At 41.6% G+C, this 549,118-nt stretch overlaps 14 protein-coding genes and 1 long non-coding RNA gene across 44 annotated transcripts; 12 read left to right on the top strand and 3 right to left on the bottom strand.

The window, feature by feature from the left end:
- Nucleotides 1-3,662: 3,662 nt before the first annotated feature.
- PRR14L (proline rich 14 like) lies at nucleotides 3,663-21,014 on the bottom strand. Its single transcript, XM_057411272.1, has 9 exons — nucleotides 20,282-21,014; nucleotides 18,684-18,765; nucleotides 17,718-17,740; nucleotides 10,429-14,111; nucleotides 6,986-7,054; nucleotides 6,146-6,314; nucleotides 5,747-5,853; nucleotides 5,562-5,633; nucleotides 3,663-5,144 (listed from the first exon to the last, which is right to left on the bottom strand). Exons 1-9 carry the CDS (start codon nucleotides 20,735-20,737, stop codon nucleotides 4,862-4,864), a joined length of 4,944 nt encoding a protein of 1,647 aa, XP_057267255.1. The 5' UTR covers nucleotides 20,738-21,014; the 3' UTR covers nucleotides 3,663-4,861.
- A 782-nt stretch (nucleotides 21,015-21,796) lies between these two features.
- On the top strand, nucleotides 21,797-69,575 carry DEPDC5 (DEP domain containing 5, GATOR1 subcomplex subunit). 15 transcript variants are annotated; one of them, XM_057411423.1, is made up of 43 exons: nucleotides 21,797-21,818; nucleotides 23,613-23,730; nucleotides 24,473-24,560; nucleotides 25,224-25,270; nucleotides 25,763-25,848; nucleotides 26,639-26,722; nucleotides 27,404-27,453; nucleotides 27,986-28,055; nucleotides 28,394-28,472; nucleotides 29,387-29,448; nucleotides 30,481-30,550; nucleotides 30,961-31,033; nucleotides 32,143-32,246; nucleotides 32,595-32,669; nucleotides 33,444-33,578; nucleotides 34,053-34,114; nucleotides 34,219-34,292; nucleotides 35,500-35,569; nucleotides 36,026-36,062; nucleotides 36,758-36,878; nucleotides 37,064-37,287; nucleotides 38,877-39,077; nucleotides 39,614-39,749; nucleotides 41,406-41,503; nucleotides 44,311-44,376; nucleotides 45,700-45,883; nucleotides 46,862-47,022; nucleotides 48,762-48,879; nucleotides 49,046-49,213; nucleotides 50,075-50,294; nucleotides 51,908-52,041; nucleotides 52,871-52,979; nucleotides 55,741-55,803; nucleotides 57,379-57,530; nucleotides 58,296-58,373; nucleotides 58,782-58,914; nucleotides 59,783-59,891; nucleotides 60,189-60,413; nucleotides 64,245-64,417; nucleotides 65,361-65,532; nucleotides 66,611-66,671; nucleotides 67,894-67,976; nucleotides 68,788-69,575. In XM_057411423.1, exons 2-43 carry the CDS (start codon nucleotides 23,673-23,675, stop codon nucleotides 69,081-69,083), a joined length of 4,809 nt encoding a protein of 1,602 aa, XP_057267406.1. In that variant the 5' UTR covers nucleotides 21,797-21,818; nucleotides 23,613-23,672; the 3' UTR covers nucleotides 69,084-69,575. The 15 variants fall into 15 exon arrangements, with proteins under 15 accessions (XP_057267406.1, XP_057267411.1, XP_057267410.1 ...); XM_057411428.1 differs by lacking the exon at nucleotides 21,797-21,818 and adding an exon at nucleotides 23,164-23,349 and having other exon boundaries at nucleotides 36,764-36,878; nucleotides 37,067-37,287; XM_057411427.1 differs by lacking the exon at nucleotides 21,797-21,818 and adding an exon at nucleotides 23,164-23,349 and having other exon boundaries at nucleotides 36,764-36,878.
- A 1,351-nt stretch (nucleotides 69,576-70,926) lies between these two features.
- Nucleotides 70,927-81,331, top strand: ANHX (anomalous homeobox). 3 transcript variants are annotated; one of them, XM_057411438.1, is made up of 9 exons: nucleotides 70,927-71,510; nucleotides 72,150-72,274; nucleotides 72,472-72,595; nucleotides 73,886-74,072; nucleotides 74,549-74,681; nucleotides 74,955-75,256; nucleotides 75,956-76,103; nucleotides 79,251-79,338; nucleotides 81,186-81,331. In XM_057411438.1, exons 1-9 carry the CDS (start codon nucleotides 71,262-71,264, stop codon nucleotides 81,276-81,278), a joined length of 1,449 nt encoding a protein of 482 aa, XP_057267421.1. In that variant the 5' UTR covers nucleotides 70,927-71,261; the 3' UTR covers nucleotides 81,279-81,331. The 3 variants fall into 3 exon arrangements, with proteins under 3 accessions (XP_057267421.1, XP_057267422.1, XP_057267423.1); XM_057411440.1 differs by having other exon boundaries at nucleotides 71,418-71,510; nucleotides 72,096-72,274; XM_057411439.1 differs by lacking the exon at nucleotides 75,956-76,103 and having other exon boundaries at nucleotides 70,929-71,510.
- A 6,347-nt stretch (nucleotides 81,332-87,678) lies between these two features.
- Nucleotides 87,679-99,241, top strand: YWHAH (tyrosine 3-monooxygenase/tryptophan 5-monooxygenase activation protein eta). 2 transcript variants are annotated; one of them, XM_057411442.1, is made up of 3 exons: nucleotides 87,679-87,790; nucleotides 87,923-87,989; nucleotides 97,803-99,241. In XM_057411442.1, exons 2-3 carry the CDS (start codon nucleotides 87,927-87,929, stop codon nucleotides 98,457-98,459), a joined length of 720 nt encoding a protein of 239 aa, XP_057267425.1. In that variant the 5' UTR covers nucleotides 87,679-87,790; nucleotides 87,923-87,926; the 3' UTR covers nucleotides 98,460-99,241. The 2 variants fall into 2 exon arrangements, with proteins under 2 accessions (XP_057267425.1, XP_057267424.1); XM_057411441.1 differs by lacking the exons at nucleotides 87,679-87,790; nucleotides 87,923-87,989 and adding an exon at nucleotides 89,764-90,125.
- Nucleotides 99,242-134,807: 35,566 nt separating this feature from the next.
- Nucleotides 134,808-162,028, top strand: SLC5A1 (solute carrier family 5 member 1). The gene is made up of 15 exons (XM_057411346.1): nucleotides 134,808-135,167; nucleotides 137,074-137,145; nucleotides 144,831-144,935; nucleotides 147,021-147,080; nucleotides 147,421-147,525; nucleotides 152,108-152,213; nucleotides 152,438-152,518; nucleotides 153,638-153,858; nucleotides 154,496-154,631; nucleotides 155,395-155,502; nucleotides 156,515-156,665; nucleotides 157,241-157,409; nucleotides 158,295-158,510; nucleotides 158,816-158,918; nucleotides 159,817-162,028. Exons 1-15 carry the CDS (start codon nucleotides 135,081-135,083, stop codon nucleotides 160,035-160,037), a joined length of 1,941 nt encoding a protein of 646 aa, XP_057267329.1. The 5' UTR covers nucleotides 134,808-135,080; the 3' UTR covers nucleotides 160,038-162,028.
- A 7,563-nt stretch (nucleotides 162,029-169,591) lies between these two features.
- On the bottom strand, nucleotides 169,592-253,627 carry RSPH14 (radial spoke head 14 homolog). Its single transcript, XM_057411313.1, has 6 exons — nucleotides 253,190-253,627; nucleotides 251,305-251,407; nucleotides 251,025-251,143; nucleotides 172,338-172,563; nucleotides 170,863-170,996; nucleotides 169,592-169,919 (listed from the first exon to the last, which is right to left on the bottom strand). The coding sequence occupies exons 1-6, from the start codon at nucleotides 253,386-253,388 to the stop codon at nucleotides 169,678-169,680; spliced, it is 1,023 nt and encodes a 340-aa protein (XP_057267296.1). The 5' UTR covers nucleotides 253,389-253,627; the 3' UTR covers nucleotides 169,592-169,677.
- Nucleotides 186,687-244,313, top strand: GNAZ (G protein subunit alpha z). Its single transcript, XM_057411312.1, has 4 exons — nucleotides 186,687-187,077; nucleotides 190,028-190,161; nucleotides 209,156-210,436; nucleotides 242,248-244,313. Exons 3-4 carry the CDS (start codon nucleotides 209,714-209,716, stop codon nucleotides 242,590-242,592), a joined length of 1,068 nt encoding a protein of 355 aa, XP_057267295.1. The 5' UTR covers nucleotides 186,687-187,077; nucleotides 190,028-190,161; nucleotides 209,156-209,713; the 3' UTR covers nucleotides 242,593-244,313.
- On the top strand, nucleotides 244,602-247,334 carry LOC130600202 (uncharacterized). The gene is made up of 2 exons (XR_008972396.1): nucleotides 244,602-246,060; nucleotides 246,716-247,334. It is a non-coding gene; the product is annotated as an uncharacterized LOC130600202 (long non-coding RNA).
- A 4,214-nt stretch (nucleotides 253,628-257,841) lies between the features above and the next one.
- RAB36 (RAB36, member RAS oncogene family) lies at nucleotides 257,842-270,131 on the top strand. Its single transcript, XM_057411270.1, is given in 12 exon segments — nucleotides 257,842-257,908; nucleotides 258,722-258,803; nucleotides 259,371-259,395; nucleotides 260,498-260,542; nucleotides 260,660-260,703; nucleotides 261,625-261,726; nucleotides 263,496-263,560; nucleotides 264,158-264,213; nucleotides 265,490-265,582; nucleotides 266,361-266,430; nucleotides 267,234-267,353; nucleotides 267,585-270,131. Coding segments are annotated over 12 exon segments (834 nt in total). The 3' UTR covers nucleotides 267,650-270,131.
- Nucleotides 270,132-274,657: 4,526 nt separating this feature from the next.
- Nucleotides 274,658-367,700, top strand: BCR (BCR activator of RhoGEF and GTPase). Its single transcript, XM_057411302.1, has 23 exons — nucleotides 274,658-276,540; nucleotides 322,027-322,211; nucleotides 331,979-332,083; nucleotides 332,579-332,764; nucleotides 336,310-336,417; nucleotides 338,122-338,182; nucleotides 339,088-339,140; nucleotides 339,492-339,632; nucleotides 347,788-347,909; nucleotides 349,108-349,276; nucleotides 350,633-350,752; nucleotides 350,929-351,004; nucleotides 351,595-351,699; nucleotides 352,458-352,532; nucleotides 353,567-353,664; nucleotides 354,335-354,466; nucleotides 361,828-361,887; nucleotides 362,025-362,134; nucleotides 362,950-363,089; nucleotides 364,572-364,706; nucleotides 365,245-365,350; nucleotides 366,217-366,379; nucleotides 367,016-367,700. Exons 1-23 carry the CDS (start codon nucleotides 275,028-275,030, stop codon nucleotides 367,103-367,105), a joined length of 4,053 nt encoding a protein of 1,350 aa, XP_057267285.1. The 5' UTR covers nucleotides 274,658-275,027; the 3' UTR covers nucleotides 367,106-367,700.
- Nucleotides 367,701-378,030: 10,330 nt separating this feature from the next.
- SPECC1L (sperm antigen with calponin homology and coiled-coil domains 1 like) lies at nucleotides 378,031-449,797 on the top strand. Of its 8 annotated transcripts, none has more exons than XM_057411414.1 (17): nucleotides 389,533-390,238; nucleotides 391,109-391,184; nucleotides 391,952-392,141; nucleotides 398,081-398,240; nucleotides 399,202-400,835; nucleotides 402,675-402,882; nucleotides 409,542-409,615; nucleotides 410,123-410,298; nucleotides 411,965-412,128; nucleotides 413,783-413,874; nucleotides 418,814-418,904; nucleotides 420,809-420,892; nucleotides 422,783-422,939; nucleotides 426,378-426,480; nucleotides 436,079-436,195; nucleotides 437,028-437,087; nucleotides 439,229-439,732. In XM_057411414.1, the coding sequence occupies exons 3-17, from the start codon at nucleotides 391,989-391,991 to the stop codon at nucleotides 439,316-439,318; spliced, it is 3,363 nt and encodes a 1,120-aa protein (XP_057267397.1). In that variant the 5' UTR covers nucleotides 389,533-390,238; nucleotides 391,109-391,184; nucleotides 391,952-391,988; the 3' UTR covers nucleotides 439,319-439,732. The 8 variants fall into 8 exon arrangements, with proteins under 8 accessions (XP_057267395.1, XP_057267397.1, XP_057267394.1 ...); XM_057411411.1 differs by having other exon boundaries at nucleotides 391,109-391,283; XM_057411418.1 differs by lacking the exons at nucleotides 389,533-390,238; nucleotides 439,229-439,732 and adding exons at nucleotides 447,733-447,831; nucleotides 449,648-449,797 and having other exon boundaries at nucleotides 390,266-391,184.
- On the top strand, nucleotides 447,733-483,587 carry ADORA2A (adenosine A2a receptor). Of its 3 annotated transcripts, XM_057411420.1 has the most exons (9): nucleotides 447,783-447,831; nucleotides 449,648-449,737; nucleotides 450,081-450,148; nucleotides 450,766-450,814; nucleotides 450,895-450,952; nucleotides 452,505-452,630; nucleotides 454,067-454,188; nucleotides 469,712-470,604; nucleotides 477,979-483,587. In XM_057411420.1, the coding sequence occupies exons 8-9, from the start codon at nucleotides 470,255-470,257 to the stop codon at nucleotides 478,937-478,939; spliced, it is 1,311 nt and encodes a 436-aa protein (XP_057267403.1). In that variant the 5' UTR covers nucleotides 447,783-447,831; nucleotides 449,648-449,737; nucleotides 450,081-450,148; nucleotides 450,766-450,814; nucleotides 450,895-450,952; nucleotides 452,505-452,630; nucleotides 454,067-454,188; nucleotides 469,712-470,254; the 3' UTR covers nucleotides 478,940-483,587. The 3 variants fall into 3 exon arrangements, with proteins under 3 accessions (XP_057267402.1, XP_057267403.1, XP_057267404.1); XM_057411419.1 differs by lacking the exon at nucleotides 449,648-449,737 and having other exon boundaries at nucleotides 447,733-447,831; XM_057411421.1 differs by lacking the exons at nucleotides 447,783-447,831; nucleotides 449,648-449,737; nucleotides 450,081-450,148; ... (2 more) ...; nucleotides 452,505-452,630; nucleotides 454,067-454,188 and adding an exon at nucleotides 454,453-454,546.
- A 20,818-nt stretch (nucleotides 483,588-504,405) lies between these two features.
- Nucleotides 504,406-520,943, top strand: UPB1 (beta-ureidopropionase 1). 2 transcript variants are annotated; one of them, XM_057411288.1, is made up of 10 exons: nucleotides 504,406-504,519; nucleotides 505,159-505,330; nucleotides 506,846-506,933; nucleotides 507,642-507,736; nucleotides 508,922-509,083; nucleotides 513,002-513,171; nucleotides 516,295-516,376; nucleotides 517,215-517,257; nucleotides 518,341-518,495; nucleotides 520,707-520,943. In XM_057411288.1, exons 1-10 carry the CDS (start codon nucleotides 504,419-504,421, stop codon nucleotides 520,800-520,802), a joined length of 1,164 nt encoding a protein of 387 aa, XP_057267271.1. In that variant the 5' UTR covers nucleotides 504,406-504,418; the 3' UTR covers nucleotides 520,803-520,943. The 2 variants fall into 2 exon arrangements, with proteins under 2 accessions (XP_057267271.1, XP_057267272.1); XM_057411289.1 differs by lacking the exons at nucleotides 516,295-516,376; nucleotides 517,215-517,257 and having other exon boundaries at nucleotides 518,375-518,495.
- Nucleotides 520,944-521,949: 1,006 nt separating this feature from the next.
- Nucleotides 521,950-529,789, bottom strand: GUCD1 (guanylyl cyclase domain containing 1). The gene is made up of 5 exons (XM_057411290.1): nucleotides 529,609-529,789; nucleotides 527,987-528,152; nucleotides 527,184-527,275; nucleotides 525,316-525,557; nucleotides 521,950-524,674 (listed from the first exon to the last, which is right to left on the bottom strand). Exons 1-5 carry the CDS (start codon nucleotides 529,761-529,763, stop codon nucleotides 524,583-524,585), a joined length of 747 nt encoding a protein of 248 aa, XP_057267273.1. The 5' UTR covers nucleotides 529,764-529,789; the 3' UTR covers nucleotides 521,950-524,582.
- A 1,473-nt stretch (nucleotides 529,790-531,262) lies between these two features.
- Nucleotides 531,263-535,511, top strand: SNRPD3 (small nuclear ribonucleoprotein D3 polypeptide). 3 transcript variants are annotated; one of them, XM_057411291.1, is made up of 4 exons: nucleotides 531,263-531,282; nucleotides 532,636-532,785; nucleotides 533,537-533,729; nucleotides 535,330-535,511. In XM_057411291.1, exons 2-4 carry the CDS (start codon nucleotides 532,660-532,662, stop codon nucleotides 535,389-535,391), a joined length of 381 nt encoding a protein of 126 aa, XP_057267274.1. In that variant the 5' UTR covers nucleotides 531,263-531,282; nucleotides 532,636-532,659; the 3' UTR covers nucleotides 535,392-535,511. The 3 variants fall into 3 exon arrangements, with proteins under 3 accessions (XP_057267274.1, XP_057267277.1, XP_057267276.1); XM_057411294.1 differs by lacking the exon at nucleotides 531,263-531,282 and adding an exon at nucleotides 531,644-531,736 and having other exon boundaries at nucleotides 535,330-535,509; XM_057411293.1 differs by lacking the exon at nucleotides 531,263-531,282 and adding an exon at nucleotides 531,930-532,001 and having other exon boundaries at nucleotides 535,330-535,508.
- The last annotated feature ends 13,607 nt before the right edge of the window (nucleotides 535,512-549,118 follow it).

The following is a 549,118-nucleotide window of genomic DNA, read 5'->3' as shown; positions in this document are numbered from 1 at the left end:
TAGCACTTTGAATCTATGATTCAAGTGTCAAAACATGATATCTGAATTAAACAACATTGGTTTTACAAGCAGAAACTGCCTGAACATTATATAAAGCCTTTTGAACAGATTGTATCATATATTCATTTTGCTTGTTGGATAAAGATTTAGAGTGTATGGCTCTTCATAGGCAGGGCTTATTTCATTTGCAAGAGCCTTCTGGTCCCATGCATCTGAACCAGGCAAGGTTGAGATTTTTTTATTAAAAGGGAGAGGGGAGAAATCCTTCACCCCAAACTTTCCAGTCCTTTTTACATCTATTGCAGTTGTATTAACCTCAGCTAGTAATAAATGGGATGCAAATAGTGAAGACAGGCCAGCTGCAATGAAGTCTGTATCTGCCATATAAAGCAAAAAAACATACCTCCCCCCCCCCAACCAGCAGTGCAAGGCAGCAGTACTCAGTTGTAAAGTACACTGTCAAGCATACCTGCTTTTAAAGTTTGTTCCATGCTTAGCTGCTTTCCTGCTGTTTGACTTAGTCACCCCTCTCCTCCCCCTTTTCAATTCCTGAGAAAGAAAAACTTTGCATTGTGACCAGCAGCAAGGGTTTAGCTTCAGTGCCTCTTAGCTGAGCCTGTTCTCTCAGTCGTCCCATTTTTGACATTGACTAATCAAACAACAGAGAGAGGGGATACAAGGCCAAACTCGTCTGCCTTGCAGAGAAAAAGGAGAGAGCTACATGGTGAAAAAAACAAGTCCCAGTATAGTAACAGCAAAATCCTCGTAATGTGTTGCAGCCAGCAAGCTGTAACCCTGAAGCAGCAGAACAGGACGATGCTTGTTTAGGTCTCTGAGGTGCTCCCTTCCTTTCTTTACTGGAGCTTACATGCCATCTGCGGGAGCCACGTAACACTGCACCTCAGCCAGAGGAGTTCAGGGAACACCGGAGAAACGCATCTGCCAGCTTAGTTTTGCCAAGAGCAGCGTGAAGCTGAATAGCAGCAAATTGAAAGATCTGGGTTATACATAGAATTTATGGGTTAGAGGGACAGGGACGTTGTTTTCTGGCATAGATATTATAGATGTTTAATAGACCTTTTTGGTGTTCTTATGCTTCAGCTTTGGTTTAAAACATCAGTCTGATGCATTGCACAAGCTGTAGTGCATAAGCCACTAGCCTGCTCCAGCCTTGAATTTGTTCTGAACCTAGCAGGATCTGTCTGTGCTCTCTTAATACCTTAAGAAAGTGATGGATGCTCTCTGAGAGCTAGAATCATGCCTAAACTTCCCCGGATCTGTTTCTGTTCCTGTTGAAGTGTGGGTATGGATGAGACAATACTAGAATTGCTGCTCCATGGTCTCACAAAGAGCCCACCCAGTTACTTAACAGTGTTTAACCTTTGTGAAGATCTGAGCTTTTCCTCACACATATGCAAGACAGATATATCATGCATATTTACTGATACAAGCCTAACAAGGCCTTAAAAAAAACTGAAAGGTTCTCAAAAATTTATTCCATAAATTAAAAACACACACAAAAGAAACAGTAAAATTTTAGATTCACACAATATTGAACAGAAACAAAATGCCAAGAGCACGATGGAGGCTAATGGCACAAGTGTACAAATTCTCATTGAGCTATTTAACTTGATAGCATCATACAGACTTTTAATCCACAGTTACCATCCATATTCTAGAAGAGCACCTGGAACATAATATACCAAAAGCCCACCTCAAATCAAATACGATAAATGAGAACTGCTTGCAGAAAATCATATTCAGCAAGCATCAGAACGCAAATGTATGCAGCCACAAGGGTAGCCAGGCAAATGATGCAACATCCGCTAGGTAGCCTCAGCTGCTCCAGTTGTAGCATGATGAAAATAAGATGATTTATTTTTTGTGAAAAGTGATCTTATTACCTCCCATAACCGGCACATTTAGCAAAGAGCTGCCTGGCTCTGCAAAACCTCCTACTAAGAGACAGGACGTGGCAAAAGCTTTGCAATTCTCAAGCTGCTTTAGTCATCAGTCTGTGAGCAACACCTACAGTGTCTTTCCATGATAATACAAACAAAAAAAAAAAGAAATCCTCACTGGAGTAGGTTCCCTTTATGAAAAGGCAAATGTACATGTCCTTTAGATGTATGCAGGACCCCAGAAGATGCATCCTCTATACTTGTTTCTTTCAATTGTCCGGGACAGAAGCAGCTCAGAGTGGCAAATACCTGGCTTTTGCACAGCCATCACTCCCAGTGTACAAGCAGCAGCCACAAGGAACAAGACTGTTCCACAAATGCTGTAAACAGGAACAGAGGTGGGAAAGGAAGAAAGAAAAAGTGCACAAGCATGGCTGACATCTGTATGCTGGAGGGGCAGAAGAGATGCTTTGTCTAAGTAAGCTTACATCATCATACAAATACTAAACCAAAGAGAATAATGCTGTGTATTTAGGTTGCCACAAACTAAGGTCTGCGACATGCTAGGCAACTGCAACATCATTTTGTAACTCCAATTATTGTAAACAAAAGAGAATCTAATGCTTCCACTGCTCTGCTAAGAACGCTAAGAAATGATATTTCAAAGCAATCAAAAACAAGACGGAGCAGGGAAGCAGACCAAAAAAACCCCCTCAAAACAAGAAACCCCACAACCCAAAGGAAAAAACACATTCCATGATCTGAAGCACATTAGAGGTCTGAACTTTGCCTGGACCCAAATTTCCTCCCACCCCACCCATACCCGTTTTCCTTTAAAGCCCCAGTAAGATTCAGCTCAATTGTGTCACAGCACTAGAAGCCTCCCACATAAATGGGAGATGAATGAATGCTGTGTAACAATCCCATTCTGTAGCATACAACCATAAAAATATATATCTCACTCTTGCAACAGCTTTCAACCAGTCAGTAATTAGGCTAATAAAAACCAATATAGGGAAAGTTTCAAACACTTTTTTAAAAGGCAGTTGACCTTTCGATTTTTAGGGATTTCTTTGTACAAAAATAAAGAGGATCAAAGTGTTGTACAGCAGCCCCAACAGGTTAACCAGACCCTGCTGCTGCAATTGTATGCCACTATGTTCAAAGTTTGCCTGCGTTATTTTACCCTCAAAACTCAAACACCACTCCTTGAAGTGTGCACTCCTCTCTTCTCTACAGTCTTCCTGATTAAAGACAACTGGCCTTCAGAACAAGAATGTAAACTTCCAGGAATCCCAGCACTTAAGCTGGGAGGAAACAAGCCCAAGTTACATTTCCTTCGAGATTCAGCACACAGACTGTAATACTCCTCTTCTATTTCTCCACTTCCAAAGCTCTGGAATTTAACACATCACTTGTTAATTTTTAGTTTTCTGTTCAGTCAGTAACAGAAGTGGTAAAGCAACAGAAGATAATGATGGTATCCTCAGTCCTGCATTTATTTGACTTCACTAAAAATACCCACCCACTAGACACTTGCTTAGTTTGAAGGTAAACAGAAACTCTGTTCTATGGGTAGGGAAATAAGAAAGTGCAAGTTTCAAGTGACAAGTGAGAGAAAGAACAGAGTAATTTGAGCATTCCAGCAATGACTGCTTTGCCTGAATAACTTCTATAGGCACTAAAGGACAGAAATTACCTGAACTGCAGCTAGCATTCATTTTGAATTATGCTTCAAGTAAGTGTGAAGTTATCCCAAGAGCGGAGCTCCCTTCCCTCACATGGTATAGCTGGGAAATTGCCCAGTGCTGCATCAGATAATTAGAAATGGCCTTACATAATGAAACAGAAAATTCCACATGCCAGGAGGCTCTCTGAACAACACTAGCTGTTATGTACAACAGTGCTGTTATACATGTTTAATTATGAGCTACATGAATTAATGAATTGTAAATCTAAAATGATAGAAAACCCTCTCAAGATAGAAAAAAGATTTATTTTCTTGTTGGCATTAAAATCAAGTTGGTATTTTTAATAGAATTAAAATCACTTAAAAATGAGCCTCAGATTTTGCTGGTGTTCCCTGCATGCAGCAGCTCAGCTCAGTTAATAAAAATCTTTACTTATGTATCCTGCAGCTTAACATCCTCATGGGCTAATTACCTTTTCCTCTGGAGGAGAGGCTGCCATCAACCAGGTAGGTAACAACTCTACTATTAGGGAAAAATTAGTACTGGGCACATTTTTTTCTTACAGTATTACCTTTTTTTTGAGCTCAGACATATTAAAATATGTCCTCATACAGCAAATAAAGAAACATATACAAAGTGCAAGTTATTTAAAATCTAGTTATGTGGGGCTTCTGCTGCCTGAAGCCAGGAAGGGCAGAGAAACTCAGAAGGAACCTTCTAAGTAAACAGAAGGAACAAACAATTGAAAGCAAACCCAGACAGCTACTTTTAATTATTAAAAAGTTAGTGGCATATCAAGAATGTGTTTGCTAGAATTTATCTTTATCAAATACCATATCTCTTCTGTCAGGTTGTTCAAAATAGCCATTACAGTAACAACAGCAGACTCAAATGTGCAAATGATCTGAAGTTCAGAGTTCTAGCATCACTGAAGGTGCACTACTTCCTCCTTTACACTCCTACTCTACCCCCCATAAAGTATTTAAATGTAATTAAACATTAGCAGTAATTTCCAGGGGCTGGGAAAGGAATGGTAAATTGGATGCGGCTGTGTTACACTCAGACAGGGACCTAAAAGAATCCCTTCAATAGCATAAAAAAAAATAATAACTTAAAGAAAAACCAAACAAAATAGCACCTTAATGAGGGCCACAGCCAAAACCAGCTCATCACATATTAGAGCAGAGTGGCAGAGTAATGTATGAAGAAGTCAGTAGGTTTCTCCCGAAAAGACTAAAATACTAAAGGAGCTGACTGGACCATTTTCAGCTAAATGGCTCCCTCAGAGGCCTGCTCCTGTTCAGCCTCGTTCGCAAAGAAGGCATCAAGGTCCATTAGCTTCTGACTCAGAAGAGCATCTAACTCTGCACTCGGGAGTGCAGCTTTTTTTGCCCGGGTGAAACTACCCACTGCTTTGATTTTGCCTCGTCTCTTCCTTTTCCGAGGAAGAGTAAAGTCCTGAAACTCCAGAATCCGCTTCCTCTTCTGCTGGCTGACAGAGATCAAGCATCCATTTTTCTCCTTGGGCTCTTCAAAGATTGTTTCCAAGCTCCTAATAAAAGCAAAGGATAGAACCCATGAATACTCAGGGAGCAGATAACCACCTTACCAGGACAGGAAGTCCAGTGGATTTTATAACCCAAGTAAACACACTTCCAGCTTTTACATTCTTACAGTTCCTTCACACCTCTTGTAATGTGTACTTGCCTACAGTGTACACCTCCTGCAACTGCACATTACTGCTAGCTAAATAACCTGTTATTGGTGCACAGATTGGGTTGCTTTCAGTCCAAAAGCACAATTACAGAAACAGTAGAAGATCAGATTTTTGATCTTTCCCTACCACTTTAAATGAGAGCAATTTAAAAGATTTATCTCCCTTTTAGCTTTCAGACACCTTTAATCTCCTTTCTCTCTGCCTAAGTAATGCACATTTATCTTGGTTTTCTCATCAGAAAGCAGAACCAACCTGGCTGGAGGAGGGGACTTGTAGTTCTTGTTTGTGTAAATTTCTTCTAAGCTAAATTCTTTCTTCTTAAGCCTGAAAGTGTAACGAAGAAATCAGTCAAGGAAGAAGAATTTCAAAACTACCTCTCTTCACAACAAGCAGGTTTACAAGAGCCAGTATGAGTCCATTTATAAGAGACTGCTTACCTTTTTGGTTTGGGTAATCCCATTGGAGTAAGGTTAGGGTCTGGCTTAGGAACAGTTTTCCTGATTGGGATTTGTGAGACTTTCTTTGGCCTCTTTTCTGGCTCAGTCTTAAGAAAGAAAAAGGGATAAAGACAGAAGAAAAAGTTAAAATGAAGGAAATAACAACCATACTAGTCAATAGAATTCCCTTTTAAGTGTACATTATCTATAGAATAATCATTCCTCTTTGCTTTGCCACCTCCATTCTGCTTGAATAAAAGGAAGAAGCATCACAGACTAGGCATAGCAGCCTGTTTTCTCTCCTCATCTTTAACAGTTATTAGACAACATTCAGTAGCAAGAACTTGAAGTTCTGGGGAACCAAGAGCCCGAGACACCTAAAATCTAAAATGAACTCACTTTTTCCAGTTCTTTGTCATCCTGGGATCTAAGACAGGCTGGAACAGAAGCATCACCTCTATCAAGAGCATGGACCTGGAGTTCAGATGCTGGAAGCCTGGGGGGAGATGGCGATGATTCCAGATGTGAGCAAGGATTAGGTAATGGAAGAGGGAATGAAGTTTCCAGACTGTAACAGAGAAAGAATGGAACATATTAGATTAATACCCAATTTATGCTACAACAGCATACCATGCTCTCAGGTGATATTCCTAAATTGCAATATGAGGACAAAAAGCAATGCAGTTCACAGTAATTGCCCAAGTGAGTGAACTCTTTCTGCAGTACAGTTAAAAGTTTACAGCTCTACTTAGTAGCTACTGATAAAAGAAAGTGATTAATCCTCCTTTTCTGCCAGCAAAACTTTGACACAACTATTAATTATACTTTTTGTTTCCAAATAAATATAAAATCTTTATCTTTGCCATCCCAAAGCTGGAAAAGAATAGAAGGAACATGCAGCACCTAGCATCCTGACATCAGTCAAACAGAAAGAACAGAGATCCAAGTAAGGAAACAAACTTCTCTAGTATCAGATATTCATTTAATAAGCAGTGGCACATGATGTTTGAAAGTAACAGAATTGCTCTGTGCAATGAGCTACATGGTGTTTGCATTAATGCCCTTCCACACTTCTCCATTACACGATCCAGTCAGTTTACTTCACTAACTTTTTAATCAGAAAGCTATTCTTGCAATAAGCTGCCAAAAGCTGAAAGCCAAACTGACATAAGCAATGTCTTTCTGAGAAAATTTATGATCCCACTACTCAGAATAAATGCCAAAGTTCAAGAGACTCACCAAATCTCATGACCTTCAGTCTGTAGTGCTTCCATATTCTGTATAGGTAAGTGCGGTGTGATGGCATAGCTGGTTCCAAAGAATGAACAAAACAAAACAAAGACAGACAGAAATTAGGTCTACACTATAAAACAGTTGAGGGGAAAATTGTTAGTATAAACTCGACTGGAAGACAAAAAATGCTAGCATCAGGAATGGGAATGAAAGACTAAAACGATGAAAGAACAAGCCACATCTGCCATTTAGTCCACTAAATTTCACTGACAGCTTGCTAGGGAAATAGTCCTACTTTCACTTAAAAATGGTAGTGATGAGAAAAGGAAACAAAAGTACAGAAAGAGGGAGACAGCATTAGTCTGGAACTTGTAATTGTTTCTATGAAAGTCTATATTCCTCATTCAAAACCCCCAGGTTTTAAAATTAAAGTAACCAAAAACCATGAAGGATTTGGCTACTAAATAAAAAAGAAGGGAAAGGAAACGTTTCCATCAGATTAACTCCCTGTTGTCTCTAACTCCCACAGTCTTACTTGAATATACTTAGTTGACTGGAATAACCAAAGGCCTTTCCATAAGGGTTGGTAATTACCATAACTCTATGTCATAAAAGCACAGCATCTCAAAGCCCTTCAATATTAAGCTTTATTTTTGTGCTCATACTATTAATAGCAGGGTGGAAAAATCAGCTGGGACAGCTTTTATTACATTAAACAGCAAATCTTGTACTTGCTGTTCTCCCAAACTAACAGCTAAATGTATGTCACAGTTCTAAGGCCAAAAAGTTACAGCCAGACTGCAATGCTACAGATAAATGAAAACCAACCATGCTGGCAGCACAGATAAGTCCAAATATAAGGAGGTCAGAAAGACCCATTTCTTGTGTTTGCCATTTAATATCACAACCATAACATTTTTGTTTTCTCCATGTTCCAGTTGCTATCCCAGTACCTGGAACCTGTATCAGTAGTGCATCAGACCCTTCATGCTAGAGGCAGAGCTTACTGATTTATGCAATAATAATAAAAATAAATTACAGGGGGAGGGAAAAAAAGACACTTTAGAAATTTTGAATCCAAATGAGCACTAATTAGAAAAAATATTTCACTTAAAGAATGCTTTTACTGGAGGTGGAAGTGACAGAAGAGTCTTAGGCAGGAGAAATACTCCAGTTCCTTGTTTTCCTGTTATTAAAACAACTAACTATGAATGAAATAATTTAAAGAGGACAAATCTGTGCCAGAAATAAATGGGCTGTGGACAGCTGGGAGCCCCCTGTTGATTTTTCTGTTTTTTTTTAACATCTTAATTTTAAAAGGCAAAGATTTTTGATCATACTGGGAGCTGAAAATGTTTTTATTCTGCACCAAACATACATCCTGTATTCCTGTATTTATACACCAAACATTTATTTCATAGGAGACTTTTTTTTTTCTGAGTACACACAAATTTAAGATAGATTTACTGAATTATCCTGTTGGCACTGTTCCTGCTAATGGCTTTCTAAAAAGATTTATTAGTTGATGAGAAAAGGTTGTCAATCTTAAGCAAAATGGGATCTAAAATTGTGTCAAATACTTGAAAAGTTAGGTTTTGTTCTTTATGTTGCTTTATAGCAAAACCTTTAATATTACTTTTTGCTTAACTGTTTTACGAATAGAACTTATTTGCTGCACTTATTTAAATTTCCACAAACCATCTTTTCAGCTCGCTGCATGCTACAACAGCTTCACCTTAAAGCAAATCTGAATGGGCAGAATTGAGGCGCTCTAATACATGCCACTGTAGGGTATTTTAGAGAAAATAAACCCAAAGTTAAAACAGTCTAAAACTCAGTTTGTTTTTCACTTGAAGTGATGAAGTTTGATTTGGCTTCTTTCCCTTTGGGATAAAGATCATTCATAGCAATACATTCAGTTTTTAAATTACCCTTTATGTTAAGGAATTATATCCTCTTGCACTTCAACTAACTGGATATGCTGTAACAAGCTGCCTGGGAGTCTGTGGACTTAAGTATAGGAGAAAACATGGAGCATAAAGTCAGCTCTGATCTCCCAGTCCAAGGATAACATGCCTCAACAACACAAAGAAATTCACCTCAGATGCAGGCCTGAGTTTTAAAAAAGTGTTTGTTTTGGTTTGGATGAATGGCAACAATATCTTATATTTAAGTTTGGTGCCCAAACTCTAGTTTACTGGTGTGATTTCTTCCAGAGTACTAATCTGTTCTCTAGAAAATTAAGCATGATACATTGACTCACATGGAATCAAAAAGAATGCAGGTCCAACAGAATGTGCTGTGAAGTTGTCTCTATGCCATTCTTCAGCCTCGTTCTTTCAGTGCAGACAGCTCCCAGAGTGGAGCAGTACTTCTATAAGCTCACTCACACCTTTGGTAGGCATTAGAACTTATACTAAATGAGGTACTTAAACTTTTAGGTATGTTATCCTTCTCTACAAAGCAAAGTAGAGCAGTAGTTTATCTGACAAGAGTTTTGGTTATACATATGTCGAGCCACCGACATAAAATAAGCCATATTCAACAGTTCTTTAAAGGCTGCCATATTAAAGAAAATATTTAATCAAATGGACTTTTCTATAGTGCTGGTGATCCTGCACTCTGTGTCCAGAAAGCTCAAGACCATAAAATCAGGGACTGAGCTGCCTGTGTCACTCAGGCATAAAGGGCAAAATCTTTGCTCAAGAGCATGCAAAAATCCTGTAGCAGAGCTAGGAACCTCTTCTCTCATTTTGTTTCCTAGTAAAAGGAATGCCAAAGTTACATATAATGAGTAGATACCAGTCCTCTTCCCATTCATAACAAGAATGATGCACACACAAAATTCATTACCAACCTGAAGTGGAGCTACACTTGCTTGTGCCAGCAATACCTCAGTCACATACTATCAAAAGGCACAGCATACATAAAGAGGTTTCAGCTAGCATGGAAATGTTACGGAATACAATTAAAAATTTAACTGAATTCCACCTCTCGCTCCTCAGGATTCTTCCTAATCTGATATTGGGCATTTTTCAGTGGTTCCAAGTGGCACTTGTGGCTCAGACCTCTGAAAAAAAACTTCCCTACCTCAGAAATCCAGTTGTTCTGCAGTCACTCTGAACAGACCTAATGAAGTAGCTCACCTTTCTGCATTATCTATTCTGATGCATGGTGTGAATATTTTGCAAGAGAAAAGAAAGAGTTAGCCATTCTGCCAAATAGGAGACTGTTAAAGAAGTGAAGGCGAATATATTTAAATTCAGTTAACAGACTGTTCTGTATGGAAGAATCTTCCATGTTGAGGCATTTTTGGAGTAGAATGTGTAGACTTGGAACAGGGGAAACTGACCCTCCACTGCAAGCTGCAATTACTCTCTCCCTCTCAAAAAGGAGCAAGTACATACCTTGTATATATTTAATCTCAGAAATAAATTGATGGGTTTTACCTGTTTGCGATGCCCACAGTTGGCTGCCACTTGCAATCATTGGAATGGAGAGGAGTGATTTCAGAAGGCCAGGCAGAAGGACCATGCTGACTCCATATGGATAGTACCCTGCCCAATGAGTATGGCAATGAAGAGACGAGGTCATCTGATACAGAAGGTGGATACCTTGCCCCTTTCAAACCCTGTGCGAATTGTGATATAAATAGTCTCTGGATGGTAGGAATATGACTAGTTATATTTCTTCTTCTTGTCCAAATCCTGTAGCATCCAGGGGAAGAAATTGCTAACACTGTGTGAAGACCAGCCATGGAGCAACCGCCTCTTCTTTCAGCTATGGCATTCCTTCGCCGGTCACGACGAAGGACAACAGCCCCTGGGGTTGTTAGAGAGAGAGAGGAATGCAGTTCATTATTTGGACTGGAATCTTCTTGGAAAGCTGTTGTATCTGAACAGCTCTGAGACAGGAAAAAAGAGAAAGTCCACTTCGAAGGCGGTGCTGGCGTTCCTCCCAAAACTGGTCCGTGATGTACAGAGTGCTGGGATGTCATCCCTGTGAGGTCTGTCACAGGACTGGAGTCCAATTTTATGTGAAAAGAAACTGGGAAAACTGTGGTATCCAAAAAAGAGGTTGGAGGCTTGTGGCTCAAGTCTGAAAAAAGTATTTTGGTAGATTCTACAGGATAAAGTGCCAAAGGCTGAAAGCTGAACATCTTGGTGCACCAACTGTCAGCCCAGCGTGACTGTAAGTTCCTGTTAATGCAAGAAAAGGCTTCCGATAGATTCTTATACCTACGTTGGCTGTACCTCTCACCCGCTGGAAGAAGTTCAGCAGAACGTGGCAGAGGTTCTACCTTATGGCTGCTCTCGGCAGGAGCCAGGAGCTGGCTGGCCATGGCAGACAGCTTGCTCAACAGTGCTGGTTCTTTGGTACATTTTCTAAGTCTCAAGCTGTTCAACAAACTGCACCTCTTGGCCCTCTGCCTTGGCATATGCACACACCTCATGGCTGCTTCTGCTCCCGGTGCTGGTGGTTTACATGGGAAGTACAAAGATTCGAGAAGTGTGTTTTCCTGTTTAGGGAATACCTCTGGGGGAATCTCAAAAAAAGGTGAGCTTCTATTCTTTTTGCTTTTTCTTACTACTTTTAGCCGATATGATGTGAGAACTTTTTTGCATGTCCTTCCAGGCTGTCTCTTTAATGGAAGAGGCTCTCTTTGCTTAGCTGTAGTTCCAAAGGCACCAGCGATTCCATCATACCCTAAATTAAGGTTCAGGTTTTGCATTTCTGAATCCTGAGTCTTCAAAAACTGTGAACTAATAACATCTGTGGTAATCTTTGGCCTTTTGACTTCTTGTAAAGTGCTACATAGTTTATTTTCACTGCTTCCAACAGCAAAAATCTCATCTGAAGGACTTTCAAACTTTGTATTTCTTGATGTCACCAACTCACGTGAAGAGCTGCACAGGAGTCCAGAACTGTGCAACATACTTGGTCGCAGTGTGATTTTTGCTTTCTCTTGATATTCTGCCTTCTGTTCTTGTTGTGCCTTGTCTGACAGATGTTCTTCCATCTTCTTACACTTCTTCTTTTGTTTAGGTACCTGACATTGCTCTATTTGATCACATCTCTCTGAACCTGAAACCTCATTTTCCTTGCAAACAGAATGAGTTGGTGTAGTGTCCTGGCCTTCTGTAATCAAATTTACATTATCTTTGCTTTGTGCATTTAATCTGTAAGGCACACATACTTCATTGCAAACCACACAGTTTGGGGGTAATTCTTTGCAACTGTTTGGTAGTGTCGTAGGTGGGTAAAACGGGGTCATTGTATTACACTGCAATTCTGGTGAAGTTTCTGCATCAGATGCAGCTTCAGCTTGACAATCACGCCGAGTTTCTGACAGGAGATTGGTACCTGCTAAGTTTCTGAGCTTTGTATCACTTGTTCTTTCTTTTGAAAGACTATTTAAGTTAGATCTTGGGATTTCTTCCAAAATCTTTCCATAATTCTCAGTACTGAGAGGGACTATTTTGCTACCAGGCTTTTCTGAATCTTCTGAAAATGCCCATGAACAATCTTCTAAATCAAGAAAAGAACCTGTGGGCAAGGTTTTTCTAGGGTCTACTTCTCTTCTCATCTTCTCTTCCACACATGTATTCCTAAACTTCTCTCCACAGTGAGTCCTTTTTGGTTGGGTCTCATCCATGTCTTTTATGCTTAGCATGCTATGCCCCTCAGCTCTCAGACTTTCTTTGCTGTAGGCACAAACCCTTGAGCATTTTGCACCATTCAGAAAGCTGGTTGTGGCTTCATTATCTGACAACGGAACCTCAGGTTTGTTGGCTTTTCTCTTACCAGACATTGTTACAGAAAGAGGCTTTGCCACTGAAGAATCTTTGCCAAAAGCTTCAGCTGCAGATGAATCGCAGTTATCCATTTGTGCATTCCCAGATAACAGACACTGCTTTTCTTTCTCAGGCAGAGAGATTCCCAGGTCCAGAACTGATGGTGTTTCTGAATCCACCTGAGTCTCATTATAAGAGTCTTGGATGTCAAACTTTCTGAAATGGGACACAGCAATACCCTTTTGAGTGTCAGTTTCTTTACAAGGCTCAAATGTTAACTGTGGGGAAGAGTTACTTAAGATAGATTTTATTCTCAGACTCTTGTTTTCTGTCTCTGAAAGCGCATTCATACTTTCTGGCTTATATGACAGACTCCGAGGAATTGATGAGAAGGGCAAAAATTGGGCACTAACTGGATTTTCCTGATCCTCCACTGATGACTTCACCTTTGGCAAAGACTGCTGCATTTTGTTTCCTGCAAGTACTGGCTCTGCTTTCTCTTCTGCACATTTGATAAAGCAAGCACGCTGTGAACAATGTGATTTGCTATCAGAAAAGCTTTGTTCAAGACTTCCTTTATCTTCTCTTTCACAGCTGTTCTTGTGTTCTTTTTGTTCGATTGTCTTCTCTTCAGTTAGATCGCTGACGAAGCCCACGTCTCCTGAGCAGTGTTCATTTCTCTCACCATTTAAAGAGTCCAAATCCATTGCACTCTCTTTCAGAGTTCCTTGAAAATTGTCCTCTCTTACATACTCAGGAGCTACTGGAGGCAGGTCGTTACCTGTTTTTAACAGTATCTCTTTGCTCTGACTAGAGCCAATTGATATTTTGGTTTCTTCCACAGAGCTAGCCTTAGTTTGTAAGCCAGTCTTTGGCAGTTTACTTAAACTTTCTAAATGTTGCTTGCTGCCTGGAATCGGGCCATCAAACTCACTCTGAGACGCAAGATTTTCCATTGGACGAAGGGTCTTCTCTGCTTGAATATTCCTGTTGCTGGGTAACGGACACCTCTCACAGACTGAAGCACTGTACTTGGAGGGGTTAGCTGTGAGCGATGACACTTCTTCCTCCTTACACGCTCCCAGTTCTCTCTTCTTTGGGCCTAATGGAGAGTTGCAAAATCCAAAATTATGAACACAGGCTTTTTTGTTCAAATATCTGACTAATAGCTGTTCACTAGTTTTATTTCTCTGATTGCCTTTAGGAACCTTTGAAGAATCCACAGTTCTTATTCTATCAAATTCATCTCTCTGGAGAGCACACACGCCGATTTGTTCTTTTGCCTCATCTCTGCCACAAACAATTTCACTGCCATCTGTTACTTTACAAAGACCAAATCAGTTCAAAACCTCCATATTCTTATTTGGAACCTCATTTCTTACCAAGGTAGCAATAGACTTCTCTGCAGTGTAAGCTGAGCAAAGTGTGGGCTTTGCTGTGGAAACATTTATCCCATATAGATCTACACCTCTGTTGCCCCAGACATTTTCACAAGGAAGAGATTCACATGCCAAAGGGAAGTGTGCTTTTGGAAAGATGAGTGCCTTTGAAGCTTCTCCTTCCAAATTATCATTTTCCTCAGTCTTCTTATTGACCTCAACATTAAAGGAATGACTGTTCAGGAAAACATCATCTCCATGTGTACTCCCTGATAAAACACAGGAAGTACTGGCAGCTGTACACTGGTTTTTCATACTCTGATTATTACAATTCCATGTGTCACTATGTTCATTTTCTAAACTAGTGACCACACTCTGTGTATCTCCCACTGAAGACTTCATGTTCTTTTGGGAAATTTTGCTTGTCACATTAGGGTTCTCAGAAGTCCTGGACCTTACTGAAGACTTGAATTTGTCTTTATGAAGCACAATTTTAGTGACTTGCTCCCCTGTTGTTCCAGAAGCACCAGCTAATTCTTTTCCAGATAGATTATCCTGAGCCTTGTCCCTGCTTGAAACTTCATTAGCAGTACAAGGCAGACACTCATTATGATGAGGTTCTCTTGATTTTTGTACAACAGGAGGTAGAGTTACATTTAGTGTACAATTCAAATTAGCTTCTTTGCCACTGGAGAAACTGTCATTACTATTAGCTTCTGTAGCTTCAACTAAACTGCCAGCCAACTCTTCTGCTGTTGCATTACTCTCACATTCCTTTTCAAGTGGTTGTGCCTCAGGTGACCCTTTTTCTAGCTTGGTACTAAGATCCAGACAGCTGTGGCTACTGGGAGGAGAAATTTTACCAGAGGGATTATAAAAGCATATGTCTGTCTGTCCAATTTCACAGGAAGCAGTGTTGCTCCTTTCCATCAATAGACCATTTTCTTTCATATCATCCTTGCATAGATCACTGACAAAGAACTGCCAGTGGTCCTTGTTCAATTTATCACCATTTCAAATTTTTCTTTTGAGAACTCCTCAGGAGATGAAGCAACAGAACTAAAAACTGAAGAATGACAATGCTCAGAATTAGCACCCTCTTGACCTTCAGGAGAGCTACAAACTTCAACGCTACCTCCCACAGCAGTTTTTCTCCAGCCTTCAACAGCCTCTTCAGATTCAGACCTGCATGATTTACCTACACTAGAACTTCCCTCCCTAATATCAGATTTAACACTAGATAATCCTTTCCTCCTTACCACTGAGATCTGCTCTGTTGGTACAGATATGAAGGTTTGATTTTCTCCAAACCCAGTTCCATGATCATAATGAGTCCGAGTTTCCATGTTTTGGGGGAGTTCATTGCTAACTCTGGAGGCTGCAGTACTATTGTTTTCTAGTGGGGTATTTCTGAAGTCCTGAGGACAGAATCATAGAATAGTTAGGGTTGGAAAGGACCTTAAGATCATCCAGTTCCTACCCCCCTGCCATGGGCAGGGACACCTCACACTAAACCATCTCACCCAAGGCTTCGTCCAACCTGGCCTTGAACACTGCCAGGGATGGAGCATTCACAACCTCCCTGGGCAACCCATTCCAGGGCCTCACCACCCTCACAGGAAAGAATTTCCTCCTCATATCCAATCTAAACTTCCCGTGTTTCAGTTTTAACCCGTTACCCCTTGTCCTATCACTACAGTCCCCAGTGAAGAGTCCCTCTCCAGCATCCCTATAGGCCCCCTTCAGATACTGGAAGGCTGCTATGAGGTCTCCACGCAGCCTTCTCTTCTCCAGGCTAAACAGCCCCAACTTCCTCAGCCTGTCTTCATACCGGAGGTGCTCCAGTCCCCTGATCATCCTTGTGGCCTCCTCTGGACTTGTTCCAACAGTTCCATGTCCTTTTTATGCTGAGGACACCAGAACTGCACACAATACTCCAAGTGAGGTCTCACGAGAGCAGAGTAGAGGGGCAGGATCACCTCCTTTGACCTGCTGGTCACGCTCCTTTTGATGCAGCCCAGGATACAGTTGGCTTGCTGGGCTGCGAGCACACACTAAATCCATCTCATGTTCATTTTCTCATCAACCAACACCCCCAAGTCCTTCTCCACAGGGCTGCTCTGAATCTCTTCTCTGCCCAACCTGTAGCTGTGCCTGGGATTGTTCCAACCCAGGTGTAGGACCTTGTGCTTGGCATGGTTAAACTTCATGAGGTTGGCATCAGCCCACCTCACAAGTGTGTCGAGGTCCCTCTGGATGGCATTCCTTCCCTCCAGGGTATCCTGGACACCACACAGCTTGGTGTCATCGGCAAACTTGCTGAGGGCGCACTCAATCCCACTGTCCATGGCAGCGATAAAGATGTTGAACAAGACCGGTCCCAACACCGATCCCTGAGGGACGCCACTTGTTACTGGTCTCCAGCCGGACATTGAACCATTGTCCACAACTCTGTGTGCGGCCATCCAGCCAGTTCTTTATCCACCGAGTGGTCCATCCATCAAATTGATGTCGCTCCAATTTAGAGACAAGGGTGTCGTGTGGGACAGTGTCGAACACTTTACACAAGTCCAGGTACATGCCATCAACTGCTCTACCCCTGTCCCTCAGTTCTGTAGCCCCATCATAGAAGGCCACCAAATTGGTCAGGCAGGATTTCCCCTTAGTGAAGCCATGCTGGCTGTCACCAAGCACCTTGTTGTTTTTCATGTGCCTTAGCATGCCTTCGTGGAGAATCTGCTCCAAGATTTTGCCAGGCACAGAGGTGAGACTGACTGCTCTGTAGCTGCCTGGATCATCCCTTTTCCCCTTCTTGAAAATGGGGGTTATATTTCCCTTTTTCCAGTCATCGGGATCTTCACCTGACTGCCATGAATTTTCAAATATGATGGCCAGTGGTTTAGCAACTTCATTTGCCAGCTCCTTCAGGACCCATGGATGGATTTCATCAGGACCCATGGACTTGTGTACGTTCAAGTTCTTAAGATTATCTCGAACCAGATTCTCTCCTACAGCAGTCCCTGGGTCTGCCTTCCAAGACTTGGGTGGTGTGGTCAGAGCCTTTGCCAGTGAAGACCGAGGCAAAGAAGTCATTAAGAACCTCAGCCTTCTCCAAATCCAGGGCAGCCAGTTCTCCCAATAGCTTCCGGAGGGGGCCTATGTTGTCCCTAGTCTGCCTTTTATTTGAACGTACCTATAGAATCCCATCCTTTTATCCTCAACATCCCTAGCCAAGGTTAATTCTAACTGGACCATAGCTTTCCTAACCTGGTCCCTAGCTTCCGGGACAACATCCCTGTATTCTTCCCAGGCCGCCTGTCCTTGCTTCCACCTTTTATAAGCCTGTTTTTTTCATTTGAATTTTCCTCAGCAGCTCCTTATCCATCCAAGGAGGTCTCCTGCACTTCCTTCTAGTTAGGATGCAACACTCCCAAGCTTGTAGTAGGTGATCCTTGAATATCAACCAAGCGTCTTGGGCCCCCCTGCCCTCTAGAGCTATATCCCATGGAACCTTACTAAGCAGGTTCCTCAAGAGGCCAAAGTCCGCTCTCTAAAGTCTCTCACCTGAACATGTGCTTGGTTTTCTTCTGCACAAGAAAAACTTACACAAATCAGAACCATATGCCATATAATTTAGATCACCAACATAATACTTATTACAGAAGGCAAATAATATGTATTTGTAACACTGAAGCTCAACACAGCTGGGTATTTTATCTGCTCTATCCTAGAATACAGCTGTGCAGAGTAGCCATTTCCATTCCTTCTTCCTTAAAGGCATTTTTGTCAGTAAGTCATCCCCAGGAAGACAATGTGTGCCTCATTCTGCCCAAGCAATGATTATTAAGAAACTGTTTTGTAAACTCACAAAGAAGGGGCTAATTCAAATTACAGTGAGTGTAGAATATCTTCATATTCAAAACTTCACACGGAATGTATTTGCTCAGACTTCTGCATACCTTATCTGTGGTTTCTACTAAGAACCAAGACTTGGTGGCATTCTAAATACAAGCTTTGCTTATATCACAGCACAGAGGGAGAAAGAAAACAAATACTAGATGCAGGCAAAGTGACCAAAGTATTTGAAGCTAGAAAATTATGGATCGTAATGAAATTAAGATTTGTTTTGTTGCCCTCTTCCTTTGGATTCTGCACTTTAATCTTCATTTTTTAAAACATCAGCAAATGGAAGAGTCTCTTTCTTTTCCACATCTTTGCTATTACTGCTCTCATATTATCCAGCTTTGAAACAAAAGGAAATGCAAAACATCTGCTGTTAACACCACTTTCTGCTTTGGGGTAAACAAGTATTTGACTTAAATAACTAAAACACATCTTGTACATAAAAGGGCCTCAGGAAAAGTGCACATGCTGTCAGGAGAAGGCAGAGGATTAAGTTTTCATATTGTTCTAGCTACGTAGGGTAATAGTTTCTACTGTAAAGCAAAATAAATGAGCTATCCCACAGTCACTCATCAATTCCGAAGCAACAAAAAGTAATCTGGGACAGCAGGTTGCTAAACTACACACCTGTGTTCTTCAGAGATCCCACTGCTTCGGTGCAACAGGTTCCCAAAGACTTCAATTCATGCTGGTTTAAGTGAGGGTCCTCCTGCAACAAGACAGGAATATTAGTGGAGACTGATGGATTTCCTGAAATGTTCAGCATGTTTCAGGGGCTGCACCTGCTCATCTGAGTCAGTTCTGAGTAAGAACACTACTGAGAAACCTCAGGACACATCAGTCCTTGCATGGAAGCAGCCTTGCATTGCAATTTGTTCACACAGTTCCCATCTGATCCTATCAGTCACTATCGTCTCCCTGTTAAACCCTGATGCATCCAAAGGTTTGTGTTTAGCAGCAGTGAAGTTTTGTAATCTACGCAGTCAAAATATAAGCACCTTAAAATGCAAATTGTCATGAATTTGAATCAGAAGAGTAATCCAGTCCCTAAGCCTATCTCACGTCCCCAGACCATTACTGTACACTCTGTAAGACACGTGCGCTTTCTCTTCCTTGGTAGAACTTGCCTTGTACCGCTCCTTCCCTAGCCTCAAAACCACAAATCCAGGAGCAGATGACCTCAGTGTAATTGCAAAAAACCCTAAGCCAAACCAAGGCCCCACAACCAAACTACCAGCACTATGAAATATGGGAAAACTCATCTTGGAAAACTGAATGACTGGCAACTTCATTTAACCTCATTTTCACAAACTTCTAAATAAATCCATCAGATACCAGAATCCAGAGTTAAAAACCCGAAATATTTTAGTATTATGCAGAATACAGTAAGCAGGTCTGTAAAACACAGAACTATGCACCATATCCAGGTATTCTTAATGTCCTTTCCAACCCTAACTCTTCTATGATTCTATGATTTCCTGGCTGGTGTGAGTTCAGTCACCATACTTTTTTTCTCTCCTATGTTCTTCTAGGGAGTGTAAAAACTATTTACAAATGAAAGAAAACTGAGTTTTGTGACTGTTCAGTTTTCAATAGAGTATTATTTAGCACATCTTTCAGCAGCCTTTACCTAGAAAGAACATCTTGATCATCAGGGGTGATAAAGCGGAGGAGTTAAAAAAAGCCATGTAAGTCTCCTTTTGAAAGAGGAAACTGACTGCGATTTCCTCTCTCAATACAAACAGTAATAGTAAAAATGATGAATAATCTTTATTTTTAGATTAAGCCCTGAAATACTAAACTGAACCCCCTGTAGCATTATAATACTATTACTAGTCTGAAATAACTATTAGTATTATTTACCTTAATAACTATTATGGTACCAGTAGAATATGCTGTACCCACAAAACTTGGATACTGGCAAGGAGCTCTATCTAAGTTGTTTCTCGTTTTTTTCAGTCAGTTTTGCTCTGCGTTCTGCTACATCCCTGCATTACACCATCCCAACAATGTCTAAGAAAATGGAAAGCTTGATGTTACAAAACACTGCTTGTCTCCTGAAGTAGGGTCTAATTTTGCACTGGACCCAGGCAATCCAAATAACAACACCCATGCCAGAAGCCCCAAATAAGAAACAGGAAACCACATGGACAAAGTCATCCACCCAGTCACTTTAACCCTACATTCAAAACATCACACAGGGATGCATTTTGCCATTTGCTTACTTGTTTTTCCAAGCTTCCCCCAGGAGCAGGAGTGCAGCATTCAGTATAATACTCCTCAGCATCTTGTGCCTGTTTGCCACCTCTCTGGTATCCCTCACTAGAACAGTCTAGTCTCCTAAAGTTCCTTTTTTTGCATTTTTCATCCTCTTCAAGGTCTCCAGACTTCACCAATTCTTCACCAAGGGATTCTGCTGGCCCATAAGAAATCACCTGGAGCACATCACCCAAACCCTGGCAGAAGCTCTCTACTCCTGGTGTTGCGCAATGCTCCACTGACAGACTGCTGCCGTGTGCCAGCACAGGCACTGACACACCAGGCTTTGCACTTAACCCAACCTTAGGCTCCGACACAGCCATAAGTTCCGTGGAGATGCTTGTGAGCAGCCCAGGGTACACCTCCTCTATTCCATCAGACCCCGAAGAATCAAGGAGAGATTCCACCCCAGATGAGAGCATCAGGGCAGCTGAAGATTGGTTCTCCTGAGCTTTTCACAGTTTACCCTAAAAATAAAAGCAATGTTAAGTCAACATACGTAGGAGTAATCTCCAGATTAAGAGGCACAGCTTCATTCATCAAGATTCCAGCATGTATGTTTAAGAAAGCTACTTGCAAATAACGTTTTAAGGAAGGAGCTGAGAAATGTTTGAGTTTCTAAGCAAATGCTCATTAACAGAGGAAGACAGCATGAACAGAGAGACATCCCCAAGCCTTGTTTTCATATTCAAACTTCTTCCTGCAAATATAACGTCATCTTCTGGAATACCTGAAAACAGACTATCAAGCACATCAGTAGGGCTCATATTAGGCATCCTACCCCTCAGCTAAAACCAAAGCATCATTTGTTTTCCCGTGATTTTGTTAAGTTTTTAATCTTCGAGGGAGGAAGGGAAAACCAACTTTTCTTCGCATTTTCTGCCTAGAAGGAACACTTTAAGGCATAATCCATCACACACCGTGCCTCATTAGCGTCTCTCACAGAAGCACCTCACGCTGTACGTCGGATGTGCCGTTCCAGGTCTGTTTGCACACCGCAGGTATCGCGTCGGGACCCTCTTCAGCCCAAACGACACACCCCGATGCCCTGCACCAGCGAGAGCGCACACATCACAGCGCGTAGCGTTCCAGCCGCTCTGACGCCGGCGGCTGAACGAACCCCCCTGTCTCCCCGCTCCTGAAGACACCTCCACCGCCAGGAGCTGTCGAAGCCCGGCGTTGCCAGAGGCATCAGTTACTCAGTTTACAAAAACACGGGCTTGAGCGCTGCTCTCCCTGCTCCCGAACCGAGACAGCCTTCAAGGAACAGGCTCCTCCGGCGCCAGCCCTGCGGGAAGGACCGCACTGCCGACGGTACCGCCGAGCCCCAGCTACGGCACAACTCGAACCGACCGCTCCTTTGTCCGGAGCGCGGCGGCAGCGCGGACAAGCTCAGCCCAGAGCCCTCCTCCTCCTCCCGGACAGAAGCCCCGGACAGCGGCGGCCCGATCTGCTCTGCTCGTCCCCGGTGGTCCGCACCCGCCCCGAGGCGGCGCGCTGAAGGTAATTATGCAACCGCCGCTGATTCCCCCAGCGCCGGCAGGGAGCGGGCTCGGTCCCACAGAGCCCCCACCGCGTCCAAGCAGGGCCGGGTCCACCGCCAGCCCCTCTCCCCCCGCTCCGCCTCACCGGGGGCGCCGCTGCCCATTCCCAACCGGCGGCGGCGAGCGGAAGAGGCGGGCCTGCGGCAGAGACATCCCCCCTCTGCAGCCCGACGGCGGCAACGTTCCGGTCCCATTACCTCAGCGGCAGCCGGCCCCGCGCCGCCCGCGCCCTCCGCCGGTCGCATCACTTCCTCATCCGGGCTCGCCCGTTCGCTCGCTTGCCCTTAACAGCCGTTGCCCTGGCACCAGCCCGGTGCCCGCAGCCCCCCCCGCCCCGTGTAGAGCCCCGCCCGCCGCGCCGCCAGGGGGTGTCCCGGCAGCGCGCCTTCCCACCCGGACCGGGACTATGCGTCACGTGACGCGCGCGTGCTGGCTCGGCGGCCCCGGATGCGGAAGTGGCGAGCGCCGCCGTGGGGGCTTCGTCGGGACGGTGCCGCCGCCGCCGCTGCTGAGGGACACGGGACAGGAGGTCAGGGCCCTGCGCTTGTCCCTTCCTCTGTGGCCGCTGGGAGGGACGGGGGGGGCTGCCCTGAGGCCTGCCGCGGAAAGGCGTCCCTGGCAGTGCCGCTGTTGTCCCACGGCAGCCGGTGAGCGGCCCGTGGCGTCTCTCGGACGGTGTCCACTGCTCCCCTGTTGCTGGGGCTGCCGAGGTCCGCGCTTCGGGGCGGGGGGGGGAACTACTCCTTTATCCTGCTAACGCTGTTTTCAGCTGCGTGGTGGAGGGACGCGGCGTTACCGCAGCGGGGTTAGTGCCTGTGAGCGCCGGCCAGGAGTGCAGCGGGTTCATTCACGCTCAGTTTCACCCGTGCAGGGCCCGGTGCGCCGTCAGGGCCTGCAGCTGTGTGCCCGCTTCTTCCAGCCTCAGTTCTAAGTTTGTTAAGATAAACTCTGTAAAACCTTCAGACTTTGGACGTGGGGTTCCCCCCCACCATGCCTTTGTAGCTCGCTAATTGAATCGACTTTCTGAGCGGCACATCTGAAACTCAGTGCTTTAGTCTGTTTGAAAGGCACTTTTAAGTCCTGCCTTTTGATTTGGTGTAAGAATAGAGTTATAAATAAAAGAGCTTATATTTTAACGAGGCTATAGTTTTATGAAGAAAACTGCATTCTCACTGATAATTTCCAGTTTAAACACACTTCCAAAAAGAGTAAATTGGAAAAGTAAAAGTCATCCCTTGAAATATGCTTTATTTTAAATGAAAGTGGCAGGAAGAGATTAATGTGGTGGTTGATGCAGTTAAATGAATTCAGATGGGTGCTTCAGATGTGTTTGCTTGGCCTTTGTACCTCTGCTGGCTGCAGCTCTGCTGCTTTGGTGTGGAATCATCTGGCTGTGGACTCCAGTGCCTTTGAGACATGTGGAAAAAGATGTGTGAAGGGGAGGGAATGAAGAAAACAGAAGATGTAATAGGCAGTGGGTGTAACTCTGGGTATTCATGTTAATGCATTTAATATAGGGTTCAGAATTTCTCCCTGAAATAGGAAGGAGACTTTAAGAGAGTGGTACTAGGAGGAGCGCTGGTAGGAGAGGTTGTAAAATTGTTGTAAACTACTAAACTTTTAGTTTGGCATTTATTAAACTTCGTAATGTGCCTGCTTTCAGGTGTGCCCTTGGCTGTGTGGTGGTACAACAGCCTGTGTTCACATGCAGAGTATAAAGAATGGTCTGTGTTTGCTTTCATTTCCATATTAGATATGCAAGATGTCTTCAACTGTTTTTACTCAAAGCAGCTGAGAAGAACTGGAATTCAAGATGAGAACTAACAAGGTGTACAAGCTCGTCATACATAAGAAGGGGTTCGGAGGCAGTGGTCAGTATCTCCTGGTTTGTAACAATGAGACCAGCACTCTCTTACTTCATTGAAAGCAGTTGATTTATTGGTCTTTCTAACAGAACAGTGGAGATGGGACTTTGGTGTTACCAGCCCGTTTGGAAAGCTCTTTTTTGGTAGCAAGATGCAGCAGAATAAAATTGCATTTGTCAGAACAGAATGTGATTGCACCTAGAAAATGAACTTGCTTTTTTTCTACCTCTTCTCCTTTTGTTGCATCTTTTTTTTAACCTTGTATTTCAGTCACCCCAATAAGTGGCAGATATGTCAATGACCAGTGCCTGTGTGTAGGTGTGTTTCTGTGTACTAAGAACAATGTCATTTGTTTGATTGCTCCCTACTAGACTCACAGCATGCTAACATATCTCGTTAAGGTTCCTGTTAGGCTGTCTACTTTCCTGCTGATGTGTGTTAGATGAGAAATGCAAGAGATGATCCTGCTTGCCTCATTAAGGCACTCTTGTGTCCAACACATCTTTTGTGAAAGTTCTGGGATTGGAAAGAGAAGTTTTTGCCCCCAGAGTGGCCAGGCTGAAGTGACTGCTACTGCTGAACCCAGGACACCAGGGGCGCTGTCGTGTAGTGGATATAAAGTGTTGCTGACCTGTTAATGCTGTGATGGTCTGGTTATGCGGAGTAAGCTATTGCATACGAACATGCAACTGTCTTTTTGGTATATATCTGTTCATTGCAGTTTTCCTCATTTGTTTATGTCTTGTAGATGATGAACTGGTGGTAAATCCTAAAGTATTTCTTCAAATCAAGCTGGGAGATGTTGTGGAAATTGCACATCCCAATGATGAGTACAGGTGAATTCTCTCTTTGCTGATATCAGTCAGGTGTGGTTAGAGCACTGAAAGGGTGTGTTCATGTGCAGCAGTTTCTAGTGATGGGCTCTTAGAGCAGGGAGAACTTTGCTTCAGGGTGCTGCCGTCTTCTGCTTGAAGAGAAGAGGATAACTACAGCAGGAGCTCTTTCTTAAAATTTATGGAGTTCTTTGTGTTTGGTGCTATTTTGCTGACCTTTCACAGGGCAGATAGCACCTGACTGTAGAATCTACAATGGCTTTGTCCTCTTCATAGATGCGCTGATGCCTGGTTACTATTCTTTCATCCTATATTATATCCTAGGCAAAACTAAAACTTCCTGCTCGGCTATAAAAACATGAATAATCTTTACAGGAAGCTGTTCATCCTGCAGCCTGTATCTGAAAAGTAGCAGTTTACCTGTTTGAGATTCCAAGATGTTCATGTGTGACTTATTTCCCATTTAGAGTATCATCTTTACCTCAAGAGTACCTTATAACATGTAAGAAAAAAGATAGATGATGTATGAAGCTTTCTAGGAAATATTCGTGTTTATGTTTAGCTTATGCCATGCTCCATGTTACTAAACAGTTTTGAGAGAGTGATTTGCCAGAGTAGACTGTTGGTATCTCAGCTTTCTACCTTTTTTTCTTGTTTGCATGCTAGTCCCCTGCTTCTACAAGTGAAGTCACTTAAGGAAGATTTGCAGAAAGGTAACTTTAAACTCATAGTACACAGTAAAATCAGTGACAGAGATTATATTATTGATCTGTACCTGTGATTGACTAATGCATATATTTGAACTCTGTAAGAAAATCAGTGCTTTGTCTCTTTAGGAATGGAGGGGTTCTAATTTTATCAGAAAATGAATAGCCAATTTTAAATCTGCTTTTGGTTAGGCAATATGTGGTTATGGTTTAAACAAAATTGGCTTTTTAGCTTGAAAGTTTTGTTTCTGCATTCTCTGCCTAGCTTTATACCTTTCCTTCTTGCAGGAATTAATTCAGCCTAAACTTTGAGTTTATCTTGCCTGCCTTGATTTTAGCGACTCTGAAATTGGTCCATAGCTGAAGGAAGCTGTCGTCTTTTTCTAAGGCCCTAAGTGTTTCATGACAGTCTCACTGTGTTGCTTTTGTACTTTTAAACCACATGAAACCTTTTGGGAATGCTCACTACTTTCTTGTCCTTTCTTATGTTTGTGACAGAAACTATAAGTGTGGATCAGACAGTTGCACAAGTGTTCCGACTGCGGCCATACCAGGATGTCCACGTGAATGTTGTTGACCCAAAGGTGTGTGGCTTTGCGGCTTTTTTCCCATCTGTTCCTTCACTTAGCTCGAATCAGAGTCCTGTGAACTTCCATCTACAGTAGTATTGGGGAACAAGAGTATATACTTTTATTGGAAAGTATTTAGCCTTCTTTCCTAAGAAAATGAGGCTTGGGCAGTTGAACTGTTTAAGTGTCTCTTTCTTCACTCCCTGCCATCCCTGCTCTCTTTCTGAAGTCTGGGGGCCAGCTTCAGCACAGCTTGATAGAAATTAAGAAATTTCAAAAGCCTTTAAATTTTAGAAATTCAGGATAACCGGGCAGAGTAAAGAGAAACATTTTGTAAGTGGCCGAGTCAAAAGCAGAGTCATGGCATGGGCATGCATTATCTGACACCAGATACCCTTGTAGGAGAGGCATCTCTTGTAAATATCCTCGCTGCCAAAAGAGCTTCAGTCAGAGCATACATTCAGCACAAGACCCAAATCTGCAGGAAACAAGGTTTCCTTAATGCAGTGAACAACGGAAGTAACTTGTTTCACTTGCGCTTCTAGTTTGCACTGATACTTGTAGCACAGATTTAGTTCTTGGGCTTTTCTGGTCCCAGTGTACAGTGTCTTGCAGCTCTCAGTCATTCCAGGTACATGAACAACTTTGGCAGTTACTCTGAAGGGATTTCACTTTTATTTTGCATCCGTCAGGAGTATTGACTTGCTTTAGACCAGCTCTCCCTGTAACATTTGGTTCTTACCAGAACAGACTGAAGGGAACTAGTTAGAAACAACCAGACCGCTGTTTTTCTTCCATTTCCCAGGAGGTGACTTTGGACTTGGTGGAGCTGACCTTTAAAGATCAGTATATTGGGCGTGGCGATATGTGGCGACTGAAGAAAAGTTTGGTAAGACCTCTGTTGTGATAATATGTGGGGTGAAGGAGATCATGTACCTTTTTCTTTGCTTGCTGTAAAGGAAAATAAGCATTATACAAAGTATAGAATACTGAGGACAAGATCAGCAGCTCCTGAGGAACTCAAGCTGTAAGTGGTACCTTGGAGTTGGAGAAATAGATGTAAATGTGTTGCAGAAAAATGTAATCCCATCATTTCCTACTTCATTGCCACGCTGTGAATTACTGCTTTGGGCACTGAAAATGCTGTGAGAGTTTTTAGCTGATATTCTGAATTTTAATGCTTTACTATATTTGGAAGGAATTGAATCCAAATGTTTCTCTAAGTAGAAGCATGCTGAAGTGTTGTCTCTCTGATAGCACCGCTTAATAAGCAACTCGTTTGTTTCCACATCTCTAAAACAGTCTTTGGCTCCTCGAAGCACAGTGAATTAGACAGATGAACCCAATAAAAGTTTACATGTGATAAAAACTATTTTCTAGTGCAGAGGTTCTGTAGGCTGAAGTATTAGTTGTAAATACTCTCAGTGAGCTGAAGTGTTAGTTGTAAGTATGCTCAGTGGCTTTCATGATTTTATGCAGAAATCAGGTGTTTGTGGATATTTTGTTTGTAAATTGGTCTGCTCACTCTGAGCCTTCTGTTCTTTTAACACCTGTAACTGTTCTTTCTTAGGTCAGCACATGTGCATATGTCACTCAGAAGGTTGAATTTGCAGGTATCAGGTCAGTGTCTCCCCTTAGAGCTTGCTGTTACAATATTATATTAATGAGCCCTGAGTACCCAACTGGAGAATCTTCTCTGAAAAATCCTTCATGATTTATTGTTCTCTTATTCTTCTACAGTTTTCCATCAACACTGCGAGGTCAGGGAAGGCTTCTGTCTGATTTGGGGTGGAAGAAACTAGTATCAGGACAGCCAGCAACACTTGTTGCCTCTGATCAATGCCAAATAATTGTCATTTTACCACTTACAGTATTTCTCACCCTTCCCAAGATGTTTTAATAGTTTAGATGAGGATTACTTTAGTTGCTGTTGAGGTGAGAAGGGGACAAGATAAGGTGCAGATGCAGAGGGAAACAGCTGTTGGGACGTCTTTTGGATTAAAGATCAGGTTTTAACCCAATAGATTTCTACTCTATCTTCAAGTCGTCATTGAACGTAGATTTTGGTACATCCCTTATTTGCTCAAATACTGATTCTGTAATCTTCATGTTCACTCTGGTTAACAAATATTCTGCACTCTTTTTCTTCCAGGGCGCAGGCAGGTGAACTATGGGTGAAGAGTGAGAAAGTCACTTGTGGATACATCAGTGAGGATACCCGGGTAAGATTTCAGCAGCAAAGGAAGTTTCTCCATTCCTTTCTTTGCCAGGTTTCTTGTAATTCTATCTCGCTTGCAGATTTGTATGGATCACTTGAATTAGCCATGTTGTAAGGGGAAGAATGGCGATAAATTCAGGAGAATGAATGATCAGTAAACTTCAACTCTTCTGTACTGGCAGCACTAGGAATTACTTGGGCTGTTGAAATGTCAGCTTGTTAGGGGGGAAGTTCCCCGTAGTGCAGTGGGCACAGTTGTAGAAGTTGCTCTAATTGCCTTCAGCCTGTGGACCTTTTAGTGAACTTACCTTTTTTTACATAAGGTCCTTTGTTCCTTTGCAGGTGGTCTTCCGCTCCACTTCTGCCATGGTTTATATTTTTATCCAGATGAGCTGTGAAATGTGGGATTTTGATATTTATGGTATGTAGGTAACTGACCCGCCTGGTTGTGGATGTGGATGGCAGCAGCTGTCCTTTCAGCCCCTATGAGAAAACTGCTGCTACTATTTATTTCCACCACTGCTGGAAAACTAAAATACCCTGCCCTTGCCCTAGGCAGTGTTCTGAAGTGCCTTTTAGACCCTTACATACAGTGCCACACTTTTCTGTCTCCTAGCTATTCCATAATTTTCCTGTCCCTAAGGTAAGGCCTGGGTGCCATTATCTCAGTGATGAAATGCAGGGGGGTATCAGAAAGGTTTCTGTGGATATGACCATGTTTGGTGGTGAGGGTAGGCACAAACCTGTGCGAATCCTGAAACTAAAAATGTCTGGAAATCCTGTATGAGGAGGACCTTGATGTTTTAGATTTCCCTTGAATTTGGCTTAGTGAGGAAGCAAAATCCCCTCCTTAGCCCAGGTGAAGTCAGCGAGAAGTATTAAAACTTTGGGATTGAAAATGAGTCACTTCTCTGTGTCATTGCCCTATTCTATTTTTTCCACCTTTAATTCTTTAGAAAACCTCTTGCCATTTCCTCTGAACATGTGTTTATGCATATGTAACTGGGCAGCTACTCAAAACTGAGCAGGGGGTCAGTTGTGCATGCTATGCCTAAAAGATAGTACAGATGCTTTCCCAGCATGCTGCGAATGTGTTGGAAAGAGGAATTTAAAGGTCAGATCCTTTTCACAGTCAGAGTTGTGTTTACATCCTCTCAAACATTTTCATGCTTTTTAATGTTTTTACCATCTTTGCTTTAGTGATATTAGCATTTATTATGCATACAACTGCTCTAATTCTAATAGAAATAATTTTCTTATAATCTCAAGGTTAAATATACCCCATAGTTGGAGTAGCTGCGGTTATCTGATGCTTTGGAGATGTTTACTTTGCAGGGGACCTCTACTTTGAGAAGGCTGTGAATGGTTTCCTTGCTGACCTCTTCACAAAATGGAAGGTAAATAGCTGATCGAGTTAATCCTCTCTGAAAGAACAAGTCAATGCCATTTTAATAAGCCCATTGATGTGCCAGTTTGAGGAAGGTTGTGTCAGGCAATTTTAAAGTTTACAGGACTTGAAGAGGTGGCTCCTGGGCATCAAAAGAGTGGGTACTGCAGGTCTGCATTAAGTCATAACCTGTCCTGAGTGACCCCACTGCTGATCTCTTGTATCTGCTGTGTTTATATCATACAGTGTGTGTGGAGGACTGGACTAAAGTCACTGAATGTGTGATATGTTTGTGCCTGTGCAGTAATGCACAAGTCTGGTTTACACAATTTTAGATGTTCCAGGACTCTGTTATGACTATCTCCCTGGTACAGTGTGTAATGTGTTTAGTGCTGCTGTGTTTTCATGTGAAGGAGTTCCAGGCTGTAGTAAGTGGGTTGTTAATGATGTGCAAAGTTCTTGAAAGTGAATTGCTTCAAAAACCAACCAAAGCTTCACTGCCTGTTACAGCTGAACAATCCAGAGCTGTCTTCTCACTCAGTGCATGATCTGGCTTAGAGCTGCTGTTAGCAGTCCTGCAGCAGATTTCCACTGACTTGAGAGAACCGTATCAGTACTCCAAATAAAGGGCATATAAAATATGAAGTTTTAATTTGTTAGGGGCATCTCTCTAAACACTAAGAAATGAGAATATCAAGTTGTCATATATATAAACAAATTGAGTCAGGTGTATTTATTTTTTAAACAAAAGTTACGTATCTTGACAGTTACAGAGAGGAGTTTCTTTAGAGGCTGGTGGGGAGTGCTGCTGTTAAATGTGGTACAGCCTAGAAGCACAGAATCTACAGGACAGACCTTTGTTATTTCATAGAGGAATATGGAGCACTCATACAGATTCATTAATGCAGCAGTCTACCTTTTTCTAGTTACCTTTGGTTCTAGATGTGAGGGGAAAAGGTGTGTTTCTGTATGTGTATATACAGAGTTTCTTACTGAGTGTGACCCTAAAGATCTTCTGTTTTCATGTGTTCTTCCTGAGCAGGAGAAGAATTGCAGCCATGAAGTGACAGTGGTTCTATTTTCTAGAACATTTTATGAAGCAAAATCTATAGGTGTGTAAATTCTTTATTTTTGTGTTTCTATTTTTAGACCAATTCCCTTCTCTCTTGAAAGTTGGTCGCAGGCTACCAGGGACTTTTTTATCTTCTTTCTTTATGCCCATGTCCAAAGTAATCCCTGTCAAGCACACTGGATACACAGCCATTCTTACAAAAATACTACAGCAGAAACCTTACGTAGAACAATATATGCCAGATTTTCCTCATCATACTCAAGCTGTTCTACTGGTTCAAAGACACTTCTAATATTGTGGGGGAGAGCTGATATTTCTCAAAGGTTTGGTTTTTGCTTTGCCTTTTTTTCTAATTATTATTTTAATGAAAATAACAGCTCTTTACTAGGAAAGAGGGGTCATTTCTACACAAGAGCATAGGGTAATAATGTGCTTTTGCTTCTGTTCCAGATGAGTTTCCCGAAACACATCGTGCATCAATTCGGCAGGATCACGAGGGAAGATTTTATGAAGATTTTTACAAGTAGGTCTTTCTCCCAGTTCTTCACCTCCTGTCCCACAGTGTATATGCAACCCATGTGGAGAATATAGAATCATAGAATAGTTAGGGTTGGAAAGGACCTTAAGATCATCCAGTTCCAGCCCCCCTGCCATGGGCAGGGACACGTCACTCTAAACCATCTCACCCAAGGCTTCGTCCAACCTGGCCTTGAACACCACCAGCGATGGAGCATTCACAAACTCCCTGGGCATCCCATTCCAGTGCCTCACCACCCTAACAGGAAAGAATTTCTTCGTTATATCCAATCTAAACTTCCCCTCTTTAAGTTTTAACCCATTACCCCTTATCCTATCACTGCAGTCCCTAATGAAGAGTCCCCCCCCTGCATCCCTATAGGCCCCCTTCAGATACTGGAAGGCTGCTATGAGGTCTCCACGCAGCCTTCTCTTCTCCAGGATATATATATATATATATATGTCATGTTACCAAGTGTAGGAGTTTGCCAGGAATTTAGATAGTGAAAAATATGGCAGCAAATTGATGAGTAGCCCCCATTCCATCTGTGAGTGTGCACCCATGGTTGCTATGTCAGTCTTCCATGAGCATGTGAATATTGTGTTGCCTGTGCTTAACTGGAGTTGCCAGTAACCTCTAGAAGTTCTGTAGTGTTGGGAGTGGATTTTGCATAAGACTTGACTTTTTTTCAGGTCTTTGCATTCTTGAGTAGTTGAAGAATAAATGATTCTGTTGCTGAAACAAGTGTTTCCAGTTAGGTACTTACTGGAGCTTTTTCACTGATGGTCACAGCAGATGAAGCTGTGGAAGCTGTCATTTGATTCTGAACTTGGACTTCTTAATGATCTTACTGCTTTGCAAAACAGTGATGCTATTTGTCATGTAATGTTGATAACCTATTTAGAAGTGAGAGATTATTCTAGCTAGGAGTGTGCCCAGCTTCGTGTGTGCATCCACACGTTGATGATAGCTACAAGTATGCAGTCGTCCTGTGCTGCCTAGCAGAAGGAAGAAACACTCGCCTTTTTGTGCATTCTTTTTTCTGTAGTTTTTTCATCCATTCTCCCTCTTCATAGCTTCCTTTTATGAGCCTCATTAAGTTGTGCTCTTCCTAGAGTTGTCGTTCAGAATGAGAGACGAGAAGAGTGGACCTCATTGCTTGTGACCATTAAAAAGCTTTTCATCCAGTATCCTGTGTTGGTACGACTCGAGCAAGCAGGTACAAGAATTCTCCTTTCCTGTGCTTTACCCTTTTCTTTCTCTTTTTAATTTCTAAAGGTCTAGTTTCAGTTGGAGTCTGGTATTGTGCTACTTAGTGCTCTTCTGGCTAGGTTGTTTTGCTTGGGTCTTTCTGTGCAGTATACCAATACTAATTTTGTTGGAGTGGTAGGATTTACTGCAAATGCAGTTTTATTTTGTTTGTTTGGGTAGGATTTTCTGGGGGGAAAGAAGACTGTTAAAAAAAATTAAATTAAAAAAATATATATAAAATAATTTTTGTTTGGTTTTGGCTGGTCTATACAGGGATGGTAACTTTTTTCTTTTTCCCTTCTGCACACTTGTCCAGAGGGCTTTCCTCCAGGTTACAATTCTACCTCAGCACAAGGGAACTACCTGGAGGCCATAAATCTTTCATTCAATGGTAAGCTACAAACATGGATAAAATATACAGAGGAAGAAGCAGCTGCCAGTAAATGGCTGTGGTCTTCTGTTGCCTGGTCCTTAACACTATAAAGAGAAGGGGAATGTAAGGTGGTTGTTGTAATTTTCAGCCTCAGAAGAAATTGTCTTATGTGTCTCTGGAAAACCAGTAGCCCTCAAATAACTGAGTATTTGGTATTTCACTCTTCAGGGTGTTATTAGGATGAAACTTTTCCTTCCATCTGTGAATCTGTATGAGAACCTCTTGGAATAGGAGTTGAAATTTTCAGTTATGAAAGTGTTTCAGAATCGGAGTAGATCGAAGGTGGTTTACGTGAAGCTGATCCATGTCTTTTAGCAGGGAAATGGATTTGATAGGCTGGAAGTGCTCTCCTGTACACCAGATGTCATTCTGTCTTAGTGACTGTCTTGTTATTCCTATGGGAGAGAGCACAGGATGTTATTTTAAATTATTAGTAATGGACTTTATCTTATGGGGATTTTTGGGGTTTGTTTGTTGGCTTTGGGGTTTGTGAGATGTTATAAAAGAAACACTAAATGTATGAGAAAAATACTTCTTTTTTGTGTATCTGATTCCCATCTTCTCTTTAGCCCTAACTCTTCTCTCTGCTGTAGTTTAATGTTGATCGTTGGACAAGACTATATACAAGCCCTCTCATGCTTGCATGTGCTGTTGTAGTCACCTCTTTTGCTCTGAAAACAAACTTCCAGCCTCTTCTGTTCTTTTAAAGTATTCCCCAATTCTTTCTTCTAGTGTTTGACAAGCATTACATAAACCGCAACTTCGATCGGACCGGCCAGATGTCTGTGGTCATCACACCTGGGGTGGGAGTGTTTGAAGTTGATCGACTCCTTATGATTCTAACCAAGCAGCGGATGATAGATAATGGTAAATAACACCAATACTCTGCAGTCTCTGTGAAGGCAAGCAGAAATAGTTGGAAATACTCTAGCCTTTTCTTGCCATGAAAAAGTATCTACTGTAACCTGTGTACTCGGGGAAGACAGGTGCCCACACTTCATACTGAAATAGGCAGATTTACAGAGAACTCGAAGGCGATTTGTTTACAATTTATTTTCTTTGTGATGGAGTACTTCATCTGTCCATGCAGACCTTTCCCTTAAAGGATAATAATCTTGCATGACTTTCATTAGTTTAAAAGAAACGTTTCTTATATCCCCACTGGCACTGTTGGTTTGTAACCGTACTGTGGGACTGTTAACTACCATTTTCAGTATAATTACACCTTAAAATCTGATAGAAATACAAATTGGGCCTTCAGCTCAAATTGATGATCTATTTTGGCTTAGCGTATCAGTCCTGCTTGGTAGATGGCTGAACTCTACTGTTCTTTGTTTATAGGGATAGGTGTGGACTTGGTATGTATGGGAGAACAACCGTTGCATGCTGTACCACTCTTTAAGGTAATGCTTCTTTTCCCTTCTCTCTGCTCCTACTAGAAATATTGCTTATTTTGTGACTACTTAGACAAAGAGCAAGTTGCTATGCTTCTGAATTACTCTTACAGCTTCATAATCGCTGTGGACCTGGGGACTCCAGATTGGGTGATGACTACAATATTCCACACTGGATAAACCATAGGTAGGTGAACTCTCAGCCTTTGCTAATTACTTCTGATTTGCCTTCCATTTTATAATCAGTTGAATTCCCTTTCTTCTTTCATTGTTTATTTGCTCTGTTCTCTTCCTGAAGCAAAGACAGGTATTACAATAGCCTTGCAGAACTAGGAATGTACTTGCAGAATTCTGGTCATTAATGCAGCATATCAAAGATAATAGACTATTTGCATTGGAAAAGGTCTTGATCTTCCCAGTTAATTTAGTTATAGCCCTTACCTGTGCTTGAGGGAAGTCAGGAAGCTAAGCAAAAAATACAGTCACTTCAACTAATAACTAGATTAGCTATTAGTGAAAAGATACATCCCAAATTAACAGTTATGGTTAGAGAAAGTGTGGATAACATGGATAAATGTTGGAACAGCTGCAGGTAACGCTGAGGCTCAGTGTTACACTCCTTCACTCCAAAGCATGGTAGGTTTCTTTTCTGCTTTCTCTTAAATGTTTTTAATAATATTCTCTTCTTTCCCAACATGTAGAGATCAGGGCTCAGGATGAAAACTACCACCTCAGTCCTTGTTCTGCTTTAGGATTATTCTTTTTCTCTCTCTTTTAATACCTCATTTTATTTGCATGCATTAATTGACTGTCCTGACAGTCAGTTAATAGCTTCCATTGATAGCTACCATTCATAGCTACCATTCATAGCTTCCTTTGTAGCCACTATTTTCAAGTGATAGGAAGGCATCTGATCTTTGCCATGGATGAAAATGTGTTTGAAGGCTTATAATAAGGCAGAATTAAAAAGATTCAGATAACAAGAAACAGATTTTAAAGAGTACATTATTTAAAATGGGAGAGGTGTGTCATTTTCAAGCAGCTCATGAGTCATTACTGTCATGTAAGTTAGAGAGTGTTGTGTAAACTGCACAGTGCTGTATAGCCAGTGAAAGTGGATACCTTCTGCAGAAAGAGGAAGTGAACTGAGGAATACAAATGTAAGCATATTAAGAAGTCTAGACTGACCATTTATGGGAATCAAAGTCTGGCCTTTGAAGGAAGAGTAGCTTCTCATAAGTTAGGTATCCATTGTGTTTTCCATACGTTGTCTTATGCGAAGAAAGATGTCCCTTTTGGCCATCAAACAGCTCAGATTCACAGGCTGTTTGTAGTTGTAGCTAACCAAGTTCAGTTTTTAGAAGACAACTGAGCCATTCTGGTTTTCCTTTCAGCTTCTACACATCCAAAAGCCAGCTCCTCTGTAACAGCTTCACTCCCCGGATCAAGCTGGCAGGAAGGAAAGTAAGTATCCTTCTCATTTTCTTTTATTCTTCCTAGCTTGTCAGATACCTTTTCTCAGCAAAGCATCAGAATCTTTCTAGCAAGTGTTCCAACAAGTGTAACTAAGTTTCTGTGTTAAAAGACAGTGAAGGCAAAGCTGTAATGCTTGTTGTAGGGATTGTGAATGAGGCGCTAGTTTGTAGGTCTTTCTGGGATGAAACTAGGTGAGAAATGCTTTAGTCACCATAAAAATTAGAATTTCATTCTGTAATGAATTACTCCATGGAGAGGAAAGGAAGCTGTTGACAGAGATGGGTTTTACATAGTTTTGTGACCGAGTATCAATATTTAATACTTCTCAAGTGGTCTGGCTGCTTCATTGAGTCAACAAGATAAACTTTGTTTAACTTGCTGACTGTCTCCTTTTCTCTTGTCCTTTTTGTTTTGGTCACTTCCCTCTTCCTTTGGACCCTCCAGCCACTGACTGAGAAAGCAAAAAGTAACAGAGATGCCTGTGAGTAATTCTGTTCTGTAGTGATCTATCCCCCTAACACCTGTAGTAAAGCAATGATACTTCAGCAAAAACACTACTGATGAGATGTGGGACAGGACGCCTGTTGGAGAAACTGTGAAAACCACATAGTCATTGTCCAGGGGATTAATGTGTGTATGTCAGTTGCCTTCTTGGGAAATAACTAATATCGAGGGTAGTTTTCTGTCCTGGCTGCTGAGGAATACATGGTACCAGGCTGGCATGCTAGTGGTACTGTTGTGGGGGTAGGACAGGAGGACATTCACTGCCTTGGGGTGTTGACAGGGCTGTGACTGCAGAATTAAGTGGGAGAAGCCTGCTTTCGTCTAATACCACCTCGTTTCAGAAAGGGGTACGTTGGCTGTATAAGTGAATCTGTCCCTTCTTTCAAAGATGCTTCAAAGTGTGCAATTCCCTTGTGAGGAACTTGGCATCTGTTCATACAAGCATTGATTCGTTTATTAATTGAATTTCTTGGATATATGGGAGGAAGATACTTGGGCCTCAGGAGCCCTGATTCAGAGGCACCCGCTTTGATAGTTGAGCTGCTTCACCTTTCTGTTCTTGAGACTTTTATATGTGATTTTTCAGAGTAGATACTTTTCTTAGTTTCAAGAGTTGGGTACTTCTAATTTGCAGATCTTCAATGTTCCAGGGCTATATGATTTTTATTTCAGCATTAGGGGCTCCAAAAGATGCTGAGAATGCCCTACCTATCCAGGTGGATTATGATGGCTATGATGCCCAGGTGTTCAGACTGCCAGGCCCATCCAGAGCCCAGCGCTGTACCACTTTCAGGTAAGAGGCTTGTGAGTCTGCTAGTACTGGAGTAGCCATGTTGTCACTTTCTGGTACTTCTTCCTTATAGTCCTCTTACAGAGTTCACCTGTTGAGTATCTTACATGACTTGGGCCTGTTCAAGCCCCTTGATAACTCAGGAATTAATCTATCTTTTGTACCACTGGACATATCTGTATTTTCAGTAGGTCTGTGAGGGAGAGAGAAAGTCGAACCAGGAAGAGCTCTAGTTCCTATGACGTATCATGCAGCCCCTCTCTGCAGAGCCGCACGCTGCCCCCTGAGGAGGTGAGGAGCCAGGCTTCTGATGACAGCTCACTGGGCAAGATCTCCAACATCCTGATGATCCCACGGCCTCATCTGCACCAGTGTGAAGTCAGCAGCTCTTTGGGCTATACCAGCACCAGAGGTCAGCCTAACGCAGATGGGAAAGTACCTTAGGTGGTGAGAGAGAAGAGGGAAGTTTGTGGCGGCCACAGCCAGGCCAGCACAGGGGAGATGGTGCTTATATTAGGATTCATGGTAAACCTTTTCTGCAGTTTCAGCTGGGTGTGCATTCTCCCTTTGTTATCCTTGTTCAAGTCCATTGCTCTTTTTTACTGGCTTGTCCTAAATAGAAGTGTCCTGACATGGTTTATTCTTTTCCCTTGTCTATTGTTCTTTTATATTTGACTATTCTCCTGTGCCTGCCTGCAAATGTGGACACACACAAGTAACTTTTCATTATCCAGGTCACCTATAATCTGTCAAATGAGAAGTGGCCTTAGTAGTGAGCCCTGGGGGACTCTGATTGCAACTTCTTTCTATGGGGATTTGTTGTCCTTAAGAGTCACTTTCTGGATTCTTTCTTTTGACGCTCTACTGCTGAACTGCCTTGGTGTGTTAGCAGTGTTGGTGCTCTCCTTTCTTTCCTTCCAATTTAATTTTGTTCTCAATCAGTATGGGGCATCTTCCGCAAACCCAACTCATTTATAGGTAGGGTGTATTTCTCCTGCAGTTCCTTGATCTTCTGTAAAACTCTGTCCCTGAGGGTTCTTTAGGTCTTTCTTTGTTTCATGTCATGCTAACTCCTGATACAGTATTTACCCTGTTACAAGAACTGGATTTGATGATGTGTAACTGCTGCAACAAAGTGTGCTTCATGTTACATTTACCTTTCATGTTTTCCCCTGCTGTCAGTTAATATACATAGTTTTTCCTTTTATTTTTATTTTTTCCTTTTTTTTTTTTTTTTTTCCCACTTCTGTTACCTTCTTTACTATGAAGGGTAGTCTTGTGACCTGGCTGAAGGTGTGCATCTGCATGGGGATATGTGTGAAATAGGATTGATGGGGAGGGAACAGTCAGACTAGCTGAGGCTTTTTACATGTTGTAGTTAGCAGTATAGGGTGGTAAAGAGACCCTTCTTTCTCTTTGGTATTCCTGTTTTTGAACCGTGATTCTTTCTACCTTGTATGCTATATTTTCCTATTTCTAAATAACTTCACTCCTGTTCTTCCTTGAATATCAATGTCTAACTGCTAACTTGCTGAGATTGTGTCCTGTATCTTCTGGAAGTAATCCTTTATTTCAGTGGTCAAATGTGAATGTTACAGAAAGTTCAGTATTACTCAGTTGTAGCTTCTGCTGTGTCTTTGGTACTCATCTTGAAGTTACTGGTGTGTCAGTCTTTTGATTTCTCAGGAATTCTCAAAGCTCTGAGTAATTCTTCATAGTTGACTTAGCAAGTGAGTTCTTTCTGGCTTCATCTGGTATAAAGTGACACAGCTTACAGCAGTTCTTTAATGGCAGATGAAATGATATTCTTTCTTGTCTGGATTCCTGTTCACATTGTATCCTGCAGACTGGGTTGAAATTTCTTTCAGCTTCTCTCCATGCCTGCTCATCAGCTCTCCTTATTCCCACTTACCCTGGGGGATGTTTATATTTCTAAGCAATTCATTCTCTTTTGCTTGGCTTCTGCATGATTTCGCACTGACTTTAAGTTGTGTTTCCTAGATGTCCTTGAGAACATGGAGTCTCAGCAGCGTGACTCCAGTGCCCCTGGGAGGTTCCACGTTGGCAGTGCAGAATCCATGCTGCACATCCGACCTGGGGGATACACACCCCAGCGAGCACTGATAAACCCGTTTGCCCCATCCCGCATGCCCATGAAGCTTACATCTAACAGGAGGCGCTGGATGCACACTTTTCCTGTGGGTAAGCCTCTTATGTAGCATATTAGATTGCTGATACTTTTCCCTTGTCCCAGAATTAACGCAAGAGAACCAATCTGAACTCTAGTGTCTTCAAGTACTTTCCACCTTAACAGAGGCTGAACTCAGTGTGTAGGCTTGATAAATTGCCATCTATTGACAAACTTGCAGCATCAGGTACTGTGGAACAATCTTAATAGTGAAGGGAGGCTGTTGAAGTGAATCATAACTGTAAATTGGGTTGACTTGCAGATGCTGCATTGTTCTCGCATTTGTTGAGCACCTTGTAAGTAGGCCATACAAAATAGTTAAAAGAATATTCTGCTTTTCTGGCTTCAGAGAAGATGCCAGAGGTTCAAGTCTTACAGACTTTCTTATGAGCTCAAGAGGTTCAAGAGTTGTAAAATCTTCAGATTTTATAAACATGCCTCCTTAATTTCCATTAGTTAGCATTGCCTGTGCTGTTGACAGAAGGAGGGTAAGAGCAACCGGGGAATCAATGCAGAAGTGGTGGTTAATGATCAAACTGTAACTGTGTAGGTCCGTCAGGAGAAGCTATCCAGATCCATCATCAAACCCGTCAGAATATGGCAGAAATGCAGGGCAATGGGCAGCAGGATTTGACACATTCCTCTGCTGAGCTGCTGGAGCTGGCTTACCACGAGGCAACTGGCAGGTGCGGTCCTTAGGTTGAATCTGTGTAGACTTCACGTGACCATCTCTTTTCCTTAATATTTGACACGTTACAGTATGGCAGTTAAAACTTGTGATCGTCAAGGTTAATAATATGCTGTGTCACTGACACGTGTGCAGCATATACTTTTATTTTAAGATACAAAGCTCCTTTGGCACGGCTGGAGATGGTTTATCTCCCTTAATTTGGGGAAGGGGGTTAGTTTATCACAGAGTTTGCCAAGGCCAAGCAATGCGGTGCATCATTCATGGAATTGTTCAAAATTGCCTTATAAAAGCTTATGTCTTTGATTCTTATCCCGATAGCTGTGACCTTCACCTCAGAATAGAACATGTTTTAACACAGGGCATAGCTTTGCCTCGCAGTGACTGCTGAGCCATTTCAGTGCTATCCGTTCAGTCCTGTCTTCCCCATGCAGGTGAGAAATACAGCCACCACGAACATCGGGGCAGGATTGCAAATGAAGGCACCTGGTTTGAAAACTGGTTTTCTTTAAGAAAAATGACCTTTGGTCAGTTTTGGGAGCTAATTGATTCTTGGCTCTGAGAAGTGAAAAAGATCCCAGTATAACTGCATGTGGCATGGTTGTGGGGAGCCTGGTTTTGGAGTGAGAGCAGTTAGATGGTTCGCTTCACCGAGGCCAGTTTTCAGACTGCACAGTTGTTTTCCAATCTCCAGATACTGGGTTGTGTTACCTTTTTTTATTTATTGAAAATACTTTGCCTGTGTTTTTTCACTCATTTTTAAGTGTTGTTTCCCAAAGCCATTTTGGCAGCTCAAACAACCTAAGAATTACCAAGAAGTTGGTTTCTTTCATCATGAAATTTGACATCTTTCCTGCTATGTGTTTCTTTTGTCTTGCATGTTTACTGAAATTCATGTTCAGTATTGTTCCTGGCTGTCCAGGATGAGTGAGGACCCTGCTGGTTACCCTCTGCCTTTTTAATTTCAGGGGGTTTTCTTGCAATTTTCAAGCAGTCCTTTAGGAAAATGCACTGCCTAATTATTCTTTCATGCCTTTTTCTTAAGAGAAAAATTGTTGTCCTGTAGAGTACACTAATCTTTGTGTTGTATAATGTTAATATGACATCATGCTCACCAACTTTCTTCACTAGTTCTGCCTTAAAAGGTAAGTTTTCTTGTTTGTTAACTTCATAAGTACATTCTGATGTGCTGAAGTATCTTGTCATTAATGCCAAACTCTCGTGTCATATTTTTGATGATTATTTTTCTGGTTCTCTGTCATCTCTGTGGATGATGTACTCATCTGAAGCAGTTTCTTCACTCTAGAATATTGGTTTTATAGACCATGAAATCACATCTGTTTTATTTCTCTCCTGTGAGGCACATGAATAGCTGTTTCTCCACTGTCCTGCAAGGACAGTGCATTTGTTGTTGCTAGAGGCAAAGAACAAGCAGTATAGACAGATGGGGAATATTGTTACAGCCTTCTCTGTGCTGTTTTTATGGCTGTTGCCATCTCTGCAGGGCATCATGAAGAGCATGGTTTCACCACAGGCTCAGCTGAGCTGGCAGGCTGATTACTTGTTATCTGTTATATCAGCTCTTGTTAAAAGCAAGGAATGGCATGAGTGAGGAATGAATGTGTGTGTAAGAGGCTGTTTTGCTTTTCCACAGACACAGCAGCTCTCGGCACCCCGGAGACGGTGCCTCTTTCCTGAGCTTCAGTGGGACAGATGAGTACTCAAATGGTCTGGCTGGTGGCAATGGTGCAGGTAACAGAGTACTGACAAGGCATGGGGTTGGGAGAGGGGGCCCTTCCTTGGTGGCAGTGACAAAGTAAGAGAGCCACAAGTGAGGGAAGGTGGGTGGACCAGGCGTTACAGAGTGGAAAGAACCTATAATGGAAGAACAGTTTTTGACTTTGAGTGAATGGTCCTGCTTGGACTTTTTGGTGTGTTGCAGGTTTTGGGGGTGATTTGTTCTTGTTTTTTTTCTTTGGTCTTTTTTTTCTTTATGTGTCTCTACTTCTTCAGGTATGTCTAACAACTTTTACTGTGGAAAGATGCTCATTGTTCACATATGATGAACTCTTAGGCAGTTGTTTGCTTCCATAATAACAAAGCACTGATGTCCAGGCACAAAAAATAACTAAATATGCACTGATATTGCTCAAAACTTGTTTTTTTCTGGGTGGGTTTGCCTTACGCTGTTACCCTTTGCATTAAGAAACTTGTTTGAATATTTGTACTTTACATATGCAAGCTGATGGGAAGAATAACATTTGGTCATATGTAGGTTTTGAGTGAAGCTCTAAAGAAGCAGGTTTATTTTGTGGGGTAAGCTCTGGGATTCAGTGTTTTCAGGCATTTCTTGTCATTACCTACAAATGCACTTTCTCCAGATTTTGAGAACTTTGAACATGGTGCTGCTTATACTAAATGTTGTTCACACAGCCTAAAATATTTCATCACATTTTAAAGAGAAGACATGCCTGTACTTTCAGTTGAGGATTAGCACTGTCTGTCTTGCCTTACCCAGACACCTGAATTAGTGGAAATTCTCAACATTTCTTTGGAATCCTGTTAGTAGAACAACGTGCCATACTGAGCATCTTGCAGTGTTGTCTGGTGTGTTGCACCCTACCTTCTGACTTTATGGAAGTGCTTTTTACATGGGTACATAGAGAAATTTGATCTTTTGGGCTGTAGTAGTCAAGACTTACGTTCTTTTGTCAAAACCAGTTTAAAGATTGATTATGATTATTTTTTTTTCTTAAATTCATCCTTCTGAATTACATTTGGATTAAAACAATTGTTTTCCTCTATGCTCATACCTTGAAGAGCCATGAAGCAGTTAGCAGACTTAATTTTCGTGTCTCTCTCATCCTGTGTTCACATAGTCACATTGAAAGGGATTTTGTTCTCTTGTTTTCTTCCGTGCATTTCATCTGAATTCATTTCATTTTCTTGCTTTAGTACTTTCTGCTTTTTTTTTCTGCCTTCAACATAGACTTTGTTCTTGCTGAGCTGCATTTCAGCTGCTGGTTACAATTTGCAAAACATAGATGCAGGGCATATCCTGGCAATAAACATGCTTGCCTTGAATACAAGCCTTTTGTGTCTGTAGATGGGCTGTAAATCATGTACGTGGTGGAAGTTAATCTGTGTCTGTCCTTGAGAAAGCAGTTAGGAGAACCTTCCCTGACTAAACGCCCTCAGCCATCTGTAGCTGCTACACTGTGACTCAGAGTTTTATGTTTCTCCCTTATGGTTTGAGTCACTTATGAAATGAAACTGTTCTTTAAAAACAAAAGTAATAATACAAAAATATGATTTCTCAGTGAGTCTGTTTCTCCTCTGCTGCCCACAGCAGGTTTTGCTGCAACATGGGCTTCACAGTGAAAACTATTACCCTACCTGTTTCCGTTGGCATTCAGTGTGTAGCCTGGATTGTCCAGCAGATGGTAGATGATAGTTCAGAGCAAATAAACCTTGTTGCAGTTCCCTAGCTAGGTGGCAGATGGCATCAGCGGAGCTGGTGAAAGATGAATGCCAAAGGAGCCCGCTCCTTTACTCTTTTAGCATCTTCATGGAAGCGGATAACCATCCTTTCTGACAGTAAATGCTATTTAGAGTAACAGCTGTGATGTTGATATCAGTTTTCTGGATAAATCCACATCAGCTAGTTTTATAAAAATGGCTCCTTTTAAATGTTTGGAGGCTCCTGAAATTTGTGTTCTGATAAATGCCTTTTAAGCCAGTAGTTTTACCTGTCCCTTTAGCTGCTTGTTTCCTTTCATGTTCTGCCTTTGCAGAACATGGTAATTTTAAACAGTCTGTAGTTACTATATTGGACCTATTTAGGGGCACCAAGGGCTTCATTAATGCTTTTCCAATTTGTAGCCTGGCAAGGGATAAAAAAGTATTCTGTATTGGCTGAATCAAGAAGATCCCCTGCCCCCTGGCAGAGAGTGAAATGTGTACTGGTAGTTTATGCACAAAAATGTTGGAATTGGTGTAAATGTGTATTGTGATTTTCATAGATTAGACTTTTCAGGTAATTAGAATCGCAGATATGGGTCCTCTTCTCCCACCAGGTGAAAAATCTTCAGCATTTCCTGTCTTGCTGCCCATGTTTTAGGAAATTCTTTCTCTTTACTTATTCCTTGTTCATAAAATGAAAAAAATCAATAAATAAAACTCTGGTTTTGGGTACTGAATGTATTTAAAACTACTTAGCTTCTGAGATCTTGAGATCAGCAAGTTAAATGATTACAGATGACTCTGTTGTTACTTGCTTTTTTTGTGGCATCTGCTTTTCAAGATGCGTTTCACCATTTTGAGGAGCTTGGTTTTGCTTGGTTTTTAGCTACTGAACACTTCTAATGAGATGCTCAAATTTCATCCAAGATGCCTTTTTTTCCCTCATTAGTTGGCTTTGGGTGGTTTTCTGCTATGCAGAACCCTGAATTCTTTCCAAGGAGGTGTATTCTTAAAATGTTGGCATGCTTTTTGTTTATTTCTATTTGAAGTGCAAGTGAAGTGTGTAATTACTTAAAATACATCTTTCTTTCTTTTAGGGGTGAACATCAAAACTCAGAACAAGGATTCCTTGGAAGATGCTGTCTCTAACTCTCCGGATCCAAGTAAGCAGGAGAAAGGTTTGGAAAAGAGTTTGTGTAGGTGGGATGATAGGGAGGGGAAGGGCATGTACATGTACAGAGATATCAGGAGATGGTAGGCAAGAAGCTGAGGAGCTTGGCTTTTGACAGTAGTTTATTTTGCCCTGCAGTAATGTGCAGGATCACCCTGTACTCTGAGTGCAGTGCTGTATCTCTTAAGAATATGTGAAGCTGGTTGCTGTATTACATCTGAAATTCTTTCCCTAGCAGACACTATTATGCAGAAAGCATAATAGTGTCTGAACTAGAAGAGCTGCTGAACTCTTGCCTGCTTCTCAACATGGAAAGTTTGCTAGGCACCAGCTATTTGAAGCAGAAGTAGTACAGTCAGTTTGTGAATTTGGTACTGTTAACTGAGAAATGTGCCTTCATCTAATAAAGAAACAAGTGTGTAGCTGTGTAAGAAAATATTTTCTTTATAGAGGTCTGTCCTGTATTACTCATGCAGTGTTCCTGCCATTAATGTTAACATTTTTACAGTAACTTAACTTTGCCTGTAAGATCTCAATGGCAAGAAGTTAAGAATTAGTAGCTGGCCAATCGCCTTGATGTAGATTGTTTGAGGCAGGTTAGAATGTAGTTCAGTAGTGAGCTGATAATTTGATGTAATTTAGTTAGCTTTTGGTTTTTAACGTCTAGTTTTAGATCTCTGTAATCGCAAAACTGCAACGTAACTGTAGGGAAGGGTGTGGGGAAGGACTGCTTTCCAAGTTACTCTTTTTCTGGTCTTCCCACCCCTCTGGATCTGTCTTCTGTTTTTATAACTGTAGCAATACTCCCTTTTCTGCTTTTGTACTATTCCAGAAAGAGGCTTTCTGTCCTCATCCCTAGCTCTTTCTGCAGTTGTCTAGGATGCAAAGCTGGTCTGATTTTCTTGTTCAGACTTGGAATGTTGATCTATTGTATTAATAACTGGGTAACTGCACCTGGCTTGCTGTAATTTTGGAAGAGCGGTGGCTATGTCAGCTCTAGCTTTCAATCAGCAAAATCAAGTGTATTAACTTTGAATGCCATTTGCATGATGGGTTTGAATTAGCATGTGCACTGCATTGTCTAACAAACTCTGTCTCTTTCTCTCCCTCCCTTCTTCCCATCCTACTTTCCTTCCCCCTTCTCATTCCACTCTCTCTTTGTCCCTGTTGACTTTATGCCAACTCTGTTTTGTCTCTCATTCTTTCTAACTTTCCTCTTCATGCCTCTCTTTCATCTTCCCGTGCACCCTGTTTTTTCATGGGTGACCATATATGCCCCCATTGTGTGCCCCCCCACAATGATACAACGAGGCAGTTCTGACGCTGTCTGCTCCCCCCGTAGTGCCAGGCTTCTGTTGTACAGTTGGAGTGGACTGGAAGTCTCTCACTACTCCGGCATGTCTCCCTCTAACCACGGACTACTTCCCTGACCGTCAGAGCCTGCAGAATGATTACACTGAGGGTTGCTATGATCTCCTCCCAGAAGCTGACATTGACAGGTTTGGCCAGCACCTTCTCTGTAAAGTAACTTCCATTGAAAATGCCTAAAGCACAGCTGGTGGAAGAGGAGCACTTCTACAAGAGAAAGATGAATTGCTAACATAGTTAGCAGCAGAATGCCTAGAGTTTTTCCCTTTTCAGCGATAACTTTGCACTTTTCCTGATGTTACCGTCTGACAGTATTGTGTTGTGTAGATTTTGTCAAAAATCTGAGTACAAAATCTTGCCCCGTTCTGTTGTGTTTCAGTCAAAATAATCAACCTCAGGCTATCGTCTTTGTTAACCTGTTTTCCACCAAGCATTTTGGAAACACTAAATGAACAAATGTACATGTACACTCAGTTTTCAAGATGCTTATCATCATTTTCAGGGATATTTAGTTTAAAGAGTCTTGGTGGAAAACATGCTTTATGGGAACACAGCACAAATATTAGTCGGAGTAATTTGGATACATAGGAAATAGCAGAATTAATGGAGAAATGCCTAAAAGAAATGTCAAATGTCCCTTTATAGCAGGAAGATGAAGTTTGGAGCAGAAGGAATTGTGATGAGATGCTATAGTGATATGTCTTTTAATCTCTGTCTGCTCTAGACATCCTGCTGTGGGAGAGGGTGGAGCATTGCTGCACGCTGGCAGTGCTGGGCTCTGCTGAACACTTACAGACTGCATTGAGAGTCTCCGCAAAGTGCTGTAACAGCGATCATTGGGGAATTGGTTGAAAGTTGTAAGCTAATTTGTTACTGGTTGCAAAACTGCTTTCAAAGGCAGGAAGTATTGCCAGAGCTAATCATCACCTGTTTAAAATAGGCAGGTACCTGCTTTTTCTCTCCTGTTCCTGCAGGTTGGTTGTCACAGGCAGAGGGCCCCACTTGCACAGAGCCCAGTGCAGGCAGAAATCCTCAATTAGGAAATGCAGGGCTAAGAATAGGTGTGTGGTCAGCTTCCTTATTCTAGTCTCCTTAACCTTTGTGTTCAGGAGAGATGAGGAAGGAGTGCAGATGACAGCCCAGCAGGTGTTTGAGGAGTTTATTTGTCAGCGTCTCATGCAAGGCTATCAAATTATTGTGCAATCCAAACCACAGAAGCCAGCCACAACTGTGCCACCCCCGCTCAGCAGCAGTCCCCTGTACAGTCGAGGTGAGTGACTTTGTATTGACAATTCAGTCTTCTGTCTTTTCCTCCTTCTGCAAATCCCAGTAACCTCTATGAATCGGGCAGAGATGCTCATTGAAGCATCTGTTCTTTTTTGTTTTTATATGGAAAGCTTTGATGGGAGAGAGCCTGATCCGCTGCAGCACAAACAGCTCAGCTGCACCATGAAGGGACAGGTGCAGGATTTTTGAACTGTAATAAGAAACTCGCCTCATATTCATGATGGTGAGCCCAAGTGACATGGCTTGAGTGCTGTTTGTGTGAATACATCTTAAACACACTTCACATGGTGACTGCAGGGCAGACACGTCTGTAGAAGACAGACCCAAGCTCCCAAATGTATGTAACTAGAAGCAGTTTCTTAACTCTAAAATAGCTGTGAAGGTCCCAGATAGATAGGTAGAGCTTCATTGTCCTGAAACCATAGAATCATAGAATAGTTAGGGTTGGAAAGGACCTTAAGATCATCCAGTTCCAACCCCCCTGCCATGGGCAGGGACACCTTACGCTAAATCATATCACCCAAGGCCTTGTCCAACCTGGTCTTGAACACTGCCAGGGATGGAGCATTCACAACCTCCCTGGGCAACCCATTCCAGTGCCTCACCACCCTAACAGGAAAGAATTTCCTCCTTATATCCAATCTAAACTTCCCCTGTTTAAGTTTTAACCCATTACCCCTTGTCCTGTCACTACAGTCCCTAATGAAGAGTCCCTCCCCAGCATCCCTATAGGCCCCCTTCAGATACTGGAAGGCTGCTATGAGGTCTCCACGCAGCCTTCTCTTCTCCAGGCTGAACAGCCCCAACTTCCTCAGCCTGTCTTCATACAGGAGGTGCTCCAGTCCCCTGATCATCCTCGTGGCCCTTCTCTGGACTTGTTCCAACAGTTCCATGTCCTTTTTATGTTGAGGACACCAGAACTGCACACAATGCTCCAGGTGAGGTCTCACAAGAGCAGAGCAGAGGGGCAGGATCACCTCCTTCGACCTGCTGGTCACGCTCCTTTTGATGCAGCCCAGGATACGGTTGGCTTTCTGGGCTGCGACCCATGTTCATTTTCTCATCAACCAACACCCCCAAGTCCTTCTCCGCAGGGCTGCTCTGAATCTCAAACCATGAGTCAGCTAAACCTAGTTAAACCCACCAGAGGGCTGGGCTAGGTTGAGAGGGTATCATATTCCTTTGAGAGGATCTGACTGGCTGTTTGACTTCTTCCTTCTTCTGGATATTCTCTAGGTAAGTCAGTATGATACAGTGTTTGTAGAGCAGAGAATACACATGAAGATGATACAGTTGTAACTCACTGGGTTGGGAATGAGCAGCAAGCCTCCTTCAGTAAAGTACTGAAGTACTTCAGTGCTTAGTTCCTGGAATGAAGCACAGAGAGAAAGTGAAAGTGGAGCCCAGCTTTGCCATCATGCCCACCAGTTCCCTAACATTTCATATCGTCTGTTCTCTAATTGTCCTGACTAGGGAAGGTCTGTATTGGTGGTGTATGAATGGGGAATGCCCTTCTCCAGTTGTGGTACTAGGAAATCTGAACTGTAAGAACAAAAGGATCATTGTGCATTTATGTTCCTTAAAAAGGTGGCCTGAAAGATGGCTTTTAGTTTGTCTTCAGTTCAGAAGCCCAATTTTAGAGTCCCTTTCTATAGGTAGTTTGACAAAGGTCTGACTGTTGCAGCGAGCTGAAAGGAAGTGTGTTTTGCTTTTAACAACTAGGTCTTGTATCAAGAAATCGACCTGAGGAAGAAGATCAATACTGGCTGAGTATGGGCCGTACTTTCCACAAAGTAACATTGAAAGACAAAATAATTACTGTGACCCGATATCTGCCAAAGTGAGTATCTTTCTGAGCAGTTCCTTGTCAGTGTTCAGATGAGCATGCTTTTCTAGCTGCTGGTACTTGCTAGAAAGAACATCCTGTAGAACCTTCTGTATCTTGAGAAGAAAGAGAAGCACTGCTATTGATGATGCTGAGATTAATGTCTGCGTTTTCTCTCTAGGTATCCATATGAATCTGCTCAGATAAATTACACTTACAGCTTGTGCCCCTCACACTCTGACTCTGAGTTTGTCTCTTGCTGGGTAGAATTTTCCCATGAGAGACTAGAAGAGTACAAGTGGAATTACTTGGATCAGTATATCTGCTCTGCTGGCTCTGAGGATTTCAGGCAAGATCTCCTTGTTCATCCAGACTGTTCTGTGTCCTAATTGCCTCTTTTCCTTTTTGACCTAAAATTCCTTCAATAAGTTTGACCCACCGAATGCTCAGTACCCCAGGGAGAGTAACTGGCCTGCTTTCACTTGTGTAGTGCTAGCAGGAATCTTACTCTGTTGCCTGTTGCATTATCTGATACAAAGTCTTGATCACAAAATACAGCATGAACCATTTTTTTTCCCTCTGCTGCAAATGCAAAGAAATATGATGGCATTTTGTACCACACAGATGCTTTTCTTGGCTTCTTACTCATTTCTGGCTGTGACTCAAAACTCCTGTTTAGTTGGAATCTGTTGCAGGCTTGCTTCAGTCCTAGGCTTAGCCTGACTGTAGTCCTACTCCTAAGCTATGTAGAGCACGGCTTCTTATTAGCAATGTGGAATGTCTCCCCAGGTGTCAATAGCCTTTCTGTATTTTCTCTCAACAAATCCAGTCTTTGTTGTTGTTTCTTTTCCAGTATCAGTCAAAATGCCACCTTCTCTAAGGTGTATCTTTAAAATTCCTTTTTCTTTGCTTATCTTTAGTGAAAAAGCCTTTGTAGGTTATCTTTTACAGAAAAGGCATTTTATCTCTGATAAAATTACTCTGAAGATAGCCCTGTTTTCTCTTTTGCATATCAATGTTTTAATACTTCCCAGTGTTACTCATTGCTGACCATTCCCATTTATATCTGTTAGTTCTCGCACAGGCGTAGCAGAATGAGATTGTCACTATACTAACTGAAATTTACAGCAAATAGATGTGTATCTTATGTACTGTATGATCCTCCGTAGGAAGCTCTGCTGACCTCTGTCTTATTTTCATGTTCCTTCAGCCTTATTGAGTCACTGAAATTCTGGAGGACCCGTTTTCTGCTTTTGCCTGCCTGCATCAGTGCCACCAAACGCATTATGGAAGGAGAGGTGCACTGTGATGTGTATGGGGACAAGCCCCGCTCTGACGAGGAGGAGTGGCAGCTCCTGGATGGATTCATTCGCTTTGTGGAGGGTTTGAACCGCATTCGTCGACGCCATCGGTCTGATCGAATGATCCGAGTGAGTCAGCTTTTAGTTGGGTGAGAAGCTGAGCTTGAGTTTTAGCTGAAGCATTAGCAGAGAGACACCCTGAGGCAGTCCCAAGCAAGTTGGGGGTGTATGTGTGTGTATGGGTATAGAATCACAGAATACTTTGGGTTGGAAAGGACCTTAAGATCATCCAGTTCCAACGCCCCTGCCATGGGCAGGGACCCTTCACACTAAACCATCTCACCCAAGGCTCTGTACAACCTGGCCTTGAACACTGGCAGGGATGGAGCATTCACAGCTTCCTTGGGCAACCCATTCCAGTGCCTCACCACCCTGACAGTAAAGAACTTCCTCCTTATATCCAATCTAAACTTCTCCTGTTTAAGTTTTAACCCATTACCCCTTGTCCTGTCCCTACAGTCCCTAATGAAGAGTCCCCCCCTGCATCCTTATAGGCCCCCTTCAGATACTGGAAGGCTGCTATGAGGTCTCCACTCAGCCTTCTCTTCTCCAGGCTGAACAGCCCCAACATTCTCAGCCTATCTTCATATGGGAGGTGCTCCAGTGCCCTGCTCATCGTCGTGGCCCTTCTCTGGACTTGTTCCAACAGTTCCATGTCCTTTTTACACTGAGGACACCAGACCTGCACACAATACTCCAAGTGAGGTCTCACAAGAGCAGAGGGGCAGGATCACCTCCTTCGACCTGCTGGTCACGTTCCTTTCGATGCAGCCCAGGATACGGTTGGCTTTCTGGGCTGTGAGCACACACTGAACCCATCTCATGTTCATTTTCTCATTGGCCAATACCCCCAAGTCCTTCTCCACAGGGCTGCTCTGAATCTCTTCTCTGCCCAACCTGTAGCTGTGCTTTATGTATGGGTAATCAGTACATAAAGCACAGTGCTGACTGATGTCATAGAATCATAGAATAGTACTGTTTCGGGTTTCAGTATGGCTTTTTTAACACCTTGCTATTCTTGAACTAATTAAATTTACCTGGAATGGGTGTCCTATGCTGCTGTGCCTGGAACGAGAGCCAGAACAGATAGCTCACTCGGTAAGAAACCAAGCTCTTCCAGGTAGCACAGCCATGTCTTAGCCTGTTGGTGCTCTGGTTTTTCCTCAGCTAGTCTTCTCTTACCACAAGCCTGGTGGCCTGATGCCACCTCTTTGGAAATGTTAATTGCTGTGTGCTGTAGATGTGGTTATCCTGGACACATTATTGTACCTTGTGATGCAGGTAATTGATAAAGGATTTGTGAGGTAGTTAAGGTGGTAACTTCAATCTGGGCTGGCTGTGTTCTGTAGACTTAGTAAAAGGATTATGAAAAGAAAACCATGTGGGTGAATTCCTGGTGAACAGGAATTTCAAGAGGATGATGAGAAACTGGTTAGTGCTTACCCAGTTCTCTTCCAGTTCATACACTGAATGGAGTAATTTATTTCAGAGCAAATCTGCCTTTTCCAGAATAACACCCATTTTGAAATAGCATCCACACAAGGCACTAGGCTGTTCCACTTCTTGTGTACCTATGGTTAGCTACCTTTTTGAAGTGTACATAGAAAGCCCTGCTGATGTGAGATGGCTTATTAATTACACCTAGCTTGATTAAATTTGTGCTTTCATTTTTCCTCTGTTAGAAAGGGTCTGCCATGAAAGGCTTGCAGATTGCTGGTCCAATTCCCACCCACTCTCTGGAGCAGTCTGGGCCTCCCATTGGGAAGAAAGGAACCTCGGCACTCTCAGCTCTGCTGCAGATGGAAGCCAGTCAGAAGTGAGTCTCTACAAGTAGGCTGTGTGAAGAGCACGAGAACATCCTTCCTATGTATCCCACCTAGGCTGACTAAAGCAGATTTGGGGAACTTTGCCTTACAAAAGGGATGTGGAATCCTGCTTCTTCAGTATTCTTGTGGCAGGGCTTGGGAAACACTGGGCTTTTCCAGTGACTTCCTTGTATTATGTTTCCATTAATAGAATGAATATCAAAAACTAGAGAGGAACATGAGAAGTGAATACCTGGTAATCTAGAAGGAGCATCTCAGTCCATTACACATCAAATTTGTGCTCTATTTGTGATTTGCCAGTACAGTTGTAGCTGCATAAAAGCAGCTTCACTGGGACCTAAGTGTACACAGGTACACCACACTGGTTGAGTGGTCTCAGTATAGACATTGGGTAGCAAATATAGCCTGAACAAAATAGCTTGTTTTCACGGATAACTCTTATTAAAACATCTGTGAAACTTCTGAGGTTCTTTTTCAGTGTTGATCTAGAATGGCTCAAAGAAACTCAGATTACTCATACCAGAGAATCTATAAACACAATTTAAAACATTGTTGCTGTTAAATACATACAAAATTTTAATGTTTTGGTAATGATAAGGTAGTATTGCATATGCATAATAAAACTGAGTAAGATCAAGGGTCCATGTTGTTTTTGTGAGGTAAAAGGTGCTTACAGATATTGGGTTGATTCTGTGCTTCAGAATGTGGGAGAGCAAATGCCTGAAAATACAGTAGTACCCCTCTGCAGTGCTTCCCTTCGGGTGGGAGCTGACACAGGGTGTGTTTGAACAAACTTTGCATTCCTTCCTTTTGTTTCAGGACACTGGGGGAGCAGCAAGCAGCAATGCTTTCTGGGAAGAGCTCTGGGCAGCCTTCGGAGAGTGGGAGCATTGCTATCACACCCACCTATCTGGACAGCCCTCGCAAGGTAAAGACTTTCTGCTCTTTCTTCAGCTACTATTTTTGTGTAGAAATTTCTCAAATAATAGACTATTTCTGTAAGCAAATGGGTACATCCTACCACATCTTACTCTAGATTCCAGCAAGGACTGGTCCTGTACTGGGGATGCCCTTAAGCCTTTGTGTGCAAGGGCATAAGAAGAGGGTTGAGGTGCAGCTATCCAACTGTGAGAATGAGATGAAGTTCCTGGGATACTGTCCCAGTGTGTGTTGCTAATTTAAGTGGTATTTATTAATTAGTCCATTTCCTTTTCCAGTAGCACATTTCATTTCAGTCAGGGTTTGATTTTCAGATTTAGTAGGTCAGTGCTGTCTCCATCTGCATGAAGGCTGTCTTTAAGAGCACAATCAAGCTCTAGACCATGACTGTGTGAAGCTTCAGTGGAATTTTAACAGTAGGCACTCCAGTCACTTGCTTCTGCTTAGAGGAGAGGATGTGTTCCTGAGTAGTGATTTAGATGTCCTTCCTTTACTGGCTGAACTCCAGGCTGGAGAAAACTCTCTTCCTGGAGCTCTCTTCAGACAGCTAAAGAAAAGACTGTGCTATCCCCTCAGCCTTCCTGTCAACTATTCTGTGGGTGCCAGGAGAGCAGGAACTCTACCTCCAAGTCCAACCAGAAACATTCGATGAATGAAGGTACAGCACTGTGGTGTGATCTGGCTTTGGGTTCAACAGTTGAAATATTACAAAGAAAAAGTTCTCAGATTCCCTATCAACTTAACCATCTCTTTCAGTATTTTTCACTTCCCACCTAATGTTTCCACAATGCCCCCTTTTCTGCTGCTGCCAGGGACAAGTGTTGAGTTATTCTGGAGACCTGGATAGTCCTAGCTGAAGTGATAGAGCAACTGCAATCATCTTAGTAATAGACACCTATTTGTAAAAAGAGTGTTTCCAAAACACAGATGTGATTCTGGAGCAGGTCATGCTAGGCTTGGAAAAAATAGTTGCAGAAACTGGCTTGAGGCATGTTTGCAAACTTACAGATCATAAATCAGGCCTTGCATTCTCTTCTTCAACTGTTTTGGAAAATCAGCTTCATCAAACTTCCCTCTTTAAATATGGAAATTGTAAATATCTTTTTCTACCAGTAAAGCTGGTGAAGATTCCATCTAGGACCCAGGACAGAAGAATGTTGTGTCTGATTGTTCTGGGCAGCAAAGGGAAAAAGTCAAAATTGGCTTACTCAGCAATAGTGCACTGGTGTGTTGGAAACCAAGTAGCAGACATTGTACTACCAGTAAGTTCTGAAAAGCAGATGGGATTTTGTGTCATTTTAAAAGTAACTATATTCAAAAGCCTTTCTGTAGGGCTAATTGGAGAATCTCGAAGAGCAAGTTATCAATTGAAACCTTTTCACACGACAGTAGTAAACACTTTTATAAGTATTTACATATAGGGACTTGAAGAGAAGCAATTGGGATTTCCAGATTGATGGCTTGCACTTGTTGGAAAGGTGCTGGTGGAGGTAGCCTGACAAACAACTTTGTGCTCACTTGGAAACACTGGCAAGTGTGTGCCTCGTGTTTCCAGGACAACACGAGCCCTTTAGGGCTCACCAGCATGGGTATGTCCAGAGACTTGCAGCCAAAGTACTGACAACTTGTGACAGCTGTGTGCTCTGTCAGCAGCCAGGGGGCAAGTGCTTTTCTAGGATGCTATTCAGTGCTGGGGTTATTCCAAAGCAAAACAGAGCCGCTGGCTCCACCTTTACCCTGTTGCAGAGTAGAACTGACAAGTCACTTCAGCCAGTTACTGGGCAATACAGCATGGGTTTACCACAGTGAGTTAGCTTGGTGTATAATCTGTTTGGGAAGTCCTTGCCTGTATGGATAAAGGATGCTTGGCTCTGCTTCAGCACTGCGTAACTTGCCAGCCATGTAACCCTGTTGCTGATTCTTTCCAGAAAATACTTTTATACATACATAACAGGATAAGCAGCATCCTAACTGCGGGCTAGACAAAATATTTTGCCTAGGAAGCAGAATAAAGAATTGCAAATAGGCAATGAAAATCTAGTTGAGTTCCACTGCATTGTCTTATGTGATAAGAGAATCTTGACACATCTTTGAATAGCAGCCGGGGATGAATTCATCCAGGGTTTGCAAGTAGGTGGGAACATCGTGCAGGCAGGATCTTCATTTTGCATGAAATATTAAACACAGCGTTGGAAAGATCTGTGTGTTCTTCCCTTCCCTTTGTACCATACCAGACCTGCAGTTGAGAGGAGGAATGTGCTTCCTGAAAGTGCTTCTTTGCCTCTCCCTCTTTATCATTTGAATGACTGACAGACTAGAAAAATTGCTGTCTGTCTCTGGATATTTGTCATGACACATGCAGTTCTACAGGTTTCTGTATCACTGTTCAGCTTTGCATTTGGGATGGAAACCCACATACTTTAGAGCTCAAGTCTCTCCGCTATGAAGCGTGGAGAGAAGGCTGTAGTTTCAATTGGCTTCTGATAAGTGTGGGTTTCAAGTCTTTGAAAAAGCATCTGTGCATGAAGAGCACTGTCTTGTTACAGAGAGAGAAAGTGAAGGTATGTGTGTGAGTGACTCCTGATGCTCTGCATTCTGCTGCATCTCATGTTCTGGGTCTGTTTGGGATTTGCATTCTCCTCATACTTTCTCTCTGTGGTCATTTCATACTTGCACAACATTGTATTTGCTTTTCTTCAACTCCGTGTTGCTGTTGCCATTAATGGGCCTACTTCCTCTGATGCCTTCAGGATGGGGCCTTCTTTATGGATTTTGTTCGCAGCCCACGTACAGCTTCAACCTCCTACTCACAGGTTAGTTTTAAACGGGGTCTTGTCATCGCTGGCTTTTGGACTGAGGTGATGAAGAGCATTTGTTGTCCTGAGCTTCCCATGTGGGGAACCTGTGTTAGTTTCCAGATCTGCCTGTTGAGAGCAAGATGTACAGCATTAGCAGGACAAAGTGGCTGGTGGTGGTGGATATGAACATTTCCTTCCACCACTCAATGTTTGTGATGTGCTTTGGCTGTTCATGTGCCCTGCTTTACTGTCCTTTGCAGTGCTGTCTTGTCAACTGCTGAACCTTCTCTTTTTGTGTTCTAGTAAGTACTTGTTTTCCATCTTCCCTTGCTAAACAAAATGGCAACAGCTTACTCATCTTGTTCTTGGCTAAATATCTTCTGTGGCTTTGACTGACAGGTGGCTTTGGGGAGATCCAAGTCAAATTGTGTCCTTGAACTCTTAGGCAACTGAGGGCTGAAAATAAAAGAGTCATCATGACAGAAGTTGTTTGTACACTTAAATGCCAGTTAGGAGTTAGCAATAACACTGTGTTAGTAGAAAATACTGCTAGTTGAAGTGAACTTTGAGGTGGGAGAGTGGATTTAGCTTCCTGTGGGACTGTAGGTTCAATGTTGAGAGCATCTGCCATTTTTGGCTGTCCAAAAAGGGACATCTGCCATTGCAGAGTGAGAGATCTTTGAGATGCGAGAAATGGCATAAAGAAAGGACTCTGGTCTGGCTATCAGACCTAAGCCAAACCACAAGCTTTGTGCTTTTCAGCTGTGCATATGCTGTGGATTCATCATGGGAGATCAGCCTTCGTATTTACACCGGTTTGAGTTAGTGAGTTACTCTGCTGTTCGTGTTCCTCTCCCCCACCTCCCCAGCTTTTATATAATGCGCCTTTCTGAAGCCGTACGTGTTAATGACAGATGGCAGTTACAGCCTGTACTTTGCTGAATCTTTCCGCATTCATGTTCTTTCTGAGATGATTTTATGTTAATTTTGTGAACTATTCAGTCTACCGTTGGACTAGTGCAAGTGTTCCTGCGGGAGGAAAGTGTTCTTGTTGTCTTGGCGACAAAGGTGTGGGTGGGTGCCAACCAGCCTCCTGATACTACCCTAAGAAAGGAAGGAGGATGAGCTGATTTTGTGCATTATGAAACTTGAATTCGTGTGATACATTTGTGTATTTTTGTCTGAGAGTTAGAATTGAAACTATTTTTTATTGGCTGCCTACTACTTTCCTGTAGTGATTAAGTTCCTGTTCTGTTCGTTGCGTGTTTATAGTCAAAGTTATTCACTCCAGTTGAAAATGTCAGGTTGGGACTGGTGTTGCTGGTTTGCCAGTAGCTTTCTCAGCAGTTGTTACTGAGTTGGTGATCCTTATCTTTACTGGGGTCTGAATTTTGTGTTTGTCAGTAGCTCTGTAGTGATGGCAAAATAAGACTGTAGTTATCCTTTCTGTGTATGCTTGTGCTTGCCTTGTAGTATTGCTGCTTGTTAACTAACCTATGCTGAGGTACAGGTAATGTGGGGCAGAGGGAAAATAGGCAATGGATTGCATCATAAATTTCATAAAGATGTTACTGTGTTTACTCCATGCAGGTGTCCATAGATCAGTCAGTTCCTGTAACCTCAGATGGCAACACATTGATAAACACGGGGCAGTTACCTGATAGGGGCAGCACGCAGACCTTGGGAAGTTCCCAGAGTGTTGCAGACCAAGGATACACCACAGCTGGTGCTGCAGAGGGCGGGTAAGAAAAGCACAGCAGTGCTGGACTGCAGTTCTGTTCACTTACATTCCTCTTTCTGGTGTCAAGGGATGGATACTTAAAAAGGAACCTAAGAACAAGATGTGCTGTGTCTGTCAGCACTAGATGGCACTTGTCACAAGACCTCACTGCAGCGTTTACACGTGCCGAAAGAGTGGTAGTAAAATAAGCCTTGCAACCCAGTTTTCCAGAATTAAATGAACACAAGGCCTGATTTCCCCACCCACAAACCCAGCTTCATTCTTCAAGAAGTGGAGAATGAAGAAATACCATTCCTGAAACCTGTTAGCAGAAAACCAGGCTTAGAATTGAATCTGGCTTCTGTCTGTTCTAGCAAAGGGGGGTCCTGCAGATCTAATTGAATCGAGTAGGTTGATGAAATCCAAGAGGTTCTAACGAGGCGAGACACTGGGGAGGAAGCAACACGAAAAATAAACTATATTAGCACCTGTTTCCTGTGGTTGTATATTACAGTTTAAAAAAAAGCCAACCTCAAAATGTTTTCTCTCCATTGCTCCTGAGTACGGCTGTGTGTGATGTCGTGTGCTTTGAGTCAATAGGACCTGACCACCTCGGGGGAAAATACAGGTCTGATGCTTTTAGTTGTCCTTTTTGAGATGAAAAAGGAAATAAATGTAGCAAAGTCAGTGATGGGAAGAGAAGAGAGAGTGTTTTTCTTTAATATATATATTTGAACAAATCTGGTAGCTTCCTTGAGTTTTGAACATGCTTCTGTTTAATTCCCAGCTCCCAGCAGTGTTCGGCAAGCACTCTGACTTCCTCCTCCACACTGATAGAGATTCTCGAAGCCATGAAACACCCCACGTAAGTTTTTAATGTAAATGTGCTTAACATTTGCCTAGATGTTTTGTAAGAGGGCATGGAGTCAGTCAAAGGAAAACCCCATGTCAGCTGTGGAAGAGTTTTAAGCTTCCTTCTGTTACTCAGTTTCAGGCTCTTCAACAAGGGATTTTGTTGAGGTCCGAGTATTGCTGCAGAGACTTCAATTTATAGAGAATCCCAGAATCTTGTCAAATCAAGTCTCAGTAAGATACCAAAGTGCTGTCAGTGTTAGCTCTCCGTGCTGTTACCAGAAGCTAATGATGTGCCGCTATGGGGCACTGTGTCCTGTATCTCTTATCCCCCTTTTTTTCCCAGCAGTGATTTTTGTCTTTGTAACTTAAGAGGAGTGTCAGTGAGTCCATGTTAACACTTGTGATTGCTGTGATTCAGCACAGGGATCCAGCTGCTCTCTGAACAGAAGGGCCTCTCTCCATACTGTTTCATCAGTGCGGAAGTTGTCCATTGGCTGGTGAATAATGTGGAAGGTGTGCAAACCCAGGCCATGGCCATCGACATAATGCAGGTACGAGAACTATCCAGGGGTGCCTGGAGGGCCACAAATACTTTACCCTGTGAAGAAGTAGAATTGTAGAGGAAAGCGTAGCAGTAATTTGTGTTTCTTATTAAAACCCTCTTACTGATAGATACTGAAAACAGTGTTCAAGAGAATACGAGATAATGATGACATTTTTTGGATTCCCTATCACAAATCAGGGACATATTCTTCGATAGTAATATGTATTATTTTTTCCCACTTACATATGATGACAGTTCTGTGTATAACCTCCAGTTAGCAGATTCTTAACAAGAACTCTGTTGTGTTAGAATTACAAAGCAACTACAGTGTGATTTGCTTGGGGTTCAGTTTTGGTTTTTCTTCTAATAATTAGTTAATGAGTCATAATAAATCTAGCGTATGACCTCTCTTTTATGGGTGCTGAAATATGCACACTTTGTGCAAGACACACTGCTTGTGTTCGTGGATTTTCATTCTTTTTCCTTCCCTAGCAAACTGTGTCATGGGCAGAAGGTTGGAAGTGTTTTGGAGTTCGTTCCTCTGCTGAGATCCCATATCAATTAACAGAGAACCCAGAATGTTTCCAACCTCTTGCCTTCCTATAAATCCATCTATAAAACCAGAGCAGAGAAAGGGAGGAAGGCTGACATCTGCAGAAAGGTCAAACAATTTCTCGGGGAGATAAGAACTTGCTACATGTGCTGAATATCAAGAGATAACACTGCTGATATTCTCATTAGGCACATATCTGAACAAAAAGATGTCAAGAAAAGGAAGATTATTTCCTAATGTTCTCTAGCAACCTCTTTATGTAACTGGAAGAGTGACTTCTCCTTTTTTATTGTGTTTGCTCTGTTCTCTTTACTTTGTTCAGAAAATGCTAGAAGAGCAGCTTATTGTCCATGCGTCTGGAGAAGCTTTACGAACCTTTATTTATGGCTTTTATTTTTACAAGATTGTTGTGGACAAAGAACCAGACAGAGGTCAGCATTGTGTTACTACAAGCCTTTCCTCATCACCCCTTTGCATAATCGCTAGCTGTGCTTGATTCTTATGGGTGCTGCAGCAGAGATGCATTTTGAGAGCAGCAAAACCACTGCTCTAAAGACAGTCAAAGAAATTCAGCTTTTTTGGTTAATAAAAGAAAAAAAAGGAATTGCAGACAACATAACTTTTTTGTTTTTCCTCCTTCCTCTTTTTCAGAAAGAATTACCTCTTTCTCTTGATCATGAACACTGGTTTTTAACTGCAGTCTCTCCTTCCCCTTCCTTTTTGTTCAGTGGGCATGCAGCAGCCTGCCATGTGGCACACAGCTGCCATGGATGACTTCTCTGCCTTCCAGAGGAAATGGTTTGAGGTGGCGTTTGTGGCAGAAGAGCTCCTGCACTCGGAAATCCCAGCATTCTTCCTGCCCTGGCTGCCCAGCCGCCCAGCCTCCTATGCAAGTAGGCACAGTTCCTTTAGCCGCAGTTTCGGAGGACGGAGCCAGGCAGCTGCACTATTAGGTAGATGCACAGCACAGGTGACAGCTGGGGAAGTTCAAGGGGATAGTTTGAAAGGGGAAGAGCAGCCAGCCAAGGGTATGATCTCACGTGGACCAGCAATTAAAGCTGCAAATTTCATGCTGGCCTTAAATGTGTCTTGCACATGGACTTGTTCTCATATGCTAGAGATGTGTTTCACTGGCTGAGTGGGCAGTTTTCACTTCTGAGTACTGGAATACAGGAAAAAGTATTCTTTCAATGTTCCTGAACCCCTCCCCATGCCATCCTCTTGAATTCAGAGAGCAAATATTGATTTGGTCCTTGTAGATCCAGAGGGACTCTTCACAACCTGTAGTGAGCATGGAGGGATAAGTTATAAGTACAGCAGAGCAACAAAGCTGTACCTAAAATTGTATGTCTTGCTGCTTAATGGCAAAAGCCACAGATGTATTGGAAGTCATCTGTGGTGTGCTGGAGACTTTTCGGCTAATCTGAACCATGTATACCCAGACTCCTGATATTAATGTCTGGGAAGCCCAGCTACAAAAATCATATGGAAGATCTTATATATGGAAGATCTTGGTGCTGGACAAGAAACCATTATGGTATCTAAAGTTCTGTAATGTGCGAAGTATAACACTGACTACAACTAACAGCCCATGAAACACCCTGGCTGCATGACTGATTGTGTTGCTTTGTCAGCTTTTTGTGGCATTTCCAGGCCAGCCTGAGTCGCTTGCTTTTGTTCCTCTTTCCCTGTTTAAAATGATGAGAAAAATCATTGCTATGGAACTGCAACTTCAGATTTATTCAGATGCATCTTCTAAAGCCCTGACATTTAAGGATAAAAAGAAAATTCTGCTGTTCTCCTGTTTTGCATATTTGACCTGCTGAAGAGAATTTACTGCTGGTGTAGTATCTCTTAAACCTGAAGTTACAGTAATCCTTGTGTACTTCTGAAAGCCTTGTTTGAAGAGGAACAGCATCAGAAATGAGAAACATTAAGGATAGAAAGTCTGAAATAATGGTTAATTCTCTGAAGTCAACACATGCAGGATATTCTCCCGTCGCACACCAAATCTGGTGTCTTGGCTAGTATGCAGCCTCATTATCTCAGTGATTGGCCAGAGCTGAAGCCTAAATGTAGGCTGGCATGAAAGTACTGGGAAGGCTGGAGGTGTTTGGGCTGGATCCTGTGCATGGTTTGATCTTATACTCACTATTTAGCTCAAGAAAACAACTCTTCTGGCGTCTGTTCTCTTGTGAAATGAGAAGGCTAAGACACTCAGTAAGCTTGCACCTGGGGCAATGGGCAAAGAAGGAAGGGTGCTTTAGTGCCCCTCTCATGTTTTCTTTAATGCCATCCAGGGCAGAGTGTGTTCCCTCAGCATGTGATGTAGTTACACACCTGTGCAGCCCTCTGATCTGTGTTGGAACTGTGACTGTTCTGCTGTTTAATTAATTTGCAGTTCATGGAAGAATGAAAAATGCCTCCAGATTGCTCATGTGCTGGTTATTCCAGCAATAAGAGTTTCTTGGAGAACAATCCAGTGTGGAACTTCTTTCTTACAAAGGAACTGGTGTAACTGATGTTTCTGTGCTGTCCCTCCTCTAAACAGTACTCCAAAAAAACCTTCATCAGTTCATCTGAGGCAAGGAGCTTTACTAAACCCAGATGACCTCTGGTCCACGTGACTTCATTTGTTCCTCTCTTGGCTTTGATTTGGTTGTGGTTTTTATTTCTTCCCCTCCCCACCTTCCCTAAATGTCAGGCTGTGACATGAAATTGCATGCAAGGTTTGGGAGCTCTGGAACAAGCTCCACATATCTCAAAGATCTTTATCCCTCCCAATTCCCCTATCACTTGCCCAATGATTGTCCTCTTTCCCTTCCCAGTGGAAGTCTGACCTGTGATACACCTAATCTTGTCCCTTTTGATTTATAGCAATGCATGCACTAGCAATTGTAGCCTTGTATGTAGTGTAGTCTGTAACTGGAGAATAACCTGCCTGCTCCTCTCCGATTTACTCAATAAGTCATTAGTTAAATACTCAGTGGTACAAGATAATTGGGAAGCAGGTGAGTCCTCTTAAAATCAGGTTTATCAAAGACAGAGTTTATTCTATTAAAATTTAGTTGGTTTTAATCTGAAGCTTCTGAATTCAGGCACATGGATATTTCTCATCAGTTTTCAAGGTCCTTTTGATTAGCTCACCTGGTTGGACTGTGTTCCTGTTGCTTTACATGTGGATTACAGCTGCAGACAAGGTGGAGAGAGCAGCTCCAGCCCTAATGGGGAGTCTGCATTACCTGGAAAAAGGATCAGCCTAAGGGAGCAGGGAGCTCATTCTTCACAGTGTGCTTGTTTGGGCACACTGGACTGTGGCGTTATCACTGACCTCTGAGCTAATGACCAACATCTACCTAACTGGGCTGCTTTCACTTTACAGCTTTGGGATGTTGTTTTCCAACATACTTAGTTACAAAACTGGCACCTTTTAACCATGAGGGCTGTATTCACAGTGATACTCCACCAAAAATGAGCAAGAAAATCACAAAATGTTGATCTGACGATACCAGCCCAACTCAGAAACTGCAGATTTTACATTTCCAAAACCAAAAATGGATCGTATTTACAAAACTGGGCCATGTTCTTCCATTCTTACTGGGGTTTTCTCTTTTATTTTTTTCCTAAGCTGCAATAATAGCAATATAAAGGATTTTCTAATAACCTTGAAAACTGTCTCCAGCTACCTTGCAGCAGAAGTGAAGGTGGGAACTTTCCATCTACCTCAAGGAAGAACTTTATTCTTTTTTTTAACACCATTAAGCCATTAAATTAGAAGGTCATTTAAAAGCTGACTGTATCAAATGGTGCACAGCTTCCTCTACTTAAGAAATAACAACATCCATCCCTCATGCATGCGATAAAGTGCAAGGTCTTTTCAATGGTATTGCACCTTTGTTTTGTGTCAATTGTTAACATTACAGAAATGTTAAATTATGTTTTTGCCTAAAGAAAAGCTGAAAGTGACAGCATGGTTATGGTTCCTAGCAGGACTTTGGTCTCAGAGTCAGGAGACTGGAGTTCTATCCCTGGCCTTGCAGTTGCAGTATGACACCAGCCAGGTCACTTCCACTTTCTATGCTTCTCTTGCCTGACAGCTGAGATTTTCTTTCACTGCGATGCTGGGGTCTAGGGCACAAAGGGAGCTGGGTGTGGGCACTATCCCAACGCTTACTGCCAAGCAGTAGAAGGTGTTGCAGTGATGGTAGCGCTGCTGCATGAGTCTTGGCTGACTTTTCATGCTTTTACAGAAAGTGTCGGATGTGCAGTTTTAGCAATGCAGTGATGTGGGGTTAAAGAAGCAAGACGTTTAACTTTTGATCTCCTTTAGCTGTGGAAAGTCCTGGAATGCTCTTGCCCTGTGTAACAGCACTCTGTTGTGATTTCTGGTGGGCACATACAGAAATACTAAAACCAATTTGGAATGTTTTGGGTATGAAGGAGCTGATGCTGTCTAGCCATAGTTAACTGTGGCACCAGTCGCTTACTGATTAGCTGCTTGAGTCTCAGTTCTGCCTCTTTATTGCAGCTGAAGTGCCTTTTGACTTCTTAGGGAGCTAATTCTGTGGCACTGACCCCTGATATGAGCAATGCTTCAGGTTTTTTGTCTTTCCTGATCTGGATGAGCAGCATTCTGGGACTATTCTACTAGCCCAAAAATATTTGTGGACGAGTGGCAGGACAAATTACTCTTAAATAGCTTGTTTCTTGTGTTCTCTTCAACCTGTCTCCCACCCTCTCTTTAATGGATCTTTTAAATATACCCCTATTATTCCTTGGCTAAGTAGCTGCCACAGTGCCTGAGCAACGGACAGTGACGCTCGACGTGGATGTGAATAACCGCACTGACCGTTTGGAGTGGTGCAGCTGTTATTACCATGGCAACTTCTCCCTGAATGCTGCCTTTGAAATCAAGTTACACTGGATGGCAGTGACTGCAGCTGTTCTTTTTGAGATGGTAAGAGTGAGTCCTTCTGTTTTGGGTGGCCACAGCAATGCCCCTCTGGCCTCTGTATCCGTTTGACTACTGAGGACATTGTCATAGGAAGTATTAGAAAGGAACAGTGGGTTGGATCTGTCCTTATTTCCATAAGTCATTTTACTGGTGGTGGTTAGCACTGCTGCATCTGGTCATCATTTATCATGCTGTCTGTACTCGTTCTGTATGCAGGATAGTTTCCTGCTTTTAGGGGGCTTCGTGCACAGTGTGCATAGAACAGTGCAGGTCAAGCTGATGAATTTGAGTCCTCTTTAGGCAAATCTTAAGCATCAAGCTGGACATTTGGAAAAAGAATGCATTTCACATTGCATTCCTTCTATCCCCAAACCTGAGAACTTTAAGTCTTAGTGGAACTGCTTTTGTGAGAGGGCTTTTCCAGGGAGTGTGTTCTTCCAGTTCAGCAATGCTGTTGAACTAGCTGAAGACATTTGGAACTGGAAATGCAAGTGGCTTGTGTCACTTCTTAATTTTTAGATTTTGTTCGTTTTCCCCTTTGTCGCTTCTGTAAACCCCATATTATTTAACACCAGGTTTCACCCCACCCAGCCAGCCACCACTAGGGGATTGGGTTTGCTTCTATTTAAAGTCTATTGCGCTGTTCCAGTAAAGCAGCAGTGCTTAGCCGCTGATGGTATGTAGGCTGAATCAGTTCCTGAAAAATGTCCTATTTTAAAGTGCTTTGTGATTGATGTGGCACTTCAAATAAGAAAGCCTGATGGCTTGCGCTTGTACTGCTTTACCTACAAGGATGCTTGTGTGCTTGCCATACAAAGGAAGCAGAGCCTGTGGAGAATTGAGCATGTCTGATCTCTTCTTGGGAAATGAGTTGGTCCTATGCCCATAAGTGCTCTTCTTCAGTTTGACACATGTCACATAATTTCTTGCTTCAATCTCTTCTCAGGTTCAGGGTTGGCATCGCAAAGCCACATCCTGTGGTTTCTTGCTAGTTCCAGTCTTGGAAGGACCATTTGCTTTGCCCAGTTACTTATATGGAGACCCACTTCGAGCTCAGTTGTTCATCCCACTCAATGTGAGCTGCTTGTTGAAAGAGGGCAGCGAGCATTTGTTTGACGGTAAGAAGTGTTCTTTGTTTTGCCTCTTTACACTTTTCTGCAAGCAGGTCCCTTCTGGCATGCAGCTGACATGAAGAACCTCATTTACAAGACATGCATTTCAGCAGCCACCCTCAGGAAGGGTGGCACTTGGGGGAAGCTGTAGTGACAGGCTCATCACCATGCAACAGTGTATGAAGTTGGCAGCAAGAAGTACCAAAGCACAGGAAAGGTTGTCTCCCCACTGATCTTTGTTGCCATAATGTTGCATATCATTATAGAGTAATGATAATCAACCAAGCAGTTGTTCTATTTGACAGGATGTCACATTGTAAGAGTCTGTTTTGCTGGTAGACCCTGCCCACAGCTGCTCTGCAATTGTACCCAGCATTTGTTTGTTCTCCCTTCAGTGAGATTAGGCTTTCACGACTTCCATCCTCCTGGGTTTTTGTTGTTGTTGCCATGGTTACATTCGTGGTAAGAGTGTTTGCACATGAGATTAAGAGCTAGAAACTGCAGTCTCTTTTTCTGCAATGTGACTTTGCCCCTTTTGAGTGATGCTGTTCTGGTCAGGTGGAAGCTCAGATATCAGAAAGCTCTATCCCCATGCAGAGAGGGGCAAAAGTGCATCGTGAGAAGGGACAGTTGGGAAAAGGCTCTGTTTTAAAATAGTAAAGATGATAGTTTATTTTCATTAACCCAGTGCCCAGGGTTACAGGTGTCTTGTCAGTGTAAATCAGTCAGTGACAGAGCCATGTGCTGTGAGATCACCATAACCCCACTGACTTTGAACGATTATTTTCAGAGCACTTCATGGTGACACACAGCAGCCTGCTCCCCCTCCTTGCCCCCTCCCACACACCCCATTATGTTGTTCCCCTTCATCTCAGGAGCTAAATGAAAAGCTAAATTCAGGCATGAATCTGCTACTGGAGTGTGCAAGACATGTCTCTAATAGGATGGTGTTCAAGGGACAGCTGACAGGAAAACAAGTGACTAAAAGAAATGATTATTAAAAACAGGTCTTCTGAGGAAAACTGTGGTCTTGAAGGAAATAAAGCAGCTTTACTGGGCAATTGTGACCTTCTGTTTGTTTTAGGCTTTGAACCAGAAACGTACTGGGACCGTATGCACCTCCTTCAGGAAGCAATAGCGCACAGGTATGTAGAGAGCAGAGTGACTGAAAGGTTCCTGTCTCCCTGGATGATGCAGGGGGAAGATCTCTGCTGAGCTGTCACTCCTGAGTCGTGTGGGTTCTGTGCTGTCTGCCTCTCTGAAGTCTGCTTGCAGGTTATTTGACAAAAATATAACTAGAATGCCTGGAGGTGGCTCTGTGGGTGCAAGGGGCAGGTAGATAGTGTTTCAGCCTGTCACTCATTAGTAAACCATACTCTCCTTGTAGGGAGGGCATTGCCTTTGGAAGGTGCCCTGTTATTTTAAGTTAGAAGCAGACAGTCTGTAAATAGATTCCTTTCTGAGAAGGGATAGTTACTTCCTTCATGTGTACTTACCCAGTCTTGATTTTAGATGACAACCAATGATTGACAATAGGCAGGAGACTGGGATGTGAGCTGGATACCAGGAGGTTTTGCCTGGTTTAAGAAGGAATTGTTGGAAACTTAGAAGGAGAACAGTTGCTGAAAGGAAATACCGCTGCTTATGTCTAACATGATAATGGAATGCTCAAAGTTCAGCAGTATCCAGAACTTTCTGCCTCCAGCTGAAGATCTAGAACTGTCATGCAGCATGAGCAGGAGCTTAGCCCCCTTTGTGTGCTTGAGCTGCTAGTTTGTATCATGTTATTGCTGCCAAGGTCTTTTTCATGACAGAGAAACTGCCTTTTGTAATGGACTTTAACTTGGAAATAAGCTTTCATTAGCTTAGAAAGCAGGAGAGGAACAGGTATTCTACAAACAGCAGAGAACGATCAGGTGAGCTGCTTGAAGTTCTGCATGGAATATTGCCTGGCACGGAAGAAAATGATGTTACAGCTTGAAACATGCCCAAGGAATGTCAGTCTTGGCTGTCACTGTTCCCTCATCCGTGTGCAGCTGCCCTGTTTCGTCAGAGCTCCCAGACTGAGCTACTGGTGCTCTTGCTTCCGGCATGAGTTAGAACAGAGATCAGTGTGCAGTTACAGGCTTTCACACAGTGCCTGGCAGGGTGGAGGGTGTTTGGAGAAGCCCAGCTCTCTTCATCCCTTTTCCCCTTCCCTTCAGGCCATAAGAAAAGGGGCCATAAGTGACAGGGGAAGGTTGACCCTACCTTGGGCTGAAGGAATCCTAGCTGGAGTGACTCTTTTACATATCTATATATATGTGTGTGTGTGTATATATATATATGAAATATTTCTTTTTCATTCTCCTGGTGTTTGTTCTCCAGATTTGGATTTGTGCAAGATAAATACTCGGCCTCTGCATTCAACTTCCCAGCTGAGAACAAGCCCCAGTATATCCATGTCACAGGTGAGCAATGTTTGGCAGTCACTGGGGTAAGGAGGAGGCTGTTATAAACAGAAGAACCATTTTACATGCAGTTTGTGTTTTATGCTAGTGCTTTGGTCCTCATTATGTCCCTGGTCACATGACAAGTAGGTGTATCAGCCAGATCAAACCAGAGAGGCAGTGTGGAAAATGCAAGGTGTTGCTGCTCATCAGTGGCGTTGAAGTCTTGCTTTATAGTGTCTCTGAAGCATTTCTTTCCAGGAGATGGAAAAATAAAAAAAGGCAAAACTTGTTCCAAGTGCAGTGTAAATAAATGGGTATCTAGAAGCTGGAAGGAGGGAAAGGTGTTGGAACAAGTCAGTGCTCTGTTCTCATGCTTAAGTTCAGTTGTAGATGCATCTCTACTAATGTACACTGGGGGGGAGATAGAGAAAGCATTTGCTTTCATTATTGTTCTTCATAAATGTTGATCTATCAGCACTTCTAACTAAGCTTCATGCATGGCATATTACAGTAAAACAACAGTGTTTTCAGAGGGGTTGCTGATGCATGAAAACAATGATGGGAAGAGACCTTTTGGAAAATTACAGGAGAGATGGAAATTGATGTAAAGTTAGAAAATGGATTGGAGCCTGCATCTTTGCTTCATTCCCATCTACCAGAAGAAAGGCAAGAACAAGTGTGCTCTCTGCGTTGTAAATTGCAGGAAGAAATAGCACGTAAAAGCAAAGGAGGAGAAGTGTATCCCATTTTCTCTTGCTAAGAGGCAATTAAACGACGCTTAGTTCAGCTACAAGGTGCTTAAGAGTAAAGTCCTGTCTGTTTCCCCCAGGGACAGTGTTTTTGCAGCTCCCGTATTCCAAGCGGAAGTTTTCTTGTGGGCAGCAGCGTCGCCGGCGCAACTCCACGAGCTCCACCAACCAGAACATGTTTTGTGAGGAGCGCATCGGCTACAACTGGGCCTACAACACCATGCTGACGAAAACGTGGCGCTCCAGTGCCACCGGGGATGAGAAGTTTGCTGACCGGTTGCTGAAAGACTTCACAGACTTCTGCTGGAACAAAGACAGCCGGCTTGTTCTGTTCTGGACTGATTGTCTGGATAAGATGCATGCAAGTGCTCCGTGAAATAGGGGTGTATCTCTTAGGGAGACAGCTAGAAGTTTTACCTTGTGGCAAGGAAGTAAAGGTGAAGGATGACTGGAAAAGAGCCTCTGTTAGATTCATCTTGAGGCTCCAAGAGGACCTGATCAATATTGCTGTTGATATTCAACAGAACTTGATTAAGCCCTTGGAAAAAGAATCTGAGCTGTTGGCTTGCCAATATCTATCACCTGACCTCAGCTTGGTTTCAAGTAGCTGCAGTCCTTGATTGCCAAAATTTGTGTTAGAGCAGAGGTAAAGGAAGGAGAGTGCAAACGGTTTTCAAGGGCGCTCAGATTCAGCCCAGTGTGATGGTAGTAGCTTACCGTCGTTGGAAGTGATTGGTATCTGATGTGCCTGGCAGCAGCCTGCCTCTTTCCCTTTTGAGGTGTACCTGATTGTGTGAATATGTAAGATAAAATGTGAGAGACGCTTGTTAAGTTTCATACATGTAAATAAGTAAAAATGCAGAAAATCGAGTGACATGGTGTTTTGTTTTAACTGCAGACAGCAGTACAAAATCAGGGAGTAAAGGAGAATAACTGCCAAAAGGAAATACTGCTGCTTATCTCCAGCATGGCAGTGGAATGCTCAAAGTTCAGCAGTATCTGGACTTTCTGCCTCCAGCTGTGGATCTAGAACAGTGTCATGCAGCAGAGCAAGAAGGCAGTTACTGTCACGCATGGCCAGCTTCCAAGTGTAAGGAGAAATCACGGACAATTGAACACAAGATGCTGCTGATGGGAGTAACAAAAAGGATTCTGAGCAGACTTTTAGGATGTATCTGCATGTAGCAAAAGGAAGATGCCTCCACTCCAGTATGTAGCTTTTGTCTTTGCAGAGCAAGGTCAGGTATGGCACATGGACTTGGCAGGAGCTGGTTACTGAAGTGTGGGTTAAGGGTGGGTTCACATCCGGCCCCTGGTAGCGCTATGCGCTGGGGCTGTTGACTCGCTCCGAGATCCTCAGTGTTGTTACCTGTCCTCGGTACGCCGAGGTCAGCAGGGGGCGGGCATACTCACAGCGGTGTTTGGACCTGACTGAAGGACAAATCGGAGCTGCTTCAGTTTTATCCCCTACACTGAGTCTGGGTGACTGCTGCGCTGTTAGGCAGTACCCTCCTGGAGAAGGTGGGTAGCAGTGCATGTCTGAGCCCCATTAGCATCTTAACACGTACTCTCTACTACAAAACCCCTTTGCTGCCCTCTCCGCTCGGTTCTGCGGTGTAGGTGGCCGCAGCAGCGTGTGGAGCAGCCGGACGGGGCGGGAGCAGCTCCGCGCCCCCCGCTGGGCAGCGGCACCCAAGGTGGGGGCCTGGCGGGGCGGGAGGAGGGAGGGAGGCAGGGGGAGGCCGACCCGCGCCCCGCCGCTCTCCTCCGGGCACCGGAGGACGGGGACCGGGACCGGGTGGACTCTGGCGCGGCCGCTGCCTCGGGACGGGCCAGAACGGGACGGGGCTGCCGGGGTGAACCCGCTCCTCAACCTCGCAGGTATCTACCAGCTCTTCCTCCTTTTGTCCGGCGGGGCTGGAGCGGTCCAGGGGTTGGGAGTGCCCGAGGGGACCCGGTGGGCACAGGCATCCTTTCCCCGGGCGAACACCAGCTCCGGCACCCATTGGAGTCACGCTTTGCTGTAACTGCCGCCTGCCCCTGCCCCTGTCCCGTGCCATTTTGGAGAAGAAAGCTCATTAATTTCACTCGAGTGTCTCTAGACTTTGTGCTCTGGTAGTTTTTAACCTGTTCCCGTGGGGAGCTGGGTATGGAGGTTTGGGCTCTGAGCGGCATGGCCAATGCTGGCACTTCCGCAGCACCCCCGGTGTTCCCAGCCACTCGGGGACTCAAGCGGGAACGGCTGGGCCCACCCCTGTGTGCAGTTCCTCCTTCAGCCACCGAGTTTTGGGGCGAGTTTGATGTGTCTTTCTGAGCTCAGTTTTCTCAGCCACAAGCCTGGGGTGGCTTTAGCCTTTCAGGCTGCTTTAGGCCTAGTTGTGAGTGTTCTGAGATCCCCAGACTGCTTTTAACACCACAGTAAATTTCTTCCCTTTATTAAAACAAAAACCCCAAGCATACCATGGAATGTAAAAATGGGAGATAATAGTTTTTATCTAACCACAACTCACAACTTTGTGCATTGCATAGAAAAGTCTTTCAACAGGACATAAGGATGAAGCGGTTCATGGCCATGTTAAACAGGAATAAAAACAAGGATCCCCCACCTGCCAAGCTGCTGGATCTAGCAGGACAGCTTTGCCAGGATCTCCAGAGCTCATTTCCTAGTCTGGAGAAGCTGGTTGGGGCCATGATGGGATGCAAGCACAAGATGTATTTTCTCACTAACATCCATGTTGTCCAAGCTTGCGTGTTTGTTCATATCCAGAAAGGGCAGCATGACACAGCCTGCAGACTGCTGGAGGTAGGGAACTGTTCTTTGTTTCTTCATGCAGGCAAAAGCAGTATTAGAAAAACAGCAGTTAGAGCTGTTAGTGCAGAAGTATCCAAACAGCAGGACATGGAGTGTTTCCAGCTGGCATTTGGCAGCAGAAGGTGATAGGTGTGCTTTGGTTGACCTGAAATGCAAGATAAAAACTGCTACAGGCAGTTACTATTAATCAGCCAAGGGGCAGAATGTAACTGGGTGATTATGGGGTTGGCTGTAGTTTGTGAAAGCAGGATTTTTGTTCTCTAAAGGGATGGTTCTTCGAGTTTTTCACAAATTTAGGGCTCAGGATGTAAAAGCCTTGGGGAAGCCAGGTCTAGAGGGCATCCAGGATGGGAAGATAATGAGGAAGGCCGGATGGTACCACTCAAGGGGAGGAATTTTGGCCTCTAGATCTGGTAATGTAGCCCTTTTCACCAGGGAAAAGGGGAATTAGGCAACTCCTTCTGTACATTAGAGGAAATTCAGGGAGCCATAGACTTGGATAATGCTACCAGCTTTGTCAGGCTAGTAGGAACCTCTGAGTAAGTTTCTGGCTGTTGAGGGTTTTCTCCTTTACAGGAAGCCTGGCTGACTACCTGGAGAGAGTTTGCTTACATGCTGTTTTGGTTTTAGTATAGCAAGGCAGAACAGAAGGAGAAGCTAGTGCAACTTTGGCATGAGATTCACTACCGGAGGGTAATGGAGCAACATCACACAGATTTTCTGACACCGCTGCAGAAGTTCCGTTGCAGGAAGAGGTACCATGGTGTGGGGGAACAGATTCATTTTTCTTTGCTGTATCTGGTAGATGCAGGGCATAGAAATGCAGAGGCTGGTTTTGCACCTCAGGATGCTGCTTCTCAGAGCTAGGTGGTTCTTGACGGTTTGACCACTTGTGGCAATGTGAACGAGACTTCTGGGGTTATTTTTTAATCCTGTTTTCTCCTGTGTACAGGAATCCTCCACCTGTTTCCCTTTGTCCTGAAGGTTTGAAGAATCGAAACCATTCAGATGAAGTGCGCCAGCAACTGCACAGGTTTGCTGCAGAGGTGACAACAAATCCAAACAAGAAACAGCGGGTAGGGATATGCTACTTCTAACCAAGTCTCCTTGTCACAGAGAAGCAGAACTCTGTGATCAGGGGTCTAGAACTGATTTCATTCTAAATCCCTGTTTTCTAAAGCCCCAGTGGGGCTGGGATTCCCCAGACTTGATCTTTTCCTGAAGGTTTCCTTAAAAGAATCATTGGGTTCATGCTAAGTAATCTCACTTGCTTTGGACAAAATGATCAGGAGATATAAAGTTCCTCACTAAGCTTCTAACAGTTCTAATTTGGTAGTGGTTCAGCATAGGCAGCAAAACAGCCATCACTCAGAAGAGCTGTATTAGAGTGATAAATAGTTCTGACTTGAGTGAGTTATAGCCTGTATTAAATTGCTTTTTGCTTACCAGAATATATTTTATACTGCCTTATCACATTAAATTCACAGAATTTGAAAACGTGATAAGTTGTGTTCATGTCTGCATCTGTCTTCCTTATTTGAACAAGGATAAATCTGTAATGGAAGTGACATGTGAATTAATTCAGTAATCCTTGTTGATTACTCCCTCGCAAGGTGAGGGCTTCAGACTGTCAAGTCTGTCTCTGTGGTGCTCAGTTTTTCCAGCACCCTTCTCGCATAAGGCAGGATGGCTTGGGGAACAGCTCTGCAGCGTGGAGTTGGTTTATTTCACAAAGCAGCAACAACTTCGAAATGTTCATTAAAAAAGCCCCCCGCAATCTGGTTTGGGAGCATAATGAGGTTGCACGGTTAAGTCCTAAAAGGTCAGGATACAATGATCACTTATGCATTAATTTCCTAATACGTTCTTCACTTACGTGATCTCATTCTTTAGCAGTTTCATACAGCAGACATTTTTCTGTGAATGTGATACAGATGTTTATGCTGCTTACAGTTTGTGGAAACTCTGTAATGTGGTAAACACATTAGTGTTCATCCTGTTAGTGTCACGGTAGTGATGCAAAGCTGTCATTCTGTGGGAAGAGCATGCTTCGGTCAGGTTTTCCATTCAAATATAGCAATATAAAATAGCAGTAGATGGGGCTGTTTTGGTTGTGTTGGTTATTTCTTAGCAGACAAATTGAGTGGGGGAGCAGGGGGGAATGTATGTATTCCAACAACTCTTTTGAGTTTACAAATCAGTCTCCTCAATGAGATCCACTTGTCAGAGCCTTAGTGATCAAATGTCTCTGGGTTTAAGGCTCTTTTGCTCTGTTGCTTTTGGAACTGGAAAAAAAAAGAAATCCTGATTATTTGGATGCGGTTTATTCTGTTTCCATTGATCTCTCCCTGCACATGGGTTTGCAGGAGGGACTGGCTCGGGACATGAACCTACAGCCAACTCAGGTCTACAACTGGTTTGCAAATTACCGACGGCGTCAAAAATCCGGCCTCCCTCGTATGGAAAAGCAAAACAACTCATGTCCTGAGAGGGCTCTGGCTTATCCCACAGTGCAGCAGCAGGACAGAGGATTCTATGCTCCACAGACTGCAGGTTTGTTTCTTGCTAATGGGCTTAGGATGTGATCCAGAAAGCTGAAAACCTGCTTTAAATTCCCTCAGGAAAGGAAGGGTATTCCTTTTCCAGAACAGCATCTATATGCTGATGGATCAAGTGGACATGGAAGAGATCTTCTTCAGTGGAGTGCCTCATTGTTTGTCTAGAGGCTGTCACTCATAGAAGAAGCAAACACTGATAGGGCCTGTGCAAGAACAGGCTAACAGATGCCTGCCTCAGAAGGGGCACTGACAGCAAGTACCTGCAAGGCAGCAGGTTTTAGTGCTCAGATCCTGGGATCAGGGATGTAGTCCAGTAAAACCCAGTATTGCCATGTCCCTTCACAGAATCTTGACCAAATATCAGTCAGGAAGCACAAGAGGGTCTTGCTGCATTTGGCAAATTAGACTTGTTTCATTGTTTTCTGGAGTAACTATTGGTGTTCCTTCACCTGCCTGGCCCACACCTTTCAGATGGATCTTATGTAGGCATCGGCTCTGAGCAAATGGAGAGAACTCTCATGACCTGTGACCCAGGGTGGAACCAGTCAGCTGCAGATCTGGATAAGCCTCCTGAGGGAACATATTTAAAGATGCTGGAATCCAGGTGATGTATGAAAAAGCCTTCACAGTGACAGTTCAGAGATGAAGCAACGTTTAAAGCTGTTAATGGAACTGACTTTCATGTCAGTTCCCAGGAGACATAACTTAGGAGTCTTGACTCCGTATATGGGGAATGGTCCATGCTGAGCATCAGGCAGTCAGAGCATCTAGCAGTTAACTTCCCAGCTATCAAGGGCAGGATTCAAAGGTTTAGCTGGTGGGTGCCTCTCTTTGCAAAGCAGTATGTTTGGCTAATTCATTTTCTCCACCATTACAGCTTTATGCCGAGCAGTGAGCTGTATGAAGCGAGGACAAACAAGGCTTTCTTGACCACCCACAGCACTGAACAAACTGTATCATTTTGCCCTGAGGCTATGCTGGAACCAGGAACCTGCTTTAACCCTGCTGTCCTGCAAGCCAGAGAAGCAGCAAGCAGTGCTGATACCAACCCCCAGCTGGGTAACTTTGTCCTGTGCCCCTGTGGATCCCTTACCTTCCCAGATGAACGGCTGGCCATGTGGCAGGCCCCTTGCAGCACCGGAGGAGTCTCTGGCTCTATGTGGACCCCAAGTATAGAAGGTTAGTAAAACTGCACCCAGATCATTGACCTTGAGAGCTTTCAAGCTTCTCTTCCCTTTGCTGTAAACACTCTTGCTCACTTACGTGGGTTTCCAGTGTCATGACAAATGGGAGCAGGGTTTACTTGAGCTCTGCAGTTCTGCTCCCATAGTATCTGTGAGAAAACCCATCGGTTTAAGGTGTTGAAACAGACATTCTTACCTACTCTTTTGCCTAAATTGTAACTGTTTCCATAAGATAGTATTTTTCCAGCAAGGTGGATTCCTTTTAGCATTTCCACTGCAAGAGTCCCTTCAGGTGTTTGCTCACCTTGTCAGTTTTCAAGCTTCTGGGTTTTTCTCAAGAGCTTGCCTGAGCACAGGCTGGGAACTTCTTAACTGTGACACAGTTTGCATCTTCAGCAACACATTCTCACTTTCCCTTCTCCTTCCTCTTATTCTTTCTCTCTCCCTCTCTGTTTCCTTCCTGCCTGGTCTTGTTCAGCATTCCCACCATCTCTTCTGTTTTTAACAATAGCCTTTGCAGGATATGTAAGTGATGTCCACCTGCTTTTGCTGTAGGTCTGCAGAACAAAAACCACTGTGACTGCCATTCACCCAACCCTTGTGAATGTAGAGCAAGGAGAGGACAAATAGATGGGTCAGAGGCTGGGGTCATGTTTTCTGTAACTGTCTTTAATGTGAACATTTATTTCAGCAGGTATCAGAGCTCCCTTGAGCAGAGTCCCTCAAGGTGGCTGTATTGAGGCCAGTTCAGGAAGAATCATTCAGCAGTCAGATTTAGAGGTTGAAAGCTTCATCCTTAGAGAAGGACAGCTAGGGACCCTGGAGTCTGTTCTTCCCCACAGGTAAAGGGAATGGAAAGCACAGGGCTTCTTAAAGGCAGGAGTGACAGTGATGCTATGGGGTTAGCCTTGTCCTCATCCCCCTGTTGAAGAAGGTTGTAGAAAGAGTGTGGTGATGCATCTCATTTCAGGGGCTTGGCTCTCCTTGTGTCCATCATGTTTTGCAGATACTTCTACCTGTGCACTGGAAATGGGAAATGCTGTATAAGTGTATATGTGGCTTATGGTGGTGGCACAAGGGAGATCTGAGACCAGCCTGATCAGAAAATAAATGAACCCCTCTCTTTAAAGCAGGCTTAGTTTCTAAGCTGTTTGACTGTTTTTCTTTTTGGCAGAAAATCATAAGTTATAGTGATTCAGTGAGAGCTGATTCTGTGGGCTGGGTTGGTAGGGCCCATACTTAATCCTAAAATAGTGTTTGTAGCTTCATAACCTCATGACCAGATTATTCCATAGTGCAGGCTTTCCAAACTGGAAGACAGAAAGACAGGCACTATTCTGTCTTTTTGTTTTCCACCTGTAATAAATGTTTTATTAATAAATGTAGGTTTTCTCTGGGACTTGAGATAAATTCAGAGAGTGCAAACCAGCAGCAATCCGTGCCATCTTCCATATGTTACACAACCCCCATAAGTTACATAAAAATAAACACTGCCAAACAGACATGACGAGGTTCCTTTAGTTTACTGATCTGAAAGGCACAGCAGGAGCAGTAGCTCCATTTCACAACCCTTCTGCCTTGACACTGTCCAGCATTTGTGCTAGCATGATGCTGTCAGTAATATGTCAGAGAGGTAGGTAGAAGCAGTTTTATTCCTTTTATTCACTTTAGAGATGAGGAAGCAGAGGCGCAGAGAGGTTTTGTCAAGCAACCAGGGAAGGCAGTGATTCACTGGAGATAAAGATCAGTGGGGTTTCGCCTCCCAGTTCCCTGCTGAAATAATTTCTGCCTTTTACCTCTGTTTCCCGGTTGGCTTGATGTTCATGTTCATGTCAGGCTCCTCGCTCTGAACTGACAATCCAGGTCAGGGCATTGTAAACCCACCTCAGTACGTGTTCTAGGATTTGCAGTTTCAAAGAGTGGCTACAGATCGTAAAGGACCAGTGAGGCTTGCTGGCACTGCTCTGGCTGGATTTAAAATTGCATGTTCTGACTCCAGAGTGAGCTCATGTTTATTTTTAAAATCTGTTCCACCAGCAGAAGAAATCTATGGTGAATGTCTCCTTGTTGGGTTATGTCAGTTGTGCCAGGAACCTACACACCCTTTATCGTATTCCTGTCAGGGGCAGGACTTGCTGCTTCATTGACACCTTCTGGGGAGGATATAGTTATTTGAACTCTTATTCATAACCCCTGTTTAGTGGCCTGGTCCAGCTTGAACCAGAAAGCCTTTAACTCCCCAGAACACTGTGAATGCTAAGGAACACTGATCTCTTTGGAAATGAGTGATGCCTAGGCTGCAGTCTCATCTAGGCTCTTTCGCAGTTTCTCTCCAAAGAGCCAGCAGACCTCATGTGGGTAGTCTTAAGTAAGAAGAAGGCTCAGTGAATGGCAGTGAATAAGGATCACCTTTGTTATCAGGCAGAGGCCTCTAACAGAGTTACTGATAAGAGAGAAAGTATTGTGTCACCAGAGTCCTCTTTAGCAATAATGTTGTAAGGAGCATCACTCACGTGGAGACTCATGAATCAGGCAAGAGCTTAAACTGTAAGGCAAGTGAGTGTTGCTATCCTGGAAAGACAGGGCAGTGAAGTTACCTCTGTTTACAGACAAGAGTAAAGCACAGAAAAGGAAATTATTTAGCCAAGGTCACCCAAGGGGGGTGGCCTCAGTGTTGTGCTCTCACTGCCCTGCCAACACTTCTGGCTCCTTGCTTCTTAACTGCAGGGGTAGAGCTACAAGTCAGCACAAGGACCCTTCATCTGCCTGTCTCATTTTCAAAGGTGCTGACCTGGAAAGGACTTGGCCTGAAAGCTCATTAGAACAATTCCTGATGATTTCTTTCATGGGGTCTTTACTGTTGGTCCTACGCACTTGGGCTGTATCCAAGCCTCTTATGATCTACAGGGCTGTGAGGTGGGAGTGTGAGGGGGAACCAGGCTGGAAGCTGACTGTTTCCATCTGCTCCTGCTGCCTGACAGGGGAGTCTGATCCAGTCTTGCTGTTAGGCTCTCCCCTCTGGATAACCCAGCACCCCGACACTGGCAGGCAGCAAGCTCAAAAAGCATAAAAGGAGGCTACTTTTTGGCATGTTGCATAATTAAATCACAGAACTTGTTGCTAAGGGCATTGTGCATGTCAGTGTAAGTGGGCTGCGAAAAGAGATCAGACATTCTTGGTGGGGGAAGGAGGGGGCAAGGGCTTGAGTCCATTTGTCATTAGTAAATGGCATCGCCAAAATGCAGCCTCCAGCAGAGGAGTCCCAAGACTGCTTGCTGGAACCTTCGGTGCATTCCAAGGAATGGCAAGTTGACCCTTACCTTGTTTCTTCTGCTTTTTCCCTATGCTCTGTTACTTGGCACCTTTTGGTCTAGGCCTGTATGGCCTTTCATACCCTGGGCTATACCTGGGAGTGGTGGGGGCAGTGATGTTGGAATTATAGATTCTTTTGAGTTGGTGATGAACAGAGAGGACATCCCTTTGTCAAGTACCCAGTGTCTCCCACTTGATCCAGTGCCCGCAGACTGTGACCTCTTCTGAGAGGTTGGCAATGCCCCAGGGGACTTGTGGATGGGGAAGCCATGTCCCCAGACTGGCAGCCTTGAAAAGCTATTGTAGAATGGTAGCCAATGTTGTGGCTGTGTCTAAAGCTAAATGTTTGCCTGTTTTGACTCTTAAGGTCTGTGTTTTTCAAATATGTTTCAGGAGAGAGATGTTTTGGTAGACATCTCCTTGTTTATGGGGCATTCTGGGGGCAAAAAGAAGGTCATTCCTGTGTGCTGCTCCTGGTCAGGCTAGTCTTCCCCGTGCAGAATCTCTATTTTCAGGCTGTAACAATTTTGAGAAATGGAGCAGTTTTACAGACAGCTTAATAGAACTTTGACTGAATGGTCTTGCCAGCAACCCCTCTTGTCCTGCTGCAAAGCATTACAGTAGGTGCTGAGTTGGGCATAAATACAAATGCATTTGTATATTGTATTTTCTTGTAGTTACTGTCACTCTGTGTTTGGCAAGCCTCAGTGTCCACCTGTTTCTGCACCCTGCATGGAAGAAAGCCAAGCCTTGGGACAAAGCCAGGTGAGAGAACACACCTAATGTTCAGCAAAAGCTGCTCAGGCCTGTACGCACCATCTAGCTGTAGCTCTCACAAGGGAGATGTGAAGTATCATATTTAGTATCAAAGGTGTTTGATCAAAGCATACCTTTGGAATCCAGTTCAGAGCAGGGTGGGCATTCCCTGGGGTAGTATCCCACAGACGCTAGAAGGAGAGGTGCTTTTGTTGGTCTTTTCACTTGAATTGCTTATCAGATGCTAATTTTACCAAGTGTGTCATTGAAATGATGGCTAAAGCAGCCTGTACAGATCCAAAGTACTGTTTATGTTTTGAGCAATGGAGAGCTCTGTGGAAAGAAGACGATATAGGAAGAGAGCTGCTTGAGGGCCCTCTGCTCTGCGGGGATCTGCAGAATTTGACTCTGCCCTCTCAGACCTCTTAAAGTCTTTCATGTAATTTCCATTTCTAAGACTGTGGTTGATAAGGAAAAGGGATTTTGCACTGTTCCGAGATGGCTGATAGCAGTGTATGGAGCAGTATATTATAGGACATGATAACTTGCTTCCAGGGTCTGGATGCAGTCTGCATGCCTTCTCATGGTGATTTTAAGGCAGTAGAGAATAGAAGTTAGAAATCTGGTGCTTTCAAGGGGATGCGAGCACATCTTTGAATTAAAAGTCTTTAAAATAGTACCCAAGAAAGCCTTATCTAAACTGTACCTTGAGCTATTTTTTGGCCTCATGAGTGTTGGTCTCCCAGTCAGTTAGCATCCATTTCTGTTTCTCTTGCATTGTGAGCTGCTTAAAAGGATTTTCAAAAGCAGGGGACCATATCTGCTGGCCTCATTACAGGAAGCGGCTGCAGCTCCGAGGGCAGTAACAGAACCTCTTTCGAGCCTTTGAAAGCATCAATATAAAGATCTGTATCTTGGAGAGTGGCCTTTTTACCAGCCATAATGTGAGCCAGATGAGTAGGAAAGCTTTGGGCATTAATAATGAATGAGCCTTTTCTTACATTTCCAGAGCATGCAGTCTCTATAGCTAGTTTTCATCTTGCTACTTTGCATTCCTGCACTGATTTTGCAATGGTATAAAAACATGGCACTCAGTGCCTTATGGGCTGGGGAGCAAAACACCCTGTGATGCCTGCAGATGTTGAAAGGGGACATCTTTGGATCTTTTTTTTAAGTTGAGGAATTCAGAAAAGCAATTTTTATGTGTTTTAATGTGTGCTGCAGGAAGAGGAAGGGCTTGAGTGGGTAAGTGATTTTACAGCATTCTACAGACTTCTCAGGCACTCTGTGTCTTGCTGAATCAGCTTGCCCTGGCCTTCTTGCAGGAATATGCAGGTGTTTGGTTCCTATGTCTGAATCACAGGGGTGCAGATGTCCTCTTCCTTTTGTCCATGCATGACTTGCAATTTGGTTTCATAGGTGATGCATCCCAGCAGAGCCAACATGAGAATAAAACAAAAAAAGCAATTTGGATCTGTTTCTTCCCTTCCCTGAAAGCAGCTCCCTTGTTCAGGTGATCACTCCCTTATTTCATCCTGGTCTTACCCTCTGTCAGTTACTTGCTTTTATAGGAGCCAGTGTCTTGGGCAAATGGAAGGGAATTGCTCTTCTCTGCATTACTGAGAGTTGATTTGTGCACTGATTGTGCTTGTCATCTTTATAACCATCTCCTGTACAGATGGATTACCCTATCTGATCTCAGAGCGGAACAAAGACTTTGTTGCTTCATGCGTGCAGCCCTCACCACTCACGTTCCCTCCCTTCTGCCCAAAGGAGCTTTTCTACCCTGAGCAAGGGCATTGCCATCATTAAGGATCACATGTGGTGAAGCTTTGATTTCTTTTTGTGTCTTTCAGGTCCTGGAGGATCCGGTTGGCAACCTGTTAACCAACGACACGTTCTGGGCAGCATGGCTGCTCTTTGAATTCTCAGCCAGTGGACGAATGTGACCCGCCTGCAGAGATGTTCAATGTGGTCTGCACTTCCCTAGGAAACACCCCATCCTTTCCCCATACTTTTTTTGGCATGAATGAGGGGCTTGGCATGGAGATGAACAGAGAGTGAGGTAGAAAGATAATGAAGGTCTGTTGTAATGGTTGCAAAGTTTGGTTTTGTTACAGTTTGGTTAAGAGTTTTGCAAAGGATAGAAGGCATGAAAGGTGCATTGTGGACTGCAGGTTTTGACTAGAGCAGGCTGAAGCTGCACTGCAGATGCTAAAAATATCAAGTCGCTGGTTTTGTGGCGGTTAAGTATTTCTACCCATAGCACTGGTCAGATCAGAGTTGTTCATTACATGATGAAGGTAAATGAAGCTCCTGTACTCAGAAAGAGTAAAACTGAGTTTTATTGCCTGGCAGTGGGTATTGGGTAACTTTTTCTCAGGCCTGGAAGGTAAAGTATCAGCTTAGTGCTGGTAAAATACTGCTATTTCTCATCCCTGCATCTCGGTGGTACTGCTGGGTGTAACTGCTGGAGTGTACAGTACTCCAGAGTATCACAGGTGACACAAACTGGCAGAATTATCAGTGCTGAAGTCAATGTTCTTGCAGTAGGGGGAGGGCCTACCAGCGTTGTCAGTGTTTAATGCAACCTGTATCTCAGATTGCCCAGGAAAGAAGGATGAATGGAGACGTAGGAGCTGCTGAATTCTTGATCCATTGTCAGTGCCCACATCCGGATGGACACAAACTACCAGGGCCAGTGTGTGACCCTCAGGCAGTCTCTGGCACCAGGCAGCGGCCATCGTGTTCAGATGAGGGCCCTGCAATGCAGCGTGAGTTGTGCAGGCTCAAGTTTCCTACACACTGTAGTAAGTGTGGGGCTGATGCTGTGTAGGCTGGAGGCTGCTTACTCGGCGGGGGTGAGCTGTTCAACTGCGGCTCTCCCAGGGAGTGCATGCTGCTCTGTTCCTGTCTCCCAGCTCCTTTCCTTACTTCACCCAGCCTCAAGGCACCTCTTACACTCCTTCACCTCACGTTGCTCACGGAGCAGGAGCTCTGTTTTCCTTCCTTTCTCTTAGAGGCTACAAAGCAGAATTGTGTGTGAGAGCATTAGGACATGAAGCATCACATGATGCAGTTTAATGCTGCAAGTCACTGGGCTGTCTTCGGGCTGTTTTCCCTAAGTGTTACTGCTGGGTTTTAAATCTGTAGTGGACAAGGGGTAATCTTCAATGAAACTCCAGCCCTGAGCTACACGAAGCGGACGCCTCCAGTACCTGTTGCAATAACGTTAGCAAATAAAGGTTTTGAATGACTGTTTCTGCAGGCTGCATTTTTCAAGGTGAGGGTGCAAAGTGGTAATTCCCACGCGGTATTTTAATTATGTATTAAAACCCCAGCACCGGCTGCCCGGGCTCCACCTGTGTGCTCTGAGGCCCTGATACGTGCTTTACCCCGGTGGCCCCCCGGCAGCGCCGTGTTCTTGCTGTGGGAGGGGCCGTGTTCAGAACGGCGGTGCTGGGAAGGGTTGTGATGCACACGTTTACGTCTGTTTCCTTCCACAGAGCGGCCTCGGGTGAACCCAGCCTCGGGCACGGGCAGCACCGGGACCGGGTGACCGCGGGGGCCGCTCCCCGCTGCGGGGCCGCACCGCCATGGCGGCCTCGCCCCGCCTTCCTGCTTCCTCCCCATTGGTCCGCCGCGGCGGTAGCAACAGCGACAAATATACCCTGCCGCCCGCTGATTGGCTGCCGCCCGCCGTCGAGCCATAGCAACAGCGGCGCGGGGGCGCGGCGCCTCAGAGGGGCGACCGTTGGCGGCCCGCGCGCGCCTCGCCTGAGGGAGCGGCGGGGCTGAGCGGGACAGGGCTCGCCGTGAGCCGCGGAGCTGGCCCTGCCCGCCGCCGCCGACCGGGACCGCGACCCCAGCTGCGCCGTGTGACACCCGTTTACGGGCCATTGCCCCGTGGTGGGTCAGAGCTGCATCTCTGCGGCCCGTAGTGCAAGGAGAGCAAGACCCTGTCATGCGCCAAGTGAAGCAGCAGCCCCCCAGCAAAGTTCACACTGGATCTTGATAGATTTTTGTGTGAGATCCCAAAAAAAGGTACTTAATTTTTCACCCCTAACGATGTGACGTATCACTGGGATTACTGTGATTTACCTGGTCACTGCTGTGTAATACATGCGGATTACATTGCCCTGCTGTTAAGGACTGATGTATTGGAGTAAAGAGGAATTACGTCTCTTAAAATGAGATGTAGTTTCAGTTTCCTTCAAATACTTAGTGCTGTTCCCTGACAGGGAAGATGATAAAGGTGAGATCAACACAAATTGCACAGAAATTTTAGGTAGCCATCCTTCAAAATTAAACATTTTTTCAGAAAACAACTCACACTAGGAAATGCAAGTATTTGGGTTTGGAGGTGACCGACCCTTGTTGTGTGACTTAACAGTACCTGGAGTCCTAAGTCTGTGTGATTTTCTTTACTTGTTTTGACCTCTTAGTTGAAAAGAAGAGGCTGAATTTACCAGAACTCCTAAGTTAGGAGTGCTAGATTGGCAAGTTTCTTTCCCAAACTTAAATCTGAAAAAGGCTTTGCACCTAAAGCAGAATTAAAGCTTCTTCTTTTACACTTAATGAATTTAATTTCTGAATTTGGCACAGTTGTTCTCTGGAGGACAGCTGAATTTTCTAGGTCAATTCCCAGATGAAATAACTTCTTTTCTGGAAATGTATGTTAGGTGATTCAAAGTTTGATATGTGAAAGCCAGAACATTAAACCCAGGGCAACCATTTCCAGAGAAGCTGCAGCTGCCCCATCCCTGGCAGTGTTCAAGGCCAGGCTGGACACAGGGCCTTGGAGCAACCTGCTCTAGTGGAAGGTGTCCCTGCCTGTGGCAGGGGTTGGAACTGGATGAGCTTTAAGGTCCTTCCAACCCAAACTATAAATGTGACTTTTATCATGAGATCTCTTCGAGTGATGTAAAGTCAAGTGGTTGCAGTACAGTATGTTTTGGCCAGCTAGCATCTTTGCTTCGTGCCACCTGGATATTCAATCTGCACAAATCACTTCTGAGCACTAATGGCATTTGGACAAGAATTTGTGAGCTGTGCCTACAGATGATGGTGAGTTACAGATAGAGCTGAGCAGAGTTCAGGGGCAGGCTGCTGCCTGCCCACCTATGAGTTGGAATGGACAGGGATGCATAGCCATGCAGCAGAGAAAGAGATCAGGTGGACCTCTGCTGAATGCCAGTGATGCTTAGGATTTGGCCTTCTCTGCCTGTGCTAGTCTATGAAGACAGTGTAGTGGAGTTGTTTATATTGTATTCACATTGGGCTAGCATTTGAATTGTTCAGTTTGTGTCTTGCCTTGTTCTTTTTTCCTGGGTGTGATTTGCATCCCCATCATGTTCTGGTGTCCCTGTCCTACCATATGTAGCAAGCTCTGGGTGTGTTTATGTTGCTCTTCCTTGGAGCTGTATTTAGAAGCACTCTGAGCACGTGGCTGACCTGCCCTGAGCTGAATGTGCTCTGCGTGCTGTTGTCGAATGACAATGTCTTCCTCAACATGGCATGGCCTATCAAAGGAAAGAAATTTGCCCTAAATAGAAAAAAGTCATTTTTATCTTAAAATGCATATAAGTGCCCAAAGAACAATGCTTATATGTGTGAATTGATCACAGAAGGGATGGAAATCTAGGAGCACTTTCAGCAGTTCTATTACTTGGCTGTCCCGGAGGTGAGAAGGACGCTTTCCCAATAGGCAGGCATCAGAACTTTTCAGCACTGCTGCCTAGAGGTGGCTTTCCTCTTGGCATTTTGACAGACAGCCCGAAGACTGGCAAGGTCAGAGACTGAGCTGTTCTAGCCTATCAGTAGTAAGAAGTGTGTTGTAGAAATGGCTGAACTAATCCACTACAGCACTAGTGATGATTAATGGCATGAGAAGCAGTTTCCCTGCTCTAAGTCCCCTTGGTGATTCCTCTGGCTATCACAGAACTAATGGGCATATCTTGAGAACCACTCAGGACAAACGTTAGGAGATCCATCTTCAAGGCCAGTATTTTCTGGCAGTCTCCTGTTCTGGATGCTTGGCTCAACTTGCTTGGGGCCTCGTTTTCAAAGGAAATAAGCACTTACACAGCAACTCAAGTAGGGCACCCAGAATAAGAGGCTGCTTTTGAAACTGTTGGTAGAAGCATTTTGTTTTATCTCTGTACTTCATTAGTCTTATCCCCAAAGTCTTTCATGTCATGTTCTACAGTGAAAGGTCATTGTTTCAGATCAATCGTCTTCAGTGGGATTTAATTCAGTTCTAAGCCAAAATAATCCACTTTAGTAAAGTTTGCAGAGCAGTAAAAATTCACTTGTTAAGACAGGCCTGGGCTTATTTTAAAAGTGGCTGCTGATGCTGAGTCCTTAATTGTGTTTGCCGAGCATGAGGTGTCTTTGGGTTGGTTCTGGAAATGGTGGACATCTGAATTCTGATCTAGCTTGTTTTTTTTTTTAATTTTGTTTTGTGGTTTGTTGGTTTTCTTTTTAGTTTTTTTTTTTTAACATTTTCTTAGCATAGTTTGTGTTTTTTTCCTCTTTCATGTAGAGCTTTTTTCAGCATGGTGCAATGGTGACAGCTTCTGATAAACAGGCTTTTTCATGTTTTCCTGTTTATGCTTGTGAATTCTAGTTACTTTACTTTTGTTATATAAAGAATAAATCCACATCCTTCTATCTGGCCAGGACCAGTACATGCTGTGGTCTGAGGCAGCTTATTAAGAGTTAAAGCTGCTTCCAGTTAGCTACCGTGTTCTGGCCACTTAAAGAACCCCCACAACCAAGCATGCTTCACAGCCTCCTGTGCATATCCCTGAATCATTCTGGCAAGTAAAATCACTGCCATGATCTTTTATTCTGACATAGTGCAGCTTCTTCTCTGGTCTCTGAAATGAGCAAACACTTGAAAATGGCACATTTTGCCAGAGAGTTCTGAGGATTTTTCAACTCAGACCTGCACAGGATTTTGAACATATAAAAGGCTACTGTGTGTGAATTCTGAGTGGTGTTAGGAATACTGCAGTGATTCCAGAGAGGTTTCAGTATACAGACCTAACCTTTCCCAGGAGGGAGCAAGAGCTTCACAGGTTTTGTACCAATCATTGCCCTTTTGTTTTCCCGTGTTAGTGAAAAGATAAACAATGTGCTTTACCACAACTCACAGCATGAACCCTACTGCTTTTCAGCAGTGCTTGGGCAAAGTAATCTTTCTACTGTCATTCTAGGTTTTTCCTTTGAGTTATGAGGGAGTTTCTGTGAGGATGATTCAAGATTAACATGAAATTGAAATATGACAAATGGTAGAATATTTTCACACACTGTGACAACCTAGAGGGTTCTGTTGCTTGTTAAACTGTGGTATATGGTTTGGCTAGAAATATATCATTGAAATGATAGTCCCTTGTGGTTTAGGAAAGAATCCTCACGCTTTCAGCTACACCCACTCCTATCTTGTGCTCTGATCTTGTCATTGGTTACACCTTTCCTCCCTGATGCACTTACCTCACTTTACTGGAGGATGTCCTGCCAGGGTTCTAACAATAAAAATCATAGGTAGTCCTAAGCCTGTGAAAAAATCTGACCTTGCAGTGCTGCCTGGGTGTTCTGTCTCATGTAAGTGCCAGTCACAGTATTTCCAAGATCAGATGCCCACAAACTCTGTCTCTGCCATACTCATGTCTCCTTTGCTGTGATGTGGAAGCCAGTTAACCTCCCCATCAGTTGGTAGTTGTTCCTGTTCTCTCTCTGTTTCCCATCGTCTTGTCCCCAAGACTTTTATCATTTAGCAGTTCCCTAAATAAAACATTACCATGCTGCAGAAAGGAGAGGGAAGATCATTTTCTCCAGGGATGAGGAGGATATTAGTGGCAGGGACTTTGTAGTACCACTGCTTTGGTTCCATGAGTCTCAGGAAGAGTGCTGCAAATAATGCACGTTCCCTACTGCTACCAGAACAATCAAAGGGGAGGCTTTCCGCTGTGGCGGAAAGGCTGAGGATGGCTGGGGTGGTTTCTTGGCCGTGTTTCCTCTTCATCAGTGTACCTTCTAGCTCTGTCTCCTCAGCTAAACATCTGCACTGTCAAGGGGATGCCATCTGAGAGTGCTTTGGTGTCCCCAGTGCCCCGGTGTGGAGTTGAACAGTGAACGGGAATGGCATTCCAGCAGGGAGCTATTTGTGGAACATTGGTGCTGTCCAATAATCAGATATGCCTGTGGAGCAGAGCCACTGCCTTAGGTCATGGTGCAATTTTCAGTACCAGAAATTTCTCCCTCTACAAATTCTTGCTGGGTGTGGTTGCTTTGCCAACAGCTCCCAGTCCTGCCTCATGAGAACAGGATCTCTGAGCTCCTGCCTGGGCTGTGTGGGGCATCGCAGAGCTCTGTAACATCATGCTTGGTGTCTGGCATCTGTCAGGGCAGCCATGGTTAGGTAGTGTCTTGCACTCGTTTAGCACTCTATTAAAAGGTATGCCGACATTTTCATTTCCATTGCCTTTCCATTTTTATTTTTAAGATGTGGTATCTCAACTTATAAATATTATAGCAGATTAAACCTCATTGTGTGAGCTCTAATTTGGTTTTATTTGTACCTCTACAGATCCATGGAGCCACTGTTATGGCTGACGATGCAGAGCATGAGGTGCTGTACGCACAGGAGGATAGAGGTACTCCCCCACATACTGTGTGTGTATGAAATGCTGTCTCTTTACTACAGTCAGACTGTAGAAATGCTGCGTACAAGATTGCACTTTTCCTTGCAACTGTGTATAGCCATGACTCCGATTTTAGTGCAGTGAGGTTGTGTATCACCTTGTGGCTGCAAGGTTAAGAACTTCTGAGATGCTTTAGACTGAGAAATAGCCGTTAGAGAGAAAGCATTTAATGAGAATGTTTCTGCTGGTGTACCTATATCCACATGTATTTGGCAGATTAATGCAGATTGTCTGGTGAGTGGGTTTCCCTTGGGAGTCTGAAACTGCTGTATGAGACTAGAAAGCTTTTGGTAAACCCCATGAATTTTCAGAACTGCTGGAACACTTTGCAGACTGAGTAATCTCTACTAAGAAGTGATTACAACTGCAAAGTTTGCAAGATGGAGAAGCATATTAGGTATTTTGGATTGGCCCACCTCTATTCTATGCTATTCTTGCATAAGTGTTAGATATATTAAAATCTGTATTTTTACATTTAAATGCACCTTTTCAAGAACATGCTTCTGCTGCCCATTGATAAAACTTTATCCTTAGGTAAAATCAATGCAAGTTTTGCATTGATAATGATAACAAATTAGGCTGATACATGGGTTCCATTCCGTTAAGGTTTTATTAGTCACTGTCTTCTCCTAGAAACAGTGACAGTAAAATCCTGTAGGGAAAGAAGTGGCCTTCAGCTTGCTGGTACCTACCTGCAGCCGTGTGCTTAGCAGTGCTGCACAGATCTGCTTCCTGAACGTGCTGGCATTCAGTTTCTATCTCTCCACGTCATTTTTACCCTTCATGCTTTATTACATAGAGTTACTATTTATTCTTATTTGTCATAATATTTATGTCCTTTAAAACTATCTGCAATATTCATACAATCCCTTCTAAAACTAACTGCAGCTTTTATTTTAAATGACATGAGGGCTTAACACATAAAAGCCAGCAATGCTAGAGTTAAGGCCAAAAACTTTGGGCTGACACAGTGGATGGGATTTACTGGATTGCAGCAGTGCAAGAGTGCTGAGGGTGAACGGAGTAATCTCATGAGTGGCAGCAGCCTTGGTCCCCTGCCTCTGGTGCATGCTAACATGCTTGCTTCCCTCTGCTTTGGGGGTGACCACAGAGGTGAGCTTTACTGGATAGGGGTGCTGTGGTCAGCAGCTCTGATATGCCGTTGGATGGGGAGTCAGTCTGTCGCTCGTTGCACAGCAACTCCCGTATGTGCAGTGATGTTTCGGCGCTGGCTGTTGGTTGAATAGGAAAAGTTAGTCTATGTGTTATTGTAAGAGATGAGTAACTCGTGTTTCTGGAGTCATTTGTGCGGTGCCTTCCCTTTGAGATAATTTCTATGCAAGGCTGGTAGGCTGCCGGTTTATGAAAGAGGAGCCCGACGGTTACAAATTAAAACACGTAGTAAGATTTAATCGAGTTGCATCTCCTAGGCAAGGAATTAGGATTGCTCCGCGCCTGCCACCCCCACAGCCGGGAGCGTTCCAAGGCGGCTGGGACACGACACGCGTTCATCGCCCCGGGCTGAGACACGGCCCGGCCCCTCTCCGCAGTGCCCGCGCCCACCGCCCACCTCCACCTTTGCAGCAGTAGAATGCAGCACTCGCAGCGCGCATGCGCCTCCCCCCAGCCGGCGCCCCGGCATGGCTATTTATAGCAAGTGACGTCACCTAGAAATAGAGCGCGGGGGAGCGGCGCCCCCTCCCCTCCCCTGCAGTCCCCTCGGCTCCGCCCCCTCCTTGCCTTCCCAGCGCGCAGGCGCAGGCGGTGGCAGCAGCGCGAGGCTCGGAGCCGGGCGGAGAGGCGCGAGCCGCACACGCCGCGGAGGGCACGCAGCGAGCCCGGCGGCCGCTGAGGGAGCGAGAGGCGGCGGCTCCGTGCAGGCTCCCGGCTCGGCTCGCACCATCCGCGCGTACCGAGGCGCTCATCCCCGCCGCTCCCCTCCCTTCCTCTCTCTCTGAGGGGCGCAGAGTGCCCAGCCCGGCAGCCACCACGGAAGCGGCTATGGGGGACCGAGAGCAGCTGCTGCAGCGGGCCCGCCTGGCCGAGCAGGCGGAGAGATACGACGACATGGCCTCGGCCATGAAGTCGGTGAGTGGGGCTGGTAGCGTGGCGGCTGCGGGTCATACCCGGGGAGGAGTGTGTAGGGTGGGTAGTGGCGGGGGAGGGAGGGGAAGGAAGTCCGGGCTGGTCCGAGGCGGAGTTGGGTCCCGGGGAGGATGCGAGCCGCCAGGTCCCACCCGTCGCCGTGAAGAAAGGAGGGCGGGAGCAAGAGCCGGACCTTCCCGGCGGGACACCTCGCCGCCGTGTGGGGCGGTGCCCGTTACCACCTGCCTCGGGAAGAGACGAGGCAAACAGCAGCCAGTCCAAACTGGACCCAGGTCCCATTGTAAAATGTGTCTGCCTCCCGCATTGCCTCCATTCCCTCCTAACGGCTCTGTGCCGCGCTCCCGCGGCCGCTCCTGCCCTGGGGGTGTGGCTGTCCCCATGCCCTCCTCTCGCTTCTCTCCCCACCGCCGCCAATCCGGCGCGCAGTGCAGCGGTTTGAATACTGCCCGCCTCTGCTCGTCGCGGCGGGAACGTGGTCGATTCTTTCTCCGACCCCTGCTCAACATGGGGCCCGTCCTGGCGCCCGGTTCCCCCTCCCCCGGTGGGGATGTCGGGTTTGACCTTGGGGTGCGTCTTCGCTTCTGAGGTAGCCCAGGACATGCCAGCTGCTGGGGGTGTCTGGGGAAACCGCGCAGGGCAAGAGGAGCCCCCCTCCTTTTCTAGACGTTTCTTTTGCCTTGCGATAAAAGGCACGAGTAAAGGCCTCACCCATAAACATCAGCACTCTGACTCAAAAGATAGTGGTTGCATACGAGTATAAAAGCTACCCAGCACACGGAGAGTGTTTCCCAAGCTTTAACGTTGTCCTTTTGCTTCTTTGTAGGGTAACAGATTGTCAGTGCATTCTGTACCCAGTTGAGTACTGACATGTGTTTAAGCAATAAGCTACAGTTGCAATTCAGCTCTTTTCATACCTAAGCAATGAAAATTACTTTTACTGATCTGTCTGTACTGATACATAATAAACTTGCAGAATGATCAAACTTACTATGTCTAGTCCCTTCTTTAAAACCAAAGCATTCGCGTAACCTCATCTTTTAAGAGTAATGTTAATGCCGGTAAATGCTTAGCGTTGTCTTTGCTGTATCTGATTACAGTTGGTTTGTTCTCGCTGATCTGTCCTTTGTGAACATCAAAGGCCCCAAGAGGAATTGTTCCCCTGGAGAGTACACCTGTTTAAAGATGAGATGATCTTAGTTTGGAAGAGCAGTTTCAGATGGAGTTCACATTTTTGTTGTACCAGTCGATTTGTTCAGGGGCTGTAATGAATGTCCCATCCCTTAAATGAGGGCAGTAAAAAGACACTTATTTTGCTCTCTTGCTCACTCTTGCTATTGTGTTATTAGAAATACTGCAACTGCCCAGTTCTAAAGCAGCAATGCTTCTGAGTGTCTCAGTAGCAGAGGCACTAGACAAATTCTTGATACGTATAATGCAGTAGTAACAGCTCTATTAATCTCAAATATGTCAATAGCTAGTTCTAAAAGGTGGAGCAAAAAAACCACCAAAATCTGCTGCTGCTGTAGAAGACTATTTGTAGCTGTAGATAGTTCAGCAGTATTTGGAAAAATAAAAAGCTATGGTGTATGTATGATGCTCTGAACAGATGTGAAGCAGGGTACAGTTGCTATGTTTCAGGAAAAATGTAAATAAAGTACACGTAACTAGTGTGTATGTCCAGTTCTCTTTAAACTGTCCTAATTACCCTGCAGTTTTCACTCATCCTGAATCACAGCATTCTTCTCTGTAACGCTACTTCTGCTCTCAGGTTGTATGATGATGAGCTTGAGGATTTATGAAACATTGTGTTATAGATACTTTAAATACAAAAGGTAAATCTGAATTTAAAAAGCAACAGGTTTTGCAGTGTTCCTACCCTGTTGCAGGTCTGTAATGCAGCATCTGTTGGTTACTTGGCTTTCACAGGTATTCCTTCTAACATGGTGATTTCCAGAGCACTTCAATGTCTGCAGTTGATTTTGGCTGAGCATAAGCTCCTATGAAACCTTATTATGTGGCTAGCTGCTCTCAAACAGCTAGTGTTTCCTTCTATGTCAGTGATTGTAAGTAACAGGTACTAAGAGACTGCTTTATCCATATAGAATCATATTTAAGTAATCTTCTTGCACTCCAGAGACGTTAGACTTCCTTCAACAGGAAATCAGTGTTCTAACTTGGATATCTATTCTCAGTGCAGAATATCTTGATTTGAAGAGTTTATATTTTTTGAAAATATAAAGATCTCTGAAGATAACAGCTGATGGTTTTTAAAGGTGCTATGTGACAGTAGTGTGCGTGTGTTCAGTGGAAACAGAAATGTGAATTTCAGTTTTAGGTATTTATCACTACAGTTCTACAGAATGCAATATAGCCACAGCCTGATAGTTACTCCTAAAACATAAAGTAACAAAAACTATTCTAGCAAAAGGATATTTTCATGACTTTTGGGGCTGCCACCAAAGGAAAAAAAAAGTATGACAGGACTGCCATTTCAGCTGTCAGCATGAAGCTGGAGAAACACTGATTTTTTTCAGTCCTATCAGTTAAAAAAAAAAAAAAGCCAGATGCAGCAGCAGTTGCAGCTTAAGTAAGGAAACTACTGCTCAAGAATACAATTTTTTTTATTGCTGTTAAACTGTTTTCTTGGAAGAATTCTGGTATTTTGGCTTATCATGCGTAGACAGGAGAGGAAAAATGAAATAGATAAAATAATAGCAAATAAAATTTTACATAAATGTGCTTGTATGAAATAGCATTCTTCCAAAGGGTGTGGCATTGTCATTACATTAAATGCTGCTCCAGGATTCCAGCTGTTTGGAATAACCCTACACGGTAGGTACAGAATTGCTTCTTCACACTGGGAAAGATAATGCTCTTAGTGTAAACGTTAACGGTTCTCACTTGAGAGTGCAGCATTGAGTACCTTTTGGTTTAGATCATTCCAGAAATAGTTAAACATCTTAGCTGTATGAACCCTTAGTCTTTCAGGCAGTGTTAATTCTGATACGTAGTGCTTAGGACCTCTATTAATTTATTGCTTTTCTAGTATAGCTAGTAGAGAGTCATTTACACTTTAAAATTGGTAAGATTAATTGAGTTATGAGAGGTATAATTTTAAAATTAATCATACTATTCTCTGTGAAATAAATTCAGGTCTTAGAAGGATCTAAAGTTTTTTAAGTAAAACATCATGAGGTTCTAGTTTAATACGTAGGCTTTACCTATGCATGTAAGTGGGCTCAAAAGTTTGGGATGTTCCATATTTTCAGTATTTTGTCACCAAGTTTTCCTTCACATCAGTGTCTGGTTTTGGGTTAATGAAGTACTTACGTGTAGGAGGGAGGAATGAGATGTCTTTAATGTAAAGGATATCCTTCCCTGCTATGAGATTACTTCCTTATTGTGGTTTTATTCAGTAAATCTAGCTATGAACTTCCAGTGCTTGGTATTAAACAGTGAAGCCACGTGATGCAAGATACTGATCTGCTTTAAATTCATTAGCCTGCTTTATTTGTTCAGAAATTATGGCTGTATAACTTTATATCAGGAGACTTTAAGTAATTAAACCTGACTTTATACTGGCTCAGGTACAGTCATTTTTGAAGCAGCTTGCTAATAACTGGCTCTAGCTGTGACTCACATGCTCTGGCTAATGAAACATAAATATAATCACATACATTCAGTTGACCTGGGTCAAATTCTACTGTGTAATCCAACAGTGCATCATTGATCTGCTGACCATTGTGGAACCTTCACTTTGGTGTGTTTTCTTTGTGTAACTTGGTTTGGTATGGTCTATGTGGGAATGCACACATGCAAGTAATTTCTGAGCTGATGCAGGACTGCCATGCTCATCTGCATGTGTAGTTAGGAATTCCAGGTTGTAATCGTGGTTCCTTTTATATACACCCATTTTTCTCCCAGTAAACTGTGAAAGAATGTGCATGAAGCAGAGGAGGAGACACCTGAAAGTATTCTAGAAATAAATGTTTTGGACTGTATTCTGGTTACAAAAAAGCAGACTGTCAGTCTGAATGAAAAGTTCCTGCAGATCATAGCCTGTGTGTTAGATTGCATCATCTGGCTCAGGACAGAAAGTAACCCCAAACTTAGGGTGTGTGAGAGAGGTTTCTTTGCATAAGGAAATTATAGAGTAACACCTGAGTAAGTAAATACTATTTTGGAAGTCATACTACAAATGGCTTTTCATCTTTAAGTGCTTCTGGTTTCCCTTAGAGCCATTATAAAAAAGTGTGTCTACATCTAACATGTTAAAGAGATTAAAAGTATAAATTATAGCAGTCCCGAGATCTTTTCTGTTATGGAAAGGCTGTAGGTAGAATGGAATATAGGAAGAAAAAACCCTCATTCAGCATTTCAGGTTTTCTTTTTCTATGCATCTTATCCAAATGTGAAGAGAAATATGTCTGTTTGTGTCTACTTTGCTCATGTATTATAAATAGATAAACCAGTAGATAGCTCCGTAAAGGTCACATGCTATTCTTTGAATCTGGGTCCTTGTAGTATACACCAGAGAGGTAGGTAAGATTTTTACCGATATCTACACAGAGCAACAAATTTTTAGCTAGGATAGGAATAATTTGCACTTGAGTTGATGGTAGTTGCTGATTCTCCAGGAGAGACTGATAACTTCTGTTACATTTTAAAGCTAGTAGACATCCCCTAAGGATGTTGAATTAGCTTCTCTGTTAATGTTTCCTCTCTTAAGGAGCAGTTTCAAGGTAAGTTTAAGTCAGTTTTGGGAATTAAATGACACAGCAGTCTAATAATGACCTGGAATAGTCTCTTAATTAAGTCTTAATCTTGTCTCTTGGATACTTTATTGTTTTGATTAAGAAGTCAACATTCTTTTCCCACGTATTAACAACTGTTATTCGGTTTGTCCTGAGGTGGCTTTTCCCCAGGCTGTTTCTGTTGTGCTTTACATGAATGAATCTTAAGTATTCCCTGCTACTTCTCAATCTTGCTGTGTCAGGTTAAGTTCTGTTAGTCTAGTGCTTATTGAGAGTTTTAGCAAACTTAGCCTAAGCTGATGCAACAGCAAAGCCTTAACTGGCTTGTCTAATTACAGCATGAAGATGCTTCCAAAAGTTACGCTGCATTTTAAAGATTGTACTGTAGATGTACTTATAATATGAAATGTTGAGTAAAAACCAGACAAAATTGCCAGAGTTGATGCTAGACTTTAAAAAATCTCCCTCTGTTAGTGTGACCTTCAGAAATTTCTGCAGGTACGCTGTTTATCAACACTTGCATTGGATATTGGTTGCGATTAGGGAAGGTCAAAGGCATTTTGGGTGCAGGTTATCTGCAATTGCAATGGCTCCTGTGCAAATGGGCGTTATAAAACAGCTTTTTCAGGGTAGGTGTTACGATGCTTTTTCTGCAATTAAAAATTAATACCACTAGAAGAGAGAAAATAGAAAAAAAAACCTAGAAAACTCTTTCAAGACTACTGATAACTCGAGGAAGATTGTAATTTGTCTTGTGACAAACTGGATGAAATTAGAAATTTTCGCAAAGCAAGTGCTGTCTTCTGACAGACTGTAGGGAATAAAAAGCTCTTATCTGAGCCTCTGCATCTTGAGGGAGTTAGAATCTTTACTAGAGATGATGATATAGGTGGGTTGTAGTAGAGGCTGTTGAGGGAGGGAGTGTTTGGAGGATGATTGGAAGCTGTGAAGAAGATGGTGGGGATGTTATTGGAGTTGATTGCTGGGCATTTCACTCGCTGTAGATAATCTGGAATTGCATTGGGCCAGGCAGAGCAGTGTCCAGGAGTGGGCTCCTAACATGTGGGGAAAAGGCATTGGGAGATTGTCGTGGTTTAAACCCAGTCAGGTAACTTGTTCACTCACTCCCAGTGAGTGGTGCCGAGCTGACAACATGACTGCTACTGCTGAACCCAGGACAGAGCTAAAACTAACTGACTTAGAATGTTTTAAGAACAAAACCTAAATTTGAAAGTAAGCTCCGTATTGTAACAGTTGTAATGCATGTAAGTTATGTTTCAGACTTGGAAAGATGCACATTTATTGGGTGGTTCACTGGATACATCTGTTTCAGAATAGTATAAATATTTGTGACTTGATTATTTGCAGTATTTATTTGGTTGTGAACATTCTGATGCCTGTCAAGGCATGTAAGCATGTGCATTTTAAAAGAAATAATGATTTTATCAGTGTCTTGAGCAAGGACAAGTTTACTTTCATACCAAAGTACATATCCTTAGAATTCTAGTGGCTGCTTTTAATGCAGTTAATGCAGTATTTGTAAAATAATGGAGTTACATTTTTTGTCCTAATTCATAGAATCACGGAATGATTTGGTTTGGAGAGGACCTTAAAATCATCCAGTTCCAACCCCCCCTGTCATGGGCAGGGACACCTCACACTAAACCATCTCGACCAAGGCCTCGTCCAACCTGGCCTTGAACACTGCCAGGGATGGAGCATTCACAGCCTCCCTGGGCAACCCATTCCAGTGCCTCACCACCCTAACAGGAAAGAATTTCCTCCTTATATCCAATCTAAACTTCCCCTTGTCCTATCACTACAGTCCCTAATGAAGAGTCCCTCCCCAGCATCCCTATAGGCCCCCTTCAGATACTGGAAGACTGCTGTGAGGTCTCCACACAGCCTTCTCCAGGCTAAACAGCCCCAACTTTCTCAGCCTGTCTTCATATGGGAGGTGTTCCAGTCCCCTGATCATCCTCGTGGCCTCCTCTGGATTTGTTCCAACAGTTCCATGTCATTTTTATGTTGAGGACCCCAGAACCGTAAATTCCAAATCTAGTAACACGTTGGTAAATTTGCAAAAGCAGAACAACTAAGTGACTATAGGGCTAGTAGTTTTTATTCTCTAAATTAGCATGTCAAGTGAAATATGCCCAAATACAGTTTTAGAAGTATTATCTTTCCTCTGTCTTAGTTTTTTGTAGTAGGAATCTGGAGTTGATCATGGCTCTTACCAATTTCCTATTTTGTTTTTATGCAGTTTTTTTCATGTGCTATCCCTGAAATGCGTCTGCAGCCACCGGCTACTAGAAATGATACCTTTTGTATTACACTGTGTAATTGCTCACTAAGTGACTGAAAGATACTATGAAACACTAATTCCATTTGTACTATGCAGAGCTTAATCATAGTGACAGCAGCGTTTCCATCTCTGGTGTCAAAAGAAAGCAAGCAGCAGGGAAAAGAAATGCAAGAACTCCATCAGTTTCCAGTGTCTGCGCTGTGTTCCAGGTTCATAAAACTGGTATTCTAGGTACATTTAAATTCATTGCTAAGTGTGTAGTCTACAGAATTATAGCAGACTTGCTAAAAAAACCTGAGTCTTCCTTCTGTGAATGCTTCTTCATCACACAAGGCTGAATCACTTTTATTCAGTGAATGTGATTTGAAGTGTCTTCTAAATACATGTTCTATTACAACAGAACTGTGGGGTTTTCACTCTTAAGCCTTGACTGCAGAAACAGTCTTAAACTTTTGTTACAAATTGACTCCTTTCTAGAAGGAATTTTGGGATCTAGAAGAAATTTAGAATCCAGTATTTGATGATGGAAGTATTGAAAGAAATTTACATGCTCTTCTCTAAGACAAACCCTTTAAATTTTATTTTTGTCTGTATTTTCAGGTGACTGAGCTGAATGAGCCTCTCTCAAATGAGGATAGAAACCTGCTGTCTGTAGCCTACAAGAATGTAGTTGGAGCTAGACGATCTTCCTGGCGTGTCATCAGCAGCATAGAGCAGAAGACTATGGCAGATGGGAATGAGAAGAAGCTGGAGAAGGTTAAAGCCTATAGGGAGAAGATAGAAAAGGAGCTGGAAACAGTCTGCAATGATGTTTTGGCTCTCCTAGATAAATACTTGATCAAGAACTGCAATGACTTCCAGTATGAGAGCAAGGTCTTTTATCTGAAAATGAAAGGGGATTACTACCGCTATTTGGCAGAAGTTGCTGCTGGAGAGAAGAAGAACAGTGTTGTGGAAGCCTCAGAAGCTGCCTATAAAGAGGCTTTTGAAATCAGCAAAGAGCACATGCAGCCTACTCACCCAATTAGGCTTGGGCTTGCGCTCAATTTCTCGGTCTTCTACTACGAAATCCAGAATGCTCCTGAGCAGGCCTGCCTTTTAGCCAAACAAGCCTTTGATGATGCCATAGCAGAGCTGGACACACTAAATGAGGATTCCTACAAGGACTCCACTCTCATCATGCAGTTACTTCGAGATAACCTCACTCTCTGGACGAGTGATCAGCAAGATGAAGAAGCAGGAGAGGGCAATAATTAAAAAGCTTTCCTCCGATCCCTCTTTCATCCACTTCGCCATCCCCATCACCACCAATATTTCCTTGCCACAGTCACACTAAATATCTAGTGCTAAGCATATCTGTATTGTACAGCTGTTCAGATCTGCTGTCCACATTGAGAAGCAGTTTCAGATGAGTCTCCATGGGCACTGATGGATTGATTGGTTTATTGGCCCTATTATCTTAGTTGCACTTGAGCAGTGCAGAAAGATGCATAATAAATGAGGCATTTTCAGTTTGCCTGTTGATAGGAAAATATGGGAAAGAAGAATGGAAAGCGATCGAAGATAATTGGATTCCAGTTAATTATTTTTCCATTTGAAATGAGCTGACAGTTCTGTTAAGCAGTATATTTTGTGCATGCAGAGTAAATTAGCCACCCCCAATTTTTTTCAGTCAATGAGAACAGTGAAGCTGATGTGAAATGACAGCCCTGTTCATCAGTTTAAAATAAATTGTTTGAAATGTGAGGTTTCAGTAGCAATTTTTGTTTTGCCTCTAACGTATGTGCACAGTTTCTTTCAATGCAGTGCATCTACCTGAGAGTTTTGATACTTGTAACCTCTTGCAGTTGTTTTGAAGAACCATGAATTTATTTTTTGTAAACTCTTCGGCTGTTTTGTTGTCTCTGTATTCTGACAACACTCTGTCAATATTAGCCCATGTTAAGATGGATGACTGAGATGCCAGACTTCTAAATTAAATGTTTTGAAATTAAATGAATAAAATAAAATGCTGCTTTGGGGACGTTATCTCTACATAAGCTGTCCTGTCTTTTGTTCAGAGCAGATACTGAGTTAGTGAACACGTCACTGGTGAGTTAAAACATTTTTAATCAAAAGTTTAACAAGAATTTGTGTCATATGCTAAAACCCAAACAAAACAGTATGTTGAAAAGAAGGGAAAAAAAGCCAAAACACCCACAAAACCCCAAAACACCCACAGCCATCTAGAATGTGATACTGCTCACCTGTGCTCAAGGGGAGATTCCAGAGGTGGTACATTTAGTAATTTGCTTGGTAGAGAAGCTGTGATGCAAGTCTGCTCAGGAGCTGAAATGTTGTAAGGGACATTATTCATCATATCAGTGCAGAGACTTGTATTTGCTCCTGTCCTTTTGACTTCCAAACTTTCTGAAGTGCTAACCGCATCATGTCACATTTACACATGAAAATCCCAATTACGTCCATGGATACCCGCTTCAAACAGAAGCAGTATTTGCTCTTAAAGAAAGCCTCTATTTTAGCAAACTTCAGTCTAGTCCCTAAAACTTCTGTTGTTTTGTTTTCTTTTTTTCCTTTTTTTTCTCTCCCAGCAGTTAGTATATTTGTATATTTATTGGTTCTGTACACACTTCTGTAATGGAATGTCAGGAAAAGTTAGCTATTACATGTCACTGTATGCAGACTGCTGCTGGCACCTGAGCTAGCTCAGAGGTCATATAAGTTCTCATTTGTCTAAGTCTACTTTGATTTGTGTGGTAAATGTTACTGGTCTAAATACCCACAACAACTAATCATGCTTTTTAAAGCAGTTCACTAGTTATTTTTAAGTATCTGTAGGATTAGAATTTTTAATGGTAGATACATGTATTTATGTATTTTATCTTTTACTTAATACTGACTTTATTACAGCAGTAAAGTTGGTGACAATTGAAAGACAAATGCCACATCTGAAAAAGATGAAAATACAGATACTTGGTGGTGTACTATTGTATAATCTTGAGGTGTTTGACCTCTGAAAGTAGTTTGAAGTGTGTACTTAATGTAAATTAGTACTATCTGCCAGTGCCTGTTCTGGAAGTCATTTTTTCTTACTTCTATTTCATCAGGCAATATTAAAGTCCTCGGTTTTTTAGTTCCCCTTTTTGCAAGTAAGTTTTGCAAGAGTCTTTTGGTCAGTAATACCTGTTTGAGCTTTAGCCTTCTAGATCTTAGAGCTTCCTTTCGTTCCCCTCAGATCTGCTTACCTGCCCCTGTGGACCTAAGGTAGAAGTTGGCAATAAGACTGCTTTTTTATGTTGCAACACTCTGGCTGGTTAATAATTAGTATTATTTATTTTATTCATTTTTATAGAAGTACCACTATCTGTTAATTCAAAAATTAAGGAGTCCTTTCTCATTTTAGGTACTGTCTTGTGCAGACCCTTTGTCACAAATGTATGAGCACTCTGTGGTCTGCAAGTGAATCAGCAGGTCTCTGACATCTCTGGACTAGGCAGTTGAAGAGTAGCTGTTGACCTGGTGCATAACATCCACAATGGAGACCAAAGGTATTCTGTAGAACGGTGCAGTTGCTACGTGCCTTAATAATTTCTGGGTTTATAAAGTATGCAGATCAGGTGGTTGTGGTTATCTGTATTGCCATTAAACTGGGAAAATAAATCTTTGTGGGGTATCATAAAGTATGAAATTTTGCTTTGAAATAGCTTTCTGACTATGCTGGAAGGGTGGATTCCCTTCTCCCAAGCAGTATCAGTGTTATAGCCATAAGTATCAACAGATAAAAGATAGCTGCATATTAGGAAGCTGTGTGAAAATTTGCAGCTCCTTCATCGTCTCTTGTTGAATCACAAGAGGATGTTGCACATTCTCTTATTGGCTGAAGGCATTCTGACAATTTGTGAATGTAGAGGCCCTCACGATCCTGGAGGTGATGGAAAATTAGTAATGCTAACTGGGGTGCTGCATACCAGACATTATATGCTTGCTCTGCCTCCAAGCTACCTAGGCCTTGGGCCAGGATCTAATAGCATGAGTAGACGTGGTTGGAAAGTAGCAGCTGTCTTCTAAGAATTACAGATCTTGTGCCAGGATCTTCCGAGGAACTATCCCAAAGAACTAGGAATAGCAGGAGTTCCCTGATTCAATGTCCTGACATAAAACTCACCAAAATGACAAAATCTGTCAGTGAACCCCATCAAATGTAAGCAGCTTATTATCAAGTGCTCCTGGCAAAGTAGAATCTGGTGAACAGGAAAAGATTCAAGTTTTTCTAGATTGTCTCCCTCTGAAACATGGGAGAGTTGAAATTCATCATGAAGAACAGCTGACAGGTTGTTTTCTGTCAAGTGGTGGTATGTGTGCGCTGGGCTGCCTGTGGACTTAAGATGGTTCAAGCTGCAGTCTCAGTATACCTGAGTGTAGATCAAGTTCATTTGAGGGTGATGAGCTTAAGGTAGGTGAGTGAAATTATTGGGTGTATTCAAGTAACTGTGTGCACAAGGTCACAATCCCAGAATTAGTTCTGGCTTCCTTAAAACGGCGTGAATGACTATTTAGGTGTACCCTTATTTTATGTGATCTGCCTTATAGCTTTGTAGCAGTGGATGCTTTCCTGAGCATCTGCTCAGGAAAACAATAAATAAGGTGAGTTATTTAGCTGAATCTTCAAGTAATCTGTACCTTCTTTCTCAGGAAGTTAATTAAATATAAATGTTTTTTTTTTTTGCTCTGGGTGGTCTGTGGCATAAAAAGCATTTCTGTCCTTGCTAGAGGTTCATAAACCAAATGTTGATAGGCACAGTTGCTCTGCATATGTTGATGCCTACTAATTTAGTGAGTCTCAGGAAGTCCTCTAAGCCAAATTCTTTCACCAGCTCTTGCCACCAGCAGTATATTGGTTTTCAGTCTGAGGGCAGATACTTCTCCCATGTTCTTCAGTTGTCAGTGGATGATCCATGGCACAGAAAGCATGTTTTGTGATTGCTTTTTGGTGTCAGTAGAGCAAGAAGAAGAAGAAACGCTGCAGTGCAATCCATGTTCTTGCTTCCACTTAAGACGCTTTTTCATTTCCTGGGCCCTGGGATTGCTAGATGCTTTTTTGTAATCCTTATTGTAGGGATGATCTGGGGGAAACTAAAGCAGATGAACACCACATGTTGTTTATTGCAATATTCTGCAGTGGACCATAGGATTGAGATGTTTTGAAACTGGTATTTCTCTTAGGTGGCCTCCAAGATATGTCTTTTGTTTCTCAGAGTAAAGAAAATAAATATAATAAAGTCCTAGGCTACACCCAATTTATTGGTTATTGTTTAAAGACACCAGTCGTATTCACCAGAAGTGCTTAGTTGGAGTTCACAACATTCTTTGAAGCAGGAGTAATTCTAATGGAAAGACTTAAAATTGAGTGACACCCCCTCACATGCTTTAGAGGTTTCTTTACTTGCCTGATTTCATGTGTAACTGGATGCCTGCTAATTTCGACACAGTGAGGGTTACACTGGTTACATACATCCAGAACCAAGCAAACTTTATTGAGATGTTAGATCACTCTGATGGTGTTGATGTAGTAGTAGCAAAGTGTACGTGTATCCTCGAATTTCTAGCATCCTGATAGCTGCTAACAGTACAGCAGCGTTTTATATGACACTCTATGAGTTTGAAAGCTAAGGGGTAGTCAGATCGTAACTTAGTAGTGTGGTGTTTATAGGGACAGAGATACTTTCAGACTATGTCCTGATCTGCTCAGATATGTTCAAATTTTATATAAACCATTACCTTCGTCTGTTTGAGTACATGCACCCACCCACAGCCTTTTGAACCCGCACTAGAACAAAATGTGCCAGTGCTATGGGAATCTAGGCTAAATGTAATAAGAGGCTTATTATCCAATGTAAGTGATAGCCTTGAAGAACACTGACTTTTAGGCAAGCAGAAACCTTAAGAAGAGTAATGAGATTGGGATCTCCATGGATAACCCACCTCAATGAACCCCAGTTGTTCTGGTAAGTAGCCGTTTTTTCTAGCGATACTCTGGTATAGCTATGGGTTTGAAAGCAGTTTTTTCATGCTGCTTTTACTTTGTATATAACTTCTATTTCTGGTTTTCCACCCTTCATATTCACACTGGTGACTGAAATCTTGAAGTTGGATGGACTGACTTCTTGAGATGCATGTATTTCCAAAGGAGCATGAGAGTGCTTCCTAACGTTTTCCCGTGGCTGCTTTCAGCAGCTGGTATATAGTAATGTAGAAAAGAAATTTTAGTAGTACACTTCAGTTTGAGGGAAAAGAAGAGATTGGCTGTATTTTAAGTCATACATGAGAATGACTTACTAATAATGAAAGTCAGAAGGGTGAAAACTGTTGTCAATATAAAGTACTCTCTGCCACTGTGGGACCAACCTAAAATCCCTCAACAAACCAGTTTAAGGACAGGGGGAAATCAGAAAAATTATTTCAGTGCTTTGGTTTCTTGCTTTTTTAGTTTTGCCCACACCATATATTTGAACTAATTTAACATAACTTAAAAACCAGAGCCACAACATGAAAAAACGTGTTGGATACATTTTAGGTTCACTGAAGGAGCTCACTGAGATCTGCCACTGTTTGAAGAGTATGAAGTTAATTATACACATAATTGACAGAGGATGTTCAGTTCTTGATCTGAACAAGCCCAAAGTACTTGAAGTTCCACATAAATGCAGATAGTTTAGTTTCTGAGTCTTAATGATTTAGAGAGATTAATTGATACAGATTCCAAACACTGAAGTCAGCCCAGGTACATTTTTAATTAGTGCCAGAAACTGAGCCATCTGCTAGAAGTAAAGCAAGCCAGGCTTCCAGCTACCTTTATCTACACGTCCCCAAGCGAGCAGGTACGTTGTTGATACAATTTCTTTCCCAAACTAATTTCAGGTAACTGTTCTTCGATACTGGTGTTGGCAGTGTCTGTAAGAAAATACAGGTATATATATTCCGGCTTCTCCTTTGGTTTTTATTCTTGTGTCTATGTAGTGTGAAGACAATAAACAAGCATAAAATATTTCTGGATATACTGTGGGAGGTAAGAGACCCTAGAAGTTAAAGAAGTTTATCTTCTGCATGTGAAAAAGCAACATTAAACACTGGAATATTGCAAAATGCCCTCAGAAAAGAGCTATTTCAGGTAAGAATGTTTTGGGAACAAGTAAGGAAAAAATCTAAGGACAGTACGGTAAATAGAAAAACCCCAGCCCAACAAGGTTTCCATGAAAGTGCACACTCCCATGGCAAGCCTCTGAGAGTCCTGTGATCTAACTGTATTTTGTTCTGTCAAGTAATAAAATGTCAAACATGAATAACAAGGAATGTTATCAATCCTGTTCCTAGACTGATGCAGAATATGTAAGTTTCTGGAATATTATTACTGCAGTAGTCATCTTCTGCTAGTTAAGCATATATGTGAAAAGACCTGTAGACTTTTATTGTTCTTGATGAAAAAAACAGAAGAAAACCCCACTGTTTGAGGGAGAAGTATTTGAGTCAACAGTTACATGACGACAGGAACAGCAAGAATGTAGAATGAGCTGTTCTCTCTGTTTTCTCGTCTTTGATCAGTTGGTAATTTTACTTTCTACAGTTAGAGAGTTGAGTCAGCCCGCTTCATAGACTTTGGCATTGACTCTGTAATGTTATTTGCAGGAAAACTAATCTCTTACGGACTATAGAGCCATTCCTTTAGTCTCCTAAAAAAAAATTAAAACATTTATTCCAGAGCTGAAACCAACAGCCCTTTCTTTATTGTTTTTAGTTTGATATTTTAGAAATATCTATATTTCAGTATATTATACTCCATTCCACATGCTAATTTAATATCCCATTGAAATTTATAATTGCAAATTCTTGACCATAAGTAAATTTCACACTCAGTGTTTCCTCTTCATCACTCAGTCTCCATAACAGTTGTTTTATTTGCATGCGCTTTTGCTGTTACATTAACTGAAGCTAAGCTCACACATTCTTAATACATCAAAATAAAACTCGACTCTTCAGTTACACATGTGAACAAGGGTTAGAAACCACAATACAAATACGTACTTGCTATGTATCTGAATTTTCACTAAACAGATCTGACTTTTATCTGTTTTTTTAGTCTTTTTTTTTTTATTTTTTTTTATCTCTAGTTTTAAATTGATGCAGTGAATTCCATCAGTTTTAAGGACTTGCTTTGTCATGGTTTGAAATTGGCAATAGGTAGTTCCTCTGCTAAATGGCTTGTGAAATACCTGCAAGCTTTAAGCCCTCTGCGTAAGGCCTGATACACAGTGAGCTACTAATATTAAAGTTTGATCAGCTAATTGTACTCACTGCATACTTACAAAACGAAAATTAAATACTGGTTGGCTACTATAAACAGCTATGAAGAAGATTGTACACAGGAATGTTTTGTGCAAATTGATTTTAAGGTAGCCCACTATAAATGAATTCCACCAGGCAATTATGCAGAATAAATTGTCAGCTTTAAATTTTCATGAATATTTAAGGTTTATTTTTGGAGTTCTTTAATTAGATGCTTAAATATTTCCTAGAAATAGGAAAGCTACCTGCTGAAAGCAATACAGTTAACATACAGCACAGTTGCCCCAACACGTTTTTCAAGTTGGAGGAAACAATCTTGTACAGTCTGTCTTTGCTGCAGTAAGTGAAATCAAGTGAGAAAGCATTTAATATCAGTGCTTTGCTGGCATTAAGGTACAGTTAGGAGGGGCACATTTTAGAACTCTAAATGTTCTGAGAGACACTCTGCTCCAAAGAGTTTATTGCCTGGGGAAATGAAGATGGACTGTTTAAATATTCAAATATATATACACTGTGTGTGATTTTTAATGACACGTTCTGGTTCTTTTGCCCAGTTACTCCCCACTTGGGTTGTGTGCTGTCAAGTTTATTTGTTGTATCACAGCTAACTTTTGAGTTGTTGGGACAGTAGCTGTATGGATCAGTTGAGAAAGAGGGATGTGGAATGAAAAGAACTGAGAGTGTTCAAGAGAAACAGGTAGAATTTTTAGGAACAAAATTGTGGGAAAATAATACTGATTTTTCACTGTTCTTGTAGGGTAAAGATGCTTGGTGATCAGCAATATGTGAGTGATGAAGCAATACCTTCCTCTTTAAAAGTTCAGGATAAATGTAGATTCCTATTAAAAACTTAGGGTGAGTGTGGGTATCAGTACTTTTTGCCTATTGTTAGCAAGATACTTTTTTATCACTAGAATATGGTTTTCTGCAGTTGGAACCTGCAGGCAGTTAAGACTGAGCACAGCTTTGTCAGCAAGCTGTGTAAATTTCTGGGTATTATGGTTACAAGTCCTTTTCCCATTTTATCATTAAATCACAAGGTTAAATATGCTTATTAAAAATCTATATGACAATTATGATTAATCTGACATAACTAGAGTAATGCAGTTATTATATATTACCTATATATAATTAAATTATACTTTTTTTTCCCCTGAATCTTCAGTGTTACATGCCGTCTTATATTTTATTCTAAGTGATTTTAACTAACAGTTACAAATCCGTTTGATCTGTCCTACCTCAAACATAGCCAGTGAATTGTTTTCATCCAGTTAGGTATTTGCCTCTAAACCCCAGAGTGCATTAGGGCACTATGAGTATTCCAGAATACTGTGAGTATTCCAGCAGTGAATGCATTTTTATGGATGTAATCGTTAAGAAATCAGTTATGTGCAATTATGTACTTAAATTAGTATGAGCTATTTTCACATAATTTGATAGTGTGATCAATTCCACTTTAGGTTTTACTCCATTGGTAATCGAACTCTTCCATCTCTGAAGAATTATGTAGTTTAACAGCATGTCTAAGGGAATGAACAGCCCAAACACACTGTCTACATGACTTCCAGTGATGATGTACGGGTAACCTGGTTATATTTGCAGTAATGGTATATAAGATCTGTGGTATTTGGAAAACTGTAACCTTGTTTGAACATCTAAGGCATGACTTTTATTCAGTTTTCTCAAGCAGAGGCTACTGAAAGAGGGGGGATCGCAGTGAAGGGTTGATTTCTTTCCCAAGCACATAAGGCACATGTTGGAAGGAAGCAGGGATTGTAGGGGGTTGGCAAGAAAGCATTTTGTTAACAGGCTTTTTGTCTGTTGTTGTGTTCAGTACCACAAAAGAGCATCTGACTCTTGGAGAGGGCAGAGGCTGGTAGATGTGTGTAGTAACATAGCAACTGAGTAACTGCATTCCCTGCTGAGTCAAATGGAGCATGTTCTCCCTCTGCAATGAGAACCTCATGTTTGTCCCATGTTTGTTTTAAATCACAGGGGGGGAAAACCCCAACAAACAGATCCCGGGTTATTTTTTATACAAGCACAGTCCTAGTTACTTCGATGAGGTACCTGCTCAGGGTCCCTGAGAATTAAGGCTGTGAGGACTTTTAAAACCACCCAGAATAAATGAACTTTCAGCGTGTCTTGCGGAGCTGTGTGCACCATGTGGGGACTGGCTAGGACCATCTGTAGTGGCTTCCTGTCTCCATGGCAACTGGAGCAATCATCCCAGTTCCAATCTGCATCCCAGATCCAGAGAAGCGAGCAGAAGGCCTAAGCCTGCCTTTGGCAGGAAATGGTACTCTTCTCTCCAAGTGTTTGTTGGCTGGGTTGGGTCATTGTGTTTCTATTGAGATTCCAGCATCCCCTTAAAGGGCAGGAACATCTCCTATTGCTCACTTGTGCCACCTCAGGCTTTTTATGGACTGCTATTTGTCTCTTCTGGGCTGTAAAATGGTATGGAGGGATTGAGAAGCTGAAACATTTGCTGTCACCAGTATCATCAGAGTCCAACATTGTTAATAGACGAGAATACTTTGGTACTACTGCTGATTCATTCTGCTGGTTTTCACAGCTGAGGCTTCCTTGCTTTGAGATTGGCTCTGCACTTCTCTTTTTCTGTGTTAAGGATGTTTATTTTTATACACTGCAAAATAAGCAACATGCAATGAAAATAAGTAATTACAGCTGTGATGTTTAAAACTTTTATAATAAAAGAAATCAGTGGTATTCTAACTTTGGGAATACCTCATGTTGCATGTGGAAGGCAGTCTATAAAAGAGCACATCTAAAATTACTAGCAATTATGATAAAGCTGTTTTGGAAAATATCATGACAGAAAACATTTCACTTTATTAGCAAATTATAAGTGTGCATGATAGAATTTTAATATTGCAGCCTGTTGCAGTAAAAGCCATATTTTGACTTAATGTTAGGTATTGCTAAGAAAAAAAGGTGCAAGTTCCATAAACAGCTCATCTGAATTTCACCTTAAAGCTTCTGTTTGTTCTCTTTTGACAGCTGAACATCATATCACTGAGGAGGAAAGTTAAGATCCCAACAGTGGGAATAGTTCTTTCCATTAAATATCTTTTAATCCTTCCTATCATCTATTAGGTACTTGCTTGTCCTGTCTGGACCTTCATTTATTTCAGTGTTCAATTGTTTAAAACCCCCAGAAGATTTCACAAAACCAAAGTAAGAAATCATTATTTGAATCTTCTCTTAATTTGTCAAAGCTGCTCCCCTTCTTCCCGCAGCTAAATATTGCGTTATTATGCTAAATCTGACAAGTAAAGGACTTAAGAAGTGAGCTACAAAACCAGGAGGAACTAAGTAGTCAAATTCTTCCCACCCAAAGAGAGATACAAAGAAAAAAATTTAAAAAGAGAATAAAATGGATTATGAAATTAATGTAATTTTTAATGAGGTGCATTTACTATAGAGAGTTAAAGCATAGAGGCTGAATTGCAGCAAAAATTCTTTACTGTTGCTCTTTTCTTTGAATTTTGAAATGATACATTAGGACCTGAGTCTTTTCGTGGACTGATTGTATCACTGATGTCCAGGTGAATGCCTTCAGCCTATAATGAGGGAACTTTTCTAGCTTGGAAATGTATGATACATTTACCAGGGTACTTATTCCAGACTAATGCAGCATAGTCAACCTTGTCATTGGAATGAACAATTATCCTGAACTAAGCATTTTGGTATAATTATCTTTGTAGATAAACTCCAAAGTACTGTAAGTAAAGTTAGAATTTTTTACTTCAATATTGTGTCATTAGAAGGATTTGTCCTATAAGTTTTTTTTTACACTGTGTTGTTCTCAGAAGGCGTACAGGAATTTGGGGATTTACAGTAAACATTTGACATTTTACTGGGAATGAAAAGCTCAACAGCTGAGTTGACACCTGACACAAGGCCAGGTTGGATGGGGCTTGGAGCAACCTGCTCTAGTAACTGGGTGAACTTTAAGGTCCCTTCCAATGCAAACCATTCTGTGATTCTATGAGTTTAGTGTCATGGCCCATCACTTCTAAGAGTAGGCAGAATTAACTGTGATTTTTGCTTAGTAAAGCCCAGCTGTATCTGAGCTTAGTAGCCCAGTGTTACTTGTGTTTAAAACATTTGCTGAACAGTTTTACCAAATACCTTGTATGTGTGAGTATGTTGTCAATTGTGACATAAAAGTTATGCGAAATCCTGGGATTAGGAACTCATTAAGAACCACTAATGTACCAGGTGTCTGGGTAGGGTATTATGAATTATTCAGCCTGTTATCCTGGTTCAATCACATAATAGCTTGGTGCTAATTAGCAGCTGGATGGGCTTAACCAGAGTCAAGAATACCCAGGAGATATTTTGCTCAACAGTTACTCTAATTCCTGCTGATACATATCTTTTCTGCTCTTATAAATAAATTTCTTGGGTTTAGTTGGCTTACTTTGGGGTCCTTTCTTTCATTTTCACGTTATTTCAACATTATATTTTAAAAATCAGTTACTTTTTCAGGGTTAAACCTAGCTTGGAGCTGAAGCATTTGACAGCTTTTGGGAAAGCAGTCTGCAGGTTTTATTGTTACGTCTTGCCATATTTGTCCATATTAGTAAGCTGCATTTTACCTGTTCTTCTATCACTTGTGGGCTTTTTGTCTTGTATTAATCAGAGCAGAAGTTGTCTTATATTTAATGAATGCAGAACACCTATTTGTGCAATTGTAAAGCATAGCACTTGCTGCAGTAATGAAGTAATTAGATATTTGTACATGTTATTCTTTATGACTTAAGAGAACACAGTTTTAAACAGCTAATAGATTTCTTTTGTCCCCCCCTTTTCTACGTAGCTATTTGTATTTTTATCCTTTCTCTCTTTCAAGCCAACTTTCAGCATTTAGTTTGGCTTAACATTGGCATGTATAGGATAATAGAAACACCTAGGTTGGAAAAGACCTTTAAGATCATCATGTCCAACCATTTCACCAGGACTGTCCAGTCCACCCCTAAACCATGTCACCAACAGCCTTGTATCATGGTTTATTAAAGGGATTTATCAGAAGTCAAACTGAAGGGCATTTTCAATTCACCCTGTGTTTCACCACTGTTTCTTAAACAAAAAAAAATCCTATTTGTTTAGGACTGCCCCCTATACATAGCTTAATTAATGCAGATGTTTCAGTCTCACAGCTCAACCTGAAAGAAACCCCAAACCACATAGCAGAAGTCCTCTCCACCACCTATTTCCTACTTGATTCTTCTCAAGCAGTCTTCTTCCTTCATTTTGTGCTGACCACCTTTCCTTCCTCCCCTACTCTCCCTGAAGAATACATTTGGGTGTGAAGATGTAACTGGTGGGTAGGACCTCCTGACTGCATGAGAATGCCCAGTGTATTTTTGTGAGAGATGTGCAAGTAGCTGTTCCATTAATATCTTTTGATTTAGGGAGGAAGAGTATGAGGACTGAAGAATAACTCTGGGGAGCTGATGCTGGCCTTGTTTTATGTCTCTCTCTCTGGTGTTTGTGTTTCTGCTCATCAACAGCGTGAGATATTTTTTCTCCCTTTCCTCTCCTCCTCCCCTTTTCCTGTTTCTCTCGCTCAGCCACCACATCCTTCCTACTGCTGCTTATCATGAGAGTTTTCTTCTTTCTTTCTCCGTTCTCACTCTGCTGTGTATGATTAAGCACCTGGAATGTTTCCAGCCTGATGACTGCAGGGGTTTGCAATGAAACTCCTTTGAGAGTTTGAGAGTTGGCTGCCTCTTGAAATGCGCGCTCTGAGGGAGTCAGACTTTATAGTACCCTAATGCCTGTTGTATAGATTTCAGAAGTGCTTGGCATATTAAATGCACTGTTGATTAACAGCAACAATCTGTAAGAGGTCTCCTAGTAGAAAAATATTCTGTTGCTACAAACTGTACAGAATCCTTCATCTAGAAAGCTACTGCCTTCCTTTCTGCTGGAGTGTGCAGACAGCAGAACAGGTTCTGCACTTTACGAGGTAGCCTGAAACAAAAGTTGCATCTACTCCTATGCTCAAATTAGACAGGTTTCTAAACTTAGTGTTGTTTGAAATTTGGGTCTGAATAAACCCACTGAGGTTCATCTTAGCTTCAGCTATAAAAACATCTCGCTTTTGGTCGAAGATGTCGTAGCTACAACATTGCTTTGCTTAGTTGCTATATTACAGTCAGACTTACTACATCTAATTTTTCATTAACTCCTTTCAAATGGCAGAGGGCAATTTTGTGCTAATTAAACTAAGTATAAGTTTTGCTTATGAAAGAAAATGTGAAGATGCCTTGCTGAATAGAAGAATACAGTGTTGTAGGCTTGGAAACTTCCTCAAGAAGGTTGTCCTAAGCTTTCAGACTGCAAAGTGTCCTCAGAAGGCATCACTTTTCATTACTTTATCTTTCCCTCAAGGCCATGTACACTGATAAAATAGTATGTATCAGTAATTCCAGAGTTTCATTGCCAAGAAGCTTTTTCCCAGGGGCTTTACAGCCATGTAAAGTAAAGCTGGAACTAATGTTGTCCACTGGCTGAGACTGTCCGGGACTAATAGACAAATGAATTCAGAAAGGATATTTATCTTCAGGAAATCATTTGAAAGTATAGTAGAATTGGAAGGCAATCTAGAAAATTAAAAAGAAGGGACACTCTTTATTGCTGTCTTCATGAGGGTCTGAAGGAGCTTTTAATCAATGGAAAACACATTTTCTTTTGTCAGATGGCCAGGTTTTTCTTACCTTCTCTTCAACTCCAAAGTACAGATTGTAAAGGGCAAAGAAGTCTTCTCCTCAAGCCTTGTAGAGGAGACAGTAACATCTGGTTATTGGCACTGCTGTGACAGAGCTCCTGAGTAATCGGTCAGTCAGAGAAGGGAAATCTATTAGAAAATGTACCTTGTATTAGAAAAAGAACCCAGTGTACTCTATATAGTGTGATTTCACCTGGGGTGCCTCTGGAGAATTCTGGAAGTTTCTTATGGATTGTCAGAAGTCTCTCCACTATATCAGCATTTAAGCCATGCCTAACTTCACGTGACTAAACATGCTGCGGTTCAGCAGGTCTGACCTAAGTAATGTATCATTAAAGCAGATAATGGAATTAAGATATATATCTTTTCATCAGTAGTTTAAATTTCTCAGAACTTCTATCTCAGTCTGCTCTCTGTCCTCATGCTTGCCCTCTTCCTTTCGCTTGTGTCCCTCCTTCTCCTAAGGCTCACATTTTCACCTCCTTTATCTTTTATCCCGCTCTTTCCTGAGCCCTCTTTTGTCCCCCCCCGACCTATCTTCCTAGTTAAAATACTTTCTGCCTGGCCTCATGGAGCATCACCATGGTGACCACATGATGTCACTGCACTGGGAGCAGTTGCCTGGGAAACCATATGATGTCATTGCACTAGAGACAGTTACCATGGTTACTGAGTTGGCTGAGGTAACTGGGAAAAAAGGGCTTATCATCTGACCGGTGCCAGGAAATGTTCCCATTAATGGGAATAGAGACTTTTATTTGTATTTCTGTGTTCCAGGGTGGGCTGCCTGTGATTCACAGACCCTGTTTCTTTCTCTGGTACATGTGCTCCATTTGGGCTGCTTTCCATTGGTCTGTGGGATCTTGGTCCTCTGCTCCTGCTGTTGAATGTTACCATGAGCACTAAGCCACAATAAAATGGAGAAAAGCTACACTGTTCCATGGTTCTGTGGAAGATGGGTTCCCACCTTCTATTGCTGTTGGATTTGTCCCGTTTGGTTCTTTTTGTTTCTGTGATGAATAGCCCAGTCCAGTTATTGTCCCAGCAGATGTCAGAGATATAAATAACAGTGAATGTAACACACCTGAGCTTGCTTCATCCCCACCAGGCTCTGTGTGCGTCTGTAATTTGTTCTCCATTTCTTTCCTGCCTTCCCCAATTTCTGTTTCATCCTTGCTGAAATGTGACTGTCTTGTTTTAATAGTTCCAGGAGCTCCAAGAAATGTCCAATGTGAAAGGTGAAGCAGAGGTTAAATAAAAAGTAGGAGGCAGTTGTTAAAGACCCAGAAAGGTACACAAGAACAAGTTAGTTGGTTTGAGTGTGTAGAACAATGTGCAAACACGTGTGTGGGGTTGATCATGATTTGTGTAAGGATGTGGGAATGTAAATAGTGGTTAGAACTGTGTCTCTTATGCCTGTGTGTGGTGTGCAGATCTGTAGCTTTGGCAGAGTTTGTATATGTGTATAGACTTACATATAATTGCTCTGTGGATAAATAAGCTTTTATGAAATGGCTTTTCCAGACTTTCTTCAATTTGAGTGAATTACATGTGTGTTAGTTAAATCGTGCATATGTAAGAGTGACTATCCCCACATACCAAATAAAGGCTCTCTAACTCTCAGTACCTGTGCAGATGCTCTAAAGTTGACTAAAAACCATAGTGTGAAACTTCCCATTAGTTACCCGTGAAATGTACCCTTCACTGACCCCTCTGTGTGTGGTCATCCTGAAGTGGAACATCATAATCTGGGATAAAAACTTTACAAGTACTGTGGAGTTGAAAACAAGAATGTTATCAAAGCAGCAGTGGAGAGTGCTGGTGGCTGATCAGATAACTGAGGAGTTTTGGGATGCCTGAACTATTGATTGAAATTCAGGGCTCCTGAAATGTTGTGAGGAGGCTGGAATTGGGGGTAACATCTCAGTTTTGGCAGAACTAGGTGAAGAGTTGGGAAGAGAGAATGTAACTTCATTGGGTGGCTGGGATTTTGATGCTCAGGATGAAGCAGTACAAACATGTTACTAGAGCTTTAGTTTGGATTCCCTTCCTCATACTTCAGAAACACTCTGATTTCCTGTTTATTTGTTCAGTGCACTGGACAAAGTAATCTCAGCCTCTGTGCCAAAGAAATGGTAAAAGAAAATTGTGTTTCACATCTGTATCTAGGTAAGCCTGCAGGAAACAACAGTTACAAGAGATCAGACGGCAATGAAACAGAACAGCTAATGAAGGTGGAAAGCAGCAGCCAGTCAATGTTATGGGGTTCCTAACAGTCAGGTGGGAGATGTGAATAATCACTGGCCTATGTTTCAGACCTGTGTGTAAATTCTTACATGGTAACTTACTAACAGTGTTTCGTTAATGAGCACCAGTGGTGGTGTTTGAAAATCAGGCTGCTTTGTTCATTTTGAGCTCAGGGACTTGCATCACTGTGAAATATGTGTCAGTAATCATGCAGCTTTCCTTGTCTGATGGACTGGAACAATTTTACAGTTACTAGAATGGTATCGTTTAATCTATGATTGGAGAGATATTTGATCCTACTAGTAATGACCACTTGTGTTACTTTTCCTGTCAGCTGAGCTTCAGAATGAACCCTGAACTTGGCTTTGTTTTATTTCAGCATTATACCTGGCAACATGAGTTTATTGTATTTAAGCACTTTTTAAACATTTACACTAGGATGACATTTATTGGTGAAATATGAGAAAGAAAGCAGGAAGCTGGACTGTGTTTGTTTAACTGTCAGGGAGCTATGGGAAAAGGCTGGTAGAGCTTATGGGGTTTTGGTCTATTTTACCTGGAATATCTGCCTCCAATCTTTCACCAACATCAGGTTTTGGTAAATACTTAAATAATAACTGTATGCTGTGATATAGCAAGACTGTAGAGCTATACTGATTATTATCATAGTTATCTATAATGAATTATAGATTTGTTTTCCATCAGTGTCAACCACTTGGGGTTATCTACGTGGTAAAATTGTGTGTGTAGTAGGGAAGACAGCAAGCAGGGTAGACAATCCTATCTGCTCTATGAGCTCAGCTTTTGCTGACTAATGCTTCCATCTACTGGAGAACTGTGTTCTCACAGGATTCACTCTATTGTACTCAGATCCAGTCTGTTAATTAAAACCCAGAGATGTATTAATTATTAATTATTATCATAAGAGAGTTTCTCTGTTATTCTGAGAAACTAACACAAATGCTTTTATGTGCTCTACAGCTTTACATTTGAAAGGTGGTTAATTGTCTGCCTATCTTGAATCAATACTCTATGTTTTATTCCAAAATAGAGTTTCTAAGACAGCAGAATAAAGTACAGAAACTACAAATACCTTCTTAGTAGGTGATTTTGTGACTCATGACACAAAACAGTGTTTTCAGTAGGAGACTTTAGGGGCTGCAGGACTGACTGTGCCTTTATGCTTTATGACTGAACACGATGGGGGCAGATATCCATTGAGATATATATTTTAGAACTGGGACTAGAAAAGGTCACTCAGTATTACTCACACTGCTACAGTACATGGAGGTCTTTGCCTGTGCTCCCTAAGCATCACTGTAATCAGCACTGATTTACCATTTAGGGAAATGAAAGACACTTCTAGTGGTGGCTGAGAAGAAACTAAACAAATGGTAGCTTCTATTTTCCTTGTTAGCATCACCCCAATCTTTGAGCATCTTGAAGTGTCTGATTAGAGAATTTTGGAGGAAACTTGTTTGCTGAGACCTGTAGCTATAGCCCAGCTAATTGCACTTCCCAGCCTGCTTTTCTCTCTTAAATGAATGATTCTCATTCTTCCCTACAATTCCATTGGTTTATTGAAAGGACAGCATAGAATGGCTGCTGTATCCTTGTTAGGTTTTGTAGGAAAAAAAAACATCCCAAACTATAAAATTTACAAAGAATAAATAGGTTTTGTGCTATGTTACTATTATTTATGAGTGTTGTTACAAGTAATAACATCAGAGCACCTTTGAACTGAATACAGTGGCATTGCAAATAAAGATCATGTGCTTATATTGGATTTAAATTGTAAATTTATATATAAAGTAAATAATAAAGTATATATAAAATTTATAAGCTTATATGTAAGACTAGATGTACTACTTAAATAATTTTAGAGGAATTTATACAAAATATATTTTTAATATAGTATATACTACTTCCTATATGAAGATAACAGAGTTCATCTTTAATTATAGTTCTTAAATATTAATGTTATATAGTAGCTATATTATAGTGATTATAATTATATTGATTAAATATATTTATATAGAATATTTATCTTCCTATGTATAGACAATATGCTTCACTATATTTATTTTTAATTAAATATATTTATTTATACTTGTATAAATAAGATAAAGGCATTTAGTACAGTGTCTTTATAAAAAGGATGCAATGTCAGAGCACCTTGCCCTTGCATACCTGCAATCTATGCAACCTGTGCCCTTTGGGACCATTATTAAAGTGAGATAAGTATCTTCAGTTCACATGCAAGCTTGACATGCTCTTGACATGGCCTTGTATAACTAAGTCCTTAGAATACATCACCTTTTCGATTTTATGTTACCATTAAGCTACCTGAAATTCCTGTGCTTGATAAGGTGCTATGTTGTTAGGGTGTTTAACTTAATTATACAGTAACCATGCCAAGTGCTCTTTGGTTTAAGGCAGGGAGTCAGAACAATGTTCAAAAACCAAAGCACAGCCTAGGTTTTAGGGGTTGAACATTTTAAAAATGACAAGAATGGCAGGAAGGAGAGACTTTGGGTTTGCATTGGCTGCTCCTTATTGCTAAGGAAAAAGAACAGTTGTTAAGGTATCTATCTTCCTTCGATGATAACTAAGTAATCACTGATGTTTTCTAAGTAAATTGATCCTCTCTGTGGGTGTTTCTGTGCTTATTTGAAACTGAACAGCTCAGTACTGCTTGGCAGCACTGATTCTGCCCTGAGTGTTGTGAATGTGGGGAAACGAATCTGTGAGTGTTAGGAACACTACAGCCTGTCTCCAAAATTCGTAATTGCTGTGGACAAATAACTACTGTTCACCTTAGCAGTCACTAGAAACTACCTTTGGGCAGGGTTAACTGAGCTGGATGTGCAGTTTAAGGAATTCTGTGGAGCCCATAGGCAAAACTTTAGGCATTTATCATGTTCCTTGTGGTTTTACTTCACTTGCAGGAGCAGCAATAGCTGAAGCTGCCATTGGGAGTCATTTAATAAAAAGAATTTACTTGGAGTTTTAAAAAAAAAAAGAAATGCTACCAGTCCATCTGTTATATAGGCAAATAAAGGCAGAAGAAGTGCTTTTCTCTGAATGACCATACAGGAGCACATTCCACTGCTGATGTGTGTGCTTTCATCCTCAGAGTGTTCTGGCTGTCAGTATCTTTATGGCTTACATACCATCTAGAGCCTTTGAGGACTGTAACTCACAGGTGCAAGTCTGTGTACTATGGGCTTTAATTCCTTCTTACTGCTTTGGAACCGAGATGGAGCTACTTACTGTCATTGTGAATGGACGCATGTGCCCTTGATGCTTCAGATCATTTTCTCAGGAAGTTCTTATTAATTTGATATTTAGTCAGTTGACAATTTTATATTTCCGTTAGGAATCTACTTAAAGTGACCTCAATTGCCTTTGCATTATGTTGCTGTAACTTTGGGCAGTGCCATATCCCAGGGAAATGATGGTTTTGTATGTTCTTTACCTTATAGGACTGTAAAAATAAGGATGTGATGTGGTTTTGATAGACACGATTCAAATGGAAAATTGGCATCAAATCTTAGGACCATTTTCCTACAGATGAAGAACATGAACACAAAATTGTTGCACTACAATTGTTTGTGACCAGATTCAGAAAAAACAGTGACAAATTTTTCACTGGATAAAGTAACAGGCAGAAAATCTTTCCAAGTAGTTTTCCCCTGAAAAACTTACTTGTACCATGTTAAGCGCAGTATGATGCTTCTTAAATTTTGAGATAATCATAGAATGGTTTGTGTTGGAAGGTACGTTAAAGCACATCCAGTTCCAGCCTCCTGCCGTGATCAGAGACACCTTCCACTAGACCAGGTTGCTCCAAGCCCCATCCAACCCAGGGATGGGGCAGCCACAGCTTCTCTGGGCACCACACAGCTTGCTGTCATCGGCAGACTTGCTGAAGGTGCACTCAGTCCCACCGTCCATGTTGCCAACAAAGATGTTACACAGCGCCAGTCCCAATACTGACCCTTAAGGAGCACCACTTGTCACTGGTCTCCATATGGACGTTGAGCTGTTGACCGTAACTCTTCAAGCCGATTTCTTATCCAAGCGGTCCATCTGTCAAACCCCTGCCTCCCCAGTTTAGAGACAAGGATGCCATGCAGGAGAGTGTCGGATGCCTCGCACAAGTCCAGGTAGATGACATCAGTAGCTCTTCCCTTATCCACCAATGCCATAGCCCCATTCAGAAGGCCACCAAATTAGTCAGGCACAATTTGCTCCTAGTGAAGCCATGTTGGCTGTCACCAATCACCCCCTTATTGTCCATATGCCTTAGCATAGTTTCCAGAAGCTCCATGATCTTGCAGGGCACTGAGGTGTGAGACTGAGCAGCCTGTAGTTCCCTGGGTCTTCCTATTTTCCCTTTTTAAAAATGGGGGTTATGTTTCCCCTTTCCAGGTCAGCAGGAACTTCACCTGACTGCCAGGACTTCTAATAGTAATAACACTTGTTATTTTAAAAGAAAAGAAGTGTCTGTGTGTGTGCAGGAGGAAGGGAGGCTTGGTATTGTTTTGAGCAGCTGAGTCATAGAGAAATCAATTTACTTCTCAGTTTGTGGAGAATGAGCATTGCAGCTAGTTATTCATGACTGCCTCATGCTTTCTACCTTTGTGTCTCTGATGAAGCGAGTGATTGTGTTCCAAAGCAGAAAGTTCCTGTACCTTGGCTGCTTTGTTAAACTGGGAACAATGAATTCTTTCCAGTGGTTTGATGATGCAATGATGGCAACATTCATGGCCAGTGGTGAAACTGGGCCCGATGTACCAGTTTGCAAGCTTTGTGGGAGTTGCTTTGCCTACAGTTTAGTGATGCTCTGTTGTACAGTGTTGATGTTGGTTTTGAGAACCATTCTATTACATCTTTTGAAGTGGCAACCAGAGGCAATTTCATTTTACCATTCTTGATATTCAGTTGTGCTCAGATTGGTGCATTAGCAGCTGGAGAGTCCTGGCTGTGCTGATCTAGGCTGATGTGATGTAGCTGTGCAAAGGAGAGGAGTTGAACAAGGTCCTCTGTTTACACAAGCTCACCTGATGCATCAGGTTTGCTGCCATCTTTTCTTCTCTATGCCATCTGTAGTGGTTCAGTGTACACTTTATTTATTAATTTTAGTTCTGTTCGTTGTGATATATCTTATACTAATTGTTCCATTGTATATTTTGGTTCTGCTTCCTCCTTCTTTCTTCTTCCCTGTCTATTAGATCTTGTTTCCATGTGTTTAATAATCCTTTCATTGTGTTTCTGGGTTCAGGTGGAACAATGGAGCACTCTTTTTCTGTGCTTGGAATAGTTTCTTCCTGAAGCTTCTGATTGCTTTATATAAAGAAGCCAAACAGATGAATGCCAGTTGAAACAATGGGAAGAGGCAAGTTTCTGGAACATAAATAAAAACCCAAGAGATAAGATGTGGAGGAGAAAGAAAGGATCTGTGGTATCCTCCCTGAGGAACATTCCAAGACCATTAGTGAGATGTGTGCAGCATCATCCAGAGAAACCTCTCTTACTCTCTGCAGTTTTATGGCACCAAACCTGACTTCCAAACTAGAAAAGGAAGGTGGTTTTTATTTTACTGAGTCTCTCCATATTGTGTGAGTGGATGTCTCTAGAACTGCATCAGTGTTTACCTCCTTAGGCTGTAGATTTTGGAGCACTGAAAAGTTCATCTAGTTGCTTTCCACAGAAGCTCTAGAGACAAGCCTGACTCTCACGTCACCATGCAGCAGATCATTAGCATGCTTCTGTTCCTCTCTTCTCTCCCTGACTCACAAGCAGACTCAGTAGGACAGGAGTCTGTATAAGCTGACTGCTAAACCATACTTAACTTCACCTTTGTTCATAAGGTCTTGTTATTTATTGTGTGTCTGAAGCTATCAGTGAAGATGCAGAATGCGGAAGCCAGCTAAGCTCCGCTGAGCTCTCCTTCCTCTTATTTTTGGTACTGATGCCAGTGGATGTAAGCCTCCCTTACCTCTGAGCACTATGTGGATTACTCACCCATACATGTTTGAAGGTGCTTGTGGATCACGTGACTGTACTCTTTACTACTTACATCAGATACTGTGTAAATGACTCTCTAAGAATATAAACAACTGAAATATCTGGCACTTTGCGTTAGAGATTCAGTGTTCCACCCTCTTTTGGTTGTTGCTGGTTTTATAGTGTTATGAATGTTGGGGTCGGTCAGCCAAGATTTATATGGTATTAATGACATTACTTATTTCCAGGGACGTGATCAAGTAAAGAAAATAAAAGTGACCTTTTCAACATCATTTCCCACCTTCAGTCACTGCTGAAGACCAGTGCTTCAGAACAAGGTTTGTTTCTTTTTTTTCCAGTTATATAGTCCCAAGTTTAGTCTTCTGGGGAGGCAGACAGTTCTTCCATGCTTCTTTCTGCTTGTATGCCTTGTTCCACAGAGAGACATTCATGTATCCTCTTGATAAAAATCCCCTTCATTTTGTGTGGTGAACAAACAGTGATTGTGTGAAACCCCAGACTTGGTGTGAATACCTGCAAGTGAGGTGATCTGATTGTAGAATGAGGCTTTTCTGGAACGTGTAACCGAATCAGAAGGCAATGGTTTGTGTATGATAATAGAGTGGAATTCTCTGCCTTTCACTTTCATTGTAAGTCCTAGAAAGATATAAAGTCATTGCCCAATCAGTGAGTAATTGGTTTATGAGTGTTTTGTAAATGACGCATGCAATGTGTTTCTGGTCAGTGCCTGTCAAAGGGGCAGACATCCACATCCTTTTGTGACCAGCAGCCTTCATCTCCCATCACTAAAACTATCCCAGCTCAAGTCCCACTGGGGTTGAAAGTCCTGCAACTCGGGTTCTCTTCTCTGCCAGGATTGGTACCCTGCAAAGGAAGTTTGAAACTATTAATGGAGTGGAAGGGGAAAGCAGTAGTTGTTTATATACCTGAGTACAGAACTTAGAACTAAGTGTTTAATTCACAAGAAGGCTATGGAAAGTTCTAATAGGAAAGCCATAACATAAGATTAATTGTTTTTATGAAGAGGAAACCTGAAAGTATGTACAATTACAGCCTCAAGATAGCATTATGGGATCATTCAAACCAAGAACCGTAATTTTCTGACAAACTCTGAGTTAATTTTTTTCTTTTCAGACTTGAACATAGAGGTTTTATGTTTGTTATGAAACAGAATGTTAGAGGCACTTCAGAGTGCCACTTTAATGATCTCTGCTGACTTCAGTCATAAGAGTTAGTTCTGCCTGTGCATATTTATCAGAAGCCTGTTTTTTCATCAGTATGGTTTATGTAGTTTAAGATCTCTGTTTTCTGTGGATGTGGGATACCCTCCTGTGATCTTTAGAAGATTTCACAAAACATGTTCAAGTTCTGAAAAGGCTGCAGCCTATTTCCTGTAACAAGCTGTTCTGTAGAAAAATATGGAACAAAATAAACAGCTTGGTTTTTTTCCCAAGATTTCCTCAGGATAAACCACAGTGCAGCCTTACTGGCCAAACTGAATTCCTGTGTTTTTTCACTGTAGGATATTTCAGTGGATAACCAAGAAGTTAATGAAATGATATAGATGTAAAATAAGTGAGGGTAGTCTTTGCTTTAGTAAGGACTGATCACTGTCTTATGTGCACTATGAACAGATACTAAAAGCAGGAGACTGCAGTTTGAGCAGTTCTATAAAGACAAGGGAAGGCTCTGGCGCTTCTGCCAAATCACCAGTGTGGTCCTTTGCTTTGTCAAAGGGTAGATCCACTCGTCTCAATTCAAAATGTTTTAGAAACCTTGTCTCTGGCACAGTCCTGTACACAGCCCATATGCAAACCCGATTAAAAAGCACATGATGTGTTCGTTGCCAAGGAAACATAAGCCATTAAGCCCTAGAAACATAATTCATAAAAAAGCAAATATTAGCCGTTAACAACTACTTCTCCCTTAGAAACCTACATGAAACAGCCTTGCAGTCTTCCAGGCAATGGAAAGGACATAACTGGAGAGCAAAAAAATGGAGAGTTACAACTCACCAAGCTCTAAGCATGGCCAGAATAATGAGAATGCAGAACTGGGCATGTTTTCTGCTCTTGTGTTGGTAATCTACTGAACGCCTCTTTATCCTACTCACGTTACCATATATTATGAATCACATTAAAGGCAAGCTTTTGCCAAGCAACGAAAGATCAGGCCTACATTTTCCAAGGGTCTGTGTGGAATATGAAAATAAAAATTAGAAGTGGGAAAAGGACACAGTGAAGTATTTTCTGTTGGCTTAAGTTTTAGTATCTTGGTAATTTTAACTTTGACTTACCTGGATTTAATATGTGTAATCCATTATAATTAGCTAACTCACAATGACTTTAACACCAAATGTAGATATAGATAGCTTTTGTGTGTGTGTGTATTGATGAATCTCAGTTTGCTCTTAAAATCTAGCAGCTGCTTTCTTCCTCTTCATCCTTCTCTTTCTAGTCACTACATTTGATTTATTACTTTTTTCATACTAATCCTGCAAAGCACCTGAAAACTTCTTGTGAAGAATCCACTGCGGCTACACGGGCTCTCTGTGCCAAACTTTCACTGGGCTTGTATTCTAGGAAATATTTCTAGCAAGAAAGAAACTGAGGATGGAGGTGAATCTGGCTCAGCTTTGGATGGTTCTTAACGGTTGCCACTCCCAAGTGCTGCCTAGGACCACAGACAGTCAGGATCCCAAGGCTGACCTTTGTTAATGTTGGTACCTTGTGGTTACCCTTGTTGAGCTTTGGGATCAAGAAGTCAAACGGAAGTCAAAGTCATTACTCTCCTTTATTCTCAGCTGTTCCGCTGATTTTCAGCTATCCTTCTGCATCTGAGAGGAGAACTGACATTCCTGTCTGAAAGGGAAAAAAAAGGGCTGATTTCTCCACTGTGATGAAATACTGGGATTTGTAGCCTCAGGCTCCAAATCATACACCAGCAGTTTAGTGTAAATCAGTGGCAGGCAGCTAGTGGAGTCCATTGTCAGCTTTGCTCAGCCTTTATTCAGGCACCATTCCTGCAACTCCAAAGAGAGGTCTATGTAAGAACTGAATAAATAGTGATTAGGAGCTTCCAGACTTTGCCCCCACAGCCCTAATATAGTTTCAATTAGCTCACATGCAGTTTCTGTTCAGATAAGTCACAATGAAGTAGTGGCACTGAAGTATACCCTGCTTTCTCCAGGGTTTTATGGGACTTTGCCTGATAGTAACCTCAAGGATTAGCAGTGAGTACTAAGAAATGAGTATATGACAGCACTGACTGTTTTAGTGCTGTAATTGTGAGAACGTGCGTCAAAACTGGTTTGTGAACCTATGAGATTACACCTGAATGCAGAGATGAGCTTGTCAAACAGCCACCAGCAAGATGGCCTTTGAAGAACAGGAAACGTGTCAGAGATCTCCAGTTAACATAATTTGGTTTGAAACAGGCCTCCAGAAACCATGTGGTCTAAGCACTGAATTATTTTACTGACCTTTCACTATTCTCTCTAGTTTATCAGTATCACTTTGGTGATGAGAGGCCCAAAACTGGATGCAGTGCTCAAGGTGCTGCCTCACAAGTATAAAGCAGGGTTCACATCCATCAGCCTGCTTAGCTGTGCTCTTTCTGATGCAGCTCTGTATGCACTTAGCCCTCACCGTTGCAAAGGAATGTTGCCGTTGCTGCCACATGTTGCATTTGCTTTCCACCAGCATCCTTTAGCCTGTTTTATGAACCTATTCTGTCCCAGGTGCAGAACTTGTATTTGCCTGTGCTGAATTGCACAGTGTTCATGTTGGCCCATTCCTGTACCTTTTTGAGGTCCCTCAGAATGGCAGCCAGGACCTCCATCACATTAATTGATCTCTTGCACTGGATGTTATCTGCAAACTTGATGAAGGTGCATTCTGTCCTTATTGTCAAGGTCCAGGTCACTGATGAAGATATTAAGTAGTATTGAACTTGATGTGACTTAGAATCTGCTTTCACTTAGTCTTGTAAAAGCTTTGAGTCTGATGGTGGAGCCAGTCTTTCACCCCCTTTTTAAGCTCTCCCATCCAGTCTTTACCTTGCCAGTTTGGCTATAATGATGCTGTGGAAGATCATGTCAAAAGCCTGCTACTTCATCCACAGAACTAATTATTTTACTGTAGAAGGCAGGCAGGTTTATCAGGCAAAATGTTCTCTTGGTTAATCTGCAGCAGCTGTCACTGCTTTTGTCCCTTGGACTTGTTCCTCTTCAAATAAGGGAAATTCCTATGTTCCACAGTACATTCCGAGCCAATTACAGCAGTAGAAATTAATACTACAGCAGCAAGTTGGTCAAAGTCTTATAAAATTCTGCCCTGATATCCTAAGGAAGAATTACCTGTCCTGTAAGTTTGGTCTGGGATAAGGCTGGATCACTAGCAGCTCATATCAGATGTGTCTCAGGCACGTGAGCAGGATCACAGCTGTAATTATCTGAGAGAGGACAGGTGAAGTATTTGTGCTAGCTGTTAGCACAGTATACAAAAGGATATCCTCAAATGTCCTGTGTCCTGATATCCATGCGTTTTCCTCTTGATTTCATGACAAAGTAAGAAATCAGGACACACTGTATAATGTGCAAGATTGTGGAGAAATTTATTCTTTGAGATTAGCTTCTTCCAGGTGCAGTGTCAAGGAAAACACTGGGCTACGGTGAGGACACTTGTGCTTCGTGAGTGCTTGGATACTGTGCCATTTTTGATCTACCATTCAAACGCAGTTTGCCAGACTGTAGCAAAAAGCAGCCTGAAAGTGCCTAGCAGCTGTCCTACAGGCTGCTCTTTTAATTTGAAAGGTAGCAACAGAGATGCATGCAGACTCCCATTGCTGGGACCTCAAGATCCTGCTCATCAGGGAATACATCTAGTGAAAAAATGGCAAAAGGGGAAGTGCAGCAGGAGAAGGCAGCACTGCTTGACCTTTTTGCAGATGCTGACAAGACATGCAAATCAAGCCTGAAGGGCTTCAATTTCTCAATCTCAACAGTGCCTTGGTCTAACAGGAGCATCCAGAGTACAGGATTATTCTGCAAGTGTACAGAAACTACCGTTGGAAGCAGGATTTTGGAATGGGAGGGACATTTATGTCATTTAGTGGGGAGCCCAATGCTTATTTGTCAAAGCAGCAACCGGCATGCAGCAGTGAGAAGGGAAGCCTTGGAACCTGAGACAGCCAGTGCTCTATTTTCACCTTCCATCATAATTTTGGAGGTGACACCAGCCATGTGGAAATTTCTTGGCCATTGTAATGGATGCACGAGTATTAGCAGCAGGCTTCCGTAGCGTAGCTGTAGTGTGTTAGCTTTACTGTTGTCACCTCTGACAATGAAAGTTGTCCTCTCCTGCCCCCAGAACGGTGAACAAGTATGTCTTGATAGCTTTTATTTAACAGTGATGTGCTCATAAGGGTCACCTCAGTTCTGACATGGTCGGAGCCACCCTATGTTCAGATTCACTGAAGCATCTGATCATGATGAAGAGTCTTACACGGTAAAATGAGCCTCCTTTCTATTTTTGCCAGTTGTTCTGGACTCTTAAGGAAATGTTAACAAGTAGTAAAATAATAGCCACTCAATCAGTTTAGTGTCCTGTGATGGTACAACAGCGATTAGTATTATCTATCCATTGTGATCTCTGAGAAGAAAAGTACATTTTAAGTACTACTTCAGCCATGTGAGGTCATTTCTAATGAATGAATGTGTAAAAATAGCTTTTTAGGTGTTTCCTAGTTTGGAGATCTAGCTTTCTTATAGAAACTTCTATTACTGATGTGCAGGAAATAGCTTTGAGTTTTTTTAAGTGACAAATATAATGTAAAAATGTTTCTAGATGTGGAAAGAATCCCCTAAAGCTGCAAATCTACAGGTTTCCAGCAAGCATACGTGTTTATTCACACACGTGCCGTGTCTCCTGGCAACCAAAAGGCCTAATCTGTGTAGTCTTTGAATTTTATTCTTTTTATAAATGAGTGGTTTGCTTATTCTGTAAAGTATTCAGATAAAATTTTATCTGTGAGCACAAATGGAAACTCAAACTCTAATAGTCCCTCTGGGCTATACCCAGGGTGTTCTGGAATGTGAATCTCTCATTCTATCAGTGATCTTTGCATGATGTTCCCAAAACATTTACACTTCTTTTGCATGAGTTTAAAGGAGGATCACCAACATTTGAGGAGTTAGAAGAGATTTTCATTCTCCAGGACTAATCTTTCAGAGTAGATTGTGAGCTTATATTCCACTGCTATGTAGTCCCTCTGGATATGATCAGTACAAGCTGCATTCTTATCTGGGGTGACTTCAGTACTCAACCTCATTTGCATAGGTAAGTCTTACAGTCCTTAACTGTTTCCAAAAGCAATGTTGTGATGATATGAAACTTCTTAACTGACACTGAAAAATATCTTCCAAATTTTAGACACCCTTTGCTGTGATTTGCAACTGCACCTGAGTCACTGAAGTTCCACACCTGAAGTAATGTGACAGTAAAGGGTAATTCCAAGCTAACCACCTTCTCTTACTGTAAGCACGTATAAAGAACCTATCATTAATGCTTAGCTTCCTTGCCCAGTTACCACCAGTTCACATTAACAACCTTTAGTATGTCCTAGGCTGTCAACAGCTTCATTCAATGATCCTTATTTCTGATGGATTGCCTCATACGGAATTTACATGCTGTGGTAATGTAGTGAGGAAGTGGAGAAAAAGCACAGAAATTATTGCCACAAGCATAAGTAATAGAGTAAGTGTAGCTGCTGAATAAATTGGATTTACTTATGATCTATTCTATGTATCCATTACAGATCATACTGCCAGAAACTGTCAAAGCCTGAGGAGTTTCTTTCAGCAGTATGACTTGAAAAACAGGTGAATTTGAGATGTCTTGCTGCTAAAAGAAGCTCTTACTGATTTCCCACTCCTAATTGTTAGTAGTATCCTTCTCTGGTTTTAAAGCAGAAAACTGGAGATACTGTATTCCCATGGAGCCATTTGAAAGGAAAAGTTTCCAGGAGTTTTTCTCCATACCTTTCAGTATTAGCATAATTAGCCAGTACAAGGATGTGTTAGTGTTTGCATTTAACACTGTTGAACAGAATAATTTGGTATATGATACTAAAGGTGAATTCTAGATTTCAGTTACAGATTGTGCAGTGGATTGGATGAATGAAAAATATTAATCACTATTTTTGGTAGAAAAGTTAATTTTTTATCAAATCCTGGAACAAGAGTCTGTGACCACTGACGAAAAAGAAGGAAGGTTACAGTGCTGATTGCTTTAGTTACATTGTGCTAATCCTGGGATAGCTGTTTCAGGAATGCACAGAACAGCTCCAGGAGGTTTTCTCCCCCGAAGACCATTTCTTCTGCTGGAGAACATCCATAACTGAGTGTCACTTTTACCCTCTGTATTCCCTACATTCTGTATTGGTTTGGGGAATACCTGCCCATCCAGTTAGTCAGGCTTTCTGGTGTTTTGACTTGTCAGATAACTGGAAAGATATGGCTTTTGAAGCTAGTGTATTCCTAAGTATTTTCCTTCTTGTGCCTGAGTAGTGCATTCTTAGGTGGTAATCGGCAGCTGGGTTCCCTTTAACAAAGGGATCGATAACACTGGGAATGCTAATGTCTTCTTGACTGGTACCTCTGCTTTAAGCACTGCTTCAAATTAGAAGTGCTCTCGGCAGTTTTAAACGTGATGTCCAAGGCATCAGTAACCTGTCTCCCTGAGGGATTTAGCAATGTCAGAATCGGGACAGCTGATTTGTTTTAGCAAGAGCTATGGGCAGTTTGAGGAGTTTCCTTACTGTAAAGCCTATTATGTTTAATTACCTGTTTGTCTGTTGCTCTAGTTTAGCTCTTTACATCACAGGGTGAGGAAACACATTGCACAGCACCTGTAAAGCTCAAGTATGTGTGTGGGGGTTTATTTGCTGGTGTCATCAGCACTCTTCTAAAAAGTTTATGTCTCATAGCCCTGGGAACAGCCACACCCATCAATGTGTCACCCTCTGCTCATGCACTGGGGTTCTCACATGCGTAGGGAAATCCTCACATAAAGCACACACGGTGTGTATGGTAAACATGTCTACTACAGACTGAAATAACATAGATCCAATGTATAAAGCTATTGATCTGTGAGAGCCACAAATTAAATCCTTCTAGAATGTGCAGCTTTCTACAAAATAACATTTAAAATCTTTCCAAAGGCTGCTTATGGGGGAGATTTAAATGATGACTATCTATTATTCAATTCATTCTATAAATCTTCACATCTATTTTGGCAGTGCAAATAAAATGATAACATCCATGTATACCGAGGTTTCAGTTTTAGTCATCACAAAGTTTTGCTGACACTTTGTCGGTCACAAGGTGGCTGATACTTTGCACAGTATCAGAAGGCTTCATGAAGTATTTTAAACAATATATTTAGCTACTTGAATTTGACTGCTCACCAGACTAGCTATAAACCTCATGACCAGATGTAGCTTAAATCAGATATGTACAGTCATGACATTTATAATTGGAGTAAAAAGAATATGCTGCCAAGAACATATTGTAAAGCAATAACATAATTCAAAGCTTTGAATATGAATGAGTGATAACTTTATTACAGGTACTGAGCTATTTAACATTTGCTGTGCTTAGCCATGAGCCTCTTGTGTCATTCTGAATTATAGTTTAATTAATGTTTTAAGTCCCGATTTCCAAAGAATTTAGGAATTGAGGATGGGTCTTTTAAAGGGAAAGGTATAGTTCCCTTGGAATTGTTTTATTCCTTCACTTCAGTAATCGATGCAGTGTTCCTTCCATTCACATGTTCCTAGGAGCTCAGTTAGAGGTACAAGAGTCTTGAGATCTGATATACAGTTATGGTGATTCCTGCGATCATAGCACTTTACGAAGTTTTCCAAGTACTATCCATGTCTTACCCTCAATGATAACTAAAGTAAGGAAATATGTCATTGGTTTGTATCGTGTTCAGGATACATAGCTCATGACTAGACTACTTTTTGGTTCTGTTAGGAAAGTTTTACAGACTCTTTTAGATACCAAACTAGGCTAGTGTTTCTCCTGGCAATAGATGCAGGCTCCTGCCTTAACGTCCAAGTCAGTAGTTCTTTAATAACTTCAGTAGTTAGCAGTAAATAGGTTTAAAAGATCAAAACTCTATTGAACTTTTATAGAACAAATATTTTTTGTTTTGAGGTTTTCTCAGTTGCCAGATCCATCCCCTTCAGAAGGGATCTCCATTTCATGCCAAAATAACACCTGGGTCTTTTGTTCTGTTCTAGATTCTGTCAGATCTCAGTCTGACCGGAAGAGACCTCTGCACAGATGTACCTAGTAATTTATCAGTGGTTTTGCTTCCAGATAATATTAGTGTATTTGATACACTCTTCATGTTAATTTCCATTTCTCTCTTTTTTCCCAACTGTAATCTGTGTATGGTCTCTTTTGTTGTTGACTGGGGCCTTTTCGTTTGTTAGCTTTTTCGGTGTTATGCTGACCTGGGAGTCCCATGTCTCACTGTTCTCTGTTTCTGGTCAATTTATTGCTCCAGTAGCAAAAAAGTGTTTGTGCCAAATGCAAGTACTCTCAGCCCAGATTCCTTAAGGAATGTTTTCCCTGGGTTCTCTCCAATAATGTTTTCTGCTCTTACCTTTTTTCCAGAAGCTTCACATTGCATTTTGTACAGTATTATTCAGGTTCTTTTCCTTATTTATTTTTCCAACCAAACACTGTGCAAGCAAGTGTTCTTAACTGAAGAGCCTCTGGGATCCTGTAGAACAGTTTTGACATATATATTAGGCTATTACCTTAGCAGATTATGATCTTTTCCCTCCTCCACTTAGATTTTTTTAAATCAAATTAACCTGTCAAATACAATAAATAATCATAATAATGATATATTTGTTGCTGCTTATTGCTGCAGGGCAATCAAAACACCCACAAGGGCTGAAGCTATCTGTTGTTCTAGAGTGATTACATTTATTTTGAGCAAAATAGAGTAGGAGCAACCAGGGTTTTTGTTAGCTCACCTGAAGAACTGGAGGACTATTTCAGTGTAAGGGCATGAGCAGCTCATCTCCTGTTCATTCCTTTCCTGTGTTTTATGCAGTGGAGGTATTATTTTCCCTAAAGCATCACAAAATGTGATGTGGTCATCATTATGCAGCCACTCTGGGTAATTCCTTCTATGATTTAATTTTAGCTGTAATAGAAGTGGCAAATCACCACCTATCAATCTCTAACAAAATATTTTTCTGGAAGCATTGATCTGGGGGAAAGTTAGAAAGCTCCCAAGAAGGATTAGCAAGCCTCTAACATATAAATATGATGGGTTAGACCATGAGGATAAGAAATACATTGTGTGTTATGCAGTCTATAAGATAATAATCGTGTTTCAATGAGGAGTTGCTTGTGGGCAGCAGTCTGCCCACAGTCAGGTGGCTCAGTCTGGTTGCCAGTCTGCATTGCTTTTGGGGAGTAGTTTTTAATCTGCTGTTCAACTTAGTTGCGGTGGAAATTCCAAACCCATCTCTTGCCATTAATCCTCCCCTATTAATCTCCTGAATGATACAAACAAATAACCCGTCAATAAACCAGAAATAAATCCAAGTTACTTTATTTGCTGTCTTAGCCTATCTTGCAGGAAGAGTACAGTCCTTGAACTGTTCTTTTTATAACATTAGCAATGCTTAGATACTGCAGGGCTGGGTGTACTTAGTAAAACACAGAGATAATTTAACCAGTTGCTGAAGAACTGAATGTATTTCCTTGCTTCCGTCCTGGTGCATGTAAACCTATTTTTGTGTCCTCTGGTATTTCTCCTTCATAGAAATACTAATTAGATAATTAGTCTAGAGAATGTTATCCTTTTTGTCTGTTGATAAATGCGTGGTTTTTCTCATGTTTCTTGATCTGATCTTCTAAGTGAGTAAGAATAGAATGACATTGCTTTCTCTCTGATAACTTTTTAGAAAGGCACCTGGTTTCCTACTGATCTTTTCTTCTGTCTACATCGCATCTCCTGGAGTTTGGATCTTTTTACCTTTCAGTAATTTCTCTTCCATGGATTGTGCTTTTTAATTTCCAGCATTTTTGACATCCTTCTGTGACTAATTCTTCTAATTAGAGCCAAGTTTTTTGCTCACTTAAGCAAGGATGCACAAAGAGAAAAAGGTCTTGTGGCATCAAAGAATAGGTGCTAAATAATTCTCCTGTCTCCCAGTGTAACTGCTGTCCTCTATTATTAGGACCATCTTAGGAAAACTTTGCTGGAGGCTTTTTAATTTATATTTTGTCTGCTTGCAAATATGATCTCTTTTCTCACTAACTTCATGCTGCATAGCTAGGAAACCAGTAAAGGAGGGGAGAGACTTGACTAAGGTAATATATAGCCTTATGCAAGTAAAATAACTGCAATTTTTTTGTCTGGTTTTCTCCTTTATTAACTGTGCAAAGGCTCCTGTGTATAAATTAGCATTTCTGAAGAGCATCCCCAAAAGCAATCTGCTTGCTTTACAAAGAAATGTAGAGAAATGTCAGAGACAAGATTAGAGGAGTTCCCCTGTGGGAGGTAGTTTGCATCATAATGCATCTTTCTCTTTGTTTGTAGTTTGGTTGGTTTACTATTTGTTTTATCATTTGCCATCTTCAGGAGAAAGACTTACACGTTTTTAAGAGACTAGGCTAAGGGAGCAGCAAGGGCTGTAATTCTCAGATTTTCTATGCTACAGCCCCACTTGGTAATGACAACAGAGCATTTGCAGCTTCTACACAGTTCGTGTACTGCCCTGTGCCCCATCAGACAGTGGTGCCTCTGTCAGCCCTTGCAGTTACGGAGTTGGGTGTGCAAATCCATGATAGCTCTGGTCTCCCTCAGTCATCTGGAGTGTGATTTTGAACAAGTCCGTACACCATCCTGTAGGTATTTGTGCTCTTGTCTGTTTTCTGTTTTGCCTATTCAGGTACAAACAGACAAATTCATGATATGGTAAATGTCATCAGACTTGATCCAGAGGGGAGCAATCATAGACATGGATCACAGTTACCGTGTTAGGCTACTTTGACTATTTTTCTTACTCCTATTAAAATCTCTCTTGCTTCAATGCACTGGTGTGGCTCACAGGAAGGAGGAGAGAAATTTCCTCAGTATATCAAATTATTTGTCATTTTCTCTGGCATTGAAGCCCTCACTTGTTTGACCACACACTTCAGGATGATGAGAGTACCCACTGAAACACATTGCTAGCTGAGTGTGAGAAAAAGGGGTTATCATTGTCTCCTGATGCGAAGTTCACCCTTCTCATCAGGAGGTTTACTCATGCTTATCTTCAAAAGCTTTAATAAAAAGGTAGGTTCAGCCTTTTTCAAATCTAGGAACTTGGGTGACCTTTCAGAGACCATTTATATGCATTTGATTAATGTAGTACACCAACAATCTGCTGCGTATAATGCTTCAAGGTTTCTCTTTGGACTGCAGATGGGAGGGATGTGAAGATGAGATATTATGGGCCTTGACAAAGCTGCCTGCCCTTTCTTGACAGTCTTGTAGAGATTGTTTAGTTTGGGTTTGTGGCCTTCAAAGAGAAAACAGAATTAAGTATGTTTCTACTGTATATAAAGATAGGAATCGCATGATTATTATTTTTTAGACACTGATTCTCCAGTGTTGTGTCAAACCTTGAAGTCTTGTGGATGTGGCCACGGTAGGAGCTGTGGACAGGAGGCTGTAGCATTTCTTAGCCCCTGAGCTCTGTTTTTTTGCAGAGGTCTGGATGAGAACTCAAATTATAGTAGATGAGTTCCTGCCTAATGTTTTCTTTGCTTTACCTCTGCAGACTGATGCAGACATGGAATCCATGAAAACCAAACTTTTTGTTGGTTTCAAGGACCCATAGGCATCTGTCAATCTTTGTAAAGAAGTGCCACCTACAGCCTATCTTAGGCAAACTGTTTCCTGATAATTAAGGTTAGTAAATAAGTCTTTTCTTTTCCACTGAAATACACAGCAGGGAAGGTTGCTGCTAATGGGAATTTTGGATGCTCAGCAGCTTCCAAGGTTAATTTTTTCTCTGCTGGATTTAAAGCTAACATTTCACAGTCCTGTAGGACAAACTGAAGAATGTGTTTTGGGAGAGATGCCTAAATGATCAGAGGACAGGACTGCTTTGTAAGAGTTCAGATGCTGAAACACTAGCAAGATTTTTATTTTATCCTTCTAAGCGATCACACTTTATTATAGCTCCTTAGACTTTGGTGCTTTTTATTAGCCACAGTTACCAAAGGGGAGTTTACCTAAGCAAAATTTGTTGCCAATGAACAGAGTGCCAGACCTCCATTTCAACTCTCAAGGAAGTAACCAGTGCATGAACAGCCAGACCTGTTGTTTTCTGTGTACTGTACTGCTTGTTCTGCTCAGTGTGACTTCAAGGTAACATTTTGCTCCCCAAAGGCAGCCTAGTCAGCTGTACATGAATAATGATTCCCTAGTATAAAGCAGAGAACAGGACTTTCAGATGTTCTCAGAGCAGAGAAATGTGTCTCTTGTTCTAAATATCCTCGATTTTTCTGACCTCTTCTAGCTCACACAGAGGATCACAGGCATCATTTGGGGAAGCTTCTTTGTTAAGAGCTGTGAAGATCTGTTATAATCAGCGTGTTCACATCTTTGTGATCAGTTATTTTGCTTAGGTTGATTCTGAAGTCAGAGGAACAAATAAAGGGAGAGCAGACCCAAGCTCTGATGAACTTTGAACTTATTTGAATGTGAAGCTGATTAGCTACAATAGAGAGAACCAACACCACAGTCAAACACCCCGAAATTCAGCACAGCAAGCTCTTGGATCTAAGTCTTGTAGTTCACAAGCATCTTTACCTGTATACTTGTGAGAGATGTAGGCAGCTTCCGGCTGTCTTCACAGAAATACAGGGCTGTTTCTCCATTGAGTAATGCTGCTGGGTTGAGAGATGACACAGGGTGTCTTAGCTCCTGGACCCCTGGGTTTTCCCCAGGTGCCAGGTCACTCCTCCTCACAGATAATTGCTGCCATCATCATCTAAAAGACCTGCATCTTCCATGACTAGACTTACAGGTACAACCACTTCAGGAAAAAAAACCAGTATTCAAACACACTGAGGTAAATATGCGGGTTTATTGCAGCCAAGCCACTCCTTTCCGTACTCATTCCTTCTCAGACATCCGCTCCTGGATGTTAAAACCCTGAGCACCTTTGGCAGGGCAGCTGAACTCTGAAATCTGCAGCACCTGTAACATCGAGCAGCAATATTTGGGAAGGAATTGTTGTCTGAGGAAAAGCAGCAGCTTCAACTTGTGTCCCATGCTTGTGGCCCATGGGAGACAAGTGAATCTGAAGTTACACATTATATAAGACGCAGGGGATGAAAACAGTTTATCATTAACCTGAACCCTGCAAGAAGGACATAAGGAGAGAAGAAGACAGCCAGAGAAGCAGCCAGGATGGAATCCAGCGTAAAGATCAACAATGCTGCGGACATCTCTGTTATTGTCATCTATTTTTTGGTAGTCCTGGCAGTGGGACTATGGGTAGGTTGGGATTTTATTTTATTTTATTTTATTTTATTTTATTTTATTTTATTTTATTTTATTTTATTTTATTTTATTTTATTTTATTTTATTTTATTTTATTTTATTTTATTTTATTTCTATTAGCAGGTAGTTTAGAGGGTCTTGGGAAAATGGTTCAGTAGATGAAAATGTGTAATTGTATAAAGATTTTGGTGCTTAACTGAGATAGTTAATGAGTGCATGGTGGGGAAAATGTGGGTCTTTACTGGAGAGGGGATGGCAACATGGGAAGGCATCCATTTAGGGGGTTGAATGGAACTAGGGGGAAAGTGGAGTGGTGAGGTGTGTGGGGAAGGAGCCGAGAGATCAGGTCAGTAAATGTCAGGCTAACCGGGATCTCTATTAGGAAGTAGGTGAGTAGATGGGGTTTAGCACTGTGGAGCACTGGGACTGCAGTGAGAATTGGTGTGAGGTGATGACTCTGTTCATGATCTAAACACAAACCGGTGCCTCCTGCCCTCACCCTGGCAATGCTGAATGTGTTGAGGACTGCAAGGGAAAACTGTGCCTAATCTGAAAACAAAGTGCAGTAATTTCACAGCTGATGGAGAAAGGCAGATACCATCTTATTGGTGTAACCTCAGTGCTGAAGATGATAGGCAAATAGTGTGAGCTACACAGCTGTAAGCAGTGGAATGTCGCTAAATTTCATTTCCTTGGGTCAAGCTCTCCTGGTCACCCAAACACCTGACCATTAACAAGCAGAGAGGAGGCATCGTGCCTCAGTAATCCTCTGCTTGGCAGGAGCATCCCGGGGGTCTGTTTCACAGTGCAGAGAAGTCAGCTGCAAAGCAAACGTCCCTTTGTAGCAGCATGGCAATGTTTTGGGGCGCACCGAAGATTTAGACTGTAGACGAAATGGACACAACATTTTCTTTACCTCTTCGCCATGGTCATAAATGCCAAAAATGTAGCAAAAGCTCTGCAGCCCCCAGTATATCTGAACACTTTGCTGTCTGCGGGAGGGAGCTGAGGCTTTGCCACCAATGTCTGGGTGTTGCTGTAGTTGAACTTCATATTGAAGGTCTGTGACAAAAAAAGGGCTGATCCAGGGCTTATCAGGCACTTGTGTGCTGAGTAGTTTCTTTCCAGCAGCAATGTCCTCTTTATTGGACAAATAATTTGCCAGTTGCTGTGTGTAGTTAAATGCAAATCTATTGTATTTACTTCCTTTCTTCTGCATCAGAAGAACAGGCTAATTTTCCCAGGTCTTCTTTCTTTATTTGCCTGTTCAAAGTCCATCAGAAGAGACAGTGGGAATCCATTATTTGGATCAGGGTCATTAACAAAAACTGGATGAAGCTTCCCTCTAAAGCCCATCTCTTGACTGATACAAAATGAGTGTATGAAAAGGCAATTTTAGTTAACTTCTTTTCTTGAACTTTAGAGAGAAGTGGGTACAATGCTGATATCTCTACAAGAAAGCATTTTTATCAACATCTGCTGGGGCTAAACAGTATTGAGTAAAAGAGCTGCACACTTTCTGTTAAGGAACTTGCAACTTAGTCTTTTTTGATGCTGGAAATCAAAGGCACCCCTGATGAAGTGCTCATATGCAGTTTTATTTCAGTGATCTTTCTTTTTTTTGTTAAATTTCATTTTATTTTAATGTTTGGCACTGTAATGAAAGGTGAAGCAATGGAACTTGAATGGTTAATGTAGACCTAGATACAAATCTCATTGTTGTATTGTTTTCTTCATCGTGTTTGTTCCTTTTAGCCACTCTGTTTATTTCTTTCACTTTACCCATATATTATATCCCTTCCTTACAGTGGTTTCTTTCTAGTCTGTGGACAGCTTGACTATTATACTTGAGATATGGTTCAATCTTTCTTAGTTTCTTTCCTTCTTTCTTTTCTCCCAGGCTATGTTCTCAACCAACCGAGGGACAGTAGGTGGATTTTTCCTGGCTGGACGAAGCATGGTTTGGTGGCCGGTGAGTGCTATACATGGTGTATCTACAGAAAGCATTTGTATGTGTGTATCCACTTCCATGTGACTATGCCTAGTCCTTAAACATGAAGTATCTCTACAGTACTGTTGAGACTATGATGGGTATTTCATGTAGATGCGCTTCAAACTCTATCTCTAGTTGTGGTGACACAGGGCAAACTGCACAACAAAAGCCACCTGATAGGCAGGTAAAAGTGTTGGGGAAGCTGTCTGTGTTGAGATCTGAGCTGTCCTGATTATGTGAACAACTTGTTTGAACCTAGGTACGTTGGTAGTGTCAGTGTAGACAAATGCAGTGCTTTGCTTGTCAGCCCACTTTAAAACTTTTTATTCCTTTCACTGCACTCGAAGCTGGCTCATTGTGAGGTTATCACAGAGGAGAACTGATTCACTGAAATTTCTCCCTGAATTGCTCTATGGTTTCCACTTTTGGTAACAAGTTCTGGTCTGTAGGAGACAATCCTAGAAATATCGTGATAAGTTTGTTATTGGAAAATACAGTTTCAATTTATTCAAAGATTATTTGTGACTTGCATTATTTTTCTTCTGTGGATCTGTATTCTCTTCCAAGGTGGAGAAAAGGAGTCACAGACACAAAGCACCATCATAGCCCTCCATCAGGCCTGTGGCACAAATGGTATTAGAAACAATTATCTATTTCATTCAGGCCATACAGTCTATTTAGTGTGAGCTCTTGGAACAGCAGAAAACTTGGACAAACCTGCATTTTCTGTACTGGTTGTATTGTACATACTTCCATGCTCTTGAATGGAAATCCTCAACATCCCTGATCTTGCATTCATTCTCCAAAATTGTTTTTGCACTTCATTAAGATTTTTGATTCAAGATTCCACCCAGTTACTGGGTTCAGTAACAGGGTCAGAGAGAGTGAGAGTAAATATTTGTTGCCTAACAATTTAGGAATGTTCTTAAAGTGGGCTGCAGAAATCCCTACACATCTTTCAGTCTTCTTGTTCTTCAGGGAGTTGCTCTCTGCTTTTAGAAGCCTCTTTAATGACATAAAAAGATTAAAGACCAATGACAGTAAAAAGTTTCCTCATTTGGTATAGTAGATCTAAGAAAATTTAGGTTCCATTGGAAGATCAAGGAAAGAGAAAGTTTCCAAGTTAAGGCAAATCCTGTAATTCTAGGAGGAGAGAAAAAACTCAAACAGATTACTTTGCTTAACTATCACTTCAGTTTGTGGGCTGGTTTTTATCTTGTGTAATTCTTGCATGCCTGTCAAGGGTGAATATGAATACCCTTTTGTGCAGATGTAAATTAAGATGGAAGAAACAAGGCAGGAAAGACTCACCATAAAAAACTTCTGTCTTGTGCAGTGGCACTGAGAATTCCTAATGAATCCCCTAAGACCCAGGGAAGATTACCTAACAGTGAGTCCTCTGCCAACACAAACCCAAGAGATTCAGCAAGCTCCAGTCCTCCAGGGGGAAACAAAAGGGATGACCCCAGGGTGCAGTGGTTGCTGCTGGGATCATCTCTCTCCTTCCCAAACTCTATGAGCTCAGCATGGATGAAGTGCTACTCATCAGTGGAGTCCTAGACCACTCCATTGGGCCTTCCCTTTGGCATGCCAGGAGTGTCTTTCTGCACCAGAAAAATAAATCCTTCTTGCTATTCTTCCTGGTATCACTCAGAATAAACAAAGGGCAAGCACTCAAACCACAAACTAAATACCAAGTCAGCAGCACCACCTTGGAAAGTTTGCCTTGGATAAGAAGAGATTCCAAAACACCTATTCCCACGGTTTAGCAGGTAGATAGGATGTCCATCACCCAGTGCAAACTGGGCTGAAATGACCAGGAAACCAATGAAAGTATAGAAAGTTCAGTCAAAGATGGGATCTCAGTTCTGCAGCAGCTAATGCTGTGTGTACTTTTTTACTTCTTTTATGCTTTGACTTTAATGTTGTGCCACGTCAGGACTAGCTTGGCATGGTTCTGGAAAGCCCAGATACATTTCCACAGAGTGTAGATGGGAGGCAGAGTGAGGGAAGTTGTTTTGTAAGTGGACTCTTATTTATCATATTTCTTCTCTGCAATTCAGGATAAGCCCCCTTGCTGTGTAACTATTTTCTGAAACACTTGAAAAGTTGAATTCCTGTAAAATAATGGTATTTTTCAGCGGTTGTGCATGTTCTGTGCTCTACAGGGCAGGCATAAGTGGCTATTCTGACCTCACAGGGAAAGAGAGTCATTAGCAGTGTATTAGGCTCTCACTGACAAGCCTGAGACAGGGATTCAGTTCACAGAAATGATGTAATAGCTGTTGTTTAGTAGATTAGAGGAGACCCTGGGAATCAAGGGCTGGAGGTTAGTCCCACTTTTGATACGGATTTTGTATATTAGTCACTGGCAAAATTGTTACTGAGATTCAGTTCCTCCATGTATAAAGTAGGAGCAGGACACTTATCCTGGGTAAATCTGTCCAGCTGTGGCTCCAGTTGTTGGCTCCAGCAGAATTCATGAAGCATTTTGCAGAGCCAAGCCCACAGTTAGTATTTTCTGTCTGTTCTGCTGGCGTAATAGGTCAGTCTGTGTTGGTTCACTGGGATCACTGTCCTTGTGCAGTGGATATGCTAACTCAGTAGTTCCAGTAGTTAATTAGGGATCAAAGTATAGAATCACATTCTCACTGACTGCCAGAAATTGAAATCATTGTTGGTTAATCAGAAATGCTGTGCCCTCTCCACAGTCGTCTTACAGAAAATGAGGGAAGAATCGTCAAGAAACTGGCTCTGGTCTCTTGGGCTTTGAGGGGAATGTCTTCAAGAAAGACATATATGGCTCTTCAAATACTCATAGCCAGCTCTGCTTTTGCCAGAAAGACAAAGAGAAGCTCAAGGAAAGTGACAGCTTTGTAACTGTGGGCCTTTCAGACTGAACTTCAGCTTGGTTTGGTAGATGAAGGAGTTAGGTTCAGCAGAATACTTTCTACCACTGTAGGACATGAAGTATCTGTTCCTGGAGAACAGTCATTTGTTGTAGCAGCCACTCTCACAGGATTTACAGGGGTTTATGCATAATTTAAATAAATAATTAAAACCCCAAGCCCCATCAAGCTGAAATATTGCAGCTTTTCTGCTTTTTAAGTTTCCTCCTCGGGTTCTGTAGTTATGGGTTACCTTATATGCCTTAGTTCCTGAGGCATAAATGCTAATAGGACAAAGAGTACCTACTGGGCATCTGAAGTCCAGCTATGGTTAGAAAGATGTACTGCATAGTAAGTAGGAAGCGTGCAGGGTCAAGGAATACTACACTTTAAACAGAAATGTAACTGAGCTTGTTTGTTGTCACTGATGTGTTGAGCTTTGTGGCACAGGTAAGAAGTAAGGAAAAAAGCCCAACAGTTCTGTTTCAGCTCTGCATGGCTCATTTTCATGGCCATCAGAACTGGCCACTAGCAAGATTTCTCTCATCTCTGCATCCAATCAAGCTTTACATATGCTCAGAATTCTTGCCATTTGCTGAGACTGACACTGCTATGAAGGGCCAGGAAAGACAACTCTGATATGAATAAAGTTCATGTTTCCTTTTCTTAGGTCAAGTGGACTAAGAAATTAACTTCTTTTGTCAAGTTCCATGGAAAAAATAATATGAAATCAATAGTTTTCAGAGTAAGAAGAATAATGAAGTAATCAAAGCTCTGGTAGAAAAGGAAAAGTTCAATGCAACAGATTTCTGCAGAATCCATCAGAATTTTCCAGCTGGACAGGAAGTGTTGTTTCGGTCTTAGAGGACAAAGGTAGAAAGGTATCAGATCAGCCTGCTTGCAGCTGTGCTGTTCCAACAGCTACAGGGTTTGTTGGAAGACAGAGACACATTTGATGTGTATAGTGTATCCAGCTCTCTTGCTTAGTGAACTGGGAAGTGTATAAATGTGTTTTGATTTGGCAATAGTGCAGTACATAGAATTTGCAGAGCAAGTGGGGAAGCAGAATAAAAACCTATTCTTCTTTATTTGGATCTCAGAGCCTTGAAAGGGTGGCAGTAAATCTTCATTGTAAGCAATGCACTGCTTTTTCTAAAGTGAAAGGTAGGAACTTATTTTTTCCAAAGTTTTCAGGTAGGAAAAATGATGTTCTTCCATCTGTCACTTGTTGTAGGGAAGAACTGTGAGTTAAAGAAAAGCATGGACAGTGTCAAGGAGCACTTCTCAACAAGGGAGGAAGAAATTTGTCTAGGGAAGAGAGGTTTGCAGGTGACTCGTGGGATAAGTGATACCTCAGGGCAAGGCTCACGACCTCCTGCTGATGTAAGGGAGCCTCTGCTGTTCTCTGTAAAGGGGCTGAAGGCCACAGACAAGGTGTGCTTGGGATGGGGGAAAAGAGTTTGGAACCGAGCTAACACTTTCAAACAGGAAAGGGGACACGAGGGACATAGGATTTGTATCAGCCATAAGCTGTAAAATCTGCATGCTGTCACTTACCTGAAGAGCACATTGCACGTGGAACGGAACAGCAAGCACTGGGATGTCAGTGCATCCTCAGGTTAATGGAAAGAGCAAGGTGAAACTGTTAATGGATAACATGGGAAAAACATAGTGATGATAATCTGCCTGCAGCATGGTGATACTTTTCCTGAGCAGAGGACTCTTGTTAAAACCTGATCTCTTAAAATATTTTAAAAGAGTTAATGTTCCACGTTTGCCTCAGGTTAGTGCAGGTTTTTGTCCTCTCTTTCCCTCTTAACAGCTTTTGTTCCTTTCAGTCAACTTTCTTCTTTACTCTTCCACATAGATTGGGTTTAAAAATCAATTCACTAACACATTCACTGAGAACAGTTGAAAATTGTTTGCCTCTGTCCACGCCAGTCTCAGCTCAGCCTTCTTTAGGTGTACCGCATAGGTGTACCGCATAGGTGTACCGCATAGGTGTACCGCATAGGTGTACTGCAGCATCTCCACCGGCAAATCACGCAGTTCCAGGAAACAGCCATTTCAGTACAAAAATACCACAGCACCGATTCTTCAGCAAGACAGCTTGGGGCCAGAGCCCATCTGCCTTCTTCGCTTTGTCCTTAAAGTACTGCTGTGGCAGATCAGGAATTTCTCTTTCCCCTCTGGCATCAGGAGCTAACAGGATACAAGCACGTTTGGTAAGCACTCCACTTGCTTTAACCATGCCACAGTTGTATGGGTAACAAGCATCTTCCCAGCTATGAAGCAAAGTTCCATCTTTCCATGTCTACATAACAAGAAAAAGCCATGTTTTAAGTTGCATCCATATTTGTGTGTGTTGATCTTACAGTTCTGCTGCATGGGTTGTTCCCTAATTCAGAGAAGAGAATTTAGAAAGTGTGGTATCTGCCTTCACATTGTTTTGTCTTTACACTGGCCCCAAAGATCTTGGTAATTTTGCACTGTTTTTGTTGGGTTTCATGGTTTCCTTTCAATGCGGTTGTACTCTGGGCAGAGTTGGGAACACCACAGTGTCAATGAGTGCTACAGTATGGCCTGGGGTGTCAGGCACTGAGCCAAAGCTTACTACAGCTCTCAGTTCTTCAGGATCTTCATTAGCTGTTTTTGTTAGGTGGATCCGCTTGCAGAACATTCTGAGCTTTTGAAAGAGGAGAGGGAGCACATTAAATAAAATCAGATATTAATGTGGTTCATCTTTTCTGGTGACTGCATGTCTGGTAACCTAGATTTAAGTTTAATTATTCAGTCTCCAGGGAAAGCACTGGAGAACAGTGCTAATGCTTGGTATAAATGGGTCTTGTTTCTTCATGATCATTGCTGGGAAACCACAGGTGCTGTCACAAAGAGGTTAGAAGAAAAGGTTTTCTTTATTACCAGTGATCTCTTCGACTTGTTTGCTAATGCTTGTTGCAACACTTATCATTCCTGTAGAAATATCTGCCATATGACAAACTGGTTACGTTTCTGTAGGGCACAACCGGCTTCTAGAAACATGTAAAAAAGGGGAAAACAAACTCCAGCGCTGCAGAACTGTGTGACCTTAGCGACAGAAATGTCCTGTCACAGCAAAAGAACAGTTTGTCTGAAAATAGACTAGAAGGCATCAGAGATCAAACTGAGGAAAGGAGAAAAAGTAAGCTTGGAAAAGCAAGTGGAATCCTCTGATGAATTTTATTTGTACATTGCATGTAAAGCCTTGGGGAGGGAGATCTGTTTTGTGATTAGAGATCCGGATTGTGAGTTGCTGTTCCTGGCTCTAGCATAGCTCTATAGAATAAATCTGGTATTCAAAGGTGGACTTCTAAAATGAAATCCTTTTCATCCTCCTGGAGCAGTCGTCCCTGTGCTCGTGAAAGATTGACTGATTTTCACTGCTACTGAAAGAACTCACTGCAGTGCCTGTAGACCTGGAAGTTTTTAACTATTCACTTGATATATATTTTAGGACCCTAAATCTCTCCCAGTGAATTGCAGACAAGGAATATTTCTCCCTTTTGTAAGGTGACTCAAAACATATTCCAACCACCTGCACTTGGCAACTACATAAGAAAAATGTGCTGGATGCACGTCCTGCATTTCTATGTCTAAAACCCCTATTTTCAAGCACCTTGGGATCTTTCAACATGAGAGATCTACCTCAAATGAAGCTGGTCAGCAAAGGTTCTTTTGCCTACTGCTTATGTGCTTTCCTTTGATTTTTAACCCTATTTCCTTTTTTTCTTTGTAGCTCTCAGAGGATATAAAGGAAAGATAGAAGTGAATAAAACATTGCTCACTCGCCTCTTTTCATCTCGGAACTACTCCGGCTCATGTGTCTTCTGCCCACAATACCCAGTCCAACCCCTTTTTCATGCTTGAATTCTCACCCTACGTCCCTCAGTGTCTGACCCTGTAAATCATTGTTAGGCATTTCTTCTGCCTTTAATAGTTTCATTATGAGGAAATGAAGCTCCTACCTTTTCTTTTATCTTTTTTATTGCCTGAGCTATTTTATAGAGAATTAGATCTTTTGGCAGACTCTCTTTTGTGAATGGCTCCTGCCTGTCTGTAACCCAGCATAAAGCATTCTTCTTCATTTAATCTCTCCCTGTTCAGCAATTCCTAATATTTGGGTTCTTGGAGATCCAGCACTTCGTAAGTAGAACTCCTTGATCTGCTGGTGTTTGTGTCTTCCAGAAGCACTTTCTCAGCAGATATTTCTTCCATGCAGCTTTCAGAATTTAATTCAGAGATCACAGCTTTTGATGGAAAGTGAACCAAGGACAAAATCTGTTCAGCTCTCACCAGTAACACATTTAGCTCCACAGGCTGTGGAATACGAAATAGTGAGCGCCAGTCTGACAAGTGGATATGCACTTATGGTTTCCGACTTGAGCAAGACAGGTCACAATCTTCCCTAATTCTTTGGATGTCATCCAAATGTCAGTCAAGTTTTGCAGATATTTAAAAATCTATATTTATGTAATAAACTGTTTGACTCAACTGGAAGAAGTCCTGTGCAACATCCTCTTTTTTCTCATCCTTGTAAGTATGATGGTTGGAGTGTCACATTTGAGGGGGAATGGGAAGAGAGAGTCTTGAAAGTTGTCAAGGAAGTTGGTTGTCAATCATTTCTATCATCACCCTTTGATGACAGATGGGCATGAGTTCACAATGCCAAATGAACATGATTTTTTCAAGTAACCATGAACAGACCTAAGAGCCAAATATTGTTCTTTCTGTTTCTAGATTGGTGCTTCTCTATTTGCCAGTAACATTGGCAGTGGACATTTTGTGGGAATAGCAGGAACAGCAGCATCTGGAGGGATTGCCATCGGAGGATACGAATGGAATGTAAGTGGCATGCATTTAAGTGAACGTATTTGTGACATCAGCTTTTCTGCTGAGGTTAATCAAAATAACACTGACTAATAATTTAGGCTGTCAAAGTCTCTGTCTGGCAACACTTGTTTTCTGTACAAACTACTAAGTGCCAATGTGATCTACTGTTTAGCTCATCCTCCTTGGTCCTTGTCCAAGCCACCAGGAAAAAATGTCCCTTTTCTGTTGAATGGGGCTTTTTAGAGAGTGTTTGAACCAAACGAATCAGTGGATTCTCTTCTCTGTACATATCTGGTGGTTACTTTCAATGTATTTGTAAAGAGCCCTTTCAGACTGCAGGATGTTGGGCAGAGCTTACCAGTTCTGTAATCCACAGTATTTTTTACAGCATTGTGCTGTGTAGAATTATTGAAGGGGCTCTGAATTCTTCACAGGTTGTAAGAAATCTTGGGCATCCTTCACAACCACCTGCATGCCAAAAATCTTTTCCTCTTTAGTTTCTCCTTCCTTTAATTATGTGTGTTTTGCTTACAGTTGCATACTAGGGCAGAGATATCGAAGCCGACTTTATATTAACTACTTGGGGTACCAGGAGTGGTGTTAACTGCAACAGGATGGAGGTTCACATGAGCTGATTCAGTCCATTCCCTTGTGTTCTCAGTCACTGTGGGGTGTGGATAATAACGCCCTTGTTCTGCATAATTCACCTTCACAGAAGGGATTAACACTACACAAAGAATTTAATGAGCATACATAGGTCGATACTTCCCTTAACTCTACACAGAGAAAGAGGCATACCATCCTCAGGGATCTGGCTTTTTCCATTAGCAAGTGGATGGTTGCTACAAATAGTCAAGTACTTGTATGATATAAATATTTAAGGAGAAGGATAAAGGCTAAAATGAACCCTATGAGATGTGCACAGGTAATTTGTCATCTTTCTCTATTTGATTACACTAATTCTGTACCAAACCTGGTTTCCCTTCTCATTGTACCAAAACTAAGCAAAAAGAAACACAACAAGCGTTGCTCAGAATTTCATGGTATTCAAAGCTTTAGGACCCATATCCTTCTTCAAACATACCTACCTCTAACACTTCGTCTCCCGGGAGATTCTCTGTAGACTGATATCAATACACAGTGTACAACAATTGTTGTTTAGGAAGAAGCAATGATGCATGTGTGTTTTTGAGCAGATACACTGTGTAATTCATCACTTATGATTTTACTTTTTTTTAAGTTTTATTACTTATAGTGGAACTGGCATACAGATTAAGAGATACGGTGCAAATACTGCTCTTGACTGTATAATGTGATTCTCCTCTTAAAAGAGATACCAAATTTGACTGTTATTGCCTTGTCTATCACTGTTATTCCACTGAAATGATTTCTAATTTGTGTTAGTATGACAGCAGAAGCAGTATTTCTTGTCCATCTTACAGGTTTGATCTAAGGGCAGAACTTCAAAGATGTAGTTAAAAAAGCCCTTTAAGCCCTGTGGACAGCATAATGCAGAGTGCAGCTCTGCGAGCAGGATTTTGTTCTACATTTGTCCATTTAAATATGTACAACTCTGTATCAGACAAGCCACAGAAAACTGTGACACTGCAATACAGTAAGATCTACAGTTCACAAAATACACATGGTAACACAAAATAAATTATGAAGTGGTAACGTGGGAATACAAAATACTTTACAAAATGCATGTGGTATATCCTGCAATGTACGTGGGGCTGTTGTAAAACATACAACCATCCAGACAGAGCAGTGCAGAAGGCAGTTAATGATCAAAATAATAACCAAAAGAAGCACTGCTCTCCCCAGTACCTAGATTTTCAGGTGTCACAACACACCCTTGCAGCACACTTGATTCTGGGTGGGAAGGTATCCTGCATTAGAGGCTCTGAGATCAAGATGCTAGTAAATAGGTCTCAGGTAGCAGACTTCACCTTCCTTAATATTTTCTAGCTCACCCCCACAACATGCAGGTTTATGTGGTTTCAATGGTCTCTAGCTGCCACTGGGCCTGATAAATGGGCTTTGGAAGTACTAGTTAGAGAGAGGAGACTAATTCAGCTGATCTTGTCTTGGCTACAGGCTCTGATATTTGTGGTTGTTCTAGGATGGCTGTTTGTACCCATCTACATCAAAGCTGGGGTAAGTCAAAACAGTATGTTATGCTTTTCTTTGCTGGTCATATTTGTGGATCAGGTCTCAAATGTTGCAAAGCATTATGAATGGCAAGAGATCCCAGTATGCTAGAACTGTAGTGTGTGTGGTTTTGTTTGAAGGTGAGGAGTCTGTTCAGAGATCTGAGCTGAGAAGTACTTGGTACTCTTTCCTTGTTCTCCTGTGATTCCTGGAGCTACTCCTCCTTGCAACTGCATTTGCAGCTCCTCTCCCTTTGACTCTTACAGTGTCTGAGTAGCAAAAAACTTCCTCTAATTTGCTTTATGTGTGTTCCCCATTACCTGAAACCTCAACTCCTCCCCTGCAGGTGGTGACAATGCCAGAGTATCTGAAGAAGCGCTTTGGTGGGAAACGGATTCAGGTCTACCTGTCAGTCCTTTCACTGATCCTGTATATTTTCACAAAGATCTCAGTAAGTAAAACTTCTACAGCATTTCTTCCATCCTACATTGAGCTAAAGAAAAGAAACTCCCATTTACAATATTGCTCACACAATTGGTCAGTTGTTTCTCATTTGGAGCCCTTGGTTGAATTGGCAATGTCTCCAGATGCTTGTTGCGCTTTCTTTTTCAGGTTTTAAGGTTTACTTATACTTATGCTCTCCTATAGAACAAGTCAGAGTGGAGGGAAACTTGTATTGTATTACAGACTGTGATTCTAGGGATCCCTGAAAAACGTAGCAGGATTTTTTGTCCCCAGACTTCATATTTATCTGGTTTAGCATCCTCTGGTGAACATGCCATCATGGATGCAGTTGAGGGAAAAGAGCAAGAGGGCTATGGAGAATAAGAGAATAATAGGAATCAGAAAACAAAGGAGTGGGGAAATGGAAAGGAGTGGAATTATAACAGCTGAGGTGAAAGGAGAAGAGAGGAGAGTTTCTTCTACTGGGCAAGTGGCTGGTATAAAGTTTAAGGTGCTATGAAGTTAATGTTTATGAAGTGAGTGGTTGTGTTGCTGTCAAGTAGTGAAGAGAACTTGTATTTTCCCTATATCTTGAAACTACCAAGCCTCTAAAGAAGTCCACAGTTCAGGCATACCTCAATCTGTTGTTTTGCAGAAGTTGCCATGGCAGATTACTCTTTGCCCTCTGAATGGGAGCTGAGTGATAATAGTGCAATTTAAGCTAAAAGATTGGCCTTTTGCTCTCATTCTCACATCTTCCTGACAGCCGATCCTTAGAAAGGTTATAAATTAAACAGGTTGGTACTGTGGAGCTGTTAATTTGCTGCTGTAGTGCTTAACTACCATAATCAGAAATCCCAGGTACGACAGAGTTCTGGTAGCTCTAGCAGCCAAGAAGCTCCTCCAGTCAGATGACTTACAGTACTGTTCTGCAACACGTTTGTAATGAGCCATCAAGGTGTTACAAGGTTATGAATTAACTATCTATCTTTATTTCCAGCCTCTACCACACCTAGGGATCTGGTCATGGCATTTCACCCCATTTCAGTTGGAGTGCCTTGGCCTTGCATTGAGTGTGGTCATGAGGCTGAAGAGCTCTCTCCTGCTTCTGTGGTCCTGTCTTATTAGGAAGCAAAGCAATAGTCACGAGATCTATACAGCAGCAGTTTACCTGGGCTGCACTCAACCAGTGGCCGGTTCCAGCTTCCCATCAACCCAATTATTCCAGATGTGCACGGGAGTTGCCATGGGGCTGGAGCTCTGTGCCATGCAGGGGTAAAACCTGGTGCACAAATTCCTCTAGGTGTTTCTCTTGTTTCCCCCATCTGCCCAGAACAACTCTGACAGTGCCTGCCCCATGTACAAACGTGGCTCAGATTCCTGTACTATACAAACATGTCTTCTGCACCGTTGTCTTATGTCAGTTGTCACACTGTTCTGTAGTGCAGGGTTTGCCCAGGTCTGATTTACCTGCCATATCTTACTCAGAAAAGACACAACAGTCAAAGGCCTTGGAGGTTTCAGACACTGTCAGAGGATGTCAGAGTAGGTGTTTCTATACCATGCTATGCAACACCAGGCCCTAATTGTCTCCAGATGAGCCAGCTCCAGAAGCAGAAAGGGAAAGGCTGTTTCATCCTGGACCATAGCTAGCTTTGTGATGCGTCAAGATATGCTGTGTGAAGGCAGCACAGGTGTCTCTTCCAGAGGCATGCTGTGTATGTGAACATACCCATGTGTTGACAGTCCATGTTATAGTCAGCTTGGAAATTTGCATCTTACTTCCTTGACTGCTGCCTTTGCAAACACTCCCTTGTGATCTTCAGGGCTTATTGAGAATTGGTATAGGATGGGTTTCTGCCCTGCCCTTAACGGGCAGTCACACCTATCGGTTTGTCTGGCAGTGATGCTCACTGCCATTTATCCTTGTAGAAGAATGGCATCTTGTTTCTGGGGTAGGTATTTCACATGCTGCTTCTTTGATATGTGGAAATACCTAATGTTCTTAATAATATAATTATTACGGTGCTTTCCAATGAACAACAGACCATGTCAGGTTGTGTGAGTCCTGGCATGCTCTTTCTGGCACAGTGCCCACCACCATGTGATGCTCAGATTCCCTTTGCACACCTTTCTCTTTTCCTGCACATTTTCTGTGTATTTTTTGTTGATTTCTTCCCTTGTTTTGTGTCTAATCAGCCACTTGCAAGACGAGGTCGTGCCGCAAGGTGTTGATCTTTGGGGTCAGGACACACAAGATCTTTGAGCTTGAAAGCATTTCTGTTGCACAGGCACCTCACATGTACGTGCATCCTAAGCATGCAGTGCTTTGTGAGCAGTGCCTGTAGCAGCTCTCAGGGCCTTGCTAGCAAATAGTGTTGCTGATATCAGTCAATCAGTCATTATGCCAAAAAAAATGGCCTAGTAAAAATGAGATCTTGATGGAGAGTATTTGACTGAGTTATGACAAACCAAAGGGAATTAAGATCCAAAAGCTTTTGCAGAAACCAGAAACTGCAGGTTTGGGTTTCCAAATGAGTTACAGCATTTTCTTTCTATTCATTGTGCATAACTTCAGTAGTAAATGTATGGGCATAGACTTACCAGGTGGAAGAGGAAGGGGAAGGATAACTCTCTCTTAAGACTGCATGGTGTAGGGGGTAAAGATAAGAGCATGTGCCACTGCCTTGACTCCCACATTAGCATTGCAGCTGGATTCACTCAGCTGGCACATGCTCTGCCAGTTGTTCCTGCATGATCTGCACATGGTTTTGGAATGACAGTATAAAGGTTTACTCTATTCAGAGATAAGGTAAAGATTAAACAGTGTCCATAAAAAAGTATAAATGGAGAAACAAGGACATATTGGAAGGCAATAATCTAATTGGGAAGGGGGAACAGTGAAGTTGGAAGGTAACTCAGCAATTTACAGGAGCTGTTATATAGTTCAGGATGCTAAATAATTAACTATACATTTCTTTCTGGGTGTCATTTTAGGACCATTAAAATTTAATGATATTTAGGCTAAACTAAAGCCAAGAATAATTAAAAAAAAAAGATCTGGGACACAACCTGATCAAAGGTATGGAAAGATAGGAAGAAAGTTAATTACAGCACAGAGAAAGGACAAAGGATATGGTCTAACAGCCACTGGGGATAAGAGCTAGAAGTCGTGGTTCCTAGGGCCTATAAGAAATCAAATAGTCTCAAGCTGCTCCAGAGGCAGAGCTTGGGGAGTGGGACCTCTGTTGTGATTCACGCTCTTGCTTTCTGCATGTGAGGGCAGTAGGATTGGTGAGTCTCTTGCTGCAGAGGTCCTCACCTCTTCCTCATTCTTCAGAGTGAGCTAAGGGTGTGATCATAATCCCCCAGTCTCGGTTTCAATGTCTCTGGAATGAAGAGGGTTTCTTCATCCGCCATCTCCCAGCTAGCCAGACTCCGTAACTGCTTATTAGTGGATGGGCCCTGCCTTACCCCAGCCTAGCCTGGACAAAGTGGTGCCAGTGCCTGCTGTGTGATCACGGGCTCCTGCTGCCCACAGCCTGACCTGGGGAACTCCTCCTCCACCAAGCTGCTACTAGCAGCTGCCCTGCAGCAGTTGTGTGTGCAGGCTTGACCCCAGGGCACTTGTGATGGTGTTTATCTTTGTTTCTCAAACCCTGCATATGGACATTTTGCAGCTCCTGAGGTCACTGAATGCTGACTTGTACTGTCAAATGGGGGTAGGATTCCCTGCATAGAGCCTGTGTAGGTGGTGTGGTATACAGGAAGGAGGCATGCAGGTGGGACTGGAGATGAGCCCAGGACCTAGATGCTCGGGAGAAAGGATTGGCCTAGATGCAAACTCAAATGAAAGCATAATTTACAGTAATGCATTACAAGTGCATTGGAGTAGATTATTGTGATAGCAAACTTGGGTATGTAACAGTAATGCAAATTATCTCTACATCAGGAACTGATTTAATGCGATTAAAATCCCAGAGTGTTGCTCTGAAACCTGCACAATTCCTTTCTTACGCAAGAGCTAAAGGTCTCTTCTGTTAGCCAGCTGATGTCAGTTATTCTGACAGGAACTTAGAACTAGAGGTATGTTTGCCTCTAATGCAAATGCACCATTTGTCCTGAACCGGTGAGACGAGCTGTACCACACGTGGGCAGGCAATAAAGAAAACTGAGTGGCTTACAGAGTGGCATTACATGAAGGAAACCATGCTGTGTCTTGGAGGTGTCAGAGTCCATCCCTGTGCAGAGCAGCAAGTGTAAGCTCAGTTTTAAGAAACTGGTTATTAAGCTGTCTCTCCATGTAAGCACAGAGTAGTGAGGTGACTCTGTGTCCAGCTGGAATGACCCATTGAGAAAGACCTGGAGGTTCTTTGGGAAGTGTTACAACTCTTGTACTGAAAGCACCACAGCACTGAGAGGAGACTGGCAGCTGTACTAAAATGGCCTCTGTTTTCTTTTTGGTTCTTTCTGGGGGTGTGTGCAGCACTGTATGGGATCTGTGTGTTTCAGCACCCTCACTGTGCATGTGTGATACATCATCTTCCCAAATTGAAACCTTGCTTGAGCTGTCATTTTCTCTTTTCTAGGCAGACATATTCTCTGGAGCTGTATTTATACATCTGGCCCTAGGCCTGAATCTTTATTTGGCCATAATTATCCTGCTTGCCATTACAGCTCTTTATACCATCACAGGTGAGTCTGCAGAGCAGTCTGATAAATCAAACAAGTTAGGGGAGACAGAGAAAAGCGAAGAGGGGAGGTGGGTAAGAAGGGACAAATGCGAGTCTGGAAGGGGAGTTATTTAAGTGGTCTTTGTTTGAAAGAGAGAGGTGGTGAGAAAATTACAAAATCAGGACTTCCACTGAGGCATTTCCACAAGGAATAACGTATTTGTATTGCATTTTCTTTGCCATTAGGTGGCCTTGCAGCTGTGATTTACACTGACACCTTACAAACATTTATCATGGTAGTGGGATCCTTTATTCTCATGGGATTTGGTAAGTAAAATGAGATGAATTAAACTGGAATGTTCAACCACAAATCCCACGGTGGCTAAGGAATTGGATCAAGCAGTGTGGAACTCTCTTGTCTTAACCAGCAGATTTCAGTTCTTATTCCTATTTGAAAATAGGCATATTGCTAAAACAAGGCATATTGCCAAGCCTTTTAGTCACTGAGACCACTCCATCTCCAAAGCACACGTGAATGTGTAAGGTAATAACTAGCATCCCATGACAGAACAGGACTTGTGATGGCTAATGAGGTAAAAGCAGAGTTGTTTGCACGTGATAAGGATACTCTTGAGAAGTTCAGAGAGTATCTTGTTTCGAGTAGATTATAATTTCATAGATATTCAGATGCTAATACATGAACATTTCTGATTCAAAGTGAAAAGCTGTTGGTCCCATTGCATGTTTTTTAGCTTGTTTCTAGCTGCTAGCCTGTGTTAAAATAAAGCAAACATATCAACACTTTAAGTAAGCCTTGTAGTTGATCTATGGACATCACTATGTTGCCAGCTGGACAGAAGATATGAGCTGAATGTTTATGAATAGGACAGTGGGTGTATCCAGAAGTCTGTATGCTTTTTACAACAGAAATCATGCAGTTAAACAGAATTGGAAGGATTATAAGAAAGAAAGAAGTAGTGGTAAGATTGCAGGAATCTGTAGTGTCCTTTCCCTATCTCCTAGGTACTCAGGGCTTGGTTTTCCTCTAGCTGGGTCTTTCACTGAAATAAAATTATTCCACCACTGTTACGACACAAGAAACTCCAAACTGACCTAACCTGGTAGGACTCTGCCTCGGTTAACAGTGTGTGGAAATAATGTGTGGTCATTTCACTTCTTGGCAAGGCGCGTGTAAGAAATGTGGAGACAGTGGAGCCTAACCCAACGTTTGCAGGTTATGCAGAAACCTAAAAAGAAAGGTCACTTGGGTACTTAGACTGTGTGCGTGCTTACAAACACCTGTGCTGCTTCCTGACAAGGTTGCCGTGCGCTGGCTAGGGGCTCTGTACAGCTGTATTCAGGAGGTTTTTCTCTTCGCTTTCTCTAGCTCTATATGAGATTTCAGAATTAAACACCTCATCACTACTTTCACTTTCTGTTTTTCAGCATTTGCTGAAGTAGGAGGGTATGATGCTTTCATGCGGAAGTACATGGAAGCAATTCCATCCAATATCTCCTATGGGAATACTACAATAGATCCACAATGCTACACTCCTCGGAAGGATTCCTTTCACATCTTCCGAGATGCCGTCACTGGAGATCTGCCATGGCCAGGGGTCATCTTTGGTTTGAGCATCATTGCTTTGTGGTACTGGTGCACAGATCAGGTAACGTGGACGCCGTCTGCCTTGGAAATGCTGAACACAAAACTCTGCAGTCTGGTGTGACCCAGGGATGCTCCTTCCCCACTGCGATTCACAGCTGGGTCACACAAATGGCACGTGTTTCACAACTGGTCAGTCTAAACCCTTCCCACATGTGATGGAACAAGTGTTCTTTCAGTTCTTCTTATGCACTCTGCCCAGCAGATACTGTGTATAATTCCTTTCTTATGTTTTGTGTGTGACCAGATGTAAAAACACAGAGAGGTTGTTATGTGAACATCAGCTTAGGAAACCATGCATCGAATGATCGAATGATCCCTGTTAGACTGGGTCTAGATATGATTCCCCATTCAGTAATACTAATTTGTTTCCTATTTTTGCAGCTTTCATCTTTGCATGCACAGTCTTGGGAGGCTGTTCTTTATCTGTCAAGTCTTTCAGTCTGGAGACGCTTCCTCAGTCTTCCTCCCTTCTCCCTACAACCTTTACTTATTTCAAATATACCCCTAGATTTTCATGTAGTTTTTATTTTCCCTAGTGACAGAAACAGAACATAGGCTCTTTCACTGAGGGTAGAAGTACTTTGTTCCTGGAACTTGGCATGGTGTGTTCATGGAATGCTGTCATGTCTCATTGACAGGTTATTGTCCAAAGATGTCTCTCTGGCAAGAACATGTCCCATGTGAAGGCTGGTTGTGTCATGTGTGGATACCTGAAACTCTTGCCCATGTTTATCATAGTGATGCCTGGAATGATCAGCCGAATTCTGTATACAGGTATACATGTGTACATGGAAGTGCAAATCCTGTCTTTCACTGCCAATCTCAATTTCCTATTCTCTGTCCCTTCCAAAACACCTGTTAGATTATCATCTTGTCATCCAAATTGCCCAGGCACATGTATGCACAAAGACTAACTACACTGTAAGAAGCCACAGGTCTTCCTCTTTTCTCTGATCCCAGGTTTCTGCTAATCCTACCGCTGTCTGTTTTAGGGGAGAAACTCCACAGTGTCTCTCCCCAGTTATCTGTTTGTTAGAGCCCACTCTGGCTGAATAGTGGAAAATGCTGTCCAGGACTGGCACTCTGCTGCCAGTCAGAGGAAGAGCATCATCAGTCAGACAGCAGCCCTTTGGGCTACAGACAGTCCTGAGTGCAGCGTGGGGGAAATGCCCACCTCCCCCCCTCTTAACCATCAGTATGTTTAACAGCAGGCCAGGGAGAGATGTTCAGGTTGCAGGGAGAGGTCTTTGTGTTCCCTGGCTTGTTTTTCTACTTGCTCTCCTTGTGTTGCTCAGTTCTGGTCTGACGAACCAATGCTGATTTGTTGACCTGAAGCACTTTTCAGTATTCTTTTAGAGAGGAAAGGAAAGATAGAGGCTTAGAGTAGCCTTCCTCCTTGCCAGCAGACCTAGGATGATATCAAGCATGTCAATTCAGTGATTCAACACCCAGATAAATTTTGGAAGCTCTACTAATTTGGGAGCAATCTGTTGTTTATATGACCTTGTCTAACCCCGTCTCACTATTCTCTCCTCAGATGTGGTGGCTTGTGTTGTGCCTGAAGTCTGTCAGGAGGCCTGTGGCACTGCAGTTGGCTGTACAAACATTGCTTATCCAAAGATGGTAGTGGAGCTTATGCCAAGAGGTAGGATACTGCCTGTGTTTGTGAGTTTGTTTTAGGAAGGGTGAGGCTGACAGACTGTAAAATCAGGTGGAGCCCAATTTAGTTCCCAAATTCTTGCTAGAATTATGTACTGCTATCAAAGTACAGCCTGTGTTAGTTGTAGCTGTAGGTGCAGAATAGCTACAAATACTCGGTGATGAAATGGGAATTGAGCTCTCTTTCTGAGAAGGTCAAACATAACCTCTTTGGCCAATGATTTACAGAAACTGTCTCTGCCAGGGTTTCTAAGTTGGAGGCATACAGCTGGAGTCCTTCTGCTAAAGCCATTGAGGTGGGAGAAGAAAATATTCCAGGTACACATTGTCCCCCAGGACACCTGTTCAGTGAGAGAACAAGGCACCACAAGGTGCATGTAGAAGATAAATTTCTGCAGAAAAACAGAGGTTTTCTGGTTTTCTGGTTCAGAAGGCTACAAAGCCAGATTAGGGTGTTATACACACCAGGGTACTTCCCTGGTATCTTCAGCACTCTGCCGTTGCATTAGAACCGTTGTACGTAGGATTGTTAAAATACTACAGTACTTCCTCACACTGTGTTGACTAGATCATGCCATCTGGAAAAGTGGCTTACTCTGGTTTTCAAACAGTAAAAGAAACTTCTTTTTTGCCAAGCAACTGGTTTACAAATGTACTGCAAGCAAGTGAGCATTTGCCTGCAAGCAAGAGAAATCGTTTTTATAACTGTAGGGTACAGTCTGCTTAGTTATGTCAGCACTTAACCAGGCAGCATTCACAAAAGAAGTACCTATGCTCCAGAAGCTCACGAGCTGCCCTGTCACTGCTGTAGGCAGCTCTTCCAAAGCTCAGCAGGCATTACCCTGCTTGCACTGTGAAAGAATGTCAGGCAGGCATCAGCACATGAATGAGCCAGACACGCTCAGAGCTGCCTGGCTTGAAAGGACCACACAGGCCTGTGCCACGTACTGAGACCCTCACAGAACCCTCAGCTCAGTTCACGTGTCTTTGTATTGCAGGTCTGCGGGGTTTGATGTTGTCAGTCATGTTGGCCTCCCTTATGAGCTCCCTGACTTCCATTTTCAACAGTGCTAGTACTCTGTTCACCATGGACATTTACACCAAGATTCGAACACGACCATCTGAGAAAGAGCTTATGTTAGCAGGAAGGTAAGTGCAGCCAAGCCTCCTCCAGCGCTACAAACAGTTAGCAATAGATGCATGCAGGCTGCAGCCTCCAAGGAATGCACCTAGTGCCGGGGTGGAAACCTGCTCCCACAGGGTGTGGGCAGTGCAGCAGTGGCCTCCTGTGGTCAGACAGGCTGTCCCACTGTACCCTTTCCTGGTGGAAATGCCCCCTTGCTTCCAATCTAATTGCCAGTGCATGAAGTAGCTAAAGTGCTGTTCAAAGGGAACTACTTTGAGTTATCTTCACAGGCTTTATGCTGCACCATACTACAGCATCAATGAACTAGTTCCTGTAGTTGATCCGCTGTTGATTTGTCTCTGGACATAACAAACAAAGGAAAAGATTGATTTCTATGGTTTGATTGCACGTTTAGCTGTGTGCTGACAGACACTATCCAACTTGGATTTCTTTTGTATATTCAATGGACATTGGCCATTACAATTGATTTTGCTGGTTGAAATACAAAATGGATGTTTAAATTATTAATTGCTGCTTTTTTCTGTCTGATAGATGCTTTGAAGCAGGTGACTGATTGAATATCTGGCTGTGTTTACAGGTCATTTATGTTACTTTTAATTGGCATCAGCATTGCCTGGGTTCCTGTGGTGCAGTCAGCTCAAAGTGGGCAGCTCTTTGACTATATTCAGTCAGTTACCAGCTACTTGGGACCTCCCATTGCTGCTCTCTTCCTGCTTGCCATCTTCTGCAAGCGGGTCAATGAGCCGGTAAGTACAAATGAGGAAACAGGAATGCTGCATGTTCCTTTAGGCACTGTGAGAACTGCCTGCTTTGGTTTAGTGTCTTCTATTAACAACTTCCTCCTGTTTATTTAAACCCTATTATAGTCCAGGGATTCTGTTTCCACACATCAGGGCCTGAGGTTTCAGAGATGAGTTTGAAGAAGTTCCTTGCTAATCTGATACATAAACAGTCACCTAGGAATTCCTACATAGCTCTGGAACTTGGGTTACCTGTCACTTCGCCAAGAAGTGTGTCACATGGATAATTTATGGACACATATTTGAAAGTAATCCCTTAGCGTATCGGTCACAAACTGCTTCACTACACGTCACCTTTCACCTTCCTCTGGACCACTGTATGTTTTGTCAATGCTCTTTTAAACAACTTGCTGTTGCTTCATGCATTGTTTCCCACTGCTTTTAGGACCTAGTCTGGGAATAACTGATTTTGATTCATAGAGCAGTGAACTGAGAAATGTTGTACTTGAGCCTTTGTAAGTCATTTAGAAGGGCATGAGGTCTGTCACATGCTTTAATAGGACCATAGGCCAGCCGTGGTAACTGAGGTCTCAGACATCCTGAAAGCTCACTACTCAGGAATTCAGTTTCTCTCCTGTAATACTAGGAGTACCAATACTTGCCTATTGCTCAGTTTTGCTCTGAGGAGTTGAGTTCAACGATAAAGTTTCAGTTATATTAATACACTGAGCTGTAAATACGGTCACTGAAAGTATCTGGGTAAAGCCCATGTGCCAAAGCCAACTTCACACATAACGACCTCCATGTTTCCTCCAGCAACTATTCAGAGCTTAGAGCTATTTCCATGCCTGAAATGGCTTCTTTCGGTAACTTCTGTCACCTTGTCTGCAGGGTGCCTTCTGGGGCCTGATAGTTGGGCTGTTGGCTGGACTCAGCAGAATGATTGCAGAGTTTGCCTACGGAACTGGCAGCTGTGTGACCCCTTCCAAATGCCCATTCATCATCTGTGGGATTCACTACCTTTACTTCGCAATCATCCTCTTTGGGGTTTCCGCCATTGTCATTCTGGCAGTCTCCTTCATGACTAAACCCATCCCTGACGTACACGTGAGTATTACTGCATTCCTGCTCTTCGAGAAGAGGAACTCAATGAAACTGCTAGGTTTAAACACTATTTGTAGTATTATATTATAAATGGTATTTGGTATATTAGCTCCTGACGTCCCAGCTACCCACATCACACAGTCCATGTAAGAAGGCCAATGAACTAGTCTTCATTTATCTGTCACAAATCTTCAGTAACTCCTAATAATCTTAGACACTGACGTAATAAACATTTGGTCTTGCTCATGTGCTGGCCAGGCTGGTTTGTCCCTGTGTTGAAATTCATAAACTCATTTGTTTCATGGCAGCTTTACCGCTTGTGCTGGTCTTTACGGAACAGCAAAGAAGAACGTATTGATCTTGATGCAGATGAGGAGGAGACCAAAGCTGATGAAAAAGACGAGGAATCAGGTAACTGCTGAATAGGTAGAGATTTTATCAACATATTTGTGTATCCCTATTTCATTCCTGAAGAAACATTGACACGTTTGATATCTAAAGACATCTTCCCACCCGCCCAGGCAACAATAACACAAACCCCACATATTTAAATGCCTGGTAAGCTGTCTTTTAGCAATGCAACAAGCCTAGCATAAATAGAAGTGAAGCGGATTTGAAAGGAGAAAATCTTGCTCTCTATGTAGCTAGGTGGCAGTGCTGGACTAAACCAATGGAGATACGGAGATGCTTTAGGTGAGAGGTGGTGTGTATTGGCAGAACTGCCCACAACTCCAGCACTTGGAATGAAACGACGAGAATTCACTTGGAAACAGTAGCCAGGATTGAAGGAGCAGAGATCTGGTGCAAGGCATCATGAAAGTGAACTGCCAGACACCCATCTGGGCAAAACGACCTGCTCTCTTAGCTGGTTCGTGGTTCTGCTCCCAAGTTCCTTTTCATAACTATGCTCAAACTCATCCATATGCCTTTTAATTCAAAGTGTAGAAAGTATTGAAAAAAAGGAGTTCAAGCTTTGCAGCACAGTTTGCTTCTCCAGTACGAAACCAAGTCTCTAGGCTGCTAAAGGCGCAAGTGTCTTCTGCACAAGGCTCTCTTGCAACATGTGGGAAATCACTTTTTCCAGATGAGCTGTGAAAACACAATATTAACTTGATTCCTGTACTGCCTTGTACTAAAATGTTTCCATGTAACTATGACCATAAAGCAGAACTGCTGGATTAAATACAGGAGTGTCCTCAGTGTCGTGGTTTAAGTCCAGCCAGCAACTCGGAACCCAGGACACTCAGTCACAGGGATCTTCTAGTGTATGCAGTGGTCCATTTCATGACCAGTGTGTTATTCCTTCCAGTTCACGAGGAAAGGGAAGAACCGGGATGCTTGAAGAGAGTATACAACTGGTTCTGTGGCTTAGATCAACAACAAGGACCCAAACTGAGCAAGGAGGAAGAGGAAGCGTTGAAGAAGAAACTGACTGACACAAGTGAAGTGCCACTTTGGAGAAACGTTGTGAATATCAACGGCATCATCCTATTGACTGTGGCTGTATTTTGCCATGCCTTCTTTGCATAAACCTCTGATCACAGTTCCAGATTGTACTGTATTGTCAAACAAAAAGTGATGACTTGTAGATTTACAGAGTTAGATACACTTAGTGTTCTCATTGTTTGTAAAAGTCAGGGTGATTTACTTGCTGATTATGTGAGCATAATTTCAACAATCTGAAGATGAAGGCCACTGAGAGAATTTCTGGTCAGACATTGAATCCATGCAGGGCTAATCGAGGTTCAGAATTTCCATCCAATATTCTCTCTACTCACGGTACATTTCATATTTTAGGTGCAGAACAAAGCTGCATGAGCCGTATTTCATGTCAAGGTTTGTGAACTACCTTTTAGGGTTGACGGTACTAGTTTGATTTGCAACCCTTCTGATCATTCAGGTATCTTTTTCCTTTGGCTATGATGATTACAAAAAATCCACAATAACTGAAGGACCATATTATGAATTCAAATTAAAACATTGCTTTTGTTCCCTCCAAGTATGGGATATTTTAAGGAAAGGATTTATGTATATACTGATGTATTTGACACTACATCTCATTTTCCATTATCACTATTTTCCCCTTTTTCTCACTTCTCTTTGGGTTGTGTTTTTCACTAACCATCTGCATTTTGAAATTAGGGCAAACGTGTCTTGATGATGCTAATAAGAATTCTGCTTATGACAGATTTTCTATTTCAGGTTATCTTCAAAAGGTCCTCCTTTCTTTATATTTTAATATGTATCTATACTTGAATGTGAAGCTTTTTTATACAAAATACATATATTATATATACACATGCAATACACTATATATATGTACTATATAGTATGTATCTTAAATATGTCTGTATGTACGTGTGTGTGTATATATATATTTATTTCTTATTGATCAATTTCCATCTTGGGTACATCAGAGTTAATCTCCAGCCACGACTACTGGGACCTCTTTATCTTAGGGTTGGTATTATTGCCTCTTTCAATGGACTGTGCTCCAAACCAATCCATGCACATGGTTAAAAGCCCACAGCATCAGAGTGCTGGATCTGCATTTTTCCTTCAAGCACATCTGAGGGCTCTGCACTGCTTTTCTGCAAAGCTGTAAATCTTTCTTGTGAAGATTTCATTGAGAAATAGAACTCATGCTTTACAACAGCATGAGTTAACAGCTCATGAAGGAGAATGGTTCCAGCTGCAGGATATCAGCTAAACAGGTCTGATTGTCATCACTTGGTAAGTTTGGTACCAGCTGGAGATACAGGAGAAGACATTTACCACTTGAAAGCAGAAAAGCAGTAGATCTTCTTATCATCTGATTCAGCTTCCTGGGGAATCAAGTGTCAAAAGAAAGACATCGGTTGCAGTAGTCAAGCTGCACCACAACTCCTTGTTCCTCTTGCACCCATTCTGTGGGATGCTGCGTTGTCCCAAAGCATTTCAGTGTGATTCTCCAGCAGGATGCACTGGACTTGCCAGAAGTGCATCTAAATCGGAAGCCAGTGTACTCTCTCTGTATGAGCTATATGCACTGCTGCTAACTCCTGCAGCTGTAATCACTCTCCCTTGCTAATCTCCTGATAGCATCTTTTCTTTGTTTGGCTGTAACCCCAAATGCTGTGGATTTTAGTGGAATTGCTGCTCTTTATAATCCCTGCGGTGTGCTGAAAGGTTTTGCATAGGCCGGATCAAATCAGTACTATATAAATACCAGTGCAAACCTTTTTCCTACAGTTAATGCAGTGATATACTATTTTGAAGACCATGGAATTAATTATATTTAATGGACTATGAAGACTTGTGTGTATTAAAAGTATTTGTATATTTTGAAGTGTTTGATGTCCACAAAATGATGGGAATTTTATATAATATGATGGAAGACAGAGAAACTTGATGCAGTGTCAGGATTCTGGCTCTGGCTAATAGTAACGGGTGACAAAACCCCAGGAAATACCTTAATGAGGATTGCCCAGATCCCTCTTTGTCATGCTTTGTTACAAAAATAAAAACATGGTGAAACTTTAGAGCCATTTGGATAAGCACAAACACCACACATGATTCCCTGGCAGGCTGAGCAGCCTTCAGATGGCCTCCTGGTTAATCAGGCACTCGTTTTCCTCCCCAGGATTAAGGAGTTTGGAAAAACAAACTCTCAGTTTCCCAGGGACATTCACTGGACATCCTCAGCAGCTTGCTTTGGTTCTAGTCTGAAGAGTGCGCGTTGCAGAGGGCAGGGTTGGGATGTTCACAGATGGTCTGGCTGCTGCCTGGAGCACTCCTCTGATGTAGGATTTCATAGAAAAACTGCTGGATATTGTGGGCAGCCGATCAAACCTTTTCTGTTTGGACCAACAGCTGAATGCCACCTCAGGCTGGAACCTAGGGAATTCAAAGGCAGTTTCAGGATTTTAAGGAAGAAAGTGACTTTTCTCCAGTTCCCATGCTAATTGTCCATGTTACAGCCCTTGCTGTGGGACACTCTCGGGTAAAACCACAGCATGCACCATGCTGGGCATTCTGATGCTTTAAAAACGGGAACAGTGAGCACATGCTTGCTCCCAGTGTTTGGCTGTAAATGTGGAACACTTCCAGTGAGTGGAGGGACTCCAGCTATAGCTCTGGCTAACAGCACAATACACATGCATGGTACGTACAGCATAAATAATACATCTCTGTTTCAAGAGATCCTGAGACAGCTTATCCTGTCCGGTAAGAGCTAGGTTACAGCTTACTTTGGTGGACTTTAGTTAGATCTACAGGCTTATTTTAAATGAACTGCACAAACTGAATAACTAAAATTCACCTAATAGCACTCTAGCCAAGTACAACACGCTGTATAAGGAACTCGCACTACACAAATCAGACCTTCCTTTTAAGAATCACTACATAATTTTCAGGCTAATTCCTGAAAAAGAGTATCCACTCCCCATTTATGTTTTCATTTTTCTGTATCAGTCATAACAAACGTTCATTATAAATGATCCTGAGAACACTCTGTTCCTCCAACTCAGAAATTGGTTTTATTCCTGTTTTATTATTGAATAAGCTCACGCACTGAAATGCTGGCGGAGGGAAGCTCTGAGGATTCATTCAGGATACATCTGCAGAAACCGGGCCTTGGTTTGAACCAAAACGTCTGTCTAGGGTGAAGGAGGACATGGCACAAGGCTGAGTTCTTCATGTGCAGGCGATTGTTGTGATGCGGGCACCACCAGCAGCTGTGATCACCAATGGCTCTGCTCCTGCTGAGGTCACTTGGTCAACTGGCGAAGTGAGGAATGATTACATGAAGTAAAAGGACACAAAGCTGAGGAGCAGAGCAGCGATAAATCCATGCACCACCAGCAGTGCCTGGCGTCTGGGGGAAAAGCTGTAAGGCCCTGGTTATTGTCTGTGAAGAGCACTTGCATGCCTTGGTTTGAAGCACTGGGCTGGGGGAGTTAAAGCTGCGGTCCCCCGCTGTGCCCAGGACGGGTGCGTTCGCAGCAAAGGGATCTGAGGAAGCGCTGCTTTTAAAACGTGTTTGCCGGTCGCGTGTCCCAGCGCAGGGCTGTGCCCTGCTCCCGCAGCGCTGCTATGGTGTAGCGAGAAAGCGAGGGCAGAGCCGAGCTTGCCTTTGCCCGCACCGTGCACGCAGTACGGTGTCACGGGTGTAACAACAGAGGGCGATGATGAAGCACTGAGGAAAACGGGAGATGCCAAACCCCACCAGCTCCTGCCGGGTGGCTGTTTCTTCATGGAGCGTGTACCGCAGGCCTGTGCGCACTCCTGTATCCTCTAGTGGTTCTGATGAAGGACAGCACACCCAGCCCCAGGGCCTAAGGTGGTTATCACCCTCATTACCAGTGAAAGAGGCTGCCTCCTTGTCCCTCCTGAAGGCCACTGCAGCTCGCCATGTTCCGTGGAGCTGTGAAACAGAAACGTTGCCCCTCTCCTCACCTGGCAGCACTCAAGGGCAGAGCAGCCCCGGCACAGCTGTGCCAGCAGCAGCCATGCTCTTCTGAGGGGACCTGGATGAGCTTCGAGCTGAGGTAAGTGCGAGCTTTACCTTTACACGCTTACATTTAAAGTCCATTCAAACAAATCGCTGCAATGGTTTTCATCCGTTCAAATTGCAGATGTTGTCTTGCTAAATAGAGGTCCTGTGCTTGAACTTCCCAGCATGTTGACTGGTGTGTAGCCATCGAAAAAACCTTCTGCCCTCCTGGTTTAAATGGAAGCAGCCAGATTTGACTTTCCCAAGCTCTTTATTTTGTCCCTGGACAAAGCTCTCGCTTCTGTGCATTTTTAATATGTTTTTTATTTATTTATATGCATATTTTAAATAAAGAGTATGGTGGGAAGCAATAATACTCCCTGCTTTGGAACATAAAGAGATAGAATTAAAAGCTGCCATTTTCCAGAGCAGGACAGAATGGTTTCCAACTCCTGGACTTCTGAAAGCAAATGGAGATAGGGAATGAGTCTGTAGTTGGAAGAACAAAGAGCCATAATGCTCCTAACCTTCTGGAGACTGTTAGGGAAAGCTAATATAGATCCCTGGGCATTGAGAATGAGCTCTGGCAGGGTGGGACATGAGGCTTAGACAAGGTCTTGTCCTCTGGTATCGCTGAGACAGGCAGCCTGTTTGAAAACTCGGTCTGTGCAGGGTGCAACTGAATTAATTCCAGCAGTGACCCAGGACCACATTAATTATATCTGGGCCTCAATCGTTGTTGGCTTCAGGCTTAAAAAGACCAACCATTTGTCTTTGAAGTTAAAAGTCTACCTAGGTGCTAATGTCATTGTAGCGTGGAGAACATAGTGCTAAAAGCAAAGACTTGCTGTACACACAACATTTCTGTTGAAACAATGACTTTAATTACAGGGTACCAGCGTGCCACATCCTGACATATTAATTGAAGTATTTAAGTGCGTATGAAGCAATTCAAAAGGGTCTTTAGCATCTTTGTGACCAAGTCTGTGGCAGCTTTATTATGGAGTGCACTCTACTGAAAGCTAAGTCAGTCCAGGGGAAGCGTTGCTCAGCTGTGTTTCTCTGATCCAGCTCACTGTTTTACTGGCACCTAGAATACTAATTAATTGCCCAGCCTCCCCAATTAGGGACCATTGTCTCTCATCCCAAAGTGGGAAGTTGGCTGTAGACAGCTGTGGCACTCCCCATGCCCGTACTTCCCTGCTCCTTAGTCTGTAGCTGCGTGTTGAATGAATGTTCCACACTGGGATGACTGTAAAGCCAGCAAGCACCGAGCACGACTCGACGGCTCAATCTGCGCTATGGGTCAAAAACACGGCTAACCTGGGAAGGGAGACAACAGCCACAGGAAACTCTGTAGTACAGGTTGCCCAGTTAGCATCATGTAACATCATCAGGGCCATCATCTTGTTGGTGAGGTTCATAGGGAACATGTTCTGAACTGCTGCCTTTGAACTTGCTAGGACAGGTGACCCTTTTGTTTTATCAGAATGTGAGTACAAGACGAATTTTAGGATGCATATTTCATTTTGTGCACTGTCTAAAGGGAAAAACTGTACTTAGCAGTGAAGTAGTAACTGAAAGATGTGAAAACACTGCCAGGGCCAAAGGATATCCTGGTTTAACTCCAGCCTGTGTGTTAACTAGTGTTACTGCAGCATCAGTACGCCTTGTCCTCCTTTGTTTCAAGACTTGGTGTACCTCAGAAGAAAAAGAAAACCCATAAGGATTTTTTTTAGGTATGGGAATTTTCTAAGTGGTTATTTGCTAAATTACAGGGTCAGTCAGTTTACCAACTAGTAACAGTACTGGGAATTCCAAGCCTGAAAATCCAGGCTTATGCTGTGTATTTCTAACTAATTCTTTTTACCCTGTCATTTCTGTTCATGCCACTGGGTTGTTTTTTGTTTCTGTCCTAAACCTGTTTTGGGTCAATGTGGACATTTCTTTTTCATCACCGGTTTCTTTACTGGTGAAAACTGTTTCAAGGACATATTCTTGATTGCTTTGATTTCCCAACCACTGTCTCAGAGCTGTAATCTCATCTCCCAGCTCATGGTCACTGCTTTAACAGGGGGATTCAGAAATACACTGAAACATATCCCCCCAAATTCCTGGATATCTTGTTAACTGCGAACATTGGTGGATGGTCTTGATATCTACATGCTGGTTTGATGCCTTGTTACTAAATATATGGGTGGTCTATAGTAGAAATCCTCTAAAATTATCTTTTTTTCTTTTTTGTTCTGTCTTCTAATAAACCAGGTTATGGTATTTCCTGCCAAATAACTTAAAAAGAAGGCAGGTCTACGTTTTCCCAGGGAAAACCAGCCTGCATTAGAGCATTTAGTTAGGAGTTGTACTTGTTTGACTAATTTCAATTACATTTGAGATCTCAAAGGTCTTTGTGAAATGAAGGGACATTTCAGATGTCAAATTTTGGCTGAGAATCTCATTTTAGGAAGGAGATTTAGGAATTGGCATATTACTACGGGAGCAATTGTGTGTTACATTTTAATATACCCTGAAGAATGATTTTGTAGAATAAAACCTGACCTTTTAATTCTGGTTCTATATAGTCAGGATCAGAAAGGAGATAGTGTGATGTTCCTCTGCTCTGTAAGGTAGATCCATGCCCATGCTGTGTAGGGGTTTGCTGCCCTGTGCTTGTGCTGTATTCCTGCAGCGGGGCTGAGTCTGCAGCACCAAATATGTGGACACCAAGATAACACAGCTCTAGAAACCCCCCAAGGTACCAAATGGTGTTCTGCAATAAACAGCATTGTTTCTGCATTAGCTCATGTTCTCTGCAGCATCTTTTGCTTCACACAGGCTGTTTAACTCTGCCACCATGGCCGTATGATGTGCTGTGCCCCTGCAAGAGATTATCCGCTGCAGTCCTGTCAATAGATTGTGAATTTGAGTTATATCTGCAACGTTTTTGTCAGTAAATACAGCTTTGTGAGTAAAAAAAGTTAATAATGGTTCATGGCTGCTCTACAGGCACACTTCAAATTCTGGTGTTTGTGTAGGCAGTAGAGTGGTCAGCATAGGCCAGAGGAATTACTGCTGTGATTGAAATAGAATGTTTTATGTTGTCAGATATATTAGTGCCAAAGAGTTGCCGAGACAAATCAGGGAAAGGGGTGTCACTAACACTGTTATTTCAGCGGTCAGTTAAAGCTTTGCTCCGGTATTGTACTGTGCACGTATGTGAGACAAGACCATTGATATCATATAGAGCTTATATTGTCTTAAAGCAAGGATCTACTGCCTAGAATGCAGTACCTAAGGGCCAGGGCAGCTACATTTCTGCTAGTCAGAGCAGTTCAGTCTGGATGGTCTTATTTCTACACCTGAACAAGCCAATTGTTTTGCACAGTCATTGAAGTGGGATACCTGGATTGCCAGGGAGTCTGTCACAGAAGGTTGGGACTGAGGTGAAATGATCATTGGCACTGCATGTTCCTGCAGCACTTTTGTAAGTGTAGACAAGCCCACTGTTCTCTGCTGTTCCCTGTCCTTCACTGAACGTTCAGCACGTTGTTCATCTGCTCCTGATACCGAGTTGGGCGCATTCTGGCATCAGTATGCATTACATATGAGTGCCTTATGTATGTAAGTATGTTTAAAAGGCAGAGTTCCTCCAAGATCCTGCCTGGAGGGAATGAATCCAACTGACTCAGTACTTGTAAATCACCCTTTTGGTAGGTTATGGAAGGAAGCATTTCAACTTTAATCACTCCTATAAGTTTACCCTTTGTATAAGGGTAGTGCAGTCTGTGGTGTGACAGTAGGTTTCTGCAGTGGAAAAGCAGCCCTGACACACGACCCCTTTATACAGATGATGCAGCTTGTTTGTAGCTACAACTGGTAGTATCTAGATATAAAAATACCACATGAGAGCAAGGTATGAGTGAAAACAAATAGGACTTCCTGCAAAGCTGAGTCAGCCACATTATCACACCTCTCTTGGTGGCTGGGAATGGTCAGGATTTGTCCTGCTGGCCTCCTTTATTTCTTTGCCCAGCCTTTTTGCTGATGCCTCTTCAATTACACACTTAATACTGCAGACAGAGAAATCTGCAGCATCTGTAGTGACCTGCCTTGACTACACAGCGAGTAAAATGCTACTGAGCTTTCCATCGCTTTCACTGCCCATCAGCTCTAAACATAGGAACCACCTCATTTCCTTCAGGCAACTTATGTCTTGTTGGATGGGCTGGCTTACACAAACAGCCTGAATTTTCTGTTATTCTCAATTCTGTGAGGTAAAAGGGTTTTTTAAAAACTAAGTTTTTTAAAAGAAAATAAAAACTGAACACATTTGTCTAAAGCAGGGGATTGACATTTTCAGTGCTCTGTCCTGTTTATGTCATCTCTGTTTAGACAGCTGTTATTCATAGAATACAAGAGGTTGGAAGGTACCTCTGGAGATTGCCTTGTCCAACTGCTGTTGGAATAGACCGTAACATTAGGATCAGCTTTCCTCTTACCCCATCCTCCTCCCTCAAAAGTGAGCCACAGTAGGAAACTCTTCAGTTCTGGCACAACACTTCCATTTCCATTGTACTTATTAACTTTTGTACCCAAAGGATAGATTACAGCTGTACAAAACGACAAAATACCAAGTACCAGCACAAACACAGAGGCACTTTTGTTCCATACTACACCCAGTTTCAGACAGACCCCTCTTCTGTTAGAGGCAGCGGAGCCTGTCGCCAACAAACCTTCACCAAGCTTTACCCTAGTAAAGTTTTTCTGGCTTACTTTCCTTTTACCCTAAGCTTGGACAACTGCATGAGGCAGCCCTGAGCCTGGATCCAAGCCCACAGAAGGAGAAAACTTGCATGTTGAGATCCTCACCAGATTGAAAACACAAGAGCAATCACTACAGCTAAGGCTGAGGAGAGGGCTCGGGGGGGGCTGCAAAGTAAGGTGAGGGCTGCTACTAAAACCCTCCTTGAGAAGTCATTAGCTGGTGGTGTTGGAATGTTACATGAATAAATCTCATCACAGGGACAGGGTGAGACTGAGGTGCTCTTAGCCCAGGGCAGTGGGGTCCATCTCCACTGGATTCACTGCTGGCAAATCATGTCAGCAGCTTCATGTATTAGAAGGGTGCTGGTAAGTGTTAGGTTATATAGCAGGCTGGGAAAGTCTCATAATTCTCTTGGGGAAGCCCTTCTATGACACTGCCATCGCTTTGCCTGTAATGATGCTGTGAATGGTTCCAATCCTATGTTCAATAGTTTGCAGCAAAACTGTAAATTCCTGCTGTTGGGTCAATTTCTTGGCATAGACAAGGCTGCTGGAGAACTTCATTCTGAACTCCTCTTTCTAATAGAATTAGTTAATGATTGTTTGATAGGCTGAGGTTTCAAAAGAAGAAAGGAAAAGAAAGGCAAGAACAGGATGAAGGAACCAGAAAGGAATGGTTTCTTGTATCACAGGAAAATCTTGGCAACTCAGGAAATAACTCCTGGTGGAGAATTCTAGACTTCCTAGCTCCTTCCCCCCCCCTTATTCTGCTTGTGACCTGCAATGTAGATGTGAACTGTTAATCAATGACTTTTCAGGAGGAACTGATCCAGAGAAACTGAAAGAAGAGTTTTGAAGGAAGGGCTTATATAATCATGCAACTTTTACAGCCAGACAACAACAGAGGGCAACAGATCTCTAGGAAACTTTACATCTTCAGTAGGGTTTCCACTGGATGACACTGATGGCAGTTTTGGCAGCTCTTTCCACTGCCTTGCTGGGATCCTTCAGACACTGCTGAAATGTATCTAAATGGTTGAGGAGAGTCTGGCGGCCCTTTGGTAGCTCAGCCAGCATGGTGAGGGCTTTGATGGCACTCAGCCGGGCTTTGCCACCTTCCTCAGCAGCCAGCTTCAGCAAAGGTGGGATGGCTCCAGCCCCTAGGGCTGAGAATCGCCCTGTAGAGAAATAAGCTGACTTTAAAATGTGTTATTGCATACAATCAACGTGCTTTTGAATTGTTACTTTCTAATCCCTGGCCCGCCACAGCTCTGAACAGCAGCATGCAGTGCAAAGAGGTCGGACATGCTTTCCTTTTGAAGACCAAGGCTAGCTGCCAGCTGTTTATTTTTAAGATGAAAGATCTTGGTTAACTTTATCTGCCCTGCATGTTATTATTTCATTGGCAATGAATTATCTAAGAATATACGAGGCACCAGGGGATAAGATAAGGTATTTGGGGTTGGGTTAGATGCCCTTAGGAACATCCTCCATGCCTTCATTTTTAAAGACACTTCAAACAGTGAGATCCACTCCTGTGTTGTCTTCGGAAGCAGGGGGGATGGTTGCAGAGGAGGTCTGGAACACAACTGCTGTTATTAAGAGTCATTTATGTCTAATTACTCATTCATCCCACTGAAAATTTTCAGTGTCATGTAAGTGACTTGGGAGAACTACAGACCTTGTTAATATTCATTCCTCTCCCAGCTGTGGGAGAGAAACTGCCTCTAACTACAGAAAGAGTTTCCAGACAGTAGCGCTCCTCTGCTGAGGACTGGTGATTCTAGTAGCTTCAGGTGTGTGGATCTCTGTGTGGCCTGGACTTGAATGGAAGGTATTCCCCCTCTGGAGGGAAAAGGTTCAGGGGGGTAGGTAAATAACTTCTTGACCTACTTCAGGTGAATGAAATGTGAGATCTACTGTCCCCTCTAGGCTCTGTGGGGGAGCAACAATAGATATAACAACATAGAAAGAAATGATCTAATCTTACGGTTTCTTGAAGAGCTTTAACACCATCAGAAACTGAGAACTTGGGGGTGGAGGGGCAAAAGTTTTGTGACTAAATTGGCTTAGAATTGGGTTTCCAGAAAGTATCCCAAGAGAACTCCCCCCGTCTCTCACCCTGAGGTTTGATAGTAGCAAACATCAGTGCTCCTGTTGCACTGGCTTGGACTTCAGGATCTGCATCTTCAAGCAGGCTCACCAGCACAGGAATAACTTCTTCACACACCTCATTTTTCCCTTCTGGATGAGTACTGTACAGGAAAGATGGTTAAGTTGCTTTCTTGAGCTGTGCCTGCAAACCACAGAGCTAGCTGCAGCTTCTCCCCACGCCTGGATCCCTGCAGCCCTCCTTTGTTTGATGACAGCGGTGCTGACACAGTCCTCCTCTCTGTTCTCTTTGGAGTCACAGCTTTCTGACTGTTGGACAGATGGCAAGCTCCACTGCTTGCCACAAAGAAAAGAAAGGGGATGTCTGTTGTGCCTGGTGTCTGTGAAATCTACTTGCTGATACAAAACTGATGAGATCATGTTAACCGATGTGTGTGGGCTTACCAATTGTTTAGACTATTTTTAGGTGATGTTTGGATTATTTGTTTTTTACCATCTGCCATACGCTGGAGATGGCCGGGCAGCAGCCGGTACCAGTGTTAGGGTTTAATGTGCTATGACAGTTCAGGTAGAAACCTGGCTGTTGAACCCTACACAGATTTTAAAACCTTCTAAGTTTGGGGTCTGCAGTTATTAATGCTCCCAGGTCAATTTTCTCCCTCTCTTTCCAGCCTAATGAGGAAGTATCTGACATGGCCCAGCTCCTGCAGGGACCTGTAGCCTAGCTGATGTCCACACTCAGGTTGCATTTCTGCTTTCTTTCTATTACCCAAGTCATCGATACTCTCTCGCTTTTCCTATAGGGCCTTACCTTGTTACAGGACATTAGGAAGTGTTTTGTGCCAGTTGATAAGTAAGCTACATCACCTGCAGACCTTCTTAAACCAGACATCTACTGAGTACTTTTATTATATGTTGTGATTGCAGGACAGTGGACTGGAATTGTTCCTTCCATCCAGTGTTTGACCCACAAGTGGAATATAAAGACTGCTTTTTGCTGATCCATCACTGATGTTTGTAGCAGTCTGTGTCAGAAAACTATTTCTGTTCTCAATCAGACTGAAAGCTTCCCAGGATATTTAGTTTTTAGAGAGAGAGCAGTTGTTCAAAAAACAAGAGAGCTTCTCCCTACTTTCTACTTCTTCCTGCTCCCTACTCCTGGTCAGAATCTTGTTTTCACATTTCTCATGCAAGATATTTTCTAAGAAAATAATGAAAAAATCCTGATTTCACTGCCAACACCAAAGACAAACAGAAGGATAAGGAATGGCATTTACTGATCTGTATTTGCTTTCTTGAGTATTTACAGCAGTGACGAATTTTAGAAGTCTTCTATGTATGTGTGTGTTGAGGCTGATACCGCTTTACATGGGAAATGTGACAGCTTCAGTGTGTAGTGGAACGCCACTGTAAGCTAATGACCTTGACTCCCTTGTGAAATGAGTATATTCTTGGGCTCATATGTTATAGGCAGGTTTCTCTACCTGATTTCTAAGAGGACCCAAGCTGCTTTGCTTCTGATGGCCACTGATGAGCATGTGAGCTTTTCCTTCAGGACAGTGACGGCATCAGCTGCTAGAGCTTCAGAAGCCTCCACACGCAGACAGTTGGAGAGTGTACCAAGGATTAGCTCCTGGATTTCCTCCAACTCATTCTTCAGTTTGGATACAAGTAGGGGAATCAAACCGGCATGCAGTATGCCAACAGCGCCTACGGGAGGAGACAGAGGAGGAACACAGGTGGGCTGTGAGTGCATTTACTATTTCTACTTGCACTTCCAATTTCTTAATAGGCTCAAACTACACATGGTAACTCATTTCCTTCCAGTGTGAGAGATGGAAGCTACTACAACGCTGCTCTGTTCATAAATGCCATCTCAGCATTGCTTCCTCAGGAAGCTTCCCCAACAGTCCTGGAAAGAAAACAGCCCAGGCAATAACCAAAATGGCAATTGCTCTCCTGTTCCCAGTTTCTGTCATTATAATATTTCTTCCAAAATTGTTCTTGCTATGAAAATATAGGAGAAAAAATATGTATAAAAGTCACCTTAGAGCCAGCCTTTCTAACTGCTCTTGAACAGATGCTGAGAGAGCCTGAGATGTGAGACTTTACAGCTAATAGTTTGATTCTCCACTATGGTTTCTGTGGGGGAGGTCAAGATTTTGGAAGCTGTCAGCTACCACACACATCTTCGTAGTAATTCTGTCACAGGGAAAATGTAATTTTTGAGCTTTCCAGCAGTCAGTCTCTTGCACTGTCTCCTAAAGGAAAGCACAGTCAAGGCACAAAGATCATTATTTGACCTGCAATGGCTGTCTTTCCTATGAACAAGCGTCTGATCTGTCTGTACCAGTTCAGAAAGTCCCCACTGCATCAGCAATGCCATGGAAAAGCAGAGAGCAGAACGTACTGTCCACAAGTAGCTATGTGAACACAAAATTCTCTGGCTGTCTTGTTGCTAAGACTGATTCTTTGGTTGCTAAGAGAAATGCAGCTGCTTTCAAAGTGATTCATATATGGTTAGATAAGGAAGTTTTGTGGATGGGAGTCATCAAGGTATTTTCAAATGAATCTCCACAGGCAGGGATAAAAGGACAAGTGGGACAGAGGTTTTAATGACCTTTGACAGCGCATGGGAGAACTTGACAGTCAGCTGAAAAACATGATTCTAATCTAGAGGTTATTCTGTGCTACATATTTCTGAGGTTTTGCTGGCATTGAACAGCTTCTTATGTTACTAACTTACTAGGAACCAATTTAATGCAAAGAAACACCTTGAGGTGGTATTATTACAGCTTTTACCACCTGTGCTACATTTGAAGGTCAGTTGCTGTGAGGATTCAAATAAATAGTAAGGCAAAACAGAGTCAGACAATTCACTCTTGAAGGCTAGTGAAATTTAAAACAAAGCTTTCTCCTTGTGCAGAAAGGTAAAGGAAAGTGAAAAACATGTTATCTTTGAGGCTGTGGCTCTGTGCATCACTGCATGGAGGGGTTGGCACTTTCAGTGTAAAAACACCTCAACAAACCAAACCACCAAACCCAACCTTATATTTATATCCCTGGAGGAATGTGAAGAGAAGAAAATTCCCAAGGATCAGCTCCAGCCCATCCATACTGCTCCTGCAGCAGGATGTGGTAAAGGAAACCTGCACTCTTGGTCTGGCAAAGGACTTTCTCAAACTGCCTGAGAAGGAGGCAAAGCTTGGACAGCTGACTCCATCCCCAGCAGTATCTCCCTTGACAAGGATTGCAGGTGTTTGGGTTGTAGGTTATAGGCATAAAAGGGTTATGGGGGATTAAACAAGAGTGGTTGGGAATACTTGGTGCCCTACGGAGTCCCAGGCAACAGGGAACCTACTAGTGAACTACTCCCATGGAAGTAATTTAATGAAGTCTTGGAGGACTATAAATCATTCATATCCAGATTGGCTTAGCCACACTTCCCTCTGGTCTTTTGAAATAGCTTATGAAAACCAAGATTTTCCAAAGACAACTTTCCAAACTCCTCCCAGAGTTTTTCGTTAAGATAAACCAAGTAGCCTGTGTGCATGGAACTGGGATACCCAAACTGCTCACACAATCATCATCACACATCAGTACACCTCCAAATGCTGGGTGGCTGTGGAAATCAGTATGAAATCAAAATTTGGGAGGTACAGCTTCAGAAGAAGATTAATGAATTGGAGGTGATAGATTTATAAGCTGACATTCTCTGCAGCAAGCACCTGTTTATTGTACAGTTGCTTTGCCAGGTGATCTGTGATACTTTTGAACAAAGCCCACATCTGGACCACTTGACCTTAAAGTAATTTCATTCTCTCTAGATAAGATAAAACACTGAATGTAAATGTAAATAAAAGTAGCAAAGAACTGAAGTTTAAACTCCACTGTCCCCCAGAGCCATTGTGGAGCTTAATTCATGTTGATACCAATCTTCCTTGGGGTAGTGCCATAAGCATTTCATCACATCATTTCTTAACCAAGCACTTGTTCTTGCACGGAGTAGTCGGCATTCTGCCCAGAGAAGCCATTGCTTGTCTTAAGTTCCCATTTTTCTGTAACAACTATGGCTAGAGCATTCTGCCCACCTTTCTCATGCTGGCAGATGTTCTGTTTACTTTCCCAGACAGGTATCCATCACTATTTCTTGTACTTGCTTTCAAATACTCAATGGCCATTTTTAAACCCATCTTAATTTCCATTTTTAGTTTCCTTTAATTCCTTCTTTTTCAGGACTTCCTCGCGAACTTATTGCAATTCTCTTGATCGCTTCATTTATCAGCATTCAGGTTTCACTTTTGTGTCTCTGTCTTTCACTTCTCTTCTAAAATATCCAACAAATACATTCAGGACAGGACAGCTTTCAGTAGCCCTGCACTTTATTCCTTACTTTGTGTGAAAACTCAGGAAGTTTTCATTTAAAAGAAAAGAAATGTTTTATTTTACCAGGCCAGGTTTCTGTACCAGGAGCTTTCTTATCTATTGTTTTTGTCAGGCTGTCCTATCTGAAATGTTATTGTGCTCCTAAAGGGAGCTTCCCAGTATAAATATAGAAACAAAGATGAATTGTTTGACCTTGTCAAAAGTCTCAATGTGGTGAAGAGAAAGGGTGGAGAGGAAAGGCCACCACCAACAAGAGACTACCTAACACTGAGACTGAAATTTCCAGGTGGAAATTCGTCATGGTTTTCTCAAGGGAACCAAAGGGTGAAAGGTCTAGGAAGGTAAAAGGGAGGAGAAAAAGTCAGTGGAAAGTTGTCTGGGAGACACTTGTAAATTAGAGCAGTCTCAGATCCTTGCATCTTGCTGAGCAAGCAGTAGGAGGGGAAGGGAAGCTGGTGTTCCTATTAGCCCTCTACTGAAAAATGCAGCAGCATCCTCAGGATCTTGAGTTTCCATTAAAATAATGCCCTTCCGAAGGTGGTTTATCTGTTGCAGTGTTCAAGATACTCTGTGAAGTAGTCGGGAAAAATATAATCAAAAATGCAAATAGTTGCGTTTGCAGCTGCAGTTAACATCATTATTGATCTGGTTTTCTGAGAACTTTTAGGCTTCCCTCCGGCTGCTTTTTATCTGAGCACTCATCTCTTCCTTCTCACAAGCCTCTGGCCACTCTCCTCCTCCCTTTTCTGACTCCTTTTTCAGACAGGCCCAAGAGTAGTCGCCGTGATTCCGTTCTCTCAGTATGGCTGCAGGGCATGTAAACAAATGGAATTTTGGAGAAGACAAAGGCGTCATGTCTAGTACATAACAGCAGGGGATTGTTTTGCTTTTCAATTACATAAATCAATTAAATCACGTTACAAATCCTTTTCTTTACAAATGTCAGCTTTCAACTCAAAGCCATTTAAATGTTTGTTTTGGTAGGAAGCATGTGGCCACAAAATGATGTACCACTTAGGGTAACAGTAAAATAATACATAAATATGGATTCTATAGAATATTAATGTGTTGTTGACACTTCAGATGTCTCTGTGGTGTTCACACAATGATTTGAAATGCTTAATATGAGCATTTCTAATTGGGAAGGGGGAGACAGGGGAAAGAAAAGCAGAGCCAGACACAATTGGAAGAGAAAAGGCTGCTCAGCATCTTGGTGTACACCAACACATCCAGTACAATGGCTGTGAAATCGCCAGAGTGGGGGCTCACTGACTGTGAGCTCTCAGATGATCCTGACACAAGTTCCAGACCTGGCAGCTCTCTTGCTGGTACTCCAAGACACTAACACCATTTTACAGGTAATGAAGGGTTTATTAAACTAGTGAGTGCTAGCAGACACCATACAGAGTAAAAATGCAGTGCTTGTATAACATTTCCTTTCCAAGTGAGAAGATGACCATGGAAGGTCCTTCCCCAGCACACCTCCCATAGTATCTCCTGCTCACTACTGCTCTCATTGAAAAACAGGCATTCAAAATAATTATTCTTTAGCATCACTGAGAAGATTTCTGAGTCACCAGTCACAAGAGCACAGTCTGAAAACCCTGTAGTAGCTTAGAGTCAGCATTCTGAGTCTCAGTGCTTCCAGCATTAAGGCTGTGTAGGGAGTAATTAAGGCTGTGTATTAAGGGAGTAGGTTAAATATAATAATAGCATAAAACTGGGCTGAAATTTCTCTCTGGTAAGTTTAGAGCAGGAGCTAGGCCACATTAAATTACATAGAACTCACCTGCCTGTACCCCATGAGCTTTACCGAGTCTTCTAACTGAAAATTCATTGACATCTTTGAAATCCAGAATATTTTCCTCTTCTTTGCAACAACAACCCTCTGCCTTTCAATGATAATTTAACAGGAATAAACAATAATGTCCCAAATGATGCCTATGCCTAGAAACAAAGAGTATCTGTTCTTTTACAGCACTCAGAAGTGGGAAGTCCCTTTTTAAATGAACTGAAGTGCTATTAGGATGTTAAGAGAATTGAGAAAAACACTGTAGATATTGGTATTAGATTAGAAATAGTAAACAATTCTATTTCAAACCATTTCAAATCTGTGCATTGGCTGAATGCATTTATCTTATGACAGCACTGGGGATTTACCAGGTATAAATCACAGCCTCAATAGTAGTGTCTGTCATATCCCCACTAAAATACAATAGCTATAAACTTTATAAAAGCATGATGGGTTCTGCTTTTCCAATACTAAGGATTTTGGGGTGTTATCTGAATGGAGACACAGCAGAAATTAAGGTTATGAGAATATGAAAAAGTCAGCAGTACACTGCAGAAGCACATAATGTGCCTGCCTCTGGGGATCCTTTAAAAATCCAGAATGTTTGCAGCATTGACAAGGAACAGGAAAGATTGGTATGATAAACAAGAGGTTCCTAATCCTCAGTAAAGAATTAGAGAGACTCCAGCGTACCTTGCTTTTAGTTTTAGAGACCTTGCTTTAGCGTGTGTAAAATTGTAATATCAAAGCACCACTGAAAATAACCTAGAAACTCCAACTAATACAGCTGCATTATACATTTGCATTGGCTTCTCTAATATAATTTAGAAATCCAAGAAATACACTTTTTTTTTTTTATTGTCATTTTGGTAGTAAATAAGACACTGCCTGTGACTCCCTGCTTGAAAGCAATGGGTTTAGCCATCTAAATCATTCATTTTTATGAAGAGGAGTAATAGCTGAAGAACTTAACAATTCTGATCTACAGAATGTTTTTTATGACAGCATTTCTAGAAACCCCACGGATGAATTAGACAGAGTACGCTTGTGTTTCACATAAGGGCAGTTTGCAACATGAGAAATACATCTTGGGTTCTGCTTTTGTACAGAATCCTGAGTTCATTAATTGCCAAAAACAAGTACCCTACTGCTGACTGATAGAAGTGTCGGTATGGGATCCTTTTAGGGTGAAAAACCACTATGGTGGAAATACCAAGGTATACTCTGCTGCAGTAGTGCATCATCCCTGAACTGTGGGTCCCTGGTCATTCACATGACCAAGCATCCAAAGAAGTATCCAAAATAAAAGCAACTTTTTCCTTTTTTACTGAAACCCTATTCATACATTGTCACCTACAAGAAAGCAAATGAACAAAATGGAGGTGAAACGGAAGCAACAAAGTAATACTGGCTTACGTTTTTTCCTAGCTCTGTTGGTAGTCTGCTTGCGCACTGAAGCACAAGCACTGATCCATTTTGCTGTGCTTTTATTCTGTTTCAGAACTCCAGCTGCTTGCGCCTCCCATGTAATTAATCTTCTTGAAGTTTTCTAAATGTATAACTTAACTTATAGATCTGCTCATGCTCATCCTACCTACCTGGGTGAATGCATATGCATACGTATAACATGCGCTCAACTGATCTTGCATGCATATTGGTCATGCTAATTAGGAAATTTATTGGCTTTTATTTTTCTGACAAAATACCTTTCCTTTATTCAGGGAAATGTCTTTAAAAACATAAAAATTAAATACTGAAAATATTCCTTCTTTGCTTTTAGGTTTTTTGTGGATTTTTTTTTTTTTCTTCTTGTTCTTTTGGATGAAGAAGGAAATGTCATCCTGAAATTTATTAATTTCCTCTACAGGGAAGACTTTGCCAAAACGCATGGAGGAAGGAAAACAATCTGACATAGGAACTACTTGTTCCAAAGTCCCAGATCAATTACTGCAGGCAAAATTAAAGCCTTCAGATAACTACCCCCAAAAGCCAAATCTCAGCCATTGAGTTACTGCGCCACCTTAGGTTTCCCAGGTCAAAATTTGTCCTTTTTCCCTTCAGGTCAGCAGTGCAGCCATGTAGCTATAAGATGAGCCTTAAAGGGACCAGTGCAGCCCTTAACTATGAGAGACTGGTGACATTCTGCTTCCACAAGTACCTGTTGTGAAATGCAGCGTTCACAGAAAGCAGTGAATTCGGTGTGCGTGACAGGCTATGTTCAGAAGAGAACCTGCACTGGCACTTTCACAAACACTACCTTAACTATCAGATTTTGTACTTTATACCAACATGTACATCAAGAGTCTAGAAATTGTTAACTACTATAGCAAGTTTCAGTCACGCGGAAATTGATACTGCAAGGTGAACAGGTCATGATCAGTTTGATAGATGTTCATATGCTTATTACTTATATTGTAGTAAATTTCACAGATTCCTATGGAGAAAGAAGGTCTGCTTTCCCACAGAGGCTTATTGTAAAGATGTGTGAGACCTCTCATTTCCTACAGACATTATTGCCTAGCTGGATGGGGCAAACGGAGTGGATGAGAAGGAAAGAGGCAAAAAGTTGTCTAAAGTAATTGTTCAGGTCAGGTGAACAGTTGAGAAAGCATTAAGAGCTGTTTGTCACTCTGCTTCCGGGTGCTGATGCTCAGCTGGTGGCCACAGCTCGCATAGGGTGCTCAGGAAGGAGGCTCCTGCCCACTGCAGCCCGCTGGCCTCCCCCTGATCTCACAGGAGAGGCGAGCAGGGAGGTGGGACAGGCGGGAGGCTCGGCAGGACAAGGGAAGCGTCCTCTGCGGGCAGCTGTCCGAGAGCAGGCAGCCGGCAGCTTCCCAGAGCCGCGGATAAGGCTTCCTATTAATCCTATTACTGCGGGGGTAAAGCTGCCTGACCGATTGGAGGGATACCCTTCAGGGTAAAACTGTGGCAGTGTTTTACTTACACTTTGAAGTCTGACTGCCTTACAAGCCCTTAATGCACAATTGCAAGGTTTCAGGTTTCAGAACTTCTGCTGAGAGAACAGAGTTTTTTAAACAGTCTTTTCCTCTCTTGAAGCAGAAAAGCCACAACAATAAAGCAACGTGAATGAAGCTTAATAAACAGTTTTGATAACTATCTTAAATGTCTATACCTGGAAACTGTATCTGTGCAACTGGAACACTATCACAAAATGGCATTACATAGCAAAATGACCCTTGTAACATTTTGGTTACCTTCAGCATTCACCTTCACAATTAACCTCATACGGTGTATTAACCTCACAGGTGTTCAGGTGTAACAGCAGTCATGTTATCAGTTTTATTCCTTAGGAGAAATATATTAAAATGGTGAAAATATTCTCTGAACTTCCATAGTAGAACTGAATCACAATCAGAAATAGAGGTGTATGAGAGTTCCCTGTATAGGTTTGCTTATACCACTCTCAAACAATAAATAAAAATGGGAGGCTTAAAGGAAGAAAATATCTAATCATGTGTCAGATACTGAGGAGTTTAATCTTGAAAATGAACATAAACTTGCTTTGAGTATCTGAATCCTTGCACAGACTGAAAAACTGCAGATAGTACTAGAAGACAACAGAAGGAAGTTAAATGGAATATTCATTCAGTCTCATTGTACAAGCACTTCCTTTTTGCATTTTCTTCATTGTTAGAAGGGTGGGAGATTTATTTTTTTGGTACTTTAAAAATTGACTGGGTAGAAATTTCAGAGAAGAAGGAACTGGAGAAATGGCAGTGCTGACACCCCCGTCTGTACCTGTGATCTAGCACACTGGCAGGGCTGCAATTAAGTTAGAACTACCAAAACCTCTAGGAAGAGCATGGTACCATGGGCAGGTAAATCCCTTTCTGCTTCAGATGGTCTGACTTAGCAATTTTGTTTGCAATGAGAGTAGAAGAAACACATCTTGATTAGAACCACAGGCCCAGGTGGCTGCACGGCAGGAGTGGAGCTGTATGGAAAGGCAGACAGATTCTCCACTCGACCTGGTACTTTGCAGTTTCCATTAGAAGCCATATTCTTAGGGAAAACTAATTATACTACTCAATGAAAACTGCATTTTGCTCTGAATGAGGTTCTACAGTAGAGTTTTCCAGTGCTTTAGTCTGTATTTTCTTTCCAGCAGTGAAAAATTCCTTAATCTTAATTGAATACAAGAATGCCAAGGTGTGAGCTGCTTTGAGGATGATTTGTTTTTCCTCCCCAGTAATGTGGCTCTTGGGTTGAGAGCCTTATTCCTCCAGTGAGCTGTAAATCAGAAATGTTTGCTGTGATTTACAAATAGGCACATCTTAACAGTACACTGATTTTCTGATTAGAAATGGATTCCTGAATGAGGCTCTCTGAGTAAATGAATGAAGGTGTTCTTGCAGAAAGGCCTTTTGTATCTATGCTAGTGCTGTAGGACCCAAGCCACAGCAACAGTTAACTGAACCTGTTACTTAACCTGGACCAAAATATTAGGTCTACCTTCTGTAAACATGCCAGATTAAGCATAGGCACTTCAACAGTGCTACTAATGTGCTTATCTTTAAGAACATTATATCAGAGTATTCAAAACACTGTTAAACAAAAGCAGAGAATCATATTTGCAATGATTATAACAGACACCAGAAACTATTTCATCAGATGACAGAAATTACTATCATTTTAATCTGCTTTTAAAAGAGAACATAGTTATAAGTAAGTCTGAAAAATACATTAATTGAGAGATTTGATAAAGGGTTTATCAACTTAATCAGTTCATTTGTTAGGAAAAGTTAACATCATGTGCTTTGCTCATTTCATTGATTCCGTCACCCAGTGAGTAAGAATGTGATTCAGATGGCTAAATGTGGGTTTCTAATGCCATTTTGGTATCTGAGGTATCACTTGGACCTGTCAGGTATGACTTAAGACCTACAGAACACTTGGACGTTTCTAGGGTGCAGTTGCAGGCCAGATGGGATGCACTTGGAAGCTGAATATGATCTTAGAGACTTATGTGTGGAGGCTGTAAGTCACTTCCATGTCCTACCGGCATTGATCTTGTGCGTGTTATCGACAGAGCAAACACTTTTAAAAGAGAGGAGGGGTAAGTCATGAGGACCAGCAGTCCCATGTATGCAATTTCCTATCAGTTTACTACTAGTGTAGTCAGAGACCAAACAGTCTTTTGTAAACTTTTTCACCCCTCTGTCTAAAAATGCTTCACTAAAGAGACGGAGATCAGTTATAACTGGCTAAAGCTCCCACTTTGGATAGCTACTTTGTGCTTCATAAATGATCCCTGGTTGATGGGTGTATCTATGTCATATCTTTATTATTTATGTACCCACAGCAGGGGGGTTGGAACTAGATGATCTTAAGGTCCTTTCCAACCCTAACTATTCTATGATTCTATGATTCTATGTAGATACAAAGTTCTTCCTGAGCTTCCCAGAATTACCTGTGTGTCCTCAAACAGAATTTTCAGTCTTTTTTTCCTTAAAACCAATTTCTTATTCCTGTTAATCAGACACAAGAAGGTAATAAAAGGGACAGGTAATAGGGCCTGCAGAATGTGTAGCTGGATCTTGTGGTTCTTACATGAAGTAAAATTATCATGTGTAAAGGAAACAAGGAAATATGAAATCAGATGACAACATTTTTCCTAGGTACCTATTAAAAATATATATAATTGATTTGAGGCCTCAATTTGATACTTCTTTGGCTGGCAAGAACATCAGTGATGAAACCAAAACATTCTGAAAACAACAGTTTGCCTGTTTGTTTGTTATTGCAAAGATCAAACCAAACCTAAATGCCTACCTGTGTCCTCAAGTGGGAGAGACCTACTTTCAACTCACTGCTTCAATGAATATTTAATCATTCTTATAAAATGGAAAACCTGCAAACTGGGAGACTGCAGGAGGGAAGAGGGTATCCCAAGGGTAGCTGACAATCTGTTGTTCAGGCCACTTTACTAGGAGACCTTAAGCTGGTACTTTTTGTTTTAAAAGCTTTGGTTTCAAAACATTCCTGGCCCTATGAATTGCATCTTCTTGTGTGTAATTCCCAAAGAATCTATATATTGTGATCTCAGGTGATTTTGCCAGGTATTCACTCTTCACAGATCTTTTCTTATATACTTTACTAAATAATCCCCACTTCCTTTTCTTGTTAAAGTTTGAAGGGGTTTGGGTTTGTTTTGAGGTTTTTTTCCCATTCCTTTACTCTTAATAGTGAAGGATGAGGAAAGAATACTGTCATTCTCCTTTAAAAAAAAGTAATAATGCAGCCCTGAAGGACGGGTCCATTACAAAGAACTACATCCCTTCACCTTATTTCATGGTAATGCTATCTGTAGCTTCCTTCCTATGCAGGCTTTGGAGCAGTTGGCTCCATGTATCCATCACAGAGCTCAGGGTAGGTGAGGCTGGCTGTGTAAAGATAACTGCCCAGGGAAGGCAGCATCTCCCAGGGCTCCAGGTGAGCCTCCAGCAGCCCTCCATGTGCTGGATTTAATGCTTGTTTTTCTAAATGTGGAGTCCTTGTCTTTAGCCACTGTGGTATTAGCTGTAACTCATTGTCTGGCATTCTCAAATGTCTTGATTTGACCTCACAGGACGAGTAAACACTTGATGTTAAGTGAAACCCTCAGTTACTTGAAGGGTGAAATCCCGGTAGAAAGTGAATTTTCATCCTAGATGATAAAGCCAAATGAGGTCAGGCTGATACCACCTGCTGAAAGGTGCATTCATGATTTTTTCCCCACCATCTCACAGTCACTGGTACAAAGCAACAATATGCCAGATAGTTATAAATATCAGCTCCCAGTCATCTGTACTTTATGCTATTTTAAACTCTTCCACGTGAGAAAATGGTTAAAAATAAAAATACAGCCTTTTTATTCTTCTCTAAATGTTCTGCTCAGTTCTTCATGCTAAGAGAATCACAGACCCGTCTATAAATATCTAACCCAGATCTACAATTGCTTGTTAAAAAGAGGGTGTTTGGTAGAAAATTGAATGAAATACAAAATGTCTTTTATTATATTTTTTATTACAGACCAGATGTGGCCTCTCAATTTACCCTCTATCATTTGGAGATGTACATTCACCAAGAACATTGCATGTGTGCATATAAATATTTTGATGTTGTCATGGTATAATAAAGGGTAATTGATTAGAAAAATCCTTCTGGGATTTTCCACTTAAGAGCACATTTCTGTTTTAGCACTATTGTCTTCAAACAAGACATGTATGAATGCATCTGGTTTGATTGATCCCAAACAGAAAGCACCAGTAAACAGGAGAAGATTTGGCTTTTGGTCAATGAATAGCACTGGCAATTGAGTGAAACTCATGCAGCTAAGGGCTCCACTAAGCTGTGTATGAGATGTTACACCTCAGCAGTGAAATGCTGCTCCCTTCAAACTGAAACCTGCTCAGATATGGAAAACAAATGGTGAGCTGCCTCACATGGAAAGAGGGAGCAGGAATCCAGTCAGATCAGCATAGTCCTCTCAGATCACTGGATACTATTTCAGGGGGAGAAAAGTAACGCCAACTATTCACTTTGAATACATCTGTGTGTGTGTTCTATCTATCCATATACAAAGAACACTAGACTACTGAGCTGAAGACCTGGTTTTATATGGCTTTTGACTATGGCATTTAATCACCTGTATATGTCATTTTGAAACATTTCTCTTTAGATTCCTTTGGGAGCTTAGCTACATGTAGTGCAATCAATACATGCTGAAAGGCCCTGAGAATTTCTGGATGCAGGACAAGGTGAGAGTGAAGAAAACTTGGACATATTTGCTGATTTATTTTTCAGGTTGGGGTTTAACTCGGCCATTAATCAACAGCTCCCACATGGTGGTGGTGAAACAGTAACACCTAAACTTCTCAGAGAAGGGCCTGTTCCATTACCCACATACCACATGCCCATTATTCCTTCACCAGCAAAATGTGAGCTACAGTTAGGGGCCTCCCTCGGAACTGCAAGAAAGCAAGTGCTTTGTTGTATCAGTTGGAAACACCAAACAGTGATGAAATCTGTAGGGAGAGTGTGAACAATGATCTTCCTACCTGGGATGATGCTAGCTGATGCTGTTATTTCTGCCAAAGTTGGTTGATGTGTGGAAGATGCTTTTTCTCACATAGAAAGTACTATACTAAAGATACATGTAATGTGACAGTTTCTATAGTAACTACTTGTTCTTTATGGAATCGCAGATTAAACCTGTACACCTTGTTATTGTTCTTTCATCCTATTATCTAGACTACTCAGTTACCACAGATACAATTTTTTATTCTATTCCCTTGCCAACATAAGTAGATCAGGATGCAATTGCAAGTAGAGAGTACATTTGAAAAACAAAACACTGCTAGAAGTTTAAAACTGACCACCATCTGATCATGCAAATGCACCAAAAGACATCTGTGCATAGATACTGAAAGCTAAAAATTCAAACTAAAACTGTGGAGCTTATCTTTTTTTATTATTTTTTATTAAAGCAGGGTAAATTGGTGATTTGAGTATTACTATTTTGCTGGGAATTGATGCAAGTTATGTATATGACATTTCTTTTTTAAATGCTAGGGGTTTGCCAGAACAACTTTGCCTGTCTAGATGTGCTGGCAAGCTCCCCTAGTGTGAACAAGACCTGAGGTTTATCATTTACAGAAAAATGCCCCTCACGTGGTACACTGATTCATGGCTCTTATTTCTGTGCAAGCAAAATAATGTTGCTATATTGTGTTTTAATACTGAAATATTTCATAATTATAATTCATCAGTGCTGCAGCTCTGCTGATAGTATCAGTACTGGAGGTGATATTATTTACAGGAAACAGATAATTTTTGCACTGTGTTATGTTTGCCTTATTGGGAGAAAACCCACCTGCATTCTGTGTCTGTGAGTCTCTATTGCCATCTCCAGCAGCACTGTATCACTAACAAATTATCTTTATAAAATTAACAGTGCAGGGAGAAATCACAGTTATTTGCTCAGGGCAGCAGATTCAACAGTGCAGCTGGTATTGTATGGCCAAAAGGAAAAAGACATTAGGAAAAAAAAGTGAAATATAAATAGGGTCAATCCATTAATGAGATAAAAAGCAAATTACACTCATTGGTACTTAAGAAACCTGTAGTAATTTACGCATGCACAAATGGAACTAACAGGAAAAGAGAAAAGCAGAAAGGGAAAAGCGGAAGAAAATACATGCACAGTACTGGAAGCATTCGTTGATTGATGGAAAAAGTGGAATGCAAACAGGAGATCCATTCCGTGTAACTGAACTCTTTTTCTCCCTTTACCCTTTACTGCATCATTCTAACACGTATGTGACTTGTCCATCTACTTCAGCAGTTCCCTAAGATACGCATGGCGAAATTCATCAGAAACCTCCTAACCCCGACAGAGCCCCGAACCGCACTGCTGCGGGAAACATGGAACCGCGGCACAAGCCCGAGGACACCGATGCACTGGCGGCGCCCGGCCCACGCCCGTGCGGTGCTGGCCACTGCCCGCGTGCCGCACCGCGCTGCGAGCTGCGGCACGGCCCGGCCCGGCACCGGCGGGGCCCGGGGAGCGGGCGGGGCGGGGGCTGCGGGGCCCGGCCACCCGCGACGGCAGCCGCGCCCCCCGCCCCGGGAGCCGCCTCCCTCCCGCCCGCCCGCGGTCCCCCCCGCCGTTGGCGTGGAAACGGGCCGGCAGCCGAGGCTCCTCCCCCAGCGCCAGCCCCGTGCTCCCCCTGCCCCGGCTCCCCGGGCAGACCGCTGAGCACCTCCCTGTCCGCGGGGGGCCACCGGGAGAGGGTTCCTGGTAGCGCCGTTCAAAAATCCCGGCTTTTGAACCTGCCTTTTCTAGGGGGAAAATGAACACGCGCAGGGTTTTGCCCCTGTCTGGGCTGCGCGGGTAGCGTCTGCGGTCGTGGTGTGTCTGCTCCCTGCAAATCACAGATGCTGATGTGAAAAAGGGCCGAAGCAGGGAGGAGAAGCGTCAGTGGATGCGAGCGTTTGGACTGATGGATTGAGGAGGTGGCGGCTGCCTGCCTGGTGCCGGGGAGGTGAGTGAAATATTCCGTATTTCTTTCTCTCTTGAATCAGTTTAATGATGAACGTTTACCCCGCCGTGTATTTCCAAAATAAAAAGGGACTTCTTTTGCCACAAGCAAAAGATGTCATTTTGAAACAGTAAGCTATGTTTTTGCTGGATGAAAGACAAGATGAATGTCACTGTGAGGTAGAAATATTTTGCTGTGTGCAGAGAAAAAATAGTAAGGAGAGACAGGCTGCTGAGACAGTGAAAATGACCTTCTCATGGGATACTGGCCTTCTATCAGATGCTGCTTCAGCTCGATCCCTTTTTCACAAAATTAAGTCATCTCCCTGTCCTAGCCTGAATTGTAACCCATTAATATCCAATACCTGCACCTCACTAAGATCCGTTGTGTTCTCTTAATGATTCAGAAAGAGAATCCATTAGATTCCGCCTGTTGGGAGAAGAGGCTCCACGCTATGTAGCACCTCCTCCTCCCAGGGAAATGCAGGCGGGCTAATGCTCTGTCAGAAAAGACTCCTGGCTGCTGAATTTCTGTCATAAATCCTCCCTCTACGAGTCCCATCTGCTCGTAAGGATGTAAAGATGGGGGGCTCTGCGGAGCCTGGATGCTCAACCTCTTTGCGTGTGGCTCTGCGTGTGAAGGAATGAGGAGGTTCGGTGATATTAATCAATCCTCACCTGTGGATGGCTCCCAGCTGCAGTTGTGGTCCACAAGTTTTTGGGTATCTTTGCATATGCATTTTGGGCAAGTGATTTGGGCAGCCCTCCTCAACCCTTCATGGTAGCTGGGAGTGCTGCGGATAACTGTATGTCAGGTTAATTCCTGCTAAAGGTACTGCTCTGAGCTGGTTTGGTTGTTTCACTGTAGAAGCTGTTTAACGTGTGTTCTTGTGGTATTCATTGTGGAAGCTATTGACCAATCTTGACAATGTTTCCCTTCAGCATTCTTTATGTGCTTTAACCGATACTCTTATACCCACAGCTTGATTCTTATTTTGGCTCCGTGTTTCAGACCATTGTGGATCACACCCTTCAGGTGGCCATCAGTGTTGCGTCTTACAAAGGTTACAACCGCAGGTCAGGTAGATAAACACGGTCTGGTGAACATCTACTGATGGATCATGAAGGAGTCAAAATGAGTGTGTAATTTGTACTTCCTTAGGGGAAATTGTTTCTGACTTTATGGATGTAGACATTTGAAGTCTGAGCTGGTGGCTTACATGCTCTTTATAAGAAAAAGCAAGAAATAGTTGCTTTTCTGCAGCAGGGCACATATTTGCTAGCCAAAGAGATACAGCGTGGCTGAACAGGGAGCTTTTTGCCATTAACTTGGTTGTCCCCATCAAATCATTTGGTTGGAAGCTGTCATGCAAAAAGCACAGATCCCTGCCCTTGGACAGAGGACACTATTACAGGATAGTCCTGTGTACAGAAGAATGAAGTTCCAGTCTTCAAGAAGCCAGTGACAGGTGCAATCAAAAGAAAACATCTCAGTTATATGGCATATTTAGGAGAAAATCTCCTGATCTCTCCCATTACCCAAGTACTGACTTGCATTTGCAAAGAAGAATCTCACTTCTGTGTGTATATGCAATGCTTATAAATAAAGAAAAGCAGATCAGTTCTGTGTAAGGCCATAGAGGTTTCATTCTGACAGTGGACCTTAAAGAGAAGAATAAAGTCCGTGTGCTACATAAAGAATGTTACACCTCTGAGGATTATGTGCTTGTCACTTCATTGACCACTGGTGAACAGAGTTGAATGACTTCTGGAGGCACTACCTTGAATTGAGTGAGCCTCCAGAGCAGCCCACTGCTTCAGCTGCAGGCCTTGGCTTTGAACTTAACTATGATAATCCAAAAATAACCATCCAGGTAGCTCTGAAGGACTGAAGTGGAAGTGTTCTGGTTGTCTCAGTTCAGATTACACATTGATGGAATAAGGTACCTTACATTTTAAGAAAACTAGATAGAACCAGAAACCAAAAATTTTCCACTTCTCCTTAAGGAATCTATCTGCTAAGCAGTGGGGAAAGGGTAAGTAGAGGATAAGAGTAACAGAAAATTCAGTAGACAATAACAGTTTAAATCCTTAAATGGTGAAGTCAGCTATTCCTCTCTAGCCTAAGCAGATAAGGATTGTGACAGCAGATAGAGTCCTGGTTGATGCACGGTGGTGAGGCAGCAGAGGGGAATGATGTCCTTTTTTCTCTCCCCCTCCATGAATTAAAGAAAAATACTCCTAATTGCTTTTTGTTAAATCACAGTAATTCCACTTATTTCAGAAGAGATTCTCCAGATTTATGAGAACTGAATATGACTATTTCTGTGTAAAGCTCTGGTCCTGCTTTCACAGGAGTCATTGGAAGTTTTGTCACTGATTTCCATGGGAGAGAGCCCAGGATCAATATAAGCCCATATGGTTTCACCGATGAGGTTCTCCCATGCCCTCTAGGAACAGCAATGTTGAACAGTTTTATAGCTGATTTCAGTGAGGTCACAGTCTCAATGACAGATTCAGTAACTCTCTACTAACATCACAGACTCTAATTTGTAAATTATCAGGGATTTCAGTGGCATTCTTTTTACAGTGAAAATTGTAGTGTTATTTCTCCAAATGCTGTTAAGGTTGATGTAACCCACTGTCAGCAGTACCAGCTTATTCCCCAAGGGATTAGCTGTTTTATCCATGAGAACTTTTAAACCAAAGCCCTTCAGAATGAAAATATTGGCATACTTACATACAATTGCATTATTTATACAGGGTGAGAAAAAGTGGCCTATTTTTATTAAAATTAAAAGGCTAAGTTTTGTTCCTTGTCCTCCCCAAACACTCCAGAATAAATCCACATCCATTAAGAGTTACAACAGATTCCCTTCAGTCTACTTGAGGGGAAAATTTGACTTATGCTATGTATGTTCTATTAAAACTCATATTTTTATTAAACTTTCCAGAATCCAAGACTGCTGACTAAGAAGTCCAAATTTCAACTACCATATTGATGAAAGAATAATCACAAAAGGGAAAAACTGGACTGATCAGAAACAACTAAAGCTGATTCCCTTCTCAAGTCTCGTGGTTGTTGGAGGTATGTGGAATACACAAGTTGACAAAAAAGGGCTAAATCCAGCTTTTATTTATTCTGCTATTAAATCTGGAATTGATACGCATTAGCAATTTAAGTTCTTTTAGCTTTAGACCACTGTAGTCAAGGACAGAATTTAACCCTTGAAATGAAAGCTGCAGAGAAAATACTCTTCTCTCAACTGTTGCTATTCACTGACACTGAGGGGCACTGGTGAACTGGGGGGAAAGGAACAGATTATCGATGTGAGCCACCATTTCCATGTTACCTAGACTTCAAACATTTTTTACTACTATATACAGTTAAGATCACAGCTAACAAACACTTGGCAAAATTTCAGGAGGCAACAGTTTTCCATGTGTTTTTCTATTTCTGTAGCTCAGAGCATTATCTGTGGCTCAGCAGCAACTCAGCTCTCCCCAGATTTCCATTTTATTATTTAGTATCGGACATTAAAAGTATCATTAGAGAACACAGTTTTACCCGACAAATCCTATTTTCCTCTGCCTTTGTTTTTTCTTTAAGCCACTTATACCAGAGGGCTGTTTCTCCTCTGGATTACTAAGTCATCACATCAAAAGACAAGTGTGATAACATTTCCAGACAATTCTATGTTACAGGAATAGCCTGTGAAATTACCAGTGATCTGGCAATGTTGGCCAGTATAAGACCATAAAGAGTCAAATCTGAAAACCTGCAGCCAAATTGTAAGTATTCATTTTGCCCACCTATGTGAATGATAATGACCAGAAAGTGAATAATGATTTCTTAGCACCTATAACTTGTTAATCTGATATTTTTTACAGTAGATTAATTAAATAGTAATTTCCTGCATTTAGCAATTGGAAGGAATTATTCTCTTCGCTTTTAGGTACTTGTAACATGGACATGTACCTATGGAGTAGTTGTTAAGGCTTCCTTATAATTGGTGGAGAGAAAAAGAGATTCCTGCAATGTAATTGATCAGATAGGATTTGACCACTATCTTAGTCTGAGATGCACTGACCTCTGGAAATTACTATTTCTCTCCACTGCCTACAAAGGAAGCATGGAATGACTAGCTCAGAGGTAACCACCTACATGAATATGCTAAATCTGGACAGATGAATGTCTCTTACTGTTTATATTGTAGTGTTTAACTGACCTTAACTAATTAATTATGAAGATATTTTTATGGTTCACCATAAATATTTGTAAGTAATAATACAGTTGCTATCCCCTACCTACCAACTCTTGGTTTCTGTGATAGGAAGTCGGCTAGCTGTCTTCTGCCTCTGACTGTATCTTAAGAGCGCTATTGGAAAATGAAGGAAGGACTTTACTAAAACAGTACAAGTAATCCAAATCTTTTATCCAGTTTTTCCTCACACTCCAAGCAGTATTGTAGCATATGTTCCCAGTATGTTTCTGCCCTTATTTTGTGTGCCTGCTTTCTACATTTTTAAACCTCATCAAGACAATGTGGAATAACTACCTTTATCTTCACAAAGCACATCAACGCAAATACAATTAGGCAGCACATCAAGTGTTGATGCACAAAGGCAGTTGACACAGTTGTGTTGTGGAAGGAAAAACCAATTCAACTGAATTGTAATCGATTCAGATGAGTGTGTCATGGCATAGTAACGAGCACAGCTGGATGTCTAGCTCTCGGAGGGCTTGCTGTTTAGATGGGCTATGCACCTTGGTATTACACTTCTTCCTTTAAAAGACAAGTATCTGTATGATTTGAAAGGATACTCAGGTATCATCCAAGGGAACACCTTTCTGAAAAGAACACACTTTGAGTTATCAGGTTGGGTTTTTTTAAATAAAAAGTTCATCCTCTGGATGTTTAGCAGCCCAAATCATATAATCCAAATATTTGGAATGTATTAACAAAATATTATTTCTTTTGGATGTATAATACACATTTATACATATATAAAATCCATCAGTAAATTAATACGTATGACACTAACCAAATCCATTCCAAACTAGCATATACCAGAATAAACACTGCTGAACTGGAGCATCTCTCTGTACTTCCACCAGTTTGATAGTTTCCCACAAAATACTTTTGTGGCAACTGGATCTTGGCAGGAAGCTTTTCTCTCAAGATGACTTTCTGTGCCTGGCCTTTTGAATTTGGCAAAGGCAGGGTGCTATAGTAGAAGCCATTTTGTAACAGGCAGATACTTATATATTCTTACAACTGCTAAGAACCTATCGAGCTTTCATTTTGTATTGCTCAGTAATGGTAGAATCTACCAGAATCTAAGAACTAGATGATCTTAAGGTCCTTTCCAACCCTAACGATTCTATGATTCTATGATTCTAATCTCACCTTAATCAGTCATTTCAGAGCCATGTTTTTAACCTCTTTTTCAATCCATTTATGTCCATGAGCAGATAAACTTACCTCAATTTGTAATGCAGTGACATTTATGTTGGTATTTAAAATGCTAAGGCTAGCCTACTTCAAATTTGAACAATTGTTCTATTATCATATTGTTTATGTTCCCTGACTAGATGTGCATAAGTCCTCTGATTATGTTTCCTGCTGTGAATGTTCCCAAAAGCAAATCTGAACTTTGCCTCATGACGGTGATTACATAGGTGTGTCAAGTTTGCTTTTTGCAAGTGTGTTCACAAAAAGAAACAGAATGCTGAAGCCTTTATGTAATTTTAAGTGGCAGGAACAAATTCTTGGCTACTAATTTAAACAATGTATTAATGCAAGGGATTAGTATTTGTTGCTTTTAACATGGCAGCACTTTAGGCTGAAGTGTGTTATCCGTGCATTTTATTGTATCAGTATGATATTCTTTGATTTCACAGGTCAAGTGAATACAGTAGTCTAAACAAATTGAAATATCAGGTATCAACATCAACAAGAGGTGGGAATCTGTGACTTTTAACACTGCAAATTACAGTTCTCCATTTCCCCCAAGAGGACTGGTTGTTCACTGCAGTCCTAAGCAGTGCAATTCTGTGTAACAGTTAATACACAAAGTAATAACCTACCAAGTGGGCAAAGAACTGAATTGCTGGGTCTCTTACAGTCCTGCTCTCTACCAGTGCCTTGTCTGTGATAAGTCTCTCCCCCTGTTGTGGTGTTGGCCTAGCAACTCTACCCTTTTTCCCACTTCCGCAGTCAAGGAAACCAAGAACAGCCACTGATATTGTGACCTCTTGAGATCCTACCTGGAAACTGTTTTCACTTGCTGTGATTCTGGCAGGTCCAACCTGGCTCTGTAATGAAGGCTGAATCACAAAAAACATTTCTTCTTATTCAGATCTTAGGCTTCAGATCCCCTGTTCAGATCAAGACTACAATTGTCTCAGTTTCTCTGTATTTTTGACTAATTCATTTTGCTTTTCTAGTTGTGTCTGCTGATCCTGGAAAGCAGTGAATCCCAAGTAGAAAATTCTGCAATATCCTAATTTGGAAATCATTTATTTGTAAAAATTGATCTGAAAGAAAGGGGTGATGCCCATTATAGCAAAAGTATGCTTTAAAGAGAAAGTTGGGCACACAGACACATGGAACTCTGGGGGGGTACCTTGAAGTACTGTGGACTTAATTAACAGATGATGGGAGAACTCCCCAGTGAACAGGACAGTTCCCTTTCTTCTTATGTTCTGGAGAAGTTCTACTAGTAATACTGCCTTTGAGAGAATTTCAGTCAAGTGAAATTCAAGTGAATACAAGGACAGTTGGTACTTTCTCACAATCCTATAATCTACATTGTTTCTATACTTTTCTACCAGTCTTTCATAAGACTCAAATGGAAAAGGCTAATCAAATAGAAGTTTATAGTACTCCACAAAAAAGGCCCTATATGATAGACAAGCAATTAACAGTTACCCAGTATCACCTATAGGACTACCTTTGAAGTACAGGGAAAGACCCTGCTCAAAAAAGTACCTGTCTTTAGATGTTTAAAAAGTAAGTTTAGTTTAGTTGGTATTATCAGGGCAGTGGCCAATTGAAAAATGCAAGAGTTCTTGTTCTTTTCCACTGGTGGGAAAGCACAGATCATTGTCCATGAAAAACAAGAGTTCCCATTCCATACCCAGCCTGTAAGTCTGAACTAAAGAGTTCTTATTAGGCTAGAGGCGCCTTCCTAGATTATTCAGAATAGGATCACCCAACTGAGCTGACTGGAAACAACTGATAAGGCTGGCTGTCAGAATCAAGAATGGCAAAATTTGATTAAAAGCCTGAAAGAAAGTAGGAACTGCTGCTGGTGGTATGACTTGTTCTTCCTCACTGAAAATAACTTGGGAGTGAAAGAAGCGACACTTTCCTTCTTTTTGCTGTCAAGTTATTACTGAATAACATTGTCTTTTGATCACAAATAATAAAAGTGGCACTTCAAATGTACCACCTTATATGGGCAGCAACATATTGTAGGACACTAGAAATCTTAATTATTTAAAAAAGTGGGGTTTTTTTTGTATTAAAACTTGAACGTGCTTTATCTATGTTTGCATTTGGTTTCTGTGTGTCAGAGTAAATGGTACACGGAATGTGCACAGTCCCCAGAAATTAACCTGATTTCATCTGCTTTATGGTGAAATATGAAAACATTAGCAGAGAGAATTTTGAATGTATCATTGTCTTGACAAAATACAGTATTTAGGTATCTTTGTACCCTGTCTTATTCTTGGTGCTTTATTTGTTCAAATATAGGTAATCTGTGATGAATCAAAGCTATCTATATCACTGAAACTTTGGATTTTGGGTACTTTAAGTTTTCATGAACTATCCATTGAGAACTTTTCATAAAACTTATGAAAAGCTTATAATAGATAACTCTGTTTAAGAAAATAGTAAAGTGCTTGTAAACCTTTTTTGAAGGAGGCCAGACAGAATGCTGCTAATCTGTGCAGCACTGCTATGAGAGGTGATGTGCAAATGGAATTTTTCGTAGGCATGTTGTCTGTTATCTGATTTTACCTGTGTTGTGAAGAAGATTTATATTTGATGGAGTTACGTAGGCTGAGTTACACAAACCGTTGCCTTTATTTCTCCTGAACTATTTGGTGCAAAGTACACTTAGGGAGTAGAAGACTGTGAGTAAAGGTGTATACCAGTGGCATTGCATCTCAATGGCGTTGCTGCCAGCTGGAAGAAACTGAAACAGAATTCAAATTGCTTTAAGCTGGGTTGGGTTAAAGGCTAAGTCAGCTCTGAGCATTTTTGCTATTGCCTTTGTATTGTGCTTTTGGTAGAGGTGGGAAGAGATCAAGCATCTTTCTTGAGCTGAGAGGAAAGACATTTCAGGTACCTTGTTTTATGGAATGTGTGTAGCTTTTTGGGTTGATATTAGATAATGAGCTATTCTTTTACTACTTAGATGTATCCTCTGGGAAACTTTCAAACCTTGCAACAATGAAGATGCAGAAGCTGCTTAAAAGTCACAGGCAGCATTAGGAGGAGGCAGTAACCCTTGTCATCTTTTCTAAATTACAATACTGAATCTAATACCTCAATTTGGAAGTCTTAAGGTATGCTGTAAATGAACCAAAACATAACAAAACCCATGCTTCTAAGTATGGTTATTCTGGAAGGCTACAAATAGTTACCAGGCAAGAAACAGTATTACCCAGTGGTACCTGAGAACAGATCACAGAAAATGCAGCCCCCCTCACTCCTGCTCACAGGGTAACCTGAGTGGTCTCAGAGGTGTTCTTGTTCACTTTTAACAAAGTTCTCAAGATCATTTACTGTTCCGCTGTGCACTGTGGGTGCTTGCCTTTACCTGGTAGATCTGCTTTGTGAGTTTAGGGTGAATTTGGGAGCTGGAATCCATACAGCTGCAAGAGCGTTGGCACTGTTTTGACCTGATACGCCTTGCTGAGAAATCTGTGTATGACGTTTCCACTGAGGTATGGATGCATTCTGAGTAACCTCCAGTGTATGTATTGTTTTGTATCCCAGATGTGTGCTCCTTTCTCATAACTGTTTTTACGACAGTATCAACAGCAGATTTTTAGTGAGCAAAAAGAAATAAGATAGTAAGTCATCAGCTTTTTTCCTGCATGTGTCGTGTGTGTGAAATGCGGAATGCAAACTAGAATAGTTCGGAATCCATGTCTTCTTATTAATGGTAGAATTTCAGCTTTTTGTGCCATCTTAATAGTAGGATACAGTGTTACCATAAGTAACTTTTTCTGGTAATATAAGAAATGAATAACTAAGGATTCATTGCTGAATAATGAATAAACTAAAGGCTCGATTAGCACCTTTCAGCTTTAAGATAATTTTAGTGCCACAGCTATTTGAGTCAAGAAGAGATGTCACTGAGAGTAAGAAGAACAAAAGAGCAACCATTTGAAATGCTGCTGTTAAACTTGTACTGTGCGGTTATTGTCATACATTTGTCTGGTTTGTGAAACACTCACATAAGCTGTTAGGCCTGCCACATGCAGGAAAGACCTGCAAAACTTGTTTTTACTACTATTAACAGTGGCAGTGGATCGTGTATGTAGTATCATGAATTAACCTATCTGTTCTCAATATTTGATGGAAGAGCCTGCTTCCAACAAAATGAATGAAACGAGAAGGGTCACAAAATGGTGAACTAATTGATTAGGTACCTTTAAGAGAAGAGATAATTCTACATGAGGTGTGATACAAAAGGGAATTTTTTCTGACCTCATCACAGGAGACCTTGTACAATAGGACAGATTTGCAGACTGAACTTAAGGTCTAAAGAACCAGCAAAAATGTGTAGTAAAAATATAGAAATTGTGGCTGCATGGCTGGGGAGACCTGCAGTTTGTAACTGGGGGAAAAAACCTGAATGCTGAACATGTCCTTACATAAAACATAAACTCGCATAGGAATAATAGTTACCTCCTCCCCCTCTCTCTCCACATGCACATGTATGCACACAGAAGTACTAACAGTGCTAACAGAACACCAAAAGATTTGTCAGTATGCATTACAAAATCTGGAGCTACAACTGCTAATACTTGTAGCAGTACTAGTACAGTTACCAATGCACAGCTGAAAAACAACACATTCTATCACATTTTTTCTTTATCTTTTTGGTTCATCTCTAATAACAAAAATAAATCCATTTGTCATTTATATGTGCCAGGTTTGGGGAAAATTAATTACAAACTCTCCTGAGGCTGAAAAATTACAACTTTGTCCATTCAAACCTAAATCCTGGTGCTCCTGCATAGGGTAAAAATCCATGCAAGCTTCCTCAAAAGATGAACTTAGATTTGGCAGCTTGTTTTGTTACCTTTGCACTTTTAAAACAACAAATACTAACTAGTATAAAATACCTAATGTCTTTGTTTTGGACAAAATCTGTTCTTAGAATATGAAAGTGATCAGTGGTGCTGACAGTCTGCTCAGCGTGATGAACATGCGAAGCCATCCTGACTAGGTTTTGTCACAGTATGACTCAATCTACGTGGTCAAATTTGGCTTCTGTTTTAACAAGATTGACTAGACCTATGAACAAATATACATAGTGAATGCCAGCAGACTCCAGGCTTGGAACATGTGCATGTAGGGAAAAATGAATCTTGAAGCACAGTGATGCTGAACATGCTTCAGTATCCACTAGTAATATAGCACTGATGAGATCACATAAAATGGAGAGCTGAAAGTTACACTATTCAGCTTCGTATCTGTTCTCACAAAGGTTTTCAGCTGTAGGTATTCACTCACAAGAAGAGTATGAATCACACACTAAATACTGAATTTTCCTCAGTAAACCTGTCTGTGGTGCTGGCAGTTAGGTATTCTGCTTGCAATGTTTTTAAATACATTATGTTTATTTACATCCTGTTCAAAACTGGATACAGGCGAATTTCAAAGCCCACTGAAGTCAACTAAAACATGTACAGTAAATGGATCACAACAATAGCATTTGACAGGGTTTGGGTTTGGGTTTTTTTTTCTTATTTTTCCCTTAAACAATGGCAGTGAGATTTATTTTGTTGAGGAAGAGTCATGAGTATTCTCACCCTGAAGTGTCACTTAACATAAGCTGCTGTTTCACCACAACTAAAGTTTCCTGAGCTCAGATTGTAACCTCATTTAGTGCCATGTGGAAATGTTCTTGATCTCAGCAAAAAGGTGGAATAAGAGGAAAAGGCTAACATTATTTAGGAAACTTGAACTCCCCAGAGCATAAGTGGTGAAAACCACACTGAGAATATTGCTAGAGATGCTTGCACTGCTGCTCTGACTGTGTTCTCTGGATAAATTAGGCCTTCAGTCTCTTCAGAGAGTTAAACCTGCACCTCCTCTCACTTCATATGCAAGCAACTTTCTTATTAAAAGGTCTTTTTAAAGTCTGATGAAAGGAATTTAACCATTTCAGTGTTCTGTAAGGTTCGTTGTATGTTCAACATAACAAGCTTCTCATAATCTCTAGCCTCCAGGAAGCAACTCGGATCTTGCTGGCTGGTGGTGGTGGGTGTGTAACTGCAGTAACTGCAGCTGTAGCGTAAGGGAGGTGCGATCTTCCCTCCAGAGATAGGGAATTGGAAAGGAGAGGCTGAAGAGAAATCCTAGTAGCTGCTAAAATTTGAAAGGGATGTTAGGTTCTTTATGGTGGCTGCAACTTGTGTTAGTTTTGGTTGGTTTTGGTGGTCATTTTTTTAGTTGTTTGTTTTTTGAGGGGGGTATTGATAGAGGGGAAAATGATAGCTAAAAAGTTGATGCATTGGGATATTGAGGCCTTTTGCTTTACTGTGAGTGAAAGAGCTTTTGAAAACAGGAGCTGATTAGCTATTGTACAATGCTGTACTTAAATGCTTCTGGTTGCAGAATTAGTGAAGCAAAAGTATATCTGTTTTTTTTTGTTTGGGCCCCTAAAAATTATATATCAAGACCAGAACATCAAATAACTTCTTTATATTCAGCTTATTAACAAAAAAGTTCCTTTGAATTAGTGAGTAACTACGGCAGTGGCTCAGCCAGCTGAGATGTACCTGCTGAAGCTCTTGCATGCTGCAGGATCGTAAGACTGTCAAAGCTTCTGAATTTCATAAAGGAATAAGAATGAGACCAGGCGTAGGCTGCAGCTGTAATCTGTGCTTGGTAGCATACAAGTCCTCTCCCATGAGTCACACACTTCAGAGAACACTGTGGATTCTGTTTAGCCTCTTGGGAATTTTTTTTTCTTAGTATCTTTCCTCCTCCCCTGGGCTGCAGTCTAATACTTCGTGCACTTCTCATCTCCCTTTCTGTGCATAAACTCATGTTAATGTGAGTTGTTAAGATGAAATCTAAGAAATCCACAGTTCTGATGTAGATACCTTCTGACACAGTTCATATGGTTAATTTCAGAGGTGGCCCAAGGCTGGAAATTGCTCTCTAGCCTACCTACCAAAGTCATCCCCAGTAATAGCCCTGCCTCTTAGGCTGTTATCCACACTCTTCCTTTCTTTCTTTCTTACTAGGAACAGCATTTTAATCCATGTTTATGTCTTGTTTTGAGGCTGATAAACCTGACAAACCTGCTGAAGATTCTTTGCCCTTCTTTAAATTAGACCTTCATGAGAATTATTTGTTTTATTCTTTCACAGTCCTGCTTTCCTCTCCTACTCTTTTCTGTTTTGACCAGCTCTTTAATGCTCTTCTTGCATCATGTTGCTCTTTCCCCTCATGCTTTTTCTGAGCTGCTGTCTCTGAACTCCCTCAGGCTGTTCTCTCTTCTCACAAATCTATATTCCTTTTCTGACTTTACCTCATGTTGATAACTCGCTGTTCCCTCATACTCATTCAACCTGTGTCTGTTTTTCTGTTTTTCCATTCACCGAGGTTCTTTTGATTTGTTCTGAGAAACATTACTCATTCTCTGTTGCTTAGTTCCCAACTTTAACTGTCACATCACCAGTCCATTCCTCCTATGCTCTCACTCAGCCTTTCTGTGAATTGTGTTCATTACTTCTAGTGAAATGATTTCCCATGTTTTACTTTCCTCTTTCCCAAACCTTTTCCTCTGCCTCTCATTGCAAGGTTTGTCTTGCCAGCTTCCAGCCCTGATTCCCTCTCAGCAATGTCTTTTCTCTAGCAAAACCATTCAGGTGGAAATCTGATGACCCAAATGACTTCTTCCACCATGGATTTACACCCCTCCCACCCCAGTGTAATTAAATTCCATACGTGCAGACTCATCTTTACAGCTGAGTCAATCCTTTCCCACTGGCATTTTTTCTTCTTTATATAGGTTTCTGCCAATGTGATCTAGTAAGATGTGCCCATCTGCTCTCCTCTGCTCATCTTTCCTTTCTCTACTTTCCATCTTTCTTCCTTTCCTTTCCATCTTGTTTTCATGAATACAGAAGTTTCTCAGTTCCTGTATTTATACACTGTTTTAGTTTACCCTAGAAATCTTGCCTAGCTTCAGTGACTTTCTCATTCTTTTCCTTGATTTTTGCCTTTCCTCTGGTTCTTTCCCCTAAGAAAATGCATAAGCAGAACTGCTGTGATTTATTTCTGTGTAGAGTGTCCAGGATGCTTTCATCACAGATAAAACATGATCACAGATAAAACTTGTCTATTGTTTCCATGGTTCCCATTTACCAGAGCATCTTTTCCTTGCCTCTTGTTTGGCCTCGAGCTTCAATCTCTGAATCTTCACTGGCTGCTTTTCCCTATTACGTTAATCAGACTTCTTTTCTTCAGGACACTGCTGTCTGTACCCAGGCTCTCAGGTTCTTACTACATAGATTCTGATGTTGACCTCTGATTAGTTTATACCTGTCACTGGAATAGTCTAAACCAAGCATGTTTTTGTTCTCTAATGTGACCTTATATGCACAGGAAGAGAAACTTCCTTTTACAAAGCTACAATTTTATCCTGTTTCAAATCCCTCTTTAACTTTCTTTGGCTATAACTACCCAAATTTCCTTATGCTTTCATAAGATATTGTGTGTAATAAGGTTGAATGAGTGACGGGAAATTTAACATTAAATTCTTAACCAAACCTCATGTTCACTAGCTTTTCTACATAATCATCTCCTTAATCTCAGTAAGACCCATGGAATGGCAGCCCTGTGGTATGTGAGTCTTAGCTCATGAACACCCAACATAAGAACTATAGTAACACCAATGATAAAAGCTAAACAGCAAGTCTAATGAAGACATAACCTGCCCTGCTGTCATCACCTGAGGTGCTTACAAAACACTGAGTGGGTCCTGCATTTTGTTTCTTGCTTTATTACAAATTTTTAAATGAGTCTGATGTTTGTATGTCCCTAAAGCAGATGCTGGCTCTGATGTTTCTCCTCACCCTTTTCTAGCAGCCAGGATTTTCTGCACACCCACTGTAATATTATTGTAATACTTCATTCTTTATGGAAGTCTGAAGGTCACCTCTGAAATGACTGCTGTGGTGGATCCTGGTCTTAGTTAAAACACTGTGAAGCACAGGCAAATCTATATGCAGTCACTGACACTACTCTGGATTTTCAGTAACACAACTCAGGATAGAACTGTTGTATTTTTGGCTCTATTCAAGAATCAGTCAGTATTATGTACTGGTTGTGTTGATGCTGCTTCTCACTGTTTCATACAAGTTTGTGAATGTGCTAAAGCAGGTCATGATTTAAATATCTGCCAAGTATTCAGGTATTAATGCTTTACAGGATTTATGTTTCCAACTTCCTAAAGTAAGTGGGGTGTGCATCATTTAAAGAAAAAGAACTAATAGATTCCTGTATTCTGCTGTGGTCTGAATCTCACCTGAGTTGGTGCAAACTTTAATGCCACTAACTAAAGCTCAAAATCTAGCTGGAAACCACTAACTAGCCTAAGTGGTATTTCAGTACTGCTAAAGTATGTTGGATGATTCCAAACAACAGAAAAATATGTGATTTTTAAACCTATGAATATAATATCTCACTGCAGAAAATTATTCTGTTACGTCTATATTACATAGATAGGTCTATGACTACATGTAATAGGAGCAAGTAGTTTACTCTGGGTTCTCCACTATTTCCTTGTAAAACTTTCTTCTTCCATGTATCCATAGGTGGACCAGGCAAGTCCAATTGCCGTTGTCTAGCAAGTGCTTTCTTGAAATGGAATCTTTCTCTACTTTGTCTAAGCCTAAAATCTTCCAAAGTTTCCAACTGAATTTCCTGTTTTGTGGGAATGGCAAATGCATATCCACACCATAAAGCTCCTCTTCTGTTGAATTTCGCATCCTTGCCTCAAAGTTTGCAGATATAGCAGTAGAGTTTTCAATTTCTTTTAGCCTGGGTGAACTGTTTAGTTTTGCTCAAGCACTCAGACATTTATTCAGGGAAGGATATCTGCTGTAGAGATTTTTCAACCCAAGTACTTTCCCAAGTCTTTAAGCAATGGAAAACAGCAACATCAATAATATTGTCAGCCAACTGCAACAACAAGTTTTACTATCAACTAGGAGATTGCATTAGGAAAAAAAAATCATCCTTTCTTCCTCTTATTTCAGATTTCAATGATTGTCTGAAGAGAATGTTGGTAATGCCTCTGGCCAGAGTTGTTTTAAAACAACTTTTTTTCTGTAATAAATGCACTTTAATCACTGTACATGAAAGTATTTCAACCTTGCATTTATTCTGCATGCATACCTGGGACTCTGTGGATGCTTTCCTGGATTCTAAAACCTGAACCGATTTCCTTATTCCTTATTAGCCTCAGTTCTGCTCCAAAAAAGAGATTAAAAAGAAAAAAGCCTGTTTAGTGGGACACTTGAGTTCCTCCTCAGTAAAGTACCTTGGGTATTTCCTGCTACATTGTACTCCCTCATGTCATCTTACCCTTTTTTAATAGTGTAAGAAGTGATTGAAAGTTTAAACCTGCAGAAATAAGGTTTTGTTAAACTACTGGAATTCTCTGTGGATGTGTCTAATTACTACAAACGGATGACATTAGATTGGCTTATACCTGTAAGTCTGATGTGTGCTGTGCTACTTCTTGCTAGATTTGCTTGTATTTGCTTTTACATGGGTAAGTGCTCAAACAGGCAGGATCACCACCTCCAAACTTTCAGGTAAGTAAAGAGAAAGAAGTGATCAGAATCAATAACCTGGGAAAATACAGCTTGGTAATGGTTTTGGTTTCTTCCTCTGGTAGCATATGTTCTGTAATACTGAATAGTGCACCAGTCCTGAATCAACAAAGGTTGCTGGCAACTGCAGCTAAAACTGTTGTGGAAAGTTTGCTGCAACCTTTTGAACTTCACTTTACTTTCTTATATTAGGTACTATTGGGGAAAATTTATACTTAATATCTGGCTACTAGGACAGAAATATTGGACTCCTAATGCTCTGTGTGTGCATGTTGGGGTGATGAAGCTAAATTATTAGGTTACTGGTACTGCTTGCATATGAGGAAGAATATAGCTTTGTGCCTACAATGCCAGCTGAAATTCCTGCTGTTAGCAGTGTACCTTATGCACAGCCTACATTGACTGTGATAGTAACAGCCCTTAGCTTTATTCTGAGCTTAGAAGCCAGCTCCTTTCAATAAGATCTTGGAGGGGGGAACATCTTTCAAGGCATGCCATGGTAGTGTGCCAGTAGCTAATGCAACAAGATACGGTACTCAGATCCTTCCTTAGGAAAATTTGCACAAATGAACTGTGGTGTTGCCATTCTCCTTCCCTGCCCTCACTGTTTCTTGGGGACATGCTGAGCAAAGGGCTGTTTATGATTACAAACACAGAGATCAGTTTGAACAAGACAAAAGTGATGGATAGAGACAAAGAGCAAGACTAGATATGAAATCAACAATAATGACTGGTTTTATTTGCTATAAAAGTATGGACAGAAGAATGTTATATAATAAACCAGTGCAGAATTTTTCTCAGATATTCTTCCCACTCTATAAACTGTTTTGGCATTACATCTTTGGTAATTGAAATCAATCACTGTAAGCTCAGGATTTGGGGCATGTTAATTTTATCTTGTGTGAAGAACTACCCATTTCAGTCATTAGAAGATAGCCCATATATAACATCAGATTAAACAAATATAGTAACATTTTGAGCAGCTTCAGTTGTCAGGAGAAGGCAGGTGTGTTGGTTTAGATACACACAGAATCAGAATGCATTGGAAGGGACCTTCAAGCTTGTCCAGTTCCAACTCCCTGCCATGGGCAGGGACACCTTCCACTAGAGCAGGTTGCTCCAAGCCCCGTCCACCCTGGCCTTGAACACTGCCAGGGATGGGGCAGCCACAGCTCCTCTTGGGCACCCTGTTCTACATATGCAGTGTAATCTGATCATTCAAAGAATAAGATTTTTTTTGTTGTTTAAACTAAGTTTAGAGAGAAATGTGCACAGTGCAAGGAAGCAATAGGGCTTTCCATTACAGTAACTGAAAATACTTTTATCTAATTAGGAACTTACAGCCATGAGACACTTCCAGTTTCAATACAGAAACTGATCTAAAAAACCCTTCAGAACAAATTCTAGACTGCCTTGTTTTCCAAGTATGTTCCGAGGAAAAGTAAACCTGATGAGAGGAAGTTGATCTATACAAAGTATTATGTTACTGCTACTGCATTACTGTCCTGGCTCCATAAATTTATTCTTTTTCTTAACTTTAAAAAGCAGTGACTGTGAACTTGGAAGATGGTTCTTAGTGTAGGTAGAAAAACTTAAATCAATTTTTTTACTGTCATGAACTGTTGGGAAATAGTATCTATTACTATGCTTTACAAAGCAATAATATGATTGCTCCATTGTATTCCTACTTGAAATAGTGATATCCAAATACGTTATAAAAATATGCAATAGGAATGAATGACAAGCAGAATAATTGATAGGTAAACCACTGTGGGATGTGAATGATCCACCTGAATGTCTGTGGAAATGTGCAGTAGGAAGCAAAACACAGTGCACAGGTGGTCTGAAAAGTTTTTTTTTCTTGAAAGTGTCTTTCTACCAAACTGTTTGTCATAAGCAATTGTTGAGGCCAATAACAGGAAGTTGAATGAAAATTCTACTTATATGGGCATAAAATCTCCAGATTTATCAGGAGTGCTGATGCGTTTTGGGAGGAATATGTATCCTCTTGCTGTGCTTGTCTCTAGTGAGCCTTTTTGTTTTCCCAGGATGAAGCTTGACTAAAGAGAGGAGGGGGAGTCCCATATGTGCTGCATGCAAAATTGTTCATCTTTAATCACAGATGTGTAGAAAATGTCACAAAGAATTCAGCCGGGTCTTAATGACATGACAGTGAGTGTCATGTCATTAGGTAATGATGAGGACTTAAATGTTCTGAACATGTCAGAATAAACATGATTAATGGAGCCCAATCTAATTTTTATGCAATGAAAACAAGAATTTGGCCTGACATCCGATATAGTAATTCCATTCTCTCCGTGTGGCTGGAAAGCTACTCAGTACGAAACAGCTTCCTCAACTTTTATTTTTCATATTCTGTGACCACTGGAAAAAGCCAGTTATTTGAAGAAGGCATAACTCCTCGTTTTGGAAGGTTTTTCTTCCCACATCTTTGATGTATTAAATCTGTGCTGATTACCCTTCTATTAAAGTGTATGCTGTTAACTTTCTGCTGATTAATCTGTTCTTCCTGTGCTAATGTCCTTCTGATGTGCAAAAGGAAAGATAAATGTAGCTGCTATTAAGACTCTTCTTGTAGAATTTTAGACCAGGTATTAGCATTTGAGGCAAAGGATTCAGATATTTTTATATTTCAGGTATCCAAAGTGCTTACATTACAAGCCTGCTCATACATGTGGTTCCTACTGGCAAAGACAACAGATAAGCACTCCATACTGCCATGTAGAGGTGACTTCATGTACTAACTGGATAACTAGTTCAGAACAACTGAGAGTAATACTGTTGTGGTTAGGTTTTGGAATTGGTCACTGCAGAAGTCCTGTTCTAGTTAATTAATTTCATGCCTGTGGATTTGGGGTGCCTTTACAGGAGTTGGAGCATGGACATTCAAAGAATATAGTGAGAAGACAGGTTTAACTGGGAGCAAGAAAGAAGATGGGAAGTTGAAATACTGTACAGGAAATCTTCAGAACTGAGTAAAAGCTGCTGTACTGAAAATGCATATGTTTACAGTGTTCTGGGACTCTAAGGAAAGACAAGAACGAGTGGGATATCCAAGTATATCAGTATACTTCATATGCTGATTTTCTGACCACCTTTTTGTGGTCGGAGTTCCAGTTGTGGAATTTTGCAGTTGTTTGCAACAATCATCTATTCATCTTATTCTAACTAAAATATAAAGCTCTCCTCAGTTCACTGGCACCAGCCCTGGCCTACACTGACTCATTGTGGTAGTCACGAATCCAGGTCTACTCTGGTTCAACTATGTATCTCTGTCCTTTTTCTCTGATGTTACAACATCTTTTTCTCTGATGTTAAGGGATTAACGGTGATTGCTGAAACTGTTTGTCCTTCCATATGTGCGCGTTTTGTGTTCCCAGATACCTTGACATTTAGATACTGGAAACTGCTGAAAAGGGATCCAGTGTATTGCAAGAACCTGCCTAATACCAAGGTGCTGTTACAGAACTATAGATTCCCCAGATGCATAACAGTGGGGACTTGGATTTGAAAGCAGATGGATAGACTACCTTTCTACTTGTCAGACAATCATAAATTAGAAGAGATCTGTAAGTGTTTTTAAGCATGTTTACAGACAAAGCTATACAAAGTATAGAAACTAAGATTAGGATAGCCCACTGTGACGAAGAATACATACATAACAGAAGAATAGTAATACCTCTTGCAAAACAGTAAAGATTGAGATCATTACACTTGTTTCTACTACCTCAGGAATGAAATCCTAGATATATAATTTATTACCCTCCCAAATAAATGTTCTAAGAATGTTTTTTCTTGTAAATGTGAGATTGGAACTCACAAAGTTAGGTTTATCCTTTTCTTAACCATTTAACCCACCTTCAGTACTGCGGCTGATGTGATCTTCTTTATCTATATGTGAGAAGCTCTCATCTTGAAGTCTTTATGCTGAGCTATATCTCAGTTAACTGTACTTAAAGGTTAGCTAAAACTATCATTTGATATAATTAATTACTACTATAATTAATTTCTACTATAGTGACAACTACTGGGAGGACAAGATCTTGCTGAAATCCCTGGCTGGTAAGGATTTTTGGCAAGACAAAAAGCAAGAGTTGAAATTCTCAATAGTAAAACACTCTCTTACAAAACATCTACTAGTAAATGAGTATGCATTTATAAATATGTTACACATTAAAATAGAAGTCAGGTAAACGTAAGTTCATATTTTTCAACCAGAGCAGTGTGGCCAGGTAAGAATGAGAACCACCATGTCCTGCCATATATCTACGTAAGTGACTCATATCCTGTGATGTAGGTGATGTGGAGAAAGGAAAAATACATATTGGTAAATCAGGTGCTTTGTTCAAAATACTTGATTACAGGTTAGTATTTTGGCGTGCTGAGATGTCTTTTGTTCACTAAAACTTCTGCTGTGATGCTTAAGAAAGAAAGAAAGCAACATACATGAGGTTGCAAGTAGCTGTAGTTCCATTTCTTTTCTCACCAAAGCTTCTGTTCAACATCTGGCTTGGATCATTCTGTCCCTTTCATACTAGTGTGGAATCATCCTCTTCAATACATATTTTAATGTTTTGTGACATCTACACTGAAATGCTAGGAAGTTCATGCAAGAAAACTTCCAAAGACTTCTACAGCAACTTTGAAAATAAAATCTGGAAGATTCAGTCTTATTAAAATATAGTAGAATTTATATTCCTGTAGTCGGCTCTGAACTCAACCTTATCTCTGAGAGTATCTCGGTGGCATGTAGTTCAGTTTGTAAAAATACTCACTGAAACCCCCCTAGACACAAGTAAGCAGACAGCAAGATAAGTGCCAAAATGGGCTGGGGCCAGCTTACAATGTGGAAGCCATGACATTTGTGATTCTGCTGCCCACTGTGCTCGAAGCTTAGTGGGAGCAGTAAGCCCTTCCTAGGAAAAAGGCAAGTTATCACCAATCAGCTGTTAGTAATGTGTTTTCCCTCTGTGAGAGGTAACTGCTTCCTGCTGTTGCCTTCTGCAGAGTTCCAAATAGGAGGCTTAACCCCTAATTTGGGAAAGACTAATTGCTCTAACAGTCACTGCAAAGTTGTCAGCCCTTGCTTGGGATGGCATTTCCTGTGCTTTTTGTATTAAACACTATTCACTTATACTTACTTCTAGTAAACATATATAGTAAGTATAGTACTTACAGTCACAATTCACTTTTACTGTACCTCAGATTTTCCTGTTTTAAAAATGGAAGGGAAGAGGCTTAATAACAACTAGGCTATGGAAGGAAGCTTACGAAGTTTGTTGTAGTAGTGCATCACTTTATTGATTAAGCAGTATACACGTAGTACGTTGAATAGTACTGGTCTCCAAGGGGAAAGATGATCTCTTACTGTATTCTGCAATGATGAGTAATTCTGTCTTTTGCAAAATCATGAAGCAAAGTTGATCACCTCCTTTTGCTTCCTAATTTAGTTATTTAAATGTTCCATGCATTCAGAACAGATGAAAGAAAACTCGGGAGGACATCTGTCTGAGTACAAGATACTGACATAAATAGAGAGACTGGGGAAAGTAGTTGTGAGTCTGTTTCATTTTCTACTTCAGGAAAACCAGTCAGAACAGGACTGTGCAGGAAAAGCACTGCCATAAGCTCTTGCTGAGGGAGAAATTGGGGCACAGCTCAGCACTGTTTGTTTTCATGTAGGTTTAGATAATAAAACTCAGAAGGCTGAAAAGGAGATTTGATTTACCGTTGTTCAGAAACCACATTTTCTTAGGTCTGCAAGCTTCAGCTGCCCCTACGTTTTTGCTATGGTTTTAGATTTTTGCTTTTCTTTACATATTTTTCCATCTGTATTTTCTGATCCATTATTGGGATACTGAAAGGTTTAGAAGTCTAGAAGAGAAGAAAGTGAGTGGTTCGCAGCAAGGAAGCGGAGTCTCTCATTTCATTCATTTCTTTTCTCATTGTTTGGCAGGTGGAAAGCACTGATTTACAGAGCTGAACTGGATCAGCTGAAGAAGTGGGGGAAGAGAAACAAAACAAGTAGAGCGCCATTGAAAAGAACTTCAGCTTTATCTAGCAGCATCACCACAGCAACCAGAAAATACAATCAAAAGACAAGAGCTAGAGCAGAGAAGGTGAAAGTGCAGCTCCTTACCTTTGGACAGAAGGCAGCAAAATAATTATGCAGAACAGAAAAGAGTATTTCATGGATCTAGCCAAACAGTGGCAAAGGGAAGTGTGCCTTCAGTAACAGGAATGTGCCACTGTTCATGTGCTGGAAAGGGGAGTGCCATGAGATCTGCTGAAGAGACTATTTCTGTGGTTGCATATCTACATGGGTTTGCACCCCTGCTGGGACTGAATTAGGTGGTACAGGCATCTTGGACCATCAGGTACTGGAGAGCAACTTTTTTTTCTTGTTCAAGGTGTATCTGGCACGGGAACTGAAAGACACCGCAGATCCTTTTCAGAGACACAAACAGAGTGAGACAATCTCCAGGCCTCCCCCTCTGTAACCACCTGCTATACCATGGGATGTCGGCAAAGCTCTGAGGAGAAAGAGGCAGCGCGGCGGTCCCGTAGGATTGACCGCCACCTGCGCTCTGAAAGTCAGCGACAGCGAAGAGAGATTAAGCTCCTACTCCTGGGTACCAGCAATTCTGGAAAGAGCACGATTGTAAAGCAGATGAAAATCATTCATAGTGGTGGCTTTAACTTGGAGGCCTGTAAGGAATACAAACCTCTGATTATCTATAATGCAATTGACTCTCTCACACGTATTATTCGGGCTCTAGCCACCCTTAAGATAGAGTTTCACAATCCTGATAGAGCATATGATGCTGTACAGCTTTTTGCCCTGACAGGCCCAGCTGAGAGCAAAGGTGAGATTACCCCTGAGCTCCTGGGAGTCATGAAACGGCTCTGGGCAGACCCTGGTGTGCAGGAGTGTTTTTGCCGCTCCAACGAGTACCACCTAGAGGATAATGCTGCATACTACTTAAATGACCTAGAAAGGATTGCAGCACTGGACTACATCCCTACAGTGGAAGATATTCTGCGTTCTCGGGACATGACCACAGGGATTGTAGAAAATAAGTTCACCTTCAAAGAGCTGACTTTCAAAATGGTGGATGTGGGTGGACAGAGATCTGAACGCAAAAAATGGATCCACTGTTTTGAGGGGGTTACAGCAATAATTTTCTGTGTGGAGCTGAGTGGATATGACTTGAAGCTGTATGAAGATAACCAAACAGTAAGCGCACCTTCTGCTCCTTATTCTCTTGCCTTCTCTTCCTTTCCTCCTCCCCAGTGTCTGGCCTCTTTTCCCTCCACCTTCCTACCCTCCCAAGGCAGTAATCCCCAAGTTCTTAGCCCCAAATGCGATTTCCTTTGCCTCGCCCCCAGTCTATAGCAAAAAGCCAGAAACTAAGACTCCTTTATTTGGATAATTTTTTCCACTGGACAGATTTATTTAATTAATACTTTTGGGAAATGGAGGTGCTCTTCACATGACTGCAGTATTTTATATATAAGGGGGGGTGCCTTTTTGCTGAATGTTTATCTGGTTACTGTTACTCCAAACATCACTTAGTATGTGTAGTGATTAGTAGCGTTACTACTGCGTAGACAGCAGTAACATCCTGCTGTACAAAGGTGTTTGGACACCATGTTTTGTGAGTCTTGGGAAATTTTGAAGCTAAAATAGTATTGAGTAACAGTTTTCTCCCCATTTATTTCCCCAGGATCTTCAATAAGAATCTGGGATTAAAGTAATTAAAAAAAAAAAGAAGTTTTTAATGTGTATGGAAATTTTTTTTTCTTTGACTTTTTGTTGATACGGCTGATTTGTCTGGTGCAATGAATAACTATTCCTGTTTAATTCCCTTTAATGCTATTAGCTTCTGCTTTTCACAGCACACAAATACAGTAACTATGGAAAAACACATGAACATTAAGGCATATGGAACCATGTATTTGCTATCACATTTAGGTTGCCTGAGTTAACCTTTAAAGGGTTTCATTTGAACTTATTTTTTTTGACAGCTTTGTAAAACGTGATGCTTAAGAGAGAGGTTTGTGGGTAGGAACACATAATGATTCTGTCATCTAGTGGTTCCTAAACGTGCTGTATTTATGTTTGAAAACAGCTGCTTTTCAGGAAGAATTAATCTATATTGTAAAATCAGAAAGTTAACCTTAAAATGCTTCTACTTTTCTTGTACTCCTTTACATATCTTCAGTTGTCTTACATGAATTTTGTACAGGACTAGTTGCATACCTGATTTTATTACTAAAAGTTGTTTCTTGAGAGCTTCTGTGCTCTTCAAAGATGCCAAATAGATGGTCTTGGTTTTGATAATGACTGGAAGGGCTTCAGTGGCTAAATGTGAAATCCTCCCAGAAATTACTCCTATTTTATGTAACACATGCCTTTCACCAGATCCCTGAGGCAAGGTGAACTATATCAGTACCTGGAGCAATTTCAGTGCCTTCTATTTAATCTGCTGTTTATACAGTATAACTTATCATAGAATCACAGTGCAGATTAAGATGTCAGTTGACCCAGGGGATTCCACAGTTCTGGTGATTGGAATTGACAGCAATTGAGGTGATGAAACTCCTTGAAATGGAAGTGGCTAAAGAAAAGACTTTAATAGGTGATACCTCCAACATATTTTTCACAGTTTACATAGTAGTGTTGGAGTGAGATACTAGTATGTCCTTCTGCAACTCCTACCCTCCAAACCAGCATAAAACGAGATCATCCCTGAAGAAAGCAAGTGAAACTATTCCATCCACATCCCATGCATCCCATGCAGGAAAGGAGTTCTTTATGTATCACTTTATACAATCTGTTATTGTTACTGGTACAGAGATGTGAAATCATTTCAACTCATCTTCACTTCTAATTCCCTTGTCAGTATTTTTGGTAGCTAATGCAGTTTTTACAAAGAGTTTTCTTATTAGGAGGGAGCTAAGTGATAAGTTTGAGATGCAATTAGACTACAAAATCATTTCCAAAAATATTCCCTACGTTTTACAAGCCTGTCTTAAATGCTTGAATCCTTTTTGGATTTTCTTTCTATGATTCTTTAAGGCAAAAAAACGCTTATGGTCAAGAACCTTCACCTGAGCTGAATTTTGATAAAACTCTTCTGAAATACTTGATTTTTACTGCAAATGAAATATACATTATGAGTACTGAATCTGTTACCAAGATTTTTTGTATTAGAAAGCAGCTAAGTGACAACTTTGAGAAGCAGTTCCACTGGGTCATGACAAATAATCAGACCGGAAATAATTATTCTAAGTAAAAAAAGTTACCTAATTTTTTAGTAGCTTTGTTGACTTTGTCTGCATTCTTCTATCTTATCTCCATCATTGTCTCCATGTGTCTGAGGCCATTCTATGAGTATGAAATTCTCTTTTAAATGATTTTGGCAAAGATCTGGTATTTCCAATAATCCTTGTAAGCACTGTTTAAATTGGCCCTTTTTTTGTTGGTAGAGCTTATCACATATATAATATTTCTCTATTCTTATCTTCTTTAGTGATTTTAGAGCTTATCCACTGCACTTCCATTGTCTTCCCTGTACTATGGTAACTAACCATTCACTGTTCTACATACGGACTTAGGCTTCATTACCTGGAGATTCCTGTCTTGGCATTAGTGCCTTCCTGTTGTAACAGATTTCTGTAGTTGATTTATTTAGTGACCTCCTGTTGGCATGAGAGAAGCATTATTTGTGTTAATTCTCAGAGATATTAGGAAAAACATCTGTTATTTGTATCTAGACCCTGACTTGGAGTTAGTTGGGCTTCTTGCAATTCCTTAGACTTTTCCTGCCATGCCTTTCAGATTTAAAAATCAAAAAGAATTAGCCCAAATGGGAAATCAAAATTTGATTCTAAACACTGGAATCAAAATCCTTATGGATGTTGATTTTGATTCCAGTATTTAGAATCAAATGAATTAAGTGTCTGAGTTATTTCGGAGTGACATTGAAGCCCACTTATGCATAGTGTTTTAACAGCCTGGAGGGCTAAGCTCCTATGATGTCTTTCTATCCCTTTTCTACAAGCTGATGTTCCTTGGTGCTACTGCTTACAGAATGTACTCATCATTGAAATTCAGACTTTTATTATCCATCAGCTTCTATGTATATGCAACCACTGTCCAAGTATTTGCCCATATATGAAATTAAATTCTGCACACATATTCTCATAATCTGTGGAGAAACTGGAACACAGATGGGTGAGAACAGTCATCATCCTGTAACTCACTCTTATGTTGCAAAAAGGAGAGGGATACTAATAGCATTTCAGGGGAAACCTGGCTGTATAATCATAAAGAACAGGTTACTTTTGCCCCATCTTTCTTTGGCTATTATGTTTTTATCCAAACATACATCCATAATTTTACTATACAGAGATGGCATGTTTCATGTGTGTCGCATGGCATTAAACAGCTGTGACAGCAGAACTATGAGAAGGTACATCAACTGAACTGCAACACTGAAACTGCCACTCCTGTGAAAAGCCCTATGAATAATAGCATTGCTGACTTTAAAATGCTTCCTGGTGTAATTTCTATGCTGAAAACAGCTATTAAATGAAACTAGTTGTAACTTGCCGCTTGACAGAGAGTGTAAGAATCTGGGTGATACGTAAACTGTGCAAGTTGAGCAAAGAGTCTGTATGAATATGAGAACTCCTGGGCTTCCTGTTGACAGAAATGGATAAATGCTATGCATGAGCTCTGTCTTTACTGAAGATGCATTAAAATAATGATTGACAAATAGGGTGAAAATTGAGTGAAAAATGAGCTAGTTTGGCATACTGGTAGGTCCTGAAGATAGCTAACTCATGGAGTCTGTTCAGGGCAAGATTATTGTAGTGACACCAGTGTACAGAAGGGAGAACAAAAATAATGCCCAAATTACCAGTTGCCTGGACAGTTTTTCCCTTTGTCTGTGGTTCTGAGAGACAAAGTAAGTTAAAATTTATCCTGCCTGGAAATAAATGAGAAAAGGGAAGACTTCTTGTTTTTTTCTTTTCCTGGGGCTTTTTTTCTTTCTCCTGCTATGCTTTATTCTGCATAACTTCATTTGCAGAGGCAAAAATCACCTGCACTAACAGTTTGTAGGTCTGGCCAAATTTTGACTTATCTGTTCAATATTTAGCTGCTTACTGAAGAGCAAAATAGTGAAAAATAGAATTCTTCACTTTTTTCTTCCTCCACCTTGTGTGCTTTCTTTCGTCATTCTCAAGAACAATATTTTTCTTGCTTATCTAAGGTTATCTGCAAATATGATCTGAGTCTGTTTTCATTTCCACAGTGTTATGCGTTGTCTTCTACCTAAGATGTGATAAACAGAGCTGTATCTTTGTATGCATCATACCTACTTAGTATGACTCAGCTAGGTAACAGCTGCCTCTTCTTGTGACACAGTTGCAAAATTGGTTTGTACAATACCTTTGGAATGCTACTGCTTTATTGCAAGATCATTATTCCTGACCAGCACTCTGAGAAGGTTGCCATTGGTTTTTATATCTCCATTGTGATTTCTTCTCTATTGCATCAAATTGCTTGTCTTAGTTTTCACGGTCCTTAGCAGCTTACTGACCCATTCTGTCTTCTATTATGTACTAAGATGTCACCTCTGGCCTTTGATAATGTAAAATTATCTTTTTCTTTTTTATTTCCTCCTCCCTTCTTACATGTTGCATCCTGCACTTAGGAATTTCCTGTTAATATCTGAGTGTCTCACGCTGATTTAAATTTCTCCTTAAATGAATGTGTACTAGAGGATGTTAAATAATCTGTACTTTCATGTTAGTATTCCTGCCTCTCACCCTGACAGGGAGCCTTGCAGTTTCTTTGCAAGTCCCCCATCTGTATGCATGCAGTTTGGTGTTTCATACCTGCTATACATCCTGATGAATAGTTTTCAATTTTCTTCTACAGTGTTTAGCTGCAATAGGGTTCTAGACCATTAGAAAGGGTCTTCAGAGATAAAATAATGAAGTAATGAAATTAATTAAACATGGATGTAAGATTGAGAGTTCCTGAGGTCAGTAGTTGTAACAGATTCACACGGTGCAGGAGATACCAAGCAAAGATGGTATGTCTGCTTTTTCTAAAAATACTACTAGTTTAATAACTTTATCAGTGTGAATGCTACTTGCAGGTGACTCAGATTTAGAGAATTTTTCTCCTTTTTTATAGCCATTATTAGCAGTGAAAGGAAAAATAAAATTTGAGGGAATTCTTAGGCTCTTTTTAGTGGAGTAACTTGTTAAAAGGAAGGTGCAGATGAAAAATCAAAACCAGTTCAGACTGCAGCAGGCCTCGTGCAAATCTTTGGGGTCACAGTAGAACCTCTCAATTATCTAATAATAATTTACCTGGAAAGCTCTTTGTCACGTGTTAACCGTATGAATTCTGAACAGAAATCCTGTTTCTGCCAGGATTTTTTTTATTGAATAAACAAATTCTTAAGGAGCTTATTTGCCTTTCCTGATACTTCAGCTTTTTGAGACTATTTAAACTCCTTCCTGGCATGTGGCTGTTGTTCTGCAATACTAACAGCGAGAACAGAGGGGAAATTGTGCTACATGTAATACATGGCCCTCTTAGCACCTGGAGTTAACGCTGGAAATAAAACATGGCAGCAAACATCTTTCTGACAAAATAAGTCTCTTGGGAATCTGCAAAAAAGATTGACCTAAACCATTCAGGTGCTCTCACTTTTTATGAAGGCTTTCCATTTCATGATACTTCATAGTGAAGTTTGTGTGGGAGCAAAGCCTGGATGACTTCAGCATTCATGTGTGCAGTCTTTCAGCTCTTCAAACGGAATTCTAGCCTTGCTTTTTTTTCACTTAAGAATGTAAAATATATCTTCCCTTACCAAAGTTTAACTTTAAATGGTGATATATCAAGATTCCAGCCTTAAGGCTTGTAGCCAAGCATTTATCTTCTAAAATACGTAAATAGCAGTAAAATAATAAGTATACATAAAATGATCAATTCCCAATTTAGATATTATCTCAGGTCTGAAGATTTAGTTTTTTATGCTTCTGATATGGATACCCACACATAGAAGGGGAATAGACCAAAGCAATATGATGTTCTCTTGTAAGGAATTGCCATCTTTATGTGAAACGCTCTTGATGACTCTATTGAAAATCAGTTACTTGAAAACAAATTCTGTATTTGCCCTTGTAGAATGCCTTTAACAGTAAGGAATACCATAAACTTTTAGGGCTGTGATGCATAAGTAACAGATAGAGCCTAGCCTTTTAGAAAATATGCTGCTTGGACGTTAAGAGATTTAAGCTTCAGAGGAACAACTACCTATGTCGTTCAATACAAAGTTGAAAATGACTCTTTAAGAACACTGTGTGTAAATAAGACCATTACTGCACAGTGTAATATATTCTTCTATAATGCCCTCTCATCCCTAATAACAAGTGCAATTTGTCATACATTTGAGCTTTCTAGGCTGTTGGGATAGCAATCCAAAACCCCTTCAGGATGTTAGAACACTTCCTCAGTATGTATTCCCAGTACATATTTTTTCGGTGTATTGAGAGACATCTGACATAGTTCTTCTGCCTGTGAATGTAGAAAGACACTGCATCCTGAAATGGAGGCTGACTGAATTTTTCTGGTTGCTGTTATTTGGTGGAGTTGCTACTTTACGTTTAGAGAGTTAGAAAATGAAAGGTTGATCTGAAATTTAGTCCTGAAATGCCATACCACTCATCATTATTCCTAACTGGTGAGCAGATCTCTCCCATAATATTCACTTACTAAAACCATCTAGCTTGGAAGTTGGTAACAGAACTTGTGAAGCATTTGACAAGCTTTAGTGAAGAAAGTTGTGTGGCATGAAATAAGAAAATAGGAAGTGGTCTTGAATGCCCAAAGCCCTGTGAGGTTTGACAGGATTAGTGACAAAGGAAAACCAAAACGGTTCAGTAGTACAGCAAGCAAAATCATGTATGAACCCTAAAAATATTAGGTACCAGCTTTTGAAAAGCATTACGAAGTGAAGAGCAAATACTTAATAATCTTGAAGGTGTTGCTACTAACATCATATTACTTGTGTTTGTGTTTGACATAGTTTTCAAGAATAGCTTTTGTTGTTTGCATGCACAGGTCAAAAAACTGGGTGAAACTAGTAACTTAGACTAGAATATGCAGACACATGAAAAAATATATAGCAGGAATAAATACGGTTCTTGCAAATGGAAGTCATGCCTTCTGAAGTTGCTAATTCTGGGTTCGTTGGTTGTCAGTTTTGGTGTGGTGGTGTGGGTTTTGGGTTTGTGTGGTTTTGTGTTGGGTTTTTTTTTTAGACATGAGTAAGTATGCAGGAGATGAATTCAGATGCTGAAACCATTTTACTCTGGAAAAAAGATTTTTGACAGCAGCTTTCTGAAAGGAACTAGGCTGCTGTGGCTTTCCTCTGTCCCAGAGGGGATGGTTTGTCCTGAACAAAAAAGTTGATTAAAGGTGGCAGGAGAAGTAGGAGCTGGTGGACAATTCTTCCAGTGTAAGGAGGTAGCAGAGGAGCAGGAGGTGCTCTCAGCAGCTTCCATTGTTTAAAATATTCCCAAATTGATATTAAAAAGTTGCTGTTCAGTCTGACCTTCTACTGATGCTTTATGGGCAGAAGAAGAATAGAAAATATGATGTATTATAGAAAAATAATTGGAAGAGCTCTCAATATTACTAATAAGGAATCTGTTTTTTCGAGAAATGTAATCAAATGAGGCTTTTGATCAACTCTACTTACAAATGGAATTTTTCTAAGAATTTATTATTGTTGTAAGATTCGTAAGAGTATTACATATATTCTTACAAAAATGTACATGTTTTCGATCTTTTTATCACTTCTGTTCTATAAAATAGGTATTCATGTTCTTGAAAATCTTTTAGATAAATATTTAATCATTGCTTGAATACTTCTGACTTTCTCACTAGAGCCCAATGTCTTCCAGTGTGGTATTTAAGAACCTTGTATCTGCTATCACTTTGAACAAAAGGTTAATATATTCTGACTTATGTTTAAGCTGTTTTATTTTATGTGGTAGCACAGAAACTTCTCAGTTGCATTAAAGCAAAGAGACTTCCCTGCGGTCGGTGCATTCTCCTTTCTTTTGTGGTTCTCAGTGCGGCCTGTAGCTATTTCTTAAGCCATGTTGCCATCTTCTACTACTGTGTAACAGATCTAGTGCATGTATAGTGTGTTCTGGCATGGTAGTGGTAGCAACCAGTCAGTGTCCTTCCTCTCTTCTTACAGATGACAATTCTGGACATGTGCTGAAGGCCTTTACTGTGTATTTGTGGTAAGGCATATGTGCTCCCAGGAGTGACTGGCTTTACCAGTCACCTGCAGCATAGGCATTCTCTTTGTGCACAGTGCCAGTCTGGAAGGATGAGGTGAGACTAGAGGACAAACAAAAGCTCAAAGGCAGTTGGATGCTGCAACCTCAGAAAGATTTGGGGCTGAGGAGTCCCATGAATTGTCGTGTTCGGTCAGCATTGTCCATGGACTGATCCCTGGGCATTCTTGTTCTGTGGCGTGTTACAGGGTTGTTCTGGTGCCTTTACTCCTCTTGATCATGTTATCTTTTAAAAAAAAAATTACCATTAACTCTGTCTACTGCCCTTTATATTGATATCCTTATAGGATATTTTTATACTGATCACCTTTTATGCAAAGCACTTCAGAATGAACAGCATGAATACAATTAAATTCATTGTTGTCTCTGTATTAGCTTTCAGAACCATTTGGTGGTTATGCTAGTAGACTATTCTACCTAAATTGGACAGGACTAGTAAAAGGAGACCGTTCTAGTCTGAGAGTAACCTTGTATCTTAAAAAAATAGAAGTATTTGTTGTACATGGTGGAAAGGTGGTAGGATGGGGTTTTTTAGGCTATAAAGTTTTGCAGATGCAAGTATCTCACCACTGAAATTAGCAATATTGTCGTAGTAGCACTCAGTCTAGACTAAGGCCTTTTCAAGAGTAACTTTCTGGTGCTATTTTTTTTATTGAAAATGTTCTGTGGATGCCAAAAATATTATCTCAACTTGAACCTCATTTTGCTTAAGTTTCCTTTGCAATAATCCTAAGTGGATCCCATCCCTGTCAATCCTGCAGAATCCCTGAATTCAGTTACATATATAAATGAAAAACCTCAGTGACTTGGCATACAGTTGTAATCAGTTCTAATTTTGCTAGGTTATTGACTTTGTCCTGGCTGGGGTTTAAGGTATGTTTTAATATAGTGTTTTCTGCAAGTATAGTTATTCTTTCTGTCATTACCTAACATATTAAATAAGCTTGGACTTTAAACAGATTCATGTAGAATCTGCCTATACACTTGCATGTATTTAGTAACTTGCATTTGTTGCTGCTGTTTTACTGCTCTTTCAGCCATTTTCAATAGGTAGAATAATCTTCATAGCCAGGAGCTTAGTCTGTATGGAAGTTCTCCATGTAACAATGGAGTAAAAGCAGCATAAAAACTGAAGAATTTGGCAGACATGCGTATGGGTAAATGTAGTACCTGTAACACTTGCAAATGCCTTGCCAGTAATTATGTCACACACTGGTCATGGTAAGAAGAATGCACAGTTCTCCTGATTCAAAGGTGAAGAGTCAGGATGTAGAGACTTTGTGCATAGCAATTCCTAAAAAGAATTCTGTATATACTAGGTGGAGTTTGTAAACTCCATCAGAGTTCAGGCACTGTTATTTGGCTGCCAGTAAGTGAGCTACAGCACACTGGATCATCAGAATTCTGCCACATTATCTACCCTGTTCTACTATCTCCTGTAGCTTATTGAACAAACCTACTACCTGGTTACCCAGGGAATGTTCTGGGGATCCTAGATGCTGGCAGAGTATTCTGCTGTCTCTATCTTAAGTATTATCATATCTGTATGTGTTTCTACATATCTGTAGAAATTATGTACTACCATATTACTTGGAGCTGTAAGACTACACTTCTACAAGCCAGAGTTAAGGCAAAACCAAATAGTTGTTTGTAAAACTGGAAAACAGACAATACTTGGAACATGTTAATAGAGTCCAACCAAACACAGGTTTGGGCTGGAAGGGACCTTAAAGCTCATCCAGTTCCAACCCGTTGCCATGGGCAGGGACACCTTCCATTAGAGCAGTTTGCTCCAAGCCCCGTCCAACCTGGCCTTGAACACTGCTGGGGGTGGAGCAGCCACAGCTTCACTGGACAACCTGTGCCAGCGCCTCAGCAGCCGCGCAGGGAAGAGCTTCTGAGATCTAATCTAAATTTACCCTCAGTCAGTTTAAAGTTATTCCCTCTTGTACTATGTTACTGACCCCTGTTTGAGACTATGGCTAATGTTAAGTAAATTGGTTATTGCCTAATTTCAAGTCCTTCTATGACCTGATATTTATTATATACAATAAAAAGTTTTAACTCATCAAGAGAGATGACAGTTGGTTTGTCAAAGATTATAATGTGATCACAGTTTTATATATTAAGATGATGCCATAAAATGAGAACTTGCTCAAGCAAATAAACCATCAAATCATAACAAGATAATAGTATGAGCTGATATCTTAAACTTAAGAAACTGCTTAAGCTTTGGGCTACATAAAATTAAAAGAGGCTTTTCTTTAATGTCATGAATTGAAAGGCATATGTCAGGCTTAGATATAACAATACACAGTAAGAGCAACAACATTTTCATGGTTAAACAAAAGTAAGAGCAAGAGGAGGACTTCGAACCAACTAACCTAGATTATTGCAGCATAAATTTTCAGGTGTTTACTAAGACCTGTGTCACCTTGCAGTTGTTGACATGCATATAAGCCACTTGCGTACTCATTCCAGTTGCAGCCAGTACTGCCATAAAGCCAGAGTAATACAATGAGTAGTGTCAGTGCTTTTGTTCATGTGAACTCAAAATTTCTTACTCTTCTCATGGTATCATCACTGTTTTGTTCTGATGTATGTGCTGTTCCTACACAGGCTTTTCAAGAGTAGGTTCTCTTGAACAGAAGTCGGGTGCTTGCTTGACAGTGTTGCTGTTCCAGCAGGTTTTTAGCTAAAACTGATGGTGTCTAATACTGAGAGCTCTTGGGTAACTGCCATTTTTCTGGCAGTGTGACAAGGCTTTTATGGAAAGTTTGATTTCTTTAAAGATACTGTTAGACGTTTGAGTATCCTGTTTACTCATTATCATACAGTGCACATACCAGAAAGAGATTCTGGAGTTGTAACAGCTTTGAAAATATCAACTCCATGTTCAATAAAGGGCAAAATGTTCAATTTGGGCAAAAAAGCCCAAAACATTATGAAAAGATTAAGGAAAAAATCAGAGAACAGTATAAAATGCAAAGGTTATCTGCTTTCAGAATGCTGTCTAGATTTGCTTCTTACATTTTGAAGAAAATATATTAAAATTAGAGCAAGCATGACCTAAAATATAAAGTATTTTCCATTAAAATAACAAATAATAAATGGGGACATTTTCTTCTAGGAAAAAAATAAGATGTATAAGGCAGGGCAATATGGTGGGCTAATAAAATAACAACAGGCATATGGAGAACTGATTTCTAATCATTGTCTGCTTTCTCTTCTAGGAATCAAGGATATTGAATGATTTCTTTTTTAGCTTACACGTTAAGAATGAGGTACAGGCAGTGCAAGTCCACAGAACATAGAGTGAGATTATGGAGCTTGTTGCCTGAGAGTGTCATGCACAAACTCTGCACAAGTTTAGAAGGAACAGAAAAATGTATACAAGAAATATAGCAAGACCTATTAAATGTCAAGATAGAGCTTTTGACTTGGAAGTTCTGAGTTCAGGTCTTGAGAAGCAGGGATAAAATACTAGGAAAGGGTTTATGTTTTTTTTTTCCCCCAGATCTTAATTTTCTTCCTCTCCCCAAATTATCTATTTAATGTATTTTTTTTTTTGTCTTCTTGTGAAGAGTAATGGATGAGACAATATATGCAAATGTCATGGATTTTCTTCCTTTTTATTTTTTTTTTGCTGCCAAGACTGAATCCATAAACCTGTTTCTTGGGATACATTTCTGAGTTTCCAAATGCATTTTTTAAAAGCTATTAATAGGCTTAGTTGAATTTTGAACCTGTCAACTAATGACAGTGTCCCCTGATTATACTTTAAAATTAGCAGGCAGCGAATAACTCCTCTACTCCAATTAACTCAGTTCTCTAACTTGGTTTTTAGATATTTGGTCTTGATACTGTCCTTTCTTACCCCTATTAAACTGATTGAAAAACCTTAAAAAATACACATCCAGTCATCCTTTGTTTACTTTACCTCATTATTTATTGATTGGTCATATTTTACTTGACAAAAAGTAACTATCACCCAACCATTCTATGGAATCACAGAATGGTTTGGGTTGGAAAGGACCTTAAGGTCATCCAGTTCCAAGCCCTGCTGTGGGCACAGACACCTCACGCTAGACAAGGATCATCAGTAGAAATAAAGTAAGTGATAATAGTTGCACACAATTTATCATCAAATCCATGTAATGGAAGTAGTATCTTTAGAAGCAAGAATCCTTCAGTCCATCAGTTATGGGGAGGAAGGTTACGACTAAACTATTTCTGTAGAATAACATGATGGCAGATAGGCTTCCTTCAGGTCAGCTGAGCCCTGAGCATTTTTTGGTTTAATTTCTGTTTTTTTAGAACCTCTCCAGTTTAACAACCTTCTGTTCTGCTGCTGTTTCCCTGGCAACATGGCATGGTAGTGTCGTATCAGCCGACAATGAGCTTTGCTTCAGCTGTGTCCTGCCAAAGCTAGCAATGTTTCTAGCAATCTCAGCCTTCCCACTGCAGTGAGGGTTTTTTCCATTAATATTTGCCAAAATCAGTTGGAATTCCACTGGTGTACATGCTTATGCAGTAGTGCCCTGATAATACTGGCTAAAGGTGTCATTGGACTTAGCAGAGTTGAATAATTTTAGCAATGCCTTTTAGTATTAGGTGTAGTCCAATAGTATGAATTCTCCTGGCAGTGATACAGAGAGGGATGGTTCTAATAGCAGCTTTCATTGTGCCTTTGCTGTTCTTCAAAGATCAAATGAAAGCAGTAATTAGAAATAAATAAAAAACCCAATAAGTTGTAGCTGGAAAAAGGAAAACAATGAAGTGAATTGGAAATGTGAAAGGTTAATAAAGGAGGTTAGAGATATGTAAAAAAAAAACTAAAATGAAAGGCTGACAAACAGTAAATACAGCATGGTTGTGCCTAAAATGTCCTGGAGGCAGTGTTCTGCAGAGGATCTGCTATCATTGCTATATAAAAATCCAGACTGAGACTTACAGCATTTAGAAAGGTTTCAAAAGGTTAATTTGTTTTGTTTAGCTGAAAAGATTGCAAAGTCTCTGCTCAATGTATAAATACCCAAAAAGAGAAAAAATGCTCAGTATTTAAAGAAATACATCATCTAATGGAGAATTAATCCCTAACCTGTACTGTCACCATTGTGTCACTTTCTTTAGTTGACACAAATCGATAATAGTCTCTGCAAAATGTCAAGTAAGGTGATGATATCCAGTAAAATGAACATGGGATATAAGATTAAGCCTTGGCTCACCAAAATGATTATATATTGAACTTGTAGGTCATGCATATGGTAGACTGCTAATATTTTTCCACTCTGTTGCCAGCTACCTTAACTCTTTGCCCAGGCATTTTGCTTTTGAAAGAATGTTGGGTTTTTTTCTTCGCTTTTCTCTCATTTTTAAGAATTGTTATTTATTGACTTTAAAGTTAGCTTTCAATTTAGCACCAGAGGCAGAAAGATTCATAAATATTCTGAGTTTAACATTTATGCAGTTAGAATTTTGCTGAAACAGTTCTGTCCCATGGTTTAGTTTTTTTGCTCTAAAGCTGACAGAATCTAGCTTCACTGGAATGTAACTGTGAGTGATTAGTCAGAGATTTAGTTGAAAATGACTTTGACTAGAGATTTTACAAATAGCATGATTTCAGTCAGTTGCAAATTCAACTTAAACTGAAGATTTTCCAGAAATCACAATCTGTTCTTTACAGAGGGCTTTTGTGAGGTGCCTTTTCAGTTTACCTTACATGCCAAATTCTAAGATGTTAACAAATTATGGGTGATTTTAGAACAGTTTGACCGATGCTTTTTTAATTCTACTGTTTCCCTTTTATGAAGATGATCATCCTCTCAGTTATAGGGAAATTACTTGATTATCCAAAAGTGCAAGCTGGAAACTGAAGGGGTTTTTGAGGCAATAAATCCTGAATGTAAAATACCTTTACTGTTCTTAAAATAAAGAGGTAAAGTGGTATCTGTGTCATCTTCCCCATACAGATATGATATGGGCATGTGGCATTTCTGGTGGCACGAAGAAAATGAAGTTTAGATAAAGAAAAACAGTCAGCCTTTGCAAACAGCTGTGTAATGTGACTGCCACCTACAAAAATGCACCTTCCAAAAAGATCTACTGCTGTCTAAACCCTCGAACGTGTTTACTCAAAGTATCTTATCTCCAATAGTTGCTTTCTGTCCTGCTGTTCTCTGTTCATCAGACCTATATGCATAAAACATACCTCCTCTAAACCCTCCGTATTCCTATTGACATTATCCTCTTGATTCAGTGTTAGTATTTGTCATACATTTCTACTACAGAGCCCATTTCCTAGAGGCCTGATTTGCAATGTTATAATACAGGACCGTATATGAAACGATATGCATTATTTTTTGAATGTTAATTATTAAATTTCACAGCTGCTGTCAAAATAGCTTATCTGTACTGACTGTACAACAACAATTCTTAAACTTCTCTGTTATAATGTTCCTTCTCTGTGTTATAAAAGCCTTCTCGCAACAGCTCTTTCTTGATTGTTCTATCATCTTGCGTCAGTAGCTTAATCTTCCTTGTTCTGCCTTGCTTGGCTCAGTTGCAGATGTGTATGGCTTATAAAAAAAATTTCTTGAAAGAGATATTTACTTAAACACTTTTTGTAGCATAAAAATATTTTAGGGTATTTGTTACATGTACAGCTGAGATAATAGGTTTAACAGGCTGCTGTATTACCATAATACCCTTCTTTTGAATGTCTTTCAAAAAAGGATTTACTGATACACATGATGAAACCCAGGCTGATTTTATAGATACAAATAACCATCCTGATGGGCCTTCAGTCGTATGCACTGGTCATCAGCCTTATGATTTGAAAGGGGTTTTAGAGAATAACTCCCTGCAGACAAGTCAATACAACATTCTTGGCTTTTACTGCTGTTATTTTGACACACTGAAGTCTTTATTTTTACATACATCTATTTTAAAAATACCTTTGTTCTTGTAAAATGAAAGCCACAGTCTCTACATAGTAAATACTCTGATAGGCTTAAAATGTTTGGTTTTCATAGATACATTTTTTTTTTTCTTTCATATTACATACCGGTTCTATAATATAAATGTGTATTACATTCTCCTCAGGGGTCCAAGTATGACAGTGGAGGCTGCCTATGAAATGGTCTTTTAAGGACTGGAGCTTACATTTTTGTTCAGATAAACTGACCTCCTAGGATATAAATGCTCGTTTATACTATTAGAATAATTTCAGTAGTGCTCAGGATTCAGATATCTGTAATGAGTAAAATAAGTAAAGTAACTCTGAGTAAGAGTCATTAATAAAACTATATATGTGTATTTCCTGCTTCTCATTAGAATTTATGTGATTAAAAGAACATTGGGGTTTATGGCTATTTTAGAACATTAAATATACTCAAGTTTGAAATATGTAAGAGTCTTTCTGAAGGGGTGAAATTTTAATTGCATTTTGTAGCAGATGTTCCGTTTGCAGTGAGTGAAAAGAAGTGCAAGTTTTATACAGGTGAGACTACAAAATTTCATTAAATAGTTTGGAGTTGTGAAATCATTTTTCAGGTACGAAAGATAACCCTTAAGTACTTCTAGTTTTGTATTTTTTCCGTCTTGTCCTGATTTTGTTTCTTTTGCCTATCCACTGAGGTATACACAGTTATTCCATAACTGCTGCCAAGTATTGTAACAGAATTATCAAAAGGAGTGTGGATGCTAAAGGAGGAGGCAAAATCTGTCTGGTTGTAGGACCCATTATGCAGAGAGATGTTGAAGGCAGGAGGGTAGGGGAAGGAGAAGGGAAGCCTGTCCCTGCCAGCTACCACACAGCCCCAGCTGGGTGATCTCAGGACCCGTTTAGTTTTAAATAGATACTATGTACTGGTGCAAGGGAGGGTGGGAATACAGGCAGCTTCTTCCCCAGATAGTATTTTCAGAAGCATGAAGAAATCCTTTTGGTTGTGTAGGTGGAAGGGAAGAAAGGCAAGATGATTTCTTTTTTATCAGTGCTCTTTGCTGACTATTTACATAATACAGTTATCACTACACTGTACAAACATAGCAGATACCTGATTTTAATCCTATGTTAGTTTTACTATGTATTGATCTGTTTCAAGCATTGCTTAGAGGTAGCCTGATGTCATCACAGCCTTGGCAACCAGTTTAATTTAGACTTCCAAACCTTCTTTCTTTTATTTTCCTATGCTGCTTGCTTACGTTCTCTGAAATGAGCTATTTTTTTTTTTGCTGGAGGAGTTTTACTGATTGCATTTAGAGTGTGACCTCACAGAAAGATGTGACGGTGTAACAGAGGGATGTTCCACTGCACTGCAGGAGTAGGGTTGTTTTTTTTCCAGCTTCACTGGCAAGGTCAATTTATCAGGGGCTCTAGCTTAATACAGGTGTTACAATTTCTCACTGGTCAGCATATGAAACTCATCCACAGAATTTTTGCAGTACCTTTGCAATACAAGATTAGTTTTTATCATCCTATGAAAACAAAGATGTTGAATCAAAGCCATGTGTATTTCATATGAAGCAGCTCTGAATGGACCTAGAAGACATCTGCACTGAGAAGTTGAATGGCATGGATCTGTATTGCCACATTATGGTGATAGATTTAATTTCCGAAGATTATAAAATGAAGTACAATTTCATGAAATAAAAATTAGAAAAAGAGGAAAATTCAGAATATAAGTAAGAAAATTTGATTACGTAGAAAATTTAAATATTGAGAATGAATGAGAAATGGAAATACAGGATGTATGTTTGTTTCCAGGGATGTTTAGGTTTAGATTAGATTAATATACCTGTATTCACTTCTAAGAGAGGAAATGGTGTAGTAAGCTTTAATAGCAAAATGAAATATAGGATAAAAAGGAATTAATTATACCTTCTGCTAGTAGAGGAAGGAGAGAACCTGTAGGTTACTGACCGTTCCGTGTTTACAGACTACATGGTTACAAAATAAACTGTATACTTCAGTAACTATTGTGTACCAGCACCTCCCCTCTCCTCAATATTAATGCAAAAGGTAGGACATCTATTTTAAAAAACAAGCAAGAAATCCCCTGACACCAGGGGATATTAGCCCTGCAGAACACCAACATTACTATGATTTTCTTTGGATACTGTCTGCTAAACTAGCTAATCCATGGGTGTCAAAGCAGGTGCTTCCCATTCAGACTTTAAATTCCACAAAATATCCTGTGATCCACCCTAAGACAAGATTTAAGCTGCATGATAGTTGTAAAGAAGTCCTTTAATAAATTCTCTTTGGAGTGACAGTCAAATAGAAGTGAGGTGGAGGCGTCTTGAGTAAAAGGGAGTGATGCAGCTTTTCTAAGACGTTACCACTGCTGTTCTGCTCAAGGAGAAACTTTTAAAGGCCAGAGGGAGTCGAAGAAATGTCACCTTGTTCAGAGAATACAAAAGCCATACTCAAGTCATTCAATGTCTTCTTCAAAACATGAATATTTAAAATAGAAAAATGCATTGATAAGGAATGCTGATGTGAATAAGTGAAGAAAGCAGTCAAGGAAATCAATTCTTTTAAAAAGTGTACCCTTCTTGATGGGAATAAAAATAAGTTCTGCTGCAGACATATGTATGTCTATCTACATATAGTCACAATTGCAGTGTATAAGAAGCAAGAGATCAAAGACGTATTTGCCAACTATAGGTGTAGTTTGATGTTGCCTAATACTGTTATATCAAATACAAAGATAAAAAAGAGCCATGTCTCAAATTGTTGTGAGACAATATTCGAAAGGAAGGCATGACTTGGGATTCAGTGTCATTTCCTTGTGGATAGATTTTGGCTCTTGTCATGGCTTTTCAAATCAGGATGGACACTTCCAAAAGAAAAAATGGTGTGATTCTTTATATGCTCAGCCATGGTCTGCGTAATTCTCCTTTCATAAACCTCATCTGGCCTCTGGCAGACATTGCTGGAAATCACCCAGGAAAGGCTTAAGGCAGACTTTTCATGTTACCTGTGTAATGCCACTGCAAGGGCATATAGGATGAATGCCAGGGTCATCCAGCCTACTATATCCATCATGAAGAATGGTGAATATGTTTCTGCATTCAGGGGTAGCGAAGACATCCTTCTGGCATGGCTCATAGTTTACATTTTGTGGTCCTGATGTGTAAATGTAGGCTTGCATCTATGATGAGTATTAAGATTTCAGAGAGAAATCAGTCTTATATTCATTATGTAGTTCATTGCCCTTTTAGTACATATAGTAAACTGCAGGGACAACTAGATGTATTTTTTTACTCAAAGTCTGCTTCTGTCTCTTTTAAAATACATACAGTTAATAGTAATTTGCCCATTTTAAATTGGAAAACCTAAAATGCTGTTAATGTGATTTTCATGGGTCTGCTCAAACATCAGGATTATAAACTGATGTTTATAAAAACAGAACTTTCTCTATAGACTTTTCTATGAAGAAGACAGGTTTTACTTGGGTTTAAAGGTTTTAACATATTGGTTGTTGAGAGCAACCCAAGAATTCTGTTTCAAGAAACATACAATTTTTTATCAGAGAAGACATTTTGGTTGAAATATGTGATCATTAGCACACCATGTGCCTCTGTAGTAAGTTTAAGTTATCTTCTGTTCCCTTGAGAAAGATTTCAACTTCTAATGGTAAAAGCAGCATTTTATTTTGCATTACTCTGGGAAGTCTTGCATTGCAGGTAGAAATCCTTGCTTTCTCTGCAGGTCAATTATACTACCTATTCCTCCTCCTCTCTGTGTGAAGAATATTTTCTGGGGCTGTTCACCCCAGAATACATTCACTTATGCGTATGATCCTTTACATATAAAGAGCTTAAGTTTTTGACTGCCTGCTTCAGCAATACAGCATCTACCATACAAACCATCTCCTTCTCTCTTTTTACGAATATTTTAATGCCAAGAATATAAGCACACTTCTCTGCTATTTCCATGGAAACCTGAAGAGGAACTTAAAATTAATGCAATGTAAAACAGGTTGGAGGAGAAGGCGTCCTGAGTTCTTACTCTGTGATTAGGCGAAGTTCAAGACTCAATGGACCAAAATTATTCTGTTTTTCTTGTCTTCTGAGGGCAGGAGAGGCCCATGAGACACTCCCTTGTGAACAGGCTCTCACTGTGTGTAACTCAGTCAGTCCTGAAGCATCACCGATTTCAGTTGGAATTATTAGGTGGCAAAGTAATGTGGTATCCCATAATTTAGCAAAAAATAAAAATAAAAAAAAATCCAGTGTACATAAAATTCATTTATATATAATGAATGATTAAAATTTGGTGACGGATGTAGAAAAGGAACAGCCTCATCTTCTAGTACTGTGAATTTCAGGATTAGTGTACTTGTCCCCAGTGTAGGAGAGAAGGAATTTTAGAATAGTACAGTAGGTTCAATTTAGAAATAGTTACAGCCAAGATCCTTTATCAGATGCAGATACATTTACACACACCAAGATGACTAAGGAGTCTTATTGTACCAGTTTAGAGATGAGAAAGCTGGGGAGAGAAGACACTAATTCTGCCCTTCAAATGATGCACTGTGTGCTGAGTTTTCAAACAAAGGTTATCTGTTTGCAAGTGGAAAAACTATTTTCACCCATTATAAGAAAAGAAAAAAAATAAAAATCTGACAATTTTAACAAGATCTCCTTAATATTTGGCACAGCCCCTGCCTCACACTTGGGTTTTTTTCCTCATTTCCTTGCGAGTCTGATTTAATTTGAACTGTGCAAATTCCTGTGCTAATCTGAATGGAATAGATCCCCTTTAGGGATATCTGTTCAGCCTCTAATAGTACAAAATTCCATAGGTGCTGTTTCTCATCTGCAATGTACAAGTCTGAGGAGGAACAACTGGAACGGTGAGAAAGCTGGGAGTAAGTTTAGATTGTGGGTGGAGGATGCAATGGCGTGGGGTTTAAGTGATCTGTTGAAATCAGATAATTGAGTTAGGAAATGGGAGAAGATTGTTGGTGTAACCTTATTTTGAATATCTTGTTTCTCTGTGTTTTGATTCAGGCTTTATAGTGATAATGGGTTCTTTCCTTGGATTTTCTGCCTCATTCAATGAATATAATGGGGTTGCTACAATTAATGAGGGCTTATGTGATAAATAACTGGCAACTGCAGGAACACTGCCATCATCTGTTGCAGAAGGAGGAAAATGTCAAATTAATGAAACATGGGATTACAGGAAAACAGAGAAAGTTCATATGGCTACTCTGAGTAACTGTAGCAGGTCCTGGCATAGGTCCACATTCCTTCCTTTTTGGTTCCAAATCAGTTTCTTAAGTTAAAACATTCATAGGTAATCCCACATTCTTTCTTACTTTTCTCCAAGGGACCTGTGATTTCATTTCTAGTAAGTCTGATTACTCAGAGCTACAGCAGATATCAATGTTAGCTTGAAAAACCAATTAAACTTTGTTAAATAAATACATGTGCTGAAAAATTAGGTTCCTAAAAATTAGTTTGGATGTCTAGAATTACTGGGTTCTTTCTAACTGTAATTTCTCATTGTAGAGATTGCATTATTCCCTATTTATAAATTGCTTTTAATAGTACCTCTTGATCTGACAACGTGATGTGGAAATAAAATGTAGCCAATGAAATATTCAGAGACAATAATTATAAGCTTGAGAAGAAACTAGTAATTCTGTCTTTTGAGCAGTTCATAAATAGTAAGTTTATAGTAAAGCATGAGTCTGTAACTTGAGTTGTGACAATAAAGAAAAATATTGACTAGCAGATGACATTGTCCATCCTGCAAGATGAATGAGACAGGGTTCAATGACTTAACCCTATGTGTTCCTGTAACACAAGATTTACATGAGTAGTACTACATAAGCAGCTCTGATTTCAGCACTTGAAACGTGGTTCCAGTAAAAGCTGAGACACCAGAAACATCAGAGTAGGAGAGAGCAGAAAAAAGATTTCATGGAAATTATCTCTCCAGACTGATTTAATCTAAATTCCACTAATGCTGCTTAAAACCAGAAGAATTTATGGAAAATGAAGACATGATTCTTTTTTATTCTATGCTGCTAAACATGCTGCTTTTGCATGCAGTACTCCTCTCAGCTTATGCAAAAAAAAAGATGCCAAGATCAGACCCAGATTTAGACCCTCTATTGCATGTTGCTTTGCATGTTTTCATTTAGCTTGCTTTTCCTGTTCTTTCATCTTTGACTCTGAACACTGACCTGTGTGCCCTAAAGCCTTTATGATTCTTCCAGGTTAGCAGGAGGCAACCTAAATATAAGCACGATGGCAAGAACTATGTTAGAATTATAGGCAAGGCTGCTAACAGATCTGAAATAAACAGTTCCTTCTGAAGTATGCTACATGAATCTTGCACCATAGATGGGATAAAAAGGGACAATAGTCATTGTTCCCACAAGAGCTGTAGCTGCACCAGACTCCGTAAGCATTCTACCTAAAATATCTTCAAAGATGGAATAAAATGAAAAGCCAGTGCTCCTGTTTCAGTTGCTTAAGCTGTGAGGGTAAAATGTGTCCTTCTCCAGATGTCAAACAATCTGAGAAATAGCAGTACTCTGTGTCCAGCTGTGGGCAGCAGTGGATATTTGGGAAAGAGTATGGGAACAGATCAAACATACACTGAGACTCCCTGCAGTATACCCTGCCAGATAACTGAAATGAACATTGCATCAACATCTTTCTGTTTAAGTGGCCTTTTAATTTAATTGCTTTTTGAACCCAATTACACTTTTATGATTTATACTATGATTATTCTCTAACACCTTATGGCAGAGTTTTACATTTAATTATGCACTGCATAGAAGAATACTTGTCTGCTGTCAGATGACTGAATTTGAGATTTCTTCTTGCATTGTAAGAAATGGCTGAAAAGCCATTCACTAGTCACCATTTCCATACCATTCATGATTTTATGAGCTCTACTGTGTTGGTTTTGATTTTTTTTGTGGGTTTTTGTTTGTTGGTTGGTTGGTTGTTTTTTTGGTATGATAGTCATTCCGTACTTACGATAATTCCTGATGGTGTTCTTTATGTTTTCTAATTCTACTGTTGGAAATACTCCCTCATCTTACTTATACGTATGAGCTTTCATAAATATCCAGAAAGTCCTGTTTTAAAGCTGGGCTTGTCTGTGTTGAAAATGAAAACCTACTTAACTGAGAAGTCCTCTTTTCTTTCTATAATAGTTTATCAGGTTGGACTCTTGTCCAGTCCAATGTTTCAGATTTCAAATGTTCTTTATCCAGAGAAAAGGGCATTCACAGGCACTGGATTTTGCAGTCTGTCCCCCTGCCATTATTCTGTTACACCGGATTATTAAACTTGCCAGTGCATTCTAGTGATTAAAAGTAATGGGGTTATTTCATTAAAAAAAAAAAAAAAATTCTCTTATATATGCAATTAAGGCACACAGTTGTCCGGGTGACAGGAACCAATACTGACCCTGTTAAAACTCTTTCCCGTCTGCTCCTGGGGTATTAGAAAAGACAGTGCAATAAGAAAAATTGTTTCCTTACACATAATCTATCAGCTGGAGCTTGGGTTAGGTAAACAATACAAAAGCTCAGGTAGCCAACAGTCTGCAACACTGAATGAACACTTTTCTTTTGCTTGCATATTTTCATGTAGTTCTCATGCAGATTTCTGCAGTATTTTAATAGCTTGAAAGAGCAGAAAACAATACAAAATGGGTATTCCACAAAGGCCACTGCTCCATTCTTTGACTATTTCCTTTTCTTTCTGTCTCACCAACAGGATATTGAGCGTAGTGTAACTCTTTCCATCAAAAGGGTAGTCCTTATGCTTGAATTTGCCTCTTCAGGACAAAAAGTTTGAGATTTGCTCAGAACTGCATGCATTCAATTGACTTCTCATGTATGTATTCAGTTATAACTCTGTTTTTACAATTCATGGCATTATAGAAACAGGCTGGATGTGATCTCTGCAGGTCTGGACTATTGCCAACAGTAAATCAGGCCAGCTATGGCTTTGTCTAGTTGAATGAGGAAAACCTTTCTGGAAGGAGATTTCACAAAATTTCTAGGCAAATTATCAGAGTGCTATGCACATCTTCTATTGAAAATTTTTCCCTGACATCAAATCTGGACATCCCAAGCTGCAATTAGTGCTCATTGCCACTAACTCTTTAATCTGATACTGCTTGGATGGGTTTAGCAGGAGCATCTTTGTAACTATGCCTCAAGTAATTGTAGGCTGTTAGATCACCCTTTAGCCTTCTCTTCAGCCCAACCAAGCCCAGTTCCCTCAGCCTCTCCTTGCAGGTCAGCACATTAAGTTACTTATTGCCTAGACACAGAAGGCTGATACTAAGCTTAAAGGTCTCAGATGAGGACAGCTAATGTCCTGGACCACATTTTTTTTTTTTGGTAACTAAGCAACATTTCAGCTATGTTGGATGTGTGCTTCAAATGCTGCTTTTCCCTTGAGCTAAGCAAATATTCTAAAGGCCTGAAGGAAAATAAAAACAAAAAACCCACCACACTTGAAAACAGTGAGAAAGCATTGAAATAAAATGAATTATGTTATCAGAAATAAAGTCCCTGGCCTGCATTACTATATATAAACCTCAATCTAAGGATGAAACATCCAGATATTTTAAATTAAAGTACTGATGTTCATGCTACTGGATATCAAGAGTGGTGAAATTTTAAATTAATAGGGTTTTAACAAGAAAACTTTTTTAAACTAGATTTTTTCTAAACTCCAGAAATATGCAGTTTGCTTTGAATATTGTACAATGCTTAAAAGAAGAGCAAGCACAGGTATTACATGCTGCTAATTTGTTTCTTAGAACTAAATTAAGAACTATCTTAATTTCAGCTCCAGAAATCTTAGTTTTCTGGCACAACTGAAGACACTGAATATTTATTCTTATATTCTTTTTATGGCAGGTTTGCCCTCTTAAAACTTCTTGCCCCTCAAAATAATACACAGAGAAGCACAGTGCAAGCTCTCCTAACTCTTAACATCAGGAGGCTTACGTAGTATAAAGCTTTGTTGACCTTTGAGGTGGTAAAAGGAGAGTGGTAACAGCTGTTTGCTGAGCACCTGAACCAGCAAGCTTTCCTTGAAGGAGAAAAACAAGCTACCTACCCACTTACATGATTAAATGGAGACCTGTGAAAGGAGGTATATTCTGATACTATGTATGTTGTATACTTTTACTACAGCCCTAGCAGCACTGCCCTATGGGCACTATCTATGTAATTTTGAGGTTTAAATATGTTGGCCCATTGTCACTTTAGCTTTCGTTGGCGTGCATCAGCTGTAGTAGCATTTCTTTTGCCAATCTATCCCGATTACTCATTCCCAGAAATGTTGACTTGTGTTGCTGTTCTGTCAGGCAAAGGACCAGTACTGACTGCTCCATATTTCTGTTCTCCTGAGCAGAGCTTTATCTAGAACTTTTCTCTGGACTTGTAATTCTCCTATGAGAAGTGATAAATATATGTATAAATATAAAGTGGCACCTATCACACGCACACGTTATAACTTCTAAATATAGTTTGTTCTTTTTTGTACCTCAGTTTGCTTAGAAGCTATGTACAGCTACTCACAAGCAATAACTCAATCTACATGTATTTCTCCACTTCTGTTTCTGCCTCCTTCCTTGTAGTGGAACAGCCTTTAATACCTTGGCCAGATGTATTCCAGTAGCCTTTATCAGGATCTTCTAGCATTCCTGTTAAATGATGAATGCCACACTTTTTCTGATCCTTGAACCCAGTAACCTTTTCCTCTGTACTTCCAGGAGTTTTCTATATATCCTTTCTTTAGGTTCCCTTTAGTTTTTAAGTCGTAGCAGCAGTACCTGTTCTGTTCCTTTACTTGGAAATTCCCGGGATCAAAATCTAATCCTGCTGTCAGAAAATTTAATCAAACTTCTTTCTTAGCTCAGGCACTCTCCTTGGTATAATCATAGCTTGGTGTCAGACTGTACTCACTAGGATTAACAAATCTGCATTGTTCCTCATCTAGAAATATAAAACAGTTTTTGATAGATAGTACTAAAGAGCGGTTTACCCCCGTCTGTCACTGGCACCCATATGTATCTAATACATAACAATGCTTAACTTATCACATACTCCTACAGACGTGACTTGCTGTTTCAATGCACACCTAAAAAATTGCAGGAATCAGTTTTCAAAGACAAATGTTCAGGACTCTGTTAAAGTAATAGTCCCAATTAAATCTGCTTTGTGTAGTCTAGTCCACAGTAAACCTTAGTAACTCTACAATTATTTTCCAGTCACAGAGCTCATATGTGATAAAATATTCATAATGGTTTCATTGTCATCCTGTACAATAGCCAAGACTAAAGGTCCCCATGTAATTCTCGTTCATGCTGCCAGATTCAGTTATTTGCAGAATCTGCTGTGAAGACAGTAGTAATACTCCACAGGAAATCATCAAGGGACACAGTATGCTGCAGGACTGCTTTCTCAGGTTTATTTCCCCTTTCTTCTCGGGAAAAGAGCTATCAATATTGACTACTGCCTCCTCTACCTCTTCTACATTTTCACCTACAAGCTGTAAGTAGAAACAATTACAGGACATTACCTTTAAAATAATGAAGAATTCATTTGGTTTGCAGATTTTGTTCGCTAGTATGATTTTTCCTCCTAATTTGAGGATGAATCTGTTTAAAAAAACTAGAAGCAAACTTCTTTTTGCCCTCACCATATAAATAGGTATCTTCCTATCCAAAATCTTATGAGATTTCTTCAGGGCTCCACTTTATAACATCAATGGTTCTTAGCCTTCTATGTGTTCATTTCAAAGTAGAGGTGCCTCTACTATAAAACCTTTTATCATCCCCTTCAATTTCCCTTTATTGCAATAGCATAAAGTATACGTATATACATAACATGTTATGTTAGTTTTCCACCTTTCTGCATCCTCTTAAATGTGCAAGACAGTAAAAGGAATTTTGGCAGGAAGGACAGAAATAGATGACACATGCATGTACATATCCCTATGACAGGTGCTATATTGACATAGCTGTTATCCTGACCTCCTTCCTGTTTTGTTTACCACGTAACTTGTCAGGAATTCCTGCAGTGGTTTTAGACTAATGGAACATGTTACCTTGGTGATGGAATAATGAGTTTGTCTGCTTGTAGAATAAGTTAAGATGCTGTTTGACTTAAGAACACTTCTTAATGAATCCACAAAAGGACTTACCCTTGTATTTCACTCTAATTTTGACATTTTAGAATTTGCAGCATTTTCCAGGAGAACTTTGGGATTGGAAAGAAAGAGTTTAGAAAGGCAAAATGATTTTATCTAGTCAAACCCCTGATTATCCTGTCCCCTCTGGGAGGAGCCAAAGCTGGAAACAGGTATATACAGGACAACACAGGAAGAGTGTTGTATCCCAGTTTATTCCTACCTCAGTGAGGTTCTTAATTTTTTAATTTGAGAGACATGTAGAGTGAATTAGATTGTCTATTTACTTCTCTCCAAATGTTTCTTTTTCATTTTAGATGAAAGTAATTATTTTTTGTAACTCATGAAATTATCATCCATTTTCCCAATTTAGACACATAGCTATCTGGTCCTGTGCATTCTTGTAGGAGTCTTCTTTGAACAAAAGATGAATTATGCAATAGTCTTTTTCCTTTTGAATCATGTCTTTCTTACCCAGCACTCAATCAGGACTGTCTAACTGCTACACAGAAAGGACCTTTCATCTGGCACTCAATCTAGGCTTTTTTTAAACAAAAAAGTATCTCTATTTACCCAAGCTGTTCCTTGCTTTCTGCATCATCTATATTTTCTTCTGCAAAATTCTTCTGCTTTTCCTCTGCCTTCTTATTACATATTTATACAAACATGCTGTGAATTCCTGAATTGCTTTGACAATGACTGTCTTGGGCAGTGGTATTTCCTTAGATTTATTTTGTAGACTGTCATTATTGCAGAACAAATTCAATTTTTTTTTTTTTTTTTTTTGTATAGTAATCTTAAGGAAAGCCCAGTGTTTACATCCAACAGATTCAACTGCCTCTTTACCCCTTTACCACTTCTTCAAATACATTAACTTCGCCTGCTTTCTTTAGAAGGTCTTAAGTTGCAGGTCTTAAAATAACACATTTGAAATGGAAAGAAAAGCTTCATGGCATTTTGTGAAATAGCTTATAGCTACCAGCGTATGCTAAATGCCAGCCACTATCATAAGGAAAAGTCTCTACAGGAAAATAGCAACAGCTTCCACTGCTTTGTCCAAGATTTGCTGACATTTAAAGATATTCTAACTTTTCTGGAAAGCAAACACCGTTCCTGCACTAATTTTATTCATCTTTGTTTATGGTTTACATAAGATAAATTTTATTTAGTTTAATTGATGATTTCACAATCCTGAAGTGCCAACCAGGTTTAAAATAATGATGAAAGACAAAGAATGATGGAAAGTCCTTTGGTATTTAATACAAATAGCAGTTAATTCTTTTATCTGTGATAGTTTCTCTCTTCATAGTTCTTAAGTTCAGAGCTCTCCCAGCTGTGACCAGAAAGTTTTAATGTGAAAGCTGCGAGAAGATGCTACATTCAATTTGGCTTCACTTACCAAGTGATTTTTCTATTAACTGACTAAGAGGGTCTTCCTTCTCAAAAACTCTTAGTTGCCCTGGAACTCTGTCCTGCTAAGCACACCTCTGCTGTTCCAGAGCATGACCAGGGATGTTTGTATGTTTGCAAATTATTGGAAGAACAGAAGCAGCCATCTGTTCCTTAGCATGTTCTTTCCCTTAAGCAACCAATTCCTTGTTCTCATGCTCAGAAGAATTTGCAATTAGCTCCCAAGAAGGCCATCTGGATAAGGCATTGGCATTATCTTGCTTATACCCCAGCTTGTGTATGACTATGGAATTACAGCAGCACATTTTTTCCAACCACCTGGCTAGCTTCTTCATTCAGGATTCCTGAACTGGAAATGACACTGCAGAGAAGAACAATGCCTTTTCCTACCATTACTTTTCCTTCATATTAATAGAAAATCTGTGTAACTCCTTTAGGAGTTGTATAATAATTTATTCTATCATTCTTATTATTATAATAAGCCTTAACCCTCTCTAGTTCACTTTCCCTATAATAGGTACAGTAGTTTTAAAAAAACAGGAATGAGCCTGTTACGTTAGGATAGGACTATGTGAGTGGATACATCATGTATCTTTAGGCTCAGTTTCAAGGTCAGCCTTCATCTTAGACCTGTGGATATATGACTTCTTATTTAAGATTTTCAGCTGTATCAAGATGTCATCTGGCTATAAAAACCTGAGACACATCATGCATTGCTGTTTGAAATGTGATTGATGCACTGTGCAAATCACAAGCCACTACTTATACAGGCCTTGTCTTGCCATGTGTACTATTTTCTCTTGGGTTTGGATTTATACGTTTGTCATATAATTCCATGTGGAAAGTGATATTGAGCACTGTTTCATGTCTCCATGTTAACAGGTTAAAAAGAATTTGAAGCAACTACAGTTAGTTTTCCTATATGCTCTTCATATGAAATAGATGCTGCCTATTTCTCTTTCCCTAAAGTTTTAATAACTACATGGATGACATCCTACTGAGAGTAATTGTTGGATTTTCCTTTCTGATATATTTATTTCCTCATTGCTCAGTGATACATTTTTCCACTATTATAGTTTGGATTTGGAAGGTTCATTTTCGAAGGTGTATCAAGCATTTATAGCATTATATGAAGCATTTATAGCATACAACCATAGTCTTGCACTGGTGTAATACAGCATGCATCTATGTAGGAAATTATTCCTAATCAACTTGTTTGCTTTTTAACTAAAAGAAATTCTATTTGGTTTAGTTAAGATTTGTATAACTTTCAGATAATCAACCAATATAATAGAATTAATATTACATTGAAAAAGAAATTCCTTAGGTGGCAGGTGCCAGTTTACAAATTCTTTCTCTACATCATGATGACCAAGTTTACAATAACTGAAAACTGTTGGTCCTCTTGTACACAGTCATTGCATTTCACAATTTACGGAAAGGTTTTGATTTTGTCCTTTGACTACAGAGTCCAGCTGAGGATTTGGTAGTAAAGGAACATTATTGTGATTCACTACAAAATACAGTAATAAACACAACCTCTTAAAATGCAATATCCTGTTGGAATGAATGTTCAGAGAGTTGGCTAAACCCTAGGTTTAGCTCTAAACCATTTTTTTCCAAACAATTAGTAGAAAAAGCATTTCAACAGAGCTACAAATTCAGGAAAGGAAAGAAAAGGCTGATTATTTGGAAACAGACCTATGATGTTTTGGGGTGGGTTATTTGTTGTGACAGGATTTTCATGGTGATACTAAAATATAAACCCTCAAACAGATTTTTAAAGCCACATTTTAACACCTATAAATCTGTCTGTACACAAAGTAGGCTCAAGTGTTAGACAACCCCACCTTTACAAAGGAAGAAGTAAACAAACAAAAAAATCCCAACCAAATATAGGTATTGAGTCAATTTGTTTATATTTCAGTATGCCTTAAGAGGCTCTACATTAGATTTTAACATTGCTACATACTGCTGCTGTGGCAGTGCCAACCATCATGGTGTGCCCCTGTGCTCCTGCAGCTTTTGAAACTGCCGATGGTCTTGGTTTTAATCTGTAAACACAGAATTAGTCACTAAAATCACTAAATCAATGCCTTTGTGGAACTCTGAGAACAGAGGATGTGATTCTGAGCAAGTCAGTCCACAGCAAATGGAAAGGAATAGCAACACAAATAAAATGAGGAAAGTATAAGAAGTAATTTGAAAAGTTTAGGTAAAACTGCCAGCAGTTCAGCAACTGTGCATTTTTAAGGGGTAACTTTTTCAGGATACTGTTTTAGTGTAATAATCGCGATCAATACTGTTGCAAATTTCCTTTGAATTAATAACAATAGAAGATAGTTTCATTTTCTGTTAAAACTAAAAAGTAGAGTTAAGCAAATTATATTTTCATATTACTTTTTTGGTAATGAAAGAGTGAATGATTCTTCTTTCTTTGTCTCACCAACTGAAACATGGAGTGACTCTAATGAAGTAAAGGGAGATACACTAGACACAACTGATACACATTTCAGGAGAATTAGTCCCAAAATACTGTTACTTCTATTAAAAGCGAAAATCATCCTCTCCACTTTCCAAACAGGAAAACTGGCCAGAATCCTTCCCAGTCAAACATCAACAAAAATACCCAGACTCTGTAGATTAGTTTCATTCACTCTGAACGCAAGCCAGACAAATGGAATATTTGCAAATAATCTTCTAAGCAAAATATACTCTTTTTTTTTTTAATGTCCCAAATCCCTTCTGTACCCTTACTCTGGACCATTGTGGTGACTCATGATGTATGATTAATGTTTTTACAAACCTGAAATATTGTGTATACAAAGGAGTGCAATACCTGCAGAGTGATCTATATGGGAAATGTGGCTAACAGTGTTCAAAACAGTAAGTTCATTACAAGTTAACATTAGAAGAATTATTACAATTATTGCAGAAGAATAGGTGGGAATGTTAGAACATAGTGAAGTGTCATAATGGTTTTACACTCACTATCCAAAGTAAGCAAACTTCTGAAGTACTTGCTGTACCTTCTGGCACTGCGAGAACACTGCCACTGTGTGCTATGGCACATATCTTAGGTAGAAGGAATATATTATTTGATACACATTATAATTGTACAAAGAATGACTGCTATTTATTTTAATCATCTAGAATATTTTCTATTCCAAACACTGCATCTGTTGACACCTATTCATAAGTATAAACCAAACGATAAAAGCTGCCTGCCAAGAGCACTGGGTACCATGGACAGCTCCAGCTGCACCCTGAGAGTGTTGCCGCAGCAGCACATCAGGGCAATTCAAGACAGCCGTTGATTTCTAACAGACCTTTCTGCTTTCAGTTTATAGCAGCATTGGATTGTTTTTTCCAAATATGTAACTGTGTTTGTCATCCTAAATTGTTCATCAGTGGAGTCTACATACAGGGTAGCAGACACAAAGATGTTAAACATGTCTGACTAAACTGAGCTTTCCCCCATAAATACACAAATTGTCCCACCAGTGTGAGTAGAACGTGGGTTTTGTGTATTCTTTCAAGCTTACCATTACACAATGGGAAGAAGAAAGGCAAGGAAAAAAATCAGAGTATGTATGATGTGCTGAACTACACATGTAATGATGCAATATTACCATTGTACTGTAGTGGCTCCTTCTTTTTCAAAAACTTTAAACAGAATGTTTCTGTAGTGTGAAATCCTTAAAATTACTCATTCCTTTTATTAAAGAAGGTGTTTGTAGTACTAACCTAAGTTTGAACACAACCATGTTTCCCCAAGTTACACCTATAATTTCTAAGTCTTCGGTTTTAAACTTTCCTCTGTAGTTACCAAATATTTTAAAAGATAAAAAAAGATGAAGAAATGTATTGCATCAAAATAAATGAATTAAGGTCCCTGTAATTCATGGTAAGGTAAGATGGACCATTGCCAAATGAAACAAAAAATGTTTCTAAAAGTAGGTTTTGTTCATTGATAGACATATTTTGTGTGCTTTCCAGTGATGCTGAAATACTGTTATTAACATGTTGTTTCCTCTCCTACAGAGTCGAATGGCAGAAAGTTTGCGTCTCTTTGATTCCATCTGCAACAACAATTGGTTTATCAACACCTCCCTCATTCTTTTTTTGAATAAGAAAGATCTGCTGGCAGAAAAAATCCGACGCATACCTTTAACAGTCTGCTTTCCTGAATACAAAGGCCAAAACACTTATGAAGAGGCAGCAGTCTACATCCAGCGCCAGTTTGAGGACTTAAATCGCAACAAGGAGACCAAGGAGATCTACTCACACTTTACCTGTGCCACTGATACCAGTAACATACAGTTTGTCTTTGATGCAGTGACAGATGTCATCATTCAGAACAATCTCAAATATATTGGCCTCTGCTAAGAATCCTTGGGCTTAATCTGTTTTGCTGAAGTGATAAAAAAGGGGCTAACCACTGCCACTTCTCATTTAAATAAATGGGGCAATGCTTAGTAGCCCAAGGAGAGAAAAGGGGAAATCTGATGTACGTACACAGTTCCTCTTATGCCCCCTTAACCTGCTACACCATTTTTCACAAATATATGTTCTGGAGAGAGAAAACTTCCTCTCCAAAAAACCCACACAATTCTGCCCCACCTAGTGAAAAGGAAACCCAAACTAAAACAAAGAAAGAGATTGAGGCCTAACTCTGTGGATAATTTTTCACCATAGTCACTGCACTTTTATTCCATTTGTTTCATTCCATTTCCTACAGTGGGAGTGTTATCATGTTGTGTGTAAGAAATAATTCCTCATCCAGTTGTCCTAAAATTTTACTGACACAAAGATAAAAAGCTGGTGAGTGACAGATGAACTTGTTTGCAGGGTATAGAGCAGAATGGTTGGGTTGTGAGAAAAAGCTGGTTCAAAGCAGAGGCTACAGAATAGGCGAGTTTTAGCAAAATACTACTTAAATTCGTAGAGAATGGGCATGCACCCACAATAGTGGTACACACAAACAGAATATAACTATACATCATGTGTGCACATGACTCATAGCACATACTATGTACACATTTCTGCTTTGCTTTACTGTTTATCACCTTGCCTGTTAAAGGAATTGTTGGTGTGCAACTGTTGTGTGATTTCCAACCTGAAAGCAGCTTGTTCTGCACTTGAAGGCTTCAAATATGCAGCAAAACTACATAAAATTAATCTATGAATAGGCCAAATTAAGGTCAGTGTTTCTTCTACTATTAAGGAGTTTTATACATCAAACCAGTCTTCTTTTACATCTTTTTTTGCCAAATCTTGTGGTGTTTCACAAAAACCAAACTATATTTAAGTAGGTTAGTGTTCCTTTTTTAATACAGATAAACAAAATAAATCACAAGGCAATTTTTAAAATTATTGTTGTAGTGTCTGGATTGCTGAATGTGAAAGTTGCCAACAGCCAATTCTGTTCCACTGCTCCAACTGCATTCTGGGAATTGTAATATTGTAACAGATTTCCCAAGAGGCAGGAGCTATGGAGATTGTGTAGTATAAAGCCTCCAAAGTCTTTCTTTTTCTTTTTTTTTTTGTTGGTTTTTAAAATTATTTTTAAAATGTGCTGTATTATTAGAAGGTTAAAGATGAGCGATATGAACAATAACTAAATGTCTTGGTATTTCAATTTAATAATTTAAATTATTTACAGTTTAGTGAAGTTAAGGAAACTGAAGAGATGCATTCCTCAGCTCCAGGATTCATCTCATAAAGAAACACTACTGGATGGAGTAACATTCCGGCAAAAGTTTGAATGCATAAAGAAGCTCTGTGGGACTATACTGGAAAATCTCAAATGGATCATATAGACCTAAGTCTTTGGTCAGTTGATTCTTTCCCCTGCCATAGAAAAGACTTCTTAAAGACTTCAGTGTAAAGTTGGTGTGTAAATATATGTTTGATAATTGTAAAGCACATACGTACACAGAGACACAGACACACATGCACACTGGAAAATAACCTACTTTTGTTCCCCCCATGTATTATGATTAGGGCAAGAAATCTCAGCCAAGGGCTCTAAGAAATTTCAAACAAAATGGTTAAATAACATCAACATTTAAATTGTCCACTTAAAAAAATAAATAATTCAAATGATACTGAATGTGTCTCTGGTGTGGTTATTAATGAGTGCTATGACAGTTACTTAACTGGATAATGCTTGTGAAGTTTTGTTTATTTGCTCCAGATCATCTTCCCCAGTTTATTCATCAACATTCAGACACTTCAGTCTTTAGCAATTACAACTGAGCAACTCAGTAAGAGTTAAGGGATATGTGTTCTCATTTATTATCTTCATAAAATCTGAATGAGTGTTATTATGAGCTAGGTGGGACTGCCAAGAGAACTGCAATACTCTTGAAGGCAGTGGTTTAAGCAATAATAATTTTCAACCTTGCTATTTCAACCAAAATATTCTCTGAGGCTCATGTCATGAGTTAAGACTTTCAAAACTCTTCAGTGTAGACATAATTAACAATGAGGTGAAAATCTGTCTAATTTTGAACAAGGTATTTTATCTCTGTGCTCAAGACAGGGGCCCTTTAAGCATTCCCTGTCAACTGTTGCACCTGAATAGAGTCAAGAGAGCCAATGAGGCTGCACCTTGAAGGGATAAAAGATTTGTTGTGCCCAGTAGGGAGTATTTAGGTTTTGCCTGTAAGGAGAAGATATTATTGCCTGCTTGTGATATTTGCAGTTATGCTGCTTGACTTGGTGAGTTTACTAAAAGCTATCCATGGTAATTGCCAGTACTGTCTGTATAGCAAGTACAGGATCCTCTAAACTTTGTTTGCCATTAAAATGCTCTCTCTTACTTGAGAATTTGCACAGTATTTCTGTCTGAATTGCTTTCTATAGTGTAATATCCTGTTATGAGCCAGTTGAATTGTGAATAAGGCATACAATGAGTCAGGGCCTTCTTTCCCAATGAGTGGATTATTAAATGTATTGCCTCCTTCACCTCTACCTTTTGTGGTACTGTGACCATTTCAGACTAGTGAGAGAAGTGACAAGAAAACACTGCTGTTCATTGCATCATAGTTTCAAGGTGAGAAAGCTTGATAGGAAAATTAAAACCAAAAGTGTAGTCAGTCTTGAGGAGGGTAAAAAACATTTTATATGAAAAAGAAATTTTTTATTCAACTGAGAATATCCTTAAGTATTACAAGCAACCTGCAGTAGAAGTAGAGAAACTAGGGTATTTTAACAAAGGGCCAAGGGTATTTCTAAAGAAAAGGAGTCACACTGCTCACTGACTGAAGCTGTCTTTAGAAGAAGAAAAGAATTTGAAGCTATGTCATGTGCTCCTACTTGGCTTGAGAAAAGCATTGGCATGGGGAGGAATAGAGCTGTAAATAATTAAATAAATCACATAATCATGTTCTCTGAGTAGCAATTCCTTGCTATAAACTGTCTAACCAACTAATTCCTGTGATGTTTTTGATCTTGGTATTCTGAGGAGCTCATATTTTCTTTTCTATCTGAAAGAATTCAAGATGTTAAAAGTAAAATAACCCTATTTTCTGATTGTGTAAGAAAACTGAGGCACAGGGAAGTTAAAACTAAAAAGGCTAGGCCAAAGACAGGTGCTGAAATGAAATCACTTGACTCTTAGTCATCTGTCTGGATAAATCATGCAATTAAATTTGCATCTATTTTCTCAGGTTTATCAGTGATGCAGTGCACTGCTACCCGAAAGAGCTGCATTAATACAGCTGGGATTTCACTTCACCTGGGCAACAATGACATTCACAGAAGAGATGTTCCATCTGCTGCAGTAAGAATGCCATCTGTCCTTTCATCATTCGCACTCCATTCAGCAAAACAAATTTCAAAGGGAATAAAGTATCCTTAAACAGTCCTTATCACAGATCTGATAGGTTATGATTTTCCAAGGATGGAATAGTGAACACACTTTGAGTCAGTAAAGTATGAGAAATATCTCTTGGACTCTTCCCAAATAGAGGTTCTAGCAAGCTTAAAATCCCATTGCCCCATCCAGTCTACCTCCATCTTTGTCTAAAAAGGATTAAGTACCCATAAAAGACAGGCTAGATAATGGGTAAGCATTATTAAACTTTTCCAGTATTAACCATACTCTAGTGAAATATTCTTTTCCTAGAACTATTTTTGCTGTTGCTATTGCCATTTATCATTGCATAGCACCCTTTTGCTTATATCGTTAAGTATTGTGTGTCAAGTTTTGCTATTAGTTTTTCTAATGTTCTTAAGTTTTCCCCCACTGCTCCACTCCCTCTTCTATCCTCATATATCCATTTTATTTTTATTGTGCTTCTGCTGTTAATTCTTGCCACTAAGTTTTTGTTCCTTCTGGAAATACTACTCCTTGGTGTTCTCCCAGTTTTTGTGGATTTTCCCAACCAAAAGTTTTTAATGATCCCACTGTTCCTGAAAGATACTGGTATACATCCTTAAATTATGGTCTGCAAATGGATTTGACTAAAATAACCACATTTTCCTAAATTATTCCTGTTTGGAGAAATACCAGGTGGCCTGGCATAGAGCTAACTGGAGTCACTGACCACATCCCAGCTAACGAAAGCAACTATGTTTCATGCCAAATAGATGCACATCTTACGTTCCTTTTTGTCTAGTGTGGAACATACTGCATTCTTGGCCCTGTAAATTACCTCGGCTCTAGAAAACATCAGAAATTTAGCTGGGGAATAGTATATTATTGCTGACTTCCTCAAGCTGACACAAGGTACACCCTATCTCATTATCTGGATGTGAGGTACAGAAGTAAATGCAGAGAGGAAGACAGTTTCTTGGCTAGCTGAGGAAGTCTGAATTACCAGGCAGATACTATTTCTGTATCTGTAACATGTCAAATGAAATACGTCAGGCCTTGTGACTCTTACTACGTATTGAAAAATATTTGCTGTTCTCCCTGATAATTCCCCAAATTGTCTCACAGCAAAGAAAACATTTTTACCACATTTCTATTTTTCTTGTATGCAGCATTCTGTATGTGAGTCCATTCTATGGTAACTCAATTCTGCTCTAGGCCTCATCTTCCAACTATTAAATGCAGGCACGTATATTTTTATATATAGGTTATATTTTTATCTAAATAAAAAATACGTTGCTCATAAAAACTCTTTTTTCCTAGGGTAATTACTCAGAAATGCTTTCACAGACAACGTGCTACCTCAGCTTGTACACCACTGATCTTACAGACTGTGTATACATGACAGGCTGAGGATTGCAGGTTTTCACGTACACACACCCCCAAAACTGTCAAAAAGGATATTGTATAAAAATCTGGTCTGAAGAAAGCTATGCAAGACTATTTTAAACTTGTCAAGGACTTCTATCCTGAACAAGTCTTGGAGGATTTTAATAGCGCAAACATTGACAGGGGAAATGGCCAAAATTCAGCATGATTTTATAGCTGAAGAAATTAAGTTTTGGAAGAGAATTCAACCTAGAAAGGTATGACTCAAGCAAGCTATAAAGAGATTGCTAGACACATCATACTCTCCGAGAGATTTGAATATGGGATCAGATAAATTCTGCTTGCTTCACAGATGTAAACGGTTCCTCTACATTCAGTTTTAATTTCTTATAAATAGAAGAGAGGGAGGGAAAAATAGGGAAGAAGTTGGCCTACATGCATATAGCACAGATCACAGCAAAACGCCAAGAATTAATGAAGGGGCAAAAAATTACTCAAAACAGACATAAATACCAGGTTTCAAATAAAGCAATTCTCCTGAAGTTTAAAAGGAAATTGCAATTAAGGCACTGATGCACAGATTTTACCCGATAACTAATTTTACAATTATTTAAATGCTCTCTTTTCATACTACTAATTACCCTTTTTTGCTTTTTGGACTAAAAAAAAAAAAAACAGAACCATTCCCTGAAACAAGTCTTGTGTTAGTTTGATTTGGAAAATCTGATCCTTATCTGCCATCAGTACCTGAAGTGGGAGACATAAAAGGAAGAAAGTGGTATCAGTCTTAGCTCAAGAGAAGCCTTGTTGAAAAGCAACTACCACTAAGAGAGCTGTAGCTTTTCTTGTAGGTGTAGGTAACTTTCGCTAGGCTAGGACTGTTACAAGATTTGGAAGCTGCTTTTTGTTTGGCAGAGGCTCCTGCTCACTTCGGAGCTGTTGTAAATCCTTTGCCTTCAAAGGCAAGGTTTTGAGGAGAGAAACTGCTGCAGCTGGCTCTCAGCTTCAGCTTGGCAGTTGTTGGATAATCCTTCCACTGCAGGAGGCAACTTGTTTTCTCCTTGTATAGTATAATCTCGCACTTCCTGATTATCACCATACTGGTTTTATAATTGTGACAGTTCCCATCAGTGGTTCCTGACCCAAGAGGCTATATTCAGATGTCAGAAGGGCCAAAGATGGAGCAATGGGTGTAGACCTGTGTGGCAGTATGGTGTACCATTAAATATCCTCTGGTTTGGGCAATGTATTTTGATTTATGTAGAATTCTTAATACGCAATACTTTATGTTTTGGCACACTAACAGCTAGCATTGCTTACTGTTACAGTAAGTCTCTTAAGTAGAAAAAATGGTTCTAATAAAATGCTAGTGTCTTACTGCAAACACTGGGGGGAAAAAAAAAGGCTCTCGCGTCCTCTCAGAGCCACATGGATAGTTTCCATAAAGACTGTTTCCTCCAACCCCTCACCCCAAACTTTTATTAATCCTTCAGTGAATATTTTCTGATTATGTAGCTAAACTTCCAACCTACTTAGTAAATGCTCTGAGTTTTGTGAGATAGAACCTAAAAGCAGGCATTTACATGTAATATTAGTTGTAATTTACATTAAATTTATATATAAAATGGTACAGCAGCCACCAAACTCTAAGGTAGTTTCCCTGTTACCAGTCATCTGCAAAAATTTGGCAATGTTTATTTACTTCTATAATGTTTTCTTCTCCCATAAGTTTCTATTGTGATCCACATGTTCACAGGACAGTATCTGCCTACACAGGTAAGGGACAGAACTGTTTAAAGGCAGTCAGGTCAAAATATACGTAAGCCAAGTCATGGCCTCATTTGATTTGAAAATCTGTAAAATCACTATAGAACTTAACTGGTTTTCTATAGTGATGATAACAAAGTTGTTCAGTCCACCGTATTTACATCCTTCATAATGATTCAGTTATTTAGAACTTTAGAAAGGGTTGTATGCATGTAAGAATACATCTTTTTATTTTTTTAATTCATGTATATTCACTCAGCAAGGCTTTAAGTATTCATTTAATTCTTTTTTTAAGCTCCAGGAATTTATCAGACAAGATACTTCCTGATGAATTTACATAGTATAGCTTTTCAATTGATAATTTCTATCTACTGAAATTTTAAATTTTAAAATTATAATTTTCATAAACTGGAAAAGTTTAAGACTAATGCTCAAATTAGAAAACTATTGAAATTATGGTAATAAAATCTGGAAATAAAAGTAACAAACCAGCATGAATTCCCTTAGTGCATAAAATATTTGGAAAACTATAAATACACATAATAAAGAAAATATGTAAAAGGTACAACAACCTATTCTTCTGACAAGTCAAAGACAAATTCTCAGCTTGGATTCCTCTATTATTCTGAAGCATTTAAAAGCTAGATGTCTAATTCTGATGTAATTAACTCTTCCGGTTATCTCACCGGAGATAAATGGACATCACCAGAGCAGAACTCATACTAAACACCTATATGTCAGACTTTTTGTTCATTTAGATACTGATTTTACGCCTGCTATGCAGGGAGTGTAGGATGACTAGCTCAATTTGACATTTAAAGTTAATTGTAATTGGTCACATTTTTAATTTTGTACCTTAACAAGTTAATTTAAAAATTTGTAGAAAATAAAAAATTATATTATTATAATAAATACAAACAATATTTGAATAAAATATCAGATAAAGCAAACTTCTTCATTGTTCCTTGCATCACCCACAAGTGTGCGTTGGGTTTTTTTGTTGTTTGGGGGGGTGGATTGTTTTTTTAGTTCACCACTTGAAAGCAATGTCAAAGTGTACATTTAAGAAAAGGTGCCTATGAGCCTAAGGTCAAAGGCACATGAATACATTATCTGTGGAATACACAGTGCAATGGACTGTGCACTTACTTGCTCATTTGCATCCTATACCAGTGGTTGCAAGCATCAGGGAAGACATTCCACAAAATTTGTACTTTCTAACAAACACCAGAAAAACCTCCTACAAACCCTGTGTACTGTGAAATTAGTGTGCCATGATGAGCAGCTGATCATCATTTTGAACAGAAGAGGAAAAAGTGAATTTTTGACGCCAGATTCTGAAATACGAATTCAAGCCTGCAGTCCTCACAACCTGTATCTTGAGCAGGTAGACTTAGCTTGCATAAGACCTAAAAAAATTAACAGATCTATGCAGATCAATCTCCCGAGCACATAGACAGGACTATTCGCAGATGTGTTATGTTAACATGGAGCATTTAATTTGTTATCTATATAATGCATTTTCTGTATTTTGGCAAAGTAGTCTCACTATTATTACACAATTTTCAAATACAGCTCTAGAAACTATAGTTATCTCCACCAATAAAAAAGGTGACAGTCATACTTTTTAAAGTTTTCTGACAGAACCCAAAGAATAAATTCTCATACAAAAACTAACTAGAGAAAATTTGGTCAAGCAAAGACAGAAAATATACTGTTTTAAAATTTGTTTTTTAAATAAAATGGAATAAAATTAATCTGGAAGATATTGCATAGGGAATCAGGTAAACTTACCTATTTTCTTTGCCTATTTGAGTACTTAAATGCTGAAAAAAATCCCTACCTTCAGTTAATTTTGACATATATTCAAAAACGAGATGCGTGTTCTTCCGACAGATATCTACTGGATCATCCAAGAGCTCAGCAAGGGCAGAAATCACTCCATTTTGTATCAGCCCATGCCTGCAAACAACATTGGGGAAAAGATTTAATTAAGCATAATAAAAATCATATATATTTGTGAAATGCTAAATCTTATTTTCATTGCACCTGTCTTGTAAAAACTTTCACACTGAAAATTATCATTTCACTTACTGTTTAGTAAACTCTGGAATTAGACCTACCTGCCAACATTATGTGTTGTCATTATATGGAGGATTTCTGTTGTTTTTTGTCGGACAGTACTGTCCTGATGTACCAGCAAAGTCTTCAGGTTATTCAAAACTCCTATGAGACACAATAGTTCATTTTAACATTTCTTACCTTCAGCATTAATTTTAAATAGCAATAATGATTTTTATATCACAATTTGAACTGCAAATAATCAGAATTTTTTCATCTTGTTCTGACAATTAAACTCTTGTTGTTTCATCTCAACTTGGGAGCAAACTTTGGAGTGTCAAGGCCTACTGTCAACAATGCTATGCTACGAACAAGCTGCTGACTTCTGTATCAAGTTAAATTCTAATCTTACAAATATTTATGAAGCAATATAACTCTAAAAAGAAGTGGAGATATTCATGAAATACAAACCTGCTTTTCAAAAAGCATATGTTTGCAGGATTGATGCCTACGTTTCTTTAAAGGTTTCTTTAGGTGTACCATGCGCTATGTATAAATACACAGCATTGCTTTTCACATGTGGAAAGAAACAGGTGAGCCATTAATGATTATGTGGATACATACATAGCATTGACCAAAGGAAAACAACCCAAACAACAATCTCACATTGCTTCAGCAGCTACTGTTGATCAATAAATAACAATACATTTTGAACATGATTATTGGTATCTTTTATGAGGAAAAAAATATTAAGTAAATGGAGAAAAAAGCAGTGGCAAACTGGAAGGCTTCTGTGTTACCTACTAACAAGAGACTGCTAAAAATTACAAAGATAAGCTGTGGGTTTTTTTTTTTTTTTTTTTGGGGGGGGGGGGTGGTGTTTTTGTTTAGTTTTTTTTTTTTCTTCTCCAAAATCCACACTTAAGAGTCTTCCAAGTGCTCAGATAAAGCCCTCTGAAAATGGTGGTGGCCAGATATAATCCTGATGAGTATAATAGATCTGGTCATATTCTTTTGTATCTTAAATTCTCATGAAGTTCCAGGGTTGTTTTTTGCTATAGACTCATCCTACAGTCACTAAGAGAGTTCTGAGAAGGAGTTATGCATAAAAAGGTCCGATATTTTCTGTCTCTGGTAAAGTTATATCTGGATGTGCCATGCTGTCCACTGCTGAAGGAATGAGTGACAAAACAGGATTTAATGGATTTTGCAAATGAACTTGTAAAGCTTATTTAAATATTATTTTATTAATTATAAATTTAAAGGTTCATCGAAGGTTTTTTTTGCCTCTTATTATTATGGGATCTGAGATATGAGTATTTTGAGCACCTCAAGTATGAAAAATCCAGTGGAGTACCACTCTCCTGAGTCATATGTGGTAAAAAATGTTGAATGCAGGGAAAAGAAAAAAAGGTGATTTTGCTTTTTTTCTTGCTCTAGGATAACTAAAAGCTTTTTATTTTCCTCTTTCTAAATAAAATGTATTTAGTAGTTTTCATAGGATCACTTTTTTTTTTTTCTGAAAGGTTCATGGAAAACAGGATTGGAGAAGATTCCAGGCAAATGAGATTTAACTAAGCAACAAGGGGGTGGTGTTTCTAACTTTGGACTGATTAATGTTTTTTATAGATACATATTATTAGACTGCGTGCAGACTTAAATAAAATTCTGTGTAAATGAAAAAAAAAAAGATTCTGCACTACTTTTGTATTTAGGGAGTGCTAAAACTTCTAGTGGGCCATTGATGAATCCTAAAGTGAGGATATTCTTTAAATAATTGTTATGCATATGGCATTGTAATATTTTTTACCTTTTTAAAAGAGATTAAAATAGGAAAAACTTCATGGCCATTTTGTGACATCAAAGGTAGTACAAGGAGAAAAGTAGTGCACAAAAGTGTCTTCCCCTTTCCCCCTGTGTCAAAGCTTATGACAACAGATCACTTACCTAATTCTAGTGCCTGGTAGACCTTTTGTGGGTCATGGACCAAATCGCAGAGCGCCATCAATGCCCGCTGCTGAGTCAGCAGCTCAGGAGACTGTAACTCCTCATTCAGTTTAGGAAGGGCCCTCCTTCCAAAAGCAATAGGAGCTTTTGTAGGATCTATATTAGGGGGGAGGTTGGCTGATATACGAGCATGTGCCATCCTGAATTTTCCTGGGAAGGATTCTCCCTCTCCCTAAAACTACTCCAAAACGACTGTACGTGATGACTGGACAGATAATGTACCAAAAGGACTACTACTGACTTTTTATGGTGTTCTGTGTCCCAGAAGAGCTACTTTAGCACATGTTCATTGTTAGGAAGCTATGAAAGAGGCAGAAATGGTTTGTGGTCCTCAGCATTAATGTCTGTTCGTCAGCTGAATTGTCTTCTCTGGTTTAATTCTCTGCACTGTAAAAAAAATAATAAAGAGGGGAGGGGGAAGAGAGAGAGAAAGCAAGCTTAATATTGCAAGGTGAGAGAGGGAATGTTTTTCAAAGCATCAAAGTGAAGTAGTTCAATGTCCTGAACCAGACAAGGGGATCAAAAAATAAAGCAAAAGCAAGCAAAAGTCAGGTGGTTTTTTTTTAAAAAAAACATTCTTTTAAACCCGCCCTCAGAATCCGTTAACTTTTGACAGAATCGGTAACGGCTGACCTCCCACTTCTGTCAGTAAGGAAAACGGCGCAGCTGACAGAAACACAACCGCCAGCGCGGCGAACTGCTCTGCCAAAACAACGAAGAGAAACCCAGCTGCCAAGTTCAAACAACTGCTGAACAACTGCACTTCTCTCTCCAAAACAAAATAGACTAAATAATCAAAGGCGCCCTGTCCCACCAACATGTCACCGCCTCAGCCCGTCCCGCTTCCCGCGCCGCAGCTCCTGCCCGCTGCGCTTCCGCGCCCGCGTGCTCTAGTTACCACAGCAACAGGCTCTAGTTACCGCAACACCCCGCTCCGTGAATAAGAATAACGCAGCCAAGCATACAGAGTCTTATCCTACGTCAACAGCGGAGATACCGCGTGTGACGGTAGCTGCTGTGAGAGAGCAGCGTCAGCGGCGTAGTTGGTGAATTGGAAGCCGGGGCCGCTGTTGGCGCGGGACGGGGAGCGCTGCGCGTGGAGGGACTGAGGCGCGGGACGGGGCTGAGGCGCGGCCCCTTAGGGGAGAGGGCGGGTGAGGAAGAGAGGGAACGTCGGGGCGGGGGTTGCAGTGTGGAGGCCGTTTTACGTCCTCGATCTGCTTTTAGCAGAGGGAGGCTCTCTTCTCACCCGCCGTTTTAAAAGTAATCTCAGTTGAACACAACTGGAAAAAAATCAGATTGAACAAAATGGTGGTCGGGCTAATGCAGAGGTGTAGCAGGTGAGAGTGCCTTAAGGTGCAAGGGTTGAAGGGAGCTCAGTAGCTTTCCACTAAGGAGCTAGAATGTGTAGCAGGGGGTTCCATTATCATGAGGTAGTTTCATGTAACTGTCTTCATGATTTGGCCATCTTTTTCAGTATCATTCTGCTAAAAAGTATAGTCTGAGGATGGTACACAGGGAGAACATACTGTAATGCTGTCATTACACCTTAAGGGTGCCTTGGATGGTCAGATGTGATCGGGCATGAGGGAAAAACCAACTCTGAACAGCTATAAAAGGTCAGTTCTCAGCATAAATAAGCAAATTATTGAGATGTTTTCCATTATGTTTGAGTAACAATTATAATCAAGTTCTTAAACTGGATTTTACAAAGCCAAAGTCGTTCAGATCAGTTGGATTAAAATGCAGCACAGGAATAGATTATGGTTTGTTGATCTTCAAAATCCATAAAAGAAAAACTATTAGTTTAAAAAGTATTTTGTGGAGAGGATTCATTTTTTCTACAACATTTTAGAGGAGATTATTTAAAGTAGAGGTTATTTTCCTGAATTAGGTTAGACTTTCACTAGCTATATGTTTGTAAAGTTTCACCCTATTTCAATAGGAGGAACATGAACATTTCTCAGTACAGAAGGGGCAGAAGGTCAGGGACCTCTCTTGTCCTTCAGTGTTAACTCTGCTCTCATCCTTTTGGCATGAGTTGTTCTGTCTTGTTCTTCACCATAGCTTGGAATACTGATTTTGGTTAGTGGTCACGATGTTAACTTATTTTATGTACAGCTACTGGATGCCTTCCTCAAATTCTTTGGCTAACTACAGAATCTGCTGGTGCTCCTGTTCCTGCAAAATTGATATCAGGAGCGTTGTGATGCCATGGAGACACTGTATTCCAGTCCCTCCTGGTGACTGAACCTCCTTCAGCTTTGTAAGAAGAGAAAATCTGGATCTCAGTACTGATAATACTCAGTATCTTTAGCAGCTTTGTATTTCTAAAATAACTGATCCCTTGAAATGATTGATTTCCCTCTAATGGTGTGCCCGATTTGGGATATGTTTATGTGTTAAATACACTAAATGTAAGTGAAGATGTTTCTGTTTGGTTGCCTTGGTCCCACCTATACTTTGGATTCACTAAGATCGTTCAATTGATTTTATTTACTTTTCTTTTGTAGCTTAGTTTGTGACAGAACTCTAGGAGACAGGAAGTGAGTCAACCTATGGATACATGACACGTTTATATGTGTCTAGGATGTGTTGAACTAGGAGAATATGGAGAAAGCAGCTTAGTGTTTGAAACTCTTACCAAGTGGTAGAGTTTTTGTTTTCAGAACTATTATTTTAAGACACTGCCGTAAAATCATTCAAATTTGCCAAAGGGCAGGAGCCACAGCATAAAAAGGGCCTAGATCTCACTAGTTTTATACAATCACAAGTAGCATGATAAGCAGAACTATGCATATGGTGATAAATAAATACTGTGATGTCACCTTCTTTGGTGAATAATCCATTAGCTGCAAATCTGGATTCCTTGGGGAGAATAGGGTGTTTCAGTATGGTTGAGATCACATGGGTGTCTGAAGTGATTTAAAAGCAATTCCTCATAAAAGAGAATAAAACTTCAATTCTAAGTAGTTGACTGGCAGTTTTGTTGAAATTATTCTTAGTGGTGTTGTAAAACACAGCTGTAGGGGTTTTGTTATATACTTATCATTGTTTAAAATTACTTGGCCATGTTGATTTCCCTTTTAACTTTTTTAGTCTTTTGCATGAATGAGAGAGGCTTATCTCTTGAATATTATGAGGTCCAAGACTGTTCCAGCATTATCAAATATTAGAATGTGAGAGCTTTCTTTTGTCTTGAAATTTGGAAATTTAAATAATAGTAAATAAATAGGAAAATCTTTTGGCATCTTAAATTACAGTCTAGCATACTAAGTGCTGTCTAAACTAATGAGTTGGTTAACAATACTTAGCCAATACAAAAGAGCTGTGTGATTTCTTATTCCTTGTCTTTAGTGTTTGGTACATTAGAAAGCAAGATTACTATTGACTAGAAGGACATCTATACAGTTCAGAGTGTCTCATTAGTGGCACGAGTCTCCTGATGCTAAAGCTAAGATGAAACAAAGTTGAAATTCTGAAACTCCCTCAGGAGTTGCTTTATAATTGCTACTATGCTTAATATTAGCACTGTAACAGTTCCCCACTCCATTAGTTCCTTGTCTGTTGAGTTAATCCTGCTCTTTCTATCCATATATACAATTATCTTTGAAGAGAACAGAACTATTGTCTTACACAGAATTCAGGTACCACTGGATTTATTAAGAAGCAGTTTCTGATCACAGGAATCTATACGGCCACTAAAACCAGTATGTCCTTTTAAAACTAGGGCCTTACATATAGTTAAATTACTCCAACCCCACCTTCCCAATCTGTAAAAGAAGGGAAGGAAGGGAACTGTTGATAGCCTGTTGCTATGGCCACAGCAGCAGGCTGAGCTGTTTGTGTGGCTGGAATCCTGCTGCATCAGCTGCTGCACGGTGAGTCCTTCCTTATACTTGGCCACATGATGAATGTTCTTAGAAACATTCTTTCGAATGCCAGCAAGAAATTGGTATGCTATTAAGGGTCCCCTCCCCCAACAACCCACGAGGTATCATTGCATAACCAAATTGATACATCTCAAGTGAGTTATCTAAATGCATTTGTGATTTTCATATGAACATTATTCTTTTTCCAAGTTAGCCTATCTACTGATTCCATTCTTTCTGAGCTGATCTTGGATGAAAGTTCGATGCTGTGCCAAGAAAAGTGACAGCTTCATCTTTCCTCCCTTCTTCTGACCAAACGAAATCTGGTATCCCTAACATTTATTAATGTCCTTTGTGCAGGTGTATTTCAAATGATGATGAGCAAGATTTTTAAATTAAACTCTGCAAAATCCTTTGAAGGCTAAACTGCAAGCACTTACGTTGAATTAATTATCTGCTCTCCCACGGAATTACAGTTCATGCCTTGTAGTTTCAGAAAGCCACTGTTTGTTACTACAGCTATGCGCCCTGAAGTGGTCCCTTTTACATAAGAAACAGGTTTTATTTAACACAAACCAGTTGTACTGCAGTGAGAAAAGATTATAAGCCTGTAAGAACTGTTATTTTTCAATCAAGTCTTCCCTGTATTGAAGCAATTCCTGAAAACTATGTTTCTCTTTATGTATTTCCTGTCTAGTAGAGTTGACTTGAATTTGGAGGATGAAGTCCAACCGAATGTATTTAGTCCCCCCAGTAAGCAGGGACAGAATACTCTCCTGATTTCCCAAGGTTAAGTATTCTTTATCCCTCTGGTCACAGTATGTAGTACCTGCCACATTGTTTCCCTCCTGCTAATAGTATTTTAATTTAATGTACAGTTGTCATCTGCTAAAATTAGGAATTGTTATAAGGATTTCTTTTAAAGATGAATGTGGCCTCATGTTGCCATTCAGTGCTGATATATTAATGATAAAGTGTTATCTTATAATACCTATCTTATTATTTCAGCCAAACATTGAGTCCATGCTTAAAGAGTTCCTATGCTGAGGGGAAATAAGAACCATAGCTGGTATCAAATATGCAAAGAATCTAATTAGATCCATATGGAGGTTTTGGTTGAAGAATTGAGGCAATTTTAATCTTCTCTTTGCATAGGAACCTTAGTCATACAGTAGATCAAACAATCCTTGTAAGGGAGTCAGCAATTTTTTTCCATGCCTGGTGTTAGCCACATATTTTGCTTTTAATTTCAGGAAAACTATCATAGTTATTTTAAGCAAATATAAAATAAGTTTTCCTCATTTTTAACGAATGTCTAATTAAAAGCTAGCAATAAAACCACTGCTTCACACATGTAAGGGATCTAAAAGACTTCACTCTGACTTGCTGGTGGCATCCTCCCAAAGGTGGTTTTACAAACATAGCTGTGGGAAGGCTTTACTGCTTTGTAACCCAAGCTATCCCTTCTCTTATGCCAGGACATCCCTGTGCTTGACAAACTCTTTGAATTAATCTTCTTATCTATTTTTTCCTTGCTGATAGGACTTTTGCAAAGTAGGCATCACATGATTTATCCCAACAGCTGTTCTCTCCTATTTTCAATGGTACACACCTGAGCCCTCTTTGCAGTTCAAAGAGCACTTCCATGCAGAGGTCAGGATGGCTTGTCAGCAGAGCACTGGGTAAGATTGTAAGAGATTATCTCTCTCCAAGAACTGTTACTAATACTGATTTAATTGCTGAAGTAAGGCTAGAAAGCTTAACTGTTAGAAATTATCACTATTCATTTAAAATAAATAGCTATATTTTTTAGTGATAAATGTTTCTGTGTTCCAGTGTGCAGGATCTTTCATAAAGTGGAGCTCCTATGAATACTGACAATTAACTCACTATTCTTTCAAATCTAGAATTTTTGATTACTACAAAATTTGTCATGAACTTCTTATTCACTTCACTGGGGGGGGGGGGGGGGGGGTAGGGGGAAAAGGCCAAAATATGTCTCCCTGAGAGACATCAGTGAGCTTATTGCTTTTTAGAAGCAAGCATAGTCACTGTCATAGTTTACACTGTCATATAAATTTGGTATAAGCGTCCACACAATTTTGCTAACAAGACACACTTTAGTAAATTGAGCCATTTCCCTCTCTGTAAGCAGTGTAAACCAGCTCTCCAGTTCATTTATTCTGATATCAGAGCTTTACATTTTGGCTTTGTGAATATAGAATCACTTGCCTGTCATTGCTCTCTAGGTATTATTATTCGGTCACGTTTTTGGTGGAGCCAGGGTAGGAGGGACAGACAACTATGAGTATTTTGTACAGTAACTGTAAAGCTTGACAGCAATAGCCATTATCTTAATTTTCCATTATCCCAATTCCTTTGTCATTTGGAAAGGTAGTCTGATAAATTCAGTAGCTAATGGATGTATTTTAAGACTCTCTTGATATTCCATCAGTGTGTTAAATTGCCTAATCCAGGGAGCTTTTTTCCCCCAGTATGAATTAATGGAACACACACCTCTAAACCATCAGTCACTTTTTTGCTTTTCCCTTAAGGCTGTTGATTTTATTCAGTATTTCATCAGTAACAGTTAATCAGGCACAGACATGTCAGCTGTGGCCACCCAGTTAATATTGAGTGGCACGCAATATTAGTCATGTAACTTACCAGTCAAGGTTTGGACTATTTAGAATAGGTAACTTGGAATCAGTATCACATAGAAGCCAAATATAACCAGAAATAGTGTTCAGTAAAATAACTGATCTGTTTAAAAAAGCCATTCCTTTATACAAAAGAACATTAACCCTCTTAAGCCATTTTTGTCGCATGTGCACAGGAGATGTCAATCCAAGTTTATGCCAACAAATATATTCATTTAACCACCTTATCTCTTAAAAGATACACTACACTTCAATTTGAAGAATGCAGCTGAGTCACCTAAAGCCCATCTGCTATATTCTGTGGGAGGACCCAGAGCAAAGCAGATTATTTGCATGAAGCCAACTTCAGATTAATATTATTCTACATAGTCAGAAAATGCATTGGCTCAAACCACGTGTTTTTTTTTTTTCCCCAGAGACAAATTCTGTAGTGGGTATTTTATTATCAGCAATTTCTTGTTTCTGCACTTAGGACTTGAATTGTACTATTAAAGTCAATGAAAAATTTGTGATTAATTTTAATGAAAAGGATGTAGATACTTTATGGTCTTATTTATAAATGTATATACTTGCAGTCAAAGCAATTTGAATAGAATAGAATTTAGGTCCCAATGATTATATTTAAGAAAAAATATGCAGACTAAGAAACTGACTATTTCAGCTCCAGAGGGGTTTGGCTTTTTTGGTGAACACCTTTTTCTTTCTTATACTTTAAGACCAATTCTACAGCACAGCGTCATTTAGGTAAATTGGAGTCACAGGTAAATGTGCTCATTGCTTGCAATTTAAGGATTGAAATCAGAATTTTTAGAGAGACAATGTTGAAATCGCTACTAAAAATGTGTAATCTTTTCAAATATTTGTAACAGTCTGGATAGGTAGGAGACCACATGTATGTTGGGAAAACCAGCCTTATCCACAGGTACAGTGTATCTCAGCAGATAGTTTGGTTCTGCTTTATCTCAAATAAATGTTATAATGTTTCTATTCCTGTCCATTCAGGGTACTAGCTCATGGTTCTCTTTTGAACCATGATTTTGTTATTAAATAAAAACCAAAACAAAGTCTAGGGTATGCGACAGGCTTGATATGCCAGCACAGAAAGCCAAGCTCTGGCACTTCAATCAAAATATGCTATATTTTGAACTATTTTTATCCAGTCAAATATGGTACAGTGTTTTCTTAAGAAATCCATTCTAAAGGCTAAACGATTAGAAGGTACGAAAAGAAATAAGTAAGAATCTTCCCAGTTTCTGAGTCTTGGCTTCATGTTTTCCCTTTACTTAAAGGGTGGTTCATGAAAATATTTTTAAGTCATTGTTGTGAGTGTGCCTGAACTCATTTCTACACCTGCAAGGCTGTAGAGGAAGCTGGAGTCTTTCTGTAGTTTATGAAATAAGACAGATAAAATTCAGAATGCTTTGAAGAATAATCATTTGATTCTTTACTGGATGTTAAAACCAGCTCTTACTGTTTCTGTATTTAAGTCCAGTGAACAGATCACTGAATTTCTGTATGTTATAATCATCATGACAACTTTCTATGTTTGTGTTTTATTATTATTATTATTTCTGCCATGTTTTTACCTAGATATGGTAAGTTTTTAATTTCATTGATTAATCATTTGAGTAATTATTCACTAGACGTGTATGCTTTCTAGTTTGTTACCCAGTATCTCCTTTCTTAAAATCAGTTTCTTGGTGTCTTTATATATGCTTTTGCAATATTTAGCAAATCCACAGTTAGTTAATTCTTTTCTTTATAATTTACCCAAGAGAGTGTTAGTTTTGCCCTTATTTGTAGCTGGGTGTTACTAGTATTTCATCATTGGTTTTAATTGCAGATTTTAGAAAGATAAGTTTGCCTGAGGCTACAAGGCTACCAATGAAGTGGATTTTGAAATGGAACGTTTTGAAATAATCGGAGTATCATCTGCTGTCCAGATGTAAGTTGACACAGCATGGTCAAGCATTGCACAAAGTACAATCTCAGCAGAGCCTGAACTGCTGCAGGATCTAGTGGAATGAAGATTTTTTTTTTTTTTTAATAGTATAATTGCACAAAGAATAATGTGATCTGAAAACCAGGTTCTGTACCTGGTTTTTACTTGCAGTTTTAGTAAAAAAGTTTACTCTCTTGAATTTCTTATCTGTAAAAAATGAAATGTCATTTGTCAATTAAAATCTTGGATGTCATGCACCATTTCAGAGTGGTTCTGCCTATTTTATTCAAATTCCTTGAAGCAAAAGTGGAAGCTTTTCCACAGACTTTGTCCACTGTTACACCATTCTGTCATTTGAGTTTAGTAGGTACAATGAGCACAGAACTTGACTTTACCGGGAATTTAACTCTTGCAGTCACTGAAATTAATGGTAAGGTGTTCAGTGATTTCAGCATCTCTTTCTTAGGGACTAATTATTTTTCCCCAAGTCATAGAAAGACTGGATTTTTACTAGAATGTGGATTTAAAATCTTTGATTTTCAGCTTTGTTTATCAGACTAGCGGGAATCCTGTCCTTCTCTCACCTGCTTGGCTCTGCTGAAGGATGTCCTTTGCTATTTCCGGTGGCTAGCAGTAATGTTCTGTAGAGGGCATTTCTGAATCATCTATGCTGTACTGTGACCTAGAGCAGAAATAAAATGCTTTGCAGGAAATATTTTAGTGCATGTGTTTACTTAGGAGCACATATTTTTCTGAGATCATTAATGTAGATAGATGCTAATGGGATTTATTGAAACATACTTAGTAATCCAGGTTGGACAGGGCTTGGAGCAACCTGGTCTACTGGAAGGTGACCCTGCCTGTGACGGGGTTGGAACTAAGTGAGCTTTAAGATCCCTTCCAATGCTAACCATTCTATGAAACCATTTCCAACTGATTTCAGTGTCACAGTGTTCCTGAAAATTCTAGCAGGCACTATCTTTTTGGAACTTGAGTCCCTCTAAAGATCTAGACTGATGTATCAGTATTTTGCAAGCTGAAGGAATAAGGTCTATGAGCTATTAAATGTCAGGTTGTGTTATCTGCAGAATCTTCAGTGGCTGGGTAGAACATTTTCATATGATAAGCACTAGTGCCCCCTCTTGCTGAGAGATCTCTATACAAGATAAACTTGCAAGTGTTGATGACTGGCAGCACTAGTCTGTAACAAAATCCCAAGCCTCTGTAGTGCCATTAGTAGCTGAGAAGACTGCATGTCATATTCATCAATAGAAGCGCACTGTTTGTTTTCCTTAAGGGTGTCATTGGTACCTGGTGGACTGAGGTATAGGTCTCTAATTTCTAGTGTATGGACAGATGTCATATCTAGCAAATGCAGGATTCTAAGATTCTATGAGCTAATAGATGATCTAGGTGGTATTAGCACAGAAAATTCTCAAAATTAGATTGCCCTAGAAATACATACAAATTACATAGATGAGGAAAAGGTTTTTAAGAAAAGGGTATTACCATACAGAATACAAATATTTGAACTGTATCTCCAAAATGACAAATACATATGTAAAAAAGAGGTAAAAATAGAGTTCAAATGTCTTCATTAAATAATAGAGCTTTACTGTATTTTTATCAGTAGTTAATTAATAACATGTTCCAGATGGTAGCACTTCTCTGGTACCACATTCTTCTCCAACCTGTACCAGTCTGCTGCATGTTTACTCAGGTTACACTGGATTTCATTAACCTGAAATTTTTTTTTTCCCTTTATTGCACAGATGGGACACAGCAGGTCAGGAGAAGTTCAAGTGCATTGCATCTGTTTACTACCAAGGAGCAGTGGGTGAGAACAATACTACTTTGATCCTGGCTGTGACAAGAGGTTGTAATTTATACAGAAACATATATGCGTATGTGCTCCTTGGGAGGGTGCCTGTAGACACAGTGTGGTGGAATGGATTGTCCTTTATTGGAGAGAAGGGACTAAAAGGTTTGTGAATTGATATGTTGTTGGACCTGCAAGCTCTGAATGTTCTGATGTTCAGTTATAAAAATTTCACTTGTGTCTAGGGGAAAAGAATTTGGGTTTGGGTAAGATTATTGCTGAAGACAGAATATAGAATACTTCTGGCATTCCCTTTGGTAAGAGGTTAATTCCTGCAGAAATTAAGTGGTCCCTTTATAAAATAAAAGATAAAAGGAACAATAGCACTATAGACTGCAGTCAAAGACTAAACAAGGTGGAAGACTGATAATGCAGTCTTACTGGGTGCTGGAGAAGGAAGAGGAAGGAGCAAATGAGTAGTCTTCCACCTACTCTGTGTTGAATCTGCTCTTGCACCCTATATGTAAGCATCCTCTCTGTTTAACACAATGAGTTGGAAAGAATTTTGACACACTTTCTAACTTACTTTTTCTCTGTTCTTGTCATTTACTGCATTTATAATAACAGTGTTTGATCTGGCTGATATCCAGACTTTGGATCACATCAAATAAGTTTCTATATTTTGGCTTAGGCTTTAGAGCTTTTGCAGCAGGTTTAAACACCTTGGATAGTCTGTAGTTGCTAAGAACTAGCTGGATCATGAGTGTATTTTCTAATGAAATAAGAAATGAAGAATGACAGTCACTTGTTTAGATTACATAGCATGGGATTTTTGTAGAGAAAATGTAGAGCATAAATTTAAACTACTTACCCTTGCCTTCCCTTATGGTCAGTGGAGAATAAGATAAATAGTGAAATGGACGAGATAGATACATCAGATGCATAATGTCTCAAGAGCCTGTCTTTAGATAAACTGCTAGCCCAGAATTTTCTTTCTTTAGTTTCTGTAGTGATTCTTTTGGGAGATAGGCTGTCAAAAAGAGGAGAGAAAATCAAAACCTCAAAGTATATGTAGGTCTAGCTGAACTCATTGGTTCAGGCACTTGTAATGGCTTGCTTACACAATAATTGTTTTAAGTAAACTTGTTCTGCTTTTAATGCAGGCTGCAAACCCCAACTTGGCTCTATGATCCCTATTGTTGTCACCAGCTCAGAGCCTATATCTTTCTAACACACTGTTGTGACTGCAAGGTAGGTACATATTTCTTTACAACTTGTACTCTGTCTGATTTGAATATGTAACTATTTTCTGAGACTACTGCTGTTGTACTTACCTCATTTGCATATGACTTTGTAAAATAATATATATATTAGTGTCTCTGCTTGGCTGAAAATAATTGAAGCCTGTGATCCTGATTTCCCACACACGCACATACTCTCTTCCCTCTTTGATTTGTGTCGGATGACTCAAGAGGAACTTGATTGCCAGAGTAACAGAAATATAAAAGCTTAGGAGACAAGAATCATGCAGCCTTCACAGGGAGCTGTTTTATAACGGTGAATAGATTATTTCACTCTTCTTTATTCCTGTTCATATCTAATGTGCTATGTTGTTCATATCTTTTCCTCTGCTTCTTGTTCTTTTTATTCCTTATCTAAACCAAAGTTTGCCTTCTCCCCTATATTGATAAATACCCTCTCTGAGTGCTGAAATCATTGTTGAATTTATGCTCTGTGGTGGGCATGTTTGAACTTTTCATTAATGGAAGGAATATATTCAAAGGAGTTGGAATAGCTCCTGGTCTATTTCTGCCTAGAAAAGGCTTTTGATTATCTCACATAGGTTAATCCTCTCACTTTTCTTGTGACCTTGTTATCAGTCACTTTCTCCTGTATTCCTCAGTCCCTCTGACTGATTCCCTCAGTACTCTTTTGTATTTCAGACAGTGGCTAGATGATGCACTGAGGGAGAATGAGCCAGATTCCAGCTTCATCTTTCTAGTTGGAACAAAAAAAAAAAAAAAAAAAAAAGATTTGCTGGTAAGTAAATTTAATGCAGATAAGGAAATCAGGTTTCCTGTAGTCCCTCAACTGATTTCCCGTACAAGTTGTACACCTGTACACCGTGTTTTTGAGATAAAGACCTTCAGGGACAAAATAAACAGAAAGAAAGCTCACAGGTAACTAGAATAGCACTTGGAACTAATTTAAGAAGATGCTTTCTAAAAAAAAACCCTAAGAAGTAGTTACTGAAATATCCCTATTTCAGTTCTTTGCATAACATTTTTCAAGCACATACAAACAACTGAAAAGGCAGAAAAAAGCTGGGAGTACCTAATGATCTTGAAGGCTGTTTTTTTTAGGTACAGTGCATTCATTATTCGGGAAGAGGGAAGAATTCTGAGTTGAATACGACATCATTTTCAGAAGAACGGGTTATAATGCACTCGCCCTATACCATTCTGAGTCTTGTGTTTGTCTTCCTGCTTTGTCTTTCTGTAGCTATCAATGCTGAATTCCTAAAGATTTCAAAGCAAACTTCCTTCTTCTGCTGTTTATTTTGATTTTTTTTTATTCCCCACCCCCAGCTGTCATAGTATCACTTACGCAGTTTGTTTCTTACCCTTCACTGAAATAAATCCCAGAAAACCACGTGTCTGTCTGGATTTTTCTGGTACTTTGTGTTGCTTATGCTGCTTTTTCTGAGTTGCAGTGAAAGCTAAATGTGGCAGACCTCTGAAGGTCTGGCAATCTTAAACAGATCTGAGGTCTTGTCTGAGCTTTAATTCCTTAAATGTATGTTAGTTTCTGGTTTTAGAAGACGGTACTTTCCATTGAAAGGGAGACAAGAGCAAAGCAAAGGATTGTGGGTTCTGTGTATTACTTCAGTATGAAGCCAGTATCTTCCCAACAGATTCGCTTCATGTTTCATCTTGATGTCACATTATCCTTCCCAAATCTTCAGAATTCTTTTCAGTTGTGCAGGAGTTCCCCATTGTAAGACAAAGTACAGAATACTGTGCAAAGATGAGTTGTCCATCACAGATGGGCTAGAAATTGAAAGTGAGGAGCAAGATACTAATATGGTTGATCGCAGAGAACAAATGAGGGGGGGAAACAGAACTAAAAATAAAGTTCAAGAAAGCAAAATCTATTGAAGGGGCAAGAAATTTTAGTCTTCAGAAGAGATAAAAAGTGCAAAAAATAAAAATGGGGGAAGGCCATTGCATTACAATGGAGTAAAAATAGATGGAGTAAAAAAAAGGATCTAAGATAGAGACAAGAAAGATTAAACCCAAAGAACTGTTGTGATTAGCTCGTCCTGAATTTTTTCTGCTGGGAATGTTGGTGTCACAAGAATTTAAAGACCAGTAGCTTGGCTGTCATCTTTATAGCTCCCTACCACGCTATATAGTTAGATCCAATGGTCACACTTGGTAACTGTTGTGTGGGAGGTGAATGCAGACTTGCATTTTAAAAGCGATACCATGTCTGACTACACAAGTTATAGGGCAAGGCCAGTAAGGCCCCACAACAGTAGCCATGCTGCCTTGCAGAATGCCCAGCAGGCTTTAGAGGCTTTGCCAGAGCTCAGTATGGAGCAGTGATCTGCTCATAAATATGCTTGTTATGCTGGTTCATGTATTGATGTGCAGTTTTAATACCACATAATTTCTGCCCTGTTTTCTAGGGGAGATTGTCAAAGAATTCCTTTCCCAAGTTTCTACCTTGGCCTTTGAACAGTCCGTGATAACGTAGCTGGAGAAAATTTCTGGGCACATCGCCCAAATTGGGTCAGGAAACCTCATCAGTATGTTGAGTTTTGCTTTTTGTGTGTATTTCCCTCATGTACAGTCTGAAAGATTGGGAAGGTTTTTCAAGCATTACAGCCTGTTTCAGACACCTCAAGCATATTCATGTCATTATCTACACGAGTTTTAGCAGATAGGCGTGACTGGGGCTGCATTCAGCTTTTGTTACCCTTTATAATGGATGGTATAATTTCTTGTGAATTAATTGTATAAATTCTCTGTTTCTACAGAAGTGGAAAAAACCATGATGGAAATCCCAGAACACAACTATCAAGTAAGCCCGAGCTGTTGCTGACTGTCAAGTGTTTCTGCAAGCACCATGATGCTCTGTAGTCTAGCATACTGTTCCAGAGTTTGAGAATTCCAGGTTGAGAGAAACACAACACAATAAAGAATCATAACTAGTTTATTAATACAGGGGAAAATATAGAGGTAACAAAAGATACAGTAAAGGATATCTCTGATGTTTGGTTATCTTACCAACCCCAAGGACCATGTAATGACGATCAGGAAACCAGCTCCGAGAAACATCATCACAGTGCTAGGTGGCAGGCTTCAACCTTAGCGGGCATCCCCACGGAGCCAACATTGACCTGGGTGGTATGAGGTTCTGCCCCCTTGCATTGCCTGAGGCTTGGGCTTTTATATTAGCAAAAATGCACACTCATTCCAACATAGGGGGCCAGCCTACATCAGAAGAAGCGGCCAGCTATATCTAGAAAGGTCTCCAAGGGTCAGGAGTTTTCCAGGGCTGAGCCAAAGTGGGACCTTCTGGGGAGGAGCTACCACGGACAAACAGTACTTTTCTATTTTTGTCTGTTCCACCACGGACCATTATCTAGTGTCACTGACACACATACCTACAACACCTGCAACAAGGAAAGTTCTCAAAGCAGTAACAGAAAGTTTTATTTTTGGAAATGAAGGAGGAAAACTCCAAACTTTCTTTCTGAGAGTTTCTTTGCTGCTACAGGCTCACTTGTGCAGGATGGTGCAGTCTTACGTAAACCTTTCTCACTGAGTGGAAACGAAATGTCCTTGTCTTAATGTAAGAAGACGTTGCCAGTGCCATGTAGCTCACCTGTCTGCCAGAAACACTTGTAGTGAAAAATACATAATTTTAGTGCATTATTCTTTGATAATTCTCTACAACTTTTAGATAGTGAGGTTGTATTGTCAAGGGAGCAGAAAACAAATGGCAGTTCAGAATAAAGGGTGCTAGCTATATGGTTTTGTCTTTCAAGATCATAGTATAATAACTCTGACTTGCTTTTATGCATTTCAAATATTCTACAACTGTTCCAAAATAAATCTGTTTTAATTACAGGTGTGGAAGTACACAAATGCAGCAGCATAATTTTTTCTGTGGTTTCTCCATCCAGGAAAAATCTGTATTATTTTTCATTTTCCACTTGAGATTCAGAGCCCAGTGTTTAAATATTTCCAAGCCTCAGAGAAGCCCAGATAGAAACTTTGTTGTTTTATCCGAGCTATCTAATATATTGAAAATGTTACCAGATAAGAATGCTATTCTTTTCCACTCTCGAATAAGAGAGAATTATAACATAGGTGCATAGCATGGAAGACATGAAATCCAGTTTTTCTATCTTCAGAAGAAGATGCAGACTCCTTCTCTGGATTGATCTTCATTAATATTATCTATGCTGCAGTTCTATTGTGTTGCTAAGAGTAATGACTTTCATTTTGTTCTAACTGTAACTTTTGTTTCTAGTAATGTAACATGATTCTGGAACCATACATGGTCTCTGTCATGGACTTGTTCATCCCTGTCTGAGGTAGGAACTCTTAAGCTGGTAAGGTTAGTTTTGATACTGCTGCTGAATTCCTAGTCACTCTTTCTGTTTTTACTGGACAAGATAATTTGATCACTACATGCTGGAAGCAATTTGCTCCACTGCTCAATAAAAGCAGCTATGTAGAGAAATGGTTTTGCCATTTTGTGAAAAGACTTAGAGGTGTGTGTGGGTTTAGAGGGATGGGAAAAGATGGAGTTCTCTAAAGTAGGCACATGCTTGTTAAGCCATAAGGCACTTGCTTTTTGAAGATGTCGTTACTGACTGCTTCTGGTACAGCCTGCTGTCTGGACATGTTGTTGTGAATTAGTGTGCTGGCTGGATCAAAAACCACTGCACTGGTTTTGCCTTTTTAAATATCCTTTGACATAATCTTGTGCAATTAGTATTTAGAAGTTACAGGCATTGTTTAATGAAGAAAGATTAGCTCTGGGTATCACTGAATTTCATCGAAGTAAAGCAGCTTTAATAATGCTCTTCTGCTCTTTGGGACACAATGACTGATGCCAAAAGATATTTCTGCTTTAAAAGTCATCCCTGCTGACAGATGACATTGCCAGAAATATAAATGACAAATAATGTTGTCAGTATTTGTGAAATTGTATTAGTATGATTGATTATGATAACTAGGTTTAAGATTCAGAAGTACAAAAGAAGTGAAAGGGAGATAGATACACTTGTCTTAATTTCCCTCTTATTTTTGCAGCAGCTCACTGAATTTGAATATTCAGTTCTGGGTATCTATTCAGTGATATTTTTATAATATGGATAAGATACTGTAAATCTTTATCTTGCTCTAAACCAGACACATTTGTGGTCCTTAAATTACTGTCAGCACTCATTTGAAAGAATTACCAAAGAAATCAAAGTGAGACAACAGAAAGACTGTTTCTCTAGAAGCTGCTTATAACTCCATACCTCTAAGATTCAAATCCAGTACTATATGCTCTGCTGGCATAAAAACACTGGAAAGAAAGAAGAAAACTTAGGGACAGTTACATTTTCTTAAGACAGTCATTACAGAAATAACAGTACCTGGGAAACTGATGATGACAGGACCTTTCAGATTTGAGCTGCTGAGAAAATCAAGACATTTATTAATAAATCTATGCATCAAACAGAAAATATTGTAAATTCTCTGCTGGTTTCCCCCTCCCCCAGTTGTTTGATGAGAAATAGGAAAAGTAGAGAACAGGAGACTTAAAACTTTTTATTGCTTTTATTTTCTTATGATGTAAGTTAGAGGAGCTTTATGGAACATCACAGAATTGTGAGGCTTGGAAGGGGCCTGTGGAGATGAATAGAGATCTAGGAACTCTGTGTCTCTTTTTATTCACTTTGGCAATTGTGCCAGTTCTGTTGGCAAAGACAGAAATGTAGCATTTGGTGGAGAAAACGAGTATGTGAGTATGTATGGAGCTATTTATCCGAATGTGTAATGTTTTGACCTTATGATGATCTATGTCTTTGTTCATCTCCCAAATCTGTTTCACAAGGATAATGAATATACACTCTACTTGTACCACGTGTTACACTGAGTGGGCAGCATAGCCTTCATGTTGACTGAGTTTGAATGAGAGTAGAACAGCTGGTTCACTGTGCTGCAGCAAATCTTGTCCAGGCTAGGTGCTAGGTTTCTGTGCAGATGTGTTAGTGTTTACAGCTACAAAATGACTCAGTATCAAGTATAAGAAACAATAGGGATTCCATTTTTAGTTCCCCCAGAAATCTCTCTCGTTTTGTTGCTGAGCTCAATTTATTATACATAATCAGAGATGCAGTCCCTTCAACAATATAATTGTATTGCTCAGAAAATCAGCTGGCACAGTTTTTTTCTAGCGATTCATTACACTGCTTGGTGTCATTACCGATTTGTGCCTTCTGGAGCTCCAAAAACTTCACATACAAATGCAGTACTCTGTCAGTCATTAACCATCACTTAACAATGGTCTGACTCCATTTATTCTGTGATGGATGCTTTGAGACTTTTAGATTGTGTTTTTTTGGTTTGGGGGTTTTGTTGTTGGTTGGTTGGTTGGTTTTGGTGTGTGTTTTGTAGCCTCACTGAGACTTCCCCTGCAAAGAACTCAGTATTAATAGATGATCATCTAAAATGAAATCTTGGATCATGTTGTGAATGATGAATTGCTTAAGAAAGTACAAAGGAAACTAACTTTGGAAAAATAAACATAAACTGTCAAGTTCTTAGATGTTTCTATCTAGTCTATGTTTTATCTATGCATGTTAATCCATTCTATCAGCAATTTAATTGGCTTTGAGGATGCCTTAATATTGTGGGAAACAATGCTGGAACAACTGTATTAACTCTAAACACAAGTAGGCTAAACTGTGTTTTTTGTACTAGTTGAAGACCTCACAGTGGTTGTGTCAAAGTTGTAGTGCCAGCTTCCTTTTGTGAAAGTTGCAGGTGAGGAATTGGAGAAGTGAAATTTGGAGGCAGTCTGAAGCAATGCTAACGAGCAATTGTAGTAATCAGTTTCCCAAAAGAAGTACTAATGTGCTGTTTCTTGAACAATAAGTAGAAGCTAATGTGTTACTGAATTCCTGTTGAAGTAAGTATGCAGATATCTGAGCAAAACAACTGGTAATGGATCAAAAGCCATTTAAGAAAGTTACCTGATGGGCAAAATTAATTTCTTATTACAAAGGCCTTTTTAATGATGTTGTTTCTGCCTTTTGAGTGATTATTCAACCATTATATTAATATTAATATTAATATTTTTATTCTTACAGGTCATTTGATTCACATCTTTCTTAATCCTGTTTGTTTCCAGTTCAGGCTCATCCTGTTGTGGTATGACTGGAATCCATTCCTCATTAATAAATCTGTCCCCCTGTGTCTTTTTGGGTTTTCATTAATTAGAGGTTGGTCTGTGGAGTACAATATAATGCACTGGTGAATGAATGCTATGTATTGCATCCTCTGAGTATATGAGTTACAATGAAGTCTTTGGCAAGTTGAAGTTATAGCAGAATCTGCATTTGGTAGTAGAGATGGTTGCTCAGTTTCTCATGTTTTTGGCCAGCAGTTTGTTCTGGCAGCAAGAGATTGCCAGTCTCTGAATTCTAAGAAGGAGAGTTCCAATTTCTCTAGGTTTATAGAATGTTATAGGTCAGATTGGACATCCCAAGACTTACCGGCCTTATCAAACTCTACCGCTTTGTGCTACAAAAATGTGGTTTCTCAATTTCAGCCACAGATTAATCAGAAATTATGTTTTGTTTTTCTTTAAAAAGACTCATCTTATGTTCTACCTTTTGGTTTTGTTTGGTTGGTTGATTTTGGTTTATTACTTACAAAATCTCTGTTTCTCTCGTGTGGGAACATGATGAAGAAAGTTTGTAAGTGACAGCTCAAGAGATTTTAAGACTCAGCCGATTGGCTCCTTTTACCCACAAGAGGGAGCTCGATAGTCACTGTAGTACTACTTGCGATTCGACTGAGAAGGGCTTTGCAGTCTCTTGAAGGCCGGCAGAGGGTATGTGCTGGGCACTCTTCCTTGTAGCTTAGGCTCCTCATCACAGGATTCTCAGTCTCAAACCACAGATGTGTGTTTATTACTATAGTCTTAATGAAATTTTGTCTCCTATTAAAATAACACTCTGTTGAATGCATAAAGCATTCAACAGAAAATCAGTGATCCCTTTGATTCCAACTGAAATTTCTGATGTTGCAGTATCTCAGCAGATAAAGAGGGTACAGCTGTTTAATGTTCAAACTGGCACTAAGGCAAACAAATAGCAGACAATATCCATGGTGAAAAGCCAATTAATTTTATTTCTGTGAAAAACTAAGTTTTCTTGAAAGATTTATAGAGGTTTTTACTAAACATACAGATTTTATTATGAATTAGATTATAATCTCTTTTCCATATAGGTCAGCCAATGCCTCTTATGTGTTAAAAGCTGAGGAATCATGTGCAGGAAAAGAGATTAAAACCAGAAAACAAAATCCAAGAGGGATGAACCCAAGACTGGATATATGATGAGCCATTTGTGATAGGTCTGAAAACACCCAGAAATATTTTGTTTGGCATATAAAAAAGCATGAAGAGAAAAACTGATTGATGGGTTCTGAAACATTACATGTCTCAAAGGTAAGACAACTGCTCATGTGGGCTTCTGCTTTTCATTCTTATGGGATTTTATTTATTCTTGCTGGGGCTATGTCCCACCTTCCTTTTTAGTAACACATTCCAGAAAAGATATACTTCACCATAGACATGAAAGAAGCAAGTTTATGGGGATATGAGGTGTATATAGCGCACTGTCCACTATCATCCAAATAGGGAGATGGAACTTCAGGTGTAATTATTACCACTTTTTCAGAGGTTGAATTAGTACATGAAAAGGATGAAGGGCTGTACTGTCATTTCAGGAGAGATACTCAGCAGGCAGACTTGTTTAAATCATCTGCCACCCTTCGGCCAGAGCTGAGGTGTAGGATTCACACCTCATTTGTGGGACAAATTGTTTGGGCTAGGATAATATACTGGACAAAAAGTGAGAAAATGCGTGAAAAAAAGGCACAAACCATCCTGTATTGTTAATATCATGGTGATTTTGGAGTACCAGTTGCCCATCTCAGACATCCAGCTTGTCATTTATTGGCAAGGAAGAAAGGACTGAGGGAATGACAAGCCTGCTACTAAACAGGACTTACATTAGTGGGGGAAACGTGACCTTTGAAGGTGAGCTGCATCAGTGCCTGGGGGAGAGTGTTGCTGTGAACACAAGACAGAGTAGAAACGTGCTGGTGTTACACATAATATATGGATGTGTGGACAAGAATGGATACACCCCTGTGCACACATCCCTGTGTGCATGCTGTGTTCTTGCCCAGCCTTAGGTATAGCTATGTGGGGATGCTCGAGCCCGCGGCCGCAGGCACAGGGACAACATGTACAGCTCTCTGCCTTTGTCTTCCCGGCATCCGTGGGGAAGGGCGCAGGGCCGGGCCCCGCAATTCAGGGGGGTCCCGAGGGCACGGCCTCCTGCTCCCGGGCCGGGCTGCCCCTTTAAGAGGCCCCAGCTCCGTGTCAGCCGCTGCGCCGGGCTCTTCCCTCTCCTCCCCTTCCGCAGCGCTGCGATTCGGGGCGCCGCCGATAGAGCTGGGCCGCGCAATGGGCAGCCGCGGGCAGCCGCTGTCGTCCCGTCAGCAGCCGAGCCGAGAGGGTTCTCGGGGGGCCGCGGGGCGCCCGGGCACAGAGGGGTAGCGGCGGAGTTGGCCGCGGGACGCGCCGCCGGCTCGGCGCTCAGCGCGGGGGTTCCGGAGAGCGTGTGCGCCCGGAGCACAGCACAATAGCCGGGAGGAGGAGACAGGGAAAGGGGCAGGGGGAAAGGAGGAGAGAAAGAGAAAGCACAACACGGGGGCTGGCGAGGGGAGGACGGAGCAGAGGACTCCCCAGCGTGGCTGCGCTGAGCACCGCGCCCGGACGGCAGCGGCTGGAGGTGGGTGGGTGGCTGGGGGGAAGATATTTACCTTCCTTCCCCCGCCCTGAGCCTGCTCCTTTGTCCACCCACTTTGAAGTGCTTCTGGGATCGCCGGGGTGGGAGCATTGTTGTACGTTAGCAAAGGATCAGGCATGCCGGGGAGAGAGTAGCGAGTATACGGAGGGGCACGGGCCGGCAAAAGCTGCAAGGAGACGGGGAGGAGAGACTGCTGCGAGGATTGCTGTTTGCCTCCCGGTTTCCCTGCATGGACCGTGAAAGAGACGCGTTGAGTTGACCCTGCCGGAGCTGTTTCTGCCTCTACATGTGAGATCCGGTTGGTTTCTTCTCTCCAGTTATCTCTCTCTAGCCTCCTTCCCGTGTTCTCCACATACTCCTGTATGCAAAATGGTGGACCCTGTGGGGTTTGTGGAGGCTTGGAAAGCACAATTTGCAGACTCTGAGCCTCCTAAAATGGAGCTGAAATCTGTGGGAGACATTGAACAGGAGCTGGAGATGTGCAAAGCATCTATCCGGAGACTGGAGATGGAGGTCAACAAGGAGAGGTTCCGCATGATTTACCTGCAGACTCTTTTGGCAAAGGAGAAAAAAAGCTATGATAGACAGCGATGGGGTTTTAAACGTGTTTCTCAGTTGCCTGAAGGGGGTGCAGAGCAGCAGATCCAAGACCTGCAACACCAGTCTGCTGACCAAGATGAATATGAAAAAAGCAAGTCACACCACGGGGAGGAAAAGTTCAAACCGAGGATACCCTCTCTGCGGAAGTTGTCTACCCAGAGTGATGGGTCAGACCTGTCGCCTTTGGACAGTCCCCATCATGCAGAGGGAGAGCAGGACAGGTGTAAGTACTATGGTGAAGAGAAACTGAAGAGAGTTGTAGAAGATATGGAGAATCGCTGTGATACAGATGGCTCTCCTTCAAAACACAGATCAGCTTCCACTCGCAGGCTAGTGGGATCTGCTGAGAAGGAGGCATCATTTGAACCTATCTCTAAGGAGAGAGGGAACAGCACCAGTGTGGCAGCCCTAAGGTCCAATTTTGAGAGGATTAAAAAGGTCAATTCGCATTCTTCTGGAGATAACAAGGATGTTGTTGAAAAGCCCTTTTACGTGAACATGGAGTATCATCATGAGAAGGGTCTAGTAAAGGTCAACGATAAAGATGTCTCTGATAAAATAAGCTCCCTTGGTAGCCAAGCCATGCAAATGGAACGCAAAAAGTCTTTGCACTCCCTCCCTTCTAACATGGTACCCAGCTTCACCGAGTTCCAGAGGCCTGCTTATAGGGGAAGGTCCTCGGAGAGCAGCTTTGGTTATGATGGAGAATATGAGGATGCTGAACTGAACCCCAGGTTTCTCAAAGATAACTTGATTAATGCCAATGGCAGCAACCGCTCACCTTGGCAGCCCATGGACTTTCAGCCCTATCAAAGTATCTATGTTGGTGGAATGATGGGGGAAGGAGAAGGAAAAGGTCCTATTCTGCGAAATCAGGGCACAACTGATCAGGAAAAACATCTCACGTGGCCCAGGAGATCTTATTCCCCCCGGAGTTTTGAAGATATTGGAGGAGGATATACTCCAGATTGTAGCTCTAATGAGAACCTCACCTCCAGTGAGGAAGACTTCTCCTCAGGGCAATCCAGCCATGTCTCCCCCAGCCCCACCACTTATCGCATGTATCGGGACAAAAGCCGTTCCCCCTCGCAAAACTCTCAGCAGTCCTTTGACAGTAGCAGTCCACCAACCCCCCAGTCTCAGAAACGGCACAGGCAGCAGCAGGTCATTGTGTCTGAGGCTACTATTGTGGGCGTACGAAAAACAGGACAGATCTGGCCAAGTGACGGAGATTTGCCTTCTGGGAGATGTCACCAGGACAGCTGCTTCCATGGGGATACAGGTGGGTACCAGCTTTTTGTTTAGTCTTATAAATGGTTTGAAATGGAGTGGAAAATAGCATGGTGGAGGTGAATGGGAGAGGTTTTTTAAGTGACCCTTGGTGAATTGCTCTAAGGGGGCAACTGTTTAATGTGAGAAGTTTGTGTTGTGGTTGTCCTATTTTGGGAAGGTCCTGCAGAAGCACCCATCAGACTGCAGGAATGCAGATTGGATTCCCAGAAGGGTTGATTCAGGCTTCTTTGAGAGTATCAGTGGAGTCCCATGTTAATCAGTTCTTTCAAGTTTCACTGTGAACACTGAGGTAAAAAGGGCCCAGAACTGTGCAACATTCACTACCAGGTTGTTCCCTTCCTTGTATCCTTGCACTGAGTAGTTAAACTATCTCGGAGGTGACAGTGTACCAACATGCTACAACCTGAGGGTTTTGCTGGAGCTTTACCAATAATGCTTCTGTTCCCACAATCATGTTTTTTCCTGTCTGTATTAATTGGAATGCTCATTTCTCCCTCTGTCTCATGTCATCCTTCAATTAGAGCTGATTGGAGGTAATGATTGCGCAACCCTGTTCTTGAAGCTTTCTGCTGTCACTAAGTGAAGGAAGAAGTTGGAATATCAGGAGGCCCTGGGGGAGAGCTGTTAATTTAATTTCAACAGAGTCAAAATCTCTTTGAAGAAGAATGGGCAGTGTTTGAACCCATGAGTTGTGCAGGTGTGTCTGGAGAATCACAGTGGTTTATAGTTGGTGGAAGAGGCAAACAGTGAACTCTGTTGATTCAGATACATTCGGTAAATCTATGTGGTCATCCAGATTTATTTAGCAAGGCACATAATGTAAATAGGATCTTGTGCTAACACCAGAATTCTCCAGTGCAGTGGAAAACACTGTGTCTCCAATGCAATGAAAACCAGTCAAATCCAGGAAAAAAAAAATAAAAGCATGATTGTTTTGATGGACTTCTAGGAGTGAGTTTTCTGTCTTGTAGATAGATAGATTCTTTCTTTGTCCCTTTGAATCTGTCATTTTAGTAAGGGGTTAACGTGATTTGTCAGTGTGACTGAATTCCTGAATAATAGGTGAATTGGGAGGTCTATTAGAGATCCCACTTTCTCAGGTTGTGTGAGTCTGGTCTGTTAGCTCTCAGAAGAGGACCTTGCTGGAAGGAGATGCCTGGTTTTACTTTCCCTGTTTGTTGTTGGTTTTGTTTTTTTGTTTTTTTTTTGTGGTTTGTTTGTTTTTTTCCAGCAATACTTTTGAGAGCAATGATGGAGAGAGAACTCTTCCCTGCCCCCCCTCCATCCTTACATCCCATTGTATGTTTGGAAGGCTGTACAGTTATAGTGGATGCTCACTGTACATGAAACCTCAGCAGCCTGTCTTCACAATGACTTCTTCCTAATCAGATTGTATATACATAGTTGTTTTCTGTCTGGGACTGTTGCATTCCTGTTTGGTTCTGTGCATATATCTTGTATCTTATGGGCAGTACTTGTGATGCAGGGGAGCGGCTGGATCTTGTGCTGGTTTAAACTGAGCTGCAGCCATCTGTCTCTTCTCTTGTTTACAGATGCTCTTTAGATGACTGGGAAGCCTCCTGGCAGCTGCAATTTTTGCAGAAGGAAACAAAGGGGCAAAAATAACGAAGGTCGATAAGCTTTGAGTATAAATTCAGCTTTCAGAAAGGCAATAGGTGATTTTTATTTTAAATAATATAGGTGTGATGCAGCCATAAAAAAAAAAGAAAAAGGCTGCTGAAAAGTCAGAACAGTTAGAATTCCTGGTTGCATTGGAAAGCTTTGTGTCTTGTTCCTAAGGATGACCACACAATTGCAGGCAGGGACAGAATGTAATTGATCCACCTTCTGCTTTCCTCAGCATAGTGGGTAAGATGGCAAGCTTAGCAGGAACTTTCACCAGATGGCTAATCATTACTGTCTTGCACATTAGCTGGTGGCAACTTTTTGCTTAACTAAAAAGGCTTACGCTTTCAGGACTGTGTTTCTGATTAATTCCTACTGAGCATCATATGACATGAATTTTCTTTCTTTCCTGATTAGGAAAAATTTTGATTTGAAACTAGTTGGTAGAATCACTTTTTCATAAAACAAGCAAAAGGCACAAGAGTTCACTGTGTGATTAGCTCCTGGATACCATTCCCAACTCACATGGTCTGATGCGGGCTGTTCTCTGTCACCATGTGCTATGAAAGCAGGTCCCGGATCCAGACAGCTTTTCCTGCCCCTGTGGTTCAGTTAGGGTCTTGCCAGGCTTCCCTCAAGTTTTGCTTGAGCAGAGAGTGCAGGTTTGAATCACAGCAGGTTCTGGCCAGCCTTAATGTTAGTTAGCTGCAAGTGGGGCTTGTTCAATAGTATTGGTCTTCTTTGTGCATTCAGATTTTTATATGTTGCTGGCTTTGCTTTTCATGACTGGCCACAATAACACTGAGTGTGGTGTGGATGGGTGCAATATGAATTTGTCTGGATCTGTCGTCCCAATGCAGCTTGATGTTGGCCAGTGGACACAGGCTGTTTAGTCCAAATTCTTTCCTGAGTTCACAGGCAAGTGATAATTTCCTACTTCCATGTTACCAAAAAGGGTTAGAGGAAGTCACCTAATACAAGTGAGTGGGATCAGGCCAAAAATGTGAACCTGGGTTCGTGGAGATGGGTTATCAAAAACCTTACATCAGAGTGAGGTAGCAGGCATTCAGTTTCTTCCAAGGAGCAGAATGAGAGCTTCAGGGCTAAGGTCTGGTGATAACTATTAAATGTACTTAATGAAGCCCAGTTAAAGATACCTGTTAGGATTAATTATGTATCACTAATTTCCTGTAGTGAGAATAATAATTAATAAAGATCATGTCTGAACTCTGCATGAAGCTTGACTATTTTTACAATGGCTGTGGAGGAAGAACAAGATTTAGTTAGATTTCTGTCAACACTCTGTTCAACACTGGTTGCAGAGACAGACGCTAGAGAAGCCACCTCTTGTGCATTTCTGCTTGTAATCAAGAGGAGAGTTGCACAGTGCTGTTATGCAGTGATGAGGCCTCACAATGGCGTCAGTTTTTAAACTGGTAACTGTTAGTTGATTTGCTCCTTGGAGTTGTGCATGGCCTTGTAGCTTGCTTCATAAAATCAGGGCATGCTCTCTTAACAGCTTTGTGTGAAACCAGTTTATCTATCTGCCTAATAGCATGGAAGCTCTATCAGGAGTCCACCTAGATCATGTTTACCTGCAAAGCTGCTTCCTTAAAGGTGCCCCAGTAGTCACTTCTGTTCATTTGAGAGGACTTGATAGTGCTTTCCAGAGTTCTTTCAGGCTCTCCCTCTAGAAAGCTACCAAAAAACACTGTGCTTAAAATAAGGTCAGTTTGGGATATGTGTCATTTAATTCCATAAGTTTTACTTATTTTAGCCTCTACTAAATGTGGGAGTGCTCCCTTTTTGAAAAGCATGATGTGTTCTCTATGTTATTGGTGAGTTTGATGTAGACAGAGGAAGGAGTACTGGAATTTATCTCTGCATGTGAACTGCAAAACTCAAATTGCTGTTACCTCAGCTGACCAGAATGCCATTTTAAAGTGCAGACTTACTTAGAGCTGTAGATTCTTCAGTTTCAGTGTGGCTTAAATGTTTGACCAGATAGGCAAGCAGCTGAATTTCCTGCCTTTAAGGTAATCCTTGACAGAAATGAATTTAAAGCCCAAGAAATCATGCAGTACATCATCATGTAAGGACATTGTTCTGTCCCAGTTTCTGCAAGGGTCTGTTCCTGAGTTGCTTGCATGTTCTGAGATCTTGGACAAGTTTCTTCATTCTGTACTACTTTAACCCACTGTTGTATCCTGTGGATTTTACAAGATGCAGTTTGAAAAGTGCTTTGCAATGTTTCACTGGTACAAAGATAACTCATGAGGCGCTATGCTAGTCCTGTTGCTGCTTTTTAGAAATACAACTTTCCTTTGAGCAACTGAGGCAGACTTCAGTCCACTGTGTAGTGAATCTTCCTTCTGAGGATCTGAAATGTAGGGATTTTCCTCATGTGCAGCTCATTTGTTAATTTAAGGACTGCTGGCCACAGGTCCTGCCTTACACTGTTTGTGCATTACACTGGGGCAAGAATTTTCTCTGATGTTTGTTCATTTTGCTATTACTTCTTAAACATGTTAATCCTTTGCTGTGATGATCAGTGGATTTCCTGGGAGCACTGATGACAAGATGCTGTTTAAGTGCCACCCCCCTTGCTTTCCAGAGATTTAGCGTCTTTGAGATTATCAAGCTGCTTGTGCTGCCACTCACCTCTTAGTCTGGGGGAGTTAAGAGCTCACCCTCTTTCTCTGCCACATTTCTCTTTCCCTCCACCTGAATTTAGTTGAATCTGTGGAGCTTCTGCTCTATGGCCTCAGTGACTATAGTGGACTCTGCAGACCTGTTTGTTTTGTGCCTTCTTCCACAAACAGTTGCTGACTTTTACCTCAGGCCCACCATAAGTAATGGTATGCAGAGGGTTTTTAGTTTTGCTTTTCTTGGGTTCACCCTAGGTTATGGAGTTTCTGCACCCCAACATTCAGGTGCTTCTGCAATCACAAAGCACCTGCCTTTTGAAAAGAGAGGGTAAATCAACTTGTACTAGTTGTCTGAAGCTGGCAAGTCCTGGAGAGTGCTGATGTCACCTGCTCTGTGTAAAGCTCATTTTCAATGTCCGCAATAGAGATCAAAGTGGGTCTGTCTTTCCTATGGAATAAGTAGACAGAGAGCTATGAATTCTGCAAGTAATGGGCTAGATAGAAAGCTGCTTGTCATCCCTTCAAGATTACCAACAGTCTAAAGAGGTCTGTCTGGCACTAGAGATGAGCCCACTCTGTGCAGCTCCATTGCTGTGTGAGGGCCTACCAGGCAGAAGTGATCTGTGGCTGGGCAGGTGAAATGTAATGCCAGTGCACACTTAAGGTTTGGGGGTCTTGTAGGAACTCAAGACTAGGATGAAACTGCAACAGAGCCATATAGATATCCATACAGCATTCATATGGTGATGATCACAGACTAGAATGCTGTTTTGTATGCTAAAACAATTTGACCTAGGTGATCTCAGCATACCGATTTCACAGAGCTGGGGCCAGAGCGCATAAGCATTGCAGTGAATGCCACACCAAAATGATAATGCCTTTTGTTTGAGAAGGAAATGCGTAGGCAAGTGGAACTACAGAATTAAGTCTGTGGTTCAGTTAGCTGCTCTTACGGTCCTTGCTGACTCTGTTCAAAGTACTGAAAAAGCACTGGTTTATAGCCAAAGCAGTTGAACTGACAGATGTGTATGAACTATGCATCAATTCTGCTTCATAGTTGTCAGCGTCTGACCAAATGGTTTCAGAGGAAAACCACGCAGAGGTTGCTGTTTTCACAACATTTTGGTCCTGTCCTGAGAAGTGGCAGGGGGAGCTGGGAGCATCTGTGGACTTGCTGCCTGACCCTGTGCACTGCCTCCTTGAGGGTGGGGTCTTCTTTCTAGGTGGCTGAACAAAATATAAGAGAAAGAAGGAGTAGAAAAACCTTGGTAGTAGAAGAAGTCTTGGTACTTTTTGCACTGGCTTCCTCTCTGGATTAGAAAACTTTTCAGCTGTTTTTCTCTTGCGGAAGCAGAGGTGAGCAAGAGAGCAAAGAGCTGGGGATGGGGATGAGCATGGTAGAATTGGTTAGGCTTTGGAACTAATGGAGGGATTGGGCTGGTGAATGAAACTAATTGCTGTGTGAAGGAATAGGCAAACATGGGGAGGAAATGGATGTGTCTTTAGATGGATATAAGCACTGACCATGGCTTAAAAACCTTCACGTATGGATTAGGAAATGTTCATTTGAATTAGGCAGCACACTATAGGTAATGACATTGACTTAAACAATTGTTTGGGGAGGGAAGGGTGATTTATAATTCAAGTTTGGCTTTTCAGCCTACCTGAAAGGTGGGCCAGCAAAGGAGACGGAAGCCCTTGAAGGTTTGGGCTCCAGTGACAGCCTGGAGACAGGTCTCTATCTTCTGGTTCTGGTGCATTTAGCAGTTTGCTTTCAAATGCTCTCCCTCTCTCCCCAACCTCTTAAGGCTAAACAGTTAATTGTGGAGAGCAAGGGGGAATCTGTATTTCAGTTTCAAGGAATTTTGGAGGTCAGTCCATAAAGGTTAATGAGGTGAGACTTGCAAGCTGTTTGAGGAGAATTGCTCTGTTTCAATTACAATAGGGAAGCATATTGCTGTTCCTGAAAATCAGACTGTTGATTGGAGGCACAGGTTATCTGGAGCTTACTTTCCCCAGAGAAACCAAGACTAGCAGGGTTTTTTGACTGTCTCCTCTTTCATTTGTTCTGCCCAGTCACATAAGCATGGAAAGAATAAGGACCCAATCCTGCTCTTTCCCTGCTGAAATGTCATTGGCTTTTGTAATCTCTTGCTGGTGCATGTATGAAAAGAAATGGTGTTCTGGTACAGGCTGAATGGCAACTTTGCTGTGCAGAGAGAGGGGTAGGCTGCAAGTGACAACAGAAATGCTGGCATGGGTTAGTTTGGGTGAACTGCATGTGAATGGGGTGCTTTCAGACCAACAATTTGAGTGTCTTCAGTTACTCAGCAGGGTTTGGCCAGCTCACTGTCAAGAAAATGGGCTGCTTTCTTGATCATATATTTAAAATACATGTGATGTGAAAGTAACCATAAACTGTAAGTAAATCCTTGCATGTTGGTCTGTCTTACTGCTGAGGCAATTCTAAAATACGTAACTTCTCTAAGCTTGTTTTGAGTTGTACTGTATGGGCTTTTGTCGAGGTTTAAACCCAGTCAGGTAACTTGTTCACTCACTCCCCCCCTTCTTTCCCTCCCCCTACTCCCGGAGGGATGGAGAGGAGAATCGAAAAGAATACAACTCCCATGGGTTGAGATAAAAACAGTTTAGTAACTAAGGTTTAACACAAATCACTACTGCTACCACCAATAATAACAATGATAAAGGAAATAACAAGGGAAGAGAATACAACATCTCACCACCAGCCAACCGATAACTCGCCCCCCGCAGCCCGACCAAGCACCAACCCATGCCTCCTCCTACTCTGCAGTCTACCAGCCCTTCCAGCTAACTCCCAGTTACATCCTGGGCATGACGTGCTGTGGTATGGAATACCTCTTTGGCTAGCTTGGGTGAGGTGTCCTGTCTCTGCTTCCTCCTGGCTTCCTCTCCTCCCTGGCAGAGCATGAGGCTCCCAAAGTCCTTGGCCAAACCAAAACATCATTGTTATCAGTTCTGTTCCCAAGCTGAAAGTCAAAACACTGCATTGTACCAGCTACCAAGAAGGAAAAAAATGACTGCTACTGCTGAACCCAGGACAGCTTTATACAGTAAAACTGCCAGTGTAGGGCTAGTGTGGTGTATTTCTGTCATAAAATCTGATTGTGGTTTGCAAATTTCCTGTTACTAACATAACAAAAGCATGTTTCCCTTTTGTCTTCTTCCCAACTGCCCAAATGGTGCATCTCAGACCCTTTCTTAACCAGGTTATGGCTGATGCAGTAATTGCATTATTGCAAATGTAATTGGAATCTCTCTTTCAGAGAAAGCTCTGCCCAAACATGGCAGCTGGAGCTGAGGTGGTTGATCATGAATACATGAGGAGTATGTGCGTGTGACTCCCCAGTGATTGCCCTGTAGGAAAAGTGAATTAGTAAAGTTCAGTCTGCTGGTTTATACTATTGAATTTTTCCTTTTGGCTTGGTAGGTCTTTTCATAGTTGTTATCTTCTGTTATTTTGTTATTTGCAGTCATTTACCAATCCTTGTCACTTTTAATTTTTGTCTGTTTTGTGGAGGGAAGAATTCTCTTCTAGGGAGAATAAATCCACCACAATCCTCCTTCTTTTAAAAATAATATATACACACACACACACACACACACACACACACACACACCCCCAATCCTCTTTTGAAGCTTCTGTACAGATTAGGTCTCATTCTGAAGTATCCAAAAGCCCCAAATTATCTGCAGGTCGGTCTGTGAAATCTAGGGAGCCAGCTTTTGTAGTAGTTACTTAATAGTAAGCAACATGTGTGGCTGGACTTTGCAGCTCCTCTGTTGTTTGTGATCTGTGCTTGATCTGTGAAGTGCACTGAGCCTTGGCTTACTATGTCTGTTTACTTCTTTTTAAGAACTTTAGAATATGTTATGCTCAACACTGAAATGCAGCTACTTCTCTGAAGGGATGTGTGCTAGCTATTATGTTATCAGAAATTATATACTCCCTTGGCTGCAAAAGGAGTGCCCGTTTTGAACCCACAATCTGGGTGAGGCTGGAGCAGGCTGTAGTTGTTGGGGTGGTTTAAAAAATGAGAAAAAGCCAATCCACACACAAGGCCACAAAAATCGCCATCAAAGCCCTCAGTTACCTACAGTCACATCTGTGTGTTCTTTTAAAGTGGGCCAGCAGCTTCCTAGAATAATCTGTTCTGAAGAAAAATACGTCATTCCCTGGAGCATCCGATGTGTCTGAGCAGCTAAAAAGTAAATGTGATTGGTCTGTTGTCACTGGGGAGGTGTAGCATACAAACAGAGAGAACTGTATCTGCTGCAGTCTGCAATTACATAGCACGGTATGATGTTGCCTAGGAAGATGGTAATGGCTTGTCAGCCTGGCTGGGCTCAGGGTTTCCCAAAAGAGATTAGATTATGGTGCTTAGTATGAGCCAAGGCACAGAAAAGCATGTCTCTGACTGTGAGCATCCAGCTGCCTCAGTTCATAGCAATCTTTATTTTTGCTTCTTGCAAACCTTTTTCTGCTCTTGAAATTTTTGTATAGTGGTCTGCACTGACATTACCATGTGATGGTTCAGAAAATAACAGGCTGAGAAAGTGAGTTGATTACTGCTGGAAGATTTCTGTGTGTTGCCCCCGTCCTTGCCCTTCACCTCTTCTGCATGCTGCCTCCTTTGTTTGAATCCTTCTAGTTTCAGTGTTTGAGTGTAGGAGCTCTCTTCCCTGGGTGTCTTGTGTACTTTTGCTTTACATTCTCCTGAGGTGGTTATTGGACCTCTCCATCTGGTAAGGATGAAATCAGTGTCATCACTGAGAAAACATAGTAATGCCTCAATCTGGCAATGTTCTATCATTGTCCTTGAGGAAATCCTGGTATTGGGATTAATGTATTTGTCTTTGCTAATTGTACGAATTACTTGAATTTGTGGTTTAGCGAGCATAGACTGTCCTATAGTAAACTTATATTGCAGTTCTCCTGTCTAAGCCTAATTGTGGTGCATACCAAGCCCAGTGCTTAGCTGTGAGTAAAGATGCCTTGTTTAGGTGCATTAGTGACTGCAGTGGAGAGCAGCAGATCTCACAGTCTGCTTTTTGCTTTACTTTTCTTGTTTTTCTTTGATAAAAAGCTGATGAGTGAAATCTGAATTGCAAAGAGGAAAAAAGCATGACAAGGTATAGTGTTGATGAAAGTACGTTCTTCAGCCTTGGGACATGCCTCACTTCTGTGGTCTAATACTGATCACCCATAGCTCCTGATACGGAGTAGATGGATAGCAGGAGGAGAATGTTTTAGCCAAGTGCAGAGTATTGTCTCAAAGGCACTTTTGGCTTTCTAACATGCTGGGACAAGTATCTCTGCTCACATACACATGCTCCTTGGAGGCCTTCAAGAGCTGCTTCTAACTATGACAGAAAACTAGTATACATTAGCAATACATTGGGGCTGACAGGTGATACCTGAATAATTGTTGGGGTTCTGTTCTCTAGTTTCTTTCCTGAGGAACTTACCCATAGGAATGAAAGATGCTGTGAATCGTGTAACTGGTTTGGATGCCGTACGATCCTCTGTCTAGGAGACCTGTGATTGTAATGAGACCAAAAGCCAGATGTTGCACAGCAGAACTGCATGATGAGAATGATCCGTGAGAGGGCTCTGGTGTGAAAGGGAGCTGTGTGTAGTCCTTCAGTATTTTCAGAAGTGCTCACCTCAACAGTGAGACTGGGAACCACTTGCTGTCTTACACTTACGGAACAGTTAATTTTTTCCCAGAGCAAAGACCTTTGATAGAGCTGACTGATGGTCCCCATGCTTCTTTTTTTGGTTTTAGGTATAAAGAAAATTCCTTGGTTTTCCTTTGGTATTTCACGTGGAGTACTGAGCTTCAGGCCTGCTTGCCTTCTGGAATCGTGTGCTGAATGACAATAATAAGAGGCTGATTGCAGTTTTGAGATTGTTTGCATGGTCTGATGCTCTTCTCATTCAGATGAGGGCTGGGTTCTGCTTCATGTGAGTGCAGGAGCTCTCGTATCTTATGAATTTATATCAGGGTGTATCGAAGAAAATTATTTCCCACTTTCCTGTATTCCTAAGTCATGTTTGAGCACACAACCCAGAGAATGCAGACCTGTCACTGCAGCCATTTAGTCTTTGGAGAGGCACTTCCTCAATTTGGTGGCCTGAATTTTGTGAAAGGTTGTCCTAAGCAGAGCTGAGCAGTTACACAAACCCATAAGCCTTTCCCTTTGCAGTTGTTGAGATACCACACTGCTTTGTATAGAAATTATTTACCCACCCTTGCCATTACCAGAATGTTCCTGTATTGCTAAACTACTTGGGGTTCTCATCAGGAGTCTGGAATAATGAGGAGGGAGGGAATGAGAAATCTTAATTCTGATTTTTTTCCTTTTTTTTTTTTTTTCTTGGATTATTATTTTTATTTGACAGCTGCGCACACCAATGGCTACTCTTGAGAGACGTACAATTACCCCAGGACAGACTCGATCAGGACTTCCTGATGCCAGGAGAATTCTAGTGACTGCTGCTGTAACTGAAGCTCCACAGCACTAGCTGTATGTTTTTATGAACATATATGTTTACATGTTCTATGGGAACCAGAGTTTCCCAACATAGCTTGATTTTTGAAGTGTGGGCTTCATCTCTGACTTCAAAGGAGCTGATGGGGTTTTTGCAGGCCTAGGTTATAAATGTTTTAAAACTTCCATGCATGCAGTCCATTCTGCCCAGTTTCAGCAGCAGTACTGCAGGTGTGGTTGAGAGCTGTCCTTGAGTTATGCTGGGCAGGCAGTTCAAAACCAATTCTGTTTTAACATTTCTCTTACCTTTTGGAGAACTGTGTTAGCTGCCCATATGCACCTGTCATCTGTCATGGATGGGTGCTATGGAAACAGCAATGCAGTTGGGAAAGCGTTTTTGCTTTATTTAATAATTCTTTGTCACCACTCTGTCATCTTAAGAGGCAGAAAGGCAAGATAAGTGATAAAATGGTGTCTGCAGCAAAGCATCAGATACCCTTTTGGTTTTTTTTCAGTTTGTCTAGTCCTCTGAGGTAGGATGCTGTCAAAGTGAATTTTGTTTGGGTAGAGTTTTTTAGTATGCATGGAGGGAAAAATATGTCTGTTATGTTTTTGGAGTATCTGAGATAACAGAAGAAGATACCTTCCGTTCAGCTGGGCCATCATTGCAACAAGCTGAAGTTCTGTTACACCACCATGGGATCTTAGCTGCTGCAGTGGAACTGACCTGTCATGTTTGTGTTCAGCAAACATGCCCTAGCCCTGACCTTGACTACCCCAAAGTTATTCAGGCTTGAGCACTGACCTATACATAATTTGTTGTGGTCTCAGCATCTGTGCAAACTAAAATACATACGAATGTGCTCTAAGCTGTGCTTTGTTTTGTGCTCCGTATTTAAATGTAATAGAATTTATACTGCAGGTAAAGGGTTACTCAACACGGTGCCTGTCCTCCATTTCAGTGCTCGTATGAAGTCTCAGTATCTGCAGTTAAAGCAAGGAAGGAGACTTGAGTCTGTGTTATGTAAATGTGATCCCAATATATGTGTGCACATGAAGAGGGAGAATTTTTGAACTTAAATCCTTCCTTCTATATGTGGGTGTTTTAGGCTGGTTTCAGTTTATGTGCAAATGTGCACTGAGGAAAAGCTACAAGCACCCGCAGAAAGTTCCACCTAAACTTTTTAACAAGCCTTGTCATTAGATCAACAGCTGCTTAAGGAAGCATTCTGCTGCTAAAGCTGTTTTTCCCATTAATGGGTCCTTGCCATGTAGGGCTGATCCACATTGCAAATAGACTTGTTTAATAATATTTGATAAGTGGTTGTTTTGTGGTTGTGTTTTCCTTCTCTGTAAGGAGACCAATCACTTGCAAGTTTTCTTTTCAAACACATGTAAAGAATGAGAAGTGACCTTTAAAGGAAAACCAGCCTTGAGTTTATATCAAGCTTTTATCTAGCGATTTGCATGAATAAATTCCCAAGTGTTTTAATGGGGGAGTATGCAGCTCAGGTTTTGGAGATGCTAAAGCTCAGGCTTCTAACTGAATATTGGTGAGCCCTAGTATCCTGGAATCCAATTTAGTGCATTTTTCCTGGACCACACTTCTTTTACCTGGAAAATTGATTAACATCCTCTATATGTACATGTAGAAACTCATTCAGTTTCCCCTCTAAATAATGAAGTTCAAAATCTGGGTTACATTTGCCTACCTATGGCTGTGATTGCTTCTGCTTATGTGTTGATTTCTCTTTTTTCCACTTCTATTTGTTTAAAAGTTGAGGCAGCGGCTGCTTTATCTTACCACATGGGTTAGGATGTATCTGCCAGTATTTTCATATTATGCCCCTTGAGGCCAGGTCTTGATTTAAGTTGTATTTGTCAATAATGCTTCATGCTACGGCATGCTGCCCTCTCAGTTGTGCCAGCAGCTGCTCATTTGGAGGTTCGTGCTGAGAACTGGATCAGGGAATTTATCTGTGGTGTTTGGGTGGTTTGGTTTTGGTTTGGGTGTTTGGTTTTGGTTTTCCCTAGTCAGATGATTTGTTTCTGCTGTTGTGGGGGGGGGACGGACAACGTTAAGGGCTTGTTGATGTTTGAAATAGTCTTTTTTGTAGAATAAATCTAAGTGAAATGCTAGGGCTGGAAATAGGGAAAGATATTTGCATCTCTTCAGGGAGACAAAGCAGATGACATCCTAGTCTGTGTGACTGACTCCACTTACAGTACCCTATGTAAGTACTTTGTGTTTTTAGTGATTACATCAGCAAATACATTGACTGTTTATGGCCAGGAGTAAATCAAAAAGATATACTTAGCCCTTTTTACTAAGGCTTAGAAAAGCCTCTAGCTTCTGCCAAAAGATTGTTTAGGTCATAAATCATCTGGAAGGAGGACTGTATGGATGTCAGGTCAGCACAGCTTTTAAAGGAGAGATGACCTTAAGTAACTTGCATTGAGTTTCTAGCAGTGTATGTGTGCACGTTCATGGGCTAAGATTTCTTTTTTTTTAATGATGTAGTTACTATAATGAGACATCCGCAATATTACAACTGCATAGCATGTGTATATTTTCCCTTGATAGGTCTCTTCGGGAAGGGGTTTTGGAGGTTTTTTTTCCAGGCCTTTTTATACTTGTTTGCTTTGAAATGGCAAATGTCATTTTCCTGACCTAATAGTGCAAGTAAGAGTTTTGTCAAGTAGTGTGATTTGCTTATAAAGCTTGGTCTAGAGCAAAGCTTCATCAAGAACAAGGGTCATCAGGAGAAAATAGAGGTGGCTTGCAGCAGTGAAGCATCTTTACACTTTACTCATTTCAATTTTATTGAGGATGTTTACTTGACTCCCAGATAAGACTTCTATTTTTGCCTGTGAGTGCTGGCTCTGCACAGATCTGTGAGCTCTTCTGACTTCACCCTGCTGAATTCCTGCCTGTATAGCACCCAGGTGCTGGATTTCTGGCTTCCAGCTTCTTTTGCTCTTTCTGTTCCTGTTCAGTCCACAAACATGGAAAAAAAAATGCCCCACCCTGCTGACTCATTGTGCCCAGAGCACTCCCTATATTCCTGAAATAGGATTAATATCTGAGGCAGTTGAAACAACTCAACAGAAATGGGTCTTTTCTGCTGAACCTTTTAAAAGAGCTGTTTTCTTCTCTTAGGCCTGTGAATCTTGCCTATGTGCTCTATAGGTCTCAGCCCCAAGGTGGTTTCCTTATCTCATACTCATTTAAAGGTCTCTTGCAAAAAATACAACTGCTGTAGAAATCGGTTGGTGTGTAGAATAATACTTTCAACAAGTTTATTCTGATACCTTATTGGGTGTTTAAGTGGATTTAACTGCATCATTTAATGTGTCCTTGAAGATGGTTCCAAATGAAACCTGCTGCTATCAGAATGTGTCATGTCTCTGTATGCATACCAAGTGTGCCTGGGAGATGTCAGGCAGTACCATAAGCACTGGGGAGGGGTTGCTATTTGTAGGGGAAAAATAGGAGTAGCAAACCACTTAGGCTGTTTACTGTCATGCTGCTTACAGCTTTGTCTTTCAGATAACAGAATGTCTAGTTGCTCTGCAAGGACTTGGAAGAAGTTATTTCCCTGTTATCAGGGCAAATTGTGTTTTCTTCTCCACCTCACACAGTATGCAGCTGGCTAGTGGCTCACTCCGGGGCAGTTGTGCTACTCTGTGTCCTTTTAGCTTCTTTTCCTTTGGGATCAAAAGACTCTGTGAAGGCAAATGTCAATTATTAATTCCTGGTTTTAAAAATACACAAAGTGACACTCTTTTTCTCTTGAGTGAAGTAAACAGCAGTCGTCCGCCTCCTGTCAGCATACTGTGCAGCCCTCTCTTAATGTCTCGGGTTCTGAGCTCTTGCAAACAAGTGCATCCTGGAAAGGGCCGTATTTGGCAGTGAAATAGTCAGCAAAATGCCTGGAAAAAAACATTACAACCTTGAGCACAGCCCTTTGGAATGTAGCAGGTTCCTGATAAGGCAAAAATTGGGTGGGTAAATGTTTTTCAGGGAAGCAGGCCTGTAGAAAGAAATAGTGCTAAAGATGTTGGGAGTCCTGTCTTTAAAAAAATCTGGATTCTGTTTTGAGTATATTGAAATACACTTTTAATGACATTAAAGTATATGTGGAGCTTGTGAGTAGGGTCAGTTATTTACTTTTAAGAGGATAACTTGTCATTCTAGCACTACAAACTACTGTTTTGGAGGTTGGCTTATAAAATGCGGATAGGGATCCTCTATCTGTGTGGAGAGTGGGGAGGAGAAAACACAGTCTCTAAGACTTTCTGCACAAGAGAGGAAGGATACAGACTGTTAAAACTGGGTTATTCTTTCCAAGTCTTCTCTTGCACTATAGTAGTGCTATGGATTTATCTGCTCTTGGGATGTGCAGGTGTGTCAGAAACATGGATAACTCTCAATAGCCTGTTCATCCAGAGAAACTGAGGCTCTGATAATCCCAAATGAAGTGTCCAAGATCATGTACAGATGATAGGTATGGGTCTCAACCCTGAACTTTTGTTCTTGGTTCTAGGGTTTAACCACTATGGTAGTCTTGACTAGATCTCTGAAGTGAGGTGGTAACATAATGCTAAATACATTTTATCCTGACTTGTCTCTCTCTGCGGTGGTTAGATAAGTGTGGTTTGTTTTCACCAGTTCTGCTTGAGCCCCGCAATGGATAGGGCCTAAAGGGAAAAGCTAGTTAAATCCACATAACAGTCTTATCTTTCCATTATTACTGCTTTTTTTGTTGGCTTATTCCACAGTTACTTGAACGATAAAGAACCATACTGGTGACCACAGCTCTTTCACATAACCAAACAAACATCTGTTTCTTAATTACTAATGCATGTAAATGAACTGAAGCTGTGAAGTGGTTTGTGTCTCATTACCAGACTCCTTACTAGGAGGCACCTAGCATAATAAAGTCCAGGGGTTTCGCTTCTGTTCACATGCTGCAACACTTCCTTTACCCATTGTTGTTAACTGAATGATACTTTGCAATACAGAAATTATGTGGCAGGAGAATATTTCAGGGAAGTCCAGTCTATTCTCCCCCTGAATTTGCTTAAGAAATCAACCCAGCCTCTATCCTGCAACAATAAAGGAGATGGGAATTAACAAAATTCCAGTTTTCCTGTGCTACAGGACTGACTTCTGGACTAACTGGCTTTTCTTATTTACATTGCTACAAAGGCAGATCTTTCTGTTGGGTTTTTCTTTGAGGGTGCTTGGTTTGTTTTTTTGGTGTGGTGTTTGTTTTTTAACTACTTGGAAAGGTGCATTTACAGTAAAGGTCATTTGTGTTTCAGATTGACTTACTAGCCATAAGTTCCTGCCAGAACAGTACTCTCCCTAAATTTTAAAGCCTTCCAGGTAGGTCTCATTAACATTCTCTTGCAAAATCAGTGAGAGAAGCTGGTATACTTACTCAGCAAAGGAATGCAACTGTATTGAGACTGTGGTATACCAGAGAAGCTTAGAAATTTTCTGGATCTTCCTTGCAGCAGCTTTGGCCGGTTTCTCACTGCCTGGTGCTTGTACTCTCTGTACTCTTTGTACCTGATAGTTTGGTTTCTTTGGGTTTTTTTTTGTTTTTCATTTTCTGTATTTTATTTCCAAAGCTCCTTTACTGGGTGCTCTGCTTGTTCTACCTCTTAAGAAGAGCTTAAAAATCTTAAGTTGCTAATGCTCTGAATCAGCAGCTCCTTAAAACGGTCTTTGTGGTGAGTCTGTTTACACTGCTATCAAGAAATAAAGTGGCACTGTTCAAAGGAAAAAGAAATACCCAGCCCTCAGGGAATGCATCATCTGAGTGAACACTACCTACACAGCTCTCTTGACTTGCTTCTGAATAACCCTGCAGTATTAAGCCCTGAGTTCGCCTCCTGTTACTCATCCTAGACTTTTAATCAGCAGAGTACATGCACAGGCATCAGTGTGATAGACTTCCACAGTGGCACAGTTTGCTAGAGAGGACTAGACTCCTATTTTGAGTGAGTGTTGGTAGGATTCCTGCCCTTTCTAGTGCAATGGGAGAACTTGATTTCTGTATTGGGAAATTGCTTTGTCTTCAGGGTTGGTTGTTCTCCCTTTTGCCCAGCTGTGCAGTCTGAGCCATCAGATACTAAGCCTCGGATCTCGTGATCCTCTGCTATGATTTTTAGTTGCTTTTTAGTTAAGCACCAAGATATATTCACTTTGCAGTACAATAAAATTAAGCCCCATGCCTGGGAGCAGAAATATCTTCCTTAGAAGATGTTTCTTCAGTCAGCCATTCTCAGATGCTGGCTTCCCTCTTCCTTGACAGAGGTTTTGATTGTGGTGGTGTTCTCCTTTCCTAGAGTGCCTTTTACCATTCCAGTCTCTCCTGGTCTCCTGTCTGTACATGCTGTCCATGGTTCAGTTTCACATGTGATTAATTTCCTCTTTGGTGTCGATCTGTCTGCTTTCTGATAGCTGAATAAAGAATCCTCTCTGTGTATGATTTGCTGCTGCACAAACCCATACTTGCTTATTAGACTACCTTATTTGAGCCATACCCTCAGCTGTCTTCAAAAACCAAATGCATTTTGAAGTCTCTGTGTCCCATCTCAACATTTGCTTGCTTATCTTTCCCTCCATCCCCTAGCCATCATCTGCTCTTGGTACAATACATTGTCACCTTTGGGGCAGCCCTGCAATGTGACTGGGAGAGAGGAAGGTGAGAAGGTTGCAGCTGTAGTAGCAGTCTTGGGAAGGCTGTGCCTCGTATGAATAGGAGCCTGGGAACTGTTGGAGGGGTAATGGACTTGGCAGGAATGCTTCTAGCTCCATCTTTGCTAAAATGGTTCTTGTTTATCCTTCATAGACAGCACAAGTGTTTGAGACCCTTGGGTGTCCTTTTTATCTGACACTTTCCTGCACTGAGGTGATGGGGACACAATGTCTGTGAGCCAGCAGCCTAACAAGAAAAAGAGTATGTGGGGTTATTGCTTTACTTTCATGTCTGAAAACTGCTGTGGCATCATTTCTACCTACAAGATATAGGCAGGGGCTTTCCAGAACAAGTTGTTCATGATCCAAAATGGACCAGCCAGAGGGAGGGTAAGTAGCTGTCACAAGCCGGGATGAATAGGTTGCCTGTCCGATATGTCCTGAAATGTCTGAACTGTCAAACCTGTCAGGATCTGGGAATATGCTGGAGGATAAGACATATTTACATACCATCTTGGAGGGTGTGTGAGAGGTGAGGTTGAGGGGGGGAGAGGTGACATTTAATCCTTTGCTTGCTGAACTGTAAAGGTTTGGTTTGTGTTGCTTTGCTCCCTTGTGCTTCCCTCCTACTTTAATGGCTGTGATGAATGACAAATGGAGGCAGAGCAGTGAAAACAGGAAACGTAATCCCTCAAAAATAACTGGTGGGAAAGGGAAGGAAGGAACTGTAAATAAAGGAACCCCTGCTTTCATGGGGCAGCTCACAGAGCAGCTAGTGCTGTGTCAGGCAGAATGAGCTGCTATTCTCTGAGGTTTCTCCGCATCATCTCGAAGTCCTGGTAGGGAGAGGATGGCCTAATAGTAGGGGAGCAGTGGTCTGCCCTGTGTTGGATTTCTTGTTTTAGTTTTGCTTCTTTTTGAAAAGAAGGTTTAGAATCACTTGACTACAGTGTGAGTTTTGGAGATGTCATTTATATTCATATATCCTTTATAGGTTGCAGAGACTCTCAGTTCTCTCTGGCTGTGAGAAGTGACTGTTGCTTCTGTATTGTCATTCAGTCCTTTGAAAGCAGAAGGGATGGAGGGGAGATGACTGCATTAGCTATGTCTGCTAATGTGGGACAGAGCCATTTAGATCAGTTAGGGCTGCTCAGCAGGTGCTGTTTTGCCGGCCTCCTCTCACTTTGCTACCTCTGGACCCTGGTCATTGTTTGCTGCTGTGTAAAATGGGATGGGACATTCAAGGTTTTTTGCTGCACCCCAGCAAAGTTAGTTTGTAGGGGAGTGGACAGAAAGGATTTTGATGGATACAGCAAAAGCCTATCTGTCTGTGGAGCATTTTAGGAGGCATCACGTTGCTGGTTGTCAAGGTTGAAGGCTCAGGGGTACTGCAGAACTCAATAAAGGGTGCCAGACAGAGACACATGCTACCAGTTTGGGTGGTTTATCTTGTAATTCCTTTCATGCCATAGTTCTCGGTGGATGTTGGATGGAGTGTCTTTAGTGGGAAGTTGTTGAGGTTGAATGAAAGTGAAAAGCCAGGGAAGGGAATCTTGAGACTCCTCTTACGCCATCTCTGAATAGGTGCTTAGATGAGTACCTGTTGGGTCAGTGAAGTCTACTTACCTAGAACTGGTTAACAAGGGTCTTCTAAAGCATTCTCCAGTCCAGACTTCCTCAGCTCCTGGTCATCTTGGCGAGGACAGTCTTCTAACTGCATAAAGTCCTGTTGCACTGTAGTACAGACTGGAGTGAATGGGATTCCTTTGGTATGGCATGGTACAGTGGAAGAAAGTGGGGCCATTGAGGGGGAATATTTTGTCTCTTTGCACTTCTGTCATCTTCTCATGGAAGATGAAGATGGTGATTTCCTTTGCGAATTGGTTTGAACTTTACTTAATGCAAAGGGAAACCAAATCCATGCCTAAACTGCCTGTGGGTGTGTCTGAACTCCACCCCATGGCAGATCTCTTCCTTAGGAACTGCCAGTAGTACTACAGAGCTCTGGCTGGGTTCACTTCTTCCAGTTAACTTTGGTTCAGATGCCTTTCCTGAAGCATGATGGGCATGTTTGATTGTTTGGGTATTTTGTTGGGTTGGTTTCTTTAGTTTTTGGTTGTTTTTTTTTCAAAGCTGTATGGGTAAGAGAGCTTCAGCAACTGTATGGTATCTCCTCTGTAATAGCTAGAAGGAGAAATTAAGTTACATGGATCAGTACTTTGAGCCTTTTGTTTGAAAGTGGAACCTGTGTTAATGGAAGAAGTGGTCTCCTACCTGTGCACATGAATTGCTGGGTAAAATTTAGTGGCCAGTAGTTGCATGGAATGTGGCAGTGACTGGGATGCTGCAAAGTCTGAGCCCGGTAAAGCGATATAAGAAGGGTAGGTGAAAAAATGAATGACTTTGCTACTTATTTCCTGCTTTCTTATGACTTGTATTGGTAGAGTATTGATCTATAGCAGTGTTTATTTAACTGTAAATAAATTAGCGTTAGGGGAATTTACCTGTGTGTATTTTTATTGAGTTTCAGCCACTACTTGTATGTCTGTAAATCTTGTAGGAGTTTGATAAATACCATTTGGTATTCTAAAAAAATTACAAACTCTTGTGTTCTGGCCTCTCTGCTTCCAGTCTTGAGTTCCTCAGAGTACCGCTGCTTATGTATTTGTCCTGTCTAACCCCTGTTAATTCAAGAGTTTAGTGCTCACACTTCTGCTGCCTGTTTTGCCTCTTAAATTTGCCAGGTACCTGCAGAAAACAGCTGCCAGACCAGCTGCCAGCATTGAAAACCAGAAGGTGCTGTCAGAGCTGAGGGGGTGTTAATCACCTGAGCTGTGCTGTGGAGTGGAACTCCATGCTTGCCTTGGATATTGCAGGATGGGCCTGAGTGTGATGTGTCTGCGTTAGAGTTTCACTGCTTACATGAGTTTGAGAGGAATGGTGATTGTTCAGCTAGGGGAACGCAGAGAACCAGAGGAAGGTGCAGAAAACTTTTCCTTTTACTCAAGTAGTAACTGTTATCTGAGGATGTTACATTGATTCTCTCATTGTCTCTCCCAAGGTTACTGTGCTAGTTTGCTTAGCATTTTCTCTTGCGTTTCAAGGACTGAACTTGGAGGACTAAACTGTAGCTTTTCCTGCTGCTTAGATTGACTTGCTGCTGCCAGCACCATCCTAACTTCCAGCTGGGGTCTGCTGAGAGCTTTGACCTGTTCAGCTGCTCTTCCCCTTCTGTGGCTTTTTAACTTGGCACTGGGTGAGATCCACCTGTTGCCTGTGGTATGGAGCCTGTTGCATGCCCCACTGTGGTGTCTCTTGATGATGGGGCAGGACAGCAGCATGCCAGTGATCACATAGTGCTCCATGGCGTTTCTGCTTCGTCCCGCTTGTGAGGCTGGCTGATGGAAGGTGTGGGTTACTGTGTCTGTCTGAGATGCTTTGGCACTCCTCTCTAGATCCCAGGCACTGTTGTACTGTGCCTCACTTCTTTTTTTTTTCTTTTTTTTCCCCATGTTCTCCAGCCTTAGGTGGACTTGGAATCCCCTCAACATTCAAAACTATCCCTCAGAATCAATAACTGCAAGCTGAAAGGAAGGAGAGGATGTCAATACATGGGCATCTGTGTGCTTGTTCTGTTACACCCCCCATTTTTTTTGAGTCCTTTTTTTCCATGCTTGCTGATGCCCTCCACTGGTAGTGTTAGAGGAGAACTCCCACCTCCCAGCCCCCACACCTCTCCCCTGCAGCTGCCAAATGAGGGAGGCACAAAAGATGTCTGTCTGCTTGCTTGGAGGGCACAGCTGATGGCCCAGCAGTGCCTTAGAAACTTACGCTCTGCTACAGGTGCTGGTAAGGGGGGGAGTTGGGTCCCAGAGATCAGCAAACACTCTGATGCTGTTTTCTTGGGTGCTGTGGGGAATCCCTGGCTTTTTATCTGCTGCAGTGAGGACCAACAGGAAGGGTTCTTTCCACCAGACACACTATGAGCCCTTTGGATGTTTGGCCCTTTTCTGTCCACTGTAGCAAAATGGGTTTTCCTCTGCCAGCTACATAGATCTGTTTGTGAAAGAACTGCAGATTGATTTTAGAGTAAAAGTGCATTTATCAAGGTGATTGTGTGTGTCTGAAACAAGAGTTGTTTCCTTTTTAAAGGGAGGATTTTGGGGGCTAGTTTGCTTTTGAGAAGTTTTGTGCATTGTCTCAGTGGTATTCTGTCATTTGTAAATACCCGAAGGCATTAGTGAAGGTAGTTGTGAGCTTTCCATAAGAAACTTACCCTAGAAATACAAGTATTTCTATTTACACATTCTGAACAACTCTGCCAATGTTCTACACAAGAAGGGTGTTTTTCTTTTTAGATAGAAAGTGTTTGGATGCTGCAAGTTCAGCTCTGATTAACAGCCACTTGGATCAGTTTGAAATTAGCTGTAAAGTGTACAGGCAGACTTTGGTCCTTCCATATTTGTTTAGATAGGGAAGGCTGGGGGTGGTGGGAAGTAGAGAGAAATGTGGAGGACACAATATTATTTTTGATTGTGATAGGGATGTGAAGAAGTCCTTTGTGTAAAGGTTGGGGTAAAGGAGCAATCATCTTTGATAACAGAAAGACTTTATGTCTGTAGTCCTTGTGTTTAGCCACTGCAGAGTGTGCTGTGCTATCTCCAGTTACAAAGGAGTGAGCTAAGAATACCATAAGATACGACGGAGAACATCCTGCTTGTGTTTTAAGAAGAAAATGGTCACCTCATTACACAAATATAGTTTGGATTTATAAAGCTTGGGAAAATTACAGCTTGGACAGACATTCATTGAAAGCTCAGCGGATGAAACCAAACTGGAATTTTCTTTATTGTGTTTGGGTTTGCTGATAAGCTTCATGCATCATCTGCAAAGAAATTTCTGATGGCCAGGAGCAGAATGATGCCTGGCTATCCTCTTGTGCCCAGACAGCTCTGTAACTTGCACATCATCTGACTTGCAACAAGTCAGTGCCATGCACGACGACACTTAATATCTGTTACTACAGTTTATGTTTTTTATTTAGCTTTGTTTCATTCTACCTGGCAAAACATGAGGTGTTCTCGCATTGGCTTGTTCCTTTCCCTCAGTTTAGCGGTAACCACACCCAGAGTTCAAGTCCCAGCACACTTTACATTCCGGAGTCTTTAACTGCTGAAATACTGGCGAAAAGGTACCAATAAATCTGAAGAGTATGTAAGTTTTGGAGAGGTTGGCTTTTCTACCTGAGTTTAAAGTATCTGGGAATGTGCTGTAACCTTGACAATTGTAGTGTGTCACGTACACCTGTGAAATCATGGGGAAAAAGAAAAGAGGTTCTTCAAAGCTCTGCCTGGTATATTTGAAGCATTGTCTGGATGAAACTCTGATTTAGAAAGTCCTTGTAGTGCGAGCTCTGAAATCCTGTTCATGTTTCATGTATTGATTTGTGCATGTGAAGATAAAAATAAACACATTTTTTGCTCAAAAGAAGTTGGTCTGCAGAGTATGACACCATTTATTTAAGTCTGATTTGAGAATGCTTTAAAGCTGAATTGTTACAACTGAATCAGTATGTTCCCTTATGATGGTGGTTACTTAGGGATACCCTTTTCATGGGAGACGTGTCCTCTTTTAGCTGCAAAAAGCTGGGTTTGTAAATGAAAATTAATGGAATAGCTTGATAGAATATCTGCATCTTTCAGCTTACTTTTCTGACCATTTCTTGGCCAGTCCAACCTTGCAGCTTAATCAAGGTCAGGATCTTAAGGTCCTTTCCAACCCTAATGATTCTATGATTCTATGATTCATAGTGAGGCTGCAAACTGGTATGAGAGAAGGGTGATTTATTAAATTAATTGACTTTGGGAAGGCCTCAGTAACAGGATTTGTTTCTGAGCAAGAGGCCAGACTCCTTGTGCTGCCACGGCAGAGCAGTGTTCCCACAACACTGTACTACCGGACAAGCAAGCTGTCACCTCTCCTGCCAGGAGCTGCTCCTTCCTGCTTTTCAGTGTCCACTCCTCTCTGGGAATGTAAGTCTGCTGTGGTCAGAGCTAAGACTGTAGAAACACCTACATAATTTCTTAATTCTGCATGTCAGAAAAGCAGCATGTAAAGCATATAATGTTGCTGCTTTTTTCCTGTAGTGATTTGTAACCTGTGAATATGCTTGGGCCCATCATAAGGCAGGTTCTTCATTTGAACTGGCATCCATCCTTTTTGGTCTGCATTGCCTCTGGGGTAATCATTTTCAAAACCATCTCTGTTGTCCTCACACTCCTTAGATGTCTAGTTAAAGAGACACATGGCTTGTCCATTGTCCCTTCAGCTTGATGCCCTTGCTATCACTGTAAGGTGATGTAAAGAGGTTTTTTATCACTGCAGCAATCACTGCAGATGATTCTTCTAATGGTGAAAAACTACTTCATACTCTCCAGGAGGCTAATGTCTTCAGAATTTGTTGAATAACTGTGTTATGACTGCAGCCATAATGAGCTGTAATTGCAGACAAATGCATGTACAAGTTGGTGGCTGACACCATTTTTGTGCATGCATAATGTCCTTATCTGTGTTCTTTTGGGTATCTGCTGCACTCTGGTTTTACTTGCTCTACTGTAGCAATGTTGAGAGTCCTCTTCTCTAGAAAATCAGGTTTTATCATGTTCTAAAAGCAAGACAGATACAGTCCTTCAGGTACGCTATAAAAGATGTAGTTCTGATGTTAGTTTGCAGTGCACATGCCATCAAAACTTTTAAATGCCTTACAGGGTGTGTTAATTCTTTTGTTATTGTATTACCATGTGCAGAATAAGTTGTGGTTCAGTGGTAAGGCCTTTTCTCCTCGCGTTTGTGCAGTGCATGAAGTGTGAATTCTTTCTAAATCCTGTTTCAGGAAAAGATACACAATTGATCCACTGGTATGCTGATGTTTTAGCGTTCATTGTTGTCTGTATGCATATGATGTAAATTAGTTTGTTTAGTCAGCATAAGAGCTCTGACCCTATAAGCCTTTGGAACTGCATAAGTTTCTCCTGTTTGCAAAGTGTGCAAGGCTTGTGTGGAGTGGTTTGGTTACCTGGAACATCACATCTTCCTGTGCCATAACTTTGCATGAAATCATTGTCTTGAAGGTGAAAGTTTCCCTTACTCGGGGCAGAGTCTGTGCAAAGGCCTAATGTATGCCTCCTCTTCCAGGCAGCATAAGGAGGGAAGGGCTCCTGCAGAACTTCATGCAGGCCCTAATTTCCCTAAATATTTAATTGCATGGTGTAGATTACTCATTGATGTGTGTGTGGTGTGGTCTTCCTTATCTGTGTATGCTGCACAGAGTGTACTGCTTGTGCAGCCCCTGAGCGTACTGTGTAACTTGTCAAATCTAAACCAGTTTTCAATGACTTGCCCCAGGGTTACTCCTTTTCCTCACTGAAGGGTACTTTCCTGCTTACTTTAATTATGACTGTTTCTTCATTCTACTTTAAATAAAATACTATATTTTTTTTCTAAACTGGCAGGCACTCTTGTAGCACACTGTTGGGGGCATTGATTGAACAAAATATTTGGATTTGCTTATCTGCGTGCCTTATTTTACAGAAACATTAGAAAGAATCAAACTGGGTCTGTAGGATCTGCAGGTCCTAGCTATGCCTGCTTGTGCATACTGAGGGCATCTTGCTTTATGCCTTTGTGTTTCTGTAGGAGTTATTTTGTTGTCTTTTGATTGGATTATTTTGCAGGTTACTTGTCTTTTCAGGAGCATGTGCTCCAACGCATTGGAGTTTTTGACTTTTTAGTGTTTCTTCTAGTGTTTTCAGTGTATCTTCTAACCACATGTTCTGACCTATAATCCCACGTTCTCACATGATCTTCAAGAATCCTTTTTTTTTCTTCCAGGTAGTTATAATCTTTTTGTGTTTCTTTGGCCTGGCCCACAAATATCTCAGCCTTTTCACAGAGGCCAAGTTTTGCAGTTTCTGAGGGAGAGACCAGACCAGTAAATTTTTAAGCCTACAGTAAACGTTTCAGTGAATTATGTGTAGGAATCACTTCAGGAGTTCAGGTTAGAAATGTCTCTGAAATGTAAACTATCTGCTGAAGATCAGTGCTGATGAGCATCCACATAGACAAGCATCCACACAGGATTTGAATTAGCAAGAGAAACAAGCTTGAAAGTGGTAGCACTGAGAAAATGTACATAAAGTACTCGGCAGCATTTAGATGAACAGAGCACATTCTTCCAGTGCAGAAACATTGTCTGGGCTGTTTGACTAAGAATTTCCAACTGTACAGAATTGCTTTCTTGTATCTCATTTCTGAGACCTTATTTCATCACAAGTCTAAAGCTGGAACTCCAGTTTTAAATTGACAATTACCATGCTGTTGGCTGCCTTTAGGAATGTGGCAACAACTTAAAAACATTGGAGAATGAAGTGCAGGAGCATAAAAGAGACGCACAGTTGCTGAAATGGGTTTCAGTTATTGTGTATTTCTCAAAATGCTGTCTTTTATTGCAGGAGGCAGGTTTTTGTCTAGCAAGACCTCCAGGTGATGTGGGTACAAGATAGAAAAGAGCAAATTTTAAAAGTGCATCTCTTCCATTATAGCTTAGAAGGCAAGAAATCAAGACTTGACGCTGCCATGCAGTTTGGAGTACGGTGTCTCTGCCGGTGGGCAGCAGCATATGCAGCTAAGGTTCACCAAATAACTTTTCATATGCACTTCTTAAGTTATACCATTGTATTTTGGGACAAAATAAGAGGCAGGACTTTGGAATTTCCTGGCTTTTGTTGAGCACTAGAACGAAAGTATTTTTTTAAAGTATACAGTAATATACAGTATATTTTTAAGTCATCCCCCTCTTATTTTTTGCTCAGTCCCCTCTGACACTTCAGAGTGTTGCAACTTGCAAAGGATAAGATGGCAAAGCTTCCTCATCTGTTAGACTGTAGCCTTCAAATTCCTTTGTGTTAAAGGGAATTAATATGGCTAAAGGCTGGCTTAAAAAGCTTTTCCAGTACGTGTTGCTCTCTGAAGAATGGTTCTGCAGAGCAGCTATTTGCCCTCAGTTTTGCTTGGGAGGAGAACTCATTTTCTTTCCTGCGGAATTGGAAGATTTGGTTACTTCCTGAGCCTAAAATAACGTGCCCTGGTGCTTAAGCCTTGTTAGTAGCTGAGACTGGCTGAAGAAGCATTTGCTTCTTCTACTCCTTAACCTGTCAAGTTTTCAGATTATCCTTGCTTGTGATCTGCTGGTAGAGACCAGGTGGAAAATAATAAAGCCCCTGTGCTTATCTGTGGTCAGCACTGACTGGAAGGGAGGGCTTATCTCTTCTTGCCATGTGTCCTAGAGGAAGCCAGGCTGAAGCAGTGAATCCCATTTCTTAACAACAGGAAAACCCATACTTTGACTGAAAGGGAATGATTGATTGGAAAAAACCCAACCAACCAATCAAACCCCCCCCCCCCCCAAAAAAGCACCAAATAATTGGGATTGGTGTCAAGAGGCTGAAGCTGTGTTTGTGATCTGCTGAGGTATGGCAGTGACCCAGCTGCCTTCCTGCTGCAAATACAGGGCTCCTGGAGCTGTGGAAACTACTCAGGCTTAGCCAGCTGTCTGGTTCTGTGTGCTGGAGGTCAAAGAGCATCATCCTACAGATGGATTTTTATTTATTTATTGAGCTTTCATTCTGTAGAAGTATACGTAGCAGGTTTTGGCTCAGCGAGACTCCAGATTGTCTTTGTACAGCCTGCGTGTGTGAGGGATAGTGGTGGGATATATACAGGAGCTGGATTAATCCTTCTCTTTGTTAAGCTTCCTCATGTTGCAGTACCTTGACAGTGGATGTGATGTATTCCAGAGCATAATTTTAAGAGAAATTAAGAGGATGTGTGAGGAGGGATGTGCTCATACAGTGACCTTCCTACCTGTAAAGCTCCCTAAATAATGTATTCAAGAAGATGCCAAGCCAGTTACTGTATAAACTTGTCCAAAGCCTGGCTCCATTGGCATCCCCAAACTTGCACTGAAGGGAGTGCATAGGGATAAAAACTATAGTCACTGTGAATTTGGAACTGATGCAGGCTTTTTCTCTATGCCCTTGCAGAAGCTTTGATTAAAGGACTGGTAGTAGGAAAGGTAAGAGAGGAAAAAACTGTGGCATTTGGAAGAGCTTGACTGCAGAATAGCACATTGTGGCTTGGTGATGATGGGGGTGTATGTAAGACTTTGAGGGTCTTGGATTCATGTTCTTTTGAGCTTCTGCTATGATGCCTGGTGATGTTTTGCTTGTTTCTATAGTAACTTAAAGGTGTCTAATTTTCCTTGTCTCAGAAACCTGTTCCTGAATGAAGCTTTGGAATTTTCCCTCTTTGCAATTGAATGCTTTGGTCCTCAGCCATGTAGACGATCCTGATTCAATTACCAAACCCTCCCTGCTCTGAGAACTGATTTGTTGTGTATGTGCTTTCCGGCGAGTGGCTTGCCTAAGAAAGGTTGAGTTGATGTTTTCTGTAATAACTGACTTTTGCCCAGAAATCTCAAAATATTTTGTTTTTCCATCTTTTACTTTAAAGTTCCAAGGGCAAGCAGGTAGTATCTCAGTTCAAAAATGGAGGAAGTCAAGACACTGCTGGCTACTCATTGATTCTTCATAACTGTTTGCTGGCAGTACCTGATACAAAATACCCTGATCTGCTTGGCTGTTTTCTGTCTGTCACATATCCTAATAGTAATGAATGAAATAATAAGTTTAGCACATCTGTACATTTTAGGAAGATAAAAAGTATTGGAAAAACTTTGATTTTTGACAAACAGCCGCATTTCTAAAATATTGGGGCTCATTCCTAGATGGTTAAACACAAAGGGATTAGTTATACAGCAGGATTCTGACTTGTATTCTCTTAGTAACCATGATGCCGTGCTGTCAAGCCTTGCAGAACTTTTCCAGGGATTGCTTTGAATCACTGTCATGTTTTTAAGTCAGACTTGGTACCTATGCAAGATAGAGAGAAGGACAAGTTCACTGGGCCACTTCTCATGACTAATGAACTGCCTGAGTGATGCTGGAAGTAGCAATAGGTGTTGCCAATTGCCAGAGCAGTCTGATTGCATTCAGAGATCTGTGATGTTGCAAGCAATTGAATTTAAATTACTGGTATGCTCCTGATTTCCAGCAGTCTTGGAGGTGTGGAAAGTGCTTTCTGCCTTGGATTTCCTGCATGCCAAGACTTTCTTTTGCCAGCTGTCATTCTCGGATAAGCCACCTTCTGTTTGCCATCCTGTCTCTCTGGACTGAATTCTCTCTTTGTCACCAGTTGTACTCCTCTTTCCTCCTCAGTTTAAATTCTTGTTCCTACACTTGCAGACGGAAGCATACCTAAATTAAGCTTTAGTTCTCCTAATCTGTAGTTCTAGCTCACTCGGTGCAAAGCTATTTCCCTGTTGGTTTTATCCTTTTTGGTGGAATTTTGATATAATTCTTATGTTACCAGGATCATCCATTAACTACTACCAGGAGAAGTTTTAACTCACATGCACATATAATCTATTATGCAGATGACATTAAATGTGTTCCCCATGTAAGGAGGAAGAAGGTTTCAATTCCTCTAATGTAGTAAAAAATGTCTGGAGCTAAAAATTCCTGAGCCTTTGGATGAAATACTGGAGGAGGATTCAGAAATTAATTGGGATTACTTGCTTGTGCAGAAAAAAAGTTGTCTGATGGGTTTCTGTTTTAAAGCCACTGCTTTTTAATGACTTCTATTTCAAGCTTTTTCTTCAATCTTCCGTTTCTTCTGGACAGCACTGTAGAATGCCGTGCTCTATTTCTTGTAAGTAATGACATCCCAAGAAATACCACTTCTTTTTCCATGTGCAAGCTCTTTTCATCCCTGAGAGCCTTGCTCTGTAGGATCGCTCTCATGGGCTCTGCTATTTAAGGAATGGAAGAGGTTTTGGCATTGGACGCCGTTGTGTACAATACCTCCCGTATCTGGCATGAGAACAAAGGGAAAAAACTATCGTTGGGAGCAGGGAAATAGGTTTGACTAGACATGTTGTTGTGTTGTAAGTAATTAAATACATAAAATAAGTAGTTGTAGTAGTGGATTATGCTGGTTTTCAGTTACAAATGGTGAAAGTAAATGGGTACCTGTTACCATTTAAAGAAACTAAGCATGAGGGGCTCGTCCAGGGTGGTTCCCCCCTTCCCTTATATCTAATTCAGTAACCATGGGCAGTGAGGAGGGAGAGATATAAAATACCCAACAACTAGATGGGGAGTAACGCCTGACATAAAGGTTTCTATTCATGGTTTCTTCCCCAAATTCTCTCTTCCCTTAAATATACGTATTTTATACACAGTATTTGGGCCTATCAGTTGAGCTGGTCTTAGTAGGTTTAAAATGGGAACGTGGTGTTTTGAGGCTAGGCACTAAACCACAAAACTAGCTGAGCTGATTGCATGGTGCCTAAAGCTTCCTGGCACATGATGCAGCCTTGGCCTCCCGTTGTATGCAGGCCTCCAGATGTGGAGGGCTGTGTACCCGACCCACACTGTGGCATTCTTAGGATCTGTGTAATGCATGGACAGCATTCCGTAGGCGAAGTCGATTATTAATAGAATTTGAAGGAGGTGAGAATCTTACTGAATGTATCCTCTTCAAAGTTTCTCCTGGAACTCCATAAGGCAACCTGCTGTGTTGTAGGCCTGGTGTCCTGGCATCTGTACAGCCATAGCTGTTTTACAGAAATGCTTGAGACAGTGGAATAGGAATATTCACATACTAGAACTTTTCCAGCCTTGGCTTAGCAGACCTTGTGGGCTAAGCAAGAGGCGTCCGAGGTTCTTGGAGGATACCAGGCAAGAAGGTTTACATTCTGGTCAGAGAGAAGCAATGGGGACTGGTAAGCCTGCCCTATCTAGAGGGCAGATTAGCGAGAAAATACTGTAACTGGGAGAGAGGGACATTTCTGGCCTGTTTATATGCCTGAAAGGTGAGTCTGGGTTTGAATATGAAATTGTATATCCAGAGGGAAGCTCATTTTGCAATGTCCTCATTCCAAGTTTTTACTGAGAAGTGGGTTTTAAACACCTGCCTTTTGAACTCACAAGCTTTCTTAAGTGTGCTACTGCACATCTCTCCACATTCCCCACTATAAGGCACAGCACGATTGCCTCCTCCCAAGTGCCAGTGGGACCTGTAGTTGGTTATATGCACCTGGTGAAAATGGCACTGATCAATAATGTCCTCATGAGACCAGTTCATGTGATACCAAGACATGTGATGGTCTCTTGTAAGTGCTGGTTCCACTTGTACCATTTGCCTGGCCCTCACTGGAGGAGGGGAGGGAGCCTAAGCTTTGTGTTTAAGGGGTGCTCTAGGGTTAAGCTCTGTTTGGTGCACTGCTAGTTAATACTGTCATTTGAGAGAACATGCTGTTGCAGTAACTACTTTTCCCTGGTTCTCAGAGGGCGTTCATCCACAGCAGTGGGCTGTTATGCCTCTTTACCTAGGGTCTGTGTCATCCCCTGACACCTTCTACTGGGAGAAGTGCCAGCCTCCTCTAAAGAGTCCCCTCTGACAGTGGCTGATAACCAGTAATCCCTTTGGAAAAGTCTGTGCACTGTGAGACTGTTGTGCTGCAGATCCTGCTGTTACTAAATTTTGCAGTTCACCCTTGGCTTTTTTTCAGATCCCATGGGGAACTTGGCTTCCAAGAAGCAGCTACAGAAAATGAATAGTGGCTGCTCCTTGCTAGGGACCTATCAGTCAGTGCTCATCCTTCCCTGTGGAAGGGAGGCAGCCGTCGAAGGAGACTCACGTTAGGCTCAAATCCTTATAATCAAGACACCACAGCAGCAGGAACACTTTGTGGTTCTCTATTAAAATAGTCTCTTGAGTGAGCACTACAGGTCCTGAAACTCTCACTGGCTTTGCTTCTGTGAGCCTTTGTGCCTCTTTAAGCTGATGTGCATGATACCAAGTTAACTTCAGGTTCAGTTCAAGATTAAATCTCCAAGCTTTAGAAGAGGGATCTGGCAGTTGTAAGGTCCTGTGGTGACTCATAGAGAGTAGGGATGGTGATTAATATTGAGCAACCAAGTCCTGTGGTTAACATCCAGTTTATGTGATGTCTAGGCCACCATACAGCTACCTTTTGACAAGGGTGAGCTGTGCTTCCTCCCCCCCCTTGTTATTGCCCTATTTGTCAACATCAGACACTAATCATAATCAGAAGAGAAACTCTTGAGGTAGAGTTGGACAAAATATGGATCCTCATCTTCCTGTTGAAGAGGGGCATAATGATCAAAGGCAAGAGACCTCATCCACTTGACATAGAATTGAGGACTGAGTAATCTTTGAGTGGTGTTTGGTGAGCACAAGGGTATGCTGGCTTCACCTAGGAAGTTCTCACCGTCTAAGAACTGAACCTAGCCTTCAGGTTCATGAAAGCTTTGTTAAGCTTCATTAATGAATCTCTTAAGATTCATTAATACATGGGGATCATCAGTGCAGGTGCTTATGAAGCTTCATATTTTATCTTTGCTGTTACAATCAGGAGTAATTTGCAAAAGGAATGAGTTGTCCTTGTTTTGTTTCTCTTCTCTCATTCCCATCTGTTAAAAACAAACCCATAAACAAAAATGAGGCTATTCCATCATTTTCCATCTCTATTAGGCTGCTGTTAAAAGACATCTTGCCCTTTATAAAATGATCCGTTGATACTGACATCAAGCTCATTTTTATTTTTGGACAGAATGGACATGTTTCACTTCCTGTAGCTCCTTCTGTGTGTGGCCACTTGTGGTCCACAAGCCCTGTCTTACTGATGTGAAACTAACAGCTTCAGTGGTTGTGATTATTAAGAGGAAGAAAATGCCTGAGGGCATTTGTCATCTCTGCTGTGTGAACTGAGTTTTTTCCATTACTACTTGATGTCATTCTCTGTGGCATCTTTAACACCTGCTGTTTTTATACTTTATGCTTTCTTGATCGAAAGCTTCTTCGCCAAGGATCTAGGCAAAAATTTGCTTGAGTAGCTTGGGTCTAAGTCTAATTTTCATGAATTACTCAGATATGTGAGGTACCAGTGTGGTCCCTAAAATTCTCCATGTCCTCTACCAGTTAATTAATCCCTTTCTAATTCACCTTCCCAAGATACCTTCCTCCTTCTCTATTTTCAATGGTTTTTGGTTTAGGAAGAGAAATGAGTATTTAGGACAGAAAAGGTGCTTCTTGAATGCGGCCGTTGTTTTGGAATAGTGATGTTCTGAACAGGATTTCCATTGCCACATACAGCCTTTGTAATAAAATGTGCCCACAGTGCTAGGTTGGGTATGTTTTAAGAACTATATAAAATCCATCCTGTGGCACTTTGAAGAACTAAAACAAATCCCAGGTTAAAGTGTTCTTCTTTTTTTCTGGTCTGTCTTCCATTCTGGGCAAACCCTACTCTTGGGGCAGGAGCCAACTTTGTACACTATGCAAGTAGATACCCTGCTTAGCACATCAGATGCCTAGTCCCATATAGCAAATTACAAGCAGTATTTATGTCTTTCTGCTGTAGTATTATTGACAGGAGTATTGCTTTGTCTTAGTAATTGTTCAGTTATCTCAAACCTATCAAAGTGTGCAGTCTGTCAGACAGTGTAGTTGTTGTTTAAAAATGCTGCTGCAAGTTCAAGTGAAGCATTAATCCAGGAAACGTAGTGGCATGCAGAGATCCTTTAGAAAACAGTTACTGTGCTGGTGAACAGTATCTGCTCTGTGCAGCTTGCAGTCTGAAACGTCACAACTTCTATTTCAGGGCTGTGTCAAATTGCTTTAGGGCCGGACCAAGCATCAACACAACACGTCTTCCAAGTTTCTGTAAAATTCCTAGTAAAGAGTATCTAAATATAGTGCTGATGTACAAGCGTTCCTTTATTTTTCCCCTGTTGTGTTTTACTTGCTTCTGGTTGTACATTTATTCCATTTAAAGATGGTTAGGTTTTTTCTCTGAAGTTTTCACTCAAAATATTTAACCACCTACAAACATGATGTGAAAGACAAGAGATTAAAACAAATACATACATTTCCTATAAAAGGAATGAAGGTATGAAGCAACTAAGCTTTAGAGCAGCCAGCAGGCCACAGCTGTGCCGCATGGAGGAGTGCAGCCATCCTACTGGGTGTGTGCTCTGTTACTGGCACAAGCATTAGCTGTACGTAGAATGTACTTAGTTTAGAATAAGTATCTGTGCCTGGTTCTTTTTTTCTTTTTCTTTTTTTTTCTTTTTTTTTTTTTCCTCACAAAATGTTCTGGTCAAGTCAAAAACCACGGCCTGGATCCTCTTTCTCTGATTGGGGGTGGGGGAGAGCATAAGTGTGAGGATTTCTTCTGTTTGAGCCTCTTCCAGTAAGCAGTTTACTCCATCTAAGAGATTTCTCTGCTTCTGGATATGCCTCTGGGCTGCATAAAGTTGACATCATTCCTAAATCAGTTGTTTCAGGGGTAGGTGGTGCTAGCCACCTGCCTATTCCATTGGCTAGATTCCGGTACAATACAAATTGATGTGTTAACCTTACCTGAATGAGGCCAAATAAGCATTTAGGTCTCTGTCCTTCCTAAGGTGTCTGGTCAAGGTGCTGAGACCGTATGAGTATTTGAAATGCATTTGGGCACAAATTTCTATTATCTCTTGCCCCACATGAAGGGCTTTTGCAAGTTCTGTGTCTGTGTCTTGAAGATTTCCAGATTTTGTCTCAAAGAATCTTTTAAAATCTTATCCTGTTGTAGAAGCCTCTCAGTAGGGGTCTGGTGTGGATTCCTTGGGTTTGGCCTGTGTTTTGGCACAGCCAAATTCTGTTCCCAGGTACTTGGGACAACTGCTCAACCTTATGCTGTAGGCTGTGTGTATGTATGCATATATATATATATATATATGTATGTATGTGTGTATGTACATGCACTTGGTGCATATATTTTGTGTCTGACACTTTGTGTCCAGAGCTTTTCCTTGGCAAGCTTCCTTCACTACTAGGGAAAGAGGGTGTTGTGCAGGACAGTGGGGTGTGGGTGCACACTCCCTTGAGATTCTGTTGATTTTGTGACTTGCCTGGGAATGAGTCCTCATCATTCACAGGGAATGATGCCCTGAGCTGCATCATCTGCAGTACAGCAATAGTGCAAAGGCTTCCCTAAGGCTTTCAGCAGTTACTGCTGTTTTCGCAGGTAAGTCCTTGTCCTGCTTTGCCCTCTTCTCCTGTACCAGCTGATGTGAGTTACAGCTTCTGAGTGCCCTTGAAGTGTGTGTGGCAGTTCCAGCTGTCTGCACAGGCTCTGATCCTGCCTGGGTCTGTGTGCCTCTGCATATCTGCAGCTCCCCTTGAAGTCTTAGGTAGCACAAGGGCTCAGTTCTTGGCCTTAGTGCAAAGTTATTCAATGAAACTACTTTGTGACTTCCTGGGTACAAGTACTCAAAATAATTTGCTTTGATAGGTACTGCCTGAGCCAGGAGCTCTGCTTTGTAGATAGAAAAGAGGAAAGAATCTGGGGGACACTATCATCTAACTAGGTTGTTTCATCTTAGTTGGGACTGTTGTGGTCCTGTTTTCATTTGGGTTAAATTAATTGGTGGTTTAGTGCTTCCCCTTGGCATGGCTTCAAAATCACTTCTTGGCTCATTCATGCTGTGGGATGGCAGGGCTTAACATAATGTTGTTACACATCTGTGTTACCAAAATAAGATCCCTCTTATTGCATATTTTGATAAAATCTGAATGGCAATAAATCAGTCAATGATGCTGAAGTGTAAAATAGCACTGTTGGTGTCTGATGGAGTACCCCATGTGATCTGAGTGACAGGTCTTTCATCTGCTCTTCATATTCTCTGAGAACTCTGACCAGCACCACTATGCTGCTTGTTTGTGAATCATGTTTTTCTAAGATTATTCTTCACAGTCACAACAATTGGAAGACTTCCACTTCTAAAAGCAGGTTCTGTAAAGAAGCACATAGTTTGGGAAGAAAGGTGGTGTCAGGTGAGAACTTACTAGCCCAGAACAAGCCTTGATATGTGACCCCAGCAACCTTCATCTTATCTAGTAGTTTCAAGGGAACAGATATGGGGAGTAGATGGTGTTTATTAATGCTGGAAGGCAGCTGTGTGCTACCTTCAGCATCTTCAGTTAAAAGTTCCTGTAACTACCTTGCCATGGTTATGAATGACAAAACTGTTGTTTTTTCTTCTCCAGCCAGCTGACAGGAAGGCACTGAGCTTGGGCAGCAGCTGTGCTCAGAAAAGGTTGCTAGTGGTGTAGGCAGAGCCATCTGCACAGCAAGGCATTTAGCTTGGGTTGCTTGTTCTAGGCCAATATGGTAAATCAATAGCTTATGGTTTTTTGTTTTTTTTTTTTAACAGTATAGCAAGGAAGATGGTGGCTGGCTTTGTTGGCTTCTTGGTGTTCCAGTGCTCTAGTGAGAAACCAAAACAATATGGGGATAAAAGCCAGAGCAGCTCATCCTGAAAGGTCTAGAAACAGCACAGCGTTCTTATCGGACACATGCGCTGTTTTTTTTCTGAACAGACTTTATTACCCCCTGTGCCTAGGGCTGGTCCTCCCTTCCCTTCCAACAAAACTGTCAGTTCAGTTCAACTCTTGTTTTAGCAGGCGCTTTCCTCTTTGCATGGCAGGACTTTAGGTCTGCTCTAGTTAAATACAGGAAATGTTATCTATACATCATAGGTTTTGTTGTTAACAGATTGTGCTGTGACAATTGATTCATTTAGTTTCTATAAATTTCTAATCTCTCCTACTTCTCTGGAGATTCCTGTTGCCAGATGTTGTTTGAAATGGCTACAATACTGAGGCAACTGTGGAGAACAAAATAGTAAATAGTATGCTGATTATGGCTGGAATTTTCATCCATTCACCTGGCAAATGATAAACCCACCCTAGGTACGAGAGAAGCAGCTTAACAATGTAGTTAGTACATGCAGTTTCCTTTTAGGCTTTGTTTCTAGGGTTTGTTTTAGAAAGGAAATGAAAGCCGTAGTTCGAGCACAGCAGTAGTACTGACCTGAACATTTGTTCCATGCCACCTCTGTGCTGTTATGCTGATCCACTGTGTGGAGATGATCAGTAGAATGGAATAAGGAACTGCTTTGGATTATAAAATAACAGCCTTTCCAGTTTTTTCTTTAGCCTAGCCAGCTCCTGGTTTGCTGTACTGCCTGGAAACATGTCTGTTAAGGGACAGTGGGAGAGACATGGATAGGAACCTACAAAGTGAGTGGAGACTGCTGGGATCCTAAAACTTTAGCTCTCATATTGCATCCTCTGCTTTTGTTGGGAAATAGTCTGACTTCTGGGTTCTTCTCCATATAGCTGTGTGTCATTCATTGGTGTTTACTTGTTTGGTTTTGGTTTTTAACCTTATTTTTCATGGAAACCTTTTTTTTTCTCTTTCAGTCAGCTTGCACCTCTGATCTAGTCAGTGCTAAAGCGCCTGGTGCCTTTGGTGCATAGCCACATGGACTTATGAATGTATCTGCTTGTCTGTGTGTTTTTATACTGAAAGAAGTCTTTGCTTAGTAACCAGGTCTAAAATTTGCTTTCTGCCTGTTAGACTTGCAGTGAATAAGAACCGCTTAACTTGGTACACAACCCTGAGTAAGGAATGGAAAGGAAAACTGAAAAGGTGTTCCAGTTTGCTCTGGGAATTATTTTGCCAAGAACATCCAGTGGCCTGACTGCCAGCACGAGCTGAACATGGAAACCTTTGCAGCCTGCCTGGGAAAACAGAACAGGGGAGAAATCTAACAACATAGATCCTGAATGAAAACAGATTCACTTCCTGCTCTCTCCAAGGCAGGAGTCTAAGAGGTATTCATCTATGTTATGGGGCATTACTTTGTGCCATATGACTTAGCGGTAAACATTTAGGAGAAGGAATAAAAAGAAGAAAAAAGGCAACAGGAGTTTCACTGGTTTGGCCCTGCCCTGTCTTGTGAGTTAGGTATTCTCACGCTCTTCCTTGAATGGAAAATACCTGTATAATTCAGGCCTGACCAGAATTGCTCTGTCTTTACCTGTTGACAGCATATTTGCAGCCAGTCATGCTGGGAACATACCTCTTGTATGTGTGTGTTTACTCACTGATGTTTAGGGCTCTAAGTGATGGTGATTAAACCTTTTAAGTGCCTTGGAGGGCAGGTAGCAGCCAGTACAGCATAGGTCTTGTCAGCTGCCAGAGAGAAATGTGCAAGTCTTGCCTTCTACAGTAAGTATGGGTAACTTTCTTTCCCAGTGTTAGTTACATACAGCATGCTTGTAGTATATTCTGAAACTTGTAAATTGCTGTGGAGACACCCTGTATTTGAAAGGCCACATCTTCTAAATATGTAACCTTTTTTACTCTTCATCACAGCTGTTATCATCAGTCGAACTCTTCTGTCTAGTTTATGGTGTGCAGTGGTTGTGCTTCCTTCCCAGTATTTCAGCTTGAAACTGATCCAAGTGTCAGATGTCTTAGGGAAGTGGGAATTTACACCTCTGCTACTCTTCCCTTGCTGACCTCTGTGGCATGCACTGTGTCAAAGCCTGTCTGAATGTAATGTGTGGGTGACAGCTTGGTCTACACTCTTTAGCATCTAGCACTCCATGGTTGCTAAGCCAGAGTTGTCTGAAGCAAAGATCAGCAGTGGGGAAACTGGGCTGGCTGGCAGAAGGAAAAGCTTAGAAATTTGCATGCTACAGTGCAGTCTTGTCTGCTAAAAGATGGATTCTCCCGGATGCTTCCTGACTTTTTCTGTCATTAACAACTCTGTCAATAGCCTTAGTGAGCAGTTCTTCCTGTTCTGTGTGAGGATGCCTCAGGCTTCCCAGAGATGGAGAATGGTCTCAGTAGTCCCAGCTTTTACATCGTGGCTGGATCATGGACCCTCACTCTGCATGGATATTAGATCTGTATGGATGTTAAACCTGTCCCCAGGAAATCGCCAGTCAGAGCAAAATGCAACAACATGTTTTGGTAACAGACTGCCACAAACAGATCAGACCTGTCCTCTAGTCTCTGCATGGACTCTTCATGGAATATATGGGCAGATTAAAGAGCTCTGATTTTCTTTTTTAGATGTTTAGTAATGTGGGTTTGACACACCTCAAAGATTAAAAGTGTACTGCAGTCTATTTGTCTCCTAAAGACTGAAGTGTGCTGTCTTCTACAAGGATAAAGCTCAACTGTGGTAGAGAAAGAAGTTTCTCGGAGGTCCCTTAGGGGAGGGAGGGTGGAGAGAACCCCCTGCTGTCTCGCTGCTTCCATATGCGAGGTACATTGCTTTCTCCTTCTGCCATCACAAAAATAAGATGCAGTTCTCAATCTCTGCATGCATGCATATATGTACACTGACATGCACACACAAACACACCTTTGCCCTTAAAAGAAAATGAAACATTGGGTAAAATTTCTATGTGCCAGATACTTATTTCTGCCACTTAACATGCTGCAGAAAGAGACAACCTGTTACAATGGGAGAGGGGAGGATGCAAACCTGAAATAAGTATGGGCAGTCTGCTGAAGTTCTGGATTCACAGAACTCCTTTTTTGTTGCTGTATAAGCTGTAGTTGTCATTCTAAATACATAGCTGGACACTGGAAACCTTCCTTCCTGGGGTACTGTTCCCCTTCTGTCCTGTTCCCTAATGAGTGCTTCATTGCAAGTTGTCAGTCTGCAGCACGCTTCCAGAGCCCATTTCATGCCTGCCTGCAGAAAGGAAACAGCAGCTTGGCTGCAATGCATGAAACTGCTGGTTTAACTCTGCCTTGGTTTTGTGTGCTGATGGATGCTCCCTCTGGGTGGTCTGTTATATTTCACTGCAGTTCTGCTTCTGTAACCCATGCTCCTAAAGGCTTTCTTCAGCAGTGGTGAGCAACATCATCCTCTGTGGACATTTTTCTTCTATGGCAAATGATGGGGGGCCTTGTAGGAGTCTCAGCACTGATAGTTGGATTCTCTTCATGTGCTTAATGGAGAAATACCACTTGAGGCCATAGGCAGGCTTAGAGCTAGCTTTTGTTCCCTTTTGCTGTTCTGCTTTCATGCTCATCTAATACTAAAGGATGAATTTGTGAAGTAATGGGATTTGTTGCTGCTAAATGAATTGGGTTTGTATATGAGTGAAGACTTCAGGTTTCACTATGCATCTTTACATGTAGATGTACTGTCTTTACATGTAGATGTACTGTCTTTACATAGAGAAAAGATACAGAGCATGAAGGAGATGGTTTGGAGTCTGTTTAGCGTTGTAGCAGAGCTTTTTCTTCATCAGTCTGAGAAGAATAAAGCCATAGGGATATGGCATGATCTTTATTCTGGGACAGGCTCCTGATACAAGTAGACAGCATAATTATTGTTTATGGATCTCAGTTCTGTGCAAAAGTGTAGAAGGGTTTGGAGATGATGATTCAGAAGGTATCAAGGAAGTAAACAAGATGCTTAGTTTCCCATAGTTTAACTCTCCTGTGTTTTTTAGAAAGTGCTGCTGTATCCCCTAGGCAACTGCATTCACAGCCTATCCACACCAAAATAATTCTACATGTGCTGGGCCTGAATCCCTGGTTCCTCTTCAAGTAGCCTGGCCAGCACTAAGAAATAAATGACATGATTCTGTATTGTTTATCACCAGGCAGACAGCAGTATGTAAAAGCTGGAGCTAAAGCTGGTAAGGCGTATTAGTAACTTAAAGGTTTCCCTAAGGATGGAGGGGAAAAAAAAGAAGAGGGAAGTGGCGATAAGTCTTTCATTTTGGTAGCTTATGGCCAAACCAATTGTGTAAATCTCAGGAATTGACTCAGCTTCAGCCTAAAGGAAACTCAAGCAGTGTTTTGCTAATACGATGTCTTCAGCGCATCATATTCATGTACATCCACCCTTGAACTACCACGCATGTATCCTTTCCGTTTGGATTTCTGTGCCATGAACTAGATCAGAGAGCTGATCCAGCTTAGAAGGGAAGATACTTTTCTTTGAGCTGGCTGAGTTCTTTATCTGGACCGTAGACATCTGTGGGGTTGCAGAATAAAGGAGTAAGAGGGGAAAAGGCCATGCAGTGGTTTATGGTTTGGTGGGGGAAACCTTAAACCTTATTGCTGCCAAGACAATGCATTGTCAAACTATGGCCTCACACATTCCCTGGCATAGAAACACACAGTCTGAGGATGCAAACTGCCTTTGCTCTCTTCTGCTCTGCAGCTGCAGGAATGTTTTTGGAGTGAGTGTAGACATTACAAACTTGTGCTAGCCTTGGTACCATTTACAATGAAACCACAGTGATGTGGGGCTTTGGCATGAGGTGCAACTCCCTTCCCCCTCTAGGATTGTAGGTATTTACTTAGGCAGGCAGGTCTGAGCTGCTGCAGCTTCACCGCTCCTTTAGCGGGATTAGCTGAGCACAGTTAGCTTGGAAGCTTCTGTGTGCCTCTGTTAAGCCTCTCCAGCAGCTATGGATGTTGTGATGCTGTGAAAGTATGACACATGCATTGAACCATTGTGTGGCCCTGGATTAGACACAGCAAATCTTTCTTTCTACTTATAAGTTAATTTATTTTTCCCTTCCTGCTTTCAAGTTAGATGGATGACTGGATTTCATATTCCCAAAGAATGAACGTGGCACCCAGCAGGAAGGGTGTAGGCAAAAGGAGAGGGGAACAGTGTTTCTGTGCTATGTCCGAGTGCCAGTGAATTTGTGACAAACTGTAAATTTGTTAGATTCTTCCTTACACCCAGCCAGGTGAAATTTGAGCCAGTGAAGGAAAGGAGCAGTTTAGAAGAGGGGACAAACAGGAAAATAAAGGAATACTAAGTCTGAGAAAACCAAAAGAATGAAAAGGGGATAGACATGAGAAAGGAAGTGAGAGGATGGCAGCAGTAACTGAGAAGGGGAGTGGTGGAACAGATTCATAAAAGCTGGAGCAAAGCAAGGCCAGGGAGGTTCAGAACCAAGAATGGAAGTAAATGAGGGTTTTAGCAGAATATGTGAATTGGTGATGAACCATTGTAGTAGCCCCAGGTAGATCATTGCATCTGAAGATTGTGCTAGTGCAGGAGAGGAGTTCTATGAGAGAAAGCTACTCACGGGTGCTGAGAGGGCTCATTTCTGTAAGTCACAGCTGCTGCTCTTCTCTATGGCTTAGGCTCTCCTACAGGTTACCCAAAGACGAGGAGAAAGGGGCCCTGCTGGTGAGGTGAGAGAGGTACAACACATTTAGTAGTGTCCTCAGTATCCCTCCCTGGTGCTCTCTCAATACAGCATATGTGAGCACATCATCCTGGCATGCCTACCTTTTGTCCTTAGTTGTCCTTGGTCAGCAGTTGGCATTCCTGTATTTCATCTTTCTCTTGTTTTGATTGCTCTGTTACTGATGATTTGCTGGCTGCCTCTGAAACGAGAATAAGAACCTATTTAATGCTCACCCTGCCTGAGACACTGGCTAAGAAACCAAGAGCTCTTGCTTGGGCCAGGCTGCTGTCTCCATTGCCATCTAGAACAGCAGCACCTGGAAGTGTCTGAGCAGGTGAGCTGCTGGCTCTAATCTCTGCTTTGCTCTTTTTGCTCCCAGGTAGAGCCTGAACAGCCTGTGCAGCATTGTGAGGGTTTAGGATATCTGAATAACCTAGTTTCCCTAGCAACAGTGGTCTCTCTAATCACAGAGATAAAAGTCTACCTCTGTTATTAGTGTTAAGACTTGCATAGTGTGTCTGGCTACAGTAATACTTAGCTTCTGTTGGAAAAAAAAAAGGTAGAATAAAAGCAAGAAGGTCCTTGCGCCTTGGAGATAATTGAAACCTCCATAGGTAAATTTCAGTGCTGCACGCAGCAGTGATAGAAAGAATAGGGATTATAACTACTTCTAAGCTTTTTAATGTGTGAAGGATCCTTGGAGGATACAGAAATAAAGTTTTAAATTCTGTGTGGAGCTTTCTGTGCACAGATCTCATGGGCAGGCTGTGACACTGATGGATTCATTACTTGTTGAGATGTGTTATTTTCCTTTGTATGGATAGGGAGACAGTGATTCAAAGGTAGACTGAATCTTGTTGCAGAGCTAGGAATAGATCTCCTCTTCTGAGCCTAAGTCCTCCACCTGCTCTTGCCTTCAGTTTCTCTGATAAACAGATAAAGGTTTCCCTGTGCAGTAGGAGACAGAACATGTTATGGAAGGTAGAAGTGTGAAGCCTGCTTTTTAGCAGGAGAAAGTGAGGAAAGTAAAAACACTGTGATTCACTGCAAGCCTTTCTGCTAATATATTTTAATCTACATTCACTCCTCCATTAACAGAAGTGGAGAAAACTACAAATTTTGACAGCAAGCATTGGGAGTGAAAATAAGTATTCCTGCCTTAATTTCTGCACAGCAACATGGTCCTGCTACAGCATGTGTTCAGGAGGAGCTGGTTTGGACAAAAGTAGTTTGAAGAAACTTTTGAAGGGAAACAAAACCTCTTGCTTGACCAAAGCATGAAGCCTACATAAGCACCCAGTGCTGATGTTCCTCCTTGGATAATGTCAGCGTTAAACTGTAAGCAATGCCTTGCAGGCTTCTTGGGTTAGAAAGTTGCACCAGACACAACTGAATGGAAAACAGGTATCTCTACTCCTCCACCAAAGTTACATGATGTTAGGGTTTTGTGGTGTGGGGTTCTTCTTATTGTATGTTTTAATATGGCATAAATAGTGCAGGGATGCAATGAGCCACCTAGCCTCCTTCCTCTTTATTATTCTGGTTCCTGTAACAGTCCCTTACCCATCTGGCCAAACAAGAGACCATCCATCTTGTGTGTGAGGAGGGTAGCTGTACTTGTTCTTTTCAGTGTTTCCTCCCCTGTTTGGTGGGGCCATTCTGTCTTCTCTCTGCATGCTTTTACCTAAGGAGCTTTTGAAAATTCCAGCCTGAGATGTGTTTGGCTTGCAGGTGTAGACATTGTGCAGCTTTGGGATATCTAAAAGTTCTTTTGTTTGTGACTGAATATCCTTATTTCAGCAACTCCCTTTCAAGCCCCTGTTTACCAGATCAACTTAATAAGGTGTCTTCTGAACGGCTGGGGAGCTCTGGAAACCTCTAACATCTAGACAAAAGTCTCTTCCAGAGCACATGTACCACTTCTCTCCCCTCCTCCCCATTCCTGTGGACTTGCTCAATCTAATGAGCATTTTGAGGAACTCTTGAGAGCTTCTTGAGCACAAGGTAATACCACGAGTGGGTGGGTGACATAAAATTCATTGAGCTTGTTAAAATAATATTGCTATAGTCCTTCAGCAGCCTCAAGGCCTCATATAGCTGTTCTTAGGTTGGGTGGTATTTGGTATGAATCAAGACAGAGGCTCACTTCTACAGTGGGTTTATTGTTGGATTTTCAGTATGTTTGCGTAAATTCCCTAGACCAGCTCTCCCTCCTGAATAAGCCACATGGATCAAGTTTTATTCTGTTCCACACAGAGTTCACATCCTTTACTGGAATGAGTCATGCTTTAACTGAGTTTAGTGTGAGGGAGGAAAGTGGGCTTTAAAATGTTACTCCTCCACCCTGCCTTAGTGATGTATAACACAATTATTAGTATGCTTGGCAACTGCTGCTTAGTATGTTCACAGAACCTGGATATTTGTGAAAACAAGTAAAAATTAGTTCTACTTGTGTTCGAGTGTGAATTTAATGCATTATTTTAAACTTGTAAGACAAAAAACCTTTGTTTTTTGTTTTTTTTTGTATGTGTGACTTTGTTTTCCAGAAAGCTCCTTGCTACTGTAAAAGTGGATCTCGCTTATCTCCCTGTGGTTATTTTTTAGTCTGGGGAGAAGAGTGGTGTTTTGTGACCTGTAAGTGAAAGAAGAGGAACAACCCTACCATTTAAGTGCAGCCATGCGTGGCAGTTCCTGTTACACATGGGACATGTGGGCATGACAGGTGAAGGTGCTTTCCAGGCCCATGTAACTCATACGTAAGGTTGTCTCCAGCTTCTCTCAGGCAAGATGTGTGTGAGGCAGTGCCACTGTGCAGAAAGCAAGTTTTGGTCCTCTTGTGTATATTTCTTTGTGCAATGAGGTGAAAGACCTTTTAACCTATGGTACAAGGATCTGCTCACTGTGTCTTGAACATAGATTTTTGCAGAAACAGTCTCTGTATACAGCTACTAGAAGTACCAGAACCAATTTTACTACTCATCTTTCCAGCTGAAGTTCATTGATATCTCATACAGTAATGGTTAATTTGATTATTAATACCACATATTCACGATTGGTTTTGGTTGGGTGGTTTGTTTCTGTTATTTGGGGGGTGGTGGTGTGTAGGAGGGAGCAGGGTGGTGGTTTCTTCATTTGTGTAAGGAGTTAGTCTTCAAATGGAGGAGCAGGCAGTCAGTACAAGAGGGCCTCTTAGGATTTTATTTTTGACAGTAGGCTGGTCCACTTGACATGTAAGACCTTTCTTTCTTTGTTCCTGAGAGGTCTGGAAAGAGTTATGTTTCTCCCATAGCTGTGTATTATCTAGGATTGCTAAACTGGCAGGTGCATCATCTGTTCTTGTTCAGCATTAAAAACCAGGGTCTATTACTCTAATGCACTATGTGCCTAACCCCAGACTGCAGAACTTTGTTGGAGCCTGCAAAAGGATTAATTTTTATGCTGATGCTTTTGAGGGAGTACTTGAGGGAAGGAGCTGTAATTAAATGAACACTGATTTTAGATACTGGAAAGGACTTTACCTTTTAGGACTTAGAATGACTGAAGTGAGCGTTTGGTGCCAACATGAGTGTAATTAAATTTACACCTCCACTTGATGTATATTTAGCTATCACTGACTCTGGGTTTGCTGATAAGTAATCATAATAGGTGGGAGGCAGGCAGTGCCCTGGTTGACCAGCCTATCTCCTGCCCAGCTTGACTCTGACCAGACAGATTTTTCTCCTGTGTTTTCCAGATGCTTCATTCAGTGGCACACCACCTAGCTATGCCTATGATGCAGACCGTGCTGAAGAACAGAGGCGACATCATGATATGATGCCCTATATTGATGACTCGCCATCATCCTCACCCCATCTCAGTTCCAAGAGTCGGGGCAGCCGAGACACCCTATCTTCAGGGTCTCTGGAATCTACAAAATCAGTGAGTTCTTTTCTGCCTTTTTTGAGTCAGCAAAGTCTTATAGGTTTGCAAGGGCTAGAGTGCTTTAACAGGGAGCAAAGACAGGGACTACCAGCACTGTAGGACAGATTACCTGACATAATATAACAGTGCCTGATTGATATTGTAGATGTAAAGCTAAACTGAGATTTCTAGCTGATGCTGAGCCTGAATTTCAGGGATGAGTGTTGTGTGTATGCTTTTTAAGCCTCAGTTTTTCACCCTTTGTGAATTTTAGTGGAGAGAATTGGTGATTAATTGCTGTTGAGAGGGTCTCTAAATACCAAATATTTTGGAAAGCAGACTCTGAAATAAAGCATCCTACATTATGATGTTCATACATCTGTGCACGTGGGTTGTCATTGCCTTTCACAAGGAAAATAAGAGTTGTTTTCAGGTAGATTAAAGGCTTTGATAAAACATCTAGAATATAGGATCTGTTTCCCTTACCCTATGAAAATGGAGTAAGTGGAATTAAAACTGTCAGTTCTGGAGTATGGTTACTTTGGGTAGCAGGTGACCACTTATAATAAATTTGACTAATCACTAAATAGCTCTCTATATAGTCTATGGTGGATAAAAAGTTCAGAAGGGACTACCTAGCCTGACCTGTGGTTTGATGTGGACCTTCAGGATATCCTGCCTTAGTTTTGCTTCAGGTTCAGTATCATGGAACTTAAGGAAAATTTCTGTTTTTGTTTTTACAATAGCTTTGGTAGACTCAGCTGCTTGCCTTGGTAAATAACTCTTGACTCTGCTAACTTCAGTCAGAAACGTCTTAAATATTTCAGCTTAAGTTAACTTGTTTGACTTTCAACCTTTGTTTCTCTTTATCCTTCTTCTATTGTAGAGAACTCAATCCTAAGATGCTGTTTCCCTGAATATCTTTGTCATCTGCAAACATTTGGTTTCCCCAAGTCATTCATAAAAAAACTTAATAGCACAGAGACAACTGTCACTTCCTTCCTTCCTATTTCTAAGAAAGCGTAGCCAAACAACCTTGAATTCCCACACTGTAAATGACACTTTGAAATCTGTCAAGTGGCTTAGCTTATGTGTTGCCTTTATATTGTTCTATTAATCAAGGTGTCATGGGAGAAGAAGATGGGTATTTTACAGATATTGGTGTATATGTAGGTCTACACCATCAGCTTTATCTACAGGTTGTTTTTCTTTCTCTTGCATCAGAATGATTTCAGGAGTTGTGACAAGTTCCACAAACCATTGCTACTTGGAATTAGTTATATACATCCTTCTATTATGCTTTATTGGTTAGTGCCAGATCATATGCTTCCTTACTTTTTGTAGGTTGTATCTTAGAATGAGAAGCCTACTTGAGGCAGTGTTCTTGTTCTTTTTTTCTCATTTATAAAAATGCATTGTCAAGTTATCTTCAGGCATTAGCATGTACATATGTTATTATTTGCTTAATTTTATTTGAATATAAAGTATGGAATATAGTTAGCTTCTCATGCTTTAATCTATTAGTTCCGAGATACTATTTTTATCTCTTAAGATGAGAATCCTTAGGATATGCAAGAGGCTTTTGAATGAAGAAGTGGTCATTAGTAAATTCAAAAGCTCTAAGAACATTTTAATACTGGCTTGAGATTTTCAAGTTATGTTTCACAGGATGAAGGAAAAATGCTATGTGACTACATATGGCTGAGGGTTATCTGCAAAGAACCGCTTGTCATAGTGCCTGTGACTGGAGGCTTGGAAGAGACACTGCCTGATATTTAATCTTGCTCTTTATTTGTTTGAATATTTTCTCATAAGCATTTAACAGTAATTAATTTCAAAGTTACGTTAATGGTGTTGGAAGCCTGCCTTTTTAAAGATAGATTTTTAACATACATGGCAGATGTTGCAGATGTTTTATGGCTTCCAGAAGAAAGGGGTGTCCTGATAGAGATTAGACTTCTAATCATGAACCTCAGCTGCTTCAGTTGATCCTGCTGTAATTAGTCCACAAATGACAATACCACTAATGAAGGATGGTCCATGACAAGGAGGAAGAGACTAATTTATAGATGGTTGCAGTATTTCCCAAAGTAATTAAACTTTCTGTCAGCTTGTACTGAAGGAATGTTTTTAGCTGTGGTGGAAAAGACATCAGTAACAAAATAAAGTGTCAAACACTGTGCTGAGCCAAGCACATAAAAGATTTTGGACGAGGAATACCATGTCTTTCCTATTTTCTTTTTCATTACACTTGATTAGGAAAAACCACTTTTTGTTTAGCTGTGTTTGCTTTTATAGTTGTCTCCTTGCCTTTTGCTTCTTTCTTAGGTGCCTGCAATTCTGAAAATTTTCAATTGTCTTTATGACCAGAGTCTAGAAATAAAAGGTTTTCTGTATGTAACAACATAACGCATGCAGTACATACACTGCTTTGTCACAATACTAAGATTGTGAAGCCATTCAGAAGCTAGGAAATGCCTATGGTATCCAGCCTTGCCTTGTGCCTGTAGCCTTGCCTTGAAGTTTTATGATGATTTTCAATTACACAATCAAGTCCTTTTTTTTTTCTTCCTATGGTTCTCCTGCTTTGTTCAGTGTATATAGTGAATGATACTCACTGTATTCAGTATTTTAACTCTAGAGTTATGTGTACACCTTACAGGACACTGTGCAAACTGCACTCAGTGGGTACAAAAATACTCATTTCCTTTTGGCATGACCATTAACTCCAAATACAGTTGGAATGCTACACAGGTCTTAATTATCCTTGCAATGTTCCTGTGAGATAAGAGGTTGGTATGTTCACTAACCACTGGTAATCAAGGCAGACAGATTATAGGAAAAGCATCTGCTAATTTTGGGTGCTTAATGTGCAATGCATAATGTTCTGCAAGACCAGGCTCTGACTTATAATGCGTTTTTCTTCATTTTTAAAGTAAAATCCCTTTAATTTCACTTTCAACCAACAGTTAACAACAGTGGAGTCAGGCACTGAGAAAATGACATTGCAAACAATGGTATTTTTTTCCCCTTATTGTAATTCTAAGTAATTCTCTTAGTCTTGTACAGGCATAGCAGCATTCTGGTGTGATCCTCATATGCCTTATCCATATTGAGGGCATTTTGCTTTGACTTATTTTTGTGGCCTTACTCTGGGCTTTGTACTTTTCTGCCAGGTGTTTGAGTAAGTCCTTTCATCTCCTTATAGCAGCCTTTGGTTGGGTAACGCATTAGGGTTGCACATGGTCTTCCCAGCCATGATAGAGAAAGCACAAAGTGGCAAAAGCAGTGTCTCTGTCTAAAAGAGAATGAAGAGGAACGTCTGGACTGCTTCTGGAGGGCCTTCATGTTTTTCCCTCAATGTGCAGAGTGATCAACTCTCCCAGTGCCTCATGTTTTGTGTTTCAGAGAGTGAGGGCTGCAGTTGACTTTGAGAAGGTTTGTGGTGTTCTACACCTTGTCATCTGGGATCTGTTTTCTGATTCACCACCACCACCTGAATCATATAAGCACATTTAAAATACACTGGCTAGTCTCTCTCCAAACTATACCACATCAGCCACCTCTTATGTGTTCATGTTCCATTTGCTATGTGTCCATTGCACAAACCATCCAAGGACAGTAACAAGAGGCACACCAGCAGTAGCTTTGTCTGTGACCCAGAGAGCACATCATCAACACGGGTGTTTGTAGTGTGGATCTCAGCATCCCTTGACTCGTCATTTTTGTGGTAAGGAGGCCTTAACAAATGTTTCTGTTGAGCAAGCCATGTGGTACCCCTTCTTCTGGCTTTTCCAGAATGTCATGCTGAGCTGCTGGTGCATGCCCTGGCATAAATCCAGTGCTTTTGCCAGACTTTGTTGCTTTGAAGCAAGCATATAGGGGAGAGAGGAAAAAGGAGAAATAGGTTCCACTGATGTTTAAGTTGGTTGGTTGTTTAACTTCAAAAGTTATTTTATTTTCTGAACCTTGCTTTCTGTAACAGTTGAACTGTTGTGATTGAACTTACAAATAATTCTGGAAACCTGCCTTGACAAACGTTAGCCCAGGTGTTTGCCAAATAAAACAGTGATGGCTTCAGAAGGTTTCAGACAGTGTTTAGAATAGGTACTAGCAATTCAGCCCCAGAAAGAGAAAGAATGTGAATGTGTCTATCTTCTCCATAAAAAAGAGTGGAGGAGATACCTGGGTAGAGTTCAATGAGGACAGAGGGGGAGCTTGCTACAGTGTTCTCGGGGCACAGAGAAGCTGAGAGTTATTGCTGAGAGTTTACAAGGGCATAGCTTGCAGCTTGAAGGCTAAAGAGAGGGTGGGAACCTGCAGTCTTCATGATCTTATTGCTGCTACTCATGAGGGAAGAGGTTACAGCTGTGGAAAGAGTAAAAGTAAGAAAGGCCTTTCAAGATCTTGCCAGCAAAGCCAGGCTCAAAGGGGTGTGTGTGGCTCTGGAGGTGGGCACAGGGCAGCTGGTGGAGAGGCTGGTTCCATCCTGTCCCCCAGAAACAAGAAGAGGAACTTTTCTAGGTTGAGAAGTTGAATTTTTTGCCAAAATAGGTCAATTCTTAGGTTTATCATGCCCAGGAAGGCAGGAATGCTAAAGCTGAGCAACTAAATCCTACTTTCTGTTCTGTCTGGATGGAAATTGGCTGCTACTTGGAGATTTGCAGGTAGAATTTCTCTTCCCTTTTCTGCTGTGAGGGCCCTGGTTAGCCCAGCACTGGCCTGTGTTGCTGACCCTCAGACTAGGTTCTTCTGTTCTCAGTCTGCCAGCCATGTGGAAAGAGGGGTATGGCAGAGCAGGTTGTAGACTTTTCTTCTAGCTTGGTCCCAGGGGGGGCCAGAAAATCTGACCTCTGAAGCTACATCGCTAAATGGGATTACTGGTCTACTTGGTAGCTCTGTTGCTAGCTGGTCCTTCCCTCTCCAGCATTTCCAAATCCTTCTTCTTTCTTCCTCTCAGTATTTGGTTTTGTTTGGTTTGTTCTACTGTCACTTTTCCCTCACCACCCCCAGCAGATGCAACTTTTCCTTTTTATTCTCCAATTCTTTGCTCCTTAAGGGCTCTGCCTGGATGCACAGCCCTTCCTGAGGAGAACTGGCACACCAGGACTGAGGTTATAAATAATGTTGGCTTCTTTCCCTGCTCCTTCCCCTCTGTGCATGGAGCATGATTGTCTTGATTACAGAATTCGCCCTGTTTAATATCACCGAGACAATGAGACACCTCCAGCTTGTTTAGCAGATGCTTTCAAAGATATTTACACTTAAAAAATGGAAATGAATGTGTTTTCTCTTTTGTAGTCAGTCAGCTTCTCTATGAGATTCTGAGCCGTCCTTATGGGAAACTTCTCCTTTGAATGTATTCACTGCACAGCATATGAACACACTGTACCAAAAGAAGGTCTGAGAGTTAAAGTGCCTTTTATACGCCCACTTTGAATCACTGATTCTCTTTACAGAGCTGTGCTGGCAGCAAGCACTCTGCAAAATCTGATGTATTGTGGTTTCTAGATCCTTAATCTGCGTTCATCCAACATTTGCAAGAAAACACCGCTGTTAATTTAAACAGCAACCAGAAAGCCAGAGTTCTCTAAACAGCGTCAGGAGGGGCTGAATCTGTCTAATCCTTGGAGCTAGTGAATCTCAAGCTCGCTGTAATTGAATACAACATGCAATGCCAACCTGGTTAGTAAACTAAAGTACTTAGGCTGACAACCTGTAAACACATTGAGAACAGCCATGGCTCACGGCCAGTGTTTCCATGTGCTCTCATATCTTCAGTGCTTCTCACCGCTCTGACTGGCCTTGCTTCAGGTCGCAAGATTGCACTTACGGCTGTGACTCAATCTTTTGAGTTTTGAGTCTTTGGAATAGTAAGAAGCACCACCCAGCTGTGAAGAAAACACCAGAACCTTATTGGCATGAGATACCCATGAAACTTTATATTGCTTTTCACCTTCCCTTTTGTTTCTTTTATTTTTTAATGTAGTTCATGAGGAGCAGGAGCAAAGCACTGGTTGTTCAGACCTGGCTGGGAGTTGGGTCCTCACAGCTCCTATGGCAGGCAGACAGGAATGCTCTGGCTGCTGCCCTGTGATAGCCTTGTAAGACAGTTTTGGTCTGAAACGTGTATCGAGGTAACCAAAAGATGGAAGGGCAATAGTGAAAGGCTAGAAATGAACGCTGGCATCAAAGAGGCAGGGACAGAGTGAGAACATGAAATACTGGTCGGACTTGTACAAGTGAAAAACAGGCTAACCAGGCTGGGTGGGAAGCATGGGGTGGACTGCTGACCACCAGGCACTCCCTGCTGAGTGGTTAGAGTTTGCCAGTGCAGGCGTCTCCCACATCCTGCTGGGACCATCCTATCTGTGCTTTGGTTAATAGGTGTATTTTTCTCTAGCCAATCCCAGCTCCTCCCCTTGCTACAAGCAGCTCAAAGATTTTGACTGCTTCCTTCTTGCCAGGGTAGGGGAAAGGAGTTCTTGGCCTTGACAGGTCTCCCTGAACTGATGGGAGCTTGATGCTTATGCCCAGAATGTTGCCTCTCTGACCTGCCCTTCTGCCTGGAGTGCAGAAGCAGAGAAGCCAGTGAGGATGTTGTCACAGTCTTGCTCTTTGGTTCCCTTTTTGTCAGATATGGGCAAAGCAGAAGATGCCCTTGGCACTGGGTGCACCACATCTTGGCGTGCTGTCTCGGAAAGTCAGTCTCTTTTTATCTCTGCCTGCTAATTGCTGTGCCTTGTTTTGGGTGAGCAGGTGAGCCTGTTCCCAGTTCTGTAAGTGAGGAATGTTGTAATACCAACTCATAAATTTACTCCTCTTCTTCCTGATGTAGGCACCAGCTCCCAGTGAATTTCTCAGGCCTGGAGTACATTTCATAACACGTGTGACTTAAAAAGCACCCTGAGGCTGAAGAAGCACAGGGGCTGTTCTCCAGATGTTCATGTAGCAGCAAGAGCTGCTGCTCAGTGCAACCCCAGATGATGTTCTCAGAAAAGGCCTCCCTCGGCAGGAAGCTCTTGTCAGGGCATGGGCCCTCAGGAGGAAATACAGAGTGGCAGCACAATGCAGACACAGCAGCACCATGGTGTCCTATTGATCCCTGGCACAGCAGGAGCAGCAGGAGATCGTTTTTTTTCATATATGAGGAATCTGTATGTAAATTTGAGGTATTGCATTGGAAACCTTGTCATGTGCTATGTGATTGTTGGATAAACTCCCCTGAGGGTTTCTCCAGCAACTGCTGTACTGTAGCTTAAAGCAGCCAGGCCCTGCCCTGTCTGGCTGCATCTGAGGCTGGTTTTGCAAGGACCAAGCTTGGAAAATACTCCTATTAAAAAGGGTTTTGACAATACCGTGGACTTTGCAAAGTAACTTTGTGATAATGGCCAGGAAGGAAGGCCTCTAGTGTGTCCTGGGAGATGTTTGTCTCTCTGAAAGAACATCTCTTTTAAAGAGAGGAAATTAACATTCAGGCAGAAAATGCTGTCCCTGTCAGCTGACGGTGCCCAGCAAGAACTGGCTTGTAAATTAAAGCTTTCATTTGTGAAGAGGAAAACTGCTCTCAATGCCATAAGGAAAACAGTTGTGCCACTGTTGTAATGAGGAAGTTTGGATTATTTAAATAACCTGTGATTGTGTGCTGCTCTTTACAGATGTTCCAAACATATTCAGCTGGCTTTTAATTCCTCACCTCTTCCAAGAGAACCTGCTAAAGAGCATTACAGTGCTTTGTCAATATTGACCAGTTACCTCATCTTCAGCAGTGAGGACTTTGGATCCCTGTTAGTTTTTCTCAATGCTTCTTTGTGAGGCAGTGTTTTTCTTTTGTAAATGTTGTAAGAAACCTTTGGAAACCACAGAGGTATTGTGTTTTCCTTGCAGCGAAGCTGCTACATCCCTGCCTCTTTGGATGAAGGCAACCTTTGTTAAGCATCATGGGGCTGTCTGTCTGGATTATGTGTATGTAGCCTGCCTTGCAAAATGGTCCATGAGGCAGCCATCCAGGCACTGCTGGTACAGAAATCATAAGGAATGGTCACAACATTGTTGCACATTTCTCTTTGAGCTGTAACCGGCAGTCACCCGGGTGCTCTGTGGATGCACAGAATCTGTTTCAGCATTCATTTTACCATGTAGTTTGTCACTTGTGTTTTCCTGAAATCTTCTCAACACGACTGTTGAATTACAAATTCCTGGCTTCTTTGAGACGCCCTTTCAAGATTTTGAAAGGCACTGTGGTTCTTCCTGAATGTCACTGAAGGGGTAGAAAGGAAAGACAAGTTCTTCTTTCCATGTAGTACCTGATGCGCATGTAAATTTTACTCATTTCCTTAGAACAGCTTCTGTCTGCCACTTTTATTTAAGAGGTTATGGTGGGATTTGACACCTCGCAAATGTTTTATAAAATCTTTTAGCCTAGAAAATAGCTTGTGAAATGTAATGAAAGTGTTCAAAAATGAGGGTGGTTATTGATGAGACTGAGTCCAGAAATATCTGAGACTGTTTCTGGCTTCATGTGGTGTGTAGGCTCAAAGTCACACTTGGAATGTGCTACTTACTGTAAGCTTACCTATGTCCAGGATATTTTCTCTCCATAATGAACATCATATATGTACATCTGCAGGGTTCAAAGCATAGGACCTAAAGTAAACCTAAAGTAAATGGAGGTTTTTTTGTCAGCTGTAGGGCTTTATGTTCTGTCAATAGAGTGGTGCATACTGCTATGTTTCCTGATCCTCCTGCTGCTGAAATCAATAGGTGAAGATTCCTCTGGGTATTAAGAGGGGTAGGAAGAATGGAGCCCCGAACAACCTACCCAAAGCCCTTGAGAAGTATCCACCCTTTCAGATCCATCTACTGACTCTATTCTTAGAGACATTTAACAATATAAAAAGGTTGCAAGAACTGGAAAAAGCTATTTCTGTGAATGACAGAAATAAAAGGGACTGAAAATAAGACTTTCTAAAAGGGAGGTGTTTCTCATGTTTTGTAACCTCCATTGTTCAGCCATGGGGGTTTTAGGTTTTTTTTTTTTCAGAGCTTATTGAAACACTCCATTTCATTTTACCAGGTTAAACATTTTCCAGGTAACAGTTTTGGTTAAGAACTCCTTTATGGAATCCCAATAAGAAAATCAGCATGTGCCTTCCAAGCAGTGCTGATTATTCCATCCTCTGACTAAAAATAGACATTGTGCAAGCTGGCACTAAAAAATAATTTGGTGAACAGTAGAGAGTGGGAGAAAGCACAGCAATCTTAACAGCAGTGTCAGGCTGGAGCTGCTCTATATTCATGCGCATCTGTGGAGGTGCAGGAAATGATCCTGTCTGCAGAGATAAACATGGTTTGGGATTAAGATCATGGAGAACTCTTGTGGGAGGAAAGAGTGAAATGCACATAATCCAAGGGTCCTTGTGATTTGTTTAGGAGGATAAATGCTAAATTTTGGAGTTCTGTGGTTTGAATTTAGTGAAGAGGTCTGGGCACCTAATTGAGGCACGGACATTATAGGACTAAAGCCAACACCTGTAAATCATCTGAGTGACATCAGTTGCTAGGAAATACAAAAGTCTTTGGTTTATGTTTCCCTGTTTCTAGAAACAGGACACTGAGCTCAGGTAGGTCTTTTGCTTGGTTGGTTTTTTTTTAGTCTGGAAGTAAAAAGCCATGGCCAGTATGCTGTGGTCAGCTGAATGATACCTTTAACCACATCCTCGTTCTTGGCTTTTTTTACCTCTTCTCCACCTTTTTTTTTTTTTTTCTCCTTAACATCTTTGTAGAGTGAGCCAGACCTGGAGAAAGGCCTGGAGATGAGAAAATGGGTCCTATCAGGAATCCTAGCCAGTGAGGAAACCTACCTGAGCCACCTGGAGGCTCTGCTGCTGGTAAGTGCTGGTGGCAGATACCATTTCAAACACTGGTACTTGAATTTTCATTGCTGCTTCCGTCTAGAGTTTCCCAGAACTTCACATATCATGGGTTGCAAAGGGAACCTGTTACTCCTCTGATAGTGAGAGAGAGGCTTAAAGAAAGAACTGGATATGGCACAACCAGGCAGTTATTAGTGTAGTAGTATCCAGGAGCCCTATCTTTTAAGTATCCTGTGCTAATTATTAGACATATTGTTGTACAGTTGGACAGAGATGAAGGAAATTGATTGCAAAGGGATTTTAATGGCACCATTAATATCCTGGGGAAAATCAGGTGTGACTGATCCCCACGAGAGAACTTGTTAATGTCGCACTTTCAGGAGTTGTGTGAATGCAAATATCGCTTATTAATAGGATGAAAATCAGCTCTCTGGAGGGATGTGTTGTACTGTGGCAAGGGTGAATGTATTTGGTTTGCATGATAATGATTTCCTTCTTTCCTCATTTCAGCCTATGAAGCCTTTGAAAGCAGCTGCCACCACCTCTCAGCCTGTGCTGACTAGTCAGCAGATTGAGACAATATTCTTTAAAGTGCCTGAGCTCTATGAGATCCACAAAGAATTCTACGATGGGCTCTTTCCCCGAGTGCAGCAGTGGAGTCACCAGCAGCGTGTAGGGGACCTCTTCCAGAAGCTGGTGAGTCAGCTGCCATCACCAAAGGTCCTGGTACCTCATTCATCTCACAGGTGCTGGTGTGGTTCACTTTGTGCATAGACTGAAAGGATGAAAGCCCATACTTCACTGAAGGGCCTGCAGCAGAAGCAGCTGTTTCATTGTCTGTAATTAAAGACTCCAGCAAGCTTTGCTACTAGTACAAATACAATATCAGAGAAATGTTGAATCTCCAGGGTATCTGCAGTGTTTTCAAACCATTTGCTTTAGAGGAAGATGGCAGAATGGTAGTGTTTAAAAGCACACTTTTTAACACCAACAGCTAAGTGTTTCTCATTCTTGCTGAAGTCCTTCACATGTACTTCCTTTCTGTGATGCATTGCTCTATCTTCTGCTGATTTTCTCTAGTTTCTGGTCGTCACCTTTGGTTTGCTTTCCTGGCCTCTTTTCCCCTTGCTGCTGTGCTGATCCAGTCAGCCTGCTGCTGAGAATCCTCCAGGCAACCTCAACAAAATTCTCTTAGTGCAGAACAGTACAAAGGCATATACAGCATACTCCTGAGACTGAATAAAAAATACTGAGTTTCTGAGCCAGATGACAAATTGTTTGCATTCTAGGAGATTCCTTTGGCCCCTTTAGCCTCTCCCCAAGCATGTGCAGAGAGTAAAGGATTAAAGAAGCTGTTTTTTTCCTTTTTAGAAAAGAACCTCTGCATTCTTGAGGTGCCTCTGATTCTCAGGGTAGGAGTGACATTCCAGTGAGGGGTTTATTGGATAGGAAGGGTGCTTTACCAGGGTCACTCAATTGTTAGCAGCTGTGGAGCCCAGCACCAGCCCCATCTCCTATGGAGCAGGAGGAGATGGGCCTGGAAGATGAGGTTTTCCATGCATGCCAGAAGCTCAAGATCAGGATATTGGAATCTGCTTTTCACTGCCAGCATGTTTTAGCCAGAAGGGGTCAAGTTGGTATCTTGGTGAGTAGTTCATGGTATGCAATTTGAGCAACTGGTTTAAGAAGACCAAACCACCTGCTGCTCGTTGGAGGGAGTAAAGATAAGGCTGCTGAAAGTGGAAGCCTCGCAAACTGCATTGGAAGTGTAGTGCAGGAATGGAGATGGAACTAACTGAAGAAGACCTCAATATATTCTTTCCCACTGCTGGCTGTTGAGCAAGCTTTGAATTGCCATACAGCTACTTAAACCTTTGTTGAAGGCCCTTTCTTGCTGATGATCGTCGCAGGTGCAGGAGTTAAGCCTTTCTGGCACTCTGTTATGTTTCCCTGATTTTTCTGCATTTGTGACAGAATCACTGATTTTGTTGGATTAGTATTGGAAGCAAAGGACCAAGTTGCCCTAGTGCAGGAAGATTTGAGCTAGGTTAGCGGTTTCAGTTTCTGGTGCTTTAGTAGAGTATCAGTGGGAATTGTGAACTATTTGCTGGATGAAATGAAGCTAATAATTCTTGGCAGGCAATGGGTAGCAGCTAGATGAGATAGCAAGATCATCAGGCATTACAAGACATCTATACTGGATGTACATCAAATCTTTTGGAGCAGATTGTTTACTTGTAGTCATGTCATGCAATCTCATGATAAATCCTGGAATCCTTGTAATTATCCTGAAGTCCCTGGGGCCATTCATTTCCTTTAATATCATGCAAAACAAAGCACTATAAATTGAAGTTACAGACAGTGCATGCATAGAGTTTTAGAATTTCATGTGGTCTGGAGCAAAGTGCAATCCATTTGCAAGATCAGTGACTGTTATTCCACCTTTTTCCTGTTGAAACTAAAGAAAAGAAAGATGCTAGGCATGTGGGTGTGAAAAACACTTCTCATTTTTGGGGAGTATTTTGTACACATTCTTAAACTAGAAAGGAAACACTTTAGAACTGTTTTTAGAAATGAAGAAATATTTAACTAATATTATCACTGGTAGTTTTCAAGAACTGAAAAACTTTCAATCAAAGGGTGGTTATTTCTACAAAGCTGGTTTCCTTTTCAGTGTGCTCTTTTTAATGGAAAAAGAGAAAATTTAAACCAGCATGAACACCGTGCGTGAGCATTATTGCTTTGATTGGAAGCTCAGTTTATAATGAAAAAGGTGATGGCATGTTTAGAGGAGGAAAACAAAAACTCAGAATGGTTGTTCAGGAGTAGCAAGAAATGGAAGAGCCACATAGGAATGGAGAAGCTTTACAGATCTGCTGTGTTAGCTGGCAGCATCCAAACCTGAATGTCATAAGCCCTGCAAATGATCAGTAATTCTGACAGCAGCTTCTTCACTGAATTGTGCCCCATTGGCTCCACAGTGCTGGGGCGGAGGTCATCCCTGTTATAAGTGAGCCTGGTTTCCTTCAGCCATAGCTGTGTTATTTTGTATGAGGGTTGAGACTGGTTCCTAATCTTCCAGTAAAATGTGTCCCAGGAAACAGGTCATTGTTTCTCAGCCTCCCTTGTGAAGGGAGCGTTCTTCTCAGAGTGGCTTTTTCTCTTCCAATGTCTCTTGCACAAAACTCCGTAGGGAATGGGAAACGCAGTCATTGTAAGGGAGCAGGAGAGGAAAAGAGCACTGTCTGTGGAGAGTTAACTGCTCTGCCTGTTGCATTTCTTGGGCAGAAGTGTAAGGGAAGTTCCAGAAATAATAAGGTAAGTGCAAGTTCTGGTAACAAACTTCTCTGTAATGGAGCCTTTCAAGGCACTCCACCTGTTGGCTCGCTGCTGACCATGCACTTGCAAGCATGGTCAAGCTGCTGAGGTGTTTACAAGCACAGCCTGTGGAGCTCTGCAACACAAAACTATCTCTGCAGTCCAGACAAGCTTGGAAGCTACCCAGGGATTTCCCGAGCTGGATCTTATGTTCTCTGGCATGAATATGGGTGCGATTCCTAAGTCAGCAAGTGGAATTAGTACTAAGACTCAGTGATAATAGTGGCTTATTACTGCACTCTGACGCCTGCTCCATCTTCCTCTGGACCAATTGCCCTTCTGCTGGAAAAACTGCCATATTCTGTCACATAGTGCTGCTGTCACTGCCTTCCAGTTTGTACTCTGGATCTCCCTTCTATATTTTCAGCACTTCATTGCCTTTATAAAGGTGTCCACTAGTGCAGATATGGGTTAATATCTTGATTTGATTTAATGTCTCCATCATCAAAAGCCAACAAGTAGCTTACTGGGGTCACATTTGTGCTGTTGGGCTGAATCATTCCTGTCTGATTCATATTTTATGGCAAATAGCAAGCAGTTCCAATTACATCAAGGAGCTAAGATATTAATAAATACTAATCTGGCAGTTCAGAAAGGAAAAATTGAAGGCAGTAATAAGGATGTCTCATTCTCACAGGCTTCCACATCCTTCACAAATGAACTCGTTCAGTATAGATTGAACCAGGTGCATGGGATCACCTGTGCAAAGCTTACGGGTCAGAGATGTCTTTCTGGGCTTGCTTAGCATTCTGTGTAATTCTGTGGCATGATGGGACATGACCTGATCACTGGATTACTGAGGCTGGCCGTCCCAAACTCTCTTCTTCCACAGCATTCATTTGATTTTGTTTTGCTTCCTGCAGGCCAGCCAGCTGGGAGTGTACCGGGCCTTTGTGGATAACTATGAAGTTGCTATGGAGACAGCAGAGAAATGCTGCCAAGCCAATGCTCAGTTTGCTGAAATCTCTGAGGTAATGTCACGGTGTTCAGACACACGAGCTGTCTGGATCTGACTAATACCCTGCGATGTCACTCCTGTCTGTCCTCCAAGAATCTTTGCAGCCCTGACTTCTGGAGGAGGAGTTGTGAGCTCCTCTTAGACTCAGTGCTTCAACTCATGTTCTTACAGCCATTTATACGTTGGGCCTACAGAGGTTGTCACACAAACAGCTTTTATGTACTGTCCCCACCCAGGGGATTTAGTAAAAACCAGCATTGCTTTGAACTTGTCAGCTCTGTGCCACTGTCATGCACTTCTTAGAAGGGCAGCTGTATTTGAGTTGCTAAGGTGTTTCTCTTGCTAATAATGATGCTGACTGGTGTAAAAAGCCATCCTTACTGCCTTGTATTATGGCTGTCAGTGGAATTGTAGGCTTCACTGGCACGGAGAGGGGAAGGAAACTGTGTATAAAAAGGCAGGCATGTCATTTGTAATCTATAGTATTATTCATTGGGCTGCTTCAATTTCCTCCCTTTAAGAGGAGTACCTCATGTCAAAGCATTTTGAATGCTTTTTCAGGCTCCCCAGGCCACCAGCTTTGCCTGCAAGGCATGGTCTCATTGATCCTTGTATTGAGGTGATTGTATCATGAAGAACTCAGGTGCCAAGAAAAACTTGAACTTATATGTGTGTCCTTACAAACAAGCAGATAAATAATCCGAGCTCAATAATACCGGGGTGTTTATTGCTCTGAAAAAACTCCTGAGTACATTCAATGTTGCATGTCCCTTTGGATTTTTATAATAAAGAGGTAAAATGCGTTCCCTCTATGAAATGAGGCTTGGTTTATGGGACCTGCTGTACTACTCATCAGACTGCAAAAGTCTTCTATTCTTTCCTTTCCTGAGGATTTCCATCAGGTTCTGGTCCTTTGCCTGACTGACTCATTAGTAAAGTAGCTTCCCCTGTGCTTACTTTTCTATCGGTACTAAAATGCATTTAAAGGACATAACCATTTAGTAATATGTATAAATAGTATTATGGTAGTTCCTAGAAGACAAAATAGAGATTAAGGCCCTAGGGTCCTGGGCTCCTTGCAAATGCCTTGGTTTTGCTGTTTTCTGGAGGATAACTCTGAAATTGTGCTAGTATCTACTGTATTTGGAATGATGGTGTTAATACTTCTGCATTTGTGTCTTGGTGAGGGTTTCAGAGCTCAGCACATTAGTGGATGTAGCTTCATAGTCCGTGTGCAAAGTGAAGAGTCACAGGCATTGTTCTTTTCTGCCATGAAATTGCTGACTTGTCCAAGGTCACCCAGCTCTGAGTACAGGTATAAGAAAGTATAACCTGGGAGTACTGAATCCTAATCCAGTACTTTATATGGTGGTGTACACATGCTGTGACAATGGCTGCATCCTTATGGATATGTCTTTCTCCTGCAGGTGATATAAAAGCTCCACCATCCTTGTCACTAGTGGTAGTTCCCTGCTTAGCTGCATCTCTGTTGGCATGCACTCCTAAGATAATTGTTTAATATTTGAGATATGTGGGTGCCTGTGACATGGCAGTGGTGGCTTTACCAAGAAGAAAAGCACATTTTTCCTTTGCTGACTTGCATTGTCCTCTATTCACTCTTAGGCCCTTCCTTAGAGGAGCAGATAATGTGTTACATTCCTGTGTGATATTTCAAGGCGATTGACCATCTACTATGTGGGTTTTCTTTTTCTTTTAGAATCTAAAGGCTAGAAGCACAAAGGAATCTAAGGATCAGACGACGAAAAATTCCTTGGAAAGTGAGTGATCCATGCAGAGGAAATTGGTTTGTCAGGACTGTTGGAGGCTGTTGCCAAACCTCCGCTCTCCCTTTTTCTTTTTAAATGCTGGAAAGTTATGGAGTCTCTGCCTGGGACATCAGTTCCCTTTTGCTAAGTAGCAGAGCTTGTGCACAGTAAGCTGCATGCATGCATGGGAAAGCCCCTGTCCGGTTTAAAACCTCATCAGTCCCTTTGGGCAAAACCAGGCCAAGCGAAGGACTGCTGTGATTTTAAGAGAACACCTGCTACCCAGTGATAGCACAAACACAATCCTACCACTTATTGTTATATGGGCTTTGCCCTGTGGTAGCATCCAGAGAGCTTGGTCAAGATCATGTTTCGTGGTGCTTGGCTCTGTGCACATAAGTATAAGATGACCCATGTTATAACAAGCTTCCATACTCACTAATATAAAAGCCAGTCCCCTTCCTGTTTTGGCCCACTGTCAGGATTTGGAAGCACTCAACATGTCACGCAGAACTCCAGAAGGAGGAATGCACTTCCAGTCTTTCAGGGACCTCTTTGGCAACTTTGAGTGCAAGAACCAGTTCTGATCTGTGCAACCAGGCAGATTGCCAGGGAGTTATCCAAAGTGTCCCATGCTGTGTGCAGCTGTTCTGTACTACCTTTTGTGTTCCTCAGCCACTGCCTAGCAGGGCATGCTCACAAGTGGCCATGTGTTTGCTGTGAAGCATGTTTATTTTGTCTGTGTGTTCATGTGCGTGTTATTGGCTGTGCAGCACATTAACCTTAGAGAAGGGAATTTTCCAGTAGCTCACTGGTTAATAAACCTGTGCCTTTACAATCAGTGGCAATGGACAAGTTCCTCTGTAGGGTTTGTATTTAAGTACCTCTTTCTTATGTTTCTGCTTTTTTGTTCACAGCTCTATTATACAAGCCAGTCGATAGAGTGACTCGCAGCACACTTGTTCTGCATGTAAGTATCTGAAAGATGGTTTTCAAACTTTAGACCACTTTCTTATTTTCTTTGCCCTTTAAATTTGCCGTGGAGATAAAGGATTGCAAAAATAAACCTGTCATGATGCATAAGAGCCTTTTACATTTTCATTAAGGGGAGGGAGTTCATTGGTATGACCCTGCTACTTCTGCAGTGGTGTTACCAAAAAGTGCAGAGTGTTATTCTCTTCCTTTAGAAGTGAAGCCTTGCTTTAATCCGTAAGAAGAAGCTGGAGCATCTTGTCCAACACTTCTAGTTAGGGGCCTTCAGAACCTTCTGCTTTCCAGTGCTGCTCATAGCTCTGTTCTTTATTTGTGTTCCCGGTGTCAGGATTTGCTCAAGCACACTCCAGTGAGCCACCCTGATCATCCACTCCTGCAGGATGCTCTGCGGATTTCACAGAACTTCCTCTCCAGCATCAATGAGGAGATCACTCCTCGCCGGCAGTCAATGACTGTAAAGAAGGGGGAGGTGAGTCTTACTGCCTTCATTATTTTCTCAGTTTTGAAGAGTTGGTCCTTTTCTGTAGAGCAGACTAGGAAGTTACCCTATTAATTTGTTTGTTGCCAAGTTACAGTTTATGCAGTGTCCCTGTTCCCTGAAGAATGTGGTACAGCTCCCCTTTGTTTTCTGTTCAGAAAACAGTTTGGAGACCCAGAGGAGAAGTGTGATGAGAGTTTTGTCCTTAGCATTGTTATAATCATTTGTCTTACATAATTTCTGTGATGGGTATTGCTGTGCATTAAACGGACTTGTATTTTACCTGCAAACTGAAACCAAACGGGAAGCCTGGAAGGAGGAAAGGGTGAGGAAACACCACCTAGAAGCTGCAGTACTGGGAATTCAGTGCCCTTTGTCCTGCAAGTCTTGTTTGTTGTCTCATTTTGTCAACTGAGGAAGTCTGCAGCTGAGAAAAGGAGAGGCTGAGCGGTTGGAAGCTGAGGTAGAAGCTCAGACATTAGTCACCAGGGCCTCAGTGATAGTAGATGGACTCATTTAAGTGCATGTTGATTGGGTCATAGAAGATACAGCAGACTAAAATGCCCCCTTGCAGATGTTCTCCAGTTGTCTGTCAGCATCTCAGTGAAGGATGCAGGCTTGGACATATGTCATGCAGAATCCTAATGAGTTGCCAGAGCCCAGGCAGAGGGGCAGGCTCAGGAGAATGATCCTGAGGATGTCTTTTTGGAGTGATGTGTTTGTCAGATCTTAACCAGAAGGGGAGGCTTGTCAGGATTGGGCTCAGCAGGCCTGTTCACACTCTCACTGGTCCTGCTGTGACTCCATGTATGATTTGGGGAGGGAAAGAAGGGGCAGTATCCAAGGAGAGGGCTGTGGGTGTGCTGGAGGAGACTGGAAAACCTTGTGCTCTCCCTTACTGCACACATCTTGCATTGAGCCCAGGGAAGAAAAGGACTTGCTTTTGATGCTTCCCATAGTTTGCCTTTCACTCTGGGAATCTGATGGTGAATACTTTCTGCAGTCATTTAGCATTAGTATCCCACTTTTTTCGAAGCAGTAATACTGGATACATTCACTCTCTGCATGGCAACCCAGAGACACGAGTCTGCTCCCAGCTACTCTGTGTGCATTAGTGAAGGCTGCTCCTTCCTACAAGCTACTCAGCTTGGGGTCATAGCTGGGTTTTGTTTATGGCTGTAAATCTTTCCTTTTCTGCTTATCCTTTCCTCCTACTCATCTTGCTGGTGCTTCCCCGAGGGTGACAGGACAGCGTGCAGTTTGCATCTCCTAATTGACTGCTCTCAATGCATAATGCATTTTTATTTTAATGAATCACCAGCTTGCTTTGATGGCTTTTTTCATTATTTGTCTTCCTCCCATTGAAATTTCCTTGGTGGAAAGGAAGGAGGGAAAACAGCTTTTTCCCCTCATGTATTGCTTAGGTGCTGATCTCAGTTATCTTTTTTCCCCAGTCCTCGCCTTTTGTGTAGAATATTCTTCTCCTTTGAGTGCATCGTGGGGAGGAGTCGAATCTCCTTTGCCAGCCTCTTGCTCCAGCTCTTTTTTTCAGGATTGCTTTGAACTGGGGAAAGCAGCCAGTTGTTAATTTCCCTAGTGACAGGCTGCTGAGGAGAGGAGTGCAGGTCAGGAGAGAGTACAGGCTCATCAGCACAGAATTCCTCCCTTTTGCAGGAGTAATTCCCTGCTCTGGGAGCGTCAACTGAGTCTGACCTGCCTGCTGTCTTCCTGCATGATGTCAGGTGTCCTTCCTGCACAACACCCCCTTGGCTCTGCTTGGCTCAGGAGGCTTTTATCTAATTCTAGACGTAGGCATATAAAGTTTTCTGGTTTAATTTGTTGGGCTAAATGAGTATTTCAGGGTGTGCCAGGAGATGGGAACAAAAGGAATAAAACCAGAGGGACAGAAAGGGCCATAACAGGGAAGGCAATATTGGTGGGTTAAGCCTACAAACACATAGTTTGGTCCTTGCTGCCTGCCAGGCTGACTGTAGCTTGTCTTCTCTGCTTCGTGGTTTGCTGAGGGAAGCCAGGAGAGCACCAGACCCAGCCTGGCAATACAGGGGAGCCAGGAGGACTTTTGGGTCTGTTTCCCATTCAGCCTGATCTGCTGCATTCTCTTGCTCCCTCCTTTTCTTCCCATCTTCCTACTTTAGAGGTTTTGCTTTCTTTTTGATGGATTATCCGCAGGTACTACTTTGCCAGCCCTCTAAATAAGCAAACGAATGGGTGGAGGGAAAAGAGGTCTGAGTAGCAATGTGCATTCTGACTCTGAATGCCAGTGGTGGAGAATCTTCCACCCCTTAGGACCATGGAGCAGGCATTTTATTTTCTCACTGCTGATTTTTTTTCACCACTGTCCTCCTGACTTAAATGGGGAATCTGTTTAAAGTTCTCCCAGGGATGGACCCTTGGGGCAGCAGGAAAACTAATGCTTTGATGTGCAGGATGTGCCACTATTATGTACCAGAAGGAAAGGAGCAGTAATAACCTTTCTGCATTAACAGAGCAGCTCTATGGTCTGCATGGGGTTTTTTCAACTAAGCCTGGATGCAGGTGACTGTCAAGCATGTGTTGTCTTTCCCTGCCAGAAGTAAAGGCTTGTGTTCCCAGCTAATTCAGCCCATTCTTGTAAAGCAGGAATTAATGAAACTGCAAAAAAATTGCAGAGTTCATGTGGGTGATAATGCTCCACAGTGCCATGGAGGACTGGAGCTGCCTAAGAAGAAGCCTTTTTGAGTTTTGGGTTGCTCTGCTGGCTGAGTGGCTTAGCGTCCCATCAGTTTAGTCACAAAAGGGCTGACAGGCAAGCCCCCTAGATCACAAGCTGGATCAGCTTATGCAACTGTGTACCTTTTCCCTTGCCCTGTAGAGAAGAGGCTGCTTTGCAAGCTGCTTTACTGTATTTCTCAGTGTGGTTTTAAGCTGCAGTCAGGAGACCGGGTATCACTGCTTTAGGCTCCTGTTTAACTTAATAGAGACCAAGTGTGCCTAGGGAAGTGAAAGGACAAAGGACATTTGCAAAGGAGCAAAACTGCAAACTAAAGCCTTTGAAAAGCTGGGAGCTAAGCTTAGACACAGGCAGCCAGGCACAGCTTGAGGCCTGGTGCCTACTGCTTCTGGAGGCCTTGGGCAGGCGTTGGCAATAAAACACTCAAAAATAATCTTGAATACTTCATACCCCGTCTTACAACTGGAGTCAGAGAGCTCCCAGTGAAAGGAGCTTTGGCAATTAAAAAAGAAAGGCTATAAAAATGCTCAAAGAGCAGCCAGTGCTGTCCTTAGGCAGAGCATCCCTTTATCCTGCAACGCTGGTCCTGCAACACACGCGCACGCACACGAGGAATCGTTTTCTTCCTACGCTCTGCAGAAAGCCAAACCACCTCTTCCTCACTGACATATGCCAATACCCATCTCCCGCTTTTACCCTCCTCCTTCTGCATCACACATGTTCCACTCCTTCCCAGGCTCTCGCCCACGCACGCTGCAGGCCTCTGCTGTCACCACATCGGATGAGCTCTTTCCTCAGCATACAAGGGAGGAGATGGCCTTTTGTACAGTTGTAGTGCTGGATGAGTGGTTTTTTAAGTTCCGCTCTTTGTAATGTGTCTCAGACAAGCTGGTCACACTTCCTGGAGTTAAACATGTGACAGCAGCAGGAGTTAGCATATGCAAGCAGCACAAAAACATGTAGGATGAATAGATGATGAGCATACAGGTAAGTCGTGAGGTTGGTAGCAGTGGAGGGGGAGATGCTCACTGACAGATGTAAAAAGAGGAGGAAAGCCAAAAGGAGGAGGTAGTCCAAAAAGGCTATCCACACACTGAAAGATGTACAGGGAGAGCTGCTTTGTCCAGAGCACTGTTTGAGAGATTAAAGATGATCCTAATTAATTCCATTAAACAAATAGGATACAAATACAATAGGGTACAAAATAGGAAGCTTTCGCCAAGCCTCCTGGAACATCTCTGTAGCCTAGCTGAGCTCTGGTGCTGGACCTCTGACAGTCTCGGGGCTGTCTGTGGAGGAGAGGGGGTCACTCTGCCACAGTACTAGCACTCTGATGCTAAGCTAATGGGATGTTTATTTGGTGTTTCTGTAGTTTCTATGTCATTTCAGAGTAACTTTAAAACCAAGGCAGAGAGATGGTTTTCCACAGATAGGTTGTTGTATGTCCCGTGTGGCAGGATCAGCCAGTTGGAAGACCTCATGTTTCAGGAGACCTGGTTTAACAGGAGGCCACCAAAAGAATAGCTATTGCTGGCCCTGGGTGTGAGTAGCTGACCAAAGTGGGCTTTGGTTCCCAAACCATAGAGAACGCCTGTAGAGCTGAGGTGGGATGAGCATCTGCCTGGCATGAGTCCTGTTTGAGGGGGCTGTTGGCTCCCCGGTGGGGTACAATGGCTGAGTCATGTCGGGAGGTCCGGGAAGGTGTGCTTCCTCACTGTGGGGTTTGGCAGGGATCTGGTAAGCCAGTTGGCAGATCCTTTTATTGTTTCCCTCTGATGTGCTGAGCCCTTGCAGCAAGATGAATCATGTGCAGAAGAGGATGTGACCCTTTGCTGGGAGCACTCCTCCACTGCTCCACTGATGCTGAGCAGCCTGGGGCATGCCTGTTGTGCCCAGCCCTAACCAAAGTCCTGTTTTCCAAGAGAAGGTAGTAGTTAGATCTAACATCAAGCATCCGCAAACACATCCACAGATGTGTTCTCCTGTCCCCTCCTCCACAGATACTTGATCGCTTTTGTGGCAGTTTACTCCTGCTGCTTGCTGAGGGCAGACGTTCTCAGCTAGCTCGTGGTCATAGTCATAGCTTATTTCAGTTCCAGTCAAGTTTAGGAAATCCAGCCTTGTCATCTTCCCACTCAGCTCTCTTTCTGGGAGATCAGACTGCCAAAGTTTACTGCCTCATGCTAGCACTGTCTCATGTCAGTCAGGGTATCTTGTACCCAGAAGTGCTACCAAAATAAATTCAGTGCAAATGAGTACCTCACTCCCAGATGGGAACTGTGAAGGGTGTTGAATCACATCCCTGTTTTGGCATTGTATGGCTGAGATTTCTGCTTGGGCTCTGGGGAGATGTGGGACAGAGAGCATGGCTGTTTGAGGGAAGTCTGCTTGGATGGTTACAGCCAAAAGCTGTAATGGTGCAGTGGCCATTTAGGTGTGACTTTGGAAGGCAGAAGGGGGAGTGGCCTGGTTGGAGCAGGCAGAATATGTTGGGAGGTCTATAGACTTGCTGCAGGGAGCACTGATGGGCTCTTTTCTAACTTTGTGGAGGCCTGACATGAAAGTTTCCAGTCACTAGTGTCTCTGCATGGGCCTTGCCTTCACTTGAGGACACGCTTGTCTTCAAAATGCTCTGGTCTGGATGATGGTATTGAAATACTGCCAAAACCAGGGGGCTAATCTAGGTCTGAGCAGTAGTCCTTCACAGTCCTCCAACAGGTGTCATGGGCTTGTGTCCTCCATTGCCTGTGAAGAAGCCCATGCTGTTGGCCTGTCTCTGCCATGAGCAGAGATGTGGTGCTGACTGTGTGCTCTGACTAGCTTGGGGTATTTTTCTGCTGGGAACATTCATCAGGGTGCTGGGGTGACATCTTGGCTGATCTCACACACTGCCAGTGCCTGGCAGAGGGGGACAGAAGGGCAGGTTAGGACACTGCCATGTCCCTGCCAAGTGGGGAAGGGACTGTGCCATATCCTGCTGGGTAGCAGAGATGAGTGAACTGTGAGAACATCTTTACACCTATGAACAATGAGCAGAGGTTGAGCTGGCAACAAGCAGCTATTCTTATTACCCTAGAGGAGCTGAGCTGATTTGCAGCTTAATTAATATGCATCAGAACTAGAAATCTGAGATGAGGGTTTTGACTTCCTCAGAAGATATATTCCTCCACTTCATTATTGTTCCAAAATGAAATTCTTTGCAGCTGTGGAGAGTGTTTTTGTTACTGAAAAGGTACTTTCTCCTCCTTGTTATTTATTTCTCTTCCAAGCTCTCTTTCTGGTTTCCTACCTGGAGTTGGTTTGTCATGCAGGAGGCAGAGGCATGCACAAGTGCGTATCAGCAGCAGGGACGTGAATGCAGACAGCATCCTCTCCAAAACCACTGAGGAGCAGCTAGGAGGATCACACCCACCTAAAAATAAACATTAACATATGTACAGGCCTTTCTGAGCCTGAATCACTGCTGGATACCAGATCTCCACAGATTCCTGCCCAGAGATGGTGCAACAGTCTTCTAGGGAGCAGCCTTGCTTTCTGATATTATGGGAAAGGTGCAGCTTTTTGCTGCTGCTCACAGATTTTCAGGACCTTTGTGTAATGGAAGGCAGCACCAAGGTGAGCTGCTGACACTACTATGTGTGTGTTGTTAACGGCTAGCTGTGGTACTAGTGCAGCTGCAGACAGGAAAACGCAGGCTCTTAGTCCATGTCAGGAAGTTTTGAGTGCTGTAGAACAGAGTGTGGAAACAAGAATTATGTCTGCAAGGGCATTTCTCTGCCTTGTATTCCTTGCCATGATGCCTGCTGGGCTTGGGACTGATGTGGTTTGTTTTCCTTTGGGAGAGCCAAGATGGGAAGGATGGCAGGCGGAAGGAGAGTCAGCGTGGGGGTTTGCACTCCCACACCCACTGCAGTAAATGTGTGCAGGGCTTGTTGAGTCACGCAGCAAACAGAACCCATGGGGCATAACCTGAGAAACAGAGGCATCAGTGCTGCTTTGGATGTCCTTACCTTGCTCATGTTAACTGCTTTCCTGTTGCTGCTGCTGCACAGCTGCCTCTTGGGCATGGATGGGGTTTGTGTATGTGGTTCCCAGTGTGGGGATCTCTGAAATACTGCAGGTCAGGAGTGAGTTGTGCTGACGAATCCAGAGCATGGGCCTGGAGAAGGCTAACAGTGAGAGACAGCAGGGGAGGTGTTGGTTAACATTGGGTGGTGTTGGCGCATCTCTCCCATCCCGAGCCATGGTGCTGTATGGACATATATGGAATGTGTAACATGTTGCTCCTTGGTTTTCAGGGGAGCATCCTCTTAGCTGGAATAGCAAGGAAACAGTACAGGTCAGAAGAAAGTACTTCAGCATACCTTAGCATGTGTGGATGAGCTGGTGGTTCCTGCTTGTACTGGCTGTGAAGCAAGGCAACACTGCAGCTATACATACTGGTGGAAATAAAATTTGCCCAAAGTTGTATATCCCATACTTCTGCTTGAAAATCAGTGGGAGATACCTATTCCAGATGTGTACTCAGAGTCCTATTGATCCTGCCATCGGAGCAGAAGGTCTGAGCATAGAGCAGGGCTTGGAACTCCTGGCTCGGTCACTAGCACACAGCCATCTGTCTCAGTGCTAGTGCTCCAATCTTTTTGTCTTTTGAGTACAGAGTTCCCATAAGGGAATTAGGAAAATGATGCTTCTGCCTGCAGCTCCCTGGAACTAGAAACAGGAATAAAGGCATCAGAGTTATGCAGCTTTGTTGCATCTTCTAGGTTTGGAGGATCTTCATGATGTGTAAAAGAGATTTATATAGGCACAGGGTGGGGACACATCCAGATGGTCCTTTTTAAACACAGGCTGATAAGGGACTTCCTTGAAGTTCACTAGACACACATTTTGTTTTGGAATTATCCCTTAACAGCACTTGCAATAAAGAAGCAGCAATGGCATTTAGCTGTTAATGTTGACAGACTACTGTTGTGAATGGGGGGTGGAGGTGTTTGCTCCTTTTTCTCCTGGTGGGGTGGCTTGAGCTGAGAACAGTGATGTTTGCTGCTCTCTGCTGGTTTGTGAGGGTATGATATTCTGTCAGCGGTTCTGGCCCTTGAGTGTGCAGAAGCGGGGCAGTGACTCATAGTAAATCACACTTGGGCTCAGGAACAGGTGATGGAGAGAAGCCTGAAGCCTGACCCCGAAGCAGATAGTAAGGAGATGCATGGCCATCTCGTCCCCTGGGAGGGAGGGCAGCAGCAGGGAGAAGGGCTTACAGCAAGAAACATTTAATGGCCCTTTTTCTTTCTGAATTAGATCAAGTTATTGAATTTGCCACTGGTAGGAGTCACGTCTATGGAATGTGTTGCCCCAGTGCCAGATCTGTGGCTCACGTTGCCCTAACTAAACCATTGTTTGTTTTTTCACCAGCACCGGCAGCTGCTGAAGGACAGTTTCATGGTGGAGCTGGTTGAGGGGGCTCGCAAGCTACGTCATGTCTTCCTTTTTACTGATCTGTTCCTGTGTGCCAAGCTCAAGAAGCAGATCGGAGGGTGAGGTTTTCCTTCTGGACTATGTGCTTTGTGCCTTAGTTTCAGCAGAATCCTGGGATTAGCCGGCAATTTCAGTTGAAATTGAATACCCCAGAAATGGGTAACCATAGTCCATAAGATGTAGCTAGGCATGATCAGCAAGGTAATACTGTCTATTACGAGACCTTGGCCAAGTCCTGATCCCTCAGGAAAGGTTCATTCCTCCTGGCACTGCCCTGAGCCTTCCTAGGAAAATAGAACGTACTATAACTGCTGTCATTCTGGACAGATGCAATTTGTTTTACTACTTCCCCTTTCCTTTAACAGGTGAAATTCCTCACATTCTTTTGTTACTGAGGTTATTAATTTTGGCCTTGCAGGTACAGCCAGTTAACAGTTTGTCAGAAAAATTGGGAGTACAATAAGCAGGCCATGTGCCAACCCCAGAGCGCAGCTCTGCAGTCTTGTTGGCATTCTTCACAAAAGCGGGGGGAGGAACCTTTATCAACATACCTGCCTCAAACAGGGCTTCTCTTCATTTGGTAAATGTTCTACTTGAAGAGACCCCCCCCCCCCTTGTCTTTTTGCCCTCCTCAGACAGAAAGTTGTCCCTACCCTTTCTGAAGCACACACTTATGAGGAATAAACCGTCAAAAGAGTGGGACATCCCAAGACAGTTGAAGTGGAGAGGGAGTGAATCATGTTAAATATGAAAAAAGTGAATGGATTATCCTGGTGAAATTACTGGAGAATGGCAGCTAAAAGCTGTAATTGCTCTTTTCTGGTTGGATTACACAGAGGTTTATACATACTTGTTCATCTGGCCCTCTTAGCTCAGGCAGGAGAGAGCTGGGTTTAGAAGATAGGTAGCAGCTAGGTGAGAGGCATGGCATGGCTTCTGACCATTGCCTCTGCAGGGGTTTGAAAGGGAGAGCATGCAAGACTGAAAGGGTTTGCAAAAGATCACTGTAGTTTCTTACTCTTAAGAGAAAAAGAAACAGACAACAAAACAAGTTGCCTTGTTACGTGCTGTACTGGCTATTGTCTGGTTTTGGCTTTCTTGCTGGAAAGCAGCCCTTTGCCAGACTTTTCCCACATGGGGGTCACAGTGAAGTTGTGCCTAGTTCTGTATCTTATGCACTATAGCAGAGAAGGACTTGTGGGAAGGGGAGAGGGTGTTGCCAAACACTGTAAAAGGTTTGGATCTTCTGTCTTTCAGAAAAAGCCAACAATATGACTGCAAATGGTACATCCCCCTCACTGACCTTAGTTTCCAAATGGTGGATGAATCTGAGGCAGTGCCCAATATCCCACTGGTACCCGATGAGGAGCTGGATGCCATGAAGATCAAGATATCCCAGATCAAGAATGACATCCAGCGTGAAAAGGTAAAAGGGGTTAAAGCTTATTGTACAGACTCAGTGTCTCTGCTGAGATGAGGTGCTGAGAGAAGCAGAATTCCCAGAGCTGCACAGCATTTTTAGCGGTCACACTAAACCAGACTGTTCAGCAGAGGCTTGTGGTGCAGCTTTGTTACCAGTGATATTCAGATATTCTGCAGCCCATCGTTGCTTGTTCTAGTGCGTTGCTTGAATGATGGTCTCCTGTGAGGAGGCAGAAACAAAAAGAACCTGTACTTGTAGTCAGTGGCTCCTCTACTTGAACTACCTGTGGCTGCTGTTGCTTAGCATCCATGTGGGGAGCAGGGCTCTTATGCTGTGGACTGGTAGTGTGTCCTGCTGGTTTCTGGCTGTCAAAGGATGATGCTGCAACTGATTTTGGTCAGAAGCCATGTACTTCTGAATTTTTGGAGGCTCAGTTACGTATCTGAAGCTTTTTCCGACTTCACCAGTATCAAAGCACCAGCAAATATATGGAGAACACCAATTATGCTGACTGGACAGTCTGACACAGATATGGTGTTTCTGGCCCAGGTTCCTCCTTGCTTTCAAGACATGTTTTCTCAGAGATGTTAGACTCAGCCTTCCTGGAACCTGAAAGAGTAGTAAGATTTTGAACACTAAAAGCCTGCTGGTGTGGGGAACAGGATATCAATAATATTGCTTGTACCATGAGAAGACTAACACCTGTGCTTCCAAATAACATGCTTCTGCCTTTATTCTCTGGCTGGCTTTCAGAGAGGGCTTCCTGGAAAAAAGTAAGATGTTAGCAAGAGCACTGTGTGGCAGCCTCTTACTCACGAGGTGCAGGAGTCTTGAGATACACGCTTCAGTGCATCAGTGTCAAACCATACACTTGGCTGGGCTTGGGTCTGGGTTTTATCCAAGAAAAATCTTGGATTTAGCTGACCTCTGAAAATGGATCAGTGGGTGGTGAGTGGGAGAGTTCTGGGCAGCTTCTAGAGAAGTTCCTTATAGTATCCTAGAATAAGGATACTTGTGGAGGACCTGGCAGTGCTATGACTGCCCACTGGCTTGCTGCTGTTACAGCCTCTGGAACAGAAAGTACAGGGTATAGCTGAGACAGTGGCCATGCACCTCTGCATCTTCATCTGGGGCAGCTGGAACTGGGGCACAGAGCCAAGTCTGAATGCAGAGATACTGCAAGTAACACTTTCCTGAGCAGCTGATGGCCCTGTGGATCCTCCTGACAGCATTTCTCCAGCCCATTTGGTTACTCACAGAGGAAAGAGATTGTGCATCTTTAAATATCTGTCAGTATAAATAGGGGCAGATGTTGGAGAATGACGTGTCCCCTGTCTCCCTCTCTCCCCCATCCTCCAGAGGGCTAATAAAGGCAGCAAGGTTATTGAGAGGTTGAAAAAGAAGCTGTCGGAGCAGGAATCCCTCCTATTGCTGATGTCTCCCAACATGGCTTTCCGGGTACACAATCGCAATGGCAAGGTGAGTGGCTCTTCTAGTCTCCCTCAGTGTACAAGTCAGAGGTCATGGGCTGTGTGTGTTTGTATACGCTGTTGTACAAGGGTCTTTATGCCCTGTTGTCTGGCCTGAAAGCAGGTCTGGTCTCAGTGGTCACTCAGACTAATGCATACCCCCTCTTCTTCTGTCTTCCTGGGTAGAGTTACACGTTCCTCATTTCATCCGACTATGAAAGGGCAGAGTGGAGGGAGAACATCCGGGAGCAGCAGAAGAAATGTGAGTGTCCTTCAGCCGGGTATTGGTACAAATACTGTGATCTTAGTAGAGGGCAGCAGGCCAGATGATGAGTGTGGGGCAGGGTTCCCTACAGAAAGACAGATGTGTTCAAATCCACAGCACAACATGGATGTCTTCTGTCTCTGCATATCTGAGCCTGTCTGAGGGACTTTTGCTTGCAGAAACATGTAGGGAACATGTAGGGAAAGCACTTGGTAAGCGTGTGGAGAGATTCTCCCTATTGCCTTAGAGAGTAGAGCTCTGTGCAATTCCAGGTAGAGGGATCAGCTGCGCACTTTTATCTGGCTGTAGTCCAAAGAAGCATTTTTGCCATGGGTGTGTTTTGGCTTTGCAAGCAAATAAAAGCACTACTGGTTCCTGTGAACCACTCTGAGACTTTTTACTCTAAAGAGACACTAAATATGCCCTCAATAGAGCTGGGCTGCAGCAGCAATACAGTCCTAAGCACCACAGTCCTGATGCTGAGCATTGCCCAGGGAGCAGCTTCCCATGTACACCCATATTGAGGAAGCATGCATCCAGCCTCTGCTTTGAATCTTAATTCCTCGCTCTTTGACTCTCCTTGGCAGGCTTTAAAAGCTTCTCACTCACATCGGTGGAACTCCAGATGCTGACAAACTCCTGTGTGAAGCTTCAGACAGTCCACAACATTCCCCTTACTATCAATAAGGAAGGTGAGACCTTTGGTTTATTCTTTCACATGGTTCAGCTGCACTGAAAACCTACCTCTGTCTGCCTTTGTGCATTTCCACTAGCACTGCTCTTACTGTTTCTTTTTGCCAAAGGCTTCAACCTGGTGATGAGTTACAAACTGAGAGCATGTGTACCCAACTTGCGTAGTTTAGTTGAAGTAGATAGCATACAAATAGAGAGCAGCAGGAACAAGGTCAATCTGGCATCTCAAGGTTACTTGCTGCAACAATGAAAATACAAGCTCCAAATTATATGGCTACATCTAAATTAGTAAAACATTCCTGGACATCTTCCAGTTTGTTGACTACTGAGTGGTCTCTACGTGCATCCATCATGCCAGGGACTGGAGTGCCTGTTGGAGTCCTAGCCGTGCAATCCTATGGAAGAGCACTAGTTGGCCAAAATTGTGTCAGGGACCATCCTAAATTACTATTTAATCTGCTAGCATAATTTAGTCTCTATATTTTACTACTTCTCCTTTGAATTTCTTCCATGTTATCTTGCTGACCAGAGAAATATCATTGTAAAAGCCATACATTGCCAAAAGGCATTACAGATGGAAGCAGCACTGAACCTGGATGAGTCTCCTCTTGCTGAAATGGCTGGATTACATGCTCCTGCGAGCCTTTGTAGGGACAGTTTACCTTCTGCTCTTTAACTTGTGCAACATCAATCCCATCACTCTTTCACTCTTGACTCCTCCATGAATGTAACAAAATTCCTTGGCTCTTTTGTACAGATGATGAATCCCCAGGTCTCTATGGATTCCTGAATGTCATTGTCCACTCTGCCACAGGATTCAAGCAAAGTTCAAGTGAGTTGCAGTTCTGTATAACACAGAGGTAGGGGTTAGATAATTCAGGTGCTGGGACAGCTGGGTGTGGGCTGGTTTAGCATTGGGGTGATGGTGAGGAGAGGTGATTTGGGGAACTGCAAGTGAAATGGAGGCTCTTATGTGAATTTAAGGGGATTCAGGTTTTGAATGGTACTATTAACACTCAGAAAGATCAGTGTCGTGGTTTAAGATCAGCCCAGGACAGATCAGGATCAAAGATCAAGCACACAGTATTAATTTTTAGGCCTGGTCTTTTGGTATTTTTTAAGCAGTGTTTGCTGATTACGCAACTTGTAGAAATAAACCTGCTTCTGAGGCACTGATGAAGATAATCTAGGCAAAGCTGGAAAGCTCACCTAGCCATGTGGCTGGGGATCCTGTGCTTATCTAGGGTGCCTGTGCAGTCTCAGGGGGGAAGGAGTGAACTGAATGTACATCTTTTCTGTCAGCCTTCCTCCTGCTGAGGCACTGGCTTCCCAGAGGCCACTGACATCACTTTATAGTATAATTCACAAATAAGGGCAATGTCTACAGCTCATTACTAGCTCTTCAAAAACACCAGATACCACAAAATGAACCAATTTGTGAAGAGAATGAGGTTTTGATGGCTAGCCTCTAACCAGCTCTCTGAGGGATATGATGCTGATGCTGTTCTCAGTGAAATTGGTTCTAATGTATTGATGGGGTCCAGTGTCTAGCTGGGGAAGTTTCATTTCTCTTTGGTATGTACCTTCTGCTCATTGTGGATTGATCTGGGAAATACCGGGTAATAGCATACACCTGATTCTTGATAGAGGTGAAAGGCTTGTCTGTGTGGAGGTCATTTATGCAGCTGCGCTGGTACTTCAGCTTGATAAAGGCAACTCTGCTAGTCCAGATGATGAGGTTTGTGCTGGATGGTGTTATCAAATGTTAATACAAAGAAGATGCAGATGAAAACACACCCTGAAAGTGATGAACACAAGGTAGGAGATTCTAGACATTTTTTACAAGTTTCTGTCTCTCCTCCTCAGATTTGTACTGCACGTTAGAGGTGGATTCTTTTGGGTATTTCGTGAACAAGGCTAAAACTAGAGTTTACAGGGACACCACGGAGCCCAACTGGAATGAGGTGGGTTGGATTTTTCTTAATGTGACTTGCTCCATGTGCCAAACATCAGCATATGATGGTCAGAAAGCCCACAAATGGAAGAACTTGCTGCATGCTCAGTACTTGTGCTGCATTTGTTGCCTGTCAGAAAACACTTTTATGTGTATATGTATTTGGCTGTCAGGGCTTGCAGATTTTATCTTGGATTAGCTAAACAAACATTTCCGTACACATGAGTCTTGTCGAGCATTTCATCATCTAAACAGAGGCATGTCTGGTTATTTTTTGAAAGACACAGGTGAAAAATACATTGAAGAAGGAGGTGGTTTTGTTTTATTTGTTGTGAGGGGGAAGAATTAGCTATAGACATTTTGCCTGTTTACAGCCAACTCAAACCTATTGGGGAGCTAATTTAAATACAGGAAAAGTAGGAGAGTTTTGTTTCTTTGAATGACGCTTTGCTGAAACTCAGTGAAACCTGACTAGGGAGTCAAACATCTTAGTCTCTGATTTGACCACTTGTATATACAAAATACAATCTCACTTTATTTGTAGACCAACTCCATTAGGGGGGTGGTTTTGATCAGTCCTTAAGTGCTCCCTCCTGATGAGTTTTCAGAGACTATATTGATTATTCAGAGACTGGTGTCCTGCTGTGATGCATTCATTGCTCTTTCCTGGTGCCCTGCAGGAGTTTGAGATTGAGCTGGAGGGCTCACAAACTCTGCGGATTCTGTGCTATGAAAAGTGCTACAACAAAACCAAGCTTACTAAAGAGGATGGAGAGAGCACAGATCGCATAATGGGCAAAGGACAGATCCAGGTAAGACTGTGCTTAATTCAATCCTGCTACCTTTACTGCTAAACATAACAGGACTTCTGAATCCTGGAACACCAGGGAGGCTGCTTTTCTGCCTTCTGATTGTCTCAGCACTGGAGATTTTTCTCCAGATAGGGAGGTATTCAGTGTGATTCACAGGCAGAAAGCAGCTTTTTCCCCTCTTGCCTTGTCCCCTCTGCCTACATCAGTACCCTTAAGGAATAGATGCTTTTTCGTGAGAATTTATGTTTTGACCTCTGATTTGCCTGTTAACGTCAAAACTTCCAGCACGGTACATAGGAACTGCGCTCTCACTGAGCCCTGGGCGCTGTTGGGGATGCTCCATTTGTGACAAAAGAGGAGGCAATGAATGTGCTATCCCATTTGTAAGTCAAGCAGAAGAAATACTACCTTCTCTACTTGCTGGAAGGTGATTGGTGTGTTATCAAGGCCTTGAAGGACAGGCTTATTGTCCTGGTAACTGCCATGTCCATAGTACAGTGTCCATGACAGCAGGCTGCATCTGAGATTTCCACTGCTGATAATCAGCATGGGACACTTTGTCTATGTGGTGAATTTGTAATACAGGAGGGGAGGTGATGAGATGGTTGCAGATGAATGCTGCTCTCAGGGAGCCGCTGTATGATGAAGCTTTAAAGCTCTAGGCAGGAGAAATCCGGCCATCAGTGAGGATGACATGATGAATATGTTCCCCATCTCTTGCCAGTTCATTGCACTGTCTGTCCGCAGCTTTAGGAGGGTGTTTAAATGCCTGCTCTGAGAGCACATTCTTTGTGCTGGCCTAGCTGTTGTACAGAACAGGGACTCTGCACAGATAGCTTTTTCTTTCTGGCATGCTGAAAAATGCCATCATTCTCCTCCATTTACGTTTCACTGATCATCACTCCATGGATGACAGCTTTCTCCAGCGTTTGAGCGATGGTCACACAGGCCCAGGCCATTTGTGGGATTTCAGAACTGCTCTGATTGAGGGCAGCCTGCAGGATGAGATCTCGCCTCTCCTCTGGAAGGGTTCATCGTCCAAATGAGTTTCTTTAGGCCTGTTCCTTTCCCTCCCTCCCTCCTCACAGCCCTGAGGCTGCCCTGCTGTTACAGGGAAGGCTTTTGTCATCAAGTGCATGGTAGGTGTTTAAAAGAAAACCTTCATATAAATGAAGAAATGCTGGTACAGCGTGGCTCCTGTATGTCTCAGGCTAACCAGAAATCTGTATGTCCCTTCTGCTAACAAAAGCTTATTTTTCCTTGGAGCTGAGTAACTGCAAAAGAGCAGGTTTTCAGCCTTGAAATGCCCTGGAGATTTGTGTGCTCATAATGGAAATCCTGAAATCACTGAACGGCTAAATTCTTTAAATAGTTTACATAGAAGTATTAAAATCAATAAAAATATTTTAAATTTTAAACTTTTTCTTCTTTTCATAAGAGTGGGTATTTTTATGCACAGCACTTGTACCTTCTCTTAAAACACTTTATAAGTAAAAATACTCTTTGGAGACACTTGAACATTAACTGCATCCTGATTCTTTTAGGGAAACCTAAACAGTAAGGAGGGGGGAAAAAAGAGGGGTTTTATGAATGTGCAAAAGCTGCATTCAGTTGTATCACAAAAGGCAAATGCAAAAGGTCCCTTATTTTCAGTAAATGCCCCTTGCAGTTTATAAAGAAACGTGGTAAAGTGCAGAACATCCTCTTAATTCTCAGTGATTCTTTCCCACCACGCAACTTTTTAACACTATGGAGTAGCAGCAAAGAGAGGTCTTAAAGTCTGTGAGATTTTGGGTTGGTAAGAATTATTGAAGGTTTTTATTTTGCTTTAGTTTTATTTTTAAAACAAATACCACGTCTCTATTAAGAAATCATTATAATAGAAAACCAAAATCAAGCTACCATCTGTGGCTGAAGGTGAGCGGTATTGATGCTGTCAGCATCCCTTCCAGGCCCTGTGTTTATAGTCATTTTCTGTCAGGGTTTTCCCAGGTGCTTTTACATCAAATTTAGTTTACTTGAGCACTGCTGTTGTGTCTCGGGCTTTCTGACTTGGTTTTGCTGCATTGCCATTGTTGAGCCACAACCTGCCTTGTGGAAAGGCCAAGTCTCCTAAGCTGGATGAGGCTTTTTTCATAACTTCCCTTTAGTTAAAATCTCTGGAAATGTCAAGAGTTGTGTCTGCATCCTCCTGCTGACACAAACAGGGAAATTTCTGTGCTGGTTAAATTGCAGTGTATTGTTAAGCCGACTGTTATTGTAAATCTGCAACTTCCCACTACTGGGATTTCTGACTCACCAGATTCTCTGGCCTGCAGTGATGAAGACAATGCATCAGGGGCACCAGGGCTGTTTTGACTGTGGAGTGTTTATTAAGTCTCTCCATCAGATTGTGGTGCTGGAGGAAGGAAGCCTGGAAATTGGTCCATGTGGTCAGAAGCTTCCAGGAATGGGCAACAATTTTAATAGCTTCCATTACTCATATTTTCTTTTCCTATGGAACATTTTATTTACCTCTTTTTATAGCCACATGCGAGAGCTTCATTGCTTGCCAAGCTGCAAGGTTCATCCCTGACAGATAAACCCACAGTGTTTTAATATGGGAGAACGTCCTGGAAACGTGGCAATACAGTCCTCATCAGACCTGGGAGTGACAGGCAGGATGTGCAGTGTTTAACCAGCCAGCATGCATGGCTGAGGGTTTCTGTTACATCTCGGGTGTAAGAAACACAGGGAGAAGGTGCCATTCCTGGGTATGCTCTGAAACTGAAATTACTTGGGGCTTGGGGGAGAAAGGAATGGACATTATCTTATGGGCGGGAACATGAGACTTAGTTCAGTTGTAAGCATCAGCTGCTCTCATTTTGAACTTGTTTTTTTCCCCTCTGTTGTTACCTTGCCATCCACCTTGGCTACTCGGGAGACCGGCCCTTTTGCTCTTTGAATTTTGCCCTTATGTGGCACATCTGCATGTTTTGAGTGTTGCAGCCTTTTGTTTGGTCCTGAGACTCTGCATCTAAGTGGCACATATGTCAGCAAAAATGGCCTCTGCCTTGGGAACAAATGACATGAGTAAACTGATACTTCCTCTGTGATCCAGCTCTTCCAGTTGGTACCTCCTAAAAATGCTGTTTCCTTTTCTTTCCTTTTTCTGCATGATCAGCTCAGGGAAACCATTTCCTTCTCCCTCACGGCAGTGCTGGAAAACCAGAGGATATGACCTTAGATCAGTCATTCTGTGGTAGCAGCACAACACCATTCCTCTGTTGCCATGCAAAACAATCACTCTCTCCCTAATTATTGGGGATGTCTCATAGCCGTGCACATGGCTGTTGTCAGATACCTAGGTGGATTTCCATGTAAAACAGATTGTCAGAGGCTGTACCTCCCAAGTGTCAACTCGGAAAACCTTTTACACACTTGAGTTCATTTAAACAGTTTGCTCATGCAGAACAGTATCCCAGCAATGAAAACGGAGTGAAAATGAAGAAAGCAATGGGTCATGTCTAAAGGGTGATGGTGGGAAAGATTAACATGTCAGTGGGGAGCTTTGAGAAGAATGGGGTTATGGCTGGACTGGGAGTTTCCAGCAGCAGGGAGACTCTGACAACTTGTATGTCACATCAGTTACAATTAAAAATTGATGGAGTGTAAAGTTGCCAGGGAGATTTAATAAAGGGAGGAAGTAATGTGAATACATACCATAAAACACACTAACCTTAAGATTGCCTCAGTCATTGCTCCCAGGCATTTCATTTCCACTGATGCCTCTTTGACTTTTCCTCTTTCTGTATGTTTGCTTTTCTGGGGAAAACAAAACTAAATCATTGACCTCTGGGGTGGTTTCCTTAAGGCAGAGCACGGACACCCTGGTTCTAGTGCTTGCTGCATTTACCGTGGACCAGCATCCACAATTCACCTTTTCCCATGTCCTCAGCACCCTGTGTTCTGCACACTCAGCCTCTGCTGACTGCTGTACACTGTTTGTCTGTCTTAATTCAGTCCTAAGCTGCAGTGAGGGCCAGAGACTTGCACTGAGAGGTCCCTGTGGTGCTGAGCTGCTTTGTTCTGTTGTGGTTTATGCAGGATATGGAGAGGCGTTTGCTTAGTGCATTAGTGAATGTGGGGCTGTAGCTTGCCACTGCCAATGGCAGGGAGTGGGCCACAAAGGGACTGGAGGTGCTTAGGGGTAAAGACAAACTGGTTGGTTTGTGTTTTCCCTGTGCAGTGTGAGCTGTGCAAACAAGCTCCTGAGATACAGTCGCTGAGGGTTATAGCAGGTCTGTCCTGTTTGCACGGGTCTTGGAAACCACACCATTTTTTGCAGTTTTAGTTTTAGAGATAGGACAGGTCCTTTTGTCACTCAAACCAAACAGATGTTTGAAGGGAATGTTCAGAGGTGCAGTATATCTCCTGTCACATTAATGGAAAGCAGCCGTTTCACAGTGCTCCCTGCCTGAGCTGGCAAAGCTGGCACTGTGCTCGCTTTTGGCACACTGGCTGTAGAACACATTCTTCTGCTCAGTGTTCCTCCTTCCAGATCACTGATCTCCAAATGAGGCCATAAGACAGCACAATCTCATTCATCACAGGCCCTCTCTGTGCTGGGAGCATCACACTCACTGTCTTTGTCTTCAGTCTGCTTTGCAACCTGCCTGCTCCAGCTGCCTTCTCCCTGAGTTGCTCTTACTGCCCTTGGAAGGTTGCTCATTGATAGGGTCCAGGACTGAAACCTTGCTCGAAGTCTGAAGGCTGTTCCTAGTTTCCTGTTGACTTTGTTATTTCCTGCTGCAGCTTTCTCAGACTGTTAGACCTGCTCTTCCTGTCTCTCTGTTGCTGAGAGCTTGTTTAAACTTTGCTCTTTTATTAGCATCCATCGTTTTGGTTTGCTATTTAAAAAGCACCAGGGGAGGCGGGGGGGATTTCTTAATTGCTGTAGTTATTGCCAGTGATTTATGCAGGTTGCCTCAGGTCAGCCAGGACCACTCCTGGTGCTTGTTCTCCCTGGATGCCTCCTTCGATACAAGCAGGAATCAAAGAGCAGGTGGGGAGTGCAGGGTCCTGTTGGCCCTGCAGCAGGCTTCAGAGATAAGGGAGCAAGAGGCAGGAGCAAGTACACTCACAGTCCATGCTCAGCTCCAGTAGTTACCCAGCAAGGAGGAGTCTCTGTGAGCTTTGGGCTCCAGGACACTTTTTACTGCTCCTTTGCAGCCCTTTGCTCTCTCTTGAGAGAGAGCAAGACTTTTTTGGGCTCATGCTTTTTAACACTTCACTTGCTTTTGTTCTGTAGGGGTTCCCTGGTCATCACTGGGATATGACCAGTAACACCTGTTAGCTTCAATAACCTGTAACTGGAGCCTGCTGGGCTCTTCCTTTAGTATTCTTGGCAATTACCAGGGCCCTCTTTCCCTTTCATTCTTGAGCAGTCTTTCCCTCCTATAAATAATACAGTCTCAGTGTCTCCATTCTAAAAACATATGGAAAACTGCTTCTGAGCTGGTGGATTGGCTGTGACTGTGTCTATCAGCAGGGCTGTTTTGGCAGCTTAGCGAGATGACTATTTAGGCAGCTGGAGATCAAGCTGTCAGGAATACTGAGCGTGGCTGCTCTTCAGAGGAAACCAGACACTTCAGAAACGGTTTCCTCTTGATTCTGGGAAAGAATGCAGTTGTTGAAAGGAACCAAACTTCCCGCACGGAAAGTCAGGGAAGAACAGCCCTGATTCTAGCTGGCTCAAGGGGCCCTTGGCCAGCAGCGCCAGCGGGGCGGATCTGTTCTGCCCGATTTATAAGCAAACCCTGTTGGCAAGCAGTCTGCTGTTTGGGTTTGCTGAAGCACTGAAGCTAAGCGCTGCAGCCTATTGGTCTCCTGGACCTTTGTGCAGTCCCAAGATGTGGGAGCTACTGGTTACTGACTATTCCTTACAAGGAGTCTTCAGGAGTTTCTGCCAGAGCTGCACCTACAGGAACCGGTCCAATTCGACAGGGAAGCACATGTGTGCTGGCAGCATCCCGCTGTGGGCTCACGTCCGTAACAAAGTGCGCAGGGATAAGGTTGGCCTGACTTACTTGTCTGTTGCTTCTTGGGGGGTCTGCAGTGGGAGCAGAAACCTTTCTCTCTGGTGGTTGTGTGTTTTGGTGAGTGGGGAAGGGTGAGGGGGCACCTGTGTCTGTAGCTGACAGCAGCATTGGGCTGGTTTGTTGATGAGCTGAAAGAGCATGACTGCATCTAAGATCTCCCCGGATATACTGCAGTTGCTATTGCTTCAGCATCTACCTCTACCTGTCAGAGAGCTCTGCTTCTGCATGGGGTGCTGCAAGGAAGGAGCTGGGCTGCAGAAGTGGCTCTGGTTTCTGAGTGTCTTCTTGTTTGCTGATGACAGTAAGTTCAGAACACGGAGTCTGCTGCAGTTGCCTCCTCCTGGTCTTATACTGTGCTTTAGTGTTCAAGAGCCAAGTGTTAAAAACCATCACAGGAGGCACCAAAGACTGCTTGCTTTGGCTGGTTCTGATCACTGAGAGGAGTCCCCATGCACATAGCTCTCTTATCTCTTATCCCAGTCTAGCTTGAGCCGAGTGCCACTCTTCATGCACTCAGGTGTGTCTGGGCTCTCCCAGGCAGTATTGGTGTTGTTGGGTGGTGTCTGAGTACTGGTCAGCTGCTCCCCAGCCTTGCTGTCCACTCAAAAGAGATCAGGCAAAGCTCAAAATGGAAGATCAGGGCTTTGCCTCAGGACTCATTTTTATTTCATGGGTGTTTGTAATAGCAGGGCCAGGTGTACCTCCTGCCTCCATGCTCGGAAATGAATAGGAATGGGTAGCTGAGGGAGGACAACTTTCCATGATTTCTGGTCCAATTTTCTCCATTTCTTCTCTGTCACATCCTGACAGAGGTTTGGTTTGGTTGAAGTTACTTGTCTCTATATATAAACACTTCATGTTTTTCTTCCTTGGTCTCACTGTTGGGGTGATTATGTCTTTTGAATTCAGTGGAACATAGTCCTCCTTAGAAGCTATGAGCTTCATAGCAAAGAGCCATGAAGTTCTCCAGCCTGGCTTTTTACTTCAGTGTAGTAATATCACACTCATCCAACCTCATCTGTCTCTAGAAAACTTCAGAGGGAGACAACTTCCTTTGTTTCAAATCAGAAGTATTTCAGAGATCTGTCTTCCTCAGCCCTGCTTACAGACCCACACAACAGCAGTGCCCCGTTAGCTGGAGCCGGGGAAACCTTGGAAATCTTTTCCTATAGAAAAGAAATAGCTTGTTGAAGGTGCTCTGCTCATTTACACAGCCCTTCCAGGCTCGCTGATTTCCCTGAAGTCTGCTTCTAGCTCATGCATCACTTCTGTGTTTTTCAGCTGGACCCACAGGTGTTGCAGGACAAAGACTGGCAACGCACGGTCATCTCAATGAACGGTGTAAGTATGCAAGTAGAAGTTAGCACTGCTTCTGTACCTCTCATGTGCTTTAATTCCTTGCTCTTCATTGCAGCATATTAAAAAGAAAAGAAAATGTTTGAGAAGTAGCAGCTGTTCTCTTTCTCTTTTCTATCCAGGTTGAAGTGAAGCTGTCAGTGAAGTTCACCAGTCGGGAGTTTAGCCTGAAGAGGATGCCATCCCGGAAGCAGACCGGGGTTTTTGGGGTCAAGATAGCTATTGTCACCAAGTGAGCTGATGGGTCACGTTTCTCCCTATAAGATACTAGACATCCACTTGGCCAGGGGCTTGCACTGAGGGGTCGGTCAGGCCAGCCTGCTCAACAGGGCAGGAGCACAGAAGGCTGTGGCTGCAAAAAAGAGGTGCTCTACATCCTCTGAGCTTCATTTTTTGCAGGCGAAAAACTAGTGTGGGCCCAGGCTTTGAAACCCAGGGTGTTTACTTACAGCATATCACTTTCCTGAGCTCCGGATGTACCCCTTGCCCCTTTACTCTGTAGTTAACCGACTTGGTCACAAATTTCCAGAGCCACCAAACAGTGGTGTTTCCGTAACCAGAAATGTTGAAGTTCTTTGGATCCTGATGTATTATTTTAACCCCTGATCCTTTGCCATGAATCGTTTGCCAAAAGAAACCTTTTTGTTCTGTTACACAGTTTGGGAAGTGTGGTATTTCCTCCCTATGGAATTGCATCGATTTGAAAGCACCAGTGTTGCTATGTATCCAAGGACTGCTTGGGAATCCTCTGATCACCTGAGCAGAGTCACAAGCTTTTGGGGCTCTGGGACTTGGCCAGAAAGAAGCTCAAGCACTCAGGGAAGCTGTAGAACAGCCAAAGCCAGGCTGAGACAGTGAGAAAAGCCCCTCCAGTTTTAAAAGGAGTGTTTCAGCTCAGACTGGATTGCCCCTCAGTCTTTCTCCCACCCCCTTTCCCAGACAAAGTTTGCACAACAAACTGCTGGGGTGATGTTAGCTGGCCTGGCTGGGGTGACAGGCAAGGGGGGGCACAGGCTGCACTGAACTCTTCTGTTTGGCTTTCTTAAGGAGAGAGAGATCAAAGGTGCCTTACATAGTTCGCCAGTGTGTGGAGGAGATAGAGCGGCGTGGGATGGAGGAGGTGGGCATCTACCGTGTCTCTGGGGTGGCAACCGACATCCAAGCTCTGAAAGCCGCCTTTGATGTCAGTAAGTATTTGTGTCTGACGTTCTCCTTTGCCTCGCGCGAGCTCCCCGTCAGGTGGTGATGTGGTTTTAGCCTTCTGTTCCCCAAGAAGCATTCAGAGGCAGAGATTCCCTCGCACAAGGAGAATCGGGTTACATACTGGCTGCATGTTTTGTTAATACTCTTCTGCTCCGGATACAAGGTGTACAACATAGTGGGTCCCTATAGCAGGTAACACATCCGTTGTTCTTCCCAACAGACATGGAATGGTGGCTTTGCCTGCCTTGCAGATCTGTGTAAAGGGCAGACACCTTCCTCTGGGGAAGTGGCAGGAACCAGAAGTCATAATTTCCTCAGAGTTGTGAGGTCTCCAAGTTAGTAAAAGCCCTTGAAACTAAGAATGTTATATGGAAGGAAGCCAGCCAAAAAGAAAGATGTTCCAAGGAACATTACCCAGGAAAAGGGTTTGTGAGACTGGAGTTGGGCTGCCAGGGCTCCCGAGTTCTCCTCTTAACTCCAGATTGATGTCTGCAGGTTGTAAAATCAGATAGTTTTGACCAAGCTCTGTAAAGCTTTCTTTGATCTTGAGCATAAAAGGGCTCCTTGCTGGAGCTGTGTTTAAAAGAATGGCCTGTACGTCCCAACAGGCATCCAAGATCAGGCAGAGGAAATGCCTCCAGATCGCTGAGGTACAAAAAGTGAAGTTCTGCCCTACTTCCAGCCTCCACAGGACAGTCCAAGGACTGCTCAAGCTGCATTTGAGCTCTCTTTGATCTGGGCAGTCAGGAGGCCTGTGCCCGGTGCCTCAATTCACCCTCCCTGCACTTTTTCTTCGTTTACTTTGTGAAGTTTCTTCTTTCTTCTAGCCCTAAGTTACAAACCCCATTGATTCCTGAACTGAGCCTTCAGCAGTGCAAGAAAAGGTTCACATTTTGAAAGACAACCTTTTTCATTCATAGTAGATGCTGGTTTACACTGAGCTTCGTGAAACCAGCGCTGCCTCTGTGGGTTGGTCTGTTTGTTTTAGGGAAGGGGGTGGTTTTGTTGTTCTTAATAGTCACAGAACTGAAATGTGAGTAACGGAACAAAGTACCCTGAATTGCCTGTGTACTTTGGCTGCACTCAGTGGGGAGTCAGACAGCCCCGAAATCATTTCTTCTAAGCTGTTAAGAGGCAGGGAATTGGAATAACAAAAGTTGAAACGCATGTAAATACAGTCAAGTGGGGCTAGTTCCAGATCAGGCTGAGGCTGCTGGCACAGTGTAACTAGCCCTGGGTGGTGTGAGGTTCCTTCTGCTCCATTTAAAGCTATGAACTGTTTGCAGTCATTTGTGCAGCGCTGCTCAGTTGTCAGAAGTAGCTCATTAAGTCTGGAGGAACGTAAACAGGAAAACTCTCAGCTATTTGGGCAAAGACAGCGGGTAAATAAAGAGGGCCAAAGCCAGAAAGGAAGGAATGCAAGGCCAGCAGCTTCTTTACCCTGCTTCCCCTCTTCCCTCTCCCAGATAACAAAGACGTGTCGGTGATGATGAGCGAGATGGATGTTAACGCCATTGCAGGCACCTTGAAACTGTACTTCCGGGAGCTGCCTGAACCCCTCTTCACAGATGAGCTGTACCCCAACTTTGCTGAGGGCATTGGTAGGTAGCAGCAGAAATAACTCCCCATAACCGAAACTCTTCTGTATGAGGCTGCTCTTAAACCCCCATATTTATAGCATCGGACAGAAGCCTGGAACAAGCTGTTAGGGAAGTGGAATGGAGCTCAGAATGGCATCATCCTCCTGTGAGCTTGAATACAGGGAATTGCTCTGCTGTCTTGTAAGCTGAAAACGTGCAGGTTTCTGAGGGTGGGTTCAGAATAGAATGAGCCCCTGCTTGTGGAGGGTGAGCACGCCATGTCCCCCACTCAGGGAAGCCCTCTTGGGGTGGGGTTATACCTTGTCTGGGTAAAAACATCGTAGGGTGGTAAATGTGAAAGCGCTTGAACTGCTTGAGAGGAAAGGATTCTCTATGTGTCTGAAACAAAGAGATCCTGTGGGGTACTGATGTGCAACTCTGACCTTCCAACCTATGATGCTATTACAGCCCCTTCAGGGCCTTCTGTGTTTGTTGGTTTGGGAAGTGATGTGGTCAAACTCCCACTCATGGTGGTGTTTTGTTCTTTTCTGTCCTGCAGCACTTTCAGACCCTGTTGCAAAGGAAAGCTGTATGTTGAATCTGTTGTTATCACTTCCAGAGCCCAACCTTGTGACATTCCTTTTCCTTTTGGACCATTTAAAAAGGTAATATGCGGATCCTTTAGACACTTACTTTATGTGTAAATCATCATTATTTTGAGAAGAGGAGCCTCTTCCTTGAGCTCATGCTGAATCACACAAAGGAAGAAGCATTTGCTGATCTACGGTGAATGCTTATCAGATAGCTGTTGTCTCATGTTCGCTTAGGCACTAAATCCTGAACTCTGTCCTTACTTACATTGAAAGGATTAGAACTGGAGGAAAAGGGTAACAAAAGTCCCTGGGCTTATCTAGTGCAAATGCTGCAGTATCACTGCAAAACTGCACCTGCATCTGGATACAGAGATGAGGAAAGGTTTTAGTGTAACTCACGAAGCTTTGGCCATGTTTAAGGACTTGTAAGCCCTGTCTCGAGAGGGGTCTGCAATCAAACAGGATGTATTTCTGAAAAGTCCAGCGCTTCTGCTCTCTGGGCTTGTCAGTTCCCTGCTTAGATTGGTCCTGCTCTCGTCTAGATCTTTGTAATATGGTTGTAACTGTATGGTTGATATTAATGTAAGAAGCTTGCTCAATTCCTGCACATTGATATATGTAACTTGTACGTACCAGCAACTGTCACTGAGAGATGAAGGGTGATTTGTGACTGAGGGCCTGGACGAAGATCCAGGAGATCTGTGTTTTACTTGTGGTTCTGCTGCAGACTTTTCTGCCCTTAGGTAAATCTTCTAACCTTTGTGCCTCAGTTTGTCATTTATAAAACTGGGACGAGAAACATTCCTTTATTCCTGAGAGTGGTTGACTGAACGTATCTAAAACTTTTTACAACAGGAATAAATCCGGTTTCTTCCTTAAGGACACTTCCAAATGTGGGTATTTAAAAGTCTTGCCTTTTTCATTGTTTCTTCTCCCAGAGTTGCTGAGAGGGAAAGCATTAACAAGATGTCCCTGCATAATCTTGCAACTGTCTTTGGACCAACACTGCTCAGACCTTCAGAGAAGGACAGTAAAATCCCTGCCAACCCGACGCAGCCCATCACAATGACGGACAGTTGGTCACTAGAAGTCATGTCCCAGGTAAAATCCTCAGTGTGCTACTGCATCTTGTGCAGGCAGTACCTGGGGAACTGCAGTCCTCTGGCAAGGCCTGGGCCTTTTGAGGACCACAGACACTTTCACCCCTGCGCAGGCTTTTAGACTGTTTGTAGAACAGTGTTTCTTGAGACAGTTCAGTTTGTATCTGTACCAACACAGCTTTCATGGAACAAATGTCAGGTTAAAGGCCATCAGTGGTTTTCCATGATGCTCCTCAAGACTTAAACCTCCTTCGCTGATGCATAAGAAAATTCTTTGCTAAATTCAGATTTCTTTGGCTACTGCTGCCTTCTGAAGGTGATGCAGAGAGGCTGTTCCCTGGTCAAGGGCATTTTGTATGTTCTTGATTGAGTAATGGCAAATTATAGCTCAGATTTTTAGAGTACACTGGAACACGAACACCAACACCGTTATTACACACTGGAATGCACTCCTGAAAAGAGTCTCTCTGAAGCTCTGCAGGTTTTAATATTCCTGCTGGTATTGTGCCCTGTATTAAAACAAATACATAACCGGAGGGTGTTCAGGGTAGAGAGCTGTAGGTGTGTCTGCCAGCTATCCAATAGCCAGGATAAGAGTGAGCTAACAGGGCTTTCTGATGGGCTCTTTCTCTTTCAGGTTCAAGTTCTTCTGTACTTCCTGCAGCTAGAGACTATCCCTACCCCAGACAGCAAGAGGCAAAGCATTCTCTTTTCCACAGAGGTGTAGGTGCCTGCGATACCAACAGGACACAAAAGACTGCTTTTGGCATAAACCTGCCACACCTGAGAAAAAGACAACTGATGTTTCTTCAGACATTGCTGGCCTGTTCCTGCCCCGGGGAACTGCAGCCCTCGGCGCTTCTGCTGTTCGTTAACCAGTGACAAGCTGAAGAGGGAGAAAAGCTTCTGCTCTGGATTGGTAGGAGCAGAACTGGACTGGAGATGGAGCTGTGCAGCATCTCCACTAGGAGGAGCAATAGACACTTGAACAAATGCACCACAGTGTGGCTGTTGTTCTTGTCGGGAATGTGACAGAAGGTATTCCTCAGTTTATGGATTTAATTTATCAAAAAGAAACTTCAAGATTTCTACTGGACCACTTGATAGGAGACCCCTTTTTGGGTGAGGGGGAGTTAAAGAATCTATCACAACTGTGTCTTTACTAACTGCTGTTTATAAAGTACTGTTCTAGGCCACAAAAATAGTGTTGCTTTGCAAGAGAAGAGCAGAAGGGAAGGGTCTGGGATCTGAGATTCCCTCGTCAGAAACTGAAGTCTTGATTTGACCAGGGTTCTAAAGCAATTAAACAGGTTTGTGTACAACTCGAGCTGTTGGTTTGTGTGGGGCTTGGGGTTTAGTTTAGTTTATTTTTGTCTTGCCCACCCCTTTCCTTGCAAATGTTTCCACAGCTCTAGGGAAGGAGATGCCCTGCTCTTGCCCAGGCTGCACTTCTGATGGGTCTTGGGTTAAGGGAGCCAGACCTAATGATGTTACATTATAAATAATACAGCAAATTGAGCAGGCAGGGAGGATGAGTCAGTGATTCTGTTGTCTGTTTGCATATAAAAGCAGGGGCGATGTTATCCAGGCAGGATTGGTAAATTCGTTAGGCCCCACCAAACTGCATGAAAATTAATTGGGAAGTCTGTTAATTCCCAACACTCCAAAGAAAAGATCACTGCAAAAGGAATTGAAGGCTTTGTGGACAAAATAACCCGTGGCTATCAGTTTGGCGGCTGCTTACTTCAGGCTTTTCTCAGAACATCTGCTTTTGGGGTTTTTTGGTTTGGTTTTTTTTGATACTTGAATTTTTGGAGGCTTTGTACATTGCTTCTACAAGAGCCTTCTTCTGATTGCTCCACTTTGATAAACCATGTCAGAATGTACTTCAGGGACAATCCGGCAAGCAGCATTCATTGTGTATTCTCCAGCAATTCCAACCCTGTTTTAAATAAGAGCAGTGAAGAGATATCAATGGAGCTACATACAGCAGTACAGGTCAAGCCAAACACCGCCTTGTGTTGCCATGCTTACAGCGGTCAAAGCCCCCGTGGTCACACAGGGGTGCAGGGCAGCTTTGTCCAGGGAGCACAGGACAGTCCAACTGCTGCTGTGCAGAGCAGAGCATTCCGGCTCTGAAGCAGCTGAGCTGAACACCCTGGGGGAGGGGGGAGCGACTCCATTTGCATGAAGCACCCCAAGCCCTTCACTCCCTACCCAGCTCTGCATTTGGTGCCATCTGTCCATCGTCATCCTGGGGAGGAGAAAAGTACAGCTGGAAGACAAGGGAAGGAATGGGCATGAGAAGGGGAGGGAGGGATGGGTTTGGAAACATTGGTAGTTAGGCTGTCAACATCATTTGAGGGGAAGTATAACAAAGAAAGCAACCCCTGTTACGTGAATTTCCCGTTTTCTGATGGGTGATCTGCAACCTCTCAACAAAAAGTCAAAGGAATCTTTCAAACAAATGGAAAGAAAATGAAAGGGAAATGATTCTGTAGTCACTGGAATTCTGACGGCTGCGTATTAGAAATCATTGTACTGTGAAGTTGCAAATTCAAAAAGGAAGAATTATAAAGTTCAATTTTGTGAGTATATCAATATTTTGCATGCTTTGTAAGGATTCTTATAGGAATTTACTATTGCTTAGTATCCCTCCATCCCTAGGTCTGGGAGAAAACCTTTTTGTAATGTAATGTACAACTAGAAATTCCTTCTCTCTTGTATGTATTTCCACTACATTCCAACTTCCGAACCTGTAAACCAGAGACAGTGTCTATAGTAGGAGGTGCTTTTTTGGGGAGGGAGGGAATGAAGGCAAGGAAACTTGAAGGCGTAAGATTTTGATTTTTATTATTATTTGCCTTTTTAAGGTAAAAATTAGTCACAATCCTGAAAACCATTGACTTAAGAACAGTCATGCAGTAAACCACACGCCCTGGGTTTGGTTTTCTGTATTTGCTCTCATTGTCACATAGCAGTTCCATAGCAATCCCTGTCCTGCCAGCGGCACCCCTACCTCTTCCAAGCTGTTGTTTGGGATCTTGGAGGCAGCAGCAATGCTGATGACTTACCTTGAAAGGAGAAAAACCCCAACTGCAGCAGGTGGTTGGTGAAGGCCTTTTCCTTTTGGTGTTTGGAATCCGTGGCTGCCCTTTGCAGTGTTGAAACTGGAAAGCAATACCATAATGACTGTGCCAATTTACTTCTGCCCAACGTGTTTATTTTTATTTATATAGGAGGTTAATTTTAATATTAAATTACTGATCTATTGTATGTAACCATGAGAAAATGGCTTTTGCTTTGGTTACTGTTACAGGTTGTTGCTTTTAGTCTCTCATTACAATGCTCATTTCTACTGTAACACTATCTAACATGCAGGCATGTGGATCAGGGAAAAAGTTAATTTAACTTAACCCGTTAATTATTTCTGTTAAGTGTGAATATGTTTTCCCCAAAGCTGGTAATTTTGGGCTGGAGAAGGTAGCACATCCTATTGCTGATGATGAAATCATGGACTGATTGGAAATATGAGAATTGATTTCTTGAATTTCCTTTACTTTTGCAATTAAGTTTTTTCAAATAGCCTTATGTTTCCACAAGGATTTCCAAAAGGTGCTGGTTGGGGTTTGTTTTTTTTTTTGATACTTTAGTTATGTTTTTAATAAACCTTATCATACTTAAACAAAAAGGGAATTGCAAAACTTGGCTTCAGAGAAGGCCTTCTGATTTCTACTCTGATCTGTTCCCTTGCAAGCTCTGTCAGAAAAACCTAACTCTTCCATTTCCTATGTCACAAAGGTACAATATAAACAACATAAGAGCAAACTAGCAAACAAACTACCCTTTACATGGGCACTGGGAGTTTATGTTCTTTCTGTTTCTAGTGTATTGGAGAGACCTTCCTAAAAGTGTAGCTATCAGTAACAGAAATCTGAAATGTCAGAACTTGAACTTAAGAAACTGGGGTGATGAGGATGCTCTGTGTATCTGCAGGTCAAGGAGAGGAAAAAGCATCAGTTTCCTGGCATTTAAAAACTATTTTAAAGTTAGAATGTTTTTTTTTTTCTGAACACAGAAGAGTTTAGGTAAAATTTAAAAAAGTAAAGCAAATTATGGGAAGAGTTTTCAGAGATGGACAAGAAATAACAGTTATTAGATCGGTTTCAGTTTTGTGTTTGGATGTGCTTTGTATAGGAGGGGAGCGTCTGAAACCAAATTGAAACACATCCATTAAGATGCTGCTGGTGTTCTTTATTCTTGCACAGTTTTAACAAGCGGAGGCAGTAGCTGGGCTTTTTCAAGCTGTACTTCAATGCTGCTATTTTTCAGTGGATCAGCTAAGGGCACGCTAGGGCAGCGCAGTGACTGTAGTTGCTCATGCCCGCTGCCTGCCTCCATTCTGACCCTTAGTTGCTTTGACGAAGCAATCGGCCGGCACCGTTTTGAGGCAAAACTGCAACAGTTTCGTTGGCCACAGGGTGGTGGAACCACAGAGTCTGTTCATGGGAGATGCGGTATTTTTACACTTCATGCATTCTACCCGTTTAGAAGTCTGTTTTACGGTTGTTTATGTTAGTTTCCTATGAGTTTATTTAAACAAATGTCCTGTTCTTTAAAGCATATGTGGATCTCCGAATCTGTCACACCTGTAACACTGGAAGGCATCACAATGTGTTCATTCATCTTAATGTGCCATTCTTTCAAGTATGTATAAAATGTAAATTGACCAATATGGCTTTTAAAAATGGTGAAAATCTGATGGCAAAACCCAACCTTCTCTGATTCCTCCCTGGTTAACCCCTTGGTTTCAGTGCTTGCTCACCTCCTGGGATAACATTTTCGGATGTGGGACTCTTAGGAATGAGAAAAGTTTTAAGAAAAAACTGCTGCCTTTCTGTTTTTCCTTCAGTTCAAGAAGGTGTGGCCGTGTGGGAACAAACCACAGATAAATATGTTCATGCTGCGTGTAAGGGGTTTGCTTCAGGTCCTTGAAGAAGCAAAATCTGAAAGGGCAGTTTCTAAGGGCATTCGTGTTTATGCCCTCATAAATTTGTAGCCTGGGTATGTTTTTCTCTGTAAGCTTTGCTGACATCATCGTAGTACAGCTATGATACTATTCACTTCCTTTAACACAGGCTGTGTGCGACTGGGATACTGGAGCTGTAGGTAGATCTGTATTAGCGACTCCCCATTCTGAAGTGGAATGAAAAGAACATTCATATGTATTCTATGGATTTTCTCATTGAGTAGAATTAAATACATGCATTGCCCTTAAAAGCAACAGAAGCCCTAAAGGAAGCACTTAATGATTATTCCTTAATTTAGGGAGTGAAAGTAATACAAAAGAGAAGCATAATTAGAAATCACTCAGATCATATTGTCTGGGACTAGAAAGAAGATCTCATTCCAAGTTCTGGAAGAAGGCTTACTCCCCAGGTAACTGGGAGCAACAGCTGTCTTGCCAGTAAATAAACATTAATTTAGGAACCCCAGGAATTTAGCTACTGTAGCCTCCCAGTTCTGTGCTGCGGTCCCTCTTGCTTGCAATCGAAAATCCACAGTTCAGTGCTAAGAATGCAATGCTTATCACTTGCTCTCTACATTTCCCCACACTCCTGTGGCAATAGACAGGGAGAAGCATTAGAGTCTGTGTATTACCATGGGTAAAACACCACTGCAGAGAACAAAAAAACTAACAGAACCAGAAAGGTAGATTGGTTTTTAAGGTAAAAGTCTGTTTCTGGCCTGCAAGGATAAAATGCCACCATATGCTGTAACGATGAGGTGGTTTGAAACAGTAGGACCAAAGCAAACCTGAGTGTAAACTTGATTCTCCTCCTCCCTTGCTTATATCCCTAGTTCAGGCCTTTTAGGGCAAACAAATACGTAAATGCTATTGCCACGAATTAGAAAACTATTAAATGACCTCGTTTGCATCCACTGTTGATTCTGTGTTACCATCCAATAGTGGAATTGCTGGAGACCCTTGCAGAAACACACAGGTGAACCATGCAAGCATTTTCCATCACTTAAGTCCTTACTGCTGTGTTTCACCTTGCAGTGAGAAAGACCCCTCCTTTTCCAACAGAAATCACTTCATGTCATTCTGCACTGTAAAAACTACCACACGGGGGGGTTCAGTTTGTAGCAGAGCTGCCCCTGAAGATAACTGAAGTATTTCCAGTCTTACGGTACGGAATAGACCAAGTATTGCTAAAGCTCTGGGCTAGTGTATTCCTGTTTTGCAAGTTAAATAAGATTCCATTAATTACACCTGTGCAAACATATTTGGGAATTAATATGCTTGAGTCCCCAAGGCTGTGTTTGCTCTGCTGCAGTCATGTTCATGTCCTCGTCAAAAACGGAGAAAACTCCTCATTTTCCACTAGAGCTTTTGTTTGTGTGGCTGTTGCAGCCTTTTTCCCCAGTGACAAGATGTTCTGAGAACCAAAGACATTGTACAGATGCCCCATTTCTCTAATCTGCAGAATGACTCATGTGGCAAGGCCATTTTATATCCCTGTGGGTGTACAAAAGGGCAGGCTCGCGTACAGAGCAGCTTCCTGCCTGGAAGAATACAGCAGCTTTCTGCAGATGACCCAAAACAAGAATCACAACAGGCAGAGCCGACCAGCGAGCGATGGCCTTGGTCCTTAGGTGCTCACATCACTCCTGGGACAGTTTGAGTGAGATCCAGAAGGCAGTTAGAGGAAAAAACATCCAGTTCTTTCTTACTGTGCCTAACTGAATCCCAGTCTACATAAAGTAGCTCAAATTTCCTCCATTTCAGTGCTATTTTGGGAGAAATTAGGACTACACTAACTCTAGGGATTATGCAAATAGCTGCAAACTGATTCATATCTTTTCCATCTTTCATCTATATGATGGTAATGTAAAAGCTGCCATAGCAAAAGGACATTTCTTCCCATTTCTTCCCAACAGCCTCTTCTAATCCCTTATTTACTGCTGCTCAAAGCTTCAGAGAAATCTTGTTTTGGGCTTTGGTTACCTTATTCTGCAAAACTTGTGGAATCCTGGATAAAACTTGGCTACACGGGGACAGATGTTTCAGGAGCTGGGATATCAGTACCAAAAGTGATTACCAAGGCAGCAAAAGAGGGTAAGGAATTGTTGTGTTGGATGCCTGAGAAGCACCGCAATGAAAGTGAACTTAAAGATTATCTATCTCAGCAGGACACCGTGAAATGTCCTTTCTGTGTCTGTCCAGCAAAAGAAATAAAACAAAGCCTCCTCTTGCCTCTGTAAGTTGTGTAGTTTATTCCTATCTCTAGTATTGCAAGTGTTTATAATCTGTGAAGAATTCCAAGGAAAGGAGTTAAGACTATTTATTTAAATATAAATACAATTAAATTATATGATTAGTGCTAAATTATCAGGTGTAGAAGATGTATTGTTTGGATAACTTTGGGTTTCATCAGAGTTAATACTGTTGGCATTGTTTTAACACTACCATGTTAGGGAGTCAGGTTTTGACATTTTACACTGCTGTTGCTATTGCTTCAGTATCTAAAAGTGCTCTGGTTTTGGAGAAGAAAACCTAATAGCAGTTTAATACTGAAAGGTGTTGAAACTGTACTGCTAAACATCTCTCAGTTTAGGCCCAAAGAGAGAAGAAAAAGGGAAGGGGGGGGGGGGAACTGTCATTCTGGATGTTTTTTTCTTTTTCTGAGAAAAGTGGTATAAAAAAGGGATCCAAAAAACTGTATTTGGGGAAAAATGTCTAAGGCATTTGTAGCCTTTCTTTGTACACAATGTTAAATAAAATCTCCTGTATCTACGTCAGGTTCTTTTGGTCTTCTTTAACTAAAACCTGGGCCTACATGTTTGAGAAGGTAAAAGCTGCATCACTTAAACTCTAGAGGTTAGTACAGAATTAAACAAACCCAGCTATAATGTGAGGAAATAGTTTACATGTAAGAGCTGAGCAAACCAGTCCATTTTCAATCTGTATTAACCCCTTTGTAGGAGTATTGCTTCAGAATGCAAACCATCTCAAACCTTGTAAACTTTACCTTTGTGTGCAGAGCACTTCAGCTGTAGTTACGTATTTGCTAAGAAGTCAGCTCTGTCCTCTAGGTTATTCAAACGTTGCATGAAACTAGTGGGTTTTGTAGGAATTGGTGTGGAAACTGAATCAGTCATTTAAATCAAGTTCTCTTGGTGCTTTATTTAAATCAAATATTTAAATTATTAATGTAATTAAAGTACATTTATGTTTTGCTATAGTCCAACTTAATATAATATATAAACCTCTCTATAATAAAGATACCTGCTTGGAAGCATTCTAGCTGATTTTCATTCAGTGTGGATCACAAAGATGACGTCTCAAGGGTGATATCCAAAGCAGAGAAAAATTTAGCTGAATGTGTTCAAAACTAACACTGAAATGAGATGCAGATCAAGAAAAATAAATGATCATACTTGCCACCTGTATTGGGAAAAGAAGGAGATCAATGACTAACATGAATACTTCCTGCCAGTGGTGTAGCTGTAAAATATGCAATAGCTTCAAAATAGTTTTCAGATGGCTTCAATGTAGAAGTCTCCAGAATTGTTCTCACTCCATTACAAAGCATACCTTTGTAGAGCAATCACATGGAACCGTATCAGGACATCCCTGCATGAGCTTGGAAGCTGTGATGTCCTATGCCATGTGTTCCGCTCACACAGCCATGCTCTTACTGCATCACTCCCTTCACTGTTCAATTCCTTCACTGCTACCAGGCTGCTACTTCCCAGCCATTTCTCCTAGCTGCTTTCCCCCACCTGAAGACGCTGAGTGAGCAACACAGCCATGGGCTTGAAACGAATCAAGTTCAGCTGGTACACAGTTTCAATACACTACTTCCCTGTAACGAGAAGGAACAAATGAAACTTAAGGCTGGAGCAGGATGAGAAAGAACATACTAGAGTGCATAATAACCATGGATGGTCTGTGCAAATTGCTACACTGGAGCAGCTGCCTTTCATTTTCCAGGCAGCCCTTACACTGCTTCCCGAGGCTCAGACAGGCTGCCCCGAGGCAGCTGCTCATCCAGAGGCCCTGCAGGATACAGCTGTCAGTCTGAGACAGGATCAGCTGTACCTGCTCGACTCTGGAGACATTCATCTGCTCTTTGTTAGAAGCCTCTAATTATGGAGATTCTCCTGGATCATCCTCTTGGGCAGTCTAATCCTGAACGTAACAACAATGAGAAATCTTTCCTAGTAGACAGCCCTTGCACACATTACAGGATATAATGCTGCAGGTTTAGGCAGGGTTTTTTAGGGACCTTGTAAGTTCCTGAACCAGCCATATGCACTGCCACCTAGCAGCTTATTCATTCATTCACTAGCTGAACGAAACCTGTTCTTTCCTGCTAGAGAAGAGAAAGCAGAGCCCCTTTGTGGGCTATGGTGAGAAATACACTGTACAAAACAAAAGCAGGCATCTCCACATCCCTAGTACAGCATAATGCTACTGATTGTCATCGAAATGCCACAGTCTTACTGGCAACTTTAAAATCAATCTAAAGGGAGACACGCAGAACAACATTTTGTTCAATCTGTCATGGATCAGAAAATAGTGGAGTGACATTGTACTGTTTGGAAACAAACACCAGAAATATTACTTAAGTATAAAATAGCCTTTCAATGTCAAATAGGTATGCTGTGTCCTTGAAGTGACTTTATCAGACACATAAATAGGACATTTTCCCCTCAATGTAAACCAAACTACATTGTAACACTGTCATGGTTTAAGCCCAGCCGGTAAGGCTGAACCACAGACAAACATCCTCAGTTTTAAAGTGGATTCTGATGAAACCTGAATGTCATTTACTTTGATTTACAATTAGCAAATTTTACCCAAGATCACAATGGGGCTGTAAATCAGACTTGCACTCACAATCTACAGGCCTATGAATTCTAGGAGCAAAAGTACCCCAGGGGAGAGGCTGCAATGCAATCTCACACTGAGGCGTTCCTTTCAATGAAACAGTTGCATTGTTGCTGGGACAGGGGCTTTAACCCATGGCCTGAGCTAAACAGAAACCCTGATGAGGAAACTCTCACAGGAATATCAAGTCAGTACATTGTCTTTGATTTAAACAAATCACTTCACAGTACACACTGTAAGTAAGGCACAGACCTCCGTCGGCACTGGGAGCACGTGGGGGTTCAAACCTCCATACACAATCTCCAAAGCACAGTAAATTTCGGGGATTTTTATACTTTACATTCCCATCTTGATATAATTTTACCTAAAGCATGAACACATACAATTGGGTAAGTTATATAACTGTAGTCCTCTTATCCTACTGCACACTCGGGTTAGGGCTACAATGACAGTCTATTGGTTACCTTTCAGCTTTCAACTACTAATACCTGCAAGCTACGTGCTTAGTTCTTTGCTGAAATTGTTATCATAACTTACCATTAGGGATGTGCCTGCTTAGAACCAATTTACAGAAGCAGATGCAAGGCGTCTACAGGTCCCAATTCTAATGCATTGTTTATCATGCTTCACCAGAAAGTCAGGTTCCCATCCTCAGAGGGGCACCCTGTCGAGCCAGCATTCACGTTTAGGTGCTAAGCCATACTCATGCTAAAAAGCAACGTTATTTCAGCTAAGGCCTAACGCCTTGGTCTCACTTAGTTACTGTGCTCAGTAGCCAACTTTCTAGCCAACACTTGTAAATGCAGACTCGGCTATACCTCCCACTAAAGCACCAACACTATCATTTGGGTTTATTAATTGCAGTTGCCTGTTATACGTGACAAGTCAAACGTTGCACTACAAAACCTAGTTTAGAGCAGTCTTTTAGGAGCTGGAAGTCAGAAAACCTGCGCTCGCATTAAATTCTTGCAAGCAAAGCTACTGCCCGCAGCACTTGAACATCTCCTTCTTGCTCAGATGGACACCCGTAAATCACCTAACATCGCGGTGTACGGCACAGCCACAGCTTTAGGAAACCTACAGCTCCTCTGCCCCCCCCTCGGCAGCCTGGGCCGTGCCAGCGCTCCGGGCCCTGGCTCTAACGGTGACGCGAGGCCGCCACCGCCGCACCTTCACTCTCGAGCTTTATTGCACACCCGCGGGTTCCCTCCTCAAGGGTTCTCTGCAGCTTAAAAAAGACGGGTTTATTCCATGAAAAAAACCCACCAAAACACACCAAATTAGATTATGTGTTTTTTTTACCACAGCGAGACACGAGCCTTGAGCCGGGCCCGCCTCAGCCGAGGGGCAGCGCAGCCGCTCAGCACCGGGCCGCCGCCGCCGCAGCCAGGGCGGGCAGAGCACCGCGTGTTTCCCGGCGCCATCCCCGCGGGCAGCGCCGGCGGACCCGCAACCGGTCACGGGCCGAGCTCAGCCCCGACCCCCGCTCGCTGAGGGGCCACCCGCGGAGGCCCCAGTAAGGCCCGTGTCCCGGGCTCCCGCCGCCCGCAGCCCCTTCCCGCGCCTCCCGGGTCCGATCTCCTCCTTACGGCCGCCGCCCCCTGCGCTCCGTGTGCCCTGAGGGGCCTCCGGCCGCGCTGTCACCCCTCAGCCGAGCCCGGCGGTGACAGCCGCCCCGCTCCCGCCTCAGTTACCTCAGGTCCCCGCGCGCGCCCCGCGGCCGCGTCCTCCTCCCTCCCCTGGCTGGTGGAGCCGCCGCGTCTCTGTCACCCATTTTGTGGCTGTGCCTGAGGCGCTGCCGGACAGAGCCGCCCCCGGGGAGCCGTGAGGTACCGGAGGGCTTCGCCGTTCCCGGCTAGCGGGGCAAGCTCCCGTTTGCATCCCTCGGTGCAATCATCCGTTTCACGCTGCTGGCTTGTTTCTGTGGAGAGGGATGGCGGTGGGGCGTGTGGAAGCTTTGCTGAGGAGAAGGGTGGATTGCCTGCGCTTCAGTGCCCTGTAGCTAGGTTTGGTGTGATGGGGAGGACCTTTGTCTGGATTTTGGTCTCGTGGTTGTCTGGAGTGCCGTTTTTCTGTATTTTCATAGCTGAAAGATCTATAAACTCCAGTTTTGTGCCTGCTGTCACCCCTTCTCTACTCCACGGTATTCCTTCTTGTAAGCCTTATGTGATCTGGGACAGAATCAGAGTCAGCAGCCTGTTCTAAGGGTCTTCCATGCTCGGTGTCCTCAGAGAGAAGAACAGTGCAATGCTGATCCTCAGCAAACTGCACACTCCTCTCTACAACAGCATCTCATTGTGTGTGACTGCATGGAGTGTCTGTCTCTGCTGGGATCTGGAAAACACAGCTGTCTCGTAGCAAAAAGTATGGCTTGTAAATGGTTCCACTGAGTGGAAAGTGTTCTGAAGAGCCATAGGTTGCGTTGAAGGACGTAGTCCATGCAAGCTGTGCTCACCCCAAAAGCAAACATGAATCTTCTGTTGCTGCTTCATGCTTAATTAATGGTATGAACTTTGGCTGCTGAAATGTAGACAAACTAAAGCCAGTGGCTGCTTTTAACTCCCTGTGGGTCATAGTATAGTTCTGCAGTGGCTCAGAAGTGCAGTTTCTCCTGTTCCCTCCAGCCTAGCTGATCGGTGTTGGGTAGTTGCTAACAAAAATGAAAAGAGCGGATCACTGTAAACAGACTGAGATTGGAGTAGTCTCTTGTATCTTGTAACACTGCCACTTAACTTTCAGTTGATGGGAAGATCAGATTCTAGGCTGGTAGACTGTGTGAAATTGCAGAAAAGGAAACTTGTTTATTCAGATGTTTCAGTATGTCTGAAGACCTGTGTCTGTTTTTCTTTCTTTACCGAATACAATACGTAATTGCAGAGAAGAAAACATCTCAAATCTCTTTGATTGATTGTAGCATTTCTGTCAGATACAGTGTCATTTAGATTAGTACTGCAGTCCACATTTCCCAGTTATTGTATGCTCAAGTGAAAGAACTATTTGTTGGCATGAGTTTTGGTGTGATCATCAATAAAGATCTTTGTACTCTCTGTAGCAGTTTAAAAGACTGCTTTATTAAAATTTGGTGATGGTGGAACATCACAGTGGGCAAACCTCTGTGCAGGATTTCCAGTGCTCATGGACTGCGCTTTTTACTGTGTTTTGCAGCTTACCAGCTCTGTGGTATTTTCCTTTTCCCTCCATGTTCTAAGGCAGTGTGATCTCTGTGGCCTTCTAGGCATGCTACCAAAGGCGTCTTCTGCATTAGGCTTCAGGAAAGGCCAACGAGTTTTAGAAGTTTCTGTCTATGTGCATGTTGGAATAGTTATTTTTATGCTGCAAAGATTTCATTGTGCGAAATAGATGAGGTGGTGTACAGTTAACTCCTTAGGTATGAATAAATATATGTTTCTAAGTAATGTGGTGAAGGGAATCAAGTTTGTGCCGTTTTTGCTTTATTGTTAGTATGAAAGAGGAAAATACACTCAGAAGGTAGAGGCATGTGATGGAAATTCGTAAGAGATCTTTCACTAGCATACTTCAGAAGTTCCTTTTTTCTTGCCTTGATCTTGCGATGGTGGAGCCTGTGTTGCCAACTAGGATCCAGTTTTAGAAGTGTAGAATGCTATTAATGTCTCTATTGCTCAGTGGGGAAAACAGTGTAAGAAATGTTATGCTTTTACTTCCTGGCTTCAAAAATCACTCCATTTGATCATATTTTTAGTCTTTCTACTGAAAAAGGGAAAATGGGTGTTGAAGCTGAGTTATATTCTTAATCGTAGCCTTAAGTGACTAGTCACAAGGAACATATTACTTGTTTCCTTTGAGCTTTTTCCAACTGAAATGATCACAGAAGCCACTTAACAGTTTAATGCAGCCTACAAATCATCATAGGTTACTATCTTTTAACATATAAATAACACATCATTAGAGTTTTCACAGGCACATGCATTATTTTCTTTGGGAAGGAGGATTTTTTTTTCTTTACCATGAAGACACTACAATTTTTGATCATCTTTGTAAATAAAATGTCTTAGGGTTCCTTAATTTTGCAAAGAACTGACACTGTTGCAAATAAGTGGCAGAACTAATAGCTTCCCAAATTGCAGAGAAGGGTAGCACAAGAACCAGTTGTGAAGTTGGGTCAAAGAGACTTTTTTAAGGGGATCAATCTGAAAGTTGTCGGTACCAAAAGAAAAATATGTTAATTTAGAACTAGCCATTTGTTACACATTAAAGGGTTGTAAAGTCACTTAAGCAAAATTCCAAGAGAGAAAGTAACTAATTTTTACTAAGGACTTGGTTTGACGTCTGTAAAAGAAAAGTCTTGCATGATCTTCAGTTAATTTTATTTTCCAGGGCTGTTTGCCAGAATGAAGCCAAGCGAATGATTGCCTGTAACTAACTGTTATATATGCAGTTTTAGTCAGGAAAATAAACTAGGCATCTAACATCTAGTATTTAAATAGTATTTAAAAGGAATAAAGGTAGTATGGAAGTACTCAAGTGATGTATTTGATGACATCAGCCTGAAAGTATCAGTATTTTCTGATGCTAAAACCATTTCCTCGACTGGTCATTTGGCCATTATAGGATACGTGTTCTGCACAGGTACATGCAGTGAATAAATGATTTCCTGTGGGATATACTTTTAGGGAGTGGGTGGAAAGCTTGACCAAGAGGCTGGCATTCTGAACACTCCTTGAAACTTCATGTTCTTCTTAGTCCATTTCTGTATATGTTCTTAATTAAAAGCACTCCGTGGTTTTGGCAGATGAAGCCTTCTTGAAACTTTGGCTGCAGAATTTCCTTGCTCTGTGAGGGTTGGTGCTGGAGAGGCTCCTTCAACAGAACATTTCACTCTTCATTGCTAAAATGTTGGCAGTCTTCATATTGACAAGTCTTAACTGACACAGGCAAGTTATAAAAATGGTCCATTAGAGCTTGACTTTCTCTGTTTAATCATAGGATTTTTTTTAATTTTAATTTTAACTGTGTTGCCAAGTTGTACTGAGCTTAAAGTTTCTTTTGTTTAGCGAGCTAAAGGGCACTGAGATTTGATGATGGGTATGCATTCAAAGTAGCATCATGTGCAGTGAAAAACCTCTCTTTCTTTGCAAATAAGGATTATGTCTATTTCAGTTTGCTTTTCCCTAAGAACCAACCAGCGTTGTAAATAGTTAGAGGTAAATATTTCTTTCAAGTCCCTGAAAAATATGGACTTTTCTGGAGAAAAAGAGAAATTAAAACTGCTCTTTATAGACATAATTTCTACCATAAATCTGAGTAACTCTGCTCACTTGAAACTCTAGTTTTTCTTTTAGTTGTTTCTGTGGCAAAAGAGATCTTTCCTTCCTAGCAGTGACAGAAGCATGCACAGCCACATTTTATCTATACTCACTTATCACATGGTCTCTTGAAAAGATGAGTTTCTTAAATAATTATAGTTGCTGGAAGTTGTCATCAAATTATTCTTGACTTATGATTTCTAAATATGAGATGCGTCCTAGAATGTGGCGATGTCACTGGGTCTGGCTATACTGAGAACATTTATTCAAGAATTAAGATGTTAAAATTAACACTTGCTACCATAAACGTTTCACCCACAATTATTGCTGTTCTTTTTGTATAGACTTATACAAAACTATACAAAAATATAGACCTCCAGGTTTCCTTAACCTGGAAGTCTGACTTTGAAAAAGTTCTTAAGGGTGCTGTTATGCTATTCTCCAAAGGTTTTGATTGTTTGCTATGATAGATGTTACTGTGATTTACAGTAAAATTACAGAAAAACATTAGAAACACTTCGAAGATGATCATTCCAAGTTTGCACATGAGATTTCAGTCTACTTGTGTTTCACATTCAGAAGTAAATTTGCTATATAAAAACCATAAAATTATAACAATATGCATTATAAGATTTTCTTGGTAGGTTTCTGAGAATGTTTCTGGTATATACCTGTAAAATAAATAGTATCTATTCCATTAAGGCTATAACTTATGGATTAGTGTGTAAGTAAAGGATATTTGAAGGAAAAATAATTAAAGACTTCAATAATGTCTTTCTGAGTAGAAAGACTACATTTTTCTGGTGGGAATGGGAAAGCTATTCTGAGTTCTTCAGCCAAACATCAAAGGCTCACCACAAAACCTGAAGTTACAAGAGCTTATCAGAGAAATACAGTAGAAGTGTTTCACAATGGCAAGTGCTAAGGTGTTAGGTACTTGGCATTCCATGGCGATAGCAGCACATGAGTAGTCACATCATTTAGGGATGCTGTACTGGGCCTGGACTTTTAATGCTTTCACAGGCTGTGTCTTACGTAGAGTTCTGCATTGCTCCAACAACCAAACTGTCCATGGTAACAGGTACTCCATAAACTGGTTACTGATTCACTCTTTTCCAGAAGGCATGGAATAAAAATGTGAAAGAGAAACAGTATCTTACCCTTTTCCCAGGGGAGGAAAAAAAATAGTGGCCACAAATGGGAACCTCCCCATCCTGCCATAGAATCATAGAACGGGTTGGGTTGGGAAAGACCTTGATATCATCCAGTTCCAAACCCCCTGCCATGGGCAGAGATGTCTCACACTAGACCATGTTGCCCAAGGCTCTGTCCTGAGGATTTTTTTCCTATATGACTCAAATGTATGTCCTTGGGCTTCCACACTGGGGTAGCTCCTCCCTGAGTGATACCAGGTTATTTAGGAAAGATTTGCATGCAGTTCCATCTCTTCTCTGCCAAGCCTAAAGGATTTTAAACTAAGTAATGAGTGCGCTGCTGGTAGGTCTTGGAGGTGAAGGAAGATGTGGGTCAGAGCCATAGATAGCCAGTCTTCAGACCCCTCAGTGCCTTGTTTTGTCTTGTGTTGATTGCTTTAAAATGACACTGTTCATCACTCTTGCCTCACCTTTCATACCATGTATCTCCACAGAATAGTGTGGCTTGGAAATTGGTGGTGGTAAGGTGGCAATAAGAGGTTCATTTAAATCAGGGCTGTTGCTGAGTTTCCAATAGCCTGAGACTGAATTAAAACAAATTTGAGGCTACACTGTCTCTGAAAGGATGAGCCTTCCTTCTTGTTCCCAGTTCTAGGTCCCGCTGCTTCCTTTGCATAGTATCTGGCAATTACAGGGTGAGTCAGATCAGGACTGATCTGACTGAAAGACCAACTCATCAAAAAACAACCTATGATCGCTAGAATAGAAAGAAGGGAGAGGTCTGAGGAAGCAGTGGGACAGCCTTTTTTGGTGGCAGGGTGCAATTAAATAATTTTCATTACTAGCTTAAGCAATCCCCAGCAGGCACTTCCCTCCTTCAGCCTTAGCAAGGCTGGCTTCTGGATGGTCCATTCCCATCCAGGCCATTCCCTTGGGTCACCTGTGACCAGGATGGTCTTTCTGGGGCTGGGAATCCCAGAGCTGTAAGCACCTGGGGGCTGGGATGGTCCTCAGGGAATGTATCTCTGTATCCTTCTCCTGTTCTCTTATTTTTTTTGTTGCAGTGCCCTCAGGAATGTTGCCAGACTAGGTCAGTGGTGAGGTGGACATAGTGAGCATGCCCTCACCTCCCAGGTCCATAAATCCAGGCGATAGAAAGTGCTCTAGTTGAGAATATGTTAGTCAACAGCTGGTAAGAACAGATTTATTGTCATAACTATACTGGAAGGAGGATTCAGTTTTGGGGCTTTTATGAACTGAAGATCTGGTGTTGTGTTTTGGATGAACATGGCACTCGGTTGAAGGTATTCACTTTACCTTACAGGTTTTACCTGTAACATACATATGTTGGGAACCTCTGGTCTTGCTCCTGAAGTAGCACATTGCCCATCCATTCTTCTGGTGGGAGCTAAGCTACTGCTGCTTGTCTTCTCCTTGGGAGCTTCATGTAGCAGCAGAAGCCTTTGCTGCAGTTGTTGATGTAAGAGTTCAGCTGTCAACATTTTCAGTGGGCAGAAGGGAAAAGGTCACCACTGATAACCTACTCTAGCCAACACTTTTGGGAGCAGCTGTGCTAAAGACAAGAGTACATCACACTGAAATGTCTACTGAGCTAGTCAGTTTGAACAGGAAGCTGTTGTATTAGTTGTGCACCTCTTGTGGTATTCTGACAAATTCCCTGGTCTTAAAATTGTACATTGCTGGTTTTGAAAGTACTTCTCTGGCAGTGCAAGGGAAATTTCCACGTGTGCAGGAGAATCTGGTTAAGGAATACAGTATATGCTTAGGTTTATATGACATTAAATACACCTTTGTAACTGGAGGGTTATTGATTTTTGTAATAACAGTTACTGTAGAACATGCTTGGAATGATGATAAACAACACTTTCAGTTAATGTGGTTAACAGACCAAGTATCATTTTTTTGGACTATCTGCTTTTCCTAGTTAAAGCTGGCTAGTCCTTTAGCTGGGAAATTTACTGTGGTTCTTTTTTTTTCCCCAGAAAACCTACAGTACCAAAATACGAGATGGTTCTGGTTTGTTGAAATTTTAACCTAAGGGTTTTACAGAGAAGGCCGATATTTCTGCCAAGTTTGTTTGAGCCTATGTCTAAAATCTAAACAGAGTAATTAATATCCCAGAAAGAGGAATATATTACATCATCTGTTAGTGCATGGTGTGACATTTGGGTACAACTGTGAAGTTTAGCAAAAGGAGTGAAAAAAGACAAACCAAACCATTGCCCCTTAGGACAAGGGGCAGTGGGTGTAAACTGGAGCATAGGAGGTTCCATGTGAACATCAGGAAAAATTTCTTTACTGTGAGAGTGACAGAGCACTGGAACGGGTTGCCCAGGGGGGTTGTGGAGTCTCCTACGTTGGAGATACTCAAGGCCCGCCTGGATAAGTTCCTGTGTGATATACTCTAGGTTACCCTGCTCTTGCAGGAGGGTTGGTCTAGATGATCTTTTGAGGTCCCTTCCAACCCTTAGGATTCTGTGATTCTGTGAAACCAGGTTTTAGTGTCCTTTCATATTTATCATAATTAATATTCTACATATTGTATTTGCTCTTCTATTTCCTTTACCATGTTCTGCTGGTTGAGGTATGTCAGCTTGCACTGTATGAGACACACAGACTGCCTTCACATGTAAGGGTTTTTTTCCACTATGGGTATTATCTACACCAATGAAACAAAACCTGCTTAATAGTAACATGGATGGTATTCTCATCTATAGCATGAGCAGCATAGTTAATGAGCATGCTCCAGGGTACTTAGGCTGCTTAGAACATCTTTTAATCAGCTCATGATGGATACCAATAAGGTGATTTTTTGTTCTGGTATACAAAACTGTAATAAAAAAAACCCTAAGAAGCTTCTGAAGGTGCACTCAATGTAGAAATTAAGTCCTGAGACAGTGCTCCCCTTCCATGTGGAACAGATTCCCCATGCTAGAAGAATCACTTGGATTTAGTTGTTTTTTCTTTCCTCAGCAGTGGTTTGAAATAGTTTAAAGTAGGAGCTTGAAAACAAGACTACGTTATTTAATTTTGTTATGAAAAGGCTTTTAGAGCACAGTTCGTAAGTTTAGGAGCTCTGTAAATGTTCCTGTCACTTGTCTGGAATGTTAAGTATTGCAACAGTTGCTCACAGCAGTTGAAGCTCTGAAGTTTTCTCCAAAGAAGGAGTAGAGAAATTTAGGTATATAACAGCCAATTCTTGCCCAAAGCTCTGGTCTTTCCTCCCCTCGGTTTAAAAGAGAAGTAGCAAGAGCAAATGTGGCTTGAAAACGTAACTTAAAAAGGTAGAATTTCTATTGTCGGAATTCCACAACTTGTAATGGAAAACTAAAAACCCTATTGAATTTTTAAGATAGAAAGTAATAGGGAAGCCATTCCTCTGTAAATAACTACCTGCTTCAGTTGTTCCAAAATTGCAGCATCCATAAATCACTGACATCTGTATATTTTACTCACTGTACAAGAACAGAGCAGACATGGCCCTGGCTGGTGCAGGGATCCATCCCACCTGGTACTGGGATGTGAACAGATGCCTCAGGAAAAAAAAACCAAACCCAAAGCCTTCCCTCCTGCTCTGCCTGCTTTCCCACCCTGCAATTATTTTTGGCTCAGAGGGGTTTCTGGGTCCTTTGTGCTCACCTATTTAGCATCCATTAGGGAATTTCTCTACCTTGTGCATGTCCAATCTCCTCTTCCACTCACTCTGTGTGCAGGCACAGCATTCTTTCAATCTTCATTAAAAATATGGCTCATTTTTCTTAATTTGAACCTGGCTCTGACTTCATTTGTTGGTCTTTTAGTGAAGAGATGATTAACAGCCAGTCCCCGTCTGCCTTCTCAGTATCTTCCAAGATTTGATAGGCTTTTGTTGTGTTCCCTGTGAGATGTCTCATGGGAGCTATTATACATTATATACCTTTGATCTTATTTTTGCCCCTTGCTGAAACTCTGCCAGGTCTATAGGGAATCATTTGGTTTTTTCAGGTGGAGAGACCAGAGCTGCATGAATCAATTAAGCTGTGGGTAGATGGGCAAAAATTTGACTTGTTGAGTGAGATATTTGTATTTTATGAATTGTTCCCTGTTCCTTTCTTTAATAATTCCTGGAATTGCTTTGGTGTCCTTTTGTTTGGGGTGTTTTGCCTTATTCCAAACACTGTTGGAATAAAAACTGATAGTTTAATGAAGCTGTGAATCAAAACACTGAAGTCTTGATGAACAGTGTTGATGAGTTGAGAGCACATTTATATATGAAGCTTTTCCCCAAGAGTTAGATTGCTTTTTATTTATCTAAATTTAAGTTTCTTTGCTGTTTTTATTGTCTAGTTAGTCTCTTTTCTGATTCCATGCAGTTTCCTGTTATCCTTGGTATCTTAAATAACCCTCTAGCATCAGCTAACTTTCAGGTCACTAAAACTGATGTCTTCATCTTGAGCAATAAAACAGATGCACTGCTTTGGGCTTGTGGAATCTGGTGGTTAATGGATTATGTTTTTGAAACTATTGAGCAAGAGACATCATGGTAGAGTGCCTGTGCAGCTTGCAGGGTGGAAGCTTGAGCTATGGAACTTATAAATGTAGAAAACTCTGTCTCTTCTTATGTAGCTTGTTTTGTATCCGCCTAGGGAGATTCTGAATCTGTGTTTCACAGGGGGTTGAAGAGGCTGTATTTCATAATCTTTTCTTCACTGTTCTGCCTTTTGGGACTATGTAAGTGACCTAAAAATGTCATTCCCTTATTATCTGGGCAAACGTTGTCAGCCTAAATACATCAAATCTAAAGAACCTGTACAAATAGAGGGTGAAAGTGTGCTAACTCCATTGCTCTTAGATGTGAATATTTCTGTTTTCCTCTGTAATTGAGGAAATGTGATTTTTCAAATATGCTCAGTATAGTCAGTTTTGTGGGATCAGTTGTTTCTATATTTCTGGAACTCCTAGAAGTTTACTTGAAGATTATTTATAATTTTAGTAATAATTCACAACTTTTAAATAGATAAAACTGCTTAGTACCTTTTGATACCTTGTATTTCCAACCAAAAGCAAAAGACTAACACCTCTGAGGTGCTTAACCCTCACTTACCTTAGAGCCATAATAAACTACTTTTTGTACTCTTTTAATTGGGCCTTACTTTTGTGACAGCAATATTGGCATAAATAGGCTTGTTAGATAATGGGTGAGATTATTTTAATCGCAGTTAGAGATCATACCCTCCCTGCTTTAGCTTTCAGGTTTCTAAAGAGTGCATAAGAGTCACCCTGAAAGCATTGCATGTTGGCTGGGTGGATGTATCATATCAGTTTCCAGTAAGGAGCAGAGCCATGCCATTGGGCAAAACACTTTTAAATTATTATTTATGGAGTTGTATTTGCAGTTGGTATAAAATGCAGGACTGGTTTCACATGCCTCCACAGAGCAAGGAGAGCACGCTCCTGAACAGGATTCTCTTTTGTTTCCGGGACTATGTGTGCTGTGGAAAGAGAGACCTCTGGGAAAGGATACAGGTTAGAGCAAATAGTTACATTTTAGTTTAGGAATGCAGTCTTTCTATCTGATATTTTGGGCTTTGTGTTGTCAGTTTTCCATCTTGATTTATTTTATAATTGATGCTGTAGAGTTGGTGTTGATCAGGTGTTTTCCAGTAGTGGCTTGTGCCTGTTGATAAATTGTTTGTTTAGTAGTGTGAGATGAGGAACCTCCAAAAGTCTCTCTTTTGACTACTTCATAGAGTTACAACTCTTAATGACGCTGCAACTTCTTAGTGTTAAGCTCCTACTTCACTTTTTTGGTTGTGTTTTTTTTTTGTTGTTGTTGTTTTGTTGGTTTTTTTTTTTAAATTTATTTCTTGAGGTGGGAGGAATTGTGTGTAAAGGGAAAGGAAATCTTCAGTAATTCCTTCTTTCTCCCTAGGGTAAAATATGAACTACAGCTTCATATGCAGGATTTGCTTTTTAAAACAATAGTGAAAGAATATTTTAGCTCTCATTTGAATGAGAGTGTTATTTAGTGTTTTGTGTTAATCTTTAGAAAGTTTTATTTGGCTAGTGAGCATTTTTTTCCCTTATTTAAAATTAATGTTGGGCAGAGACAAGTTTATTGTTGACTCTTAATACTGTGTCTTCCTAAGGAATGTGTTCATCTTTAGAAGCATAAAGGTCATCTTTTCCTGCAGTATCTGCCTTTTGAGAAACTGGGTGAAGCAGGGATTTTCCACTTACAGTTCAACAATATTGATGCCTTTGTTTTCAGTGCTGAAACCCCATCCTCCTTTCCTGGAGAAGGCAGGAGGAGAGAAATTTGCCCAGAGAGGTCATAAATTCACTTTAGGAGCCTGAGTGAACAGCTGCTTAAAGAACCTGTAATGCTAATTAATGTCTTGTCCTTATTTTAAGCTAAGTGGGACTCACTTGTATCTTTTTATCAGTTTTAAAACTATAATTACAAAATCTTCTTTCAGTAAGAAGTAACCACTAGAGTTTAGTTTGTCTGGAACAAAAACAGGACCAGCAGTACCCAAACTTCCCTGTTCTCTGAGTATCTTCTTAGAAAGGTGGTTCTACCTTTGAATTTCATTAAATAACAAAGAGTGGTTTTCAATGTAGAATTTATGGGTATTTTAAACTAGTGCTGAGCTGAAACATAAGGGTTATACTTAGTTACTTTATTGAATTTCAGTTAGTTACGTCACTTTGCAATGCAGTTACTGTTACTGAAGCAAATACTGTGGCATGTTTTCAGGAACAAAATGTGTTTCTAAAACGTGTTTTTAGAAAAGCCATTGTGGATGAGAAACATTTGGCTGCACCCAGTCTTCTGTCACTGGTAACCTCTGTGATATATTTTTTGGAGTGTAAATAGTTTGTACTGCAAAAGCTAATGTTAGCCTGTATTTCTCTTTGAGATTATACATCCAGTGGGTTACATTACTGTACTACTTGCTGTAATAAGTGGATCCAAAATGTATGGATCTTTTACTGTGTGTGCAAAGATCATGTGTGCAGTGGGCATCTGGCATGTTGTAAGGTGTGTCAGACTTGATGAGTGTGCTCTGTAGACTTGATAAATATGTATTGCAAGTGGCCATTGCGGGGTGTCTGCATGCCAGCTGAAACTACTGCTTTATCTAGATTGCCAGACAAGGTTGTCAAGCTCTGACCAAATGTATGATAGTCATACACTAACCTTCATTGTAGCACTGTTTTTCTAGCTCTGTGAGCTGTCAAAAAGTTATGGTTCTGATTTGCTGGATTTGTTGCAAGACAAATTGAAGTAATTTTTAAATGCAGTCAGCTTCACTGCGCAGTGGAACTTCGTTTGTTTCTCAAGTATGCTGTGGGCAACTTCTTTATGTAGTCTGTAGAACATCAAAATATTCAATGGTAATGATGCCAGCTTTACTAAACAGCTCTATCCTCTTTGGTCTTTTCAGTTTGAGTTTTCAACTGCATAAGATCAAAGCACAAGTGTTGAACTCATAAACATGAAAATGGCAAGAAATGTAAGTGTGGCAACTTGGCACTATGTGTAAATATTAGCATCTACTTCTGGAATCTAGTAGGTAGTTGTACTACTTAAAATTATGTGTGTATAGCAAACATATTACCTTCATGGGGCTTTTCTGGTTTGGGTTTTGGTTTTCTTAGGAGTGTCTCATCTCAATTACCTCTCAGTTATTTAATCTTCTCTGAAGGCATTATGATTACTAGTAGCCATGTGGCAGGACCAGTGCATTTTTGACATTCTGATGATGAAACTGCAACAGCAAACAAAGTTTTCTGTGTATGTTCTTGCCAGCTTTCAGAGCTAAAGGGAATCTGGAAACTATAAGCAAATATTTTCAGTGTCTTAAAATGCAACTTCCTGTTGCTTCTGTAAACAGCACTTGGGGGTCTGAGGAGGCAACTGGAGTTTTACTGATTACTTGTGTGCAGCTGAGGTGGTGATAGGGAAGGAGGAATGTGTGTTGGTGTATAGTGTTAATTTTGTTAACTGAAAAGAATTAGTACTCCTGATCAATGTGTTTTTGTGTGGCACATCTTGTACTCAACCACCAGTCTGCTTTTTGTGCCTTTGAAAAGCTTCACTTAAGAGATGGAAACAACCAGCTGTGTTCCATGTTTCTAATCAGCTGTAGGATATTGGTTCAGATATACCTGATCACTTACTTCCACCCAGAATGTGTAAAACTGAAAGAGGAGTGGAAGTTTCCTCCTCTTAATCTTGCATCCTGAGTCTTCTGACTCAAGGGAGATGAAGAAAACAGCTGACAACTATCTCACTCTTACAAGAGAAAAGATTTCAATGTGTGTAGCCTTTCTCTTAGTCCGTGCTTCAAATTATGGCTGTCAGCCGGTCTACCCTTTCTCAGGTTGTCTTCCAGAATCAATTAGTAGTTCTTGTGAGAACTGTGATGTTCAGATCTGCTGCAGCTGCTCCTGGTTTGAGTAAAGTCAGCTTTGTTTCCTGGGATTTCCTTTATTTGCTTGTGGTTAGATTGACAGTATTGACAATTGTCTGCTCTTTGAAAAACCTTGAAGACAAAGGTGAAGATACTGCAGTGTCCTGACTGTGGACCTTAGAGTGTGGTGGGTTATGTACAGTTTCTTATTAGGGATAACCCTTGGAATTGTATGACTAGTACTAAATTCTGTGAAATCCCATGTGTTTAGTAGTGTGATTTTTAATAATAAATGGTTTCAGGGAATCTGAAATGTTTAGTTTTTATAAATTACTCTTTTCTTTGCAGCTGCTATTTCTCTCTCAGTACTTCAGTTACCAAGCTGGCAGTAATCTCTCCTCAGATCCAGTGTTGTTGGTAGTCAGGCTGTTGCCTGAATACTCCCACAGTATTTGCCTTCCCACAGTCAGAAATAAAGAACATTGCTGCCCTAATAAGCTTTTCTTTTGCTAGCTAACGAGTGAATTCAGCAACATGGGTCACTTATAAAATATCCTCAGTTCGGTTCCATTTGTGGAAAGAGAACTGGGAAAAAAAGCACTATAATTTAGAGTGGAGCTGTAGGAAGTCCTTGGTTCTTGATAAAAATTCCTTTTAAAAAGTAAAACCCATTGGTCAGTCACATGCATTCTGTTTGGCTCTAATTTATGGTCTTTTCTGTTCTGGACTTCTGGTCTTAAATAGAGCGTTATAAAAAAAAAAAGCACTGCTTTTCATTTGTATTTTATATATAAAATTTCTTTCTGCTTGTAGATTTGTTTGTAAATGCATCATAAACAGACAGCCCAGAATGAAGAAAGCAAGCAGGAGTGTTGGCTCAGTGCCCAAAGTGCCTGGAGTAAATAAAACTCAAACAACTGACAAAGCCAAACCAGAAAACGGCTCCTCAGTGTCTGCAGTAACAAAACTCTCTAAAACCGGGACATCAGCATCTCTTTTGAAGGTAAGAACCAATAGAACGGTCTGATTATTTATATTTTTTACAATAAAGCTTTAAAAAAGAGTAGAATTTTAAGGTGTGTCTTTAATGCAGCTTAGACTAGAGGTTTGCTCTGTGGGTAACTGAAGGGAATTTGAGTAGTTACACAGCACTGGGCAGGGTGTAGGATTTTGAGGGGCATTCAAGCTGTATTTTTCATATTGCAGTGTGCGATGTGATGGAAAGCAATGTACTTTGCACAACCCGGCTGTTCTGCAAAAGGAGCAGAGTGGAAGTTGCATTTTGATGAATGTTTTTAGTAGTGTCTGTTTTATGCTTGAATGGTGTGTCAGTGACTAATAGGATTTGATAAAAGTTATTTATTGATTCTGAAACAAGAACTAATGAGGTATCTAATATAGGAAACTTTTTGGTATCAGTGATGTGTGTTAGGTCAGTGCAGCTGCACTGTTCTAGCTGGTTTGGCCTTTGCTTTCCGTGAAATACTGCTTGAGCTGAATTTTCACAAGTTGATTCTTGCTCCTAGAACAAGTTCAAAGGTAGAGGTTTTCTGTTATTAGCAAAACAGGGCAGTAACCTTGGAAGGATATGGTTTTCAACAACCAAGAAAAATAAGACGTGCTGAGGTGTGCTAGTGTGGAGTTTTCACCTGGGAGCATACATATCTGTGTTGCATGGATGGATGGTGTAAGCCTGGGCTGCCTCCCTCTCCTGGCTTGAAAACGTGGCTGGACCCACCTCCTTTTGCCTTTCTGCAGCTCAGTATGCAGAGCTGTGGCAAAGCTCTGCCCTGGAGCAGATGAACAGAACAAGGGAAAGGGCTGGTGTCTGCAACTGGAACTTGAACCACTGTCACCTCCAGGAAGCCAGATAGGCCATTTCAATAACTGACAAATAAAGACCTAAAATTAAAGAGGTGGTAAGGGCTGAGGTCTTTCTGTAATAGCTGTGCAGAATTAGTGAAATCAAAAGGTGTGTTCTCTTTCTTGCTTTTCTTGCTTTTTTTTCTATGGAAGAATGGTTAATACTTTTGTTGAGAAACTTGCAAGCCAGGTTTCAGGTAGATTTTCTCCCAGTGCCCTCCTGTTTCCTCAGCCACCCAACATATCTTGCAGTTTTCTTAACTTTAAAGAATCTTTTGATGCTTGTTGACACTACTTATTTTGTATTTCTAGAAACATTTCAAAGAATATGGAAACAAAAGTCCTTTGTAGTTTACTTACCAAGTTTCTTATGTCATAGCTCTCGGTGAGATAAAGAAGAAGAATGATCTAACAATGAAGAAATTTGGCCCAGTATGGTTTCACAATTTTACTTGTATTACTAACACTTCTGGCTATTTTTGGGTGTGGGATTAGAATTTATGACAGTTGTATGTTTGGGACACAATGAAAATTTTTCTCTTAATTACTCAGACTTATCTCAGCTTTATGTTACGGACAGGCTTACTCACACAGTTGGATGTCTTGTAGTTGTTAAGCTGTTGTGCCAAATATGCGACTTAATAATAATGATGCATCTTACCTTCTTTGAGCGTCCCATACTTACACAACAAAGTTAGTTGTTTGGTTTTTTTGTTACTGATACTGGAAAATCACATTTATAATTGCTGTTTTAAGAGGAGCATCAAGTTGTATTATTTTAAAAATCATTTTTCATACAGTTTTATATTTGATCTTGTAGGTGAAGCATTTGGCACATTTTTTTCCTCTTAGTGGTTGTAGGATCTTCCCTGTGACTTGATGAATTAGTGTGTGCATTGTGAATTCCATTTAATATTCATTGACAAAAATCCAAAAAAACCAAAGAAATAACTTCAACTGCAAAGCTTACTCATTTGTTCAGTCCTCAGGGAAAGTGTGTGTACTGGTACAGAAACCTTTGAGTTAGATATTGAATGAGAGACCACTGTTAAAGAGAAGAAATACACATATACCCTACTATACCAGTCTTAGCGATGATGCTGCAAAATTGAAAATTACTTTGTAATTATAGGATGGGATTTTTCCTCTTCATGATACAACCATAGAACAGTGTTCAGCTTCAGGTGGGCTTCTTTCACTATGCATTGTTCCATAGATTTGTCCCGTTTTGTGGAGTTTTCAAAGTGGGTGGACAATGAGCACAGGAAGGAACTCTGAGACCCACCCTTCTCTACAGCTGAGCACAACTCCAGAGGTTGGTTTGTCCATCTGCTTCACTGTGCTTTTTGTTGGTTAATTCATGTAGGTGTCTGGCTCCCACTTTGCCCAGGACTTTTGTAATGTTCAGCACCCACCACCACCCCACGTTATTACAGCAGGAGGGTGACTGCCACCCACCTCTAGTTTTGAATTTGTCAAAAAATACTCTGCAAGTAACAATGTGTTCTTATTTTTAAGATTATTAATTTTACTTTTTTGTCTGATGTGCTTGGATCATACTGACGCTCACAACTGTAATTAGATGGTGTGGTTTAAGCCCAGCTGGTAACTCAGAACCACTCAGCTGCCCCCTCACTCCCCCCTGCCCCTGCTTCTTCCTCTCCCAGCTCCCCGAGGGATGGGGAGGAGAATCAGAAGAATGTGAATCCCACAGGTTGAGATAAGAACAGTCCAGTAACTAAGGTATAACACAAAACCACTACTGCTACCACCAATAAGGATAAGGGAAATAACAAGGGGAGAGAATACAATTGCTCACCACCAATACCAATACCCAGTCCGACCCAAGCAGCTATCTGGGCCTTCCAGGTAACTACCCCCAGTTTATATACTGGGCATGATGTGCTGTGGTATGGAATACCCCTTTGGCTAGTTTGGGTCAGGTGTCCTGTCTCTGCTTCCTCCCGGTTTCCTGTGCCCCTCCTCACTGGCAGAGCATGAGACTGAAAAAAGTCCTTGATTGGAGTAAACATTACTTAGCAAGAACTAAAAACATCAGTGTGTTATCAGCGCTGTTCCCAGACTAAAGTCGGAAACACACCACTGCACCAGCTACTAAGAAAGAGAAAAGTGACTGCTAGTGCTGAACCCGGGACAGACGGCAGCTGTACTTCATACAAACACCTTGCAAAATCCAGTGTCCCTGAAAAGCCAGGACTTGGACAACAATATTTGAATATTCAAAATTAGAATGTGTTTTCAGTATTCATGTGTCTAGGCTTCAGTATTGCGTTTTCAAAATGCAGTAACTTAATTACAGATTGTTGTTAAGTTTGATGTTTGAAGCACTCAAATGCAGCAACAGCAAGCTTCAAAGAAAGTTCCAGGTAGGAATAATTATATATATTTTTTTATATATATATAAAGGGATTTGAATAAGGTGCAGTAAATAGGATATACACGTTGAGAAACTAAGATGAAATGAATTGTGGAGGTCATTCAAGTTACATTGCACTGAAAGAAAGATGTGAGGGAAAACAGACTATGATTTGTATGATTATAAAGTGGTTTTTCAATACAGAAAATCAAAATAGGTCTGGATGAGCATTTCTAATTCTGGTAATTTCTAATGTTTCATGTTTTAATGTGGGGGTTTTAACACTGAGCAGGATTGCACTGTCCTCAGTAAATGAGGAAAAAAGCTGTTTAATAAACATACAATGTTGATTTTTCTTCCATTAAAAATATACACAACAAAAGTACTTTGTTTTTTTACAGTTAAGAATGGTTGCCATTGTGGAGCATTAAGAAAAGAGAGCTGCTGGTTTGTAATTTTTCCAAAGCTTTGCTAAATAGTTTTCTTTGCCAAGAGTGTAGTGTTACAGTTTGGAGAAACTGTTTACTAATTGGCTGCAGAGGAGGCACTGCCTTCCAATCTAGACTAGAAATAGTTTATGGGTAAGTCAGAAGAAGAATTGCTGTCTCAAATTCCTTTGTTCAGCAAGGACTGGGGATGACTAATGTCAGAAAGTGTGTATTTTACTTGGCTTCTTTTTTTTTCTTCAAGCTGAGTCACCTCTTGACCTATTTGGCTTGATAACATGTACTTGTACTATAAGTGTCTAAAAGCTTAATCTAATTTCCTCACTCTTTCAACAGGGTAAAATTGTTGACAGCTAATAGTCTGTTTGAACTCTCATCTTTGCTGACTGGTAGATTCAGTAGCAAAATAGAAAATCGCTTTCTACGCCATTTTAGAATACCTTGGTTTAGGTGATAGTTGCATCACAAGGTTGTTTCCCCCCACCACCAGTAGTGGAGGACTGTCATACAGAGTAGTTTGCGCTCAGCTCTTTGCGCAGAAGTGGTGTGAGTTTTCTTGATTTTGTAGTTCTCCAACATTTTTATTGTCCCATTGGTACTTAGATTGCATCTGCTGGTTTGCATGGGTGTGTGACACAGCAGATCAAGGAATGGATCTGGCTCCTGGGAGAAAGGAGCCCTTTGAAAAGGCTTCAATTTACACAGCTCAGTGTAAGCATGTGGAGAAGAGTGGGGTGAAACAGTGACTTTTTTGTAGCAGAAAAGCCAGCTTTGTTGCACATCAGACAAGAGCCTCGGAGTAATGTTTTCTTCCAGCCTTCTGTAAACCTTTTTAGAAGGCTGTACCACTTCCTCCATGATTCAATAAAAACGTTCTTGTCCTGGAGGATTTTACCCTCACAAATACCTGTTTCTATCTGCAAATTATCTGTATTTCTAACAACTGCTCATAGAACAAATATGTTCTCTTCCCAAACTCCTTTTGTTTTGCAGCTATTCCTTGTAAATGGCATAAATCCCAGCATATCCTTTCCACAGTATCGTGATCAGTGTTCCTAACTGCTCTGAAATTCCCACTTGAAAAAAGGGACTATATAGAATGGAGATGCAACTGCTTCTTTTTTTTCAATTAAGCAAACATACCTTTGTTCTTACTATGTAAAACCATGTCTGGCATGTAGTTTTTAACATTAATATGTATGGGAGCTAGAAATTATAAACCTGCAGAATTTGAAAGTCATGAAGTAAAGCAGCTGGTTAATTCCTAAGCACTACCTCTTTGCTGGGATGCTGGTTGAGATTTCAAATGTGTTGTCCAGCTGAACAATACAGTTACTTAAGGAATGCTGCTAACACAGCTGTTTTCTTTTAATTTTTTCTTGGCCTTATAACAGGAGAAGTGTTTAGCATATTTTGATTGTTTCACCATTTGAAAAAATGCATTTTAAAGAGTTGTAAAGTCTGGCAATTAATACTTGAGAACTTAGTATTTGTAGCCTTTGCTTTAATTTGAAAGATGAATTCTTATTTGGGAATTTGGTTCTTGAGACTCCTGTGCTTACTGCCTTGTCACATTCCAGGCAGCTTTTGTGGCTAACAGTAGTTTCAGGAATGATCATACAAGGTCAGACAAAAATACATCAAACATATTCTGTCTCTGAGAGTGCTTAGTAAAGAGCATAACAACAAAGCAAGGATATATGGTGAGGGTGGCTCTTTCCCCCTCTGATCCTCTGAGTTCAGGTATTTTGTTGATGTTGGATTTTTGTTGTTGTGGTTTTGATTTTTTTTTTGTTTGGTTTGGTTTGTTCTTCTTGTTGTGCGCTTTTCCACCAGAAAATGCTTGATCAGATTCTATTGAAGGGCATTATCTAACTTCTTAGTATTTGGAGGTTTGTCTTCATTCTTATGCTTAAGCAAGCTTTCGGTCAAACTTGACAAGTGTTACACTGTGGTGTGTTGCTGTACTTTAATTATGTTCTTTCTTTTTTTGCTTTGGTATTGAAGCATTAACCATTTTGTCTGGGAGAGAGAAGAGTCGTTTTCTATGATCAATCATATTTAAGGAGTTGAAGTTCAACATCCAACTTAGTAACCCTGCCCAGTGCAGTGCATTTATACTTTTCAACATTCTTTCATAGACATGACTAGTCAAATACGTACTTCTTAAACTGATGAAATCTTTAACAGAAGAAATGTTGGCTATGCAGACATCTCAGCCAGCTGCCTTAAAGCTGCTTCTTCCCTTTCTTTCAGACTAAGAGCAATGATGACCTCTTAGCGGGGATGGCAGGTGGTGGTGGAGTGACAATGACCAATGGTGTCAAGGCAAAGAAGAGTACTTGTGTAGCAACAGTATCTTCAGCTTCAGGGACAACCATGAACAGTCTGGAAAATAAACCCAAAACTACTGCAGGTAAATGGATATATTGATCCTTAAAGATGGTAATTGGGTGGCTTTTTATTTTCTTATTATGTATTGAGGTTCTAGGCTGCCTAATGAAAGGCCATGCTCAAGTCAAATGGCTTCTGTTCTCTTTGTACAGTTTTCAATAATGTAATTGCCTTTTTGAACGGTGTTCCTTTTATTCTTTCCAGTACTGATTATGCAACTACTATGTAAAACTAGATATTATAATTAATCTATAGAATCATAGGTTTGCCTAAAATAATTTGTCTTAAAAAATCCATGCCTCAAGCTCTGATCTTTTAAGATGAGATCACTTGTTGCAGTCAACATTTTGGACATCCTGTATTGCTTTATAAAGTAAGAGAGCTTTGAGAAACTGTTTGGAAAAGTGAAATTTAGTGTAGTATCAATGTGGTTGGAAGTATGTCTTGCCTTCTGTTGCTGTTTTTGATACAATAATGCTTGCAAAGCTGTGAAGCTTCTGGAAGTAAAGTAGTAATAATCTATCCTTGTCTTTATGAAATGAGATGAAAATACAAAATCCCTTAACTTTTATTTTGGGGAATCATAATGTGTAAACCATCACTTAAAGACTTGCATTCAAATCTACTCAAAAGAGAGACAAATGTGAACTTGTAGGAATAGCACTGCTGCAGTCTGTGCGTAATTTATCAGAAGCTGTTGAAGGGGGAAAATAAACTTGCAAATGTTAAACTTTAAGGTCTTTCTCATTTGCAATATACAGGTAAAGCATAGCAATTAGTAAAGTGTGTATAAATTAAAATGTAACTACACTGATTCATGATTCAGGTTGTTGGAAGTGTTTACTCTAAATGTATTGTATGAAATGTGTTGACCCGTGTGATTCAGAAGATCAACTGCTGTATTGCAGATACAAAATACACAGTCTTCTGTTACAGATAACTGTATTTTAAATTAATGTTCCTAACTTTCAAAAAACATACAGGTACCAGTTCCACAACTAAGCGTAGCACTTCATCTGGAAATAAAGAGTCAAGCTCTTCTAGAGAAAGAATACGTGACCGTTCTCGTTTAAGCCAGAGCAAAAAGCTGCCTTTGACTGGCCAGGGGACCAATGATACGGTACTGGCAAAACGCTCCCGCAGTCGCACCAACCCAGAATCAGATATTCGAATGAGTAAGTCCAAATCAGACAATCAGATCAGTGACAAAGCTGCATTGGAAGCAAAGGTGAACGATCTTTTGACATTGGCAAAAACTAAAGATGTGGAAATCTTGCATCTGAGGAATGAGCTAAGGGATATGCGTGCTCAGCTGGGACTTAATGAAGATCAGCTTGAAGGTGATGAAAAATCTGAGGAAAAAGAGGCCATAGTTGTCCATCAGCCAACTGATGTAGAGTCTACATTGCTACAGTTACAGGAACAAAACACTGCCATCCGAGAAGAGCTGAACCAGCTGAAGAATGAGAATCGAATGTTAAAAGACAGACTAAATGCATTAGGCTTTTCTTTGGAACAAAGGCTGGATAACTCTGAAAAACTCTTTGGCTATCAGTCCTTGAGTCCAGAGATTACAGCTGGCAACCACAGTGATGGTGGTGGTACTCTGACATCTTCAGTGGAAGGTTCTGCTCCTGGATCAATGGAAGACTTGTTAAGTCAGGATGAAAACACTTTAATGGACAACCAACATAGTAATTCCATGGATAATTTAGACAGTGAGTGCAGTGAAGTTTATCAGCCACTGACATCAAGTGATGATGCCTTAGATGCTCCATCATCTTCGGAGTCTGAAGGTGTACCAAGTATAGAAAGATCTAGGAAGGGAAGTAGTGGCAATGCAAGTGAAGTGTCTGTAGCTTGTCTGACAGAACGAATACATCAGATGGAAGAGAATCAGCACAGTACAGCTGAAGAGCTCCAAGCCACACTTCAAGAACTTGCAGATTTGCAACAAATAACACAAGAGCTAAACAGTGAGAATGAAAGACTTGGAGAGGAAAAAGTAATCCTCATGGAATCCTTATGCCAGCAAAGTGACAAGTTGGAACACTTCAGCCGCCAGATCGAGTATTTTCGGTCCCTTTTAGATGAACACCATATTTCATATGTAATTGATGAAGATATGAAAAGTGGTCGCTACATGGAGTTAGAGCAGCGTTATATGGACCTTGCAGAGAACGCTCGGTTTGAGCGAGAGCAGCTGTTAGGTGTTCAGCAGCACTTGAGCAACACTTTGAAGATGGCGGAACAAGACAACAAGGAGGCTCAAGAAATGATAGGGGCATTAAAAGAACGAAATCACCACATGGAACGGATTATTGAGTCAGAGCAGAAAAGCAAAGCAGCGATAGCATCTACCTTAGAGGAGTACAAAGCCACAGTAGCCAGTGACCAGATTGAGATGAACAGGCTGAAAGCTCAGTTAGAGCATGAAAAGCAGAAAGTGGCTGAGTTGTATTCCATACACAACTCTGGAGACAAATCAGATATACAAGATTTGCTGGAGAGTGTCAGGCTGGATAAAGAAAAAGCAGAGACTTTGGCCAGTAGTCTGCAAGAAGAGCTGGCACACACCCGCAACGATGCCAACCGACTGCAGGATGCCATTGCTAAGGTACTGTTTAAAAGAGTTGTATTTTAACATCCAGTATATAATATGACTTACTGTTGGTCACTGTAGATCTTTTTGAAGTAACGAATTAATGATGAGGTTAATAGGACTGTGTCAGTGTTAGGGTTGGTTCCTTTCTCTTGATCTTTGTTATGAAAATGTCGGAGGCCTTTTTAGAAATTATATGGACACATTCAGCCACATGGTAACTGTCATGCTGCTGTTTTTAAAATACTGGCATTTAAACTCTGCAACTTATTTCAAGGACCAAACTCAAGCAGCAGTTAAGATACTGTATGAATTTTGTGCTTAAATTGCATGACTTCTTCAAGAGTTTCAAGGAGTTAGTGCCAGGGTATTGCTGAGGAAGTACTGGGAGACAAAGCTTGAAGTGTTCACCAAGCTGGTGATGGCTTGTGGGACCTGTCACAGGTGTGGAGAGAATATTTTGAAGTTTCAGCCTATTCAAGTTGGTCGTTATCTAATGATAAAGCAAGCAGAAAAATGTCTTCTTTCTCCAGTTAAGGTATGACTAATTCTGAGGTAGACAGAAATTTTACCCAACTTAAATATACTGAATACATATTTTAGTTTAAAATGAAAAACCAAACAAACCCCACAAACTAAAATATTCTGATAAGCTTTTTAACAGTGATTATTAAATACAGCAAATATGCATAGGGATTTTCACTAATGATCCATCCTGCAGCTGCTTGTGTATTGTCTGGGTTTTGATTTGAAATGTATATTTCTAGTTCTAGAACATCTATTTTGATCCAGATATAATGAATTTATGGTAAATGCTTTTACAAGACATATTTACTAGAAAATATAAAAATAATCATAAAATATTCAATAACTTTCAGGGTGGATTTAAGGGTCTGTCGGATGAGACAGTTTATGCCAAATGTAGTCTAAACTATATTTTAGTTTCGAATCAGCATGTTAGTCAAGGTCACCAGCCAGTTTAGAATCAACCTTAATTTGGGAGGAGAAAAAAAAGTGTAATTTTAATAATTATAGTTGGGTAGTGCTATTGAAATAAAAAAATACTGAAACAGATGATTTAAAGCAGGGCATTTTGTCTGTTAAAATTGATGCCTGTGCTGACCCACCCTAAGCCATCACCTGATTTCTCTTGTTTTTCTGATGCCCTATTTTTGTTGTTGGGTTAAAGTTACAGTGCCTCTAATCTCAGCTTGTTACTTCTGTTGCAGTTTCATGAGGCAGATAAAATAGCCTGGCTGCTCCTCAAAGCAAGAAGTCTGCTCCTTCCTTTCCCTGGGCTTTGTTTTTTTCTGGTTTTGTATTTCAGTTCAGTAGCTAGTATGAGTCCTCTGGGAACTACTTCAGCTCACTAACACATCTCACACACAAAAGTGAATCCTGCTACTTGGTTAAGGAAATGAATCATCTAAGAGGTCCAGCAAGCAATGAAACTGATGCACAGAAGAGAACAGGCCTTTTTTTGGCAAGAGAAAGAAAGAGTAAAGAGTTTCCCCCACCACCCCTTCCCTTTTCCACAGCAGTTAGATGTTAAATTGGATCAGCTGCTCATGAAACTACAGCCTTGGTACTATTGTATTGTTGCTTCTCTTGAATACAGACGCTGATGTTAAAGTAGCTGGGGAGTGCTCATATATTCATCTTGGGAATAAAGGAGTTTAGCTCTGGCTCAGGAAAATAGTTGCACTAGAACAATATGTTTTTTAAGGCTTACGCTTGACTACTTGTCCCATACTTTCTTATGGCTGCAAAAAAAGTGTATTTTAAGTATGGTAGAAACTAGAAGTGTGTTTTAAAATGCAACCAATTTAGTTACTACAAGACATGTTTTTTCAGGTTGAAGATGAATACAGAGTGTTCCAAGAAGAAGCCAAGAAACAAATTGAGGATCTCAATGTGACTCTAGAAAAACTTCGGACAGAACTAGATGAAAAAGAGACTGAAAGAAGTGATATGAAAGAAACTATCTTTGAGTTGGAGGATGAAGTAGAGCAGCATCGTGCTGTGAAGCTTCACGACAACCTCATCATATCTGATTTGGAGAGTAAGTGTTATGAGTTTCCCTTGTGAGAGAAATGATAATTTAAGAACACTGTGATTGTGGAAATATTTTCACTTGTCTTCTGTATGTCTGAATTCAAATCAGATGGGCCTTTGCAGAACCCTTATACAGTAAGGGGAAAAAATCAAGCTGGCTTTGTTTTTCCAGTCCAAGGAGTAGCTGGTGTGGGAATTAAAACCTGTGAACTGAGAATAAATATGAAATCTGATAATGATGTTTTCAAGTCTTTTTTCAAAGTAAAAGAGCATTGTAATTACAGACTTAGTGTGCTCCTCGTGCATTTTTGAGATTGGATGATTGGTCTAGTGTTTTGGTGGTGGTTTTTGAAGAACTCTTTTGAGGGCCCAAATATCAGGAGTTCCCAGGTATCTTGAGCATGTGTATAATTAATCATTATTCCCACCTGAAGAAAGGTGGTTTTAGTCAGAGCTGAGTTGGCAATATGGATGTGTTCTATACCTCTTTCTGTGTAGCTCAAGTCCTGAAGCTGCTCTGTGAACCTAGCAATGAATGTGACAAACTTTAAGCAAGCTATAATAAAATTTTATCTCTTGACTTTTGCCACCATGCAAGAAATGCTTAGGGCTTATAATGACATTCATTGTAGTGTCATTACTGTGTGATCGTCTAGCTGTCTGTGCCTTAGATCTTTCTCTGTTCTCCAAGATGTGCTGAGACATTCCTACTACAGGCTGGAATTCTGCAATTAGTCTCCATCTAAATAAGAACTTCGGCAACTGTACCCTGGCAAGCTGTCTTTACACAGTGCTACATACAGTGTATCTGCTGCTTTTCCATGGCATACAAAGATTAAACAACATGGGAACAAAACCAAAGCATGATCCCTTTTTAACAGCAAGGGAAATATTCATAGAAAGGATTTAAATTGGTCTGCTCTCAAGAACAGGTAGTGTTTTAAGCAAGCTACATTGCTTATTCAACTGAAGTGTTTTCAGACGTGGCTGTCAGCTTGCTTTCCCTAAACAACATTTCTTTGTCTGGAAAGGCAGTCACTGTTTCTTTTTACAAAATTGTGTGTAAGCTTTTTAGTTTGCCTTTTTTTTTTCTTTTTGTTTCTGTACCAAAGCCAAAGACACACATTTGCTTGGAAGCAGGAGCTCAGGCACATGGTCAGTGGCTCTGACTTTGTTGAAGTCGTCTTTGTAGCAAGACTTGAAAAGGTTGAACGCTTTTATACTTGCATTGTTTTGTCCATTAGATGAAATACATTCTTATAGGAAACAGCACTGTAGGCAAGTAAACATTTAGGTATCTGCCTTGTGATACCTGGTTACAAGGCAGCTCTAGTTTTTAGATGCTTCGTTGGGTGTGCAAACCAGGTAGCAGGTGTTTCACTGAAACTGGTAAAATTCCAAACAGATAAACCTCTGCCTGGGCAGGAATTTTCAGCAGAAGTTATGACAATCTTTGCTGCTCATCACTCTTGACATAGTCTGGAAAATTTAACTGTACTAGCTGTTGGCCTGGTCTGATCCTTTAGGGAAGCAAGCTGGATTTTAGCTCTAGGCAGGAAGGAGAGTGGCATCTAGTGGCGGTAAGGAGGAATGGCACCCGTAAAATAGTGAACTTTTTGTGGCCACTTTGAAACACTGTTCATTATGGGTTCGTATTTAAACCTCGTACAGGAGTTCCTTGGTGGTAGCGTCTAAGTAGTGACAGCAAAGAACAGCATCTCTGTTCTTTGTGACCACAAACTCTGTGACTTGTGCTAGTACATACAACATCTAAAAGGGAGAATTCTAAAAATCTGTATTAAAGTGACAGAAAAGCACATGCTGGTAGTAGAAGTTCTCTTAATGCTGATGAGACTTTTGGTCAGTTCTGGTATTCTGACAGCCAAATGTATAATGTCTGTGCTTTTAAATGTGGAGAATTTAGTGTAGGTTTAGGGATTATAAAGCACTAGTTAGAAGAATGGTGTTTTTTCAGCCCAAATAACCCAGGTATTGTAAAGAACCATAAAGGTTTTCTTTAGTGAACTTTTATTTTAGATTTTAATATATGAGGAAATCTAACCCAGGCCTTAAGGAGAGTCTGCTGACTGGCAAAGTTATTGAGTGAAAGAAAGGGACAGCAAGACACCTGAATAAATGACAAGTGATGGAAAATTATCACTTAAAGAATTAGTAAAAGGCATACTTTACAGTTAGAAGAAAGATGCTTCATAGATGAGGTGATGAGTGTTCATTCAATGTTATTGATTAATCAGCCCTAAATAGTAATGTGGGAATATGGAATGCTCTAGCACTGGTAATAGGGGCATGCTTCATTGTGGGCTTTCTAAACCAGAAAGAAGTACAACAAACACACATACAAGCCTTTTTCACAGTCATCTTAATATTGAACTATCACATTTTAGGTGTTAATATGTTTGCCTGTAAAAACTGGGATCTCTTTGATGTGGACAGTAGGATGTAAGTTGCACCGATTAAACTGTAGGTGCTGGAGTGGAGGTGAGGGGCTGGCTGGAAGTGCAGGAGAGGCGAGCGTTGCACTAGGTGGCGTGATGCCTCTGGGTTTCGTGTCTCACTGCAGAAAACTGCAGTCAGGTAGCCAAGCTGTCACATTAGTCACGTTTGGTGAAAAAAGAAACCTATTGTTCTTCCAAACAGTTAATAAGAGTTTGTGGGGGATTTTTTTTTTTTTTTCAGAGAACTTTGTCTCCTGATTTGTGGAAAGTTCCTATTTGTAGGTTAGATTATCAGTTGTCAGATGGTTCTTCTGAAGCCTGAAAATATTAATTGCATGTTCACTGAGCACAAGGTACATGTGCTAAAAACATCAGTTCTCTTAGTCTGTAACTATTTAAGTAAGTACATTTTTTGGACAAGGGTAGGTGAGCAAGAAAGTTGATTTATCTATTGTTGAGTGAATAAATGGTTCTTACATGGAATTGACAGTGTTTTTAATTCTGCTATATCTCATTTTGAAGAGGATCTTGACAGCAGTTGCAAAACCTAATTTCTACATTACCATATTTAGGCCTTTTCTACCCTAGTGTTGGAATAGGACAATTGGATGCTCATTTTCTAATTGTTGGGGGGGGGGGGGGGGGGGGAGCTAATGTTGGACCCTTTAAAAATTCAGCTTTCTTCCTATATTAGACGTATTATCTGACAGTGATGAGCTCAAGAGCAAGACTTATGTGCAAATAGCATGAGCTTTGGCATATTTCTAACTAGTACCTCTTCTTTGTATAAAGAAGCTGTGATTCTTAAGTGAACTGTGATGCTGGTGCTTCTCTGTAGATGAGATTATACTGATATAGCCACTTCTGTGCTAACAAAAATTGAAATGCTATCCTAGTATAAGGCAAACCAATGGAACTAGTGCAAAAACTGTGAGAATGCCCATTGTAGGTTTGCCCGGGTCATGTTTACTTGCATTGGTGTTGCATATCAGGAATGACAGGATTATCATGTTTTTTCTGTTTTTTCCCCTTCTTCTTCCCCCCCCCCCCCCCAAGACTTTTGAAATTAATCAGCTGATCTTTGATACTTAATTTTTATTTTGTAGTGATAAATTCTAATGGCTGATTATAATTAGTAAGAGTTCCAGGTACAGAATACAGTGATACTTTTTCTCTGGCAGCCTTACAACATTCAGATGACATCTTAGGTTTTTCCTCCCACCTCCAGCCCTAGTTGCAATGTTTTTCTTTATCATTTGCAGTATGTTTTTCCCATAATTTATTTTTCTGCGTTTTAAAAAGCAAGGCCTTGTTAAACCGTGATTTAAATCAGTATCATTTGGTAAAATGTGGACATAATTGGATCCTGCAGTAAAATACAAGCAGCTGCTGAGCTGCCAGTTTTGATTAGCCTGTTCATTCATCAGAACGGTCTCCTTGCTCTTCACATACCCTAAACAATAGTTACTTTTACTTTTATCTCAATCCTCTTTCTTATCTGTGCTCCTTAAATGGAGACCAGATAATAGGAGAAGAAAAGTACCTGTCCTACAAATTACAGCGCATAAAAGTGGAAAGGTTTAGTGTGTGCTAGAGAAGAATCGTGGAGGTTGTGAGGATGCAGAAAGGAAGGATACTGCAAGGCAGATCTACGGGGAGTTGCTGCCCGTGTGCCCAGTTTGACTACTTGAATTTTCAGGCTGTAATTGGTGACACAATGTGAAGAATAGAGTTCAGACTGACAGAGATGAAATCACTTATCTTAGTCTTAATTTCTCACTGTTTCAAATGTAGTTGCAATTTGGTAGGTTTTTGGGGGGGGGGGGGGTTTGTTTGTTTGTTTGTTTGTTTTGGTTTTAAATCTCTTGGATAAATTGAGGGATAAGACTGTTTCCAACAACTGTTGTGAAGTGCTCTGTATTGTTTATAGTAACTGCAAAATATTCAGACCATTGTGTTTTACTTCAAAGCATAAATATACTAAAACTTAATGGTGCGTTTCATATCTCACAAGAGCTCAAAACAATGGCATTACACAAGCTTTAATTCTGGATGCATTTATAGTTTCTGGTTTGTGGTTATTTTTAGATGAACTGTAGCTTGATTTTAGTAGTAGAACAGATTTTGTTTTTGAAAAACACATTTTCTTTGAACTTTAAAAGAGAATATGGTCATTTTGTTTCAGAATGCTACTGGAAGCTCTTTAGGGCATGTTGACTTGCTGTCACTGTTGAAAGTTATCTAATTTTCAACTGGGTTTTTAGCATGTGCTTAAAGGAAAATAGGATGAGGAGAGGGAGTGACTTTTATAACTTGGACCTAAAGCTGGCATCTCAGTGCTGATTTTAACTCAAACAAATTGTGTATAGAGACAAGCTAAAAACTGGAGGGCTTTGCTTAAGTACCAGGGTAGCATGACATTGGAGTGGCCTCTTAGGCTTATCTTCAAAGCTTAAAGATCAGTTGGATGCATCTTAAAATGTGCAGTCTTATAGTGAGTTGGTAAATACGGAAGTAGCTGTCTAATTTCAGTGTTTCAACTTTTCCAAGCCTGAAAGGTTTTCATGTTTTCAGGAAAACTGTGGTTTATATAATTCTTGTAAAAAAAAAAAAAAAAAAAAAAAAAAAAGGAAAAAAAATGGTGGTGGCATTAGCAGCCACTTGGGACAATAGAGGCAAGACTCAAGAATTTCTCCTGGTGAAGAAACCAGAAGGGTTTCTATAGCTGAAAAATTGAAATGAGCATAGTTAAGGCTCCTGAATGTACACAGCAGCATAAATTAGCTTAGATCCTAGAATCGTAGAATGGTTAGGATTGGAAGGGACCTTAAAGATCATCCAGTTTCAACATAACATTTGATTTAAACATTTTTAAAATGCTTACTGTTTTCTGTTTGGCGGGCCATAGGCTCATTTTTATTGTTAAGAAAAGCCCTTTGACAAAAGACCAGGAGTACTGAAGATACAGACTTACTTGGGAGGGCATTGCTAGGTTTTGATAGAAGAACAGAATAAACTGGTTTAATGGTTTTCTTGAGTCCTGATACCCAAATCAAAGCACTGGAAAGTGTTTTCATGTTGAAAATGTGAGTCACAAAACTTTACTGTATCAGTCTGTATGAACATACATACCCATCTTCTGACTATTCAAACATTTCTTACGCGGTTAGATTTGACAAGGTTTTGTATTTTGAACAGTTTGAGTGTATTGGGCACCTTTTATCTTTTTGTGAAAAGAGCATTGCTACAATACAGGAAAAATGTGTCAAGCAGGTCTTGGAACAATGAACCTGAACAAAATAAAAAGGCTTTAAATCAACTGATCCATCATTTTTACAATTTGAAAATTGCTACATGATGCTGTATAAACCGTCCTATGATCCAAGGATCAGTGAAGGGCCATGCTAATTAGAAATCTATGCTGTGCTTTTCTTCATTAGTTGCTTAGTTATAAGAAAGGAGTAATCAATCACATTGTCGTTGTGTATTGAATAAAGGAGCAAATGAATAATTGCAGTAGCCAGTCTGTCAGACGCCACGTGAGGAGCTGGTGGCCATCAAGCTGCATATCTTTTTGCGTGGCTGCTGACAGATTTAGAGGACCATCTCTTTCATAACTTAATCTTATCGACAGTTTGTCCCATTGCTGTAAATATAGCTTGCTTTGACTTCAAAATATAGTTTGAGAGACAAGAATGTAGGATTCTTGAGGACAGGAGTGGAATTTTATCCCCGTTGAGGGCATGGCTCTCTGAGTGTTATGTCAGCTGCTTTGTGGCAGGGAGTAAATTGTGAATCAAAAGGCTTCATGTAGCTGTAGCTTATGTTTGAAGAGATAAAACCCCCAGGCTTCCATGTTTTAAGGATCCTTCCATGTTAGATTACCTATCTGTTTTATTTGTTCTTTGTTATTGCTTTGTCATTTTAATACTGTGAAGGATAGAAGAGAAACTGGGATTTGTATAAGAATTGAATTTGCTTATGCTGTTCCCCTCACCAGTCATAGAGAAGTTGTACCTGTTGACACTTTCTGTAAACTTACTTCTCCTCATAATGTTTTTCTCCAGATGGCTTTGGTTAAAAAAAAATACATTTTCTGAGTAAGTTTTCAAAAGCATTTGCAAGGTTTTATGTGTTTTTTTCAGTTACTCTTTTTAAAGTAAATAGATCCCTGATTAAGATCTTACAGAGAATTTGACTTTCTTTCCAGATACAGTTAAAAAACTTCAGGACCAAAAGCATGACATGGAAAGAGAGATAAAGAATCTCCACAGGAGACTCCGGGTAGGTTAAAATCTAAAAACTCAATAAACTGTGAACTTGGAAAGTCATAAGACCTGCATGTGCAATTGTGAAAAGATAATATTATTAGATGTAATACCATTAAAATAATTATTTCTGAGAGATGGGCATCATATAGAAAAATATTTACTAACCTACAGACACTAAAGAATTCTGGAACGTTCCCAGTGTCACAAAGATACAGTGTTGGGTGTAGGAGAAAATGTTCCTGTGCCTTCTGATGCATGGTTTAATTTTGTAATTCCCCCCCCTCCACTTTGAGCATTTTCTTTGTTTCTAGAAAAGAAATTCATGACCTTGGAAGTCTGATTATTTCCAGCAAAACTTCTTCAATTTAACCTGTAAGTTAGGTTGTATCTAATGCCAGAGATGAGTGCCTTTGCCACTCCTGTAACAGCATAGGGAAACTATGAATAATAAAGGTAACTTTTATTTTTAGATTCAAAATTCTTGCTGCTGCTTTCAGTTTTGTGTTTTATTTATTTATAGGAGGAATCAGCAGAATGGCGTCAGTTCCAGGCTGATCTACAGACTGCAGTGGTTATAGCAAATGATATCAAGTCTGAGGCCCAGGAAGAGATAGGAGACCTGAAACGTAGATTACATGAAGCTCAGGAGAAAAATGAGAAGCTCACTAAAGAGCTGGAAGAAATCAAGTCACGCAAGTATGCAAAGACAGTAGGGATAATGCTGCTTTTGTAGGGGGGTACAACTTTGGAAATCCAGTATCTTGTCTATTACTGAGACTCTGGAAGTTCGTAGATCTGTGCCTGTCTGTATTTCCACAATGCAGGCTTTCAGGGGTCAAAATAACTTTAAGAACAGTATTTGTTTCTTTATACTATTTCATCCATCCAAAAATATTCAGTTTGCAAAACCAGGTTAAGTGGGGGATTTTTCCCATTTAACAGCTGGGCATTTTCCTCAGTGTGGAAAAACAAGGAGTGTTGGCCTTTCTGTGCCATCATTAGTATTTCTTATTAGCAGCCAAGGCTTTTGGTATGGTTAAAATACAGCTGGATTTTTACCTGAGAAGAAACCCTCATCTAATTCTGCATATATCGTGTACTGTTTTCTTTCCACTGATAATTGTTTCTGGGAATGGAGATGCTTTGGTATAAAGACATTTTTAGTAGAATAATTCAAACTATAATGTATTATTACTTGAATTAGGTGCTACAGTTATTTAGAAACTGAGTTATACATCCTTCAGAAATATTGAAGTCCTCATATCCATAGAATAGGAACATCTTGGACAGCATCATTTGAATCTGACTACATTGTCTCTAGAGATTGGATATATCTATGTATAGTTTACAATTGCAGTAATGATGTTTGTATTATATATTGTGTATATATTAAACAATGTCTGTATATTAAACAATTTTTTCCATGTGGATGGGCATTTTATAGTGTACATTACACTTAACCCAGCATCCAGTAGGATATGAAGTAATGCAGGCTGTGGAACTTGCATAAAAATGGTAGGAAAAGTAGACTGGTTACACTGAAAACGGAAAATTATCTGGCTGGATGACTGGTGGGCAGAAGGCATCTATCTGAAGTAAGATCACCAAACTAAGACATATGAACAGTTCTTACTAATACATCTCAGCCACAATTGTAATTGTTCAGTTACTGCAAGTGAACCTCTGAGGTTACAGGTGCACTTCTGAAGGTAGGACTGGCTTGCTGTTTCCATATTATCCGCAAGCATTCTTTGACTTATTGATGCACTGCAGAAAAGAGGCAACTGAATCAGATTCTTTGGATACTGGTATTGCATTAGAGGAAAGGTGCTAGAAAAGTCTGAAGCAAAAAAAAATCAGTCAATGCTCTGTACTAAAAATCAAAGTAGTTGTTTTTTTAAACTGATTCAAATGCCGTCTAAAGACGTATGCCAGAAATGTGTTCTTACCTCCTTAGTAAAATGTTTTCTATTTATGCAGGTGGAAGAAAAAAAAATCTGCTCTCTGAGATTGTTACTTTCATGAGAAACAGTGAAATTCTTAAGGCTCAGTTTTTTTCCATCCATGTTTACATGTGTGTGTGGGAAAGATAGAAGCAGGAATTAAGCCTTAAATCAAGTATTGATTTGATAGACTTTTCACCTGGTGCTGAAGTTCTCTTGCTAACAAATAGTAGGAACTTACAGTGATAATTTAGGTTGGTAATCTATTTCTAAATTATAGTGGAAAGAAAACTAGGTTAATGTAATGGCCAGTTTGGACCACAGATTTTAATTTGGCTTCAAATTTCCATTGAATTTTTAAGACTTTGCATGTTAAAATGTTATTTAAACGCCTTAAATGGGATGCATGTTGATTTCAGGCAGGAAGAGGAACGTGGTCGAGTGTACAATTACATGAATGCTGTCGAGAGAGACTTGGCAGCTCTGAGACAAGGAATGGGCCTGAGTCGCAGATCATCCACCTCCTCAGAGCCAACTCCTACAGTAAAAACACTCATCAAGTCATTTGACAGTGCCTCCCAAGGTAATTATTTTCAACCAGTGTCGTAGCTGTACCAAGGTATGATTTTTGCATATGTTGGCAGGGACACTTCTAATGGCTTGGGTAATGCAAAGATAAATTATTTAACTGTACTGTCATGACCTGTAAGTGATGGCTGAAACAAACCAACCTAAACTAGACTGCACAACAGATTGCTTGCTGCGGTTATGTGCAAGCATCCTTTTCTTGTCTTTATTTTCATTGTTGCATTGCCAATGACTCATATGCTAGATGCTTTGATTCAGTGCTCCTGTATATTAGAAATACATAAACACATATTACGCACATAATTATAGCTAGAAGCACAGCTGATTTCAGGATGACTATTAAAATGTGAACTTAATGTGCCAAATTAAGCATTCTGAAAGCCATGTAATAGCTAGAGCTGAGTTTGTTTCTTTTAATGACTTACATTCTTGTAACCAAAGTGCTGTTGAAAATTAAAAATAAGGTCCAGCTAGTATCACCTGTTAAAAGATAGAGGGAATATTTTCTAAAATGAAAGGGATCTCACTGTTGAGACAGTATTCACTGTAATTCTGATTGTGGAAACAGGTGCTGTTGTCCTTCTCTGTAGATGAACAGAGTAAAGAATCCAATTGCTTACCTTGAAAGGAGAAGTGTTTGGGGTTTAGCTTTGTTTGCATGGAAGGCCCTCTATGGATTAAAATATTTCCCCTGTCAGGTCTTTGGGGTTTGAATTTCACTTACAGTAATGTTGCTGTGAGTCTCTTATGCAAAAAGGCTTGGCCTGAAGTAGACTGTTTTACCAGAGAGACAGCACTGTACTGTGCATGGCAAATCTACTTTTAATTGCGTATAACCTGAAAATTGGTTAAGGTATAGAAGCATCTCGATATTATTTGGTGATTCTGTGCATGTTTCTATTTCTACACTTGTTCTCTTTCTTCATAGGCATTTACAGTTTTTTACTTTGCTAATGTTAATTTAGAAGGGTTTTTTCCAATCTGCTGTTGAATAAAGGTGCTTTCCTGACAGAGTTAGATGGTAAAATGATAAATCCCTTCTTTTGAATCTTTTATTTCAAGCTAGTGTCTGCCTTATTCCTCAGCATTCATGTCTAAACATGCTGTTAAATAATCAGATGACTGATTCACCAATTCAGTATCTATCTGTTTTCATACATTTCTAAATTTGTTATTTGTTTAATCCCAAAATTTCAGGGATATAATATCTAGTACCTGTGACCTTTGATTGGAAACCAGAAAGGAGAAGCAGGTGATGCAGGTTATCTTTCTTGTCTTACTGGCAGACCCAGGAACCTGATACCATTTCTTTAATTATCTGAAGATCAGAGAACTAATGATGCCATCTTTTACATCTGCCAGGGTAATAATATCCTTCACCTTAGCCTTGTCCACCCCCAGTAAACTTATGCTTTAACTGTGGGTGATATATTCAAGACAGAAAATGAATGTAATTACAGAGGAGTAAATGTGTAGGCATACATTTAAATGATTTTGCAGTCAGTTACTAATTGAAATTCTGAAAAATGTCATCTGGTATAACTAGTAATGTAAAGTACAAAGCGAGAGTTCACTACAACAGCCAATCTCCTGTTTCACTGCAAAACAGCGCAATGCTCATGGTGGCTTCCTTTCTGTGTTCATACTAGTTCCAAGCCCTGCTACTGCCACAATTCCTCGCACTCCCCTGAGCCCAAGTCCCATGAAAACTCCCCCAGCTGCTGCTGTATCCCCTATGCAGGTATGTGTTTTATGACTGCACTTAATCCTTCTTTGTAAAGAAAAGCATGTGAAACTGTGAGTGGTAGTATACAGATACTGGGGAAATGTTGCCTCAAGGAAGTAGTTACTAAAATGTTCTGTCTCACAGGAGTGTTTCACTGAGAACTGTGTTGTAAATAGAAGATTTGGCATAATTTGGAAGTTCTCGTTAAATATTCCCAACCATCACTATCCTGTGCTACTGAGAAGCATGGGAGAAAAACTTTATCTGCATTCCTTAGTTTTAGAGTTGCTATTTGCCAGTTCTTAGTCCTGCGCCTGGCATGGAAACAGCAGTAATCCCCCTTCAGGCAATGAACTGAGATCTGCATAGAATCTGTCACCGACCATCAGTATAAATGTATCCCGTGTGGTGTGTGTTTTCAATATCAGACCTGACCAGAGAGGAATGAAATAACTGTGAATTAATTGTCTTTGTTCATTTTGTACTGAGTGAAGTTTGTCAAGTTGGTGACTGTACTGTGTATTTTGTCCTGTCCCCTCTAAAGCTTTGTCCATTTGTTCAGGTGCTAAAGGAGCTTACGTACACTAAGACTGCATCATCGACACTATCGTGCTCAGCTTTATAGATCATTGCTGGTTTTATTATCTCACTATCTGCATGAAGCGAGATTTGGCAAAAGCCAGCAAGTTTCAGGACAAAGCAGATAGGACCAGATTCACAAATTAAAAATCAAAGAAGCTACTATGTATTTTAATATCAGTAATTCTGCTGTTGCTTTCAAGATACTGTGTACCAGAAGTACCAGAACTTAATTTTTACTGTAGGTCAGCGTAATGTTCTGGGAATAAATCCTCTCTGTGTGAACTGAGTAATTTACATGCATATAAGTTTTTAGTATACCTGGAACAGACTGACTGTTCTCCTGTGCTTAGACTAGTGCAGCTTTTATTAATTTGAGAGTGAATTCCATGAAACAAATAGATAGCCTCAAAACAGAGAAAAAAATAAATGTTTTTGTGAGAGCTTCTGCTACTTCTGTGGCTCAGTCACTCGACAGCAGTTTTCTAAAGTAGTTAAATGTGACAAGTTCTCTGACAGATGCTTTGTTCCTACTGATCTGTCTTTATATTTCTATTTATTTCTGTGCTCTTGTAGGAAGAGGCAGACTTAATCTCATGTTCTGAAAGGCTAGGCCAGAGCTTTGGCAGACAGAAGACTTTTTTGATGAAGCCTAAGGCTTATTTCATTTTATTTACCTGTAAATTAACCATGATCCAAAATAATCCTTTAGAATACTGCAAACCTGCTCAAATTTACAGCTCTTTGATGTTCTTGGTCTGCCAGAATTACTTGAATATTGAATTGAACTTCTGGTATACAACCAAGTCATTAACAGCTGGATACTCATTAGTGGCAAACATTGCCTGAAAAACAAAGGGGAGGGCCTGTAAATGGAAACAGCTTCTATTGTCTTTTTGAAGATAGGCGATTTTCTTGAAAGTATTTGTAATTATCCAGAAGGCAAATAGGTTTAGTGACCTCAATTATGTAAATTGATTTAAAGACTATTTCCTGTTCAACAGAGAAGGGGTTTTGGTTCAAAACCAATTTTCATTATCTTTTCTTTTTCTTTGTTTTCATATTACTACCTTGGGGGGGTTGTGTTCTATGTAATTTTTCATCTGTTGTTTTTTGCTCTTTTGCAATTGAAAAGCAAGACTTTGCTAAGTCATCACTGTGTGAGTTATGTTTAAGGAGGTACATTCTAATAGACATTTTTGCAACTGAAAACCAGCAAACAAACAAAACTCTTTCTGGATTCAGGTCCAAGCCCACAGCGGAACATAGCTGTTATTTAGCACAGCGCTTAGCAATGCTGCAGAACAGTTTAGGAAGACAGGTATGAAGAGAATGCTCTTCAGACTGTAAAAACAACCCTGCTAGGTTAGCCCAAAGCTTAGCTGGTCTGGTATGCCACTGAGAGTGACCAAAGCAGATGCCTAGGGAGGAATGTAAGGAAAGGAAGAATGTCTGTTGTTTTCCCTAAGTACTTTTTTTTCCTGTTTCATTGCTGGAGGACCCTCTGAAGTAGGTGCGGGTTCAGGTTTACTCATCATCACTGAATGTTCTGCTTTGCTTTGAGCATATAAACTTTCAGACCCAAAGCAGTTTGGTGTCAAAGGTTTCCACATCTTCACTATTTAATATGTGAATAACCGTGTTTGTTCTGAAATTGCCGCGTGTGAGTGCAATGGCAGATGTTTGTTCTGCATTGTCTTACCTGTGTGCTGGTTCCTTTCCTAGAGTTGTTACTCATCATACGCACAAAAAAATGTAATCTGGAAGGTCATAAGTAGTTAGCGGAAAGTTTATCTTCAAACTAGGAATGGCTGTGAGAAAGTAATTATTGGTTATCTTAGCATCTTTATCTCTTACTGTAATTGCATTATACAAAGACTGCTGCGTGGAAACATTTTATTTAACTGTGATGTGTGAAGAAAATTGTTCACATCAAAACTGGTTCGTAAATTTTCTAGCATTTTCTTCTGCTAGACTTCAATGTAGGATGAACAAGAGGATCACAGATTGCAGGGCATCTTTAGTAATTTCTGTGCGATGTGTAGCCTCCATGGGTAGCCTCAAAAGCAAGTGATTCCTCCAAACTTTTGATCCTTTTATTTAGTGCTGAGGAGTTTGAATGCTATTATAGAGGACAAATGGTATTTAGCAGCTAATTGAGTTTTAGGACATATTTCTAGTTGAAGGAGAAGAGGTGTTTATAAAGGGATTGGTAGGATCCATACTTGTTCAATTGCACCTCAGGTGTGGTTTGTTTTGTAGGTGAAATGAGGAATGGCTAATCTGCAAATTCACCAAAAGCTCAGTCAAGCAGAAGAGTTTTTAACATTTGTATTAACGTTTCAGGGAAGATTATTCTCCAAGAGACTTGTGCTTTACTACCAGATAGATGATGCCCAGTAGAACTAGATAAGCATTAGTTGGTTCATTTTCCTCTAATTTGTGGTGTATTAGTCATGATGTTACCACTGGTAGTTATAAGATACGTAATAAGGAACTAGCAGTAGTGAAAGTAAGCTCTGTCTGCTATGTCAACAGGAGCAAAAAGGCTTAACAGGGACAAGGCCTGTACACAGCAAGTTATCAGTTGAGCAGTATGACCACTTTCTGGCAATATCCTTAAAGGATGTTTGTTTTCAAGTGATATCTGGAAACTGATCTGAGTGATAAAGATATATGGCTGGCCAGCAATGTGCCTGCTCTGTTGTACACACCTTTGGGTCCTGGCTAAAGTTCTGTACTGCCTTGTCTTTGTAATGACAATCCAAAAGCTAACCAAAAGGAAGTCTTCTTCTTTTAATCTCATTATCTATCTGCTGTTTCCTTGAGGAACTGGAACAAAATGGCTCTCACTTAGGTACCGTCCTTGTCCTTTATTCAAAATCCCAAGTGGGTAAAGTGAACTTTAAAGGTATAATGCAAGCTTGAAATACCAGCTCCTATGGGAAGCTGTTGTAGACACTTCTGTGCATGGCTCACAATCCAGTCAATTTAACCTGCACATTTACAGATATATAGAGCGAGGAAATTCTTCATGCTATGTGTTGGCAGTTGTTTTCTTGATCTGATTTCTAGCACAAAAGCATAACTCTAGTTCGACTGTATAGAATGAATAAGTAGTCCTGTAATCCTGCTTGCGCTACGTGATGCCGCAGAGTATATACTGCTAATGTTTTTTAATCACAGTTTTGAATTTGTGTGTCTTGCCTACATGATTCGGTGTGAGAAACATCTGACCTTTATTATCTAATGAAGATAAGGCTCATTTAAACATCTCATTTAATCCTTGAGCAGATGGAAAGCAGAAAGAGTTTTCAGGATAAACAAATTACTGAGCTGATTTTGGTTAAATATTGGAACCCAATAGAAAGGACAGGGTATGAATCTACTGTAATTTGCAATAGGCTCTTTCCAGATGGTCTTCCCAGAGTCTTCAGCAAGTGCCTATGTGTTTCAGTAACTGTAAGGGTAATTACTGCATTCTCCAGTTAATTTGTGTGACACAAATGCTTATTTCAGTGCTATCCAGTGGTTATTAAATTCCTGTGTGCAAGATTTAACACATCTGTGATCAGGTCCTTGTACTTTAACCTGCCAGAAGCCTTGCATTGCTAAGTATTTTACATAAAACTTGAGAAGACAAAATTCAGTTTGTAGCCTGTGTAGAGCAGAACAGAAATTAAAGTGACCTGGGAAAGAAAAAATAATTATATTTGTGTTTTCTTACATATTCGACAAATACTTCACAAAATGTCTCTCTCCAGTTGTTCACAGAGCATCTCAAATAGGTGGTAACAAAAGCTGTTTATGTTCTAATCAGTAAAATAATAGTAAATAGTAAAAATACTTTAAAAGCTGTTTTTTCACTAGGGTTTTTCTTAGCAAAGGGGACTTTGGTGTATACCCAGCACACCATTATCCTAATTTTCCAGGAAAAGGCTCAAAGTAGAGGTCTAAGTTAGTAACACAAATCAGACACTAAAATCTTGGCTGCGTTATAGGGGGTTGTATTAGTTTGAACATACCAGGTTTAACTAGAACAGGTTTGCACAAACGAAACATAAATGAAGGTGAAAATTAACACAAAAACTACAAGAGAATTTGCAGCTTTAATTTGCAACATTGGTTTGAGGAACAGGTTTCAGTTTAAAAAAGCAAATGTTAACAGTGTCAATGCACAGTGTGTGTATGGCAAAAGCAGCTGGTAAAGAGGACACATCCTTATTTACCAAGTTATTTTTAAAGGTTCCTGTATTATTCTAGGTCTTTTAATTCACTAATAGTGTCATATCTGATTTCTGAAAGTGATTCTGCAGTTCCGTATTTGCTTTTTTACCTTCAAATTATGTTTGACACAAGTATTTTTCCATTTCAGAGGCATTCTATAAGTGGACCAATCTCAGCTTCAAAACCCCTTGCTACGCTGACAGACAAAAGACCAAGCTATGCTGAAATACCTGTTCAAGGTATTTATCCAAATTCATTCCAACTTTGCTCTTAAAAATGCTATTAATATTTATTTTATATTGTTTGTTATCTAAAGCATTATCATGTTATATGCTTTTTAGTATCAAAATATTTAAATATTTTCATATAATATCTCACATTCAAGTTATTACTTGTGTTTCATCACACATGGTGGCATATCATAAAGATGCTTTGATGAATTTTCAACAAAGCCATGATCGCATGCTGATAACTCGGCATCATTCTGACAGTTTTTAATGTGTGCATAAACTGAAATCACTTGCAAAATCAAGATAAGGTGATTTCAGGGACATGTCTTGCAGCTGTCTTCCAGTTATTAAAAATACACACTTTGGGGTTACATTATGTATTGTGTGGTTGTGGGTTTTGTGTTTGGATTTTCTTTCCCCCAGGAATGAAACAAGGATGATGGTTGGCATTGCATGTGAATAACGAAGTATAAACTTACTAAGTATTGAATCTTCACGAGCCAGATGAAAAATTGAATGGAATTGAGTGTTGATTTATCTCTTTCCCAATATTTCCCTGTTCTGCAAACTTTGTTTTGTCTCTCATAACACTGTTCACAATGTGCTCTTCCTGTGAGAATGAATGGCTATCATCTGTTGGGTGCAGCCCTCTGATTTATGCCTGCTTTAGGGGTGGGTTTTTTTCGTGTAGATGTTTCTCAAGATAATCCCCATATGACTCCAGGCTGAATATTTCCTCTCAGTTTGGTATTCCTGGGGTCTGATGCTTTCTAAAGGGTTGGGTGTTTTGTTTTTGGTGGGTTGTTTTTTTTTTTGTAGCACTTCATAATAGTCTGTATGTGCCAGATTTCCTTCTTGCTTTTGTTAAATGCATATTGAGGTTATTTGTACAATGCAGCTGGAGTTTTAATTTTAGAAACTTGGATATTTTTAGGAATATTGAAATGCCTTTCCAAGAAGATAGTTTAGTGTTCTTTAACTGTTACAGAGTTCATGGGTAGATATCAGCTTAGACAAAATGAGTGGTATGCTTTACATAGTAGTTGTGTTTCCATTATAGTCAGTTAATGCAGGAGAAGGACTGCATTCCAGTACACTTTGCCAGACAGAATTTCTGTTTACAACAGTATATATTTTTAAAGCATCTTTATATCAAGGTATTTTGTAGCTTTTTATGTCACATTTTCAACTATTGAACAGGGTTTCACTATTTTTTAATCCTCATTCTTCATTTTTATGATTTTTTTTTTTTGTATTTAGATTACTGCCTTCCAAGTGTTTCTGCATAGGAGTATGTAGACTTTTTGTTTACAGTCTAAAGGTTTTATTTGAAGGAATATTTCTTCAAGAATAGGAAATAGCTTTGATTTAATGCTACAGAAATGAATTTTGTTATAGTTTGATTTTACTTTGGCAATAGGCAGAACTCATCTTTCCCCTCAGTATTTAAAGGTATCTTTTGGACTCCAATGCTTGCAGGAAAAGAAGAAAAAAAAGGACATGATTTTATTTAAAAAATAAAAAACTCCAATACCCCCAAACCAACTTTCAACAACCCAAAGGGAAAAGAACCACATGGGGTACAATCCTCATTGGCATATTGAATATTTTTGGCTGTGTACTAAATGGAGATTCCTTGCTCAGCCTTTTGGTTTAGCAATTAATTTTTCATAGACCAGGGCAAGTGGATTATTAAGAGGCCTTAGGGAAAAAGGATTAAGAAGGGATGTATTCATAGTGAGCTTCATTGGTAATGAGCAAATTTAGGCCTTCTCTTTCATACAGATATAATCAGTTGCTTTCAGTAAAAGAGCCAAGCTGGGGCACTGGTAGACAGTATTAATGACTCATACCTAAATGTCTTAAATTTAACTGGAGCCTTTGTTAATGCTGTTTTCTTCTTCTTTGTCCAGAACATTTGCTGAGAACATCCTCTACCAGCAGGCCAGCATCTTTGCCAAGAGTACCTGCTATGGAAAGTGCCAAATCTATTTCTGGTAATATCACGTTTTTTAGATGAGTAGTAAAATTAGGAACTCTTATTTCAAAATATACTTCCAGATCTACTTTACTTTGTCAAGAGAGAGCTTTGGTCTTCAGACTATCAAGCTCTTGTCAGGAAAACTCTATTTGAGTGTATGGAATAGCTTATTTTTCAGTGTTCAAGTTTTTTATTCAGGTATTTGAGGAAAGAAACTGAAGTCCACTAGTAAAATAATATGTTGTTTTATTGAATCAGGTGGAACTGAAGAGAATTGTAATTGATCATCTAGTGTACTCACTGTTGCATATACAGATGTCCACCAGCATACGAGATGTATACGTGCATGTATGAATCATGCACGTAACAGTTGACTTCTATGTCATCTTTCTCTGTATTACAGACAGTTTAGGTGTACAAGGTATATATGAGGAAAGAAACTGTTCCTGGCTGTTGCTTTTCTTTGCTTGGATGTAGCATTATTTTTTAATTGAGTGAGGCAAAGAAGCATGTTACCCATCTCCAATTAGGCCATTCTGTTTTTATTTGTGGAAAGAATTACTGTAAATGGCTTAAAAGAGCATGATTGTTCTTTCTAGGTAACAGATATGTCATTCTACATTATCTAATGTATATAAATGTTTTGCATATTACTTAGCAAAAATTGTACCCATTGCAGTGAATCATTTTAAAATAGTCCATTTTGTGATTGGCATCATCCACCAATATCCTTCAGTATTACTCAGAGTGGTTGCTGCACATTTGATGTTAACTTTGGGTTTTTAAAATACAGACTTGCTAATTAGAAGTTTAGGTGCAGTGTTAGTTTACTATCAAACTGGCATCTTGGTATCAGCAGGGACTTCTAAAAACAGATCTGTAAGATTAATAGCACAAATAGTGTGATGCTGTGAAAATGACACTTTTTAAGAGCTAGGCAGAAGTAATTGGAGTGAAATACTTTTTAAAAACACCTGTATTTGTGCAGATAATTTCAAGAAGAAAATGCATTTAAAATAATTTTGATTTGTCCTAAAAATGTGTCAAAAAAAACACCCAACAAAAAACATCCAGAAGTGTTTTTTCTCTATCTTTTTGTGCCTGGTATTAATAAATTAATTACTTGCCCTAAGTCATTAGAAAATAAATCTCTCAGATATATGCACACACACACACACACATACATATATATATGGAGAATTGTATTTTTGATTTGCCCAAGTATAAACAGTGGTGACTTTTTAGGTATAAAAGGCAAACCTCATACTTTTAACTGGAAACTCTTCCATGTAGAAAAAATACAACCATTCAAAAATCCATTTTGTAGAGTGTAATGCTCGTGCTTTCATACAAAAGAAATCTTGTTCGTTCTTTGAAATGCAGCAAGCTCTGTAGAATGTGGCTGAGTAGCCTCAGGTCAGTCTTTAATATGCTCGTGGATGATGTTTAATTAATGTCCAGAGCATCACGTACATGACAGTTCCTGATTAAAATGAAGTGGAAATAGCTCAGCTGTCCTCTCTCAACTGTTTTGCTTTGGGGTTTCTTTTTTTTAACTAGTTGAAGCTTAGTAACATAAACACACGGATTAGAGAAAATCAAATAGTTTGGTGTTAAAATCCCTTCTTATTCATAAAAGCCTTCAAATGGAATTAGCAATATTGCATTAAGATACATTCATCAGATTGTCTTTGCTTCAAGATACAGGCCTGCTCATAAATGTTGGTAGCGCCATCTAAACCCTTGGTATTTCTGAAGTGGAAAGTACCCAGAAAAATGTTGAAGCGTAGTATTGGATATAGGTTTCTATGCATCATTTCTGAGCTAACGCTTGTCAGAGAGTGAGAATATGTTTGAAAGTTTTAACATTTGCAAATGATAAATCTATGGGCATTTTCCCACTTAGTCTCTCGAAGAAGTAGTGAAGAAATCAAGCGGGATATCAGTGCACCTGATGGAGCATCTCCAGCATCTCTCATGGCAATGGGTACCACCTCACCACAACTGTCACTCTCATCTTCTCCTACAGCATCAGTCACCCCTACAACCAGAAGTCGAATAAGGTAAGAACCGCTTTTTGTGGTGCACTGAAGTGTGTTAATTTCACAGCTGTCTCTCTGCATAGATGCAGTATATAATATTGGCACTAGGACTGCAGACTTTACTGCCATCCCTACAATAATGATCTTCAGTAATCTTTGAGTTTCAGAAGGTGTTTTCTGCAGCTCAGTGTGTTTTAAAATTTAGACCAGAAGTTAGATGTTAGAGAGCTTCTGAGTATAATACCAAAACTTTATGCTGCACTAGAAAACCAAGGTAAGGTGTGTCACTTACCAGTTCAAAAATACCATGAGGCCAGATTCAAGAAATAAGCTTCCAGCATGTTGAACAAATGTTTCAGAGTGGCGTGAACCTAGGGAGACCATATGATAAACCTCTTGTAATCACAGCTGAAGACAGAAAGTAGCATGATTAGGTCTCAATTCCAGACATTCGAAACACTAATCTTCTAAATAGCCATGAGTTTATGATTCTCTGGTTTATTTGTCTCACAGATGAAATCATAATGCAAGTCTAAGTAACAAATGGCCAGGCAACCCCCTTTCATTAATAAGATAAAAAGATACGTCTGTGATAAATTTAAACCTTTTCCTATCTGTAGTCTTATCAATCAAAGGACTTCAAAGTATTTAAGCCTCCCTGTTATGCAAGTGACGTCTGTAGTTAGCCCTGCTTCGTAGGTAGAGAAACTGGCAGACAAAAGTTAAATTACTTTCTCAAGACCATTTCACACAGAGCTTCCTGACAAAGCTTGTGTACAGCAGAAATATTAAACCCTTAATGTTCTGAGACATTTGCAATATGCAATAATTAGATTATACAATTGTAAAGTTATTTACAGCTGTGTGTGCTGTTTAAAATGATTTCCCTGAGATGAGCTGAGACATGTCTCAGTGCTGTTTTCTTTTCACTGGGCACAAATTGAATTGAGTTTAGATCTGTGGCTACTTCACCAGCAACAGTTAATCTTGTGTGGTAGCACCTAAATTTAGGCTGAGTACATCTATAAATGGAAAAAAAAAAAGACTAAACTACCTGTATATGACGCTGAACTTATAATGTATAAAATTGCGTTGATGGCAGTCTGCAGACTGTAGCAAATAGTGTGGCATTTCATGGCAAAATTGTACAGTTATAATTATGATATTGTTACTAAGCTGCTCAACATTGGCTGCCATCCTAAGCACTGCTAGAAGCCTTAGCAGAGGAATCTGCAGCAGTGGGTGTGCAGTGATGCCCACACACTCTATGTAACCATCCTTAGAACGTCTCTGCTGGACTTTGATGTGTTATGTGATCTTCTCTTTTCCCCCCCTGCCTTTTTCTGAAAGATGCTGTAAATTAAACAGTTATTGCAATAGTTCACTAAAACAAATGCTTGCAGTTTACTGTTCCCTGTTCTACTTGAAATCTCATTGGCTCTTTGATTTGGAATACAGTTGACCTAATACACTAACTTGTAAGATTTATGTCGAACCATTTCTCATTATCTCCATACAACTTACATTAATTTATTTTTCTCAGCAGTGTTTTCATAACTGTGAGAACCTGATATAAACCATGTGCTCTTACTGGAATTTGAGAACAGGCTGTACAGCTCCATCATGTCTAATCAGTATGTTTAGCATAAAGAGAGGGAGCTTTTAATTTAGGTTCTCCTATGTTGTCCCCAGTCTCTGTTCTAAAGTTCTCATAGTGTTGGATAATCTTCATTGTAGATTGAATATGGGATCTCATTGTTATTTTTTCTCAATCACCAATGAAAAAAATACACATTTGGGTTGTTGAAAAATATACTGATTTAAGAACTGAAGTACAGAATTTCTCAAAGCATTATTTTAGCTGTGTGGTAGATATAGGAACCTATGCAGATAAGTTATTTCGCATTTAAAATACACAATTAGCAACTTCCTTGTCATGTTAACTTTCCCTGAGATTAGCAGGTTTGAAGGCTCGTACTACTATCTTACATGCTGGAAGGCACTTACTGTTTCCTGTTTATTGTTCTGCTGTGCATATATTTTCATGGGTGTTTCAAATGTTATCTCTAAGCAACTTTGAGATGTTGCCATCCGTATTTCAGGGCAGAAAGCTAAACAAATTGCAGTACATATACTTAAGATTAGTGCCTGATAATGTTTTGTTGTATGTTGGTACATGTTCTCTTCTTTTATGCATAGTAACAGATGCTGACAAGTGGAACAGTCTCTGGTGTTCTACTAGCAGCACACATGCATGAAGAAATCCACATTCCGTGGATGCTTTCTTTTTCCCTAGCAGGACCCAGAGAATCGCTACCTCAATCTACAACAGAGAATCCACTGAATAGACTATGTATTTCCACATTCCAGCCGTCTTTCCAGTCACCAAGTGGGTTGTAAAGAACAAAGAGTTGAGGATTTAAGATTGAATGTGTATCCTTTTGGAAATAGTCAAAAGGAGTAGCATAGGGTATAATCTTTGTGGATGTTGTGAGATTCTTGCTTACATCTGCGTGGAGCTCTTTAGAAGATGGCAGAGAGTCTTTGCCGTATGGATTCACTGACGGCTGTCTCATTTGAATTTTCCAAATGGAACTTATTTAAAATAAGAACAAATGCTGGCACACTTTATGCCCTGTAACTGAGCTTCATAGTGGTATAATACCTAGTCTTTTTGTTAAAGACTGTCCAGCAGAGTATAGAAATACTGAATCATGTGACTAGGCCACTACGAAAGTATTATCCTTTATAATATGTATTTTTAATCTAAGCACTTATTTCTGAAGCCTGGTAAAGAGATGCTTATATTGTAAGATTCATGTTAAAAATTGCCAAATCAGATAGGATTGTTCTTTTCTTCCCCAGTTTTTCCTTAGAGAAAAAATTACTTAAGATAGCTTGACAGACTGGAAGTGAAATGAACTGATAGCTTTTATTGTGCTGGGATAGCAAATGACAGATCAGCCTAATCAGATCTCTCTCCTCTTCTTGGAGAACTCCAAATCCCAGGCAAATGTTCTGTTAATAACACCATGCTGCTAATATGCAAACTTGTGTCAAGGTGACATTTGTAGTCAGCCATAATATGCAAAAGAGATAGCATCAGTTTATTCTCTTTCTAAATACAAAATAAAGTCACTTGAGTTAGCTTAATGGTTCAAGCTGGAACTTACTATGTTGTGAGATTTATTTTCTGGACTCATAGAAAAAGTATCATTGGGGTTGAAACACCTAGGAAAAAATGTTTAAAGGAATAAGAAACATTATTTGCTAGAGGATTACTCCAAAATAACTCTCAAGTCTGCAGGTATTCCTGTGTATTCTGTTTTTCAGTCAGTAATGTACTCTGCTACTTTCACTGTATTTGTCCTTTTTTTTTTTTTTAAGCTTTTAGAATATGTATTTCTGTTGCAAAAGATACAGTACAAGCTCTAAGTTGCACTTCTACCTTGTTCCTAGGGAAGAGAGGAAAGATCCCTTGTCTGCCCTAGCAAGGGAATATGGAGGATCCAAGAGAAACGCCTTGCTGAAGTGGTGCCAGAAAAAAACAGAAGGGTATCAGGTAACTGTAGAGCTGTTTAATGTAGCATACTTGTAGCTGCAACACATTAGAATCTGCCAGTGGCATAAACCTGGCTGCTCCACAGTTGACTGCATAGATTGCAATGGCACTGGTATGTACTGTACTCTCCTCTTGGAACACATGCTACGAGTCCTAACCTAACTAACATTAATAGCTCTTTAGTCGCTTTGCTCCAAGTTGATAATAGCTTTTTTTCTTAAGGGGGCAGCTGACCTCTTACTGAGGAACTTTAAATCAGCCTTTCACAGATTGCACTTTTCAAACTGTAACTGAACCTTTAGCAACTCAAGGTTTAAATTAATGTTTTCCACATGCAGTTAGAGTACCACTGCATGGATTTCAGAGACATTTTTTTATAGCTTGGGGTTTTTTTAATCTTTCAGTGTGCTCCCATTTAGCTCTCTTTGGGGACAGTTTGTTTCCTGATGGTTTCATTGTCTTGCATTTTGAACTTGGCTTTCTACTGTAGTTATCAGAAGCCAAAAGAACTACCAAGATAACTATCCAGAGCTCTCCTGATTACATTATTTTTTTGAAAGAATAGTGGCTTCAGCGCACTAAACCAGGATGTTAATAGTCTGACCATGATGTATTTGTTTGGTTAACTTGTATTGAAAGTGTTTGGAGTTCCCAACACAATCCTCAGTTTAAGAACTTTACTCTTTCCATGACTTGAGACTCACAATGCAGGAGGAAGTGGAAAGCCACATAACAGGATGATCGCCCATCCATAGGAAAAGTCATCTTTCAGTACAATGGACAGGCTTGTGATATAAGCCCTCCCCCCCTTTTCCTGTGGCACGTCTAGCTCTAAACTGTGCTATTTCTGAGGATAAGCTTCTTTGTGGAAAGAGCCTTTCTCCTTCCCCACATTTTAAAAAAGGCAGGATGTTATATTTCTCTATAAATCCTCTAAAACTAAATGCAAAAATATTTTCCCATATTGTCTTGAAACGAAAGATGACTTTGACAGCTTTCTTATCTCTAAAAGAAAGTATTCCAGACTTTTCATTCTGTAGTTGTTTGTACATGCAAGAGCATGCTTTTGTTTCTGTAGATTGCTGCTTCTAACTACTTGAGTTTTACAAACATTTAATAGACGAATAGGTTTTGAGGCTTACTTTACTTGCTTCAACAACTGCACTATGGTTCTCTGCTTGTATTGCTACTGAGAAACCATAGCATACAGCATCTGTAGAAGCCAACGCAGGCCTTCTTTTGAATGACTATGATTAACATCAGCAGGTTACATGAAGTTATTTTTTGGAGAAGAATGCTTTTTGCTTTAGGCACAGTCGCTTTTTTTCATTTCTGTGTTGTACTGAATTTGATTATTTTCAGCATCCCCCAAAATTCAGTTCTGGCTGAGGACCGTGTTATAAGTGTCCGAATGTTTCAAACATTTCCAGCATTACATTCACTGTGAATAGTGTTTATCCAGCTTTCTGGCATCTCAGAAATACCATCAATACCAGACAAGGATTAACTTTTTTTTAATTGAAGCTTCACTTAGTTTGAATTTTATTTTAAAACTACATGGATTCAAACCCAGCAAGCAGTGAGCAAGCATCAGAATAATGAATATCTCCCTCATTCAATTCTATTTAAGGTACTCAAGCTCTCTTCCTCCTTCCCTGTCACCCAGATATTGACAGGGTACCTTTTCTTACCTCCAGCTCCTCCTCATGTCTTAGACTCTGCCACAGTTTCCTTTTATTCCCAGCATTTCCCATCATTGTAACTTCTACTTTTCTTTATACCAGTGTTCATTTGTGTTTGCCTTAGCATCTGAGCCAGAGCTAGCACATGCTTTTTAGACCTACCTGCATGCTGACTGACCAGCTGACTGTCTTTTGAGCTGCTGCATGAGCCACACAGAACAGACAAGTCCTAAATATTCCAGCCTTTTTCTCTGTAGGAATAGCAGTAGGTCCAGTTTCTATCTAGTCACCAATTTCTGTCCTATTACCAATTTAAATCAGTTAGCTATTACTTACTTACTTATAAAAGTAACAGGTTAAAGGAAAAATACTTGCAAATTGAGTCTGTAACAAGTTCTAAAATGACCTAGAAAAGCTTAACCATAGCTTGGAAACAATAAAAAGGAAGTCTTAGAAGGGTTTTGTTTGAGAATAGTGCTTTTGTTAATTGTGTCCTATTCATATTTCCACCTCTGACAAATACGTAGTTACACACAGCACAATTTTTAAAGGTGTCTTAAGACTTTCTCTTATGAGAGAATTTCTCTTATGAGGCATTATGATAAAGAAGCTAATATATAATCCTGTTGAAAAAATATAATGAATGACTTCATTGTGCTGTTTACTTGATTTATTCAGGCAAATTTGGAAGGGAATAAATGGACAGATTTTTTGAAATGTAGTTGTTAAACAATATTTAACTGTGTTCCAAATCTGGTATTTTTTGAAGAGTACCTCAATAAAAGAATAAGGTTAAAATAGCCATGAAAACAAGAGAAATTCTTCCTGATACAAAAAACTGGATGGCTTACTACATTGTTGCTTTTAGTAGACCTGCTGTCTGAATGTTTTTTGCAAGCAGAATTTCTCCTTGAAGCTTAGGGTGGAGAATGGTGATCTGCAGAAGGTCATTAAAGAACTAATAGCAGGCAGGTTCTGTATTAACTTTCATTTAGAGCCTGTTCAGTCTAGACAGTCTTGCAGTCACTAAGTTACTGAGTGTAATTATATTCAGGGCTGAACAGATTCCTCAGCCATGAAAGAGGAGAGCTGCTCTCTTAAGATAAGGGTGGGGTTTTTAAGAATTTAGATAAAGGAGGAGTCACCTTTAGGGTTCAGATGAACAGGGACAAAACACTTGCAATCTGATAACGTGTTAGCTTTGCTCAGGGTCTGACATACTGATTCAGAGCACAGTGCCAAGTGCTGTGTTTTCCAGAGAGAATAGAATCCTCCTGGCTCCCTAAAGTATGTGCAGTGTCATAAAACTATCATAAATTCCAGATGTCTTCAAAGCATAAAGTAATTCCATCTAGCTGTTACAGAGCATATACCCTAGCTGGAATTCAGCTACTTTCATTTTGACTATGCAACTAATAAAAATACGAAAAAGGGTGTGAGCATGCGTGTTGCACGTTACGAAGGGGACTAATAAACAGGATATGCGCATCCTCACCCATTCTTATCTATAGCAGTATTTCAATTTAGTTTCCATTTTTTGTCAGCATTCAGAGATATAATTCACTTCCAACATTCTGAAACCAAAATTCAATTGTTCAAGATAGCAGCAAGAATAGACTAAATTAGGCAGTTTTAACCTTTCTTTACACTTTCCACGCTTCCTAATTACAGATACTCTGGAAGACCTTGTGGTACCTGTCCTCTAATTCATGCAATGCTGCTTTTTTTATGGAAAGACCACCTAATTTTTACCTCCTGTACCTCCAACGCTACATGTCTTACTAAAACTTTAAAACTTACGATCTACATGGCAACAATAAACAATAAAATTGTTAGTGACTGAGCAATGTGATCGGGTAGGAATGTATGTATACCTAATGCTATGCTGAATGCACCTTGAAATCAAGCAACGGTTCATTTGTACTCAGGTAATAAGTGTAGAATAACAAAGCTAAAGTTAAAAGATGGTTTGGGTTGCCTTTTTTGAAGCCTGTTCTTATATACACGTTTCTAACAACACTGAGCAAGACTGTATTCTACTCCGAGTATTATATTGTTTTTCTTTAAAAGCACTAAAAGAGGCCAAGAGTGTGTGCTTATGTCAGCCTGTGTTCAAATAATGACTCCATGGTGTGCATGATGTCCCTGGTGCTGTCTGATTGATTCATCTAAGTAGTTAGGCTGCCAAAACACTTCTCTCCTTGGTTTAAGCTCTGATGCTTTAGCCAAAAATTGTTGAGTTAAGGAAGGACATGCTTCCTTTTTCTGTTTGGATTGAATTCTAATACAAGAGAAATGTCAACTAGTTAGACTTAATTATGACAATATTTAGAATAAATTATGAGGCTGTCTGTATCTCTGTAAGTGCTTCGCATGTTAATGTCTGAAGCTATTATTGGGGTCTTTCGAGTATGACCGCTCCTTTTATTGTTGTTTTTTTTTTGTGCCAAAACTGAAAAGTAACATGTCTTCGGGATGGAAAGAAGTTTTAACAGTCAATATTTAAGGGTTTTGATAGTTTGCCTATTACTGCCTTTTCAAAAGCTAGGATTGAAGAGGCAGTAGTTGGGACTGCTCTTTAATCTGTTGCAGAAATACTTCTACATTCTTGCCTACTGCCAGAAGTACTGATAGCCTCGACTTAAATCCGTGACTTGAGAATCATTGAATCCTGATTCAGTGGAGCGTGGATAGCAGTTATTTTGTAGTTTTATTTTTGTAATTTTTTTAGTGGATACTTTTGTGTGTGTGTATATGTCTTTACAAGCTTTTTAGTAGTAATTTTCTGCCATGTGAAGAAGCCTGCCAAGGTCTGTACAATTAAACCTCAAATCTTGTTTTAATGGTTTTAATATATATTATAGTACCAAATCATATCAATGCTTTTGCTTTCTCAGCCTGCTTATTTTGTTAACCAATACAACAGAGACATAGACACATGTTTTTATTTTCTCCATGTCCTAACTCATTTCGCAGCCAAACTGAGTTAAGATGTGGGAACCTCTTCTTCTTGTGCAGAGCAAGGCATGGACAAATAGCTGCTATGCAGTATGTGCCTCTGCTCTGATTGTAATATACATAGTTCAGGGAAATTGAAGACAGCTGTGGATGTGTCTGCTGAAGTGATAGTTCACATAGCTTTGTTCTTCACTTGGAACTGCAAGTTAGAAACTACATCTTCTGTAGTTGGGGTTTTTGATGTTTGCAGGGTTTTAGCTGTGGAGTTTTCGGGTTGGAGCAAGGGTTGACTCACTGGGTTAGAACAGTTAATAGTTGTTTCTTGCCTTTTTTTTTTAAAAAAAAAGGGTATTTTTACTGACTGTAGAAGGCTCTCAGTTAATTCAGGATCATTGCAAAAAGCGAGAGGAAACAATTTCAAAGTTAGCGCTACACTGGTTAAAAACACTTTAAAATTACGAATTCTAGAAAAGTCATAGGTTGCAAGAGCCCTGTTATACACAGCCCTGTTAAGCAGTCTAGAATGTTTCTACTGCAGGAGAGTCTTCTACTGTCTGGGCAAACTATTACAACACTTTGTTGTTTCACAGTGAAGACTTTATTATATATGGACAGAAATTCCAGAATTTTCCAGGAAAAAAATTATTCCTGTTGCATCTTGTCGTGTCACCATGTGTCCTTGTGAAGAGACTACCTCCACCTCCTCTATAACTGCCTTTTAGGCATTGGAATACTCTGATTACAACTCTCCTAAATCTTCTTTAGGCTGAATAAACCAAATTCCATCACCCTTTCTTCATTTGTTGAGTTCTCTAACCATCTAATCATCTTGATAACTCTGCTGGACCCATGTTTTATTCTTCACTGACTATTTTAAACTGAGGGGACCAAAGCTTTATATGGTATTTGAGGTGTAGACTGACCAGGGTACAGTAAAATGTAAGAATCCCAGCCCTCCTTCTGCTGGCTGTACTTTTAGTGATGCCCTCAGGATACAGATTGCCTTCTTTGCTGCAAGGATGCATTTCTGATTCATGTTCAAATGCAGTTCATTTACTGTTTAACCACTATTATATTCCAGCCTACCCTGATGGATTTTTTTTTTTTTTCAGTTGTTGTTCCCATTACATTTCAGCCTTGTTTCAGAAAGAATCTTCTTACTCTTTCTTAATATGTGGCTTAAGGGGCTGCTCATTTCGTGGTGCCTGCTCCTACTCTGCACTTTGCAATTTAATAGGAGCTTGAGTCGTGCTTGAAATGTCTGTTGGTTGTGGATCCACCAGGGTATTGCCTACCATCTTTTTCTCTCCTCTTTATCATGGCTGTAGAATGGACTGTAGCATTTGGTCTGTTTGGTTATGTATATTGTTATCTTCTTGTGCTCTTGCCTCTAGAACTAAAATCTTACAAATGTTTGACTGTTTTTATTCCTGATTGGAAAATGTCTTCCACAGATCTTCTTGTGACAACAGCCACTTGCTCAACTCCTTTTGTTAGAATTGCCTTTTTAAAAACAATCTCTCCAATGTACAAGAAGTGACTTCACTGCCCTCTGAAGTATTAAACATTGACAAGGATTGATAACTCTCCTTCCAGTTCACCTATCTCTAGAAAGGCTTATTCCTCATTTGACAATTTATCTGAAAGTATGTCCTTCCATTGCTTTAATACTTTGCGGTCTGAAATGGCTTGAAGAAAAATTCCAGATTAGATTCCAGCAGAATTCTCTTAATAGAGCCAATTACTTAATAAAAGCAGTAAAGAAGAAATTATGTCAGAGATTTTAGGCTGATGTTCTGTTTACCGTCAATTCCTTGAGAAATAAGAGCTTAATGCAAGATTGATTTCATTATACTGCCCAGGCTTTTTCAGAAAACCACAAGTAGTTAAAAGCATTTGGGAAATGAAATTGTGCTGTATTTAAATGTGCCAGTTTTGTGCTCAAAGCCCTCCTTAAAAAATTAAATTTTCAGTTTAAATTACAATCTGTCCAGTTTCTAGATTTGTTTTTTAATGTCTGACCAATATTATACTTTTTTTAGTCTGAGAGGTAATAATAATTCATAATGCTCAGAGCAATTGGAAACAGAAACCAGTCCCTTTTAATTGTTTCCTTCCGTTGTATTTAATTGGGCTTCTCTGGATACATTAAGCTTCTTGGATGATGGGTTTGTTTTCTGCTTGTTGTCTTAATAATAAAAGCTGGACCCTCCAAGAAGATTTAGAAAAACAGGGTATTCCGAGCTCTTTTTGAGAAACAACCAAATTTGTAGGTTAACTTTATAAAGTGCCCTTTTTCCCCATTCAAAGTTCAACATTGTATGGATACTGCTAATATTTAAAGTGGGTTTGGGGTTTTTCTTGGGTTTTTCATTTTTTTAGTTTATACAACCATAACGTGTGAGGGAAGATGACTTTCTCTTGGTTTAGTTTAATCTGTCATTTTTATCACAACTTTATCCTGTTTTTCTTGCTCATGTGTGGGGATGAGGGAATATACTTAACAGAAATATAAAAAAGGTCTCTAGATTTTAGAGGTAAGCAATCCTGGTTTTTACATCAAGTGAAGAGTTCTCTTCAGCCCGAGTAGTTCTGTAGGTCTATTTTTTAGTGCATCCAGACTGTTTTGATACCTTGCGATGTTTTTCTTCATATACTCTGAGCACAAGTCTTCCTTCTTCATCCACAGCGTCAAACCTCAGGTGTAGTTCTTATGATCGCACACACATCATTGCAGCATCCTGTTTTCTAATTTTGATGATTGCATTCTTACCTGTTGATGTCCATCCTAATAACTGTTGTAGAGATCGCTATACCAGCTCATAGCTTCAACAGCATTGCATTGGTTGCTTCTCCTTTCTCTGTGCTCATTTCCAATAGAAGCTATTGTTCTCACATTGCAGCTGTGTGCCCTTCCATCCCTGTTTTTATACCGAGATCTTGTCTGTGCTTCAGTGATGCTGGTGTTTAGGCTCAAGCTGTTACTAAAGTTTCCGATAAATAACCTGGGAGAGAAAAGCCATTGTAAGCTTTGTGAGACAAGGTACTATCAAACTTCATTTTATTTGTAGTGACTGCTGACTGGCTTTAATGGACTCGTGGTCTATGGTAAATAGAATATATGCTGCAATAATACCAATTCAACAGGTACTTGCTGAAGCAATATCCAACATCAGTTCACCAGATTGGAAATTGATGGGTTAAAAACTGTTAACAAGATTCAGCAATGCTTCAGCATTCCTCCTTACTGTAATAAGGAATGTCAGATCTATCCTTGTAGTCTTGAGACTTAAATATTTGCTAATGCTCTCCAGTAGCTTTAACTAGTATGATTTTAGTATTTCTTTATAGTTGGCTCAATGCATGCATTTATGTCTGAGCAGATCTGTGTTTAATTTAGCTGTGACAATGCCAACGGACCTCTTTCTCCTCCCTTTTCCACATCACTCTCCCATCCTGGGGAAGGAGGGAGACTTTCACCCAAGGGGTGAAACCCAGGATCAAAGTTTTTTCTCCCTCAGTAGGTTGTGTAGCAAAGGAAACATGGCCATTCACATTTGATTTCTTTCTAACTAGCTTGCCACAGATGACTGTGACAAGAAAAAGCACTCTCCCTACCTTTATCCATCCTAGTGGTCCAGATGTGATCTACAGGCTAGGGAGAGAGAGTTTTCTGAAAAGTTTCTTTGTAAGCAGGCGCAAGTAGGAATTTACTGGCTCTAAAAAATCTCGTGTTTTTCCCCTTTTTTTCCTTAAAGCCTTGTACCGTGTTGCATTTGTTTGCCTATTTAAGTCACACTGAAAAACTTTTAACCAAGCATTAGTTTAAACCCAATTTCCTGTCTCTCTTGAGGAGAAAGGAGGGAGAGCTGCTTTTTTTTTTTCCTTTTGCTGTTACATTTTCCCATCCCTGTGGCTGGAGGAAGCTGTGTGAGGAACACGTTCCCACAGACTGGGGGTCTCCAACAATGACATTTCCGTCTGCAGGCAGGCAGCGGCACGGCCGGCGAGGCTCAGACCACTGCCCTGGGCATTGTGAGCCTCAGCACGTACGCTCCAACCTGTGTTTGGTGGACTTTGTATAAAAAGTGCTAAAGCTGAGCAGGAAATGGAGACATTCTTGAGTTTTGTTTTTTCCCTCTGTTGTTTTCCATTTGTAATCCAAATCATTGCTTTGACAAGAAATACAACTGCCTTGGTTCTCAGCCAGCGTGGCACAGTAACACCAACTCTGTGGAGTTTTCTGCATTAGGAGTGAGGAGTTCTTGTGTCTTGTCAAAGACAGGTGATGATGATTAAATGGCTCTCAGATGAATGGCTGACTTGTGTCATTGTGTTTCTGCAATTCTGTGGCTGAAGGTTGTAGTTCCTGCTACATAAAAAACTGAACAGGGGAACTGGTTAGTGTCTGCTTAAGCCCAGCCGAGTTAGATGTTAAAAGAGTAGTTATATTTCTCCATAAAAGTCTGAAAGGTAAACTGTGAGTTGTTATTACTGGTTGTTTCTCAGTTAAAATTTAAACAGACTGCCGTCCACTTAGCCTCTTTACCACTGTTTGACTGCCAACAGCCAAGCATACAGTAACTTAGCAGGTCACAGAGGCATCTTCAGAACTCTGCTGGACTGGGATGACTTTTTACAGTCATGAGCACAGTCTCTGGAGGTGTGTTTTACCAGTGCCACTGAGTTTTCTACTGGAACTGAATAATGAAGAATGCAGGATTGCAGTAATTGACTTTCTTATAACTCCAATTTTTTTGTTGATCTCTGTAGCAGTGCATTTTGTTTTCTTACCCTGAACTTCAGTATTAGATTGTTCACTTTCTCTGTTGATTTCTTCAAAGGTATTTTAAAAAAACAAGCAACCAACCAAACCCCACAACTATTGGTGGATTGGTATAACTAACACTTGCTAGGTTATGATTTTAATGTTGTTTATATTTTTTTTCCCCTTCAAGAATATCGACATAACAAACTTCAGCAGTAGCTGGAATGATGGTTTGGCTTTCTGTGCAGTCCTCCATACTTACCTCCCAGCCCATATTCCCTATCAAGAACTAAATAGCCAGGACAAGGTAAGATATTAAAAATCCATTTCCTGGGACTGTGAGACTGTATCATTAATGAGAATTAATAAAGAAGAATGACCACATTTGAGTTTTAAAAATAACCAATGTTACTAGGGTTCATAATTTAAACACTTCAAACTACCTCGATGCTACTCTTGTTATAAGCTTTTAATATTATGGGAACATTGGGTTAAACAAAACTTTGGAACAGATATAACAAACAAACAAACATTAAAAGTTCATAAATTTAAGTCTGAGGCATTTTATTTAACCCAAACACTTGGAAAGTGTTTTCAGGTCAGGTTTTTGAAGCAAGGAGTGCCTAAGCTTAAAGATTTTAAATCCATCAAATTTGATTTTTGACATGTTTTGTTCATTTCTTTCAATATCACAAGGATGTTGTTTCATCCTACTTTCTCATACTCTTCTCAAGTGGTAGTATCAAATAAAGGTAAACTAGAAGATGTCAAGACTGCAGTTGTCTGTGTTCTGGTGTGTTATAGTTAGTACCTAATGGTGTGTTACCTGGAGATGTATTATTAATGATAATGCAGCCTAAAAAAAATACAAGAATACTTTACTAACACATGAAAATATTTGTGCTTTTTAAAGAATAAATTATCTCTTCTTTAGGATTTTTAGCTCATTCTTCCCTGGCAGTAATTTTTCAGCACAGTCTTATGAATAAGGAATTAATACAAATTTTCCATGTCCAAATAACAAACTCCATTTGAAGCAAAAGTAGCAGCATTACTATGAAAATTCGTAACACCACTTTATTATGCTTTAAGGAATACTTCCTTGTCTTCTAACATGTTTTTATGTTGTGTTCTAACAGAGAAGAAATTTCACTTTGGCTTTTCAGGCAGCTGAAAGTGTTGGCATCAAATCTACTCTGGTAAGTTTTAAATGCATACTGAATAAATGATGACCCATTTATAGAAATCAAATTATTCTATTTTGTACTTTTGAAACATTTTATTGCTTTATACTTAAAAATAGCAGCAGATGAGCTCAGCTAGTGGCTGTTGCCCCTGTGTCATGCTTGAGTGAAAAACATAAAAGATACTCCCTATCCCAGTGGCTTTGTTTAATAAACCCACTGTCATCAATAACTTAAGCTTTACATGGTTTTTGCATTAAATAGTGGCTGAGATACAGACCTGTAGTCCAGCAACAGCTGCAGCAAAAGCAGCTGATAGCAAAAAAAAGCTGATGGCCTATAACATATAAACTCTTGAGGTATAAAAGGAAGATTCACCAAAACTCATCTCTCAGTACCATAAGAAATAATACTAAAGGCAATGTATTTGAGAAATAGTTATATGATACAGTCTTCAAGAATTCATTAATTCTCTCCTGTCTCTGACCTACTTTCAAATGATTTGGCTTTTTTGGGATTCTGGGGGTAGAAATCAAGCTACGTAATTTGTTCTTTTAGTCAGTGTAATATGAAAGTCAGAATTTACTTCTCAAGTTTAGACTTTTAATTTGTCATCATTGTAAATAATTGTAAGCTTTTGCAAGAATTACTGTTTATAATAAGCTTTCTTATACAAATAGAAGCTTAAAAGAATTAGTTTTCAACAGTGTAGTACTAGGCAGTACTAGACTTCAACAGTACTAGAAAAGGAAGCTATCTGAAGGTACGGAATTAGGAGCCTCCCAGCTAAAATTGCCAGTATCAGAAATGATACTGAACTGATACTTCTGTAACCTGAATTCTAACAGAGCTGCCATAGTTGGCAACTAATAATACAACAAAGTCACGCATCTTTCAAGATAACACTTGCCTTGATCCTTATCAGCGCTTTTGTCCCCCAGGATTGTATTTGCTGACAATGGCAGTGCAACTGTTGGGCTTTCGTACTTGGGCATTGTCAGTGATTTGAAACATGAAAGTTTCTCACAAAGTGCTGATGTAAGAACTAGATTGTGGAAAATAACTGCCGCAGTTCTTGCATAATTCATCTTCAGTCTAAATGTTTACTGTCTGTCCTTTCATTTTGTCATGTACATAATTACAGATGCTCTAAAAAGGCAAAGCGAATAGAATTACATCTTCTAAGTGCAAATTATATCTATCGTAAGGATTTAGTTTCTTTTTCATACCTACGTATGCAGTGTGTACCATGTATATTTGTGGATTTTTTATTTTTCTTTGTCGATGGGTGAAGGGTGAAAAAGGGTGTGAAGACTCCTATATCTAAACAGTAGTGGTTAATGTAAGGGGAAGTTATTTGCTTCCTGAGTAAGAAAGTGTTTAGTTACTTCCTTGTGGTAAATAAAATAACTACTTTCTCTTTCTGAGCTCTGGAGGTTCTTGGACCCAAAGGTAACAAACCAGAACCTTACAGTAAACAAAAATTGTTAGAAACTACATCACTCTGTTTTCCCTTGTACATGTGCTGAAAAGGATAGATCAGGCTTCGTTTATGCTGCTCATTCACTGACAGTCTGCTGGACTGTTACCGTGAAACATGTGTGAACTGGCCGACCAGTTAGACACGAACCCATGGCTTAGTCTCTTGGATATACCCAAATTGGTAGGAAACTTTCTTCTTCCTTGCATCTTTACTCAAATCAAAAGTTCAGTAGTCTGCTGTAAAAAGGGATTCAGTTCTTTATTGAAGACTCTTACCCTGATAGTAACTTTAGTTTCAGTTAATTTCTGAGCCTTGATTCTATGCTCACAGTTTCTAGGTAGGTTGCATTGACTTGGAGGCTGGTGTAGGGGGTATGTGAACACTAAAGTCTTGACTACTGTATTGTTGTACAAAGTGGGGGACAACTCCTGCATGCACAGCATTAGACATTTCAATCTTAAGTCAAGAAAATACCTATTTACAAATACAGTATTCATAGCTGTTTACCTTTTCTTAGCAATACAAAGATCTATGGAAGAAAACAGAGCTTTCATCAGTGCTTTAAATTGTGGAGACTTGACAGATTTACCATTCGCAGGAATTTCTAAAAACACTACCACGTAACTCACAAGGCTGTCATTCCTGGTTTTGACCAATCTCTTTTCTGTGACAGGACATCAATGAAATGGTGCGAACTGAGCGTCCGGACTGGCAGAATGTCATGCTGTATGTTACAGCAATTTACAAATACTTTGAAACCTGAAACCATAATAATGCAACAGATCCATGGGATAGAACCAACATGAGTTACCAGATGGAAACCTTACTGAATGCTAATCCCTGTTTCACTGAAAACTGGCAACATTTGAGTCCCCTCAAACTTCAGTGACGCTATGCTGGATTGCCTCAGAATGCTTCAGCTACTAAGCCTGGAAATAGGTGTTTAAAAGCAAGAACTTGTTGCCACAGTGCTTGGAATAACCCAAGTTGTTAAGCTATTCACATTAATTATGTAGCCTAAAGAGCCTGGACTACTTATGTGCTGCCTTTCCAGCCAGACTTCCTGGAGCTTTCTTTCCTAGGAGAGTGAGATGAATGGATCCTATAGCATATAGCAAAGATAAAGCCTTGAGAAGGAAAAGGATAACATGGCATCATATTACTGAACTTTCTGTAGCATCTTAGAATATTCTATCAACAGCATATGGCACCCCAATACAGTAGAGTTCTTGATGGTAATTTAATTATTGCCTTTACAGCTATTTTCCCTCCTTTTAAATGTGCACAACGCTCTAGGAAAACAAGCTTTTATTCCTAATGACAAATTGAGTGGAAAAGTGCTCTCAATACCTCGAAAAATTTGGCACAGAACTCTTCATTCTAAAGCTTCATTATAAGCCTACCTCTGTCACAGCTATGTGGCTTCCAACTTTATGGATTATAAGGACTAGCACACACAGCTCCTGGTTTTCCGGGCATGCTGTATTTCAAGGAATCTTTCCAAACTCCCTGTGCTTCCATTGTAACAGAAATGAAACAATAATTAACCCTTGCATGGCTTGTTCTTTCCGCTGGTTCTCCTTTGTGTAGCACACACAGCTACCCCAGGCTTTACAGCAATATGAACATACATCATGGATTTCTGTGACAGAATTTTGGAACTGGGATAGCATTTCTCTGAAGAGAAGATATTTTCAATAAGATGTAACAATGAAGTAGTTTGTCTCAAAATCCATCTTTGCCATGTTTTCTGTGTGGTTTTTGTTGATCTTGCACATCCTCATCTGTCTGACAGAAGGTGAGACATTCTCTGACAGGAACTATGGAGGAACTGATGTAATGTGTATACACCCAGTAGTCTTGAATATTGCGTGGAAATGACTCACTGTCACAAGGAAGGAACTGAGAAACTTTCGTCTGCTCAACTTCTATTTTCCTAAAATGTACCTGAATTCATGTAACAGTTCTTGGGCAAAAGAGTTCAAGTAAGTGCCTTAGTGATCATTGAATTGATAAATCCTGGCACTTCAGGGCCTTGTGTGGAATGTTAATAGCTCAGAATGATTTCATATAGCCATTTGTAATAAGCTGTTTGTTGTAATCTTGTTTGTCAAATCGAGGGAAGACTTCACTCTATCATTGCTTCTGCCTGTTATTTTTCTGAATACTTATCAGCAATTAATCCACACTTGAACATCTCTCATTAATATTGAGCAGAAGCCTACTTTAGAAGCGAGTTCTGTAACAACTGCTATTTATAAGCACATGCTCTTTCAACACAGTAACCCTGTTACAAAGAAAATGAATCTGCCATTCCTGTGGTGCTCTTATGACTGTTAAGGATGTTAGCGCAGTGAATGCAACTGTGCTTGGCATCTGTGAAACTTCATCATGGTATAAAAGCACAGATTTAACTCAGTATTATTGCCAAATCCAAAAATCTATCATCTGAAGAACAGCCCATGTGAAGAGTAACAATTCAGCATGTCTCTAGCAGCTAGCATTGTGTAAAAATACGTGCTTACACTGATATGTGCCTGTGAAAATTATGAAAAGTTGCAACATAACTACTTAATCCATGCTGAAGGACTTGGGAGAAGTTTTCAGAGCAGCAGTGTCTCATACACACTTACAGTTCTTTGGTACCCTAAAAGTAGCTAAATACCCAGAGATGATTCATTAGTGCATTTCAAGAGCAAATGTAATATAAAGTCAGTTGTTGAAAGAGAGGCTTCAAGAGAAAAATCTTCATTAACAGATTCTAATAAAAGTCTGAAATACAAATTCCTCTCCCATATATGTCTTCAAAAATTGTTACTTGATTTCTTCCAGTAAGTTTCAATAAGAATAGTCTTATTGGAAATGCATATTATTGCTGTCTCACAGTCCATCTCCTACTAATAAATTCTAGGTTTTGCCTATTTGTGTTCAAAAATCTTTCTATTCATCCTCTGGACAGACTTCCTTACCTATGATTGTCTTACTCGTTGCTTTTGATTTGAAGAAAATATTCTTCTAATGAAAAAGAAAAGCATTTCTTGGTCTAAATTCACCCATGACCTGTTTTCTTAAGGTAATTGGAGCTTTAAGCTGATTTTTTTCCTGTCCAATAGTCAACTTCATTTCTCGGTATGCTCTATTAGTCCTTAACTGAAACAACACTAGCAGTGTCATCATTTGTAAAAGGGGAAATCACATTTCCCAGATACTTTCTGTTAAAAAGATGAATTGCTAGTCTTCATAGGGAGAGAGGAAAAAGAATTAAAAACATTACCTTGTTTTCAACTTCAGAGCTCTGTAAACTTCTTCTTAATTTGTCTGATAAGCCTCTGTAAAGGAATATTGGGCTTCATGAAGAGTGTTTTCTATAATGATATTATCTGAGCCTTTACATAGAAGGTGCTGCACAGCTGCTGTCCAAGTGGAAGTAATGAGGCAATGGGAGATCCAAAACAAGCATTCTGCTGCACTCTACAACATTCTTTTTCTGAAGGCCCAAACTGCATTCAGTTTTTCAAGAGGAAGAATAGCTGTAGTCCTTCTGGACACGGTGGTACTGTTCTGTTTGGTTCCTATTCATAGTTAATCGTGAAACAGCATGGGTTTTTTTGTACATCTGAAGTGTAAGTTTATGCTGATTTACTTTCCTTTCTTTCTAATCCAGAAAATATTTCTGAATGTACTAGAAAAAGGACAAATATTTTATCATCAATTTATGTTACTGCATTTTAATATGTGCCTTGCAAATGCCTGTGCTGTAGCATATCAGGGTTACTCATTGCCAGCTGTAGGGGTGGGGTGGGCAATAAAATGGAGCATATTGCTGCGGATACAGCTATATCATCTTTTGATCCTGTTTACTGAAACACTTCCATAGACCAGAGAGGTCAGTTCACAGCCAAATGTGGATTTGGTTTGGCTAGTTGTCATCCTCATGCAAGATTAGTAGGAACGAACTGAATGAACGTTGGTGGGATTTTCTTTACCAATGAAGAATGGGTGGGAGGAAAAACTTAACTTGGGTTATTCAGGAAAATGCTGTTGGAGAAGTTTTGATATGGAATATCTAACAGTAACGAACTGGTATGACTTCAGAGTGGATTACATTTGATTTGGTTTTCAGTTGGTTTTGTTTGATCCAGTTTGATTTGGTTGTCTACTTAAATAGAAACACTAGTTTAGTATCTCTGGTGTGACTCTCTGGCCCTCATAAAGACCTCTCATTCTCATGCCTCTGAAAAATGGTGAGTGAAATTTTCCCTTTGAGAATTGTGTTTCTGGATTGTTATCCAGAATATTGTATTCAGTTACAGCATATTCTGATTTAAAAGTAATTCTTTTCTCTTTTGCATAAAATATATTCCTGAATTTACATGTAGCATTTCTGATATTTTTTTGTCTCCAATTTTGTAAAATGCTTCCACTGTTTGTGTTTTTCTGTAAAGCCCATCATCATATCAGAGCTAAATGAACTCAGCTTTAATGTGTAGGTGTAAACTCGCATTAATATCACTGGCAGCGGTCACATTCTGGATTTACATGCCTAAGGAGAAATCACTTTGGCTGTTGCTTGCAGTACAGTAGTTTGAAGTGCTGAGGGCCTGCCTTAAGAATTTTGTAGCTGTGACACAAAGTTCTCATTGGCATCTCATTTCTGTTAATGATATCAATGTTAAGTTTTTACCTATTCTTTTTTCAGTTCCCTGATTCAACACTTGAGACATTTGGATTCTATTGCATCTTTTCCATCATCAAAAAGTTACTTGTACTCAGTTCTCTGTGTTGCTGTACAGTTTTGGTCCAATGTACAAATTTCATTATAGCTTTGTTTTAAACAAAGTTATTTGGGAACTTATAGGTGTTTTTCTTTCTGTGCTCTGCTTGGGACTGGTTTGGAAATGCTGTCTGGTTTCAGGTGGTGCATGACTGTATCTTCCAAAGTTGCCCCCTCTGGACAGCTGGTGTGAAGCTATGCACAGGCTAAAGTTAAGCCTTTAAAACTGTGTTCATGTGAGGACTTCTTATTTGCCTCTTGCAACTAATACAATCACAGCTTAACTGCAGGCTGCATCAAGCAAGAGCTGATAAGGGGCTGAATTCTTCTGGGAAGGAATCCAGTTGTACACCTTTACACTATGGTTTTGCCTACTGTGAGTACTGCTCTTGCTGAGGTGGCCTAAGAGAGAGGATTTAAAGTACTAGTGTCCATGTACAGGCTGATTTGCCTATATACTTTGGTTGTGATCCTTCCCTTGACTTTGTAAATACTTATTCCTGGTTTATTTTTATGTTCTGCCAAGCTCTATTTCTGGAATTCCTTCCATTAAGCTAGCATTAGTGTCTGAATGCTCAGTAATATTAATCACTTTGAAAAATGATGTGGAGAGAACTGGTATTGAAGTGTAGTTGTCATCCACAAGTTCTGGACATGCCATTGTGCCTTCCCAACCGTAAAGTGCGTTCCTGTTGTGTTGCTTGGCGAAACATGTTAGAGCTGCTCAACTCTCTCATGACTTCTTTATCTCTCATACAGCCTACATCATCCCAGGATGTCCATCAGGTGTTCTTGCCCCCAGGTTATCAACTCCTTAGATGAGTTAAGAGTTTACAGACATCTCTAATGTATGTTTAATTGTCCTTGTTTAGAAAGGTTGCTCTCACAGTGTTTCTGCCTTCAAAGGAGAGTGGCTGGATGGGGTTTAAATTGCTGTCTGGCCTGCTGAGCATTCCCAGTCCTTCATTCATGTATGGTTTTTCTGTTGTATTCCCTGATTTCGGTATCAGTGTTGTAGTACTCTTAATTGTCAAAGCCAAGATGTTAAGCATCTGGAATATGTAGCAACTATGCTTTTGGTAATTATTTAAAGTAACTTAAAAGATCAAGGTTTGTACAGTTCTGATTTCTGTTAACGTGTTGATACAAGTGTCCTTTATTCCTTATGTATTTGTGCTTTCCAGTTGTTGGGATGCAGCACCCTTGAACTCAGTTTGACGAGGCCTCTGTCCTCGTCTCCTTCAGTTCATTCATTCTGAAATAATAGAGTTTTTTCCTCTACACTGAAACTTCAGTAAAACCTATGACTACAGGATGACTTCTTCCAACTGACATTAGCTTAGCTTTTACTTGGAATATTCTTTACTGTTATGCCACTGTCTGCCACAGAGTTGCCCATAAAGTTCCAGCCAGTTCCAGCAGGACTTGTGGATGCAAAACTGTAGGGTAAACTTTTGGTAGAGTGTTATGGCAGCCTGATGCAGTTAAGCTGGTTTCATTTTAATCCCCTATTTTCAGGGGGTTTCAGTTTAGCCAAAATCCCTTACTCAAAGCTGAAATGTGGCACATTTGTTCTCCACTGGGAAGTATGCTTCTGTTTAATAATATTTTTATGAGATTGTATTTATGGAAGTGGAAAGAAAAATGTCATGAAGCTAGTTTTGTTGCACTTTTCTAAGGCTTTTGTATTTTGCATAGATTTCCAGAATATGAACAAGGTGTTTGGAGAAGTTAAAGCTTAAAACCTACTTTGCCCCAGTATAGCTATGTATTACAGGCATTTTGATTCTAGTGATATGTGTATTATTTTAATTGCATGTAACTAGTGTATTTATATGGTAGTTAGGAAGCCCAGTGGACATTTCCTGCTGCAGAGGAGCCATTGGCAGTCCCGGTTCCACAGTTCATGAACTGACCTGGTTTGACAGTAGACTGCATTTGCAATAATGGAATAGTCATTTTTGTTTCTGGACTGTGTTTCAACAGCTGGGGAGAAAGAAGCTGCTCTTTTTTTGTCCCATTGTTGAAAGTTCTCTGGAGGCTTTTACTGGTTTCCAATTATTGCATATGTTCCATTAGGATGATTACTTGGGAATCAGCTCAGTAAAGAGGGCACAAGTACATGTAACATACTGAAGTAATTAATCCTTGTAACTTACAACATTTCAGTTTGTCAGAAACTTTTCTTTTTCTGTGTATTGCAAGGTCAATTTTACTATTTTTAAGCAGCACTTTTAAACATATCTGAAGGGTTATTTTGAACAGAAATGTTTTTCCTGCATTTTATCTAATGGCAAGCAAGTATAACACTACTAAACAAAGCATAGACTAATTAGCCTCCAGACTGTAAGTTCACTTTAGGTCAGTAATGATCAAGAGTTGTTCTATGTATATGAAATAAATCGGTGATCCCATTTAATGTTGGACAGCTCTCCAGATCAAAGACAGAAGGGCATTAATAGGTACCCTCCAACCCTTGGGTGAGGGTCCTTTCAGTTCAGGTGTGAGGCAGAATTAGCAGAACAGTGTGATTAATTTGGACTTCATGAAAGAACAGAATTTTATTGATATCTCACTCTAACTTCACATCAGTATGTTGGATAAGGACTAAGGACTAACCTTCTTTGAGATGACACTGCAGCCAGCAATAATATCTCAAATAGCTAATTTAAAGCTCATTTTCAGTGGCTTTTAAAGGTGATGTAGAACACAGTGAATCTTAAAAGCTCTTCTCATCCATCCAGCTTTCCTGATTTGTATTGGCTTTATAGTCCCTTGAAACACAACTCTAGACTTACCTAACAGTACATGTATGGGTTTAGTAATTCTTGTTCTAGACAACAAGCGCTTTTTTCCAGAGCCCTTTCAAATGTTTTACACACACACATTGGCATATATGGACATTTTACATCTATAGAGAGGTTTTGCATAGATAGATATATCTATCTACATACATGTATACATGTTATACATGTAGGTACATCTACAGGTTCTTAATAAAATTGAACATGTTTCAAGAAGTGCTTGCGTCTTGAATACTTAGGGTGGTGTATTAGTGTGTATATATAAAAAGGAGAAAAAAACCAACATTTTGTTTGCTTCTAGTTAGAGCTGAGAAATACAGGTCTGAGGAAAATTTGGTAGTATGTTCAAACTGTATTTCACCCTGCTTCTGGTTTGAAAGGCACAAGATGTTCATCATTGGAACTTAAAAGGTCAACAAGCATATTTTAAGCTAAACCTTTTGGAGGACCTAATATGCTTTTAGTTTGCAAGGACCACTAAAGATCTGGGCATTTACTTTCTCCATAATGTATTCTGTATAAGTATTTAGTATGTATGCCTTCAATTTGCCAATGTTGCCATGTTCTCTTCTTAATTATTCATGAAATAAAGATTGCAAATAGCAAAATGTGTGTTCATGTTTTCTTGAGTGGAGCTGCTACAAAAGGGAATATTTTAAGACTGTTTCTAACACTGTATTTTTTCAAGAGTAAATGTTACAGGAAGTAGTTTGTGGAGGTTTATACACTATGGATGAGAAGTGCATGTGAATGATTCGTATGCCTATAACATCATGGGGTTTGGAAGTCATGTCTCTCTTGGTATACCAGCATACTCTACAGTATCTGCTCCCAAAGGGTTTTAAATGATAAGCTGGTGAATACCCTACATAAGAGGTAAATACTTAAGGCATCTACATAGCCAGTGTTGACCTAGTCTTGAACATGAGTAGCAGAGAAAGGAAATGCAGAGAATATGTTCTATTTAGGCAACTTGTGTAATGCATTACAAGATTAGAATTAATGTTACTTAACCCAGCCCACATAAAGCAGTGCATGTGTGTGTGCTCGTGCCCTCCCTCTCTAAAGCAGTCGGGCTGGGGAGGAATTGGGGACTTAATCCCTAGAACAGTTCAAAGTCTGATGCCTAAAAATAAAACTTCCAGGTGAAAATAAAGACTCGAACACCTCAAACCTTGTTTGGTCTCCAGCATCCTCGATGGTAACTGTTTTCAAATCCTGATTTAGAGCTTCAATTTCAAGTGCTCCGGAATAAATTGGGTCCAGAGCTTTGGAATGAGCTATTTATTGCAAATGTTCTGAAATGGACTGACTTTTTGTTTAGCTTGAGTGGTGATTTATGACTGTTCAGCAATCTTTGTCCAAACAATGTTATTCTGCAAGAAAGCATCTCCTTTCCTGAGGTGAAATATTCTCCCTGAATTTGAGAGGGTTAGGAAAACTCTTCCTTTAGTTCTCAAAATGGATTATATCCTGGTTTTAAGTATGGATCATCAGTTTTCATAATTGCTGGGGGGGGGTGTGGGGTGTGTGTTAAATGTTTTAAAAGGGTAGTGTAGTAAACTCATGTCAGAAAATAGATGTTTTTCTTTTCTGTAGCAAGTGCATGACAGCATTGTAGAAGTGACCTGTACACTTGCAGCTGGCAGTCTGAAGGTCAAGACAACAGCAGTGAGCCGGACACAGGCCAGGCCTGAGGTATGCTAAACGAGTAGTGTCTGCACAGACTGTAGAATCACAACTCTTCTTTCCCATATCCACTGAGATAATGCTCCCTAACCAAAGTTGGGTTGGTTTTTTTTCGTGCATTGTCTTCCAAGCTCCATAAGTGTATTGAACATAATGAAATTGGTTAAATAACTTTTGAATGTCTTACTAAAATGAAAATCTGCAGCTATAGGGAATAGGAAAATAAAAACCTCTGAAGCAACAGCAATATAACATTCATTGTGTTAAACAGAAGCTTATATTTGTTGTTTTGCAGTTAAATGAGGTATAAGAACTAGGTTAGCATTACAGAACTTTCAGCTAAACAAAGGGTTTCACAGTTGGTTTGATCAATGGGAGAGACTTGGATTGTATCATCTGTGTTGCCAAAGGCTCTTTGTAGTTCCACAATTTGCATAGACAGGAGGGGCTGAGGAAGATGTAAGTTCTTTCCACACAAAATTCTTTTATAACAGAGACATTAACTTATCATTAAAAATGAACTCTCTTCTCCAGATGGGAAGTTATTAACAGCCAGCACCTACTGTTGAATTTGCTCAAAAAGTAGGGATTATATTGTGGAAAGCTCCAGTACCTTCCATATGAATTACTGCTTGATGCTGCAACCATTACCTGGAATGGAGAAGTTTCTTGTTAATGTCTGTCATTGGCAGCTCATGATTAGAAGAGTATTTACGTCTAATTAAATGTTTGTTGGTTTTTGTATTAGGTTGATTTCTGTTAGAAAAATTGCTTTGAAACTTCTCCCATGCAGGAATATGTTTAGAAACAAATTTGTCTCCGAATTTTAAGAAAAGTAGATAAGGAGTGATGCCATCAATCCTAATCCAAGTTAAGGTTTTTATTAGCCTTTATGCCTGCCATTGCCTTCTGTATCACCATGGTTTCACTGAACTCTGTGGAACTGAATTTCTATATATGAAATGCCATGTTGGAAAAATATGATGTCAACTTTTCTTACATGTTCTTTGCCCTTCAGGATTTTCAGCTCTTTGGAACCTCTTTAATAGCATTATGAAAACGGGGTTCAACACAACGGTGTCTTATCACAGTATTTTTACTGCTAGACATTTGCATTGATTCTGTCATGTGAAGGAATATTTGTGCTTCTCTCCAGTGCTGTTCATAGCTCACTCTCTTGTTTATGCTTCCTTTTCTTAGGCAATTTTAGGCTCTTTCCTCACACCGGAAGCCTAAAAGTTAGCTCTTAAAAATGAAAGAAACTTGAGAAGGAGACATAACAGTCTGGAGAGAGCTTCACAGGGCTGCGGACTCTATCATGGGTTTCATAAATAAATGTCCCCCAGAGCACCAAAATGCCAGTGTGTTGAGTTAATTAACACTGTGTGTCTCTGGGTGCCTGCATTCAGAGTCCATCAGTTGCAGTGGAGTAAAGCTCATGGTGAAGTCTGTGGTGCTCATAACCAGAACTATCTTGTGAAAAAATCACAGCTTTGGAGAATGTTTGGTCTTTGCAAAAAATCTTTCTTCAAAATGGCTAATCTAACAAAATAATATAGCTGGGCTATTGTCCCAGTAGAGAAGAAACGTGAAGGGATGTCATTAACTTACACAGGCATTGGAACAAGATACTGAAACACTAATTTAACTTCATAAACCTACGAAGTTCCACCATTTTGCACCATTTCCAAGACTCACTATTGCCTAGCAGGAACAGGGCCAGTCGCTACTTTTTCATCTCCAATTTCTGTTGTGGCAGAGCTTGGTTATACACAATGTGTATTTTGACAAGTTACATAAGGGTTGCCCTTTCATTGCTCCTTAGAATAAAATGAGAATAGTGTTAAGTGAAGAAGAATCATCTGACTTCCTCTGCTGGGCCTTGCAACTCCAACAGTTCATTTATTGTATAAAGGTAACTTATATATATAATAGCTGTTGCTCTGCAGCTCCCACATGATGATTCATGCTACCAGTTTTTCTGCTATTAATAGTCTACAGAGAATGCTTAAATTTAGATTGAACTCCATCTCCTATTCTGTCATGCTGAATAGTGTTTAGAGGAATGAATCCACAGTCTGTTTGGACAGTGCCTTTTAGAGAACAGTCCAACCCTTAACATTAAATTACTGAAGATCCTCTTTTTGTTCCTGACCTAAGTGCAAATGGCAGGATTTAAACAGCGTTGGAGATGGGGTTCACGTTTCCCTTTGAGCACAAATCTTGCTTTGACTTTAGCTTGTTTTCCTTAAGCCTAGGTAAAAGCTGAACTCCTCCTATGCTGGAATTGAGTGGTTTGTGAGGAGGCTTTGCTCTCTGACACCAGGTAGTGTCCTTCATTAAGTTGTTAGCAACGGGCATTTCCAGCAGAATTTTGCATGTGTGATTTGGTTAAAGGACATTCTCTTCACAAAATCTAGCTGCTGCCTTTTCTTTTTGTTTTCCAATGTTGATTTTAAAATTACTAACATTTATTGTTGACCAATGTGAGCAAAAATAATTGCTTATGTATACACACATAAGGATTTTTTTATTTAGGTATATCTGTCATGTTGAAGAATTTGCTAGTGTTTCCAAAAGACCTCAAGTAACCCTGCCTCCATCCCTTCTCTTAGACTAACACAAGTGCCCTTCACTGCTTTTAAGGAGATGCAAGACAGTGTTTGTGGGAATGGGATTACGTACAAATTGGAATACATCATTTTAAGTGTCCTGTTGAACAACACTGCGTATGTGTGCTAATGCAGTAGTCAGTTTGATGATGCTTTGCAAACTACGCATCCCTTAAATGTAATTTTGCATATATCAGATGATTCGGTTTGGTTAGAAAGAAAAGCTTCACCAGAGAGAAGAGCTCCAAAACTGACAGAAAGTAATCTCTTTCTTAGACAGAAATAATTTCTCTATTTAAAAAAGCAATAATTGTTCTGTATTCTGTTTTAGACAAACTGATGATCATCTTCAGCCCTTCACAGTAAGCCCCAATACACAGGTATGACTTTCCTGGTGCTTACCAGAGTGGCAGGCTGATTTTGGCTGTAGTCATTGCAGGAGTCTGCTTTGTGTTTACAGTGGCATCACTGATGCGCCCAAGCAGACTGTCACTCACAGAGTATCGGCAAAGAGAGGGGTGAGTTTCATGACAGGTCTCAAGTGTGAAGTTTCTATTTACTTTGCTCTCATCTTTTTGAAGGAAGCATTTCACAGTTTATTCTAGGGAGTCTTCTAGAGTTTACTACTTGAGCTCAGTTGCTAAGTCTGAGAAGTGCAAATAATCTTGTATCACTGCTTTTCAGCTGCCCAGTACTCAGGAGTTTGGCGTGTTCAATTAGGATGCAGTGTACAGTATGCTACTGCAACTCCACTTTTCAGGAGTGAAAAAGCCCTTCTTGGCTGTACACAGGAGAATCAGAAACTTAATTTCTTTCCTTGCAGTCCTGAACTTCTTTCAGCTCGCAACCCAAGCCACCTCGGAGCATGTGGCAGTACCTTCCCCGTGGCTGCTGGAGGCTCTTTAGTTTCCAGGTAGTTTCAGCCTACTTGTTCATGTAGTCCCTTGTCCAAGCGTATATGGCCACAGCAATCACAGTAATGCTGTTTTTTCCTTCATGAGTGACTAAGGAGGGAAAGGAAGTTAGCACTCTCTTGTACTGCTATCCCTTCATATATTATAAAAACAAAGTAAAAATGTAAGATTATTGTACTCCTTAGGGCCAAATTACTGTAGGTATTGGCCACTGGTAAGGGAGAGCATAAGTAGAAACCTCTACAAGTAAGAACAATACACGTTGAATGCGTACCAGAAGAAATATCTGAAAAACAGTGCAGTTCTGATACTTAGCAGGGATAATAACATAAAAATAATAAAACCCAATTAATTTCTTAATTCAAATGAAAGGCAACAGATGTGTTCAGATCACAGTGTAGTAATCAAGGCTATCCTATCCTGCTAAATAGGACATAAAGCTGCAGCTGCTCATTATAAACACATTTACTTGTGCAGAAGTGAGAAATGAGCATGGAAAAGTAACAGAGGATCTCAGTTGCTCTGAGGTGTTGATACTGATATTTAACATATTGAAACACTGCAGGCTTCCCAGCTGCACAGAGAAAATCAGTAGGTGACAGTGGCGACCTGATACGCCATCCAAGCTGGAATGGCCACTGAGGGAAGGAACCAGTGGCTTTGGTTCCTTCCAAAAGGAAGGTAATAGGCTTTGGTAGTTGTGTCAGAATGCTTTAATGGAATAAAAGAAAAATAACTTCTAAGAAACATTAGAGGCTTGTCAGGGTGCCATTATCAGCCAGCCCTGTGAAAGCACTCGCATATTTGCTTTGGATCTTGTATGACTTGATGATCTAAAAGAAAATCTACATGATCTACATCAAATCTTAAAACTGATCAGCTGCAAAAATCAAAAAAGAGTTATAAGTGGGAGAAGAAACATAATGAAGCATTTATGGAGTCCTTCAAAGATAAGTTGATCAACATCTGTGGCTCAGGAAACCTGTGAGATGATGTGCTGAGGATGGGATGGTTGGAAGAAAACAGCCTGACAGCTTAATAAAGGGAGCTGACTGCAGCAACTTTGATTTTAATGTATTCAGGAGGAAAATCAGATTTAGAAACTGCATCCCTGCTCCTTGAAAGTATTTTGATTCCCAGCTTTCAATGATTTCAGTGGGAGAGAGTCATTTGGATGACTTTGAGGATCTGGGCCAGAGATGTGAGGCAACCTCTACCATATAGGAAACACTACCCTGGGAAGGAGCAGTGCTGAATAGGAGCAGCAAATTCTGGCAAACAGGTAATCGCTACAGCATGGCACTTCCCCATCTAGTTCAAATACAATTGCACAGCATAAAATTTCATGGAGCGTAATTGAGGAGTGGTAAAATACTGCCTCTTGTAATGGTCTCAGTTTTGCCATGTACATGAGCAGTGCCCAGTTCTAGGGTCAGAGTTTCTCAAAAAGCCCTAGCAACTTCATGTGGGCAGGCAGCATTTCTAAATTCACCATTATTGGAGCATGTTTTGATGAGGTTCCTGAATGTCTCGTAGTCACCCACTTCTCTTTTTTTCTTGACTTGGCTAGTCAATATATGTTGTTCTTAAAATCTTTATGTATTACTGTGTGGGAGATCACTCCAGCTTTTTCTGTAACTTCTGGGAAAAATCACTTTTTTCCTCCCTGGAGGATTCCCATTGTGTGTGGAGCAGTGCTCTGGCTTCCACTCTAACTCGGAGCTGCGTGGAAAGGCAGCCTGTGTGCCACCCATCTGGGGTAAGAGGGGAGCCCAGCACAGCACAGGGGTTGGGTGCTAGGTTGTTAATCTTAGGGGTTCATAGTTTTTGAGGGTGTTGTGAAGTGGTTGGTTCCAGTTCTGCTGCTGTGGGTCAAAGTGTGGCAGATGTGGCATGAGCCATCTCTGGAGTTGGGAATCCCAAAATAACTTCAGTTGCATGGCACAAGCCTCCAAGCTGTAGCAGTCCCCTGCAGAGAAGGGCCTGGGCTGCCTGACATTGCAATGAATCGGGTTTTTCATAGGCTGGGATTTGCCATGGGGTTGGTGGGAAGTGTGGAGTTGTGCTGATGTTTTTTCCTGTTTGTAACATCCAACCAATAGGAATTTGTAGATAAATGACTTGCTAAGATGTAAAGTTGAAAAATAGAAATAATAAAAACCTTAGAAGAGATCCACAAAGAGCAGCGGGTTCAGATTCTTGAGAGGTTCTCTCCCCGCTTCAGAATTGCTGTGTGATGAGTCATGGCTGTTCCCCAAGTCTGCTCATGCAGAGTAGCAGGCAATGGCTGGGGACAGGCACAGCCCCGAGGGGCAGGGGCAGGAAACACTGTGTGCACGCTGGTGGGACCTACTCGATGGGAGATGGGAAACCTGTGTAAAAGATTTCATATCTTTACTGAGAACTCTTAAACACTTCCAGAGTAATAGTAAATAGTAATGCACAGGGTTTCCTTTCCATTAGTAGTAAAGGACAGTTAAGCAGAGAAGGGAAGGAAGTGCAAGTTTCTCTGCTTGTGCAGTCTTTCCAGATACCTCTGCGTTGCACTGCCCTGTGCCACTTGGTATAGCTGTGGGCTTAAACTCACTGGGTGGGTTTTCAAGCCTGGAAAGAAGTAGATGTTCGGTAGAATGTACGGGGAAAGCCCTCCTCTCCTTGTTCTCCTCTCCTTGCCTCCTTTCATTGTATGCAGATCAAGCCCGTTTCTGACCCTTGCAGGTCCCTGAAGACAAGAGCTGGACTTCTTGAAATAAGTGGCAATCTCCTTCAGCCCCTTCTCGAGATGCTGCTCCGGGCTGTCCCCGTCGGTGCGGAGCCTCCCGGTGCCCGGTTACCGCCAGGTAAAGCTGCGGGGCTGCCGGGCGCCGCTCGCTCCGCTGTGGGGAGCCGCTCTGCGGCGGCGGGACCTGCCGGGGCTGGGGCGGGGGCTGGGACCGGGACCGGGGCAGAGACAGAGGGGCTGGGGCAGGGGCAGGGGCCGGGCCCGTCCCCGCCGCCTCTCCCGCTCGGCGCCGCCCGCGCCGCCCTCCAGGGGGAGTCGGTGCTGCCGGCTCCGCGCCGCCGGGGCTGCCGCGTCCTGCGGCGGAGGGCGCCGCAGGGCGGGAGCGGGGCCGGGGCAGCGCCCGGCGGGCCGGCACCGCCACACGCGTCTCGGGCGCGGCCGGAGCGGCGCGGAGGGGAGCGGCGCCCCGAGGGCAGGTGGGTGATGCCGGCATCGCCGCGGTGAGGGGGGCGGGTGCCCGCTGTGCGAGCTCCCAGGGCGCAGCGGGACCACGCGGCTGGGGCGGGCTGCGGGACTCGCCCCGCTGCCTCCCCCCGGTCCGCGCGGTGCGGGCGGCCCCAGCACGAGCATCCCGAGCACGGCGGGCAGCGGTCCCGGCAGTCGCCGCGGGCGGCTTCAACTTCCCTCGCGTCCCCCGCCGTGTCCCCGGCCCCGCTCCTGCCTCCCCCGCGACTTTTCAAAGTGGCCGCCGTTGCCCTCTCGGTGCTGCCGAATCCCCCGCCCGGGACGGCGGCGAGGTTTCCTTGCCACCGCTTCACCCTGCCCGGCTCGGATGGTTTTTGCGCCGTGGAGCCGGTGCAACCAACTGTCAGTCCCTCGACACACCCCCGCGCTCCGGGATGTTTCCTCCTCGGATCTTCCTTCAGATATCAATGCTGGACTTTGCCCCCCTGCGCCCAGCCCTCCTTCTGCCCCTTCAGCTGATATTTGTGCTTGTGCTTAATCATAAAATAGTGATTCTACAGGAGCACCTTGCATCCTGTAAACTTCTCCATCGTGTTTAACGAAGGAGATCATGCACTTGGCAATCACGCTAAGGGGAAAAGGGCAGGGACTGAATAAATGGCGTTAAACCTGCACGCACACTTATCCCTTCCTTGTCCTCATCCCACCTCATCTGTGTCAAGCGACTGAAACAGTTTTTAGCGATATCTTTCTGCCGCCCTCTGAGCCTTGGGACCCAGCAGGTATGTTAGTGGAGCTGCCACACACAGAGGGGCCTCATACCTCTGTACTGGGGGTGAGAAGGCAGATGAAGGGGAACAGGCTGCAGGGTGCTGGTTGTTTCCAGAGCTGTTGGGAGGATGTGTGAGGTGGCTTTCTGCTCTGACAGACAGAACTCAGGGTGTCCTGCCCTCACCAAGGTGCAGGAGCCCATCCTGGAGCAGTGCATTAGGCAGCAGGTATGTTCTGCTGTGTTTGGTACGTTCTGTGTTCAGCTGGTGTGTTCTGGGCTGGTATGTGGTACCTTCGCAGGGAATGCTCCTGGGGGGAGAATTTTCTGCATGTTTGTTTGTGTGGTCTAAATGTCACTCAGAAGTTGCTTTAATGCTCTTTTATGCCCCAGTGCAGTATGAGCTTGGGGTGGGTTTTGAGCGCAGAGGTATTGCAGACTTTGCTAGATCTTGAAAGTCATAAAGGTGATCAAGCACCCTCTTCAAAACTGCCTTGGGCAGAGGGCCCAGGGCCCACTGAAGAGGCTCTGTTAGCTTAGGGTTAACTTAAAGAGCAACATGACTCACATAGTAAATAGCAGTTAATAGAATTGCCCTAACTACTTAAAATTATTTTCCTAAGCAGATGGTCAGCTATTAGATAAATTGTTGGATGTATTTAAGGTTTCTTATGAGGCTCATGAGTCTCAGACCTGTGTAACTCAAGAGCTGTAGCAACTGATGAATTCATTCTTCCGCAGGGGAGAAAGAAAGCATGGGCAGGTCCTGTGCTTAGAGACACCTCAGAACATACTGCCCAAGTGAAATACAAAAGGATTAGATAGAGTGAGCAATGGGGATGTGAGAAATATTTCAATTTAATTAGATCTGTGGAAGAAATACCTTATTTCGAATTGCAATTAAAAAGTCAATACAAATGCAATCACATATCACCAAAATACTGTGGAAATGATATCCCATCTAATGTGGCAAATGGATTTAATCCCAACTTAACCAGGAAAGCTATGAGCCATCGAATTTGTAGAGAAAACACATGGGTACAAACTGCAAACGTGTGTGTGTACATAAAATAAAAACGACCTGTTCCTGGGTGTGAAAAACTAAAAAAGGCAAGCAGGTCCATTTTAATGCTGCTCATGGGTAAGGCTGGAATTCACACACACAGGTCATCTGTCTCACTTTCATATGTATTTTTATACATAAAAACCAGACTCAGCATCTGCCTGTGCCGGGTCAGGAGATGTCAGCCCAGTGATGATGATGTTTGTCCTTCTGTGAGTGGGTACAAAAGGCACTAAAGATCTGAGCTGAGAAGCCTCCTGCCAGGTCTCCTCTGTTTGCATTTCTGTTTTTGCTGATATTTTAATAGGATGTTTCCATAAGGGCTGCTGGCACTATTGAGTTTGGATGTAATCAACTTTTGAAAGCTATTCATCTTTTCTGTTTAATCTTCAATGATAGATTTTATGTACAGCTGTGTGGTTAAGCCCTCTTAAGAACTACTGGGAAAAGCTCAGTACAGCAAGAGGTTTGGAGGGACTGTTCTGAATTTTCACCCTTCCTTTTAGTTGTGTTTCTCTGAAGGGTCCTGGAAGGCTGGCTGGGTCCATCCCCTTCGGTCTTGAGCCTGGCAGCTTTTCCCTCTGGTGTGGGGGGAAACCTCCTCCTTTACCACTTCTGCCTGGGTGCCTGATGGCTGTACAATTTCTCATCTGTACAGGATGCTTAAGGCTTCACGATTTTCCACCAAGGCACTTATTTTCACTATGCTTCAGCTCTTTGCTTTGGTTTGACATTTCCACCCACATTTTACACGTGAGATGGGACGAGGCATAATGTGGTGAAGCTTTCTCTAAGAGTTCTGTGCATCTGTGAGCGAGGTGTTTTCCATCCAAAGGCTGGTATCAGCATTATCAGCATCTCTGTTGGTGTCCTGCAAAGCTTGTTTTCAGCTTGAACAGATTTCAGCTCTTCTTGTTCATTCTCTCCATCTGATCTGGATGGTGAATAACTGTCCAGGTCATTCTTTATTGTGTGCTTTCCATCTGAAAATGGAGGGGGGATATTAAAACTTTCTTCTTTGTTGAATTTGAAATTAAAAACCAAGAGATCTTGAGCTATGTGTCAGTGAATCAGGGAGGACTCTCACGAGTCAGTGGAGAGTTACTCCCTTTCACTAGGGTCTGGTATTTAGGACCAGAAGTCTTGGTTGCCTCATGGGTCATGTGCAGGTTTGTATCAGTGCACCTCAGCAGCCTTGATGTAGCTACTTGACCACAACAGCACCAGTTCCTCACCTCTCTGCTCATTTTAAAAAGGCAGAGAAAGTTGCCTACTTAGTGAGATGCTCATCTAGCTGAATGTTGAGGGTTGGTCTTTTATGGGGAAAGAACTGACAGCATCCTGCTTTGGGAGGGCAAAAGGATCTCAGCAGATTACACAGAAGGTGATTCAACCTCTGAAGGTTTCAGTGGCCTCTACAGAGTTGGGAGGTGCCTCCCCCCTCCCAATGGCTGTATCTGTGTCAGGAATAATTATTGGTTGTATTGCACTTTTTGCTCCTCCTGAAGTAAATCTCTGTTGATCAGAATGGACAGATGGCACATACCACTCTCAGTTACAGAAAATATCCTCAGGAGGTACTTCGAGGTCACCCAACCCATGCCTCTGCCCAAAGGCAAGATCGGCTATGCTTTTGCCATTCCTGACATCTATTTCTCAACCCTGCTCCGAAAGACCTACAGTGGAGACTCCTTTCCTGGTGCGCAGCGAACATCCTGATGTCCAATTTAAACTTCCTTTGCTGTAAGTCACACCTCATCCTAAACACAGTGGGCAGCCCACAGAGAGAGACTCAGCAAAGAGTATTTAGAAGTGCTTCAGCAAATGGAATTATTTGGTAACTGGGTTTCTGAAGGTATGATCTCTGTCTTCAATCTGTGTTCTGTAAGGGGTAAATCACACAAAACATGGCTACCCTGCGCCTGGTGTGGCTGGAGATCAGCAGTAGCATGGGAGGGATGGGGTAGATAGGCTGGGCTACAGCTCCTTATGATGCTTCAACAGTAAAGTTAGAATCAAGTCATTTGGATAAACACACAGCGATGAGGTCAGGAAAAGAGCTGAAGAGCCACTAAGTGCTTAGGAGAATTCAGAGAGAAGCCAAATGCAACAAATGGCTTCTGTAAAACTTGCATTTGAGGGCAATCACTGCTGTCAGGTGAAAGTGTTAACAGTGCTGCAGCTTGTGTTTTGAGTGCAAGCGTTGTCCCTTCCTGTTCAGGACGCCTGGGGCTTGATATGGGTGCTATAAACAGACCTCTAGTGCTATGTGAGACATCCCAGTGGGGCTGGCAGAGAATAGGATAGGACCTGAGGGAGATGCATGCCTTTCTAAAGTGACACCAGAGGCTCAGGTGATAGCTTGGAGCACTTTAGACCTCACTATTCACTTACAACATGTAAGCAGCTAACACAAACCTTATCAGTGTATTTTATGACCTGCTCTGGAGAAAGCATTTCATCATCTGGATGAAAGCTTTTCATCCCTGGGCGTGTTGGTTGATTATTGAAACCAAAAATAACCAGGTAGCATAAAATACAGTGTACAATGTATGCAAATGCCATTGTAGAAGATACACTAGAGCAATACAAGAGCCTCTTTGCCCATGAATTAGCAATAAGTCTAATGCCAGGAGGGCCACGCTTGAAATTTTTTGTATGTTTTGGGGCTCTTGATGATGGGTTTGGTTGGTTGGTTGGTTGGGTTTTTTAATTGAATTCTTTTTGAAAGTTACATAATTCAAACCCAAATAAAATAAGTTATTTGTTACAATTGCAAATACAGCGGTGGAAGGCATGGTTTGAAAAGAAATGACAGCTCCAAGATAAATTGTATTTATCTTAGATGATAAGTCAGGGGTTGTGTGCTGTAGGTTTATCACTATCTGACAGGTAAACGCGAAAGATAAAGTCCAGGTGTTACATAGGGATGTGGAAAAACCTGAAACAGGAATAAAGAATACTTTACACAACGTTTTTAGGGAACATTTGCAAACAATGCATCTGGGACAATGGAGAAGTTAGCAGGGAGTGAAACTTCTTCCAAGGGATGATTTGAGCCAGGGACAGGGGGAGGGAAGGGCAGACAGGGGATGAGAGAATCTTCCTGTCCTTCTTCGCTACAAGAGGAAAGGGGGGTTTTCCTGAAGCTTTGGAGACGTGACGAATGACATGCTGGGCTCCTGTCTCTGTGTTGATTAGCATTTGTGATTGCACTCAAATCCAGGCTGGAAGGCACTCAGGCATTCTCAGGAGGCCTCTAGTACTTGCAGATTGGGACTGTTTTATCTTCCGGCTAGCAGAGATACAACATTCTGTCTCCCTGTCCCCTGCCTCTATCCCAGGTGACGCTCACAGGCGCAGTTGTGCTTCCTTGTTCAGCAGCTCTTCAAGGAGGGCATGAGAGGGATGGTTCGCTGGTGGAGCCATTGGAAGCTGAGCTGAAGCTGAGCCAGCATCAGCTGGGGGTCACGTCTGCGTATCTCCCTGGGCAGAGTCCCTGGTGCGTTTGAGTGAGTAATACTGTCGAACAGAGGGAAGTGCAATTTAGTCTCATTCTGCTCTTTTAATGCATCCCTCTGGGAGTGGTGAGGTCTGCACTCATTTCCCTATTAGAAGTTTCTTTCCTCATTTAGTATTCAGACCTCAGAGTCTCTTCCATTTTTCTCCTGGTTTTGCTTCTTTGGAACTATTTTGGTTTTAGACTGTTGTGTTCTCCTCTTAACTTCTTGTCTTCCCCCCCCCCCCCCCCCCCCGTTTTTTTTCTTACTGGGGAGCATAAGTGTTTCTGCTCCCTTTGCATGTGCTGTAATGTTGGCCTGTTATGTACATCCCCCATCTTGTACTGGGAAAGTCCTCTACAAACTGACCTATCATTTTGGTTATTGAGGTTTCCCCATAATAGGATTATTAGATTCTGGTATGAATCAGTTGTTGAGGTTGAGGAATTAAGGGAAGTAGACTATTATACATCATATTCTGTGGTGATAACAACTTTGATACCAGTATAATATTCATATACCTGGGCTCAGACTGGGATTTTCCATAGGAAATATTTCCCAGGATAAAAGACACTCAAGAGCTATGTGGGGGTTTAATACAATCTTCAGAAGAGAGGCACATGATTGAAATTGATTTGAATAATTACAGTTTCCACATACGTCTGATCCACAGATCAGTGCCCAGGTTCAATGGGACAGTGGAAAATAACATCAGACTGACTTGGGCTGGCACCAGCACCATTACAGTTCCTGGAGCATGTGTGGGGAAGCACATTGGCTTTTAAAAAGTTTCTTAAATGTTCTGCAGACCTGGATTTTTGGCCAAAAAAGAAAGTGACCTGTGCTAATGGCTGCCAGTCAGGGATTCCTTAAACTACGCTGATTCCAAACAGTGCTTTCCTCCCAGAAATCAGCCTTCTTTAGCTGCACCTGTTAGAACTGTTTTGTCAAACACCTAGAAAACATCAGTCTTTTGGTTTATGTCATCCTGTGTATTGCTAAATGCTGAGCCAGACTCTGCTTGACCATTATGATTCATTTAGGGCTATAACATGGGTAGACAGAGGATTGCAGTGGATTTGTAGTTACGGGATTCTTTTTCTCCGGTACAAGTGTACGGTGTAAGCTCTTGCAGGATATAGAAAGCTAAGAAGCTGTATTCGTGGGCTGAAGTGCTGAATGAGGATTCACTGATGGTTTTTATTGTCTTTCCTACCTGTTCCTGAAAGGAAATCTTCCTTTTCCTCCATGGAGACACAGTACAGCCTAGTTATAAGATTACAGCAGGCAGGAGATGAACACAGTTCACCTGGGAGAAACCATCCGCAAGCCTTGGGGATGTCTGTTGTGGGCACCTCCCTGCCATCCACCTTTGAGTACAACTCTCATGTTTGGACTCAAATGCCACAGTCCCTAAAGAATTTGCCTTGGGAGTCTTTGGGTTATCCTGTTCAGCTAGGTGTGAGGGTCTTCACTGTCATGGATTTGAGGAGTGATTGCAGGGTTTCTTTGCAGCTGGAGCTTTTTACGCTCTCTTACTGTGGAGAAACTGTGAAATATTTTAAGTTTTCATAGGAGAAAAGGGCTGCTTCCCAGGTGTGGTAGAGATGGGTCAATTGCAGCAGGGTACTTGTGGCTGCTCTCCTTGCCTTTCTAGACAAGCACACTAACTCATAAACAGCTAGCAAGTCCAGTAAAACCATTTCTAAAATGATTTATTAATGTCTACTCCAGTGCAGTGGTTTGATGCAGGAGGAAAGAAATGGATGACTAGAAATGTCATTTCGCCAGCAGTTGCATGTTCTCTCCACCCCACAACATCAGTGTCTCTGGCCTGAGCAGCAAGAGGAGGAAGTAGGCAGAGGTAGCAGATTGTTTCTTGTAATTGAATGTGCTTTTACCACAGGACAAGGGCTAAGGAAACGAAGAAAGGATTTTGGTAGAGTCCTCAGAGCACCAGCTAAACACTGAGACCTCGGTATCAGTAAGCAGTGACACCGGAGAGTTCTAAATAAATCAGATTATAACCAAATACTTGGGGGAAAAAAGTCCGTCGTTTTGAGTACCTCTAAGAAAGGCTTGCTCTGGCATGCCTGACTGTTAACAGTGAAAATGCAAGTCGCTTTGCAAGAGCAACAGAAGTATGGTGCAAGTCAGAGACAGCAAAGACAAGGGGGAGGGATAAAATAAAGGCATGTGGCCTCATCAGAGTGTCTTCTCCTTATCCACAGAGGGTGGCAGAGTCCTAAAAATGTCTTGAATAACTTTGAGACTGAGAGAGAAACGGTAACGAGGGATGATGAGGCATGACACAGAGCAAATAGGCATCAGCGACTTAGGGTAAGTGCCTGAAAAAATGGAAGAAGAAAAGTTGCTGGAAACAAGCCAAGAGGGCAGGAAATTAGTTACTGTGGCTTTTGCCTGCTGGGATGAACACCACCAGCATTGTCACTCTGTCTAAATGCCTTTTCACTAGCAGCTGATTGACAAGCTGAGGTGAAATGAGTTGGGTAATAAACTGGTGGACAGGCTGGGGTGCAGGGGGACAGCACACACCCTGGGGCATGGGAGCAAATAGGGTTTCTTGTGTAGCCAAAACTCAGCAGGTATTGCAAGGCCCAGGGAGCACGTGGTCAATCTCTGTGATTGAGCCAGCAGTGAAGAGCCCATATAGAGCAAACAGCAAGCAGTGAGCAGTGTGCAGTGGCAGAGGATTGGTGAGCTTTTGGGGATGTTTGGCTGTGAGGCAGGCTCTGTGCTGCTGCTGCTGTGTCACTGCTTAAACTAAGAGAAGGGAGCAGGGAGAAGTTGAGGAGGAAGGATGTGATGAGCTGGGTTAGCAACCCAATGGAGGCTTGAGTGCTTTTCGTACTGTGGGTGGATATGAGTCAAACCACTTTGGTGGTAATGGGAGCTTCATGGTGAGTCCTCAGTAATAACCCTTCCTCAGAGGGGTCAGCATATGAGCCATGGATGAGCTAATGGAGTGAGACAGCCTTGCTTTGGCTTGGAAGCAGGTAGAATTTACTAATCTCTGTTCAAGTTGCACAGTGCCTTCATCAGGATAGGGAAGGACAGCTTCCAAGGGGAATAATTGTAAGTTACATGTAGAGAGTTGGAAGGAGTTAAGTTCCTTCTGTTGTAGAAGATAGGATGTTGGTTGAGCTGGTACAACAGCACTCCCTGCTCTGGAGTAGGTTGGAGTAGGTTTTATTTCACAGGCAGAGCTTCCACAAATACTACTTGCAACCTGTAAAAGGAAGGTGCTCAGAGGAGTGGAAGCAACGATCACAAAGCCTCATGGAGAGCAAGCCTGTAGTTGGAGAAGGGAAACAGAATTTGGGAACTGGATAAAAATGCAGGAAAACAAACAGATGTACCCAATTCTCAACTGCCTGTCTGGAAACTTCATGCAGAAAGGAGAAGTGAAGTCACATCTGGAGAGAAGTCTGCTCCATTATTTTAAAATGCACCAGAATGGATGCATTAGCAATAGGATAAATATTTTTAGAGTGAATTCTTCCCTTGCCTGTATTCCTCAGTGGATCACCTCTTCTTGGTATCCTATTTCCTCATTTCTCTTATTTTGCTCTTGAAGGAAATGTTCTTTATGTAGAACACAGCTGGCTTTAGCAGGGCTATGGGGAGGCAGAGTTGGCTTTTAAGTTCTTCACTCACACAGGAAGGGAAAACTGGCTCCTCAGAGACATTGTGGATGATATTGGCAGTAGTAACTTGTTTCTGGCCATGGTACATGGTTTTAATTATGCATTTTACACATCTGTCTTATGAAAGCTTATTCAAATGCTCTGTTTTCTATTTTTGGAAATGCCACTGTAGGTAAATCATCATCATCAATCCTAGATACAAATGGCTTCATCAAAAATCCAACATGTTTCTGTGCCTTTTGGAAGTATACCAAGAAGCCTGCTGCCCAGTGAGACTTCAGTGAGCACAGGGGAACCTTCTCCCTTTTGTTTGTTTGATCTGGCTTATTTAACTGCTGGTCATTCAGCCTTACTTAGTTTTGCCCTCCCTGGCTTTCTGGGACCATTAGAACGGGAATAATTACTGTGAGGGGTTTTTTCTTGCTTTGAAACATTTATAATGTTCACTTAGAAAAAGAAATGATGAAACGCGCTCTGCTCTAGTCTTCTCTTCCACTACTGCAATAAAAATTAATCCACTTCTAGCATTTGGAGGGCAGGAAGGCAACATTGAGATACTGGTTTTGAATTGGATATTCCTATTAGCCAGCCCATCTGTGTTACGACCTTTGCTGCTTGTCCAGTGAGGTTTCACTTTCAAGGTATTTTTGTTTTGCAACTTTTATATGGGGTATAAAGAGGAGAGAGACATGGGACAGGCTTGAAGGGTATGGTTTTATTATGCTGTTGTTGCTGTCTCTGCTGCAGCAGTATGGGCGTCTCGGATAATCCCCTAGTCATTAAGGACTTCAGATCAGATATGTTTTGGATAAAGTCTGAAACAATCCTTTGGAAGGGTCAGACTGCCATGTGGAGCCCACAGGTAGTTGTGCAGGACATTGCAGTATCTCTGACTCCAAGGAATGCTGAAGGAAACTGCAAGTGCTCTAGGTACATGAAAACCAAGAGCATGGTATGCTGATAATTTTGCATGCTTTGTTTCACTTGTATCCTTTTGTTAACAAAGAGCAGTCTAGAGGGAAATAGTCTATTATTAATATTTAATTTTCTCCTATTACTGTAAGCAGATGACCTAAAAGATCATTTAGCCAGCAGCCAATAGTAAAGCAAATAGGGGGACCAGAAGTACATCTTAGTTAGAAGGGTGATGCCTCCTCCCTCCTCTCTTTCCTGCCCCACCCAGCCACTTCTCTTCACCCCTGGGTAGGAGGCAGGAGTGAGGATGCTTTCTGACACTTCCAAGCACACTGGCTTTGTGTGAGCAGTCAGGGACACGGGGAAGCCAAACTATGTAGAGTATTCATAAAATACCAAACTTTAGAAAGGAAACCATTGAGCAATGCAGAAAACGACTACTGCAGCCTTCCAGCTGTTTTCCTTGTGTTTTACAGCCCGAGTTGTTTTGCAGGTCTGTGCTGCCTGTGAGCACATTGGCTTATTTATTGTGACTTGATCCCCCAAAGTAATGGGGAGAGACAAGATTTCTTAGAGTCTTTGATTTTAAAGATAGGAAATTCTCTTTGAGCTGAAGGGATTTCAAAGAGAGGATGAAAATTGACAAGCATCTCCCCCTCCAGGCTTTGGAAAGTAGGAAACAAATGATTTAGCAGCACCAGTTTTTCTGCTTATGGCCATATGTAAATTCAGGGGTTTTCCCTGAGGGAGTTAGGTAATCTCTTTGTGGCTGGTACCTGGAAAGGGCCATGTTGTCAAAAGGAGATACTAGATTGTGATCTGTGGAATGAGCCTTGATGAAGATTCCCCAGTGGACTCGTGAGCTGCCTGCTGCCCCTGTCCTGAAGCAGCCAAGGAGAAAACAATCCTCTCTGGATCACAGGGAAGCTGCAGCCTATCACCTATGTGCTCCTTGACTGCACTGGGTGCCCAGAAGGCTGCCGGTACCCTGGAGATTTTGCTAATGTCTGAGAGTAGCTGTCAAACTAAAGTGTCACAGGCATTGTCATTACAACAGCCTGGCACATGGAGCAGAGTATGCAAGAGTGTGGGCGTCCAAACCAGGGTGCCTGATCTCAGCCCGAAGAGGCCGAGAACAGGAAATGAACTTATTTGAGGTGGGTAATTTCCACCAAGCAGTGGCCAAGGGCTTGCTTCAATGCTTTTGGTGCTCAGCAGAGAGAAAAGGCAACACCTCAGTCCAAAGCCAACTGGAGATGGCCGAACAAAAGCTTACTTAGACTCCAGCGGTGAAGTGCTTCATGTGAACGTGCTGTTCAGGTGCTTTACTGAATTTTCAAGGAGAGTTTTTCATCGGGGCTGAAATATGAGAGAGAACAGAATGTTCCAAGTCACTAAAAACGAACGTAGCAACAGCTTTACAGGTTTGTGAGTGGCTAAAAAGGTTTATTTAATAATGGGAGAAAGGTCGAACATAGCCCAGGGTATCAAGAAGGAATTAATCCAATTAACAATATAAAACATGGGCTTAAGAAGAAATACTAATTGTAACTGTCCAGCAGGTTGTGTGATACAGGTTATTTTTCTTAAGTTTCAAGAAGCTTGCAATATTGAGCCCTCGGGGGCCTGGGATGTTAAATATACACTCCCCCAGTGAGTAAAGCAGATTGTTAATTACTTTTGTCTTGTCGGACCTGGTTGCAGTGCCGTTGGGTCTTGCATGAAGTAGATGAATCTAATAATACATGTTGTATTGCCTCTGGATATATGTCTTCTTCTCTAGGTGGTCTGTATTTCATTTCTGTCCCTGTGAATCAGATTTTTAGCCATATAAGCAGAACGTCTGAGCCTGTGCCTGTTCTATAGCAAGTTGCAAATAATTCTACAGTTAGAGTTGTTACCATGTTTTGTGAAAGCTGTTAACAGGCTAACATTGCAAGAGATGAATGAGATGAGATGGGTGAGTTCAGGTTGATTATGGGAACCTCCTGGGTTGTGGCACCTTCTGTAGGTAGCAGGTGAGGTCTCTGATGTGCTGGGGTTCTGTGGCTAATAACTGCTTGTTCTAATGCCAGTGGTTACTGCAGCAGCACTGGCGCTGAAGCAGGCACAAGATGTTGTTGTGTCGTGGCTGGGACACCTGCTCAGCTCCAGTCATTTCTCTTCTGAGATGTGCTGGCTCTGCAGAACTATTTTCCAGCCCTTCTGAGAGCAGAGCATGGAAGGACACGTTGTCCTCTTCTGGACATCCCATCTCACAGATTGCTTCAGAATAAATGGCTAGGGCTTGGTTTGAAGAATCAGGCCATTGTTTGTGAAGGCAAGGGGGGAAACAAAGGGAAGGGCCTAAGCAAATTCAGAGGTAAATTTAAATTTAACATCAGACCATGAAACAAACAGTTGAAGTGTAAGGTTAAAAGCATTGCTGTGTTAAAAAACAGTATGTGATGTGGTCATTGAACTTCAGATTCCAGCGTTGTGCTTTATCAGAATGCACGCAGAGCTTTAGGCAATTCCAGCTTTCTGCTGAACAATTAGTGTGTGGTGGACCTCCACAGCATAGGTTTGTTACTTCCCTCCACGTCCTGTTGGAAAATGGGTTTGAGTTGAGCCACTGAAAGAGTCAGGTTAAACAAAATGCATCTGGGATCAATATGGATTCATAATCCTACCAAAGGAAGCCCTGAAATGGGTAAGAGTGTCCCTGTAATTTCACTGAGATGTATGTGGTATGAATATGAGGTGCAAGAGCAACACAGCAGGACTGCAAGTAAATCCTCTTAGCATCAGGATTAAGGTGACCAGCTCTTAGGTCCTTTCAAGAAATGGTTTGTCCAGTTCTTTTAACTTCATCTCAGTAGCTTGTGGAGGTGTTTGTGGTGGGTTTACTTTACACAGCAGTGGGTTTGGCCCCAGTATGTCACAGTAATTTGTTAATTTTAATTAAGCTTGTTCTGACACTGGAGTTTGGTCATGAGCTTGACCTGCGTGGAAACATGAGCATGTTGGGAAGTGGAGAAGTGTCCACTCCCTGCTCCATTGCTGGACATTACCCTGTTGCTGTCTCTGCTGCCATGATGCCAAGGGACATGGGACTCCTTCCCTTGTTTTGTTCTCCTAACAGCTTTTTCCTGTCTTCTTTTTCCCCTTTTTTTGTGCACACACGTGCACGGAACATTGTTTATTTTTCATCTTGCCCTTTCCTTTTTCTCTCCCTCCAGCTTTTCTTTATTTCTCTCTTACATTAATTCTAATCCACTTCCCTGGAAATCACGCTCATAGGGAGGTTTTCACTATCTCTGCCTTGAAACAAATCTATTGGGATTTATAATGGACATTTTGATGCTTGCAGAGTAGCAGCATATCACTGACACCCCTGAAATTCGGGGAAGTATAAGTAATCTTTAGGAGATCAGTGGAAAACTGGAGGTTTTGCTAAAGGAAGATAGACAATATGGAGGGTTGGCTGGTTTGGGGGTTTTTGTTGGTTTTTTTTTTCTTTGGGAAAGATTAAATAGACAATCTTTATCCTCCTCTTACTAGCCAGATCACAACTCTTCTGTTGATTTCTTCCACACAAACCACACAAAGGACATAAACAAGATTGCTGAAGGTGGAGGAAAGGCTAAGGTTTTGAAGCACACCCAAACCACCAAGAATCATTCATTTTCCTTTCAGATGCAGCATTAGCAATAGAGCTCTAAATCAATGAAAGGTCTAAAATTAGGTTATATTCCTGAGATCAGATGTGAATCACAAGTTAATCATATTTTCTTTTATTATCACTGTCTTTACCCTTTTATTTTCTCCTGACAAATTAGGTTCCTGACTCAAAAACAGAGTGACCTGTGAAGGCATGAAAGCCTGCTGGGTTAGACCACACCAGATCACCTGTGGTTGGGGTCCTGAAAACCTTTTGGTTTGGAGGTTCATGTTGCATCTGAACCTGAGTTTGAGTGATTTATGGGTTAGTCCTGTATCCCTCTCTCCCCCAGCTCTCTGACGTTTCAAGTAGCTGTGGGTTTTTAAATTAATGAGAAAATATTACTGCTAAAGCTTTCTAAATAAGGTTTAGAACCCACTCAGGAAGTGACAGGGTAGGACAGCATATAATTATCTCTTGATTGTGGCACAAAGCTGAGGGAACTGTATTCTCCATTGCTATACTTTAGCTGAAACTGATGAAATTCATCTGTATCTGAAAGCAGAGGGATGAGGTGACCTGCAAGATAAGTGTGTAAGACATGCAAGCATGTAGGTGATGTCTGTCGGTTCCTATGAAATGGCAGCTCTAGAGACTGTGTTTCCTTGAAGCAGCAACAGCTTTAATCCCAGATTTGTGCGCATGATGCTGCAGGAACATGAATGCATACTTGAGAGATGATGTTGGCATTGTGCCTGTGTGTGTTTCTGGGAGAAGTGTATCTTGGTGGGTGTGTTTCTGGCTGGTTGTAGGTGCTGACTTGAATCTGTGGATGCAACAAACACTATGGACAATGCAGGTATAACGAATAAATGGCTTCCTCATAGAATGAAAACTTACTTGAACAAAAATGATGGTATTGCAGGAGGGGAACCTGCAGAGACCCTTGCAGAGAGTGCGTGTGCTCAGCAGGAAAGTCCTCAGAGGTGTCACCATCTGACATACCTCAAACTATTCTCCGTGGCGCTGATCACGTTCCAGTGTCCTTCCTGCATTTGGAGGAGAGATTGGGTATGGCAGCAGAGTGGTGACCACACATGCCAGCAACATAGCCCCCTTATGAATAAAGGTTTGTGTCACCGCAGAGCAGTGTGCTTTTAGGGCAAAGCACGTGAGGGTGGGCAGCACGTGATGGCTCAGGTCTTTGTGTTGGGTCATGGGAGGCAGGTGTGCGTGAGAAGGCTCCTCCACCTTTCCTTCATACAGCCACAGCACTTGCCAAGGCATCATTAGTGGGGCTCTCATGTTTCAGGGCAGACTATTGAGCAGCTGCTCAAGAGCCAGCTCACTTGGTAGCCTCGAAAACAAAACGTCCCTTGTTTCTCATCAGCACTGTGAATGACTTACTGCCTTCCTGAGCCTTGGGTTTGGCTCTGCAGCTTTCAGGACAGACAAGAATGTGAGATTTTTGCCAATGATGTATTCTTCTAGGTCTGTTTTATATCCATTATCAATTTAATGTGCCACTTTAATGAGATTTTGCTTTTTCCATCTCCTCCATGGAGCTGATTACTTAGCGTGTGTGGTTGCTCTTTGTGTTTTTTTTTCTTTTCTAAAGGAAACGACAAGTGAAGAAGTTGAATGTTTCCTTCAGCTGAAGAGAATATTTCCCAGGTCCTAGTGGGAAAAGGTGAAGAAGGGAACCAGAGGATGTTGCTAGTAGGTATGTACATGACAGGAAGCCATGACTAGCAGTGTGATTGTCAACAGGAAACAAAAAGCCATAGCTGATGTGATGGTGCCGTACAATACACTTTCTGCGTCTTGTTGCCTGCTGGACTGTGTGGCCTGGGAACCAGTGTATGTCTACGTGAGATATTCTGCTGTCCATTCATCTGCTGGAGTTTGAATTGTTCTGCATCTGGTTAACCCACCTTGCTGGAGCTGGCAAACCCTGGGAATTTTTCTTGACACCTGCTACTGTAAAGAACTTCAAAAGCTATGGGGAGAAAAGGGATGTGTGAGCAACCTTCACCAGCTGGCAGCTGAGCGCCCTTCAGACCCGAAGGCACCTTTGAGGTATCTCGACTGTTCAGTGCTCTGCAGATATGAAAGCTGAGCTTTTCTGGCACGTTCTCACATTGGCCTGGTCGTTCTCACCATGCTAGTACATGGGAAAGAAGACTTCCTCTCAGACATAGCTTATATCATCTTGGAACTGATCATTGCAGTGCTGGCCATCCTGGGGAACATCCTGGTCTGCTGGGCAGTCTATTTGAATAGCAACTTGCAGAACGTCACCAACTATTTTGTGGTGTCCCTGGCTGCTGCTGACATTGCCGTGGGTGTGCTGGCAATCCCCTTTGCCATCACCATCAGCACTGGCTTCTGTGCCTTCTTCTATGGCTGTCTTTTCATTGCCTGCTTCGTCCTGGTCTTGACACAGAGTTCAATCTTCAGCCTCCTTGCTATTGCCATTGACAGAATCATTGCGATCCGCATTCCCCTCAGGTAAGCACGGGTTGGGCTGGTGGGGCTGGGGTGGTGAGGGATGAACACAGTAATAACAACACATCTGGAGATGAACTGGGGAAGGAAAAGTTAACTGAGGATCAGCACTTTTTCTCTTGTAATTTGAAAGAAAGCCCCCACTTTTCTAGGTCTTGAAGGCTGCCTTGGTTGTTGGATTTTCTGGTTGCTTCTTATTCCAGTTCTCTGCTCTCATATGGTGTATGCTCATGGCATTGCATTGCACTGCCTAGGAGCTGCCATTCCCAACTTAAACAGGGTCATGCAGTAACCTCAACCTCCGCTCTGAGCTGCAGCCAGCAGCTCCAGAAGGATCCCTGGGGGAAAAGTGGAGCTAAAGCAGTGCATGGTGGGGGCAGAAAGGGGGTGAGGACAACTTGTCTCCTTCCCCATGGGGAGAGTGGGACTCTGCCTGCAGCCATAGGAGGTTGTGGAGAGTGTGGATGGGGTTTTGTTAAATGTGAAGGGAGGAGAAGCAGCAGGCGATGAAGAAATGGGTCTTAGGAGGATCTGAAATAGCTTAGGCACTGTCTCTGGAAACAAGCGTTATTAGGTCAAGGCAGAGGCTTGTCCCTAACCAGACCTGCAGATGGTTATTCTGTGGTGTCTACTCTGGCATTTAAAGGAAGAAAAGCACATTGCAGTATTAGAGCTTGAAAGCTGAATATGACTAGCTGCTACTTTGTGTGCAGCTAAGGACAAGGGGAAGTTTTGCCACACACACAGGGGCTGCTACTCAGTTCAGTGTTCCAGAAGCACGGTGCTGTGATGGGATATATCTGACCGTGGGTGTGAAGCAGCATTTAATTTTGTGGGCTGGGTTTGAATGCTGTGTGACAGTGCTTCCAAGTCATTCAGTAAGCTTGAAAGATGTAGAGGAAGCCCCGGGAGAGGCTGGTGTAGGCACAGTGTAGGAGTCTCCTTCCTTCCTGTTTTGCCCTTAGGAGGATGCAGCCCACTGTCAGGAATGGATAGACTTGCTTCCTATCCTTAACAACAAATGTGGCTGCAAAAATGGAACAAATTTCTGATTATTGTGCTCTCAAGTTTGAGGCTTTGGACATGCTCACTCCTGTTGAGCTTAATTCACTTGTGCTGACCTCTGCAATTTAGTTTTGTCTCTTGTGAATACTTTGGTCATCCAGCACTTATGTCAATTAACACAAACCCTCCATTCCAAAAGAGAAAGTATTCTTTTCCCTAAAGCTGCAGAAATTACCTTTCCATGTGGACCAGTGCAGTGTAGCCTTTCCTGAAGCCTAGCCTCAGCAAGCTTGGGCTGCTGGAATATTACCATTAATTGTCAGGTTCCAAACCTGGAGCTGTACCTGTCACAGCCTCTATTTTTGATGTAGTTGTCAGGAATGACCATTCCATTGCAGAGAAAACTCTATTGATATTAGTTACCTATAAATCAAACTGTCTCCACTTTTCTGTAGTTTCAGTTTATAAACAAATCTATTGATAAATGGCACAAATAACCATATAACCATATGTAGAGTACTTGGGAGCTTGCCTCTGAAACGGTTTTGAGAAGGGCTGATGTCTTTAATTCCTCCCCCATGAGCTAACCCCGAGGGCTTTTGTGGACAGTTTAAGCGCTCTTGTTGCTAGAGGATGACTTACCAGGAAAAGGATTTTAAAATCTGGATTTCTGCCCATTTTTGGCTGTATCACTGTAATGATCTTGTCTTGAAATTTAATTTCCTGGAATAGCCAAGGTGAAGAGTCCTTTAGAAAAACCAGACTCGATCAGTGCCGGGCACCCTACTGGGTTTGCTGGTTTGTTTTTGACATAACAGAACACACCTTCCTCTGCCCCGGGAACAGTGGAGCTGATTGGATGCAGAAACCCACAGGTACATCCATGGGTTCCTCTCCTCCTTGTCCTCCACGGGTTTCTCCTTTTACAGTAGGAGTGGAGAACTTGTCAATTGTGTTTCCCCTGAAGGCTTTATGGATGAATAAGCATTAAATGTATAGCCTCAGACATGCTGAGCAAGTGAAAGCTGGTTAGCTGAAGAGGGAGATGTGGGATGACTTAGATTGCTCACGTCCTTTATCCGGTTGTCTCAAAAATGAGTCAAACCAGTGGAAGGAAAGTCCTGCCGCTAAAGATGGAACGTTTTCTCTCCGTCATTTAATGCCTGGGAAAGCCTCTTCTCTCCCCTTCAGAGGACAAGAAAGGTAACACCAGGCATTCCTAATATTCATTAGATGGATGCTCCTAAGAAAATAATAAAACAGACTTCCTTCACTCTCGTGAAACCAAAAAAGTCAAACCTATATTTTCTAGTTCTTTTTAACTCCTTCATGTTTGGTTTGTCCTAAGGAAGGTAATCACGTGTCTCTGGATACCTCTGTGGATGTGTATTCCCACACAAATAATCTGTCGGCATTAAGGAGGCAGAAGTGTGGGATTTATGATTCTGCTTGGATTTTTGGACACCTCGGTTCATAATTAGTTGCCTTTGGAATGATTTTTCTGTGGATAAAAGACCTTCTCCCCAAAACTTGCAGTGAGAAAAGACATCAATATGTAAACTTTAACAATACGTTAAATCTAATTTGTGCAAGTCTCATGTGTTCTGCCTTTCAGATGATTCAGACATGGAATTCCATAATCCTTCCACAAGTTCTCAAACCCTTTGCTGAATTCTGCCATGTTTTATATGAAGGTAACACTCTCCACGTGGCACAAAAAGCACTGCCAAGGAAGTGAGTGTGAGCCATTGCTGGGTCTGGGATAAGATCTGAAATGTCTCTAACCTGAAATCTGTGCTCACTGATACAGACCCCCTGGGTGCTCTGAACAAAACCGGCTGCAAGTTTGAGCTGCAGGATGAAGTCATAGGCCACAAACAATTGCCACTTTCCAGGCTCTTTAGTACCAGCAAAGGCTTCATGGGCACAGTGCCCAGCCACGTGTTCTGGTGTAGGCATCTATGGTAAGGATACTCCCATGGTGAAGGACAGGTAGCTCCGATGCACTGGGGAGAGGGGAGGTGTTTTTCCTCCTGCAGCCAGACGGAAAAGTTTTCTCAGGTTACTGCCTGCTCAGTGTGCTGGATTCAGGTGTTGTGGCCTGCATACTGATGCAGGTCATACAGTGCCAACTACAGTAACTTGCTGAAGTGCAGACCCTTTCCTCTGATGAAAGCTGCTTTGGAGATGACTGCCTAAGCTGCCGGGATGCCTCTCTAGGAAAGCGTTACTAAGGTGCAGCTCCCTGTCATATGGAACACTGGGACAGATTTCTCCCACGTAGTGGTGATTGAAACTGCAGCTCTGAGGGGGCATTGGAATGTTTTCTGCCAGAGGCTAGGGATGATGGACATGAAGAACTGGCTTCTCAGAGTCTGGGGTAGGTAGAATAGGGGAGATGAATGCAAACCCTGAATAGGACATGGAAATATAGGACATGGAAAGGACCTTCGTGCTGACAACAGTCTGTTTCAGCCGTTGCTTTAATTCTCTAGGGTTGCCTTCTCAAATGCTCATATACGAACATCTGAATCAGTGAATCAAGGATTTCAAGTTTTATTATCTCTTTGAGCCATATCTGGACTTATTTCTTTCCCTGCTCACCATAAACCTGTTGACTTTATGACAAGTGTTTCCTTTTTTCGTTCATGTCAAATAGATCATGGGCAGATTCAGCCTAATATGAAAGAAGAGTAATTTACTTCCTCCTTTGAACAAGCATGGGCATGGCTTTGAAAGCACTGCCAGTTGTCTGCGGCTTCATGGGCCACAGTGGAACTTACTGTTTCCAAGCTTTTAGTCTGGAAACTGATTGTGCCTTGGGCAAAAGAGTGGAGCCTGCCCACAGTTACTGCTTCTGGAGTTTACAGCCCTATGTCCACCTTTGGGATCCAACTCTACACTGTCTTCATAGCCTACACAGCACCTGGTAATAGGGCAGGAAGTTTCTTGAGTGAGACTTTTGGGAAAGGATTGTTTAGGTGATGCATGGGAAGGTCTGGGTTTGGCTTCTTGCTCTGCCACAAGATTTCCTGGGCAATGCTGGGGTTGTCGGTGTCTGTCATTTCCAGATGCATGTAATAGGGATAGAATATCCTCCTGTTGTCTTGCCCCTATGGCTGCAGCTCCCAAGGTGGGGGCTGTTGAGTGGATGCACCCAGTGAATGGTGTTTTGTAGTGATTTGTTGAAACCCATTGAGCACTGCTGGGATTCAGATCAAAGCCCAGCTCCCTCAGTGCTCAGCACAGGCTTTCTGGTGTGGTGTGCTGAAGGTGGCTGAAACATGCTCCATGCATGGCAGAGCCGTCTGGTCAGGATGTGCAGTGCTGTCAGCCAGAGCTGGGTTTGAAGACAAGCAGCTGGCTGGTTGGATGCCATGACAAAGAGTTAGGCCAGTTACATATCGTGCAATGTATGGAAAGATTTTAACTCCTACCTGAGTTAACTGTGGTTCTTATACCAGCTCTGCCTTCCACCCAGCTTCATAGTTTGTGAATCGGACTGGAGGGGTGCTACACTTTGTGAAGGAATCCTGCTGACAAGGACCCAGCAGCATCACATCCTCAGCTGATTTACTCTAGGCAGCACTGCTGAGCTGTTCATGCACCAAGGGCAGTTGTGCTCCTGGAGGCAGTTTGCCAGGCTGATGGCCGGAAGAGCAGCAGGGCAGGTGAAATTATTTTGGGGAAAACATCCACAATTTAATGTGTTTGCAGAAGTGGGGTTTGTTTTCTAGAGGAGTCAGGTGACCCAGCCCCACTGTGAGCATCCCTGTGCTCTGCACTGATGTTCTTTGTGTCTGGAATTTCACGAGGATAAGTCATTGTTTGCATAGCGAGTCCAGTATTTCCAGGAAGCACGAGAACCGCTTGTGCACGGACAATCCAGTGCTGTCTGGACACATCAGACACACTACAAAGTCACCTGCCAGCTATGCAGAACATGGGCTGTAGGTGTGACCAGCTCCTTGCAGCAGGCTGTCTCCTGCATAGGTGCCAGCAATTCACAGTGTGTGTGATGCTTCCTGCAAGCCCTGAACTTGCCATGTAGAGCTGTACAGCACTGAGCTTACAGAGACAAGCTTTGGCCTGGCTGCTGTGAGCCTAGAAAGATGCCGAGACAGGTACATGAACTCTCCAGTGTCTCTCAGACATCTCTAACTGGACAAAAGGAATGAGTCCAGGGAAGTCTGCCTGGACAATAACCCTCCCTCAGTCAGCCAGAGGTGTCCCTGCGCGTCCTAGAAATTATGCTTTCCCAAACACATTAACATTTCTCAGTGTGTTCCTGTCCAATGTAGTGCTACATCATGAGGTGCTGTGAGCTTTCTCTCTTAACCCTTGGAGATACTGAGCAGGGCGTTGTGGAAATGCACTCTCTGGTAGGCTGGCAATTGCCACTGCCAACACAATACACTGCAGCTGGAAAGCAGGAGGCTGCTTGGGTTAAGTGCTGTTCCTAAGCCTTGTAAAGTTTGTTGCATGGGATTCCCCAGAGGGGAAGAGGGAGGGACAAGTTGGGGGGTGCTTGCCTGGAGCAGTAATGAATGTATTTTTAGTGGAAGGGAAGGGACATCTCTAGTCGTGGGATAACAGCTGCACGATTTCAAAATTCCTCTGACAAGATGCAGCCAATTCCAGGGCTTCAGGGTTTTGAGGGTTTTTGGTTTGTTTTTTTTCCAAGCTTCAAGTGCCTTCAGCCAAGCTCTTGCTCCCTGAGTGTACTTTTCAAAGCGCAGATGCTGTTCTGCTCCATTGCTGAGGTCTGAATGCGATCAGCCCCCTGCTACTGTCCATGCTGTGCCCTTAGCATCCCCTAGACATTGAGCAGAATCCACTGCTTGCTGGAGAAAGCTTTTTATCTCTCAGAATCAGCTGAAATTCCTCCCTTATTTATGGAAGAGGGATTTCAGTATTTTTGGATACTGTGAATTGTGGTTGGCTCCATCACCCACTCCTTTTTCTGATTTTGAAATGCAACCAAGGAAGGGAGACTCAAGCCTGCCAGGCTTTGTGTGGAGTCTGTATCTCCCCCAAGGCCCATCAGCAGGGTTTTAAAGCACATGCAGGATCTCCATTCTGTACTGTGTCCAGCAAAAGCAGCCTCTCTCCTCCCCTGTCTTGAACTTGCATTGGGGTAGGAGCATGAACCTGTGGGAGTGACTGTTTCATTGAGAGATGGAAAGTTTTCTGTGGCTTGTTGGATTATTTTATTTTTGATGTTTGTTTGCTGAGAGAATTCTGGGGACAGAGGGAGAAGGAGCACTGGGTAAACACTGAGAGCCCTGCGCTACTGTTGTCCGATCACAGACACATGGGGTCAAGTACAGTGTGGGACCCACACTGGACAATGTGGGAATCCAGCCATCTACTTCCCATGTTAAGCATTACCAAGGGAAGGAAAGTGCATTGAAATAAACTGTTGCCCTGATTTACATTTTCAGAGAGAAGAACTGGTAGAGTCAGCTCAGGACTCGCAGTAACCTGTGAGGCCTTGGGAACTGGCTGATATTGCAAACAAACCGAGGTCCCTCCCTGTACTGTCAGATTCTTGCCATGTTGCTTATTGCCTCTTTCAACAGACTAATACCTCCACCACTGAAGTCTCCTTTGGTGTGTGCAGTGCAGCCCACAGAACACCTGTAGTCAGAGCACTCAGCTTAAGTCCTTTCTGAGAAATGCCTGGGGTCCTCTTAGCTGGGCTGATGAGGATGCTGCTGACTTGTCTCAGTTGTGTCAGGAAGGTTGGCGGTGCTGGCCTTCCTGAAAGTGCCATAGTGGAGCAGAGTGAGGTGTTGTGAGAGGCAATGCCAGCCTGGCTTCTGCTGCTGAGTCAGCAGAATTTCCCTGGAGCACACCTGCCCATGGACATGGGGCCAGTGGCGCTGTGCCTCCAGGTTCTTTTGTGCTGTTTGGCTTGCAGATCTACTGCAAGACAGGCATAGCGGTTCTATGCTAAAAGCCTGCTCCTTTGCCAGAAAGGAGGAACTATCTCAGACTTTGGCAAGAGGGCCATGGTGGCCTTCATCACTAAGGGTCAGGACAGTGCTGTTGATTGCTCAGGCTGCAAGATGTATGTGCATGACCAAGTGGGCTGATGAAGAAACACAGATGAAAACTGTATTAAGTTCCCTGGTTTTCTGTCACATATTCACTGCCTAAAGGAAAGGGGAGGGAAGTAGGTGGCATACATCACCATGGAGTCTTTGCTGTGCTCTGCTGCGTGGGTTCTGCATGGCAGTTCGAGGGCCCATCTGAAGAAGCAGGTGCCTTTCTTGCTGTCTTGTGTCTTCTGGGCCATTGGGAAATTGTATGAATGTCAGGGGCTTGTTGAATTATACTGATGTAATTCCTATTTCCTCTGCTTTATAGGTACAATGGCTTGGTGACTGGCTCTCGAGCTAAAGGTATCATTGCCATCTGCTGGGTATTATCTTTCATCATTGGCTTGACACCAATGCTAGGGTGGCACAATCGCGCCCAGATCGATGAGCTGGGTTCCAACAAGTCCTCTCCCATCAACTGCAGCAACAGTATGGTGGCATGTCTCTTTGAGGCTGTGGTCACCATGGAGTACATGGTCTACTACAACTTCTTTGCCTGTGTGCTCTTGCCCCTACTCATCATGTTTGGTATCTACTTGAAAATCTTCATGGCAGCCCGGCGACAGCTCAAGCAGATGGAGAACAAGATGGTACATGGGGAACGTTCTCGCTCTACTTTGCAGAAGGAAGTCCATGCAGCCAAGTCTTTAGCCATCATTGTTGGGTTGTTTGCAGTCTGCTGGCTTCCACTGCATATTATTAACTGCTTTACCCTATTTTGCCCAAATTGTGCTCATGCTCCCCTCTGGCTGATGTATCTGGCTATTATCCTGTCTCATGCCAACTCGGTTGTAAATCCTCTAATTTATGCCTACCGAATCAGGGAGTTCCGATACACCTTCCGTAAAATCATCAGCCAGCACATCCTAGGCAGGAAGGAGCCATTCAAGGCAGGAACAGCCAGCTCCAGGACTTCCACTCACGGTGGGGACGCAGAGAACGCCAGCATACGAATCAGTGAGTATGCGTTAGAGGTATACACCAATGGAGAGATCCACAGGGATCCTGAAAAGCAGGACCTAAACAAATGCAAAGCTGGCTTGGATTGGCACCAGAATGGAAATGCTCTGGACATGGAGACAAATGGTCATCTGCTACATTCCTGCAAAAATGGGATTCTTTCAGATGTGTGCATGAGCAGGGAGCTGCACAGTGAAGAGCTACTTGATGCCCAGGTGTCTTACTCAGATCTGGAAAGAGCAGCCTTGGCAGCAGCTGATGTTTCCTGATGAGACTTGCAAAGTCTTCCTGGTAGAATGATTTTTTTTTTTCCCATTGGTGACCTCTGCCATGGCAGAAAGGGAGGTTGGGGGGCGGGGGGAGAGGTGTGCATCTCTATTGCTGTGGAGAAAGGGGTCCCTCCCCAGGACTGTTGGGATGATCCTAAGTACTAGACTGGAGAAAAGCCAAGATACCACTGAAATGGACTAAGGAAGGAGGGACGCGTTACCCATCAATGACCTGTCACCACGAGCAGTGCCGAGGTCGAAGATGGCATTCCAAGTTCAGCACTGGGAGACCCTGCTGATGCAGGGCATATTATGACATTATGCTGTACTGTGTACCTGTGGTTGTATGTCAGTTTTGCTGGCTTTACCAGCAGGAATAAAAGTGTGCCTGAAAGTATTCACTGAACTATGAAGAGCAGCAGGGAAGGGGCCATTCAGTACTTTGGCCCTGCAACAAACACAAGGGGGATAGCAACATCTGTCGGTCAGGAAGGATGCCAGCAGCTGCTTGGAGAGAGAAGGAATTTACCTGATGGGAACTTTGGATACCTTCAACCATGGCATTTTGTCCTTCAGTTCATTTTTAAAGCTTATACTGCAACAGGTTGCTTGAGTATTTTTTTCTTGTCTTGATAAGATTACTTCTATGTTAAGTTATAAAAGATGGGCCAGAACTCATATCCGTTCCCTGAGCGCTCGACGTTCCAGATGCACAAGGCAAATAAACTCACAGCTCTCTACTTTGTTTAGCAAATAAGGAAAACGGAGTCTGTAATATGGATTTCCCTTAGCAAAAGGGCTGTTAGCAGGACTTGGTGCTGCAGACAGCAGGCAAACAGGCCAGGTTGTGGTCTGCGTCAGCAGGGTGGTCATGCCTCGAGGTGTGTGAGCTGTCTGTAGGCTGGTGGGCACTGTCTGCTTCTTCCCACCCCGTCTCTGTGTTTGAGCTCCTAGAATGCACTTTCTTTCCATGGCTCCAGATGTGTGTGAGGGGAGCTGATTTCCCATACTTTGTTCATTTTCATCCTTACTCAAAAGGCTGTGTAATCTTCTTTATTGGGGTGGGGAGGAACACACACACCTACCTAACGCTTACTTTTTGAATTCCAATGAGCTCTATTTAAACACCTTTTCTCCTGTGATTTCAGTTTTTTCCTCAAGTGCTTTACTGTGAAGCCTGATGTGTCCCTGTGGTGCAGAGGCCAACAGAAGTGGGTCTGTTTGGTTAGAAGATGCTTTTACTCTGAGAAGCTGAAAGGCATCGGTAGTAGGGGAAACCAGCTTAGGAACTGCAGTTTCCTGTGTAAGAGAACAGGCAAATTCATGGTGCAGCAAATGTATGCACTGGTGTGGTTTGGTGTAGGGGTATTTCACAGCAGGTTGATAATTTTCTGGATCATTTATGAAGCTTTGTACCCTAAGGACAGCAGAATGCTACGTTCAGCTTGAATTCTACCTAAAGATTGTCTTGGTTTTGTTCTCCAGACAAATAATTCACATCTAATACCACCAGCCTTCTGGAGAGACTGGTGGTAATGGTCCTACTGGAAAATGAAAAGTCCACTAATTCCAGGGATCTGAAGCTTATTCCCTGGCTGAAAACATCAGAAATATCACCCCCCCAAACCTGGCTCCTCCTCACGTGCGTCAGCTAACATTTCAGAAGCCAAATAATCTCTTTTGCAGAAAGGGTAGGGGAACTGGATTTTGATATTTGAGGAAGAGCAGGTTAGGTTTGTGTGTTCTTATTCGATGTTTGTTTTATATATTGTGAACTATTAAAATGAAAAGTCAGTTTTATTTGAGGATAATTTTCTTTTTGCCAGTGTCCCTACATGAAGATGGAGAATAGTTTATAGTGCTAAATGTGCTCAAGTACGTAACTGCTCCAGGGTAGCACAAGAGATGGACAAAAAGATGGGATTGCCACCACAACCCTTAGCAGAAAGACAGGTAAATTTGTAGAACAATTGACTTTACAGTTTAATTGAATTGCTGCTTTCTTGGCACGGCTCTTCTACGTAGTCTGACGTCAGGGGAGTGGATTATCACTCCAGCACCATTAACATACATGAAGCCGTTTCCCTAGGGCTGACATTGTAGGTGGTTCCTCTGTAGGGTGACCTGGGATCTTGTTCCTCTTGGTGCTTCTGCATGGGGTATTTCTGTAGGTTATTTGTGGGATGGCTCCTCTGACCTCCTGTGTAACAGTGGCAGAGGAACTCAGTCAGGAAAATGGGGGTCTGATCTCTCCAGGCCTCAGCTGGGAGCTGAAATGATTCTAAGAATAACACAAGATTATATCCGGTATTCATGTCAATAACAATTAGGTCCACAAAGAAGCAGAGCAGGAAAGGAAGTGTGGGAAAATACCAGCATCACTTATGTGCTGGAACACACACGAGTGCAGAAGTGTCCCCTGTTGAGCTTTAGATGCCATTGTAATGAGATGTTTCATGCCACATTGCATCAGACTTTCAACAGCTGATGTGGGTTGCTTGCTTTCTATTGTTTCCTGAGCTTCTTCACACTCAATTATGGCAGCTTCTTGCTTTGTTGCCACGAGAATCAAGTTGATCTATGTTGATGTGACAGATTTAGGATTGCCACTCTGGAAATCTTGCCTGCCCAACCAGATTGCCATGTAAGCTTACTGAATTTCCAGATGTCTTGAAATTAGCTTTTCTGTTGTTGTGTGAGATGCCCCCGAGTGCGTCCAATCCCTTTCAATATTAGTGATGCAGATTTGACAGGAATAGGGTGTGTGAAGGGGCCAGGGGATGCGTGCAGGAGGAAGTGCAGTGGGGCTAAGGAGGCAGCATGTTATATATAGCATTGGGAGTCTGCTGTCACAGGAAGGAAGGGATGGCAATTGCACTACAGGCTGTGTGGGCCTTCTGGCAAATGTATGTCTGAGATGGACGCTCAGAGGATGTTTCAGTCGTTGTGGGGAGCTCAACAGGCTCGTGCCTTTTGAACAGAATTTTGGACTTTGTATTTCTCGTTTCCCAGGGATCACCATTGCAAGGCTTGCTTTTGGGGGTTTTGTTGTTTAGTTGGGTTTTTTTTTAAGGGAAAAAAGGAAAAAGAGCTGTATGGTCCCATCAATGAAATGTGCTCTTCTGGCAGCGTTCTCCACTCTTGGAAAGTACCTGTCTTCCAAACTGCACAGGGATCAGTAGAAAAATGGAATGTTTTTTTCCCACTCATCCCCATTCTTCTTCCAGCTGGAGAATGTTTAGCTGATGAACTATAGCTCTTCTGGATAAACAAAGATGGTACCAAGACAAAGGGAAGAGTGAGGTGACTTATCAGGAGAGGCTGGAGGCTTCCTTGGGAATCCAAGGTTCAGTGGGTCCAGAGAGTAAGAGCTGGGGTATGAAGAAACTGATTCCATTCAAGTGGAGCTTCTTACTAAAAGTGGCTGAAGATCCACAGAGAGATGTGATGCCTCATTTGATGTGAGGGAGTCCATGAATTTCACCATTCCCTGAAGACTTCTGGCTCCAGGGTTTATTTGTTTTACAGGGTTTCAGAGAAAGTAAAGTTTGATCAATTGCCAGGAGTAATTTTATCAAGAGTTCTTCCTGGGGCCCCCTCCTCAGTAAGACGCTGGGTTTTGTGTATGCAAATAAGTGCACTTACAGCTTTGTCCTGCAGGGCTTCATTTGGATCAGTGGTATTTCAAAGCTCTGTGTAAGCTTGAACTGCAGCTCTTGAACGGAGAAACAATTCGGCATGGTGAGACAGCTGGGGTTAGCGTAGACAGAAAAGGTTTGCCACTGGTCTCATTTGGTGCTGAGAAGCTTATTGTGCAGATGGACTTGGGAGTTACATGGGGCAGAGTCTGAATCTTTGGCTATTCTTTGAGAAGAGGCTCCAGCAGATGCTGGTGGATACAGAAAAGTCTCTGAGGTGTGGGAGCAGAATGGAGGGTTAGAGTGGATGGGAAATCTTGGTGGTGAAGGAAGATTTGTAGGGGAGATGTTTGGGAGGATTTCAGGGGAGCAGGAATGTGCTGGGAGGTGCTGCGGATGGCCCAGATGGCACTGGCATGAGACCAAGGTGGGACTTGCTGAGGAAGGACTCTGGAAAGGATGTACAGTCTTAGAGCTCTCCGGGGGTCACTACAGAGAGTCAGCCTTACCGGGTGCATGCGGAGGGTTCAATTCATAAGGTCTGTTAGTGACCAAGGCAGAGACAGTTCTTGTGGATTATCTCCCTTTCAGAGACACTGTCACATTTCATGACTGTGTCTGGGTGCAACAAAACCCCTTCTGCTTCATGAACATGAGCCCTACCTAAAACCAAATCAATCCAGCCGTGTTCTGTGGGGAGGACAAGCCTGCTGTAACAGGGCTGTGATGCATTAGAACCGTAGAATACTCTTTAGTGGTCTTTGCTATGTTTAGCTGCCTCATAGTTCTCTCCCAGTTTGTTTTGGGACTCACACTGCAGTGAGTCATCCCAGAGTTTTGTCTTTCTAGCCCTCAGCTTTTGGCCTTCTTTACAGTAAAACACATCAGAAAAAGGAAAATCACACCAGTTCCTTATCTGCATGAGAGGTGCCTAACCCTGACAGACTGAGAATCCCCAGACTGGGGCAGTGTTGTGTGTAACTCCATGTCTTATTTGTCTGCTGGGACTGTTAAAATCAAGACTGGAACCTGTTGATCTGAGTCCATCCTTTGCTTCTCCCACTCTGTCTCAGGAGCTGGTGTTCCTGCCCTCATCCTGTGGAGCGGTTGTCTCTGTGGTCTGCAAACCAAGACACTATGAACACCCTGCTGCACACACTGTCACTATAAAACAATTACTCTTTTAATTTAAATGGTTTATGAATATAGTTGTTGTTTTCCCTCTGTTTGTCAGTTACCAGTGGGAGGGGAGGGAAGGGGGTGGGAGAACCTGTGCATGCAAATGTATTTAAAGTGCATTGACCAAAAGGGTTTTTTTTTGTCAATCTGTGAAGTTTTCATATCTGTGAAGTCGTCAGACTGCTGGGCAGTGAGGAGCCACCAGTGCTGCTGAGTCTGTCTTGGTTACATTTCTTAATAAGCATTCAAATAATAAAATATATTTGTAAAAGAGAGTGTGAGTGCCTTTGTCTCAGGAAGACCCGGCTGGGCCACCCTGTTTTGTGCAAGTGTTTTCTTACTGTTTTATTAGCTTTTCCCATAGATTGACCTTTCCAGAGAGCTCCCTTCTTGCTGCTGCCTACTCTGTTGCAGAACGTACTAGCATGGACTGAAGTGACAGACCCAGATGGATTAGGAGACACCTCACATCTGTGACATCCTGGGATCTGTCATCTCTGCAGTAAGAGCAAATGTTTACAGCTGCATACTGAACACAAGGTAGAGCACGGCATTTGCCCAAACCCCTGCAGTATCAGGAACAATGTGTTGCATAGCAGGACCTGAAGGGTACATTTCTGTACCCTTGACATTTCTGTACCAATGACATTTCTGAGTGGTGAACTAGGACAGGGCTGTGGAGGATGGCCTTTTCCCTACTAATGGTTTGGCTAAAAAGCTTTCACAATATTTGAAGCAGCAGGATCTTCCTTGTCACTTCTGCCCCCAGTTGGACCCTGAAACAACTTTGCAGCTGTGAGAGGGGCATCCCAGCCTGCTGGCTCTCCTTCCACATGGCCCTGCCAGTGCACTTCAGACCTCCTTGTAAGACCCTCACAATTTCAGACCTCTCTCTGTTGTGCTGTGCCACTGAGGCTGAGATAGCCCCATCAGCCACATTAGTGTGGAAATGGAGGGAGTGAATCTTAGGGCCATTTCCTAGCAATGCCGAAGGATGAGGCAGGAATAATTTCCACCTTTTTCCAGCTGGCAGCTACTAAATATGTGTGTGAGGAGGTTCGTGGAAGTCTACAATCCAGGAACATTTGGAATTGGGAAGTAATGAAATGAAAGTTCACCAAATAACCATCAATGACTGGTCATTCCCTCTCTTGGTTCACTTTGCAGCTGGGTTAGAGGCCTTGCTGGAGGCCCCAGTTTGTGGAGCAGTGCTGGCTCCCTTGTGCTCTGTGGCCAGCTGTGCCCAAGTTGTTCAACCAACTGTGTAATTGAAAAGGTTTTTGGTTTTTCCCTCCTTTCACAAACACTGTGCATTTTGTTCTGCAGCATCAAAGGCCAGGAGCTCGGAGGAACAATGGGCGTCTGCAGGAGCCCAGGGAAACAATGGCCCTACCTGGACCCGGGAAGAAAGCAAGTACTTGAAAGAACAGAGAGAGCTCCCAGTTTAACAGCACAATTGGTCTGATCTGGAAACCTCTGCTCAGCAGTTTTTGCCTTAGTCAGCCAGAGAAGCTGGGCTTTGCAGAGCATTTGCTGTAGGCTAAGGCTGTTTGAGGATGATACAGCTCAACAAGTGTAATATTTACTGCAGCACTGGGGAACCGATGACATTTCTGAGTGGTGAGCTAGGATAGGGCTGTGAGGGATGGCATTTTCCCTGCTAATGGGTGGATAATGGTTTTGGCTAAAAAACTTTCACAGTATTTGAAGCAGCAGGATCTTCCTTGTCACTTCTGCCCCCAAACAGGAAGCCTTTGCTGCTAAGAATAGTACATAGATACCTGCTGTGGTCTTGGCCATCATGTGTTTCAAGGAGAATTCAAGGAATTAAAAGCTCTGAGCACCTTCTTTGAGGCCCTGTGCACCTCACAATTTACTTTCACAGGAAGGATGCACTTGCGTTTGACTGAAGTGACCAAGTGAAGAGTGAGAGTCCCTGTGTATTCATTCAGGGGAGGGAGAGAGACTTCTGCCAGCTTGGAGTGATCCTGTGAGGAATCCACCTCTGATCCCACAGATAACATGCACCTCAGGTTAGATGATGTGACTCACTGCGGGTTGGGGTCTCACTCAATGGTAAGTGGAGCTGTATTCCTCCCTGATGTCTCAATCTCCTCTTCAGTGCTGTTCTGAGAACAAAGGGGGGCACTTTTGAGTATTGGTGTTGTTTCATCAGAACTGACCAAGTGGATGGCACTGGTGGAGGGGTTTTGGCTGTAAAATGTGCCACTCTTAGAAGCACAGTCCCTTCTCTGCTGTGTGACTGCAGTAGTCACTGCTGAGATCCTGCAGAGTGACAGGAAAGCGCTACCCATATCTCAGAAAATCAGAAATTAATTTCAAGGACTGGAGTCCTTGCAGCACTTCAGAGAAAAAGCTCTAAGCCAGGCTTAGGCACCACAGTAGAACGGTGAGTTTTCAGCAAGTGAAAGGCAAGGACTGGGTAAAGAGCTTCCAGTCCGACGGTTCAGAATGAACTGTGTACAAATGAGGTTATTTGGAGTGCAGAGCCATATTGTGTGGTCTGAGCCTGTTGCACTGAACTCCAGAGCTGGGACTGTGGGTTTTGGGAGTGTCCAGCTGCAATCCAGAGAGGTGACTGCAACTTCTACAGAGCCCAGTGCAGTCCTTAAACCTGCAAGCTTGGACACTGACAGCACTGGAGCTGCAAACACTCAGGCTTTGTTTGCCAAGGATTTACCCAAAGCCCTGGGCAGCTCTCATTTTTGCCTTACCTAAGGCAAGGAGATTAGATAACAGCTCATAATGACAGTGGAGAAAATCCATGTGTGGGGGTATCTTGCTGCCTCAGCTGTCGATGAGGTCATGGGGATGTCTTTTTGGGCTCGTATAGGTGTAGGATGTTACATCTAAATGGGAGTTCGGCATATCTCAGTTGAATACCTCATGTTGCTGGAGAACTTACAGCTGCATCATTTGGGCATTTGGCATCATCTGTGCCTTGAAAGTTTGTGCCTGTGCTTTGGGGTTCCAGGGATGCAAGGAGGCTGTTGTGCATTGTGGTGATTGCATCCAGGGAAAAAAAAACAAACAAACCAAAACAACAAAAACAACCACCAACAAAGTCCTAATAAAGAGAATTGAGCAGCCTGGATCAGATCTACAAAGAATGCAAAACAAGCCTGGGCCATCTCAGGGTAAGCTGCAGTCATGGTACCTCTTGAACCCATGTCCTGTTATTGTTGGTGTGGAACGTGAGGGTCCAGGCCAATGAAAATAAGGAAGGTGGCTTGACAGACACAGATTTTATCTTCTGAGATTCGTCATGACCTTTCGTGTATAATAAATAAAGTTGACTCAGGAATTGGCAAGTGCCCTATAACATGCAGTCCTGGTGCCGGGACTCGGCAGAATGTTCTGCTTAGTAATGCACTCTGTTAGCTTTGTTTGCCAAGCTCCTATTTTGGAGGTGTGCTGAAGGGCTGAATAGTGGCAGATGCTGAAGCCTTCTGCAGGGCAGGTGTGCTGGACCCAGCATCTCTGACCATGCTGATCCAGGCTGGATGAAGGTCATTTTGAATCCACGCTGATATAACTTTTTAGCGCTTGGCCATAGAAAGGAAAGTAGTGTCTTGCAAAGGAAGAATGCTGTTTGCAGTGGTATGAATCCTGGGGCAAAGAGGACTCGCATCCTTTCATTTACTATGAACTGTCAAGCATGTAAGTCTGTATTGAGCAGTACTTCTTCCAGTATTAATGTCTTCGGAGCAGCTTTGCCCTGCACACTTGATATTAAACAATTCCAGCATCCAGAGGATGTGGCCGGTTTTGCGTGTGACAGGAATGGTAGCTCTGAGACTTGCCTGCTGCCAAGCAAATTCCTGCCCTGTCATCTCCTCTGTTAACCATGATTGTGAGCAATCACAGGTTTTCTGAGCTAGCCCTGGTAGCAGGGGCTGTGAGACACAGGGCTCGTGTGCTGTTAAATTGAAGCTGTTCAGTGATGGTAACACATCAGATTGCAAAGTTATTCTGCAGAGCCAAAAGACATTGGGGAGAATCATAGAATAGTATGGGTTGGAAAGGACCTGAAGATCATCTAGTTCCAACCCCCCTGCCATGGGCAGGGACACCTCACACTAAACCATGGCACCCAAGGCTCTGTTCAACCTGGCCTTGGACCCTACCAGGGATGGAGCATTCACAACCTCCCTGGGCAACCCATTCCAGTGCCTCACCACCCTAACAGGAAAGAATTTCCTCCTTATATCCAATCTAAACTTCCCCTGTTTAAGTTTTAACCCATTACCCCTTGTCCTATCGCTACAGTCCCTAATGAAGAGTCCCTCCCCAGCATCCCTATAGGCCCCCTTCAGATACTGGAAGGCTGCTATGAGGTCTCCACGCAGCCTTCTCCAGGCTGAACAGCCCCAACTTCCTCAGCCTGTCTTCATACAGGAGGTGCTCCAGTCCCCTGATCATCCTCGTGGCCTCCTCTGGACTTGTTCCAACAGTTCCATGTCCTTTTTATGTTGAGGACACCAGAACTGCACACAATGCTCCAGGTGAGGTCTCACAAGAGCAGAGTAGAGGGGCAGGATCACCTCCTTCGACCTGCTGGTCACGCTCCTTTTGATGCAGCCCAGGATACGGTTGGCTTTCTGGGCTGCAAGCGCACACTGAAGCTGGCTCATGTTCATTTTCTCATCAGCCAACACCCCCAAGTCCTTCTCCGCAGGGCTGCTCTGAATCTCTTCTCTGCCCAACCTGTAGCTGTGCCTGGGATTGCTCCGACCCAGGTGTAGGACCTTGTGCTTGGCATGGTTAAACTTCATGAGGTTGGCATCAGCCCACCTCACAAGCGTGTCGAGGTCCCTCTGGATGGCATTCCTTCCCTCCAGCGGATCAACCGAACCACACAGCTTGGTGTCATCAGCAAACTTGCTGAGGGCGCACTCAGTCCCACTGCCCATGTCAGAGACGAAGATGTTGAACAAGACCAGAAGACAAGAAGAGGGCCAATGTTTGCATTCCCAGTCCCAGAGAGCCTACAGGGGGAGAGCTGCAGTTCATTCACAAAGATTTTGCCTGATTCAAAGGCAGAGTCTCGAGAGCACCCACCACCAGCACCAGGGTGCTGGGCTACATGAACACTCAGCATCTGAAAGTAAAAGGCAATTGGCTCCCTAATTTCTGAGTTGCCTGCCATCTGGGAGCAGTCCGGTATTCCAAGTGCTTCCTGCCTTTCTTTATATTCATGCCAAAAGCACTAAAAGAATAGGGTGGAGACAAAAAATCACAGACCCTCCTCAAGATCCTCCTCTAATTCCAGAAGGATCAAAATGCTAAAGGTTGCATTGGGAAAACAGAAATAGTCTTTTCTCCCACCATTGGTAACTCAATGCCACAGCTAAAGCTGAGAGTCAGCTGCTTGTCCTACAGCTGTGTTCTTTCTGAATTCATGAGAAATAGCATTTTGATTTCCTTCCAGAAGAAATACACAGTAACATCCCTCACTTGCACCGAGGCCTTCCAGTCTGCAGCACTAAGCCATGTAATGTTCATCTGCAACTAAATTAAACCAAATTCCTTGTGGATTGAGCCAGTGCTTGGGAATCAAGGTTTTAATCAGAAACCTTTATAGCTTGCTTTCTCTGAGCACTTGCTTCCCATGCAAGTTCCTTCCCATCCTAATTTCTGCCTTTGCAGATGATCCTCCTTTCCTGCAGTATGCCAGGCCCAGGAAGCACAAGAGGTTTATCTGAGATGAAGGGGCTGGCTGTCCCCTTCCCTGGGGCAGCACTACCTGGACTTCCAAAAGAACTGTAGCAACAACCTTCCTGTAGACTTCCACTGTGTGGTTGGAGGGAGGGACGTGCTCTCTATGTTAACTGTAGCCTGATTCCCTTACAGGAGGACCTTCCCATTTGGAAGCACTGTGTGGGACATATGATCCTCCCAGGGAGAGCACAATGTTTTTTTCCCATCAAAAGCACAAGGTTGCATCCTGGGGTCAGTGACATGTGGATGACACTGAATGCTGAAGCCTGTGTGTCAATCAGGTCTTGGAAGAGGCTGCATTCTCTCTGCTGCACAGACACGTTCACTGTCTCTGAAGAGAGGTCCTTGTGGATGTAGCCATGGATTTGGTGTTTTCCAAGTGGCTGGAAATCCGAGTGCTATAAAATACATGTCCCTGTTCTGCTTCCTAAAGAGATGCATCTGCTGATGTCAGCTTCCAGGTAAGACACACAGGAACCTGCTCTCTCTCAGCATCTGTGGCCTTTGGCCCCTGCTGGTAGTCAGGCATCCTAAGGAAATTAGAAGTGACCCAAGCCTTTTTTTTTGTTAGTCCTTGGTCAGTGTTGCAGATGGAGAAGTAATGGCAGTTTTCCAGCAGGTGAGACCCTCCAGGCCAGCTCGACAGGCAGGAAAAATAAACACAGGAAATAACATCCATGTGGTAAGATAACAGAAAGGAGAGGCTGGGACAGCTTTCTGCTGCATGCCAGGGGGAAGGACAGAGCTTGGAGCTCTCTCTAACAGGAGCAAGCAGATGTTGAACCTTAGCACAAAGGAAGGCGTTACTGCCTCAGCAGAGAGGAAAGTAGAGAAAAGGAGGTTTCTGCTTTGTCCAGAGGAGTTGCTCTCTAAGGTAAAGGGTCTGTGGAGTGAAGATCATAGAATCATAGAATAGTTAAGGTTGGAAAGGACCTTAAGATCATCCAGTTTCAACCCCCCTGGCATGGGCAGGGACACTTCACACTAAACCATGCCACCCAAGGCTTCGTCCACCCTGGCCTTGAAAGATCTTTAGTTTAGATGTGGGGTGAGTTAGTACTTTGCCCAGAGCAAAGACTCTCAAGCTAATGAGCTAATTAACTGGTTGGTTTTGTGTCTCCAAAGCAGTTCTGAGGGTCTGTGTGTTGCTGGAAGCTCTACTCTATCTCACCTGTGAATCCCACCTGCTGAACTCCTCCTCTTGGCCTCTGCTTTGTGTCCCTTCCTCCCAGATCCTGTGGGCTTATCCGAGGCCCCACATTACTCAGAGTTCATCCCTGGTGGTGTGGCTGGGTAATACTGCGGAGAGGCCTCTGCTGGCTCCATCCTTGTGCTCAGCAAGATGGAGAAGCCACCTGTGGTGCCCAAAATAGCCTCAGCCTGGTCAATCCAATCCAAATGGTGTTGATAGTGGAGGGAATTCCCATACTTCATGAAGAGGCTTTTTGTTGGGAGGATCTAAGCTGAGCTCCAGGCCTTGCCAGCTGCGGAGAGGAGCAGATGGAGCTGCAATATATAAATAGACTGAAGCAGACTTGTTCCGCCTCTTTTCTTCACCAGCTCAAAGTACAGTCCCAGCGGTGCCTGGTCAGCAGCACCAGAGCAGAGAAGTGGGTGCTTTGCAGCTGCCAGTCTGCCTGGAGCCCATTAGCTATTGTCAGAGACAAGAATTTATCTCTCTCCAGCCCTGTTTGCCTTACAGCTGCCTGTGGACAATCTTGTTTGCTCACAGCTGTTGGCAGCATGTTACATCCCATTTCCCTGGGGCAGCACAAGCAGGAGAATGGGACACTTCTGTGAGACACTATGTTCCTGTACCCTTCTATACTCAAAAAGCAGAGGTACTAATCTGTGGCTTTGTCCCCCTGGATGAGATCTGTGTAGAGCACCTAAGGAAATGTGCTGAAGACATGCACCAGTGTGTCACAGGCAATTTCAACCAGCTGGTTGGTAGATTTTGCTGCAGTCAAGGTCTCTCTATTTACTGCACATGGAAATCTCACCTTTTCCCAATCCCAGCTACATTGGAGTGCTGTGATCTCTGTTGTTGCTCCAAGTGACTTGGCTGCTTGTTGCAGTGCCTTAAGTTCATATCAAAGCTCTGAGGTTACAACACCATCCAAAGACATCTGAGGCTGACTGCCCTTTGTGTCTCTTGTAACGGAAAATGGGGTGACTCCTGTGGATACCTCTTGGCCCAGTTGTTCATCCCAGTGCTTTCTATCTAGGATTAGAAATTTTGCAACTCTAAAATACAATGGTTTTAGCAAAACAAAAGCAACTGCAAGGTTGCATCAGTGCTCGGAACAGAGCAGGCAGGATGTGGTCCCTCTGCATTGTGCCTGCAGAGCACTGCTATCCCATCAGTCCTAAGCCATGTGTTTGCATAAAACTACCTTGTCAGTTGGCATCCCCACTCCATCCCCTCCTGCTAACTGAATAAGAATCACATAGATGTTTCCTGAATGGGCTTTCATAAGGCACTAATTTGATCCACTCAGGGCATCTTCCTGTAATGAATATTCCTGAGGTAAGGTAATTGAAGGTGAATTTGTATGGGTGGGTGGGGGAACAGGGCAGAACTGCTGGCAGAGATCGTGGGAGGAACAGAAGAAAACCCTTTTGTTCCTTGGACAAGCCAGTATGGCCTCTCACTTCATGTTTATGAGGCCTTCTTTTGCTTTTGGAGGGTTTTCCCCTTTGTTTGCTTGCTTTCTGTTTGTTGCCCCAACTCTCTCTCTGTGCAGACCACGTTCTGGAATTGTGCTCAGGAAGATGTTCCTGTGTTTCTCAGCTGTAACGTAACTGACCCTTTGTTAAGGTATTTCGGTTGGGTGCCCCTGAAGGCTGAGCAGCTCTGGTCAGGAGCAACCAGACTTTCTCACTCTGAGTGTTCACTGGACTGACAACTCATGAAAGTGCTATTTTCCCTCACCTCGGTTAAACTGCTAACATGTCCCGGCATGCACAAGACACAATAAGCCCAAAGGGCTCATTGTTAAACAAGGTAGGTCATGCTAAGAGGCTGGGCTTTAGATGGTTTTCAATGCTTCCCTCTGTTGTTTGTCAAGGATCAGACAGAGAGGTGATGTGGCAGAACTGTGCATAGCATGAATGGAAAACACTGTGTTCAAGTTCTCTGTAAAGGCCCAAGAATAGCCACCTCGGTGCTTCCTGCGTCTGGTTGCTGGTAAACCATCAGAGACACTTTCTGTGGGTTAAATTGAAGTCTCTACGTTTAAGAGGGGAAACGATCTTCTTAAATATTTCTTTTGCTGTTAAGCTTGGCCCTTGCTTTGCTAGCAGCTGTACACACTGAACAAGCTAAAAAAGAACACAGTGTAGAAAAATTAGACATAGAAATAAGACAGAGTAACAGAAACCAATTTGATCATGTGTCTGATCTCATCCACACTGTACAGGAGCTGTGAATCTTAAGCAGGCAGCTAAGAGACAAATGGTACTCAGTTTAGAAGCTTGCTTTGAGTGTATGAAAGTAAGTGAGAACATACTTACAGGTCAAGGACACATGGGTGAATGACTGGCAAATCAGAAGCAGGAGGAAAGAGTGGGATGCGGAGATCTGAACTGGGAGGGATTATTGCCTGGGACATGGGTATTTTGTCTAATGCATAAGGAGATGGAAAGGTGAAGAAAGGCCACGGGCATAGTAACTATTTGCAAATTGCACTATGTCATCTTTCTGATTTTAGCAATTGTTTGGTGCAGGCAGCAATACATCTGCATGCTACATCCATCCATCTTCATGAGAGCTGGGTTAAACTGCACAATCATTATGAACATCATTTGCCGGCTGCTCCCAGCTTCTGTCTGGTAATCTGTGGCTCCAGGGTCTGGGCACTAACATTCTGAAACTGTGATCATTTGGATGGTGTTTTTATGCTGCTGCTTCTCTCACCTTTTTATTCCATCATTCTGCTAAATCACTGTAAGTAAAATTCCTCTAGGCCTGGTAATTCAAGATCTTCTGACTCACCGTGACTAGAGAGTGGTTCTTTGTACCTCTAAGAAGTGAGGAATCCTTCCACTAACATTTTGCTTCTAGCCTTGGGGAGAACTCCTGCACTGAAAACGACAGCTTTGTGTACTCAAAGCTTCCCAGGTAGTCTGGTAATGGTTTCTAAAGAGGGCTTGCTTATGTTGCAGAATTACACTATGTTAGAAGGATGCTTTGAGGACCTGTACATTTAACATGAAATTAAGCACATAACATGAACAGAGAAGCGTGGACCAGCAGATGTGATAGTCAGTGTATTGTATTTTTGTGATGAATTTTGTATTGAATGCAAGGTCCAAGCGAACCTCAGAAGTGTTGCAATTCCTCAGGACCACAGCCTAACTTTGTGTTGGTTTACAGCCCTTTGGTGTAATTGCTTCTTCCCTCCAAAAGCCTGAACAGTTGGATTTATGGTGACAAAAGCAATCCATCAAGGAAGGAAATGAAAAATGGTACCCCTGTGTATTAGAAAAGAGGCTGGGTATGATCTGAGTCACAGCACATGTAGGAGACACTCTGGCATCCCCCAACTGTCCCATCCCACAATAACAGTACCACTGCTGCTCTCCTCTGTTTGGGAACTGCTGCTCCCAGTGACTGTTTCCAAGCATAAACATCTTTAAAAGCCTCTCTGCCATCATCTGTAAATGGTGATCCCGCAGCCACTCTCAATGGGAACTACTGGTATTAACCTCTCCATTCTGCCCTAGTATCAGTTTGTTCGTTAGCTTGCTATGGTTTGGCTGCATGCCTGTTAATTTTCACCTACTGCCCAGCTCTCTGGGGAGAACATACAACCCTAGTGTCACAGGATGGTAAAAATCTACAGCTGGAGGGGATGCAGCAGTAATAGAGATGAACGCTGGCTTCCTGGGTCAGTTACAAATTTTGGTGCCTTTTGAAGGGGCCATATGGACCCTACTCACACATCATCACCTCTGCTTGAAATACCTGATAATGCTCTGCTGAGCCAGGGTGAGGAGGGGAAGATGAATCGGTCTGTAAGCACACATGGGCTCTGTACTAATTTTTCTGGTTAACACAGGAGGAGGAGGCTGTGTTAAAGGGGCACCCCTGGGCACAGCCTGGCTTGATGGAGGCTTTTAAACATGATTTTCTTTTATTCAGTTCCTGGAAATGAGCTGATGCTGGTGGTTGTCGTTATGCTGGAACCAGGAGGAACTGAACTGAGCATCAACAGGTTTGTGAGTGATGTGGTTGTGACTGCTTCCCACTGTGGAACAAAAGATGTAAAAGCATAGAATGCAGGTACTAAAACATAGATATGAAGACTTTGCAAGCTCCCTTTTTCTCTGGAGACTGAATCAAGTAGAGAGTGTGTTGGGGGAAGACGTGCTGTAGCATTGCCTTTTTCTGCTGTCACTGATAAAGGAAAACAATGCTCCTTTATTGTCACTGAGTGCTGTGAATATCCTGTCAGATCAGTAAGAGAGTTGATTTGGTAAGGAGGTGCTGGGCTAGCTGTTTATGGGACAAGGCACTATCCCATTTCTTTTTTCCCTGCATGCCCCAGTTATCCATCCCACAGCCCTGCCACACTCACTCATTTCCTGCACTCCCTTACATCTGTGGGTGGACCATGTCTTGCAGACGATCTATCCAGGGAGCATGTGTTACATTTGCCTCCTGTTCCTGTGGCTCTGGGGATGTTTGTTCCCTCACCAGTTATTTCTGAGATTCTGTGCAAGTGCAGGGTGTGAGGGAAGTGGAAATCTTCAGGCATGCGAATAACAGTCAGGGCTATGTATTGTTTCAAAACCATTTACTTCTGGTGGGTAAAAAGAAAGGTCCCCTGCTCAGGGACTTTCTCAACCAGTTGCTTCTTGGAGCAAAGCAAGAGCTAGTGCTCCTGTTGTTAAGTATTCCCCCAGGAGATCCTACATAATCTTTGATGTAGGCTCATTTGTTTGTGTGTTGGCTGTCTCCATCTCTCTCCTCTTCTTTCCTCCCTCCCTTCCTCCGTCCCTCTCCCCTCCCATTGCCTTCTATCCACAGCAACTTTAAACAGCATCTTTTGAATAATCTGTGTTGACACAAGCGGTCTTAGTTGTAGTTGCTGGAGGGGTTGGGAAGGCTCCTCAAGCAAGGAATGTTCAGTCCTTGGGGTCATGGAAACCAGCCAGGAATTTCTGCTCTCCCATTCCCAGGGGCACGAGGATCCTGCAGAGAAGAACCAAAGGTGACCATTTCCTCAGTTTAAATGTCGTTGACCTGAGTTGGAAATGTTTTCCAAGACTTTTTAAGATCAAGAGAGCAGTTTTGGAAATATGACTAATATCTTGATGGAGGAGGAGAAGTGATAATTTGCAATTATAGAGCCCTATAATATGGTAGAGAAAATTGTCATATGAAAAAAGGAAAGCACTAGGCACTGTCTCTTTCAAGCCTTCAAAGCTTTTTCTTTCCCCCCACCTGATACATGTGTGTGGCTTTGCTCAGGGCAGAGCTGGATATTAAATGGCCAAGGATCATTTCTTGCATGTGTGAACACAAAATATCAAGATATTCTAAGAAGTTAGCTATATTCCATATGATCACTGAGGACAGTGTGCTACTCAGAAGGAAAGAGGAGGTGACAGTGGGACTAAAGCTGTCTCTTTTCTCCAAGACTGATATCTTAACAGCTCTCATGGGAAGAAGGACATGTTCAACCTATTAGGATAATGGAATAATATGTTGAACATATCGGCTTTGACAGAGAGCAGCTGGTGGCTGTAGACACAAATAACCTAAGGAAAACAAATTGAAATGTTTCAGGAAATGGCTATATGCATGCAGTGCCGGGGGAGGGGGGGGGCAGGAGGGTGCCCTGTGTGTAAAAGAAGAATGATAAAAGCCCCTCTCTTTGGCTGTGGGAGGAGTGTTTCACTCATTACTGGAGAGGACTACATTCCATCCTGAATAGTAGATGATGGCTATAAATTTAGTACTGTCTTCTCTTATGGACCCGCTGAACTCTGCACTGTGAGGTTGGACCAAAGCTCCACGTGGAGCCTAGTCTTTTCATCTTTGTCCAGCTAGTTTAAATTCTAGTGTCCTACACTGCTGTCCAGCAATGAAATGGTTAACACAGACTTTTTATTTCTGTGTTTGCATAAAGCCAGTCTTTGTATTTTGGATCCCAGTGAGATACCTGGGTAGAAGGCAATTACTCTTCTTGGAGCTTTGATTTCAGGCTGTCTGCGGACTTCAGCAGATGCTATTTCAGCTGCTCTATTCACGCGTGATTTTTTTTTTCCTTTAAACTGTGAAAGATAGAAATATACTTTTCTGTCTAAATTAAAGCTCAGATCCTGAACTGTAGCATGTCAGGCAAACCTCAGCCAGTTGGTGGATGAATGCATAACCATATAGGTAGTAGATTCTTTCAGTGCCTCTCTCAAGTCAAGAGCTATGTATTGTCTACAGGCAACATGCAAGTCTGTTCTGTGCTTACAACCCAGCTGGCTGGTCGGCAGTATGTTGTGTGACCACCATACCAGCTGACTCCAGGGGTTCAGTCTGCTGTGGCTAGGAGCAACATGATACGAAAGACAGTATCAGTGATGTAAGCTGCTAACAAGCCTTTGAAAGACGCTGAAGACACCCAAGATCTTGAGGAGGCCAGTCAGTCCTCCTCTTCTCCTCTTGGTCACTGTAGATCCACTCTTGCCCTGGTGCACACACTCTGCTCTGTGTCTTCAGCTCATGCCATTATGAGTCAGCAAGCATGTGTATGTGCTCAAGCAGAAGGAGAGTAGAATGTGTTACACTCTTCATAAATGCAGCTGCCTGCTTCCTTGTTTGCCAGCAGCATCTTGGCAGCAACTATCACTTTTTTGCAAGAATGTGCTTGGTAAAAGGTACACTATTGACATACACTCCATTGACGAGTTATTTCTGGCACAGACGGAGCTGGAAGGAAGTCAGCATTACACACAGACACTCTTTGGCCTGGGAAGGTCTGAGAACCCTTTAAATACTTGGCTCAGAAACTGCTCTTTTCCTTTTATCTAGGAGATTTTTGCTTTCCTGTTAAGTTAATTAAACTTCTGTTTTGTCTTCCTCATGCCCTTTTGCCAACATCTAGCCTTTTCATGAAGACACTAGTTCAATAACCATCATTTATAGCGTCACGCTTAGGTTACTACTGTTTGTTCGCCATGTGCAGCTGCAACCATCTGCCCAATTTCACATGTTGCTGTGAGCCAGAGATACTGGGCTTCACTGCACAAATGTGCTGTTGAGGACTCACAGTGTCCCTTCCATGAGCTGTCCTTAAAAGATCTGTTGTCTTCCCACTTGTTTCCCCTGGACAACTGATTTGGATTGTGGTGGAGTCTGCAGTTCAAGTGAAATATTACTTCTGGTTAGCACCTTTGATATTTTCACCTTGGAATAAGAGTATGTTGCTCAGAAATAAATTATAAAGCAGATCAAATTATTTTGAAGCAGAAGTTTCCAGGCTGGGTGTCAGTTTAAGTCCCTGTGTACAAACCCCCTCAATGCCTGAAATCTTGACAGACGGTGCTCCTCAGTGCCAGGGGCTATCATCAACTCATTGGACAAATTCAACTGAAGGGCTGAAGCCACCTTCCCCACTTCTTAGCACAAACCTGTGCTCCTACATCGTGTTGCAGCAGTGTGAGCCCTCAGATGCTCCCTTTTTTCTTCTGTTCCCTGCCACCCAAATCACACTGCAGCCCTAGTTACCTCTGCTCTGTGGGAACTGAGTTGGATAGCTACGGGGAAAGACGAACAGGGAAGCATCTGAGTATGGAGAATGTTCTGTCTTTGGGCCAGTCCATGCAATCTGCACTGGAGGTCCTTTTTTTAGTGCCTGTATATATGCCTAACAGGTTTTCCTTAATAATCATAATGAAGTAGGAAGGGTCTCATGCTTTGTGAGAGGCAGGCCTTATTCTAATTTCATGGCTGACAGCTTGAATGCCTTCCCAGGATGCAAGACGTTGACTGTTAGTAGGTTTTATTGTTCCTTTTGTGCTGCCAAGTGTGAAACTAAAGATTAATGTAGCCCTTTATTGACTGCAGTGTGCAGGCTTTGACCTGCCTGAAGAATATTCAGTGCCTATCCTAAAAGTTATGTGTTAGGCTTTCAGTTCAGCGGGCAGGAGGTAGAAACAAACCTCTTCAACCTCCTTGTTGAGTTGCTTTGAATTAACATCAAACCCAAACCCATTCAACATTATGTTTTAACTTGGATGGCTCTGAGGTAGCTTTTTGGCATTACTTTACACTCGGATGCTTTACAGAGGGCTAAATGACTGAAAATCATCCTTTTCAGAATTTCAAATAAGTCCCCATTATTTTTTATATGTCATCCCTATCAACACTTTTTATCAAATGCTATCAAATGCTTTTTAGAATTTTAATTTTAGAAATTTCTGAAGTTAAATTTCAGAAGTTTCTAGAATTCAAATAGAGCTTCCCCTCAGAGAGGAGCTCCTTGAGGATTTTGAAGCCAGGCACACTTGAAGACCATCTTCCTCAAAATCAGGTTGTTCAGTCCCAAATTGTTTGCTGGTTCCATGCTCTAACAATATTCTTACCAGGAATCTGGCAGTACACACACATCATGTTCCAGACTCTGCCTCATCTCTCCAGCTCTTGCACTTTGAACTACCTTATTTCTGCAAGGATTAAAACAAAAGCTCTTTCTCCTAATATGAGGGGAGGGACATCTTCCTCTTCCCAGATTATACCTAAAATTCATTCACTTTGGTATAGACTACTCCTGCTTTGATGAAGGATTAAACACTCTATTTATAGTAGGTGCTTAAAGACCGGGCTTCCTGAACCCTTGGAAAACAAATGTGCCAGATTTTATTCTTTTGTTCTTTTAATAAACTGTCCATGAGATTCTTCCCCTCCCCTCCTTTCCTGCTGGTTTACTTACATATGTTCAGTGTTTTTCTCTTCTGTCTTTGTTCCAGTTTATCAGCAATTTACACACAGTTGTTTCCCAGACTCCACGATTTCAACAGCAAAAATAACACTGACCTTTTGAGCCCATGAGCAATCTTGTTGGTGGTAATTTAGCAGAAAGTTACAGTAATGAACAAGAATGCTGCTCTTAAATGCTAGATCATTAAATGTGTTTTATGAGTGTACTATTTCTTTAATGCCCTTCCTGTGCACCAGGGAGATAGCCATATTCCAGGGAAGAATGAAGTTTTTAATAGGGAAAAGTGGTCAATTTGTGAGTCTGTTCTGGTTTAAAGATTACATTTCCAGGTGTGATTTAGTCAAAGCAAGCAAGGAGATTATTTCTAGCTAGAACAACAACAGCACTAACAACAGAAGGACTCTACCAAAGGTACTTTAAAACTGTGAGCTGAACTCTTCCTGTGGGAGGGAGAAGAAGGTGACTGAAAACTTGTATTTCACCCCCAGACTTGGGGCTGGTTAGGGACTGCTCTGGTCCCAGGCATGCCTGAGAGCAGGCAAAATGTATTGTCAACAATTAACTTCCTTAGTTTTCAGCCACTTCCCCTCACCCAGCCTTCAGAATAGCAGGAAGCCCAAAGCAGATGACACAAAGCCAACTATATGAGGTTTATAATCTGGCTCTCCCACCCGATAGGTGATTGTACCTGTGTTTTTTTGCAGAGTCCAGGGGAAAGGCAGCAAATCACATTGTAGACCAGAATTTTCCATCCATATCAAAATTCTCAACTTTGCTTTGGCTTAAGTTTACATACAGACCCATTCTAAAGCTGGTAAGAATACTTGTAAAGATTTAAGTAGAGTCAGAGAAAGAGCTCTGTGTCTGGAACCAGTGTAAATGAAAAAGAAACCAAACTGAGCCACAACAAAGCCAGTAACAAAAAACCCAAACCCAAAAAACGCAGCCAAAGTTAAGTGTTATTAACAAAAGGTTGTGGTACAAAGGAATGACTTTACAACAGAGTATGTTGGTTTTCCTTAGAGCTCATTTGGCTCAACATATAAACCAAAGCAGGACAGAAAGGAAGTTTAGCAACTTTCTTCCTTCTTTTAGCTGAGCATGTTTAAATCAGGTGGGTTCCAAGAGAATTGGTTTATATCTCCATATGAAGCAAGTGAATGTGCATTTGAGGTGAAGCAATGTAAGGATCAGTTTCAGTAATCTATTTTGCAGAACAACTCAGTACTTTATTTTGTGGCCACTGGAAAAGGCCAGTGTAGAAGGTCATTTGAAGGGTGTTGCAGCATCTAGAAAGCAAGCTCAGACAGAACATCAATATCATGTGGCCTTGCAGGACACATCTGCGTCCACATCCACTTAAATCCCTTGATAGGTGTCAACAACAAGCAGCACGACCTTGTGGGTGATCTGGAACAGTTACAGCATTAGGGACATGAGTTATTAATTTATTTAGCTGCTCTGGGGAACTCTGTGTGACCCATTTTAAGTAATGACAGGAGAAGAAAGTGTCTGGAAACATGATTCGCATGATAGTAGCAGGGTTTGAAAGATGCTGGGTGTTTCAGAGGAGTGTATGTACATACTACTAACTTAGGAAGGAAAGACAGAAATGCTGCCTACAATCCTGCCTACTAGCTCTGTATGTGATGCTGTTCAGCCTTTGCTCCTATCTTGGGTTACAGTGGAAAGACTTTGTTTGCTTAAATCTTTTCTTGGGTCTTTCCCAGTTTTAGGCTGAACTCTAGATGTTTGGCTCTTAACTTCATTCTCCAGGGTGCTTCTGACTAATGCCAGGGTGCTATTGTGGGGTTTTACAGGAACCCTTGGGAACAGCCTTGTAGCACAGTGTGGACCAGAGTTGCCAAAACCAAGTTTTAGCTCCGAGATGGTATCTCTGTAACACAGGCTTTCAACACAGAAGTGCCAAAGAACTGCTTTTTGTACAGATTACACTGTGTGGTCCTGACTTCTACATCTGACTTCCTGGACCACCCTGACTGAGGGCAATAGAGATGAAAACTTCAGAAATGTTTTGCAGGAATTTTCCCTTGCTTCAAAGAACTTCTGTTCTTTGTAAGTAAAAGACTTACTTCCCTCTGAACACATTATTACAGCCTGCGTTCATCCTAAAAGGTTCAGCTATTTCCCAAAATATTTTCTTGGTGCGGGTAATGCAGAACTGGGAAGAAGCTTAAATACAGATATGTGAATAAGTCAGAAACAGCACTAGGAGCCGAATCCCAGCATCAAACTTAAGGTAATTGCAATGACTGAGGTGGAACATTCAGACTTAAATCTAAGCTCTCTAATATGCTTTGTCTGGGATGTGGAAGGCATCTGCCTTTATTAGGTTACTTTCCTGCTGAACATTAACATTTCATGCTTTGAAGGTTTATTGTGTTGGCTAGAGTTATACTTTTATATAGGCGCAGTCCCTATGGAATAGCCTGATCTCCTTTGATCGTTATTAGGCTTGCCATTTCCTATTCACGCAGTCGGGACCTCACTGTGTTCTTGCAGGATGGTTGATATGGTGCACAGGAAATGTACTGTTTTTTCAGATCTCCACTGTTCGTGAGTATTCTTTTAAGGGGCTTCGGTTTATTGCCATGAAGTCCATTTCCTACATGTAGTACAATTTACTAAATTACAAATAAACAAGGCACCAATAGAGGAGTCAGTGAAAGTTCACACTAAGAATAGAAGCCTGAAGAGAAAAGTTCAGTTATGTGACCTTCGTCAGGAGCTGGATACAAAATAGACCTGCTGTTCTTCCTTTTAATTTGCAGTCCAGGCAGAAAAGAACTTCAGCAGTTCCCAGAGAAACCCAAGCCCTTCTGTTTGTTTCTACAAATGCTCCAGAAATGCTTTTTCTTTTGGTATCCTGGGTTTGCAGATATGGAAAGGAACTTACTTGGTCTCCTGATTTCCCTCCTGTATTGTCAGCTGATTTCATAGAATAGTTGGGGTTGGAAAGGACCTGAAGATCATCCAGTTCCAGCCCCCCTGCCGTGGGCAGGGACACCTCACACTAAACCATGTCACCCAAGACTCTGTCCAACCTGGTCTTGAACACTGCCAGGGATGGAGCATTCACAACCTCCCTGGGCAACCCATTCCAGTGCCTCACCGCCCTTACGGTAAAGAACTTCCTCCTTATATCCAATCTAAACTTCCCCTGTTTAAGTTTTAACCCGTTACCCCTTGTCCTATCACTACAGTCTCTAATGAAGAGTCCCTCTCCAGCATCCCTATAGGCCCCCTTCAGATACTGGAAGGCTGCTATGAGGTCTCCACGCAGCCTTCTCTTCTCCAGGCTGAACAGCCCCAACTTCCTCAGCCTGTCTTCATACGGGAGGTGCTCCAGTCTCCTGATCATCCTCGTGGCCTCCTCTGGACTTGTTCCAACAGTTCCATGTCCTTTTTATGTTGAGGACACCAGAACTGCACACAATGCTCCAGGTGAGGTCTCACAAGAGCAGAGTAGAGGGGCAGATCACCTCCTTTGACCTGCTGGTCATGCTCCTTTTGATTTTTTGCATTGATCTCGCATTCTGCAATGTTTAAAGATCTGCCAGCCATGAATGGATCAAAGTGTTACCTTTACGTACCTTTAAAATTGGCCATTCAAACAAATTAGGATCATCAGATGATAAATATTATGTAAGTATCAGTCACTGCTTATTTTTGCCCTTCAGAAATGTGACTGGAAAAGTAACATAATTCCTAGGAACAGTTTTTTAGGCCCTTGGTCATGAACAGGGAGCTGCTACACCCGTGAGTACAGGACAAATGTACTCAAAACAATGTACTAGCTATCCCGACTTTTTAGAAGCTCCTTCCTCTGAGCTGATGGGGTATTTTTCTTCTCCTCCTTATTCACCATTCTTTGCTTTGTAACATATTCTCAGCTTATCTTCAAAATTCCCACAAAGATTAAAGGGTTTCCTCAATAGCAGACTAACACCTTTAGACAGTGCTTTAGGAGTTACTCCAAGGAGTTCCTGCCCCTAGCAAAGCAACGTGTTTATCATGGTGCACTGGGCATACAGAGCATCACTGTTTCTTTTGGGTTTAAAAAGGCTGGATTAGAGTGAAAGAGTGCTATCTAGGTTATCCAAGCACACTTTCTGTTTAAAGTTAAATGTTAGACACTCTGTGCCTTTTTTCTTTTTTTTTTTTTTTATTTATTTAGCCTAAAAGGCTTAATGTTTAACTCAAAATACTGAACAACTGCAAATGCTAAGTGCTGAACGTTGTTACATCCTCCGGAAGACACAAAAACCAGCGCTTAAACTTAGTGCCATATATTTAAATGCCTGCAGCCATCCCTGGGGTCAGTGCTTCATGAGAAAACCATTACAACGTTGTGAATTCTAGTTGCATTTTGAAGCAGAAGGCATAGACAGTAGTTCAGTGGAAGTGCCTGGTTTAACACGATTTATTTAGATGCACTTTGTTTAGCCCCGGAACGAGGTCTTAATTTGTTCAGTCCTTAGTCTGACACTAACTTTGGTTCTGGAATCGATGCCCAACTATATTGGGCCTCAAACTCATGTTGAAGACAAAATCATTTGTTCGTACTGCCTCCTGTTCAGAGTCTTACTGCTGTAAAATGGGCACACGCATAGCTGTGGAAACCATTCCCATTTTACGACCTGCAGTTTCTAAGCCTTTCTGTTGAACGGTACCGTTACACAAAAGCTCCTCAAGATGTTCTGCTTCCAGATGAGTTACTTCCGAGGCTGGGGACTTGCCCCACAAGCACCAAGTTCCCTCTCTGCGGCACCTCAGGCCGCACAACCCAACCAGCCCTGTTGGACCCGGCGCTGGCCCCCGCCGAACCCCGCTGAGGGGAGAGGGGCGGGTTCCAACAGGGCCGCCAAGGGGTAAAGTTCGGGGTGGACGCAAGCGTGGCTCAGGGTCAGCGCTGTGCCCAGCCCTTGGAGCGCCTCGGCTCGCCTCGCCTCGCCATGGCCGGGATCCTGGAGTCGGTGGAGTCGTGCCTGGAGCGGCACCTCCCGCCCGAGGAGCTCTCCGAGGTGAAGCGGATCCTGTACGGCGGCGAGGCCAGGTGCGCTGCCCCGCTTCCCGCGCCCCCGCCGCGGGTGGTGTGGCCCGGCCCGGCTCCCTCCTCCCCTTTGGGCGCCGCGGGGCTGCTTATCCCGGGATGAGGGGAGAGGAGTGGGTTTGAGGAGGGGTGCGCGGGATGCAGGGTGGCTGAAAGGAGAAGGAAGGGTAGGGCCTGTGGTGAGTGGGGTGGTTGTGGAGGTAATCCAGCTTTGGGAAGCTGAGCGGTAACAGAGGTCCTGTGAGAAGGTGGCTGACAGGAATGAGAGACCTGAGGGGGATCTGGTCGGTTTGGGGTGAGGGAGCTGGAAAAGCGGGGATCTGTCATGAGGAAAATACATTAAAGTGTTTGTAATCCGGGGGTGGTAGATGGAGGTTTGTACGTACGTGCGCCTTGATTTCTGTAGCAAGGTGTTATTAATGTCTGGAACTGACGTTTACAGAGGAGGACAGCGGGAGTCTGATGCCATGGAGGAGAGCAATGAGGTTTGCACATGACCTGGCTACTGTCCCTTATGTTTGGGAAGTATCAGAAAGTGTTTGGGGCATGGGAGCTCGGGTGTCTGAGAGACAGACTGCATTTGTGATCCTTTTCGTTAACTGCATCTCATCTTGAAAGGTTTTTGTTTCCTCCTCAATTCAGAAAACTTCATTTGCCAGCTGCTGCTCTATCAGCTGCTCAGGAAAGAGATTTTGAGCTGCAGGGCTATGGATTTGATGCCGAGCCAGAGCAATTGAGAAGGCCACGTATTGTTCGAGTGGGACTGATACAGAACAAAATTCCACTGCCCACAGACACAGCAGTGTCAGTCCAGGTACACAAACTGGGAGCTGGGCTGTCTGTGTGTAACTCATGCTCTACTGGGTTGAGACATAGCGTACAGGTTGATATTAGAAACTCCGTTGTGCAGTGTCTGCTGATTGTCTGGCAATAGGGGACCCATCACTGTTTTAATACAGCATACTCTAAGAAATTTAAATGACATGTTCAGTTTTAATGTTTCTCAGAAACATCTGTTGTGTTGCATTCACCTAGTGAATTGCCCCCCCCCCCCCCCCCCCCCCCCTTGCAGTGTTTCCAAAGCTAAATATTTAGTCACTGATTTTGTCCATGAAAACCCTTTGTCTCTCAAATGAAACAGAAAATCATTTACCCAAAATCAAACCATGGAAGCACAGGCGCAGTTCTTGTTTTAACCGAGAAATGTTCCATTGTAGGAAAATCTGTTAGGGTAAACACAGATTAATAAAGCTGTGTTCATGATTCTTTGTACAGCAGTAAATGAAATCTTATTACAACGTGACCATCGTTTCTCACCATCTTGGACACAAAAGCACTGAGGTGACACACGTAGAGAAATAGCCTCCTAAAAATAGCTTGTAAAAAGTGAAAGAAAATTCCCTATTTCTAAAATCTCCTGGAGCAGTAGTTTTATGCAGTGACAGGACAGAATATTTCTGAAGTAATTTCTTTTGGAAAGATTACCCATCTCAGATGCAAATAATTAATTCAGTAAATGGATCAAGTTTGTGGATTCTTTGTAGCATCTGTTGAAAGATTACCAGTTATATTCTTGATTTTACCTTATAAATAACTAGTTAACTATTTCTGTAAATCAGTGTACAGTTGTTGAGTTCATAGGTCACTGTTGACTTTTTCTTATTGACAGCTGAAAGCATCAATGCAAAGGGCTACACCTATGCTTATATTTAAGTAGAATACTCAAGAAAAAAGTACTTTGAAACAGTATTTTCTGACTAATTAATACATGCTTTGATGTTTTTTCTTAGCAATAATCTGCTTTGGTTTTATGACAGGGATTTAGAAAATAGATTGGAGTTAATAACTCAGAGAGTGTCCAAGATGCGTAAGTGTGAGCAGGATTTGGAGATAATGAAGGAAATACTGTCCTTACATCACGTTTTAAGATTCTGAGTATTTGACTTTGAATTTGTATTTACTTTACATCATTCTGTAGATTGTTTGCAATGAGCAGCAACATTTTTTGCTGATTTTGTTACAGTTTTTTGCTATTTGCAGATCAGTAAGCAATGAAGTGCCCTGTATTTAAATGTTGTAACCATCGTATTAGAATTCCATTGGATTGCTTTCTCTATTTTCAGCATCTAAATGCTTTTAAAAACCTAACTCTTTCTATTATCAGTGTTCAGAAATGGTAACTTCCTGAGTTATTCCCCCTGAAAGCAATGAGACTAAGTATAGAAAAAGATAAATTCAGTGTGAATAAAACGTGTAAACCCAGGCTGTTAATATACAAATAACTTCGAACATACAGCATTTTTTATAGCATGACATTTTTCACAATCAGGTGGCTGCACTGCACAGGCGAATTGCGGAGATTGTGGAAGTAGCTGCACAATCTGGGGTCAACATAGTTTGTTTCCAGGAGGCTTGGAGTGAGTATTTTCTGTGATTTCTCCTAGATTTTCAGAGGTCAAGTTCCTTCTATTTTAACACATACCCTGTACTAGAAGTATGTTTTATAAGTAAACAGCAGAGATCTTCCAAGATAGAGCAGTTCACTGATTTACTTTCTAGAGGAAAACCCAAAGAATCTTAGTTAGCAGAACTGTGTGGAAGATGCTATAGTGAAGTCTGTTATATTGAAGAGTGGTGTGTGCTGCAACAGTGATATTTCTGGATGTGCTGCTTTTTCATGTCATCTTTCATGAGCCTTTCCTCTTTTTTTTTTTTCTCCTAAAATGTTTGGGTTTTTTCTCTATACAGGTAGTAAGAAAATTCAGTTTTAATGAAGATACAGTCTTTGAGATTGAATAGAGGAAAAACCAAACCGAAGGCTGATAAAATGTTTGTGAAAATAGGTTATTCACAGAAAGTGTACAGTAGTGACTGGGGTATATTTTGTATTTTTACCTCCAGTAAGGCTTCATTAAGTGCATTCTTACTCTTCTGTTTTGCTCTGCAAAGGCCCAAAACTCCCTGTCCTTGTTTAAAATATTTTAACTAGCTTTTGCCTTGAAACAAAGGCAAAAAAAAGTTCTTCAGTGTTTAACTATTTTTTGTCTGTATTTGTGCAAGCAGTGTGTATTTCTTGAGTGACATGAACATTCCTGTCAATTTTGTCTTGCGTTGATGTTTTGCAGCCATGCCCTTTGCTTTCTGTACAAGAGAGAAGCTTCCTTGGACTGAATTTGCTGAGTCAGCAGAGGATGGGCCAACAACAAAATTCTGTCAGGAGGTAAAAAAACAATGAAGCAAAAAACCACCAATGAAGCCTCCAACCCCAGCCCATACCTGCCACTGATGAGCATGGATTTCTTCTTTGTGTACTGGTCTTATACTACTGAGGAAACTGAAATAATAAAAATTTCAACTTGCTTTACAAACATTATGATAGTGAATGAGGTAGAAATGGACAACTGTGCCAAATATTTAGTGTTTAAGCTATTTGCCTTTATAGACTACCTTGTGCCATGGAAGGCATTTGAAACTGCCCTTTTAACTGTGCCTGAATTTTCAAGGGAGGAACCATTCTTCATATAAATATTTTTAATTTCCATTTCAATGTAAAAGCTCTTTCTTGCCTAGAATAGTTGAGCATTAAGCAATGCTTGTACGAAGGTGTGAGAATAGCCAGGATTTTCTAAACAGGGAACACTTTCACATAAATCTTTGCATCTCCCTGTGAAATGACACCAAATGTAGGAGACTTTTTATGGACCCAAGGAGATTTGTTATTGTCTGGTTTTTATTTTTCCAGAGACTATTGGCTGTAAGGGTGGCAGAGTTTATTTTTGTTTTCTAACTTTTTTTTTTTTTAAATAAGGAATTTCAATTATTTTACAAGTGGCTGAAACAACAGGAGACTCTTTTGATGTCAAATTTGCCCAGATATGCACTGACCTATTAAGTTTTTGTAGACCGCATAATATCTTTAGTCTGATCTGTGGAATTAATGACACTGGGGAAGTGTGGATAAATAAGTGATTTGAAGGAAAAGAAGTTGCTCTATTTCTCAACTTATATCTGTGTTATTTAACATTTTACTTTTGTTCTAATAACTGTTTTCAGCTAGCTGTGGTGTCTTTTACCAGCCAGAAGAATGGAACGGAATCTGTCTCTTCCTATACCTGTGACTAGATAGAGGTCAGCTCTGTAGTTTGACCATTGCTGTTAGAATGCTTTTTCCTGTTGGTACCTTGCATTTCTAGTTGAAGGATTCAGGGGGAAGGCTCTCTGTGATGTATCCATGTTTGCTGAAGAAACTGTGTTGATGTGGGCATGCCAGTGCAAGTTAAGCATTAGCCCTTGATAACTCTCGGAATAATGGACCAGATGAAAGCGTTTTTTTAATCCTTCTTTATGAACAAAATGTGAATATACTGCAGGCTTGTGAATAATAGAATTGTGTTCATTTGTGTAGCTGGCAAAGAAATACAGTATGGTTGTGATATCTCCAATCCTGGAGCGAGATGAAACACACGGGGGAACTCTCTGGAATACTGCAGTGGTCATTTCTGGTTCTGGAGCTGTCCTTGGCAAAAGTAGAAAAAATCACATTCCAAGGATTGGAGATTTCAATGAGGTAAGATGTGATTCTCAAGCTAGTCTTACCTTGCAGCTTTTGTTCATGTCAGCATATGTTCTGTCAGAGTCAGGTTGGCAGCAAATGGAATGTATTTCTAGAAAATGTGGTTCAATAAGTGTTAAATTGGTTTTGGGGTTTTTCTGGTGAAATTATGGTAAGTCAATTTATCAGTAGCAGAGAGTGATGTCTGTTAAAGGACAAATAACACTGAATCTTTGTTAGGTACTATTTCTTGGCCTGATGGAAACTAAGGAAGTATCAAGAATCTTTAAAACAAAATTCCTAGTCACAACTTTGCTGTGTTAGTTGTGCATGATTGGCTTAGATAGTTTTTGCATGTGTGCATGTTGAACTTATTTTGCTTTGGAAGGCAGTTGTTTCATGGTTTGGGTGTAAGCATTCAGATCTTGATCTCTGTTTCTCTGTGAGGTTGTCTTGGAAATGACAGTTACTTTGCTTATGTTTCTTAGAGCAGAATCCCTTAATTCGTTATTCTTCTGACTGAATAGCTGGTTTATGGCCTCTTCTGTTTACTAATCACATTACTTCCACTGAAGTAATTTTTAGGCTGTCCTCCAGAATCGGCTTCAGAAGCTGAACTGGTAGTAAAGGCAATGTCAGAGGAAAACTGGTAGATCTGAAATGTGTTTATCCATCCATAGAACTATCACAAGAAGAAAGATGAGGTTTAAATATTAACCAAAGTCTAAAAATACATTGTCTTACCTAACTGAGTCTCTCCTTGTCAGCTAAAGTGAGTTATTAACAGAGGCATTGCTTCTAAGCACTGGGGTTTGCAATATACCTGCAGTTGCTTTTGTTCCCTGTCTAAATGCCCCAGTCAAGATGACGCTTCAGAATCCAAACTGCATTTTTATTAATTTTTAAAAGTTTTTTGGTGTCTTGAAACCGTGTTCAAGACCACTGGCAGTTCTGACCTGGTCTCCCACATCTGATCAGACTGGTTTGTGTTTCTTCAGAGGAGGCTGTTAACAGGTTTCTGCAGAACAGATTACTGGCACAGGCCTGTCAGTCACCAGTGTTGACTCCTATGTTTAACAATAATTTTTGTTATTTAATATTATTTTATCAGCTCTGTCTTTTAGCTAGCAAAACCGTAACTAACAAACCCATATAAAATACAAGCCCTAATAAAAATGAATTTTGGTTACTTTCCACATTCTTGATTTGTTCCTTGTGTAATCAAACAAAAAAAATATATTCCTGTTTTCTTGCTAAAATATGATGTCCTAGTGTTCTGTGGAGCATCAACAGATTACAAGAAAATTCCTTGTTTCCAGGTATGAAACTGTAATGAAACGCACCTAAAAAATATTCTTTTAGAATTTCATTTAAAGTTTTGCATGATTTGTAAAAGCAGTTATTTCTTATAATCGTAAATGCCAGAATTACCACAATATTATATCTGTATATCTTGCGGGTATACTATAATGATATGACATTTCTTGTTGTACCTATCTTATAGAAACAAGTAGTGTTTACCTAAAACAGCATTGGCTTTTTAGCTAGTTTTGTTAGCAAAGCATTAAGTCCACTCTTCTGAGCTGAGCAATTCTGATAAAGGAACTTTAGAAACCACGAAGGCTACAGGGAAGGATTATGCTCATCTCTGTTATTTTAATGTTGTTTTCTCTATCAACAAAGTTAATGCCCAAGGAAGTGTTGAATTTGAAATGACTTTTTTGTGGATCATCTCTGTAGAACAGGTAGGGAAAGGAGCCCTGTTAAAATTATCCTTGCTGAATCAGTGAGAATGAAATGAAAAGTGGAATGAGATGGGTCTGTGACCTGTTCAGCCATTTGTGGTATGGCATAGAAATAAACAAAAATCTGTCCTTCTTGAGACATCAGTTTGTTGTTGTGGAGATGAGCAACATCTTGTGACCTCTGGTGAGCAGCAAATGAGAACTGATGAATTCCCTGAAGCAGCAGCATTCTTGTTTTCCTTCTCCCATTGTAATAAAATAAAACTGAGAATAGAAGAAAAAAAGAAAGGAAATACAGAATTGTTTTGAAAAAGGATTGTGTGAGTGCCCCCATGTGCTGTCTACAGACATGAATGGAGGTAAAATCAGTGCCCAATAGACTGCAATTTCACGAGACCTGATAATGAGTAAGAAACAGGAGATGTCACTTTCACTGGGCACGCTGACCCTCTAGTCCTTGATTTCAGAAGATGACCCGCTGTATCTCTCATGCCATTCCTGCACACTTACACGAAGCCCTAGATTGTTCTTCAGCTGTAGCTGCGCTTGCTCTAGGCCTGCTTCCTTCAAGACCAGTGCTGTGGTTGTTACAATAGACAGTTTCAATAAAAATGGAATTGGTTACAAACACACCTCTCTAATGTGATAAGAGACGTGCCCCACTGGGTCAGCCTGATGTATTGTGTACCTTGCTTTTCTGTCTCTTGAGATCATCACAAAAAGGGACTACCAGGAATAAGTCTGGACACTGTGACTTCTGTACTCCCTCAGAATCCACATTGTTTTAGGGATTTTGGGTGACATGTTCCTGCCTGTTTCATTTCTTATCAGTGTCTTTGTCTAATCCCTTCTGAACCCGGTGATAATACCTGCTTTCACAAAGACGCACGTTTCAGAAGTACACTGCCTGTTGCAAGAAAAGAAAGTTACTGTGGTTGAAAATAGGTAAAAGACTTATTTTAGAGAATACACACTACTCATGCTGCTGCTCTGGGTTGCCTGTATTCATCTTATCCATTGCCTTTGTAATTTTGTAAATCTTACTCATTATATCTCCATCAGCCTTCCATCTGCAGATTGAGGAGGCTTTTTAGTTGCTCCTCAGAAGAGAGCTGCCCCATCCCTTTCAGCTGCCTTTGCTTATTCCATCTCTAGTATATCCTTATTGAGATGCAGACAGCAGGATTGCCTGGAGTACTCAAGCCATGGGCACACTAAATTTTTATAAACCAGCAAAACAATGTTTACTGTTATATTTTAGTACACCTGCTGCTTATGTCCCAAGTTTTCGTGGGTTTTTGGCTACCACTGAGCAGGCTACTGTCAGGGATGCCACATGTACCCTTTTCTTGTATCTGGGAATAACCATATCTGTACATTTCATTTACAATACCTCTGTGAATGTTTGTCTCTCCTGATAGCCGTTAACTGCCCTGTCCTTCTCTTCCCCAGTGCCTTTTATAGGAACCAGTGCATTCGTGACTCTTTAGAAATGTTTGATAAGATAAAAGTTCACAGCATATGGTAAATGGGATCTTTTAAGCCAACAGTTGGCTCCAGTTTCTTTGAGGAGTGTTCTGTAGTTTTATATTGTGATTTTCCTGGTGGTTATTTCAAGCCCTCTGTTCAAAGCAATAGCTATATAGAAGATTCAAATATCGAATCTTGGCTATACACTGGTATTTCCTTACAGCGTTCATAAACTTACTGCATGTCATTGCATAACAGGTGAATGTAAAGGAATGAATGTGTTCCTGAAGGAATGTGAGGGAATGAATGAACGTGTCCTTTAAACAGCGTTCATCATCTCTGTTTTTTACCAGAATCAAAGGATCATTATGTCTTCGGAAAATTTTCTCACGTGGTGAAAGTACTAAGAGAGGTGCTTACGGTTTGGGCATTTAAGCTTCTGTAGAAGGTTCTAGCGTTAGTAGAAGCATGTATGTCAAAATCGAACAGCGCTTAGGTGTAGTTTGAAGGGAAATAGGCTTGAATTTGATCTCAGCAGCTGAAGAGAGCCACTTTTTGCTATACACCCATTACAGTACAGCTGTGTACTAAGTGAAAGGTGTTATCTCTCATGGCTTAATTACTGGAACCTGATAATCAGAAATTGCAAGTGTCAAAGCAATGTTGGAGGTGGTAGTTTTCACTTTTTTAAGAGTCTGCCTTGTTTTTTTGTCTGTAGTCTACTTACTATATGGAAGGAAATACAGGACACCCAGTGTTTCAGACCCAATTTGGAACAATTGCTGTGAATATCTGCTATGGGCGCCATCACCCTCTGAATTGGCTCATGTTTAGTATGAATGGAGCAGAGATCATCTTTAACCCTTCAGCCACTGTTGGACAGCTCAGGTAAAATACAAACTGATTTAGGCTGTTTCACACTTTCTTGGTTAACTCAACCTCCAAGTCGCTTGCTGTGTCCTCACGGCCATCTTGCCTAAGGTCTTGGAACTGGAGGTGTAGCCTCTTTGTTTTGCCTTCATGAAGTAATCTACCTTCTTCTCCATGTGGGATTTTGGGCTACCAGTCTGCTCACAGTCACTGATTCTCTTCCAGAACTTCAGTTATACATCTGCACGTCTTTTGTCTCTGAGAGTTAAGCAGCATCCAGCTGCTGTTCTGAAAATTAATGAGAGTTTACTTAGATTATTTATGTCATATTTTTACTTTACGACAGGCAGTAGTAATTTACATTCAGGCTTAGTTTGCCAGCTTGCATTGGCCACCTAGGAGCTGATAATTGCCAAGCTTTTCCCAAAAACTATTTTTTAATAACTGTTGGCAATCTTGTGATTATCAGACCTCTTGAACCAGACTGAACTAGTGTAAACTGTTTCCCTTGAGATTAATCATCTGCAGATTGACATTAATTGCACCCTACTGACTTGATTTCCTAAAAGCCAAAAGAAAACTAGCTCAATGAACTAAGAAAATACACTTCTTAGCTAGCCCATAATGATTAATTTGGGGATTAGATCTTGAATATTCTCTGCCTCTTATTAGCATCAGTCACATTTGAATGTGCCATGCTTCCAAAGCATTGCCTGACACAGGCTGTGCATTGCCTGGGATATAAGGTGATGAAAAATAACTGCGTTGCTTCAGGGCTGGCAGGAGAGCTTTCTTTAGGTACAAACCTGGTAGAAATGGGCTCAGCAGTTCTTTACACCACTGCTCTAGACAAAATCACCATGCCTTCCTTTCATTCTCATTGTATTCTGGCCTTTGCTATTCTACTCAATACTTTAAAATTAAAATTAGACTATTTATAAATTGAGATGTGAGATTCCAGAATGTCTCTGCACATCAGCTTAGCGCACGATGGAGCAGCTGTGCATTTTCTTGTTGTTTTGGTTAGGGGTTATGGGGGGATTTTTTTTGTTCTTTTCCCTGGTACAGTAGGCTCTGAAAAGTAATTTAGTCGTGTGTGGTGTTTACATATATACAGCTGAGGAAGTGATGGTAATTTATGCTTAATTCTCAGTATTGATATTTTTAACCCTTTTCAGCATAAGTGGTTAGCTTTGTTATGGGGGAAGGAGAAGTCTGGCTTTGCGAGTTCCTTGGAACAAGATCATTTCCTTTGTGAGTTTAAAAAAAAACATATTTTAGGCCAGCTGAACTGTTTTTTAGTTTCCAGCTCCAAAGATAAGTTTTAGGAAGCTGACAGGAGCATATTTCATTGTTACTGATGATATTGTAATACAAAGTATAATATCCAGTAGGAAAAAAAAACCAACAAAACAGCCCCCACACATATTCATCTTTTACAATGGTAAAAATTCTTTCTCATTTCTCTCTCCCTTCAGCTAAGCTTGTGTGCTTGGCCTAATTACAGAATAGTTTCATTTTTATTTCTTTAAACCTAGATGAATAGATTTCTTTGGTGTCAGCTGTGTAAACCTTAATGTTTGAAATGTTCAGGCAATACAGACTTGCTCACTGGGTATGCAAGACAGTTGCAGAGTTAGAAATGTGAGAGGAATATCTTCTTTTTATTCCATTTTCTGTTTCTTCAAGCTTCCCACAATCCTTTTGCTTTTCATGTTTAATGCAAATTTGGAGTTTTCATGGTCATAGAATATGAATCCATTTTTTATTTTGCTGACCAGTTAGAAAGTTCTGAGGATGATGAGCATTCATAATAGGGTAGAAATGGTGAAAAATATATTAGAGGCATAAAATTTTCATACCTACAGCTAGTTCTGATGCGGAGAACCATGTGTTTAGAAACCTGGAGGGTGGAACTGCAGGTTAGATTCTGTCATTCAAACTGCCTTTAATATTTTGTGGTATAGAAGATATTTTATGTGTTTATATTAATGTTGGGAAATGTCATTTGAAAAGAGTTGAATACACAATGCTTTTGAGTCATTTATGTTAGTACTGGAATATTTGTGATGTTTGTCCACTTGTAGCCCATTAACAGGAAAACAAACAGAAATTACCTTGTTGTCACACAGCACTTCATCAGTGTTTCAGGTTCTCCAAATTAGTAGCTTTCACTCGATTGTTTTTAAGCACAAAATTTTTACTGCAGAAAGAGTATTTGATGTAAAAACTGTCTCTGGGGTTGCTTCTTGGCTATAGCTTTTTTTTCTGTCTCTCTTCTGTGAAATTGTAATGTTCTGGAGCTTTTCAGTAAAATCCCTTTTTCTTAGAAGAGCTGGCTGCCAGACTCAAAGCAATTGAGAGAAGAGGCAATAAACCAAGTCCTTGCAATCAGTCCAGTTCTTGAGTCTGACTGGGAGATTAATGAGTCAGATGCTTGCAGCCTTGTCTTGGTATTCAGAATCTGGCAGGTACAAGCTGTCACAGGAGTGTACAAATTATATCACCTTTGTTTTGGAGCTCTGAGTGCTTCCAGGCATCCTATTAACCAGTCATCCCTGTGTATCAAACTAACAAAAAGATTTCTTTCATTTTTAAACATTAATCAGAATTGAAATCTCCTTTGGAAAAGAGACTTTTTTTCCTTCCTTTGAATTTTTTTCTTTTTTCTTTTTTTTAATTATTCCTCCCTCTTTTTTTTTTTTTTGCCCCTATTCATTGCTACAAAAGCCTCTCCTCAACTGTCTGGGGAAAAAAAGGATGCAACTTCTATGAATCTTGCAGCTTTGCTGCAGAATTATGTTTGGTGTATTGAAAGGTAATGGAATATGAAAGCAGATGTGTAAATCCTTTGCATAATTCAGAGTGTAAAACATTTTACACTTTTAATTGCTTTGAAAGTCTTGAGCTGTGTTAAATTTCATTTTTTTTTCACATGACAAAGCCATATGTACCAGATTATCAGGTAGAATTTCTTAAACTTGTATTTGAGCAGAAAATAATTGTGATTGTAAGACCAAGATCAGTCTTCGTAGGTAACTCTGACCTTTTTTGTCAGAAAATGTGTGAGACTGTCACAACCTGAATTCAGCACTGCAGTAGCGAGTAGTGAATACCTGCCTGCTCTTTTGTGTTTTGCAGCGAGTCAATGTGGCCAGTCGAAGCAAGAAATGCTGCTATAGCTAATCACTGTTTTACATGTGCCATCAACAGGGTAGGAACGGTGTGTATCTTCGCTTTGTTATTTAATTTCATAATTTAAGTATTGTAGCATGAGTTCATTCAAGGTAATAAACTGAATAGCACTGGAATGCATAGATTCCTCTACTGTATAACTACTGTATTACTGTTTATAATATAATTTGAAGATGGACAAAGATAAAGAGATTGAGAGCTGCCTTATTGCTGGCAGCTTACTTCTTGGTTGCAGCTGCTTCCTGTTCTTGAATTGCTCTCTGTAATCGGCACCCTCCCTTTTGCTAATTTTCCTGGTTTCTGTGTTAAAGTAAGTATTCTTTTAGCCAAAATGACTGAAGATTAAATACATCCTCCAGTCAGTGGTACACGACTGTTTGCTGTTGTACCTCTTTCTGCACACTGAAATTCTATGTTAAAAATTCATATTGCACATAAGAGGTCATTCTTGCCTTCACATTAGTCCAGATACTCTCAATATGTGTTCTTTTATGAGGTTCTGTCAAAAATCCAGACTTGTTCTTGCCATTATGTGAATACATTTGCCTTCTTTTGTGATCCGCAAAGATGCGTTTGGTTAAATGTCTTCTCTTTTGCCCCTAAAGATAGACTTGTGAAACTGATAGGAAGCATGTTCCCCAAAGTGTATGAAAGACAGGCAGTGACACAAAAAGATCTTGCTTTCTACCTTGTCCATCTTAGAGATTAGGCCTCTCTGATGACTCTCTTTAGACAGTGCTGATAGTATGCCAGAAAAAAATCTTACTAGATTTATATAAACTTCGTATTAAATATGATAGACTAGCAAGGATTTCTTGCGTGAAATGGAATTATACTGCCACCTACGGATTCTTCTTATTTCACAGGAATACTACAAGAATTCCTTTACTTCTGGAGATGGTGGAAAAGGTATGTTCAGAAATCACATGCAGCAGTTGCTAGTAATTGTTAACTAGAAACAGTAGCTCTCCCATAGGTGCCTATCCCATGACAGCTATGGTAGCCAGCAACTGTCTTACTTAAGACTGCTGTTTTATAAGCTGGAGAGAAGAAGCACTTCTTACTAAAGGCACCATGGTATGTGGTCACCAGGAGCTGACACCTAAGGTTTCTGTATATTTTCAGAGGATGAAGCATTTTGGAGTCAATGTGGTGTTGCAGGACTGGAAGACAGAAATCCCACAAATCAGCCTGTGTTGTCACTGCATGCATGACTTCTTATTTGTAGTTGTAAGATTATTAACAGTAATAGTCCTAGACTAAATCCGCAGCCAGACTGTTTTGCCCTGTTCCACAGATTTGCTGAAAGTTAAAGAGGATGCTCGAAGAACATGAGATTTGCTTGTATCTGCTTCACTTGTATGTTTAAATACTGTAATTTGTCCTGTGGCAGCAATGACTGCTTCTGGCTTTATCTGGAGTGGGCCTGAGCCTCTTTTTACCTAGTTCTGGAGCAGCTGCGTGAGAAAGGTCTGTGGTACCCATTGCTTAGTGGTACAACAGATGCGGCTAAGTTTTGGCACAACTGAGGGCTGTGCAATATGAAGATATTTCCTGTGCTTCAAATCCCAGTGGTTTCACCTCTGACTTTTGTATTGACAATGGAATGGGTGGATCTTTGTCAGCTGTTTTGGAAATGTATGAGTTGACAATAAGAATTCATTTAAATTCTAAATAAAAAACAGTGAAAGCAAAGCCTTTAGTTCAGAGACTTAGTAGTGGTAAGGCATAATCATACACTATTTAGAAGGCAGTGCAGGGAGTTTTCTCCTGTTAATTCAATGTATGTGAAAGCTGTACTCTGCATGAAAGTAACTGCTGGTCAAAAACACAGTTACCTTAGGATTGTGCTGTGACTCTTCAGGATGATGCCTTGTTCAAAGCAAGTTAGTGAGCAACAACAAGAAGTAGAGCCAGGTTTTATAGGACACTGCATGTTAAGTTGTATACTTACTTGCAGGTGGCATTACATGCTTTTTAAAAATCTTTCAGCACACCATGACTTGGGCTACTTTTATGGCTCAAGTTATGTAGCTGCACCAGATGGCAGCAGGACACCAGGACTCTCTCGTGTTCGGGACGGACTTCTGGTGGTGGAGATGGATCTGAATCTTTGCAGGCAAGTCAGTGACAAATGGAATTTTAAGGTAAGCCTACTTACAAAGAAACAAACATATGATACTAGAACAAACAAGCTTTCATAATGATTTTATGATCTTGCAGTAGTTTAAAGACAGCCCTTTTTGTTGTTTTTCAACAGTCCAGAGCTCAAATTTTTGAACTAATTTAACAGGATGTTCTCAAGGCCAAAGTCACAAATGGATTCCTAAAAGGAGTAGCCAAATTCAGGGAAACTAGGCCAATAGCTTTTAAATGAAAAGGTTAGCCTTGGTCCTTGCGGTAGAGTGCCAGGAGCTCCAAGTACTGCTAGGGAAGTGCATGTGGTTTCCTTAGGCAAGGTATGTGGGCATTTGCACTGAGCTGAGATGGGCCTTTGATCTGACCTAATATGGTGGATCTTTATGTTCCTATAGGCCTTATTTGTCAGTTTAAATGAAAATCAGTGAAAACCCAAACCCACAACAATCTTTATGCTTCTGAGAGCTTTCTGAATGGAAACTTCTTGCACTGTTAACTCTCTGAATTTTATGGACATGTTGAAGCCGCAGAGAACTGTGTACATTCATCTCTAAAGCATCCTAACACACTTTGAATTTACCTGCAGCAAGTTAAGATGGCTGCAAGCTTTTCCACGTGGCTTTAACAAACTTATTTATTACTATTCTTTTAATATTCCGAGGTAAAGCTCATTTGGATCAGCTTTCCTGAGGGTGCAATTTGATTTAATTTGTCCAGCAGTGCTGCTGGTTTAAGAAACTGACACCTCAGCACTGTAATTTGCTAACCCTTCAGTAGTGCCAGTACAAGCTATGCGGGGTGTCACCCTGGATGCTGGTTTAGTGGCGTGATGGGACTTTATTTATTTATTTTAACATACATTTATTTTACAGATGTGTGTAGTGGGTAGATGGTTGTTGTAGTAGTGGAATTAAATTGTGCTGAGAGATTCCCACTGTTGTTTAACTCAGGTCTTTAGTTTTGCTTGCCATGGAAATCTGAAGCCCTGATAGCAGAGTAGAGATTTAGTGTGTCAGGAAGCACATGGAGCATTGCTTACCACAGTGTCATAGGGGTATCTGAACAAAAGCAGTTGTATTGATTAGGAAAAACAAACAGTAAAAAAAAACAACCACTGACCTTTGGCTGTATTGTACAGAATTGATTATTTTTTGTTGTGTTCAAGACTTGTGTTTTTAGCACCTTAGCTTTATGTTGATGGTGTGCATTGCTGTTGTTGGTCTTTTGGCACATAAGGCACAGCTGTAGCTTTTGTTCATGTGACAGGGGATACCTGTTTCCTTTTCCTCCTGTTTGTGGCCAAGACAGAGGTAGTTCTTGATACGAGGGGAATGAGGAAGTATGAAGTCACCAGTTATCCATTGCATAAACCCCTTGATAGCAAGCAGGAACCTATTTAACCTACTCTAGTATCTGCAGTTTGCATTCAATGACGCCTGAAAGGGATTTAAGTAGAATGTCTTTTCTAAACTTACAGCAGGAAAATAGTTAAACAAGTAGCCGTCATTACACTCTGGCAAGAAAGAAGTAATTCAGCCCTCCCACAGCCAGTGTTGTAGACTGTACACTTCGGAAGATGGTGATAGCACTACATAAAGTGCTGTATTCCAGCCTCCTAACTTACTGTATCACCCAAAGCAATGATAACGTTTTGTATTATTAATGACTAAAGTAAGAGCAACCCAAATACTATCAGTGGCACATTGCTGCCAACAGTAAGTTTGCATGAGTTCATCAGTTGTCAAGGACATGATATGACAAGATAATTACAGATACACTCCTTTGCCTTCACTGACATAATTTACTTAAAAGAGAGTACTGTTGATGCTAAGAAAGTCAGTCCACCTTTCACATTCAACTTTCATCTATCCAGGATAACCAAAATAGCCTTAAGTAATTAGTCAGCAGACATGACTGTCAATGAAGGAGAGCTGCAAAACAGGAAGGTGTTCCATTTGGAGTTGTACTTTTCAGAGTAGAAATGTACTTTTTTGGGGGGGTACAAGTATAGTTTTAGGCAACACAATGTGAGTTCTTTAGAAAAGTAGGTTAGTTTGTGCTAAGACACTGGAGGTCTTGCATTTTGAGTGAATTATTTTACATTTGGGGAAAAATAAATAATATGTCATCATTTAAAAAAAGGGTGAATGTAAATATTTTCTGCTGAAGTACTTCCACAGCTCACCAAATGAACTGAAGCTTTGTTTTTTCTTTTCCAGATGACCGGTAGATATGAAATGTATGCAGACAAGCTCACTGAAGCAGTCCAGCCTTGTTTTATACCCAATATAATCAAAGAGAGAGCATCTCATTAATGTCAAATAAAAAGGTACCATGGGATGATAGCCTTACTGTGGATCACAAGCTGTTATTTTAATGTTGTAATTTTAATTTCCTGTAAATAACTTTCAAGTAGTAGAACTCAAACCTTTGTTAAGTAAAACGATTGCAAAATAGCTTCTTTGGTTCTGGTTTGCGGTTTTGGTTTTGGTTTGTTGGTTTTTTTTTCATTTACACTGATGAGTCCAAACTTTTCATTTGTTATGAGAAATATATCCAGTAGGATTACGTTGCTATAAAATGATGATGAAATGTATTCAGTATTGTTTATTGTGATATAGTTTGATGGAAATGATGCATTCAGAGGAGATCAGAATTTTCACATAGGCTTTGCATCGTGTGTCTATTCACTTCTGCTTTCCAGTTCTTTACCCTCTACCCAAAAGCATAATTTAGGGAGAAAGAAGGCATCAATTATTTTAATCTGTCTTTTAATTACAAACTATTTAATAAAGTTCTGTTAGACTTAAGTAATGTCCCAAACATGTCCAAGTTGTTTGAAGATCTCTGGGTGCTGCAAAGCAAGATCACTTTGGTTCTATTTCCCTTTATACTATGAATTACAAGCACAGTTGGACCAATGTCTTCGGTGGGCTCCTTCAAGGTGCAGAAGTAGTGCTGCAGACAGAAGCTTTTAGTATCTTCAGAAGCTCAGTGCTATGAGGCCAAAACAGAAACTCTGGCTGAAGCATAGGCCAGGCCAGTGCCATGCATTGTGAACAGAAAGCCATGGAGATGCTATCAGGGATAAGGATGGGTAATGAAGACTGTTTCCCTGGAGCTGCACTCCAGTAGGGTACTCAGTGGTTGTGGAGTACACAAAGCAGCTGTTGAATATAGATAGCAACAATTCATTTGCAGTTCTCAGCTCCTAGTGTATCTTGAAATTTGCTTTAGTGTGATTCAGGTGATACAGTGGGTGTTCAGAAAGTGCAGAATTTACAGCCTAGCAACTCTGAATTCATAGCTGAAATAAGTATTTGAACTTTTAGGGTTTTTTCCCAAATCACAATTTCAGCTCTGCCACTTCCAGTTAAATATGTAACACATGCTCTAAAGATTTTCCAACATGTTTCATAATAAGTTAGTTAATAAATGCACTTGCCACATTATGTTACAGGGTTATCTGTGACTTTAATCCTTTATTGAGAATGCCTTAATTACAAATAAAAATATATTTATGTATAAAATCCCTGCATGTAAAATACCCCTTACTTTGCTATTGACATCATGAAGGAAACAAAGTGACATTTTCAGAATGAGTATTTTGATAGACAGTCTTGTAATGGGAAACAAAGTTTCAGAAAATGCAGATGTGCAGTGAACTGCTTTTAAATCTGAATTTGTGTCATATAAATACTCAGCCTCTTCACTTGGCTTTTGCTTCTTATGTTTTCATCCTTCATAGCTACCCTGCTTTTGGCAGCTATGAGATCCTGTTGCAGCAGTGGAGCTCTCCGTCTGTATTAGCTTAAACAGCTTTGTTTCTTTATCTTTCAGTTTTGTTGAAGTATTTAAACTCTGGGTACCAAATATTGAAGAGTCAATATTGTTACACCTATCTGTGCACTTCAGAACACTTAGCATGCTCTCAAGTTCATGTTTTATGCATAAGCTCACGATTCGTATTTGGATAACCAAACCAGTAAGACGCTAAATGTCAGTTACAAGCCCTTTGAAGAACTGTTTTTATTTAGCTAACTAAGCCTGCTCTGAAATAAATCTGGGGCAGTTCACTGGTAGTGAATGAACTACCTACCTGAAACCACAGGGGTTAACAAAGTACTCTACTGTCCTGTAGTACACATACCTGTTAATTAGTAACATAGCTAATACAATCTCTCCAAATCAAACATCCTGAATTTAGACTTGGGGCATAAAAATTCCCCCATCAGCAGCGCTCTGGTGACTGACTTCTGATCACAAGGCCTTATCCATAACAGGTTTGTACTTTTTTTCTGTGATTCTACTGGGTGCCACTAATGTGCTGGTTCTACTACTCATAAATTGCATCCTAATTTTTACTCATTTTGCAGTGTATTCCAGCTTCACCAATTATAAGCAAAATATGAGACACTGAAAATTTCTTGTCAGATACTTTTTGTTCAGGACTTCTTAAAAGCTGTTGCATGTAAATATGTTAGCATCTGTTTGTGCAAAGGAGGACTTTTAATTCTACTAATATTACTTACTGAATGCTTTCCAGCTACTTATCCAGTACATCAAAAACTGATGATAGAAGAAAATTTTTCTCTTTAGCAAAAAGTTTTATAATGCTTAAAGTAGATTCCTATTATCTCCACCACTAAGTAACAATGTCTTTCTACTGTTATTACACAGTTCTAGAAATTGAACAGTTCCTTTTCCTAACACCATGGCAGAGGTGCAGGATGTCTGTCTTAAGTGCAAAAGAAAATTGTGCTAGCTTTACATCAGTATTGATTTTTCTACTCGCTTCAACCCAGACAGGACTGGAGATCAGGACTTGTAGGAAATTGTGATGGATGAAATCTGAAGTAAGTGGCTATTCCTTACACTTTAGAGCACTCCTCAGCAAAGTGATTAAATGCATGTAAACCATTAAAGAATTAAGAATGGGCCGCTAACAGTTTCACTTGATGTCTGAATACAGTAACTCCAATTTAAGCCCAATATTTACACTGTAGCATAAGAGCTAGAAAATGAGTTCCTGCCTTTTTACTTGTATTCCCCCTTCTTAATTGATTTCAGCTCTTCTTAGAAGGTCTCTGAACTAATGCCAATGGCAAAATTTGGCTCAAATCATGATTCAGCGTTTTAGTTATAATCCAGTATACACTGTCAGATATTTACATTTACACACAAAATGCATGCTATTAGTGTAGATGCTCATTTTCTGCACTGGCTGAAGTTTAAAGTTTATATTTGGAATGGCTCCTACAGAAACTGGCACATGGGGGTGGCATAATGCTCAGAGGTTTTGGCAAAAAGCAAGACTTGTAAGTACAAATAAAATATCTTCACTTCTAGGGCAACACAGAGCTCTGAGCAATCTCTGAGGATTTAGCCAAAAGAGATTAAGTTTGTGGGACAAGGGAACAACACTAATAACTATGATTCAAAACCGAATGCAGTGGCATAAATGCTGTATTTGTGTAAGGTGAATTTGGGTAAATGTGTTTCATTCCTACAACACAGACCTGATGAGCCAGCTAGGCTTTTTTTGTAATTTAATAGTGGTTTTAAATTAATATTTTTTCCTTCCATAACACCCTGCTGAGCCTCAAATCCCTAGATTTTGGATGAAGATCAGCCCTTGATGCTTTGACAGAGAAACAGGTATTCTCTTTTTTCCCCTCCTGTTTCTGTTTAGCTAAACCTGTGCATGTAGTACCAAGTGTTAAAGTTCATAAATTTGGTGCTGCTTTTTTTCTCATGTGTTTAATTTGAAAATAAGCTCAGAGCGAATTAGGCTCTGGGGCCGTATTTTAAAACTGCTGTCAAATGTGCAATGTTGAGGAAAAAAAAACAACCAACAACAAACAAAAACCAACCAAACACCAAAACCAGACACACAATGCAAAATTAGATACATCATGAGGAAAAAAAGGTAAAGACAGCATTGTAATATAGTCCTATCAATGTCTATAAAGCCTCCCTTGTTTAAGATCCCACTGCAGTTCAGGAGCAAGGTCTCTGCAGGGGCAGTCCTGAGATAAGCAGCCAGCTGCCATGCAGGCTGCACAGGAAAGGGCCAGGAGCATCAGGTGTGGATGTCAGCTGTCTGTGTAGATGAACAGAATGTCTTCATCAGTGCCATAACTTGTCCTGGCTTCCTCAAAGTTACTGATGCTGGTGCAGCACGTTCCTGTTCAGGAGGAACAAAATGTTACTAAGAATTCAGAATTTGCCTGTGAAAGGCTCTTATACTGGGGTTAGCAGCCTCTACAAAGAAAAATAACTAGCATACAGACTAAACCTATCAGCTTAGGTTACAGCTTTACTCATTGGTTTCATTTTGACGCACCATGAAGCAAGCTTTACATGTAAATGCAGAACTAGGGGCCTGCTTCAGTGGTGGCCTTGGCAATGCCAGATTAACGGTTGGGTTTGGTGATCTGAAAGTTCTGTTCCAACCTCAACAATTCTTGATTCTGTGATCTTTTCAGCTCAAAGCCAGTGCTCATGGAAGTAATGCTGTAAATAGGTATTAAATTGCCCATTCTGTTATATTCTGCACATAGGAACAGTTCAGCATCTCTCACAAACCCAGCTGAGAGCCAAACACGTTTGCTAGAATGAGTATATCAATTCCTCAAGTAAATCACAGCACAAATACAGCACTGATATAATTAATGTGGCAAAACCCCTTCTGACAAATTGGTTAGCAATGCTTGAGCATAGGCACACTGTTAGAGGAGGTCCAGCAGGTCCAGCTGTAGCTCTGTATTACAGACATGTCACTAAAATGATGGCTGATAATCCACCCAAAAGGAACAGGCTACTCACGGTCAGCATAGGCAGGGTTGTTGTAGTAAATACTCCCTGAGGCTTTGTTGTAGCCACATAGCACAATGAAATGGCCCTGGTAGTCAGGATTCCTGCAGAAGCACTTCTGTCCAATGGGGAGGAAGCAGCAGTATTTGACAGGACTTGAGCAAAGGTCACATAACAGCAGGACGGCGTTCACTAGGACAATGGCTACGTGACCTTGAGACAGGTGGTTCTGAATGTCTTGAACAGTTACTGTGCTGCAGAAAAAAGATCAGGCATGCTTAAGTTCAGGGAAGAGACTGGTACACAATGAAGTGTGTGGTGATGGACAGTACTTAAGACATGCAGCTGGCGTGTTTTGTCACAGATACAGCTTTTTGCTGTTAAACCCAGCCAGCTTTGCTACAAAGCCTGACAAAACCTGTGTCATTCAAGGCCCATTGATCTCACTGTTGCTGCTGAAGTGCAGAACAAGAGCTCTGGGTTCTGCAGTAACATCAGTGGTATCTCTGAATGTATCAGATGCCCCAGAGAAGAGTTTTAAAGGAGCTGGCAACTCAGTCGGTAACCTGAGAGACTTCTGTTGTGGGAAAATCATAAAGCAAATGTTCTCTCCTGCTCCTAGAAAAGCTTATCTCTTAAGTACCAAATCTTTATTGGCTGAGTGGTTAAAGATTGTACAATCACTAACCAAATTAAGACGTGCCCAAATCTGCCTCTGTCACACAGGAATACACTTCTCCCAGTCGCAGTTTTGGACTACCTGATGCTCTTGAGGCTTTATTGCTATAGTACCTCCCACAGAAAATGAGTATTATCCAAATATAACTTCATCTGTTAAAAGCTGTCCCTCACTGGGGCACGTGCAGTCCATATGCATTAGAAGCTCATTCTTTGGATACATTCTAGATGTCCAGGCTGTGTGCACTACCTAACTGAACTCATGCTTTTTAATCTTTTCCAGTGTCACTTTTTGACACTCCAGCCTCAGTACTGTGTCTACACAGGCAGACGTGCTCTCTGTCCTTGCCTTGATCCAGGCCATGATCTTAAGATGGCTAACGCAGGATGGACTGACTGAACCTTCTGTCCTGTCACAACTCGAGTTAAATAGATGGTGCCAAAAAGACTGTGTGTGTGTTAAAAAGGACACTGAAAACTCTGCTCAGTGCAAGTTGCATTACAGCATTCAAAAGCTGTTGTGGCTGCCCTGCACTCTCTCTTCTTTTCCTGATCATTTACCCTTCTTTGACAAGAGATCCAAATCCAGCTTCACTATAAAAAGGGATGCAACTCAAACTGAACATGGACACATTGTAATTTCCCATGTAGAACGTCACTGTCAGCTGTGAAACAATTCTGCGGTTTTTCCTCCTCCCCTGGGTTTGCAGTTCCTTCATAGAGGTTCCTTATTTCACCCTCCTCTTGGCAAAAGCTTGTTTGCAAGCTTTTTCTTTGCGTGTTTGTCTAGGAAGAGAGAGCTGTAATGTCTGCATAGCTCTGGGAACAATGGGTTGTGTGCCCACATAGCACTCTCCTTACTTCTAGCAATGGCCAATTAGAGTGCTGCAGGCACCCCAGTAGGGTAATTTTAATGGATAATCCGCTTCAAAACATAAACAATAGCCAAGTTGTCGTGGAACTGTAAAAATCCAGTCAGGATTTTCAAATAGTAATTCTGTGTCAGCTCTTTTTCTTCAAACTTCAGTATTAACTCTTGATGTCCACATTATTTTTTTTGAGATGGATTTATTAGAAAGACTGTAATTCACCCCCTCAAAAAAAGGCTCAGGGCTTGATTTCAGTCTCTTTAGTTTGACTCCAAGTAAAAGATAGGGCCCACAGACTCTCCAAAGAGAAAGGAAAGAAAACAATAGGCTTACCACTTCTCCACCAGCACCTTGCAGGCTTTGGCTTGTGCAAAGAGCTGATTCACTCGATTCTCTTCTGTGTCAAAGTGCTTCCTGTAAAATGACTGTGGAGATAATAAAAGTTATGAACTGGAATGATGTTTTCCTTAGGTAATCCACCACTTAAATCCCTGCTAGCAAGGGCCTGCATAAGCTGGGGATCTGGCTATGGAATAAGAGATCTCTCCCTTAGTTAACCGGTAAGAGGAAAAGGATTCCTGCTCTAATTTGTTTAAATTCACTCCTGGTCAGTTATTGTAATTTCATCCAGTGGCTGTTCAGCTGCCTACATGAAAGAAGCCTGCCTGGTTCATACTGGGCAGGAGCTTGCATTAGAAAAGCCATTGCTACTATGGGCCCTCACTGGCCCACTTGCTGGCAGTTTTGAAGAGGCTGAGTTCCCCTCTCACCTCTAGAGGTGGTTCTTCCAGGTCAGGGCTGAGGCACGGTGGTGGGGAAGGGGTGGAAGCTAGCACTGCTGCTGCCCAGGCTGTACCTGTTCTGTAGATAGACAAAGGGCTTCAGTCTCCAGGCTGTCAAGTAAGTGGAACCTTTCATGAGCACTACATGAAAACTTTTCCAAAATTCATGTTATGGAATCAAAGATGTGAAGTATGCGGGTTTGTATCCAGCATCGCCTTTGGAACTGATGTGGCAACAGGCAAACCTTGTTTACAGGGATTGTGGTTGATTGTCAGTAACACAGCAGAGCTTTTACAATGTGACACACAGGGCTTTTAAAGTTCTGCTGTCTCCTAGTACATGAGAATACTAACCTGATTTTTGTAGCCCTTGTCCACTCCAAGTGTCTGGGTGCAAAACTTATGCTTGACACCAAAGTGCCGCATTAGGTAGGCCAGGTCAATAGTCCAGATACTCTTTGTTAACTGGAGTTCCTGGATGGCTTTCTGAAATTCATCATTGTCCCAGTGATTCAGGTACCTGTGGTATTAGGAAAGGCAGGGAAGGGAAGCACAGATCTTAGGAGAAGCAAAATGTGCCCTGTAGCCCAAGCTTCCACATCACAGGACGTGAAACCTGAAACAATGGGCTTGGCTAAGAAATACCAAAAAGAAAACAACCCACAAAGGAGCCACAGATTTAAGGGAAGGGAAGGGTGTAGGGAATATTTAACTGGATTTATTGCTGACTTTTTAAAATTGGAAATGTATGTGTATCTTGACTGATTTATAATGACAGAAGTGTATAGGTGCTGTACAATAGGCAAGCTATTCTGAGCAAGCATAGAACTCTGTCCTGAAGGGCTTACAGTCTAAATGTACAAGCATATTAGAGCAAACACAGAAGTGTTAAAGACTAAAACTTGCTTCACGCAATAGATGGATTTCAAAAGGAGGAACTGTAAAGGAAGTCAGTAAATATTCAAAGGAAGCTTTGTCTTAGGCACTGGTGGAACAAAAGGCAACAAAGGGTAGATGAAGTCAGGAGAAAGGTTGGGACAGGCTGCAAAGGGGTAGGGAAAGGCAGTTACAGAGAGTTCTAGAAGTCAGAAAACAAATGGAAGTAAATGGAAAAAAAAAAGGGACTGGAATTGAGGACACAGGGTAAACGAGGCCGTATCAGCAGGGTGAGAAGATTAATCTTGGAAGCTTGAGTTTTGGACAGACTGGAGTGGCAAAGAGGTAAAGGGAATAGAGGCAGAGGTTACAGTAGTCAAGATGGGAAATTACCAGCACACGGACTAACGTCTTGGCAGAAGGGATGGAGAGAAATGAAAATCTTCTGCTTCATATCTACTAAGTGGACATCTAAATAGGTATTTCTCCTGCACCTAAGCTCATGTTCCTCTGTGGAAGGAAAGAGGAGTTCAGCAGGACAGCTACCAGTTCAAAAAAAGAAAACCAAAACAAAACCAAAAACCACCCCAAAGGGCAATACAGTGCATTGTTTTGAGTTGAATCTACTGGAACAAAAACATTCACCCACGGACTGGGGGCTCAGCAGGACAGAGAAAGTATGTACTCGTAAACTGGGCTATGCCTACCCATCATTTGGGAATAACAGAAAGGAGGCAGGTGAATTGCTATGCTATGCATCTGGTCTGAATTCTAACAGCAGGAAAGAGGAATAACTTTTTATCAGCTTATGCATGCTGACCTGTACAGTTCTTACAGGTATTTTGCATCTTTCAGAACTGGCAGTTATTCAAAAGGGTCTGAAGTTAAGCTTAGTTTAAATTTTCCCTTGCTCCTGCTGGAAAGCTGTGCCAGGCCCAGCAGCAGTAATTCTCTGAGGGTACCTGAGAGTATGTATGTACTCTTGTAAGACTAAATTCAACTCACAGCTGCTTCAACACACCTCCCTAGACATTGCTTCCCACTACCCCCATCCGATGGGATGGCACTTCCCACCCATTCAAGCCAAGAGAGTCACTTACTGCAGCACCATCCTGGAGCAGGCCAACCCACAATCCCAGTGGTAGAGCTGCTGAATGACTGGCACTTTCAGCTGGATGCAGTCAACTGCAGTGAAAACACCCCAGCGTGAGTAAAACACAGAAAATGTCAGTGCAGACAAGAATGGGGTTTCCATACCTTGGCATTCAAACACAGCTTGTCCTCAGCACTATGGTTGTGGAAACTTGGGTTTTTTTACTTTATGTGATTGGCAGTAAGTAAAGTATGTTTTTACTTTATGTGATTGGCAGATATTTGTGTCTTTCTGAGAGGAATGTAGGTTTGGTACTTATGTACAGTTAAGTGGTTTAATCTTGTACTCCTTTATTGTTCCATGCCTGGATTGCTCTGCTGTATGATACACCCCCTTCTCCTTTGGAAGTTTCATGTTATTCCTGGTGGGGTGATATCCCACCAGCCCACACTATGAAGCTGTATCCCCTCCTAAATAATAGTAGGTAAGGCACAGGTATTAGTTCTTTCTCTTCTGTCTGAATCTATTTCTGTGCCACAAAAGGAGTTAAACCAAACTGTGAGAAAACAGACATAACCAAGATCTCCAGGTACTGATTTCCCACCAGCCCCGCAGATTTGAGCCTTTTCTGCAGCTGTCTTTTTCCTCAGGGACTGCAATTTGCTTTGAGTGATTCCAGGTTAACAAAGCTCACAAATGGCACCAGTTGCCTTTTGTATTAACTCCCTCAACAAAGGGAGAGGGGAGGAAGAACAATCTCTACCAAAAAGTCCCAGAATACCATAACTCCATCCCTCTGCCACAGTTCTTATTTTTATAGGGTTGGCAGCGTGGTGGCTTCCATTGCAGAAATGCCCTTGCACTCGACAGGCTTGAAGAGCTCTGCCTATTAGTGCTGCTTCAGCATCAATCCAAGTGAGTTACTCATAAAGGGTTTTTCTCACCTTTGATCTAGAGAAGACCTTTGAAAAGTTTTGGTAACACAAGGCCAGCTACATTTTAGGATAGGAATAAAACCGCATTTGACATCATGTGGACTGCTCTAGTTTTGATGCAATTTTATAACTAAAATGTTTTAGGTAATGTTGCTTGTAATCTTTTGTTACTTTTAACAAAGCTACCGACCTACAGCAGGGACAAGCCAATTCCAGCCTCTTTCCAAATATGTTTTCATGGTTGTGCCAGTGTTTAATGTTGACTTTGAAGTCTGGCACACCATTGGTACATTCAGTTGTTTTGATTAATCTAGTTAAGTATCCGAAAGAAAAAATGAAAACCCAGTTCCCAGATTCTCCTCAAACCAGGATCTCTTGAGTATTTTGTTGTTATTTTTTCTTGGCGTGTGTCACGGTTTAACCCCAGATGGCAACCGAGTACCACGCACGATTCTGTCCCCTTTCTGTAATTACCCAAGATTTCTGTTATTATTGTCAAGTGCCAAGTTTCACTGAAGAGGTGCGTATTTTCTATCTGAAGAATTAAAAGGGTAATAACTTTTAACTTTCTTGTCTATTCAGCTTCCAGTCACCCTGTTTCCCAACACACCCAGGCTTCTTCAGTGATGCCCGTGGACTGTCCTAAGATAAGACAAGCCCGTGTGTGCTGTGGCCGTGAGTAACACCACCTCTCTGCTTCGCCAGCTCCTCGGCGCAGCGAACTTGGAGCGAACTTACCGGAGCCGGTAATTCTACATTGCTGCTGGCGAAACCCGCGGCTTCGCGGCTCCGGGAGGGCGGAGGCCGGCCGGGCCTCCGAAGCGACCACAGCAGCCGCTGATCCGCGGGGTGGGCCGGGCCGGGCCAGGCCGAACCCAGGGCTGCCTTCCCGGCCCAAGTCGGTGCGCAGCCCATCCCGCCGCCCGGTTCCGGCCCCCAGTCCGGCGCGCCACTGACCTGGCGGCGGCTCCCCGTCCTCCCGGGGGCTCTTCATGGTGGCGGCGGCGGCGGCGGCGGCGGCTCCTGCCGCCCCCTCACCGCCGAGCCGGCCCGCGCCACGGAGCGGCCCAAGGCCCCGGCATGCTTCGGCGCGGCGCTGGCTCCTCCCGGCCGCGGAGGCGGGGGCTGCGGGGGACCGGGCCCCGGGGCGTCTGCCCCGCGCCGTGGCGGCGGTGTTGGGGGTGGTCGTCGGGCGCGCGGGTGGGTATGAGCATGACACGGCGGGCGGGGGACGCGGGCGCGGCCTGAGGCGGGTGGGGGAACCCGGGGCGCGGCGACGGCCAGCCCTGCCCCGGGGCGGATCCCCGCCGCTGAGGGAGCTGCCCCCGCCCGGCTGGAACAGGCAGCACCGGAACGCGGTGTTCGGTCGGGTGGGAAGGGAAGGAAAGAGATGGGATGCGTCCGCCCCGCCACCTTCCGGTTCCGGCGCGCGGTGCACGGCGGGACGCTGGAGGAGCCATTAGGGGTGAGCGCGGGCCCGCACTGAGGTGGGTGCTGAGGAGAGGGGTTTGCGCGCACCCACCTGGGCCGTGTCGCTGCAGCCCCTTTGGGGCGCCCAGGCCTGAGGTGGGGAAGGCGCGGCGGGGTGGGGTGGCCACCGGCCGGGGAGGGGGGGGCTCCGCTCGGCTTCTTGCGGGGACGGAGCTCCCCCGGGCTGGGGCCCTTCTCTCCCCTGTGGTGGGGCTAGGGCTGGGGTGTGTGGGTGAAGGAGGCCCTGCCAGGGCTGGGGGGATGATGTGAGCTGGGCGTGGAGGAGCCCGAGCCTTGTGTGGGGTGAGCTGCGAGCGCGGCGGGGCAGGGTGGCTGCACCGTTATGTACCTGCGGCTGTTTCCGCGTGAGGTGTGCGCGGCTGTACCTGTGTTCCGTTACCTGATATTTGTAAGGGAGTTTTCTATACCTGGACAATATCCGCTTTTGCTCATCTCAAGTAATTTCTTCCCATGAGCATCTGTCTAAGCAAGCTCTATCAGTATATTATCAAAGCATACAGTGTGTTTGAGTAAGAGTGAAAATTATAATGAGAGAGATCATAGCTTGTGTAGGTAAAATCTAGTCTACAGCTTTCTTTGTAATCATGTCTCGTTTTTTCTTGTCTCAGGTGTAGAGCCACAGCACTGCAAGCATGTCAATCGGAGTGCCTATTAAAGTCCTACATGAGGCCGAAGGCCATATCGTGACATGTGAAACCAATACAGGAGAAGTTTACCGAGGCAAACTTATTGAAGCTGAAGACAACATGAATTGTCAGGTACACCTGCTTCAGGAGGATGAAGGGAGGGCTCTCTGCTCTGTGCCTGGAAAGGCTGATAGCTAGCTTGTAGGCAGCATGATTAAAAGACGGTTGCTTTTATTCTTAGGATAAAGCAAACCATTGCTGTGTGTATACTGTCTTACTGTAGTGAAATGGATTCAAGATTACTGAGTGCTCTGAAGAGGCCAGAGCTTATTCTTACCAGTTTTAGAGTTTAATTGGGCAGTTCTGTTAATAATATCAGGGTTCTTAAGGTTCTGTTCTGTGAACAGTGTTTCTGGTGGACTTCCTTATTTAAAGACACTGAGCATAAGAATAAGCAAACCTTGATTTAAGCAATTAAAGCTTTTTTTTATGCTTTAGTCATGACTTTAGTCATCTCAAGAGGACTTAATTTTGATTGACTTTAGGCAAGGTATTGTTGAAATCAAAATGTTTCCTTGGTAGGACTAGACTAGACTAAACAATCGGTTTTATTAAAACCGATTCAATATGAGAAAATTAACAAAGCTGATAAAGCTGAATCACCAACTGGGGAGAAAGCATAAGCCGTGGGTCTGCTTGAATAACAGCAGGTATAGGAGTATGTTTAAATGGCCCTGGATCCTTGCGTCACAACTGCAGATGAGAAAGCGTGGAAAGTCTGGCTTTGGTACTTGAATCCTGACTGTATATTCTGCAGGCAAGGGAAATAGGATCACAGACTATTAAGGGCCTCTGTGAGCACTGCCTTATTTTTACTTTCCAGATGTCCAACATAACGGTGACATACCGAGACGGGCGAGTGGCACAGCTGGAACAGGTCTACATCAGAGGCAGCAAGATACGGTTTCTCATTTTACCAGATATGTTGAAGAACGCTCCTATGCTAAAGAGCATGAAGAATAAAAACCAGGGCTCTGGAGCTGGGCGAGGAAAAGCAGCTATTCTCAAAGCTCAAGGTGTGTAGTTTGTTTATGGGTCCCTCTTCCCCATTTTGCTGTAGAAGACCTGGAAAACTCTCATTTCTATCACTGAGGGCATGTAAGCTGTGAGAAACGGAGATTAAGGGTTCATACAGGCACAGTTACAGGTTGGGCAGAGAAGAGATTCAGAGCAGCCCTGTGGAGAAGGACTTGGGGGTGTTGGTTGATGAGAAAATGAACATGAGCCAGCTTCAGTGTGCGCTCGCAGCCCAGAAAGCAACCGTATCCTGGGCTGCATCAAAAGGAGCGTGACCAGCAGGTCGAAGGAGGTGATCCTGCCCCTCTACTCTGCTCTCATGAGACCTCACCTGGAGTATTGTGTGCAGTTCTGGTGTCCTCAACATAAAAAGGACATGGAACTGTTGGAACAAGTCCAGAGGAGGCCACGAGGACGATCAGGGGACTGGAGCACCTCCTGTATGAAGACAGGCTGAGGAAGTTGGGGCTGTTCAGCCTGGAGAAGAGCAGGCTGCATGGAGACCTCATAGCAGCCTTCCAGTATCTGAAGGGGGCCTATAGGGATGCTGGAGAGGGACTCTTCATTAGGGACTGTAGTGATAGGACAAGGGGTAACGGGTTAAAACTTAAACAGGGGAAGTTTAGATTGGATATAAGGAGGAAATTCTTTCCTGTTAGGGTGGTGAGGCACTGGAATGGGTTGCCCAGGGAGGTTGTGAATGCTCCATCCCTGGTGGTGTTCGAGGCCAGGTTGGACAGAGCCTTGGGTGGCATGGTTTAGTGTGAGGTGTCCCTGCCCACGGCAGGGGGGTAGGAACTGGATGATCTTAAGGTCCTTTCCAACCCTAACTATTCTATGATTCTATGATACATTGTTTTTCTGCATATTTCATCTTATGGTGGGAGTCAAGACTCCCAACTGTTCAATTACCTGAATGTGTAATATCGATGCTACAATAATTTAGATACAGTGAGTATCCTTATTAAACAGGGGCTTTATATAAAATGTTGCCTTCTGTTTTCTAGTGATTGTGGCCACTAGCTGTTTGGAATATGTAGGGAAGGATTCAGGAGTTCTTGATAAGCTTTTCGAGGAAAACAAACTGATATTAAGATAGTACTTAACCTACTGAGAAGCTGTAATTACTAGCCATTCTGCAGCTCACTCTCATTTGTACCTCTCTTGGGAGAACAATGTAGTTATAACAAGATCGAGTAATAATTATGGGCTGCAAAGTCCTTATTTAATTTTAGCAAATGCAGTTAAGTTTGTATGGGGAAGTAAAATCTGCTGAAACATTCAGAGTTCTGTTGCAACACCTATGAAGAGTGTGGGTTTTAAATCTCTTGGGCATACAGATTTGTCTGTCATCTTAGAAGGAACACAAGTGCATAAGTATTCACTTCATCTGTTCTAAGCAGCAAGTCTGTGTAACCATTAGTTCTGGTTCTTATCACAAACTTTCTTGCTGTCACCGCACTTCCTGAACTTCATAGGACAGCCTCGTTTCCTTGCTTGTAAGCAAGAGACTGAGTGTTGCTTATGTTTTGTTTGCCAGTTAAGATGAATAAGCAGGTATGTCAAATTCATGTCATCCTTGATGTTTTCTTTCTTCAGTGGCTGCCAGAGGAAGAGGCCGTGGGATGGGCCGTGGCAACATCTTCCAGAAGCGAAGATAATTTTGGTCTTGAGCGACACTTTTTTTTCACTGGGGGTATTAACTTGGTTTCATGTGTATTGGTGTCAGTCTTGCTTAATAAATGTTTCTGACAAAAACTTGTCTGCTCTTGCATGGCAGCATTCCTCCTGGGCAAATACACTGTAGATCAATTGCAATTTGAAAAGGCTTTGGAAAATAGTGGACTTGATTTTTACATTTGACTATCTTGTGGGATGCATTGACTTTTAAAGATCACGTTTCCTGTTTCTTGTTTAGTCCTGTTGTCATCTGTTCTCTCAAGAATGGGAATATACTTTTTATGAAGAATTTTTTAAACAGTACCTTTTAAAGTTGTATTAGCAGCTGCATTTACGGAAAACACAGTGAAACAAAGTCAGCTTCCTGAGAAGCAAAGCGCTATGTTCTTCTGCTTTATACGAACTTACAGTAGATAGAGGTCCGTCCATCTTCAGATCTGTACTTTGAGCTTGTATTCTTGTGTTTCTTAATTTTCTCTTTCGATACAGGGATAATTTTTCGTTAGGAACACACAGCTTTGATAGCCTGAGTCTGTATTTGCAGTGAAAATTTCGAATTCTTAGTACTTTTTTTTCCCTTTGCCTGAGAAAAGAAGACAAAGTAGGGATTTTCAAGGATAAATTTGACAAGTTTTGTAAACTTGTAATGCAGGTATGTTGGAAAAGTCTTATAAATAGTTATCCATTAAATACAACTCAATACAATTGCTAATCTTCTGAACAAAATTTAGGATCTACCCCAACTTTTGGTTTTTAACAGTCATACAGATCATCAGCTGATCTGCAGGAAGCCAAATGTAGTTGAGTAACTGAAGTTTTTTTTCTTTAATGCGTAGGTGTGGTTGTTCTTACTGACTTAGATGGTTGAGAAGTGTAAGATTTCTGTACCTTATATACTTGCATACAATCAAGTATCAGTCCGTACTTGTACAGAACAGCTAGTCTTGCTCTTATGCAGTGAAGATTCTCCCTTGTGTGCAGACATGAAAGTCGAACTTATGTATTAATTCATTGAATTGTCTGTAAATAAAGCTGTACACCATTAGGAAAATCCTGCTACATGTTCTTCTGGGTAGTCATGATCCTAAATATTTGCATTAGAAAGCTCCTTAAAATGTGATTAAGATATGCTTGAGCTTAATTATAAAAACATTGTCAAGTTGTCATACTCCTAGATTGAGGAATTTGTCCATATGACAGGACAGTTTTCACAAAGCCTCACTTCAAAACATGGCATATGAGTCATGTTCACACAGCTGTAGTGCTGAAGTTAGTATTTCCAACTTAAAAATCAGCAATTTGGGCCTTTAGTAATGATATTAAACACTTCTGGAAATGTGAAATTCTTCAAACTGATGGTCACTCAGAAGAGAATTGTGACTGGTGTTAGTTCATCAGGTAATTTCCCTCTTGAGAGTCTGTGTAAGATACAGGCAAGTAAAACTGCACTGGTCTGTATACAAACTACAGCCTTTCTCATAAGTTTGGTTCTGGCTCTTCCTGTGGGAAAGAAGACATCCTCACAGGATTTCCTCTCCATGCTTAAGGCCTCTGAATTTCACAAGACTTTTCTGAGAAAGACCATCTTAAGGTCAACCTGAAGCCGAAATCCATTTTGAGTCTATAGTAGATGCCCAAAAGGACTGATTGGTTCTAACCCACAAAGGAGAAAACAGTTCCATCTTGTTTTGTGCCATGGTCTTCATGGTAAGAATTGAACTGTCTGCTTCTAGTATCCCATGCAAATGGCTGGGATCTCTGTAGGTGGGTTGGTAGGTAAGAATAGGTACTTGTTGACATCCACTGGCTTTCCTTGTTGCTGGTAGTATATGGTGGTATATTATGGCTATTTGAAATATGTGTTTTATTTTCAGTCTGTTAACTGTCCCTAACTGCTTTTCATACATCAGGCTTGGATTGTGCTGCTAGTCAAGTTGGAATTTTTGTACAATGGAGTTATGGTCAAGAGGAAGAGCAAGAATGGCACAATACAAATACTTTCTGTATAATGAGTCAAGTATCTGCTGCAAGATTTTATAGGATGCTTCTTCAGCAGCTAGAACTGCCTTCTCTTCTAAAGCAAACACCTAATAGAAACTTGAGATTAATTAGTGCAACAATTAATTGCCATAAATAGTTTAAGATGGAGTGTGTGAGTGTGGAAGGATGGCAAGCTGTTCTGCTTAAAGGGTGTCAGCTTGGCCATGGCTGGGTGACAAACGAAGTTACTGCTGCCTTGTTAAGTAACAAGAGAAACAAGAGGTGCACTTGCAGCTTGAGCAGAGAGACCCCACTTTGCCAGATCTCCTTGGCTCTGGCTTCTGCTGTGTCTCCCTGTAACCTCTCAAGGAAACCAGTGGTGAGGATTGGCACATCTTTTTCTTTTGCTGGGACTATCCAGTACTTCCCAGCCCTCAAAGCTCTGCATCCTTTTTCTGTAAAGCCTTCAGAAAGAACTATAAATATGTTGGAAAATACGTAAGCCACAGATGGGGAGCTTGACTAGAAATATTTTTGGGAAGAGATTCAACATTTTGGCAAGGCTGCAAATCTAGCCCATGGGCTTTGTGTCTTGGTGTTTCCTTCTGACTGTTAAACAGCATGCATCCTTTCCTGAAGGTTAGATGCTGGCTGAGGGAAATGGCAGCACATTTTGACCACTGACTTCTGATGTTTCTCACCCTTTGTATGAATGACTGTCACTGAGCACACAGCCATGAAACTTGTTCTTGAACTTTTTTTCCTGCCAGTATTGCCTTAGCTTTGAAGCTTTCTTTAAAGCTCATAGCATCTCTAATCCATGTTAGCTTTCAAGAAGATACTGGATTTTGCATAAATGAAAAGCTTTGCAATTAGGTTGAGGCTGAGTCAGAAGGTAATGTGAATTAGTGTTGAAAAATCTGACGTTTCCAACTGAAAAATGTAAGAAAAAAAATAGAAAATTAAATTAGAAAAAAAATATTAAAAAATTAATTAGATATGTAAGCCCCACCACGGCAAACATATCTCTTACCAATTTCTAACTGTATTAAATGATGTGCTAGTTTGTTACAGGCTGCTTTGAAGATCCTGTGTGTGAAGTCTGGTTTATCCTTACTTGCAGTGCGCTGCGTCTAAATTTCCTGTACGTAAATGATGTCTCATCCACTAGATGGCTCTGTCGGTAAGAGAATGAAATACAAGAATCCAGAACCCTCTGGAAGGAAAATAGTGCAAGAAATGTGACTTCTGCTATAAAATCCATGGACTCGGTACTGTTACAAACTGCAGCGTGAAAATACTCAGGTTATTTTCTTTGTTATTTCATGTTGCCAGAGTGCTGGCTTCATACACAAGTCAGGTTACACCAGTTGTTGATGGTTGCTGTGTGTTTCCCTGGCACTTGGCTAGTTGGGTGGGTGCATTTAGGTAGGTTGTGCAGATTTCTTGAGTTCAGCAACTTAATCTGTTTCTCTGGAATGGAAGATGCTGGCTCTGCTTTTAGCATCTTCCCTCATTTTTCACCTTTGTTTTTTCGTTACAGATTGCATCATTTCATTCTTTGCCATTACTTTGGGGGGGGGGGGGGGCTTGTAAACCTCTTCCTGTTCAGTGGGTTCAGGGCTCACCGTAGCTTCCTGCTTTTGATAGAGAGACAAGCTACTGGCTTGAAGCTTTGATGTGAACTCGCCACTTTGATATCATTGGTGTAGATGCCTTTGCATCACTCATGTGGAACAGAGACACTATAGTGCAGCCACGCAGAATGAAGTGTGGAAAGGTGCAGGTAGAAATTCACCCAGTCATCCTGAGTCAAAACCAAGGCTGTGCTCTGGTAACAAAACTAGAGGGGAGATCCTGATGACAGCACAGAGGAGTTAAATGGTTGGAGCAGGTATCACTTGGGAAAAATGCTTTGCACAGAACTGTAGTACTTTTCCTCACTGATCAGGTGGCTTTCATCCCATACGTGTGCAGTTCTGCTCTCCAGGTGTGTGTGTTATATTTGATCCTAAAGCTGTATTTTAAGTCATTTTCCAAGGGTACTTTGTAAAATAGCAGTCTGTGAGGTGCTGCATTATGACTGAGAGGCTGAGAAGGGATGCTGTGTAGATGAGGTAAGTGCCAAGCCATGGTGCCTCTTCTCTGAGTGTAATTACATGCCACATTGGAAAAGCCCTGTTCTCCAGGGTAACAGAACTTACAGAATCATAGAGTAGTTAGGGTTGGAAAGGACCTTAAGATCATCTAGTTTCAACCCCCCCTGCCATGGGGACACCTCCCACTTGGCTTATACCAACTCTTAAAATTGTGGAAGAGGCAGCAGCCTCTTAACCTCTGCCAGTGAAAGCAGAAGTATGGGGAGATGGCCCCTTGATCTCCATTGCCTTCCATAAAACCTCTTCTAGAAGGGAAGAATGAAGTGGGAAACATGAATGTCTGGTGCTAGTGGTCAGGGTAACTGTACAGTCTCTACCTCTTTTCTACTTAAGCTTCACAGTGAGCTTTCATTTAACGTAGAGATGTCCTGCTTCCTCTTGCCAGTACAATGTGAGCAAGGATGGAAGACTGACATCCCAGTGGAGTAATTATTTGGTAAGGCAGAAGAGGGTGGAATTGTGAGGTCTGCAAGAAAGTGTCAGTGATTTGGTCTCTTATTTCTCAGCCATGGGTCAAAATGGAGGAAAGGTTCTCCCAGGGATTTCTGGTGTTTCCATCCTGACAGACCAAAAACTAGACTTGCATCTTATTGCAGCTAAGCTGATTTCAGACAGTAAGACCTAGTCTTCCTCCTCACACATTAAGTAAAACTAACTTTATGGAACCCTCCTGCCTTCAGTGTTTCTTTGTTAGGCAATAGGGATACACCACATTTAAAGCATGGCCCAGACTAGCATTAAAACAAATGCTGATATGGGCAGTGTGCTGCAGATTACTTTGCAAGTAAGATGATGCTGTTCTCCACCTCCTCATCCACTAGTGTATGAAGTAGCCAAAGCAGTGCTTGTCTGAAATTACTTTTCCAGATCAAGCTGCATTTTAACTGTGTCAGGTGTCCTGTAACAACAGTTCTTGATAGTGTCAAGAGTACTTTAGAGGTAATGAATAAGGAAGTGCCACCCTTAACTGCTCCCAAAGACTAGGGTGTGGGATTATTTAGTTCAGTGTGGAGGCTGACATTAATGTGCAGCATGGCCAGCTTTGCGGTGCGTTACTGCACCTAATTCAGACATTTAATGGGAAAAGTATTTTGGTTTTGTGTGTGAATTGGTTGTTCCTAGTAGACAGGCTATTATTCCTGGCACAGAACCAGTCATTGCATAAGGAGGCATTGTGCAGCCCTCTGCTGCTCAGCAGACTATCGGAGTCTATGAAAAGTGGAGGTTTTCCAGCATCATTAATTCAGGGGAGAATGTTGAAGCCCTGGCAGAGAAACAGACTGTATCCAGAAGAAGTGGAGTTATGCTGGGAGAAGTTAAAGGAATGGCAGAAAACCACTCTTATTGTCCTTTTGTTTAGTGAACCGCTTGCAGCGGGTATTTAATTTGTTCTTCCTTTTCCCTTGCCTGGGGACTTAAAATCTGTTGTCTGGTTGGGGGTTTGCCCTATTTCCAGCTCAGTGGAGAGATGCTAGCGCATCTACTCCAGAGCAAACCACTGCTGCTTGTAAGGCAAAGCTCCTCACGTTTTGTCCCGCAGTGCCTAAAATGTTAACAAGGAGTTGGGACAGCACTCGGCAGGAATATCAACAGCACTAGGCTGGCGATGCAAAGGGAAGGCAATGGGAAGGCCTGGATTTGCAGGGAGATGGCATATTACATGGAACTGCCCCTTTAGCTTGTTTGTGGTTCCATGCTGTAAAGTACCTGGCTGTTGCTTTCATGTGTTTTTCTTTACAAAACTATTACTGGGTGTAAAGACAAAGGGAGATGGAGAACAAGTCACAAAGAGTTTCTGACTAGGATTTGAAGGCAGATTTGGGCCCACAGCTCCTGCTGAAACCAATGAGATAAGCACTTAAGTATTTTACAGTACTCATCCTTGTCCTTCAGTGACAGGCCTCACAGTGTCCCTGGAGATAAGGAACAAAGCCTGCAGAGGCCCAGTGAGTGCTCTAACTGCTGGATCATCTCAGAAGTGATGGTCTCTTAACATTACCTCCTGCATCAGCCTCCTGCTGAACAGTAAGCCACTTAATGGTGGCTTAGTGGAGTGGGTACTTCCTAGAAGATTTAAGCTGCTTTGCTGGAAGTCCTTTGGTGGCATCTGGAAAAGTGCAGTTTTGTTGTTTCTGTTATAGCTGTGTTGTACCCCCTTTCCTGATTGCTCTGCTCTCCTGCAACAAGCGTCAGTTCTCCTTGTTTGGCTGTTCCAGTCAGGATTGCCTAATCTGTGCTACACCGATTTATTTTCATCCTTCTTCCCTAATTCCTCCTTTAAAGTCATCCTTAAAGGACACAGGCCAACATTCCCTTCTGGAGAATAAGTGAATGTTACCTCTAAGTGTATAACAGCAGTGGGTGCGATCAGGCTGTGAGTTCTTGTGATTTGGCAAACATTTACCCACTATAGTGATAAATGTCTTTATGGAGAGCGCATTCAGAGAGAGACATGAGGCTGTGAAACTGGGGAAGAGGTTACAGCCTCTGCCTCTTCTGAAGGTTTATAGGGAAGTTGCTTGACAAGATAACTGTGCTACATTCCTCGCAAGGATATGAGGAAGACAACTGGCTTATCAAATGGCCTTGATTACTGTGGTAAGAACACTTTGCAAATCGCTCTGCCCAAGTGCAACCAAAGATGATGATTAGAGGATTAGTCTTATTTGTAATCCTCCTTTCAAAAGACTTGATTGTTTTCAGGGTAGAAGCCTCTCCACCCCTCTTGACAGAAGAGAACAGACCTCTGCCACACAAATGTGGATTGGCTTTGTACTCCAGTTTGTAAGTGTGTTGAGTGCAGTTTGCATCTGTAAATGACAAAGAGATTTGTCTAAAACTAAGACCTGTCAAGGTTGTTGCGTTTAGGCTTTTTGGGGAGAGGGGGTGAGTTTTTTGGGAGGCTGGCAGTATTTAGCCTTGCTTTTGGTATATGTTTCAATTCTCTCTTTTGGAACATGAGTCTTTCATGAGGCTGAAACTAATGCTATGGGACACTGATCCCCAGTCTAAGAGTTACACTGGGATAATCCCAGTAGCAGCCTTAGCTTCACTTTAGCAACCTGATCCCCAGTCCTTTGTGCCTTGGCTGTCTCCCTCTGAAGCCCAACCCCAGTGATAGCTGCAGTTGTGTTACCTGCTGGGGGTCTCAGGGCACCCACCCTCCCTCCTCAACCGGGAGAGAAAAGATGATGACAGTGCTCTTGAGTCAAGGTAAAGACAGGAGGATCACTTCCATCACTTACCAGTTGCTGTCACGGGCAACACAGGCTTCACTTGGGGAGAATTAATTTATTGCCAGTTAGAACGGGTTTGGACAGTGAGAAACAAAGACTCACGTAAAACAATGCCTTGTACTTTCCCCTTCTTCCCACGCTTGGTTTCACCCCTTCAGCACTGACTCCTCTACCCCCCCTCCCACCATGGCACAGGGAGGATGGGGCTGTGGTGGGTCTGTAACAGGTTGTCTGCTGCTCCTCACACTGCTCCCCTACTCCAGCGTGGGGCTCCTTCTGGGCTCCACCATGGCCACCCCATGGGCTGCACAGCACTATGGTGCCTGGAGCACCTTTTCCTCCTCTTTTTCTCCCTCGTCCTCTCACCCTGGTGTTACAGGGCTATACCTCGCACTTTATTACCTCAGCCCTCGCTGCCAGGAGGTGTTTTACCCTTTCCTAAGTGCATTTTCCCCGAGGTGCCAGCACCAGTGGAGCTGGGCTCAGCAGTACCCAGCACAGGGGCTGCTGCGGAACTGGCTGGAACCAGTCGGAGCCGGCCGTGCCCAGCGCAGCCAGCCTGACCTCTCCTCAGAGCAGTGCCTGTCGCGGCATGGCAGAACGTCCTCTCCTGTGGGACAGCAGAGGTTAGTGACCAGGCATCGTGGTTTCCTGGAGTGACTTGGTTTCTGCTTAGTGAGGGGCAGCAGGAACTGCAGGTAGGAGCCCGGCATTACCTTCCTCTTGCTTTAAAGCGTCCCACTGTGTGTTACCATCAAGGAGTCTCTATGAAGGTCTTCAGGAAACAGCCAAAGCCTGGAAGGTCAGCGAGTGCCGCTGGTTGAGAGGCAAATCAGTGACCTAGTAACCTTGCAAAGGGACTGAAACAGCACAGGCATTAGCAGTGCAAAAACTGAGGTGATGACGCTGCCTTTTCTGCTCCTGACCTTCCAGTTCAGACGGTGACAAAATGGCCGATCGCTCCTGTGGTCCTCGCGCGGTGGCAGGGAGGAGGTTTGGGCAGTGCCAGGCTGGCACAGGCAGGCACAGCACAGTCCTCTCTGCAATACTCATTTTCATCCTGGAGCTGAGGGATGGGCCAGTCCAGGGCTGAGACCCAGGAGAGGGGACCTTGGAGCTGGAGATGCTCGGGCTGTTGCCTCTCGAGTATCTGCAGAGCAAAGCTGCTCCTTTGGTGTCCTCCATTTTGCTCTCCTTCAGCTGCAGCTTCTGAAAAACTAAAACCCCCAAACTATTGGTAAAACAGGTTTGGTTCTGATGTGCTCCGTTACCGAGTTACAGCAAAGTTCAGACACAGGTGCACACATCAAACTGCAAACCGAAAGATTTCAGGGGATCACGAACAAAGCTCCGCTCACAAGTCTGATGTGGAGCCCCAGAGGCAGCCGCTGCTGCTCATCCAGGAAAGTGCCTTTTTCTGGTTTTCTGTGCCATGTTTGTGCTTGGTGAGAGCCCCGTGTGTTTCAGGGGAGTTGCACAAGTGGAATAAGGCCCATGTACTTGGGACGGGGGGGGAGGGAGCGGCTGTGTGGTACTGGGTTACCCACAACAATAGCTTTCCGAATGCTTCCCGTCATTGTATCCAACCTGGGACAGATTGCCTCGAAAATGGACTGTAAGGAATAATCCTCCCGGAAGTGGAGGAACTTGCTGATCATTGAGCAGCAAAGTATCTATTCTCTGCCCTGGTGACATGCCCTGTGTGCTAGCTAAACAAACCTGATGCTATAGGAAAGAGCTGTCAGTGGTTTTGTGGTTGTTTTTGAAGCCAGTTTGGGTGCAACAGGGGAGTGCTGGGATTTGGGAAAAGAGTAGATGCACGTGGAAGAGAAGCTGACTTTCCTCTTCACCCTTATCCTGGGGAAGAGTTACTGTGTGATTGTTATGTTTCGTGGCTATTCTGGTTTTGAATTGGCAACACTGAACTCTATTCTGGAATACCATCAAGTCAGAGAGGAATCAAGGAGATTCATAATAGAGTACTTAGTGTCTCGAAGTAGATCAAGTTGTGGTCATGGCTTCCTGGAGTGCTGGCCTCAGCTAAGAGTGTTCCGGTCTATTTTCTTTTGTGAACTACCTCTTGGCAGCCTTAAACCAGCTACTGCATTTATTTCAAGAGCACTTTTTTAATGCCAGAAAAGTGCAAAACAGACTCTTCTGTCCATTGATAATTGTCCCCAGCAGCTCAGAGCTGCGGTGTCTGCCAGTGCCCTGGAAGAATGTTTACCTGCTGCACTGTTAAGATAGTATAGTGAGAAAAGTTTGTATTGCAACATACCTTTGTCTCTTCTGAGCTGTGAAACAAACACGATCTGGTGGTGGACAGTGATCAGTAAAGGCAAATGTTTAATCCTCTCTTGTTTGCTTTAAGATTAAATAATTTCTATCTTGGCATCTGTGTCAGCAGCTGTCCACCAAGGAGCCTGCAAGCCTGCCCCAAACAGTGCAAGCTCCTTTATCTTCCAAGTGCTTCTGACGAGGAATGAGTTGTAGGTCAAAAAGTTGAAAAAAGAGCCCCATGTGCAGGAGAGAAGGGGATTGACAGATCTTGAAGTGTGTGAAATAAAAATAGATCAGACAAGCCTGTTCTTCCAGGTGTTTTTTGCATCCTTACCTCACGAAAATGATCACCTGTTATTTAGAGTTACAAAAACAAGGGAGGCTTGTGGTGGCCTCAGTGCTAAGCATATTGCCACTTGGAGCGTTCTAAGGTGGTTACCCTGGGTTTTGTGGTCAGAGGCTGGGGCAAAATGCAGGATGGAGGAGTGAGGAAGGTGTTGTCCAATTGGGTAGGGAGGGAACAAGTGCATTTGTGTTTGGGTAACTGAAAAGGTCTGGCCTGTTCCTGCTTTCCTCTGCTGTCTGGCACCAGTACTGCTCAGCGTCCCCACATAAGTGCACCTCCCTGCGGTTGGGCTTTGCAGGCTGGCTCTGTTAGAGCTTTCTGCTGCCTGCCCGACCCCAGCTGGCCATGCTCACCAGCACTTAGAGGTGACGTGCTGCTGGTGGCCCTGTGAGCATGCAAGGGGGTCTGCTGTGAAACTGCCTGTTGTGAGGGGTGCTGGAGAGGAAGCTGCTGTGGAGATGGGAGTTCACTATCTCATACCCTGCCACTGTGCAATGGTAGATCTCAAAAGAGACGCTAGGAGGAGGAAGGTTTTCTGGGGGTACTTTATAAAGCCTGGGAAAAATAAGGTGGTGGGAAAGTGTGGCATAGCTTTACATCTGGTGACCTCTCCTTCCTGAAGCCTGCTTTTGAAAAGTGTGCTTAAGTATCTCACATTGAGATCTATTGTGAGACTATCACTTGATGGGAGGTCAGAGGTGGGGAAAAGGGCTATGATACTACTCCGTGCAGCTCCAGCTTCCCCTCTGCTACATGACAAAGGTCCCATCACAGGCTGACCAGCTGCAACCTGCACAGAGAGGAAGGCTGGGAAACTGCAAATGATGGGGTGTGCTGCTTTAGGTACCTGAGGTTACAGCTCTGCGCCAGCAAGTATGGTACTGATGAGAGTATTCAGTATGACAGGGATCCATCTCTCCTGCTGTGTTATCTAGCAGGAGACAGAGGCTCACTGTAGGGCAGCCATCTCCTGATTTAGGAGCATAACTAAGCTGGTCCCTCTGGTATCAGTGTGAAGACCTGAATTAGCAGCTCATCCCTTTAATCCCCTTTGAGAGCACTGAGCTTTCTCATTCAGTGCAAGGAAAGGCTCATTTGGGTTTGTCATCCTCTCTGGTTTATAAACTTGGCTTTTATGAAATTAGCTTTCTCTGTATTTGGGGCTGCCAGGCCTGCTCCTTGAGCATGCATCTCATCTTAGGGGGCACTGGGGCACTTCACAGCTCTGGAGCTGGATGCACACCACTGTGCTCACAGCCCCTCATTGTCAGTGCAGTCAGGAGCTAGCAGGGAGCAGCTGGCTATGCTGTGATAGCTTCTCCACAGCTAAGTTGCAGCCCAGCGGAGCTCATGCAAGCAGCAGTGGCAATTTCTTAGGCCAGGACCTCATAATTTGCATTTGCATGTATCTATTCACAATCAGTTCTCTGTGGGGAGGTTTCTGTGGCAGAGCAACCACGTGCATATGGAGGAATAAACACAGTCCCACAGCTGCTCAGCTGAAGCAGTCTGTTTCAAGCCATGCTTTATCTCCAGCTCCTGGAGTTGCCAACTGGCAGCCAGGCATCATCAGGGTTTAGTACAGAATTCCCTTGCAAGGGGCTGAATGTCTCATCTCCATTCTGCTGATTAGCACAGCACAGCTCAGACCAAAACCACAACTTTCAGCGGGGCTGAAACAGGCTGCACAGATCCTCCCTGGGGCTGAATCAGCAGCTCTGCAGGGAAGAGCTGTCAGCGGTGGGCTGCAAGCTGGGGGTCTTGCCTCATTTCAGGAGGTTGCCACTGTTATGGAGAAGCTGTGAAGATGCCTTGATGTAGAGCCTTACAGAGACAGTGCTCAGTCAAGTACCAAATGCGCAGCACCCCTGCTCCCTCTTTCTAGATATGCCACTGGCTCACCAGGTGGCTCCAAGCCTTCATTTAAAATGCTTCATGGCTGAGTTTTCTTCTTGGCACAGAGTGCTGCTCTGCTCAGGCTTTAAGAGTTTAAGCAGATCTTGCTGACGTTTGAAATGCTTTTCATTTTTGGCGAAAGGTATTTTGGAAGGAAAAAATAAAAAAATAGTGTAATCTTTTCCACAGTAGGGCAGCAAACTGAGGACTGAGCCCAAAGAGTGGTAGTGAATGGACTTAAATACAGGTGGTGGCTGGTCACAAGTGGTGTTCCCCAGAGCTCAGTATTTGGGCCAGTTCTGTTTATTATCTTTGTCAATGATCTGGACAAGGGGATCAAGTACACTCTCAGTAAGTTTAAAGAGGACACCAAGCTGGGCAGCAGTGTTAATCTGCTGGAAGGCAGGAAGGCTCTGCAGAGGGATCTGGACAGCATAGATCAATGGGCTGAGGCCAGCTGTGTGAGGTACAAGGGTCAGTGCTGGGTCCTGCACTGGTGTCAAACAACCCCATGCAATGCTATGGTTTTCGGGAAGAGTGGCTGGGAAGCTGCTCAGTGGAAAAGGACCTGGGGGTGTAAGTTGGCTTCTGGCTGAGCATGAGCCAGCGTGTGCCCTGCTGGACAAGGCGGCCGATGGCACTGTGGCTTGAATCAGAAACAGTGTGGCCAGCAGGACTAGGGAGGTCATCATCCCCCTGTACTTGGCACCGGTGAGGCTGCACCTCGAACACTGTGTTCAGTTCTGGGCTCCTCACTACAAGACAGACACTGAGGTGCTGGAGACTGTCCAAAGAACTGCAATGAAACTGGTGAAGGGTCTGGAGAACAAGACCTATGAGGAACAGCTGAGGGAAGTGGGGCTGTTTAGCCTGCGGAAAAGGAGGCTCAGGAGAGAAATTATTGCTCTCTACAACTACCTGAAAGAAGTCTGTAGTGATAGGGGTGGTGGTCTCTTCTCCTCAGTAACAAGTGATAAGAGGAAATGTGCCACGGCACGTTTAAATTGGTTATTACAAAAGCTTTCTTCCCCTAAAAGGTTGTCAAGAGTTGGACCAGGCTGCCCAGGGAGTCACCATCCCTGGAGGTATTTAAAAGACATGTAGATGTGGCACTTAGTGACATGATTTAGTGGTGGACTTGGTAGTGTTGGGTTTAACAGTTGGACTCCATGACCTTCAAGGTCTTTTCCAACCAGAACAATTCTGTAATTCTGTAACATACCACACTGAGAAGGGAAAAGTGAGTTCTGAGAAGAGGCAGCTGGTGACCTCTGGAAGCAGCATGGCTTTTCCCTCAGTAATGGGAATGGCCACTTTATCAGCTCTGGTTTTCCTTTTGCAAAACAACTGCATGTTCCCCAAACTCAGTCTTTGCTGCAGAAATGACTTATTCACTTCTAGATTCACTAGAAGGGCTAAAAAGTGGGTTTGGGTGACAACTGTTGAGGGGAGAACATGCTTGCTTCCCACCTTGGGTTTTGCTGGGGTTTGGCTACATTTGCATGCCCTCTTCCCCATCCTCCTGGCCAAACATCATATTCCAGCTATCTCAGAGCCTTTTCTCTTCCTCCTCCACTGGAATGGGGCAGCTAGCACCTGGCCCTAGCTATATTTGCTTTACCCTCTTACATCTTCTGCTTCTTTTGTCAGCTGGACAGACTCTACAACACTTCTTTTTGCAAGTTAACAACATGAAGGACATGAGGTCCTCCTCCAGTGACTGGAGTACAAACAGGACTGACTCTAGCGTTTGCAGTGTCAAGCTGTAATACTCAGTACAGTGTCTCTAAACCCAGCTTTCTTCCTCAGGA

This window comes from Pezoporus wallicus, unplaced genomic scaffold, assembly GCF_028554395.1.
Source record: "Pezoporus wallicus isolate ANWC-B61680 ecotype Strahan unplaced genomic scaffold, APGP_CSIRO_Pwel_v1 contig_6401, whole genome shotgun sequence".
NCBI lineage: Eukaryota > Metazoa > Chordata > Aves > Psittaciformes > Psittacidae > Pezoporus > Pezoporus wallicus.
This window is presented reverse-complemented; position numbering and strand designations above follow the sequence as displayed.

Excerpts from the sequence above, each read along its gene's own strand:
- SPECC1L (XM_057411418.1), top strand. The coding sequence starts at position 390,991 with ATGAAGAAAACAGCTGACAACTATCTCACTCTTACAAGAGAAAAGATT. Across the intron at positions 392,142-398,080 it reads CATCAGCATCTCTTTTGAAG|ACTAAGAGCAATGATGACCT; the intron begins GTAAGAACCAAT and ends CCTTTCTTTCAG. Across the intron at positions 420,893-422,782 it reads AAGTGCCAAATCTATTTCTG|TCTCTCGAAGAAGTAGTGAA; the intron begins GTAATATCACGT and ends TTTCCCACTTAG.
- ADORA2A (XM_057411419.1), top strand. The coding sequence starts at position 470,255 with ATGCTAGTACATGGGAAAGAAGACTTCCTCTCAGACATAGCTTATATC. Across the intron at positions 470,605-477,978 it reads GCGATCCGCATTCCCCTCAG|GTACAATGGCTTGGTGACTG; the intron begins GTAAGCACGGGT and ends TCTGCTTTATAG.
- ANHX (XM_057411438.1), top strand. The coding sequence starts at position 71,262 with ATGAAGCGGTTCATGGCCATGTTAAACAGGAATAAAAACAAGGATCCC. Across the intron at positions 72,275-72,471 it reads AAGTTCCGTTGCAGGAAGAG|GAATCCTCCACCTGTTTCCC; the intron begins GTACCATGGTGT and ends TCCTGTGTACAG. Across the intron at positions 79,339-81,185 it reads AAGCCTTGGGACAAAGCCAG|GTCCTGGAGGATCCGGTTGG; the intron begins GTGAGAGAACAC and ends TGTGTCTTTCAG.
- RSPH14 (XM_057411313.1), bottom strand. The coding sequence starts at position 253,388 with ATGGCACATGCTCGTATATCAGCCAACCTCCCCCCTAATATAGATCCT. Across the intron at positions 251,408-253,189 it reads CTACCAGGCACTAGAATTAG|GAGTTTTGAATAACCTGAAG; the intron begins GTAAGTGATCTG and ends TGTGTCTCATAG. Across the intron at positions 251,144-251,304 it reads ACAACACATAATGTTGGCAG|GCATGGGCTGATACAAAATG; the intron begins GTAGGTCTAATT and ends TGTTGTTTGCAG.
- BCR (XM_057411302.1), top strand. The coding sequence starts at position 275,028 with ATGGTGGACCCTGTGGGGTTTGTGGAGGCTTGGAAAGCACAATTTGCA. Across the intron at positions 332,765-336,309 it reads GGGACCTCTTCCAGAAGCTG|GCCAGCCAGCTGGGAGTGTA; the intron begins GTGAGTCAGCTG and ends TGCTTCCTGCAG. Across the intron at positions 349,277-350,632 it reads ATGACATCCAGCGTGAAAAG|AGGGCTAATAAAGGCAGCAA; the intron begins GTAAAAGGGGTT and ends CCCATCCTCCAG.
- DEPDC5 (XM_057411423.1), top strand. The coding sequence starts at position 23,673 with ATGAGAACTAACAAGGTGTACAAGCTCGTCATACATAAGAAGGGGTTC. Across the intron at positions 23,731-24,472 it reads GAAGGGGTTCGGAGGCAGTG|ATGATGAACTGGTGGTAAAT; the intron begins GTCAGTATCTCC and ends TATGTCTTGTAG. Across the intron at positions 24,561-25,223 it reads CATCCCAATGATGAGTACAG|TCCCCTGCTTCTACAAGTGA; the intron begins GTGAATTCTCTC and ends TTTGCATGCTAG.
- PRR14L (XM_057411272.1), bottom strand. The coding sequence starts at position 20,737 with ATGCTCTCATCTGGGGTGGAATCTCTCCTTGATTCTTCGGGGTCTGAT. Across the intron at positions 7,055-10,428 it reads ACTGTGGGCATCGCAAACAG|CTATGCCATCACACCGCACT; the intron begins GTAAAACCCATC and ends CTTTGGAACCAG. Across the intron at positions 6,315-6,985 it reads ACTGAAGGTCATGAGATTTG|TCTGGAAACTTCATTCCCTC; the intron begins GTGAGTCTCTTG and ends TCTCTGTTACAG.
- YWHAH (XM_057411441.1), top strand. The coding sequence starts at position 90,039 with ATGGGGGACCGAGAGCAGCTGCTGCAGCGGGCCCGCCTGGCCGAGCAG. Across the intron at positions 90,126-97,802 it reads TGGCCTCGGCCATGAAGTCG|GTGACTGAGCTGAATGAGCC; the intron begins GTGAGTGGGGCT and ends CTGTATTTTCAG.
- GUCD1 (XM_057411290.1), bottom strand. The coding sequence starts at position 529,763 with ATGGAAACCCCATTCTTGTCTGCACTGACATTTTCTGTGTTTTACTCA. Across the intron at positions 528,153-529,608 it reads TGCTCCAGGATGGTGCTGCA|GTACCTGAATCACTGGGACA; the intron begins GTAAGTGACTCT and ends CTAATACCACAG. Across the intron at positions 527,276-527,986 it reads ACAAGGGCTACAAAAATCAG|TCATTTTACAGGAAGCACTT; the intron begins GTTAGTATTCTC and ends TTATCTCCACAG.
- SNRPD3 (XM_057411291.1), top strand. The coding sequence starts at position 532,660 with ATGTCAATCGGAGTGCCTATTAAAGTCCTACATGAGGCCGAAGGCCAT. Across the intron at positions 532,786-533,536 it reads AAGACAACATGAATTGTCAG|ATGTCCAACATAACGGTGAC; the intron begins GTACACCTGCTT and ends TTTACTTTCCAG. Across the intron at positions 533,730-535,329 it reads AGCTATTCTCAAAGCTCAAG|TGGCTGCCAGAGGAAGAGGC; the intron begins GTGTGTAGTTTG and ends TTCTTTCTTCAG.
- GNAZ (XM_057411312.1), top strand. The coding sequence starts at position 209,714 with ATGGGATGTCGGCAAAGCTCTGAGGAGAAAGAGGCAGCGCGGCGGTCC. Across the intron at positions 210,437-242,247 it reads TGTATGAAGATAACCAAACA|AGTCGAATGGCAGAAAGTTT; the intron begins GTAAGCGCACCT and ends CCTCTCCTACAG.
- SLC5A1 (XM_057411346.1), top strand. The coding sequence starts at position 135,081 with ATGGAATCCAGCGTAAAGATCAACAATGCTGCGGACATCTCTGTTATT. Across the intron at positions 147,526-152,107 it reads ATATTTTCACAAAGATCTCA|GCAGACATATTCTCTGGAGC; the intron begins GTAAGTAAAACT and ends TCTCTTTTCTAG. Across the intron at positions 154,632-155,394 it reads CAGCCGAATTCTGTATACAG|ATGTGGTGGCTTGTGTTGTG; the intron begins GTATACATGTGT and ends TTCTCTCCTCAG.
- UPB1 (XM_057411288.1), top strand. The coding sequence starts at position 504,419 with ATGGCCGGGATCCTGGAGTCGGTGGAGTCGTGCCTGGAGCGGCACCTC. Across the intron at positions 505,331-506,845 it reads ACACAGCAGTGTCAGTCCAG|GTGGCTGCACTGCACAGGCG; the intron begins GTACACAAACTG and ends TTTCACAATCAG. Across the intron at positions 518,496-520,706 it reads GTGACAAATGGAATTTTAAG|ATGACCGGTAGATATGAAAT; the intron begins GTAAGCCTACTT and ends TTTCTTTTCCAG.